At 46.0% G+C, this 479,125-nt stretch overlaps 22 protein-coding genes and 4 long non-coding RNA genes across 111 annotated transcripts; 12 read left to right on the top strand and 14 right to left on the bottom strand.

Annotated features, from left to right (window-relative positions):
* Positions 1-1,865: 1,865 nt before the first annotated feature.
* Positions 1,866-11,347, bottom strand: CCNL2 (cyclin L2). Of its 4 annotated transcripts, XM_065037884.1 has the most exons (11): positions 10,893-11,347; positions 10,044-10,118; positions 9,647-9,756; positions 9,247-9,367; positions 8,403-8,467; positions 5,526-5,625; positions 5,336-5,440; positions 4,973-5,114; positions 4,091-4,208; positions 3,915-4,007; positions 1,866-3,161 (listed from the first exon to the last, which is right to left on the bottom strand). In XM_065037884.1, the coding sequence occupies exons 1-11, from the start codon at positions 11,214-11,216 to the stop codon at positions 2,807-2,809; spliced, it is 1,608 nt and encodes a 535-aa protein (XP_064893956.1). In that variant the 5' UTR covers positions 11,217-11,347; the 3' UTR covers positions 1,866-2,806. The 4 variants fall into 4 exon arrangements, with proteins under 4 accessions (XP_064893956.1, XP_021137514.1, XP_064893957.1 ...); XM_021281839.2 differs by lacking the exons at positions 9,247-9,367; positions 9,647-9,756; positions 10,044-10,118; positions 10,893-11,347 and having other exon boundaries at positions 5,526-7,673; positions 8,403-9,239; XM_065037885.1 differs by lacking the exons at positions 8,403-8,467; positions 9,247-9,367; positions 9,647-9,756; positions 10,044-10,118; positions 10,893-11,347 and adding an exon at positions 5,962-8,388.
* Positions 11,348-12,156: 809 nt separating this feature from the next.
* Positions 12,157-14,508, bottom strand: MRPL20 (mitochondrial ribosomal protein L20). Its single transcript, XM_005514301.3, has 4 exons — positions 14,348-14,508; positions 13,266-13,376; positions 12,876-12,953; positions 12,157-12,595 (listed from the first exon to the last, which is right to left on the bottom strand). Exons 1-4 carry the CDS (start codon positions 14,432-14,434, stop codon positions 12,422-12,424), a joined length of 450 nt encoding a protein of 149 aa, XP_005514358.1. The 5' UTR covers positions 14,435-14,508; the 3' UTR covers positions 12,157-12,421.
* A 4,326-nt stretch (positions 14,509-18,834) lies between these two features.
* TMEM88B (transmembrane protein 88B) lies at positions 18,835-21,667 on the top strand. The gene is made up of 2 exons (XM_005514302.3): positions 18,835-19,851; positions 21,110-21,667. Exons 1-2 carry the CDS (start codon positions 19,582-19,584, stop codon positions 21,377-21,379), a joined length of 540 nt encoding a protein of 179 aa, XP_005514359.2. The 5' UTR covers positions 18,835-19,581; the 3' UTR covers positions 21,380-21,667.
* A 1,106-nt stretch (positions 21,668-22,773) lies between these two features.
* LOC135575946 (uncharacterized) lies at positions 22,774-27,682 on the bottom strand. Its single transcript, XR_010467409.1, has 2 exons — positions 26,690-27,682; positions 22,774-26,316 (listed from the first exon to the last, which is right to left on the bottom strand). It is a non-coding gene; the product is annotated as an uncharacterized LOC135575946 (long non-coding RNA).
* A 7,955-nt stretch (positions 27,683-35,637) lies between these two features.
* Positions 35,638-46,350, top strand: VWA1 (von Willebrand factor A domain containing 1). 2 transcript variants are annotated; one of them, XM_005514304.3, is made up of 6 exons: positions 35,638-36,317; positions 40,265-40,828; positions 42,413-42,691; positions 43,105-43,377; positions 44,019-44,288; positions 44,943-46,350. In XM_005514304.3, exons 1-6 carry the CDS (start codon positions 36,245-36,247, stop codon positions 44,981-44,983), a joined length of 1,500 nt encoding a protein of 499 aa, XP_005514361.3. In that variant the 5' UTR covers positions 35,638-36,244; the 3' UTR covers positions 44,984-46,350. The 2 variants fall into 2 exon arrangements, with proteins under 2 accessions (XP_005514361.3, XP_013226558.3); XM_013371104.3 differs by having other exon boundaries at positions 35,652-36,317; positions 44,949-46,350.
* Positions 46,351-47,483: 1,133 nt separating this feature from the next.
* Positions 47,484-61,806, top strand: LOC102097729 (ATPase family AAA domain containing 3A). Its single transcript, XM_065037402.1, has 16 exons — positions 47,484-47,714; positions 48,644-48,720; positions 49,359-49,460; positions 49,564-49,623; positions 49,986-50,055; positions 50,217-50,382; positions 51,093-51,162; positions 52,053-52,208; positions 52,441-52,497; positions 52,975-53,100; positions 54,113-54,237; positions 55,521-55,572; positions 56,152-56,222; positions 57,738-57,905; positions 58,423-58,531; positions 61,404-61,806. The coding sequence occupies exons 1-16, from the start codon at positions 47,492-47,494 to the stop codon at positions 61,581-61,583; spliced, it is 1,812 nt and encodes a 603-aa protein (XP_064893474.1). The 5' UTR covers positions 47,484-47,491; the 3' UTR covers positions 61,584-61,806.
* Positions 61,807-65,155: 3,349 nt separating this feature from the next.
* Positions 65,156-80,940, bottom strand: TMEM240 (transmembrane protein 240). 5 transcript variants are annotated; one of them, XM_065037467.1, is made up of 5 exons: positions 79,923-80,940; positions 79,124-79,410; positions 78,797-78,903; positions 71,966-72,174; positions 65,156-70,037 (listed from the first exon to the last, which is right to left on the bottom strand). In XM_065037467.1, the coding sequence occupies exons 2-5, from the start codon at positions 79,178-79,180 to the stop codon at positions 69,889-69,891; spliced, it is 522 nt and encodes a 173-aa protein (XP_064893539.1). In that variant the 5' UTR covers positions 79,181-79,410; positions 79,923-80,940; the 3' UTR covers positions 65,156-69,888. The 5 variants fall into 5 exon arrangements, with proteins under 5 accessions (XP_064893539.1, XP_064893541.1, XP_064893543.1 ...); XM_065037469.1 differs by having other exon boundaries at positions 78,797-78,938; positions 79,923-80,463; XM_065037471.1 differs by lacking the exon at positions 79,124-79,410 and having other exon boundaries at positions 79,927-80,930.
* A 2,332-nt stretch (positions 80,941-83,272) lies between these two features.
* SSU72 (SSU72 homolog, RNA polymerase II CTD phosphatase) lies at positions 83,273-97,356 on the bottom strand. Its single transcript, XM_065037465.1, has 5 exons — positions 97,128-97,356; positions 92,448-92,591; positions 86,490-86,629; positions 84,623-84,741; positions 83,273-83,878 (listed from the first exon to the last, which is right to left on the bottom strand). Exons 1-5 carry the CDS (start codon positions 97,205-97,207, stop codon positions 83,777-83,779), a joined length of 585 nt encoding a protein of 194 aa, XP_064893537.1. The 5' UTR covers positions 97,208-97,356; the 3' UTR covers positions 83,273-83,776.
* Positions 97,357-100,706: 3,350 nt separating this feature from the next.
* FNDC10 (fibronectin type III domain containing 10) lies at positions 100,707-103,959 on the bottom strand. The gene has a single exon (XM_065037463.1). It carries the CDS (start codon positions 103,534-103,536, stop codon positions 102,871-102,873), a length of 666 nt encoding a protein of 221 aa, XP_064893535.1. The 5' UTR covers positions 103,537-103,959; the 3' UTR covers positions 100,707-102,870.
* Positions 103,960-104,101: 142 nt separating this feature from the next.
* On the bottom strand, positions 104,102-123,638 carry LOC102085597 (Golgi integral membrane protein 4). 2 transcript variants are annotated; one of them, XM_013371099.3, is made up of 14 exons: positions 122,909-123,638; positions 119,226-119,300; positions 118,826-118,875; positions 117,859-117,912; positions 115,286-115,436; positions 114,323-114,405; positions 112,735-112,896; positions 112,117-112,395; positions 111,333-111,490; positions 109,843-110,045; positions 109,326-109,396; positions 108,879-109,043; positions 107,851-107,935; positions 104,102-107,123 (listed from the first exon to the last, which is right to left on the bottom strand). In XM_013371099.3, the coding sequence occupies exons 1-14, from the start codon at positions 123,093-123,095 to the stop codon at positions 107,107-107,109; spliced, it is 1,740 nt and encodes a 579-aa protein (XP_013226553.2). In that variant the 5' UTR covers positions 123,096-123,638; the 3' UTR covers positions 104,102-107,106. The 2 variants fall into 2 exon arrangements, with proteins under 2 accessions (XP_013226553.2, XP_005514363.2); XM_005514306.3 differs by having other exon boundaries at positions 107,864-107,935.
* A 90-nt stretch (positions 123,639-123,728) lies between these two features.
* Positions 123,729-159,777, top strand: MIB2 (MIB E3 ubiquitin protein ligase 2). Of its 14 annotated transcripts, none has more exons than XM_065037370.1 (20): positions 123,729-124,184; positions 130,978-131,107; positions 138,808-139,154; positions 139,576-139,747; positions 145,387-145,493; positions 146,540-146,734; positions 146,997-147,139; positions 148,234-148,341; positions 149,500-149,604; positions 150,317-150,479; positions 151,282-151,415; positions 153,231-153,379; positions 153,780-153,936; positions 154,363-154,517; positions 155,125-155,251; positions 155,528-155,758; positions 156,476-156,654; positions 157,224-157,408; positions 157,957-158,022; positions 158,369-159,777. In XM_065037370.1, the coding sequence occupies exons 3-20, from the start codon at positions 138,908-138,910 to the stop codon at positions 158,608-158,610; spliced, it is 2,865 nt and encodes a 954-aa protein (XP_064893442.1). In that variant the 5' UTR covers positions 123,729-124,184; positions 130,978-131,107; positions 138,808-138,907; the 3' UTR covers positions 158,611-159,777. The 14 variants fall into 14 exon arrangements, with proteins under 14 accessions (XP_064893442.1, XP_064893440.1, XP_064893448.1 ...); XM_065037368.1 differs by having other exon boundaries at positions 123,827-124,184; positions 148,195-148,341; XM_065037373.1 differs by lacking the exon at positions 123,729-124,184 and adding an exon at positions 130,553-130,707 and having other exon boundaries at positions 148,246-148,341.
* Positions 159,778-159,930: 153 nt separating this feature from the next.
* Positions 159,931-175,255, top strand: MMP23B (matrix metallopeptidase 23B). 7 transcript variants are annotated; one of them, XM_065037429.1, is made up of 10 exons: positions 159,931-160,384; positions 160,486-160,580; positions 164,842-165,018; positions 166,273-166,418; positions 167,453-167,592; positions 168,693-168,860; positions 169,497-169,661; positions 170,293-170,403; positions 171,038-171,164; positions 171,847-175,255. In XM_065037429.1, exons 3-10 carry the CDS (start codon positions 164,848-164,850, stop codon positions 172,019-172,021), a joined length of 1,203 nt encoding a protein of 400 aa, XP_064893501.1. In that variant the 5' UTR covers positions 159,931-160,384; positions 160,486-160,580; positions 164,842-164,847; the 3' UTR covers positions 172,022-175,255. The 7 variants fall into 7 exon arrangements, with proteins under 7 accessions (XP_064893501.1, XP_064893497.1, XP_064893499.1 ...); XM_065037425.1 differs by adding an exon at positions 160,955-164,042 and having other exon boundaries at positions 159,931-160,580; XM_065037427.1 differs by having other exon boundaries at positions 159,931-160,580.
* On the bottom strand, positions 173,621-185,824 carry LOC102086748 (cyclin-dependent kinase 11B). Of its 9 annotated transcripts, none has more exons than XM_005514314.3 (20): positions 185,710-185,824; positions 185,166-185,296; positions 184,392-184,507; positions 184,190-184,314; positions 183,668-183,806; positions 182,969-183,099; positions 181,685-181,807; positions 180,463-180,561; positions 180,236-180,370; positions 179,398-179,463; positions 178,677-178,852; positions 177,933-178,023; positions 176,978-177,099; positions 176,597-176,702; positions 176,243-176,364; positions 175,887-175,994; positions 175,471-175,587; positions 175,063-175,211; positions 174,520-174,709; positions 173,621-174,079 (listed from the first exon to the last, which is right to left on the bottom strand). In XM_005514314.3, the coding sequence occupies exons 2-20, from the start codon at positions 185,274-185,276 to the stop codon at positions 173,987-173,989; spliced, it is 2,319 nt and encodes a 772-aa protein (XP_005514371.2). In that variant the 5' UTR covers positions 185,277-185,296; positions 185,710-185,824; the 3' UTR covers positions 173,621-173,986. The 9 variants fall into 9 exon arrangements, with proteins under 9 accessions (XP_005514371.2, XP_064893466.1, XP_064893465.1 ...); XM_065037394.1 differs by having other exon boundaries at positions 178,677-178,846; XM_065037393.1 differs by having other exon boundaries at positions 180,463-180,558.
* An 11-nt stretch (positions 185,825-185,835) lies between these two features.
* On the bottom strand, positions 185,836-196,103 carry SLC35E2B (solute carrier family 35 member E2B). 5 transcript variants are annotated; one of them, XM_065037420.1, is made up of 9 exons: positions 195,962-196,103; positions 192,069-192,599; positions 191,459-191,594; positions 190,480-190,607; positions 190,240-190,360; positions 189,843-189,896; positions 189,283-189,355; positions 188,780-188,925; positions 185,836-188,641 (listed from the first exon to the last, which is right to left on the bottom strand). In XM_065037420.1, the coding sequence occupies exons 2-9, from the start codon at positions 192,391-192,393 to the stop codon at positions 188,395-188,397; spliced, it is 1,230 nt and encodes a 409-aa protein (XP_064893492.1). In that variant the 5' UTR covers positions 192,394-192,599; positions 195,962-196,103; the 3' UTR covers positions 185,836-188,394. The 5 variants fall into 5 exon arrangements, with proteins under 5 accessions (XP_064893492.1, XP_064893491.1, XP_064893493.1 ...); XM_065037419.1 differs by lacking the exon at positions 195,962-196,103 and adding an exon at positions 195,537-195,776; XM_065037421.1 differs by lacking the exon at positions 195,962-196,103 and adding an exon at positions 194,145-195,071.
* On the top strand, positions 195,247-203,689 carry LOC102087126 (translation initiation factor IF-2). 4 transcript variants are annotated; one of them, XM_065037407.1, is made up of 9 exons: positions 195,255-196,009; positions 196,263-196,335; positions 197,106-197,259; positions 198,816-198,961; positions 199,805-199,981; positions 200,322-200,435; positions 201,221-201,307; positions 202,426-202,573; positions 202,832-203,689. In XM_065037407.1, the coding sequence occupies exons 1-9, from the start codon at positions 195,270-195,272 to the stop codon at positions 202,861-202,863; spliced, it is 1,671 nt and encodes a 556-aa protein (XP_064893479.1). In that variant the 5' UTR covers positions 195,255-195,269; the 3' UTR covers positions 202,864-203,689. The 4 variants fall into 4 exon arrangements, with proteins under 4 accessions (XP_064893480.1, XP_064893479.1, XP_064893481.1 ...); XM_065037408.1 differs by lacking the exon at positions 202,426-202,573 and having other exon boundaries at positions 195,247-196,009; XM_065037409.1 differs by lacking the exon at positions 196,263-196,335 and having other exon boundaries at positions 195,800-196,009.
* A 1,796-nt stretch (positions 203,690-205,485) lies between these two features.
* Positions 205,486-223,162, bottom strand: NADK (NAD kinase). Of its 2 annotated transcripts, XM_065037417.1 has the most exons (12): positions 222,997-223,162; positions 219,567-219,780; positions 216,441-216,524; positions 213,388-213,517; positions 212,750-212,858; positions 212,435-212,520; positions 212,035-212,137; positions 211,474-211,625; positions 210,387-210,486; positions 210,072-210,229; positions 209,665-209,747; positions 205,486-208,618 (listed from the first exon to the last, which is right to left on the bottom strand). In XM_065037417.1, exons 2-12 carry the CDS (start codon positions 219,737-219,739, stop codon positions 208,471-208,473), a joined length of 1,326 nt encoding a protein of 441 aa, XP_064893489.1. In that variant the 5' UTR covers positions 219,740-219,780; positions 222,997-223,162; the 3' UTR covers positions 205,486-208,470. The 2 variants fall into 2 exon arrangements, with proteins under 2 accessions (XP_064893489.1, XP_064893490.1); XM_065037418.1 differs by lacking the exons at positions 216,441-216,524; positions 219,567-219,780; positions 222,997-223,162 and adding an exon at positions 214,485-215,201.
* A 68-nt stretch (positions 223,163-223,230) lies between these two features.
* LOC110355789 (uncharacterized) lies at positions 223,231-234,173 on the top strand. The gene is made up of 4 exons (XR_002408696.2): positions 223,231-223,772; positions 226,682-226,757; positions 227,307-227,439; positions 227,933-234,173. It is a non-coding gene; the product is annotated as an uncharacterized LOC110355789 (long non-coding RNA).
* Positions 233,385-262,294, bottom strand: GNB1 (G protein subunit beta 1). 27 transcript variants are annotated; one of them, XM_065037433.1, is made up of 14 exons: positions 261,741-262,013; positions 254,114-254,217; positions 249,216-249,278; positions 247,742-247,793; positions 242,119-242,226; positions 241,428-241,466; positions 240,963-241,069; positions 240,302-240,365; positions 239,435-239,597; positions 238,721-238,787; positions 237,045-237,246; positions 236,448-236,664; positions 235,475-235,589; positions 233,385-235,095 (listed from the first exon to the last, which is right to left on the bottom strand). In XM_065037433.1, the coding sequence occupies exons 5-13, from the start codon at positions 242,173-242,175 to the stop codon at positions 235,483-235,485; spliced, it is 1,023 nt and encodes a 340-aa protein (XP_064893505.1). In that variant the 5' UTR covers positions 242,176-242,226; positions 247,742-247,793; positions 249,216-249,278; positions 254,114-254,217; positions 261,741-262,013; the 3' UTR covers positions 233,385-235,095; positions 235,475-235,482. The 27 variants fall into 27 exon arrangements, with proteins under 27 accessions (XP_064893505.1, XP_064893521.1, XP_064893512.1 ...); XM_065037449.1 differs by having other exon boundaries at positions 233,385-235,092; positions 254,114-254,200; XM_065037440.1 differs by lacking the exons at positions 254,114-254,217; positions 261,741-262,013 and adding exons at positions 259,312-259,577; positions 260,945-261,364.
* A 127-nt stretch (positions 262,295-262,421) lies between these two features.
* Positions 262,422-279,176, top strand: LOC135575944 (uncharacterized). The gene is made up of 3 exons (XR_010467405.1): positions 262,422-263,041; positions 264,889-264,927; positions 278,149-279,176. It is a non-coding gene; the product is annotated as an uncharacterized LOC135575944 (long non-coding RNA).
* On the bottom strand, positions 272,223-278,317 carry TMEM52 (transmembrane protein 52). Of its 2 annotated transcripts, XM_005514320.4 has the most exons (4): positions 278,131-278,317; positions 277,276-277,320; positions 276,022-276,185; positions 272,223-275,361 (listed from the first exon to the last, which is right to left on the bottom strand). In XM_005514320.4, the coding sequence occupies exons 2-4, from the start codon at positions 277,305-277,307 to the stop codon at positions 275,042-275,044; spliced, it is 516 nt and encodes a 171-aa protein (XP_005514377.2). In that variant the 5' UTR covers positions 277,308-277,320; positions 278,131-278,317; the 3' UTR covers positions 272,223-275,041. The 2 variants fall into 2 exon arrangements, with proteins under 2 accessions (XP_005514377.2, XP_064893544.1); XM_065037472.1 differs by lacking the exon at positions 278,131-278,317 and having other exon boundaries at positions 277,276-277,382.
* Positions 279,177-280,941: 1,765 nt separating the features above from the next.
* CFAP74 (cilia and flagella associated protein 74) lies at positions 280,942-316,941 on the bottom strand. 4 transcript variants are annotated; one of them, XM_065037364.1, is made up of 39 exons: positions 316,538-316,941; positions 311,473-311,623; positions 311,161-311,257; positions 310,669-310,815; positions 309,848-309,946; positions 308,531-308,635; positions 307,905-308,078; positions 307,368-307,478; positions 306,550-306,652; positions 305,659-305,816; positions 305,153-305,363; positions 304,303-304,485; positions 303,860-303,997; positions 303,348-303,466; positions 302,726-302,792; positions 302,195-302,284; positions 301,659-301,832; positions 300,412-300,586; positions 299,729-299,841; positions 299,200-299,322; positions 298,510-298,631; positions 295,279-295,407; positions 292,682-292,769; positions 292,298-292,471; positions 291,829-291,962; positions 290,987-291,263; positions 289,913-290,020; positions 289,418-289,548; positions 288,268-288,402; positions 287,787-287,896; positions 287,370-287,425; positions 286,539-286,658; positions 286,135-286,287; positions 285,711-285,840; positions 285,012-285,166; positions 284,077-284,215; positions 283,166-283,293; positions 282,540-282,674; positions 280,942-281,500 (listed from the first exon to the last, which is right to left on the bottom strand). In XM_065037364.1, the coding sequence occupies exons 2-39, from the start codon at positions 311,594-311,596 to the stop codon at positions 281,387-281,389; spliced, it is 5,049 nt and encodes a 1,682-aa protein (XP_064893436.1). In that variant the 5' UTR covers positions 311,597-311,623; positions 316,538-316,941; the 3' UTR covers positions 280,942-281,386. The 4 variants fall into 4 exon arrangements, with proteins under 4 accessions (XP_064893436.1, XP_064893434.1, XP_021137445.2 ...); XM_065037362.1 differs by lacking the exon at positions 316,538-316,941 and adding an exon at positions 312,289-312,449; XM_021281770.2 differs by lacking the exon at positions 316,538-316,941 and adding an exon at positions 312,251-312,426.
* Positions 316,942-317,159: 218 nt separating this feature from the next.
* Positions 317,160-327,811, top strand: GABRD (gamma-aminobutyric acid type A receptor subunit delta). Of its 4 annotated transcripts, XM_021281783.2 has the most exons (10): positions 317,168-317,821; positions 318,018-318,067; positions 321,006-321,118; positions 321,464-321,531; positions 322,402-322,622; positions 323,399-323,481; positions 324,625-324,762; positions 325,655-325,810; positions 326,387-326,598; positions 326,868-327,811. In XM_021281783.2, the coding sequence occupies exons 3-10, from the start codon at positions 321,010-321,012 to the stop codon at positions 327,165-327,167; spliced, it is 1,287 nt and encodes a 428-aa protein (XP_021137458.1). In that variant the 5' UTR covers positions 317,168-317,821; positions 318,018-318,067; positions 321,006-321,009; the 3' UTR covers positions 327,168-327,811. The 4 variants fall into 4 exon arrangements, with proteins under 4 accessions (XP_064893488.1, XP_021137458.1, XP_064893487.1 ...); XM_065037416.1 differs by lacking the exon at positions 318,018-318,067 and having other exon boundaries at positions 317,160-317,821; positions 326,911-327,117; XM_065037415.1 differs by lacking the exon at positions 318,018-318,067 and having other exon boundaries at positions 317,170-317,821; positions 325,658-325,810.
* Positions 327,812-334,944: 7,133 nt separating this feature from the next.
* PRKCZ (protein kinase C zeta) lies at positions 334,945-360,505 on the top strand. Of its 6 annotated transcripts, none has more exons than XM_065037403.1 (19): positions 334,945-335,107; positions 336,215-336,415; positions 338,257-338,378; positions 338,906-338,995; positions 339,343-339,393; positions 350,099-350,184; positions 351,943-352,074; positions 352,566-352,647; positions 352,946-352,995; positions 354,344-354,532; positions 355,539-355,636; positions 355,806-355,892; positions 356,018-356,153; positions 356,583-356,670; positions 356,966-357,085; positions 357,798-357,877; positions 358,447-358,536; positions 359,356-359,471; positions 360,000-360,505. In XM_065037403.1, the coding sequence occupies exons 2-19, from the start codon at positions 336,345-336,347 to the stop codon at positions 360,085-360,087; spliced, it is 1,776 nt and encodes a 591-aa protein (XP_064893475.1). In that variant the 5' UTR covers positions 334,945-335,107; positions 336,215-336,344; the 3' UTR covers positions 360,088-360,505. The 6 variants fall into 6 exon arrangements, with proteins under 6 accessions (XP_064893475.1, XP_005514380.1, XP_021137484.1 ...); XM_005514323.3 differs by lacking the exon at positions 334,945-335,107 and adding an exon at positions 335,219-335,485; XM_021281809.2 differs by lacking the exons at positions 334,945-335,107; positions 336,215-336,415; positions 338,257-338,378; positions 338,906-338,995; positions 339,343-339,393 and adding an exon at positions 341,374-341,828.
* Positions 360,506-362,303: 1,798 nt separating this feature from the next.
* FAAP20 (FA core complex associated protein 20) lies at positions 362,304-366,083 on the bottom strand. Its single transcript, XM_065037460.1, has 4 exons — positions 365,842-366,083; positions 364,827-364,962; positions 363,844-364,415; positions 362,304-363,395 (listed from the first exon to the last, which is right to left on the bottom strand). The coding sequence occupies exons 1-4, from the start codon at positions 365,943-365,945 to the stop codon at positions 363,323-363,325; spliced, it is 885 nt and encodes a 294-aa protein (XP_064893532.1). The 5' UTR covers positions 365,946-366,083; the 3' UTR covers positions 362,304-363,322.
* Positions 366,084-366,177: 94 nt separating this feature from the next.
* LOC110355797 (uncharacterized) lies at positions 366,178-386,324 on the top strand. Of its 3 annotated transcripts, XR_002408724.2 has the most exons (5): positions 366,178-367,677; positions 371,186-371,327; positions 371,472-371,570; positions 382,227-382,340; positions 383,584-386,324. It is a non-coding gene; the product is annotated as an uncharacterized LOC110355797 (long non-coding RNA). The 3 variants fall into 3 exon arrangements; XR_010467406.1 differs by lacking the exon at positions 383,584-386,324 and having other exon boundaries at positions 366,180-367,677; positions 382,227-382,562; XR_010467407.1 differs by lacking the exon at positions 383,584-386,324 and having other exon boundaries at positions 366,181-366,900; positions 382,227-382,562.
* Positions 386,325-386,827: 503 nt separating this feature from the next.
* On the top strand, positions 386,828-474,306 carry SKI (SKI proto-oncogene). 2 transcript variants are annotated; one of them, XM_021281789.2, is made up of 8 exons: positions 386,830-388,004; positions 388,123-389,044; positions 462,700-462,825; positions 463,354-463,469; positions 464,823-465,094; positions 465,746-466,047; positions 468,061-468,291; positions 469,657-474,306. In XM_021281789.2, exons 2-8 carry the CDS (start codon positions 388,133-388,135, stop codon positions 469,840-469,842), a joined length of 2,145 nt encoding a protein of 714 aa, XP_021137464.2. In that variant the 5' UTR covers positions 386,830-388,004; positions 388,123-388,132; the 3' UTR covers positions 469,843-474,306. The 2 variants fall into 2 exon arrangements, with proteins under 2 accessions (XP_064893472.1, XP_021137464.2); XM_065037400.1 differs by having other exon boundaries at positions 386,828-389,044.
* Positions 474,307-479,125: the final 4,819 nt, after the last annotated feature.

The raw sequence follows: 479,125 nt of genomic DNA, 5'->3' as shown, positions 1-479,125 counted from the left end.
GCATCCCGCGGGGGGAGATAAATTCATTCTCATCCCTGTACAGCTTCCCAAATGCCCTTTTTCAAAAAATCTTATCTGTCACTACTCTATTACTCTTAATTTTCTTTATTAAAAGATCAGAAAACTTTTAAAACATTCACTTCACCCCGATCCAGGTCAAGAAGAGCCTCTCCCCTTTCATTCCAGAAACTAAAGCACAAAGATTTGGTAATTTATTCAAATTCTGTGGAAAAGCCCAACACATCTGCTGAGTTTGCCCCATTTCCCTTTTGTTGGTTTCTGTGTTTCTGAACTCCGAATAACATGCAGGGTCTGCAGATCTGAAAACACCCGTTACTGCTGGAAAGCTCCGAGGTTTGACATCTACACATCGCTCTCCAGGGTGGGATGGAGATGACCAGGTGCCTGCAGTCCCTGCCCATCAATCAGCCCTTTACACACAAGCAGCGTTGGACGAGAGCAAAGCTGAGCAAAGCTGAGCAAAGCTGAGCAGCGACCCTGCTCCTCCAGCCGTGTTTTTGTTGTTATCTGTGCGGGAAAAGCAAAGAGAGACAGGACACCGAGCTCCTCTCCACCATCAGTGAGCACCGAGTCCCATCTCCCACTGAGCCAAACTTCTTCTCAAAGCTCCCAGGTTTTCCAAAACACCTCCTCTCCTTTCCAGCTCTTTCTGCTCCATTTGTGGCTTTTTAACCAAATTCTATGAAGGAGAAGCCAGTTCCTCCAGGCCTCCTCCTGCCTAACTCTTGAAGTCAGGTCCAGATTTCAGCACGTAATTAACCACAGGCTAATAAGGCAAATTTTTACGCTGTTTAGCTCAACCTGAAGCTGAATTGCTTTGCCTAGTAATTCCTCACCCACGTTTAGAGATAATAAGAACAAGGGTTGCCTGGCAACCTTTGAGAGGAGTTACCTGGCAGGACAATGCACAAAATAGTCTTTTTGCTTTATGTGAAGCAACACTCTTAAATCTAGAATTGCTGCTTGCAGTTCGTGTAGTTCAGCGGCTCCGTTCCTTCGGCTCCTCTTTGCCTTTGGTCTGTCCTTGCACAGGCTCATTTTCTCTTTTGTCAAATCTCTGGCACTTTTTCCACCTAAGAACATATCAAAATATTTATAGTGTTTGTGGAACCATGAATCACTATTAGAGCGATAGTCTGTGTGCAAAACGAGCGAAATAAGGTTAAAAACACACTCCAACCAAATGCTTTTGAATCAGGATTCAGGTTGAGCTGAGACTAGGAAGCCAAAGAGAACAGGTGAGAACAGGCACCGCTGTTCAACCAGGCACGTCCGCTCCCCTCCGAGGAATCGCCCCGAATTCCAACAGCATCGTGCGCTGCTTCTCATCCCCGAACCCCCTCCCTGTGCCGTTCTGCGCAGCGTTGGGCTTTCTGCTGGTGAAGACAGATTGTTCCCTTCTAGAACAGGATGTGTTTTCATCCCGTGATATAATGTCTTTTGTTTTGGAACCAAACCACTTTAATGTAAAAACATACACACTTTCTCCCTTGTTTTTTTCCTCTCCAGATTTCAAGAAATGTACTAGAAAGCAGATGACTGTTTATTCCGCTCTGTACACAAGCACAGTAGCTTGTAGAACACAGATGCTGATTTCTTTAATGCCAAGTGATGATTGTGTAGCAAAACCTGCATAATCTGGGTCTTACCTTTCCTCTGCCCCCAGGAAAGTCACGGCCGTAGCCAGAACTGAGACTTAATCGCGGTAACTCCTCTTAAAGTCTCTCTGGAGGAGGCGAGTCTTAAACCTGCTACAATTTGAAAGCATCTTCATTCAGCACCACGTTTCCTTCCTCATGAGTAGGCACAGTGGTATTGCTCATAATAAACTGCTATCAAGTAAATTTAATAGAAAATCAAATACTTTAATGAAATCAGGGAGCATGAGAGTAACAGCTCAGATATACCACTAGAACTGATACTACTGGGCTGTGGGGGGTTTGCTGTTGTTGTTTAATGCTCTGTTCTTCAACAAGCATGCAGATCGACAAACTACCAACTCTTCAGAGTGTCAAAGATCCTGAGTAAAGAATTCCAAACCACTTAAAATGCATATATAGGAAATGTCTTACGAGCTGGTGGCCTGCACACAGCATTGCACAGATAAAAATATACTACTCTCAATACACAGAGCTAAATACTTTCACATTTATCAGAATTTTCTACACAAGTCTTTTGATAGAATTCAAGTTTTGAATTTTCTGTATATACCTCCCAGCTGTAATTAACAAATGCTTATTTACATTGTGGATAAAGTGTAAAGGCTAGTAAGGCCATATTCCATACTGTACTGTAACACTGCAAAATGTATATACACAAATAACCTAATATAGGCAACAGCTCTAAAAAAGGTCACCTTACATTTGTACAACATAATTGAGTCAGTATGAAAAGAGCTTTGTTAGCACCAAGCTACTCCCATGGGTTGTATCGACCGCCTCGAGGCTCCGGGTTCCGCAGGGAAGGACCGTGCAAGCCCAGAACCCAAAGCGCTGAGCAGCGGAGCTCCTGCTCACAGCCCCAACTGCACCGCGCTACGGTCCCCACACCACCGCAGCAGGCACAGGAGCGTCCGCAGACGGGTTCTGCGGCGGTATGAGGTGACACATTAATTCTTTCACATCATCACATTAGTATCTTTCCTTTGGATTCACAATAAAGTACAGAATTGCAGCAGAATGGACGCTACTCATGGTTTACAACAGGTTAACCCTACACACTGCAAAGGCCGAGCGGGGAAGAGCTCCGCTGCTGCAGTTCCAAAGGAAACAACTCTTAGTTTTGCTCATCGCCTGTGCCTGCTGTGGCCAGGGTGCTCTCGGTCGTAGCGATGACCCGCTCGCTCGTACGACCGCGAACGCTCGTGCCGGTGGTTTCTGTAGTAGTGACTCTTCTTCTTGTACTTCCCCGAGTGGTCGGAGCGCTCCCGGGAGCGGCTCCTGGAGCGCGAGGAGCTCCTGCTGCGGGATTTCCGCGGCTTGTGTGTCGAGTATTTGTAGTCTTTCGATTTCTTGTAACTTCTCACCTTGGAAGCTTTGTAGCTGGAACCGTGGTTGAACTGTCTTGGAGGAGAGTCGCTGCGGCTCCTGGAACGGCTGTGGGATTTGGAGCCGCTCGACGTGGAGTAACTTTCACTCTTCCTATGGAAAAATAAGAGAAAGCCTATGATACTCTTAATATTCAATAGGATTACTCTCCGTTACTATTAGCCCCTAAATGTAGTCATAACACAGACACACTAAGTACCACATGGACAAATGCTTCTCACTTATAGAGCCAAGGTGCGCGAGCACAGTTTGAGACCAGGCACTTGATATTTTATTCTGTTGTCTGGCCTCCCATGAAAACGAATCCTGTGTCCCAGACTTCGCTCACATCTGATTACTGTAGAAATACAGATTTGTAGAAACTGTTTGGAGTAGTCATGTCTTGGTTTTCCATTTTTTTCCTCCCCTACTTAGAAAACACCTGTGAATAGCTAAGAGTAACTGCCAACAATACAGGTGAAACTACTTCTCCTGCTTCTAAATGAAGGTTTTGCAGGAGCAACTGCCGATGCGATGAAGGCTGGAGTTCAGAGTCCATCTACTGCCGAAAATGCTTTAACTCCTCCAGTACAGTTCACAAAGTTATCACTGCAAGCACCCAGCTCTAAATGTAAGAAATTCAAGAGGAAAACCAAACCCCAAACGCTGTCGCTTGGTGGGTTGTGTATCACCAATAAACAGGCTGACGTGCAAAAAATGTCCCAATGTTCTTCCCCTCTCTTTTCAGTCCGTTTGGCACAGGTACAAGGTCAGCGCCCGCGACTCCCGGGGCTGTGAGCCGAGCCAACACAACTCAAATAAACCACCAGAGCTTTTCAGAGCACGCGCTTTCGCGCCAGCGCATACCTGTGCTTGGGGGACGCGGATCTGGATGGGGATCTTGAGTAACTCTGATCTCTGCTTCCACTTCGACTTCTGCTTTCTCTTCCTTTCTGAACTCTGCAAGACACAATAAACACTAAGTTATTTTTCCATAAAGCAGTCATGGGAAACAGTAAGTTTCTTCCTTCTGAAAGCCTTACCCGTTTACTGGGCTATTTGAACTCATTCTTTTTGCTCCTTCTGTTTTCCTTTTGGCATTCTTCATCGCCTGAACAGGTAGCGGCGAAGGTTTATTTCCTTTAACCTCTTTTGGAGACTCTATAAAAACAAGTGTTTGTTACCTTGTTTTGAAAGAACGGGTAGTGACTGGAAGAGTGAAGCTTCCTCTCGCCCCGCTCCACCACCTCTGTGACAATCTGTTCTGTACACGTGGAGCTCGTGTATATGTGCACACACACAGAACCACCCACAACAAGCAGATCTCAAGAAATCCACAGGAAGCAGAAGTTAATCCGCAACATTTTCATCAAAATATTGAAGCAACACCACGGAGTTGACTGCAATAGTAACACAGTGTTCAAAGCCATTTCAAGGAAGAACAACTTCCTTTTCTTGCCCATTATTCAGTATCTTTTTAAAGGCAAACTGAAGAGGAAGATGGGGAATGTTCTCTAGGCAAGACACACACCAGACTGGAAACTTCTGGCCAAATACACAGGAAAATATTCCCCACCCAACACCCAAAACTTCTCCTGCTAGAGCTCCTCATCGTCCCCGTGCTTTAACATTGCTTTAGCGTAACACGCCAATCGCAAGGGTTTGTTTATTGCCAAAACACCTAAAAGAAAGTCCCTGTACTACAGAAGTTTAAGCTAACCTTAATTTTAGACTACTTTAATTTTAGGGTTTATCTATTCCAAGAAATTACAAAGTTAGAGTGCTATCCAAACTCTGCTATTTGAGTAGTTGCTAGAAGCGAGCTTAAAACAAACCAACCACCCTCACTGTATACGCATTCCAAAAGGGTCAATGTGCACTTAAGATGAGAAAGACTTATTAAAAACAAGTGAACCACTCCTCACCATTTTTTGGGACAGGGGAAAATCCTGATGTGTTATCCAAACTTGGCGCTCCCTCGGGTACCAGACCCTTAGCTTGTGCTTTTGCCTCTTCGATAGCCAGTTTTTTCTTTTCCACTTTACTTTCCAGATCAGATAAATCAACCTGTGAACACAGGAGCAACACTTGTGACGAAAACTCAGTAAACTAGACTTGCTGGTAACTCACCAAAAATCCTAAAGAGATCCAGACACTGCAACTACTGTCGTGTTTCACTTAAGGCACCACACTTGCAGCTCGTCTACAACAGGAGGTTTTCCAACTCATGTTCTGAGCAGCAGCCTTTAGTAAAGGCTCCTTTACCAAGAAATGAAAAAGAAACAAACCTTTTTCCGAGTGTAGAGTTGCAAAATTTTTAAGCAGATTTCTTGAATCTCTTCCTCTGTTGTTCCAAAGAGTAAAAACCAGTGTGGACGATTAGGAAGTGGAATCTGAAAGGGAGGGGAAGAGACGTTTTGTTTTCTGCTTCTAGCAGAAGACCTAACGCATGTGGAATTAGTGGAACTGTCCGCTCACCTCCAGTGTCCTCGCTGCGAGGTAAATACACGCACAGGCAATGCTTTCTGGCTGGAACCTCACAAAGACGTCTGTCCTCAGGCTGTCGTTCATGTAGTTCCTGAAAGACAGGATACCAGAAACATTGCACGGCACTGCAAAGTTGTTTGGTGGGGTTTTGTTTTGGTTTTACTTCTACAAAGACTAGTTCTTTCTGCGTTCAGTTACTAGACATCAAAACTATACTCCTGTAAAATCTAAAGAAAAGTTGAATGACTTCACTAGAAAAAAGTAAATCCCTCAAGGGGAGGGACGTGTGACAGAAATTAAGTTTGATTGACTGACTGGCTGCTGAAAATTCACTTGTGAGGAGAGAACCAATTTTAACTTCACTTTTCCTTCTGGGTCTCTACTGGCTTGCTCTCACGCAACAGACACTTCCATCAAGACAACATACGATGTGATCTGAAGTACTCAGAGAGTTTTAGGTTCACATGTTTCTCTGCAACAGGGCTGAACCCCGACGTTTGCCGCAAGCTGCAGCTCCTCTAGTTCTCCCAGGAAATCACAGTTCTCTGCAGCAGGCGCCGACTTCCACTGGAGATTTACGGGGTCCCTTTTCCTTCAGAAGCGTATTTTCCATCCAGAATGGAATTCTTTTTGATGCAAAAAGCAGCCACAGAAGAAATGAGGGTGTTTGGGGACATCAGTTCAGGAGAATACTCAGTGCTCAGGCAGATCTCCTCTTTGGCACATGAAACACGGTTTCCAAATTGTCCCATTTCAGTAAGGTTGCTTAAAATGAATATTCACAGAATGAGAAAACTGTAAAAATATTGCATATATTCCAGTCAGTACACTTAAGCATTATTCTTCTAAATCTTAAATACACAAAGTAACTTCCTCTGAATCTGTCAGCTGATGTGCTTAAAAAGATCTAGATGTTTGAGCAAACATGTCAAGCAAAGTATCAGATGGGGAAAAGCTGAAACCAGCCATGATTTAAAGTCTCAAAAGAAAGTCCTAACCAGGTGGGTACCCAGTACACAAGGATTCACTAACCCCAAGACGTCCAAACCAGAGACCACAGCCCACACGCCTGGAACCATTTTCCACAGGACAGACTAAAGGAACTTGGATCCCAAGCGTATCAAACTCCCGCCTGTCCCGCTTCTCTTAAGTTCCTGTTTACACCCCAGAAAAGCAACGCTAAACATCAGCTCATCTTTCTGGGGGAAAGGAACTTCAAAACCTCCTCTTCTTATCCCACTACAAACAGCACAAACCTTTTGGCAGAAGAAGCGGTAAAGAAAAGTGGTATTTCAAACAGCTGGAAGCCAAACAGCCTTTTTCTAATTTGCCCAATTGAAAAACGTGCCTGCTTCCAAGTTTGGCATCCGTATATTTTTCCCTGTGGGCTCAGAATCAGACACATGAAGAAATGAATCCTTGTCACAATATTTTAAGAAAAGGGTAATGTGAAAACGCACATTTCAAAAAACGATTGTACTGGATATCCACCAGTGTTGAGGGACTGGAAGCAACACGCATCAGTACACAACCGATTTAACATCTGAACCATTTGACAAGTGGGGTAATTTCCTCCCTCACCCTTTAATAATAAGTGGAAAACTGGTAAGGAGAAGTTTGTAACCCACGCTCCTGTACTTCATGCACCGATACTGGGAAATCTGGGAGTGGGAAGTTTCTCTGAGCCCCAAGTATCACCTTTGACTCCAAGCATCACACATTTACTCAAATGTTTTCTAAGTGGTTTACATATGGAAATCAGATTTTAGTCTTCATTGCGTTAATTCATCCCTTTAAGACTTAAACCCCACCTTAACTTGCTTTATCATTTACAAATACATCATAGTAACAGTTATAGAAATATAACATTTAAAAAAAAAAAAAAACACTTTCAGAATTTCAACAAGCAGGTTATAAAATATACAACAGTCAAAACGCACAATGAAAATAAAAGTCAAAATAGTATAAGCACAAGCAGCATTTGGCCAGTTACGCTACTATCACGTATATACCACCTGTCTAGAGTCAGCGTTCTCTTTGGAGAGCCTGCTGTGGTTTGACTGAAGACGGACGCTATCCCTGCACCACAGGCTCGGGCAGCAGAGCAGAAGTCTTAGTCACTTACCCTCAGAGGCTCCCCTTTGATTAAAAGAGTACAGAAAAGAAAAGTCAAAACTGGTTCTCTTACACACGGCTCACAGTACCAGACAGTTCAGTCAGCAGAAATATGATCTTTGGATTCACTACAGGTATTTCAACCACACTATTGTTAGAAAGCATTATTTATTTGTTAAGTTTAAGACCTGGAATTTTACGTAAGCTTCCCAACCCCAAGCAAATTTCTACTCTAATGAGTGACAAGGCAGAGGACATTTCTTGGCAAACATGGAAACATTGAGTTTATCCAGTCTTACAAGCTGACATCTTGCATTATCCACATAGATTTGATCCATACAGATCATTATCTGTGATGAATTTTTAATACACCTATAATCGAGCTCAAGCCCTGGGAAAAGCCACTTCCCAGCACTGCTAACAGACTTTAACACACATCGTTTGCTCTGGAGAACGAAAACAACAACAAAGAAAACACTATAACCCACCCAACGTTTTCCCTTCAGCTGAAAAGCAAAAGCAGAGAGGAGGGAAGTGAGAAGTCAGGCTGGAAAGCTACCTTACCATTAAAACTGCGCCTCTGACTTAAGAGGCCCATCAACATTTGGGTGGCAGTTTGGGGCACACCAAGAAACACCGGAGCTGTGCGGTACGGCCCACAATCACTCCTGAGCGTGCTGCCCAGAGTGCCCCAAGTGACATATTTCTGCTACTGCCCCTGCTGGTCTCTTAGAACAAAGAAAATCAACTTACCATGACGTCTGGACCAGGTGCTGGTTACGTTCACATTCTAATACCTGAAGGTACATAACGATTATCTGGAAGATATGGGTTATCGAGTTATTACCAAGAATCTTGAGAGCCACCTATTTATTTCAGAGGGACATCCATGAGGCATCCGTTATTCTCTTTCAAGTTTAAAACGCTCCACACGAGCGTTTGGCACGTCCCCCGTGTTCATCCACACGGCTCCCGCTCTCCAATGCAAAAGTTTGCACAAGGTGACACTCAACCAGACCTGACCTTCCGAGCTCGGCCATCACGCTACTCCCCTACACGTCTTGTCTTCACCCGTTTGCAAACTACGTATGTTCTCCTACACAATTCATGAATCCTTTTTAGCTGTAACTTGGGAGAAAACACTGCTGGCTGCAATAAGCAGTAACAGAAGCGTAACAGGATTTGCGGAGAGAAGATCTAACGTGCATCACTGGTTTATTCTGTCCTGGTTTTTTTTCCTTAGGTTTGAAACAAGGGTGCAGATAAAAGGACTGCTCCTAATAGCAAAAATTCATAGTAATTACCAAACAAGTAGCATCGTCCTCCGGGGTACTGACAACATGAGTGAATTCTGAAAGCCAAATAGGCTTCAAAAGACCTTAAGACAGCAGTTTTTAGGGGAAGAAGGAGCAAGATCTCAAGTTCTGCTGGCACAGAAGTAGGAGGTTCATTTACCGCACTCAGCTACTTAAGGCATAATATGCTCGTGGTAGTAAAGCACCAACTTCAACATCTGCAGTAGTTACATCCTCCAAGTCTCCTCCTAGTCTGACACGCGACACTTAAATATTGAGAAGTTAACTTATCTAGTACAAACCTTATGAGGGTGCTTTACATGGACACAGAATCCCAACTCCTTTAACACTCTTCTTTCTGCCTTAATAATTTGATTCTTCAAGTTCACATATTCTTGATCCAGTATGAGAGGCACAGGTTTCCTGCAAGACAATTTCAAATTCTGAAGAAGAAAACCTTAACCTCAAACAGTCCTCGTATGCAGCTTAAATTGTGTTTGTGTAAAAATAAGAGACATCACTATTTATAAGACCAAAAAGATTTGCTTAATAAAATGGGCCAACTCGCTTTTCTCCTTCATGACATCCCTTCAAGATGTTCCCTGATTCACAAAGCAGGGAACGATACCATCATCAGCCCACGAAGTTTAACTATTAAAATACAACACAAATATTTCAGATTTTTCCAAAGTCCACGCTTACTTTTTTTCCCGTATATGTCTGAGGCGATGGAACACGTTAATGACGTCCCTTATGCGCCTCGGTGCTTCTTCAATCTTGGATGCCAGGTGAACACAGGCCATCGACACGTGCTGAAATACAAGGACCACAAGACACTGATGTTCTGCTCCCACGAGGAGCTGATCGCCTCCAACAGCTTAAGGAGGGACAGCCAGAGAAAACGGTGGTAAAACAAGTAAATACTAAAACTGCGACCAAATCAGTACTATGCAGCTTTGTAAAACCATGGTGATCAATAAGTAAAACTTACAGGCTAGTTACCAACACTCTGATCACACACAAGTTGACAACTTGCCAAAACAGATCAAAGATTAAATAAGATCTGTAGACATGTACACACATTTTAGTATTTTCTTACCTCCATGGAATGCTTCACAAAAGACTTGGTATAGAAAAAACGCTGAAATAGCACCTGTCCCGTAGCCATCGCCACCTATAAAGGAAATAACCACAAGAGACGTTAACAAAACAACTAACAGCTCCAAAAAGAAATTACCTGGAATGATTTCAATGGATTTAAGACCCAGAAGAGGAGCTAAGCTGTATTAATTACAGGAGTTAGCTCGGTGGTATCTAAACTAGCACACCCACCTCAGCAACCAAATAAGTTACCCAAAATGTGATCAACATCACACTGTGAGTTATATACATATGTTAAATTGTAGACTTTTTATGGAGTGTGCAAACACACCACAAATTAAATTAAAAAATAAAAAAAAAACGCAGGCAAACACTAGAACGTCATAAAAGCACAAATTATAAGAATACATTAGAAAAACTTTCGTTTTTCAGCGTGGAAGGAGGTGGGGAATTTAATCATGCTATGATGTGCATATACTCATAACACAAATCAAACAAGACAAGAAGGCGCCTGGAAAGTTTTACGCTCAAGAGAGTGACGAGGCCGCCTGAGACTGGAGCTCGCCAAGGTAAAAAAATCCTTTCCGAGGTCAGGGCGAACCAAAGGAGCTCCAGAAATCCTTCTTAACGCAACGGAGCTTACAATGACGGCGCACTGGAGCGCCCGGGGCCCCGCCCGGTTACATCAGCCGCTTCCTGCTCCGCCGGGAAAGGCCGCAGGTCCAGGGGGAGGCCCAGCGGCCCCAAGGAGCCGTTTCACCCCGGATCCCGCTCTGCGAGCGCCCCGGGCCCAGCGCACGAAGCTCCGCCCGGGCCGGGAGCGCGGCCGCCGGGCCCGAGGCCTCACCTGCGGGAGCCGCAGCAGGATCCCGGCCGCCTGGATGAGCTCGCAGCCGGTGACGCGCAGCTCGGTCTCGGTGTCCGGGTCGAGGCCGCTGCTCATGGACGGGGTGAAGCGCAGCGTGTGCTCGGGGAGGAGGCAGTTCTCCAGCGTGATCAGCACCCCCGAGTACAGCCGGTCGCCGATCAGCACCGCCCCAGGGCCCGGCACCGGCGCCCCGCTCCCCGCCGCCCCGGATCCCGCCGCCGTGGCTCCGCCGGCCTGAGGCCCCGCCGGGCCGCTCCCCGTCAGCGCCGCCGCGGCCGCCGCGCTACCCGGCCCCGCCGCCATCTTGTGCCGCCGCCGCCTCGCCCGGCTGCACGCTGCGTCGCCGCTGGGCGGTGCCTCCGCCCTCCCCTTCTCGTCGCCTATTGGTGAGACGCGACGAAGCGGCGATCGACGATTGGCCGTGCCGCGGTGAAGTCAGACGCTCGCCTCCGGGGCCGAACGGAGCGCGGCGTGACGCCAGCGGTTGGGAATTTGAACAAGGCGGAAGGGGCGGGGGCGGGACTTCCGGCGTCCCCAGCAGCGCAGCGAGGCCCGGGCGGGAGGAGCCGCCGCGATCGCAGCCGCGACCCCGCAGCGCTCCCGGCCCGGCCCGGCCCGGCCCGTCCCACCGCGGGGCTTCTGCCCGGTCAGCGCCACAAGTCACCACTCGGATCGCTTTTCCGGCAGCAGTTAGGTCAGAGAGGTTCTGCCCCTCTGCTCTGCCCTGGGGAGACCACACCTGGAATATTGTGTCCAGTTGTGGCCCCTCAGTTCCAGCAGGACAGGGAACTGCTGCAGAGAGTCCAGCGCAGCCACCAAGATGCTGAAGGGAGTGGAGCATCTCCCGTGTGAGGAAAGGCTGAGGGAGCTGGGGCTCTGGAGCTGGACAAGAGGAGACTGAGGGGGGACTCATTCATGTTTACAGATATCTAAAGGGTGAGTGTCAGGAGGATGGAGCCAGGCTCTTCTCGGTGACAACCAGTGACAGGACAAGGGGTAATGGGTTCAAACTGGAACACAGGAGGTTCCACTTAAATATCAGAAGAAACTTATTCATGGTGAGGGTGGCAGAGCCTGGCCCAGGCTGCCCAGGGGGGCTGTGGAGTCTCCTTCTGTGCAGACATTCCAACCCGCCTGGACACCTTCCTGTGTAACCTCATCTGGGTGTTCCTGCTCCATGGGGGGATTGCACTGGATGAGCTTTCCAGGGCCCTTCAACCCCTGACATTCTGGGATTCTGTGAGCAGTTACCACAAACCATTTATTGGTAAAGTGAACACACTGTGTCAGTAACACGGGCATCCCACAGGACTCCCACATTGAGCTGCGGTTTCTCACTCGACGCGTCTCAGTTACCGCAATCCCAGGAAAAACATCGCCAGGTTCGCGCCCGGAGCTGCCCCGTCCTTCCAGAACCTTCCTCAGCAGGTCCATTACACTCGAGCAGCGTTCTCTGAGTGAATTCACATTGCAACGCAACTCCCTGATTACATGCAGTCTCTTTAACGTCAATAGTGGTGAACAATACGTGAAAATATCCCCTCAGGCTCCTTCCCGTCGCCCAGGGCCGCCAGGAATCCTTCTTGTCTCCTCCGCTGGGCCAGGGCGGCCAGAGACTTGAAAGTCTTTGGCTCGTAAATGGCCAGGTCAGCGATGACCTTCCTGTTCAGCTCCACCTGCGCCTGCAGGCCGGAAAAAACGGAGGTTAAGCACTGGAATTTGAGGAATTCTGAAGCAGCAGAAATGCCACCTTTTTATTATCACAGCCACGAGAAACAAGTTTCAGTTTTACAGTTCTGGTACCAACAAACCTTCTGATATGTTTTGTCAGATTACATCTACTTGAAAGATTGCAGAGTTTTAAGAAATCCATTTCCCTGGCCCTTCAGAAGACATCCCTCCGTCAGACATGTTCTCCAATTTGCTCTTTCAAAGGAATTATTCTTCCAGCACCACCCTTACCTTGGCCAGGTTGCTTATGAATGCCGGGTACTTCAAACCATGCTCAAGAGACGCTGCTTCAATCCTGGTGATCCAGAGCTAAAAGCGTAAAAATTAACATCTTAGATGATAAAACACTTTAAAAATAAACCTTTTGTCATGCTGACCTGCTCGTGCTTAATAAAGATAATGTTTTCAGACCTACGGTCTTGTCAGTGCAACGTATATATGTATAAACTTCAGAATGTGTGATTTTTCGGACCACAAAGGGACTCTGCTTACTGTAAATATATGTTTTATTTCACCCACTGGTAAAACACTTTGCGAGAACCCCCCCCCAGTGAGGATAACGGCTATTTCAGTTCTATCTTCCCCCATTTTAATGTTTGCATCTAACGCTTTGCTCTTTACCGCTCTGAGGAACCTCTTCTTCTCCCTCCTGGCCTTGGTGGACTTGACGAACGCTCTGCGCACGCTGCACACCGCCAGCTTGTAGCAGCGGTTCTTCCTGCCGCGAAAGTGCTGAAATAAAGCCAGGACGTTCTTGGTCAGTCACCTTTAAGGCTGTTCAACCCTTCGGTAATATTAATGATAGGATCACAGAATCATTGCGGTTGGAAGAGATCATTGAGTCCAACCACAACCTGACTCTGGCACTACCCCATGTCCCCAAGAACCTCGTCTAAACGCCTTTTAAACCACTCCAGGGATGGTGACTCCATCACTGCCCTGGGCAGCCTGTTCCAATGCCCAACAACCCTTTCCATGAAGATTTTTTCCCTAATATCCAATCTAAACCTCCCCTGGTGCAACTTGAGGCCATTTCCCCTTGTCCTATCACTTGCTACTTGGACCAAGAGCCCATTAATATTTGCTCATTTGTCTTTCACAGCTCTTATAACAAGGATCACAAACCGCTTCACAAAATGAGCTGAGCCTTCAGCTGGCATTTAATGAAAACAAAACCAGGACTACGTTATTTCCTCGGGAAACCTGGAAAGTTGAAATGGGCTGAAGAATTTCAGACCTGGGTTCAGGCTGCGGTTCCAGGGGAAAGGGAACCAGCAAAATCACCTTCAGTGCTCCCAGCCAACCCCTAAACTCACATTTTTATTCCCATTCCCGTGCCGCCCTGTCCTTTTTTTCAGCACGAATGCAGGGACGGGACAGGAGCCTCTGATATGTCAAAAATATTGTGGTTGCACGAACCCAGAGTTTAATTAAAGGAGTTTCCTGGGGCTGCCACTGCCACCCGGCTAATATAAAGCAGGGAGAAGCAGCCAGAGCTGCCTAGTCAGAGAAATAGTCGCTTATAAGCGGTAAATAGTCACTTATAGCGGGTACAGGGGCGGCTCAAGGGCTGCGAGAGCGGGAGAGCCCGTGACTGCAGCGGGTCAGCACCGGGCCGGGGCGACTCCGTGACCTTAAAGGTCTTTTCCAGACGAATGGATGCTGTGATTTAAACGAAGCCGCAGCAAAGCCTCCACACTCACCCGCGCATACTTGAGCACCTCCTGCACCCGCCAGAACCGATCGGTCAAGCGGCTGCGGACCCACCGCGCCGCGCTCAGCACCACCATGGCCGCGCTGCTTCCGCCTTCCAGAGCGGGGCAACGCCCCGGGCCCGCCCCTTCCGGCCGCTCTGCGCAGCCGCGGCGGCGCTCTCTGTGGTTTAACTTCTTAAACTCTACGTTCTATTCGTAATAGTTCACCTTTGTTGTGGTTTTTTTTCCCTTTCGTTTTCTTTTTCCCCTCTTCTTGTTTCTTTTTTCTTTTTCTTCCTCTTCTTTTTCTCTTTCCTTTTCCTGCTCTTTTATCTCTTTTTATTTTTTTTCCTTTTTTCTTGTTTCTTCTCTTTCTTTTTCTCCATTTTCTTTCTCTTGTTTCTTTTTCCTGTTTCTCTTTTTATTTGTCTTTTTTATTGTTATCTTTTTTATTTGTCTTTTTTCTTTTTCCTTTTTTCTTCCTTTTTTCTTTCTCTTTTTTCTCTTTTTTATTTGTCTTTTTTCCTTTTTTCTTTTTCCTTTTTCTTTCTCTTTTCTTTCTCTTTTTCTTTCTCTTTTTTCTCTTTTTTATTTGTCTTTTTTCCTTTTTTTTCTTTTTTCCTTTTTCTTTCTCTTTTCTCTTATTTTTCTCTCCCATTCCTCTGCTCCCTTAAACTTTCAGCCTTTTCCCAGGTGTCATTCTCTTTCACCACCCAAAGCGAGCTCTGCAATCTGTTCTACACACATTTGCAGAAAGCGGGTGTGCAAATGCCCCCGCCATCCACCCCTTTACACCTCACAACCCCCATCCCCATCTCTCCCTCCCATAGCGCTGAAATGTCCCACCTGGGAACACCCCTTCTCTTACCGTATCCTTCAGCATCTATGAGATCATGAGGCGTAAAACGCAAACCTATAAAGTATAACAAGCCACAAGATGGTGCTGTCATTGTAGACAGCGGGAAAATTAGTTCTCAGCATCAAGGCCCTCTGCTGTCAGAAAACTAATCAATTTGCCTCATCATCTTTAATCATTACCAGTTTCACCATCTCAAAGCAATGACGCTCCTGGTAGAAGTTGCTCCGTAACTTGCACCATCACCATCACTTACGGGCGGGGAATTGTTAAGGATGTGGAAATTTCCCCAAATTGGAGGCGTGGGGAATCTTCCATCATCACTGGGGTTTGTTTGACACTTGGTTATTAGAAGAATCATTAGAAAGTGCGCTTTTTTCCCCAGTTCTTTAGAACACAATTGTCGGACGTCTCATAGGTTAAAAATAAGAATATAGAAAGTTTTGCTGAATTCAGCAAACCTTTTTATAGAATTTATGACACTTTTATGACTACTGAAGCAGCTTTGTTGTGTTTACCACCCCACCGTGCCCTCACCAACACCTGGTGAATCCACTTTGTGTTTACAAAGGCATAGAACAGGCGCCAGGACACGCGCTGTGGCCATGGGTGCAGCCAGTTGGGACGGCTCTTTATTTGGGCTCCTCGGGTGCTCGTCGGAGCCTTTTCCGTCTCCTCACTCTGCCCCGAGCTCCACAACATCCCAAAATGCAAAATGTAGCTTTGTGGTGCCCCAAGACGACACAGAGTGATTTTGGGGTTAAACTTTCAGTTGCCCAGCACTGAGTTCACAATATTTCCATAGTTTAAACCTAACCTTGATTCTACTTTCTATACTGTGGGGGGTTTTTTTGTTTGTTTTAGGGGTTTTTTTTGGTGCATTTCACAGAATCCCAGAATGTCAGGGGTTGGAAGGGACCTGGAAAGCTCATCCAGTGCAATCCCCCCATGGAGCAGGAACACCCAGATGAGGTTACACAGGAAGGTGTCCAGGCGGGTTGGAATGTCTGCACAGAAGGAGACTCCACAACCCCCTGGGCAGCCTGGGCCAGGCTCTGCCACCCTCACCAGGAACAAGTTCCTTCTTATATTTAAGTGGAACCTTTTGTGTTCCAGTTTGAACCCATTACCTCTTGTCCTGTCACTGGTTGTCACCGAGAAGAGCCTGGCTCCATCCTCCTGACACTCCCCCTTTAGATATCTGTAAGCATTAATGAGTCCCCCCTCAGTGTCCTCTTGTCCAGCTCCAGAGCCCCAGCTCCCTCAGCCTTTCCTCACACGGGAGATGCTCCACTCCCTGCAGCATCTTGGTGGCTGCGCTGGACTCTCTCCAGCAGTTCCCTGTCCTGCTGGAGCTGAGGAGCCACAGCTGGACACAATAACACATTTATAATGTCCTTTCTCCACTTAGAAGGTATCAGTCAAGCTTGAAAAATATTACATCTTTAAATCAGCCATTGTTAGACAGGCACAGTAAATCCTGGGGCTCTTTGGTGGCCTCTGTGCTGTTTGTCACATTTATTACGTCCAACGCCGCCTGGTTTCCTGCGCAGATATGGGGATTTATTAACACTGTGACCAGCCTGTGCAACAACAGAAGGCAGGATGGATTCCGTGGTTATTTCCCTCTGGATGTCTGGGATTTCACATTTTGCAGCCTGAGAGGAGGCTGCCAGCCTGTGTTTTCCCCCAGGAGCCATTCAGCCTGAGAGAGCGGGGAAGAAAAGGGGGAGAACAAGATGAAAATGGACTTTTCATACTCCAATGACCATTGCAAAGGTTGTTTCTCTCTGTATTTTTTAATCTTTCTCTCATGCATTTATTACTACACATTTTTCACAGTTCATGCCTCGCCTGGGGAAGTGCTGCCCAAACAGAGCTGTTCCTGGGCTTTGTGGTCTCGTTAAAATCAAAATTGATCTGTCGGCTGAAGTGCTTTTGAAATCAATTTGAAATGTCTGGATTAGTTGGTTCACCTTTCAAAAATATTTCAGTGCTTGACATTTGAAAATGAAAGAAAGTGGAGGGACATCGTAATATTTGAGAGACTTATTGCTTTTTCGGCTTACAACGCAGAGCTGCGGTGAACGAATTTATGATTGGTTTAAATAAGTAATTTTCAGGTGTATGTTTCAATTTAAATAAGTAATTTTCAGGTGTATTTTTCAGTTTGAAAAACAAGGAAAGCCATTATTCACGGGCGATTGGAGTGTGCAGTGCGCTGTGGTACCCGAGGTGTTATCTAGCACAGGAATAATATTTCACTGGAAGGAAACAGGATTCCTCGGGGCAGAATTCACAGGGAAATCTGGTTTGTGCCACAGCTCCTTCAACCCTTCTGCCCGGTTCTGTGCTGCTGGGTTCTCTTCTCTTCTTCTCTTCTCTTCTCTTCTCTTCTCTTCTCTTTCTCTTCTCTTCTCTTCTCTTCTCTTCTCTTCTCTTCTCTTCTCTTCTCTTCTCTTCTCTTCTCTTCTCTTCTCTCTCTCTTCTCTTCTCTTCTCTTCTCTTCTCTTCTCTTCTCTTCTCTTCTCTTCTCTTCTCTTCTCTTCTCTTCTCTTCTCCTCTCCTCTCCTCTCCTCTCCTCTCCTCTCCTCTCCTCTCCTCTCCTCTCCTCTTCTCTTCTCTTCTCCCTTCTCTTCCCTTCCCTTCCCTTCCCTTCCCTTCCCTTCCCTTCCCTTCCCTTCCCTTCCCTTCCCTTCCCTTCCCTTCCCTTCCCTTCCCTTCCCTTCCCTTCCCTTCCCTTCCCTTCCCTTCCCTTCCCTTCCCTTCCCTTCCCTTCCCTTCCCTTCCCTTCCCTTCCCTTCCCTTCCCTTCCCTTCCCTTCCCTTCCCTTCCCTTCCCTTCCCTTCCCTCAGCTGGTCCAAGACCCCCCTTTTCACAAAGAGCATCACCGCCGGGGTCAGTCCAGCACCAGAAACCCTTAGGAGAGTCATTTTTTGCCAGGTTTCACCCTTCTTCTCCCCACCCTGCTGTTCCAAGGGCAGCTGTGTCTGATACAGACCGACGTTGACTTCAATCTGCGCTACGAGTTATTGATTTCTCTTATTTACCAGCCTATTTCTCCTGGAACAAACCGGGATCCAGACTGCTGGCAGTGAAGAAGGGGTCTGTCCAGCTCCTTTCCCCGTAGCATTATGTGCACCTCGTTTTTCCGATAACCTTTCCCTAGGGTAGAATATTCGGAGAGAAACAGCATCAAGTGGAACGCGGGACCCCCAGATCCTTCCCGCTGGTGCTTTCCGGTGAGTCTTGCACTGCCTCAGTTTCCTCTTAAGGGAATTTTCTCCTTCCTGTGATCATGCATATAAAAATGTATCTTAAAAGCTACATAACTGTGCAGATATGACTGAAATTTTTAAATAATGTATGAGGCAGATGAAATAATTGATAATTGTTATATCTTCAGTGCAAGAATACCCATATATTCTGCAAACAATAACCATGATGACCGCAGAGAACGGAAGAGTTATGCAGTGCTTATTATAAATTACTCTAATTTTTATTTTCTAATCCAGAGAGAAATTGTAGGAAATTAATCCGAGGCAGAATAATTACAATTGGAAAGGGGCTGTCTTGCCCTGGGAATGTCTGGGGTGAGTGTGGCCCTTGGGTGCTGCGTGCTACATCACTTGAGACAGCTGTGGAGGATGGGCTGGCGCGGAGAGCGGCTTCAGCATCTGCTCTGTACACAGAGCCGCTTCGCAAAGCTCCGAGAGGCAGCTCAGGAAGACGCTGCTCGTGCTCGAGTGCCCGTGATTGCACAGACGCCACACGCTGCTCCAGCCTTTGCTTCCAGCTCCGCACGGGGTGGGCAAGGGCTCCAGCAAGGCAAGGGGGAGAAAAAGCTGCTGTTTGTGCCTTCATTGGGATGAGCTGAGTGAGGATATTTACTTGGGTACAGGGTGAAGAGCGTGGCAAGATGATTTGGAGTCAAGGAGCTGTCTAAAAGTGGCCAAGCCAAGGTGGAGGAGATGCTAAAGGGAGGCGCTTTCTGGAACCAAGCAGCCTATTGAAGCTGAGACAACACCTGTTTGAGAGCTCTCGGGATCATAGCCCTAGGAAGAACAACACATTCAGGAGTACCGTGGGTTCAGACGCAAAATAACACCTCTTGCCAAACTTCCAGCAGCCACATCTACTTCCAAACAGAGGTTGGGACAGTACTGAAAAACATTCTGAGAGGAAACAACCTGTGCTGGCCGGGTCCTGGGAGAGGAGGTGGGCGAAGGAGGCTTTTCCTTCCTTGTTGTGTTACTATCTCCGGGTCAGTGTTCTCTTCCATGTGTGGAAGAGGCAGGAAAAGCCCCTGCAAGTTACAGGTCTGCTGCCAAAAGCAAAGAAACCATTTTGGATAAGAGCTTGGGTTGATTAGCAATCTTCTTGAAGAATGTCCAGCCACGATGCTGAGGACTTGGGGGCAGAAAACCTCTCGGAGAAGTCTCGGATGCTTCCCACCCTCCCTCCGTATGACATGGATGACCAGCTCCTGCCCAGGGAGCCACGGAGCGCCTGGTGCTGCTTGGCATGGACCCTGCTGGTCGTCACCATGAACTCCTTGGTCTTTTTCATCAACTTGCTCCTGATGTTCATTATCTTCACCATCGTGCTGCTCCCCACCATTGTGGTGGTTTACTTTGGCTTCCAGTGCCACTCTCGGGTAAGTCAGCCTTGCTCCATTTGGCCGCTAATGGGTGGCTCTAAGGCAGGGCCATCCATATGGGTTTTGTTATAGCCCACGGGGAGCAGTGGCTGCAAAGACAAGGCTAAAACCCCTGAGCTTTGCCTTTATTTTCCTAAGGGATGTGTACATATACAGATTTGTTCGTATGGGGGTATGTGTATAGACTGGGCTGACAGGATCAGCTTTGTGGTGGTTCTTGCAGGCTCCTGATGGAAAACCTCAGGTTCTCTGTTGCACAGTGTTCTCCAGCCAAAGGCTTTGAGGCAATGCAAGAGGTTTTTGAGTTCAGACAAGCCCATCGGAAGTGAAATCAACTGTGCTGCCGGTAGATGAGGAGCCTTAACCCAGACTTTGCTTTAGTAGCCACAGAAAGGGGTGGCAGCAGCATGGCTTGACAAAAGCAGTTCTTTTTCTTCGGACTGCTGCTTTTCAATGCCTCCCTAATCGACAGAGGCCAATTTCTGCACTTACCATCCATTAAATGGATTATTATTATATTTTTTTAGTCTGATGGGTTGTGTTTCTGGTGCTGCTGAAAGAATATTAAAGAAAGGAAAGGAAGGCAGGGACATGGGGCATTGCCTGTAGCATTTGTTAATGCAGAGCGACGGCATGGCTTGACTCGGAGCTCCTGCTGCCGGGGTGAAAGCAGGACTTTAAATACCACTCAGCAAGGACGGGTTAGTGTGCTGGATGCTTTGCAGCAACATGGGGTGACGGGGCTTTCCTGGCGGATTGTGCAGCACAAAGAGATGCTGGGGGCAGGAACGAGCACAGTGTGTGCACAGAACACGACGGGGTTTGTTCCGCAGCGGGAGGCTGGAGAGTCTCCAGCCAGCGGGTAGCAATGGGATGACCAGCCTCTGCCTGCAGAATCCAACATTCTGTATCTTATTTATGTTGTTATAACCTCCAGCGTGCTGTGCCACCCACATCGATGTAGCAGCAGGAGGCCTTTTAATGTGATTTCTGCCTATCAAATGCTAAGCTGTGCTATTTGGACTTAATAACGATTAGTGTTTCCTGCTCCAGGGTCAGTGTGCGGTGCTCTTGTGTACAGCGATGCTGGGATAATTGAAAGCTTGATTAAAATGTCCTGTCAGTCACACAGTGTTGCTGAGCTCAGCTTGGAGAGAGGGAACAGGTTCGTGTTTCTGGGAAAGCACTAGAAACTGGAGGGTACTTTGAACACCACTCCTGTCCACTCTTTGACCAGCTCCGTCTCTTCCCACAGGTCCTGCACTCAGCCGCCCGCTACTGCAAAAGCATCTTGGATGACAACAGCTCCTCTGCCCTCATCATCCTCGGCTTCGTCATCATGTCCCCCCTCATCGTGGTGGCCATGGCCACCTACTGCAGCCTGGCACGGCGTCTGCGGCTCCTCATGTGCTTCCAGCCGTGCAGCAGGGCCGTGTACAAGGGGGTGAAGTGGCGCTGGTACGAGGAGGGGGGTCTGTGCAGCTGCGCCAGGGGGTTTAACACTCAAGTCAAGGCCTGGGTGTGAGTTCGCAGCACTAAAAGCCCTGTCCTAACCAGCACCATCTTCTCCCTGCCCTGTCCCTCCACACCGTCACCGCCCAGAGTTGCCATCCAGATGTGTAGTACCCAGCTGTGAGAGGGTACGGCAGGGAACAGCTCGGCAGCTCAGCGTATGGTTCTCTCCTTTCGAATAGCTGCGGGTCTGTCGTGTTCGGTGAGTGAGATCTGTATGCTGCTGGTCACCGGTGTCCACCTGCCTCCCAAATACAATTATTTCGAGTGTTATGTATAAATAAAGATCATGTCAAATCCACACTGAGGGAGTTTATCTCTGTTCTGTCTCAAAACACTGGCTGCATCCACAATACCCACCACATATCACTGTAAGTTAAAATATAAGTTCTGCTTGCTTTCTGAGGATTTATTTTTCCAGTCTATGTGTCCCCCGGTCCCACCCAGAGAAGTAACCAGTGGTGGCTACCGGTGACAGCGAATGGAAGTGGCAGGAAACAGCCTGTGCATGGATAGCGGGACACTTGATCCAGCCACCAAAACAGACAAGAACAACACGGGGACAGCAGGAGGTGAGCATGGCACTGCTGCTGGACCCCCCGTTTGAGAGACCAGGGCCACCGGTTTGATCTTTGCCTATCATGTTACACTATGATGGCCACAGTCTTGGCTTCACTGCTGTTTATCCATCCTGGCATCAATTAAACTAAAGCCTCAACAAACCACCCCATGTACCTCCCTTGCATTCTTCCAGGTGGCTTCTCCAACATAGGAAGTTACTCTTGGTTACCAGAACTGAGTATTTCATTTGTTATCCCTTTCCTCTTGTTATCAGCTGCTCATGCTGCTCCTAAACGGCTTTGCTAGAGCACCCAAAGACCAGCTTTCACACACCCAGATGAGGTTTTGGAGAGTCCTGCAGCCCAGGCTCTGTTGCTATAGCAATATAGATTTCCTCATCAGCCTGCACACGTACGTTTGCCAGCATTCCCCACTTTGCGTCAGGCTTCGAGGCAAACATGAGGCGTCTAACTGCCGGGCAGCCTTGGAAAAATAGCATGAGGACCTGGAAAATGTATTGAAACCAGTGGAGACTCTCTAGATTTGCAGCAGGGTGAATGAGAGCACGTTTCAGCCCAAGGGAATGCAGAACCTGTACACAACACAGGGAAATTCTAGGCCAGAGGAAACCAGGTGCTGAATAACCAGTTCCCTGCCTCCCTGCATTCGCCAGCGGGAGCCTCTGAGTTCAGCAAAAATTCTGGTTGAAATATTTAAGGCATTTCTCAGTGCTTTCAGCTGGGTATTGGTCCTCCAATGCCTTCGGTTATTGGAGCCCTCAGCTGGGGGCAGCGCAAATAAGAACCATTTGTCAAGCTGAACAGAAATCAGGAAGATCTTTTGGAGCCAAGGACAACACAGCATTTATTGGAAGGATGCTAATTTCCGCCTGTGTAGGAAGAAGGGACCCTGGGTTTCTTCTTGGGATGGTTCTTCCACCGGCCAGGGGTGGAAGATGCATTAATGCAAGATGCATTAAAGGGAACTGAATTCAATGGGAATTCCAAGCACTGACAGCCAAAGGGGCTCTGGTTCTTCCTAAGAGTTACTAGTCCCTTGCAAAGTGCTCTTACAAAATTTGCTATTGCTCTAAATCTCATCACAGGCAGTTTAATACTCCCTGTGCTTAGTTTGCTGTGAATAACTCTCTAGGCTAATTTGGCAGGGATCTGCATGGTAATATAATATAATTCCAATGACATACATGCTGGACAATTCCTTTTGCTCTCTATATTTCTGTTGCTAACCGCTTAATTGTAACTTGAATGTCTTTGGGGAAATTTCCATTGTCTTCTTCACCTCCCTTCTTGTTCACCGGGGTAACCAGTCTCTGGTGATTGTTTCCAGCTCTGCTGGAAAATTTGCTTAGGATGAATGGAAGCAATTAAAAAAAATAATAATCAGAGATTGTTTGCCAATGCTCCTTCACCCACCAGCTGATCTTCCTCACACAGGAATGCCTGCAGGACGGGTCCCAGACTGTCCTGGGAATATTCCCTGGGGCTGGACTGGGGTGTGAACTGGGAGAACGTGCAAATGGAAGGGACAAAGGTGAGAATGAAAGCAGCAATTTAACCCAAGCTTCTGCTATATCAAACTAGTCCCTGCCAGCAAAAATGCCCAGAGTTTCTCCCTGCCCCAGGAATTTCTGAATGGCAGAAGGAAACAGAGAAACTGTGTGTATATATATATATATATATCTCTACACATATGTTTTCAAGTGCATTGCATTGCTCTGCTAAAACGCTAATGCCACTCTGAAGCCATCTGTCAAGCACGCGTTGCCAAAGGGCTTGTGGTTTAAAAGTTGCAGAACACTTGCTCTGCCTATGGTGTGTTGCAGAACACTAATTGCTCTGCCTGTCGACAAAAAGATCGTTAGAGGCGCTGCCATTGTCCCCAGCAGCGCTGGGCAGGGTGGGAGATGCTCCCCAAGCAAAACGGATCTGTACCCCATTCTCCAGACCCACTGACAAAATAGGGACTTTTATCAAACCAACAGAAGAGCCGCTTTTCATTAGAAGAGCCGTGAATTGTCCAGGCTGGAGGCTCAGCCCTACAAGGGCTGTTGCTGCTGTCAGGGCTTTGCTTTGCATTTCTCCTCCCTGCCAGGACATATGAGTTCATGGAAATGCTGGCAGAGGACGTGGGCAAGCGGGACAGCCTGCGATGTGTCCGGACCGGAGCGAGCTGTGGGTGGGAGCACTGGAACGCCAGGCGTAATTCAATCCCAGGCAGCTTTAGAAGCCAGTTCCTCCCCAGCAAAGAGACATGAGTGACTGTGGAACCAGGACCAGGGTCTCTCTCAGCATCTCCACCAAATGAAGAGCCGCCTAACGCCGTGCTCCAGGAGCATCTTAGCTTTGAGTTGCCTGTCGAGCCTCACCAGCCGGTGAGCATTGGAAGGACTTGTGTGCAGCCACCCAGCCAGCATTGCACAAAGGTGCTGGCTCCGTCTGGAGCTCCGTGGCAGCGGGGACGTGGCGCTGAATGGGAAGGTTAATTCCTCCCGCTCACCTAAAGCGCTGTTCTGTTCCTGCTCTTCAGCCTCAGGCTTAATAAACCAATCTGCTAAAATCACTCTTTTGTCAACACTTTTTTATTTCCGTGGCACCAAGCAGGAGGCTGCTGATGGTGATAAAGCCTTTGTGAAGTGTTGCAATCCCAATAATATTGTTTCTGAGTGTTCTACGCGTCTGCACAGGCTGGCAGTTGATGTAATTATCAACGCAAGGGGTTAATCACGATTTTCCAGCCCTTGCACCTATCTGGTCCCTCTCCAGTGAGTGTAAACGGGTGAGAACCCGCCTGAGGAAGATGGTTTTAGATAACACGGTGTCTGGCCCTGCTCGAGAATGGAAAGGGCAGGTGGCCAAGAGTGTGAAGGGAGCTGGCTCCCAGTCCCTTGTCTGCAGGAGAAGGCGGTTGGCTCTGGTGGGTGTCACTATGAAAGCAATCTGAGCTGGGGATCGATGTTCTGAAAAGCCTCGCTGGAGCGAGCTGCTCAGCACATCCCGGGCACCTCCAGGGCGTGAGACTGGGCAGGACACAAGGACAGGCCGTGGAGGATTTCCCACCAGTGCAGACGGGCTGTGCCCCCCTTTAATGTCATTGAAATAACTTTTTGTGACAGAGGATGGTGCAGAAACAGAGTTGTCCTTTTTATTTTCCCGGGGCTTTGGCTAGATCTGCTGGCATAAGTTTTCTTACTGGGTATTTTGGGGGGAGATGAAAAGCCGTTCCCAGCCCTCTTAGGTGCTAGAGATTGTTTTGACATCCTGTCTCTGGGACTGCTTTGTAAAACAGAACTCTGCACAAAGCGATTTGCTCCGCTATTGGCACGAGTGGGCTCAGCATCGTAAAGGTCAAGCAGACCACACTGGGAAGGACTGGTGGGTCCAACCAGAAGACACTGACGTCTTTCTGTCCCCTGAGACTCGGCGGGCAGCCCTCCAGCAGGTATAAAGCAGACAGGACGTGCAGGGCTGGACCTGGTTTTCAATGGTTTGCGTGAATCTCAGGGAGAGATAAGCAGCAAGGCAAAAAAATATATCCCAAACAAACGAGTCAGGAAAACAGTGATGCCGCCTGGTTGGCTGCTCTGCTTTCAGATGCTGCCAGGTCCACTCGAGCCTCTTTCATTGTTTCCCAAGAACACAGTGTAGACCTAAGGAAACCAAGCCCTAGACCCTCAACAGATGAGCAGAAGCAAAAATAGAAGCCAGGGGAGCAGACTTCCTCCCAGACATAAGCCTCTTGTTGCTGAAAGCCCAGAATATCTGCTTTGCTCCTGAAAGGTCCTTCAGCAGCGTGCTGGTCCCACGTTGGCCACCAGCTTGTGCATTTGGAGTCCCACCTCATCCATCCCGTATCCTCCAGCCTGACCGAAGCATCTGCACGACCAGCATCCCTGCTCTCGCACAGCACTTGCTGTTTCATAGGAACGAGCGTTCGCTGAGCCCGGCTGGAAAACAAACGTTCTTATCTCTTGAAATGAGCTCAGCCATGCGGCTCGTTCAGGGGCCGGTTTTCCTGCCAGAGGCTCAGGCTTTACCACAACAAGACACGGCAAAAGATATGACCAGTTTTCTGCAATCTGCTTTTGAATATCTCTTATTTCTCCTTGGAGATGGCTTTCCTGTCTCGTACCACCTTTCCTCTGGTGAGGTCCTGAAACACGGACAGGGAGGGTGGAATCGTGTCTGGTTTGGAGGCAGATGCTTTTACTTTTCTCGCAGGCACCAGCTGCACTTCACGCTGCTGCTGGACGCGGAGCTGACGTTTAATTTGCTTTGGCTTCCTGACTCCCTCTGAGCCAAATGCACCAGGCAAACACTCCGCTTGTGATATTCTGGCATGTGCTTTCTAGTCACAACTGGACTCCAGATACTTAGAAATCAGGAGAAAAAAAATAAACAGCATAGAAAGGAAATCAATCAGTCAGACTTCTACAGACCACAAGGGGTTTTCAGTTCAGGTTAGAGGGAAAGAGCTCATTCCACCTTCTGATTTACTTCTTGTGGATAATGCAGCGCTCCATATTCTACACAAACAGAGCGAGCGGGAGTAAGGCAGAAAACCCTTTGCCTCGTTGCAATTAAGGTTGTAATGCAGTTGAATAAGGGTGTGGATAACTTAGTGTTATTTTCCTAGTTTGGCATGGCTCTGTGCCTGCCCGTCTGCACGGGCCAGACCAGTCCTGTTAGCACTTGGGAAATCAGGTTTCTGTGGGATTTGGAAAGGTCCCGTGGGTGGAACTCACCTCAACTCCTCAAGGGCCTTTTGTTGGTGGGGCTTTCTGGTGCTTGCCTTGATCGTTCAGCTGCTTGCCATCATTTTAGCCACACAAATGTGGTAGGCGAAGGGTGTGATGCACTTTTGGGGTTGTGTCATCAAGATAGCAGCAATCGAGGATGGAGTTTATTATTACATGCGAGCTGGAAAAATACTGCTTGGGATTTCTTGCAGTGCAAATGTTCTGGTAGCAGAATTCACCCATTTCCACCAGAAAGTGGTCTCCTTTCTCGTCCCAAAAATTACTAGAAGAATGAATATAAGAAAGCAATCCGGCCTGTTCAGAACAGATGCACCGTCTCACTGTCAATCCCGCTGGATGTGGCTGTTCAGCAAAACCCCGTGAACGTTCTGGAGATGAAAAATCTCCTCTCCAAAGCCTGGCCAAGTGTTTCACTGGCACAAGACGCTTTCATGAGGTCACTGTTGGAGTTCCTCCCGCTGTCTGGATCACTTATGACCAGAAATGGAAAACTTGTTCTTTGAGCTCGAGACCCCTCATGTGCAAGGTGCCTCGCCATGATCTACAATGGGACGTGTCTGTCTTTGCATCCTCTTTAACGTGGTTATTTCTGCTCCAGAGGGATTTGGGGTAATTGCTGCAGATTACATGACGCAGGCTCAGGCTCCAGCTTTCATGCTCCTTCCAAAGCTGCAACACAGGAAAGCCTTGTCATCACTGATTAATGAACAACTGTAACAAGAAAGAGTCCAGGAATCACTGTGCGAAAACCGAGTGTCTCATTTTTGATCTGAAATCCTGGAAGATGTTTGGTTCCGGTTAGGGCCAGGGGTCTAACACAAAGGGGTGCAGAGACTTGCATTTTTGTTGGATTCTCCTGCTAGCAAAGGCTGATGACAGCTCCTCACATCCAGCCACAGCCTCAGGACAGAAGAGCGAAGGACACCCAGAACTTCACCCCTGCTTTGGAGATTTGCAGGGACTCTGTGCGAGGCGAGGTCTCGGTGGCCTGCATGCACCATGATACAAGCAGCAACACAAGCCGCCTCAGGGCAAGACTGCAAACAAAAGGCCCTTTTTTTTCAATTTCACAGTTCCATTCTGCATCTGTTTTTCTTTTTTGCCCCTCTGTGACATCTCTCAATCACGTTTTGTGCATCATCTCCATTCCCGACAAGCTCGCAATGGCCTCTCGAAATGGGGGAAGCGGCAGAGCACACGGAAACAGCAGCTCTAACTGATTTCTGAGTGCCTTGCATGGGCAAAGCATCAGCGACACCCTTGACAGGTGCCAGGAAGAGCTGCAGAGGCAGAAAAAGCCCCGTGTGTGGGAGAAATCTGCTAAACAGGATCTGCCCAACTTCCTCCATGTGATGGACATGCGAGCAGGATGAGACATTAGGACAGACCCCACACTTAGAGCCCAGTTTGAACAAATCTCCCCTGGCCCAGCAGCAGGACCACCTGAGATCAGCAGCTGCATGTGCCTAAGGGTGATTGCTTCCCCACTTTGCTCTGCCCTGTGTCCCACCCATATATATATATATGGAGCTTTGCTTGTTCTCCTCTTTTGAGAACTAGGAATGGAAATGACTGTGGAAGGGGTAAGCATCACATTATTCCTATTATTTTATTGCCTATTTGTTTCAGTTCTGTGGCTGAGGTTCTGCATTCACATCACCTGTATCTTCTTCCTCGGTTGAAGAAGCAATTCCAGCTCTGCAGAGGGAGCCTGTGTCTCCACGGAAGGGTGGGGAGCAGAGAGGGTATTTCTGGTTAATAGTTCCGCTTATTTGTGGGGGAATATTTTTTGCTCTCATTGTTCTTTCATCGTTGGGTCAGGCGTTACAACACCCAGTTCCAGAACAAAAGCCTCTTATCCCCAAAATAGACGGGAATTGTTTGGATTGTTTTGCATGCGTCAAGTCACCTCTTTCTGTATGGACTACTGGAATTGCAGCTATTTCCCTGCTCTGATGTGGGAGGAGTACAAGGCTGGCAATAAAGAAGGGGTAGCTGTCAGGCATGTGTTGTGGGGCAGCGTGTTGATTGTCTCATGTCTCATCTGTGGCTTGTAAGCACCAAAGCCTGGACCCACAGACATCTACACCTCTAGAACTCATTGAACATGTGGAAAATGAAGAATCGGTGCCTTGAAGGGTGAGCTCAGATCTGACTCAGAGCTCAGCCCATGTGCTGTGAGGGGAACAGTCATAAACCAAGGGCTCTCAGGGGCTGGTGTGGAGAGAAAATCCCCACTCTGACACTAACCAGCATGGGGGGACAAGTTTCCAAGGGTTGCGGGAGCAGAGAGGGGGCCAGCCAAGGCCGGCGGGGATGGAGGAGCTGCTGACAGCGCACGGAGTCGTTCCCTTTCCTCCCACTCGCTCCCCAGCTGGGTTCAGACAAAAAGAATGATTGTTTTTCGTGCTTGAAGCCTTGCTCCTGCTCAGATGGTTTTGCCTTAGTACTGAGGGGGGGTGAAAAGCTCCAGATGAAAAGTGAGCCCTCAGCAAAGCCTACCTTAGAGCCAGTCCTAAACCCTGGAACGAAAGGTCAGTTCCCTTCTGACAGCCTGGAAATGACCTTTCCAGCAGGACTCTGGAAATCTCCATCCCAGGCTGGTCCAGTTGTGCTCCTCTGCTGTAGCCACACAAGTGCTGAACCTGTTCCAGCCCAGCACACCAGTTTTTCAGATTATACTTATCCAGAAAATCAGCTTCTCTAGTCTCAAAAGCTGCTGGCATGAAGGTAAAAACAAGAAAACTGGTACCTCTGCCCCCATGAGAGCTGGGAGTGGGGAGGTTCGAACTGTCACCTGGGTATTGAGGCTGATGGAAAATCAGCCTCATTCTCTTCCGAATTGCAGGCGCGGAGCTTGGCCGGCGCTCGTGCAGCTGTGCTTGAAGTGGGAGCCAGGAGGTCCCTCCTGATGGGACCTTCCACACCACGTTCTGCTGCTTCCCTTTCCTGTTGTGACTCCGTGCTGGTCTGATGGGTGCTCGGAGGCCAATTCATCAATGTCTTTGCCTGCTTTCCCCCACCCACCAAGCCAAGAACTCGGCAGAGCTTGGCAAGATTCAGACGAGCCTCTAAAAATACAGCATACCTAAAATATAGTCGGTTCACTGATAGGAAAAGAACCTTCCCTGTGCTGCTGGTTTTCTCTATTCCTCACCAAATTACCTGCTATAAGTCATGATAGAGTTAACTCGGACCTTCAAAAACCACCCAGCGGTTGGTCAGAGCCTGCAGAGCTGCATGGGGCAAAAGGCTATAAAACCACCTTAACAATTACTGGTGCGATTCAAAGCAATTGGGTGAATAAGCACAATAGATGACAATCCATCCTCCTGGGAGAGAGAAGCTGGTGTCCTGTGGCTTGGTGGCTTCTTCCCTTGGACACCCTGCAGACAACCAAGCCCAGGACGACTGTCCAAACGCATGAGTCTCCTTTGCATGTGTGCAGAATGCTCTCTGACATGTCTTGCTCTTGTCTGCGTGCCTGCAGGCTGCTCCAAATTGGCTTTTCTCTCCCAGGCTGACAGGTTAAGACACTGCAATTATTAAAAGAGGCTGACGGTTCTCAAGGCTGAGACCTTGCCGCTCGACGGGAAATCGTTATTGTGTAGCTGGAAATCCCTCAGGAAACCTGGTTCTGAGGAGGTTCTCTTAAATTTGGCTTTTCCTGATAGTCTGGGCTTTCCTAACAGGATAGAGGCGGGGATAAAAGTCAAGCAATAAGGAAAACGATGCTCTCCAAAGAATAGCCTTTGGTTAAAAATTGACGTCTGCATCCAGACCTTATTTGTACCTCTTAGAAGTGGGTCCAATTTTAATTGCCGCTCTGGTTCCTGGCAAGCAAAGTGAAACTATAATACCATTTGTGTCCAGCTGGGAAAAAATGCAGTAAAGTCCTGTCTTGTGAAGGAAATGAGGCAGGAATGCGAAGTCTTGGAGAATCTCAGCTAGAGACTCCCAGGTTCTGATTCCGCATGCGAAGCAGAGTCTGACCCAGTGACTGGTGCCAGTCCTGCCCAACCAGCCACAAATCCTGGTTGTATTTCAGTCGATTCTCTGTCCGGTGTGTCCCACTGGTGAGGATGCTGGCTTGGATTTGACTCTTGCACATGTGAAGATGGCTCAGCCTGTGCCCTGTCTATTTATTTGGGTGGTTGGTATTTCCCATCCTGCTCTTGCTGGTCCTGGGCTGAGCGAGGAGCCCAGGACTGAAGCGGTGAAGCAAAGAGCTCAGTCGGCAGCCCCTCCTCGGTGGGGAAGCTGATGCACGTGGACAGGCAGCACCGTCCATGGCAGCGGGTGCAGGATGAGGATGAGTTCTGACAACCCAGCAGTCAGTAATTCAGCCTCCTGTGCATGAGAGAGGCGCCACTGCAGCGACTGGGAGAGATGAAGCCAGAGGTGTTTGCTATTTCTGACCTACCTGACAAAAGGAGAAATCCAGAAGCCTAAGAATGAGCCATCTACATTGCCTCTTTCTGTTTCTCCTGTTTTACCCCTTCACTATCACATATCTCTGCGGGGCAGCCTGCCCTGGCTGTGAGCAGTTATAAGTCAAAGGAATTACAAAAGTTCCAGGCAGGAGAAAGGGGAAAATGAAATCTCAGGTACTCTGAATTCAGATGGGTGAGCCTGGACTAAAGTCAGGCTTAAGTGCTTCAGCTCTACTTTGCACCACTGACATCCAGCCCTCCTGCTTTTTTTTTCCTCCTGTATCAGGTTGCTCTTTGACCTGCTCCTGGAACGCTGCAAATGATCTCATTTGTTCCCACAAATGTAAAACACTTGAGATCCCAGAGGCAAGGTGAAAGCAAGAAGCCGCTTGGACTCTGTGTGGTTTTGTGAGCTTGTAAACAAAAACTGGCCCAGCTGCAGATCAGAAAGTCGGGCTGCTACACAGCTACAGCATGAACGGGGCTGACTCCGAGTGCTGCTGTGCATGAAGGTCTTATTTTCCCAGTATCGTTCCTTTCAGCCCATAATGAAACTGTACGTATTAGCTTTTAACAACAGTCAAAATTGTTTTGATGGCTGGCTCAAAAATAAGTGTGAAGCCCCATCCATAGCAGCCCATCACTGCAGCTTTTACTTAAAGGGCTGTAAATGCCTTTACAAATGTGAAAGAAGCAGCAGCTGCTGTTCATTCTAGGCCAGTTTTCCTGAAGACAATAGGAGCATTATAGCATCAAAACATGGTTCCTGTACGGTCTACAGTATAATGATCTGATCTCTTGCCCTGATGTATGGACTGCATTGGATGCAGCTGAATTTTGGAAAGACTTGCTCATTTAGAGAATGCTTTCTCAGGCCTGGGACAATTTTACTGGCTGGCTTGCAGATAAGCTGCCTTGGTATCCGCAGCTTTGCTGCACCAATGTTTTGGCTATTACTGAGCTGTGTTTGCACAGTGAGGGTTCATTTTGGCTGATTTTCTGTTTTAGGTATTTTTTCCCCCTCTATGCCTATTACCCCTTCCACCGCGTGCATTAGACATCTAACACACTTGTGTCTACCTGTGTGTTATTTCCATGAATTCCTCCATTTTGAAATAGGCTGCTGCAAATGTATATGAGAGAGAAAACTAGGACACTGTGTCCTGGCTCGACACCGCGCTGGAGGGGAAATAGCAAGAGTTCCCATCCAGGACACCGTTTCTGAAGTATTTTCTTATTGCTGCATGCTATCAGGATATTTTTAAGAGTGTCTTGATAACTCTGCAGCCAGTTTTTCAATATTAGAATGGGAAGCAGCCTTTCCCAGTATACTGACCCCATGCTAATTTGGGTGGTTGTGTTCTTCCAGAGTACATCTGTCCTGCAGATTATTTCACGTATCCTAAGCTTTAATGCAATACTGCTGCAAGTAGTTGAAAAGCTACTGGGCGTCACCCCAGAAGTGGCTGTATTTTTGTACTGGGTGACTTTTTAGGATGCTTTGAGATGAAGGAGATGATCTATAAGCTAGACCTTACCTCAGTGCGGAGTCATCCCTAGTCACCGAGCAAATTTGAGAGAAATAAAACTGGTGAATGCAAGGAGTAAACATGTCTATTTTTGTAGTTTGTCTTCCAAGTCAAACAAAAATAAGAGCTGACTTGAGGCTGGAGACTGCATGACACTGTTAACTGAGAACTGGCAACGCGGGGCCCGACCCTCGCTGCTCTAAGTCCAGATGGCATTTCTGAGTCACTGGAGTTCAAGTTCATGCCCTCCAGCCTGTCACTGTTTAAAAGTTAAGTGTGATATAGAAAGGCGGTTGGGTGACCCATGTGTGGGCAGCGTTTGGGGGGAAAACCCGCGCTCTGCTGGTGGTGATTCAGTTGCCATCGGCACCTTCTGCGTCAAAACGGAGCTGATGCCTCAGCGGGAGCTGGCAGAGGTTTTGCTTTCCAGCCCCAAATCTGACACATCCAGATCACTGGCACCCCAGGTAAGTGCCCACCTGTGCGGGGCTGCACGAGCCTTCCCTGGAATTCCAGGAGGAGCTTTTCCCCCCATTGTTCTTCCAGTGTGGCCGAGCTGCTTTGCTTCCTCTCCAAATGGGGAATTTCCAAATTGCCATATATAGATAGTCCCTCCAAACAAAAACTTTTATGTAGAGCTGAAAAAAAAAAAAAGGGCTGTGTTCCCAAAAATCCTGTTTGTTCCAGCTGCGGTAATTCGCCTCGGAGAGGATATTGCATCTCTTCAGCAATTGCGTATTGTTTACATGCCCAGAATGTCACGGCAGCTGCAACACGCCACCAAAGCCGAGGGTTTGTGTTGTGTGATGTATGTGTGTGCATGTCTGCATCCCACCGTGAGGAATTGTCCGTGTTTCAGTGGTTCATGAGACAATTCCTGGCAGCCAAGTGCTAGCACTTGGCAATACCGCAATTAAAATACAGTAGATTGGTTGGTGATGATTTTAATTGTTTTAAATTTCTTTCTCCTGAGCTGTTCTGTAACTTCCTATGGTAAGAAGAGGATCATCCTGAGTGCATTTCAGTCAATTAGCAGTGATAGGGAGCTGAGCCTAAGCTGAGATCACACTTAAACCGGAGCAAAGCTGGAGCGATGCTGCTGGCTTCAGAGTGCAGGATGCATCCTCCGGGAAAGACTCAGCAGCACCCGTCTTACTGGAAATAGGATCTGTCAGTTACAGTAAAGTTTAAAAATAAAACAAAATTGTCTAGGATCTAATTATTTTCCAGGCTGTTTCTTCCTGCTTCCACCTGTGCCAGCAGGAGTTACAGGGAGATAAAGGCTGAAATCTCTCCAGGCTGTGGGGATGGAGACTGAGTGGCATTTACATTGATAAGCTGACAAAAAAAGGGAATTATTTTAAGATGAGCAGCCCTTCCGTGGAAAGAGTTCCTTGGGAAGTGAGTAATGGAAGGAAATAATGTCCATATTCCCACCAGCCCTAGGCAAGGGGCTCGGAACACCTGTGAGCCTGGGGAGCCAGCCCCGTGGCATTTCTGCCCTCTGTCTCTGCAGTTATTTTCTCTGAATGGGTCGCTGGGCAATGGGGCGGGAGGACAGGAGCACATGGATGTCCTGGTTAGTTGACCAGAAGCAGATGGTTTCCAACTGGGCAACACTTGCTTCTTCCAGCCCATCCCTTCCATGTGCCAGGTCCAGAATACAACCAGTGTGACAACAGCAAGTAGGATATACAATATATTCACCAGCATGGAACAAGGATGCGACTCAACAAGCCCTTCACTCAGCAGTGGTTTGGAAAGCCTTTTGCCTTCTTGGCTGCCACCATGGTCAATACATCAGCAATGTGAATCTGAGCAATGAGAATAGGTGAATTTGATCAGATCGGCGGGCTAGACCAGGGTGTGATTCGCTTTGCTGTTTCGTTATTCCCTTGGAAGGTTGCCGGCCAGATGAGCCCGTGGGCTGACAGCCACACCGCCGTGGTACCTGCAGGTCCTGCTGACTTCACCAGGACGAGCACACGTCCAAACCACACTGAGTCAGAGGGAAAGTCTGCTCTCCATTTCAAGAGGCAACAGTGAAGTCCCGTGTGCCTGTGTTCAGACATAGCTCAGCTAACACAGTCTTATTTTTTCCACCTTGCACAGCTCCTTGTATCTGAAATGCTGCTCACTTTTCTATTATAGTTACAAGGAGAAAGAAAAATTGGAAGAAACACTGCTCACCAGTTTAAGAAACCCCGTGGGCTTCTAAATGTTGCTCCCTTGCTGCTTTTTAGCCTGTCTAGTTGGTCAATCGGCATGTTAAAGGAGGTGATGATGGGTTGCTTTCTTCATAATTGGGTGTAATTTTCCAACTTTTCCCTACTAGTAACATCTTGAATCTGTCCAGAAGTAGCACATGTTAAAACCTAAAGTGAGAAAAGGAAAAGGGACTCCAGCTGTGGGGTTGGAGCCAAAATCAGATGCATGGACAGCAGGACAGCCATCAGAAGGGAAACTTGGTTTGGTTTGTTGGGTTTTTGTTTGGCTGGTTTTTGTTTTGGTGGGTTTTTCGTTTGGTGTGTTTTCTTGTTGTTGTTCTGGTGACAGTCTTGTACACACAGGGCGATGGGGAGGCTGAAGGTGGCTCCGAAGGCTGAACCTGGGGGCTTTGGTCTCTCTGCCAAACTCTTCTGCCCCTCCATCCAGTAAGATGTTTGTCACAGGTTTATCTTCAGGCGTGTGAGTCCGCTTTGACTCAACAGACTTGGCAATGTATTTAACACCACCCTGATGGGAGATAATCAGCGGGCACATCGCTGTTGCATGTACCAGCTGCACCAGGGAACGCTGTTTCTCGCTCCCACCTTGGCTGAGGTTCCTTCCCCCAGACTCCGTGTTTCTTGGTGACTTGTGCACCAGCATTTCTCGTGGGTGAAGCAGCGAGACGTGGGTGGTTTGTACATCCCACGCTTGGCCCCAGGGCAGCCCAGGGCAAGCGACACGCGCTGCGTCGCGCTAGGACCTGGGAACGCTCCGCTGCCTCCTCCCAGAAGATTAGCCAATATTCCCAGGGCAGGGCACACTCCCCAGCCTTTCTACTTTTCCTTTCCTCTATATACGTGTTTTTCCTTCTTCCAGCTCATTCTAGAGCAGAGCAGCTTTGGATTTCTGAGCTTTTCTTGTACTTTTTTTTTCCCCCTGGTAGCTGGATTGCTGCCAGCGTCTTGCAAGGCCAAAGTTTTATCTATAGGGATATATTTTTCAAACCAGCCCAGCTGCACGCAGGCTGCAATTGAATCCACGCTCCTGGGGCAAGTTTAACTCTGGAGAGGAACAGCAGCAGGGGTGCTGTTTGTGCCTCTCCTCCAGCTATTCCTGTCAAGATGGATTTACGGCTTTAAAAGGAGGGGGGGAGGAAGGAAAATTGTCTGCAGGAGCCAGGGCTTACACCACAGCCCAGCAAAACACGTAAAGAAGCGGTCGGATCTCGAGGCATGAGCAGCATTAAAGTGGCACCCTGGGATCCGGTAGATCCTTGCACGTAATATGACTGATCTGAAGTCTTCCATCTGCCTTCACAGAGCCGAGCTTTTGGATTTAAGGTAGTTTACCCAGGACCAGGCTTTGCTATGTTGGCCAAGACAGTGATTTCTCTGGGTTTGTGGCTGCAGTTTGCTGCGGGACAGAACGCACCTGGGAGAGGTGAGTGCCTGGAAAGACGAGGTGTTCCCTTACTGCTTTCCCCCATTTAATTCCTCCTGGTCCTTATTGCTTCTCGTAAAACCTTTTCAGAATAAAAGCTGAAATTATATAGCTGCTTTGGGTATATGGTTGTACTTGTATGTTACTTTGCTGGCACAAGGACAAAACAAACAAAAAAACCTTTCTAAACTTGTCATCTTAGAATGCAATTTGTTCTTGTTTCCAGTAGTGGGAAGGAAACTGTTTCAGAAACTTGCAGATTTTAGTGCAATCATGTGGAAAAAGCCCTGACTCCTCACTGTTGTGTACTGAGGCACATTGATTAAGAGAAGTAAAAAACAGGGATTGATACTATACCTCTCCTGTTATTTTCTTGCTAATCTCTGTAATTCAATCATTATATTTCCTCTTTAAGATGCTTTCTCATGGATACTGTTCATGGAAAATGATGATGGGTCAGTCTCGCAGAACTGACAGCAGGAAAAGGGACAGGGAGGAGATGAATATCTTGGGTTTGGTCTCTGCACTGTTAGAGATGTAGCCCACATCGTGCTGGCCAAGCTGATGCAGTTATTCTTGTTCTGCTTTGTGTTCACAAGTAGAAAAAGGTTGTTTTCTTTGACTGCAGAGCCACTGCTGGCTGTACCTGGTTGTCATTGCACCTGAGAAGTGTAACCCTGTGTGAAAGGAGAAGCGAAGCTCTTGTCTGTCTGTCTTTCCGGGAGGTCCCCAGACTGCTGGGGTCCCATCCTGCTTCTGGCACACAGAGCAGACTGTGGCTCAGATCCCTTACAGGGTGCTGGATCCTGTCCCTAGTGACACAGGCAGTTTCGGGAATGCTCCCGCTGCCTCTGGCATTGTCACAATGTTCAACGTCCACACAGACAGCAGCTATTCCTATTGTCATGCATTTCTGCTGCCATGGGAGTATATGTGGCAGATCCCCAGTCCGAGCTAACAAACAATGCTCAGACCTTCGGAGAATGTGCAAAAGCAAGCTGTGTCTTTGCAGAGGGCTTGTGCCTTGCTCCAGAGGCAGAGGTGTGTGTGTTGTGGTGTTGACGTGCTGGCTTGGAGGAAATGAACCTGCTGGTGGGCAAAGTGCCCGTTCCCCAGCAACTTTGATGTGTGGGGCCTCCCTAAAGCAACCGTGAGCGACCGGCCGGGCTGGCAGAGCTCCTGGCCATGGGCTGGCACGTGTCCGGAGTTGCTGTGGTGGTGTGACATGCTCACACAACCAGAGGAGCTGTTTGAGAGGTAGGATAGGGGCTGGTCGCTCTGTTTCCTATGGACTTGACTGGATGTGAATGGTTGTGGTTTATTCTCAGCTGCAGTGGGCAAAGCGAGGAAGCTCCTGGGTGGCCACTGGTGTTTCTACGTGATCAGGATGATTCATTTTTTCAGGGCAATGGTTATTGGCTTAGTGCACCAAGGCACAAAGTCAAAGCAGAGCATCGCATGGCCAGTTCCACCGTTGCCCTCTTTGGGTCCAGATTAAGATCTCTGCATCAGTGCAAAGCACAACCCTTTGATAGTTCAAACTTCGATAAATGAATCTGAGGTTGCCATCACCTGGTTACTCTGGACTAGCTGCAGAAAATGATGGGGCTGTTGCTGTCCCTGGGAGTGGAGGGTCCTGCACCTACTGATCTCAATCACAGCTCCATACCTAGCATAATTTCGGGACTCCTGAGGCTCTAAGTAAAAAAGCAGAGATCCTGAAACCCCTGAAAAGATCACAGGAGATGGCAACTCAGCTTCTTTCCTGCCAGAGGAATTTCTCCGAAGGGCCGTTTCTCAACCTCCAGCCTGTAATCTGTGGCGCGGACGAGCTGGGACATGCATCAGCAGTTTGTGCATTTAGTCACATGAGTCTATTTTGCTTGGTGGGGCTCAGCTCCTTGAACAAGCAGGTGATCTAACCATCTCCCAGGGCACAGGCTGCTCTTAGACGTGGTTTGTGGTGTAAAACACCTCCTGGCTGTAAAACACTTTTCTCCTGCCTCTCAGCAAGGTCCCAAGGGGCCCCAGGGAAGCACCAACCGTGTCCTCCAGCCTCCCAACCAGGCTCTGCTCAGAGTAGAATATTTTTTAATTGTGTGGCCAAACAACAAGAAAGGAAGACAAACATGGAATTTACAACATAAACCAAGACAAGACACGATCTCTTGGGCTGTTAATTCCTTTCTGCTATACAAGTTCCAAGCCCCGTGTAAATCAGGCTGGTGTTTGGGTCCCCCAGCTGAGAGCGTGGGGAGCTCTGGAAGCGGATGTCTCCTGTCAGCATCTCGGTGCAAGACAAGGAATTCTGACCAGCTGCTTTTCTCCTGGAAAAGCCAAGTGTTTAAATAGGCAGCACTGTGATTCCAGGGTGACATTTTTCTCCCACATCATTCCCTTCCAAATGATCTGTGTCTACTGACCACGTATCAGCGAGCGGGTGACAACAGGACGCTTCCATGTGTTCTCTGTTGTCCCCTAGGTTTAAGCAGAGCACAGGAGCAGCAGTGGTATGAGGTCTGTAGCGTTATTCCTCAGCTCTTCAGTAGCAGAAGCCTGACAGCTCGGGGGGCAGGGAGGTGCGAATGGACAGGGAGGTGCAAATGGACAAGGACAGGGAGGTGCGAATGGACAGGGAGGTGCGAATGGATGCCCCTTCTTCCAGAAAGTCACCGAAAATGAGAAATCTCCACTTGGCATCTTGCCAAGCGGCCGACCTTCTTTTGCTGTAAAGCAAAGGAAACTGCTTGAAAACAGCAGCCGCTTGCGTAACGCGGGGATTTACTGGTAACGAAAGAATCTCCGCAGCCCCACCTCTGGCACAGTTGGCATGTTTGTGTTGGATGAGGCACAAAGAGCAGGAAGAAAGATGAGGGAATTCTAAATCTAAACCTGAAGGGAAGGACACTGGAGTGTCCAGTTGCTTTATAATCACTGCCACACTCTTGGTGTAGTGGGATCCTTTGTCTAGACTCTTTTTTTAATGGATCTTTTCTGCTGCCAAAATCTAAGTGGGAGGAATTTGTTTCTCTCTTACGCAGGCCTGAGTGTTAAGTAGAGGTAACTGATGGTATTTGCTTGTATGAAGGATTAGCCTTCTGCTCCACCCACAATCTCTTTAGCTCCAAAATATCTACCTGCCCACCAGTGGAACTGTTGCTTTTGTTAACCAGTTGTGAACCATCCACGCAGAACAGCGTGGTGTGGAGCTGTAGCTCTTCCTAAAGAGCCTCCTAACCAACACAGCTGTTTCCAGCACTGTGTGATGGGTCAAACCAGGGTTTAAAGGATGTTAACATTATGCTCAGCTCTCTTGGTGCAGTGTTTTTTCGCTGGGATGGCGTTAGCCCAGAGCAGCAGTTCTGGGTGGCAGAAGCTGCTCCCTGGCACGGGGCACGACTGACATGCTGGCTCAGGAATGTTCCCAACTCCTGGAACATCTCCACGCCCAGCTTGGAGCAGAAAGTGCTCAGGATCAGCCTGGTGTTGGGTCACAAGAGGTGTTGGTACAAGCCGATGTAGCTCAGAGATATATTTTTCTGCAGTGGTGAGAGCAGAACCCGGGGGTTGCGGGTTGTACTTCTGCCTCCGCCCTGAGCTCCTGCCTCTTTCCACCACCCTGGCCTTTCAGTTTATGTGTAATGAGTTAATAACATGCGCCTGGAAAGGCTGTCATGTTTCTTAGGCTCTTTCCAGCTCCACTGCAGTGCTTTAGCCTCTTTCCTTACAGTGACCCTCCTAGGCAGGGCTTAGATCAGACATCCCAAAGTGAGACTGAACCCAGAGAAAGCAGCAGGACTCAAATAGTCCAACACAGGTCACAATCCTGCTGTTCAGCTGGGTCTTTACCCAGCAAAATCCTCACCGGATTCTGAGATTCGGCACAAGATAACCGAGCTGGGTTCACACCATTTCACCAACACATCTCCCTCTCTCTTCCCCTATAGGTCCCCAGCCATCTGTTTCCAATTCTGAGGGGGACCTCCTCTTCTTGCTGGACAGCTCTGGCAGCGTCTCCTACTATGAGTTTTCCAAGGTCAAGGAATTCATATGGGACCTTTTGCGGCCTTTCACCTTTGGCCCCAAGGATGTCCAGACCAGCATCATCCACATCAGCACGACACCCACCATGGAGTTCCCCTTTGACCGGTACCTGTCCAGCGGGACTGTGCAACAAGCCATCCGGGACACTCGGCAGCTCATGGGTGACACTAACACAGGCCAAGCGCTCTCCTACGCCAAGGAGAAGTTCTTCAGTGATGGAGCTGGTGCCCGGCCAGATGTTCCCAAGGTGCTGGTTTGGGTGACAGACGGTTTCTCCACTGATGACATCTCGGAACCCATGCAGCTCCTGAAGGACATGGGAGTGACAGTCTTCATTGTCAGCACTGGCCGTGGGAATTACTTGGAGCTCTCTGCTGCTGCCAGCCAACCTCCCGAGAAGCACCTGCACTTTGTGGATGTTGATGACCTGCCCATCATCACCAAGGAGCTTCGAGATGCCATCCTAGGTACGGTGGGGCTGGGTTGTGATCACTGAGTGTTTGCAACAGGGCTGGTAGTGTGAGAATCCCATAAAACCAATGTTCCTCCTGACCCACAGCTCCTGCCCTTGCAAACTGAGATGCTTCATCCACAATGTGATAGGTCCAAGCTAAGGCTTTTAGGAGGTCTGGAACAAATATCCTTATTCCCCTTTGAAGGTTCAATGGCTGACTGGGACAAATTCCCTTCTGCAAACCTGTTAGTGAGCTGAACGTGTGTTCGTAATGAGTTGTAATGCTCCAGGGATGCTCCAACAGAATGGTCCCTGGCTGCCAAGTTGTTCTTGTCCCAGGTGGGCTGAGAGCCCTCCATGAAAGAGTTCAATCTCCACTGCAGTAGCTCACTACACCTTTATATAGGAGTTGCTGGGTTAAGAAGCATTTTCTTTGCCTTCAGAAATTTTTGGCAGGGCTTTTGGCACTGAAACCTTTCCTCTGTTCCCTGTTCCTTTGGCTTGGCCCCTGGTAGTCGTGGGGCTCGGAGAAGGGTCTGGTGCTGCTTCCCACCCTCTGGCTCCTCCAAGCTCCAGCCGGGTGGAGTGTGATGGGAGCAGGGCACAGGGTGGGAAATGTTCCTCACTGCCCAGAGGAGCCAAAGAACAGCTCAGAGGAAAAAATGAAGCTGCTTTATTTGGTACAGGGAGGTTGGCAGGGACTCGGAGCAGCTTGGAGGAGGAGAGTTAATCTTCTCCCAGCTAAACGATGAGCCTGAGAGCGCGAGGCTGCTCCTGTTCTCTTGCAGGTCTGGGCGGACTTGTGTTACCTCCGTGTAATGGGCAGCCAGTGAGAGCTACTTATGGCACCCTGAAATATTGAAGCTTGAGCTGGAGGGTACTATCATAAGGTTTCAGGAGAGATGTTGTGCAGAGCAAATGCACTTTAAGGCTCAGGGTGCTTTTAAAAGCCCTTTAAAAAAAAAAAAAGGCACATTTATGTCTTTGTATGTGACTTCCCTGGAGCTGGAAACAAAGTCCTGTGTGTTTCTGCCCTTCTGGAAGATCAGAGAACAGGGGAATTCTGCCCAAGATGGGCTCGGGAGACCCCACGCGTGGGCAGGGTCAAGTGGCAGAGGAAGCTGGGGCACTGCAGGGCGCCAGAAGAGGTGCTTGTGTCGGGTCTAGAATTCAAAGGTAGGACGAGCCTTGAAGAGAAGCCTCTGTGCAAGGGGAGGGAGAGGCAAGATAGCACAAGGGCGGCTCTGACTGTTGAATGTCACGAGACAAAGGATCTCTGTGAAACCCTGCGGGGAGTGACCTCAGCTGGGATGAATGTTGCAAACGCTGGGCATCCCCACTCGCCCCTTCTTCCTGGGGACAGGCAGGGCTTTTTAGCTTTGTGTTTGACTTCAAGGACTTAGTTTTGTGCTCCTGAGCCTTTCAAGTAGGTTCTGGTTCAGTGAATTGCTATGGCTTGGCTGCACGTAGGTGACTTCAGCTGTCACCCAGCGTTGCTGGAGGCTCCATCTCTTGTCCAGAATTACTCATATTTTAGATATGCCAGGTTCTGCGTATTAATGCCAGTAGTGATTTCTTGCTACTGTTCCTCTCCCAGACGTTATCCAAGCAAATCGGCTCCATGCAGTGGATATCACCTCAAGCAGCTTCCGCCTGACGTGGCCCCAACTCCTCTCCCAAGAAACCGGCTACTACACCCTGGAGTACGCCCCAGCAGGTGATCTAGCGAGGAAGAGGACAACCCAGGTGTCTGGGGCTCACACAAGCCTCACGCTAAGCAACCTCGCACCAGAAACTGCTTACGAGGTTGTACTCATTCCTGAATCCAACATCCACTACTTCCCTCCGCAGGCAACAAGAGTTACTACTCTGCCAGGTAAAATACACGCAGTTGTGATTAAGGGGGGATTCTCCACTGTGCTGACCTCACGTGTATAAAAGAACCAGGGCAGCCCTTGGTCTGCATCCCACAGCCACGTGCTCTGATCACGGGAGGCAGGTGGTTGTGGTTAGGACAGAACATAATGAGGAGGTGGTTGCTTTATGCTGGCAGCTCTTGCTTTAGGAAGATGATCCAGGCTGCCCAGAACAGGGAATCAGGTAGAGAAAACATTTTATGAGGGCTGAGTGGGGTTGCACTGACTCGGATGACTATCAGCATCCACTTGCTGGGTGGATTTCCTTCCACCTCCTGACAACCAGATATGCTGCAGGTCAATTATGCCCCTCTGACAGCATTCTTATGCCTTGAATTACAGACTCATCCACATCTTTTTACATTGCTTTCAGAGGAAATAACCCCGGCTCAGGTCTTCATCTCGGAGTCTGGGCCACACAGCTTCCAGGTCAGTTGGGCTCCCATGCTGGACAGTGTGATGGGTTATCAGATCCTGTATGGGCCGCTGCCCGGGAACTCGGCGAAGCTGCTGGAGGTGGATGGTAAGAAAAACAGCACCGTGGTGGAGAATCTGGCACCCAATACAACCTATCTAGTGACAGTGACTGCCGTGTACAACTCGGGAAAGGAGAGATCCCTGTCAGCCAAAGCATGCACCCAGGAAGGTGAGTGAGCAGCACTCTGGTGGGAAATTGTGTGGGCACGAGGAGTTTCTGCAGCGTCCCTGGTTCTTTGCACAGATCATCTCTCTCTGGGTGAAGCCAGAAAACACCCCAGTGACTGGGGAGGGATGAGAGAAGGGGAAAAGTGCAGGTTCTGATGAGCAGCATGTGATATCTGGTTAGGATGTAGCAAATAGCTAAGGCATGGGACTGAAATAAAATCAGATACCCACACAATATGACTGCTATGACAGGGTGTGGAGTGCCAAACTGCTACTGCAGTCACATCAGAATGGGCTTGGAGATCCCTGAATGTCCATAATGAAGAGAGAAAGACTGACTTTCCCTCCTGTCTGTGAATTAGCATCAGAGAGGTGGAAACTTCATCGGCAGAATCTTCTGCTCTGAAAGATACTGTAAAGATGCTACAGGAGACAAAATTTAGCTTTTATCAGGATTTAGCAGTGAGGATCTTGGAGAATGATGGCAGCTGAGAGTGTGGAAGGTGGGCAGACAGTGCCCAATGGTGCCAACAAAAGCGTTTTGTGCTGGTACCAGGACAAAGTTAAGGACTAATTAGTAGCTGGGTGGTAAGGACCACTCCATAGAAACACCCTGCAGTAACATTAATCTTCTTTCTCTAGAGGGCTCCAAAGTGAGGCACCTTCGCTTTGAAGACATGGGTCCCAACACTCTGAAAGCCTCCTGGGACGCTGCCGATGGGAAAGTCCTCGGCTACAGAGTCAGATGCCGGCGGCAAACCGGCCCTTCGTCTGTCCTCAGCGTTTCGCCGCAGGTCCACAGCGTGCTCCTCACGGACCTGCCCTCGGGCACCACCAACAAAGTGTGTGTGAAGCCCGTGTACAAGAACCAGGCGGGCAAAGGGCTGTGCCGCTTGGTGCACATGCAGCCGGGTGAGCTGGGGTGCGGGGCGGAATCCTGGGGGGCTCTAGTGAAGGGGAAAACAGCCTGAATGGCACCGAGGTGCTGGAGATCCAGCACAGAGTCCTCACGGGTGGAAGGTTCGGTGCTCATCAACTCGTTTGCCAAGAGGGCTTCATCACAGCTACCAGCAAAACCTACTGTTCAAAAATGGGCTCGTTTCCCCCATTTTTAAGATAAATGCTCCTCCTAGTGGCCTTTTGTTTGAAGGCAGGAGGAAAAAAGTGTACAGTGCAGGCAGACAAGGGTGGGGAGTCTGCCAAAGCTGGCATGGGCATTGGAAGCGCTGCTTGAAAGTCATTTGGACTCTTGGCTGCTTCACTTTTCAACGTGGCAGGGACAAGCTAACTACTAAACGCAGCTCCTAAGGCACAACACATCTGCTTTCCTCCTTCTGCTACTGAAAAACCACTTACTGTTGTGAAACACAAAGGGGTTATTGACAGGTTTAAGAGAAGTAAGAGCTGAAAAGCAGCTGTGCGACAGTGCAGAAGCGCAGCCTTTTTTCCTAGCAAGAGGATGGAGCGATAGTCTAGATGATAACAGGGATGAGATCCCTGATTTGAGTCGATTTGGAGAAGGGGTGGATAAAGTTGATGTTATTTTTGTGTGTGCGCTCTTCCCAGCTACAGATGCCCAAGGATACAACCACAGACCAACAGCATGATGACTCTGGAGTCAACTGATTCCCCGTGGAGCAAGGAATCTTGCTTGGACAGAGACTCAGACAAACTGGAGGGGTCGGGGAGGAAAGCAGAAAGCTCTCATGGATCATCCCCCAGCCTGCACTGTCTGTTGAGCTGTCCTGCTTGTCCTCCTCAATGCTGTCCTCAGTTCTCCCAGGGCTTAAAGCTTTGGCTTGGCTGGATGGAACAACCAATCTGACTCATAGATCCCAAATCTGTACCTTCTTTTCTATAAATATGCCTGACAAATAACAAAAAAAAAAAAAAGGGGGCAACAAAGTGATGGATCCTTACTATTGCTTGCTTACTGCCTGTTCCCTATTTATTAAATGTTGATACAGTTTTATTTTTGCAGCTTATAAGCGTGTTCCAGACTCAGCTGTTTCCTGCACTGGCCTTGAGTTCTGGGCACCTGCGCTCAGAGAAAACATTAAATGCAGCCAAATCTGTTCTTGTTGCCAACAGCCATTGACACTGACACACCTAAGGAAGAGCAGCTTTCCTCCAACTCATCCCGTGTACTCAACAGGTAGCTCAGATTAGGCATCCCAAAAGTATAGCGTCTCAGGGATGGAAGGAAAAAGCATTAGGAGAAATTTGAAAGGGAGCCTGGAAAAAAAAAAGAAAAGGCAGTTTTAATACCTAGTGACGAAGCTATTTGGAGCAGCATAGTTCCAAAATTCAGGGCTTCCGGCTGTTAAACGTATATATTTCTCTGGTAACAAACCCCAGCATCAGTGGGGACACCTCCCCTCAGTCATGCTTACTCTATTTCAAATTTATTGCTTATTTGTTCTACATGTGGAACTACTTTTTAAAGCTGTGTTTTATGTTGGAGAGCGCCCCATGCAGTGTCGCTCCATCCTACAAACATTAGCTCTGCTTCTGGGCTTAGAATCATGGAATCGTTTTGGTTGGAAGAGACCTTGAATTTTGAGTCCAACTGTTAATGTAACTTCTTAAAGCTTCATCTCTGCCCTTGTGTCCTGAGTACTGAATTCATCACATCTGGGTTTATGGGGAGTTTGCCTTGGGCTGTGTCTTCTTGTGCAGGAGGAAGTGAGAGGAGGGAGGTGAGTCATTCATTAACTTGATGAGAGGATTTCACATGATTTGTGTTCTCCTTTGGAATGTACATTTGTGACTGATTAATCTTAATGGAGACTCTGTGCTGAGGGGAAGATAGAGCCTCTGGAATCCCTCATGCAATAAGATAATCTTGTTCATTCTTGCTGTAGTACACAGATTAATTTTGCACAACTCCCTGCGTAGTTTACTAATACATCAATGTGTCATGCCCCCTGTTGTAATGCATCCTTTTGAAGACGATTAAATGTATTATACAAGAGCTATTGAATTATTATTTCATTCTTGGTGTCAGTAAGGGCAAATCTGGTAAGTGAAGCTTTTGTTCTAATAAGATATGTAGATGGAGAAGCTGATACTCAAGAAATATATAAGTAGAAATAAATGTTTGGTAGTGTCTCAGCTTCAGTAAGAATTGTTTTGCAAGGAGACATAAGGTAAACGTTCCTTAATTCTTGGCAGAACCGGTAGCACTTGTGAGTATGAAAATTGTAAGTTGGAGGGCTAAATTACCTGCAGTTTTCTAAAAGAGTTTAGTTTAAAATGTGATGAGTTATAGTGAGGGATGTTATACTGTAACAGATGTTAACTGCTTTGCCGCTGTATTGCTTTTCCGAAATTAAAGTGTGTGATGCTGTGGAATCACACAGCGGAGCTTGATTTTTAGAACAAGCAATGAATCCACCAGGTCACCAACAGTTTAAAAAAAAAAGTTTTATAGAAAAATCAAGCATTCTGTGGGAACTTTTTGAGATACTTCAATGTGCATTTGGGAAGAAATATGAATATTTAAATTAAAAAAGGCACTTAAATGACTGCTACTGGCTGGCTTCTGCATCCTGAAGGTGATCTAGACTGTATTCTACATTTTACACCATTCCAGGCTGCAGGTGAGCTTTAAACATGTTTCTGGGGTTTTTTTTATAGCTATTTCCTGCATTTTTCCTCTTTTCTAGCTCCTTTCATGTTGCCTTCCACGTCACGAGCAGTGTGATTAGGAGCAGATCTCCAAGTGCAACACACCCTGGTGTCAAGCGCAGGCATAGAGATTTGTTATTCGTTTTTATTCATTATTAGTTTTACTCTGCGCTGTCCTTAGCAACGCCCCCGCCCTCCTGTTGCTAGGCAGAAACGCTTCCGCTCCAGTTTGTCCCTCTCCGCTCCCCGTCCGCAGCTCAGCGCTCCCGCCCACTCTCCCCCGTAGCCAATCGAAGCTTCCCCGCCCGAGCCCGCCAATCAGAAGACGCGCCCTGCCAGGGCGCGACGGGGGCGGGGCGGTCCGCGGTCGACGTGCCCCGTGCGACGGGCGCTGTGGACCAATCAGAAGCCGCCCCCTCCTCCCTCGCGCAGGCGCGCGGGGAGCCGCGCGTCCTCCGCGTGCGCGCGTGCTGCCCGGCGCCGTCATGTCGTGGCTGTTCGGGCTGAACCGCGGGGCGGCCCCGGGGGGCGGCGGGGACGCGGCGGCGGGAGCGGCCGGGCTGTCCCTCCCGCCGGCTCCGGGGGGCGGCGCGGCGGGGGGAGGCGGCGGCGCCGGGGACCGTCAGCCGCCCAAGGACAAATGGAGCAACTTCGACCCCACGGGCCTGGAGCGGGCGGCCAAGGCGGCGCGGGAGCTGGACGCGTCCCGTGCGTGAGCGGCCGCGGCTGGGCAGGGTTGCGCGCCGTTGGGCGGTGTCTGGGATTCCGTGTTCTGCCGAGCGTGCGTGCCCGCAGGGCCGGGGCAGCCTCGGGCTCTCGCGGCGCCCCGCGGGTCACTGGGGTCGGTGGCTTCTCTGAACGGCCTCTCCGGGGCCTGGGAAGGGGGAGGAAGGTGCTGGAGCGCATTCTCAGCTCATAGAATCATAGAATGGCCTGAATTAGAGAGGACCCGCAAGGATCAGCGAGTCCAGCTCCTGTCCTCGCATATGACAACCTCAAAATTCACACCACGTGTCTGAAGATGTTGTCCAGTTGCTTCTTGAACACTGTCAGGCTTGTGGCTGTGACACCTCCGTGGGAGCCTGTTCAGTGTCCAGCACCTCTGGGTGAAGGACCTTTTCCTCGTGTCCAACTGACCCTCCCCTGACACATCTTCTGCCATTCCCTCAGATCTCCCCTCAGCCTCCTCCAGGCTGAACAAACCCACTGGCTTCGGCTGCTCCTCATACAGCTCCAAACCTTTCACCAACTTCACGGCCTCCTCTGCACCCTCTCCAGTAGCTTTATTTCCTTTTATCCTGTGTCCCAGCCCTGCACACGGTGCTCCAGGTGAGGCCAGAGCAGGACAATCCCCTCCCTGCTGGCTGGCCGTGCTGTGCTGGACGCACCCAGGACATGGGTCCCTCTTGGCTGCCAGGGACACTGTTGGTTCATGTTCAACTTGCCATCAACCAGAACTCCCTCTTGACTTCAGATTATCCATGAGCTGAGAACATTTCCAAGCATGTTGAATGTGCCACTTCAGAGCAGTGCACTGGACAGTCTCAGTGCTGGGTTGGATGGAATAGACGGAGCGGTTTCTTATTTAAGAAGAGACCTGTGTGCTGTCGATAACCTCTGCCCGCTGTTCATTTCAGGCCACGCGAAAGATGCTCTTAGTCTCGCCCAGATGCAAGAGCAGACCTTGCAGCTGGAGCAGCAAGCGAAACTGAAGGTGTGTTGGAACTCCAAATTTGTTGTACAGCCAGCCCACCTCAGGCAACTGGCAGCTTTGTGGGGGGTGTGAATCAAAGTCTCACTTTCTGTCAACCTGCAGAGGGTGTTAAGTTTTTCTTGTTGCTGTTCAACTTCAGAGAATCATAGTTACTTGCCTTTTACAACCAAAATAAGTAATTCTGGAAGATGACGTCCAAGCTGGTTTTGGCTATTCTTGGACATGTTTTGTGGCCTTGTTTATAACTTCCATGTCATGAGTGGTTTTGTAGAATATCACTACCATATCTCCTAGAACATAACTACCATTTTTAGGGAATGACAATAGTTTTATGCAGGGAGCTCTAAAGTAGTTGGGTAGAGGATAGACTTTCTTTTCTGAAGGAATTTGGGAATTGTTTGAGTGTTGGTTTGTTGGGGTTTTTAAAAATGAATTGTAGTAAATTCTGAAATGGCTAATTATGAGATTTCTTGCGATCATGTTTTATGATCACATTTTGCCTTCCTTGTGTCGTTGGTCAGCTTTTCCGGGTACCACTCTGATTACAAATGATTTTCTTAGAGTGTAATTGTCTCTAGAATTGCTCTATAGGATGACTTACCGAGCTCATTGTGACAATTATCTTTTTACCTTAATAGGAGTATGAAGCTGCCATAGAACAGCTGAAGAATGAGCAGATACGGGTACAAGCAGAAGAGAGACGAAAAACGCTCAGTGAAGAAACAAAACAGCATCAAGCAGTAAGGAAATGAGGGGGAATCCGAGTGAAGGGAGACCTTGGTTGTGTTCCTCATGGAAATGGCAACAACCCATTCATTGCCTAATCTTTTTGTTTTTTTGAAGCGAGCCCAGTACCAGGACAAGCTGGCAAGGCAGCGCTATGATGAACAGATGCGACAGCAGGTACGGTACCTTCATCTCTAACCCAGCTACAAGCTGTGTAGGAGCTTTCTGAAGTCAAAGTGGTGGTTGGAACCGGGCCCTGGCCAGGCGGCTGGTGCTGGGCGCTGTTCACTTTCATCTGTACAATTTGCTTTTGGCATCGGCAGCACTGGCCAGGCAGATCAAAGGTCAGGAGTGAGAACAAAGCCACTGAGAGCATGGGATTGAGAGTACAAATCTGGGAGATGGGGAGAGGAAGAACGCACTTCAACCTAAGCACTAGCTCCTTGAACACATTTGTAGTATTTAAGCTTATACAAATACCTACTTGACCCAAGTTCTTGTAATTTTAACGCACTTTTTGCTGTCACCTCCACCTGTAGCAACTTGCTAATGAAGAGAATCTGCGGAAGCAGGAGGAATCTGTACAGAAGCAGGAGGCCATGAGACGTGGTAAGCTGGTCACTTTTGCTTAGCTAGTGACAGATGAGTTCTCCTTACTGATCTTTGACTCCTTGTCAGTATTGTTGCAACACTTTTCTTTCACCTGCCTGCTGCCTGGGATTAAGCCAGCCCAAAAAGATTGTTCTCCTCTGTCCTTTTTTCTTTTCAAGCTACCGTGGAGCGAGAGATGGAGCTGCGGCATAAGAACGAGATGCTGCGTGTGGAGGCAGAGGCAAGAGCCCGTGCCAAGGCTGAGCGGGAGAACGCAGACATCATTCGGGAGCAGATCCGCTTAAAAGCTGCTGAGCATCGCCAGACAGTATTAGAGTCCCTCAAGTATGTGCAAGCCAGAAGGGCACGGGTTGACTTTTGCAGATTTCTCCCATCATGTAGGAAACTTTGCTGTTTGTTCCTCTAAACTCTGAGGAACATCAAAAGTCCGTTTGTATCTTGTGCTCTGAACAACAGGAATCATACTAAAGAGAATCCTCTCTTTCATCTGTCATGCTACGTTGTGATGTGAATGTCAACCGAAGAGGCTATTTAGATAGTTGTGAATTTTATACAGTTTTTCTAATGGGTTACTTCAAACCTTAGCAATAAGATTGAGACTCAATTACTCTGAAAACTCTGAGAGGTTTTTCAGTTTCTGAACATGTGCCATAAAGGTATAAAGCAGTCTGTCTGCAAAGGGACGGGCACTTCGGTTTGTAATTTGTTAATTTTAGACCCTTTGAGATTTTGAATTTTAAAAGCCTTAGGATTAAATACCTTTTATTGCAGTTCAGCACCATTAACTTATTAGAGAAAGATATTGACATCATTTTAATGCCAAATGCTTTTCTGGATTTAATCCCAGATCAGGTGTAGACATCAGATGATTATAAGTGTATTTGCCACGCTTGTTCATGTTTCAGTTCCCAGGTGAGCCCTCAATTAGCTTTGACTGCTTCTGAAGATGATAATTATAAAGTTGTCTTGTAAATTGTTTCAATTCAGTCTTTGTAATTCCTTTCTCTCCTGCCTGCCTTGCTTGTTTACCCCAGGACAGCTGGGATGCTCTTTGGGGAAGGATTCCGCGCTTTCGTAACAGACTGGGATAAAGTTACAGCCACGGTAAGATTGTGACGTGTATCGATATCTTCCAGAAAAGTCTGTCTCCTGTTCTCCAGACCTTCGAGACCTTGCAGAACATGATCTAAAATTTGCTTTGCTGCTCGCTTATCTGAAAACTTTATATCTAATTTTGGTCTTGCCTAGAGGGTACTTAGAGGACTGTTATGTGTGCTAAATAAGTTGATTAAAAGCTAGGGCAATGTCTTTTCACAGGACAAAAGAGCATGGCAGCGGCTTCTAATGGGCATAACGTTGTTTCTCAGTGCACTACTTACAACAAAACTTTGCAGTATTTTTAGTAGCGTGGCTTGTTAAAATGGACATTTTACTTTAAGTCAGTCCCTGCCATCTGCTCCACCCTCTGGTTTTATACACAGAGGCTGATACAAAAGATGCTTTGAGCGCACTGGGGAGAACAAGATGTGCTTTTAGTGGATCCTTTTGGAATCTGCAGGCTGTACCTGGAGTGCCTGAAGTATTTAGAGCCTTCTGCAGATTAGTGCTTTTAGCTGCATATTCTTTTGACCCGGATACCAGCTTCCTGCATTATGGTCATCTTTGCTGCTGATGAGCTCTTATTTTGTGAATTTGGGACATTTAGCTTAAAGAAAAAAAATACATTTATTTTTGGAAAGGAGATAACACAGCCAGAACTCATATTTTTTTGTTGCTTTGGAAAGTGACTGTGAGGCAAGAATTAGCCAGTTCTTTTAGGGTTCCTCTAAATTACCTGTGGATTTTCAGCTCTTCCTGCCTACTGTAAGGTTTGCTTTTTCCCAGCCTTTTCCCATCCGTTCAACCCCAAAGATTCTGCTCAGAAGCTTTTTGCTACACACAATAATGTTGCCTTGCCAAGTGTTTTTCATGTAATTCTTGCCTTTTCTTCGCAGGTGGCAGGTCTAACCCTGTTGGCAGTGGGTGTTTACTCCGCCAAGAATGCCACGGCGGTAGCGGGGCGATACATAGAAGCACGTTTGGGCAAACCTTCCCTGGTGAGAGAAACCTCACGCATTACTGTGCTGGAGGCGCTGAAGCATCCCATCAAGGTAAAATGCAGCTTTGTTTTTGTCTTGCACTCAGCCGTGAGGATGCAAAACTCCTTGTGCAGCTCTTGTATCACGCAAGGAGCTGCTGATGGGTCTGCAAGTAAATTTATTATACTATTAAGAGATGGCATAGGTGGGCTGAGCTCATTGTCATTTTATATGACTTTTTTGTCCAGGTGAGTTGTCAAAACTCTAATTTCTACATCTCAATAATTGAATTTGTCCTCTGTAGGTTGGTAAGCGTCTTACCAGCAAGGCGCAGGATGCCCTTGAAGGAGTTGTTCTCAGCGTGAGTACTCGATTTTGCTCTCTTGGTCTGTGAAGGATGACTTTGGAGTCTAAATAAGAAAGGCTGTTTGTTTACACTCACTTCAAAAGCTGTAATTCCAGTAATTCTGCAAACAGCACCCTCGGGACACCAAGACCTAAATAAGCTCTTGTGTTCAGTGTGACAGGCATTAAGCACTCTGTTAACCTTTTTTCCCTCTGTGTAAAGCAGTTGGAAATCTTAGTTCCTGCAGGAATAGCTTTCGCACTACTGATTTTTCTTATATAAGGTGTCGTAGCCGAGTGGACAGAACCTAAAATTGAGTAAATCCCGACATGGAAGGGGAAATGACCCTGGTCTGAACTGATAAGCAGCCGAAGTTAAGGCTTAAAAGCTTGAGACTGCAGGAGCTGCCTTCTTGCTGGTACCGATCTGTGAAGCTGATAGATGCAAGTCTTTGGTACTTTCTATTCTGTAACTTTAACCCTTTTCTTGCAGCCACAGTTAGAGGCGCGTGTGAGAGACATTGCCATAGCAACACGAAATACAAAAAAGAATAAAAGCCTATACAGGAATATTCTCATGTACGGTCCCCCCGGCACTGGAAAGACGCTCTTTGCCAAGGTAAAACCCGGCGAGGTTCTGCCAACCTGCACGTTGCAGGTGCTTTGCAAACTTGGGGGGCTGAGCACCCGCTTTGGTCTGAAACCTGTTATGTAGTATTGCGTGAACTTTGTGTTCTCGTGTCTCTGGGAAGGGAGGAAGGGGCATCCAGCCTGCTTCAACTCCGAATTAGTAGAGTCACTTGGATTCTAGAATTAGTACAATTACTTGGATTCTAGCGTGAAGCGCAGGTAGAAGAGCCTTTCCATCTGGAAAAGGCACTTGGCAACCGTGACTTGTGAAATCGCAACAGCAGCCTCTGTCTCGCTGCCACCTCTCTTCATCTCATGCGCTTGTCTAAATAGGGTCTGTCCTGCTGTTGCTTACTAATCCCAGAGCAGAGATAGGTCTGGTTTTACTGAGCTTACATGCTGCCAGGATGGCTTTTGAATGGATTTGAGTCAGGATTTGATTTTTGACGTGCTCTTCAGTGCTTGTCCACTGAGGTTTCACATACTTGTTGAACAGTAGCAGGTTTCACATGCTGATACAGGTTGAATTTTTTTGGTCACTATCGATGCACTAAAAAGAAAATTCTGTTATTTTGCCTAAATCCTCATTGGGTTCACTGACCATTCAATTCCAGTCTTTTATCTTTTTTAAACAAATAAAATTTTGTTTGAGTTGTATTAGTTAGGCATCTAGTTGAGAATAGAACCTTGTTCTGCTGCACAGAGGAAGTTATAAACTAAAGCATGAAGAAAACAATAATAAACAATACACAAGTCAAAGTTGAAGGTCTAAGTATTCGCAGCAGTGCCTTCAAGCATTAAAATTGTGTGCATTGCCGTAAGACTGATCTTCTATCTTTCGTTCCCATTCAGAGCAATGCTAAAAGCTGCCTCTAAGTGACTACAGAATTATTACCCTCTGCAAACAAGCATGCTAATAGGTGTAAATTACTTTTATTTCCCTCCTCCTCTTCTGTGGACTAGCAGCGAAAGAGACCACTTAACCTCGTTTTGTTTTCCAGAAATTAGCTGTGCACTCGGGCATGGACTATGCCATCATGACCGGTGGCGACGTTGCCCCTATGGGGCGGGAAGGAGTCACTGCCATGCACAAACTCTTCGACTGGGCAAACACCAGTAGGAGAGGGTGAGTAGAGCTGCCTGGGAATCCTCCGTTTGGGTTCTTGCTCAAAGAAGCTCGCTGCAACGATGTAGTTCAGAAGGTGGAAGAGATACAGGGACACCCAGCTGGGTGAAGATGGCTGGGTGCTTCCACTGCAGAATTGTCTTTCACAGCACTGCCTGGGGCTGAGTTTACTCTGTCCTGGTGAAACCTTCTGTGCTTTTGAACTCCATACACTTCAGATAGCCATTTTATGAAAGTTGTGATCAAAGGTTACGTATGTCCACACATCAATATTCCAAGCTCCAGTAACATTCAAGTATTTAAGCAGATTTTATTCTGGATATCCAACACAGTTAGAACTGTGTTGCCTTTATTAGCAGAAAGCTGTTGGGATAAAAGACACTGCTCTGTAGCTGAGAATATTTTCAGAGAAACTGGAGTTGAGTAGAAGATGTTAATAGGCCCTGAAATCCTTTGAAAGCAAGCTGGTTTTGAAGCTAGACAAGAAGGTAATACAAGCTGTGACAGCTTTATGAGCAACTCAGTTCTGTTATTGATAAACATCCTTATATGCTTCGTCTCTTGGGAAGAGCACTACCCTTGGGTTATAAGGGAATTTATTTTTGTGAATTATTCATTAACTTTATTAATTCACTTCTCCGCGGGTAGTAAAACCATTATATTATTGCTAGTGCGGTTTGGAAAGCAAAAACCCAACAAAATAAGAAAGCAAGTTGCAGGGAAGGACTCTGGTTTCAGGTTTTCAGAATGGTGTAAGGAAGAAAAATGGCAGGAAGATGCTGTTGTCACCAAGATTTCTTGTATGCTTGTGTACCTGTCTTGTGCCTGTGCACACATTTCTCTAAATAGGAGGGGTTGTAAAAATAAACACTTTCACAAGTACTTGGAGAGCCAGGTCTAAATTTCAAGGGTTTACGTCAACTTGGCAGTAACACACCAGCACTGGTAGGTACGAGCCCATTGCCAAACCATGGAAACTCCCATCTGTGTCTAAAAATCAGAGGAGGTTGAGCTGGTGTGCCCTGGAGTTGCTTCTGAACAGCAAGAAACAAAACTCCGGAGGCCTGGGGTCAGATTTATGGCCTGAGGTGTCTTAAGCTGATGCCTCTTTCTTAAGTGTTGGGATGGGCCATGTTGCTGCAGCTTGGCTGAGAAACGCTGCCTTAAGAAATGAGTTTGATTGTGTGATCCTTGGGTGCCTGGTAGTGGGACAGGAGAGTTCTTGAGCCGCTTGAGCCTCACTTACCTGTCTCCTGTTACTGTGTAGTGCTTTCCTTTTACAGCCTCTTGCTGTTTGTGGATGAAGCGGATGCGTTTCTGCGGAAGAGGGCAACAGTAAGTGCTTTATCTATGCCTGTTATCTGTCCGTGCTGCCGGGTTAGTCAACCAACAGCCGTCTTGTTTAACCTGATTAGCTGCCTTCAACAGGCAAAAGACTAAAACCAACAGGTGCCTTACTACTCACCTCATAAGTCGCCGTATTGTACACTGACTCCGGACCTGCTATTTTAACCCAAATATCTATGTAAAGAGCTCTCCCTAGAAGATGACTTGAAATGAGTACGTGAATTCATTATGGTGGCTTATTTTCCTGTAAATACCTTATGGAACTTCCCAGCTAAAATAGTGTTCAGCAGGGAAAGCCACCTGAGCCACTGGTGGGAGCCTTGGGTTTGAAGTCAAGAGAATCACTGAGTGACTGGGTGAATATTTAATCTCAGTGCTTTGATTCCTAACCCTTTTCCTGGGTATACACATTGAAGCTCTTTTCTAAGATATTACAGCGCTTTGGATTCTACTGTAGTGCAAATACTTGACAACAACAGAACTCACTTTGTCAATAATGCTCTTTGAAACTGTGGCCTGTCTTAGGTCCCCAAGCAGTTGATCTTCCTTTGGATTTCATCTTTACAGGAGAAAATCAGTGAAGATCTCAGAGCGACTTTAAATGCATTCCTGCACAGAACAGGGCAGCACAGCAACAAGTAGGTATCCAGTTTTCAGCCCTTACAGCAGTTGATGTTTCCCTGGATCGAGGGAAGTCTTTAAAGAGTCTGTGGTTTGGAAATGTATGAACTGTGGTATTAAGGACATGAAAAAATCAGTGTAGAATAGCCCCTTTATATGCTGAATGTCACGTGCTCCTACTTTATCTTTTCCTTTGACGTGGAAATCAGAACTCAGAAGGGCCGTACACAGGGTGGAGATCAGTGCTTGTAAAAAGGGTGTTTCTTTGGCAAAAAGGGTCCCGAACTGCCTTTCGGGACAGCACTTACCATGCACAGGGCATGCAGTCCCGCTCACATGTCATCCATACCGTGTGTGACTCCCTTCCAGCACTGTAGGGAAATTCTTTCCTGAAACGGGTGGTGTTTCAGTTTCCCCTGATGTTAAATTGCTTTAGCAGTGCTCAGGGCGTGCTGGTTGGGTGCTGGTGGGTGCTCTCCCTGCGCCCAAAACCCTTGGGCTGTCATCTTGTCAGACGTGGAATTCAACCCTAATTTAAACTGTGAGCCATTCTGGGAGACTGAACACGTCCTTGTGATTCATGCACGGCTTTTTACTTCTGAGCAGCCTTATTGCTGCTGTGGGCAATAAGAGTTCACTCGAATAAGTCTAATAGTGCGTGTAAATCTGGCTGGTTTGGTGGGACCCTGAGGAGTACTATCACTTTACCAGTGAATTGTCACCAGTGGAACTTAAGTATTGTGAATCCCTGGCTTAAACTTCCCAAAGAACTTTCTCTTGCTGGTTAGCTGGCTGCTTGCTTATCTTGCTCATTTGTATCATTTTCATGACAGGAATGGGCAAGGCCTGAATATCTCATTGCATGTCAGTCCTTTATAAGCTTGTATTTCTGCAGGGGTTTGAGGAAAGCCCTCGTTGGCAGAAAAAGAGCAGTTTCGTGCCTTTGTGGTTCTTGGGTTGGTGAAGTTATCTTCAGAAATGGCAGCAAAGAACACAGCCCCCTGCAGACTGGGATTTAAACAGACAGCAAGAACGTCAATATTCCAATAGCTGTGGTTAAAAGCCCATTTCAAATTATAATGCACTATTAAACTGGTAACATTAATTAAAGCCTTAAAGTGGAATTGACGTGGGGAAAAAGCATCATTACAAAGCAAAAGAAAGGGCTTCTGGCTTCAAAATGCAGCAGGAGAGAGCAGGACCTGTAAGGTGGCACATTGTACTGTGGAGCAAAGTTGGTCAAACAAACCAACTTTGGTTTATGGTACCTGCTGTGAATGCCTCTCTCCCTGCACACATTAGACACAGTAGCAGGAATGTTGCCAGAGTTTCTTGAAGGAAACAAGTCAACATTTACCAGCTGCTGAAGAATGACCTTCCGACCCGCAGGCCCAGCAGTGGCTCATTCCCTCATTCCTAGGGCGGGATGAGTCTTCGATACTGGCCATGGCAGTTCTCAGTGTTCAGACTGGCTCATCGATTTTTATTTTTATGGGTTTTTCAGTCTTACCTCTCTTGTTTCATACTTCCAGGTTTATGCTTGTTTTAGCAAGCAACCAGCCTGAGCAGTTTGATTGGGCCATCAACGACCGAATAGACGAAATGGTGAACTTTGATCTGCCGCAGCTGGAAGAACGGGAGCGGCTCGTCAGGATGTATTTTGATAAGCATATCCTGCAGCCAGCCACAGAGGGTAAACAGTGAGTATCCCTGCAGAACGCTCCCACTCTATAGGATTCTCTTTCATTGTTTTCCTTCGTCTCCTTTTCTGTGTATTCCATCACACTGTACCTATAAACCCACTTTAAATAAGTAGTACACCTAAGAGCTGGAGAGGTGCGAGATCAGTTACTGCACTGGAAGCAATAAGGCAAGTAGGAGCGCTGTGGGAACTCCTCACATCCGAGCACTTATCTTTGCTTGGCTTAACCGAGACAAATCAGACCAAATGACTCGTTTCCTTGTGTGCTGTGCAGTCTTGCACTTTTTTGGTCTTAATCCAGGTCTATATGTTTCTTTGTGCTACAAAATCAGGCTTTTTGGGCCCAGCAGAACAACTTCTGTGCTCAGGCTGGATCTTTCTACAGAGATTGATCCAATCTGATCTTTGGTTTCGTTGTAAGTGTTGATCTTTACAAAGCCTACCTCTGACTCCCTCGCCCTCCTGTCCTGTCCTGTGGCTACACGTGAACTAATCCCCATTCTCCTGCTTTTTAGACGTTTGAAGCTGGCGCAGTTTGACTACGGGCAGAAGTGCTCGGAGATTGCCAGGCTGACAGAGGGCATGTCTGGCCGAGAGATCTCTCAGCTCGCTGTGGCCTGGCAGGTAAGCTGGGCTTTTATCACTGGGCTTCTTGGTTTGTTTTCCCTTTCTGGAAGGTTTAAGTGTTTGATGTTGGAGTCTCAAATCTTGGCTTGGCTTTGTAGCTGGTGCAGTGCTCTCTCCTACCAGGGAAGGATTACGGCTGCAGTTTGACGGGTATCTCTGGCAGAGTTAGTCCTGCCTCGTACTCCTGCCGTTCTGCGATCCTTTGCCCTGCGCTGGTGCAGCTCTTTGTGTGGCTGTGCTGTGAACTGGGTCAGGGAGCTGATCAGAACTAAAAATAGTTTGGTAAGACAAGTTAACTGCACAGCTACACGGATGTCCTGGCACACCTCGGGGGGTACGGGCTGTATGAACCAGCGTAACTGGCTCAAGAAATGCTTATCAGACTTCCCACAGCTGGATGCAACAGCTGTAAGGTGATTACATACTACAGATAAGACTTAACTCTTGAACTGTTGGTCTTTTAAACTCCTGTGTGAATGAACTTTTGATTTGAGATGCTGCATTGCTACTCCTGCTTCCACTCCTGAATCCGTGCCTGAGGAAACGGTCAGGAGCACAGGAAGGTATTTATCATGGACTTGGTGGAGATCAGTGATGCCAGGATCCCCATCAGCTCTACTTAGCTTGCTTGGGGTCATCTCTCGTGGCCAAACTGAACCTGAGATGGTTTGGGGAAGAGTGAAGTTCTGAAGCAGGAGAAACCATCCAAGGAACCCAGAACAGCAGCATCTGGCCTCTCTGCAGTCCCATGGCCTCAGAGTCCTGTCCCATGAAGATGTTCTTGGAGTGCTCTGCCAATATTGCTTTTAACATAAATACCTCAGTTAAACTAGAAGCCTGAGCAATAGCTACAGCTTTCGTAGGCTTAATTCTACTCTAAGCTGGGTTTGCAATTGATTAACTGTCATTTACATGAAGTTGTAGTTCACTGCTGATTCAGTCTGGCTCAGTTTGTCCTGAATTTACCAAACAGAAAATATAAGATGTGGAAAAGCAGAGGGTGTAACCTCTAGCGCTGGGAACAATATTGCTGTCTGGCGCAGCTAACAGTCTGCATGCTAGAAATCCATTTTAATCTCTTCTGCAGGAGATCGAGCGTTCCCTTTTGTCTTTGTGCCTTCCATTCCCCATATCTAATCCTTTATGAATATAGCATACATTAGATACGTCTACACGCTTAAAAATTCCCTTCAGATCTGTTTATACTGATGTGCAGACTTCCCCGTTCTGCACCCTCTACTTAAACCCATTGTCATGCTTTAGATAAACTGTCAAAAGAGCAGCCTTTCGCTGGACCAGCCCTAACCTCTGCAAAATTGTTTTGGCAACACTTGAAGAGAATTCCGGGAGTTTTATGTCCCGGTGTTAACAATAGACATGAGCTGCTTGTCATTTCCTTGTCTTTTGTGCCACTGACATAAATGCCTTTTTGCTCCATGAACCTTATTTATATTTTTAAATGAAAAAAAACCATCTGCCTGAGCAAGTTATGGGGAGAATTTAATGTTTCTATAGGGGTCTGAGCTGCAGGACGTTATAAGTAAGCTGGGTGGAGCGTGTGTGCTTGTGTTTTGGGGTTTTTTTGAGCAGGCTGTTTTCATTATAAATGTGATTCAAAGGATACAGATTAATTTGGCCAAGTTAAAACAAACCACGGTTCTTGGCTGAAATGAAACATGAGGTCATCTAGGCTGGACTCATCATCTGCGCTCTATCCCTCTGCTTCCCCCAAACACTGCGTTTGCACGTTATTTCCTATTTGGATTCGAGTTATAGAAAATGAATAGTTGCACTGGAGGAAATGGGTTAACATGTGTCCATGCAGAAGGCAGAGGTATGAATGTAAATGAGGCTGGGGACCATTTTTATGTGTGCAAGCTACTCCCAGAAGGGACAGCTGCTTCTCCCATTTGCTTTCCTGACAGCCAGGGCCCGAGGCTTTCTATAAATAGAAAGTCATTGAGAAAATCAACAGAGCGTGAACTGCGCAGCTTTGCGGGAGTTTCCACAGCGGAATTTATGGTGTATGCAGTGGCAGGGAGGAAGGGAAGGCATCATTTCGGTCCTGTGGAGGCACAGAACGCACATCCCAGGAAAGCACTTACTCCATTTTAAAAACACCAGCTCCTGGTGACAAGAGCGCTGTACAAGGAGCCACAGGACGGAGTCGCTCGCGGGAGCGCTTGCGTAGGGAATAACCAGATTTAGAAACCGGTAGCTTGGAGTTGCGGTGTTACCTTGGAGATGGGTTGTACAGCCAACAGCGTGAGCATCCTCCCCTTGCTCAGAGGGTACGGCTGCTCCCGTTGTCACCTCAAAATGTCCATCGGTGCGGCTGTCCCGCCTGTTTGGACCCAAGCGAATCCTTTTGCTGCAGCTGAGGAGAAGCGGCGCACAGTCCTGTTTCCCCTAAACCACCGCTGGAGATGGTGTGGGCTGTTTGGCAAGGATGTCTGCAGTTTTTAGCCCTCTCTGCAAGGAGCTATGATCAGATTTGTACTGCCTGTCAAAGTAGCAACAGGACTGAGTGTGAATTTACCAAGCTGAATTGGAGAGATGGGAGGACAGGTGAGTACGGGGTGGCAGCTGACACAGCACAGCAGTGATGCAGGGGTCATTCCTAGCAGAACGCAGGAGGAAAGCAAAATTAATGCACATTTGACATCATTTTGGAGTTGCCACGTTGCCCATATTCACCCTAGTACCAGATTGCTCTGGGTGCCATCATGGGCTGAGAACAAGGCTGGGTGTTGTGCTAGGGTGTGTGGGGGCAAACATGCACGGAGAAGATAACAAAAGAGAGGGGCCAGGCTCAGATCTTCGCTGCCCATAGAAATTGTATCACTGACTTCAGCCTTTGCCCCTCCAGGCTGCAGCGTATGCGTCCGAGGACGGCGTTCTCACAGAGGCCATGATCGATGCCCGCGTGGCTGATGCCGTGCGGCAACATAAGCAGAAGATGGAGTGGCTGAAAGCGGAGGGTGCGGAAGCAAGCAAAGAGTCTGGGAAGAACCCGCTGCTGCCTTTCCCCAAGGGAACACCGGTGTGAGAAGTCTGCAGGCGTGGGACCAGCACGCGTGGGGAGGGCGCTGGGAGGGTCTTCGGGGTGAACGTTTGGTGGAATCATGTGTTGAGAGAAACGTGTCCACTGGTGCGAGGGAGGGGGTGCTGCCTCGGTCTGGCCTTTGATTTTGTGGTTTTAGAGTGCACTGGGAAAAAAAAGTGTTTAAATAAGGCAGAAGCAACTGTATTAAAGGACCCCCTTACCGAAATGCCATTGATTGTGTTATTCTGTGTCGCCTGTCCTGCTGGAGAGCCCCAAACTGCAAATCCTGGCTGAGGAGGGAGAGACGAGCAGGGTTTGTGTGCTGCTGGCTGCTGCCGACAAGCTGCTCTTGCTACCTGAGGCTTTTGCTGCACTTCTGGAACAACTGAGAAATGTGCCGTTGTCAAGGTGTGAACGCAAGCCTGTCTCAATCAGGTGACATTTGTTCTGTGTACATACAAGAGGTCACAAAATTGGTTGCGTGTCTTCTTCCCTTTTTTCTGAGTTTGAACTGGATTTGAACTCTGCGCTCTGCTCTGAGTTCCCTTTAGTATCTACACTGTGCAAGCACATTTGTCTGACCTAAATCTGTGCCCTTGAGTACCTTGCTGAGATGTTCTACTCCGACAGGAACTGACAGCACTCTCTGCTGTGCCCGTTTCGCTGGTGGCTGGTTCGGAGCTCATGAGCGCGGGAGCGTAAGGGGGCTGGTCACCAGGGTCCTCGGGACACCAGGAAAGAAGCAGGTCTTGCGGCTGCAAACCCCTGCTGCCTCGGGCTGCCGTCCTCTCTCAAGAGTTCTCTGGTATTTTCCATGGATGCCAGGGGAGAATTTGAAGTTGCGTTTTAGAGCTCCTCGTTGGTTCAGGGCGGGTGTCCCACAGCAGCGGGGGTGCCCAGACCTGCCTGCCCCACTAACAGCTGCTTGTTACAAGCTACGCTGCTGCGGGCAGCACTGGAAGAGAGGAAGGACTCGCTATATAAACCAAAACTGCATATTTTATTTTTATGTTTGGGTATAGTTGTCCTTTAGCCCACTGATTTACCAGAGGATTAGCTATTCTAGGCTTTCCCCTTCCTCTTAAGATTTTACTGGAAGTATATTTCTGTTAAGCCTCAAGAGATGGAAGGGAGCTAAGCAGAGCCACTCTCTGCTAAATACCTCCAGCTAATGAATGATGTGAGGGAGCAGCCTGATATTGTGTGATTAAAATGTGTAATTGTGACATACACCTCCGATACTTTTCCTCTCTTTTCCGTAATCATCCCCATGAAGCACAAGAGGAGCCGCGGGGAGGAGAACGGTATTTGTTTTGTCCTTATGCCGTCTGACTGCGCTTTTGCTGATCCCGTAGATGAGGATCCTGCTGGAGAGCTGCGCAGTTGCTGTCTCAGCGGTTTCACGCGGCTCCTCCGTCAGATTGCGTCAGGTCCCGGCGTGGAAGCGGAGGGAGCCCGGTGGTGTAATGCAGCCGCGATCCGCGCTTCTGCGCTGTGCAGCAGTGATTAATTGCAGGTTTGGGAGAACAATTAGCTGCAAGTAGCCTTTTGCCATGGCAGGGAAGACAGCGGGAAGCAGAGGCTGCCCTAAGGGTGCTCAGGTTTGCCCAAGTACTTTTCAGGGAGTTCTGAAAGGCTTTTTATGATCACTCCTAACAATGGATGTGACTACTCCTTACCTGAGCTTTGCTCTATGGGATTCATGCGGATGGAAAGAGCGTCTGTCTTGAGGACAGACACACGGGTGCTCTTGAGAGCACGTGGACACTTGAGCATTTCTGGTGCGTGTTGAGATGTTCTCTGGCTGGTGCTGCTTGTATCCCAAGGGGCAAAGTTCTTTCCCCTTGTGCAGCCCAGATGTTGCTCTCTCTACTAAATGAAGTCTGCTTTTTTTAGTTTATTTTCCTTTAAAAAGGAAGGGAAGGATAAGTAGAGTCATTTCTACACTTCACGCTAGGAACTCGCTCCTGCCTGCCGAATAGCTGTGCCGGTCGCTGTCGCTGCCGCTGCTCACGTGGAACGCCACAGGAAAGGAGAAAAAAGGCCACCTGTCATTGTTCAACTCCTGCCTCATCAAAGATTTAAATGCAAGGCCTCTGTCACCTCTGCCAGCCTCATCAGTAGGTTTGGTTTGCTGTCACCTCACAGGATGAATGATGTCCCTGTGGAGGTGGCACCCAGCGAGCTGTTTGTTAACACGCCGTGCAGGGATCTAGGATGGCAACCTCGGGCTGGGGTTATCTCCTCGCCTTGACACTGAGTGAGTTATGAGCTAATAGCACTTTATTAAAATAGTATTTTGTATTGGAGAGCAAACCTAAGAGCAGATGGATTAGCAGGCAATCCATCACTCCCAATCTGTGCCACTGCCAGCTGAAACGCCTTCTCTGTGCTTCAGCATTGCAGCTGGGAGACAGATTTATAACGTGGTCATCTATCTATCCTCAATTGCCATCCATTAATGTATTTACTTTTGGCTGTGATACACGGGGAGGAAAGTTCCGTTGTGCACGTACAAGGATGCGAACGCCGCACACTCAGCAGCGCGTGTCCCGAGCTGCAGGGCTTTGGGGAGACAGGAGGTTCCGCAGGAAATGTTTCTCTGCAAACCTGTGTTTGTGTTTTGAACACTGATTCTTTTATAATCCATTGTCCGTGGCTGTTTCCATTTTATTGCGATGTCCTCCAGCTCTTGCCCTAAGTCTAATTGTTCTCGCCTAACACAAGTCAAATCATTTGTCTCTGCTGCTGGCCAATTTTTACCCCCAAACATAGCTGGATATGCCAGTGCCTGGAAGCCTCAGTCAGTTCCATGACAACGGCTCCCTGCCTTGCTGCCTGGCTGGGTTTTCTCCTCTCTCCTGCTGCTGTGGGTTTTATTCCTGCTGGGGGGGTTTCTTTGCTTGGCTGTTGGGTTATTTTGTTGCCGCTCTGCTTTCACACGGTGTCTCCACCAAGTCTGAGTGAGCTGTGCCCAGATTTACCCAGGCTTGTGGAACAGCTCGTGCATCAGCATCTCTGCGCAGAAGGAGCGAGTCCCACTCGGTGTCAGACTCGCTCTGATTGCGTCTGTGTGGTCCCATTCCAGGACAGAAAAGAGCAGAATGAAGAACATGAAAGGGCTGGTTCATGGTGGTGTTGTCGCTGCTGTAGGGTGGAAAATGAGCTCAGGTCTCCATGCCTAAGCCCTGCACCTTGCAGCCTTCTGCCTTGAGGCAGGAGAGACCCAAACTCCAGGGGAAGCTTGCACGCAGGATTTGCTTTTAACATTAAAATGTTTATCTTCTTTTTAAATCAGTCTTGGACCTTAGAGCTTCCCTGTGTTTCCCATGAGTGGGAGACAAGCAGGGTAAGATCTGGGACAGCGTCTGATGATGTAACATAATCTGGGGAGACTGCAGAGCCGTTCTCCATGGATGGGCGCTGGGCACAGCTCCTCCCCGCCCCATTCAATCCCTGTTCGCGCCTCCTCCTCTCCGAACCCCCGTCCTACCCGGTGACCTGCGGGCTGCAGCCTCGGCCCCAGGAGCATCGTTCGCTTCGAAGGGTTGGAAAAAACACTCAGATCCAAAACATGCAAAAAACTATTTTACTGACAAACAGCAAAGGACGGGCTTAGTTTCGGGAGCTGAACCGGTTACCTATTATACAAACATTTTATTGAAAGGGAAGGAATGGCTGAAATACACTCACTCGTTGACCCAAATAAAATCACAGTGTGCTTTTTCTATTGCCTCCCATACCCCCAAGCGCTCTTGGCCTTCGGCTGCTCCCCGTAGCTTCAGCACAGCGTTGTCACGACTCCCAGCAAACTGGAGGTGACATTTGCTTGTGCGAGTGCATTTAATAAAAAAATTAGCCATTATTGCTTTTCAACCACAGTAGAAGAGAATATTCTATGATTAGACTCGGAGCGGAGTATAATCTCTCTCTGTTAGTATCATCGTGTTGTACCTCTTCCTGCCTGACGCATGCAAAATCGGTTTGAGTGCAGAAACAAAAAGGGTTAGCAATCAGGGAAAAGAGCAATCCCAAGTTTTGTTCCTGTGTTCTCATTAATCTTCCTAACCCGTGTGCTCTGTCCTGCAAGGGTTTCCAGTGTCACTGGTGTCACCCCTTCGTGGACATCCCAGGGTGCAGAGGGACCTGGAAAAGGAATGAGTGCGAATGGACGGGAGGTGCTGGAGAAGGGGAACAGGTACTGGAGAAGGGCAACAGGCTTTGTGCGGCGAACACGTGGTGGGCACACATGGATATAAACACTCAGACGCCTGCTGACACACACACAACTGGAAGGGTGTCCTGAGAGCCTGGACTCGCTCTAGAGCTTCTTCCACCTGCCCGCACCTTCCTGCTCCTCTGCTTCCTCCTGTGCCCCAACAGCCACACACATGGAGGCTGCAGGTCTGGCTTTTTAGTTTTCTTTCTTTTTTTCCTTCTTCAGTAAGTTCATTTGCTTCTTCGTACTCTCCTGGGCACCACAGTGACGGGGAATTCTCACCTCCATCCTAAGGTAGAACCAGTGGTCCCTACCTCACCGATCATGCCCTGTCTGTCCCCACCTGCCTCTCCTGACACTGGATTGTACACCTGCGTCACCAGCATTGCAAAGCGTTCGATCCCAATGTCCTTCTGTTTGTACCCGATGCTCTAGTAGTAGAATTACACCCAGAGGTACTCTGGGAGCTTCTCTCGGCTGTTTCTGTCTCCAAGGATGGAGACTCCACAACTTCTCTGACAACCTGTCCCCGTGCTTGGTCACCCACACAGTAGAAAAATGTTTGCTGATGTTCAAATAGTCTCCTGTGTTTCAGTTTGTGCCCATCGTCTCCGGACACCGCTGGAAAGAGCCTGGCTCCGTCCTCCTTGCACCTTTCCTTCAGGTATTTATACACATTGATCCCCCTGAGCTTTCTGTTCTCTAGACTGACCAGCCCCAGCTCCCTCAGCCTTTCCTCAGAGCAGAGATGCTCCAGTCCTCCATCATCTTCATGGCTCTTTTCAGCATCCCTTTTTGTCAGGGGTTCTCTTCTCCCAGCGAAGTGCAACTGGAAAATGAGGTAGAAAGTAGCAGTGAGAGTAACTAAAACCGTCCCACCGTGCTGTGGACGCCTGAGATGCGCATTCTGGGCTCTGTTCTGGTCTTTTACTGGTTATTGACAGGTGCTGCCAGATACTTCAGCAAAGACGGGCCAGTTGGTGTGTTCCTGGCTGGCTCAAGGGGTAGCTGAGCAGTAAGATGACACGATGGATGGATGGTTGGATGGATGGTTGGATGATGGATGGATGGATGGATGGATGGATGGATGGATGGATGGATGGAATCACAGGACACATCTTCTCAAACGGTTCTGGCTTTGGGATCTTCCTTTCAGCAGTTGCTTGTAAGTGGCTTCTTGGATTTAAAGAAGGAGCTGCTGGTTGATGCGGTGGATTTCACCAGCCTCTGCTTTTCCCCACACCTTTCCTTTGCCGCAGATCCCAACCACCAGCACACACCCATGGGCTGTGCGGGCGGCCAAACGCGGGCTCCTCACACCAGAACTGCGGGAGAACATTTCCATGTCAATCCCAGCTCTGAGAACTGGCACATCCAGATTTAAGCTCTGTCTCTGCTCTAAAAATAGCCCCTCCTGAAGCGGCACAAAATTCCCTCCCACTATCGAATTCCGCAGGATCCTCCCTCAAAGCATCTGGCGGGTGCGCGCTCAGCCTTGGTGACACTTCCCACTCCTTTGTCCCCACGGAGCTGCCACCACAGACGCAGCTGGAAGCTTTGCAGCCCCGTGTTCTCTTCCCCAGGTTCTAACCAGCACCTCGTCCAGCCCTGACCTTGCCGTGTCCCCTCCCTGATGCCAGAGTCACTTTCTCCCACCTGAACCTTCTGTGTTTGGGGCTGTTGCTGGGTTTGGGTTTTGCTGTTGTTCTTTCTGTGGGTTGGGTTTTTTGGGGTTTCTTTTATATATTTTTGTGTGTGTGAAGACTGGATCAGAGGCAAGAGAACAACAAACAAGTCAACACTAGCACGTCTCAGACAATTAAACGAGGAGAAAACACCCCCACAACCAGACGAAAGCAGAACGAACACACGCACAGGAGAAGACGACGGTGCAAGGGCGGACTTGACAGAGACCCGAGCTGCGACAACAGGAGCGACCGCGCTGGGACGAGACAGCACGACGTCGGGCGGCGTTGGGACGGCTCCCACCTTGAGCAGAACCGGGGAGGGGACGGGACGGGGACACGGTGTCGCGCAGAGAGCGGCGGGTGCTGCGGGGGAGACGCGACGCTGGCACCGGCGCTTTGCGGCGCTCAGAAACCAGCTGCCTCTTCTGCTCATTAGGTACTAACAGGTGGCTGCAGACATCACAACCACGGGGGGTCCTGAATGACAGACAGTCGCGCAGACAGACGTGAGTAGAGACCGGGCAATTGTTTAGGTCCAGACAGAAACTGAGGCTCAAAGAGGCACCAGGGACTAGCAAAGGTGGGAATGGCAGAAAATTGGATATTGGGCTCTTGGCCACTTTTGGGGCTTGTACAGAACTGAACTGATCCCGGGCAGAGGAAACAAGGAAAACAAATTTAAAAGGACACAGAAGCTGGAGCAGGGACTCATGGTGTCCTTCTCCCTTCACAGGCATCGCAATGAAACCATAGGAGGCCATTGACAGAGTCAAGGAACCCATAGAAGAAATCAGCAGTTCCTGATAATATTAATCATCTGCTTGTTCTGGATGTTTCCCCCACTTAAGCACAAGCCCACTCGATACCAAATGAGGAATGAAGGAGAAATGATGGGGATTCAGGGCTACCAACTGAAATTCTTGGGGCTAACGTCTCCTTCCCTTATTCCGCTCAGTAAGAATCTCTGCACTGCAGCTGCTCAACATCTGCACAGCAATGCGCTCCGGGCGCGTTTGCTGCTCTCCCCCAGCAGAACACGATGCTACGGGAACCAGACACCACCCCGCTGTCCCCGTGCTTTATCAAACAATATTCCTCTAGATAATACTGGAAGTACCGGAGGTCTCTGCCTGTGGAGGTTGGTTCCAGACACTTGACAGCTGCCTCGAACCCCACACCTAAGCTGCGACCAGGGGAAGCAAAGGCAAAACCACGTTAGAGCATCCTCGTACTTTGATTCAACCCATCCTTGGGATGCTGGATCTGTGGATGAGTTTGGCGTCAGGCCCACGTCTCGCCGTGTTCCTCAAGCCAAGCCCAGTGACGTGCTGTTTCAGGTCAGAGCAGTGACATTAGAAAAGAGGTGGATGTTCTTGTGCGGGAGGAGTGAGAACATTAACAGGACCCGCTCGATGCATCGTCAGTGTTTCTGGGGTGGTATCAACCGGGGTCTCAGGCTCCCCCACTAAGAAGAGCAGGGAGAGCAGCTCGTTTCTCCCCAGCAAAGAGCAGGGGGTGTTTATGAGCAGAGGGGTAGGATCAGGGTACAAATCAGCTCTAACATCATTCAACTCAATCCACTTCTCTCCACACATCAGAAGCAGCCCCTCTCCATTAGAGAAGAATTAACAGCACCGACACCAGCAGGGTACCGTCAGTATAAAAGTGGTGTAAACCAGGCAGCCCCAGCCCTGTTAAACAAACTCATACCTTGTGGTACTGCTCCCCTGGTACAAAGATTTCCTGGATTGCTTAAGGCAGGTTTCAGTGTATAGCAACGCAAAGAACAAATCCATTATATATTCCCAGGACTTCCTTCCCCCACAGCGACTCCCAAAACCCACGAACCAAAGCAGAGGGGCTGCTGTGCTTCCAACCCCCTGCCCACAGTCCCCATCCAAACCTGCGGCCGGCCAAGCCATTCCAGAAACAGGAGGAACAGAGCGGAGCAAAACCAAGCCAAGGGACCAAAGAAATGGGGGGTTCAAGCTCTTGGATGAGAAATTCTGCATCTTCTTCATGTTGTCCCGCCTCCATACCCGTGGCCAGCATTCCCCACAGGGTGGCTGGGTGAGCAGGACAGCGCGAATGCCGGGAAACGGGGGCGGAAATATAATGCAAATCTCTTTTCTCTTTTTTTTGTTTGTTTTTGTTTGTCTGCTTTTTACATATGTACACAAGTCTGACAATAAAATGTGGAACACAGTGCAATGTCTTGGCTGCGTAGCATCCAGGACTGGCTTAGTTGTGCATGGTGGTGTGCCACAGGGACACCCGGATGGGGAAATAAAACCGTGTCCTCGGGGCTTCCACAGAGGAGCAACCAGGAGCTGCTCCCGGGCAGAAGAGCAAAGTCCTTGTGTGAAGCGCTCACTGCAGTCTCTGGCGGGGAGGACGATCCTCAGAGGTGCCGTGGGCTCGGGTGCCCGTTATGGTACAGCTTCTGTTTGATGTGCACCATGTTCCCGGTTGCCTCCTCGTACTGCCTGTGGTGACGTTTTCTGAACTCCTTCAGGTTACAAAATTTGGGAATCCACGACCAGGAATTGTCTGGAAGGCAGAAAGGAGAAGGAAGATGAGGGATTCCAGTGTGTTCTCCTGCCTTGCCCAGCCCTGCTGCATGCAAACCGGGCTCAGCCCACAAACCTTCCCCTGTAGCAACATTTCGGCTGCCATTCACTTTTGTGAGAGCTTTGGGTCGTTTCACACCGAAATACACACAGCCCGGCCCCATCAAGGAGAATCTGAAACTCCCAGTGATCTATAGACTGTGTAAAGTTGAATTATTGCCATTATTGGTATGTGCCTGCTCTGACCAGCACTGCAGCTACTATGAAGCGCAACTGGATGTCTGAGCTCCCATAGAATATCTTCTATTTTAAGAAATCTCTTCCATCGGGAAGGAGCTATAGGTTATTCTAACAGACCAAAATTGAAGCTGATCGGGCCACAACGTGACGTTGAGTCATTGCTAAGTGGTGCTCTTGTCTTTCAGGGAGGGCTCTACACTCCGTACCAGTGCAGTATTTTGTATAACCCCCCACCCCGCACAGCCACAGGCACCGTTTCTATCTTTAGAAGGAAATTTCAGCCTAGGTACTCATTCAATGAAGAAATAGGTAAGGGCTTATTGCCTTTAAAATGACTACATTTGCATAGTTGATTTGAATGAAGAGGAAACACATAAAAGCTCAATATTCATTACTTTGCACAGTATATCGGCCACCCCCTTCTTAAAGCCTTTGAATATGCACACACGGGGAGAGTTAAAAATGAAAGAAAAAAAAGGATATTTCAGCTTAAATACTAAATTAATTACTAGCACTGCCCTGTGTTACTAAAAATAAAAATCTACGCAGTACTCAATCGCAAGGAGGTAGGTTAGATGGCGATAGCGTGTCTGTGGGTCTGTAATGAGAGGCGAGAGCTGGGAAGAGCAATATTGCTGCTCTCACTACGGCGTCTCCCCCAGCCCGGCTGAATTCGGCAGCGTGACGAGACCACGGCCGGGGGACTGAGCAAAACCGGTGTCACGGGCCCCAGGTCGGCTCCGTCCCTTCCGACTCGCTGGAAAATGTGACAGTTTGCCTGGAAATGGCCTCGAGAGAGCCCTGGACCAAAACTGCCCCAGCGGGCTTGGGGAGACTAATGAAAGATTAATATCGTTTTGAGCCAAGCTTTCCGAAAGAGAGAGTCCGCTTCCCTGATTAGAATTTCTGACAGGTGACTTAACAGACACCGTCAGAGTCGGAGAGGGTGAGATTTGTAGGTAGTACAATGGAATTTCAAGTCATTCAGTATTTTAATAGCTTTTCTGTCCTTTTTTCCCCCCTCTGACAATTAAAGTCAATGGGATATCCATGCAAAGAGGGGCAGTGGGGCCTCTGAAGGAGCATCTGTTGGTTGTGTTAGTTCAGGTTACACAGAACCCCAGAATGTCAGGGGTTGGAAGGGCCCTGGAAAGCTCATGCAGTGCAATCCCCCCATGGAGCAGGAACACCCAGATGAGGTTACACAGGAAGGTGTCCAGGCGGGTTGGAATGTCTGCACAGAAGGAGACTCCACAACCCCCTGGGCAGCCTGGGCCAGGCTCTGCCACCCTCACCGGGAAGAAGTTTCTTCTCAAATTTAAGTGGAACCTCCTGTGTTCCAGTTTGTACCCATTACCCCTTGTCCTATCACTGGTTGTCACCGAGAAGAGCCTGGCTCCATCCTCCTGACACTCACCCTTTATATATCTGTAAACATTAATGGGGTCACCCCTCAGTCTCCTCTTCTCCAGCTCCAGAGCCCCAGCTCCCCCATCTATCAGCCTGGCTATGGGCAAAGATGTCGCTTTATCAACCAGCCCTTTGCAGCACGTCCTTGACGCTTCCCAAAGCAGAACCCTCAGGGCGAGGATCCTCGGCCATTTCCACGTAACTATTGCTGTTTTCTAAAGCCATGGGCAGAGCGGGGAGCCCGGGGGCTGCACTTACCATACCGCCGGCTGGTTCTCCAGGCCCGCACTGCGTAGTGGAGAACCCCGTCCATCCACACCAGAAACCAGCTTATACAAAAGCCCAGCAAAAGTCCCAGCATCAGATCGATCTCTTGCTTGGTTACATTGTCAGTCACAAAGTAATTCTCCGAGGAGTCCACCACCGACTGGTCCCCGTCATACGGAATAACATAATGGACGTGATGCCTGTTGCGGGGAATAGAAACGGGGAAAAGCATCAGTGGAGAAGAGCAAAGTGCGTTTATTTCCCATCCAGTGCCTGTTCTTGTGGCCAGGGCCTGATTTAACACAACTCCATTGAGTTTCTACCAACATCCCCAGGAACAGAAGTGCTGTCTTGGCTTTTTGTGCTTTTGTCAGCGGAGGAATTGGCAAGAGAGCGAGATAGAAAGGATAAAAACCCGAACCCACGCCTGGAACTCGAGTCGCATCCCTGACACTCGGGCTCTCTGTGCCTAAGTTCGTCATCTGTAAAACGGAAGATAATATTAAGGACAGCATGAGGTTGGAGGGGTCACCCCTCCAGAGACATAAAGGGCAGCACAGCATTCGTGTTGGCGGGCAGAGGTTAATAACACTTTCCTCCTGTGAGTACACACAGTGTGAGGATTGAGAACGCAGCCCTGCGAGTGCAATCACGGCATCCTGCTCGTGGGGTTACAAACTCCTCTGCTGTGCAGCACCAGCAGCTTCACAGCGCTTGCCCAAGCTGTTCTGCTTCATGTCCCGTCTCTCAGAACAAAATAGAATTTTCTTTGGTTGGAAAAGACCTTTAAGATCATCGGTCCGACCGTTAACCAAGTCCACCTCGCCTACATGGAACGTTTCAGCTGTTACTCCCGTGTTTGAAGGACCATGTTGTTCAAAGCCCAGCGGCCGGGAGAACCGTAGTGTTCCCCTGTGAGATGTTCACAGCCATGAGGAAGCACTTGGAAGCACGCGGTGAATTCATCGTCCTGGGGCAGCAGAGGGCAGGGACCCCGCAGCGCTCCTGGAAAGCTCACGCGAGCTCCCCGACCATCTCAGGTTCTCACCGGCGTGGTTTGGCCTCCCCACAGGCGCATCCCCAGTGCTCGCAGCCCAAGGCCAGGCCACGGTTTCATGGGTTCTCCCCAGCATCACCCACCCGCACAGCATCCCCCGCACCCGCATCCCTCCCACCCCCACGGACCCGACCCTGCTCCCACACGCAGGCGAGGACGCAGTCGCCGGAGGCCTCTGAATATGCATGAAGCGCAGGTTGCTCAATAATCACGCCTGAGAAACGTCCAAATATTTACGCAAACAAACCTCCACTCAAAGGAACCTACTGAAAACAGCCCTAATCTCAGACACGGCTTAATGGAGGCACCTGCACCAGAGGCACCAGCTCCCGGCACGTAGGGCTGGCACACAACCTGGTGCTGTGGCACAGGGGGTGGGAAGCAGCAGAGCAGCTTTGCAGAAGGGAAAAAGGCAAATCTGACACACATCCCATGTGCCACGCGTCCCCAGTCACTGTCAGCGATACCCGGCAGGTCCTTAACTTGCTCCCTTTTGCTTCTTGTAGTACAGAAACAGCCTAAGGGCTGAGTCCACAAACACCTCCAGAAGCCTCAACTCCCTGAAATGCTCGAGAGCTTGAGTTGCCTCAGCAGGAGCAGAGAACCCAATGTTCTACCTGAAGCCTCCCTGTGCACAGCATCACTAACCCGCAGCCACCTCTGGGGCTGAGAGAAGCAAAACCTCCCAGACACACCGAGGACAGACCCGTTCCTAGGACACGAGTGTGGAGCTCTCTACACCCAGGAGGTGTTTTTTATGAGAGGTCTCAGCTCTGTACTTGAGTCCTGGGGTACAGTCCTCCCAGTGCCAAACTCCCCCGGTGCTCAGGAGCAGGGATGTGCCTGCAGCACTTGCATTTCTACACACACACGCAGCACCTCAGGAACACGGGACACTCTCCTCCCATCCTTCACAAGATGTTTTTCCCACCACACAATCTGCTTTTCTCCACCGCTCTTGTACTCTGCTTGCAGGACACCGTGGGAAGGGACACGGTCACCTCTGGTCCCTCTCCTGGGCACAGCTGAGTCCACACGCTGCAGCGGGATCTCCTCCAGCTCTCCCAGTCCCCTTGGCCACCGCTGGGCTGAGCGGCACCTTGGGGGCGGCAGGAAGGGCCCGACACCCCCGTGGTGTCTGCAGCTCCTTTCTGCGTGCCGAGCCGGCAGCTGCTCTCCTGACGCCAGGTTGGATTTGCTGAGCTGTCCCCAGCCAGACAGCACCTGGCTCGGGTGAGAGACTGAAGCTGCTGGGCAGAAGGAGCGCGGCGTTTGTGTCTGTGCATGTGTGCTCGAGCTGGGGCATCCCTGTCCCCTCTCCCAGACTTTGTGACAAAGGGGGAAAACCTTCCCTCCTCCCTCCCGGGGCAAGCGGAGCGGAGCTGTGGCCAGCACGGCTGGCAAGTCTCAACACAGAGCTGCCCAAAGCGCTATTGTCCCTTCCAGTGACCTTGCGTGCGTGCTGGCTGCTGCAGCCGACACACAGCACCGGAGCCTTGCAAAAAGCGCCGCCGATCCCTTGTTTTAAATGCAAAGAGCCCGTCACCGCCTCTACACCCTCCGCTCCCCGCGCTGCCGTGGGCATCACTGGTACCCTGGCTCAGCTTGGCTCCCTCCCGAGGTGTCCGTCTGTCGGTGGCAGACGTGTCACATCTCTCAGGCTCACGTTGCAGCTGTCACAACCCAGCTGGACTGACCCGTTCCCCAGCTCCAGCAGGATTTGGGGGGACATGGCTTGTCCTCCCCTCCTGGCTGCCCCCCAAGATGTGGGGCTGCAAGCAGAGTGAGAAGGAGGTGAAGAGCCTCTGTCCTGCATCCCTGTCTGACCTTGCAGCCTCTCTGCAAACACAACAAGCAGCCCAGCACCTCCCAGGGCCATTGCCAGCACTGCCAGGCTGCAGAGCGTGCGGATGGCACCGCCGCACAGGTGGAAACGTCTCCCCGGGACCCTCCACGCTGCAGCAGCCCCGGGAAGCAGCCGATGGCACCGCAGGGTCTCGATGCTCAGGAGATGCACACGCAGCCTGAGACGGGATCAGGCCCAGAGAGCAGGGGTGAAGTGTCCCTTGGGCAGAAGGAGGTAACCTGAGGGTTGCCCAGGCTGCTTGGCTGCTGCGTATTGGCATTTTGGTAAGACTGACACTCAGGCTTTTCCAACCCTGCTCGCAGAGAGAGGCTTTGCCTGGCAGGAAAGACCTACCCAAGGTCACTCAGAAGGTCAGTGACAAGGAGAATACATGCCAGAGCTCTCGAGGTCCCTGTCCTTTCCCAGACAGGGAACTTCCAAGCCCCTCGGGATGTTTTGAGGGGTCCTTGCTCCAGGCAGGTGTCACCTGTTCTCTCCAGCTCGCCCTGCTCCCACAGACGCCCTTTGGTGTTTTTCCTTTTGCATGACATCACCCAGCTCCTGATCTGCTGCCAGCGCTCTGCTTCCCGACAGGACCCTTTCCTGGCTGGGACGGAGCCGTTGGGGCTGTGCCACACTCCTGCAGCCCCGCACGGCCCCGCTCTCCCGGGGACAGGTGTGTCCCAAGGAGGTGGGAACAGAGAGTCTAGGCTGCCTGCGTGCCAGAACACAGCGGTTTTAACAGCCTGAACATCTCCACATGCTGAGGACGGAGGGTGCTAAATGTGGCTGTCACCCCCTCTTCCTCCAGCGAGGAGGCAGATGTTGGGAGAGGAGCAGTCGCTGCCAGCCCAGGCACGTCTGCAGGCTCAGCAGCAGCACCAGGTGCCAGGGCCAGCCCTGTCTCTCTGCTGATGTTCTCGCTCCACGCGCCATCATGACATCAGATTCCCTCCCCAAGCAACTGCCAGGACTGTTTTCCCCCCGAACAGCTGCGCTTTGGCCTCAGGGCTTCCAACAGGTTTCCCTCCTTGGCTGTAGTGCTGCGGGGAGGGCAACCGAGTGGGAACGCACCTGTCCAGCCTGACAGCAACACCCCGCCGCACAGATCATAGAATCACAGAAGGGTTTGGGTGGAAGGGACCTTAAAGCTCCCCCAGTGCCCCCCCTGCCATGAGCAGGGACATCTTCACCAGCTCAGGTTGCTCAGAGCCCCGTCCAGCCTGGCCTGGGATGTCTCCAGGGATGGTTCATCTACCACCTCTCTGGCCAACCTGGGCCAGGCTCTCACCACCCTCAGGGCAACAATTTCTTCCTCATGTCCAGCCTGAACCTCCCTCCTTTAGTTTAAAACCATCACCCCTTGTCCCACCACAGAAGAGGACATTTGCTCTCACCCACAGCCCGGGGCACGACCCGACTCAGCTCCCAGAGCTGGACCACTCCTGTGGCAACGGCACCGTCCAGCCCAGGCTCACCCCAACTGAAAACAGCGGCTCAGTGGACATTTCTGCTTAACAGACAGCAAATAGACCGCCTGTTTCTTTGCAGAGTTGCACAGGCACCCCGGGCAGCATCACCCCCAGCCCCACGCAGCCGGCCAGCCGTGGGGTCCAGTCCCCGCAGCCACGGGCAGGCGTGGAAAACCACACAGCAGAACCTCCACAAGCACCTTCTCCATTCTCCCATGTCCAGCAAGATGCTCCAACAACCTTCATTTATTCTAATTCCTCATTCCATTCCTGCAATATTTACTCATTTTCCCCCCTGCAACACACTGAACTGCAGCCAGTTCCCTCCTCCAAGGACTCCCTTTGGTAACTGGTAAATTAAGAGGCCTTTATCAGTCCCTGGTACCCTTGCCCACAACATGCTCCAGGTCACATCCTTGCCCAGCGCAAGGCAGAATTGCTTATGGCTTGTGCTCTGTGCACTAAACCTTATAGAAGGGACAAAGCACATTCAGCATCACCTGCCTTTTAAATCAGAAAACTCGGGCGGCAGGCTTGGGGATCACAGATCAAACCTGAGCATGAGGCCAAAGTCCCATCATAGTGTGACGCTTCGTGCAAGCGTCAAATACCTCAGAGCATCAACACGTCAGAAATGATGCTCATGCCCAGCAAGAGCCCATGGCCAGGAGTAGACATGGTTGTGCTGTTTCTGATGGCAGGAGCCATCACTTCTACGTACCTAAGGCAACTGGTAAACTTGAGGTCCATGCTTGACAATTTGGAAGCTCTTTTGGGCACTTTCTAAGAAATGAGCTATGTCTGGAGAGAGTGCTGTGGTTAATTTATCTGCCTCAACAGCATCTCTGCAGACACAGAGGAGAGAGAAGTGCCCCTGCCACCTCCTCAGTCCTGGGCAGAAGAGACATTCCACTAATACCACCCGTGAGACCTGACGCTCCAGATGATGTTCAAGTCTATTACCAGTAACCAATTTGCAGCACTGCTGAACACAGCTGTGACAAGTAAAGAGAAAAACAGGTTGAAGAGGCAGAGGAAAACTCAAACTAGTGAAAAATATCAAGAAGGCTCAAAAAATTACCTAAGAAAAAGACAGTCCTTGCCAGAAAATAAGTCAAAGACACTGGACATTTATCCACAGCGTTCCTAGTTGGCCCTAAGGCAGAGCTGCCCAAATAGCTGGGTATTGATATTCAGGGTTTGCTCACTAGATCACTCAGGGCCTGGCTGCGTTTGGCCCTAAAGATGCTGCTTGTGCCTTCTATGCTGTTCTGGACAGGAGTCTGGGGAGGAACCGTGGGGAGAAAGACACCGGTCGCCTTTGGGAGTGAAGCAGAGCGGAAGGGCAGTTTCCCTTTGTTAAACGATGCACATCCCAGTCCCATCTTTGCTTCCATGTCAGGGACGCCAGAGGGATGTGACACCTGGAGATGGGATGCAGCTGGTTCCAGAGGCAGCTCCAAGAGGAGAAAAGCTCCATGGAGGTGTTGGCTGTGCCGGGGAGGGCTCCCCCAGCCCGGCCTTCAGCTGGCACAGCCCCAGGCTGCTTTACTGCCCCCAGCCCAGAAACTCTCCAGCAGGCAAGAGCAACCGGGCACAGGGGACACTGAGGCCTCGAGGAGCGTGGGAGCAGGATCCCAAACAACAGTCCCGTGGAGAAGAGAGAAATCCAGCTCCCCACAACTCGGTCCCCAGGCTCTAACCCAGCCGAAGTTGAGCACCTCAGCGATGACACGCAGCACAAGAAGTGCTGTGCTGTTCAGGAGGATTGAGCATCATTGCCAAAGAGCCGTGCAGAGAGGCAGGTATTTGTCCAGTCATAAACTTGCACACAGCAGAGACATTGCTCCTTGCACAGAATCCATCCCGATGCTCTCAGGTTATTAAACGCTCCAGAAAAGCACAGACCTCGGTGTGCTCTGTCCAGAATCATTACAACTCTCAGGAGAAAAGCCACAGAGAATTAAAAGCTGATCAAAGATTACAAAGCCTCAAAGTGACACTGTCCTAGACAGCAACACTCCTACCTGGGCACAGATCTGCTCGGTTCTCCAAACCCTGTTCCGTTTAAAAACCACCAACCACAACAGCCAGACCACAAACACTCTGAGAAACAACACAGCCCAGTGACAACAAAGGCAAAATGACAAGCGTCTAAATGAAAGTTACTTTCCCAGGGCTCACAGATGCATATACACAAGTATGGGCACAAAGGAAAATGGGCTTCCAGGCCCACAGAAAACTCTTTTTCTGAGGAAAAGAAAAATACACAAAAAAGCAAGCCTGTGTTCACGCAGGAGCTGCTGAGGAAGGTGAGACACAGCCAGAATGCAAACATGGGAGTCCAGCCAGCAGCAGGCGGCCGCTGGCCACCGCCTCGCTGTGCCTTCAAAGAGGGGGTGGGAAGGGGCTGGGGGGCAGGAGAGGGCTCGCTGCAGGTCACTTACCTGCCACAGTTGCAGTGACAAACTCGGTCTTCCCCTCGCAGATGCGGTAAGATGTAATTGTGAAATCTGTCCAACAACGCATTCATGTCCATCAAGCAAGCTATTGCCTGTAAGAGCCCATAACCAAGGCATCTGGTCAACTCTGGATGATGGAATAAAACATTGACTCTAGTTTGATTGCCAAAGACTGAAGCGGTCATAAATAAAATAATCTGGGGTGTTTAATGGGGCACACACACATGCACACACACACGGAGGTGCACAGGCGAAGGGACAGCGCGGGGGGAGGGCGGAATGGAGGGGAGGGAGATAAGCAAAATCTCTTACCATAACGATAGAGGCGCCCAGGATCATGAAAATCATGGTGTTTGCATTCATGGACATCAAGAGGGAATTGCCAGCGGTCGGGTCCGTCCGCCCCCAGCCCGCGGACGGCGAGCGGCGGCCGCGCTATTCCGCAGAGCCCAGCCCGGGGCGCATCGCGCTCGGCCCCGCTCGCTGCGGTGCGGCGGGGGGCGAAGGGGCGGCGGGGCGCCCCCCGCGCACACCCGCGCTCCCCCGGGCCGGGGCTGCCGCGGGCTCCCGAGCCCTCCCCGTTTTACTTTTTTATCTTTCTAGGACAAACGTGACAGGTAAAAAAAAAATAAATATATATATATATCTATATCTATATATATGTATATATATATATCCCTTTCCGGCGGCCTCAGCCGAGGGAGGTGCGCCACGTCTCCGGGAGCGGGCACACACCGCCACAAGCACAGCCCTTCATGCAGCAATTGGAAAGCGAGCCAGCCAAAACCAGGGGGGGGATAGAGGGGGAGGTTGGGGGAGGAGGAGGCAGGCTGCAAAAATCACCCAGTCCGGGGGAGCCTCATTGCATCCTCTTCCCCGACCCTCCCCAAAATCAGCCCCCTCCCATTGGGTGCACAAAAAAAATAATAACCTAAACCCCAAACCACCACCCCCCTAAAAATAACCCACCCTCCCGGCTCGGGGCTGCGTGTCCCCGCTGCTGGGAGCCCCCGGCCCAGCCCCTCCCGGGCCCGGGGGGAGGGATGCGGGATGCAGCGGGGAGATGCGCCCAGGCAGAGCCGGCCGCCCCCTCCCCAGCCCGGGCATTTACCTACGTGGGGAGGCGCTGCTCCGGGAGCGGCTCATTGCGAGCGACAGCAGCAGCAGCGACAGCTCTGCGGACCTGCCCTTGCGGGGCTTCTCCCGCCTCGCCGCCGCACGCTTTTCCCCAGCGAAACCCCGGCGGCAGCGGCGCTTGGCCGCATTTTGAATCCCACACGCCATCCTCACCCCGCCCTTCCTCCCGCCCGGGGTCGGCCCCGTCTTCCTCGCATCCCGGAGGGACCACGGGCCGGCCGGGCGGTGCGGGGGGGACCCGGGAGCCCCGAACTCCGCCGCGCCCCCGCGCTTCCCACGGCACCTCCCTCCTTCCCCAAACCACGGCCCCTCCAGGGGGGTCCCCCAGCCGTGTGCCCCGGCCTGGCCCGGGTCCTGCGCCCATCCCGGGGAGGATGCCCGAAGGGGCACCCGAAGGCGGCTGGGGGTGCCCGACTCTTCTTTGAGGGTGTTTGCAACAGAACTGGGAGCAATTCCCACCTCCACCAAGGATCTCGGCTCCCTGAGTGATGCAGACACAGAAGACGTGCTTGTTTTTGTGGCAGAAGCGAAATTATCCCCCCCGTACAACTTCATCCCGTCTATCAAACCTGAGATCTAAGGTCCAAGCAAAAGGTCGCGCTCCAGGTTCTGCCGCGGTTTTATTTCAGCGCGCAGTTGGGTCAGTCCAACTCGGGCCGCGTTTAGGAGCCTCTGGGAAAATAACAGACAGTGACCCGCCAGCAACTTTTTGCTTGTTTGTTTGTTGTTCTCTTTGATGCAAACCGTGCGATGGGGATGAACAGATCACACACAGGTTGGTGGTGGTTATGCCGGGCAGCGGTTTCCCCTCCAAATCCTCAGCCTTCCTCAAGGTTATCTTCACCTTGCTGGAACACAATTCATCTCTTTTTCAGGCGTCTTGGGGCCATCAAAACAGAATTTGCTTGTTCTGGGTTTTGCATTCTTGCATATTTGTTTTCCTTGTGTTCCTCAGGCCACAATCAGCCTCCTTATGTAATGACTTGTGTTATATAAACTCCACTCTTCAAGGAACAGTCATTAACCTACTACTGGGTATTGAAAATACCAAAATACTGTCACACAATTAAAATCACTAAATGGTGTCCTCAAATTAGAGCACACATTGCATTGCAGGGTTGATTTTTTTAAATTAAACCACACCCATGAAACATTCGCTAAGCCAAGAGCAGCGAGGCCGGGACGGCGCCTGTGCCACCATCCTGCCCAACCCACTGGGCTTCCCCAGCGCCCCGGAGCCCATTTCTCCTCCGGTGGAGCCAGGAGGTGGTTCCTACCATCCACACACAAGTAATGCAGAGATAATGCAGCTGGGGACTCTGCCAGTCGGACAAACAGACGCATTTTTAAAGCCACAGCCAAATAAAACCACAGACAACTTGAAGACGAGCCTGAAGGGATCGTGTCTAACTGAAGTTCTGCCATCAGCCCCCGTTTCTGACCCCCCAGCCTTCCCCATCCTGCACCCGTTGGCGCTGACCAGGATTCGCTAAATCCAGCGGCTCACAGGGCTGCAAACGGACATGACGAGAAAGACCACAGAGTTCTGTATGGGAACCATACAGTTCTGTATGGGAACCTCAGCTAGAAATACTATTGTATGACAAGCCCCGTTTGCAGGAGCTGCCTGGCCCTGCTCTCCTCTCAAAGGGAGCACACACCTCCCATCTCTAAACCACCGCTGCTCTCGACATCTCTTTTTGGCATAGAAAACAACTCTGACCTTGTGTTTAGTCAGAGTTTATTTTATATCTATATATATATATGCCTGCATATAAATATATGTATCTCTCAAGACTATGACCCCCTAAAATTCCTGTATAAACTGAGCTTCACTGTGGATTTCAAAGCAAACGAAGCATATGGAGACAAATGCATATGTTTTTCACTAACCTGTATGTTAAAGGAGAAGTTACGTGTCAGAGTAAGAACGGCTTGAGCTGAGGAACAAGTTTTGCTCATGGAAACCTGGAAAACTTTGACATGAACCACGGATCATTGCGAACACTTGCCTGTCCATCCAGGTCAGTCATTCACCCCGTCAAACATCCTGCCACGTACTGGTACATAAACAGACCACAGCTCCCACTGTTGCTTTTGCTTATGAATAGAACGTTTGCGATGGAAAGAACAATTCAGTAACATCTGCTATACTATGTTTATGCCATTTTAGACCAAGGCTTCTCATTTCAGGTGAAGAGATGTGGTGAACTGAAGTTCTACCAATTCATCTGCACTTAGCACTACAGCGGCCAGAACTCTCTGCCAATGGCGCACATGAAAAGCACGATTATGTAGTAATAAGGAGACTTCTGTAAATCTACACACAGGCAACAAAATACGGGTTAAAACATCCTGTTTGCGTTTTTACTGCCTTGCTGTAAAATGCCAACAGAGAGTTCTGCTTAAGATGAATTAAGTTGAAAGCAGAAAACATTTTCAAACACTCTGCAGGTTTCACCTTTCCACAGGGCAGACTTCAGTACTGAAACCGCACGGGGAAGGAAAACTCTACTCGAAATACTCAATCCTGTGCTTGCTTGAAATGTCTTTTTAAATAGACGAGCTAAAGCAGCTCAGTCCTTGCAGAATCATCCTCTTCTTTGGCTGTAAATATCCCCATGGTAACCAGCGCTGGGATCAGACAGAAAACAGCAGAAGTGGAGGAGGCTGAAGGAATTCCTCCAAATACCAAGGCTCCAAAGCTCCATGGGACAGGACGAGCCCATCAGGAAACAACCTGCAAACCTTATCACAGCTGCTGCTTGAACTGCCCATCCCCTGATGCTTCTGATCTATTCATTCACTCTCCGCAACGGTTTTGCTTTAAGTATTTTGAACGGATAAGAAAAAGCAGCACAGGTAATTCAGGGATATTAAACATTCCCGGGACCTGAGTGTGATGCAATGACCCATTTGGACACCGTCCAGGACACAGATTGAGCTGGCAGAGGTCTAAGTTTTCCCACAAGACAGTTGAAACCACATCCAAGCCCCGAACCCGGGAGCAGAGGTTCAGGGCTTCTTTGGGCGCCTGACTCAGACTTCGACACTTACAACTGCAAAGGAATATTCCCAGATACAGACTTGCAGTTTTCAGGTGTGGGGCAGATGCCATTTGATCATTATGAGCTGCCCAAACCCACAGCCTCTCCAAACAAGGGGCACAGTTGTGGTCTTTGGGTTCCTCTCAAGACTTTCTTGCTGTCCCCACCTCTCCAAGAGCCTCTGGATGAACAACCATTCACATCCCACTCCAAACACCGTGTTCGCCATCTCAGAGCAGCCGCATTTCCTCACCTTCTATTTGGAAAACAGACAAACTTACAGGTTTTGCATTTTTATTGGATGCTTCCAACTTTATACCTAATAATATACAGATACTCGTTTTTCATTGTTCCATTCATATCCTCACGTAGTTCAGCCATTCTGTCACATTATAATAAAAAAAAAAAAGCACAACTGAAACAAAATAAATTTGTAAGCTGGAAAAATACATTATAAACTTATATTCAAGAAACATTCTCTTAATAATTAGAACCCTACTTGTAAATAATTAAAGTAGGATTTAAAGAAAATCTTGATTTTCATTTTTAAATAGGTGGCCTTTGTGTATACTTTTAATCATCTCATATGTACAACCCCCACCAGTATCTCTGCCTACCTGTGACAGAATACCTGAAACAGAACAAAAAGACACTGAAAAGGAGTTTTTAAACAAAACAAAACAAAAAAATCAATACTCATTTTCCAGGAAAATACAGTATAATCAGAACTTTAAACACATGCTTCCCTCATCTGTATTAAGGCCTAAGAGACAGATGTGCTTTAATAAAAGCAGACAGTATGAAGAAAAGTCCTTCCACTTTTCTCTTCAAATTCCTGTAACAGCTCATCTATTTCGTTTTCCATGTCTTCCGTGTGCTGTATCTGTAAGACAAAACACACTAAGCAACCAGACTCCAAGGATATGATGTGGTTTAGGAAATTGTAACAACTCAGTGCTTGAGAACAGCTACAGGCACTCAAGAGATGGCCGCAGTTTTAAGTCCTTGAACCCTCTTTGGCTTTTTGCATCTGGAAAGGATTTAAGAGCAGAACAGATCACACAGGCTGAAGTAAAACGCCTGTTGCTGCTCTGGAAGAGGTGAACCCCCCAATTTGTGAAAGGACACAAACCCCTGAGAGACAGGTCAACTGTTTCAAGTGCAGCTTATTTCAGTTTTACTTCCAGAGCCCCTGACTGTGGATGACACAGGTACCAGTTTGCTCTTCCACATCGTCCACACTACAGGACAGTACCGAGAGATACCCCTACACTGGGTGTGTTTCAAATACACTGGGATCCAGAACACAAATCTGATGTTTAAACCCAAATATTACAACTGCTTTTGAACCGCGTTTTTTGCCATAAACAGCATTTTGAGTATGTGCAATGGCTGCCAACACCTGGGTTTTGGATGCATGCACAGAGTCCACTTTGGAAACCACGAACTCCATCACATTTCATCTGTTTGCACAACAGCTCCAGAGATAACCACAAGAATTTGGAAACTTAAGTCTAGATGTGGATTTTAAGCTTGTGCGACGCTTTTAAGGAGTCCTAAGCAAAGGCCGAGCCCTGCGCTGGGTCCAACAGCCCCCCGCGCTGGGTCCAACAGCCCCTGTACTCACACACTGGCAGAGCTCGCAGATGAGGAAAGCGCCCAGCGTTGCCTCCTCGTGGTTATCCTGAATGTCCACGTTGATCACGTGTACGGGCTGACACGTCTCCTGTTCTCTGGAATTTAAATCTAGTTGAAAACAAAACACACGTAACAGCAAAACTTTGGGTGGAACGGTGTGATATTTTATACAGAGTATTCAAAAGATTCTTAAAAATACACAGCCGTTCTCCACTTCCAAAAACAAGTTTGGAGAAGGCAGAAAATTCTTTAATATTGGCCTAAACATAGTCCCTCTTATTTCAAAAATGAGAGATGGATTTTGGAAACAAAAGAATTCAGTTTTGTAGAAGAGTCATGAGAGCTGTCTGCCCCGGTCAAGAAGTTCCTGCTCACCTCACCCTGCTGGTCTTTAGAGACAAGATCGAGATTGTCAAAAGTCAAGAATGGTTCTGGGCTTCCTTGCCTGGAGAGTTTTAATTGCCCATTTTATAAAAAAGCACCGTACCTCCAGCACTCTGAAAATCAAACTGCAAAGGGAACTCCTGCAAGTACCGGTGGTCACATCAGAAAATTCCAGCTTTCGTGTGTTCTGCTTATTAACAAGAGGTGAACGGGGAGAATTGAGAGATCCTTTTCCTGCCAATCCACCCGTGTATTATTGTTATGCCTCTCTAACATAACCTTCCTAGTACAGTTTATAAGCTACAACTTGTTCTCTCCTAACCCTGTTCTGCAACTTCATTTTGGCAAACCTGTCAAGGCCTCAATCTTAAAATTTCAGCTTTCTTATCTCCAGCCATTTGGTGGCACTCAAGCCTTTGTCCTTTCACTGATCAACTATGAGAGGCATTACCATGAAGCTGGAAGAGATGCACAGCTGGAAAATTAGAAAGTGGTTGCTCTTCACCTCCCTTCCTCAGGATACTCATCTAAAACACTCCAGTGAAAGCCACTTTCTTGTGACAGATCCATTCATCAGGGCAGCTGCTCTCACAGCTTACCGACACATTTCAAACGCTCCACTCAAACATTCAGAACACAAACTGCTTGGCTTGCAAAAGCCCAAATGCATCGTGCTCTGTGCTGCTTGTGCCGTGACCACTGGGGACTCAATAGGCAAGGCAACGGCCTTTTAAATTATGTGTATGATACTAATTTTGTTGGTTGCTTTTTCCATGTAAAAGAAACACCTTAAAGTTTGCATCGAGCTGTACCCAGCACTCGCAGGGGGAGCAGGGCTCTGTTCAGGGGGTTCACACCACGCTTGCTGCACTGTGTTCGTGCAGAACCCGATCCCCAACTGAGATTCTTCTGGCATCTCCCACTTTGACTCATTTATGGGCAAAGCCGTAGCACGCCCGCAGTGTTAACTATGCTCAAGAACAGTTTCGCCACCTGTACAGGAGGTATTTAGCGTGGATGAACTGCATGGTAGGACCAAGAAGCCTTCCATAGACAAGGATAGTCTCATAAGGAAGACAGCTTAAACTGTGTTTTGCTATCAACCCAGGGTGAAAAAGTGCTTGTCACATATAACTTGCTAGTTTTCTATACCCACAAGCATTTTCAAACCAAACATGTATCCGAGTTTCTCCGAATGCTTGCTATGTCCTTATGTCAGCCCTTCAAGTTGCTATACACACACATTCTGTGTAGCTACCAACACCAGCACCTTTTAGAAATAAGGATTCAGTCATCGCTTCTCTGGAACACGAAGTCTACGGCAATGGACTGTGAGCTCTTGTTCTTGCTGGTGTTCCAGCAGCAACAGTCAGAGGAGATGGAGAAGTTTCCAGAGTTGTGAAAGACTTCAGGTGGGAGGCAAAAACAAAGGCACTCAAAGTTAACTTGATTTATCAGTTCAAGGTCCTTACCTTCTACTACTTGATCATAGACTCTTTCTTCACACGTTAGGATCAAATCAAAAACATCTTTGCAGTTCTGGAATCTTTCTGGTCGTGGCTTGATTCTCTTATTTCTGTCCAACATGTGTAAAATCCCATTCTGTGTGTATCTGAAGTTGCTCAAGTTAAGTACCTTTGCTTTAAGAAAAGTCATGGGTTTTGAGCAAATGACCAGCACAAGTTAAATTATTACTATCTTTAAAATGAGATGATTTCCGCCTGAAAATACAAAGATTAGTGACCACTAAACAGGTTCCTAAGGTGGCAGCATGATCCCCCATCCATGCAATTCCTGGTTTTCATGAGTACAATGGCAGAGACAGCTTTAAAAGGCTCTCAGAAGAGCAGAGTTCCTCGGGAGGACTTTTCTTGGGCAACTATTTTTATATCCGTAATGCTTAGAACACACCGACTTGGCGTTTTGCGTGAGCAGAATGTCCCACATTCACTTCAGTCACTGTCCCTCACTCCAGGGGCCTCCATCCTGAAAGTCAATTATACGACGTTTCCAGCGTCAACCGCACATCTGCACCACGTCCCACCCGGGGCTCGGGTTTGTGCCACCAAAATCCCAAAGAAAAATAAATCACAGAAGCATCATACCTTAAAAATATCCCAAGGTATATAAATGGGAGTGAAGAACAACACTGCCTGTACGCCTGTCACAACTTCAGTCGCTGTGTGAATCTGTTCTGCGGCTCGGTAGCTATATTTATGCTGCTACAGTAACCCCGAGGCTCAAATTTACACCCTGTATCCCCCTTTCTGACAGGATTCAGTAATCCCGCCGTCTTCTCCGCCTTTGGGGACATGCAGCTTCGTTAGAAGGACACAGGACTGACCGCCCATACATCCGCTCACTTGACTACAACCACAGTTTGATGTGTAAATTAGGAATACCAGGAGAGTTTTGAATTAAGAATGTCTGCAAACTGAAGCATCCCCCCCTTGCTTTGAAGCAGCAGTACTTTGGGCCTTACAAGTATATATTTTTAAATTAAATTAGCAGTAAGGATAACAGTCTATATTTTCTCCAGATAACAGGATTCTCACAAAAAAATTATTCCATCATTAGCAGCAAATACATTAAGAGGTCGTCTTGGCATATTTCATCGTTGAAAAGATCATATACGCACCTAGCAGGTATCTTAATTATTTTCAGAGAACAGTCCTCATCTTTCGTACCAAAAAGCAACAACTTTCCGTCTGCCTTTCTGCAGCCAGACCCACACCTGCTCATCTATGAGCTTCAAAGTGTTCTTGAGCGGTTTTCAAGCAAACGGCCTCCAAAGCTTTGCAGTCTTTCAAGTGTTTAAGCTACATTAAAAATTTAACCCATTTTTTTACCTATAAGAGTCTACTCATGTTCAGTTCTCTTATGTGTCTGCATCATCTCGCTTTAGCTACTTGATTACAGAAAACTTCAGTTCTGAATCACAAACTGAGTGAGCTGTTATCACAAATACACATTGTCAATTCTCTCTCAGCCAACTGACTTTCACAGCATTTTCCTTCAAGTGACCCCCAGGCCTTTTTCCATTCTTTCTTTCCCGAAAGATTTCTCCCTATATAATTCAACAATTGCCCATTGTAGCCCAAAGTTGGGGTTTTCTTTTCCCTTTCTAGGATGAAACGTTGCTGGCGTCTGTCCCCCAGCTTTCCTGACTGAGCGTGGAGCCCAAATTACGCATATTCACCAAACCCACACAGGCAAACTTGCTGCTTCACAGTCGAGCCTTCTGCTGCCAACTTAGAGCTATTTTTTTTTCCAAGGGTCCATCTGCCTATAAAAGGAGATTGGAATAAGCAGCTGAGATTCACGCCACTTTCGTACTTGTTCGTCTGAAATCTTTTTCCACCTGGAAAAAAAAAGCAGCACCCCATCCTTTGAGCAAGCAGGGGACGTGATCTGCACAGCACCCCATCCTTTGAGCAAGCAGGGGATGGGATCTGCACAGCACCCCATCCTTTGAGCAAGCAGGGGGATGGGATCTGCACAGCACCCCATCCTTTGAGCAAGCAGGGGATGGGATCTGCACAGCACCCCATCCTTTGAGCAAGCTGGGGGATGGGATCTGCACAGCACCCCATCCTTTGAGCAAGCAGGGGGATGGGATCTGCACAGCACCCCATCCTTCCAGTAAGCAGGGGGACGTGATCTGCACGACTGTTTTCAATGCACACTCATAATCCAGCTTCTTCCTCTTCATGAGCTCGGGCGAATGCAAGGATCTTACAGCTTATTAATGGTTCCCACTGCACCACCAGATGTGGAATCACTCAAGTCAGACTCTGCTCTCCTTCCCTTCCACCAGGTTTCTACTCCACTCTCCCTACCCTATGCATTTCTGCTTGCTTTTTCCAGCAGGTTCTCACCAAATTTTCACCTGGCTTTCCATGCTGTGCTGTTTTCTGGCCACCACCTTACCACTACCAAGCCAACCAAACGCCCATGTTTCTCTAAGAGGCCTTCACCTACCACAAACTATGGGTAGAGTAAATCCATCACATTTTTACATGAGTCCAACTCAGATATCATCTTTATTGGAGTAACCATGCTAAACAGATCCACGAGATAATGAAATTTATGCACGGCAACTCAGGAATAGGAAGACTCAATATTAAAAGGTGATCTTGCGATACAAGTTGAGTTTTTCCAATAGACACAGCACTGTTGCTCACTCTTACGAAGATACCTATACCCAGCTATTTCTGTTGTCACTGACTGCATTCTCTCCATTTACTTAAGGATACCCCATAATAATGTATTGATGAAGATATACATGTATTTAAAACCAGTAAGTTGTGTGTGTGTCAATATTAGTCACTTAATGTCTCGGAGAAACACTATCTGCAACAACTGTTTTCAAAGTGGTTTCCATTGTTGTCATTGCTTTGTACTGTAGAAAGCAAAGGTAATTTTCAACTAGTCATGGCTGGATAGGGTAACTCAGATAAAGCAAAATGCAAGTATTACAAAACTTAAATCAATTAAGTCATTGAATTTAACGCATTCGGGAAACCTGCAAACGTATTCATCAAGCCAGCAGGACCACTTTGAAACAGCGGCGTGCGCAGCAAGAAACCCGCTGGCTGAGCTCTGCAGCAAATGGTCCCAAGCACAACGCCGTGAAGACGATACCGAAAAACAGAACAATGTGGTTAATGCACAGGCTGATTAACAGCCAATTTTGCCAAGTTTACATCCAACAACCTGCATACCTTGGGCAAACACTTCTCACAATAAGCCCTTCTCACGCTCCGTCTCTATTCTTGCACTAAATCCTAAAGGCACTGAAGATTTCCAAATCTGCCACTGGGCACCAAACATAAAACACCTGCTCTGCCCCAACCCCATCCCAACTTACCATCTCCTGAAAATATACTACTTTAATCACTTTGTTTGTTTGATTTTCCTGAATGCTATGCCAATTAGAGGTATACGGGACAAAGACAGTCGGAATTTCTTTCACACACCCTGAAAACGGAGACTTCAGTAACTAATACTACTTCAGATTTTAACAGTACTTTCACTACCTTGTATCAAATCAGGCAAAATTAAGTATCCCAAAAAGTAGCAGCATCACGCTTGGGAAAAGCAAGCATCTAAATGTATGTATCTATACTAGATTCCTTCTTCTGCTGACTTTCAGAAATTTATTAAAGAATCTTTTGGAAAAGAGCTCTCACATGCATGAATTTCTCAGGGCTGGGAGCGCCCCGTCTGCCACACGAAGCCCTTCACACACTTGCACGTACCCAAATAAAACCTTCCAAGAAGGATTCCATGCCAGCAACTGTTCTCTCTATTGAGCGGGATTTTATAAATACAGCTGGTCAGCCAGCTTGTTTCTACTGAGATAGAAAGAAAGAAACTGTCACACACCTCTCCTGCCATTCCCATGCTGACTTCTCATTTGCACTGCTAAATTCTGTTTAATACACTGGTCCACTGGTGAAACCACTGGATCCCCAAGTGCCGGAACAACTGATTTGAAATACACAGGATATATACTGTCCTTCACAAAACACCATGATCCAAATAATTCTGCCAGTGCTGAAGTACATGCCTGCACATCCTCTTAGGTACTCTAAGAGCACAAGGAATTTGACCAGTGGAAAATGGTAACAAGGGCCATCTGACTCAGATTTCTCTTACCTTCCACATTTTTCTGATCTTCCTTCTATCGAGATGCGGGTTATTGATCACATTTCCAAATGTATCCAAAGTTTCCAAACAACCTTTCACTTCTACCTGTTAGGAGTGTTCAAAATGCTCTTCTCTAAGCAGCCGAAAGCTGGTTTATGCCAGACTATGTGGACATGGGGCAAGCTCCACACCAGTGAGTTTTCAGAATGCTTAATGGAAGAGGGTGACATATAACCCGCCTCGGATGTAAAAAAGTTATATCCTCTGCATTTATTCCTCTTCATGGGCACAGAAGCTGAATCTGCATGCTTGGCCCCACTAATCCCCTATTCCTGCGCTTCTGAAATTCAACATCTTTGAGGCACGTGAGCTTGTGCTCTGTATTTCGCTAATTAACCACAATGAGGGTGCTTTTAGTCTCCGCAGAGTGGGGTTTGATAGTTCTCCCTCCTTTCCACGAGGGAGTTTCAGTGGATCTTTTCACTCTAATACATTTTTAACCTTGTTCTGCCTGATGTCCAGCCCTGCAGACATGCATTTCTGTGTGAGGCTACTGCTTTCTGAAGCAGCGGTCATCCACTTGGCTGGCCAGCGAACACTCCACGTCCCTTACAGACACAATTTCACCAAGCACACACAGCTGGGGGAAGGACAGCACTCCCAGGTGCAGCAGCACTGAATGCCAAGCAAACTTCACCTGTCCCATCAGGGGAATACGGGACAAGCAGACAGTTGTCACCGAGATATCCTATTTCAAATCACATGGAAAGGCTACAGGTGACAGTCATCTCTGCTTAGCTGATGAAAGCAAGGCTGGGGAACAGAACAACCAGCTCAATCAGAGGAAGAACCACACCTTCTGTTTTCCCAGGCCAATCACACTCCAAGCCTGTCAGACGAGCAGCAGTCCCACCCTTCAGCAGGTAATGTTGGATTGTCCATCACCTAATGCTCACCCAACAAACCCGAGAGCCTCCCGACCCTGGTTCATAAAAAACTACTCCACAACTCTGACAAGCGTAGGTCAGGTTTTGGTTACTGTATAAGTCTTTACCCTCAAAACCTACCTGCTCTAAAATCACGGAGTTTGACACGAGTCATGGTTTTAAGCAGTGTACACAACCCTGATCACCTCTGCTCTCCAGGATTAAATACGTCACTGGGCTCTCCTATGTCCATTCTTTTGCAGTTGGACTCGATGATCTTAAAGGTCTTTTCCAACCTAAATGATTCTACAATTCTGTGAGTTAGAATATGCTACAGGATTTTTTTTTTTTCAGTGCACAGAGCAAACCAGGTAGCAAGAAATTCTCAGTGAGAAGGGTGAGCTCTTTAATGAAAGGTATCCTCTCTCCCAGAGAAAGTATACTGTAAACCTTACCTGTCTGTTTGTCTGAGCTAAATACAACATTAATGTCGATGTGGTCGCTCTTCACATATCCGTGATCAGGACAGTCTTTGCACTGAGAAAATATGATCCACAGTGCAGTGGAGGCAATGTGATAATCTGTGCTAGTATGAATGTGCTTTCATTCAAGAGCAAAACATGTTCACATACTACAAAAGAGCATTTTGAATGCGTGCATTGTACCTCGATAGCGATTTACAAGGGAGCACTGGAGGCCCATTGTAAAAAAAAAACTCCTATAAGCCTAAAACATTTTAAGATCGCCAGTAAAGCAACTATATATTCCTAATGCATGATGCCAAATAATGAATTACACCTTGCAAGGATGAACCATATTGGATTTTTTTAAAAGGCCATGCCACAGGGATACAGTTCTTTGTCTTTCCTAAGCAGATCATTGTACATCTGATCATATGTTGTTTTGAAATCATAAACATTCGGCTTGTCCGGTGCTGGTCCTGGCAGTTTCACATGAGTCCCTGTTCCAAAGGATCGGACACTGAATCCTCGTTTGCTGAAAGACAAGAGGGAACAGGGGGAAAAAGGGCAATTAGACTGGATGAACTTTAAACAGCATTATGAAGAATACATAGTGAATTTTACAAACACCTCTTAGCAATCAGCTAAATCACAACCAAAGACTTGGGCAACTCTTATCAACTACATTTCCAAGCCTACCCAACATGTGCATTTCCTCGCAGCTACAATCAAAGCTCACACATCATTTCTAAAGGAGAGACTACACTTTATATGAAATGTTCTTAGAATTATGGTACATTTTGGATATTTTTATGCTTTCAGGCATCTTGGATTTGCAATAAGCATGTGTTCTATATTCCCTCTTGGATGATACAGTACAGGCAAAGATGGTTTTGTCTTGATACAAGCAAGCAAGTAACAATATCAACTGATCAACACTTACATATTCTTGCTAAAGTTATTGGACTAACTATGTTATTCCCCTCACGATGTTGCCAAAACTACCTCTAGCATAATTTAATTAGCCGAGTACAAACATTTGTGGGCCTGGCACTTTTCTCACACTGTGTAATTACCTTTACAGAAGTGGGGCACTTACTCTGCTGGTTGGGACCTAAAACTCTCGGGTAAGCCAGGGATAGCATCATTCCATTCTCATGAACAACTACTTAATAATTACAATTATTAAAAAAAAGAGGCAGGAACCTGCTTGTCTTCAGGGGTAATGCCAGAATGTTCCTTCTGATTAACCTACTTGACCCTCAACAAATCCTTCAATAATACTATGAAACATTTCAATGTATTTGTTGAATAACAGGACCCAAGAGAGATTGTTCTCTGGTGGTCCGACGGACAAAGCAGACCGGAAATCTTCATTTGAAGTGCCACACATCAAGAATTTGTGCCTCACAAGGAATTTCATGCTTTGCCACCCCAAGTCGCCCAGGTACAGTTTTTATGCTATTTATGCACCAGGTGTATGACTATGAAATATTTTGAAAATGTTTCAACACATTTCTTGCACCACTTGGGGCAGAGGAGAGGGCAGAACGCCCGCACTCTCATTACAGAACAGAGCCTGCTTTTGTTAAGCAGCTGGACAGATCTAGTTTAATGAGTCATCAAGTGTTGCAATGTGGCAGAGCCTTTTAACAATGAACGTTTTCTACAAAACTATGTACATCTAGTATTTTTTCTTGGCCTAGAAAAACTACCCAGAAGGTGGAAAATAATGAGATTCAACTTTACCATAAAGAGTAAAGGGCAAGATATACTAAAATACTATCCCAGCACTGATTTCTGAATATGCGAAGTTTAAATGTTAACAGACCTGTAAGCATTATGAAATTTGAGGAAGCTGTTGCTATTAATACTATTCAGACCAACGTACCTGAACTATCAATACAGCAAGTGCAAATATAGGCCAGTGCACAGGTCTCGTTTTCAGCAGGTATGCTCACCTCAGGTAAAGTCTAAAGCTCATTATAATGAGGTCGTGCACTAATCACATGCCTGTGAGTTTAGAGACCTCTGACTGAAGAGCCTGGCAACAGTCACTGTATTTCCCTCCAAAGAATCTCAGAGCTCACGGCAAATATTGCTTCTCATCTGGGACACAACTGCTGCGAAAGCCAAGATAAACACGGGACCGCACTACCGCACCACAGAGCCACTGCCACTTGCTTTAGGGCACTGGGAGGAGAAACAATGTAAATCCATGCAGATGGAGACACGCATGCTTATCCTCACCTTTCTCCTCTTTGTTATTTGGGAATCTCAGACATGGTTATTACATTAAAACCCTACAGTAAAGCGATAAATACCTTAACAGTACAGCTCTTCTTCTTACAGTGGCCAATAAGTATTACTAAACATTAAAGCAAACACAAGAAATCCATGCAAGTGGACACTGCAACTACAAATCATAACATCAATGTGAAATTTAAGTTTCAGCTACTAGAGTTTCAATATTTAAATGTTTACTGCCACTAAGAGATCTCATTCACACCAATTTCTTAACAGTTTCCTAAACCAAAGGAACATTTATGTAGCTTAAGCGCATATCAGTATCCTACAAGTTTTCATTATCAGTAGTAACAGAGTCCCTGAACTCAGGAAACCAAGACAGGATATCTATACTGCAAGAGCCTGAATATATGGAGCTATCAGAGCACCTCCTATTCACCGGGAGAGTCTGCAACAATAACTTCATTTTAAAGGCCATACCAAATAAATATACTCAAATGGAAAAGTCAAAGTTGCTGTATAATAAAGTTTGGTAATAAGAGCAGTGTTACCCTTCCACCTTCCTCTTCTATGTTCCTATGTTTGAAGGAGAACCAGAGCCTAAACTTGCATACTTTACGGGAAAAAATACCTATACGCCAACTATATTTGTAAGAGCAAGAAACGTAGGATGAGTAAGACGATGACCTAGGGACCGGCTGCAGACAGACATCCAGTTCGGCAGCTTTTAAGGAAGGATCACGCCCTTCCCTACAGTCCTTACTGCTTTTCCTCTTTCCCCTTTGCTTTCATGTCTTAACGTACCCCTGTGATGATGGTAACTATTCTATTCGCAAACTTCAAAAGACCTTCAGTCTGACTTCTGTTGAAAGAATAGAACAAAATGTTCAAAACCTGGTTAGCTGGAAAATATGCAAGCACGGTACAAAGCAAATAGAAACTGTACAGAACAAAGATAACACCAGAAACTGGTAGATCGATTCTTCAAATATGAAAAAGATCAAATGCATAATCTCTTTTCCAGAGCACAAGTGGCAGCACAGAGATATCAAGCACAGTGAGGTGAAATGAGCAATTCAAGCTGGCAAGTGAGACCCATTGCAAACCCTTCTGGAATGGACCAGAAGGACAGGAAGTTTATAAGTTTATAAGTATCCCCCCAAAAACACACTCATTATCTGGTGTGTTAAGTTTAAAGAAAGAAAAACCAAGCCAAACCAGCTCCCAAGGGTGCAAAGTATGTATCACAATTCTGCTTTTCTGAGTCTAAAACAGAGCACACCAGGGTTTTATAACATAAAAGTACACTAAGACGTTAAATCAACCCTGTTTAAACCACTTCATAATTTCATGCATTAAAAAGGACAAACTACTAAGGGGAAAGATGAAAGCAAGAAGCGAAGGACCGCAAGTACTCCCAACAAAAGCCTACCAGGCAAACAGAACCTGTCACCTAGGTGTTACACATAGAGGGCTACATCTTCTGCTTTAAAAGTGCATCAGAAGTGAAAATTCAGATGTCTGCAAGACCATTTTTGCTTTAAAAGGAAGTAGCATACTATTAAGTTCAAGTTTTAGTAGACACTAGGCAGGCCTAATATTTGGAAAGTAAAATCACAGCTTGCCTTAGTGATATTTTTCAAACTGAAGAATTGGCCGTTTTTGCAATTCTTGCTATAATTACATAGGATGCTGCTGAAAAGAAACATTTGCCAAGTACCTATGCTTCGTTATTTTTTAATTAAAATCTTAAGGGAGAAAAGACTTCCAAAAAACCATTTTCCTGCCAGAAGAACCTCAGTCACACCGGAAGCGATTCAACTCTTCTGCAAAAACAGGGGAAGCAAACGCCTCAACACCACAAGCGAATTCAACCGCGTCCGTAGTGCTCAGGTTGCCATTAAAACTCGGTTCCAGTATCATTAGCAGACAAACAACAGAAAAATAAGGTTCTGCCCCTCAACCAGCTACTGGTAACAGGATGTTTTCCCAGAACTGCCCCGGGTAACATTCCAAGCCAAGTTTAAGCAGTGAAGCATCATCCTGCTCACGGTAAAATGGCTGCCTGACCAGATGCTTGTTATTTATTCCTTTCAAGGCTGTTTTTATTGAAGTGCGGCACACAATGTACACACGGCTGTCTGGCTGATCGTGCTAGCAACGTGTACCTTTCAACGTGAATGGTATTTCGCGTAACAACAACAAAGAGCCCTTATGATGTTCCTGCAGCGCACAGGGCAGGCTCAGGAACACGATGTCGGGCAGATCAGGTCCCTCCTGCCCATCCCGGTCTCCCATCTCCCCTGCGAACCCAGCCCAGCTGAAAACGCAGTGCTAAAGAGATGAACCCTCAAAAATTCCTCAAAAATTCCTAAGACATTTTTGAACCGAACACTCCGTCCGGTTTTCCCGCAACGGGGAAAGGTTCCCTTTCAGTGCACACTGCAGCTCCAGTCTTCAGAAGCATTAAAGGGTAAAAAAAAAATATATATATAGTTTTTAAAAGGCATTTAAGTGTTGAGATGCCGAGGCCCGGGGGCTGTTCGGTGGCTGCTGAATCCGCCAGCTCGTGTTTTGATCCACAGGCCCCGCAGCGCCAGCGGCCCCGGCCCGCGGAGAGGCCGGAGGCGGCGGGACGGGAGCAGGACGAAGCCCCCAGGGCCGGGGGTCGCTCCGAGAACGGCCCCGCTGCCCTGACAGCCCCCCGGAGCCGGGCAGGCCGAGGAAGGGCGGCCCTGATGCGGTCCGGAGGGGCGGCGCAAGACCTAGGCCGCAGCGGCGGAGCCCGGCGGGAGTCGGGTCGGGCCGGGCAGGCCCCGGTTACCTGAGGATGTTGTGCGCCTCCATGCTGCGGTTCTGGTTGCTGGAGCACACCACGGCCACGCGGAGCGGCGAGGACGGCATGGCGGCGCAGGGCAGGGAACAGCCCGGCTCCCTCCCCGCGGTCCCGGACCCGCTCGGCCCCGGCCCGCGGCTCGCACAAAATGGCGGCGGGCGCCCGGCGGCGGGCGGGGCCGGGACGTGTCAGCCGGGCCGCGGCAACCGCGGGGCGGGCTCGGGGGCGGGGGCCACCGCCCACCGCGGGGACAGGGGCGGGGCGGCGGCGGACACGGGGCTGAGAGCGGCCGGGAAGCGAGGGAGCGACCCCGCGGCCCCCCCAGGCCTCTTCGCCCGCGCTGCGGCCTGAGGAGGGGCCGGTCCCCAGAGCGGAGCGGCCTGACCTTCCCTGTGGAAGTCGCACTTCAAGCATCGCTGCTGTAATCCCAGAGTGTCAGGGGTTGAAGGGCCCTGGAAAGCTCATCCAGTGCAATCCCCCCATGGAGCAGGAACACCCAGATGAGGTTACACAGGAAGGTGTCCAGGCGGGTTGGAATGTCTGCACAGAAGGAGACTCCACAACCCCCCTGGGCAGCCTGGGCCAGGCTCTGCCACCCTCACTGAGAAGAAGTTTCTTCTAAATTTAAGTGGAACCTCTTGTGTTCCAGTTTGAACCCATTACCCCTTGTCCTGTCACTGGTTGTCACCGAGAAGAGCCTGGCTCCATCCTCCTGACACTCACCCTTCATATATCTGTAAACATGAATGAGTGCCCCCCCAGTCTCCTCTTGTCCAGCTCCAGAGCCCCAGCTCCCTCAGCCTTTCCTCACACGGGAGATGCTCCACTCCCTTCAGCATCTTTGTACTCCCTTAATCATCTTTATATCAACATATATATTCCAAAAGCAAGAATCAAAATAACCAAAGGTGAATATAACAGCTCAAAGATCCCAGCAGAGGCAACAGCAGCTTCTCTATTTAGTAATAATAGTTATGAAGAGTCTCAGGCACGTGTACACATACCCATGTGCTCTTAGCCTTCATCTACCTGTGCCAAACAGAGACACAGGAATGTAATAATTTGCTGTGATCACAACAGGCGAGACATTCTAATAACCCACAGCTTCACATCCCCTTAGCCGACAGACAGCTCTATCGTGTTTAATATACAGGCAATTTTCCAACAGCCAGAAAGAAATTACTCCAAATTTACAATGTAGGGTCTTGGGTCTCCCCATCTCCTTCCCAAATACACTCTATTTCCACACCTGACACCCTTATAATTTGAGTGCCAATGGAAGCCACATACTCCACTGTTTGTTTTCAGAAGAATGTGGTTCAAAACATCATTTTTCCTCCTGAAAAGCAGCCTTCTGGCTAGTTTTATTTCTCAGCACTAGGTGGCAGCTGGATATTGCAGAGTGTCCACTGAGCTGGGCCATGGAGGAAAGGTCAGAGAAAAGGAAAAAATGGGGGAAAAATTGGAAAAATCCCTGTTTTTTCGACCAAAAAATTAGAAAAATCTTTATAAGAAAATAATATCTGGTAGGACATTCACAAATGAGCTTTTCCTTAAGAGGCCCACTGCTATTTTATAAAATCAATTGCAGAAACCTTGCTCCAAACACAAAGCTCCGACTATACCTCTAATATTACTGTATGCTGGAATGAACAACTCCAAACACAGAGCTTGCAGATGTGAGATTACTGAGGGCAGAAGAATTTAGGACATATACATTCCAAAAGCAAGAACCAAAATAACCATCTCCTGCTGCGTTGATCCCAGGAAAACTCTCATGTCAATAGAGCAGAAATCTGGGACACAGAGACCCACAATAATTACACATCGGTCCCAGACCTCACAGGCCTTTGCTTGCGCTTAAAGCATCGCTGCTATAATTCCTAAGCCTTTAACAGGAATGTGACACAGTTTACTGTTATCTGCCACTTTTCCTCCTTCCAGCCCAGTCTTCCTCGCCTTTTTTTTTGGAATGTACTGGTGAAATAGAGCAGTTCGCTGTCTTGTAAGACTACAGCTCCAGGTCTCCATGGAAGCAAAATACCAGCTTTCACTTGCACCTCCAAATAAAGCCAAGCAGCCTTTCCTTTTATCTTCCACAAAATATGTCCTAATGGAATTAAGAGAGATTCTTTGCCTGCGGTGCACACTGTTGCCTCCAGAAGATTCAAAGCTGGGGTCAGGCTGAGCTTGAGCTGCTTACATTTAAGCGGTTATTTTCCTCACATTTAGCGCAGGGCATGGAAAAGAATTTTAAAAGCTTGTTAACAAGCATATCACTCTTCATTTTAACTCCTGCAGAAATGGGTATGGCTCGATATTTGTCCTGGAAATGACCAGATAAACACAGGACCATGTACCATATGGTTAATTCCCAGGTACTTGTCTAGTAATAGAATGTACAGTTGCCTTAGAAGCTATTTCCACTTTTTCCCGAAGCATTAGGTACACGACAGCCAGCTTCTTGGCAGTTATAAATCAGCGTCCTGCCTCTTCTTTATTGCTGCCTGGACAGGCCAGGATTGATTATAACTCCACAAGGTGCTCTATATGTTTTGTGAATTGCTGCAAAGAGTGGATAAATGTTTCTTTAACTGTGCAGTCTCACAACGGCTTGGGGAGTCAAACTGATGAGAATAGTCCTTTAGAGAACTACAGAATTTCCTCCATTGGGACTGACATTTTTCTTCTACATATTTTGCTCTCAGCCCAGCACACTGTTGCAATGCAATCCAGAGAGACAGAGGCATGAAGATGTGAGATGACTACCAATAACATCTCTAGAGTATCTCCGAGGTGCTGCTTTAGCAGGTAGCTCTATCCCATCATGCCCACAGAGGTGTCTTATTGAAGATCGTCACATACAAAGCTGTAAATTAAATTGGGTGCTCCGTTTCCTCAGACTTACATCAGCGTTACTGCAATGAACAGTGCTGGCTGCACACAAAATTGCTTCAACTGGTAGACAAAGATGGATTTAGGAGCTCAGAGCAGCTCATTCAAAGGTCAAACAGGGATCATTTATATTCAAAACCAAAGACACTTGGCGACCAGAATTAATAGTTTTGGCTCAGTGAGTTTTCATACAAAATTTCACAGCTGGCTTCCTACACCTGAAAGGCTGAAGTGATCTGAGTATTGTGCCTCTTTCCCTCCTGTTGGACGTGTAAATCACGAGCTCCTCGCACCAGGTGCTGTGACCTCCTGCTTGATAAGCCCAACCCTTTTAATTTTTACAATATGGACGGCACGACGAGCATGTTCAGGGGGCAGAACGGCGTGTCCAGAGCGGTTGTGCACTCTCTGTCCCCAGGGGTTTTCAAGGCAACACCAGATACAGCCCAGAGGAACCCGCTGAGATCTCCCGGCTGACTGCTCTGAACAGGCGCTTGAGCGGGATGACCTCCAGAGATCCCTTCCGACCTGACTTACCCCGCGACCCTATCGTCTAAACCCCCAGTAAACCAAAATCAATACATCTCTTTTCATTTTCCCATTAATATCATTATGACCAGTCGCTGGGCAGATTTGCTTACTTTGAGTCAAACAAGACCTCGAACCATTAAATATTTGTGACATTTTAATTTCATTATTTTCTTAATTTATTAAGGTCAATGCCAAAGTGGTACAGGGCTCATTATTTATACACTTAATTTTCACATCTGGCGATTCACGACGAGATGAAGAACAAAACGGTAACACTGGTTGACAGAAGCTGACAGAGATGTACAGAATCAGCGCCACTCCAACAGTCCTGTGCAGAATGGGCTACAGGAAACACTGACGGGAAACCTTGAGAACACCTTTGACCCAAATTTCATCTGCATTTAAATTCACTGAACTAAACCACTAGGTACAATTAGTCGTACTGTTCTTAAGAACTGGTTGTGTTTTCTTCGAGCAGTCAATCTCCTTAGGGATTAAAAACCAAGAAAAATTATGACATTGTCCTTCAGTAGCAATGAATGACACCATCTTTCTGTTGCTGCGGTGCTAGATATGGTCAGGCCGCTGAAATCGGGTACATAGGCGAGCTGATCAAAAGAGAACACTTACATTTAGAGTCAGCTGCACAGGAGAAAGGAAACACAGCAAGAATAAAAGGTATTTCTGCCTGATGAAACACACACCTTCGGTTTCTCAGCCGCTCTCAAATAACTGAAGGGATTATGATTGGTACAAATCATTAAGGATTCAATATGCTTTCTATATTTACCCTCTACTAACAAGTTTATACTTCACAAACTACTTCTACAAAGAAAAATATCCGGGTCATTCATCAGTGATAAACATTTACCCAAACAGCTCACAAATGACACTGACATATTTTAATAACGATGCCCCTTTGCAGAAGAGCTGTTCCCCTACTTTTGCTTTAGGTGCTCAGTTTAAGTGAGGGAAAGTGATTTTTCTGTTACAGCAGTCAACTACCTACAAACAACACTAAATAAGAACTAGCTCACTAAGTAAATACCTCTCAGGTGGTAACTGACTCTATTCTGTGTCTATACTAAAGTTCAAGTAAGGATCAACCTAAGTTTGTTTAAAAAACCAACTGAACAAACAAAGCAACAACCACTAGTTCAGAGACAAAAACACCAGGGAAGATACAGTTGTCTATGAGGACTACAGGACAGATACACCAATATAAATGGAACAAATTCGCAGCACTAAGGCACAATAGAATTAATACTAGAATATGGCTAAAACCTGACTTACTACAGCATAGAGTGAGCAGTTACGAGGAGTGTTCCTATGCTCAAAACACTCGGCTACAACATTAGTGAACTGTGTTTAAGATGCATTTCCCTTTGTGTAGCTGCACACAGCATTCCTAAAGGATGGGACTTCAGAGGGTAGTGGTGGTGCTCAATTACATCGTACTTATTTTTTAATTAAGGATCAGTTCATACTTGCACAACAAAAGGGAATTCTCAAACTAAGTTCGTCCCTATAGCATTGCTCTTTGTGGAAACTACCGATAAGACAGTTCTAAAGGGAGAAAAAAGCAAGTTTAACCGGCGTAGGATGCTGATGGTCACTCGAGCGGACCAGGAAACCCCTGTTGTTTTGGACAGTGGCCAGCCTGGGTCCAGGAATCTGTAAATGGCATAAGGCACGATACAAAACCCACTTAAGTCACAAGATTTAGGTGGGCTTTGGATCAACATACACTTAGCTACAGGTCTTGTGGTTCCACTGGTCCGTTCTCATAGACTTTAAACAATGTTTCCCCCCAGGAAAAAAATTCAAGCATTGTCTAAGAGCAAGAGGATTTAGGCATAGGCTTAAAATACAGGTGTTCTGGAGAGTCTTCCGAAACAGGCCTCTGTAAGATCTGTCACTTGCTTTTAAAAACAGACATTTTTCTGGCACTTGTGGACCTTTGCCATTATTTACTTTTAATCCGCTAGAGATCAGTAACCACGTATGGCTCCCGCTGAAAAGCCACCCTAGGAGGCAGAGCTCCAAATACTGAGAAAAAGAATAAAAAATCCTGGGAAGTTTGGGAAAAGCAAACCCAGGACACCCGACACTTCAAACGAGGCCGAACCGCTGCCAGAACAGTTTGGAAAACCTGAAAAAGAGATAAACCTCTCCTCTGAAAGAGCCGGAAGGACGGTGCCGGGTGCTGCGAGAAGCGGTTTGGCGAGAGAACCGGCAGAACCGGCAGCCGCTGCATCCCGGGCCGGCGGCCGGAGCATCCTCCCCGCCCGGGCAGCGCGGGAGCTTAAGCGCGGCGCGGAGCGGCCAGGGCCGGGCTCATGAGGTTCTCGGTGATGTAGGCGACCAGGAGGCAGATGAAGACGAGCATGACGCAGATGGAGCCCCCCACGGCCGTCATGGCGACGACGATGTCCCGCATGGCGGCCGGTTCCACGCGGAACTCCACGCACTGCGCGGGCGGCGCGGGGCGCGGCGGCGCGTAGCGCGGCTGCAGGCACAGGCGGTAGCGGACGCTGCCGTGCGCCTCGGGCAGCAGGTAGTCGCGACAGGCGGCGCCCAGCTCCACGCTGTCGCAGGGGAAACGCGTGTAGGTGCCGTCCCAGGAGCAGTTGAGCGCGAAGCCGCGGAGGCCGGCGGAGGGGCGCGGCGGCCCCCAGTGCAGCAGCCCCCACTGCAGCAGCACGCTGCCGTTGCGCAGGACGTTGGCCACGAACGCGCCGCCCGGGGAGCGGTGGGCGCGGCAGGAGCGAGCCGCGCACTGGAAGCCGCGGGCCGGCGTGCGGAAGCAGAGCCGCCCGTTCGCCGCGCCCTCCGCCGCCGCCACCTTGTACGGGCACCACGGCTCCTCCGCCGCCTCGGGCCCCGGCTCGACCCGGCGCGGAGCCCTCAGGGCGGGCGCCGGCGGCCCGAAGCAGAGCAGGGCGAGGAAGGGCGGCAGCAGGCTGGGCATGCCGGCCGCCGCGGCATGGAGCCGAGCCCGCGGTGCCGGCGGAGGGGCTGCGGCGTCCCGGCCGGCGGTTATAAACGCGGGCACCGCAGCCGCTCCGCCGGCCGCCAATGGAGAGGCGGCTCCGCCGTTAACTCTCGCTGGGCTGCGGAGCACCCGCCGCGCTGGGCAGCCGCACGCAGGACGCGAACCCGCGACCACGCAGCAGCGGGCGGCCCCGACCCCCCCGTGCCTGCGCTGCTGGGGGCAGCCGCGTCCTCAACCTCGTTTGGGGACGCTTTGAACAGTTAAAATGAAACAAAATGCTTTAACTCCTGCCTTTTCTGAGCTGCAGATTTCATTCCACACAAAAAGTGGGGTTTCTTTGTGTTTGGATAAGGTTTTACACAGTGCGCAGTTCTAGTTTTTGTAGTAGACACAAGCATTTGTTTATATTCAACTTCTAAAGTAGAACAATTATCATGTTACTTGGTTAAAAACCCCAGAAACGTGCCCAAACACATTGGTGTAGTTTTTCTTTACTGTGTCACCTCTTTGGAAATACAAGATCTACAGATTACGACATAAGTTTATTTAAAAGTATTTATTATCTTATGTAGGTTTAATAATAACAAAAATAAGATTCTGAAGCCTACTTTTATTTCATAACCTAAACAAAAAAACAAACCCAAATCATACACCTTGGACTTCATTGTAGGTATAACCCACATATATACAAAGTAGAATTTGCAGCAATGTGGAACTTGTTTAAATAGTTCTGTTTTTCTGATGCATTGAACAGCAATATGGCCAAATGGTCTCATATCAGGACACCTTTTTGTGTCTGAAAGACTTGTCTTATGTATATGGTTTAAGAAAATCTTTAAACATAATTTCACAATATGTATTATTTCATAAGCTATTTTCCCATCTAGTTTTTAACCCAATTTAATGTCAGGGAGAGGGAGAAAGTTGCCAGAACTCTCTTTTGGTAACAAGCAGTTTCAACAGGAATCAATGAAAAAGACAAGGATTGGCATAGAAAAGGATGCTAGAGTTGTAGTAATGGCTGCTGTCCTTGGAAATCACTTGGGTATGAGAACGGGAGGTGCTGTGCTGCTGAAGGCACTTGTGGGTGGCCGAGGAGAACTTACCTGTGGAAGTTCCAGCCAGGATGGAAAACTGAAGATCCAACAGCCCTTTCTGAGAAACGAGGGTGGGCAGGAGGTGGTTGGGTTGGGGATATGCAGACAGTTCACATCTACAGTATATGCAACTACTTCAGATGTCTGAGAGAAAACATCTCATTAAACTCCTATTAGATTGTCACATTTTAACCCCTGAAAAATCCCATGTAAATGAATGAGCCTAATAATCCTAAACAGGTTTCCAAGGAAGAAGTGGATTACAGAGAAGTAGGCTTCATTAAACAGAGATTTCATTTAACTAATGGATAGGCATATGTTTTCCTCATCCATGCCTTTATTTGTAAGGGCAGAGAATGTGCTATTAATTCTCATCATCTGGCTAAAGATGTAGCCAAACCACTTAATGCTTTGACATCTTGTGAACCCTGGAAATGTAGTTGTTTACAGAAATTAATCAACATCTTCTTGCTGGAGTCCAAAGGAAAATAGAGAGCGACCCATCAAAAAAAATCTGTAACAGCACTACAGGTTAACTACACCTTAACCCTGCACCATGTCCTTCAGCCTTGCACCACGTCTCTAAGCAAAAGACAGTTATTTATGCAAGAGACAAGCAAAACCCACATGCTTTGGCTTGGTCAGTCTGCCAGCACTGGCTTCACACAAACACTTTGTCTCATTGTTTGCTCTCTTAGTAATCCAGCTGTTTCTTAAAAGCTTCTTCTGTGCCCCAGTCGGCAATAAAGCTCAGCCTAGACTTGCCGTGTATATCTCTCCAGCAGTTCACTGCTCAGGCAAAACACTATTTGCTTTAGGCAAAGCATATCAAACCCAGTAACATTCCATATATCGCTTTACAGGCTTTCAGACAGACCCAACACTGCTTTTCCAGTTCTCCTCCACGGAGTTTATTGCCTCCTGTTTCATCTCCAGTTAGAGGCAACAGTGAACCAGTATTAAAATGGAGGCAACTTGCTATAGACTGGATGAGGAAGCACTAAGCACCCATAGCTAACAATTTATGCAACATTCTGCTAATTTTAATCTCGGACACAGCCAGGGCAGACAATCCCCAGAGCAGAGATGCTCAGTTCTCAGCTACAGGCAGCATACAACATATGGTTGCTCAAGCATTCTGCTCGCGGGGAGCTTTACATTTAGGGCTGAGTTGCTACAGCTCCCTCCAAGTCATAACTTTGAGGATTACTCATCCTAGACATGCAAAAGCAGAGGACTTGCCTCCTAATTCAGCTCCTGCAGCCTCTCTGAATCAGCATGCAGCCTCACCCCCACTCGGGTTCTATTTCCAGCACTTGAATCATTTCCAGGAAGGTCTGAGCTCGAGCGCTCTGACAGTCACAGCCTGAGAGAACCAGGGAAGGAAGAGCAGCAAACAAAATTCGGCAGACAAATTGCTGGAACTACGTATCTCACGGGGGCAGCTTGGGCACGCAGGTTTGAAGCTCGTGCCACAGACTGTGTTGGTCATCGATCCTGTGCTAAACCACGAAACAACAACAACTCACCAGCCCAGCTGAGAATTGGAGGCATTTTGATCAGGATGCATCTGAACCGATAACTGCAGCTCCAGCTAATCTATTCTGAACGTGCTATTTATAGCAGACCATGGAGGCCGGGATGGATTGCATCACGCAGCAAGGTTGGTAATATAAAGCACTAACGCAGCATTAACCACTTCGAGTCATTTTGGATATCTTAAACCTCATTTAGTGTTGTAGTGAGCTCCTTAGTGGGTTACTCTGCATCACTGGGAAAGGTCTCTGCACCATCCAGCTGTTCATACGCACACAGTTGCTTCTGCTGGTGCTCAGGTTGGCCATCACCCTTGTGTTGCTCCAGACAAGCAGCAGGGCAACTTCCCCTCCACCTGACTCTGATGGGAGCAAAGGATGTCTTGAAGAAACACTACGGAGCACAGTATTTTATGAAGACGGATTCCTTTGTACCAGCAATCAGCTGAGCAAGTCCCGGGGTCAGTTCAGCACCCCTCTGCTGCACAGGGGGCTAAAAATACAACCAAAACTCTCCAGCTTGGGAGGGGATAGGGAAAACAAGAGGGTAAAGAACACAATAAATCAAAAAATGCTTCTAAGAGAAGCAGCAGGATAAAAATCATTCCTATAATCTGAGAGCACTTCCATGCTGTTCACCGCAGAGGCAGCAACGGCCCCACACACGTAGATGCAACGCACGTCCACAAACACCGTGCTCAGCGCCTGTGAGGACGGTTGTCTCCTCCTGCCTTTGCCCTGGGCAGTGTTCAATCAGGAGCCAGTTCCAGGAGGAGTTCCCATCCCCTCATTCCTCGCGTATTCCATTCTCCTCCAGCACCTTTCAGTAGTAGTCCTCCTTCTTGCCATTGCCCTGCACGCCTGCGTGGTCCTTCTGGTCTTGGACAACTTCCAGGTCATCGTTGTCATCCACCTCACCTCCATGATCCTCCTGGGTGCAGAGGGAACAGCCAGGAAGGGGGAAAAATAATCAGCAAGGCCTAGCAAAGGAGATCCTAAACTAGCAGCAAACCATGCTGCTTCTGAGTATAGTTATGTGCTACATATAGATATATCTATTCTACACACAGGGCAATGATAACTCCTGACACCACCCCTTGTTTCCCTAGCCACTCCATTCCCAGCGGGCAGCCCAGACCCTCAGCTCGTCAGTAATCAGGTTGAAACTGCAGAAAAAGCCAGCAGCAGCCACTCACAAAGGGCAAGGAGAGGATGAACAAGACTGGAAAAGAATCCTTCATTTCTCTCTACGTGAACCAGAAGGCAGCAGGGTGATGGTCTAATACTCAGGGTCTCAAGCTTTGGTGGCCTCCAATCTTTCTCCTAGAGGAACGCCAACTTGTCACTGGCCCTGGGGCTCCGAGATGCAGCAATAATCCCAGTTTTCAGCCAAATAGAGGAGAAGTTGCTTCCTGGCAACTCTGACCCAACCAGTCCACCACCTCCCACCGCTTGTCTCAGGAGTGGGACGTCACATTCTTCTACCACCCATACTTTTGTTCGACCTGCTGCCTGGAACGCAATGACCCCTCTGTAGTTCTCCCCAGACACAGGCTGGACTCACTCACATCTGGTTTCCTAAAAGCCGAGTCCTACTTATCTCCCTGCTACCAACACACCCAGGCAACCACCACACCAGAGAGAGAAAGAGGAAGAACCTTGGTGTCGTACAATTTCTTGCTCCTGATCGTCTTGGTAGTCATCTAGTGGGTCTTCCCTGGGCTTGGCAGGTCTGCCAGCGTCCTGAAAGATAGAGAAAAAGCCAGAGACAGTTGACAGCATCCCAGACTACCCCATTCCCTGCCAGGGATCCAGCTCTTGTGCATTAGAGCCCAATGTCTGCAAGACTGGGCTACAGATGAGGCATCAGGGGTGGCAGAGAGTCAAAGGCAACCCAAACTCCACACTGCTGCTGCATCAAGTCCCAGGAATGCAGGGAACCTACACATTATTTAGGGTAAAGCTTTAGGGAGCACAGCACAGCCCTATCTCAAAGTCAGGTATTTATGTCACTAATTCTTTCCACATTTTCACTAATCTTCAGGAGATGTTGCTCTGCTGGTGCCAGCATCTCTTTCTTCTTTGATTTTATTGGCGTGGATTTATTTTTTTTAAAACCTCACTATTAATCATGATTTTAGAGCCTGACAGATAAAACACTCCTTTTTAAAAACAAGCACCACTCAAGCTGCTTGTCAAAACAAGCTAACATTTCCCTGACGCAGAGGCTGGCTTCAGACAGCAAGAAGCACTTTGCAAAATAAATGGATTCCATCTGCAAGCAGGAGGCAAAAGCTCTCACGTGTTGTTCCTGCTGCACACCCAGCCCAGGAACAGCGACGGCTGCACTGACCAGACCCCGAGCATCACATCTGTATTATTATCTCTGTTTTTGGTGTCTCGAGTGCTTGACAAGATACAGCACAGGAGCCATCTCCTGTTCAAGGTCTCTCCAGCCACGTAGGTGCTTCACATGCCAGGGTTGACTTCAACCAGCACAGGGCCAGAACTTGTTCTGGTACTGAGCCACTGATCCTCAGATGTTTCTCCTGCCTGCCACATCCTTGCAGTGGGATTATGGATCCATCCAGAAACACAATGTGTTCCTTTGAGTCCTTAAGCTCTCTGCCTCCCCCCATCCTTAGCTGGGGATCTCTCCCCAGCCGGTTGTCCTCAGGTCAGTCACCTTGAGTGGCTTCTCCCTGGACTCTTCTTGCATGCTGGGCTCCTTGAACTTCTCCAAATCTCCCGCCTTCTCTTCAAAGTCAGGTCTCTCCAGCTCAGCTTCTTCAAACTCATCCTCCCCTTGGTTATTGGGATCCTGGGCAGGATCTGCAGCATCATCTGGCATCTGGACAAGAAAAACCTCCTGTGAACACCAGGCAGGGCAGCCCTTTGTGGGACTTACTGTCTTCACAGCAAGTGCTCGCTTGTGGCACTTCAGCCACACCTCTCCAAGCATGTCAGAGGTTCTAAAAACAAAACCCCTTCTTCATTATTCCTCTGAATCCCTCCAGAACCAAGGAGTTTGGAGTGGTGTGTTACAGAAACTTCTGGGAAAGCATCAACTTACATGGGACAACTGGATTCTTACCCAGGGCTAGGGCTGCATCCAGATGACAGCGTTACTTACCAGTGGTTCCTGGACCACAGTCTCTTTCTTCCGAGAATGGAAATTCTTCTCTCTCTCAATCACTCCTGCATCTGGAAGGAAAAGGAACAGTTATCAGTGTACTCTCTTAAAAGTCAGTATCACCAGCTAAGATTCCCACTGCTGGGGAGCAGCTGCATAAACTCAATGCCAAGCAGAGTCTCATCTCGACCTGCCTGCAGCTTGAAGCAGACAATGTATGTATATTTTCAGAGGAATGCTCCTTCAATGTGATCTGCACGAGTTCAGGGCAAAGTTGCACTACACTCCATTCCTCCAGCTGCCCAAACTGCTTCCTTGTCCCCAGGGCTGGGGCATAAACACGTGTTGGAGCACGTCCATCACTTACTGAATGACACACAACCATGGGCAACGAAAGCCCAATGACTTTTCAAGAGCTGTAAGGTTTTTCTTTAACACAAGCAGAAAGCTTTTCTTGCTCCCCACCTTGATTAGCAATAAATTAGTTGTGTACAGCATAAGATTAGGGAAACCATACCCATTTCGAGTTCCTCATCATCTGTCCTTTCCTTCTTGCCCCCCTGATGGGCTGTTTGATGCTCTTCCCGTCTCTTCTGGTGGGATGGCTGGGGGCTGCTGTTCTGCATCTCTTGCTTGGGATCAAAATGAAGGTTCTTTGGGTAACTGGGCACTTGTTCTTCATCCATCTGGGTGTTCACTTTGTTCACTATGTCTTTCCAGCTGTGACAAGGTTAACAAACAAAAGAGAACCCCCTGCCTCAGCATATCAAGAGATATTTCATAATGTAATTTCATAATGGAAAGCGGGGCGGGGGGGAAACTCCGACGCATGCAGAAGTTTGTCCTAATTTAACTACCACTGCACAGAACTTTCAGTAAGAAAAATCATAACCCAGCCTTCAGCTCAGATTTCCCCACTATAAAGCCATCAAAATGCAAACTGGCCATCAAGGGCTCATCTGGAATTCGCTGGTCTCAGCCACCCCCAGCAACAGCTGTTGGCACTGGATGCACGGCCTCTTTTGTACCCTGCTGCCGTTTGGTGTTGGTTTTGGCATTGACACCTTCTGGAGAAACCTGGTTTATGTCCTTATCGCAAATCTCACACCGAGTAAATAACAGCCAAAGGCTGCTCAGTGATTTCTTGATGATAGATCCAGGCAAAGAAAAGCACACCAAACATACCGTGATCTCTGCCCTTGCAGAAATCAGCTGCCAAACAAATCCAATATTTGCATTTGCTATATATCCGCTAGGCTCTGCACAGCTGAGGAAAGGCTGTTCTGCCATCACAACCCTCACCTGCGGTTACACACACAAGTCCCTCCCTGTAGAAACGCAGAATTGTCTGTGTGTCCACAGCTATCTGTCAAGCGCTATGGGGAGGACACTGCCCTTTAAAGCACAATCTTTGACCTGGAAAGATTACTGGTGAAGTGAACAAATAAAAATGGCCAAGAAGAATGGGTAGGATCAGGCTGAATTTAGAATGAAATCCAGAAGTCTCCTCCACAGATAAAACAGAAGTTAAATCCTGTTTGCTCCAGCAAACTGAGCAGATATGACCTGGACGCACACAGGGGATAAATAAATTAAATGAGGAAGAGCTATTTTCAGAGTCAGTTTTTGGATTCTGGCCAGACGTTGATGAATTGCAGCCTCAGAAAGACATTTTCTTCCTTGTGCAAAACAAACTGTGGGTGCTGCTGAGCCACTAAACAGTTTCTCCTGTGCCTGTAGAGCATCCAGTACACCAGGATGCTCGTCCCTGACTACAGTCCCAGGTACTACAGCAACTCCAGTAACATCCTGCAGGAATCATGCATCGTTACCTGCATGGAATGGGCAGGTTCACACCATCCTCTGAAGCTCTGCCCTTCCCAAGCGACCCCTCTCCTGCGCACCCCAAGCTCTGGAGAACCCTTTGTGCTGATGTCTGATCTGAGCAACAGTCCCAAGCCGCAGAGAATTTTACTACCAGTACAGATGGAGTTTTGTGTCACCAACCTTTTCATTTGCGTCTGTTTGCTCCCTGTAGAGTGGTGGTTCTCTGGCGCCGGGGGATTTTCTGCCGCAGAGGGTTGTTTCGGATCAGACGGTGACAACCCAGGAGCCTGGCTCTCCTCGTTACTTTTCACCTGGATGCGCATCACCATCTTTAGATCCTGTAGAGAAGACACACATACAGAAGCTTCTCATCTCATCAGATCCCTGCAGACCTCCCTAGCAGGTGGGCAGGCTCATGGGCCAGAAAAGTCCTTTACTGAGGAACAACAGCTTCAGAGGTGCTCCAGAACAAATCTATAGCCCTGCCCAGCCGGCCTGCAATAAATGAGGTTCTTCTCCTTCCACACAGCCAAGAGGAAATAATTTGGATGCTGTGTGACCCCAGCTGGCCTGGGTGGGTGAACCTCCGAGGAAAGAGGAACAACAAAACCACCTCTAAAAACAATCCAAAACCAACCACCACACGTTGCCATTACAATAGTTACTACAATTACAGTCTAACCACACTGCAATTATTGCCATTTTTTTTGATATTTGTTTTCCATAAGCTCACTCTCAATCACCCCAGGAAGCAAGGGAGCAGAACAAGAACCCTAAACGTGTTCATCAGAGCACAGCCACTAAACCACTCTCTTCAGAGCACACAGGAGTCCGAAACCAGCAGCCAGGAGAGCTTCCACATCAGGGAAGTGTCACGCACATATCCGTGTCCTTGCAGATATCAGAGTTTCGAGCTCCGAAAACAAAGGCGACACAAAACAAGCAGCAAGCGTGCAGAACTCACTGGGTTCCCATTTGGTAGACTGTTCATGGTGCGGGTGAATCGGATGACGCGGCCGTCCCCATGTCTCGCTGGCCAGGCTGCCACGGCGTCCGGCAGCGAATTGGTGTCCTGCAGCGGGACCGGGTGGGTGAGGAGCATGCTGGCCTGGGGCCTCGGGCCATCCATACCGTACGGGTTCTGTCCCGGCGGCATGGGGCCGTCCGCCGGCTTCTGCACCCCAGACACTTGTGATGCCAGCGGGTTCCCGAGAGGGCGATTCTCCTGATTGACTGGAAAAGCCTGCAAGGACAAAACCAGCAAGCTCTAAAGAAACAAGCTCAGTTCCCTCCAGTTCAAAGCCATGTGCTGAAAACCCACAGAAGCCCTGCAGGATTTCTGCAAACCTGCAGGGATTTTTTTTTTATACTGAAGGCGGTGAGAGCCTGGCCCAGGTTGGCCAGAGAGGTGGTGGATGAACCATCCCTGAGACATCCCAGGCCAGGCTGGACGGGGCTCTGAGCAACCTGAGCTGGTGAAGATGTCCCTGCTCATGGCAGGGGGGGCACTGGATGGGCTTTGAAGGTCCCTTCAACCCAAACTGTTGTGTGATTCTAACCCTCCTCCCCAGGAACACCGCACCTTCTGCCTCACGAGCTGCAGCTGGTTGTTGGCTGGGACCACGGGCTGCTCCTTCGGCCCCTGGAATGGCTGCTGCCCCTTCCCAGCTCCTCCTCCTCCTCCTTTGAAACTTGGCATCTTCTGGAGAGCCTCCTTGAGCTGCCTGAACTCTTCCATCTGGGCCTGAGGGGATGAGACGGGTTCAGAGAAACCTCACACAATAACAGGGTTGAGCAACTCCTTGCTGACAACAGCCGCGCTTTTATGGCCAGTTGTACAGCACAAACAATACGTCACAAAAGCATATTTTATATACATATGAAAGACCGAAGATAATCCACAAGCCCAAGCTAGTCTTCAGCTTTCCCTCCTGATTTCACAAGTATTCTGTAATCCCCCTTTGCCAGTCTTCTGTCTGACTTTATTGCATACTTTTACCCTGGAATCGCTGATCCATGACACCAGTTCTTTGCCAATGCTATTTAGCACATGAGCTATTGATGGAACTCCTGCCTTTGCGCAAGAATTGTATCCTGGGTCTTGTTAGTTGTGCCCCCATCTCCTCCTGTGTCTCACACACACGGATCTTAGGTCAGCTTGTCTTCCTGCCGAGGGATTTCTCCCTGGATGTGCTCATCTCAGCGGGGCTGACAATAACTGGCATAATCCTACTTGACAATTCCACTTTATTTGCAACACAAATTAAAATTGATTCTCCTGAACTGTTAAGTAAATGCGACAGTTTCTTCTCTTGTGCAGCTTATTTCTTCCATCTCCAACTCTGACAAGTAGGGCTTGAAAAAGCTACTCAGGAAAAACTTCCCACTCCTAGTCCAGTTATTTATAGGAAAGTGAGGAGGGAGAGCTTTTCATACGCCTGCCAGGGTACCTGGAAATGGACCAAATTAGGGACAGGGCAGAATAGGAAAACTCCCAAGCAGCAAGGGAAGTTTAGCAGGAAATTCATTCCCGAGCAGGGTCTGTTGATTTCAGTTCTTTCCCCTGAAACTTGACCTTAACATTAAAAAAAGAATACAAAGCAACAAAACCACTGAGCAGAGCTAACAGAAAAGGAATGAGGAAAGGAGAAGGAAGCCAAGAACAGTTCACGGGATGTAGCCCTAGCAAAACGTGTCCCCATCAAAAGCCTGTTAAAGGGGTCAGCACAGAGGAGAAGCAGCTTTAGACCAGCCTTAAAGCCCAGCCTGCCCCGTGCTGCGTGCAGCCCATCACAGCGAGCTGTGCGTACATCCATCGATGCCTCCGTGCCTCATTCTACCTGGCAGAGCAAGTGATGTGACGGCTGCTGCAGGCTGGGCTTGTGAGACATGTTAGACTCCTCTTGGAAAACAAACATGTTGTCTAGAACGCAAATCACTCCTCTAAACTTTCAGCCACCAGAAGGACACAAGAGCATCGACGGGACACTCGGTGCAGATTGAAGAACACAGTGCTGATAGAGCAGCTGGGAGTCCTGGTGGGTGTCTGCTCTAACACGTGCCTGGCAAACAATTCCCTCCACCTGTGTGTGTTTTCTGAAGTCACTGCCACGTTTGTAAGAGGCAGGAACAGCAGCCCCCTGTGGCCACCGACCCCCCTTGGTGACTACCTGGGCATTAAGGAGCTGCGAGTGAACTTCTTGGTGGGCCTTGCGCAGGAGCTTGCTCTCTTCTCTGAGTTTATAGACTGTATCTGTGAGAGAAGAAGAAATTTGCTTAACAGAGCTATTTTTGCAAGTGTAGAATCTCTCTTCCTGACCAGAATAAGACACTCATCTTCATTCCCCTCACCCATGGCAGCTGAATAGCAGGGAGAGCAGTGGTCACTGTCCCTACCTGCGGTAACCAGAAGGCTGAGAAACAACTATTATACAAGAGAGGACTGTCAGGTCTCCTGAACCCACCACAGATCTAATACAGAGGTTCCCTCCTACCACCTCCTCTTGAAAGGATGGTACAAACAACCAAACAACAGTCCCACAACCCACTTAGAGAGACCAAGCACGGGACAGCTCGGTCCTCGGGCACATTCATTTCCATGCTGTTAAGCAGCAAGTTCGTGCCTCGCAGCCCCCAGGCTGGGCTCCTTTCAAGCTCTTTGCTCACTCCTAAGTGCTTCAGTGACAAGACACACAATGCACTTAACGTTTCACCGCCTGGAACGTAATTGCGTATCATCCAAGAAAAAAAAAAGACTCTGTCAAAAAATGTCAGCCTTGTTTGGGATCCTGAAGCTCTCTTAAAATACCACTAGAACAGCACACACTGGGATTTCCCTGCAAATATATCTGCACCTGCCAGGACAAGGATGGGAATTTTCCCATAACAGGAGAATCACTTTTTTGTAGGCTGAACTGCATGCAAGATTTCAGCTGAAGATTACAGTGGTTTATCTTTCCTTATAACACTCATCCCTGGGAAAGGACACTTTGCCATTGAGGTTGGGTCCTGTGGGCACTGGAACAGTGAAGAAGGGAGATGCTTTCAGGTGGCTGGTCCGGGCTAGATGACAGTGAACATCAAACTGCTACTAACACCTCTGGCCTCTTGTCCCTGCTCTCCATCCCACTCACCCTGCAGGTTTGTGACTTCGCTGTCCCTCTCCTGCTGCAGCTGGGCGTATTTTTGGCTATGGGTCTCCAGTGTCTTACGATGTTCCAGCTTCAAGCTGTTGTGCTGCAGCTGCAGGTCGAGCAGCTGCTTCTTGACATCTTCATGCTGGTTCTGAATATGAAAAGCAGCAACAAAGAGTCAGTACAAAGAGAAGAAGAGTAATTTAGCTGCTGCCAAGTGCTACTCAAGTGCTTCTGTTTAATAAGTTGCTTGGGGAGGCAGAAGAGATGTTCGTTCCTCCACTTAGGTAGCTAGAAATCCCAGATACAATTAAATATTCTTTGTGTTCAGTGGTTCGGGAGGTATTGCCAGGTATTGCCAGTCACTAAGGACACAATGACACCTCAACTCCCAGGTTGTCTCTGCTCAGTTTGTTCTCCACCCCAAGCCGCTGGGACAGGAGGGACAACTCTTGCAAGGCCACCACGTCCTCTCATACATCCAGAGAGCCCACGTTCCCCACACTAACACAGGGCTCACAGGCATCAAATGCCAAAAGAACAAGACTCTCAAGAGACCACAGACTATTTAAAGCAGGCCAAGAATTCACCAGATAGAAGTGGGTTGAAGAGCTGTTCTCTTCTCCCCTCCCCTCTCGCGGAGCCCAAGAACAAAACATGCTGAGACATCCTTTTGCTCAGACCCATTGAACCAGAATTCACCTCCTTTTTTGTTCCCATGGTAACCCAGAGAGTCCTTCCACCCTCAGTTTGTCAACACCAATTAAGTATGCAGATTGACTGGCTCACAGGTGAACCCTGGCCCTTCCACACAACAGCTCCTCAGGACTCCGGCAGCAATTTCAATCAGCCTTCCTGTACATAAAATAATCATCTTTTTTTAAAACAAACAAACTTCTAAATGCTCTCAATGATTGCATTTATCCCCAGTAAAACACAGCATCTGCGGTCAGGACATTCTCCCCCAAAGCAGTTATCCTCCACTAAAGGGAAAGAAATAACTGTGCTCCAAAAACACCTACAACGCAGAGGAAAAAGCTATCGGTATGGAGGGGTCCCAGAGCCAGAACAAAGAGGAGAGACAAGGATGTCAGGTTAATCACATCACAAGATCAGGAGGGAAAATAAAGAGAATAGAAGACTCCTGCTTTGGCTTTCAGAGACATTAGGTACTTACAGTTGTCACCAAGCCACCGGCAGGAAGCACCGCAGAGCAACCGCATCCCTAAAATCATTTTGATATTTAACACCTCAGAAGCCACCAACGTTAGCAAGTGAGAACTGATTCTAACAAGGAACTCTTAAGCAATTAAAGGAATTTTAAGTCCTCATCAGCTCAGGTCAAGCCTCAGTGAGCCTGGTGTGTCAGCTGCTGATGTTGATCAGACACAGGTGACTTCAGGACAGATCAGAATGGTCAGAAACACTGAAACCAGATATGCTGAAATGGCTTCATGGAAGCCTTTGGTCATGTTTGGGACCTGCAGTTTAACAAAGCACGGTGCTTCTGTTCAGCTTTACATCTGCTTCCTCGCTAACGATATTGCTGGCAAAAACCTTCGTCCCGAGGCAGCCGGTGCCGCTGGGAAGCGGCTTGTGCCTGTACTCCAGTACGCAAGTGTCACTCACAGTCTCATAACTAACTAGAAGTTGGGCTGAATTCTGCTTTTCCAGGGTGGGGGGACTGAAATTTAACAAACTGCAGTCCCAAGGGCTGGTCTGTCTTTCAGCAGCTATAAACGTAGTTAAAAAAATAGATTATTTCCCCCCTCCAGTAAAGGGAAGCAAGAGAAAGGGAGCCAGGACGAAATGCTCTCGCCGTCCCCTTGAGACAAGCAAACCAGAGCGTTCTGCTCAGGCTGCAGTTGCTATGAAAGGGAATGTTACTATTGCCAAGCGTTCCCAGAATCCGCAGCGCTGGATAATACCCAAGAGACAGAACTGTATTTCCCTTCTCCCGACGTCTGAATCCAAAAGCCAGGCAGCTGGAGGTGCAGCCCTGCTCAGGAAACAGCCCAGCGGTGCTCAGGGCTGCTGGAACCCGGCCCTTTCTCCACAACCCAGAATTAAGTTACCATTTCACTGCCAATGCTCTGTCTCAAAACACTTCAAAACCACCATCGCCAGCCACAGTTGCATCGCTCTAACAAAAGCGAACTTGAGCATCAAGATATGCTTTAGGTAGAGCATTTGATAAGCTATAAAATGCTTACATGGACTGGGATATATTGTGCAGTTTGCCCTTTGGGCTAATAATGAATAGACTTGTTTTCACACCCACAAAAGAACACGCTGAACAACAGAACTCCTGTGCGATAAACCACACAAAGACTGCCATTGAAAGGAGGGATAGGTGAAGGCTGTAATCTGATACAAAGCCCAACCGAATAAATAGGAAACTCCCATGAACCTGAATAGTCAGGAAGGACCATGGATCAACACCCTGTGGGCTGGCAGGAAACCCTTGGCCTCTCCTGGGCATCCCGGGTAAGAGAAAACATGGACTTCTCTACCAGGAAACATTCTTTAAAGGGCAGCAGATGGGAATACGTGAGACCAGACTCCTCCCTTACCTTCAGTATCTTGTGCTGAGAGCTGAGGGCCCCGTATCTGTTCATTGAATCTTGCTGGAAAGGAAAAGATGCAACAGTGCCGTTAGACCCCAGAAAAGCTAAAGCAGGGAGTGACACACACCTGCACCTGCCCGGCCGCTGCACCACCAGCACGTGGCCACCATCCCTTCACACACACATACACACCAGGGGAGGTTTAAATTGGATATTGGGAACAATTCCTTCCCCAAAGGGCTGTGGGGCATTGGAACAGGCTGCCCAGGGCAGTGCTGGAGTCACCATCCCTGGAGGGTTGAACAGATGGAGATGAGTTTTTCTGTGACAAGATGACACACACCATCAGGTGAGCAGGCTAAAAGCAACTCCTCTTCTCCAGCATCTCATCAGCAGATGCTCTGAGATAGGAATAAAACCAGCCTTATAACTTCAAGTGAATGGGGCAGGCTGTCACCCAGGGACGTGTTCCGTCCTATCCCCCACCGGAGAGTCCTTTGCCCTGCCAAATGAGAAGCCCACAGGCCAGTAGAAAGTATTTGACAGTCCCTGGAGACAGAAAACAATGGATATGCTTTCCCCACCACCACAGCCTCGCTTCTCCGTATTCCCTGCAGTGTGCCTTGCATTCAATTTCCCCAGAAATCTTCTGTAGCATGAAACAGCAATTCCCTTTGCAGGCTGCTGGACAGGACTCCCTGCCACACCAAGAGCTGACAACCAAGTCGTCTACTCTGCTCTCACACACGGGAGAAGCGGCAGAATAGCTCCAGCACAACATTTTCCCTACGATCAAGTAAATCCTCAGACACCAACACCCTTGCAAGGTGGAGTCAGCCAAAGTTCATCTCATACCATACACACTCAGCCTTTCACGCCTTCCAGACGGCAGCACTGGCCCCACGACTGCGGTAGAACTAGAAAAATCTTTACCAATATTACGCACACATGCTGAGGAATAAACCACACCTACCTTCTCCTTGTTGAGAGCTTCCTGAGCTTCTAACTTGTACACTAAAAAATCTAGAAATGGGAAAAGAGAAGACAATTTAACGAGCTGGAATTTAAACAAGGATCTGGTTTATATTTTGGTGAGGGGGAGGGAAGGAGGAAATCGGCCCCTCGCTGAGCAAAAGGCTGCAATGCAACAAGCTGGAATGCAGATGCTGCAGGAGACTCCACTCGATGCCCTCAGAAAGATGGGAATATTTTCCTTCAGAGCTCTCCAGCCACATAGATTGGCCCAAACGTCCTTCCTTTCCCACCCTACAGGCAAGTGCATTGGTGACTTCCAGAAAACGCTTTGGGTACATCATCCCCATGTACCCCCGGACGGCTGAAGGTTGGCCGGTCACCCCATGCCACAGACTCACCTTCCTTCGTCTTCTTGTGTTCCCCTCTCTCCTTCTGCAAGGATCGTTCCAGCCGGGATCTGTGTTCATATACCACTAGGGAAGCAGAAAGAGGGAGAACATGAGGTAAACCCTGAAATTTCCTGTCCTAGGTCCAGAATTCCTATTGTCACCAGCCACACAATCTCCTTCCTTCTCTTTGTTACCTTCCCTAGTCAACAGGCAGACATCCCCGTGGTGGAGATGCTTACCCCGGGCTGGGCCACTAACTGCCATATTCTCCAAACCATTACAGCAGAAGTATTTGTTTTCAACCTGAAGGATTTTCCCCTTGCTGAGCACACTGGTAAGCAGCCAGCCCATCACTGCGGCCATCCAAGCGCCTGCTTCACAACAGCTTTAGTTTTAAAAACACTTTTCCCAACAGACTACCCAGATGTCACCCCGAGGGCTTCCCCAGCCCAGCTACGCACACAAGAGGCTGGTGATGCTGCTTCACTACATGCTGAAAACCTCGTTCAATGAAATTGTCATCTTCAGAACATCAGCCACTTCCCAAAAGGTTTGTGAACTCCAGGTAACCACGTTTCTGCAACAAGCATCTCATTTTCTTGCAGTTTTCCCTAGCAGAGCACCAGAGGACAAGTCTGTGATGTGATGGGAACCTCACACCAGCAGCGAACAGTCACAGGTGCTGGGACTATTAGGGATGCCCAGGAATTCCCAGGCTTTTCCATTCCACACACATAACCACAAGTCCTAATGCAAGCACCACGCAGAAAAGGCTTCAAGAACAGCTCCATACCATTGGCTGTTTAGTCAAAATTCAGGACACAAATCTGGCTGTCCCGGCACTTTTTTAATAAGTTAAGCTGATGTAAACTCCAGTGGTTAGGAAAACAAAATCTGTGATCTCTCCTGTCATTCCTCCAGCTCACCAGGAAAGGTGAACTCAGCTTTACACAAAGCAGCAATTGAAGCGCTACATGAAGTGGTCTCTCTACTCATCTTTGTGGTGGAACACAGCAACAGCTTATCAGACCAAAATAGCACCGTGGAGCTTCAGAGGACAGGAAGCCAGGAAGTCTTTAACAATTTGCAATTACCAGAGAGAATGGAGGGTGGTCAGTGTCTAAACCCAGGCTGGAATTCAGCCAGAACTCCACACTAAAGCAGCATTACCTGCTGCCAAATGAGCTAGAAATGCAGAACTTGAGCTGCCGAAACAATGAAACCCCTTGCAGTGCCTTGCCTTGGGGAGAGAGGAGCAGCTCAGGCCTTCCACAGACTCATTTCCAAAAGACCACAGACAGCAGGGCGATTGTGTGAAGGCGTTGACTGCTATACCCCAGAGTACTAAGACAAACATCTGCCATGGAGAGTTTCAGAGCTCCATAAAGGGAGAGCGATCCAGTCCTGCCATCAGTCCCAGGTTTTCCACTTCTTTTGTCGATGTGGTTTTGTCTCACCCCGGGTTGCAGAGCCGGGAGTGTGTGCTGGCTCCTGCGCTCACACAGCAGAGGCAGCTCATTTGCTCTCGGGCTCCGCTCAAGCTCCCTCCTCCACTTGTTTTCCTCTTCCCTTTCACTCAACTCTTGGCCCAGCCCTGTGCTTCCAAGCTTTATTTACAGAGGCTACCAGAAGCATTAACCATATATTGTACTCAAGTATAAGAAGGGTAGGAAATACTTGATAGCTGAGACACCTGAAGCCCTGGTTAAACAGCACTGAGTTCCATCTCAGAATAACACAGCCTGCTTTTGAGGAGCTGGAAGGGCAGAAAACAGAAGATATGGCAATTAAAGTCATGCAACAAGTTAGCACAGGGGCAGGGATGGAGTGTGGACTCCCACTCTGCTGTGTTCAGCACCAAAGCACCGCAGGGCGCAACGCTTCAGGACAACAACCATACATGCAGGACACCACAGCACGGCGAGACTCCCATGAACATCGCTCCTATCGGCCACTTGCGAGGCTTCTCACCAGCCAAATCCATAAAGCAGCTTCGCCTCTGCTAAAATTGTTGGACAAGTAAGTGCCTTCTCAAAATAAAAAGCGTATCCACGGCAACAACTGAATTTAGGAATGGGAGGACTGACAGAGGGTTAGAAACCCCAGCAATGGGCTACAGCGCTGCCATTCAAACAGATTTGGGTGGGAAAAAATATGATGAGCTTGTCTCAGTTGTTTGCTTGAACCTGCTGTTCCCAAAACTGGGATTCCCTGAGGAACCATCATCTTCTCTGAAGAACCAGCCCCTCTCTCTCCAAGAGAAGCAGGAGATGCTGACACACCAGAACGGAACGTGGGCCAACTTCTGCCCTGCTGATCTGCGCATCTCAGGAACACGGATGCAGGTGGAAATCGCTGCGGCTGGGACTGTGCAACACATCAGGAGCTGGAGCTGTTTGACTGCCTCGTGGTACAGTAGAAAACGGAAACAAAACATAAGATGAACCTGTATGCACACCAGATCAATTCACAAGATGGACTGGGTTTTTTAAAGCATGCTTCCTTGAGGGACAAAACACACACACCACACTTCTGCTTTCTCAGTGTACAGGTAGAAATACACGGCCCTGGCCACAAGAAGCATGTGCACAATGTTACATTTGCATCACAACAGTGCTCACAGAACTACAAAACGAGATTTAAACCTAAAAAGCACATACGTTGGAGTCACAGATCTGCAGAACTCCCCAGCAATACAGCCCATAGAAACAATGTCACCGGACACACCAGAAGTCATGATGAAGCCCATATTTGATTTTAGCTTGAGGAAGAGCTCTTAATTTAAACGCTATAATCTAAACCCACTTGTTCAAAGAAAAAGCATTAAACAAACCTCTTGACTCTGAGTCACTAGAGCCACAGGCAAACAATATTTTGCCCATATAAAATTAATTCTGTGGGCACTCCAGAACCAACCTGTCCTCCAGCATCACACACACAACTGCTACCAGAGCAGGTTCCCACCAAACCTCTCTGCAGGGACCCCCACAGCGTGACATTGATGTAAGGAAGGCAAATGAGGAGGAAAGGGGGAATATTCCGATGACGCTTGACTCCAGTGTTCCAGCAGCTCTTGCCAGAGGAACCACACACTGGTCAATGGGCTCAGAAAAGCCAAATCCTCCTCCTCCTCCCTTTTTACAGAACTCTGTGCTGCAGCACCTACCAGCCCCAAACAAGCAGGAAAGACTTTTCCAGCCACAGATCAGCCTCTTGAGCAGAAGACAGGTTTGTTTTCCTGCAAAGGCAATGAGCGGTAGACAACACGATGACAAACTTTGCTAAAGGAACCCTTGCCTGCCCATGCACTCTCCGGACAGAGTCACATCTCAGAGCCTGCCCAACCAGCCTTGCCAAGCCTTGTTTGCATTTTTACTGCTTTGCATTTGGAATGACACCGGACTAGTCTTTACGGCCAAAAGGAACTACAGGGAGAAGAAATGGAATAGATGTGACGCAGCCGAACTCGCCAATCCAGCACACGCTGTTCTCCTCTGCTGCGAGCAGCGATTCAGATTCAAAGCTATTCTAATTCTAGATAGCCAAGGGGGGGAGGAAAGAAGCAACAACATCTTCTTAGAGCTCTTTAAAGCCAAAAGCCAAACCTCGCTCCACAAATGCACCCCAGCAGGTGATGCTGGGAGAGAGGGAAGTTCAGCCGAGGCGACCACAGCCCAGAGCGGGTCACTCACCTTGGAGCTGGGCTGACAGCGCTTCCTGCTGCTGTTTGTATTTCTGAGCCACGGCCTCGGCGTTCCGCACCTTCTGCTGCAAGTGGTTGTACATGAAAACTCCCGAGCCCAGACACGCCACAGTCACCAGGCAAAACCCGGTCTGCAGGAGCCCCTTCTGCCGCCTCGAACACATCCCGGTACCCATGATGGGGCCGAAGTGAAACGATGTAGCGCTGCCTCCCAGGCGCTGCTAAACCATCAGATTATTTTTCCCCCGCAACAGCCCCTTTTCCTCCACAAATCCGCAGATCCCTCTGCAAGATGCGATCGCAAGTCTCGCCTTCGCTCCTTTTTCTCCAAGCCCTCAGAGAAGCGGAAGAGGCTCCGGCAGCGTTCTACTCCTCGTTGGCCATCGCGGAGAAGCGCAGCGCGGCGCCGGGGGCCGGGGGCAGCAGCCGAGGTGCCGGCAGAGCCATCGTGCAGCTGGGGAACCGGGCCGGGGGACCAGGGGAGCCGGCGGAGAGGAGAGAGCAGGAGGAGGAAGAAAACTTTTGCTTCCCATGTGCTGCAGTGCAGGGGGGGCTGGCGGGGGGTACCGCCGCCTTTGGCTCTTCCCACCTCCCCCTCTGGAGCGCCGACCGGAAAAAAACAAATAATAACAACCCGGCGGGACGAGAAGCCCCTTGTGCCCCCTCCCCGCGGCTCCCCGAGAGGAAGCGGCGGCACCGGGGCCGGGAAACGGGCCAGGAAAGCGGCGGCATCCGGGCTGCGGCGGCGGCGAGTCCGGCCCCCGCGGCGGGAGGGGCCGGGAGGGGCGGCGGGCAGGACCGGAGAGCGGGGACTCCCCCGAGGGGACCCCTGGGTGCTCGGTCCTGGAGCAGCCGGTAACCCGGCATCGTCCCTCACCCCGCTCCATCCTGACCTTGGCCGGCGCCAAGACCAGTCACCATCTCACCCCAAAAACCTCCCCCGCGTGTTTGTTTTCCCCTCCCTTTTCTAAACCTCCAGCCCCTGCTGCTGGCAGCTCTCGCTAACAGGGGACAGGTGAGGGACACCGATATTAATGAACAAGGACATCTTCAAATGATTTATTTAAAAGCTTGAAGTTTTTAAGGGCTGTGATCTCTTCCTGGAAAAATATGAGCTGATAAAGACTTGAGGACAGCACCAAGAGAAGGGTGTGAGATGAGTTCTTCAGCCTTTGCAGGGTGTTGCAGGCAGCTTAGCCTGTGCCAAGCAGCTGCCCCTGATGTGGGCTGTTCTCTTCTGGAAGAGCCCGACTTGTTTCATCCAGGTATGTGATGTGCAACCGTGTTCTCAGCAGAAAACAGGAACAGGAGGGACCAGCCCGGCATCCCAGGCCAGGCTGGACGGGGCTCTGAGCAACCTGAGCTGGTGAAGATGTCCCTGCTCATGGCAGAGGTGGCATGGGGTGACCTTTAAAGGTCCCTTCCAACCCAAACAGTTCTATGATTCTTCCCTTCATGGGGCAGACAAAGCTTTCTGGAGCCTTGCCCACGTTCTGAGCTTAGATCTACTCCTTAAGACCCCGAGGTTTATAATCAATCTTGCCTGTACCAACAGCCTGACAGCCAGGTTGGCTCATCTCTTATCTGAGCTCACAAAGATAGTTCCTCCGGAATTCTGCCAAGTTCCATATTTCAGGCATCTGGGAAATAACCAAAAATCACAACATTTAATTCTTCAGCAGCATTTCCCCTCCAAGAATCACGTACGGTTTTATAAACGTTAATCAAATGAGCTTTACAGTACTGCCGGGAAATAGTTGAATGGCATTCCTGTCTCCCTAATTTGCAGATGGGAAAACTGAGGCACAGCATTCCTGTAAGGTTATGAATTATCCAAAGCAACTAAGTTTTTTATGTGTTATTATTTTTTTCAAGCATTTTAATTGGATTTGATGTGTAGCTTGATGCATTTGCCAGAACAAGGGTGAGACTCAGCCTACTGGAAATGGGGTGATTTGGCTAACAGTCCTGGCTCTGAGGACGGCTTCCAGAAAATATCCTATACTTAGTGAATTAACTGATTATTCCAGACTCACTGCTTAGCTCTTTCTGAAAAGCAGAATAGCACTAATGTGATGCATCATGCAGCCTGTGTCTGCTATGGATCATGTGTACGTAGGACCAGGGATAATCACGTTGCTGATTCATATATAATAATACATCCTTGGTTCAAGAGACACTCCACCTACGCTCCGTAGCTGGTGTGCATCAGCCAGCCTTGCTGTCCAACTGTTCCTTTCCATAAACGTCTGGGCAGGTTGTTGAACTCTTCAGCATCTCTTGAGGCTGCTTGTCAGGAGCTGGAATGTCTTTGTCTGCATCTTGCGGGCTGAGCGGGCAGCCTGTGGGATGGAGACTCCACGCTCAGTTTTGCCTCTATTCAGCACATTCTTTTTTTCCTTTTCCCCTTGTGCTCTCATTAATTACTTCCTCATGTGCTGGTTCCTGCCTGAGAAACACTGGGAATTTCTGAGGGTTTGACAGAGAGGACTCTGGAAAAGATTGAAATCCCAAATTAGGGAATGTGTATTTGAGAAAGGTCTGATTGACAAAGCTTCTGCGACCTAGCACTTCACTCTTCTATGACATCCCGTATCTCCAAAGGTCTCCAGCCATGAGCATTTTTAGGAAGATACAGAGGAGAGAACACCCTGAGCTAAACAAATTGACCATAGGTGACAGCTCTCCTCAAATTCAACTGAAAATGCTTTGTGCCTCAGGGATTATCTGATCATCTCCTTTTGCTTCCTCTAATCCAATGCGTGATCACATCTGATGATAGCTTTAAAATAATAATCTGAGCAAAACAAGCAATTCCCATGGGAAAGCTCAGAGTGTATGTGCTTGTAAAGAAAATGCCACTTTCTCCTCTGTAGAGGAAGGCACGAGTATTACCCATCTGCGCAAATACTGCAGTCCTGGAAAGCTCCGTCCTTTTAATCAGAGCTTTGGATTTCATAGCAGGCATTTAATCGGCTGTGGGAGAGTTTTCAGCCAGGTTATGTAAATGCTGTCAAGAAACCAAGTGCCTGAAAAAGATGCATGTAAGGAATGTGCTGGTAGGAGACAGGAGGGAGGCTTGATCATTAGGGGCTGCGGTTTCACTACAGTTCTTTTAAAACCTGCTGATTAAATTGGCAACATCCACAACCGGTTGAAATTGGCTAATGTTTGAAAAATAGCGTTTTCTCAAGTTGGCATCTATCTGTGTGAGCATGAATTTCCAGCGTTAGAAGCATCTGTGTGTGACGTACCTCCTGGAGGTGCCTGCCCCACCACACACAGAAATGCCCAATTAATTTCTTGGAGGAGGGAAAGTGCCCTAAATTAAACAATTCCTGGGGGCAGCTCTCATCTCAGTCTCTCCAAGGTTAAGGGGTGGGAAAGCTGAACTGTTCCTTCCTTCCCATAACAAGAAGTGACAGCTTCTAATTAGGATCCATTAGAGGGTGCCCCAGGGAACCGATGGGACGCATTGTTGAAATGATTTTTTTGTCTCAGGATGGTGTGTTGGCTCAGCGGTCTTGGTCATCTCTCCCAAGCCCACGTATGTACTTTGAGTCCTCCCACTGCTGTGCCATGCCTCAAAATAAGGATATGGGATCTCCAGATATCTTGATGCTCTCACGGCCTTGCCAGACCTCAGGGACAAGCGCTGAGCGAACTGTGGGTACGGCCATGATGTAAGAGAACAAGAATGGGGCAAAAATAATGAGCATAAACCTTGACTTTCTGAGGTACAAGGTTCAAACTCATCATAATTTCAAGTGCACAGAACATGTTTTAGGGAGAGGGCAATCACCCAGCCTCATCAGTTGAACACAGGACTTCTTTGTTTTGCTTTGGGTTTGTTTTGATGCTACCCAGATGTCCATGACACATTTTGAGCATCAAGCTAGGAAGATCACTTATGAGCAACTTAAGCTGGCATCCCCTCGTGTTGGGTGTCAGCCAGAGAGATTTCAATCTGGTTTTTAATACCTCCATAAGCCAAGAGCTTAAGTCATCTCTGCTGTGCCATTGTCTCTTAACTGTGGCTGTCAGCAGATAGGATGTGGATTTAGGGTGAGATTTTCTCAATTGCTTCATCATTGTTGATTTTAAACAGAATAGACGTTCCTGAACCATGTGTTTGTTTTTGCGAATTTCACTCGGAGTCCTGCTTTTCCTGCACAGAGATAACGGCAATGTAGTCTAAATCTTTTTGCCAGAGTGATGCTTTGTTGATTCTGGGGTCCACATCTCAGCTACCACTCCAACTATGGGAATCCTTCTAAGGGGTTGTCTTCACCAGCCTCCTCCCAGGTATACATCTCCAGCTGGCATGGAATGGATATGTTTAATAATAAGAATTCAACAGGGAGAACAACATGGAGCTATAAAAATGGAAATCAGCTCCTGTTCTATATTAACCTGTCAAAAATTCTCTCCATAGTCAACCATCACGTTGACACAAAGCTAATTACAGAAAGACCTCTAAATAGGGACAACTGTCACCCGCCTGTGTTTCCAGCCCTACATGTCTGACCAGCCCAGGAGTCTGAAGTTCTGTTGCTCGTTTGCCTCCCTGCACACACACCAGAGGCCGGATTTGGAGAGAAAACCTGCAGAAGTGCCTGTTACTCTCGTAGATGCTGTGTCTGCACACACAAACAGCCAATCTGGCAGGCGGGCGCTCAGCTCTTGCACAAAAATGCATGTTCTAGCCAGCGCTGCCTGCAAACGCAACCTCGAGGAGCAATTATAGCTGCATAAACTCTGTTTCTTACATAACACTAAATAAAAAGCCTCACGGAAAGTGACTCTCCCAGGCCTGTTTATATGATTTAGACAAGAAAAAAAGCCCCTTTAGGGCAAACTAATTCAAGCCCCTCTTCTCCAGATGATGAGGGACTGTTGATGCTTTGTACACTGTTAGACGTAGTTCTGTGGTGCACTGTCAAATATCGGGATAATTACGCTGATACTCAAGCTTTTTCTCTCTGAAGCTTGGCCAGTCACTCCCCTCTTTCCCTGCTCCTGCTTTATTTGCCTGCTCTTCAGTTCCCATTGGCGTTTGCATTTCATGGCTTGTGTTTCCAGCTGCTCCATGAGCCAGTGTTTGCAAAGACCTCTAAACCTGGGCTTGCAAGGGGCTCCCGGCCTTCCCTGAGGCCTGGAAGGGTGGGGATGCTTTGTGCGTGGTTACTTTTACGAATTAATGCAGTTTGTGAAAGGATCTGGCAACACTGACAGCAAGAGAACTATCTTATAAAAACATTGTGCGTACAGTGTAGTAGGTACAGCCAGAGAGGTGTACGGACCTGGTTCCCCCCGGTGCAGGGAGGTACGATGCCACTTCATTTCCAGACACACAGAACTTGACCCCAGGTACATAAGCAAATTGCTTCAGTAGTTGCAGCCGCAGGAAAAAGAAGGATTAGTTTCCTTGTCTGCTCTGTGGCCGGGACCAGATTCATCACTGGCGTAATCCCGCTCATTTCACCACAGTCACACTTGGGATCGCTTTGGGATTTTGAAGGCTACATTAACGCAGCAGGACGCTGCGCTCACAGGCTTTCCCAAGCATTAGCATTCTGATGGGGTAGGAATTCATCCCAAAACACAGCACTAAGAATTTTTAAATAATAAAGAAGCAAAGATGCCTGCTGTCCCCATTGCCAGCTGAGTACAGCAGCATGGACAGACTGCCCTTGCAGAAATCCACATGCTGTATTCATCCGGCACAGTAAATAAACCATATTAAAGAGGGAGGCTGAGAAGACATTCCTGATTCTGAAATCCTCTAACCCTAAAGTTAGAAATAGATGAAATAATTGAATGGCAATTTGCTGTGGTTCCATTTGTTTCAGAGGAGAGACCTAAATGTGGAATTGAACTCCCTCAAAGTTAATTCCCAATGCTGGGTGCTGAATGTAGGTCACTTTCTGGTTTGTTCTGAGACTCAGCTGAGCTTGAAAGGCTGTTCAGTTTCCACTGAAGAGCAGAAGACACACATATCTGTTCTGCTCTATCCAGGTCACTGCCCCTGCAGGCAATGCCACCGGGTGTAACCACAGCATCCGTGCACATTCCCACCGTGCGAGCCGGGAACGCTGCTGCTCCGGGCTCAGAACCAGTCTTTCCGTGTACAAATTCCTCCTGTATTAAGCATGCGAAGTTGGCACTGCGGGACACACTCGTTGAGGAAAGCGTCCTTCTATATATGACCTGAAAACGTATTTTGGACAACCTGTTTTACTCCACCAGCCAATATTTTTTTTGCATGTACTGTTCAATCGCCTTCAAAGAACATCACTAGATCCCTGCTGCTGGTGTTCGCATCACACAGGCATCCACCTCTGTGGCCTGAGGTTCACATGAGCCATGCCAATGAGCTGCAAAATGTTGAGTTCCCTTGTAAAAAAACCCATTAAAAATAGGGCTAAACACATATAGCTTGGCTGACCCTGAAGTGGCCATATCTGGAGAAGCAGCCTACAGAAATATTCCATGAATATCCCTGTGTAACAGCGGCATCCAGTGGGCAAAGAAAGATCTCCAGTAAAATACTTGGAAAAGCAAGATCGGGCCATGTGAGAGCAGAGGTTTCTCTCCCACATCCAGAGCGACATTTCCCACTAGAAAAGATTCATCGGAGCTCACACTTTTTAACACACCAGAGATATTTCTGTTACACACCAGACAGGTTTGCCATTTGCGCTATCTTTGGTGTTAAGCACAATCAAAATACCACCTCTCCGAAATGGTGATATACAATCAAAGGCAAAATCTCATCCTAATAATCATAGTAAAGTTTTATCTTGGCCATGGACTAAGCTGCTGATGCTGTATGACTTTGTGTTTGCCTGTCAAGGTGTCTTCACACAGTCTAATACAGTTTTCCAATTTGTATATACATATATCTATAAATTTTTTTAAGAAAGATAACCTGGAAAAAAACACCTGATGTATCTTAGAAATCTGGGCATGGTCTTCCTGACCGCCTAATGGGATAAGGAATGGTACGTGATTTTTTTATGACCTTGCTACCACATTCCTGTTGTGAGCGAAGGGTCTCATGCTGGCAAGTTTTGTGCTGTGTTCTGATGGCTTTGGCACAAATATATCACTCAATGTTACTGCTGTAAATGCTGTTCCTCGCTATCAGTGCAGGCCACTCTTCTAACCCTTGTTGTGCTGTGCTGGTCTGCATTAGCAAAGACTACAAGTAAGACAAAACTGGCTTCAATACAGACGGAGCAACAGAGCGGCGCCTTGAAGGGAGTTACACCGAATTGCAAAATCTCCCTTACAGTGGACAGACCTACCCTAAAATCACCCCAAAACCCAAACGCTCAAAACAGAGCATCCCGCCGCGGATCCCGCATCCTTTCCCGGCCGGCCATTCCCGCGGCTTTAATGGCCATTTTTTTGCCTGCGCAGAGAAAACAGGAAACGATCCCGGCTATTTTATTCTGCTGGACACCGCGGAGGCGCCGGCGGAGCAGCAACACGCGGCTCCGAGCCGCCGCCCTGTGTCCGACCGCTGCCGGGAACGCGGGGCGGCCGCACGGTCCCTCCCCAGGCCCGGCGGGTCGGGCCGCGCCGCGGGGACCTCCCGGGACTTGTAGTCGGCGGCGGCCCGGGGGCGGCGAGCGGGGCGGGCGGGGAACTACCGCTCCCAGCATGCCCGGCCGCGCTGCGAGGAGCCGGGGCGGGGAGCGAGGGCGGCCCCGGGGGAGCGGGCTGGAGCGGCGCCGCTGCAGCACCCGCGGGGCGGCCGGTGTCTCGGCGCCTTCCCTGGGGGTAAGAGCGGGGAGCGGGGCCGGGGCGGCGTGGAGGTCTCTGGGGTGCGTGGGTGTCGCTGCTGAGCGGGGCCCGGGGCGGCCGGTCCGCGGCGGGGCGCGGGGGCGGAGGAGGGAGGCGGCCGTGGGGAGGTGCCTGCGGCGGGGGGGCTGCGGCCGGGGCCGGGCTTGGGCCCTCCGCCGCTGCGGGGCCGGGGCTGGACGGGGACAGGAGCCGGAGCCCGGTGACCGGTGCTCGCCTGAGCGGTTTCTCGTGTTTTCTCCTCCGCAGGTCACCGTGGAAGTTCTGCTGCTCGGACTCTGCGCTGAGAATGAATGGGGGAAGGAAGCAAACGCAGCCCTTGGCTAAGGACAGTGGATTTCTCAATTTTCTGAATTTTCTTCGTTCTCCACTCCATCAGGTACGTGCTTGTATTTTTTCCCTTTTTTCTTCCCTGGGAATAGGTCTGCTCTAAGTGGCTGGTTTTCTTCTTACAAAGGAAGGCTTGAGTCCGTAATGGGGCACGTCTGCTTGCTCTTGCTCCAATTTTGTTTATTTTCTTTATTTCCTGCGGGATGGCGAGTACTGGCAGCCCTGGACGGTGTAAACACACATCCTGTGTTCCTGTTTGGAAACAGGAACTGCAGGTACGTCCATACTCGCTAAGGTGAGAGCCGAGCGCTGGCACCGGTTCCTGCTGGGCAGTTTGTGTCGTGTGCCGAATGCTGAATGTAACTCAGAACTGAAGCACATGCGGCTTTTTCTCCTCTGTGTTTCTATGATATTTGCAATCTTCCTGAACTGAGAAAGAGCCATGAAAACAGAGGCCAAACTGAAACCTAGAGAAGCTGGTGCGGCTGCATTGGAAGCACTGCGTGTGTTCTGATTTCCTTGCAGACACTCAACTCCAGAAATCGCTTTCTGAATGTAGTAAATTCTAATTTCTGCCTCACACTTAGGAACAAGTGAGCTCTGGCTCACCTTCATGGAGGTCACTTGGGCTTGGCTTTACTGCCTAACCTTCTCTCTTTTTGGCTAAGAGCCTCGTTACATCCTCCGCACTTGTCTCTTGCTATAGGAGGAGTTTATTTGGCTCAAATGGGATACTATTCCTATTTCTCCTCTGTTTAATAGCTCCTTGGTTTCCTAAAACTACTTCCTATAAAGAACAATGCAGTTGTTCATCCTTCTAGGCCCTTCTTCCATACTTGACTACCTGTTGAATTTTTCGTCCGTGGTTTCAGGATATAGATGAGTGAATTGTCAAGGGCTGCAGTTACTGTAAATAACCCGCATTACCCTCATTGTTAAGGTTGGAATGATGTCGTGTGTCGCTAAAACTTTGACAAGTGTTTTGGGAATTGACAAAACTGTGGAAGCACCGCAAGTATGGTGGTTGCGATTGTCTCCTTCAGTTTTCACTTGGAAAGGGGTACGCTCGTGGCTTTCTAAGATACCTCGATCAACAATCGTATGGCTGCGTGACCACCACGGGCTGCTCAGAGCTGTTATTTGTGAAACGAGCTCATCTCTTGCCTTGCGTTCATGCAGCATTCGTATTGATTGCTCACAGAGACCCGTCTTGGTTGCCTGTGGTTTCACTGAGGTTGAAGGTTTTCTCCAACTTGATAATTAAGCTCTCCTGGGTCACGCTGCCCCTGCCTGCCTGTTCCCATCAAATCTGTTTGATGCAGAACCGCTCCTGGGCTCTGGCAGAGCTCAGGGTCGTGCTGAATGTGACCGCACCGCTTGCGACAGGACTGATCATGCCCTTTCATTTTGAGTTACTGTTTTGCAGGGATCCAGGAATAGAATGCGAAGTCTTGCGAGCAGACTATTTGAGTCCCAGTTGTTTTTCAAGGATTCTGATTCTTGGCTTCCAAGGGCATTTGTGGCAGGGCTCGGTGTTGTAATACAGCGTGCCCAGGGGGAGCCCAGCGCAGCTTTCAGCGTGCTCTCACTAGAACGTCGATTGGAGAAAGATCATTGAATGATCTTCCCTCCTTAAGCAAAGAGGATTTCTTGGGAGACTTGTAATTCAAATATTTCTGCTCCCTCTGTAATGAGAGCTGTAGTGGTGTCTGAAATTTCCAGTATGGGCCGGGCTGTGGAGAGCAGAACTTGGTGCTAGGACATGTGAGCTTTGTTCCTATATCTATGGCTCCGTTTCCTATCTGTAAAGTGTTTTTGTGGCCTCTAAAGTACTCAGCTATCCAGAGCCGAAAGATGGCATTGGTACTTCTAAAATGTGCAAACTTGTAAGTGAATTGGTGTACGTGCTGACCCTCAAGCCTCCGTTAGGTACCAGGAAGGAAAGCAACAGCCAGCTACTCAATGCATTCTGCTCCCACGCAGCCGATGTCTCTCTAGTCAAAGGCACGTCAGGATAGATTAGATTTAAACCTTTTGATCTGCTTTCAGACCACAGAAAAGGCAAGTCCCAGGCTGGAAACTGACAGGAGTGCGGTGTTGACCGTTCGGAAAGCCTAGAGGGGAATCTGGAAGTTGGTAGCATGAGCTCTCAAGGCTCAGCAGAGATTCAGCGGCTCCTGTGCTCCAGCTTGCTCTGTGCCGGGGTCTGAAGCGGATACTTTGCATTTTGGAAGGTCAGAGGAAGTTGGTGGGAAGTTCCTCAATGCTTATGAGTTTTCATTTGTTTTCCTTGTGCCACACGCATCTTCCAGGGAGGGTACAGGAAACTTAAAATACAATTCTCCCATTTTTTCTGTGTGAAGTGCAAAAGACCTAAATTCAAACTTAGCAAATGATTGCTTTATTTTTTTAAACATCACCCCCCAATGGCTGTGTGTGTTTTTTGGTGGGAGGGTGTGTGCGTTTGGATTTACTGTCGTACAATGTAAATTTAACTCTGAAATCCGCTATTGAGGGAATAGTGGATTCTCATCAGCCCCAGCTACTGAGCTTTTCAAGGCTGGAGGCAGCAATCTGCAAACTGTCAGGTCCAATTAAAGCAAATGGCTGGAGCTGGTTTTTCCCTCCTGGAGAGAGCACAGTTCATCAAAAGCCAGAAGGAAATTTCATCGGGCTCGTGAGCAATTGTCTTCTGGGATGTAATAAGAGAGAACCAGTAGATGCTCAGCTTGAACTTTCACTTATCACTTTTAATTCTCCAGTGGGCAAATAAGCACTGATCTCATAAATATAAAGCCTGAAGTTTTTGTATTTAGTAGAATCTGGTGGAGGGAACTTGTTCTTTTGTGGGGTTTGACTGATGTCGACTTGTAAACCTGAATTTTGAACAGCCCTGATTTGCCAGTTTTGTGTCCGCTGAAGCCATTAGGTAGTGCCCTACTCACATGTAATGGACCCGGAAATGTAAGACGTGTAACTTCTCCAAAACTTCCACCTTTAGGATCTATTCTGAGATTGTTTGCCACTTCTTAGGAAGCCAGAATGTTGGGGTCAAGCTTCTCAGAGGGGTTTGCACAAAACTACTGTTATTGAATATTAATAAATTAGCTGATGCTTCTTTTAGGCCTGCATCCTTTGACAAGGTGGAGGAACAGATAGCAAGCTGGCATGATAACCACTGAAAGTGTCGCTTCTACAACTTGAAAGGGAAGGCAGCGTTCACCTCTCGCTGTCTCAGGGCCAGAATACAACCAGTGTACAATTCACTTGAGGCAAAACAGATCAATGGGCTGGCGTTTGTAGAAGACAAGTGTTGATTGTAGCAATCTAATGCTCTCAATGGGACCATCTTTAAGCATAGTGCCTGGCTCCTTATTTTTAGTGTTTCCTCACTGTGTGTCCCTGTATTCCAGGATGTGTGTCTGCTCTGGTACAGTGGAGCTGAAATGACAAGATATTAATCCCTGAGCAAAGGCATATTAATCGCCTGCTTTATTCTGTTTATATAATACAGTGAAATATACTTTGAGAGCAGGTGAGGTAGGGGGCATGGCAATGGTTTAACCTCATGCAGGCTTTTTCTTGACTGATTGGTTTTAACAGTGGCAGCTGCCCCATTTGTATTTTTTTTTGTGCTGAGAGTAATTTGTCAGTAGAATGGCTTCATTTATCTGCTATTGATCTGTAAGCTGCAGAAACATCATCTGCTCTTCCCTCCCCCTCGGTGCCAGTGATGCCATTTTGCAGAATTCAGATTAAACAGAACTGACCGCCTAAGGAAAAGTGAAGCGAAGCGTCACTGAGACCTTGTGGCTTTGCAGTGGAATATTAAACTACTCACTTCAGCCAGTTACGCAAATCCTTTAGGTGGACTGAGGGGGAATCCCATAGGTTTAGTTTAATTTCTAGTGGTTAAGTTTGTCAGATGGTGGCTGTGATGGTGTCACTCTTCTACCTTAGAAGATCTGCTGGTGCTGGGAACTAGGAGTTCGTATTAATATCTTCTCCAAAATGGAGAGTGGGGCCTTACTAGACTTTAGTTCTCGGTGGCTAAACAAGGCCTGACCTGACGGTGCTGCTCTTGGTGTGAGCAAGGGCTGTGGAATGAGATCTGGGAAACAAGAAACAATGAAACAGGCCTGACTGCGTGTTTTTGCACATCAACTTGGACTAGGGCTGTGCGGAAGTCATAATTTATTGAAACAACTATTCCGAAAGCAGAAAAATCTTTATCGTGTGCTAAAATTCAATATTAGCCCTTATACTAGAGTTTTGTTTCTCGTTTAATAGGGTTTTATGTATAGGTTATATATATTAGCAGGGTTATTTACTGTGTTTTGCTGGTTTTCTGGTCTGCTTTCGTTTAATAGTGGGTATATTTGTGGGAATTGTGAGCATCCTTGGGAGAAATGACGCTGCGTTCTGTTGGTGAGAGCACAGGCCCGTGTCTGCGGTGCTGTCCTCGGGTCTCGCTGTTTACTGAGGGGAAAGGAAAGTGAAGGATGAGTGTGAATTTGAGCTTCTTGGCACGAATGCTGGCTTTGGGAATGAACGTAGCAGCTTTGAGCCTTGGGCAGAGGTATTTGATCCTGCTTGTTGTCCATTATTAAAGAATACAGAAGTTTTGTGGGTAGGGAACAATAGGCAGAGCTCTCTAAGGTGGAGCCGTTCACCCAAGAAGACAGTTCAAACCACAAAATATGTGCAAAGGAAAATAAAAACCTGCTTCAAACCCCTAGAAACAGAATCACTTGCATCTTCCTCTGTTTACTGTACTGTTCAAATAACTTGATAGCCAAGTGCCATGCAGTGATTTTGTCAATCTGCTTACACCACTACTGGGTTCTGTTTACTCTGTACCCGGTACAGCAGCAACCTTTGCCTCTTAGGGATGAATATGAGGTTTCCCATAGAGCACCTTCTACCAACAGCGCAGTTTGCCTGTCAGCAGAATGTTCCAACAATTATTGCGTATAAAATGTTGCAGACTGAAGGCACTAAAGTATTTTCCCTTTCTTCCAGTTAAGTATTACAGGGATTTCCTAAGAATGGACTCATAAATGACACCTGGGCTGTTCTTTCCTGTGGCTCAGCAGATGAGGTCAGAATGGTCAGGATTCAGAAATATGCTTGTGCCTTATAATGGATTATCTGCCTATAATTACTTTAAACTCCCCTGGGAAACTGGTGTTCTCTCTGTGAATCATTTCTGGCAGCTATACCTATCTTTCTGGGGAATAATTATGACCCAGATAGCATTGAGGGAAGAGTATTTGCTTCAATGAGTGAAGCACTTCCACTTAGGAAGTAAATAATACTGATCTCTGGCAAGGTTCAGGCTGCATGAGCTTTGTAATCCATCTCGTAAGGATTTTGAACAGTTCTTTACTCTTGTTACGCATCATCCCCCCAGATTAGGTGGGAATACAGAATTTGGTGCCTTCTTGTGTGGCCAATGGAGTATTCCCATTAGGAAGGCAGCCTTCAGAGCAGCGAGCCAGGGGTTGCATGAAGGTCATTGCAGCACCGGCAGCTCCATGAACTCCATCCTCATTTAAAAACCCCCATGGTATCTGTTATTCCCTTCTCTGAGCATGCAATTCCCTTTGCCACTATTATTACATCCCTCTGCCTGCCCCCAGCTCGCTTGGGTGAATCAGGAAGGGTGGTGGTTGTTTTTAAGGAAATAATTGACCTGTGCGTCTCTGGTACTTCTGTATTGTTGGCTGTTTCTATTTGTTTTCTCTGCAGTGGGTTTGGTTGTCTTGACTGGTCGATAGCAGCCTTTGAAGAAAGCAGTTTTGCTTCTTAAAGTGTCCATTTTATTCGTTTCTGATGTGGACGAAGAGGGCTCGTACAAATCTCATTAGGCTCTGCAATGCTTTCTGAAAAAGATATTCTTTTTGATAGTTTCTCTTTTCGTAATAAACACTGGTGCACCTTAAACTTGGCAACGTTACATCCAGCACCACAAAAGAAGCCTAAATGAAAGTCTTGCCCAGGGCATCTTTTAGTGATGATTGGAACAAAAGATGATGTGAAGTTGACAAGGACGTTTGTTTTTGATGTCGCTCTCATGCGGCGGGTGTTTGGACATCACAGTGGTGCACAGCAGGACAAGTCTGAAGCGGGAGAGGTGCTAAAGCTGAGCAGAAATAGGGCTTGTTCTGCATGCTGGAAACTTGATTTTGCATCAGGTTACTCCTCCATACATTTAAAAGGGGATGTTTGGCTGGAAGAAGAGTTTATTTTTAGGTGTCAGTGGTTTCAGTTGCTTTATTGGTAGGCGTAGTGTTAACATCATCTCACGTGGCACAAAGCTGCTCCTCTTGCTGTCTCCGAGTTCACATCCTATTAACTCGCCAGCTGGTTTGTCAGCCCGGCTCGAGCTGGGTGTCTCATGGCCGTGGGTGAGGTTTGCTGTGCTTTGGGAAGCTGCACAGTTTGGCTCTTGGCGTTCTGTTTGTGTGCGGGTTGGTTTAATTTTGAGAAAATATTGGATGTTATGGATGGCTTGAGAGGAAGAGGGAGACGCAGGGATGCCCAGAGATAAACGGATGCTACAGGAGATTTTTCCAGAAGTCAAAGCAGCAGCTTGGCCCTAGATACTATAAGCAACGCTCCTCTGTCTCATTGTTCCGCTAAAGAGGTAAACCAGGCTTTGACGATCTATTTTGTTTGATTCGGAGCTGTGAATGTGCTGCATCCGTGTGGTATTCACCTCATTTACCAATTGTCATGGCAACAGCTGGAAAGGCCATCCCAGGCTTTGACTGACGGCAGCACAGAGCCTGCAGTGCTCGCTGCAGGTAAGCAGTATGGCTCGTTTTGAAAAACCGCTATCACTTTTGGAAAACAGACAAATGTTTCTTTCATGTGTGTCTTTAAAACTTCCTGTCTCCCAAAATCAAAACCAAAACTAACTTTCTGGGCAAGTGAAACTCAGCCCTGTGGTATTACGTGGTAAGATGCATATGAAGAGTCTTTCTCAAAAATGGACTGGTGGTGACTTTTTCTCGCTAAAATCCTGTTTTCCTGGTCATTACTTTCCACTCTGCTTTCTGTGCTTTTCTGTTTCTGTTCCGTTGTGTCTCTGGTAGCTGTTCCCCATGTTCCTGCACTTTAAATCAGGGGCTGGTGTTGAAGTTTTGTAAAGACTTCTTGCCCAGTGCTCTGCAATAGGTCTGTGGATATTATGCAGGTGTTTCTGTGCCTTGGAAGTCTGGATAGTTTGCATATCCCTCCCATCTGTGCTAAGCTGTGAGGATCCTTGTTTTAAATACAGATTTATCTACTCAGCAGGTCAGGCTTCTTTTGTAGCCAGATCATTCTGGGGAGAAAAAATTCATTTCTTTCCTTTATTCTTAATTATCTTTATTAATAGGGTTGGAATTACATTTACCTATGATACTATGAACAAAAGGGGCTTCCAGTTATCTTGCTAAAGGCAGTTGTCAGTTTTAAAACAGCAGCTGGACTGTAATAAAGATTTAAGCTAAATAGGAGGTAGTCAGGATGTCCCTCGGTAATATCTCTTCGCACAAAATGTCTTACGATGGTGTTTTGAGCAGAGTGGGATAAGCGCTTCAAGTTGGGGTTTGAGTTCTTTTCGTATGAATCTGGAAAACCTGCCGGCCCTGCTTGTTGAGCTTGAGTTGTGCACCAAGGGTATGAGCTGAAGTGGCATCCGCTCATTTCGCTATGAAAGTCATTGCTGTGACGTCACTTAATTGCGTGTTGTCTCATTAGGTGTGCTGAACATGCTGCTGATAGCGAATGTGTTGCTGATGATACTGCCCGTCTCCGAGACCCGTCCCATGGAAGAGTTGTAGGGTTGCTGCGCAGATCGATGGACGTGGACCCCTATGCCAGCATGCAGGTTGGGATGCGGGTGGTGCGTGGAGTGGACTGGAAGTGGGGCAACCAGGACAACGGCGAAGGGAACGTTGGGACCGTGGTGGAGATCGGTCGGACGGGCAGCCCGACCACTCCAGACAAGACTGTGGTCGTGCAGTGGGATCAAGGAAACAGAACCAATTATCGGACTGGATTCCAAGGGGCTTATGACCTTCTTCTGTATGATAACGCACAAATTGGTAAGTGTGGTGTGTACAAGACACTGGTGTTGTGTAACACCTGAACCTGGAATGCTCGGCCTGTTGCGAGTGCCTGTGGACGGGTGCTGAGCAGAGATGTGCGCTCAGCCAGTTCATAGCGATGGAATTCCTCTTTGCCTCTATGCAAAGGCTTTTCTTTCCTCTTTTTTTATCTGTGGATCTAACAGTTTTGCTGATGTGGTCGTCCTGCTAGATCCTGGCATGACTTTTAGGATGAGAGTCCATTAAGCCAGAAAATGGATACTTCATATTACACATATATTATTGCATCATCTTCAATAACTGCACAGTACATGATTCTTCTCTTCAAAACATGCTGATGTAGTTTTAAGAGCCTTGTCAGCCTGGTCTCCCTGGATTTTGTGTGGATCTTAATACCATTTTCCTTTTGTTCTCCTAGGTGTCCGTCACCCAAACATCATCTGTGACTGCTGCAAGAAGCACGGTATACGGGGAATGCGGTGGAAATGCAAAATGTGCTTTGACTATGACTTGTGCACACAGTGTTACATGAACAACAAGCACGATCTGTCTCACTCCTTCGAGCGCTATGAGACAGCACACTCGCAGCCGTAAGTAGAATCTGAACAGTGAGAGATGCAAACAGAGCAATATTTCCTTTCAAGGCTCGTACCCGACCTCTGGCCAGGCTGCTGTTTGGATTAGGCAGTAGAATATTTGCTGTCGGTGTAAAAAGAGAGCTGGGAGGGCTGCCAGTAAACTTGCCGGCGCTGGTGCTGTCCTGCCTGAGTTGTTTGACTTTCACAAAACGCTGCAGCGCTGATCTGGAATGTCCTGGAAGGCTCTTTGGAGGTAGATGGTTGTAGTCCTGGGCTGAGCATCGGTGAGATACGATGAGCAAAGGCCTCTAGTGGGGCAGTTTTGGAGGTGGCGGTGTGACGTCCTTGTGCGGCGAACTGTCATCCGCGCCGCTGTGCCAGACCCCCCCGTGGCGCTCGTCCAGCTAAACCTGGGCAAGGCTGACACACGAGCTTTCATAGCAGCTCACTAATCCTGGGATTTAAGAGGCCTTAAGCCCAGACAGACGCTGCAGAGGGTTCCCAGTCAGTTTTCTAAAGAGGCTTTGAAGACGCCTTTACCTGAAGGCTATTTCAGGTCTTAAATGACCTGAGTTTGAACCCCTGGTGGCAGAAAACCATGATTTTTTTAGTATATATTTTGCCATTTGAAGTAATGCCTTCCTGACATCTGCCAGTTGCTGCTATTTTTTAATTGGTCTTGTTTGGTTTGAGTTACACGGCTGTTTTGGGAGAGGCTCTCATCCTTAGTTTAACAGGACAACTCAGTTTCACTGAAGACCCCCTTTTTTCGCAATCCCGCATCCATTTGCTGGATATGTGCTTAGTAATTGGAGATAAATCGGTGTCTGCAAGCAGCATAGCAAAGCCAAACCCATCAGGTTTACGTTAGGGCTGGAATAGTCAGGCGCACTCTGGTGAGTTCTGCAAATAATCAAGTCTGATATAATCTTCCTCTTAAATAAAATATTATCATTACATTCAAGTGCAAAAGCAGCAATGGCATTTCGCATGCATCGCCTTCTCGGGGATGGCGCTAAGCTGAATTTCAGAAGGGGATGTGCTGCATTTTACCCAGGCTGTTTTCTGGACTTCACTCGCCAATAAATCACAACCTTAACAGATTTTCGAAAGTCCTGTTTATTACTGGAGAACAATGGAGTCAGAGGAGCCAGCACGCTACACAGGGTCATGTTTTGTGTAATCGAGCATAAGAAATACAAATATTTTGTCACATTGTGTTTTATACTATAGTCAAAACAGAGTTTGCAGTTATTTTCAGCCATAATTCTTGAACCAGCTCTGTCTGGTCTCATTACCAGTTGGATTTCTAAAGGGGATACGTTACAAGAACAAGTGCATGCCGGCGGTTGGGTGTGTGTTTGTAATGCAGACCCGTTCAAGGCAGCTTTAATAATCCAGCCTTCCATCTGCGACTGCTTATACCGTAAGCCTGAACTAATATAGCAGCTGAGTGACAACTGCTGGGAGTTTGATTACTAGGCAATAAAGGGGATGCAGGTTTATTTACTGTAGTAACCTCTTGGACATGTGTTATTTATGCGACGCCAGTCTAAGCTGCTAGACTTAGAAATTCTGGGGAGTAACATTTTGAATCAAATCTGACTCTTGTGTGATGATGATTGTTTCCTAACTTTTTAAAATGCTCATTGAGTATGGATGAATTTATTAATATGAATTTACTTATGAATTTATTCTGTTAATGAGTACAATTGTACTTCTAAAAACCCCCATGATTTACCCGATGCAATACCTGACTCTGTCCCTTTGGAAAACCACATACATTGCAGAACATTAGGGTGTATTCCCACACTAGGGCTTCCCTTGGTTAGTTTGGAGTATTCTATTTGTGGAATAGATATTAAATTTCAGTGATGTGTTTTACCTTCATCTTTTCTGGAATTACATGATCGAGACTGTAAGCAAGAGGAATTGTCACTAGAATGTCTTTAGCCTGTGTTTTGAGTTAATAGCCACGTTTAAAGGGTGATAAAGACATTTCGCTTCATGTGCCCACATTCTCCATACAATATTCTGCCATTAGAGGCTTCATGTTGACATCTCTGAGAGCTCCGTTGAGAAAACCTCCTGTCTGCAGCACAGTGGGGAGTCTTAGGTGTGCACACACGTTTTAGTTCACATGTAGTAGCCTCGGTCGAAATCTTGCCCACCATGGCTTTCCAAACCCAATAACCTTTGAGGGTCAGTGACAATGACAGCAAGCGTCAGCCCCACTGCGCCGCCGCCGTCTGAGCTGTACGGCTGGTTTTGTGCCTTGGCAAGGAAGGGGAGGATTGACAATGGAAATTCTTGGTAAAGACAGTTCCTGAAATAGGTTTCTGTGATCCTGATCCCTCAGTGCCGTCCTTGTCTTAGTCTGGTTCATGCTTGAGCAATCAGTGCCCGCCTGCCATCTGTCAGAATTTCCTTCCTTTATCCTTTGCTGGAAGTGCTTCAGCAGAAGCTTTGCATGGGAGGATTAGAGAATCTCAAATTTCTTGCATCGCTGAGCTCAGTTTTACCTGTGGTTTCCGTAAGATCTCTGCGTTGGCCTTTCTTGAGGCAGCCTGCCTGGACATCTATACGTCCTGGAAGGAGCGGGGGGTTTGTACTGCCATGAGCTGAGGTTCTAGTTTACAGCCGTGCCTTTCTGAAGATGTGGGATGATGTATACACACTATTTATGGACTACACCTTGCAGGGTGACCATAGCTTCAGCCTTCCAGCCCTGCACGTTGCGCTTGTTTCCTCAGATGAGAATTTTTGCAGTGGAGATATCTCTGTCTTGCAAAATATGTGCCTGGTACAAAGGGGCCCTGATGTCTGCAGAGCCTTGGATTGCTACTGCAAATTAAAACCAGTTTCTCTTTAAGCTTCTCCAAGTCAGTTGGTTTGGGTCTCAGATCTCTATCTGTAAAGCACGGGTGATGCTGTTTTTCTGGCTGGCTGGAGGAAGCTCTCAGGGATGCAAAAGGCTGTGTAAGCACCTCCTGAAATTCGAGCGCAGGCAGAATATCCCCAAGGGGTGGTTGCCAGCATGCTGAAGAGAGACACAACTCCATTCTGTACAGCACATGCTCCCGAGTGTCTTCTGGATTCCATAGTAATTTAATATCGTTGGAATTTGTAGGGCAGAAATGGCTGCAGACTTAGGCTATCGTCATTAAAACTATTATTAAAGGCAATATTGCAGCGATTAAATTTATCCCCAGGGGGTTTTTGCAACACGCTAATAACTTTGGTTGTTATCCAGTATTTGGAGCAAAACGCGTTGAAGTAGATTAAAATCTGAGATGTATGGGCTCGGGACATCTGGTTCTGGCATGGTTTGGTGTTGCTGGTCAGCAGCCTGGTGCAGGACCAGGCCGGTATGGTGAGTCGCCTCCGGTATTGAAGTAGAATGAGGGATGAAGCTTCTTACACTTCGTTCTTCTTTAAGGAGGCTCAGCTTTCCGAGCGGGACAGCTTTGTTTCCCTGGTCTCCAGCCACAAATTTGACTGAAAGTGACAATATAGTGTGAGAGCTGTTGAAATGGGACACTATTTCTGCTCTGTGATGGTACAAAAGGGAAATTATGCTAGAAATGTAACAAATGGCAGTTATTTTGCTGTTTAAGCATCTTAGCTTGGCGCTTTATTTTACTGTCACTGAGACTCCTTGCATTGAAAACCCCTCCCTTGTTAGAGGAGGATTTGAGGCAAGAACTGTATTTTTGTCACTTTGTGTCAGGGCTTGACTGAGACGTCTTTGATAAATTGTTAGAAAAACATTTGACAAAATACAGTGAAAATAGCATGTTGCAGCTAAGCTGTTAGAGGTGTAATACAAATCCATGCTGGTTTTTGGTGCCAGGCTATAGTGCATGACACAGGGCAATGAAATGAATGCTGATCAGCGTTTCTTTTGAGCTGAGCTTTTTCCTAGCTCTGTTCCATTATCTTCCCTTTCATAGCAGCTGCCAGCCTTGGTGGTGCTTGAAATGGACAAACTCTCAGCCATTCAACAAATGGTCCTTGTCTTCCTCCTGTTGGGCTACAAACTGGATAACGAACATTCAACAATTACAAGAATGTGTGTAAATAATTTCTCCCTCTTTTTAAGAACGTTCGGTCCTAAAGCGCAGGTGGGAGATCTGCTAACGAGTTAAGAAAGGTAAAAGACTTAGGCTTTTGGTGGATAAATAAACAGTGAGTTCAAGCATAAGCTTTTTATCCTTCCGAGTCTCCACCTTCTTTCTCTCTCTAGGTATTAGATGGAAAATAAAGGCAGCGTTCTGAGGTCAGTCCTAGCGCGGTGTCCCCTCCCCTTTCCCCTGAACAGCTGCTGAACTGCATTTTGCTCTGTCTGCTCTGGGGTTTGTCAGGAAAAGGTGCACGATTCCAGGCATGGGTTGTGCCACCTTTGCGGTCACCTAGAAGAGCGGATGGTGACACGAATGGGTCCGTAAGGACTTTGGCGGTTTGATGTCTCATGAGGGAGCTTTCCGCTGGGAACAGCACGCAGAGGAGCTGCTGTAACATTATGGGAATTGGAAGCTGCTTTAACAGGACATCAGACCCCCTGTTTACTATCACGTAGGTATTTCTTTTTCCCTTCAGGTGTGTGTGCCTGCGACGGGGACTGCAGGGCGGACGGAAGGTCTGTGTTTTCCTGGAAGCAGTCTCGCCGCAGCACTGCTGCTCTAATCTCTGCTCTCCAGCGGGTGAAGCTGTGCGGCTGCAGCTTAGGCTGGGAAATGTGCTGAACTCCTTACGGCATTGAGCTCGGAGTCTGCCTGAGCCACTAATGCTTTTGTGCAGCCCCAGCGATGGCTGTGAGCATTGCCTTAAACTCAACCATGGCATACAAGGGCAGCTCAAAGTCAGGTTTCACTCACCCTCTGAAGTGATGTCTGGCTTTCTGGACAAGTTACTTTCTCCTTACTCCTCTATTTTTCTTTTTGCCCCTCTCAGGGCCTTTGTTTTAAAGATAGGTTTTAATTGTGTGAGCATTATATTAATTGACTTGGGTGTTTGTGGATCATAAGTGGCCCAGCTGGCAATGAAAACTGCCATGCTCTGCTGCTATGATTAAGATTGCTCGATGATATTTGTAGCAGGGCTTCCCCTGCTCTGTGTAGGCAATGGGGTGAACTTAAATCCAGATTTTGATGGCTTTGGTTTGCAGTGTTGTATCTTATGCCGTAGAATGCTGGTAAATAGCTATGTTTGATAGTATTAATTTGCTTCCATTCATAGTAATCATACTTGGCCCCCAGTGAGCTGCTTTGCCCTGATATAAATTGTAGTTTGTGCATCTCATAGAATGTGTGGGGCATTTTTTCTTCTTTGGAGCTACTAGGTTTTGGTTTTGCCCCATGCAGCCCCCTCAAGGCTCTTGAAGTTCTGAAAGAAGGGTGATTTTTTCCTTCAGGGCTAAACATGCTGTGTGAGAGTGGATGTAGTTGTTTGGAGTCTTTGTGTTTATATATGTTCAGCTTCCCCAGAAGCAAGATGCCATTCTGGTGTCTTAACAACATGAGAGAGACCCCAGCACCGTCCCGCTGCTTGTGTGTCGATCTGTGTTTGTCCCCAGACAGCCCTCAGTTGGAACAGAGCTTTATAAAGCCTGGATAGTAACAATAGATTAACTTGTCTTCTCTTTTTTCCAGAGTCCTGGTGAGTCCTCGACAGAACTTGACTCGCATCACATTAAAAGGGACTTTTCAGGGAGCTAAAGTGGTCCGTGGCCCCGACTGGGAGTGGGGTAACCAGGACGGTAAGCTGCTTCAGAGGTGTCCTGTGAAACACCATTCCTTTCTTGTTTCTTTTTGCCAAATTGCTGGTTGAAAACGTGGAGCTGTTCAGATGATGCAGGTTGCAGTTCTTTAGAGTATTAAATATTATTTGTTTTCTTGTAGTTGTTTAAAAACACACGTGTGACATGAACTGTACGTTCCTTCAGGGTGTGGGAGGAAAGTTTTGCCATGAAAACTCATGGGAACCATCCTGGAAGATTTTGTATAGAAGTATAAACGTACAGCACATTACATTCTCTGTTCCAGAGCCTTGTACACACTGTAATGTGTACAGCATAGTTTTTCTTTTAATAATTGAGTTTTAAGTCCAAAGGCTTCCAGTGTTCACTCCCTCTGGGTTCAGTGGAGGACACGGATACTCGCAGGGTCTGAGAGCAAAAGAAGCTTATGCTCAGTACAGCTTATCCATCCTTTTGAGATCAGATCAACATTTACATGTCTGAGACTTGTGTTGCCTACGCTGTGACCTGAAATCAGTTACACGTGCAAGACAAATGAGAAGAAAGAAAAGGGCGGCCGCCCAGCTGGTCCCTGGTGGGTCCTGCCTTGTCTTTGGTGGAGCTGCCCCATCCACAGCAGTTAGATGAGGAGGATTTACTTTCTCACAAATACATCCTCCTATTCTGGATTGTTTCCATCATACTTCTTGCTTGGGCAGGTGACGAGAAGTACCAGAACAAACTTTACTTGATGTTCTTCCACCTGACCAGTGTTGGGGAGAGACTGAAGATCTTGGGTGGGTTTGACAACACTGCTGTGTTTTTATGTTGCCACAGTGTGGTGCCACGACGCTGTGTGTTGCCTGTCAGGCAGTGTTTCTGTGCACCCAAAGAGCCGTCTGCTTCCACACAAAATTCACCTTTTCCACATTTGTATTCCAAAGGAAAGGGCTTGACTGGCTTTCACTGAGTTTAGTGTAGAGATTCTCTCCTTGTTGGTCAAACTGGATAATTTTTCTAATTAGAAGGGTGACTGACATTTCTTTTCCCCCCTGTTTTTCCATCAGGTGGTGAAGGTAAAACTGGGCGCGTGGTCGATATTCGTGGCTGGGATGTGGAGACTGGACGCAGTGTGGCCAGCGTCATATGGTCTGATGGCACCACGAATGTCTACAGAGTTGGACACAAGGGGAAAGTGGACCTGAAATGCACTGTGGAGGCATCTGGTGGCTTTTACTACAAAGAGCATCTCCCAAAATTAGGTAGAGACAAGCCTTGTGTTGAGAAATTCTGATTCATGCTGCCATCTCCTGACGCTAAAGCCATTTTGCTTGAAAGACAGAACATCAGGAGGTGGTTTTATAATGTTCCCACATAATATGTACTATTTAAAAGAGTGGTCCATGTGTGAACATAGTGCTTTGTTTCAGAGTGTTAGTAAAGTAGTTTGGCCTTGCAGTGGTAGGATGCCCCCAGTACAGGGACATCCTGCCTGTATGTGGGTGGTGTCGTTCTTCTCTTCAGGAAAACCAGCTGAACTGCAGAGGAAAGAAAGCACAGACAGGCACCCGTTCCAGCACGGGGACAAAGTGAAGTGCCTGCTGGACATCGACATCTTGCGGGAGATGCAGGAGGGCCATGGTGGCTGGAATCCGAAAATGGCTGAGGTATGCTGCTGCTTGCTCTCCTCTCGGTGATTTATCAATCACCATCTCAGACTACATAAGCAGACACGGGCTAGGAAGTTACCAGAACATCTTTGTATATATTTATATTGTGTTGCCTGAATCACAGATACAAATTCTGTAGCGATAGGATGCTGGATTCGATTTCTTTTTAGGCTCAGATAACTCTGTGTTGTGCGAGCATTGCCTCGTGGAGCCCTGCCTAATTTCTAGGAGTCTACAGTGGGTGAAAAGAGTTGCTCAAAAGTCTTGAAGTGAGTGCGAAAAACTAATGGCTGGTTTGTTTGTTTTTAAATGATCCGTGGATCTTTACCTCGGAGTTCTGGATCCATTCCCGGTTGGGCTTCTTTTGCACTGTGCATTGCTACTAATGAACGTTACGTGTTTTGCCAACAGTGGCCCTGGCCAGGGCTGAAATTTCTTGGCCCATATTGACATTATGTCTCTGATCCTGTGTTAGTAACTCGTATAAAAGTGGCTCTTTTTGAGAGGGAGGGAAGCTATAGTCACAGGTGTCCCAAATACCTGCTACCTTTGAGTCAGTCAACTGAATAACCTGCATGTCTGATTCTGAGACAGCGTCTAAAGCCTTGGTATGTGAAGCAGTGCTATATAATTCTAAAGATAGGTTATATATGTATCCTAGCCCAACCTGCCCGGTGGGTGAGCACTCTTTTTGAAAACAGACTTTGAAATGTCAAGACAAATTATGTCAATTCAGTTTCAATGTGGAAATCTATTAACTGAGCATTGGTCTCTTTTTTAGCCTGACAGGCAGGGATTTAGCATCTTCTGGCATGAACTTTCAGGCAGCTGTCAGTGGAGCCATGGATTTTTTATTCAAAAGCTATAGTTTTTGAGTGTTGCTGTGTAGCTAACATAGTCTGCTGGGTTGTTAAACCTCTACGCTTTGGGATTCCTGTTGGTGGTGAATGCAGGTGTAGAGAGGGATATTAAACAGAGAACAAGTAGGTAATTTAGCCATCTATGCCTCACATGCCTGCTTTCCCCACTATTAAGCAATGTGATTTATTTAGGGGGTTTCCCCTACTTTTTTTTTCCCCCCTTATCAAAAGTTCATTGGCCAGACAGGGACTGTGCACAGAATCACGGACAGAGGGGACGTGAGGGTCCAGTTCAACAGCGAAACCCGCTGGACTTTCCATCCTGGAGCCCTGACGAAGGTAGGTGCTGACGGGCGAGCGCACCCAGAACGAGCTCTGTCTAACCTGCCCTGTTAGGACACACCGTGTCCCAAGCAAGTGCCAAAGACACAGGCCGCTCTTCTAAAAGCGGTGGTCATAGGCAGGATTTCCTGCAAGCCGTCGGGGTCGAGGCAGATGGCTGCAGACAGTGGGAGCTGGGCGACTAGGCTGTCCAGTTTTATCAATCTTTGCATTTCAAATGTTCTAAGTTCTTAAGGTAAATTCCATTTCTTAATTACAGCTTCTTTGATAAGAGCGATAACACTAGAACTACAGTAGCTCATCCTTCTGCACCTTCCCTTCATCTGTGATGAACCTGCTTCCACGCCATTTCCATTTCATTTTTCTCTTTCTTTTGTCTTCATGTTATTCTCGTTTTTGCATCTTTCTTTGTGTCGCTTCTCTCTGATTTCTCTGGGTGACCTGAGTCTTTAATCCAGCTCTTCTAATTTTGTGTCTGCACTTCTAAAGCTCATAGCTCGCCTTCCCCAGAGGTTTGGGGACTTGAAATGTGGATGATAAGAAACAGGGCTAATGGGTATAGAAAGACCACAGGATTCTGAAAGGCCTGAACAAGGTCACAGTGCTAAAAACTCCAGGACCAATGGAAAATGCAGTGTCTGCTTTTTAAAGTATGTTTTGACAGGACTCCCTTAGCTCAGTGAGCAGAGGGAGCATCTGGCAAATTACCAGTACAGATACGCTCTGGATTCCCTTTTATGTTTTAAATAACAAACAGATTTAACTTCTGTATTAAAGTGAAGTAAGATCTCCAGTGCCAAGTCAGGTATAGTGATGAGATGGACCAGGGAAAGTTCCATATTATACTGATATTGATTATAAATGGTTTGAAGAAGAAAAGAAAAATGTTTTGTCTCAAATTATTTCCCTGCTTAATTGTGTACTTGGCTTAAAACAGAAATACAACAGCCCTTGGATTGTGTTTATTTTGCAGTGCGGTGATTACGGATTTCTTGGTAGTCGTACTTACATTTTGTATTGCCTCGTTTTCTTTGAGTCAATGGGCTGCTCGTTTGGTTGGGTTTTCTGAGGGTGGGGGTGGAGTGAAGGGACTGATTGCTGCCTTTTTTTCCTGGCTTTGTCGGCCAAAAGCTGATGACTTTCTTTTTCTTGTAGCTCAACACCTTTTGGGTTGGTGATGTTGTCCGAGTGATAGATGATATGGAAACAGTGAAGCGATTCCAACCTGGTCATGGGGAGTGGACAGATGAAATGGCACCTGTGAGTGCGCGCCAGTTCCAGGACAGTCCAGTAAATCCTGAGTTTTCCCAAGTCATTAGTCATAGCGACGGGGCTTGCGTTGCCCCCCAGTGTTCAGCTGCTCAGTGAGCGCACAGACCTTTCTGGGACTGCTGAGGCTTCGCAAATCAATGTCACTTGGAGCTACCGGTGGTAAATCCGATTGCGGGAACCAAAGCAAAGTGGGTAGATGGGGAATCTGGCAAAGGGTTTGGCTACCAGTGAGTCAGATAAGAGGTTTCACTAACCAAAGTAACAAGTCCTCTTACGCCCCCCCGAATTCTCTGGAATGAGGCAGGAAAGTGTGCAAGTTGAGGAACGGCCTGATCAGACCATTATGGCTAAAAAGCAGAATACAGGTGTCCTCCAGGAGCAATTAAATGCACAGAGGAAACCTTTCCTAGCCCCAATTTTATCAATTCTCTCAGTTCTTCAGACCATGTTTTGTTGTTTCACCACCTTCCTCTCCAGACGTTTGTAATGTGTCTGGGAAACCTTTCTTACGTAAAGCCAGCAGCAGAGAAACTGCTGGGAACCCTCCGGTGTCCTGGCGAGCGCGTCACTGTCCGTGCTTCTTTCCACAGAGCAGGAGGTGCCGCCTGCGAAACCGCTGGTAGAGGCGTTGCGTTGGTTCTGAGGTGCGGAGCAGACTGCGTTTTACCTTTTGAAAACCGTTTCTCTCTTTCCTTTGCAGACCCTGGGGCACATCGGCAAAGTGATCAAGGTCTATGGGGACGGAGACCTGCGCGTCTCGGTTGGAGGGCAGTCCTGGACGTTTAACCCGGCTTGCCTGACTGTCTACCAGAGAGACGAGGAAGCGAACCTCATGACAACAGAGAACGCAAAGGAATCCAAAAGTGAGCTAGTGAGAGCAGACACGTCTGATCTGGCGGGGACTGTGGAATGGTTGCTCGGGTGTAACAACATCAACACCCTTCGGACAGTGTTGAACTCCAGCTGCCTGTTCTTCCCCAGACAGAGTTGCAGATCTGAATTCTGCCTTAGCAGGGAAGCAAAGCTGGTCTTAGCAGGAAAATACAGAATTTAGGGCTCAGGAGTGCTAACCGTAGCCCTGGGTTCAGTGTTTGCTTCTGCCTTGGTTTGTCTCAATTTCCCGTTCTGTCGGGCTGCCGTTCCTGGAGGAGGATACTTGAATACCTGTGAAATATTCCTAGGCCCTTGGGTGGAAGTGTTGTCAAATCCTGGGGTTTTTTTGTTTTGCTGTGCAGATGGGTCTTAAACTGTTTGCTTGAGTTAGACTTCAGGGAGAACTTTTGTATGAGCCCAAGCTTTTAAACTTGGTTCTATCTGTAACCACTCTGTCCTCTCAAGCATTCCAAAGGTTGTAATTAGGGGGGCCCATTCTGAAAAGATCTATATTTCTTCCCTACAGCATAATTTCCAAAACCATGCATTTTGCCTTGTAGGAGTGATTTTTTTGTGTTGTTCTTCTGTACCATGGTCTCAGGTCTTTCTGGGTTCTCAAAATATCAGACTTGTAAAGCAAAAGTTCTGTGCAAGCCACAAGTTTGTAAAGCTTTTTGTGTGAGCTGGAGTATCAGAGGTGCAGCAGGCCCATAGTGTGGCTGTGCAGCTGTATGCATGTCTACATACGCTCTTTGGTCCTCTTAACCCGTGGCTGTTTCTCGTTCCTATCAGGTACTTTAATTACCGTATTGGAGAAGCTGCTGTCCCAGAAGACGGAGTCGGAGCACGCAGGGTGCCTGGTCATTTGTGCGGCGCTCAACAACGCCGCTAAAGTCCGGGAGCTCCTTCAGAAGTACCCGGACAAGGCAAGTTTTGAAGCCATCCAGAATGGTTATTTTTTGTTGCTCTTCTTTAAAATACCGTCATAAAATTTTGTAGTTGAGTGGGATGCGAGAAAAAGAATGATTTTTCAGACCTAGTATTAGTCCTACAACACATTTCTAAAGCCGGCTTTTCCCAGGTTTCATGTATGGACACTACACCAGTAGAACTAGGGGAGAGGTATTCATCTGTATGAAAACACTGACAAGATGTCTGAGTATCCAGCCTCTGTTTGAAAAAAAAGCCATGGCTTGTGTCTGCCTGAATGTCTGTCCTTACGTGACCTTGCAAAATGCTGCTGTTGGAATCGGGAAAGAGAAAAGCTGCCCAGGTCCTGGTGCTGTGTGTCTGTGCGGTGTCTTATCTCCCGTCTGACTGGAGCAGGGAACTGGGCTGGACTTGTTGCTGAACAGTTCATGTGCCTGCTGAGTGCCAGACTGTTGGGATCACATCTGCTCACATCACTGCTCTTTTAAGCTGCCTCTTTGAAGGTTCAGGCTCCTAAACAGGTTAAAAAAGGAGAACTGGAGAACAAAGTATTTCAGCAATGTCCCTGGAGACCATTGGTAACAAAACATAGGTTTTGTTGAGCCTCTGTGTGCAGGGCTGGCAGGAGCAGCTGGGTGCATGAACCAGGAAAGCTAGGATCAGTTCTGAAGGAACCCATGTGAAGCTCATTTGGTGGTTAGTTGTCTGGTATTTATTATAGTTCTTTGTTTACAAAGTTAATGGGGCCTGTGGAGATGGGAGGAATAGACAAATACCTGCAGTTGTTGAATTTATCCCAGATAAACGAGTGCCAAGAGTCAGAAATCCCTTATGTTAATAGATATTTTTATTAGATTTCTATTTCTTTTTTATTTCTATTCTAATATTTACATTAATAAACTGTTATTTCTATTAGAGTGTTGTATACAGCAATAGGAGGCTGGATTTGAGGCTCACTTAGTAGTGCAAGTTGGAGCTGCTTGCCAAGGCCTTTTCAGCTTGTCAGCATTTTGTTCCTTGCATAAATGGAATAATAACACCGTGGCCTCTAATGCCTCCTTGTCTGGATGACTCACCCGTCATTTTGGGTGAATCAAGGGGAGTCTTGCCTGCTCTGCTCTCCTGACTGCTGCACGGAACCAGCTGCAGGGAAGAAACCCCCTTGTTCTCCTTGCCAGGCTGCTGAGGTTCTGCTTGCTCCTTCACTGCTTCTCCTTAGTCTCCCACTGATTTCAGTAGCTTCTTTTCCTTTTCTTTTCATACAGCTTGTCTTTGTTCTTCAGTCCCTTTACTTCTCAAACAAATCTCATTGCAGCATTTGGACACTGTGATATGCCCTCCAGCCATTGTGCCCAGTGAAACACCTGCAGTAACACAGAACAATGGGGACTTGGCATCTTCACAGCCTTATGCAAAGTGAATTTGATCTCCTCATGCATTTTCCTGTTGAGAAGGGAGTTTTTGGCAGAGATGCCAAGAAGCATTCTGCTCACAGGCAGAGGGATTTGGCATCAGAGCTGCAATTAGAGCCCTGGCTTCCAGCTCGGGTCACTCGCTTGTCCCTTCTTGACGAAATGCGCTGTCCCCTTCCTCTTTAGAAATATTCTGGGACAGGGTCAGCGTTGTGGTTGATGTACACGGAACGGAGCTGACGGGGCATGGATTCTGCTTTGCATTTCTGAGCCTGCGACTGCTCTGCGGCCAGTGACTCCCACCTTGCTAAAACCTTCTCTAGAAAGAGCTGAGGCTTGAACACAAGGCGAGGTCTTTCCTAACCGAGCTGTTTGCCGTGTCTCTGCCCTTTCCCGTAGGTCGATGCCAAGAACCAGGGCAGGACGGCCCTGCAGATTGCTTCTTACCAGGGACATCTGGATGTTGTGAAGCTCCTGCTGCAGGCACACGCCAGCGTCAACCTAAGGGATGAAGAGGGGGATACAGCCCTGCACTACGCAGCTTTTGGGTAGGACATCTGTCTTCTTGCTGTCTCTGCTACAAGACCTAAAGGGCTGCCAGAGCACATTTCTAGCTGTAGATGGGCCATCTGTGTGAGGGGCGTGTGGCTGATGGAGGCTTTTCTCTGATTTTACCTTATGTTCAAAATTGAAGCTTCATGGCCACAGGTGCATTCTTAGTGCATTAATTTAACCCCCACAGCTAAGTTGGTTCCCATGCCAGAAATTTTAGGGGGAATCGGAGCAACTGGTGGGAAGGTTTTGGTTATTAGATCCTTTTCAGGAGGATGTTGGGGTGGTTTGGTTGTTTGGGATTGGTTTTGTTTGTTTGTTGCCTTACAGGAAGGAAGAATTTACTGCCTGCACAGGACTGAATCTAATCTGTTTCACTCCTTGTTTTTAAATCAGAAACCAAGCTGAGGTTGCCCGTGTGCTTATTAGTAAAGGAGCCAGCACGGACCTGTTAAACAACGCAAAGTGCACAGCGTTGTATGTTGCTGTCAGTCAAGGATTCACAGAGGTCGTGCGGACCCTCTGCGAGCTCAACTGCGATGTCAACCTCCCAGTGAGTTCCAGGGTTTGGGGGCTGGGGGATGTGTTGGTGGTTTTTTGGGTTTTGGTGTTGGTTTATTTTGGTGTTGGTTCTTTTTTGAGGTAGGGAGGTGTTTCTTTATGCCTTACACCATCTGTTGCTTCATAGAATTTGGAGGTCATTCTCTTAAAACATGCTTCTGTGCACTGGACAGAGGAAGTATTCCTCTATCTTCAGTAGCCTGAAATTCCAGTTTTGGGTCTGCTCCTTCTCCTCAGCTCAATGCAGTGACACTTGTTGCTGCGCTGGCCTTGGGCTCCCAGCGAGAGCTGACCTGCTGCTCCTGTGTGTTGTTGAAACGCTCCTGCTCCCAGCAATAGGGAGCAATGAGACTTTTTATGAGTGTCATTTGATACTCTGAGGTAGGTGACTTTATTGTGCTTTGGTGTCCGTGTTCAGGATTCCCAGGGAGACACCCCTCTGCATTACGCCATCACTGCAGATTACGCAGTCATTATTGAGATTCTCACTGAAGTACCCAACATCGACTTCACTGTCCAGAACTGCCAAGGCTTCAACCTGCTCCACTATTCTGCTCTGAAAGGCAACAAGCTGTAAGTGACCCTTTATCATTCTTGCTGCTTTTACAGATGTTAGCTCATGGTTGCTGCCTTAGCAGTAAGAATATAGTTGACGTAGCTCTAGATAGCTAGGAAGGAAACGGTTGGCTATACGTTTCTTGGGTTTGGATACAGCAGGGTATAGCTGTTGCCCTTTTTCATGCGCTCACAGAAAACTGCTGCCATCCCATCTGTCTCGTAGCTGCTTAGCCTGGCTAGGAAATCTGGCTGCTTCTGGATAGTCTCTGTAGATGTTTGGGCTCACACACAGGAGAGGAGAAGGTCTGTAGTAAACCGTACTTGAAGAGACTATAGCTGGGAGCCTCTGGAATTCTTCTGAGGATAAATCTGCTCGTTATTTTCATGGCAGTATGAGTTTACCCTGCTTTATTAAAAGATAACCGCAGGCTTTTGTTGTATTCTTGTCATTCAGTCTGTGAGATAGAGGGAGTGCTCTGCGTCACCGTTGCCAACTCACGGTGCTGCCTATTAAAACTTCAATACTTTTAAGTGCTGAGCAGAAGAGGCGGGCCTGCCTCCTCTGCGTTATTTTCTTTCCTGACAAAGTAACTCTTCCATCTCTGCTAACCTCCAACCCTAGAGCCATAAAGAATATTCTAGCAAGAGCTCGGCAGCTGGTTGACTCCAAAAAGGAAGATGGCTTCACCGCCCTGCACCTTGCTGCTCTCAACAATCACAAGGAAGTGGCAGAAATTCTCATCAAAGAGGTAAGTGACAAGTTTTCATACCCAAGTCATCACCAGGAAAATGTTCTTTGTGTGTCGGTTGGGCACTTGGCTTCTAATCCTCGCTTTCTTGATATTCGGGTTGGTGGGTGATATGGCTGAGATACAGAGGGCTGGATCACATAGCTCTCCCGGAGATCTCTGTCCCGACAAAGATGGACTTGAGACCTGGGGCCTCCACCGTCACCAAGCTGCAGGGCTGTTCTCCAGCCACACTCAGCGGCAACAGCTCACTCTGATGCAATTCTTGTCTTCAAGGGTCGCTGCGATGTCAACCTCAAGAACAACCGCAACCAGACGGCGCTGCACCTGGCTGTCATCCAGGGACACGTGGCGATGGTGCAGCTGCTGGTCAGCGAGGGCAGCGATGTCAACGCTGAGGATGAGGACGGGGACACAGCCATGCACATCGCCTTGGAACGGCAGCAGCTCATGTCCGTCATGATGGAGAAGCGCGAAGGGGAGATGGGGTTGTCTCTCCTTTCCAAGGTGAGATAAGGGGAGGAGAAAGTCCAGCACACAGGGCAGGAAAACGCTTGATGATGTTAGAGCAAGAGCAGAGAGTGGGACCTAAGGGGGCAAAGGAAGGCAGGGAAATTGTGTAAAGCCGGTCCAGATGGGCAGTGTGGAAACAAGCCTTCTTGCTGTGGGAAAGCAAGAATAGATCCTCTGAGGGCATGTTTGAATGAAACTTCACATAGTCAGACAACAATTCATGCTGTCTCCCCCGATATTTTTATTAGCATTGTGCGTTTCTTTCTTAACATGGGAAAGGTCATGAATCCAGTTGCAGAGCCAAGAGTCTTGGGTTTAATTCATGCCCCAGAACCACAGCAATTAATTTCTGCCTGGTGGTGTGGAAAATATGAGGACAGCCAACCACAAACACCCCAGTTATCTGCAGATGTAGAACAGAATGTGAGAGGTGACACACATCAGTCTTCATTGTACTTCCTCTTCACTACCTGAAGAAGTGAATGCCCATTACTATGATTAGTAATGATTAGCACCAGTTAGGACCAGTTACACACTCTTGTTCCCAGAATGCAAGATTTGAATCTGCGATTTGTATTTTTCTAAAGAGAATGCTAAATGGCCCTTTTGAATTGTAAGTACAAGGATTAAGACTTTGATCTGTATCAAGTTTTAAACAAAGCCGCATAACAGAAACTTTTTCTATTAACAGTGTTTCTCAACCTCTTTTAGCTGCAGGCGTCTGGCATTCTTGGAAATGTAGAGCTGAATGTTGGAACTGCCATTGCATGCTACTTAGCACAAGAGGGAGCAGATATTAATTATGCAAACCATCGGGGAAAGTCTCCTTTAGACCTCATTACAGATGGAAGGATTGTCCAGCTCGTCAAAGACTTCTCACAGAAATTCAGGTAAACCGTGTCCTCTGGAAAGTACCTCCAGTTCCAGTTCCTTGCAGGATGCGAGATGCTCGCGCAGCACGGTGGTGTCACCACACGCTGCAGTTGGTTGGATGCTGAGGGCTTTGGATTTGGGACTCGTAATGCCAGGACAGAAGTCTGAATCCGAACCTGTGTCACATCAGAGGCAAACTCCCGGACAGCCGCCCCAGGTGCCTTTCAGGGACGTGCAAATATGGAGGATGGTTAGGGCTGCGCTTTTGAAATAGCTCCTAAAAACTGGCTCCTCCCCGCGGATGATTGTACTGTCAGTACCCTTCAAAAGAGCAGTTTCAGGTGGTGTAAACACTAGTCATCCCTGCTCCTTCCCGTTCTTTTTAGATAGAACCAGTCAGAATCCCGGCTGTTGAGGGCTGAGTTGGTCCCGCTGGGGCAGCGAAGGTTCGCAGGTTTATGCTACTTGAATATCTGCTGCTCTGTCTCCGTGTGGAGTGTTTACCAGGGAGCAGCACAGTGTTATCTGGTTGCTGAGGAGGACCTGGAGCATGTGGCTCAGGCTTTATTCCTTGTCCACGTTGCAGGGATCAGCAGGTTTCTTCAGACAGCTCAGCCGTCACCTGCAGCCTTCGCCGGGTGCACACCACCCCCAACACCATGACCAACCTTAGTGTCTCGAGCGTGGCGGTGCCCACAGAGTGCCTGGTCTGCTCGGAGCTGGCCTTGCTCATCCATTTCTTCCCCTGCCAGCACAGTATTGTGTGTGAAGGTAAGTCCATTCTGGGCTTTTTCTGGTTTTCTTCTCTTGTTTTTAACTTTTTCCTTCCTCTTCCATCACGTAGCCATCCTGGCTGGACTCTCACAAATCAAGTCCTGTTTAGACACAAAGCTATTATGCTGCTTGTGTCCCGAAACAACCCCAGCACAACCCCAGCATGATTTTAGCACCACCATAAGGTGTCCAAAGCTACCTGTGAAAAGCACAGAGTGTTCTGACCACCTGATGATCAGGAACCCAGGCAGCTTTGCTTGTGCTTATAGATGCCCTGGATAATTCCAAACGAAACCCAGATGATTTAGCCCTAGCTGGCAGCGCTTTATCCATCAAACATGTTGTATTGCTACTAGCGTAGGAAAGACTAAACCAAGAGACTGGGATGTAGCTCAAAAAGTGGTAGTGTCCTCATTTTCCTGCAGTAACAGTCTCTTAATCATCGAGGGAGGTCTCAGGTTGTTCAAAGCTGATGTTCTTGAGTCTGTTGTGTTCCTCCTGATTTGGGGCTTGACTGTTATCTCTTCTTGTGTCATTCATGGTAGAATGCTCCAGGAGGATGAAGAAGTGCATCAAATGTCAAGTGACAATAACCAAAAAACTGAAACAAGGTACGTTTGCTGTTAAGTGCTGTGGGAAGGGTCTTGCATAGAGTTAGTTTGAGCAGCATCGATGATTTTTCAGTGAAATAAGCATAAGAAAGGGAATTGATGTTTGTTGTTTGTTTGTGTGGGTTCTTGGTTAGTTTTTGAGGGGGCTGCCTGTTGCGTTGATCACCTTTAGAGAGGAAAAGGTACATTCTCTCAGGTGTCACGGGCCAAGCCCAAGCTGCATAGACAGGACAGGATGTCTCATGAAGCTTGTCCTGTATAGTCTGAGCTAATTGCCGCTCTTGAGGGGCAGCGGCTAATTAAAAGAGACAGAGCGTGCCGGTGACTGGCTCTTGCTCTCCTGCAGACAGCACCGAGGTGGAGTGCAGCCCCAGCTCGGAATCCACCGACCAGAGGAAGCTCATGGAGGAGCTGCAGAACCGCTACCGGCAGATGGAAGAGCGCATCACCTGCCCGATCTGCATCGACGACCAAATCAAACTGGTGTTCCAGTGCGGCCACGGCTCCTGCCCGGACTGCAGCACAGCCCTCACCGTCTGCCCCATCTGCCGGCAGGCCATCCGCGAGAGGATCCAGATCTTCGTCTAAGGATGCGCTCGCTTCCCTTCCCATTCCCACCTCCCTCCTTTCCTTCTTCTTTTGTTTGCGTTTTAGATGAGAGGCGCTAGTCAGGCTGATGCGTTTGGCTCCCTGCAAAAAGCCATTGTGAAAGAGAGGGGGGTGAAGAAGCGATGTGATTCGGGTGCAGGGGGAGGGAGTCCCCTCTGCTGCAGTGTCACCAGGCCAAGGAGCAGCACGGGAGGGCTGGCAGCCCCTCACCCCCTGCTGCCCATCCAGCCAAAAGGACCCCAAGTGAAGAACACTGACCTGGCTTCTGAAGGCAGAAGAGTCTTTCAGACCAAACAGACGTCCATGCGCAGGTGTTCCAGCAGCATCCAGCCCCCGTGACTGCGTCGCATCTCGTGCCCCGCGGCGTCAGATCTGCAGCCTCGCACTGCTTGGGATGGAGATGCTGGAGGAGGATGCACCTCGTACCGATGGCAAAGCATCCGCTTGCACTTCGTGAGGAGATCGCAGAGACCACCGATGCTTGTCGGTATTAGGGAGGGAACGTCCCAGGACTCTCTCAGATCTACTATTTAATGGGCTCAACGAGGACTCGGACTGACAGAGACAAATCTGGATGTCATGAGATCCTAAAGACAGAGTGTGTGCCTTAGAGATAAAGTAGTGAATGCTGATTGGAGAAAATACGTTGTTGTTACAAATATTTCTAACCTCTAAGTGACACTCTTCTTCCATTTTTTTGGTTTTATTTTGGCTCAACCGTGTGTTCAGAGACTCCTGAGCTTTCTATCCATAACGCCAAAGGCAGGTTTAAATACTCCAATCAAAATGTAAAGAAAATAAATAGTAATAATTAAGACATGAGAAAAAGGGATTTCATTTGTTTCTTTGTTTTGCAGCAAAACTTAATAAAATAAAATCTATATTTTCCTGAGCATTAAAATGAATGTACAAACAGTAGCTGAACTACGGATCCAGCTGTATTGTGTTTTCCAGCTGTCTGACTGAAGAAATATTATCCAGAGTCCATCCTGTAAAGTCCCTGTTGGTGGCAGCGGCCGCCTGGGACTGGTGCGCCATGTGTGTATGTACACGGACGTGTTTGCGTGTGTGCTGTGTATCGTTAACCACACAATTATACCAACTATACTGTTTATTACATATTGCGAGCAATATTTAAAACAAAAATGTTGTGTTCCTCTACTATCTTTATTCGTTAGCAAATCTTTTAAAGCAATTTTTCACTTTGTGGAGTATGTGGTCGTTACAGAAATATTTATTACTTCTTCATAATCCCCTGGTGTTGTGAGAAGGTCTCGTGTGTGCTGGGGCTTGGGGACGAGGGGCCAGGGGTGGCAAACGGTTCCGTGTCTGTTGTGTTATTCTCATTTCTTATGCCTAAGGTGTCAGTGCATTCAGGAGAAAACAGGGAGCATCTGCTTCATTTTGTTATCATTTCTTTGGATACTAAAAGAAGAGAGTCTTCCAAGTGAGTATTGTCCCTGAAGGGAAGAAAACGTAGGGAGGCTGCAGCCTTCAACTTCCAGGCTGTGCAGCTGTTGCAGAAAATATCTATATATATATTTTTTCCCCTGAGTAATGAAAAGAGATTTTGTAGGGGAAGAAAGAGCTCCCCTCAAGTTTATGTTTTTATTTTTTTCAACTCTTTTCCATTTCAGGATCTCGTGATCTTGTTTTCATATCTGAAACTCATTGCATGGCCGAGATAGAGCTGGAATTTTGCGCAGCATAATATACCTGCTTGAGAACTGCTGCTTGTAAAGAGAGCTTTCAGGTTGGGAGTTTCTTCTTCCATTTCCCTCTTCTTGCCGTGGTTGCTTTGGAGGAGCAAGAGCGGAGCGGCTCAGCACCATTTTGACCCTTTCGTTTTCCTAGTGAGAAGGGAATGGCTGCACCACGACCCAGGAGGGCCAAGGTGGTCAGTGGAGCCCCAGGAACGCGAGGAGGCGACAGGATGCCGCGTCTGCCAGGTACGGGTTTGGCAAATTGGTTAATCCGTGTGGACAGTGAGTAACTTTCCTCTTGATGTTTGTCACCGGTTGGTGTCCCACAAACGTGCTGGGGAGCTCCTGTTTTCCCTGAGGCTGCTGCCACCCCGACACGCAGCTCTGCGTGCAAGGTACAGCGATGGTTTTGAAAGGGAAGGATCTTGCTCGGTCTTCCTGGTGTAAAAACTTTAAATATAGCTCATCTCATACTCAGAACCAGGGTTTCTAAAGCATTTCCTTTGGAAGCGAGGCCAAAACTCTGCGTTTTACAGACAGCGTGAGACTGAGGGAGTGGAGAGGGAGATGACCGGTCAGGAGAACAACCCATCTCTCATTTGATTGTGTTCTCAGTATAGGATTTCAGGAGGATTGATCCATCCACAAGTGGATTACAGATCATTAACGCAGCCCACTGAAGAGCAGCACCAAAAACATCCCCACCCAGGGAAGCAATTGCTACTACGGACACACTTTATTCTGCGTATTGAGAAAAACTTCTCCCTCATTTCATTCCTGAAATTCTACTTGCTACGTGGCCATGACGGGGCCGCTGAGCTTCTGGCTGAGGTCAGGCCCACGTCTCTTTGGTACCACGAGGTCAGGCACTTCAGGGAGCTGCAGCTCCAATTGACAGTTAAGCAAAATATTCCATTTTCCTCGCCAGCTGGATCAACCCCTTGTTTTCAGCTCATTTGCTATTCAGCAGAGCGTGGATTTTTCTAGGAACATCAGCAGATGCTGATCACGAGGGGCTGTGTGATAGAAAGTGGGAGGATGCTTGGGGAATACAGAACAGTTTTATTCTCCGCCTCCCTGGGGAATGTTGCTCCTTGATACAGCAGATCAAATCCTTTTTAGTCCATGACCCACTGAAAAAGTCCCAAGTTTTAACTGCCGTTCCCACAGGAACCACACAAAAAGGTTGGGTGGTTGTTTTTGCTCTTCCCCCCAAGTTGTGAGACGCAGGGATAAATATGTGAGTGCTTTTTAAAATAGGAGCTATATGGGGATTTGCTAATTCTTTTCGCATGGGCCACCAAGGAGCCAATATGTGGTAAATCACATTCAGCTGCGTGTGCTCCCTCCCCTGCCCGCGCTGGGGTTGGACCGGTGCCTGAGGGATGGGACGCGGATGCCGTGAGCCATTGGACACCATCACATCTTGGGTCCTTATTCTTCTCCACCTCCATATAGAACTCCCAGTTCATGACGGGGAAGCTAATGAGAGCGGTTTGTTCCAGTGCTGAATAATATGCACTTAATCCATGATTAATTAAGAGGTTTTGTGAGAGGTGAGGTTTATTTGGGGTGTTCAGACAGCTGCAGTTCCAGCACGAATGGTTGTTCTCTGCATAGTGCCTCCTAGCATGAGATATGATGTGGTACATATAGATATGTTGTAATAGATTGTTCTTGCATCATCCTGGGGACTTGAACGAAGCAGTGCCAATGGGATTCCTGGCCCATGCACCAGGGCCAACTTTCCTTTTAAATGTGGCAAATGAGAACCATTTAGAAATAGTGCTAAAGTAACATTTAGTGTTAGCAATGCTGAATGAAGGGGAGGAGAGAAATGCTAAGAATAATCCACGGAAGTGAGAAAGTATTTATTTTGAGCTAAAACTCGCCCTTGGGAAGGTGGCCATATGTTGTGTTTGATATGTCAGCCCCACTTTAAACGTTTCGGCAATTAAGACTGAAAATAGCAAAGCAAGACTGAGGTGATTTAACAAGGAAAGTGCATAGTGTTGTGCAAATGATCCAGTCCTTTATGTTCTCCAGAGCCTCTAGGCGACTCTTGGCGGATTTTATACAACATTCATTCTCTCCTGACAGCTGTTTAGAGCTTTTCATGTGACATTTATTGCGTGCAGGGATCTTGGGATGTGCATCCGTGTTTGCTTAGAAATCCCAGCTCCCCACAATGATATCCAGGTCGCTGCTGCCGACAGGGTGAGGACAAAGCAGAGTCGGTTCTGTTCCCTGCCCTCCTTTCCAATTCCCCGTTACACCAGATGGATTCCCTCAAAGTGTAATGTGTTCCATTGCTTTGAGACGCTGTGCAGAAACCAGAGCCAGGAATGCTTTTCTGTCCAAATATAGTCAGGATGACAGTTCTTGCCTGTACTCCAAACCAAATATCCGCACTCGAGAAGCTGAGACCTCTAAAATTCATCCGAACTCTGAAGTCGCAGCAGCAGTTTCTGCACTTGCAGAAAAGGTGTCGTTTGAGGGGCTCAGGCTGCCAGATAGAGCAGGGAGAATATGTTCAGGTGTTGGAGAAGACAGAGATAAATCTCTAGAGTTCTGAGTAACCTCTTTCCCTTGGCGCAGGCAAAGGGGACTCTGGGACTTGTCTGAAGTGTCTGAACGAGGCTTAAATTCTGACAAGTGCTGTAGATTTGAGGCCACCGAAGGCTGCATTTGAGAGTCTTTTAGGCACAATTATGTCTTGGCAAAGCCAGGATGTTCTTAACCCGGGGCAGGAAACAGGGATGAAATGTCAACAGATGTGCACTCTGGTTCTAATAATCCTTAAGATGCCTACAGAAGGGAGCTGTGCTTCAAATTCAACAACTACAGTATTAACGAATTAAGTCTAAACCTGCAGTTTTGCTTTTCTACCAGCAGCGGCACTGAGGGTCGTGCACTGAAGAACCCAGATGCACGGTGACTTTATCAGAAGCATCGTTAGCGAGCACAGCGTGGAGTTCATGTGTCTCCTCAGCTCTGCGAGTTGCATCTCTAAGTTCTGAATATCTCAGCAGAAGAGCTTTCCCCATCTGACTCTCATTGCCATAATGACTGAGGTTTATCTTGGCTTTACTGCTGAGCTGGTTTCTGAGCAAATATTTGGCTTAAGTTCTAGAAGTTTTGAAAGCGTTCTGCAGCCAGTTTGGTGAAGTTGGACGCACAGACACTGGATTTGCTGGGGATGGGCACAGCGCATTCCCAGAGCTTCCCCAGCGGGACAGCGAGCTATGTGCTTTCCAAGAAACCCAGCTCTCGCTTCTGATCCATCGAGGTGTAACCTGCTACCTCCCCAGGGAAGTGGGATCCCAAATGTCACAGGGGTCCTGAACCATCTCCGCAGCACGTGGCGCAAGAAAATAAATGGTTAATGTACAGTCTGAGCTCTGTCCCACTTCAGAATATTTCAGTAACTCATGGGAGAAGCCTTGGCTGCATGAATAAGTATTCAGAAACAATGAGATCCTCAAGAATGCCCGTTTACTGAAGCTCCAGATATTGTTTGCTGGCAGAGTTCTTCTTTAGAGCCAGTGCTGCTTTCCTGGGAGCTGCTTGGCAAACAGGGAGATCGCGGAGTTGCTTTGCCTGCCTGCTCAGAGCTGTTTGGCCGAGGACACCCCGGATCAGGAGTACCCAGCACTCGGTGACGGGGCGGAAAAGTGCAGCTGTTTCTGAAAACCTGAGGATTTCTGAGTAAGCTTTTACAAAGTCCTGAGTTGACCTGTTGTCTGCAGCCTGGAGATGCCGTAGAGAGGCGAACGGTTAGAGACAAGCTGAGCTTTTCTCCAAGTCTGTCTTTCTGAGGTACCCAAAATCAGTATGATTCTGAAAACACTTCTTTCTCAGCATGAAAACCCCGTGCTGGGTAGCTCCCAGGTACACCGTGACTTTACAGGTCACTTGCCAAATTTCGTGGATGAGGGTGTCGATATTTACTGTTGTCTGTAACCCCGTTTCCCGGGCAGAGCCGGCTGCCTGTTCCCTCACAGCATCTCATTCTTCATCCTGCTCCCGCAGCCCTTGACAAGTGGCAGCTCTTCGAGCGTTAAGCATCCCTAACGAAACATTCCAAGGGCGTGATGCTGGCTTCTGGATTCCTTTTGCTGCCCCCTCCCCCAAATTTTCATTACATAGAGCTGGCAAGTGCAGATTTGTCCTCTGCTGATTCTCCAGTCAGTTAAAGGGTTTATGTCCATCCCAGCTTGTTTCATTTTGCTGCTTTGCTTCCCAACGTTCAGCTGCAGAAATATGAAACCTCTTGGCAGAGGCTGAGAGAATCTTTGGCACATTGGAAAGCAGCTCAATGTAAAGTCTGCATTTTTTTGCTTAGGGCTTTTTGAAACTCCAGTGGTTCTGCACAGCTTTGGCAGGAGCTGCGGAGCTGCTCACAACTGCTCCAAATGCAACTGTGAGCAAAAGGATTAGCAGCACATTCTGTGAGGAGGATGTCTTGGTGTCTGTCACATCTCTCTTTAATGCTTTTGTGTTAAAGGGCGACATGGACCAAGCAGAACAGTTTTGTGCAGGCAGAAGGAAGAGCTTCCTCTCGGCTGACAAGAAGAGGAGCAATGGCTGTAGAGCCATGGTGGGGGTTTTCTGCATTGTCCCTGCGGTGGCTTTGCTGGCTGTTGTGGGAGACCCAGCCGGAGCTGCAGTTCAGGAGAGTCAGGTAGGGAAAAGGATCTCATTCTCGAATGCTTGAAAGGGGAGTGGGGGCATCAAATATATGTGATGTGTATTCTTTTTAGAAGACACATAACACCCAGAAAGCAATCTAAACAATATGTGAATAACGTCCAAGGCAACCAAATCTGTGTGTGGCTGTTTGAATCCCTTTTTGCAAAGGATCCCAAAAGGTAATTAAGCATCCAAGTAGAGTCGATTATTAGAGGTGTGTGTGCAGCTTGCAGGCAACCAAGGCACACAGGATTTGGGTGGTTTTCCCTCGGAGCTTTGGCTGTTCTGGGTACCTTTGCTTGCCCGGCCCCGTGTGATGTGGCAAGTGGATGTTCTGATTTCTGCGGCAGCCGAGCTTTGCTGGGAGCTCCGGAGGCAGAGCTCGTGGTGTCAGAGCTAAACTGAGTTAATGCTGGACCTACGGAACTATTAGCTGCTATTAACTCCTTTTCAAGGTCCATCTATTAGCAAGACTCGCTGGGACAAACTGGTGTTCAGAAGGAGCTGTAACAAGGCTCTGGGGCTCTCAGAATCCGATCTCAATTGTTGCTTTTAGTTTAAATTTATCTTTTATTAAAAAACCAATCTTCTCCAAGCGCTCGCATCCTCTCCTGCTGTTTGTATTTGTGAGGATGCTGGCAATAGCAGCCCTTGTTTGCATCACGTGCTCTTACTAATTGGTACCAAGTCACAGAGTCACGTTACTGTTCAGTTTATGAGAGGGGAAGTGCCTGACTAGGAGTGCGAGAGGGGAATTAATTATATTCATTACAGCTCAATTAAGTAAATTAATGGAGGTCTGACTGCACAGGGTGAATAACATGTGTTGGGTCCCATTTTTTCACCTCCACTGCTCAAGACTAAAAGGCTTTTACAGTTTGAGTCAGACCTGTCACCAATTTTTGTCTTTTACTGTATGACGGCTTTCAATGTACTCCAAGGTTTCTAGGGCTCCTATTTGCTTGGAAGGCATTTCAGATCCACAGTGCAGCTCTATAAAGAGCCCTCTGCACAAAGCCTTGCCTGTTTTACTCATTTGTCCGGTATTTAATCTCTCCCGTGGCGAGGCTGGAGAGCAATAACCAAGTGCAAAGGAAATGAAAACTTTCCAGGAAGAGCTGCAGAGCTCACCGTGGCCTCGATCCTGCTCCGTCTGTGCCTGTTGTGTTCCCCAGCCTCCAAACACCCTGGACCTGTTATTCACTATCTCTCCCATCTCTTTCAACCTCCTGTTTTGTCTTTTAAGGAAGATGCCGCATCCCCTGGTGTTCATGGAGCGAGCGCCTCTGCTTTGCACAGCCCGGCTTTCCCACCTCAGCCTCCGGGACGCAGAAAACGATACACGATCACCCCCGGGCAGCTGAAATGGGACCACTTCAACCTGACGTACAAGTATGGACTTGCACGAGCTCTAAGAGTGACGCTGGGCTCTGCGTTTGTCCTGGGTATAGATATTAACCGTATGGATGTTGCTAATCTATTTGGTAGTGAATGGAGAGCGCCAAAGCCGCTCTGAAGCAGGGAGTTTTTCTACAGTATTGATTTTCCCAGTGGGGTCAGTTCTGCTGTGAGCCCAAAGAACAAGTGGGTGGCATCAACCTGCCTCCTTCACTCTCCCTTTACGCTCATCCCAAACAGTCTGAGCCTCGTGATAGTCTGAATTGTCCAGGTTTACACTCGTTAACAGCCTGGCTTGATACGAAACCTTCTGCTCCCTTTAGGATGTGCTGGGACGGAGGGAGAACATAAAGAGCGTAGCTAAAAAACAGCCAGAGGGAATACTAGAATATACACAGCTTTTCCCAATTGCTTCGCTTCAGGCAATTTCCTGAATGCAGATCTTCTTTTGGGACAAGGTAAGTTTCTAGGGGCCATCGATACATTTCCGTGATACAAACAGGGGTTTTGCCATCCCACACCAGTTCTCTTACAGTTCAGCTGGATCGATACCTGTAGCAAAAACCTCTCACAAGTCTCTCTCCCAAGCAATGAGATTTTTTCCAAAGGAAATCGCTTGTTTCTCTTGCAAAAGTTTTGATGGAGAGTATAATGCACATACCTTGTAGTCTAAGTGTGATGAAGTGGAGTTACCGCTATTGAAATGCAGTTGTTTTGCAGCAACACTGTGCAACGCACTGGGAGGTGTTGGGATAAAAAGAGTTTTCCAAGTGAACCTTGTTTAAAATGATGTGCATGAGGAAGGAGAAAAGCTATAGCCCAGAACACATGACTGTAAAGAATATCAGTAAAATATTAGTCCCTGTGGGGGTTTTATTAAATGTTCGTGATATCCAGTTCAAGCTACTCCTGTTTTGAACCTTTTAGAGTGAATGGGAAGACCGGGTTGTCTGATGCGGCCTCGAGAGCCTTCAGCTGCTGTTTGAGAAGGGAAGAGCGTTTTCTGACGTTGTTCTGTGTCCCTGCAGGATCTTGTCCTTCCCCAGAAACCTCATCAGCGCCAGGGACACGCGCAGGGGCCTGGCGGCCGCCTTCCGCATGTGGAGCGAAGTCTCGCCCTTCAGCTTCAGAGAAGTGCCGCGCCACGCCGCCAGCGACCTGAAAATAGGTGAGGCTGGTGGGACGATTGCGCGTGGTCATCCCACCGGGGACTCGCAGAATTCCAGTGTGTAAAGCAGGAGTTGCGAGGCAGATGGTTGTGTGGGCTCAGCAGGGCCTCTTGGATAAGGTTTGGGGCATCATTTGCCTTTAGTCAGATGGAAAAACTACTTCTAGTTGCTCTAAGGAAATGTTAATATCATTAACACTATCTGTAAATCTTGCAGTCGGGAAGCTTTAGGTATTTGATGAGAATTAACGCTCAAAAGCTGCCACTGGGACAGGATTATCTCAGTTCCGTAGATGGGGAAGGTGAATATGGGAAGGTGAAATGACAAATCCCAGGTCACACAGAGCTAAGTGATGGATTCCAGCTTGTTTCTGGTTTTGGTCTCTCTTTGGTTGGCCCTGCGGAAGCTCCATCTTTTCCCTCTGCTGTGAGCAGTTACCTCCTGAGTTCCCCCGGCCCACAGAGACGTCCGAGCTGAGGCGTTATCTGCTTAGTCTCAAGCCCAGATGTGAATTGTTCCTGGGATTTACGGTCTGTGTGAAGTAACGATTTCCTGTGCAGATGGCAGCAACGCTGCAATAACCAGATTTACCATTGTTTCGCAACACGCTCCTCGCTCTCGTGCTGGTGACGCCACTCGGCCACACGTGGGCCCCGGTGGCCCCGGTCCAGTGGCCACGGGGTTCACTGCGACGCCATCACCATGCTGGCAAAAGGTCACCAAGCATCTACGGCACTAAGGCTGTTTATTTATATTTGAAACAGAACAATTGCATCCTGGGGTTATCAATCATCTCACCGTCCAACTGCTCTTTCCCTCCCCAAAAAAACAAATTCCATGCGATGTTGCAAAAAGAGCTCAGCGTTCCTTTCTGCAAAGGACTCGTTTGTGTCCTCTGGGAACAGCTCTAAATCCAGGGTCATCACAGGGCTGAGCAGTTTGCATCACAATCATCAGTCCTGACAGTTGCTTTGCATTTATTTTTCCTTTTCTGGCTCTGTAGGGTGGAAAACATGTGAGATACCACAAGTTTACAGATGTCTGTGTCCTGGCGGGTTTACCCTGCTCAGTACACTGAAGCTGTTTCTGTTCTTCACAGGCTTCTACTCGATCAACCACACGGACTGTCTGGAGTCGCTGATCCACCACTGCTTCGACGGCCCCACCGGGGAGCTCGCCCACGCCTTCTTCCCGCCCCACGGGGAAATCCACTTCGATGACCACGAGTACTGGATCCTGGGGAACACGCGGTTCAGCTGGAAGAAAGGTGACACATGTCGCAGGGAGCACGTCGTTAGTGCCGGTTGGATTTATCTAATATGGGAAAGAGACGACGGAAAGGGTTGTGATTTTCTGTAGTGTGGGAAGTTGACTTGTTACGTGACTGAACTGCTGCGAGGGACCGTGTTGGGTGGCACGGCCCTTTCTTCCCAAATAATGCAGTGGGCATAACCGTTCAGCCACATCCTCAATAATGATATCTGCCCAGGCAGGGGCAGCTCAGAGAAGGGCTGGGTGATTTTACTTCAACTCGCTGGCGCAGCTCTTTACAGTTCGGTTTTCCTGGGTCATTTTTGCATTTGTGGGCACCTAAAACTGTGTTACTTATAGTTTGGCATTATTTTATTTATTTATTTATTTTTAAGCAATATCGAACCTAATTTTAAATGAAGAAGATCCCTTAATAACTAGCAAATTCAGTTCATTATTATATGACTAATTCAGTACTTTTTTTGAAAGTATGATACTCTGCTTTTCTACGAATAAAAAGAGGAGATTTTTTAGGTGACACAGAGACTTTGTCCTTCTCGTCCTGGTGCTCAAATATTTCCTGTGGTGTTAACCCAGGATTAGCAAAAGCCCTTAACCGTTCCATGCCGGTGGTTTTCCATTTCCCTTCCAGGCGTCTGGCTCACCGACCTGGTCCACGTCGCGGCTCACGAAATCGGACACGCCTTGGGGCTCATGCACTCGCTGAACCCCAGCGCCCTCATGCACATCAACGCCACCCTGACCGGGAAAAAGACCATTTCTCAGGATGAGGTCTGGGGAATCCACCGGCTGTACGGTGAGGAAGGGGCTGCAAAGGTTTGCCTGAGGAGTCACTGGGTCCTGGGGGTCTCTCATGGGGCTGGACCCTCACGTTTAGCAGGAACAGTAGCTAGGAGGGATATTGCTCCTTTTCTATGCAAAGTAGAGTTAAAAGGACTCTTCGGGTCTTTTGTGCTGTGGCTTATACAACAATAAAAGTCCAGTTTTAGCCACAGAGCACCCTGACTTGCATTTGTACATTTTTCAAACATCAATCAAGTGTGCAAAGGGAAAGGAAAAACATGCAAAGGGGGGAAGGGAAAGAGCTGTTAATTACCCTTTAGGCTGGACTCAGATGTGTTGATACAATATGATAAAAGTCCCTGCAAACCGAACAGGCTGTGGCAAGATTGTTTCAAGCTCTGCCACATTTGCCTGCTCCTCTTCAAACAATATCTGGTGTAGGACTTGGAACAGCAGCTCTTGAATCACTGATGCTACTGCATGAAAACAGCTCAGTGTCTGGCCCACTGCTCATATAATAACGGCACCGCGCTCCGCTTCTTGTACTCCTGGTTTAGATTCAGTCTGATTTAGGTGAAATTTGATTCTCCAAAGGAACAGTCTCCACCCCAATCCCTCTAATGCCTTTTCTCTTTCTGTTTCAGGATGTAAAGACAGATTATTCATGTGCCCATCATGGGCGCAAAAAGGTTTCTGTGAGAAACGCAAGAAGCTGATGAAAAAGCACTGTCCGTCTACCTGTGACTTCTGTTACGGTATCAATCTCATTTTCTTGTGGGGTTTGCACAGAGGGAGGAGGTTCAAGTTAAGCGGAGTTTGCAGGGATAGGCGGGGTCTTAGTTCCACACTAGAGAGCAGTGGAGGCAAGTGGCTGGCAGCTCTAATGAGAAGCACAGATTGTCTCATCTATTTGAGCCAAGATCAAGGCTTAGAAATAAGCAGCTTTTACATTTAAGGATTTGTGGACTAGAACATTAAACTGTCCCGTTCTTCTCTAGTTTAGCTGAGCCAATGAGAGGGAGTTTCTCAATTCCCTGTAACTAGTGCCTCCTTCTCCAGTACGGGGGTATTTTTTAGACCAGATTAATGCCAAGATGCAGTCAGATAATTAAAACCTCATGTATTCTATGTGATTGTTCATATACTCTTCCATATGTATGAAACAGGCAAGTTGGTTTTTATCCACCTCTGTCTGTTTACAAACCACAAAATTGTTACCTTTGCATATGAATAATGTTACAGGTCTATCCAAAATTGCTCAGTAGGAGGCATTTTCCAATGCCTTCAAGGTTCCTTAGGTGAGAACATATTGCAAAACACTTCCACAGAACTGACAGACGCTTGGCAACTTGTGCTAACTTGTGCCATTTCTTTCTCACCTGTGGCCAGAATTCCCCTTTCCAACGGTCCCCCCTACGCTGCCCCCGCCAAGGACAAAAACCAAGACGGTGTCTGAAGGCAGGAACGTCACCTTCCGCTGCGGCCAGAAGATCATTCATAAAAAAGGCAAAGTTTAGTAAGTGCTCTTATTTATTCCAGTTCTGTAGGAGACTTTGCAGCTCACAGACCAGAAAAGGATGAGGAAGGAGGAGTGTAAAGTTTGTCTTCTGGAGCGTGTCACTCTCGTTTGGCACCAAAGAGTGGTGGCTGAGAAAGGAGGGTGCAGATACTGTTACAGCACTGCCAGGCAGTTGGGCTGAAAGCAGAGCTGTCAGAAACCAGCAAGCTGGCTTGAAACAGGATAAAATCCAGTTCATGGCACAAAGGTCTTTCTTACCATCAAGTCAAATTCCCTGGCCCATATTCTGCAAAAAAAAAAAAATACAGTCTTAAATTTACCTTTTCAATTAATTAGCTGGTTAGTTCTTACTAATGTACAAGCATCCTGTCTCTGGTTGTATCTAAACCAGAGAGATATGCCCAAGGTCATGAGTTAGTTTAGACTGAGGACCCGAATTCCCATCAACTTTCAGTAAGATTCGAGCTCCTAAATGGCTCAGGATAGTGCCCTGTTGTAACCGCTTCACCGCCCTGAAATACATGGCAAAATCTAACCTGGTTTTGGTAAAGTCCCATCTGTACTGCAAACTCATTCATACTAGGAGGAAGAACCATGAGCACATCCTGCACTGTACTAGACAGCTTGTAGTTTAAATTCCATTACTCTTCTATAATGTCTATTACTTTTCTTCTGACAGCTGGTACAAAGATAAGGAGCTGCTGGAATACTCATATCCAGGTTACTTATCCTTGAATGAAGATCACATGAGCATCATTGCAAATGCAATTAATGAAGGAACTTACACTTGTATAGTAAAGAAAAAAGAAAGAATCCTGACTACTTACTCCTGGCGAATCAGACTGAAGCACTAACAAAGGCCCTGGAATGAGCACTCGATCACTGCCGCTTGTTGCAAATTCAAAACGTTTCCTTGGCATAAGGGACTCTGAGACTTGATTACTGGAACATAAAACTTGTATCAAGTATGTGCTATACAGAGAATTAAAAAAAAACATGTTAAAGTGTCAGATTTTGCAGTTAAACTCTGTGGATCAGCATGGACTGCTGGAAACAGAACAGAACTCCTCAAACAAAGGGATGAACAGCTGATGCTGCAGCGGAGGGGTGTGCAAGGAAGGTGAGCGGTTATATCTGTGAGTGTTTTGCTGACATTTTTTTAGATCCTGGTGCAAAGCAGTAGAAGAACTTAGGAAAACAGTGTAAGACCTAGTATTGCTTTTTCTTTAGTTGTCAGAAGGAGGATGTATGGTCACAACAAACCTTTTCTAATGACTGCATTCTGCATTTCAACGTGTTCAGTTTAAGCATGCCCATGACATCTTTCAGCAGCTTTCCTGGGGTTTGTATTTATGACTCACATATTCTTACCCCAATAGACTCCTGACCTCCAGCTGCAGCTCCTCACATCTTGGCATTTGCTGTCTGATCTCAGCTCCTTTGCCAGAGATGAGGTAATTTCATCCCTGTCCCCCATGGGATGAGGTAAATGTGCCATGTCCAACAGGAAAATAGCACTAGTATCGATGGCAAAGCCTTGTGCACTCCAGCATTTGTTTGTATAGTCAGGAATTGTGCTAAAATCATGGACACTTCACTTACCAGACCAGTGAGAGCTGGTTCTCCTTCAGTACAAGGCGAGCGGTCAGGCCTGACCAGAAACAGTTCTGCATTCCTGCCCAGGGACAAAAAAAAGCCACAATGCTGCTGGTCTCAAAATCTACCACAGTTCTGGTACATCCCAATTCCAGTTCCAAGGCCTTTACCCAGAAAAACTCTTAAAATGTGCTGAAACTGATAGAATGTTTATAATTGAAGTTAATCCTTTGACTGGACTGGTGCCCAGTTCTGATTGCACCAATACCCCGGTATTTTCCAAATCCTCCTGTTCCCAGAAGAGAGCGATTGCCTTAGAAAACAGAGACTTCAAAGGATGTGAAATTCCAGCACAGCTCCTCTGGTCTTTCATCTTGGGAGAAAGGACTGGAACATGGTATTAAACCATCAGCTTTGCTAAGCTCTTCTTGGTCTGGAAAAGGAATATTTAAAAGAACTTTCTATGGAAAATAGAGTTTCAATTCTCCATATTACATCTTTTTGGTTTATAAAGCAATAGATTAATTCTGCACCGGTGCCATTGTAAATACATGTTTACAACACAAACAGGGTTTGGCTCAGCAGTGCACCCAGAAATAGTGTGAGTACTGAGCCCAACCCAGCCTCGCTGGAAAGGAAACCTCAGAACTGTTATGGCTTTTTGCCCTGACTATTCAGACACATACAATTTACTTTAAATAAATTGAAAATAAACCCCAGAAGTTGTTTGCTCAGGCTGACTATCTTCTGTAGTAGCATTAGCACAGATTTGAGGGTAGTGGGGGAATAAGTTCCCCCTCTAACAACCTCACCAACATCCAAGTTTGCTGCATGTGATGAACTGAAATCCTGCACACTTAAACAATTAAAAACGTATTTTAATTCTACAAATGTACAAGGAAAAACAAAAACAAAACAAACCCAACAAAACAAAAAAACTTAAAAATAAACCAGAAGCTGTTCCAGGATTGTACTTCAAGTTTTCCTTTGTCGGATTTGGTAACGATCCTTGGCTTCTCAGGTTCATTCCAGTCCGCTAATGGAATGCAGAAGTTACGACTCCACACCCAGCAAGAGCCTTTGAATCTGTGATGACATTGGACTTTTCTTCACACATGAAAAACATCGAGTGTCCCCGACGCGAAGAACAGAACTGTGGCGCTCACAAATCCACTCACGGGAATGGGGCTTTTTATTCTTCTCCCCCTTCCTTCATGTTGAGTTTAAAACTTGAGGCTGAACCCGGGTCCTGCAGCAGACGCTCCTTGATTTGTGGTGGTCAGATGAAAACCTGTGTCTTTGAGATCATCATCACCCTGTCAAAACCAAGCACAATTCATTTGTCAGTACGTGCGCGGATGCATTTACCAACACCAAAATCTCAACAACAAACTTAGCAGGCTCTGGATTTTTTTACAAAAAATAACTTTGCAGCTTTGAAAGTTTAGTTGAAAGTGTGAAACAATGTACAAAGAAAAATTGTCCTGCGCTGTGATAAAACCAGGCATCATTTCTTTCTCAGATTACGTACTGAAATTCTGATTCTGTGACCACAACAGCAACTGGCCGTGCCCTTTGAAAAGAGAGAGGGACCGCTGGGCTTTATCGTGTCTTTTTCACGCAAGTACAGGGGAGTCACGGGATCCCAACCCCCAGAAGGCTCAGCAAACGCTGCCCACACGAACTCTTCCAAAATGGGGATTTGGACATGTCTGAGGACCTGAGGACTCTGGTTGTCAGGACCCGCTCCACTCACCAGCTGGCTGTAGCCAAGCCCCCCCTCGGGCGGCCGGGGGCTCGTGCCGCGTTTCACCCTTTGCTGTTCGCTTTTTGCTGGCCAGGTGGGGAACATGGAGGGGTCGATAGGAAGGGGAGTCTCTCGGAAATACTCGTGCTTCAAACCGTCTTCGGCAGTGATCCTTCTGGCTGGGTAGTATGTCAAGAAGCTGAAAAGAATTTAGGAAGACGATGAAATAGGGAAGAAAAGAGGGGCAAAAAGAAGAAAAAAATTAGCCCAAAAGTTATACATTCTTCAGAAACGCGACTTAGAATTTTCTGATTTTTATCAAAATCTAGGAAAGAAACAAGATTGCTACTACTAAACCATTTCTCTGTTCTTCTAGGATATAGGTACAACAATAATCTCAGACTGAGGTTTAGCAGCAGGTGCTGAGAGCACAATGTGAGCAACAGCACTGCAAGGAATGCTAAGGTTAAATGCACTGCATTCCAGGCTCCACCACGAGTCCTGTCCCCACATGGGATCACGTTTTCCCAAGGACGCAGCTCCAGCACTTACTTGTTCATCAGATCGAAGCCCTGGTCCGAGAGCAGCGCCCCGAACCTCTTGCGGAGGTTGTTGTAGGGATATTCCGTGAACGTCATCTTCTTCACTGCCGGCAGCTCGTTGTAACCTGGCCAGATTTTTTCACTTGGAGTACCCAGATCCTGTAAATTAAAATATCTCCTCAATAAACTCATTCTAGAGTGCAGCCTTTGCCTATTCATGATGTAGCCGTAGGAGCTGTTAAGCAGCCAGTGAAAACAGACAAAACATGTCTCATAGCCTACTCTAAGTACTCAAACAATAATCAGAGTAATGAGCCTTTTATTGAGGCTGAATCTCTGTCAAAAAGCAACAAGCACTTTGAATTTCTTGCTGTTCTAAAACCAGTCAGTTGGAATCCAGAGAGGTTAGAAACGTTACCTTAAAAACTTTGTTAATCTGATCGATTTCTGACTTCCCCGGAAAGAGCGGTTTCTGCGTTAAGAGCTCTCCAAATATACACCCCACTGACCACATGTCTATCGCTGTCGAGTATTCCTGAAAAGAAGGAATAGAATAGACCTTATAAAATCAGTAGGATACTTGTACTGAGTTGTTTGGGGAGAGGAGTGTTGTTGGTTTGGTTGGGCTTTTGTTTTTAAGGATCCCACCGCTCTGACGAGAACACACACGATCATTCCAGTAAAATAATTCAAAACCCAATCTGTCACCACCCTCTGTCGGTAGATGAACCTTTTTAGCTGTGATATTAAGAAAAATAATACTGAGGATTCAGAATTTTTACCTCTAAATCAACATCAAGCATACCCCTACTTTGTTCATATATTATAAAATACCTTTGCTCCAAGCAGCAGCTCCGGCGCCCGGTACCAAAGCGTCACCACCACCGGCGTGTACGGCTTCAGCGGAGACCCGTACTCCCGCGCCAGGCCAAAATCGCCAACCTCGATGAAAATGGGTCATCAGCAGCATTCCCAACATCGACCATACTATTTTCTATCACTATAAAGAGCTCAGTGTTCACTAGACCCAGCTTATTTGCCACATCCTGGCATAAAACTCAGAGTTGTGGCAGGGCAGCCTCTTAAACAGTGAAGTTCACTCTTTTTTACAGCTATAATGCAGTGTAATTCTGCAATAAAAGCTTTTTCATGAGTGTGGGGATTTCATATGCTTTAAAAGCAATTCTTACTTTTAAAATGCCTGAATGACTGAGCAACAGGTTGGAAGTTTTCAAGTCTCGGTGAAGAATCCAGTTGTCGTGAAGGTGTTTGACTCCTCGCAGTAACTGAATCATCAAGGTTTTCACCTCACCTGAAATTAGAAAAAGAAGCCAAATGCGTTTAAGAAATATATCTTTAACTTTTTTGTCTGCAGAACAGAAAAGGAGGTGGGGGTCAAAAGCACAGCACAGATTGCACCATAAAAATATGGCACAGAACAAGAGCAGTTAAACCACGGAGCAGAATTAATCTGGACAGACACTGAGGTTTTGTTGGCCAGTTTTCCAGTCTGAAGAGTCAGAGGAGACGATGGCAAACAGTACCTGGCAGGAATGGTTGCTTCATTGTTTCCATCAGACTCTTGAGGTCGTGTTCTACGTAGTTCATTACAATATAGATTTTATCCATATTACTACCTACGACGATTTCCTACAACACAGAAACAAATGATCAGAACAAGCAGACAGTATTCAAAAACATGCAAAAATGAATTTTTCAAAAAAAAAAACCACCCCACAACTCACTTGTGCAAAACATCAGGGTATGCAGAGGCAAGTACTGTCTATACAGCTTATGGGTAATATACAACTGTTTACAGAAACACGCTCTGCTACAAATGCTAACATTTTATAAGGCATTTTAAAAGCCAAGAAGCACTATTTCAAGAACAAAAATACATTTGAAATAGCAGGTTGTGGCCTTACCCTGACTGTGACAATATTTAGATGTTGTGCTTTCAGAATCGTATTTATTTCCCTCAGAGAAGTGATGGGAAAGCCTTCCTTTTCCTTCTCCATCTTCAGGCGCTTCAGAGCCACAATTTCATCTGCAAAGGAAACAGAATTACCAGCTGCAGATCTCCCATCACACAGCTAATAAAACACACGTTAAGAGGTCCCTCAGTGTTCTGCCATTAATTTAACTTGAATGAAAACTGTTAGTCAAGACGTTGTGTTGTAGCAAGAAGCAGAGTCAGTCTCACATGAGTAAAGTGGGAAAAAAAAAAATTAAAAACACCAGCAACAACAAAAGATTGTTGAGTTTAACCAGACAGGCAAGAATCACACAGAATGACAGAATGTCAGGGGTTGGAAGGGACCTGGAAAGCTCATCCAGTGCAATCCCCCCATGGAGCAGGAACACCCAGATGAGGTTACACAGGAAGGTGTCCAGGCGGGTTGGAATGTCTGCACAGAAGGAGACTCCACAACCCCCTGGGCAGCCTGGGCCAGGCTCTGCCACCCTCACTGGGAAGAAGTTTCTTCTCAAGTTTAAGTGGAACCTTTTGTGTTCCAGTTTGAACCCATTACCCCTTGTCCTGTCACTGGTTGTCACTGAGAAAAGCCTGGCTCCATCCTCCTGACACTCCCCCTTTAGATATCTGTAAACATGAATGAGTCCCCCCTCAGTCTCCTCTTGTCCAGCTCCAGAGCCCCAGCTCCCTCAGCCTTTCCTCACACGGGAGATGCTCCACTCCCTCCAGCATCTTGGTGGCTGCGCTGGACTCTCTGCAGCAGTTCCCTGTCCTGCTGGAACTGAGGGGCCACAACTGGACACAATATTCCAGGTGCAGCCAAGCCAGAAATTACTTCCGAACTCAAAGAGCTGCAAGTGAAGCCTTCAAGCCAAAGCGAATAACTGGAACTGGCTTGTACTGACCAGTCTTCTTGTCTTTTGCTCTGTACACGACGCCGTATGTTCCTTCTTCAATCCTGTTCAAACACTGAAATTCCTCCACGCTACGACACCCCTGAAAAAAACAGACAGACAGACAGACGTTTACTCCTCCACATGTCTTTTTTAAGATATATGGTAAACTTTGGCAACTTCAGAGGAATAGTAAAAATGTACCAAGATAATTCAACAATAAGGCTATGCCATGTGAGAAGAGTTTGTGTTCTAGTAGATTAAATTATTTCATTAACTCTTTGCTCATTCACTTTACAGAGAATGAACTGAAATTTCTGACACAATGGCAAAGGCAGCAGCTCAGCACCTTAAACTGACACCTTTCAGTTAGTTCCATTCATGAAAATATCCTTTCTTTTCCTATTTCTACACTTTGCTGTTGGCTACAGAAAGAACCACCCAGCAGTTTCTCTGCACGTGAACAGAACTCTTCTCTCTGAAACATCTATTTCCAGATAGCAACACCAACATATCAGAGTATCAAATGTATTATTACATTCTTATCTGGATCTAAGACTCGTCTCACTTTTGCTCCATGCACATTTTTTCCTCCTCAAAATAAGACAGCAATATTTCACACAGAAACGTGCATTTGGTGGCGCTGAGTCAGCAAGGCACGTTCTTCCCATACACGATCTCACGCACGAATGTTTATGAAGTTAACAAATCCGTTTGCCTGTGATTCTCTCAAGCATCCTTCACGGGATCCTCTACCTGCAGCGCAGGAAGATACTTGGGCAGCTCTTGTTTCAGCTCGATGGGGGAGGACGCGGGCGAGTCGGGCACGTACTCCCCCTCGGTCATGGCGTTGGAGTGCGGGCTGCCCTCCCCGGCCTCCTCCTCCTCTGCTTCGCTCCCCGCAGAATCGTGGTCAAATCTCGACTCTGTAACTTCAAAAGTCAGAATCAGTCACAGAAAGACGGTCTGGAACAATTAAATTCAGCTTTAGACACACAAAGGTAGCGAAACACTGATCACTGCAAGAGACAGGCGTGTGATTTACGCCACTTTAGTAACTGTAGCAGTAAAGTTCAATGAGAAGCCTCATTTCTCCGCTTTGAGGTGATGCTTTCAAGAACTCATTTCCAGCCACGTGCATACAATTGCCAACGTGTCAGAAAAATAATCTTTACACTAATAGAATGAAAGAGAAAACTGAGGCAGCATCTCTCATTCTGACTGCAAAGCTGCTTTGATGAAAGGATGGGAGACTCAACATGAAAAAAGAAGGAAACATTCACTCATTAGAGTAGGATCTGATTTCCTCTAAACATCTGAACAGATTTCAAAGAATTCCTGATTCTGACATGAGAATGGCCCCAAAATGCCCAATATAGGATGCTTTAGAATGATGGCAAAGCTGCAACAAGAAATACATTTTAAATGCAAAAATTCAGCCAAACACTTCTTCAAATATTCAGTATTTGCACTGTACCAACTGGGATGTGGTTTCCGTTCTCCTGTTCCTCCTCTTCACTCATTTCTTCTTCGCTCACCTCTTCTGCAAAACAGAATCAAGTTCAACTGAATTAACTCAACACTCCGGAGCTGCTTGTGGGGCAAATCACGCGTGAAAATGCTTCTGTTTCACTTGGGAACCAAACGCTTCCCCCAACTCCACAGGATGCAGCTCCGGCCTCCAACAGGGAACACAATTCTTACCAGTTATCTGGGAATTCAGGGATGGGGGCAGGTGAATAAATTAAGCCAGGAAACTTCAGAATATTTGCTTATTAACTGTAATTGATTTTAAAGAAAAGTACCCAGCCATCAGAGCATGCTTTGGTGCCTTTTCTTTACTCATCAATTACAACAACGGCTGTAATTGGACTTTTTTACTAAAGCTTTTACTATTGTGTTCATTTACTTGTACTGGCAAGAAAAAAACCCTGAAATTTGCAACCGAAAAATAACTGAAAATGACAGAGACATCTGTATTTCACCAGCCCTCAAACCAGTGCAGAATTGTTCCCTACAGAATATCTGTTATATCACAAAATTACTCAAACTGTCAGCCTTACACCGCTTAGGAAGACAAAAATGGCTTTCAGTTTTCTAATCTGGCTTCTTAGATGAAGAACTGGTATTACCTCTCTATGAAAGGATAGAACATGACTTGGACTTGGTTTGGTTCTTTTCTTTATAGTCATCTTGACCTGTGAGGTCTCAGCCTATCCCAGACTAAGAGAAAAGGAGAATGTTCCAATAAAACAATACGGAGTAACACAGAGGATCATAACGCGCCATTCTAGGACCTGCTGTATGTCCCTCACCAGCTGACTGCTCAGACACCTCCTCAGAATTGCTGCCCGTCTCCTCCTCCTCCTCCTCCTCCTCTTCCTCTCCCTCTTCCTCAGACCCTTCGCTGCTGGACTCCTCCTCCTCTTCTTCCGAGCCCGATCCAGATTCTGTTCAGGAATAATCAAACACACAACTAAGAACACGCTCTAACAACAGACAACTGGACAATTAATTACATCTAGAAATTGCACTTAATCACCTGAGGAAGACTCTGCAGAGCTGGTTTTTCTCTCGCTGTCACTGATGTCCTGCAGGTCGGAAAGGGGATCTCTCTCTTCTGGTTTCTCTTCTTTTACTGCTGAGACCACAAAAATTACAAACAGGGTGCTGACTGAATATCACTTGTAAGACTCTGAATACCCAGATCACCGCTTTACTTGCTCTGGACATTAAATTAGGGCTGAACATGCTGGTTTGAAAATACAGAGCCCTAAAAAAACATTGCAGACTCAGCTCAAAAGACAAATGGCTTTTCTGACTTGCACTGGTGCAGGATCAACAGCCAAAAATGTGCAATACTTTTGTTTTTCAAACATGACATATGCCTAAGCCCTTCGAAGATTAATTAAAATCAATCAATAAATAAATGAAACAGTAACATGGCCACACGTGTCACCACAACACGGTCTCACTAACGTGTGAGAATGAATTAACATGTGTGAATGGCCGTTGATCGGTCAGACGGCAGAGTCAAGGGACTGAGCGCCTGCACTTGGGCTTTTGGGTGGGACGTTCTGCAATGAGCTTCCTGTAAACACTTACACTGACTGGTACAGCCACACACATCAACACGGCAGACACGGAGCTTCTCTGCTTTAACCAAAGACACTTTAATGTCAATTGTGCAAGTTCTTTACTCACAGGACCTTCTAGGCCGGGAAAGACCATTTTCTGGCTTAGAAAACAGAATTCCCTGTCTAACCAGAATACTGCCTTAAGCATTTATTTTTTTCTACAAGGTGACAATATCACTGATGCTTAAACTGTATTGATCCCTGTAGGGAAACGCTTTAAGGTAGCTTAGATCCTGGCAACAAATCCAACCGGAGCTAATGAAAACAAGCCCTTTTTAATCTGCCAGGGAATCAAACTACAACATTTTAAACATTCCGTCAGCTGCTTCTTTCATCGTTGAATGAAGTAACTCACTTTGAAACGTTTAAAATAACTACTGCTACTACTGAAAAAGGAAAGATCCATTCAATTTGTCACTTGCACAATCACCTGCAGAACCAGCGCTGCTTTAGAACACAGGACATTGTACACATCCAGGAACATCCCAGAGCGATGCCGCCCGGGCTGAGTGCACAATACTTGCAGCAGAGCACCAGGGACAGAAGTTTCCCACTCAAATTTAAACACTACCCCGAAGATCTCCTCCTAACCCGCAGGCAAAGACATGATAACGTGGCAAATGCTACCTGGTTTCCTGCTATCTGCTTGCTCAAGCTTGTCTCTTTGCTGTCGTAATGGGCTGCGACTCCAGGGTCTCATTTTTACTTTGTCTCCATATTCTTCCCTCACTGTTCTATGGTGTGCAGAAACTAGTGAAAACAAAACCAGAAGAAATTGTTACATCGCCCTGCCCTAATGACAATGCTTCTGTCTGCCACAACCACCTGCTTTGCACGCTTTTCATTCTTCCTCACTAACTAAAGGGTGCTGGGCAGGAGTGGAAGTGGAATCTAACTATATCTAGGAGAACAAAGGACTACGATTCACCTTATGCACAATAAAATATGCATTTGCAAAGAAAAGCGCTGCTATACTTGGGAAAGAGAAGCAAGATGCCCCACGCACCACACAGGGAACACCCTGAAACTGAGGCATGAATGCCAGAGAGAGAAGGGGACAGATCAGGAAGATACATAAAAGAATAAAACCACCTAAAGTATAGAAGGAGCCGGCAGAACGTTTACAACAATAAAAACAGCTAAAATGCAAGGCCAGACAGATTGAGCAATATCAGCGTAAATACCAAGCACAAAAACGAGCTGGTCGGTAGGAACCAAACTAGAAAGAACAGCAATAAATTTGGCTTCCTCTGCTACTCTTGAACAATCTTCATCACTTGATCGCAGGAGTGGGCTCTGATTTTTACCTCTGACCGCTGGCACAGAGATCCTTTAACCAAAACCCATCTGAACTCAGACAACAAGTACCTGATATGCTGCACAAAGTGAGAGTTCACAGGTAGAAGTGACATTAAATTGCTCGGTTATCAGATCTGCTGCACTTGACTCCACTACAGCCATTTCCACGGCTGGAGTGCTTACACGATCCCTTACCCTCCCTTGGCAATTTACTTCCCCAAATGCTTAAAACACTTAATTTTGAGACTTCAATCTCTATCAAATTGGGTTAGACTCACCACAGAGTTCAGATCGTGACAGATACACAAACACGCACGCACAGAGACAATGTCAGTTACATAAATCTTGTTCCTATAGGAAGCCAGACTAACGGAGAGAGGCAAAGAAAGTCTCACAGACCGATCAGTACGCCGGGATGTTTAAGGCATGCAACATTGTTTTATTTCCCCATATAGAACTTAAGATTTTTCTCCTATCCCACACTGAAAGACCCCAGCTTTGATTTTTTTAAATCCTAGCACCGACCGAGGTAAAAACCACTTTTTATCCCTCCATCTCAGCACTGCGTCAGCAGACAGCGAGCCAAACCAACATCTACACAGAGACAGTTACCTTCTCTTCTGGCTTCCCGTTCCTTACGCCTTTCCTCAGCTCGCCTTTCTCGTTCCTTTTGCTCCCTTTGCTCTTTCTGCTGCTCTCTGATTTTCCTTTCTCGCTCTCGCTCGAGCTGCTCCAGACGATCTCTAGAAAATAACGACTTTTTGTTACGTTACAGCCCACTGCAAATTCAGTTTATGAAACAGAGGAAAAACGTTTTGCCGTAACAAACTACAGGGCCATGGATTTCGCTCACACCAGCACCACTGACTGCACAGCAGTCAAAACCAGATGCAGCCTTTAGCTGATCATTTAAAAACAGTGTTCCAAAGATAAATACCATGAGCGCTAAAGCACAGGAGCTTCCGCACCCTTATCAGGATTTAAACAGAAATTAAGCCAGTTCAGTTAATAAATCCCCTGGTACTAAGCAAATATTGTTTGTACTGCCTTTTTTTTTTACCCATGATAGTGACACACTGGCAACGAATTCACCTAGAAGTATCTGTTGCAGTGAAGCCACTTAGAAAGGTAATTAGAAGTCCAGAACACACTTTCATTAGACAACACGTTCCCAGGAACATGGCCGTGGCAGCACAAGATTTTGCTCTGAATTTGTATGTCATTTCAGAACAATGAAAGGTTAGAGACAGATTTAGAGGAGGACGCTGTCCACGTCTGTCGGTCTGTCCCGGGGAGGAGGGACATGTGTACCTCTCCCTCCTGGAATGCTCCCTTGCCAGTTCTCTCCGTTTCTGTCTTTCCCATTCACGACGCGCTTTATCCTGCTCTTCTCTATGTCTCTTCCTACGCTCATGTTCCCGTTCTTTCTCTTTCACTCTGGCATGTTTCCCTAAACAAACAAAAATGAATTTTGGAGTGTTACTCTTCAGAATATTTGGCGCTCCTATTTTTAAAAAGCAAACCTAGAAAATATGAAATTTATGGTAACCTACTTTAATGTTGTCTGTTATTTTCTAAATGGAAAAATCCTGATCTGAAAGGGTGTTGGGAAACTGAAAGATTCTAAGATCTCAAACACATACAAACCTGTGTCATCCACATAAAGGCATTATATGCAATCAAAGAAACAATGCAAGTTTAAATTCCTTTGTCTTATCCACCTAGCGTGTTTTCTTTAGTTTGTAGTTATTGTTATTTAATTTCTACATAGAGTCTGTTCGGCTCCACCTCGGGAAACCACCACAAACGTTATACGCGTGTAGTAATAACCACCTTCTGCCGAGTGACTACGGTGTCTACGTTTCTCTTTCCTCTTCTCATCTTTTCTATGATGGGTTTTTTCTTTCCGTGACATTTGCTGCGGTGGTTTGATAGCCAAGGAATCATCTTCTTCTCCTCTAAAACACAAGACAAAGTAATAAACTCAGGAAGGTGACACGGACTGTCAAACAGACTGGTATTTTCCTGTACTTACCTGTCTTCCATGGAGTCTTCCCTCCTGTAAGGTGAGTTTCTGATTGTTATTTCCATGCGATGATCTCTCAACTCCCCCTCTTCGAGAGAATCCCGCTTGGAATCTCTATCATCGGACTGCGACACAAACGGAAGAAAGGGCGAGAACAAAGTGCAATTAACTTCTAGGTCACAAAATGAAAATATTTAAATGGTCCTCATCCATCCCAAACCGGTCACACCACTAACATACACTGAATTATGAGGCAGAGATCTCAGAGCTGTAAGCAGCCAAATACAGTCTGATTGCAATTATAGCTGAACTTCTATAAGCTCAATGCAATTAGACAAAATTAAACAATGATTAAGAGGGATTGCGCTAACTACTATGGGTTTTTTTTTTCCAAAAGAATGTTATTTTGTGCATAGCCATACAAAACCAAATAGTAACATGATAGTTATTGAAGAAGAATTATTTAAACCCATTCTTCTTTAAGATCTTTGAAAGATTTTTATTTGAACTGCAACTTCCAGTTAACTGCATCAGTTTCTTTACCTTTTCTAACTGACAACTACGAACCAGAGCACAGTATATAGCACAAGGCCAACGGGACCTCAGCAAAGCGCCGTATTTTTGTCACATTTTGGAACGAGAGATCACACAAAGCACACGTAAGAGCACAGAGGAAAACCAGTGACTGGGCAAGAAGCCCCATTCTGGTCAGAAAACGAACATCTTGGCACTGAAGTTCCCCAGGTTTCGTTGGAAAAGGTTGTATGTTAAAGGACAACTTACGTTTTTCATACGTTTTATCTCTGCCTTCTCCTCTTGCTCCTTCCTTCGCTTTTTTTCCTGAAGAATTTCATCTAAAGTTTTCACTTTCCAAGAATCCTTTTCATCACCCATTTGAATTAAAAACAAGCGCTCTGAAAAAGAACAGGACGTTAACGAAACCTGCACAAAGCGCGCAGTCCAGCGCACTCCGCCTGGTTTAGGCTGACTTCTTACATCACACACCTAATGGATCTTCGAGTAAAGTCAAGTGGGCCTTATGCTGAACCAGAAAAGTGCGGTTGAAATCTATAAGCCGAGCTTAGGAGCCGTTCGGGCCAAAGAAAAGCACCGTCCATAGTCCAGGGCCGGTGTTTCCCTGAGGCGGCCGCGGGGCCCGGCCCTCACGTACCGCTCCGGTACCGGGAGGGTGACGGGAACCGCTGCTCGGCGGCCTCGCCCCGAGCGGCCGCGGGTGACAGGGCAGCCCCCCGGTCCCCCCCGGCTCCTCCCCGGCCTCCCCGCCCAGAGCCGCCGCTGCGGCCCAGGCCCCGCCGGGCCCACTCACCGCCGCCGCCACCGGAGACTGGGCCGAGCAGCGCTGTATAAAGACGTCACTTCCGCCCGCCGGAGCAGGGCGATGACGTCACATATGCCGAGTAGCGGAAAGAAGCGCCATGACGGGAAAGGCGGGGCCGGACCAAAATCTTTTAATTGTTAAATTATGTTACATGATGGGAGGGTAATTAACTAATTAACAGCCGCGCTCGGCGTGTTCAACAATAAAACAACCCGCAGCGAAAAAAGAAACTGTCACGTGCGTGATTCTTAATTACATATACAAACAAAGTTTATTATTCGAGTGAATTGTTTTTCTCACATTTAAACAAGCAAGAGGACGAACACACTATGAAGGAGAATCCGTATAAATTCCCGCCCTGTGAAAAGGGCAATTCCTGACAGGAAAATGAGGTTACGCCGCAGTACATGAGAGGAAAGAAGATTTTATCAGCCATCCATGGATTGAGCTGGAAAGCCTGTTGTTTTAGGCAGTAACTGCAGCAGGTGACGCTTTCGCAAGTCTTGTGACACTAAAAATCCACATTTTAAGGCATTTCAGTGAGAACTTTCCAGAAGGAATCACACAAAGCCACCGATGAATCCTCAACATGAACAAAATGGTCCCTTTTACCCAAGAGGAGCGAGGGCAGAGAAACAGCGGACGGGAGGAAGAAAAGGTCTTACAAACGACAGTGAAGAGGGGGGTTGTTTAATCCCATAAAAATAACGGTCACATAGAAAAGTACGTCAGCTCAACACTGAAAGCAAACCCCTGGTAAAATGGGATTATTGTGCTACCACACACAGGTGGGGTGAACCAGCCACTGATGAATTTCCACGTGTGTTAGGAATTACAAGGTCCAAAACACTCGCAGGTGTTTGGTTCACAAATGTGAAAGATAAAGAGCCTGCTGGCTTTTCAAATGAAGCTCAGTCTACACGGGAACGGAGCGAGGCGACCAGAAAGCCTCTGTATTTCTGTCCTCCAACAAGAGTAGAAAAATATGATGCAAACCGGACTTTTCCGTGCCAGACACAGCGAGATTTTCGAAAGCATAACTCCCAAAATACCAAAAACAAAACCAAACCGAAAATCCACAGAGCTCCACATAGTCCACAGCTTTTGTAAAAGTGACAGGAGTACGAAGAAACAAAATAACCCCAGACATCATATATACAATGATGAAAAAATTGACATTTTCAGTGAATAGGCCCCAGACAACCGGTCGCGTACAGGAATGAAACCTGTAGCCAGCGCAAGACAAAACATGCACGCGGTATTTCAACAGGTGTTGCCAAGATGGTCTCAGATCAAACCCTTTTGCTCGGAGCAGGAGCAGCTCAGCAGAGCCAAGGCGACACCTCGCCTGGGGAAGCGTACGCACGAGCTTCAGTTTTACAGGAATTCCACAGGTAACTTCCATCCCAAATTATCTGCACCACAAAGACCACTTTATCCATGCTTCTAATGCCATGCTACAACCTTTCCAAATAGCGGCAATTATTAAAACTCAGCTTATTTTAACTGTTAATTTGTTACCAATAAGTCCGTTGGAATGTTTTTGTAGCTACACGTGGTTTTTTGCCAACACTAATTACTAATACTTTTAATCTTTGATCTACCACAAAACAGACTTTTAAAAAACCAAAACAACTTCTTAAAGGCAGTAGAAATAAAGATTAGCCTCTGTTTACGGTTAATATTCCTCCCTTTAGTGACCTCTCTCCCATCTGTGTCACAGGTACCTCCAAGATTCTTTACATATCAGAAATGATAGAGAGACTTGTACATAGGTCAGAATGATAACCCTGAGTTTTTAAAAGGCAGCGTTTGTTGCACTCTTAGAAATAATACCAAAAAAATGTATTTCCTCATAACAAAAATATATAATAAAATGCAAGAAATGAAAATGCTTTCCTATAGAAATGCAGAGATCCTGCCGCCTTTATCACCAACGTTTTTCAGTGCTTTTTACCTCTAAGCAACTGCAAATATTTAATTCAGCACTCCATTTATACAGTGTATGTATATGTGTGTATACTTGCATTTCAGTCTCGTCAATACGCAACCAGGACGTAATATTTCCATGTTAAATTTTATTAGAAAAATCACTTTTCATTCCTGGCTTTGTAGTCGGAAAGAGCTGCTCAGCGCTGCTTCGGGGCACGGGCTCGTTTCCATACTTTACTTCAACTAAATGCATCCAAAATAAGTCGTTTGTCGGGGTTTTCCTTCTCCCAGCTCGACAACACACACACAGGATGGAGGATGGAGGCAACGCCGAGTAACGAACCACCAGGAATTTGGGTTTTGCACCAATTTCATTCCACTGCGGGCACACACAACACAGCGACGTGGCCGCTTTTTCACATTATTTCCATGGGTAGGGAGAAAGGAATCGTTTTCCCACAAGACACTGAAGTTCTTTCTCCAGTTTAGGCTTGTGTGTTATTTGCAGTCAAGACAAGACAATAACGCCAACGTTTACCACGTTGTATGACACTTGGTCCTCTGCTATATTGGTTTTCCCAGGCTCACTGGATTCTTCCCATCGTCTCCTCTCTGCTTCGCGTCCCAGGCTCAACCTGCCATGAGCTCAAAGGACCCAAAGCAGCATCAACAGTTGCAAAAGAACCACTTTCGGGAAGAGTTCCTTTGAGTTCCACGGGGTTGGAAGAATACACAGCCGTATTAATCATACGGTTCCAAATCCTTGGCAATTAGTGGCTCGGTATCTTCAGTTGTACCCTGTGCAGACTGCGGGGCCGCAGCTGCCAGGCTCTGAATAGTCTCTTGCTGATGCTGCTTCGCCTTGTTGTACAGCAGAACTCCGATCGTCACCAGAACGGTCCCGATGGCCGAGAGGCTCGTGATTTTGTTACCGAACACGATAATACTGAGCCAGATGGACAGCGCGTGCTTCACAGTACTAGCAACACTGGAAAGGAATATAAAACTTCAGGCCAAAGCAAGATTTCCCATGTCCCACACACAACCATGCTTCAGCAGAGCAGAAATACTGAGCAAGAAAAAACTGAAATAAAACAGTGTTCTTGATGTGAAAATAGAGTTTTACCTGAAAGTCACAGGGGAAATTTTTCCCATCAAGGCATAGGCTGTAACACTCTGTAGGTGGAACAAGACTCCATCTATTAAGAGAAGTACAACAACATCCTGGTTGTAGCTGAAGCTCCTCCCGCTTTTCCCAATCACGGGCACATCCTAAACAACAAAAAAAGGAACTTTAAGAGCTTAGTTTATAGCAAAATCTAAAAGCGATATTCCACCCATCTCATTATTATTATTATAAGCAGATATAGTTTTACATTTTAACTTCAGCAAAACAAAACTTAACACATTCAGGACTTTCTGGGTCACTTGTCAACTCACGTCTATGTTGAATTATTTCTTTGAAAATTTTCTCTTTTTTACCCCTCCCGATCTCTTGTAAACACGAGATGAAATGCATTTCAGGGTGATTTTAAAAATGAAGAGTAAAATTTAAGATTAACCTTAGTTGCACATTCTGCTTGCAAGTCAAAAAGAAAACACAAATCAGTGCTAGTGAACTCAAATTACCATGAAAAATATCCAAGCTGGAATCAGCATCACCACTGCAGCAGCGCTCGTGTAGAACTGAAGCTCTGGGGCTCTACAAAGGAGAAAAAACACTGATTAAAATGATTCAGAGCTTCCTCATTCTTCGAGCTGAAGAAAGCTGCACCGTCATTGCATTTACAGCAAATTCAGCAACCTCTGGTGCAGACGGTTCTGCGTTGTGTGCTGGCTGGGGGCGCTGAAGATAACAGGCACATTTTCAAGAGCCAAACTCGCATTTTATCCTGTGGTAAAACACATACATAAAGCTACAGGTATATTTTACCACAAGATTTTACTCCTGGCTCGTGTTTCATAGTTAAAAATCAAGCAAGTTCTGCAGTTTGTTTCTGCATGTCTAGTAAGGTCAAGGGAGGTTTTATGATTGCAGAATATGCACTTATTCTGTGAAAAGACTCCTTTGGGCACACTGAGAGTCTGAGCGCATTGTGAGACTGACCCACCACAGAGGGGTTTTCTTTCCCTGATAAAATGGTGCAGTATTATCAAAACTAGATGATATCCTTATTTTTAATACTTACGAAAATCTGTATTTATCTCCACTGAGTAGTTTTTTGGAAAAGACATTTTGCAAACTAGGAAAAAAAGACACAACACAATTTAACTGTATTTTAGCTATGACAAATCAATCAATCCATGAGATAGCCAGCTGTTTGCCTTAGATATGTTTTCTTACACTTTACACCACTACAGACAGGATTTGGGTCTAATTCCTTTAGATTAATGGAGTTGTACTATTTTTTAACCTCATGAATGCTGGCAGATACATAGAGAAAGCTATATCGTCTGTCCAAAATACATTTTAAATACCAACATTTAAATATAACATATAAAACCAACTACGGGCAACAATTTTCTCCAATCTACCAATAAACAAAATTCCCTTATTCTACACATAAAGCTATCATTATGCCTTACCAGTCCATGATGTTAGTAGATAAAGCTGCCGAGAACCCTAGAATGTTGAAGCTGATTTCAGTAGCTGTACACAGCGCTAGTCCCCCCATAACGGGGATGAGGGAGAGATTAACCAACAACCCTGCAATTGAAGAGAAAAATTTACATCTAAGTTAATTACTGCACTTCCTCACCCACGGCCAAGCGACAGTATTGTAGCCCAAACAGAAAACAACCCCAGGTCAGCAGTGAAGTACTTACCCGTATATTCCCCTAAGATCATCCGAGACATGATAACAGTGAAAATAGGTGCGGAGCTTTTAACAGTTTCTGCAAATGAAACTGCCACGTTTTTCAAGCTGACAAGACCCAAGACTACCGTCGCAAATCTGTAACAGAACAACACATGAAATTAAGCAGAAAATAAAACAATGCTGTAAGCGCTACTCTTAGACCTCTGGCATAAAAAAGAATTGCACCAAAGTTTCTCTAGGTTTATGAACTGGAGCTGCAGTAACCGATCAGCTGCACATGGCTGCTCCTCAGCGGTTTCCAACAGGCCCAGTGAAAACAGTTTATACAGCTCTGCTGACAAACAGTAATTGAACAAGGAAACTTTATCTTCAGCCTAAATTAGGTACAGTACATATTTACCATACATTAAACCACCAAATTAAACAATAGGGTAGCACAGTTATTATGATAAAGCTCCTCTGGATTTATTTAAATCCTGTTATCTTTTATCAGTTGTGCAGCGTAGAGGAAACCAAACCACGTATTCTTATTGTCTGCTCGACCACAAACTGATACTATCCCAGCACACAGCAAACATTTACTTTTTAAAAGATAAATATTAATAGCCTGTATGACTTTGGAGGCAAACTGCTAGAAAAGGGGAGGGAACACAGCAACAGCACAATAAATACTGGTCCACTGAACATCATCCTCAAAAGAGGACAGAAAAAAGGGAATGGAAAGAGAAGCGTGTTCTGAAAGCAGCTAAATGTGATGGGAAGCCAAGCCAGCAAAAGCCCTGACACCTGGAAAAAGGAACGTAGCATTTAGCAATAGGAAAGCAAAATAAAATGATCCTGGGATTTTTTGCGGGGTGGGAAGGTGAACACTCCAAACATTTTCCAATCCAGATTGGAAAGGAAAAGAGCCGTCAAAATCCGGATTCTGCTCAGAACAACGCGACGAAGCAACCAGATCAATCTCTAGGAAATATTTAACCGTTTACCTCATCAATCCAACAAACAGCATTATCATGATGAAATTGGGTGGATACGAGATGCGTGTTTTGTGTTGATACAAGCAGCACGGAACAAACATTTTTATACAGCCGATGAAGGTGGTTGAAAGCATTTGAACAGCACCTGAGGAAAGATGAGAGGGGAAAAAATCAGAAGATGATGGGAACTTAAATCAAGCAACATAAGAGAATTTCTTGAAGTTATGTGTAGCACTTTTAGCAGTTAAGAAGCACGGCAATTACTGCTAATTTTATGAACTCTCACAAAAGCCCAAAACGCACAATACCCTCCAACACAGAAAACGAACAAAAACCCCATTTTTCTTTCCAGCTCTTAGTTCTCAAGCACTGCTTCATGTCTCCCCTGTGAACCAAGTTTCACAGCAATACTGTATTTTAGTGAGTGGAGCAAAGGACCGTGTCAGAAACCCCTTTACAGGCCAAGATCACAACTCCCGAGTTCCAAATCCACCCCATATCTCCTAACTAGGTCTTTTTCACTTCAGCTGAACCATTTTGTCCCTCAGCTTTATACAGGAGGATCTGGCATTGTCAAGTATCTCAATGCAATTAAAGTGTAAAAGAAAGGTGGGGCTACCGAGCATGCTGGGCTCTCCCTCCAGTAAAGAAAGGATGTATTTGTTAAGAAAAAGAGTGCAAAAGCTGAAGAAAAACCACAAAGTGAGGTAGATGAGAGCATATGAATTCCAGATGCCCAGGTCCGACTCGATGACCGTTGTCTCCGTGATGGTTATCTTCAGAACGTTCTCCTCCGGCACACTGTCACTCCTTGCTATCACAAATTTTTCGCTCCTGTTAGCAAAGAGTGAACTGAAATGAAATAGTGATTTTTCCTTCGGCTTCTCTTCCAGGGTGGGAGGATCGGGCTCCTCCGGTGCCTGAGCGCTTGTCACAGTCGACATGCTGACATTCGGAGATTAAGATTGGTCCTTAATACAAACCAGCATTGACTTGGCACAGAACAGCACTTCAAAGAAACAAAACCATCATGTGATTGGTCTTTCATCTCCCATGGCCTGAAAACGTCTCCTTGGTCCTCCAAATAACGTCTTGCACAAAAAGAAACGTCTCATGCTTCTTCACGTCTTCTATTCCATCTTTTTTCTCCCTAAGAATGAAAAAAGAAGGAAAAAAGCATGTAGTTTTGAACTTAATGACATTTTCAATCCCACATGCAGCAAGGATACCACCTTTCACCTGCAGTTCATGAAAGATAAAGAGACTCTGTGCCTTGTCCTTCGGACTGGATTTTGCACTAATTATCACAATACCAAGGACTAAGGATTTAGATAAGGGAGACTCTTAATTCTCAAATAGCACACACGCACACACAAGACTTGACTTGGTTTTAAGTTTTCCTCCTCTAAAGCGTGTCAACACAGCCTTTTCAAGTCTAATTCACGCCCCTTCAAGATTCTTACATTTTCTTTTATCTCAGTCTAAAGTATTATAACCACTCAACAGAGAAACCTTCACAACACAGAAAACCTACCCTTAGGACTAACTGACCTGTTATCAGCTGGAGTCCAACTGAGCAATCTGTAATCAGGGACTGTAATCGCGGTTTATCTGCGACATTAAAACACACTATTGGATTTATTGCTTTCTATTCTGTAATCCGTGTTTTATGAGCAAAAGAAAATGATTAATCAGATGATAATGACATGACGAACAGGACCTCTTCTGCTCCTCAATGAACAAACACCAGGGGAAATCACGTCTTTATCCAGAATCCCGTTTGCTGGATGAACAAGAATTTGTTAAGAAGAATGGATTCTTGACTCCTCCTCCTTTTGCAAGTCTTAACAAAAATACTCCTCTACAATCATAACTTTGTTACTTGTTCTGTTTATAGTATCTGATTGAAAACAAAAGCAACTAAGCACAAGGAAGCTCCCGCGCTCAGCAGCACCGTGACACCGTATTTGTTATCAACAGATTCCACACACGGCAGGAAGCAGAACAGCAAATAAGAACAAAACTGCTCCCTAAATTACTGACCTGCTGTCCCACATCAACTGGGAAGGCTGAGCTGGGCTGGACGAGTTCTCCACCTGGAACTCATCGTGTCTCCCCACTCCAGACCCACCCGCACTGATGTTTACCAACAGATGAAAACGTGGCAGCTGCTGCTCGACTGTTTCTTTTGGATCACACACAGATGTTCAGTCTCCCAGCTCAAAAGAACAAACAGCACGTGGCGCCTTTTACACTCTTCCTTGTATCTTCTCCAACTTTTAACTACTTGTAACCCTCTTCGCTCCAACTACGACACATGTTTTCGTGGACGTGCAATAGATCAAACCCAGGAAACTGCTCCTCCCTGAAATTTTAAGGCTGCAGGGAAGAGGTGACCCTTAATCCACACCAGGACCAGCACACATCACCTACTCTTAACCCATAGACATCATCTACATTTAATTCACACTCGTACAGTTTAACCTCAAAAGCAGTTTGTCCACATAGATTATTTTCTACATACAGGTGTCCGAAAAAAAGAAACATCGAGTTTTGCGAAAAACAAAATGCAGAAGCAACATAAGTTAACAAGAATACACCCCCCGCATTTTTGCATTAGTTATTTCACAAGAAACAATATCCAAAGAAAATACAACATTCCGCACTGAAGTCAAAAGGATAAAAGGGAGGATACCCTGATGGCTTTTGGTCAGAAGCTTCGAGTATTTCTTAAACAGCTACAGCAGATTCTGACAGCCGCCGCTCCACATATGACACCAGCAGTTTCTTATTCCATTTGTTTGTCTCAAATGAAGCGCTCTGGACTTTGGAATGATAACATAACAGCCATATAACAGCGAAGGCAAAAAGCCATTGCTGCAGTTTTTCTGACTGCTTCTTAGCACCTGTACTACTTTTGACAATACCCACAGAGAACTCGATAAAATCAGCTTTACAGCTCACAGGAAAAAAAATAAAAGCTCAAAAAAGTTACAAGAGAAACTAAGGCTAATAATCCAACAGCGAAAAAACAGGTGCGTGTGTGTGATCTCTTCATCTACTACAATATTACGCAACACAGGTCATCCAAACGTTGCTGCCAACACAACTAACCACAGAATTCGGCCTCCCAAGCCAGCTGTAAATATAAGCACTGTTTTGCTAAATGATCACAAGGGCATCCAAGATGTTTATAAACACAGACCGCAAGTACAATCGCAAAACTATTGACACGTCCCATACAGAGATGCTCAGACTGAAATAGCTTAGCACTTTCTTGCACTTCAGCTGCATTTTCTAGTCACCCAGCCCTTAAATCTTCCCTCGTCTCATTCAGACTCAGCTACCAAGCAAATCTAGCATGTGTTTTTGCAGAGCCTGCAGCACCTGGGGGCTGAGTGAGCATCCGAACACAGGATGCGGATCCAGACATGACTGAGCATCTGAACATGGGATGTGGATCCAGAGCTGAGCGAGCATCCAAACACGGGATGAGGATCCAGACCTGACTGAACATCCAAACACAGGATGCGTCTGCAGACCTGAGCAAGCATCTCAACAATGGGATGCGGATCCAGACCTGACTGAGCATCCAAACGTAGGATGCGGCTGCAGACCTGAGCGAGCACCTGAACACGGGATGTGCATCCAGAGCTGACCGAGCACCTGAACATGGGATGTGGATCGAGAGCTGACCGAGCACCTGAACACGGGATGTGGATCGAGAGCTGACCGAGCACCTGAACACGGGATGTGCACCCAGAGCTGACCCAGCACCTGAACACGGGATGTGCACCCAGAGCTGACCCAGCACCTGAACATGGGATGTGCATCCAGAGCTGAGCGAGCACCCAAACACAGGACGAGGATCCAGAGCTGCCTCCTCCCCACGGCGAGCTCAGGGCAGCGGGGCTGCCCCACGGCCTGTCCGCCCGGCTCGCCGGCTCCAGGACGTTTCGGGAGCGCCGTGCTCGCAGCAGCGGGTACCACAGACCTCTCCCACCCCGGCACCGCCGCAGCTGCGCCAGCACCTCCAGCTGCCCCTCCACCACCAACCCGAGCTCCGCTCAGCGCCCCCGGCCCGCACCTGGCTCCGCTCACACCGGGCTCCGGCTCCTCGGGCTGCGGCCCTCGGGGCTCCGACCGCCCCTTCCCGGAGCGGAGCCGCCGAGCGGGGCAGGGGAGGCGGGACCGGCCCGCGCACCGCCCCGGAGCGGCTGCGGGCGGGTGGGCAGGAGCCGCTCCGGGAACCAGCCCCGCTCAGGCGACAGCCCCCGGGCGGCCCTTCGGCGAGGCGTCCGCGGGGAAGGGCCCGCGCTCCGCCCGCCTCCCGGTCCCGGCGGGCGGACAATGGGAGGCCATTTCACAGAGACAGGCGGGCCGGGAGGCAGCGCGGCGGCCCCGCCGCCCTCCGGGGGCACCTCCCGCCCGGGGTTGGGAAGTGACGTCCCGCTCTGCCCCGGAAGTGCGGGCGCTGCCCCGAACCCGCCGCAGCCATGTAGGTACCGTTACCGTGACCGGCGGGGACGGCGGAGCGGCCATGGAGGGCGCGGACCACAGGTAGCGGCGGGAACGGCGGGCGGAACCAAACGCTGGGCGGGGGTGGCTCCCTGCGCTCCCCCGCCTCGTTACTCGGGGCGTGTGGACTGGGGAGGGGCGGGGCTTGGGTGGGTCCCCCGCATCCGCCCTCCGGTTGGTACCGCCCGGGCGGGCGGCGCTGGGCCCGATCCCGGCGCGCAGCCGGTGCCGTTTCCCCGGTTTCTCCGTTTTTCTCTCGTTTTCTCCCTTTATCTCCCGTTTTCTCTCCCTGCAGCGGCGCCGCAGCCCCCCCGCTGCCCAACCTCACCCCCCGGCACCGGCAGCTCATCCCCACGCCCTGCGGCCCCGTGAGTACCCCCCGCGTCGACACCAGTGGCGCCGCCGCCCCGGGAGCCCCGTGGGTTTTCCTTAAATAAAAGCGTGGTTTCAAATATGCAATTCGTCACCTGTCATACGCAGAACTGGCGAGTAACGTTACCAGTCCCTGTAATTAACAACAAAAGCTGTGGTAGGGGTGCCGTGGCTCGGCCCAACCTCCAGGTGACTCTCTGCCTCCGTCTGCCTCTCCGGGAACCTTGGTTATTTCCCCTTTCTGCCAACACCACAGGAAAGTGAACTGGTTTTGAGGTTTTTCCCTTTATCTCCAGGATTTAGGCTGCCTGGGATGAACGGGAAAAGAAAGAAAGAAAGAAAGAAATCACTGAAATCCATTGCACGTTGATCAGAAGCATGAACCTTTCTTTATCATTTTCTAATGTTATAAATCATGAGATGAGGTCCCGGGACAACGTTACCTGCTGAACGCTGCCAATGCCCGTATCACCTGTCACAACAGCAATCTTAATTTCAGCAGATGAAATTAATAACCCTCTGGCATTGTGGGGCACTGAGAAAAGCAGAAAGCAGCCTGTAGGTATAAAACAGAACAACTTAGGCTGAGATTAATCATGAAATAAAGTTCGAGTTCTCCATTCCTCTGCAGTTTTGGAGTTTCAAGTTAAGTTGCAGGGAGTTTCTCTTCCAAGGCAAAGCCTGTGTCACTTTGCCTGTTGCGTTTCTTAGGAACAGCAGCTAGTTTGTGCTGCATTACGTGTTTAAAACTTTCCTTCCGTTACAGATAAAGCCTTGCTCAGAGCTGTCGTTTCCCGTGAAGATCTACTTCTGCGTCACTATTTTGTCTCTGCTGAGCGTCATAGGGCTCACCATAGAGACACTCGTTCGACAGACCGAGGAAGATTTCACCATTTCTCTTATTCAGTTAATTGGAGTTGGTGAGGAACTTGTCATCTGTATTTTACATTTCTTTTCCTAAAGTAGTAATTAAGCAGCAACTGAAGTTTCTTATTTACTCCGTTTCACCCAATGTATTACACATAGAATCTTCTTCTAGTTTAGCACTAACAAGCTAGATGCTATTGCCATTTGTCAAGGGTTTAGATTGCGGGGTGACAATAAAACCCTGGCAGATGTATTGTTACCCCCCTCTCCCCCCCACTTCCCCCTTTTTGCCCCCTCCCTCTCCCCCCTTCCCACTCAGGACAGGCGATCGGGAGGGAAAGAAGGACAGAGAGAAGAGAGTTGGAAAAATGAACAATGTTTTACTAATGCTACTAATAAGAATAGAGAAAATAATACAAAATATACAAAATCAATCTTGAAAGTCTCAGCAACTGCAGAGCCGGCACCCGAAGTCCTGGACTGGACTCTGCAGCCAACCGGAGCTGGATTCAGTCTCTCACTAGGCCTCAGTTCGCAGGGACGACTAGCAAGGTCCTCTCCTAATGTCGGCCATAAGCAGAAGGGAAAAAAGGGAGCAAAAGGGACGAGATCCTCGTGATCTCGCGCTTTTATATGCAGTATTCACGTGAATGGTATGTTATACACCGTTGGTCAGTTTCTTGGTCACTTGTTTCTCGTCGCCCCTCTCGCGAGATGTCCATCCATGTTTATCAATAAGTTTGCATTCCATTGCTAGGTTTACCAAAACATGTGTCTGGTTCTCCAGGAAAATGCAGTTAATATGAAGCTTTAGCTGACAGGCAAATTCACTAAAAGAGAAACTTGTTTTTAGCAAAACCAGGACACCATTGTTGCTTTTCCCGTAGTATTTTAGAGAAAGGCTCAGTAATAGATGTGGTGTCATCCAGAACACATTGATCAGTGAACAGCGTGAATACACTGTGCATACACTATCTCTGCAAAAATCTTAATGCTCAGAAAAAAGCTTGTTTTCTAATTATCTTTAGAGACCACTTCTGATTTAGCAGCTGAATTTGCAAAACAAGGAAGTACTGTCTTAATCTTCCAGGTCTTCCCGAGGTCATAAGTGTGCAAAAAATTTGCATGCTTCACTTTGTCATTTGGCTGCTAATAAAAGGGAAAAAGGAAGTTCATTCGCAAGGTTTGTTTAGAGAGACTGAAGTTATTATGTTACTTTGAAAACTTGTGTGACACTTTGTCCCCGTGCCCCAACTACCCAAACTAGGTTATTTATTGGTGTGCAATCCAGGAAGTAGCTCTCTGGAAAAAGAAATCTATTATCGCTTTAGCTATGGTAAAAATTAACTAGTGTTTGCAGGAGCATCCTATATAAGAACAAAGCACCGATTCCTGGTTTTATGAAAGTCTTTTCCTTATTTAATCTTTGTCAAAACAGATCTTAGAGCTCAATGGGGATATCTAACTGTGGTGATAAAGTTCTTGACTAAGAAGCCTAAATCACGTGGTCTTGATTCTTCCACTTTGCCATCAGGTCAAGCATGTTGAAAAACCGCACCATGTGCAGTCGGAGTTCAGCTGCTAACTCACCTTTCCTTCTCCCTCCCAGTGTTCTGCGTGTACTACGTGACCAGAGGAATCCTGCAGGAGAATCGCCAGGAGCTCATCGTCTTTGTGCTTTCCATCTTGCTCGTGATGTTTCGTTCCGTCGTCAACTTCACGGTTCTCTCCGCTGAGCAAAAGCCAAAACTCCTGGTTAGTCTCCTCCAGAACTGGAATCTCAAGCCTATGTGCAAGGACACAGCCATTAGCCCCACTTTTTTAAGAGAGCGGCAAGGAAACAAAAGGATACAAAGTGCCAGGGGATTCCAGAGCCTCTTGTTTGCATTTCGTAACAATAAAACGTAAAACAAGGATTGTATTCTGAGCGTTACTAAGATTGGTAGTTAAACTTCCGCTTGCCGTGCTGCTCAGAAGTCCCTTTTTGCAGTTTATCACAAATGTGAGAAGGAGGTTCCTTGCTGTGAAGGCATCCAAAAGCTGTTCTGCAATAGAAGAGATGGCAGCCGAGCTACGAATAGGCAGCAAAGCACAATTTGCCTGTTCAATTTACGTATCAATTTTACATTGAGTTGAACATACTTATTTAGAGAAAACGGGGTTGTTTGGGTCAATAAGGAACAGGTAAGAGATGCCAATCGTTTTAAGGTCTGCATCCCCGTCATCAGTTTATATATTAAACAAGAACCTCAAAGTAGAGCCTGGTTTTCTGAAATTTAAGTACAGCAATTAGAATAACCCCCTGTCCCCGCTGAAATCAACGGAAAGGTTCTTAGCGGTTGGTTTATGCCGTACGGAAGGTTAGAGCCAGTCCGTGCCGCAGAAAGCTGTTTTTTAAACTGCACGATAAAGCCTCAAACAAAACTGTGCTAAAAGTCATCACGATATTACAGGGAGTGCGAAGGTTCATTTAAAATGCTGTTACTAGGCAGCCTGGTTCTCCTTACTCCTTTAGCCTTTTATTTCCAGTTAGGTGGAAGGTTAAAGACTGTCCCTGTTTCGACACGGCCAGTCACATCCTCCTTTGTTTCCCACCAGGCCCGCTTCATCCTGATCCTCTTGGTTGGCTCCTTCGACGTGATCTGCGCCATCGTCCTCATTCAGAGTCAAAGCATGATGGCCTTTCGTGTGGGGGGTGCGCTGGAGAGCCTGCAGTCCCAGTACTTCATGGTCAACCTCTGCTTTTCCATGCTGACCTTTGATCTTCAGGCACAGGTACAGAACTCTGTCCCCCCGAGGAAGTGAAGAGAACCCAAGGTGTGTTTTAAGGAGGCTGCAGCTCTGCGCGCCGCCCTTCCTTCTCGCTTTACCGTTGTATTAGCTCGTGCTTGATGTGGAATGCATCTTACTGCCTTCCCTGCTCTCCGTTGTTGCTGATATCCCATCCAGGGAAGTACGTCTGTCCTTGTGTCTTGTTTCATGCAGTCTGCCAGTTTTTGAGGAAAAATTGTAGCCTTTAAACCTGTGCCCAACTTACTGTTGCTGGGAGTTTATATTTTTTGATGGGCTGTATGGTCTCAAACTAATAATTTCACGCAATCCTTGCCTGTTTCAGCTCTGCCTGTGCGTCCTGCTGATCAGCCTGCACGAGATCACCCTTCTCCATAACATCATCTCGGCAACGGGGGTAGTTTGGGCCTGCCTGAAGGTGACCATCAGCATCACCGCGGTAAGTGTGACGCTCAGACACGTTTTTCACGATTCGCTTCCTGCGGATGATGCAGCAGTAGGGAAACGTTAGTGGATTTATTGTTCCTGTCTCCGTGATTTATCTTCTCCCTTTTCTCTCATTAATGACTAATTCTTTGCCCCTTCTCTTGTTTCCCTTTTGGTCTTATCCTAAGAGGAGCACTATGCTGTACCACAGAAAATGGAGACAACAGTAGAGGTGGCAGAGGACAGACAAACTCCCTTAGGGGAGAGACAATTCCCTTAGTGCTTCTGTAGAGGTTCATATATCGACCATTGCAGAAGGGTCAGGATTGGCTTGCGGGGGAACTTGCGGTTGATTAGATGCATCAAATCTTATCCCAGCATTGGCACAGTCGCTGTTGTCGTTGCCAGTGACTCAGCTCTTTTTGTTTGCGCAGACCTGCCCTTCCAGCTCAGGGCTGCTCAAAGTTCCTGCCCCCCTCCACCGTTTCTTCTTTCCCAAGTCTCAAGATTCATTGTGAAATTAAGTTTTTCCGACAGTTAAATCCTCTTGACTCTCCCCCGTTTTTGTTCTCAGTGACTTGACTTCTGTGTAATAGAAACAAAGGTGGAGAAAAAAGTCACAGAGCACTTTCAGTCTGTTAGCTATGGAAACGTTAATTCGTTAGAAAACAATCTGAATGCATCCAAAAGTACATCAGCCTAGATGCACACTTGAAACGCTATTGAAAAACCGGCTATATAGAGCCTTTACAGTATAGCAGCAAGTTATAAAGCTGTATTTCTCATCTTATTTTACAGATTTTAAAAGAACTGAAGCCTCTAGTGTGGATTTTTCTGAGTCTGAATGTACCTGAAGTCGCTTATCTCATCTACCTGCTCTACACGGTAATTCATCCAACTTACTTCCTTGGTAATGGGGAGCAAGGCTGTGGGATTCCTCCTCATTACTGGATCCAAAGTGTGGTGCCCCATTCCTGAGCGTACCCCAGCATTGCAGCTCCTGTCAGAATCAGTGAGGGCAGCAGGTACGTCCTGCCTCTTCGGGATCAACTTTTCAGACACCAACCATGTCAAATCGCTCTTCAGCTGATTAGTTAGAGGGAGGGGCCCTGGCAGCCTCTGCAACTGGCAGAACGGTTAGGGAAAGATGCAACAAGATCTTCCTGTACAAGACACACAGCTCCCCACAAACGCCTCCCCTCCTTCGCGAGGAGTCGGGTGGTGCCAACGCATTTGACCATCTGCAGGGCCTCAAGTCACGATATTTCAAAGAATTTCTTAGGCAGCACCCCCAGCTGTTGATCCTGATGTAGCCACAACAAGAGGCAGCGCAAGCCCAACAAACTCCAGCGCTAGGCATTCTTTTGGCATTATAATGGTGATAAAATACTTATCACCGGGGCACCCCGACACCTCCCACAACACGTGTGTGAAAGGAGGGCAGGAAGAAGAAACGCAAAGCAGATGGTTCATCACGGGAAGGGCTCGAATGCTGATAGCAGCTCATGTTTCCCATACTTCACATGGTCTCCAGATACTGATAAAAGTCGAGTGGCCGCAGTCATCCATGTCCTTGGGGCTTTATTTTTTAAAGTATGCAGCCAAATCAGGCTCTTCCAGTTATTCACAGCCCTGTTTGATCTGGCAGACACAGAAGGACCACACACCGTCTTGAGTGGCTTAACCGTTCTTGGTATCGCCGTTAGGAAGAAAAGTGCAGGTGGTGGCTCCTGATATAAGAGTAAAATGATAACTTGAAAATAGCTCAGTTTCCTCATGATTTTGCATGGCAAAAACCAGAAGGTAGAATGCATTTGGCTCAAGTCAGCGTGCAGCCGGAGTCCTGTAACTGGGACAGTAAGGCAGTTGAAAGGTTGCCAGGTTTCTTTCCCCCGGTTACTATCTCCTGACTGCTTTCAGAAATGTAGCAGTTGATTGCATTGTATGGCTTCGGTTGTTGTGGCGCTCGGTGTTCATTGCCGCATGTCTCCATTTCCCTGCAGGTGATAAGGGAGTGGGGCAAAGGGAATTCTTACACTCTGGAAGCTGCTTTCATCACTGGCTCTTGCATTTCTGTTGCAATAAAATCTGTTTTGTTTTGGGCGCTGATCCACGTCTACCGCAGCTTTGGACAGGGGCTGAGAGAAAGAAGTGAGTACTTAGATTAACTGAACTATGAGGGTTGTAGCCTATTGTATCACAGTCACAATTAAGTACCCAGGAAAACAGTATGAGAAAGTACCTCCTGTATACATCATTCTTCTTCTTCATCATGCTGTGTGACTGCTTCATGATAACTAAGAGAGACAGAATGAAAGGACCTAGAAAGCCATTAATTTTCAGCTACCCAAACCTCCTTTTCCATGAAGGACATTCCAAGCATTGACTGATCTTTCTTTCTTCCCACAGTGTTTTCTTCCTATGGAAGGATCGACTCCTGAGCATCTCGCTTGTGCTCTATCTGCAGCTCTTACAGCGTGAAATGGTCACTGGGGAAGTTCTGATCAAGTACTGGCTTCCAGGATGTGAGATAATGGGTCGGTGTCACAGAAGCAGGGGAAGCTGCTCAGAAATACGTCTGTCCATTTCGTGGTTCATGCTGTGCTAGGGAACTACAGCAGCGCAGCTGGTAACGGTCTAAAAGGCAAAGTGCGCTCGGGAAATTAACAGTAATCCTCTCAATTCAGCAAGTTGTGCTGACGGGACAATGCAGCTTTCAGTCCTTGTTTTACTGACACTGCTTTGCAACTGCAGGAGGTTCACAACATGCATGCGAGTAGAGAACGTTGTTAATATAAATGCTGTTTTTCTGGATATACACAAACATAATGAAAGTAACTTTGCACACCCGTCTTGTATTACTGAGTCTAGGACTGGGGTGCCCTACCACCACATCTCAGCCCAAGCCCTGGCGTTGTTCTGGTGGCAGCTGTATTCCCTGATGCTACGGCCGTGGGAGGCTCAACCCCAGCACAGTGAGCGGGGCTCTTGTTCCTCCTCCGACTGCAGAATATTTCAATTATTTTATTGTTGGTTGGTTTTTCAAGCCCAGCTACACGTGAGCACTTGGCAATGTCATCTCCTGCCTTCCTCCAGTGTTTCTAACCTACGTGCCATCTCGTACACAAGGGTAACTGTTACAATAAGCCTGTTACAATATTGTAATTTTAAAACTGTTGCAATATTGTAATTTAAAAGTTTGGTATTTTATTGATTGGAACCTTTAGCTATTTTTTAATAAAGTATAACCACAGTTTGCACATAGAATCAGTTTGTTTGGAAAAGACCTTGAAGATCATCGAGTCCAACTGTTAACCAAGTCCAGCACTACCCCTGTCCCTGAGAACCTCATGTCCGTCTGTCCAGCCCTCCAGGATGGCACCTCCAGCACAGCCCTGGGCAGCCTGTTCCAGTGCCCCACAGCCCTTCCCGGGAAGTTTTTCCTAATATCCAATTTAAACCTGAGATAGTTATTTCTCATACCAACAGCATGGAACTGCGATCCACGTGTGCTGTGAACATCGCCGTCACGTTCCTCTCTAGATATCTCTCTAACTTGCAGGTGCTCGTACACTGCAAAAAGTAGTTAAAACAGCTTATTGCGGCTTACTATGGATATTTACAAGGATCATCTCCAAACTTCTATATTTTTTAAATTTCTCTCATCCTAGTCTTCTGCACGTGAAACGAATCTATTTTATAGAGAGGCCAGTGGCGGCAGGAAGAGGTTAAAGGTGCGGGCAGCCGGCACACAGCTGACACCACCACGAGAAAGCGCCAGAGCAGCAGCTGCTGCCTCTGACTTCATTGCACCAAGTGACCACCAACTGCTGCTGAAACGGAGAAACACAACGAAGCGTATTCAATCCTTTCCTAAAACGAGCAGACACGCAGCAGGTCTTACCCAGAGCAGGATCAGTAAGCGCAGGCTTCGGTCTTGCAGAAGGGCCGGTCAGAATGAGCTGGGCAAAGCGCGATTGTGCTGTGCCCCTTCTATCTTCACAGCGAGGGGCTGCCAGAAACAACTGCGGCATTACAAGGGGGAAAAGGTGTGAGTACATTCAAACATTTATCTCCCCCAAAGCAGAAATGTATTGTTATGTCTCGGAGAACCTTTGTATTTTCACAGAGTCATGTTCTTACTGGCTATGGTTTTAAGTTCCTGGGGAAATCTGCCTGTTCTTTTTCACAAGCTCTTGAAGGAAATAGTTGTGTAGACAAGAGCTGCTGGGCTGAACCTGTGAAGGTTTCCCCCATACGCAATCCCATCGCGATCCGCATTGAACACCTTCGGCCTGCTCTGAACTAAAGTGCCTCAGTTTTTGCCCAGTCACGCTAATCCTGGACACAGACAATCATCAAAGCAGCTGGTTCAGACACCCAGCTGCACATTTGCTGTTAAAGCAGGAGCTTAATCCAGCTAAATCCAAAGCTACTCATTGTGGGTTTTATTGGTATTCGCCAATGGAAGAGGAAAACATTGGGAACAAATCCCGCTGTACCGAACCAATGGAAGCTCCCGCTCTACACGTCACCAGATCTTCCCCTCAAAAGCGTTTTGCAAGTTTTACTCAGGATGATGAGTAAAAGATTTCAATTTTAGGTAATTTGTGTGAATTCTTTACGTAACACCTGATAAATACCCAAACATTTCCCCTTCTTTGATCCATCTTATTTCCCATGCCACATACAAAGGCAGGGACACAACGGGCATTTAAACTATATTTTCAACCTAAACTTACTAAGTATCCTTATTATCTGAGGTTATCTCAGTTTATTGCCCTTATATATTGTTTTCCCCTCATTTTTTCTACTCTTGGGCATTCAAAAGGTGGTTAACGTGGCCCAATTAGTCGTACAGAAGATTTGTTTCCACTTGCACAGCAAATCCAGCTTTTAGTTTGAAACGTCTGAGAAACGCCGGTGTCAGGCACATTCAAACAAGCCTTTGGTACATTCCTGCGCAAAGGTGCTGCTGCCCCACGTGGCAGCGCCCACCCTGGACATTCATCTTCCAAGCACGTAACTGCTTCATTTCATGTTCTCAACAGTCAAAATGCTGCTTTGCAAGTCCAACTTTACAAAAAGATTTTATTGAAAGGATTGAAAAAGATTTGTTTTCAACAATATTTAAAACAAGTTGTCAAAGCGTTAACAATATGTAACAGGATTTTTCCTCTTTTATTCCGCACTACATCAGTTGTCAAAACTTCTGAAACTCTCTATTAGAGAATAACTTTAAAATTAAAAAAATTCATTTCCAAGCTTCCATTTTGGCCCTTTGAGAATGGATTTGTAGCTACAGTGACACTTACAAAGCCGTGTATTAGAGACGCTGGTCTCAATCAGCAAAACCTATGTTACTAGTACAGTTCAAACAAGTTACTCTGAGTAAGCTACATCAGCGAAACGAGCTTTTCCTGCCAATAAACCCGAGTCTGTGCGACTTTTTCTCCTGCAGTTCCCCACGCTCTAAGCAGTTAAATAACTCGAGAGCTGTTTAAAGCTCCCCAGCCCGCTTGTGGACTAAAGGCCTTGGAAAGTGACTTTGTACCGTCAGATAAATTTGTAGCGCATTAACACAACTCGGGCTGCGTTTGGATGTAAAGCAGCCGGTACAACTCGAATCAAGGCGGGTTTGGAAGGAAAAGCAAAGCCCGGAGGCGGGAGGTGACCTCCTTGCCTGCAGCCGGTCCCGGAGCTCTCGCCGATCCACGTCGGGCTGTTGTCAAGCGGGAACAGTCAACAGTCGTACAAGCAAAACCGCAACAGCTCAAAGGCAGGAACGCAACTGCAGAACGTGATACGTTTAAACACAAGCACTGATCCGGATCTAATCTAGAGGAAGGAGTTCGGTAAATCCTGATTACAGATCTCATAAACGATGCACTCTGGAAATTAAAACTCGGCGATTTAGTCAAGAATAGATTTGCTATTATAAAAAGCATAAATAAAAAGTGCTGAATATAGTTTTACCTTTACAAAAAATACTAGATAAGGCTCATGAATCATTTCGCCTCCCCTCCGCAAAGCAAATTCCACTTCCTCGCATGCCTCGCATTCCGCTTCTTTTTCACTTAACACCACATTTACACGGCGCGACGCCCGGTACCTCTTCTCAGTTATTGCATGTTTAAATAAGAGCTTCAAAGCAAAAAGTCTGACACTTCTACAGTTCAAAGAGTCAACAGTTATTAAATAACTGGATACTCCCCCTGGGAAACCCGTAAGCAGCTTCAAAACAGTAATAAACAATTACTTCCAATTCAAGTGAAAGATAAAAACCCAAAGCTCTCTGGATATTCTCCAAGATACCACAAAGTTTGTCTATTTAGACCAAATCAAAGCTGTATTCTATTTTACAAAATTTACAAACTGAGTATTCATTTATATTGACACATTTTCATTGTGATTTGTATCATTAAGCAAGAATTTGCTTTTCTTTTATGGAAAAGTGCTCTCACCTGGATTTAATAAAATTAGACAGACTAGGGCAGCACCCAAAATGGAAGAGACGTTATCTAAACCACCAGAGGAAACAGGTCGGGCAGAGTTTGGAAATGGATACGTTTCCCATTACCACTTTGGACCATATAAACTACGTAAGACAACCATGACGAGTTCAAGAGCTTCTCCGTCCACTCTCAAGGACAACCCACCTTAATCAGTAAATTAGTTCCTCCACAATATTACGCTACGGTCTTAAATTTAGCAGATAACGTCCACTCCTTTAACGACCAATGCAGCAAGACTTTGCAACTGCTAAAGCTTGGATAGTGTGACCACGAGACTGCACCACAGAGAACAGAAATGTAAACATTATACGTCGCTTTGATATTTTTCAGTTGAAGTACAGTACAAACCCTTTTTTTTCCCCAACCAGGTTTTTTGTTGGGTTTTGTTTGTTTTTTCTTTCATAAAAGCACAGACAGTAAAATATGTACATAGAGAAGTTAGAAACATTTGAAAGCATCTTAAAAATGTAAATAGGAGACTTAGAAGATCTTGCGTGTGCTGAAGGCACCGTTGCTGCTCCGTGTCGCTCGGCAGCACAGCTGGAAGGCGCCTCTGGACGCCCAGGGCATGCAGGGCCTGCCAGAGGACATTCTTTCCTTCAAGACAATAGCGGAACTAGACAATGGAGTAGTAATCAAAGTCCAGATTCTTCTTGAACGCTCTTTTTTTCACTTTATAGTCTCCAACGCTACCGTTTATTCCAGAGAATCCAACAAAATTAAGGAAAAGAAAAAGCAACAGATTGATGTTGCCACCGACAGGGCCTGTGGAGCCCCAAAGCAGCCACATAACTGGAGATCACCGTACTCACCAGCTCAGCCCACGGCAACGCTCACCCGAGCTACCTGGGGGTATTCACACAGTGATGACAGCCAAGGGTCACACACTGGGCAAATGGCCATAAGATATATACATGTATATTAAAAAAATATAATATATTTTTTTTTTACTAGTTCCATCTAGTCATAAAAAACATTCTTCATGAGTGTTTCTTCACAGTGCGTCACATTCGCAAGGAGAAAGCACGTTAAGCGCTTCATGGGGAGCTGTTCTGGGCAGGACGTGTTGAAGCTAACAAAGAGGAGCTGCTCTTAGAGCCTTTATATGCATTGCAGCCTTAAATCGAATTGCAAATATACCAAATTAAACAGACTATTTTAATGCCATTTTTCTACTGCCACTTTTCTATTATGTATCTACATTCAGCCTACCATGTTATCGGTAAGTTACAGGTTACAATCAAATCTACAGATGTGTTGGCAATACCAATCAGAAATCATCCATTTTCACATTGCTCATTGAAAGGAAATTCAAATTACAACAACCAGAGCCTAATTTCTTCCATTCCTACCCTGGGCGGGCAGGAAGTAGCACAATAATTTCCAGACATCAGCAGATCAGACAGATATAAACTATCATCATTATATATGCCTGATGGTGACCGCACTTGTCAGCCAAAATCTTGAACACCCAAGCGTACAGGAGGGACACCGCCACTCTCCATTCCCACCAGTCTCGTGAGACGCAGACACTCAGAATTCCTCTTCTTCAACAGCAAAGTTGTTTTGCTTCTTCCGAACATTCCAGTGTAAACACTCGGCCAAGCTTTCAAACCAGTCGCTCACAGGATCTCGGAAACAGATGGAAGGAAGGGGATAGCAAGAGGTAGTGATGCTAATACTGCAACGACAGGAATACCCTGGTCAGCCAAGGGCAGTGAAGAGCAACTTAAAACAATTACCAAAAACATCTATTCACCGGCTAACACAGGGCTATGATCAGCCAGTTCACTACAACAACAAGTTTCCATAATCAAGCAATAACCAAGCCTGCAGGATCATCTAAAGAGGGAACACAGGGCTTGGAATTGCAAACAGATGCGCTGTGGACAGCGTTTGTTAACACTGAGAACACTGAACCCACCCCATGATGTCCGGCAGTCTGGTGCTGGTCGTCACACCAGCAACACCAGGACTAAGGAAAATGTAACAGCACTACGGAGCCCAGAATCTAAGAAAGGGCCAAATCCTATGTTTGAATCGTTACTGGTCTCCTGATCTGTTCTACGGATCTTTCAACCTGAGATGAAATTGTATTTCAGCTCAAATGAAGCGTCACACCAGCTATACATTCTCCTTCCTGGCAGCTTGTATGGGCCAAGAGAAAAAAGAATTCACCCTGAACAGCAAGTCTATCAATCATATATCACACGGTTGCCTTAAATCACCTCCCATTAGGACAAGCCAGCACATTTTGCATGTAAAACGTGAGGAAACTTCACACGCCGCATTCTGCTCCCTCACGGCAATAAACAGCATCGCAAGTGACCACAACCAGCCACTGAGATAACAGAGTTTAAACCATGCGGCACGGTTCACAGCCACCGCTCACACGCAACTCCTGTTGGTAAACCAGCTTTGCGTCTTCTCAGACTCCTAAGATTTCTCTTTACGTTAGATTTACAAGTTTTTCTAAAGTCGAGTCCGTCTTCCTTGCCAAGCACGCAATGGTCACGTGTTTTTGTTTTAACATGTCACCTGCTAAAATACTCATGTTAGAAACTAAATACTTTTAGGGGTTTGTGCTGTGAGACATGTTAGGTTTTATAAAAGCTTGCCTCTTCCCTGCCAGCAACCCTTTAGACAGCCTAAACAGAATGAGAGAAGCACACAAATCAGTATTTTCTATACTTATAGAGAGATGCTACAATCAAAAAAAGACTTGACCTGTCTCCATGGCATATTTCCTGCCTCTTCCTTCCGTCAAAGGAAACCCACGCTGTGTTCCTGGCGTCTGGGGAGAGCATGATCTGAAAAATCATGAACACCACTGGTTTACGTACACTTCAGCAGAAATGATGTGAAATTGTATTAATCAGAATGTCAAAGTATGCGTTCCCGTTTTGCAGAATGCTGCACAACTACAGCCCAGCAGGAAGCGGTGTAAAGTATCCTGCTAGCGGGGGGATTATTTAAAACAAATCTGCATTCTTCAGATTTGATCTGGTCCTCCTGCAAACGAAAGGATGCAGGAGACACGCAGCATTTCCCAACCTCTCCCGCTCTGGTCACGTTCATGTTGTCATTACAAAAGTCTTTAACTCGGAAAGAAAACCAACAAAACAGAAGTGAACCTTGAGTTCCACGCCGGCAGGAACAACAATAGGTCTGAAAGACAAGGAGTGGGGGCAGATGGGGGTGATCATGATCGCAGGGACGTTTGGGTGGATCATAGACGCTCCTGCTGCAGCTGCGTAGGCTGTGCTACCAGTCGGCGTGGAGACAATGACCCCTGTGAAAGGAGCAACAATTTCACCAACGTTAGCACTACAGTCATGCATTATTTGAGATCTTAGGCCTTCAGCAAATTCCACGTGAGAAAATCCTCCAGTAAAATAGCAAATCTACACATGAGCTGACAGGCAACTGAACTCGAGCAGCAGACTCACCGTCTCCTTGCACTGTTGTTATCAGGTGTCCATTGAGAAAGACGTCTACGTTGGAAAGGTAAGAAGAAGGACCACGATCCACTACGACTTCATTTAGGACCTGTCAAGACATCAAATATCACACACCCGTCTGCTATTGCTGACTTGGCAACGTCATGAATCACAAGCCAAAACATGCTTTCCAGACCTTGGGCAGGTACTAGACCAGCAGGAATTTTTCAAATTAGACTCTGTACTTCTGTCTTATCAAGTGCCAGCTGAAGTGGTTTTGTTAAGAATTATTTCCAGAAGGTGCTTACTCGTAAAGTGCATGGGGTTTTTGTCACTTGTAAAAAAAATCTTTGGGACAGCCCGCTTTAGACCTACTACTTTGTTTTCAAAATAAAAGGAAAATATTACTACAGAAAAGTACAATATTAACACTTACGATTACAGAAAGTAATGATGTACAGCTCTTCATTATTTACAGAATCCCAGAATGTCAGGGGTTGAAGGGCCCTGGAAAGCTCACCCAGTGCAATCCCCCCATGGAGCAGGAACACCCAGATGAGGTTACACAGGAAGGTGTCCAGGCGGGTCCTCCTTCTTGCCCTTTTTGAAGACTGGAGTGACATTTGCTTTCCTCCAGTCCTTGGGCACCTCTCTCGTTTCCCAAGACTTGGCAAAGATGATGGAGAGCGGTCCAGCTCTGACCTCAGCCAGCTCCCTCAGCACCCGTGGGTGCATCCCATCCGGACCCATGGATTTATGGGTGTCCAGATTGCCTAACTGCTCCCTAACCAGTCCTCACCAACCCAGGCAAACTCCTCCAATGTCCCGCCTGCCTCTGGGGCCTCAGGGGCACGGGGCTCCTTGGGACAGCGCCCGGCGGAGCAGACAGAGACAAAGAAGACGTTCAGTAACTCTGCCCGCTCTGCGTCTTCTGTCAGCAATCTGCACACCTTGTGGATTAGAGCAACATGCATCTATTCCACACTACCGGGCTAATGGAAGTAATCTAGTGAAAAGGGGAAAGTCATAATAAAACAAACACAAAGCAATTTACAAACTGCACATTAGTGGTTTTCTGCTTGTTTTGCGCTCTGACCTGATATTGCATAATTTGCTTGCCCACTTCTTTCTCTATATTTGCCGACACTACTCCGTTCTCTTCTATCCCATTTTGCACCGTGGTTTTCTCCCTGTGCTCTTTCACCACCTTCACCTTGAGCCTGCTCCGCAGAACGAGCGCTGCATTGCCTGCAAGCGAAACAGAAGGGAAAGTACAAAAAAGCTATGGCAGGATAGCAAGCAAAGCCCTGTATGACTAGCAAACTACGAAATGCCATCCGTCTATTGCCCACGCATTCAACATTCCCAATTTCAGTCACAAGATAATCGTCTACATTTGGTTAAAGCTCAAAACCCACTTTACTTTTTTACTCCAGGCAGGCCAGAATTGTTTCTCAGCCGTTTTCCTTTACAGAACAGCACAGAAAGCAGCACTAAATGGGTCAATGCGATACTTTTGTTAGTTCAGTATACAGTTCTTGTGACTCGATCTTACGGGACAACCTAAATGAGTTAGTTAAGAAAATGTACTAGGCTTGGAAAAAGCTACAGAAAACGTCACGAAAAGAAGCACCACACCTTGTCCCCTTAAATTTACCTTCTATAACCTGAGTGACTTGGGACTGAAAATTCTCAAAATTAAATGGAGTAAGAAATCCAAGGGATCCCAGATGAAAAGCCATAACGGGAGGGACACTACCCTATCAATAAAGAAAAGAATTTAAAAGCTACTGAATAAAAGCAATTCATACTTCAACTGATTGCCTGTAAATATTTTGACTATTGATGTCAACTGAGCATAATAAAAACAACGCATTACATACATTATTTTCAAAAGGTATAGGCTTGATAAAGAAAGAAAAAAGGAATGAACAGCAAAGGACAAATGTTCTCCTCAATAACAAAGGAAAAACACATAGACAAAATGAAAACCCCACAACCACCAAGTACTTCAAAAACAAAAGAGCTCTGTAAGTCCATTTCCCACAAAGACCAACCTGGAAAAGCGAGGAAGCATAAAGTAAGGTCCCATCTCCTCCCAGGCATATGATAAAGTCTATCTGATTGGAGATATCATCATAATCTAGAAGCAATATTGAAATACAAGATTTTCATTAAGTTTTATCAACAGCCTTAACTTCCTACCATAAATTAAGTGCAGCACGCCATCATTCACTCACAAATATCAAAACACAACTAAGATGTAACAACAAAAACACGTTAAGGTAACAAACCTAACCCAAGGCCTAAGGAAACACCAAGACAAACAGGGCATACACTTCAATTTTACTTTCAAGGAATTCTTACCGTACCTTCTCTGAAGGTGCAGAATTTCTTCTTCACTGGTCCAAAATTATCATCATTAGCTATAGCAGGGTCTTCCAATACCTTTTTTTCCACATACACTATCATGTTGTTCTCCTTAAGAAAGGTAAGATAAGCTTGTTAACAGCCTCTTAAAATGACAAAATATTTGACTCTCCCCATAATTTGCAGCAGTTTAGAACACACGACTAATGTTTTACAGAAGTGGGCTACATCTCTTGGTTGTGGCATTTCATTTTCATTTTGTGTGGTCTAATTCTAATGAGAATTTCGCAGCATGCACAGACCATCTAATAAATTAAACTAAACTTTGGAATACAGATTACATGATGGAGTCGCATTGCTACGGTTGTTCAAGGCTTAAAAGATTAAGCTTCTTCTATCCCACCCCCTGTCATAATAGAACTGCAAACAGAATGAAGGGAAGTTTGGATTTGTCTTTTTAAGCTCTGTACTTAAGTACTGATCTTAAGCTCTGAAACAAGTTTTACGGCTTCCAGTGGCAACAGGTGAAACGATTTGTTCGCACTTTACAATTCCACACACTGCACAGAATCAGGAACTGAAACCAGCTTGGATGGAAAATGTTTAATTTTGTTAGAAAATGGAATGTAGATGTCGTTACCTCGGTAAGATACACACAGAGCTCTTTGAAAGGCTGCAGCAGACTGGCATCACGGATCTTTTTAATAACGAGGACGCTCTTGGGAGGTTTGTTCCACGTCAACCGCTGGCTTGCTGGATCCTGAATGTGCCTGGAGGACAGAAAACCGGACGGTGTTACTCTGGGAATGCCCATCATAAACCTCATGGGTAAAGGGCTCAGGAACCTGTGCACTACAATTCCACTACAACAGCGAGGCAAACACTACAGGTGTTCGCATACCGAACTTCTGTGCTAAATGTCTTTAAAACCCTAATCTATACATTAATTTCGTTTTAGTGTTGATCCCCAAACACGTTTATTTGCTTAGAGCAGCACAACTACTACTGTAAATTAATAGGAAAAATACACTTTTAAAGCGTTTTTAAATGAGTGTCTGCCTGTTGGCAGGACAGCATTCTAAGGCTTGGGAACCTCAAGAACTAAGCATAGGTACAAAACTAATTTTGCAGCTTTCAAGAGTGCTCACTGACAGAAACCCCATGTTGTAGCTGATTTGGGAACACACTGCTGTATTTTCATTCTTCATTTACAGCTGCTTCCAAGCTACATAACTCCTGGTTGTGTTTCGCGTATTACGAGCATCCCATCCTTTTCCATATAGGTATAATCCATATAGGTATAATCCATATAGGTATAATCCATAAAGCAAAGCAGATTAGGATAAATGCTGAACAAGCCCAATTTACAAAGAGATTTGGATTTAGCACTTCAAGGGTTAAAATAAAACAGATGATGCTGCTGGAGGTGGAATTACCTGCTCATTTTACTTTCCAAAGTGCCTACATTCTACATATAAGTAGAGTATAAGGCAGTTTTGAAGACACCACACACAATCCCAACCATCGCCATGAATCTGAGATGGCTATGACCAACCAGTAGCTAAACTGAATATAAAACCACCCCCAAAACCATTTCCAGACGACCAGGCTACCATCGAAATCTGGCCAAGAACTAAAGATTGCAGTGCTGGCTTGCTCTGAGTAAATCTAGAACTAACAGACTAACACGGACTCCACTCGAACAACAGGCAGGCTGCCTGTTTCAACCACACTCACCAGCTCCATGTAGTTCTACAAAATGAAAAGTTATTCGTAACACGCTTTAAGATCTTCATGTTTCTTTCCTCAAGTCGGGCAAACGCAACAGCTCACCAAAAAAAAATAGAGGCTGAGGCTTTTATCACTTATTATTAAGCTGATATCTCAAAAGCAAACATTCTTTATGATTGTTTTCTTCCCGGTGAAGTATTTCAATCAGTCCAAACAAAAAGCCGTGCGGCTTTGCAAAAAAATCCTTTATTGCAGATCTTCAAAGGCCAGATTTCCAAAGAAAAGCCCCATTTCAAGAGTTTCAAACCAGGTATTTCGCCTCCCCTTTCCTCCGCAACACAAGCACCTGTTTCTGTTTTCACTGAAGAGTTATTCAGCTCATCCGCTCATCCTGCATAACAGTCTTCGGAAAGCAGGTTTTTCAATACAACCACCAGCACTTGCAGACCTTCGCTAACTCATGTTCATACATAAAAACAATTCCAGTGAAGGGAGTTTAACAATATCACTGACCGTAGAGAAGAAAAACCGAAACAAAAAGGTCTTGCTTGGTTTTAGAAGCCGCACCAAAAACCTCAGGTATTGTAAGAACAGTCATTTACAATTCGTTCTTCAAACAGCCCGTTTTCCTCCCATGACCCGTTTCTCCCCAGCTATTCTGAACACGCAAAGCAGATTGTTCCCGCACGCCGCCTGTGCTCAGCACCGCCCGCAGGGACCTGGACCCTGCGCTTATAAGGATGCAGCTGGTCCAGCCCACGGGGAGGAGCACGATCCCACAGCCGGGCTGGGCTTTGCAAGAACCGCGGCACCCCCGGCAACTTCACAACCTGCAGCCAGAATAAGGAAGTTCAGATTTACTGTAAACTGCGAGACTTCTGCCACACCTTGGGAGGAAAAGTCAGGCTGCTCCAGCCTGTTCTGAGGCTGTTGCTGGCCAGGTACAGATACGGGCAATAAACACCTGATTCAAACACTTTACATTTAACTGAAAGAGTCATGAAATAAAACTTTTTAAAAAGACAAAAATAGGGGCCACTAACGTGGCTAATCTGTGGAACTCTGAGATTCCTCATCTGACCAAGTCAAATCACCATTTAGTGAGTATATAATACACGGGGTAAAAAGCTACCTTTTTATACCATCCAACCTACAAAATTATAACGTTTATATGCCTGCAAAGCAGAAACCAACCCTTATTTTCACATTAAATCAATCAGCAGTCTAAAAGCAAACTTGCCTTAATGGTATTTACACACGTAAAGCGCCATAGATGAAATACAAAAATCCAAGCTACCAGCTCAAGCACGTAACCCCAGAGCGGGAGAGGCTGTCGCAGATTACACAGCACACAGAACCGCTGCTCCGCCTGTCCTTGTGCTGTCCATGAAAATTCGGGTTCCTCCGTCATTCAGAAACACTGATCATTACATATTACAAGTTGAGGAAACAAACAAAATGCTACTAATAGCTTTGCTGTTTCAGAATGAGATCGCTATAAGGGTGTTTAATACACATAGCAAGTTCACTGCCAATTACAGAATCACAGAATGTCAGGGACTGGAAGGGACCTTGAAAGCTTGCAGCAAGCACTCCAACCAGCAAAACCACTGTAAAGCCATACATAGAAATACTGGTATGTCCTACCATCCCTTGGGAGAAAAAAACCAATGACATTCAAACCATATGATAGCTTTCAACATGCAGATCAAGCTCCTGCACGTGTAACGAGGTTCTACTTGAGAATACAGCTCAGCAGTGCCATCCACTCTCTCACACTGGGCAAAGTGTGACAAAAACAGCCGGCCAGTTCTGGCAATGCCCCCACGCTGGCCATCAAGCAACATGAACGTCTCTAAATATCATGTAAAATGCAAACAACGCTGATTAACGGGTGAATAATGGCAAAGCAAACTTATTTTATAGAATAAGCATAATACCATTCATTTCACAGGTACTTACATAATCGTTTTGGGATTTTGCAGCATACAGGCCTTTGGTCCGAATGTGGTCACTGGGCATGGTCCATGCAAGGAGCGTGTTCTCCTAAAAAGAGACACAAAATATAACCAATAAGTAAAAGAATGTGATGACAAACAGGGTATAATTAGCTCCCCAACCAACAAAACCACTTCTCCGAAACAGTTGCACTAGGCAATTAATTAAAATACAAAACATAAGCCAGGGCTTTTGTTTATATAGTGTAAGCACTTTCGCTTCCATAATATTTTGGCACACGTTAGTTTTTGCTGACAACGAGCAAGCGAACAACTGAGCACACACACACCAAAGTGAGCCCAAGACCCTTGTTTTCAGGCCATGTCCTCAGCCAAACAAACCTGCAATGACTGTCACTTGTGTCACCAGCAGGTGTAAAGGATTAGTCTGCATCAGTTCCTAAACGACACCAGCGTCTCTGCTGCAGACACCATGACCACGATACTTTTCTTTTCTATATTTCCTGAAGCACTACATCTTACCTAAGGGCACATAATCTTAGAACAGGACACGCAGGGTGGTTACACCTGGTATAAATACACATAAAATAGCTTAATGTGTGCTCTTCGTCTCGGTAAGTTACAGTAACGCGTCCAAACGAGGCTGCTCAGTGTAAGTCTTGACAAGCACTTCCCATGAAATCTCCACCACCAAGACAACACCTTCTGCTTTTCTTGGCGATCAAGCAACAGAAACGGTGGCCTGATCACTGAAACACTTTCTTGCTGTTTTAGTCTTTGCACTCAATAAATTAATAGAATGCAAATCCTCCAGTTCTAAGGTATATGGAGATATATATCTGCAGTACCAGGCTTTAGTTCATTTTATTACATACTAGGTTGGGTCCCCTTGGTTTTTTGGTTGGTTTTTTTCCCCATTACCCACATTTGCCTTTTACAGGTTACATTTAAAACAGTCCCCGTCTCTTTCCACACCCACAAACAAACAGAACCCAGGATCTTGACTGGCTATTTGAGCAGAGCTTTCACTAACCATAATCATTTTTTCTGGTTACCAAGGGCTGAGATTAAGGCAGGTAGAGACAACCAAGAGCTAGAAAAAAAATGCTCCTTTTTTCCATTTATTTATGTAAAAAGACCTAAGATGATCTTCATCTTCAAACAGACGAGAGCTCCAAAATGTCATTCACCCCCAAACTGCAATCCCACCCGCCAGACAGGATTACCCCTGGCTCTAGGATGAGATTATCTGAGCAAGTCAGAACTGTTCTGCCTTGTGGCCCTCCCACCTCCTTCAGCAAATCTCCACACAGGAATAAAACTTACTCAAGTCATGGAACTGCTGGAACATTATGTAAATGCTGCTCGAATTATTCCATTAAAAAGAAGGGGGAAATATGCCTTTCCTGTGCTTAATTCAATTACCACAGGAACTGGTAACTGACCTACTGCTTGGCAGTTACAAATCATGACTGCACTGCCTTCTATTGTGTGTATTATAAAGTAGCTCAGACCAGCCTGATGACTCACTCTTAATACTTACAAAACATTCAGAAATCTAATAAAAATCAAAACCAGACAACAGATTAAAAATATATTATTAAGGAATAATAGCAACATCTTATTGTCCCATATCTAACAAAATATGCGTGTGTAACATCTGAATTCCAATAATGAAAGTGAGTATTTAATTTGCTACATTGAACACACCAAAGTGATTTTTGTTTTCCAAATATTTTTTTTCATCTATAAACCCAGGCATGTCTAATCCAGTCAGATAAGATTATTACTAGGTGTTTTATAACGTTTACCTTATTTATATTAAAACAGAAAAATGAGCGAGGACTGACATAATTAGAGATGAATGTGTGTACCAATATGTGCAAAGGAATGGTTAAGTCTCTATTGCTTGTGAACAATTACACTTTACATAGGGGCAGTTAAATAACACCTTGGCAAGATCACCTCCTACTTCTTGCTCCACCCAAGGCTCTCACAAATGACTGTCTTTTTTGCAATATTTACAATGGGAACAAAGATCACAAAATCAAAAGTCCTCCCCAAGCCGCCCACATGACGAGAGCAGCTGGATTAGAAACTTGGCTCAAAGCGAAGTGGGTGTTTTCTGCACCGGGAACAAACCTGCGAGCACAAACTTACCCCGTGCTGCCTCACACTACCACACAACCTGAACACGCAGCTTCTTAACGACCAGCACTAGAGCTCTACCTAGAGCATTGGTAACACATTGCACAAGTGTCTCTGGTGTCGATTGACTCTTTTTTGAGAGCACGAACGCTGCAGATGCGCGTTTTGACAGCTCTGCTCTTAGGCTGCCCCCGCCTTCAACCCTCTCCCTTCACTCTGCACTCACAACCTTCTGAAGTGCGTTTTAAGAACCCCGTAAGAGCAGCTTGTTGAGCAAGAGGTAAAAGTTCTGCCAACTAGTTAAAGATCTGGAACCAAGAACAAACCTGTTCCTTTCTTGTGACCTGAGCTACTACCGAGCTATGAATTAACACCGCTCAGTACAAATATGTGTATATTTTACTTCTGGAAGGTACGTACAGCTGGGCTGAAATAGAACAAACATCAGAGCATCCAAAGTCCAAACCTGCCCCAAACCCCTGGGAGCTGAGTACCTGCGCACAATGAGCTCCTTACATTTGAAAATTAATATTTTGTGTTTATCGGCTTATAAACGATAACCCTCTAAGCTTTTATACGAGTAATGTTCTATCTTGCTAAAGTTGTATATGCACGTATAGAAAGTTGCTGAAGTATCTAAAAAAATCCCACTTGTAAGATCCACCACGTAGCACCGAAACACAAGGCAGGTCTCACAACGGCCAGAACATATTTACATGCAAGTCAGTTCAGAGATGACCACCCACATGGCCACTTCAGAAAATGAAGCTCTTTGCACAGCATGGACCACAATAGAATAATTCAATAGCCATGTATCTCTCTATTTATTACAATGACACACCATTTTTATTTCTCTTTTCATCACTTGTCACAGCTGCAAGACTACAGTTACGTAAAAAGAGAAGCGAAAATTAAAATCTGGATAATTTTAAAAATAGATATTCTTAAAGGTAGCAAGGAAAGGAAGGAGCAAGAGCCATACCGGAATTCCTTGGTGCTTCCCAGGGCTGGTGAAGCAGACAAACTTCGTGACTTCGCTCGTCCCCGGCTCGTATTGCTCCACTCCTCATCATCATGACACGTTGAGCAATGATACGCAGAATCGGAGCTCACGTCAGCCTTACCGGGACACAGTTTGTCTCGATTCATCTCCATACTGGAAGTGAAGGAGCCTCAGCGAGAGAGAAATTCAATTCCTGTGGAAAAACACCAGGAGAAAGGGGATTGGGAGAGGAAAAATCTCAGTTATTAGCAAAGCTAACAGGGTGAGTTTTAAACACCACGTTCACAGACCAGAATTAAAACATGTATGTTCCCAGGTTTAGAAGAGGCTCAATACAAGGTTGTCTCAAGGCCAGCACAGATTCACGTCTCCGGTTATATACGGGATAAAATAAATTTATTTTCAATACGGAAAAGGAAGAAAAGCTTTACATACTTCCCAAGGAATCAACAATAAAGTCTATTGGACGACACATATATTAAATAAATAAAACCAAAATACTCTAAGCTAAAATAGAAGAAACCCCGTCAAAGTGAGCAAAAAAAATAATGCAATAGAGATAACAAACTTTAGCTCTTCGCAAAAACGAGACGAATAGCAAGCTGAACAGAGCCAAAAACAAGTTGGAGGCCGATACCAAAGTTCTTAAATCATTTGTGACAAACTGGGGAGATGGTCCAAAACAAACAAGACAAAATCAGGACAAATGTGCAGTATTCCACAAATAATCAGCACAAACAGCTGGCTAGACGGCAAGTTTGTAGAAGTAAAAGAAAAACCAAACCCAAACTTGAAATAACCCTCCTTCCCCAAAAGTGCTAGAAATCCCCTATGTAAGTTCTCATCGTTATTTGAAGCAAGTAGGAAGAAGCCATACCCTGCAGAGAATGGAGCGTAACTTCGTTATAACCATTACAGAGGACACGGCTCTGGAAAACACCCACAGAGTAACGATATCTGGCTGTAAAGGTACCAGAGGATGACAAGCTCTGTAATTTTATAGATCCTTTATCTCATAGCATCCAAACTTTTAGATAACAAAAGCGTCAATAAAATGGAGTTGTAATTTTAGAATGAGTGCTGGCTCATTACTAAATGACACAGAACCACCACCTAATCAAATTAGAAAATACTCTTGCTCCTAGTATAGATCACGCTTACCCTAAAGACCACTGCAGAGAGGTACAATTGCTGCCAGCCATTAATAATTTATAAGACCCTGCACTTGCAAAGATATCAATGTTTAGCTCTTGGTTACTCATTGCTCAGTATCACCTGTGGCCGTGACTTGGGAAATAGCAATTGCAAAACCTTCGTAATTTTTTACAACTAAAATTAGAAAAATGTAACTCCATATTCAGACAACCTTAAGCTTGATATAAATTTTGTGCCAGTTGATTAACGCACATAATTACTCTGATTATGCAAGCACATATGTAAAACCTGATCCAATATAAATTGTTTTCATTTGTACTAGCTTTTATCACAACCTCACCAAGGTTCATTAAGACATCTCTGGCTGGTTTCTGAACCAGCTACACAAACGAGATATTGGGTATCTCTGACTGGAAAGGGTCTCCCAGCTCCTGTGTGTGCATGAGGAAGGTCCTTAAATGGTTTGTTCTTTAAACCATCATCTAACTACCACCATTCTGACTCCAGAGACGCCAGACTTTGTTTGAAGTATTTTCATCTGACAGATGCTGCCAGTCAGGAAAATCAGATTAGCACAAAACTGGGAGTAAGACGGTGTGCAGACGTACTAAATACAGCCTAAGAACTTGCTATTCCTTCCATGTAATACTTTCCAACTCAGGATGTTTTAGCTACAGCTTACTGTTTAATTAACATTCCCTCACAAGACCTCTATTAAATAAGCAGATCTGACATAAGGACAAAACTATCACTGAGCAGCTTCCAGGATTGCATCCAAAAAATTTAGGCACATATTAACAAACTAGCAAAAAGGCTGCTCTGGTTTCAGTAAAAGTATTTAGATGTTCAGAATGAAGGACTATTGAGACAGTATTAACATTTAATACTATATTTCTCTGATGGTAACACAATTCTAAGCTTTTGTTTCTACGTAATTCACATCCAGGTGGCCAAGTAAGAGTTATGTGCGTCTGCACCTTGCAAAGCCACCTTCTCCACTGTTTGATTGCACTGAATAGCATGCAAGGAAATAGGATCTTTCACTGCAAACAGCTACACGAGAAGCACAAGGCTGCAAACCATCAAGCAGTTTAGATTTTTTTTCTTAAATAAGCATGCTTGTGTTATTTTGTAACAAACTTTTTCCTCTCAAAAGCATTGCCTCAGATGGTCGCGATTATTCGATTACTGCGGGGTCACCCTGACCAAATACTCACACCACTTTTAAAACGCCTTCGAGACTGCAGCATTTCTACTCATTTCTTAGAAATCACATCAGCCATTCAAAACTCCATCTTGTACTGGGGCAGAAGAGGAAGATGCTATATCCAAAAATGATGCCACTTGCCCCTTTGCTACAGACCCGTTTGTTTCATCACGTAATTCTATGGAGACTTTTTATTATTATATTTTGCTGAAAAAAGCACTTCAATAGAGGTTATACCCCTCTGACTCCATCCTTAAAGCACTAAACCTTCTCTCAGCCAAAAAAAGAAGGAACAACTGTGTGGGCTTGACAAACCTCCCTTCTTCGGTTAGTTTAGAACTTCATATTCTAGTGTGCCTGAGGAAACAAGAACCAAAATAATATTTCATATCGAAACGTAGCGGTCTGACCGCGGTTGAAGTTTAGTAGCGTGTTTTTCGATTACATACTCCAGTGCTATTTCTACTAAAAACCAGACAGTCTGACTGTCACATGTTTAATATCCAGGGAAAACAAGTCCATTTGTTAACCCTTCTGCTTCGGAAATGCTGACACACGTAAGATTCCAAAGAACAGGTATTAGTAACCATTAATAACGTAATAACATTAATATCACCGTCCCTTTAACCACAAGCGTGGATGTTCAAACAAACGAGGAGGTGGATCCCACACACTGGGTATGTGAGCAGGGAGATGGCGGGCCAGGTGAGGTGGGTTTACCTGTTGTCCCCTACGGAGATGTCCGGGCTCAGGGCTCTCACTGGGGGGCACAGAGCCGCGGCTTTGCCGGCGCCCCCGCGCCCCGCGGCGGGACCGCCAGCCCGCGCTCCCCGGTGCCTCAGGGGCAGGCCGGCCGGACCAGCCGCCGGGGATGCGGCCGCCGCGGTTCCCGCCCCGCCTGGCACCAGCGGCCGGGCCGCTCCACCCCGGGCCCTGTCGCCGCAGAGAAGCGCACCGGGGACTCGAACCGGGGTTCCCCTGGACAGCCGCTTGGCACGGCCGAGCTCCCCCGGGGACTCCCCCTCAGCACAACCGCCCGCGACTCACCCCGGCTGCTCCCCGTCCGGCGGAGCGTCCCCACCCCGCTCCCTCAGAGGCCGGCGCGTCGGCCCCGGCGGTGGTGGCGGCGGCCGCGGCTGCTCCCGGGCGGTACGCGGGGCCGGCGGACCCTGCGCGCCTCCATCGTCCTCTGCCCGCCTCCCGGCAGCGCCCGCCCCGCACAGGGGCAGCGCGCATGCGCAACAGCGCCGCCCCGGCCTCGCTGCGCATGCGCCCTGTCACCTCCGGGTGTTCTCTGTTTTTGCAATTAGAAACTACCCAGAGAAGGAATTAAAGCCCAGCAGAAGTTTGAAAACGCCTTTCTGTCCTCGATCTGAAACCGAATTTTGAGCAAGGGTGGGGGGGAGAAAAAAAGAAGCGTTTGGTTTCGGTGCGTGTGTTGTATTGAAATCATCAGGAACTTGGTCACAAACTTGAACAGAGGCAGCAAGAGGCTCCTTATAACTGCGAACAAGAAAACGATCCTTCCCAGCTACCAAAATCAAGCAGGGTTTGTAATTTCTACATTGCATTTTCAACCGTTCTACTTCAAAGAGCTCAAAGGTACAGCTCACTGGCCTGTCCATCAGGCTAAACCCACCGAGTGGGAACGAGTTACACCACTGGAGAATGCGGTCATTCGGGAGATTTTCTTTTCCTTCTTCCTTCATGTAGAAAATTATGTTTTGAGGAAACTGGGGAGCTGCAAGGAAGCGACAGTCAGTAACTGGTGAGACAAACTTGACAAAGAGGAAGCAGTTGCTACATCTGGGGAAATACCACGGGTAAGGTTACACCATTTCATAAAAAGTGCAGTATTTTGAGGCACAATTGCTCTTCCCTCCTCCCTCCCAACAATGTTAAGAGCCTGGCCTGCGTGAATTCAGGAAACAGTGCACAGTTCTATGAAGCCGACACTACCTTGGAGACTGAAATACCTTTCAGGTGCTGACAGAGATGTTCGGGCTGTGAAGGGACAACACCACAGGGCACTAGGGAGGAACGTAGCACTAATTTGTTCAAAGCCAAAGCATTAATCTCCAAAGCTGCAGTAAAATAGCACGTTCAGCAGAGAGGAACGATGTTCACATGCGGTGCCTTTGTCCTGTCCAGACCCAGTTCCTGACTACAAAGCTACCCAAGGAGTCCGTTTTCATTTCAGTGCGCTCTTGGGATGAATTTTTCCAAATTCGTTAAGGTGAAAGAGATAAATCGCCACTAGAACCAATTGCCACTAGAATATATTTGCTGTTAAAATATAAACATTCTGAAGTGGCAGGGTTTTTTTCCAGACGCGTAGTAACTTCATAGAGTTGCTCAACGTTTTGCAAGAGGCACAAACACGGCAGCATGATGAACACTTATCCCCATTAACTGGTGCAGATAAGGCTGCTAATCAGCTGAGCCTATCCTATTTATAAAAGAGCTGCGGTTACAAGAGCAGCTCTGAGCTGCCCAGGTTCAGCAGCGACCTTGGAAACTCTTTTTGCTGCTCTGGATGAACGTAACAGGCGGTAACAGCCCAGCCCTCCTTTACGTACTGACGTGCTGTGAGAAACAGAAGTGTCTTGTGTCACTTTTGAGCACGTCCTCCCTCACACCACGGCCAGGACGGTGCAGCTCAGCACTCCCACCCACCTTGTGCTTCCTTCCTCCCAGGGAAGACACTGGGGAGAAATAAAGAGAAACATCAGCACTAACGTTGAGAAATAAGCATAAAAACCTGCTGCTTTTTTCTGTTAAGGGTCTCAGGTCTGTGAAATATAGTTTGACTGGCTTTAGATTAACATATAAAAGATAAGTTAACAAAAATGCTCTTGCTTGTTTAACTAATTGCACAGAAGAGCGGTGCCTGGTACAGAGAGGCTCTCGTCAGTCTCCAGCTACCACCCAAACCCACCTCCAGCAGAAGCTATTTCCACCAAACCGGAAACAATTAACTAATTTTCTCTATTAGCACCTAACAGCGTGGAAGAATGTAGTTCTCACCTCTCAAATTTAATTTCAAACAGCCTCTGATGACTCAGAATTCCTAAGAAATCATGAGAAATAAAAACCTACCACAGAGTTTGAATTCTGATGGAAACGGTGGCTCACGAGCGTGGCAAACAAGCCGTTTATCAGTGGCCACAAACTACAAAGCCACTGACAGACAGAAACGTATGCGACAGAATCGCATTTGTTATTCAGACTGATTAGAAAACACCTCCAGTTGTTCCATAAATGTCATTATCCCGATTTTCAAGATAAAGATTTAATTGACTTGCACAAGGGTTAATAAACGTGTGGCACAGCTGAGATAAGCAATCGGGAATGTTGGCGTGTGGCCCCACACAATCCACTTGACAATATAGATCGTCTTTGATAATGTCAGGACAGGACTGAGAGCTTGTTGACAGCCAATAAAGAAAACTTAGGGAACAGGGAGTGGAGAGATTCTGGCAAAATCTAATGGGTGAAGAGCAGCACCAAAGTGCGCACCCAGGACTCACCTCCTGCCCCGCAGCAGGATTTGGAGAAGAGACAGACTGCAGAGAAGGGCTTGGGATGCAGCTTGGGGTGTTTGGGAGGTGTTCCTGCCTCTCCCTGCCTGCCTAATGGAGTCTGGGTTTCTGCACCTTCAAAACAGATAAAATAATTACTTCTCTCTTTATCTATCTTGTCAAGACCGTAATCTCACTGCTACAGGAAATGCCTCTTTGCACGTCCCTGAGCAACGCGCTGTCCATGCTTTATGGATTTCCAGTTGCTATCCTAAAACAATAAGAGTTAAAAAGCAGGTCTACTGTTCATAGGAAGCTCTGATTCTCCTTAGGAAAGCAGCTTGATTAGTTGGAAAATTTAAAACCTTCTAGTTGCTTCAACTTCTCCGGAGAAGACTTAACTGCAATTGCAGTTGCTTCCTGCTCCCAAGCCACCAGAGCTCCCAACATTTGTGACACGAATGTAGGAGAGACCTCAGAACCTGGCCCTATGGAGTTCTATAATAGTTCTCTCTCAGTATTTCAAGGAAAACGGGTCTATTTGTATCACCTAGGCTGTCATTGGAACACACCCCAACAACAGAACAGCTAAAAGGTACTGAAATTGCAACTTCAGCTACTCGTTGGCTGGTGATAGTGGGGGGAGCTGGTTGTTTTGGGCCCTTTACTTGCCAGAAGCCACCCAAGGTAAATATCTTGCTGTAACAACAGAGGAAGTTGGGTCATGAGCTTTCATAACTGCCCAAACTTTGAAAAAAGCCTGATAAGCAGCAGCAAAGAAACAGGATGAGAGTTTCTGTACATTCGATTCCTCTTTGTTGTCATGTGTTATTCAGTCACATTGCCATCTGGAGACCGTTGCGCAGCTACGGAATGATTTTAGATAGCGAGAGGCACAAGTTCACCAAATAGCATGAGAAGTAAAATGGCCAAAGCCTGTTCTTCTTCTGAAAACAGAAACACATAAAAACAGTTGGTGTGATCAGTAGAACACAAATGCAGAGGAAACCAGTCTGGAATCCAAAAGCCTCGATGTAAGACAGGGTTAATTCTGAATACAGGCCTTACATCACACCCTGCTAACTGTCACAAACAGAAATGGAAAGAGGTTCGTCTCTGCCAGCTACTGGGTCATTTGCATTAGAATTCTCTATACCCCAGCATTATTAATATTCTTCTTTTCATGTATTCAGCTCCCTTGTATTTTGCAGATGCTCAGATCACAGATGCATTTGAAAACCCTCCCGTTCAAAACCTTTGTTCCAGTTCTCAGAAAGCCCCAGAAAGGTGAGGAATAAATCCTTTTCCTTTGCACAAAAAGGACATCTACCTACCAAATACCCCGTATTAAAAGAACAGCCTGCTCTATAGTTAAATGATCCTTTTTCTTCATAGAAAAGAGCAAGGTAATTTTTCAGATAAAAGAATGACACACACAGGAGATCTGCACCTGCGTGTACAATAGCTTGGGTGCAATTACTGCCCTGCTGCCTCAGCCGGAAGGCTCAGAGCAGCTGTGGCCCCAGCGAAGCCCTTGCTCTAAGACTAGAAAAAGCACCAGAAGGAAGCACCGGACTTGTTCTTGGGATGACTAACTAGCTACACTTCAGCGCCAAATTTACCTTCCCTCTTCATTCACAGATGATTTCCAAAATACGGTGGTCAGGCAGCTATTTAAAAAAAAAGTCATCCAAAATAACATCCTTTCATGATGCCATCTCCCACCAGGCCTGTGTCCCCACCGCATTCGCCCTGGTAACTCTCTGTTCCTTAAAGCCTGTGTTTCCTTTTAAACTGAGTAAATATATTTTAGTCTGATTTCCTCCTCTATTGCAGGGCAATGAGCTTCCCAGCATTTCCAGTTCTGGCACTACTCTGCACTAACCTTCGAAGATTTCAGTGAGCATGGCTGGATCGTGATTTCACATCCTGTTTTGTCTCTAAGCGTTCGCCTGTTGTGAGACAGCAGGTTAGTTATTCAGCAAACATTTCAGTAATCAGTGATGTTTATTGGACAACTACTAATCACAGGAAAAGGGGGCTCGGTGATACCTCGATAGGTCACACATCGCTCTGCCCCAAGGCAGGAACAGTTTTATCCACGTCACGTCATCTGCCAAAACTGTTCCTAAGGTTCGCTAATGGAAGAAACACTATAGCAACCTAAGGCTATATATTTCAGTGTTACTCATAACTATTACATTAATAAGCTTTTTCTAGTGCAAGACTTCTTGGTACATTCTGAACTCCCTTTGCTTTTTGATCTGTTCATCAGGGACATGGACAAATATTATATCCCATTAATTCTAGCAGCCTTTTACACAAAAACTTATGTTTCTTCTCAGTCTTTTCTTTAGATTGAAACAATTCTATTGTTTAAACATACCTTACATAGCAAGATATCTACACTTCTAGTATTCTCCTTGCTGGATATTTTCCAATTTATCCACGTTTCCTTGCAGAACAGCACCTGAAACCGCAACCATTACACTGTCTGAGGAGCTACCACTGCATCAGAACCTGCACAGAGGTGGGCAGGGAGCACAAAATCCTCCAAACCAGGAACCAGCAGCTGTAAAAACTGCAGCAGTGCCCTCTAGCGCTTATGCGATGGTGCAAAGTTCTTAATTGAAGTTTTTAATTAAAGGTGAACGTTTAAACCAAGCTCAGTAGCACAACTTACACAGCCTGCAACAGCAGCCTGGCCAGATGGACACAACTCACCTTTGGGTCTTTTGCAGACAGTTCCCTGCAAGCAGTTTTTAGGAACACACCAAAGCTTGGCTTTGCTGTTCCGTTACACATCAGCTGCAAAGATGGAGAGTACAGAAGAAATAGTATTTCCTCACCATACTTCATATCTATAAATGAACATAGAAGGTTCAGGCAAACAGCATGTTTTGCCACGGCATCTAAAAGAGAGAAGGATGCACCAAGAGTTTGTATTGTAGGTTTTGCAAAAGAGTGTTGTCTGTAAGAGTTTTCCCTGACAACAGCAGGTGTATATCCCCAAACACTGTGAAATACAAGTCCAGTTACAAGGTCCCAGGCTAAACTGGGCAGCAGCACCAGTTGGCACTAGAAGCTGCAGCCTGGGACAGACTCAGCACCCGGATCCACTGGACTTCAGGTGCTTTTCATGCTGATCACGGGAAGACATCCTGCAAAAGTTTGTGTGAAGGCAAATAGATCAGTTATATTAATTTGCAAGATCATACCCCAATATATTCTGTGCGAGCATAAGTGTGTCAGTACACGGGTCCCTATAGGAGTAGTTCACCTCACCAAGTGACTCAGAGTTGAGAGCATCATGTTACTCATATCCAAACTGCTGTTTTCTTCACATTTTAAACACATTCTGCTAACATGGTCAATTACATGATATTAATTCATAAGAGCACAATATTTTTTGTAGATAGGAGTTTAAGGGGTTTTTTTAAGGCTTTTTTTTTGTGAATAGAAGTTCAAGTTTTAGCTCTAGCCATTCTGAAAAGGGCAGGGTACAAAGTAGAATCACTTGCAGACTGTTTCACCAATGGATCCTAAATAGCACTGGACTAGAATACAAGTTGCTGGCTTTGTGACATGGAAAAGCGGGGAGAGGAGAGGAGAGGAAGGAAAGATCCCAGTAACTCTCAGATGTGATGCAGCTGCCCTGTTATGTAACTTCTCAAAGAGCCCAGACCATTATTTTATGGTCTGGTCTTCCTCCACAGAGCTGAATTTCCCTCCTGCAAAGCATTAAAGCCTCTCAAACAATACCAAGCAAAACAGGACTATCATCTGAGCAGGAGGAACAGGCTCATAAATCCACTTGGTATGATTGCAGAGGATGTCCTGTGAAGAACTCAGCCAAACACAACTCCTAAAATTATCTCTCTCTACTAGAATAAACTGTAAAATTAAGAATATTTGTGATTTATCTGGCTTACAGCCTAACGTATTACGGTTGACATTTCCTCCAACAGCACGAGAACGTCACGCTAATCCCACCCTGATGCTGTTGCCATCTTTGCTGCTCACTCATGTGATTCCGCATGGTGGAAAGCGATGGCAACTGCCCAGACTCATCAGCACGAGCGGATGCGGGACAGGAAGAGCGAAGGCACGGGAATATTTTCCTCGTGGAACACGGGAGCACGGGCCAGGGAGCCCGTCTGTGCTCCAGTTTTTAGTGGAGAATGAGAAGTTAGCCCTGTTAACTTGAGCTCTACAACCCAGTGAGGAACTTTCATGTTTACCAGGATCAGCGCTGAGGAGGGAAAACTGCCTGGCTCCCATCCGGCCTTTCTGGTTAAGTTACTCTTGGCGCGTAGAACTGTGACAAGCTTCAAAGAACAAGAATGATCCTCTTGCTTGTGAAAGTTTAACCTTCAGCTTTTATAAGCTGTTCTTTGAAGTCTCTCTGTTATTGCTCCATTTCCTGCCACCACGTGTGATGCTATCACTTGACTGAAATAAGACATGGGAGGAGGGAGACAGAACTGCTCAACTGAATCATTTTCTTAATTTGATCATCAATTTTCGGAACTGTCACTGGCACCAGCCTGGCCAAGGAATCTCATTTTCCTCCATGAACAGCCTGAGCTCTTTGGCCTTCATTTGCGATTCAGTAAACCTCATACCCTGGGCAGTTCTTTCACACGACTTGACTGCACGAACTGGGGACGAGACTCAACAAGCTTTTCAGAACGCAGTGGGTTAAACACACATCTGATGAAGTAGGAGATGAAATATAGAATTGTTCAATTAAGTGATGCAGTCATCCTTGGAAAAGCTCCCAGATCTCTCACTAGTGCACACTGGTGTCCATCACTCCCAGAGCTGTCATTCCTTGAATACTTATTGTTCATTCAAGAGCTCAGATCCCCACCAGGCAAAGAACAGCAAAGCACGCACAGGGAAAAAAAATGCAAGAAAACATATTCCAAATATTTTTGTTTGTTGTAAGGAGAAGACTGAAATAACCTTCCATGGAGCAAACTGTAAACTGTACCTAGACCACTTCGTCCACTGTTTAATGTCCTCTGGGTACTAACGTGGTATTCTGAGCAGCTTTAGTGAACAAGAGAGCACAGTGCAAAAAACCTTGCGGTTATAAAGCTTGGGTAACTTTAAATGTCAGATGTTGCCAACCACTCACTCTGGATCTTGTCTTGTTCTTCCCATTGGATTAAGCACCAGCTTTGGGGAGCCAAGGATCAAACCTGGCTATTCCTATTGGACCTTATTTCAGTTTTGTTTATAATATCACAGGAAGTAAATCACTAAAAACAATAAGGAGGCATGGTGAGAAACCAATGGAAGTTTAGATAAATATATGCAGTTACATATTATTACAGTATGACTCACTCTGTCAAGCACCAGCCAGTGTAGCAAAGGATCTGCTGCTGCCTACTGGCTCTTCACTCAACAGGAATCCTTAGTTAGCAGAGGAGGCAAAAAAAGATAAATTAGAATCCTATAGATCTTAAAGTATGTTTGCTTTTGTAAACAGCGACTTGGAATTTATGTGATGGTTCTATCAGATATAATATCCATGGTAGCAATGCTCATTTCCAGTGCAGAAAGGCGCTTCACCGCTGGATAGAATTAGACGTCAGAGTCTGATCTCTGCACAAATACCTTGTCAATCAAAATATCTTCATTAGAAACTCCAGATCCCACTTCCTACCTAAAGCAGAGGAGGGAGGCTGAAAAGAGCAAGCACTTGGGATTGAGTTGTGACAGGGGGTGTCAAAAATGTTAAAGAGAAATACTGGGGGGGTGGGGGGCGGAGAGAAGTGCAGGGAATTACTGAAGCTTTTCTAAAGAAGAGCTGGATTTCAAGTTGCCTAAGAGACCCTGCTCCAGTTCACAGTGGCTGATTTTAACCTCGCCACCTCTGCCAGCTCAAGTTTTTACATCAAAATAATAGAAAACAAAAGTCCCTATGAAAGTGAACATTAAGAAAAACTTGGTTTATTTGTAAGTCTTTATGGAAAAACCAGAACATCTGCAGTGAACTCTGAGGATGTCTGAAGGAGGGGTGACATGTACTAGGAACACACTCTGCAGCCAAATCAGCGCAGGCTTGTCACATACATTCCCTTTCCACTGACCATTCCACTGTGTTTTGTACCACCAGAGGGAGCTGCACTGTTTGTACCGTACATGCCATTTTCATGAGAGGTCGGCATTTTATCATCCTTTTTAAACAGGCTTTTTCCTCCCTTATCTATTTAAGCCTGGAATTACTTATATGAGTATTTTGCAGGGCCTGTGTCCTAAAGGGTGAGTTTTTAGCAGCCAGCTCCCTAAGCAAAGAGATCACCCAACTTTTAGCCACATTTTGTGGCTTGTTTTCCCCACGCCTGTGACATGCTGGGTATTTTTACAAATACGCTGTGTTACTATCCCCTACACGCTTTCCAAATACTCCTTGGAGACTTTTTTAGTATGGACATTTAAAGAAAAAGCTCAGTAAGTTTCAGAATGATTCAACTTTGCCTGCCTTGAACATCCATTTGGATGGGCCCAGAGTATCATGCTCTGGAACACAAACTCCTCCTCTGGGACCCCACAATTTGACAATAGTTGACAAAACCTTTGGAATCGCCATGGGAAGCGTGAGCTCAAGCCTTCCTGCTTCCACTGAATTGATTTAACCCATAGAGTAAGCGCTACATAGAATGTGATGAAGTCAACCCAGATCCATTTTACTATAGACAAAGTCACATATGAAACATCCACTGGAATACAAATGTACCACGTGAGTGGAAAGAACAGCTTTACCATTTGGAATTGGGAAAGAATAAATTTGAATTCCCAAATTTAAGCATTTCCAGCCGTGAGCTCTTACCAGTGTTCTGCCGTCCAAAACCCAACGCTCACAGCTACCGACTGCTCCTTATGTCATCATCATATTTTCCATACTCACAGCTTTTAAAACCTTCTCCATTGAGGCTGAGAACTTCCATGTTTGGTATGAAACCAAGCCATGGCACTGGAATTCCTCTTGGTTGATGTGAAATGAGGGAAAATCCACTTTTGTTTGGGCCAGAACAAGAGACAATAATTTACCCACCAAAAATACAAACCAAAACCCTCAAGCGGGCCAATAACAAGCTGTTCAACCAATTGCCTTTCAACACCTCTTGTTTCAGGAATTTGCTTCTGTGGGTATAAAATCCATTAATTTTTTTCTTTGTTCTTACTGAGCACTAAACTGACAACTACTTACCCTTCTCAATAGCTACAGCGAGGACAGCTAACAATGACAACAGGTCCTCAAACGGCAACAACACAAGATGTTCCACCCAATTCTCTTCCTATTAAAGGACACAAAAGTTTCAAGTTAAACATTTTGCTCTGATTTCCTACTTCAGGTGTCAGACTCTTTAACATTCCACACGGCATGTTTGTGATGTACATCACAGGAGTCACGCCGGCTGCTTCCGCTGGGAGTTTGAGCTAAGGGAGCTACCAGCAGTTTTTGATTAAGCTCTAGAGTAGCTCTGGCAATCCAACCAAGAAACATCCACCTTCACTGGTTACAAATGGAGGGAGCGCCATGCCTGCGGGCACCAGGCTCCACATACCTGCCGTTCAGTGTTAGCACATACTGCACATTCTCACGTACATTTTCTGATGCTGCTGGTGACACTTCCAAATAGTGAAAATTCGTGAGGGTTTTAGTTCATCTTCCAGCTGCTTTTAGCTCTAAAACAAAACACACATCCCTTCACATGAAAACACCCTTTAACACACTGCATACTCTGCCCAGTTAGCCCTTAAACATCCAAACCATTTAAAATACCAAACAATTTGTTTTGGGGCAGCACACACTTCTCTGACGTTTATTTCATAACTCGGATCCTGCCAGAAGACATTTTGTGGGTTGGACAATAAGCTGCAAAACAGATCAGCCAAAACTCATGTCAAACTGCTTTATTACATCTTAAATAACATTACATTTTAATATAGTATCTATCTTGCATCCAGCTTTCTTGAAGTACACTGACTTTAAAATTAAATACAAAAGGTGAAGAGGGATACAGGGCGTGGAGAAAGCTCTACAGAGTAGTTTCATGAGAGAGAGTAAGAGGGAATTCATCTTTTATGCCAAATCCAGGCCTAACGCACAATTACAGCACATTTTTGTACAGAATGTTGCAGAAAAAACAAAATGGAGAAAAGCTACTACTGCTGCTAGGAAGGAGCATTTCTGGATACAGTGAGAAGATAGGAAAGTTTAACAGAACAATCTGCTGTCCAAACACTGCTGCTTTTAACATTTTATTTGAAAAGAAAGCCAGGAAAACCTGCTCATTACAAAAATGACTCTGATCAGATGCAAAGGACTCATCCTACAAGAGGAACTGGCTGTGAGGAACTGATTTATAAAGAAGATGGTCTAGGTTCCCTCCTCCCACACCCCAGAATCTTTGACAGCGATTGTTTGAACAGGCTGTTTCTTTAAAAAAAAAAAGTGACTTATCACGCTACTCCAAAACGTGCATAGCTTGGTACTCGAGTTCTTCAGAGATTTATGCACAGAGTAGCAACAATAAATGAATACAGCGACAATGGTTACAGTTTTTAAACAGGTTATTTCTTCAAAGAAAAAACATCTAAGGACTTAGTCCAATATGCACTTTTTAGCATTTCTACAGCATGCGATTCTAAGAGTAAACCCACCCAATATGGCAAACAATCAAAAAAGGTTTTTTTTTGTTTAACTTAGAAAGTTCAAGATCATTATTTTCAAAACATTGATTTGTACATCATTTCATACACAAAGAATTGACTCGATACCCAAGTGTAGGATAGGTCTCTTTTGAAAACAGAGATTCCTGGTTGTTGAGACTTGTAGGATAGTGTCAGGATATATAAACTGCCCTTTCAAGTGGACAAAACCAAAACAGATTAAAAAAATCAGTGTGGTGAAAAAAGAGGGGGCAGGAGGGACCAAGGATTGCATTTGTTATCCATAAAAGGTGAAAGGATTCTTTAAACAAGCATTCATTACCTTTTACAGCATGTGCTTGGTTACCTTACTGCTTAACATTATCCTATATATGCCAAGTTTTGTGCAACAATTATCTGTGATACTAGAAAATAAAATAAAAAAATCAGAGACTAAATTTACAGCGTTAACAACCCCCAGATGCTCTGGGCTAGGACTCCCTTGTTTTGCTCAATTAAATACATAAAGAAATGTATTTAAAAAGGAAACTTGAAAAAAATCCTGCTACAAACATGACTTTAAAATTTGCAAGTGTGTGAGATAAAGTCCTTAACTTCAACTTGGAAACTACAGTGAAAGCTAACTGTTTCACAATTACGCTCAAGTTTATTTTCTGGTCATGCTTTATGATAGTGTTTGATTTTTAAATTCTCAAGACAAAAAAAGAAAATACTATGGTCCCAAAAGGAATGCACAATTTCATTTTGCTTACAACACAGAAATTCTTCTTGGAAAGGTAATTGTGCTCTTCATTTCAGCAACAGGAAACGGAAAAGATCTTGCCCTTTGAAGTTGGGGAGGATGGGGGTCCAAGTTAGTATGGTTGGATTGGATATGCTATCATTTTTAATTTTCAACCGTTGGAAACTTCTTCCAGTCATGGAGTCCGCCGCTCTTCTGGCACACAGAAAGGTTTGTTAGGAGCTGCATTTCAATCAACTGTAATCAAGTTTCAAGCTTTGCTCCTGCTACCCACAATCCATTTAGCCGTTATCTCCCCATTTGCCAGAGCGCCATTTATTTACCCACCCAGATTCAAAAGACTGTACAGTCATCCCTACCCGGAAAATAAAGCATGCCCAAAATAGTTCATCACACCAGTGTAACTGCATACATTAAACAAATAGCCTGCTATAAAAACAACCCCTTTTTTTTCCCTCAGTGACTTTCCTGATCTACGAGCTTGAACTACAAGCTTGCAGTATCTGTAAAACAGCACTGGAAAAATGCATTCTGAATACCAATCAAGGACAAGCTTAATTAATTGGATACTTACCTACTGCTTCAGTTCCAGATCTTGAGGAAGCTGTCCCATGATCCTGTTGCCACTGCCATCCCATCATCAGTCACCCCTAAGCAACTGACACGGTTATCATGACCGGCCAGGACACCTGCAAGAACGCGGAACAAACACATCACACTACTTGAATTTCATGTTTCAGCCCGAGGAACGCTGAGGAACAGGGGTTTGGATTAGTCAACCCGTACATCCAAAATCCTAAACAAACATGGCTGGAATTCTTAAATGTTTTTGGTTTTTCAAGCACAGCAAATGCATTACTCCAAAATTTTTCTCGTAAATACCCCACACTATGACCTTTACAGGTTTCTCATGAGCTACAAAATCACAGCCCCCAAAATTCTGTTGACAGTGTCATAGCAATAAATATAGTATAACCATGCATTGCATGTAGGTCTCAGTTTTTCCTCTCTGCAATGGTAAAGATCAGTCAGATTATAGCAAATGTTTAATGTGTAAAATCAAAAGTTAAGCTGCATTTTGTCATGAATACTAGAGCGTTTTCCATCTGATTTTATCTTACAAGCACTTACAAGACTAAAACTCCTACATATAATCTATTTGTCAATATGGAGGGCTGCTATAATTCAATTAGAGTACCATTAAAAAAAGAATTGAAACACTACACACAAAAATTAAAACAGCAAACATTTTCCTCTATCCCCTTAAATTTAAGGGTTTCAAGGATGTAAGAAAAAAAAAAACCAAACCTAATTATCACACACAGAATCACACAGAAGGTCACACATTTTCTCCTTTATTAGAATAAAAACTTTCATTTTAAAGAACTGAAATAATCAATCTACTTGCATCATTGGTCATCCTAAAACAGGTTATCACAGAGGTCTGGAGTTGAGATGGGACTTGCTAAAAGGTCTGAGCAATGACTCCACTCACACGTTCAGTACCTCAGGGTGCATTTAGAACATTTAAACCCACAACTGTTTACCTGCTCTATCAGCTTTCAGCGTGTCCCAGACGTTGCAGTTGAAGTCGTCATAACCAGCTAGGAGGAGACGGCCGCTCTTGGAAAATGCTACAGAGGTGATGCCACAGATGATGTTATCGTGTGAATAAACCATAAGTTCCTGATCAGCCCGAAGATCGAAAAGCCTGCACGTAGCATCATCCGAGCCTGTGGCAAACGCATTGCCGTTTGGGAAGAACTTGAACGAGGGAGAAAGGGGAAAAAAGAAGACAATTTCAGACTTGATTCCTCTGTCTCATTGAACATACCATTTTGTACAGACCAAGTGGAAACCAAAAGCAGCAGAGAGGAGTATACACCCCTCCACTACTGGGATACCGGCAAAAACAGTGAAGTAATTAAGAGTATGTGAAGAAACACTATTTTAACACCCACTGTTTCTATTTACCACAAAGGATTTGCAATGGCACAAATTTCAAGTACCCTCCCCAGCTACAAAACCTACCAAAGAAAATATGCCAGAATACTACATCGCACAGTACGTGCTTATGAGACGAGACGAGAGAAATACAAAACTGTAACTTGAAATCCCACGTCCTCCGTTAAGCGGATACATACGCAGATGGCATTGATGTCCGACTCGTGGCCAGTGAAGGTTTGCCGACACATTCCTTCTCTAACATCCCACAGTTTGGCAGAGGCATCGCAGGCACCAGAAACAAAACACCGGGCGTCAGGAGCCAGAGACAAACTCATAACGTCTCCAGTGTGCCCAGTAAATGTAGTTGTCTGCTGACCAGTTTCTATGTCCCAGAGAGCGCTTGAAAGAATAATTAAAAAGGCAAAATTCAACACATTTGTGCTCTATTAGAAGGTCTAGACAGCAATTCTTGTCTAAACCTGTATGTTTATTAAACAGTTAAAAGTAAAACTTCATCAAGTATTAACAAATACTGAACTGAAGGGATGTTGAGGACAAACTTATCCAGACAGCTGTACTACAATAACTTCTGAGGCTGCTGTAGCCTCTTACAAAGAGAATCATTTTATCAAATCCTATTTGTTTAGTTTTTAATAAAAATAAAATACTATCACCACACATTTTGAAACATTTCTGTATTACCAAAAAAAGTATATATTTAATAGCTGCTCAGAATCAGTGAACTAATAGATTGGCCCCCTCAGTTCCAGCAGGACAGGGAACTGCTGGAGAGAGTCCAGTGCAGCCACCAAGATGCTGAAGGGAGTGGAGCATCTCCCGTGTGAGGAAAGGCTGAGGGAGCTGGGGCTCTGGAGCTGGACAAGAGGACACTGAGGGGGGACTCATTCATGGTTACAGATATCTAAAGGGGGAGTGTCAGGAGGATGGAGCCAGGCTCTTCTCGGTGACAACCAGTGATAGGACAAGGGGCAATGGGTTCAAACTGGAACACAGGAGGTTCCACTTAAATTTGAGAAGAAACTTGTTCCCAGTGAGGGTGGCAGAGCCTGGCCCAGGCTGCCCAGGGGGTTGTGGAGTCTCCTTCTGTGCAGACATTCCAACCCGCCTGGACACCTTCCTGTGTAACCTCATCTGGGTGTTCCTGCTCCATGGGGGGATTGCACTGCATGAGCTTTCCAGGGCCCTTCAACCCCTGACATTCTGGGATTCTGTGCAGCATTCAAAGAGACTGATGCTGTGTAGGAGAGGTATCTATTAGACTCCCTTTTCTGTAAGAACTGCTGCTTGGGAGAGCTGTAATGCTTTTAAGAATCAGATATGATAGAAAAACCTATGAAAAAAACACTGAGGTCTTTCTTTGTTCAGAAGCTGGTATTTATTAAGACACACACCTACATTCTCCTTAAAAATACCATCTCCTGTCACCGAAGAATATTTTCTAGGAGTTCTTCTGAATAGCAACATAAACTAAATTCTGTATGAGAAAAATCCAAATGACTCTAAGTAATAAGTCCTGAATGCTAAACAACTTTGAGAAAAGGCATTGGCCTAATACACTCATTTCTGAAATCCAAATAGTTATAGTAAAAAAAAAAAAAATCTCTCATCCCATCTTCACCCAGAAAATGAGGTCGGGCTCTTGAGAACACGGGCACCACCAAGCAGCCAAAGCTAACGAACTCTAAAGACCAAGCTTCTCATTACTAGTAAAAACGTGACATATGAACAACATTTAGTCACATGGAGACTTCTGGATAACTATTAGGTTTACAAAGAATAACATTTCCTTCAATAACAGAGCATAGCTGTGAAAAGTCATTACTACCAATCATGTCAAAATTTTACTGCTTACCAAGTGGTGTCGCCAGAGCTGGTAACAATTTGATTATCATCCAAGAAACGACAGCATGACAAGTATCCTGAAAACAAGATAAAGAGCTGATGAATAAGACCAGAGATTACCCTTCACTTTGCACACTGCCTTGCTTATTTTGTTGCTTCCACCTCTCCTGAAGATGAAGCAAGAACAACCACATAAGCCTGAAATACAAACACAGACGGTCTTTATATATAGGAACCTCCAACAGCAAGTCGACCAAGACAAAGATGTCTGTAACAGTAGAAAATAAACTTAAGCAGCTTCATCAAACGGGGTCGATGCTGTTTTGGAAATACCTTACTGATTTTTTTTTGGTACTGAGTGAGGAGAGGAGGAGGAAGAGGGAGCAGTGAGGCAAAAGTGTGGAATCCACTGGCCAAGCTGGGGAGAGGTTCAGGTAACCCTGCACCAAACTCTCTTAGAAAGTGAATTTGCACGTCACTGCCACCAGGAGCAAAAAATGCTTATGACCTCGGCTTCTTTTGTTCAAAGAGTATCACCCTTAAAGTTTTTAAAATGGAGGGAGAAAAAGCCACTTAAAACCAGGCTGTATGCAGCTAAGGTCCCCCCACTTAGAAACAGAGTTGCACAACAAAATACATCTTCTTAATTAGGAAATCATAGTTAAAAGATTTTTTTTGTTAAAGTCTTCACCACGTGCTTAGATAATAGTGAACAGGCACTCACCTGTGTGACCAGCTAGTTCACGGCTGACACGTACATTCCCTTCACGAGTTTTCAAGTTATAAATGGAACAGATGTTATCAAGACCACCACAAGCCACGTAATTTCCAGAAGGAGCATATGCACAAGTCATCACCCAAGATGAACGCAGGGGAATAGCATGCACCTGAAAGCGACACGTCAGTGTATTTCATCTACAAAACAACTGATTGATGAACAAGTACTTTCACTGTCATTTAAATCCTTCTTTGGAAATCCACTGCAAGCAATCAAGCTTCATATTTAAACAACTGCCTCGTATTTCCTTGTCATTCTGTGCTGAAGGAACTTTATTTTTAAAATTATTGAAGCTAAACTTCAAAAAAAGCCAGTTCCATGCTCCTGTCAACACAACTCAGAGGCCACGTGAATTGTCGTTAGCCCTGCTAACAGTAACCAGAACCAGCAAAAGCCAATCACTGTCACATGAAAGGAAAATGAACCCTGAGCTGCATGATGTGATTGTAGCTAGAAAGTCATGACCCATTACATGTCAGGTCTTTCAATTCTTAACTGCAGGCACCAAATTACTATGGCTATGCCTAAATCTCGATGGTTCTGGTGCAACATCCTGGTTACTTCTTGCTCTCTGTTGATCAAATTTATCTGCAGTATTGAAACAAATCAAAACATTCTCTAAGATGAAGTATTTTATTGGTTTGCATTTGTGATGCACATTTCCACACACAATGCACTTAAGACTGCTATATTCTTTAAATTCAGACTTTGGTCTTTGCACTATAAAAGTGATGCATCCAAAATCATGACAGGTAATATTACCTTCCTTTGAATTTACAACTGAGTTACGCAGCACATATCAGTTACTCTTACCTTGTTTGTAGTATAGCTGTCCCAAATTATAAGTTTGCCATCCTGGGAGGCACTAACTAGAAGCCTAGAGAGAAAACGGGAGGTAAAACATGATCATTGCAGGAAGACAAGAAAGAAAATCTTCCTGATGACATTTGTCTCCACTACCAATGCCAAGGTACTTGAAACCATTTTAGTACAGTGCCGCATTACCAAACTCAATTATTAAGACTATAAAAATAATTTTGCAAGTACGCAATTTCAATGCTAAATATTACAGAACTGTGTGAGGGAACACCTACACGTTAACGCATTCTGACTTCAGAAAAATCTGCAGCCATGTAACTAACATCTCAATGTTGAAAACTGAGGGAGAACACTTGCACAGAATAAGTGCTTCTGTATTGTACACACAGGATTCAGATCATCAAATTTGGGAATCTACACTGTCAGCACATTCTCCTTTTTCCTGTTTTTTAAAAAAGACATTTAAGTTATAATATACCCAAAGCCCCTGAACAAATGTCAGAACTGCAATACAATGGCATACTCCTGGTTGCCCAAATCCTCTAGGACTTAGTGGTTCCTTCTGGTAGGAACAGGAGAAGTGAGAGTCCTATGCACCCAACTTCCCAAAGAGCAGTGAAGCCAAGCCATCTGATTTTGTATCATGAGCACCCACCTGGAATCAGTCCCCCAGTGCATTGCATAAATTTTCGCCAGGTGTCCCCGGAGTGTTCTTCTAGTGCGCATTTGAATTCTCCCCACTGGGTCGATATTGGCTGTGATCTGCAATAGCAATGGTGTCACGCTCGGAATTCTGTGCTTCCCAGTTCCAAAAGTAACACATCATACACAATTACAGTTGAATGAGCTTTCCAATGCAGACTGAAGCTTGTAAGTTTATTTTATGGGTAATGTCTATATACTTCTCATGCTCATGTCCCCATGTTACACAATTCTTTTGCAAGCGCACTTGAGCAAAGATCTCTGCTTGTTTCCAAAGGCTATCAATGTGGCTGAGGACTCAGATGAACAGGTAAGAATGCTTCCCTCACACTAAACTCCTTTCATGGAATTACACTGTATTTTCTTCTTATAAAGGAGACAAATTTTCATAATTCACGTTAAACTCTTAAACGCTTACCTGAGCCAGGGTGGCATCCGCGCATGCTTTCCTAGCATCCTGCAACAGAAGAAAGTTCGAGGATTCAGAAGTTCTGTACATTTCTTTATCTCTGTTTTGTCAAGTTTGGATCAAGCACCCCCAGAACAAGGTTCAGGAAGCATTTGTTTGTCACCCAGAGAGGACTCATCCTAATTGCAGCATCAGCATAATATGCTGTCTGCTATTAAAACACATTGAGCATTTAACTTGAACATTTTCTTCTTCTTTTGAGAGAAAGGTGACAACTTTCAGCACGAAGACAGCCAGGCAACGGAATGGCTTGTCCTGACAGGCTGTGCAGCCTCCATCCTTGGAGGTTTTCAAGGCCTAACTGGACAAAGCCCTGAATAACCTTATCACTGACCTTATTTTAAGCAGGGGTTTGCTTAACACTGGTCAGGATCTGGCTCAGAAAAATTTCAGTAAACGTTCATTTTCATGTAATCTATTTTGTGCATTACTTCTGTAACTATTATTTTCTAAGCAATATTGAAGTCAAGTAACGTCCTAAGGCAGTTACACGTGCTTGGCCTTTGTAAATATCCACATTAACTTTGACATTGTGAAAACATTTAACTTAATGCATCATTGCTGTCCACCTCCGTTCTCCTCAAGGCACACAGATGACGATCTGTACTGTGGCTTCGAGATCCACTGGTACAATACGTACTCTGATTTGGTTTTTCAGTTGCTCAGCCTCCTGGCGTAACTGGTCAAGCTCACTCATTTTCCTGTGCTAAAGGTGTGCTTCACTGCCACCTCCGAAACAACCAGAAAGCTGAAAGACAGGTGATAATAATGAGAATTAGTAGAAGTCATAGCTTGAAATTACTACAGCAGACAAGTCCTTTCAATCATCTCAAAAAACACTTGAGAAAAAGGCAGATTGGCTTATAAGTACTGGAATATAGGTGAAAATATTTCTCTGAAATATGTTCAGAATAAGGTGGCACCACACATGAATGTGCTTAGCTCCCTTAAGCATCTTCATTGCCCTGAGCTGGACTCTCTCCAGCAGTTCCCTGTCCTGCTGGAACTGAGGGGCCACAACTGGACACAAGATTCCAGGTGTGGTCTCCCCAGGGCAGAGCAGAGGGGCAGGAGAACCTCTCTGACCTACTGACCACCCCCTTCTAACCCACCCCAGGTACCATTGGCCTTGTGGCCACAAGGGCCCAGTGCTGGCTCATGGTCACCCTGCTGTCCCCAGGACCCCCAGGTCCCTTTCCCCTACGCTGCTTTCTAATAGGTCATTCCCCAACTTACACTGGAACCTGGGGTTGTTCCTGCCCAGATTCAAGACTCTACACTTGTCCTTGTTATATTTCATTAAATTTTTCCCTGCCCAGCTCTCCAGCCTGTCCAGGTCTCTGATGGCAGCACAGCTTCCAGTGTCACCACTCCTCCCAGCTTGGTGTCACCAGCAAACTTGCTGATAGTCACTCTATTCCCTCGGCCAAATCATTGATGAATATATTCCTTCCCTTCAGGCCTCTTTTTTGCATTTTTTTCTCATTAGTGTTTTTCTGATTCAGTTTGGTATGAAGAGTGAACCAGCAGATAACACTAAGCAAATACCAGCCTCTCCAGCAGAGTACAAAGAACTTGGAGGTGGCATCATTCCTATTTCAGAGAACAAAATTACAATCCAAAACATAGGCATTCTGTTCAAGGTTACAGCAACTCAATGACGGGATTAAGACAAAGATTTAGGACACCAGAATTCCAGCTGCAGAATTACAGGTAGCTACATTCAAGATTTACACGCAGCTTTATTTCAAAACATAATAGGATGAATAATCTAATGTCAGTCAACGTAGATATGTTCTCCTGTAATATACAGCTTAAAATAGTGCCAATTTATTTCTGCCAGAATTCGTGCACCATGCAATAGAATTCTCTAGCATTTAAGTGGAAATCTTATTTGTATGGAACAGGAAGAGGCCAAAGGAGTTGAACACTAATCCTGGGGAAAAAAGTCATATAAATTCACCTCAAAGAAACTGAACACCGTACTTTTATTCTGGATTATTATTAGCTGTGTGACAATTAGTAGCTGACTGCACACAACTCTTGATGTCTTCCCCATGTGTAATATCGTATATCTGTATGATTAATCATATCTTGAAGTCAGATACACTTTCAGAGTTACAAGTCAGCCCTTGTGCATTCCAAGCAACTCCAAGCTCTGAGCTGCATTTCTGACCACATCCAAAGAAATTGTTTAAAGCAGATTTCCACATTCCCTTTGTAGTCTTTGTTGTTTCAACATCAACAGGAAGTTCCAATTCCTGCCAACATGACTGAACTCGCTCAGGAAACAAAAATCCCAAGGAACCCAAGGGCATTAAAATGTAGGAGTTCTCTGAAGCAGACTCAAATTTATGGGACAACCAGACAACCAACTTGGCTATTCCTCGATCTCTTTTACACCAAGTCTTAGGCAATCCTCTGGTCTATTTTTCATCTACACTGAAAGTCAGCAGAGCTCACCATTATCAAGCATTTACAAAAAAAGAAGTCTTTAAAAGAGCAAGAACAACAGGTAAGGTCAGGAAAACACAAGGGAAAACAAGTATTTTATCTATACTCACTCTTGATACGTGGGAATTTTTAATACAGATTTATTAATATTACCAACACAGAAGTAACAAGCAGAGACTGTTCAATATATGATCTATGCTCGTCTCAAACTTGCACAATTGGATACCATGAAATAAGAGCTTTGTTTTCTGAGTATGTTCTAAAGGCATTCAACCCCACTTAAAGAGAAAGCTTCTAGGAGGAACTCTAAGCTTGAGGATGATTCTTCAATTTCTGGGGTTTTGAAAGAAGTTACTAAATTTCTAAATCAAGCAAGCCTTCTGCAAAAAGGTACTAAAGCTCCACACTCCTTTCTTTCCAACCTATCACCATAGCTATGAAGAAATAGGTAGCAGCCAAACTCATGCTTACCTCACACTCTTTTTAATGCAGCCTGTGTTCTGGAAGACAGGCTGCTCGAGAATAACACATTCGCTTGGCTGAGTTCACTCAAGACCTTTCCAGAGGCTGAAGTGCTTAAGTGTCTCTGCCCTAAGCCTAATTCCCCCTAATCTTGTTGACAAGGATACCTGGTAGATAATGCTCCTCTTGCTGGGGACAACAATACCCGTCCTTGCAAGGTAGTTTACTTTTCTTCACACTCCAAATGACCCAAGTCTCTAATCTCTCCTTACAAGTTACCCATAGAAGAGTCGCTTTGTTTCTGTTTTCCACATAGGAAAATCAAGTACTGGCTTCACATAATTTATTACTTATATACAATAAAACTTCGCAATTCAGCTATGTCAAAAGGATTTATCACAGCACACATCTCAAAGTAACAACTTCTGGGTTTGTTTCTCTCTAAGCTACGTGAGCTCTGTTCCTATGTAAAGTGGGAAGTTATATGTCCAGGCAGTCCATTATACATTGAACAACTGCACAGAATCTTTGAACTGAACAGAAAGCCTTATGAAGTCAAGAAAACTTCCATCCTGCAAATGGAGATACAGTATAGGATCCCAGTATAATAATTCTGATGTAAAGGGAAAGCTCACTACTCAGAAAACAGTAACAGAACAATTCAAAGGCAAAAGAAGAACTCCGATTCACTCACTGCATTGTTACAACTGTAATGTCCTTTCTAGGGCTCAAGCTGTTCATCCAATTAAGTCCAGTTACTGAAACCAAGGTATCATTAATATCGTCACATTTTTATGTCGACCCATGCTTGCTTAGATTATAAGAGAAATAGAAAGCATTGAACACAGCTCATCCAAACATACATTCTTGGGTTAAATCCAATTCCTCTCTAAAACTACCTGGTAACAGCAATGAGACAATGCTCACTGAACACTTCATTATTTCATTTTCTCATGCTATTCCTATAAAAAAAATAGAAAAGGCTGCAGTCTTCCATCCTCACCTATATAGCCTGTCCTGTGAACAGTCTCTGAAGATTTACAGAAGAGGATGCAGATTTTACATCACAACTATCATTAAGACAAATACTTAGAACTTCTGTCCCTTGATGGCCAAACTTTGTTTCCTTCAAGGTATTTTTACTACACATCACCATTATCAAAAAGTAAAGTAATCCCACCAAGCCACTGTGGATGTAAAATCTGGTAACACAGAGTATTTAAATTTCTAAGGCATTACCCAAGTAGAGTAATTTCATAAGAAGGTTAGCCAAGTCACCTTTCTCCAAAATGAATGGGCTGCCTGATATTTGCTCCCACAAGATCTTTCCTGCTAATACACATCGCTCCAATGTGTGGGAAATGGCCAGAAGTAAAATAAATCATTTGCAGAAACAGAGTCAAAACTTTACAGCCTAAATAAGGAGTTTGTGTTATGCCTACCAGACAGTCTCATAGCAGGTCATCCGATTAAACGAAGCCATGCTAATCTATTAGATACCATAAATCCTATTAGCAACATGCACTGCAGCTTGTACGTTTTCACAATGACAAAGGAATTATACACAACCCATGGTTATGTCCGATGTTTTGACGCCATATTGGCTTTGAAAAGCTGAAGGGGTATTTATTATTTAATCAGAAGTATACATGATTCCTATTTAAATTGTATTCAATCGGAAAAAAATCAGTAAAAAAGATCGGAATTGCTTGCAGAACAAATTTGAAGTGTTCTCCCTCCCATTTACATGATCCAAAAGAGAAGACAAAAAAATTCAGGGATGCCTTCTAATCATTAAGTACACACATCTCCAGATACAGTGATCACCAGAAAAAAAGGTATAGATAATTTTAGAGGTTAGAAATCACTGAAGAGGAACAGCTTGGTGTCACCAGCAAACTTGCTGATAGTCACTCTATTCTCTCATCCAAATCATTGATGAATATATTGAATAATACAGGCCCCAGTACTGCCCCCTGAGGCACTGCACTAGATCCAGGCCTCAACTGGACTCCACCCCACTGACCACGACTCTCTGGCTTCTTCCCTTCAGCCAGTTAGCAGTCACCTCACTCCCCGCTCATCCAGACCGCACTCCCTCAGTTCAGCTGTGAGGATGCTGTGAGAGACTGTGTCAAATGCCTTGCTCAAGTCAAGGTAGATCACGTCCACTGCTCTGCCATCATCAATCCACTTTGTTATGTCCTCATAGAAGCCAATGAGGTTGGTCAAGCATGACTTTCCCTCGGTGAAGCCATGCTGACTGCCCCTAATGACCCTCTTACCCTTGATATGCCTTGAGATGGCACCAAGGAGAAGTCGTTTCATCCTCCTGCCACATGAGATCCTGAACTTCACCATCTCATGGTTGCTGCAACCAAGGCAGCCCTCAACCTCTACCGCTTCAACCAGACCCACCTGGCTAGTGAGGATGAGGTCCAGCAGTGCACCTCTCCTAGTTGGCTCCTCTACCCTTTGCATCAGAAAGTTCTCATCAAGGCACTGGAGGAACCTCCTGGACTGTGGCTGCCGGCCGAGTCGTCCTTCCAGCAAACATCAGGGAAGTTCAAATCCCCCAGCACAACCAGGGCCTGTGATTGTGAGGCTGCTCCCAGCTGTCTGTAGAGGCCTCATCAAATTCCTTGTCTACACTGGGAACACTGTGCTCACTTTCAGAGACAGGGCTGGCTTGCTGTTTGCTTTTGAGAGACTGGTAAATATCTAGTAATTGAAAGTAACAAATTTAACTAAGGAAATACTTTCTACACAACACATGTCTAACCAGGAATGTTCCTCACAGACTAAGGGGCTCCACAAGAGGCAGAAACATTTGAAGTTATAGTCTGGAAGGGAATGAAGGTTTCACAGTTCCAAGAATATTAGTGATGCTAATGATTACACAGAATATAAACTCCGAAACTTTTGAGTTCTGTTTAAATAATACTGACACACTGAAAAGAACATTCTGACAAGAGCCACTTTGCTCAAAAGAAATTTGGCCTTCTTTTGTCAAGCATGGCAGATAAGTAATTTCTCATTCATGAGAGAATAACCGTTCTCATCATTTTATTTATTACAGTTCCCTGCCCCACTGAGATGAAACAGTGTCATCTATGGTCTCCCTCTGCTTTCCCAGTTCAGTTTCTGAAAGAAGGCAGGCACTGACATCCATTATTTAGCAGGTTTCCTGGCCATTTTAAAATCCTTCCTGTTGACATAAAATAGAGAGCAGGTACTGTAGTCTCGCACAGACTAACAGCTAAAAACCCGAAGACAGCCACTTTTTAAAAATAGTCTGAGTTTCTCAAGCACCAGAAAAAAAGAAATTACCTTATTTCTCTACTTACATTTTCTCTCGCTACAGTAGAAAGCCAACTTCTGCTGTCAAACATGTAAATTCTGGGCAGGAAAAAAAAATACACAGTATTAGTACAATTATCAATAAACAACACCGATTTCTTAACAAATCTAGCAGAAATTAGAATACCGTCAAAGCACAAACTATTTTTGTTAGCTAACTGAAAGAGCCAGCTTGTCTTCATGAAGGAAATGGGCATTGCTCTTTAATAACACTAACATAACCAAAAGACTTGTTCATGTCAAGAAGCTGTTAACATTCTTTTTCCAAGAAAACTCTTGCAATCCTCAGATCATTAGTTCTCTTATCCTAGTGACACACAAGTCCATACTACTAGAGAGTTTAGGATTGGAACAGAGCATTTTCTCCCTCATACAAGACTGTAATTTTCACTCACTACAAAGTGCCCCCTCCAAAATCAGCGTTTTCAGAGCACTGAAATGATTTCTACTCGATAGTGTTCCTGAGGTACGCTTGCTTTCTAAGCGCTGTTAAATACCAGGATATCTATTTTATCAAAAGAAGTTACATAAACCTCCTACTAATGAGCTCAAGTGAGAGCACAACACTTTTCAATTTCTAATCACTAAAGGTACTAAACAGTAAAAATCGACACATTAAGTAACGCACACACTTGCAATCTAGAAGACTGTAATGATTTAACATACAAACTGGCTTTGTAGCAAGGTGAAAAAATTCCATGTGAGAAATTTCAGAACATCTTTTCCTCTGGCAGCACGCAGTAATAATTATAGTTCACCCCAAGGTTCGAAACATGGAAAACCACTTATGCATTCGAAGCATCTGCGACCTGTCTCTGTCACACAGCAAGACAAGGGCCACGGGTGATGTCAAGGGACACCTGGGGCTACAGCTTCAAAGCTGCTGCGCCAGGACACTGGAAGGTTATTCGAAGCACAAAGCAAGAATGTACTGAAGAAAAATAATCTTAAATCAGAAAGCGAGCCTACAACTTCATATAGTTTAAACTGAAATGCTTATAGGTAATGCATCTTTCTGATTTTACAGTTCACTGTTAGCTGGAAAATTTACAAACCACTTTGTTGTCTGGTATGGAGTTTAAGCTACTTAGGATATGGGTCATCCTCATCCAAGCTCATTTACAGATGAACAGTTTAATATTGTGATTACAAAACCATCACAGTGTAAGCAGTTTTATTTTTTACTGCCAGAACAACACACTTTTAGACATAAAACAGTAACTCACACAGGCCAAACTCCATCCCCCCAAGACAAACACATGACATGACCATTTTAAGCTCTGAGGAAAAGACCAACTCTCTTCAGCTTTCAGAATTCTTGACAGAAAAATTTGCCCACACTGCAGAGGTAACAAAATCTAATAGAATTCTGAAGGAATTACCTGAAATGTAAACAAGTAAAATTATGCTGGAACACTAACGGCACACAGAATACACAATAGCAAAGGCCAAAACACACACCATTATTGTCCTGTGCTGCACCCTCATTAATGCAGGAGAGGTGTTGCAGATTTCATATGCCTTCTGCAAAAAAAAAGAAAAACAAAAATAAACCAAAAAAGCTATTTTAACCAGCCTGCAAGAAGAATAAGGAAGCACAACAGCAAACTTTTTGAACCAAGTTTAGTTTATTTCTCAAACCAGGTTAAGTTTTCAGTTACGTATGCTGAAGGCATTCTGGGATGCTTGCAGAATGCAATCCTGGCGACTGAGATATTTTCAGTTCTACAGTAAAGACGGAGCTCATTTAAGAACAAAAGCAGGCGAGCTGCTTAAGGAAAAGGATCCGCATTGCCACAAGCTTCCACTTTTAGCTAAAATGTAGCCTGGTAAAAGCAACATGAAAATTACAGGCCAACTCATTCACCGCACCGCAGTACTGGTTCAGCAACCAAAAAAGTTCTTGTAACAAGCTCATGTGCTCCACTTTAACCAGCCCTTGTAACCCTGGCTTAGCCGAGAACCTGAGGTTCTCAACATCAAGAACTGGGGTTTCTAAAACAGAAGAGAACAAAGTGTACCGCCAAACTCTTCAGGCATGGTTTACGTGGTTAAACCATGACACCAAAGCATCTGGAGGTCAGCCAGCCCTGCACACGGTTGGGTTGCCCAGAGTCCCCACGTTCCCACAGCCTTTTGCTCCAAGTCAAGCGGCACAGCAGTTCGGACTAAAAAACAATAGAGTCACTCCAGAAGACAAAAGCATCATCAGTCCTGGGCAAAGACCACAAGTCTTCCCACAAAGAAGACTCTTCTGCAGAAGAGACTACAGCTTTTTTCACAAGGTGGGGGAAAGCAGAGAAGAGAGAAAAAACGAATAAAAGGGACCTGGAAGAACACTGAAAGCATTCAAAAGTCTTTAACATCATCACAAATCTGAACAACCCTCCAAAATCAAGCAACTTCTTAAGAAGATTAAATATATTCATTGTAGTCCTCTCCAAAGCCATAAGCTGCATAAACATGTTTTTCTCTCTAACTATGGATTCAATGAGAAACTTAAACCCCAGCCATTCTGGATGTTAATTCCACCTGTACAGCTTCTTAAGACTGCTTTACACGTAGCTTAACTAGATGCCAAAGGCCAAAATTTGAACTGCAGCAAAAGCATTCCAGCCTCTTAAAACACACCATCAGGTCCCCTGTGCCTGGCCTTGCATCAGGATGTGGCACGTCAACGGAGACACCAGTCACTGAGGGTTCGGCTCGGCCCCTGGGACAAGGTTTGCCCAGGATCCACAAGCAGCTGTTCCTGCTGTAGGGACAAGGACACAGCACAGACACCTCCAGCACAGCTGCAGGAGGGATCCCACCCCAAACCAGCCCCAAAAGAGGCACGTCCCTTCACGTTTCGGGGCTCCCAGCTGACTGCAAGCTCAACACGAGCCAACAATGCTCCCTCATTGCAAAGATGGCCAACGGCACCCAGCGCTGCATTGGGAAGAACACTGCCAGGAGGTCAAGGTCACCCTTCCCCTCCAGTCTGGAGCACTGTGTCCAGTTCTGGGCTCCCCGGTGCAAGAAAGACATGGAGCTACTGGAGAGAGTCCAGCGAAAGGCCTTGCAGGTGATTAACGGACTGGAGCATCTCATACGAGGAGAGGCCAAGAAACACGTTCAGCCTGAAGAAGGTTCCGAAGGGGGTTTCAGCACTGTGTGCAGTCTTCTGTACCGGCATGCATTTTAATCGGCTTTATCAACACATCTCAGTCAACACTAGTAAAAACTGGTTTCCGTGACCATTACACCACTTGAATTTTAAAAATTTCTTGCATAACACATCCTCCTGCAAGAGTGGCACAGAAGGTCATTTTATCCAAGGCACTCAACCAGAGATTATTTCACTGGAGAGAGAAAAACACAACACACCACAAACCAACAAACAAAACCCCAACACCACAAACACAACAGCCACGCACTGAAAACTGACTAGCAAGCATTAATATTACTATTAAGGTAAAGCAACAGTTTCCAATTAAGCTACTTTGCTGCTCTGGTCTATGTTCCATGTGAACGGGACATGTCCCATGCCCAGCAAGGCCAGCTGCTGCAGGCAGGCGGTCACTAACTCAACATGCACACGCTTCTCTTCAGGTACCCAACACTTACCACCGCTATAATGTACCAAATATACAGTAGAGATAACATCTGTCAAACTGCGAATTACAAGTTAGTTTATTAAAATTATTTCTTACAGTCTACATAGCTGATTATTATCACAGAAAAGTACCTTGATGCCCAATAGATTTCATGACCTTTCCAAATCACTGCCAACAACATGAAATTCCAATTATGCCACCAGGCAACAGTAATTAGAAGCCTGAAATTTAAAGCTATGCTTCAAGACTGTTCTGTGTACAAAAAACAACATATCCTCAGTATGACGGCTGGATCCTGACTATCAACAGAAACAGTTCTGTCAGACAGCTGGAAACTTGAAGGACATTTTGATGTCTGCATGTGTATGTGCTCCTCCAAGAGTTAATTCTAGCTTAGCCTGTTTTGGCAAGTACAGATCATCTCCTACAAGAGCAGCTTTGAAGGACAGCCTACAGATATATAAAATAATAATTACAAATTCATAAATGTAAATATGCTCCAGTGAATGGATACAGTCCCTTCTCATTTACTTGATGTCTTCTTTCTGGGAATCATCTACTATGTCTATAATTTCCAAGCACATGAGCTCTGGAAAGCAAGCAATACCTTACTAACAGGTTTGCAAAACAGATTACCCTGGTAGGGACAACGCTGGATTGTACAACTCCTTCAAAGACTTACTGAAAACACTTGTGTAGTCAAAGGCAAGCATGGCTGGACCATTTCTGTGGGAGGTATTGGCTGCTGCTTGTGTTGAAGAATTGCCAAGTTTGCAGCTGAAGCAGTTACTGTGCTCAGTAGACATTTTTCCACACATTAGTGTGAAGTACACACAAAACAAGTGAATATCAGATCGATAACTTAATGCTCATTGTGCAACAGTTACACTAGCTGGTTAAAGAGCTAACAGATTTCCATTTTCAATACAGCGTGCAAGTACAAAATAATAATTACACTAGCTAAAAACACCTGTAATTGAACCAACTGATTTCACAAACACTTTATTATTACATATCGTTCAATTTACAAAAGACTTAACTTCTATGTGCACATTCCTCAATTTGCCAGAGGTTATTACCACATAAAGCAACACAACATCTACTCAAAGTCACCAAACTCATCAGCACTCACTTGCATGCTTATATTTTCTAAGACCTGAGGACTCCTCACTCCCTATGTTTAACAAGTGTTTGAAAATAAACCTTTTGGATAGCCTACCACTTTCTCAAAACAGAACGCTAATCGGCCAACAACAATGCCCAAGATCACGGCAGGGACACACGCTCGCAATGACCAGCTCTGGAGTGAAGTGGCCCATCACCTTCTGCCACCATCAGTGGGCAAACTCCAGCTGTCTCCACGGAAGACGGCACCCCCGTGTTGCCAAAATACTCACATTTCCTGATGACCTACATTGAAAAAAAGATACTGATGCAATATTTAAGCATAAAAATCTGGACTGTAACAGGTCACTTCATTAATCCTTTCTAAATGCATCTGCAAGCTACGTGCATCATTACAAAAGAAATCTTAGTTTTAGGTACAGCAGAGAATTTATGTTAAAAAAAAAAAAGGTACTGATTGTTGCAAGTTTAAGAGATGCCTAAGGCATCTGTTATGGATATGGATAAACTGCATCCACTTTATCAAACTGGACAGTGATGGTTTTGGCTATTGTCCTTCCTGGTCGTACCATTAAAAAAAACACCCACACCCAAACCACAGTAAACCAGGAAAACTTAAAACCTGATTGTGCATAAATTTCTAGTTACATTTATCAGAAAAATAAGATACTGAAAACTGTCACTTAATAAAGTATCCCCAACCCAAAACCAAGCAATTTTGTTGTCACATACTACTAGATGTCTCCCTTCAGCCTGAAAAACAAAACCCAGGCAGCACTGAAGAAGAATATATTACTATTAATTAACCAACACAGAAATGACTAAGCATTTATCACTCGATGCTTCTATCTGCAGAGCCTCTCAGTAACTGAGCAGTTATTTCTTAATTCAACTGTCACCTTTCAGTGCTTCAACTCCTTTAGCATTAACCGCCAGTTTTTACTGCCGTTTCCACTTCATCTCCATCATCTTTGCCAAGTCTTGGGAAACGGGAGAGGTGCCTGAGGACTGGAGGAAAGCAAATGTCACTCCAGTCTTCAAAAAGGGCAAGTCTTCTCAGTGAGGGTGACAGAACACTGGAACAGGCTGCCCAAGGAGGTTGTGGAGTCTCCTTCTCTGCAGACAATCCAACCCGCCTGGACACCTTCCTGTGTAACCTCATCTGGGGGTTCCTGCTCCATGGGGGGATTGCACTGGATGAGCTTTTGAGGTCCCCTCCAATCCCTGACATTCCGTGATTCTGTGATGACTTCTCTAATCTTTTTACCCCAAATAGACTGCACAATACTTTGTTGCCTTGCCCTGCAACCAACACAACCCAACTTTAATCAACATGCAAGCAGTTCCATTAGTTTTGATAGCAATAATTTATAGCCCTTAGTAGCTCATTGACTGCTCTACTTTGATACGTACTGTTGATACAAAATGAGTTGAGGTACAGAAGAACAGGAACAAGAAAAGCAAGGTTGACAGACTGAAAAGTAGAGTAACACAGGAGACCTTGAAGCCAGAAGTGGTGTTTGGCAACAGACAATGCAACAGTGCTTAATGCTGATATGAAAAGTAAACCTCAAGTACAAGCCAGGGACACAGTATTGCAAGAGAAAGCACAAAGGTACAACAGGAAATACTTGCTTTCACTCTTCCATGTTCTTCTTTCCACAGTACTGCATTAACCCTCTTAAAACTTCTGGCATTAGTCTGTAAGTAGCAGTTGTACTCCTGTAGATAGCATGCATCTGGTTAGGTGATCAAAATAAAGAGGAAAAGATGAAAAACAGAAGACAAGTCAAGTACTACCAGGGTTAGGAGCCAGGGTGGGAACTAAGAAAAACTGAAATCAGAAGACAATCCAATCTATGTTAAGAAAAAAACCACAAACACAACATGCAAAGTGAAGTCAAAAAAGCAAAGTCTGTTTAACAAAACCAGAAGCCAGTAAGGTTAGTTGAAATCTGTAAATCTTACAGTCCTGCACCAATTCTCTTCTACTCTTTCTACAAGCACTGCTTCACGTCTGTTTGGAGCTTCTGGGCACTATTGTTGTGCAAAACTGCAGGTTTGGGGGGGGCAGGTGTTTTTAAGTCTGTTTCTAAAACAGAAATCACACTGACTTCAGTAGAGAACATACCAGCTTGGTATATTAACTTCTACAGAAAGTTTTCAGGCACTAACCAGATAATATCTGACAACTTGTACTGAAATTCAGGACTTAGTAACCTGAAGCACAATTAAATTGCCATAAGCACCAAGCAAACCGTTCTTGATCTTTGTACAGACAACACCTTTGTTAAACAGACAGCTGTGTATCTTCAGTACTTCACAAAGAATGTGCAACAGGAATATCAAGCATATGTTCCAACAAAGGGAGCTCTTTAATTAGTACGGTATAATCTTATTTTGAGTACCAAAGGTTTCAGACTATCACATCTACTTTGTTTCTCTAGACAAACAAAAAAAATCACCACACCACCCTCCAAACACATTTGTTAGGCTACGTGAAGAAAACAGTTTTGGGAACCCAACGGGAAAAATCCACGAGGACCATAAACGAATTTCTTCTCAGCATCCTGAAGCATGCGCAGGCCTGCTTTCGTGAGTAATATTCATTTACTGCAAACAAAATATACACTAAGTCTTATGCAGTTATAACTGAAATTTCACTACTGAAGGTAACTAAGCATTACTTTTTGAGATCTCTGCAACAACAAAGGCACATTCATATCATCATCTTTACGCTTTTAACCTTGGAGCTTCGAGCCACCTCTTATCCCTCAATTATTTCAGCAAATCCCTCAAATACCCACAAAAGCCAAACAGACAGACTGAACACAAGATGTTCTAGGTTTAAAAGAGAGTATACCAGCCAGTTCAATTTGTGTAGTTCCAGGAGAAAGCCACATTCCCCACCAACTACAAAAGGGTGGCACCGCCCCAGGCAGTGCTTGCAAGGCCCAAAAACATGTGTCAGCTCAACAGCAAAAGATGCTTAGTAAAATATACCCTGTGTTACCACAGATGTCGCGAGTCCTTACAGTAAAGCACACACCATTAATACAAGGCACACGTATTTCAGTTTCCATGGAAGTTAAACTGCAATTTCAAAGTGCACAATTAAAAATTCTACTGTCAGAGCAGTGTTGGAAATTTGTTTCAACATTTCACAAAGAGAAAACAAAACCCACTCAGCTTGTCAAATAACTTCCTGGTTTTGCAAGTAATTTAAGATAGCCTCCATTGATAGATTTCAATAAATCCTAAAATGTCAGGATGAACACAAAGCATATGTTACAGAACAGATTTAAGATGGTTCCCTAAATCTAGCCCAAGATAGGCAAGAAGGCCAGAAAAGCAGTAAGAAAATAAAGATGTACAGAATTAACAGCTCACCTGCAATACTTAAGCAGAAACTCTTTGACACAAAAAAGGAAAATAACTGGCATCAGCTCCTTAATTAAGCCTACAGTAACAGAGGAACAAGGCACAGGAGTAGGACATTGCTTTCCTGGCAGTGATGTCAACTTTGTGGGTGTTTGCATTTCTGAAAAAAGCCTTGCCACATTTCTTATTTAGTCTCCCATACTCAATACAGTTTGATTTTGTAATATGGATGAGAAAAATCATCACTTACACCTGAGTTGGTAAAATATATTTGGAGAGATTACAGCTAAACTGAGGGAGTGCGGTCTGGATGAGCGGGTAGTGAGGTGACTGCGAACTGGCTGAAGGGAAGAAGCCAGAGACTCAATGGGGCGGAGTCCAGTTGAGGCCTGGATCTAGTGCAGTGCCTCAGGGGGCAGTACTGGGACCAGTATTATTCAATATATTCATCAATGATTTGTACAAGGGAATAGAGTGACTATCAGCAAGTTTGCTGGTGACACCAAGCTGGGAGGAGTGGTGACACTGGAAGCTGTGCTGCCATCAGAGACCTGGACAGGCTGGAGAGCTGGGCAGGGACAAATTTAATGAAATAAAACAATGGCAAGTGTAGAGTCTTGAATCTGGGCAGGAACAACCCCAGGTTCCAGTATAAGTTGGGGAATGACCTATTAGAGAGCAGTGTAGGGGAAAGGGACCTGGGGGTCCTGGGGACAGCAGGGTGACCATGAGCCAGCACTGGGCCCTTGTGGCCAGGAAGCCAATGGTACCTGGGGTGGGTTAGAAGGGGGTGGTCAGTAGGTCAGAGAGGTTCTCATTCCCCTCAGGCCAGTGCTGAAGAACCTGGACAGAGTTTAAAGTTATGATTTCCAAGTCTCCCTACAAAACGCACTTCCCTTATGTCCCAAAATATACACGTATTTTTTTTTTTACTTACACATACAAATTATCATGTAGGCATCTAATTAGAGCATCCCCAGTAAAGTGCACTCCAATAAATACAACGGAGATCTGCTTTTAATGTGAATTAATATGGTCTTACAAGATATTAATTGTAAAGAACACATTTTGGAAGGTCGGCTGTTAAAAATCAGGCCAAGAATGTCTGATCTTTATGCTCCTAAAAATACTTTAAAATGTGTATTTTTACTCAAAGGCTTGTCATGTCCTTTCTCTCTACTTAGAAGTCTTCTAGTGCTTTAATAAAAATGCAGTATTCTGCTTCAAAACCTATTTTGGAGCATCCATATTTTTGTACTAGGAAGCTTCCACGGTAATTTACATTGATTATTTTGGCATCTCAAGTAAAGGTCCTGTTCATAGCCAGCTCAAGGCTCTTAAAAACCTCTTAATGTTCTGCTGAACTACCAGTTGGCTCAAGTATCTATGGATTCTGCATGCATTTCTGTTTGGTGAAAAACAAATCCATGCACAGAAAATCCCCAGCATACTAGACACCCTGTGAAGAAATAACAAATTGAGATACTATGTTAAACAGAAACATAGGGGCTTGGGGGTATTTTTGGTTTTTATCATGACCTTGGCTAATACCAGTTCCAACATTATCAGTGGGGATAAAAAACAAAACAACACACAACATTTTGAATAGAATATGTATTCTTTTCATTTTGAGTCTGCGCTTTGAGCAAGAGACTTCCTTAAAAAAAATTCCACTTTATTTCCAATCACATGCTTAAGAAAAATTTCATTAACATGAGTTAGTTGCTTTCAAGGTTACAGATGTTTTCCTAACCTAACCAGTAAAATACTGTAAAAAATATTATCTATATACTGGCAGGAGCATGTGCATTAGAGACTCCAAAGACGACTCACCTAAGCATAAACGAACCGCCTGAACGCATCATTTCTCATTTCAACTTGCTAGCAACAAACTAGCGCTAAATGCAATTCTTGCAGCAATACGGTATGCCATATGGCTAAAACGGGATATTAAAATTGAGAATATCAATTACCAATCCACTAATGCTGAGAGCCAAAATCCACGGACAGTAAGAATTTAATCCAATTCACTGACTGAAACATGAGCTGAGCCCCACTTGCAGAAGACAAATCCATTGCTGGTTTCACAGCAAGCAAGCAACTCCAGTTTTTTAACACAGTAACTACAACACTAGCTAAATGTAACACTTCTTTACACTCCTAACTACAGCAATAGGCACCACCAGAATCTGCAAAAGCAACACAAGTTAATTAGCATGGTGTTTCACACTGATTGAGCAATCGTAACCAGGTAACTACTTCACAAGTAACAGTTATGGTTGTTCTTCCCCATGACCTAAGTGAAGGCTCCAGAGCCCCAAGAAGCCATTGCCCACTGCACCACCAGCAGCTTGCTGCCCCTCAGGAAAAGGGTTCCTACAAACACAAGAGACATGTATTTCTACCATAATTAAATTGTATTAATTGAAGGATTTTTCTTATTCTATTAGTTTAATTGTCCTAGTTTTCAAATTTTTAATAGCTGTAGAGTGTTTATTCTTGGATTATATTAATAATAACGCTACACAAAATTCTACACACTTCCTCATTATACCAGACTTCACTGGAGGAATTATCATTAGGTCTAAGTACAATATTTTCAGACTTCCACGAGGTATAGAGGCGATTTAAATATTGTTCTGATAGGATTTACTGTGGAATTCTAACCTTGCACGTTGTTGAAGATTTCATGGTAGGATGCTTCCTACACAGTGATCTAGAAGCTGCAAGGACTGAACAAGGATAAATGCAACTTATCTTACCCAATACACGATCCCACGTCACCCTTTCTGATGCTGTCCTGAAAGGCCAAAGAATCAGCACCAAATCAACTGCACAACTAGTTTCAAGTTCAACAGCACATTGTAAGTACCATCAAATGGAACAGTTTATTGGACAAATATTCTTGACTAAAAAATTATTATTGACATAATGGAGCAGTAAAATTCATTCAGCTAACTTCAGCACCTTTTCTTGCATTTTTTAAAACAAAAAAAACCCATAAGCCTTAACTGCAAATTCTCTCTTCTGCTTCCCAGTTTCCTCCCAGTATGATCTACAGCTGGGATATTACAGTAAACTAACAATCAAATGATTATACATTAAGTCATAGACAAAAGGTACCAAAAAAGCTGGTATTACCAACAGTTTGGAGGTCATTTGAATACAGAAGACATAACAAGCATTTCTTATTTTTCTTGCTGGGTAGTGTATTATTTTAAGCCCAAGTCCATCATATCAAATGTTAACTAAGGTGTTTGGGGTTTTTTTTAATTTAGACTACCAAAGTTAAGAAGCTTGGCACTACAGCAAAATACCACAAATGTTACAATCTGAAAGTCCATTTCTCCTAAAAGATACTAAAATGCCATTTTAAATCCAAGATTTCACAGACACAGAACTATTCGCATATCCCCAAAACCTTTCTTGTTTTTCCCCATAAGAACAATTACCTAGAGTAGGACAATAATTCCAGGTCAAAAGCAGTTTTAAGAGCCTCCACAAATGGTCAGCATTCTGAAGCAGATGGCAGACTCTTCTGTATCACAGAAATATAACTGTCTGCACGGTGTTTAATGACTACCTGGCTAATGGAGAACCAGCAACAGCACACAGCCCCAGCAGAGCCTTTGTATACCTGTGCTCCGGGTTTAAAATACTGGTTTTCAGCCACAGACTTAATGAAAACCAAGAGCATTTTGATGATATTAAGCAGGCACTGCAAGGTAAAAAAGAAAATCGTGTCAGCCCTTTATCCAGTAAGAGCCTATGCGAACATTTCAATAAAACTATTTACTCCTCCCACCTAGTTCCTATCTGGAGAAGCTCACAAAAATTAAGGAAAAAAGAATGCACAGATTTCTCGTAACAATCTTGCAAATGCTCTTCCTACCCTCCCCTCAAAAAAAGAAGAAAGCAAATAGAATGAGAAAGTAAACGTGAACTACAGTTACGAAATAAGCTGTAGTTTGGGCAAGCCGTGGTGAGGAGGAGTTGAAGAACGAGGGCTGCCTTGCTGCAAACGCCATCTTGTTGCAGCTCCTGGGCCCAGGCACAGAGAGATCCATTCATTCCCAGCAGAAAGAAAATCAAACACACACCCTGGCTAATCTGCAGCCACCAAAACAACCACACTATTATCGCCCCTTCTCTTTCTCCTCTCCTAAAGCACACAACGGGAAAAAATAAACTCCCATCTTTTACATTTAGAACCAATTTGGGTCTGAATATAATATCTTCGTTTTTGCACATGTACTTCACATACACGCTGACAGCATTTTGTCTCAATTCACATCCTTGTGTTTGGCAGATCAGCTTAAAATATAGGATAAATCTCTCATGATTAGGTACAGATATTTTACAGCAGCAAAATGTTTAATTTTTCAGATTTAAATCCCCCGTCCAAGTTGAGCCAACTATTCTCAAAAGCTGTTTCAATAATCACTTAAGCCTTACATTTATAGTCCTTTCCTCCTATTTTCTGCTGTGGAGACAATGCATAATAACGTGGCAGTCGGCATCCTAGAAAGGATGCCTGATTTCAAATGACGAGTCCCAATCATGACTTTGTTGGAGAATAATGAAACATCACATTCGTTAAAATTTCAGTTCATCTTCAGGAATGATAAATTGACATCTTACAACAACCTCTATATCATTCTGATTTTGTTCTGGACAAGATTTTTTCTTTTAATAAAACGTCTTGTCTCTTTTTTATCGATATTTTACACCTCTTCATTTCCTATAAAGCTGTAGAATTTTAAATCCTCCACCTTAAATATCCCTTGTGTGGATTTTAAAAAAAATGCTGGGAATTGAAAGAATATTTGTAACACCATTTCCGAGGAGAAAACTCCATTTTTCTCTTGTAGCAAACACCCTCCATGATCTTCGTTATTGCTGCTACGGGCACACAGAAATATGCAGCACCGTAATACAAGGAAGAACAACAAAGATGCGGTCTAAACCCATCCTCGGTTCAGATTTTGAAGAGAACAAAACCTTACCTACCCCTCCCTCCCCAGAAGCCCCGTGTGAGCCCAGCCTGCCAGCCCTTCCCGATGGGGGCTGCTGGAGCGGTCTTACCCTGTTTGTCTCACCCCCGTCTCCTCTCAATCAGTTTTCCACCATTACAGCAGCCACACCATCGCTTTTCCTTCAATCTCTATCCAAATATTCCCTTCTTGCCGGCCGGATCGCTCGGGAAACTCGCCTTTTTTTATCTTAACGCGTACAAGAAAACACCTCAAACCCTCTAACAGAGACCACTACAGCGTAATTATAATTAAAAATGGAACCCTGCAAGATCCAAGGTCTCCTCCCTTTTCGCCTTAAAGCCTTCAAGAGAGAATCAGTCCCACCCCCACCTTTTTCTCCTCCTCCTCCAGCTACAAACACGCTTCTTTTTTAGGGGAAGCTGGAGCCCCGAGGAGGTGGGGGAGCGCGGGGGAGGGGGGCTATTTCCAACCCCGCCATGCACAGAGGTGGACAAACCATGAGCCGCCCTTCTCTCCGGAGAACGGGTGGGCGAGGAGGAGGCACCGCCGCGGCGGGGGATGGCGGGGGCGGAGGGGGGGAGCAAACCCGGTGCCCGGGCGACGCGAGAACCGAGGGAGCGGCGGAAGGGGAGGACGGAGGGAAAGGAGAAGTGCGGCAGCGGGGAGGAAGAGCGGGGGAGGGGAGCGAGGGGCGGCCGCGCAGGGGAAGAAGGAGCCGGGGCTGAGGGGGAGCCGGGGCCGCCGCCGGCGGGAAGATGGCCTCAGGGTGGGGCCGGGCGCTCGGCGAGCCGGGCGGCGGCGGGAAGGCGCGAAGGACGGTGACGAGGCTTTTGTGCGGGTCCCTCCGCCCCCACCCGCCGCCTTGGCTCCCCTCAGACGGTTACCTGCCCTTCCGGCCGCTGTTCATTAACCGGGCCGGTACGTCCGCCGCCCACGGCTCCTGCCCGCGTCCCGCCGGCCTGGGGAGGGGTAGAGGGGGGCGGAGGAGAAGGAGGAGGGGACGGAGGAGGAAGGGGAGCCGCCCACGCTCTGCCCGGCTGGTCCCGGGGAAGCGGCAGCGCCGGCCGGGAAGCCTAGTCGGGAGGAGGGAGCCGCGGGGGAGGGGGGTGTCGCTGGGTCTCGACTCCTCCTCGCACGCCGGGTGCCCGCTCAGCTCCCCGCAGCCATCGGGAAGCGAGAGCCTGGGCGCGGCTTAACCTCCGCCCCGCCCGTGACTGCCCGGCCGGGAAACCCCGGCTCGGCTCCCCGCCCCGCCTCCCGGCACCGCCCCGCCGGGCGGTGCCGCCGCCGACGGCAAGCGCAGGCCCCGCCGCGCTGGAGGCCGAGTTACCTCGACGGGGACCCGCCAGCGCGGCCGGGAGGGCAGCGGCCACGGTGCGCGCTCCCGCCCGCCCCCGTGCGCGCTCCTGGGCGGGCAACGCCCTTCCAGTCAGCTCGGCGGGAAGAGCGGGACGCGCGCGGCCGCCGCCTCCCGCCCATCGCGCGGCCCCTCAGGCGCTTCCTCCCTCAGCGCGAACAAAGGCCGCGGGCGGGCGGGGAACGGGGGTTTCGCTTCTGCCCTGCCGCGCCCAGGCCGCCCCTGCAGGGCGAAAAACAAGTATTTAAAAGCCTTGGCATGAACAAAAGACAAAAAACCAAACAGACCCGAAAACAGAACCCCACAAACAACGTTATTTATGCAGAGAATCTCCCAGAGAGAGCAGGGCTCGGAGAAGGAGCAGATATCCCTTCACCAGAGCAGGAAAATGTTGAATATAAGAACTCTGTACTGCTGAGCACGAGTGAGTGTGGAGATGAAGGCCAGAGATGTTAAAACATAACATACAAGAAGACTGGCAAGCAGTAAATACCTTTGTAGTACCATCTTTCCCTCAGGATCTTGACAAGGAATGACAATTCAGTCAGCTTGCAACTTACTTCTCTTAACATTGCTTATAAGGGTACTTGCACAGCCGAAGTTTCCAGAGCCTTCTTTTAATATTCTTTCAGGATGAGCATCCACCTCTGCTCTGGAAGGCATTGTGGGAAAGAGCAATTCAAACAAAAAAATAAGGGGACATTAGAAAACAAAAAGCATTTTATACAGACTAGGCCTCCCATAAGCCAGGCAGGACGGAGGTTGCCAAGATGGGATCACTTCGCACCAGCACTCACATACTAAAACATTACTACTTAATAGTCAAAAGTAAGTATACATACAGTATTGTGTCACTTTTTGTTCTATCAACAGGTCTAAATCTGGGGTTTTTTTTCCCCTATTTGTTCATACTTTGCAAGAGGTGAAATTACTACCCGAGTAGGTTTGCAATAAAAACTAAAAAATACCTTACCGCATTATAGCTAATTGTGAATGAAAAACCTACCCAGAAAGAACAGATAGTAATTAAAGTAACTAAAAAAAAAGTTAGGAGACCACTGCAAACTCTCCTCCCAGTAGTTGCTTCCTTCTCCAGAATTTAAAACAAACTGTTACTTGCCATATGCTTTCTGGGAAGGTAGGTGTGGTTACCTGTAATTACTAAGAGAAATAATAGGTTTGCCAATTAAACTGTAGGAAAGTGGGTTGGCTATTTTTCAGTTTGTTTGTTATGAATAACTATTAGATCCTGGTGTGGTTAAGCCTTTGTTTTGTAATAATCAAATGTTTTTAAATAACCTGTATGTTGTGCTAAAGTTTTAATTCTTTGCCCTGAGATTTACAAATAACAAATTTACTGAAATGAAAGGATTCTGGAATTATAGTCCCAAATTGCATGTATTCTGTTCAGTAACCATGGAGAAATAATTTCTGCTCCACCTCTGAAATAAAAATGCATGCATGTGCATCGTAGACAGGGACCTGGGGGTGCTGGGGACAGCAGGGTGACCATGAGCCAGCACTGGGCCCTTGTGGCCAGGAAGCCAATGGTACCTGGGGTGGGTTAGAAGGGGGTGGTCAGTAGGTCAGAGAGGTTCTCCTGCCCCTCTGCTCTGCCCTGGGGAGACCACACCTGGAATATTGTGTCCAGTTGTGGCCCCTCAGTTCCAGCAGGACAGGGAACTGCTGCAGAGAGTCCAGCGCAGCCACCAAGATGCTGGAGGGAGTGGAGCATCTCCCGTGTGAGGAAAGGCTGAGGGAGCTGGGGCTCTGGAGCTGGAAAAGAGGAGACTGAGGGGTGACCTCATTAATGTTTACAGATATATAAAAGGTGAGTGTCAGGAGGATGGAGCCAGGCTCTTCTCGGTGACAACCAATGGTAGGACAAGGGGCAATGGGTTCAAACAGGAACACAAGAGGTTCCACTTAAATTTGAGAAGAAACTTCTTCCCAGTGAGGGTGGCAGAGCCTGGCCCAGGCTGCCCAGGGGGGTTGTGGAGTCTCCTTCTGTGCAGACATTCCAACCCGCCTGGACACCTTCCTGTGTAACCTCATCTGGGTGTTCCTGCTCCATGGGGGGATTGCACTGCATGAGCTTTCCAGGGCCCTTCAACCCCTGACATTATGTGATTCTGTGATGGGTCTTTTTAGCTAGAGATTGCTTTTATGCAGAGATTAAAATGCCCTTTTGGGGTTACACCATGATTTGTGTGGAAAAAATGACCACCTACTATATCAGGGGAAAAAGAAGTGTGATACATTGAGGATTTTTTTAAAAAAAGAAAGAAAAAGCCTTGTTTTTCTAAGGAAAATTCCTAAGTCATGAGATTTTGTAGAAAAATTTCAGCTAACACTGGATCATTTATTATTGGACTAGAATTGTTGTATGAATTAACTATATAGTAAACTATTGCATGCTTTTCTGCATTGCATGTGCCTTATCATACAAATACTTAAATTCTTTTCTTTCCTCGTAATTCTCAAACATGCTTTTAATAGTGGGACCATTATAGTACCTAAAGTTGTTGGGTTTGGTTGTATTGTTTGGGTTTGTTTCTTTATTTAAAGTACATAGATCTTATCCTCTCCTAGGAATCCCTAAGGCTTTTTTTTTTTCATTCTAATTTTTCTGTATTCTCTGGTTTATGAGAACTAAAGGGAATTTCTCTCCACAGGTCTGTGCTCTGCGATCTCTTTAAATCCATGGAATTTGGGTAAGGAAACTGGACCAGCCAAATGTGCTTATACATGCTGAGTATACATAACTAATGCTTTCACCACACCTATCCTTTTGTAAAAATATAACCGTTGCAGTGGTTCCTGTTTCTGATCCAGTGACTTAATTACATCTTATTCTCCAGTGAAAACTTGATTGATACGTAGCTGTGCTACTGGTATGAAGAGGGATTATGAAGGATGAAATGGTTGTTTACAGGGTGGAGGGTTGTTTCAGATGGGGTGGGTGGGGTTTTTTTGTGTTGTTTTGTAAATCTCACAGGACAAATCAGTTCTGATGTGTTTTAAAAATCTTTCCGAAGAACCACACATTACTGCATGCAACACGGTGTTTAATTCTGATGGCTTCATATGGTTCTGTGCTGGAAGCTACTGTAGGTGAATTATCTTTATTTTTAAAGTTTATTTTTAATCTTCTTGTCTGTGCATACAGATACACACAGAAATTGTCCTAGTATTTAGCGGAGGGGTGTGCAAATCACCAGAAACAAGTACTTATTCAATGTATGAGTTTATCTGGTTTGTATTGGTTGTAACTAAAAATTCAACTGAAAATACCTGCTAATACCTGAAGAGCTAATATATATGTAATTAGCAATACCAAATCTTTATGATTTTTTGTTAGTCCACTTTGAGGTAGCTAACATAGCCAAATCAAATTAAAATAAAATAAAAAATAAATGGGAAATATAACTCAGACAATTTCACAAAATAGCAAAACTTCTCAAACTTGAGGCTTCCACAAACGCTAGGCCTAGGTCGGCTGAAGCAAAATACAAGTTCTTCTCCTGCTGCTTGCTTTAGGTCTGAAGAAAACCTCTCCTGCAAGCAGGTTGCTCCATAGTTCTCAGTTGCAAAATTTCTTGCACCTTTTTCTCAATCAGCTGATATTAACCCCTTTCTAGAGAGCATACCAAACCAGATGAATCTTTAGGCAGTTTCACTAGATTGTGGGTTTCTTCAGCTGTTTCAAACATGATGACAAAACCAACCAGAATCCATCATACCTGCCCTGCTACTGGAACACCTGTTCTTGCAGGCAGCTCTGCCACTCAGAACTTTGCATACTACCGTACTTTTGGAGGCAGCCATATCAGATCTTTGTCACTGTAACAGATAAAAAGACATCTGCTGCTGCTTTTCTAAGGCTGCAAGAGTAGAAAGTCTTGTTCAAAAACAAAAAGATAACACAGATATTGCATAGTCCCAAGAGGTGTTCTTGTTCAACAAGAAGAACGAGGATGTAACTTGGTCCCAATGTATTAATGAGTGCAGGTTTTATTTGCAAGTGAAATTGCCATTGCACACTGTTTAGAAATACACTGTATTCATGTTTTATTGAATGTTTTGCCAGGATTTTTGTAATTTCTTAGAAAGTAATTAATTTTTGCACACCAATAGCATTCTTACAGCATTGTTGGAATCAAAGTTCACATATTTTTCTCGGAGTAAATATACTGCATGATTCTTATGGTAACTCAAGATACTCCTGGACTCTGAAAGAATAACTGTCACCAGAGAGGTATATATTATGCTTTCTAAAGAAAGGGTGAAAATCAGCACTTCTCAAAATTCTCCAAAAAAAGAAAATCAACGCCATAAGCATGTCTGACTTCAGCAATCATGAGAATTTATTACCTAGTTCATGAGTGTGACTGTTAGATGTAGCATACCTTGAAGCATTTTGCAAAGTCAAAAAATATCACTTCTGTTGTCTTAGACATAAGAGACTGATGCATAACTGTGTGACATTATTTAGCCACTACCACTCAGGTCATGTTCTGTTTTTCCTTCATATTCAAACGTGTGTTACTAGTTTGTGTTTTTTGCTGTACGTTTGAACTTTGCAAGCCATAGCCTGGCTTTTAGAAGTCCTTTGGTGCTTTGGGCAGAGAGGCTGCCCTGCCTGAGCCAATGGATACCTTTACAACATGGTGAAATCCTGTAGGGGCGTGGAACAAGCACAGCTGGCTTTGCGGTGGCTTGAATCACAGCAAACATTGCTGGGAACAGGGGAGAATAGAAAATAGGGCATGAATATCTGTTTCAATATCTCATATCCTGTACTGAGCATAGGTCGCTCAGAGCTGAGGTGGAACTGAAGGAGTAGGTATGCAGATATTTAGAAGCAAGGAAATGGAAGTATGTTTTCCTGCATGGACACCTATCCTGCAGCTATAATAGCAACAAAGGACATCGTTATTATAATCTTAGAGATCAGATTCTACAGTGTGCACACACCATACTACACACCTGTAGGTATTCCTTTAAGTAATCTTTTAAGTGACATTTCAGTGGTATGAATGCTGATTAAACCGTTTGAGTAAAGGCTTAAAGCCTAATATTTCCTCACTTAAAGGGACTTTCCTCAAGGGGATCATTGTCTTACTGAGCAACTAACAGAAAAACAACTCATACCCTGGAGGTATCCACAGTGAGAATTCAGCCTAGCTACTAAACTTTCCACAAGAGATCTGCAGTTAAGATTGCCTAGAGAAATACCCCCAAATACAACAAAGAATTTGCTTACCTAGGTATGGGTCAGATTCCTACAGAACATTCTTCCATCCTTGACACAGCTGTTTCAGAAAGCAGGCACATGTGTGTGTCCCAGCAAAGCAGCTACCAAATGTTGGAATCTGTGTTTAGTCAAACAAAGCCTATTTGTGATACAGAAAAGGCATGCTTAGAAAGTTCAGTAGTCATTAATTTAATCGCAATAGGTAATAAAATGAGTAAACTCAATAACAGTTACATCCTGTACTTCAAAATTAAGTATTTATTTGGGAAAATGTACTGGGACTGAGCAAAATACAGTGATGAAAGACAGTCTGAAAAATAGGTAGATTTCCATCATCCATATCAAGCAAAATTAGCAGCTGAATTCAGCCCAGCCACTCTGTCCTTGCCACGGAAGAGAACTCAAAGAACAAAAGACGCCTTATTATTTCAGAGACAGCTCCAGAAAAATCTGTGTGAATGTTATATACATTGCATAGGGGTCATTCATAGACCACATGTCAACATAGGCTGCTGTTTAAGCGGCCCTAAGAGCTTGGGGGTACTGATGATACAAAATGGTTAAATGACCCAGCTGGGCATGAAGTTGTGAGAGAAGCAATAAGAATCACCAGTCATCGGGTCCCGCCTTGTGTGGGTTTATCTGTGTGTACTCCCTGCTGTGCCAGTACCGCACAGGAAGGCACTGCATAAAAAACAAGAAGAGAAAATTGGTTCTAATGGTACGTTAAACCACAACCTGAGCGGGCTAAGTGATACGGCGATGCCGAGAGAGACGTGCATATTGCATTTCCTTACTCACTGGAGCAAAAGGAATTAGTATCAGAAATTCATGAGGAACATGGGAAGAGCAGAAAGGAGGAAATTTCTTTATGAAATGGAGTTGCCAAAAACCAAGCTAACGGAGTCAAAGTGTAAGCGTTTAGGACCCCGATCTACCTTGTTGTTCAGCTGCTGCTAAGAATGAAAGAACTTGCAGCGAAGGTCTACACTTCTCATATCCCTGAAAATTCATGTCATTTGAACAAGAAGGTGGGGTGAGCCTTCTAAAACACAAAAAGAGCTTCCTCATGACCTCTGGGATTCAGTTACAGTAAACATCCCAAATCTCAAACCACTTGTCAGCAAAGATCCTGATTCTGCAATGGATTATGGGCTACCGTTATAATGTACCTACAGGTAATTTAGCTTGCAAGGGATTTAGAAAGAACACCTTAGATAAAAAACAAACCTGGAAAAAATTCCTATCAGTAACACCTTATAGTATTCGAAATATAAGAAGAGAATGTAATTCTCATTGTATAAAATGTGAAGTTTTGGGTTGAATTTCATTTACTTTTACGATCAGATTAGTCAATTTCAAGTTTTTCATGTCCCCATAGTTCTATACTGGGGTTTAAATATTTGCGTATAGGCATGACGGCTCTACAGTCACAAGAGTTTTCACTCAGCACGGGCAAGACTTTAACATGTTCCCTGCTATTCTGCATAGAAGGACGTGGAGGAAGGAAATCTGGAGAGGAAGCTGAACTTCCTGTGCCAGAGATTTTACACTGGAGCCTTCCCTGAATTCAAGACAATGCAGCAGCAGCTTAAGACATGAATCACCAAAACTGCAGACATGCAGGATTTGAAGCCCCTTCTGCATCCACACCTGTGGTTAAGGATTCATGTGTTTCTGTAAATTCATAAAGAACAATGTAGTTTTTGGACCTAGCAGTTGCCACCGCCCACCCCATCTCCAGACCAATAAGAAACTCCCTCTTTTTTTAGTTTCATTTCTCTGAATGTTGTCTCAGACTTATGAAGATTTAATCATGGGTACGTGGGTAAATGACTGCTCAAACTGAGATACAAAAGCAACAGGCACCAACTGGCCATCTGAAAGGACTGGGTCTAAGCACACAAAAAAGAAGTAAGAAGGGCTGTATGTAATAGAGCTATCAACTGATTAGACACATGTTCACACTTGCAGTTTTATGTTTTGTAATTATAAATGGATGAAGAAGTCACCAAACTAATCCCCCAGATGCTTAAGTTATCCTTATCCTGATTTTTTTTTTCCTGTTGTTTAATGAAGTTAGCCTGTGTTACCTGGTGTCTTGCACATCCATGAAAGCTTAGAGATTCTGGGGAATAAATAAGTTTTGCACCTACAATAGTGGGATATAGTGGGAAATAAAGAGGTAGGAGTTGATCAGAAACTTTGATTTTTCTTTATTATTATTATAGGATAGCACTGAGCAGTGGGTTTATAGCACCACTAGCTACAATTCACATAAGAAAATAAGGGCAAATATTTTTTGTCCATAACCATTTTGATTGAAACCTGCGGGAGCAAGGGCATGCTCTATGAAAAATGGTTTTCTTGTTGGTGATAATGAGATAAACTAGAGAAAGGAAATATCTCTTCCTTTTCTGGCCTGGAAGACCATTATTCCTTATGCTCTTTTTTTAATCCAGGCCATTTCCTGTACTTCTAAAGCATGTTGTCCTACAGGAGGGGTATTTATATAGCATCTTCTACTCAAAAGCACCATGCAAAGCAGTAGGAAGATTGAATTTACTTTTCCTGCTTTCAAGCAGCCTATCCATTTCTGATTAAAGAGTTCGTGCAGATGCAGCTCCTCTCTTTCCTCCACTCCTTGTCTGATTTCATCTTGCCAGTTTTACTGTTGTGACACAAATCAGCAGCATACTGAGCTGACCATGGTAATCACGAGCTTGTGTTGAACTCTCACTGTATGAGGTGATGCAATGTCAGTGTAAGTAGTGCAGTAGTGCAATAATAAACATTGCACAGGTAGCGCCAGTGAAGCCTGCAGCCTGCCAGCACAGTGTGAGGAGGTGAACAGCTTGCACAATATTTCCCATGGTCTGCTTTATGCAACTGTTTATTCTAGGCCAGCACAAATATCACACTTAAATCCAGGTGAAATTCCTGAATGATAAAGACAAGTTGACAAAATAGGAGATCAAATATTTTGATGATTAAGGGTTTGAAGCATCTGACATATGAGGAGAGGACAAGCAAGCTGGGATTCTTTGGCCTCAGGAGGAGATGGTTCAGGAGGGACCTTATCGGTGTGTATAAATACCGGATGGGAAGGCTTAAAGAAAACAGAGACAGACTTTTCTCAATGGACACCCACTGACAGGGTGAGAAGCACTGGGAACAACCAGAACTACAGGAAATTCCACTCAAATATTAAACCCCCTACTTTTCTTTTTGTTGGTCAGACACTTGAACAGGTTGCCCAGAGAGGTGGTGGCATCTCCATCCTTGGAGAATTGAAAGCCAGGGTGGACAAGGCCCTGAGCAAGCTGCTCTAGTGACTCCCCAGTGAGCAGGAGGGTTGGACTGGGTGATGTCCAAAGGTCTCTTCCAACTTCTGTGATTCTGTAATTATTTACCAATGGAAAATAGAGGCAAAGACATTGAAAGCGGTACGTGTATAGATGCCTAGAATATCTGTGGTAAAGCTGGACTCTGTCACACTTCAGGACGCTTCTTGACTGAAAGATAGCCCTTCCCATTACCATAGGATTCTTCTTTAATGTTATAGTGAAAATCGCAGAACATACACATTTTTACTTCCTCTATGGCCCAAGTCAGTTGAATTTAAGTGTTTTACAGCAGCTGTGGTCGACCTTTTATCAAGATGAAAAAGTCTGTGCTATATGTGCAATTTGAAAGTAAGGAATAAAAGTGTATAACTTTTTTTCCTCCAAATAATCTTCCCACAAAATTGAATTGACTTCATACGTGTTGCCTTCCAGCACCGTGTCTGAAAAGCTGCCATTGACATAGGCCTGTTAGGCTCACTTATGCCATCTCGTGGAAGAATGCAGTTTAGCCGGAATAGCAGAAGCGGAGGGACAAGTTCTACAAATATTAATACGCACGGCATACTCAGCTAGCTAACCAGAAGGCCGTAAAAATAATCACAATTATATTGCCTTTAAAAAGAGCTGGAGTGACTTTATGTGCGGTGCAGAACAGCTTCCTTTTACCTTCTTCACAGAGCACTGGTGTCTCTGACAACTGCCCTTTGCCAGGAGATGCAGCCGCTTGGCCAGTGCTGTTTGGGGTGAAATGATGACAATTCCTGCCCCGTGGAGCTGAGCAAAGCTTCTTGCCTAAGCTGATCTCATAAATGTGGGGATGGTGGAAAGCAGACTACAGAGACTTCTGAACTAGACCAAAAGATGACTGAACAAAGGCTGACTTTCAGCAAGAGAGAAATCAAAGTTATAACAATTAATTGCTTGTACAGACTGACAAAAAAGTAGCATTCTTTTTCATGTTTATAGCTGAGGTACTATCTGTCAGGACATTTGACCCATAACAGGTCGGCAATCTTGCAAGATGAGCTGCTATCACAAGACTCCTCATCGGGTATCTCACACTGATCCTGGGCCTGTCTTTTAAATTTTCTCCCCTCTGTTTCTTCCTCTAGTCAGGAATGTTATAATGATGACTGGGTTAGGCACCTGAAGTCCAGAGGCTATTTCTAAATCTCACATAGTTTGTTTTGCTGGAGTTTCTTCTCTAGATTCCCCTGTTCTAAAAGGATGTAAAATATCTTTGGAAGTGTGTGTTCTTTTCTACAGCCCCTTTTTTCCCCAGTAAGATAAAAAGAGCTCTGGCATTTTATATTCTAAATTCTGACTGGCCAGAGCAAAGTGTTTTCCCAGTGATGTGATTGTGCACCTAAGCTTTTTTTTGTGCATTTGATTTAACCTTAGGATGTAATATTTCATAAAACATTTATTGTCTTCTCCATTTTTATAGAGCACAATTCCCCCATGATACTTTGTTTTCACAGGCTGCTCTGAACATGATTCAGTCCTCTCTCTCAGTTAGAGTTTTAGTTGTGGGTAAAGGAAAGAACCTCTGCTATTTGCAGCAAAATTAGTAAATGTCTCCCTAAGCAAAAATAGTTCCAACAGGTAAAGAAGATTAAAATTGGAGCCAGAAGACAGCTAAGAGCAAGAATCTGGGAAGTAGTTTTGCGAGAGCTATTTTATTTCATAAGTGAGCAGGTTTTGCACATCCACAGTACTGGCAACAGCAGAGATTCTTTTCCCTCAAAAGCTGCATCTGATAAAGGTGAAATGCAATTAGAACTCAAAGAAACCAAACCTTCTAAGCTGTTTAGGGGCAGCAAGGCAGACAAAGGCAACTGCAAGGCAAAGTAAGAAATGTTTTTTCTCTGACTTACTGTATCCAGACCCTACTGATGCTTCACTCTGGATGCTGCAGGTTTACCACTTAATACTCTCTAACTATTATAATGCATCTGTTATAAAAGCCATTATAGATGTACCACTTTACTTATATTGTTAACGAGCTTGGCTATAAAGGGATTTGCAACCTGCATTTCATGACAGAGGCAAGGTATAATTTGCTCCGGGCTATAAAGCCTATGAATTATTGAGGCAATTTACTTCCAAGTCTGCATTTTCCTTCTGAGCACAAGTGCTCATGATGAGTGTGTGTGTGTGAGAGGAGAGAGACAGGACTGCAGGCTGCTGACAGTGATGTAAGCACCAGCTTCCCAGCAGCACAGCTCCCCATCATAGGCTCTTCCACACAGCCAGCAACTCACAGAAAATAACTGGCAAAACAATCATTTTGGAAAAAAGAGGGAAGAAAAATTGCATGCTGAACAGTGCCAAATGAGCACCGAATTCAAATCACAATTAAAAATGCACTGTGGGTAATTACAGAGAAGGGCTTTTCCCTTAGAGATGTCACAAAGCTTGTGTGGCTTTAATCAGACTTGAGTGGATCTAGCGATGGTGAAAAAACACCAGTCTGACAAAACAGAATTCTTAGACCCTCTATCCAGCTGATCCTACAACCTGCTGTGGGACCAAGTCTCCTAATTGGTGTTCTTTTTAAACCTGCTTTCTTATGGAAGTGAGGCTTTGTAGTTACAGTCAAATCTGTGTCCTGTCTCCCTCCTTCCACTCTCCACACCCAGCTAACAATTTCTGAATCCGCACCAGATTATGCCCTTCTTCCTACCAAGTCAGGGAAAAAACTAAGCGCTTTATTCACTATGCTTTCTACGTACAGAAATGGAAATTCAGTTCCAGCTCAGAAGTTCCCTCGCCTCTTTGCAACACAGGCTTGTCTCTTACAAAGCTGTTCCCAGTGGTGATTTAATGCAATACACTGCAAAGTGAAGGGCTGCCCTCTTGTGTCAGTCACCATTTCATTTGCCTTGGTTTATATTCCTGTTTCTATTAGTGAGTGAGTGCTCAGCCATTTCCCTCCAACAGATATTTCTTGTTTGGAAAGGCATAGGGTTTGTTTCTGAGGACTATTCTAAGGGAAAAGGTCAATAAATAAAAAAATATCTGCTATATTTGTGACTTGGAGACACCCAAGACTGGGTGTATCTTGCTTTTCCAGCTAGCAACATCCAAATAGCCACCCTGGGTTATGCCTAGTCTCCATCTTGACACAGAAAAAGAAAACAGAGGAGAGAATAAAACAGGAGAAATATAATTAAGGAGGACAGAGAAGAGATAGAAGAGAAGCAGAGTTATTAAACCAATCTTTCCGTGCAACCCTCACAGTAAGCTATATGCAAGTTAAATATAGAACCAACCCCTCTCTAGGGAGCCGGACTCATGAACAGCTCACACATTATGGATGTGTAGCAGAAATTCTAGTCTCAGTCCTGTTGGCTGGCAGAGAGATCTTAGTTTTTAAATCATTAGTGCTCGTTTCTAGGGTAGTTCTTGCTGTAATGTTTGTTGGAGAATAGTCTTTTAAAAGCTGTGCAAGATTTTGTGCCCACCACTTCTACTGCTTATTAATGACAGACAGCTCAATATTTCCAGAAGGTAACCCTTTTTCACAGCTACCAAAGCAACTTCAGCAAAAATGAACACCATCACTCATGTTCTTGTTAGCAGAAGGTCCGTCGACATTCACTCTGACCTAACACTCCCCACTTCACGCTACATTTGTTAGCAGCACCTAGCGCTCATGCTTTCATTCCTGCTTTTACCCCGTAGATAATCCCATAGTGATGAGCAATCTGATTGCCCATGTTCTTAAAGGGACAAATTAGCACCTTGAAGTGGATCCAGAGAAAATCACTACTCAGCAGTGGACAAAACTAATACTATTTGGAATATGGGAGGGGCAAGAAAGGGAAAGAACTGTCATTTAAAAAAGGGCCTCTCAGAGCCCATATTTTTGTTTGGGCTGAGAACGCTGTAATTGACTCCCAGTTTTAAAATGATGCATAGCAGTTACCCTTGCTATCAGTGCTTCATGAAGAATCGCCCCTAAAGAGATGAACAAGCATTCATGTCCCACTTTTACAGACATTTTTAAACTGCTGCCCTTTTACTTCATTTCATATCCTTGAAGAAGCTTTACCAGGAGATTACAGCAGTCACAGAAAACATTTCTTCTAACTGACAGATCATTACAAGGGCATGAAAGGAAACATCTTTCCATCATAATCTGCCTATAAAATCCAAACTCTTCATGTCTTCTTTAACTCTCACAGTCCTCCCCTTCCTTTATTCCTCATCTGAAATGACTCAGAGCTGCGGCTGTCCTTGTGTTTCATGTTCGGAATTTTCTGAATTTTCCTGTGTCGCTGGGTCTCCGTTGATTCTATCAGGTGAATACTGGCTGGGATTCAGCTCACCTGGTGACACCTGTCCAGGGATGTCATTGAGTTTCTGGTTTATCTGTGCTACTTCAATGTGTTGTTTATCCATTTGGACAGCTTCATCATAAGAAGGTGGCAACTCCATTGCATAGAGGCTGTAAGCTGGAGGGGACACGATAATCTTATCCATATCCACAAATATCGAATGAAGAGGAGCACTCAGAGGGTACTGCAATGAGCTGTATGCTGGGAAGAAAAGGAATTTTTTAAAAAATTAAACACTTGCATGGAACGCTGATATATAAAGGGCTAATCCTGCCTTTTTCCAAGAAATTATGGACTCATTTTTGTGGTCTCAGAACATCTGCACTATGTATTAAAAACTGTCAGTATAGAATTACCTGTGATGGAATCTATACATTCTCCAAGAGAGAGCAGTCAGAAGAGAAAATGTCTCTGCATATCATCATCCAGTAATTATTACAAAATAGCTGACCTAGTACATGTGTGGTGTAACAGAGGTAGTTTCAGTCGGGTTCGTACATGAACAGTTGTCAACAACTCATGTTAGAGAGAACTTTGGATGGAATAGCTGGACAGCGAGGTGGGCAGGAAAGTTTAGAAAATAAGGTAATGGCAATAAGAACAGATGTGGGAGATGACACACAAGAGGTTAACCCACTGCAAACTTTATTTTAACCTCTCTGGTGTTAAATCCTGCTTACCTTCTGCACTCCCTGTGTTGCCCTGATGACCTCCCTTTATCTCTCTTGCCCGCGCTATGGGGCTAGAAGTTGTTCTGGGAGGACATCAGAAAGTCCCTGTCATTGCAAGAGCTAAACACAGAATTCCAGGCACACGTTCAGTAACAAATCCCTGTTGAATAGTTGACTCCCAGATACTCACAGGTGACTGTGCTGTGGGCAGTGCTTTCACTGTCGGTCGCTGTCAGATCGTGGGGGTGCCTCGAGAAGCTCTCAACTGGAGGCCTCTTCCTCCGGCAGCAGCATTTGATGCAGCTTGCTGTGATCCCACAGAGCAGGAGCAGGAACACCGTCAGCAAGATCAACCTTAGAGGAGGGAGAATGCCATCATTTCATTGCTTCTGTTTTACTTCTTCCGGAACTGAACATAATTTCCCTCTAAATGGGTGAAGACAAGCCAAACTTCCTAGGTGTAGTTGTGAATTGGTGCTGGATTCTAAATTAGAAAGTTGGATCGTAAACACTTAATCACAAGTTTAAGTACTACTGGCCATCAGTACAAACCCTTCCAGCTCATAGCTCCCATAAAGTTAATTGTCTTTGGCTGTATTTTCAGCTTTTAGGCAATAAAATGGCTTCACATTCAACAGCAAGAGTGGGTATGGACTTGAAGGGAAACACCAATTTTCACAAGTCTAGGACCTATATTCATAAATGAGAACAGAAGCCTTCTTAAAATATTTTATGTAACTATGTATTTTTAAACAGTTCTGTATATCAACACGTTCTAAGAAAGCAAAGAATATCAACCAAAATGAGTCCAGACTGAATGACAGCTAAAAGTAACCAACTCACTCTGCATACTACCATCAACATCTATATATTGACAGAACGCAAACTATGAAAATAACGTTAGGATGCCTATAATGCATGCATTAGGTAAAAATACAAATCCGCTTGTGACAAGAGTTTAACCTTTTACTTATCACTATTCTCCCCCTTTCAGTCGTTTGAACAGCCAGTAAACAGGTTTATAATCTGTAGCTCAGAGTGAAAACGCAGCGCTGTAAGCTGACTATCTCTTGTCCCGTGAAAGGGAGAGAGCGGAGGACCGTGCGTTAGGCACCGCAGAGCGGAACTCCAGCAAGTCCATGCTGTGCAGCTGCCGCTGCGTCCAGCTGGGTTGTCTATTTAGGATGAACAAACAAGCCCTACAGTCACACTGCCGTGTACTTGGAAAGGAAAGATGACATATCCCTGGGCAAATGCTGCGCCTGGCTTGACACCTTATCCCCCTGTGGTCTCACGTGGAATATGTCCCACTAGTAGCACTCGTAAAACTGAGGAGAAACCCTTTCCTCCATCCTGAGAAGAGTGTTTCCATTACCTTACTGCAATTACTGTTCATAATAACATTCAAATTATTCTGGGTTAGTAAGATTAATAATAAACTTACCAGATATACCACAGACTTGTCCAATTAGACATGTTCTGAGGGCATCTGTGAAGGAAGATGATTCACCGATTTAAATATCTACAGTCAAACAGCGAGTGTATGACACGGAATAAATTCCACACGATTTCTGAGGTGAAAAAGGGAAAGCAATCAGCAAGATTACAGAGCAAAACCCCTTTAGATTTAGTTTCGGAGGACTGTTCTCATAGTTGTAAAATTACTCCAGCTGAGAACATGCAGGTAATGCCACTGAAAAGTTGGCTTCTGAGTCAGTAAATGTTTTTACAAAGTAGTAGTTTACTGCTGCTTAGGAGAGAGAACTACACATGGTGGATTCTCAGAAAATGTGTCGGAGTTATTTAAAGTTAACTGAGATAAAGTACCTAATGCCACAGGCCTGTCTGAAATGCCAGCCTAACACAACTGCCTGCTTCCCCCAGTTATTTTTAAATTACTTTTTCATAGCTCCAATGCAACCAGAAATGTTTTTTCAGATCTCCTTATGGTACAAAAAAAAGGAGGGCAGCTTCTATTACATTGCAGGAGTGCAGCTGTCACAGCAGTATCGTATGTAGTGCATTGCATGCAGTGGATTTCACGTAATAGAACAACACTTTTGGCCACAGAAGAGAATCTGCAAACTGAATTTTCAGAAGATGACACTCCAGAGTCTTTTTGAAATAGTCTACAGAGCACAGCCAGCCAAGTCAAATTTGTGAGTTGGTAATGATCTTAGAGATAAAAAAGTAGCAGTCATGGATGGCTGTCAGAAGTCATCATTCTGATTTGATAATGTCACTCAATCACGATGGGAACAGCTTTGGTAACAGACATTTGAAAATTTTTGATACTTACTGATCAGAGTTTTTGCAGTTACTCTGAGAAGCACAGAGCGATCCCGAGGAAAGGGAAAAAAAGAAAAATCAGCTAAGCAAGCGGCCGAAAGAGAAGCACCAGGTCGATGTGGCACATCTGCGCAGCGGTGCGAGGTCCTGGCGGCCGCAGGTGCGGTCACAGCGGGTCCCGGACGCCGCGGAGCCGCAGGGCGAGCGCGACAACTGGAGTTTCTTCAAGGACGAGCGGCCGGAGCGCCCGAGGCTCTGAAAGGGGACACCGAGCGGCCGGGGAGGCCCCGAGCTGTGTCCCCGTGCACAGGCTGCTCAATAAATAACCCGCACTCATCACGCGGGGCCGTGACCAAGCAAGCGGTACCAGAGGGAGCGGCGCACCCGGCGGGGGCGAGCGCCGGGCAGGGCCACGCAGCACACCGGCCACCCCGCACACCGGCCGTCCCGCACACCCGCCGCCCCTCGGCTCCGCTCGGCTCCCCCGCCGCCCACACGGCCACTCGGGCAGCAAAGCCGCCATGGGAGCGGCGCACGGCCGGACCCGCCGAGGGACGGGCTGACCCGCCTGTCCCAGCGGCCGCTCCGGAGGGAGGGAGCCGGGGCGAGGCGGGGCAGAGCCGCTGCGTTTACCCGCCCTGGCCCCGCATGGGAGCCCCTCGGGCCAGCCGCTCTCCCATCCGGCCGTGAAGTTCAGAGGATGATACAAACGGAACCAGAATGGAGAGAATCCAGCTGTCGGAGAGGTGCCTGAAGCGGTTTGGGACTGCCAGCCAATGCTGTTCTTAAGCTAAGCTACCGGGTATGCTAGCAGTGGAACACACAGCCTGTGCCCGTGCAGTGTCAGAGACTGTGAAGGAGAAATAAAAAAGAAATGAGAAACTCGGTATGAAAAATATTAGAAAGAAGCAAAAGTTTGGAAAAGCAGATAACTTCCCTTTGTAAAAACAGTCTTGTTAAAATATATGGAACACAAATGGCTGCCCTCTGAAGATTGATTTGCTCCAAAATAATGTAATGATGTCCAACATTTCAAATGCAGAAATTCAGTTATAATGCCTGTGTGTTGTTTTGTGGTTATCTTGCACATAATTATCCTGACACCCCGCTGTTGATACTCCTCAGTAGAAATTTCATGGAGAAAGTTTTCATTGCTGGGATTATAGTGTTCATTTTAGCAATCTGGCCCACCTCTAAGGCACAGCTTTCTTGCAATTCTCTTTGGGCTGGAGTTTAGCTATTTTAAATGGATTGTATGTAGCCCATAGTGTTAAAAAGCTCCCCAACCTCTTTAATAGTTAGGACTTGCTAGAAGTTACAGATTGCAACTGGAGAAGAAACAGGAAAGTTGAGTAAAAACAAATAGCTTTTTGACATACCTGTCAAGGTCCCTTATAACCTCAGAGTTGTGTGCATGGCTGCATGTACATGGTCCTTCAATAATGAGAATGGGACAAAATACAAGGATTTATTTTAATGCAACAGGAGAAGAACATATTTGGACTTGGGTTGCCAGAAGTTTCTTCTGTAAGAAGTATGGAGAAGCTCCAATACACCAGGGGCGGTTATGACATTGGGAGCAACGATGGACACAACAGCTTGGAAGTACCAGGTTTGACAGACCATTCTCCAGATGACATTTGCAACACTTGCTCCATGAAGCTCAAAAACGGTGTTTCAAGGGTCAGTAATGGCACGTGGCACAGTGACTAAAGTACTATCCCACAGCACTGCTCAGGGGCGCAAGACCATTGCTCATTGAGGAAAAGCTGCATTTGTAAATGTGAAGCAATCCCTGAAGTCACTGGATAAGCAGAACATGTATTAATAAGTACAAGTGCCACATACATCTTATTATCTCATTTCCTTTCTGTTTCAGAAGTGACCTCAGCATAGCTTTTAAGGATTATAAAGATCATACATGGATATGAATTGCTTTCCTATTAAAGTAAAACTGCAATAGAGCTAAGTGTATGGTTGCATTTAGATCCAAATTTGAAAGTTTTTTGTTCCCAATAGTTAAAAACCAAAGGATCCTCGCATAATGGATGCCCGCAAATTAACTGCCTGAAATAAACCTTCCACTCCACCATGCAGTGCCCTTCCTTACATTCTGAAAACTTCCTTATCATTAGATAACTGTTAACTGGTTTTAATGATATTTAATCTCCCTTTTGGGGCTACAAGGACTGTAAGAGAATCACCACACAAACGTAATTGTCAACTTCAACCCAGCTGCCGCAGCTGTGCCGGCAGGAATACTCAGTGCCTCTCATGAGCACAGAGCTGTCCCTGGCTGGCACCGCCACCCCCTCCCAGCCCTGCCTCCTCCCGCCACCACTGGCTCTTGCTTCAGCAGCCCGAGTGCTTTAGACTCGAGAGCTAAGTAACTTCACAGCCACTCGATCCATTATTAAATGAGAACAGATCTGAATAGATCAAACATGCTGTCCTTGGAAAAACAAGGAGCCCCTCTTCATCAGCTGTACAAGCTTCCTCTGTAAAAGGAAAGTTAAAATACTGTTTCTTGTGACAGTTGCTGTACTGCTTTTTCCTGCAGTCCAACTAGCTTGACTGCTTCCTGACAGAAGTTATACCTGCAGGAAACTCCAGCTTCCCCTGTAACATGCAGAAATCTACTCTTTGTCAGGATTGAGAGGAAAGCAAATGTAGAAACACAAAGTTCCTGGACAGCCATGATCTAGGGTATGTGTGTAATCACACCCAGTGACTCAGTGAACAGCATGGTCACTATTTTCGCCTTGATCACGTGTCATCAGGAAGATTTCAGAGTGCATTGTAAAAATGACAGCCCAAATGATTTGAAGGAGATTTGAATAAGAAGCTTTATTCAGTCTTAAGAGGGAAAACCCAAGGATTTTCCAAATCTATTAAAATCCATCTGAAACTGGAAAAAGATACATTGTTTGAAACTAACCTACATAGGTGTGAAAAAGCCACTCGTCCTCCTGAGGGAATATGCACCTTTGGAAGACAATGAGATTGACAGCAGATCTATCTACTTGGGCCCTCAATTCTTTCTTCTACCACAAGATTGTCACAGGGTCCGCTTGAAAATAAAACTAGCGGAACCAGAGTTTACATAGGATTTTGTGGGGAAAGAGCAGAAATATTACACGTCACCTTCATTCCCGCTTCTGTCACGTATTTGCAACGATCTCAAAATCTTCCCATGTTTCAGCTGAGATCAAATGATTTCACAGTGATATCAGCCTCCATCTTCCTTTCCATTTAGCTTGGGTCCCTCACTCAGTGGGAGTATATGCAGACACAACTCTTGCCATGAAGAGGACTTGGTAGGATTCATTAATGTCACCTTTTAGGGTCAGGAGAGCTGTCACAAGCAGAGGGTCATCAGCCTATAAAAAAATCCACACATAAAAGCAACCTGTGTTTTTTGTACATAGAACAGAATAGTTGGCGAAGTTCTAAACTACGTATTTTACATCTCCTTGTAAGCTCTAGCTGTGGATTACCTCTCTTCCCACTGTGTTGGCTTTTATATTAATATTTTCACGCACTGCTCATACTGCAGTAAGTAAAGTAGCAATGACTAAGCATTCTATCTCCAGAGTGCTACAGATATCGTCACCACATTACAACCATGACAACTGGGCACAGCAACAGAGTACGCTGCAGGAAGGGTTGGGAAAGAAACGGATCCCGTTAGCCATCAGCTGCGTTAAGTCTTGTGTAACAACCAGCAGTTACCAAGAAGCACGATGTCAACTTGGTACATCATGCCAGGAACTCTACTGCCTTCTTTCTGCATGTGATGGCAGCGATCTTGTAATTTTGTAACAAGTCACTCATTCTGCCATCCCACACAGAGCTCACAACAAAAAGCAGGGGAGTAAGTTCTTTTATTCTCCATGAATGCCCAGGAAGATGAATCAGGAAGGGCAATCACAGCCCTGTAGAGATGCCTGGACCTCACAGCTAGACTCTGTAATACACTTGGTTCTGTGCCAGCAGGACTGCAGGTTTTCCTGCACAGGGGGCATTAAAAAGCTCACTTTGGTGTGAGCAAAGCTGTGGTTTTTACTGAACACCAGCAGCGTTTTGGCCTTTTTTTGCTCTATAGTGCAGCGACCTGTAAGCAGTTATTCAAAGTTCCGTAAGATGCAAGTGACTAACACTTGTTTTCATCACACAGGTGAATGAAGTTTGTGGTGAGGTAGCAAGCCTCCAAACCACACACATTGTTCCTGGCTTTTTTTCTCATATCCGTGTTTATATCAGCCTATACCCCTTTGGTAACTACGTGTGTTCTGTCATGCTAATATGTCAAAGCAGTCTGTACTGCTGACATCTTCAATTGCTCCTACAAGCCGGTGCCAACAGCTGCCACACACACTGCCAGTCTGAGCAGCAAGACGCTCTGCAACTGTGACTTACACAAAAATCAGCAGGTGGCACCCAAGAAACACCGATGCGCTTTACTTGCCCACACTCAACGGTTCCTTTCACAGAGTCGATGGCGAATCCCTTCTGCCGCAGGAGTGGCAGGTTGTCAAAACTGAACTCCACGTTCTGCGAGAGACACACAACACAACACACCCTCGTTACAGCCACTGCTGCTCCCAGCAGTGACTGCGTGAACGGCTGCGTGGCTCAGATGCTGTACGTGGGCCTGTCGCTTGCCAAATTGCTTCTGCCCTTTGAAATTGCAAGTATCCATCTTGCTCATTGCGTCAAGTTCTCACAAAAATACTAAAATAACAGGACCAGACCTGTAATTCAGTTCTGTGCTCAAACTTGTGTATTTCAGAATTAGCGAAGCGAACTGCTAGATTAATTTTGCTGCTGACTTAATATGATAATGATGAATCCTCATATTAACCCCTGAAAAAAATAGTATTTTCAAACAGTGATGCTTTTATCCTGTGAAGTTTATCAGAAACCCTGAAAGCTGTATTTTTTAGTTTAGAGAGTGACTTTTTGACAGAAAGAACTAGTAACCAGTGGTACTCTGTCAGTACGCCTTGCGGTGTCTGACATAAAGCTGCACTTATTTTCTTCACCTTCTTCGAAGCAAACTGAGCTGTCTGGATGGCTCCAACTTTTAGTTCTGTCGTTGCTGGCTCTGCAGGACCCTCTCCATCCATGTACTCCAGAACAAGGAGAATGGACTTCACTGGTCCTTGTAGCTCTAAACAAATATGAAGCAAGTAAACTTGGAGACAGTCAAAACTGAGTGATGATCAGTTTGGAACAAGCACAGATTACACCAGGATAGTTCAAAACAAAGTGATGATGCGGCAGATTCATGAGTTGGCTTAAAGAAGGAGATCCTTCTCACAGAGTTAGTGAAGAGTCCAGCAAAAGGACATTTTGCATCATTTACAACTGCAAACTGTAATTGTTTATCAAGTTTCATGCTCATTTTCTAAGCCCATGGCACATACATTGTGTGTACCATATTCCTCCTTGTGTATGTGCTTGTATTTATTTATAGCTCAGGCACTAGAAGATGCTTATGTACCTTCTCTGGACAGGATCTGTGTTCAGAGACATTAAGGAAGGATAAATCAAACCTCTGAAAGTGCGTCTGTTTCATAACAGTGCAATCAGGAGAGTCCAGGATATGCTATTATATAGGAAATAATTTTATAAACTTTTAATGCAAGTCAGAGAAGTGGCAGAAAGCAAATACATCTGAATACTTCATAGTAATATTAAATTACAATAACTTTTTGCAAGATAAGTTGCAAAGATGAAGATCAGCATTAAGCTACAACTGCATTAAAATTAAGATAAAGTCTTAAGAGAAAGTTTCCTGCTTTTTTTCTGTGTGTGCGTTACAAATACAGGCTGTACCATGATACTTATTTGTTCTGATTCTGGGAAAGTTACTTTTTCTTAAAGGATGAGGAACATGTCCATGTCTTATCACTTGCTGGTTTGCAGTGAACTGTAAGTGGTAGAACTTTACCTTCTTTTAGTGTGTCCTGCGACGACGTGGGTGCTATTACAGCCAGGGACTCGACGGGCACATCAAGAGGAACTCCCCCTTCCACGAACATCGGCCGGTCTCTCGCTGCACCCTTCAGGCGAAGCACATGGGCTGTTTGCTGTGCGGGACAAGAACGTTTCAAAGGCAGGTTACAGCTTAAGAACTGAATACTGACACAACAGCATCAGTGACATAGAAATTATTACATCATCTGCCTATATAAATGCCAAGAGGCCCTGTCCTCTAATTGCCAGAATCCTGCATCTTCCCCTTGTCCTGGTTTAAACCACCTTTCATTCTTGGACAATGTGCCTTAGGAGCGGATTAGACAAACCGTTTATACTGAAGCCACTACAAAAGGCAAAACTTATCTGCCAACAAATTTGGCTAAAGTTTGTGATCTAGGACCAGTCTCCATCTTCAGCGTACTCTGATTTGCATTCTTAACCACAATTCCCAAGGCAGGAGATACAAAACCTGCAAGGAGACAAAGAGCACCTCTGCTCACTCCCGGTTTCTGGGGGTGTCTGCAGTGCCCGCTGACGGTCATTAGCTGGCACTCTTCATTAACTTTTGGTCAGGCTCTTTTGGAAGGCGCACAAGGCCATCTGCTGTGCTGCCAGCCTGTGTCCTGACTTGGACTCCCTCTGAGCTCAACGGCTGCTCTACAGATGGAAACCTCCTTCCTCACGCTGTTCTGAATTAATAAGTGAATATTTAAAACCTGAAAAGCCAGTGGGCCCCAAGCCTGCCATCTCCTACCTACATCAGTCTCAAAGATAGTATTTCTGCCTACAAACACTGTGCACTAGATATAATTACTTGAAACTCCGACTAAACCCCACGCTGTTAAAAATCACTGTAGGTCATATTTAGACTTTGATTTCATAATCCAGGTATCTTGATTGTCTCACCTTGCCAAAGAGCACAAACCGGAGACGGTCAGAATAGTACAGACTTTCATGATCAGGACTGAAAGTAACAGTGAAATCCTGACTCTTCCCAGCAACAATTTCTCCTTCTGTTGGAAAGATGCTGAACACACTTAAGCCGTTATAGTTCTGCGTTCCTGGTAAAAATGAGGATACAAATAAGACAGGAGGACAGGTCCTGTTTACTTCTTCATATATTTTAAACCCATTTAATTTTTGTTGGAACAGCAAATAAATAAGACCTGATATATTTTTTTCAGCAAAACAGGGCGTTAGATGGATTTATCTGGTATTTCTATCTATTTAACACATTCATCTCTAGAGGAACTGAAGTAGCATCACCAAACCCTTCCTACATTCTAAAGTGTTTTTACAGAGATGGACATCCCTAAGTATCATTTTTAATACGCAATTACTGTGTGGTTTATTTAGATTCAAACACTAGTATCTCCTCACTTGTGGATATATGCTAAGGCTGCATAAATTTACAGCTACCCTTACTGAAAGAATTAGTACAGCTCCTACTGGGGAAACAAAATTACGTCTTTAATTTTGGTGATGTGATGCCCCAGGTTTTGACAGTTGCGTAGATCTTACAAAATACAGTAATGCTGTTTCACACTTCATGAGTCTTTAACAAAAGACAAAGATAAAAGAAAAAAACCCACACAACAAATTTACCAACAAACTCTGTTCTTTGCGAAGAAGACATAATAAAGGATGGAATCCTCTGCTGATCTTTGTCCCTTGTCGGTGAAAGCGAATCTAGTTGTATGGAGTACCGCAGGGCCAGCGTGGAAGTGTTCTGTATCTGATGGCATTAATTTACACAACAGCATTTTCATTAAGAAAATTGATTGTCAATATTTTGTGAACTGGCTGAGTTTATTTCACTGCATTACTGCACTACTGTGCACCCAGATGCCACCGAAAACAACATGTTATTGCCACCCATAACGTGCGATGTCAAACCCACCCCACAACACCAGGGACCAGGATCCTTTTGAGTCTTGCAGCAAGTACTATGCTTTGGTTATTGACAAACAAAATCGTGGCCTGTTTCTGAGTCTGTGGGAATTCGCAGTACATGAACCAGTGACGTTACCTTGAATGTGGAAGTCACCTTCTCTCTGGCCATGACATACCCCATATCGAGGACATCTTCCACAGAGCAAACAGTTGACGGCATCACCCCGTGGCCAGTGATGCGCAGGGTGAGGTTGGTTTTTGCCGTCCGGATGTCCAGCATTTCACAAGACTGCCAAGAGGATGCTGCGTTAGCCAATCTGCCGAAGAAAACATCCCCCGCCCCTCCCACAAACGAGCCGTGACTACCCAGCCTCTGGATTTAGTGCACAAAGATCCAAGCGTTGGGAGGGGCTATGCACAGGAAACCAAGTTTTTAATGTTATACAGTCTCATCCCGGTCAGTAATATGTGTAACTACACAGCCCGTTACATCTCACCCTCCCTCCTCTTTCCCTCATTACTGTTGTATCTCTTACTCACCCATTTGTCATCATTTGGACAAAAAGAGATGATGAGGGTTTTATTTTCACCTGGCTCAAGCATTCTGACTGCTCTGACCAACAGGAAGGGACCCCTGGGATTTAGAACTGAGAATCCCAGCTGAAATAGCAACTCAAGGAAAAAAGTTTATAAACAAAGATGGGGGCGAGGGGAAGAATAGATTCTAAGTGTTCAGACCAAAGACACATAAACCAACAATCTATAAGATTTTTCAGAGATTAATAACTAAGAGAAAGGGGCTAATCCAATTAATTTTTTTTCCACAGAATTCAAATAGCTGCAAGATCCTTTTTCCAGTTAATAAGATCTCTATGTAACTCCACTTTCACAATTGCCTGGAATGCGTCATTAATGCCCTAAGATCCAGGACGTGCCTTCTCTATTATCCTACACAGCTCAACCCAGCCAAGCCAGTGTAGTATCCTCTTCTTACAAGGTACTCAGAAATCCAGAGCAGCACTGTGCAGAAATGGAGCTGTTGGCTGTTTTACACGTATGTCATACTGTACAGAAACTGGCTTTGTCGTCGGTACCTTATGCTCTTTAGAAGGCGGTTAAGTGCTTCTCAAGTTTGGCTCTATGCAGATTTTTTTCCAGTTAAAAGGGTAGAACAGAGTTAGTTTTGCAGTAGGTCACCTTGGCTCGTGTGATATATTTTTCACATCACCTCCTGCCTCCCTCTGAAAGATGTGAAAGCCTGAAATCTGCTGCCTCCTTCTTGCTTTAGTGTCCAACAGTTCCTACAGGTTAAGGCTCAAATTAAACAGAAACTGAACAGCAGATTAACTTACATATTCCAAACAAGGATACTTGCAGCTTCTCTGGGGAGATATTTTGTATTGTAACTTGCTTCCTCATGCTGTGGCCTGACAGGAATGCAAACACTTGAATAAGTCACGGTGCTCACTCCTGCACTGCCTTTCCTGATTTACTCATCCCCTACCTGAGCCAAACATTCATTCCATTTCTATGGCTAGTACATTAGGCAAAGCTCACAAAACCACTTTCAGATTTGGCCAGTCACTTGCAGAGCTCCTGATTCCATGGTTTGGGATCAAGTCTGCATTTTACAGCTCCCTCATTTTCCACCTAAGTACCTATTACAGGGCTAATTTCTATATTGACTTTTGAAAATCAGCCAAACAATGTACAGGAAAATGGAAAACTATGCTCAAAGAAACTAAGGTCAGACAGAAAAAATTCAAAACTTGATTTCAAATTTCATACCTACTGTAACATCACCAAAATTGACTGTGTTTTTTCCATTATCTGAAGTGACCACAACACATGGTGCTACAGCCGGACAGTGTAACTCCAAATACAAGGTGTTGTAAGGGCTAGAGAGACAGTAAACAGATATTTGCTCTTGGATCACACAGGAGCAAAAACTACTGTCAGAAATCTGTTCATATCACAGGCTATCAGTAAACTGGTATTACAAAACAGTACATCATTTTTGGTGGCTGACTCCTGTGCACGCCTAAGCGGAAACATGAACTACATCAGGCTTAAGTTTTTCATACAATTATTTAAGCTGCTTTGATATTCACGTGTTTTATTCTTAACCAACTAGTGGGTTGTAAGCATGAGTTTCTACCACTGACCTATGAAGTAATTAAATTCAGAAAACAAATTTCCTCCCCAAATGAATAAATGAAGAGGCCCACCATTCCGCTTTCAGGAATTGCACACAACTAACTGCAAATACCTGCAGCTGAGGTTTTCAGAGCCTTTCTTTTCGTCAGCGTGTCCACTTGCCACAAAGCATGGGATGATGAATTTGTCAAACCTCCCACTGAAATTCCTCATCAGGAAAGCCTGGGCTGCCATATAAGCATCAGAACTAGAAAATCCACAAAGAAGAATCATCTTGGTGAGAAAACAAGAAAAATAAAAATATCAAATAGATATCTACTGCGCTATTTGTGTTGGCTGCTTCTTAGTCATACATTTAAAAACTGAACATAACAGTGAAACCAAGCAACTGCCTTGATGTGCGGTAATGGACCCACCCTACCAAGTGCTTTGCTGTTCTTGCCAAAAGAGAAGAAAAGTTCTTAAGCCAGATAATAGGTGTCATACTGAAGACTGCAAAATCCTCACTATGATTTCCCTATGTTGAATACATTAATTTAATAAAAAATATTTTAGTAAAAAATACCTAACATCCAGTACAGCCAAGTGTCTGGTGTTTAAGCACATATTTGCTTTCAAACACTTCTAAATTCCTCAGATTAGGCAGAAGTGTGGTTCTAAAAGGTTGAACTATATGCTAAAGGAGGGACCTCAACTGCCAGATTTTGCATCTAACTATCCAAATCTCTAGACAGCACAGGCTATAAACGTTAATTCTCCCAGAGGTATTTACATATTGTGAAATGACTATCTACGCATTTCACATTTCCAGGACTGAAGATGACCATGATTAATATGACGGATACGGGCCAGCAGAGGGTTTCCAGCTGGGTTCAAGGTGCGCAGCTCTGTCAACCCCATTTAGAAAAGGTATATTAGCAGCAGTTTCTTTTGGTAACTGAGCTCAGCTTTCTAGTTGCTCTTTAAAATAATGCCCTTGTTGGCTCAGCCGAATTTACCCACACAGCCACGTCTCACGCTTTCTGATGTATTCTTTGAAGTCCTCAATCCCTCTGATGCATAAAGGGATTCTTTGCCTTACATGAGAGGGTACAGCTGTGTGGCTCAAAAGCAGGACTAATTTTGGAAACAGCCTTTGCAACATATTTTGCTATTTCTTCTCTACAGTTTGCTTTCTTGGCTACGTACAGGTTTTAGTAGATTTATTAAACTGCTTATAAAGAATGTTGTCTATGTCGCTCAACGTGCTTTTGCTGACTTACTCAGGCTTTAACTCTTGGGATTTGGGTTGTTCAGAACTGTCTCCATCCCTTACAGGCTGTCTGGAAGACTGCAGTCTGCTAATGGAGCTGTTCGATTTCTTTCTCTCTCTTTTTTCATCTTTCTTGCTTTTCTGCAAATACACAGAGACATTATGCACCAAGGATGATCACCAGTAATCCAATCAAGACACCAGTTTACAAATACACAGTCCCTGGCCCAAGGATACAGAACCAAGGAGGTGCATTTGCAAGGAGATCCTCTAGGAGTGCATTTGAAATTGTTAGCAAGAAATTCAATTATTGCTCAGTGAACAGATTCCACATTAAGTGCAACAGTACAGTCATACTCTCATCCTTTACAGGCAGGTCTTGCATGGACTGTGAGTTTGGGCTCCGTTATTACACACATAATTTTATGATAAAAATACCATCCAGAGAAACAAATATCTGGAAGTACCAGTCCAACAGCATGTGCTGGTTCTTAGCATTCCTTACTTGTATTTCTGCCTCTGTCGCAGCTGCTCTGCAAAGCCTCCGAACTGCCTCTTCTCTGATTAGCTGATCTGACAATGTTGGTCTGAAGGACACTTGAATCAAGCTTTTCTGGGAGCAGGAGAGCATACACAAGAAGGAGAAGCAAAATTCAGCTCTCATACATGTGTTTTACCTACAAAGCTCAATAGGAGCATATACATGACAGCAAAAAATCAACAAACAATTTCTTTTCTCCAAGTGAATAAGATGTTCCTGAGGAGAAGGTCACCTGCCGCTTTTTTGGAAGTCCACTATGTTACAGTGGCAAATATTTTTTATCTTTAGACATTCTTCGAATAAATCACAATGAAAACACTGGGGAAAGAACATTCAGGATGAAAACTCCCATAAAGCATAAGCCAGATTTGATGGTTAACTTCCCACATCCGATTTAAAACATTATTTCAAACAACACAAAACATTCCAGCTATTCTAACAATAATTTACGTTTTGAGCTTCATCTACAAGTGACGGCATTTGTAGGGATGTAGATAATCAAAAGATCTGGCAGAACACTTGACATTTACAGTGAATTGTTGCAGTGACCATGAGATGGTGGAGTTCAGAATCTCATGTGGCAGGAGCAGGATAGCAAGCAGAACTGCAATGAAGATGCTGAAGGGAGTGGAGCATCTCCCGTGTGAGGAAAGGCTGAGGGAGCTGGACAAGAGGAGACTGAGGGGGGACTCATTCATGTTTACAGATATCTAAAGGGTGAGTGTCAGGAGGATGGAGCCAGGCTCTTCTCGGTGACAGCCAGTGACAGGACAAGGGGTAATGGGTTCAAACTGGAACACAAGAGGTTCCACTTAAATTTAGAAGAAACTTCTTCTCAGTGAGGGTGGCAGAGCCTGGCCCAGGCTGCCCAGGGGGGTTGTGGAGTCTCCTTCTCTGCAGACATTCCAACCCGCCTGGACACCTTCCTGTGTAACCTCATCTGGGTGTTCCTGCTCCATGGGGGGATTGCACTGGATGAGCTTTCCAGGTCCCTTCCAACCCCTGACATTCTGGGATTCTGAGATTCTGTGAATTTACCTCCCCAGGCAACACGGTTCCAACAGAAGGCGCAATTGTCACTGGACAGTCTTCTGGCACGTGGAATTCAAATGAAGCGGGTCCAACGGGGGCAACGTCCCCACTGCCAATCCTGGGGACCGCACGAGTGAAGGGGTTGACGCTCACGTGGGAATTCAACACATAGAGTGTTGCTGTAGACACAGCGTTTAAAGCTGTTGCAGCAAACTGAACCAAGGAATGAGACAATTCAAGAGGTGGGTGGACTCCAACTGCTTTGCACGACAGCTTGAATTGTCTAAAAATAAACACATGATAAATTGTCTCAGCATAAAATAGTCTCTTAATCAGCCTGGAAAATAGGGAACTAATCCTGTAGTCCCTATTTAAGCAAAATTTCAAGCCTGCAATGGGAATTTTGCCTAAAGATGAACAATAATACTATCTATTTTTAATGCACAATTGGCTAAAGTCCCTACTTGAATTCTTCCTCTGTGAACTTCTGGAAATACATCCAGTCAAATCAAAGTTTATGCCATCATTATTTTAGTAGCATTAGCTTAACGTATGAAGCATTTAAAAAAAGCCTTCAGTAATTCTGCTGAAAAAGCAAGCGGAACATCGCAGGTTAAGACAACCTGGGGCAAACTTGAAGCTTGGATATGTGACAAGGACACGGTTCAGGTGGGACAGGAAAAGTCATCTCAGCACAGACAGATGTGGAAGTGAAGTGCGATACTAACAGGCATTGAGCAACACCTGTCAGCTGGAGAACCCCTACCTGCCCCACGTTTTGTCCTAGCCTTACTTCTTCAGAGCAGGCAGGGATTTAATTTCTGAATGAGCTCAGTGTTTTAACATACCTGTTAATCTCGGACTTGCAGGTCAGTTCGAAGCTGTACTCTTTTGCCTTGTTAGCTTTAAAGATTATGTCCAGCGTCAGGCTCTCAAGGGGAAGAAGAATTCCAAATCCATCATTGGGCTGAATTTCAACAAACTTCAAAATGGCAGGAGAATAAATAATTGTTATTAAATTAAGAAGTTCTTAGTCATCAAATTATTACTTAAATTAAAATAAGACTTTGCTGGTAAGATAAGAAGATTTGTTACTAAATGTACAAATGTCAGGAAACCAGAAATGTAGTGAGCAGCTTTCATGTGACTCGGTGACTGGTGTCTGACTGACACGCATTTTGCTCATCTCGAAGTAACTTGAAAGGCATCTAATCCATTAACTCAGACTTCAGCAGAATCTCTTCCCCATTGAAACATGTTTCCATAATGAAGTATATTTTGCTACAAGGAGAGGTGTGTGTGGGGATAAGCACATACCTCTGGAAGTCCCACAAATCCAAACTCTTGTGGCAAGATGGATTTGTTTGTGAGCATCACATTTGCCTGCACAGCTTCATAGATCGTGCAGTATCCAAAATTGATTTGTGCTGGACTGATCTCCAAATCAGAAGTAGTAACAATTGCATGGACAGTAAGATTAACTTTTTTAGCCTGAAACAAACGCAAGAGCACAGGATAAAAACCTGTAAATATGCTGACAAGAAGAAACTATCTGTATTATAACTTTAAGCACATTTTATGATTAGCATAGGCCTTCAACTAGTAAAGAACTATCTAAGATTAGGTATCAAGAAGTGAACGTTCACTAAGTTAATTTACAGCTCTTGTCAGTCTGACAACCAGCATAAGAAAGTCACCAACCTTATCCACAAGCAGTATTGTCACTGGAGCTTCCAGAACTCGTGTCTCTGCATTGAAGTAGCTCCCTGCGTCTTCAGGAAGAGAGTGCCTAAAAATATAAAAAATACAGAAGTGTCTGCATCCATTTATTCGTTTTTAAAATGCCATCTAGTCATTTAAATTCCAACACATTTAAAGCTTACTTTAGAATATACGCATGCAGATAGATGCATCTTTGCTGCAACCACGGCACATAACCAACCCAACGCAGGCAATCGTTTCCTTTTGACGCTGATGTCAGTTAATTACCAGCCAGTCTGAGGCAGAACCATTTGTATCACAAAGCACAAAGTGAAACAAACCTGGAGACCAACAGTGTCTGATTATTTACCAGATTAGTAACCTATAAGAAATATGTGGGTTTTCTGTACCTGAAGCATCTTGCTATCACAAGCTGAATTTCAGAGCTTCAAGCCAAGGCAATACAAAAGTTCCGGCACTTTTAGCTCTGCTTGTATATTTATTGGGTCTCACAGCACCGGAGTGAATTTCTTCCTCTTCTCAGGTCTCCACAGTGATAATGTTCCTACCAGTACTGGAATTACGTGCAATTTTTTGTTAAAGAATAGTTAATGAATAATTAGCACCCGCTTGGTCACCATCATGATCTGAAATCCTGGTGTGGTTATTTTGCAAGTCTGAACTGTGACTTTCGAAGGTGATCTTCAAAGGTATTGCTGACTTGTTTAAAGATAGGAACCGGAGTTAAATACAAGGCAGGAATCAAGTATCAGCTTTCACTTTGTCACAGGACATTAGAACAGCAGAAGAAATCAATGGATTACAAAATAATCCAGAGGGGAAAAATTGTAACTGTACATACACAGTGAGGGACTCTAAATTAGCTGTTACGCCTTGGGGAAAAGATACTGAAGTCCTTCAACTAGTGCTCTGAAAACAGCATCTTCATGCTTAAAAGCAATTAAAGAGAAGCATAAAAGACAAATCAGATTTAGACTGCCAGCATCTGCAGGACTAGTTCCAAATGCAGAAAAATTAAAAGACGTGGTATTTGGGAATTCTGACAGTCAGCAGATTAGAGAACTTGCCCTCAAATAAGCAGAAAACGTCTCCTTCAAACACCCAGAAAGTTGTGAGGATTGTAACATCTGATCAAGGCTTTCAGCGCGCACAGAATCCTCAGGAGAGCTTCCCAAGCCTTCAGGCATCTCTCTGTTTGCTTTGTATTGCTGAACGCATCATTTTTTAACTTTTATGTTTCTTGTAATATAGCTGTTAATATAGCTTGCGATACTAAGTCAATGAGGAGGCATTTACAGCAATGTGTCACCAGCTCAGTGCTTCACATCAGCTGGCAGCAAGCTCATCTTTCTCTGTCCCCCACGTGTCAGGCCTTTTAAAACTGACCCATATACTGAAATGGCCAGATACTTATTTTGTGTGTCAGAAATGCCATAATCTTATCAAATCTCCTTTCTGAAGCTTCCCCATTTTTCAAAGGAAGATTAAGGTCCTAAATCCAAGCTATGCTTCTATCCACTCAGTAACAGTGCTTTACAGCGGCTGAAGTTTAGGAACTGAAAGACATCATAATAATGGTTACTGTTGTTGTAATCTGATAGGATTTGAGATGTTGGGAGAACTGTAAATACTTCCAGTTCCTTGAACATTAACCTGGTGAAAATTTCAAAATCAGTGATTAGACTCTCAATCTGGAATCCAGAGGTGCCAAGCACACCAGTGAAAACCCAAATGTGCTTGCATCAAGAGGACTAGATACCCTGTATGGAAAAAGCAGCAGGTTTACAGCAACAACCAGTGCAAAAGCTGCTGGAGTATGTGGCTGCACACCAGAATTAAGATCTATGTAATTTTATTTATATTTGAAAAGAAACATCCTGCTAAATTCTTTAGGATGGCAATGACAAGGTAAATAAAACTAACGCTGGTCAGAAAGAGCTCTTGAATTTAAGTTTTTAAAAACTGGAATTCTTTCTTTCCAACAACTGAGTTACGTTTGTACAGGTAGATGTGTCATGAAATGATGAAGACAAACTTGCTGGGGTAAGACTTTTAGGATCTTAGAAAATATTATATAAAATGCCACATGAAATTTCAGATCAATACATTCATATTTTGGAGAAAAATGTACATGGGAAGGAAAGAGATGAACAGGAAGCCCAACCATTCTTACTTTAATTAGCAAACACAGGAGCTCACGTCCAGAAATTATTTAAGCAGTGATCCATGAAGCAGCCACCTGGCCTAGATACCCTCTGGTGTATGAGAATGGCTCCCCCGCAGCAGCGGGAGCAGCCTACCGGGAACGCAGCCGCTCGCATTGTCACACTGCTGCTGCCACCACGGGGAGACATTTCCTCCCAGGTACCTGATCCAAGTTCATTTCCTCCTGGAGCATCTGGCAACTTGTAAGGGGCAGAGAAGGGGGAGACTAGAGCTGCAGTGACACCAGCAGCGTGAGGTCCAGCCTGCTGCAGGGTGAAGGAAGAAAAAACTGGAACCTGCTCAGGTTTTCCACCGACAGCCTCCTGCAGATATCGTCACAAACGCCGAAAAGGTTCATGTTGGTGGGTTACCTGGGCAGAAACTTCAATTGCACGCTGAAGGATGACTGAGCTTGAACGTAACCTGTTTTCGGAAGCAGCTCCATGTGCTTACTCAATTCTTTGCATACTTCAAATTTCAAACGCAACAAGACTTTCGCTCTGCAAACAGACCAGAGATACTTGAGTGACTTTGAGGCTACCCCGTCATCTCAGCTACATTTGCTCTTGGAGTCTGGTCCCCACAGCCCCCACCTCTGCTTCTCTACTTTAGGATTATAACAATTTCAAGCTTCCTTTGAAAATGATGGACATGTAAAACTGCTACAGCAAAATCACACAGTTGTATTCTCTTTGAAGTATAGAAAACAAGATTTTGGAAGTACTGCAAGTAAACCCAGCTGTATTTCAAGCAATATAGACAGCTGATCAGAACATAATTATCAAAGCACAGCATAGTGGTAAGTCAGGTCAGGGGAAAGTCAAAGCCAAATTATTGTGAAATATCAGCTAATTATTTGTTCCTAACATGCATTCCCACTATCTGAATCAATAGGAATGACTCACATAATGTTTGAGACACCTAATTAGTCCTGGCTGCAACACAGAACCCACTCAAGATGGAAAAGGAGTAGCAGTCTTGTAATGCTGGGTCTGGGTTACGTAATAATTGGAGGTGGGATGCAAATAGGAACCTGTTATTCTGTCTGAGAAACAAAACTGAAGACCCCTCAGTGGGGCCAAGGAGACCCAGATGCTGCTTGACAAGCACTTAATGCCCCACTCAGAAGAATCTAAAGAACGAACCTGAAAGAGCATAATGCACCTAAAACATCAACACGTACCCAGTCTGTGAATCCCATTCATCCTCATCATCATCATAATTCTCAAAACCTTCAATATAAAACTAAGCCTGTATAGGCAGGAAAAAAATCCTCAAACAGGGCAAATGGGATGCTGTCTACACCATAAACACACAGAGCGCTGCTGCTTTTGCATTTCTCCCCAAAACTACAGTGATTTATTTGAAACAATTGTGAATTCACAGATCTCTTGTAACTTCTTCAAGAGCAGAGGTTCCACGGGGTGAGAAGTCACAGCGTGGCTGAGCTGGCTCCGCCAGTTCCTCTGCTAGAACTGCTGATCAGTTTGCCCTGTGGACGGCACATGGGAAGCAAGGGAACATCTCCATGTTTACTGTATTCTGGCCGTGTTATAACACAGCGATAGCCACAGACCATACCCTGCTTTGGAATTTCATGCCTAAGTGCAAAATCGCCAAGCAATTTACAAATATTTCAGCTTGTCATTTTCCCTCTCTTGGACTGGTTTACAAGCTGTCAGTCCAGATGGTCTGCTCTAAATCAACAGCCATGGCATGTGCTGCTGGGAGCCGGCAATGATTTCTGACTGTTGACAGTCTCAGAGAGCTATGTACTACTTCATTAAATCACTGCAGATTATAACCTGCCAAAGAAATTACTTTTCAAAGTGATTTATATTGGACAGGATTCTGAGAAGACACTTTCACCCTTTATGCTGCTTATTTATGCCTCCTGGTTACTGTGTTCTATGTGACCAGAAGACAACAAAACCAAACCAGTATTAACTAACATTTTGCAATTCTAGGGAGCTTGCTGAGCACTTAATGCCAGAGTTATCTAACTAACTGGAAGATTTGATCTCTGCTATAGCCTACCTTTCCCTGGTTTGTCACTATTGCAATTAAAATTCAGCTCCTTGCTAGACTAACACAAGAAATTGTTCTTGTCTGAGAGTAACTTATAGCTATTTTCAGCAGCTTAAATTAGTTCTGTTTGAGAAGTGGTTTGACGCGTACTGTGTAACAATGGGGAACCCTCTTTCTGATACACGCTACAGAAAAATTTCGGTAGCTACTAGAGGAAGAAACTTCTCAGGCACCACAGCCAAATGATGAAATCCGACTAGTTTTGCAGGATAAAAGGTTGTGACGTCGTATTCCTGCACATGCAAGAGTTTGAGTTTCAGCAGAAATGACTGTAAGATAAACACCATTTTTCCTAACTATGTAGAATTGGGTGATAAATCAAAGACTCAATTTGCCAGGTTACTAAGGACAGTATACAAGATATTAAGTGCTCTTAGTTTAGTGAAACACGGCAAGGGATCAGCAGGATTTTTCCCTCAGTTAAGAAGTTTTGCCCTAAGCAATTTGACAGCTTCTATCTTTGGGATCCCCTTGAAATCTTAAGTTTGCATTAGGAGAGTTATTCTGCTTCTATACTTCTAAGTTTTATCCCTGGGTTATCTAGACCAAGTGAAATCACTTACATAACAACTTGTGCTTGTCATATCGGTAAGCTGAATTTCTGAGATAACAGCTTTACTCATTTCTTTCCAACTGTGAAGAATCTCTGCAGTCTGTAATTCTGGTAAGAGGTTTAGGATGGATGCCTGCTACAGAACCAATCTCTCCCCCACCCTCCCACAAACCCACCCCAATCCTATTTAAATAGAAACTAAGAAATGCAAATCGTTAAACTAAGCATTCAGTAGTGACTGCATTAGGTAGAGGAATGACACCCAGCACCTGAAGACAATTACGAGTTCATGTAACCACTCTCTAATTGCATGAAGTCTCAGGGACCCAATGAGCTGAAATATTATCTTTATGTTACAGTGCAAGCAGAACTGGTCTTCAGACATTACTGACTTGACTACAGAAACACCCAGACATTGTTTCTCCTGTAAACTGCTGTTTGGTGACTATCTGTGTACTTACAAGGCATCTCTCCCAGGGCAGTGCTTAAGGCTTTACAGGTCAGGAAAAGTTGTACCCTTCCCATTTTATGGCAAATGCAAAAGAACTGACATGACTCATCCAGCATCATATCCCAAGTCTGGACAGACTGGTGATTGACATTCTCTATAAAGAACAGTTGGCATGAGGCTGGTGTCTACATCATGGACTTCAATCAAAGATACAATAGCTGAGAATCTTGCTGGAGCAGAAAGGCGAGAATTAACCAGACACTTCAGAGTTACGGCTGCTGTGGGGAATCTGGGATAGCAGGACACCCGAGTCCAGCTTCCACAGCAGTGTGGAACTCGGAGGGCTTGTAACCAGGATGTTCTCCTGAGATGCCAAGGAAGAAACCAACCTGTTCTCCAGCTTCCTGTGATGAGGTGGGTCTGGCACAACAGAACCTCCGGACACCACCCAGTGACTTAAGATCTCATTCTCCGCTGCAGAAGGCGGCTGCTGAAGAAAGGGGAGCTCACCTGCTGTGAACGACAATGCAGTCCTGATAAAGTCGGTCATACATACAGATCTTCAAATCAACGTTGGGATCGGGCACCCAAACGGGCACATCAACAGAAACTCCGATGGCGCTGAAGCACAGCTGTTAATACATGCATCAAGACTCTAATTATTTTTGTTAGTCTCAAATTCTTACTGATCCACACAGCAAGAATGTCTGCTATCAACCACAGCTGTGTAAAGTATTTTAATGTTCATATTGTGACAGGTTCTTTAATCAGGCAAAGCTATAAAAATCATTTGTAAAATTAAACCCAGATGTTATAGGAACGATGTCGAGAATCGAGAAGAACACTTTCATGTTTGTTTCCAGGACATTAGATTTTTTCCAGCACAACATCTGATAAAATGGAACTATCAGAATTGTTTACATAGAAATTTAAGAGAAACAACAGGTTTAATAACCCCGCTGCATCAGAAAGAAGGGCCATGATTTACAGTTACCTCCCATCAAACCACAGAATACATAATTACATGGTACTTTATCATTATTTCTTATAATGTTCATAAACAGATCTTCCTCTGTCACCTTCTCCTGTCTCTCATAGAGGATTCTGAGTGATTTTAACTCTTGGGAAAAGCAGAAGCAGGAGGATTTTAAACTCTTTCTCTACAGTGTTTTGAAGCAAGTCTTACACCAAGCCACTCACTGGTTTGCAGTCCGAGTTGTCAAACACGATCACAAACTCTGCTCGCACCGCCCCAGGGACGGCTGGGACAAACACGACCTCCAGTTTGACTGAGCTGAGGGGTCTAATTTCACCTTCAGCAACCTAAACAAAAAAGTAACGTGTTCTTAATGAAAATCTGACTGCATTCCTGCCTTTTGTGTGCATAGGTAGAAACTATTAACACTGGTAGCAACTAGGATCTGGACTCTCATACCCAGATTTTCTAATATGGCTCAGGTTTGAGACGCCCCAGACGTTTTTCCTGTCCCACCTTTGTGTTGTCACTAAACTCTGTATAACCACAGAACACCACAGCAGAAAAAAAATTGATCAAAAAAAAAAAAAGGGAAAATGCGTTCTGTGATTTAATTTTAAGCATTAATTGTGATACAGTGAAACCCAGCGGGCTTGAAATTGGTCACATACTTCAGCATTTCCGTCCAAAGCAATTTGTTTAATGTAGGCTTAGCTAGTGAAAATCTTGTCTGTATCCCAGGATATACGTTACCTTTCCAAGCATAATTTCGACTGATGTTTCTTCAGGAGAAAATTCCGCTAAATTTTGGGCATTCTCTGTGTCTAGAGCTGACATGGAATTTAGTACATTTTGATCAGGTTGTTCTGGAGAGAAAAAGAAAACTTCTGTTTTCCTGCAATGGGAATGATCAATATCCAGAAGTATTAAAGAATACAGATAAGAAATACAGTCTTTCTTTTACAAGACTGGATTTTATTAAGCACATAGTAAACATTAGAAATGAGATGGAAAATGTCTGAGGAGGTTCATCTCTGCTTCCTTGTTCCTACATTTACAGACTATAAAAATAAACCTGTCATGTGGATTTCTATTCTGAGAAGTGGGTATTCAGTTGCTGAGACAAGAACGATACCAATTTTGCAGTTTCTGTAAGCTAGTTGGTTTCTATATTCTTCTGAGACTGAATTGTTGATGGCTAATGAGAAGTGAGATTCTCTGCTGCTTTTGATGTAATGGTGTCAGTACAATATTTTTAGGCACTTTTTGTGAGGCAGCACACAAAGAAATATAACATTACTACTAGAATGATGAACTACTTTATTTACTGAGTAACTTCACAGACTGAATTCCATGGGTCTTTAGAGGGAACCCTACAGACAGATAACGTGTAACCTGGGATGCTGCGCTGGCAGTTTCTCAAGCTGTCGCCCCACCTGTGTCCGTCCCGCTGGGGCCCGTTTCGGGTCCCCCCGGCTCCCCCCGGCCGGCACAGCCGGTCGCTGCTTCACTGCGCTCAGGACACATCTGCTCCTCCTCCTCCAGCCCAGGTGCCGCCGGCCTGGTACTGACTTTCTTCTCGGGGACACAGGCACTGAAACTTGGAGTAACCTAGTAGAAAACACAGAAAAAGCATTTTCTCCTGTGGCTGTTCATCCAGCTTGCAGCAGCTCTGATTTTATCAAGCAGCTGCAAATCGGATCTTTGTGAAATGCATTGCACTTTGAACGCTGCACATTCCACTAGACCTTCATCAATGAGCAGATTTAATTTTTGTTGTCTGCACATCAATAATATAATAACACATCAATAATATAATGGGAGCAATACATTATAGTGTTAATTATTTTACAATTAACAGAACACACACTCTTTTCTAGTGGAAACACAGGAAATTCTCTGTCAAAGCTGAGTCTGCTAAAACCAGACTTCTGTTTGTTACTCTCCTACAAAAGATAGAATACAGCAGGAAAACGATGGATACAGACCATGTTACTCCACAGATTCTTTGTTTGAACTGTGCTTTTAATGTAAGGATAGTACGAGAGCTGAAAGCCGAGGCAAACAGCTCCGCAGGTTCTCTGTACACACCATTTAATGCGGCGTTTCAAAAGAGAGGTCAACCCTTTTCTTAGAACTTAAAACTGGGTTAGATTATCAAGTAGAGAATTTTGAAAACCATCTGAGCCAATTGCACTTCAGCAATCAAACAAATTAAAGACTGCGCCGCCAGGACAAAAACGAAGTATCTTCTGTGCTGTGTTTACAAGAACACATAGGCACTTCAAAACAAAGACACGCAGCCTCCAAGTGATGTTCTCTCTGGTCAAGGCCTTGTGAAGTCTGTCTCTTTACGGGTACTACCTAGGCAAGACTTGAGGAAAAAGGAACTTTCATGATGGTATTTATCACCGCAGAGATGTCAAAGCATGAGTTCCTACACAGCGGGTGGGGGGTGGTGGTTTCCCCTCCCCGCTCAAAATAATTGTTTTTAAATTTGTCTTCTGATATTTGGAGGTCTAACAGATTACATAGAGATATGTCAATCCAAACAAACTACTAAAGGTTGGACCAGATGATGTTCCCGAGTCCCTGCCAGCCCGAGCTGTGGCTCTGTGTGACTCCACTGCACCCGGCCCAGCAGAACGGTTCTGGTAATTTAGGGAAACGCGTTTGAACCCACCAGTGTTTCAGGGGAAGACTTTGCTGTTGCTCTGCCTGTGCTACTGTCACCTGCTGACGGCTGAACTCTGAATCTTGTTCCCAAAGCTCCGCTGTTTGTCAGGGTGATGGTCCGTGAAATTGTCTCTCCCACCACATGGTTGCCAAAGTCAATGAGCTCTTTATCTAGTGCCAGCTGTGAGAAGATAAACCATTAATTACTACTGTCCTAGATAGCCAGTAATGTCAATTCAATGAGCATCCACCTTTTCAAGAATAAGACTTTAAATTCTTATTATCTTTTCAAAGACGGTATCAAATAACACATGAACCATGGGCATCCTTCTGCCTTTTTGTAGAAGCCAACTCATTACAGAATCACAGAATGGCAGGGGTTGGAAGGGACCTCAAAAGCTGGAAAAGAGACTCTCCATTTCAAAAGAAAAAAAGGAAAGAAACGTAAATACTTCTTACTAGATATTTTCAATAATGTTTATGGTCTCATATTTTCTATTACTGTTGTTATGCTGACTGTGAACATACTTAAGCGTCACTTACAATGCATCTCTTGGCTGTACATTTCAATGGAACTGAAAAGGAACCTGTCTGTGCCATGAACATGACTTCTCCTTCCAGAGTTTCATTTATCTAAAAAGTAACAACAAAAAAGCCCCAACCAAGTAATTTGCAAAGATTTAGCCTATGTAGTACTCATACTTTGAGTAACATAGTAAAATATATCTCTACAGAGTCTACGTTTCTGCTTTATAACAGTCTTTGGTAACTGCCTGGCTAATTTTAGCTAAGAGCTATTATCAATGGTTTTGGTTAGAGCAAGTTTCAAAACATACTCCAAGAATCAAGAATACTCAGTGACAGGCACTTTTCTAACACCGCCCTTGGAATATGCTTTATTACAAGCTAACAGAGCTCGAAGACGCAAACAGTTGTCCAACAGTACCTCTTCTACAAATGCAGTTTGTTTCCTTGTTAACAGTTAGGAAATTCAATTTCTGATGTTTTTAACTGAACTGGTGGATTATCCAAGGATTCCCATCGCTGTGTAACCGAGCGCTCAGCATCACTTACCATCGGCTTAAACGTCACCAGCACCTCGCAGGACATTCCAGCACACACTTTGCCAGGGGGGTCAAAGCTATGGAGACAGTTAACATAGAACTGCAGATTAAAGTTCTGTGTGAAACATCCAGCTCCTGGTCTGGTAACAATGGCAGATTTTTATTTTTTCCCCACTTGGATTAATTACTTAGAAAAGTCAGGATGAGTGACAGATTAATGAAAAGCTACAGATCCCTGCTGCAATTGTAAAACTACAAAGGCCGATTCTTTATTGAGGTTTTACTCAGATAGTCTGAAAGTGCTTTTAAAAGGCAAGAATTATTGCCTTTGTGCTACAAACAGAGGGGGTGGCTTTCTGGCAAGAAGCTTCCTGCTTGTTCAGAGCTGGCACAGACAGCACAGGTCGGGGACTGGTCCCTCGCGGCCACCTCTTCAGAAACCAGGGACGTGTGGCTCAGGAAGCCTCTTCTCCGCTCTGAGACACAGTCCCTTTCCTCATCACACAGGGCTGGAATACGGTAATTTAGTTGTATTTAGTGAAATCTATTAAATTTGCTACAGGATTTGGTTACATCTCCTGATGTGGTACAAAGGTAAAACAAGCAATGTGTCTACAGGTGATTTTACTCACCAAATACTGATGAAGTCCTTGAGCCATTCACTGATTCCCACTAGTCTGCAGGAATTAACACTGTAGGATGCATTTATCAAAACTATCTTCTTTTTGTAGATTTGACCGACGTCAAAATCCTTGGCACACCAAACATATCAGGTGGGGTGAATGACAGGAAATAGCATTTACACATGTAATGACAAAAGCAACTACTTTCGCCATGGCTGTGCTCACAGTTCTTACTGGCATCACAAGCCTGTGTGCAAAGTGTTGAATAAACCCATAAAGCGGCACTTTGCTCCAAACAAACAGCCTACAGAGCAGCAACTCAGGAGTGGTTTCTTTAACCTGACTGTAACTTTCCCCAGAGACTGGCAGAGAAAAAGCGAGTAGGGGTTCAGCTTTGACTAAAGACAACAAGAATTCTTTTGTTCTCCCCAGTGCAACAGAATTTTGATCAAGGCATTGCTACATACATGTAGTCAATACATACATTGTCTTTATGGATCCTATGCAAAATGGCCACTAACCTTGAAATGAATGCAGCTTGGCTTACTATAGAAAGTACGTTCCTTATACTCATGACCAGACACTATTTGCTTGTGGAAAATTTCTTTTTTCTCTGTTCTTGTAGACAACTTCTTTAGATCCGTTTCTTCTTTGGATATCTAATAAAGAACATGAGTAAAACACACCATGATTGTAAGTAAGTGTGAACAGAGAACTCGTAGCTCAAAGTAGAAAGGTCTGCGAATGGAATCCTTTAGTATCTGGCCGGCCTTTGGCTGTTCTCTCCAGATCAAACTCGCCCTCCCAGCTTCTATGTGAAGAATTTAATTTATTCTCAGCTGTACTTGTATGGATCCTGTCAGAACTTGGTGAAGGCTCAGTTCACAATGAGTCAATTACAAAAGCATTCCATCCAATTTTATTTTTCTTTTCTATTTCCAATAAGAGATATCCCAACATTCACCTTGCGCAAGTCATGTTCCTGACTCCAAAGTCCTGGGAACTCTGGTTCTGCAAGGGTCTTGTCCTTCTCCTTCTCATCTTCACCTCTTTCCCAGAGCGCATCACAGGGTGTTTTAGGAACCTCTTCTACAGAAGGACTTCTCTCACCAGCTGAGGAACAAGCTGATGGAGAGCGCCACGACTTCTGGGAAAGAACATGAGTTTTAAAGATATAGGTAAAAATCACTAGGAGACAGTTACTTCAACAGTTAACTGTTTCAGAGGAGATATTTTAATACAAAAATGACAGCTCTATAAAGCCAAAGACAACTTAGGGAGATACCTTCTTAAGACACCAAACACAGACAAAATCTTATAATAAAAGCATCTATATGGCATTAACTGTGCACTATAGGAGGCTAGAAACTACTCCTCAGGCATAGGAACACTGACTGCAGTTTTTGAATGTTTTGTGCATCCTTTCTAATCCAGTGGAAACACTTCTCTTGTGCTGACAAACCGATCTGAATCCTCACTCAGGGATGAAGGTAATTGAAGAGGAAGGGAGGGTACTTTGTGTGGGGTTTAGATGCCTGTTGTGATTTGTGTGTTTGAAAATTCACCTCCTCTGACAAATTCCCTTAAAAAAAACCATCCCACACCCAACGGGACGATGTCTTTGTTCACACAAGCATCAACAATCAAGAAAAGAGAGACTCTCAGTCATTAAGAGATCTAATGGAGAAATCACACGTGTTCTGTACCGTCTGGTGATCGTGGCAACCTGCGTGGTTCCCAGGCAGCAGAACTGCCCGCCCTGCAGCTTGGACACCCCACAACTCCACAGACTCTGGATTCTGAGGCCTCTTTACCTGCGGGGTTGCTCCGGCTGGATGGCTGCAGGTCTGCTCAATGTATTGCCATGCTCTCCTTCTCCACACTCCAGGATCCTCAAGCTTACGAGCACTCTTAATTGCCTTAGTACGGGACTGACTTTTTTTCTGCTTGTGAATAGAAGCTTTTTCTTGCAAAATTCGAGATACAATCTCCATTTTTCTGGATTTTTGCCGTTCTCTACAAGCTCTGTAATCCAATGGCATAAGAAATATGAAACCAATGGTGGTTTACTAACAATGTTAACTGCGGTCCAGGTTTTTTTGAGCCTTTAAGCTAAATAGCAAGTCTTCAAATAACATTTAAACTAGAAGTTCAAGTCGCTTCAAACCGACTGCAAATACCATACAGAGTAATGAATGAGTTCACTCCCTTGGGAGAGCACCACAGATGTTACGTTTTCCAAATCTGATTAGGACTCTAACATATTCCTGCACGAGCACCAGCAAGCAGCTGAGAGTTTGACATAGATATGAATACTTACTGTTGCTGTTTTTCATGCTGTAGCAATTGTTTATGGAGAAGGATTTCCTTGGCAACATTGCCGCCTCCTGCCAGGACAGCTTCCCCCATCCTCACCTCCTGCTCCCTGGCCGCCAGGGCCTTCGCTCTCTTCCACGCCTGGAGGGTTCGGAGTTTCTCCTATGAAGCCATACAAACCACGGTTACATATTTGATTCCCATATTAAAGAAAATAAAGCAAAGAATTTGGTCCTCTTATCCAAGTATAAATTGGCAGTAGATTTCTCTGAAGTAGAATCGACTGGTTTCAATACCCACAGCAGTCCCGTTGCGCTGAGATGCAGAAAGCTCTGCCTGGGGCGGGGTGACGCTTTACCCTCTTAGCCTGCCCGTGAAATGCTGCTCAATAACACAATGGGAAAAGACACAGTTCTAATCAAACCAATACTAAAATAAGATGATTCCTTCAGATTCTACAGAACATAAGTAGAAGAGCAAAGTAACATACCTCAGAAATTCTTAATTTACAGTATTTAAATCCTTAGGTAACTGGTTTTCTTCCATATGAAGTATTTCTGCACTAAGATCCAAATAACTGGAAATACTTCTGAACAACTTCTGGGATAACTTGTTTGTAGTATGTGTTATTTTTCAAGAGAGTTACCAGCAGTTACCCTACCACAACAACTAGGTTGCTGACAGAACAAACTCCCTAAGCAGACGTGTCAAAATTTGCCCATAGGAATCTACCACCATTACTCCTAGATAAACTCTCCCCAGCTTCCAAAGAGATTTGGTCAGTGATCTGACAGCATCACACAACAACTCCGCAATGAAAACTGATTTACTTTCCTTAAAACCCAGCAGCCTAAGCGACCCGCTTGTCGCTCCCCACAGGAGCCCAGCACAGTACCCTGCTGGAAGCGATGCTGGTTTTCAGGGACAGCACAGCTTGTATCCTCCTCTCCATATGCTCCCGAGCTCTCTCTTCTTCTTTTGCATTTTCTTCATGAATTCTGTAAGCAAAGTAAAACGTTTCAGGCTCATATCCTGGAAAGCTTTTAGTATTAGAGTGTTTAACCTCACAAGTAGTAATTGTCAATGTCACCATTTTCCTGCGAGCCTCTGTGTTTACTATGATGCTGGGTGTGGGGAAAGCGGAACAGTTGGAAGGCTCTTCTATATACGGCACTGCTCAAGTTAAAGTGCCAACAGGCTTTCAACTAGTTTGCTCAACAATTTTTTAATTTTGAATATGCAGAACGTGTTCCACATGATGGCATATGTCTACTTGCTAAAATAAAGCAAGAATTCAGGTGCTGCTCATATAATCAATATCTAAACAATTACGCAGTGATGTTCATACGAGCCAACCAACCACTTGTACCCACGCTACAGATAAGCCCTAGAATCTCTAAAAGCTAGAAATATGTGGGCACGAATCAAGGCCAGGAGTATTCCAGCTAATATGATGATCAAGTCTAAAAAAAAATCAGTAAGAGCCCCTTCAGCTACAGGGAATGAGAACCGCACTCAGACAGTAAATGGATTTTCTTCAGTCCAAGTCCTTTTGCGCCATGTGAAAAGTGAATAGTTCACAGCACTGGTGCTGTGGCAGAAGATTTCCAAGGGTAACAGAAGATACACCTGGCACAAAAACGACTGGTTTTCAAAGATTAGAGTATTTTACACCAGAGAACATACAACAAGAGAAAAGGAGTGAGCAGTAACCTTGCCATGCTTTTCCTCAGGAAACACACTGCTTTCTCGTGGTTCCTTTTGGCATCTTCAAGCATTTTTTTCTGCCTTTCTTCATGTTCTTTCTGGGCTTCCTCTTCTTTTCTACAAAACACAGGCAAACCAACAACAGCAGCGGAACTTAGGAAACCTGGATTCCAACACAGTGACATCGAAGGGTGCAGCCGAGAAGTTGATTAATATGTGCGGAATGGGGGATATTAGTCTTTCCCCCTCACACGTGCAGTTAGTCGATCTAAGAAACTTCATTTCCTTAGACAAAAAGCACTCACAGTTTTTGTCTTTAGCAAGTTTATTTTCATATATTAGAAATCTTTACCCATATAACTGCAAGACTGTGGGCGATTCTTATTTTAATTCTATTTCCTCACAAAATATTCCTGAAGCAATGCCCAGCTAAGAAACACAATAGCACCATATTTAAAACATCTAATCTTCTCAACACCTGAAATAGCGAGTTGGCTAAAAATAACACGCAGAAAGGAAGCAGTCTGACTTATAGGCGCTTACTTCTCTCTAGACCGCTGATTTTCTTCTGCTTGCAGTGCTACTATTTTTTCCTTCTGAATCCGCGCTTTGGCTCGTTCTTGGTATTGCGTCTCCAGCTCCTCCTCATCTGTTTCAAGTTGTTGACGGAGGGTTTCGTATTTTCCCTGCTCAGTTTCTATCTTCCACATCTCAAGCCTTTAAAAGAAAGCATGAGCTGTTTTCACTGAAATATTGACATCCTTCCACTTATTTCAGGCTGTCGAGTAGGTACGGCTCTACGGTGGAAATGAAAATCTCTTGCTAATAACACAGTAAACAAGTCAAACATTTTAAAGCTCTTCTACAACACTGCAGCAGAACGTTCTGGTTAATCACATCTATAGCTCGTGTTCCTCCTTTGATGTGGTGGTATTCATAGTTGTACCTCCAATGCCAAAATACCAACACACTTGCCTGTTGCCAGCAATCAGTTTCCAGAACAACGACTGTTTGGGATCCTCTGCCTTGCACTCAACTTCGCGTGACCTCAAATCGGGTACTTCGGTGTCTACAAGCAACTTCTGTAGTGATTAACTTTTGAATCGGTGACACGGCACTCGAGGATGATAATAAAGATTGGCTCCCATCACACCAGTTCCCTCACTTACATGTCTTGTTTTAGTGTCAGAGCAATTTCCAGCTCAGAATCCTTCTCCTTCTCCAGTTCGGCACACACCCGTCTGCGCGCTGCCTGAAGGCGGGACGAGGCTGCGCTGGTAATGCCGAAAACAAACCATTAGAAAGAAATTGGAACTAACAAAGGTTAAAAAAAATGCATCCTCCTTCCACCTTCTCAAGTCTTACTCCACTATTCTCTCACTAAATATAATAGATGGTGATAAGTGCTGGTTTTCTGCATATCTAGACCTCACAATTCCACCCGTCATAAGCAGAAGAACTTGCACAAAGCTTTTCTGTCTTTGCTGGGTGTCGTTACTGTCTCTGAGACCCTGAGCCCCGTACTGGCACCCGTCACAGGAGCCTCATTAGCACCAGCTCATCGTTTTTGTTGAAGCAGCGATTCCATTTTGGCAGTTAACCCACCTTTACCATTCTACCATCCACTGATATACTAACTTGAAGATTAATACAGGTTATAAAATGCAGCTGCGAAATTTGTTCACAATCCACTGGTTCCTGGTACACAAGCCGCCCACTTCTTTCTATTTAAACCAAATGTGAAGAGCACAGTAAATTGCCTCCCACTTTATAGCAAAAGCATTTCAAAACAGCTCCTGTGTGCAGGGCTACTCCTGAAAGGCATTCGTGCATTTCACAACATAAACCAAAAAGAAATGACATATGTATATATATATATATATGTATATATAAATCATTATTGCAATAGTTACCAGAAACAAAACCCACAGCACATTGGTGTAGCTTCATCACACTGAAGAGAAGTGATTGAGACCCTGATAAACATAATCGGCACTAACGGGCTAGGCTGATTTAATAACATGTTGTTATATTTTAAAATATAGGCCTCTTTTCTGTCCATTCCTAAGTTTCCACCTCTTTCTGCATTTATTTATCTAACAGAACATTACCTCTAGACCAGAAGGCACGGAAGCCAATGCACCGTTATTCTGTATTTCAAAAGGAGGAATTATTGCTGCAAATACATGAACTGGAAAGTGATGGCAACATCAGTGTTGACCAGCACAGCAGTGCCCGCGCTGCTCTGCTGACAGGGAACAGCCTCCCAGGCTAGTGCAGCGGCATCTGAACTCAAGAACGGGCCTGGGTTTCATCACTGATCTATTAACACATTGAATACTTAAAAATCTTAAAAATGTGCTTAAAAACCTATCAACTCCTCAACAACATGGAGAGACAAAAACATGAAAGGTTCTTTCACTAATTGCACCGATAAACAGAGCGGACGCCAGTAACCTTTGGTGTCCAGAGCACTCTGCACCTACACGTTGCCAGCCGCCTCCTCTTTCTCTATTTCAATGTCCATGTACTGCAGCTGCTTCGCCAGCATCTCAGTCTGCAGCCGACAGGTACTCAGGTTGTCTCTGTGAGAAATGAACAAGTTATTTATATTTTGAAAGTTTTGTGCTCTTTCCCATGAAACTCTTCCTTTTGGGGGCAGAATTCACAGCTAGGATTCCTTCAACCCTCCCAACTACCCACCACCATCCCACTTTTTCTTGTAAGATATTATTCTAACGTTCTTCAGAAGCCCTTGCTAATGCCAAGCATTTTCTCCAAAAAAAATCAGAAAAATTACTTCATCCAAAGTCCAGATACTATAAAAAATGCCAACAGCGTAAGGAGCATCCTTTTCCATTAGCCTTCTCCAGATTCATTTGATGCTAAGGAATGTCTTTGTGACCCTGACACAGCAAAACACTCATAGCAGGTCCTTCTCTTAAAATAGGTGAGTAACTGCACCAATTCTACTGTACCATTTCCATCACAGTTCAGAAAATGTCTACAAGGAATTTTCCACTTGATGTTTCCACCTGACTGTTGACCCTCTTATCCTTGATATGCCTTGAGATGGCACCAAGGAGAAGTCGTTCCATCACTTTCCCAGGGATGGAGGTGAGGCTGACGGGTCTAGAGTTGCCTGGGTCCTCCTTCTTGCCCTTTTTGAAGACTGGAGTGACATTTGCTTTCCTCCAGTCCTCAGGCACCTCTCCCGTTTCCCAAGACTTGGCAAAGATGAAAAAACCTCTATAAACTCCAATATTTATAACAGATATCCCAGTATTATGCTCCCTTAAACACAAACCTGGTTTTTTGGACCACAAGTTGCTTTTCTTTGGCTATGTCGTTGAGTTCTTTAAGGTTCTTCTGCAAGACTGATGAGTAAATTCTGTCATTATGCTTCATAGTCTGCATATTATTAATGTTGTCCAAACAGTGTTCCAATCTTTCCCTTCAAATTGAAACATACAATTTATAATGAGTTTGAAATTTTAAAGGGAACATTGTAATCTAGTTTAAAACATACTAAATACAGCTGACCAGTTTGCGGGGTGAGCTGATCTCTTATAGTTTGGGTCTGCTCAACTGTATAGCAAGAAGAGGACTGAGGGTTTGGTTGTTTGGGGTTTTTCTAATCATTTTGGTGTATTTTGAGTTTCTCTGTTGATGATGGTAACACTGCCAGCGTTTACAGGCAGTAGGCATATGTGCTGTGCAACTTCCCACATGCATATATTAATAAACATTATTTGAGCTTTTCATCATGTTAGAACTGGCAATGAAACAAGTTATTTACATGCTGAAATAAGATTTGTCTTGAATTCCTCCAGAAGCATCCTTATTTCCCTTCCTGCCACCACCAGCCAACTCTTCTTCAAGCTTGTATTCAAGATCTGAAAACAACAGTTTAATAGAGACTTTGAACTTCACAATGCAAAGCTCTCGTATTCTTGCTGTCAAGTCAAACCACGGAGAATCAGCGATGACATTCTACAGCATTACCACAGCATATATAGCTCTTTTAAACTACACTGTTCCTATCAACTAAAGCAGAAGACACATCAGCATTAGTTCTTTGTGAGTTATCAAAACAATTCATCATTTTCACCTTCCCAGGGTTCTTCCACATCAGAGAACCAGCCACCTTGGTCTTCTTTTTCTTCTTCTTCCAGAAATGGCACAAGAGATCTTTGCTCTTCTTCCTCACTGTAACTGATCCCATTATCCTCCATAGTGACAACTCTCTCAGAACCACCCAGCTAAGAAAGAGAACAGCACACACTTTATCTGTATCATCCCCAAGAGCTTGCAGCAGTGGTGACTATATCTTGTCATTAATTAATAGCATTCTGTAAATAGTTAATGCATATACAATGATTCCATACACCTGAACATTTCATCAAGATCTCATCCATACAGAGACCTGTACATGTGATTACTTTCAATGAAGCTTTGGGTGCATGTCTTTAAATCCTTTTGCAGAACTCAAACCCATGAACTGTAAGAGAGGATCTCTCTTCTCTAGTCAAGGTACAGAGAAACCACACCATGGAATCTGATGTATGGAATAAACCGATACGAAGCACCTACAACCAAGACAATTCTTGCTCTGGGCTGCGGTTGATTCAAGGATGCTGGTGGCACCAAGAAATACCACAGACACAAATCGAGCTGCCAGTGCACCAGTAGCAGCCCAAATACATCCTGCTAAGCAGCTGCATTGTCTGGTAGCGCAACTCAACACCAACACAACAGAGTTTTGGGTAAATTAGGCCAAACCCTACAATACAGCAGAAAGCCCAAAGGCTTTCTACAAGGAAATCACAAGCCAGGCAGCAAAGGCCACATCGCTTCCACACGTTACAGAGCACCACGGGGCACCGAACCTCGCGTCCTCAGAACGCCAGCTCGAGTTCGGACTCACTCCGTGTCCAGGAATACCGGGGGCAAGGGCACCGGGCTGGGCCCCACCGGGGGTCCACGGCAGCCGAGTCCCGCGGAGGAGCAGAGGACAGAGCCGGTACCGACACCCGGGTGGGGCAGCGCCGGTCCCGGCGCCGACACCGCGGCTGCGCCCGGCGGCCGTTTGAGCCGCTGCCACGGCAACGGAGCGAACCAAAGCGCGGGAGGGGGACGCCGGGGAGGCGTGTCCCCCCGCCGCGGGTGGTACGTGCCGGGGAGGGCAAAGCCCGCATGGCAATTACCGGAGAGATTCGGTTAACGAGGTTAATTAGGCAGGCGGGAGTACCCGCGGCACCTGTTCAGCCTGTCCTGGGCGTGTAGCTCAGGTGATTTCAGGTACCTGGAATCGGAGACATTTTCAGTGACACTTCAGCTGACTATTTGTTCTACACACGTTGATGAATTTTAAGCAAGTTGGTGGCATCATGATGTAAAAACCTTTTCAGCAAGTTCACGTGGCTTTTGGCAATGCAGAAGTTGTGTAGATGTGAGGTTGGAGAACACACATTTCTGAGTTCCAACCCAGAATGAAACTGCCTTAATGTCTTTTCAGAAATTAGCCTGCACCGTTCTGACAATCGGATTTCACTGTTAGTTACTAATTGGGTGTTATTACAGCAAAAATCATGTGTGCTATTCAGCATGTCCCATTCGGAATGCTCCCTCCAGCTTCAGCAGCAACTGAGGTTCCTCGGAACACTGAAATAATGGTTACAAGTGTGCACAAAATCTCTAAATGAAAAGGTATTCAGTAATTTACATAGTAAAGCTAAATGTCTGTACTCATAAAATGTGTCTCAGCTGGAATTCTCTGTTCTTCAAAGGAACCTTCTGAACCTGCCTGTTTGCCACCATGGGTTCACTTACCACATTTTAGCTCCTAATTGATAATTAACTAGGTTTTCTTTCTGTTCTATTCCATCTATTAATATTATCTTGACATAGTTAAGGAACAGTGCAGTTAGATACTCAGAAATGCAGATTTTTGTCCTCTTATTCCTGGCACTGGGCCTAAGTTACATGCGAGAGAAATTCAGCTATTCTAAGTGATTCAGTTATTAAACTATTGGGACATCATTCTCTGAGCTCAGCTTTAGACCAAAATAAACACTGATCTGTACACAGAGACAAAAGGCATCCTCAGTTTCAGTTAACTGAAAATTTTCCTCAATTTTAAGCAATATTTCTGTAATTTTTTATAGTTGCTATGAGAAGTCGGGTCTGGCTTTTGACGCCATGCATGGAAGTACATGCTGCTGATTCTTGGATTTTTTGCCCCTGTGTACAGTATCTATTACAGTGACCAACCCATTGTCCTACACTTATGCTATAGGTCCTCCTTCTTCAGAAATACATGGACAGTCTTAGCTCTATAGATGGTGGAATCTTGATTTTATGGCATCTATTCATATTACATAAAACAAATCACACACAGACATTTGCAGGATTAAAGCTACAAGATGTAGGCTAAAAATATGCAGTGATTAACTGTATGGCTCTCTCTGCAGATCTGGAATAGATGGAACTGCCGTTAACTCCAAACCCGCCGGTTCTCACACTCCTCTAGTCGGGATGAAAAGGATCCAAGGACACTTTTTTCCCTCAAGAAAAAACTTGTAAGAACACCTGGTAATGTCACTGATTTTTGGTTTCTTGTGATATTTTTATTCAGGGTATTTATTTAGTTCCACTTTACCACTGTTTGGATGATTTTCATAAAAACGACCAAAAAATGGTAACTGTAGTTTATGAGTTTAACCTCTACATTATCTAAAAACCAGCACTGACTGAAGTCAGTGATTCTGTTCCAGCTTTAAGCTCCAGAAGATTTACAAAAAGGCACCGGTTGATGCTGTTCCTCCAGGTTTTGTAGGCACTGACCACCTGTGATATGTCTCTGAGAACCTGGATAACAGGGTGAGCATGTAGAAGTTAAAATCCTGCTGTTTTCTTACTGTAAAGTTAAATTTAGAGGCATTTCAGTGAAGTTACTTCAGTAGCACCTCATGAGTGGTTTGAAACTGAGTAGATCTAGACAGTTCCACTTGCTATATGGTTACAGACGGTGCTTCTACAGGCGCTTGGTATTTCTTTTCCGAACGTTTCCAAGGTGACAGGAGCTCATATATGGAGCTTTCTGGCTGTTAGGCAGGAAGACGTGCCAATAATGGAATCTTAATTTTTGCAGTGTGGTTCATGTCAGATTACATAAACCAACCTCTGTTCTGTGATCCGGATCAAGGTTTGTGAACAACAGCAAAACATTGATCAGCATCTTACCAATGAGTCCTCCTGCCGATGTGCTGGAGGAACCCGGAGCTGCCGGTGGAGCAGCCCAGGGGGGTGGCACATCTGGGCTCAGACCATCGTCTCCAGCCCTGGAACTGGCCCAGCTTAGGGCCAAACTGGGCAATTTCAGCCCAAATCTCTTGCACAGAGAAAAGAAAAAGAGGGCAAAGTGTCTGGCCATGCTGGGCTTCATGGTGATCAGAAACATCTCTGCAGAATGAGGGAGGAACACTTAGAAACAGCTAAAAACTAGATTGCTCATCAAGTACTTCAGGTGCAAGGAAAAGGAATGTTGCGGTTATCCTGATATTCACTCAACGGACACTTTTGCTTCGGGGCCGCAGGACATTCATACAGCACAAGTACAGCACAACCTCTGAAATGAGCTGTTTATTCCCATCATGTGATTGCCACTGATATTCCCAAATCTCATTTATAAAAATAGGCATCTGTGTGTAATTTATACATCTAGAGACATTTGGCGACGTTGCCACAACAGCCTTTCATGAGCTGTTTGTGTGGAATTGTGGGAGAGCGAAACTAATTATCCATGTGGTACATTTTTTGCCTCTAAAAATTCTATGTGACAATATGACATCTCAGCATCGCTGGTCGTGAAACCACCTGCCCTGGCCCAAAACGGATCTATTAAGAGCATCAGGTAACGCAGTGAGAGGAGAGGCCGTCATTTAGGAGAGTGACAAAAGGCTTAAGAAAAATCTGGTATCATGGGCCATCTTTTTAAGAATATTTGACAGCTCCCAGCTAGTAGCTAAAGGAAAGCTTTAGTTATTTTCAAGAGGATTAAATGAGAAAGATTTGATGAGCTTATTTATTCTGTTTTGTTTGGTTGTTTTAATAGCAATTTTAATTGTTTTTTAATCTAGTTCTTGAGCAGTTTTAATCTGACATTGACTGTAAAGAGTTTGGGGTATTCTGCTAGAACTGTAGGAAATTAAAGATATTGTTGATCATTATTATTTTATCCTCCCTCTTCCCTTCAGCTAGTAGGAATTGTGAACTTTGAGTGGGGGTGTACATTTCTGTGCGTATATATATGTAACAGCCTATTCTGCTTAAATATGTGTTTGTACTTGGAATCAACTAAAAGCAAGGTTGAATGACCTGGCGTTTGTCCTTCTGTATAATATAGGGTGTATAATTAAGGCCCATATACATCAAATGTGATTTATTTATCTGAGACAAGTTACACATGTATTTTAGCATTTTGTGGGCATGGATCATAGAACATCTCTTTTCTCAAGTACAGGGGGAGAAGGAGAAGTAAGAGAACCAGCTTAATGAACGTAGAGGAATGTGCAGGGGATTCTCTTCCCCTTTTTCTGTTTTGCGGGATCAGAACCACAGACCAGCAAAGAACTTTTCAATAGGATCAAAGTGAGTAAGTGCTGAAAGTGCAGCTTTGGTGGAAACACGATTCTTGCAGGAATGATCCTTGCAGAGGACTGCCATTGTATTATTGTTTTAACGGTCAAATTTCATTCTGTCCTGTATGTCGTCCTGTAAATTCCATTAAAAATATTTTGTTTTCTCTCCCTCCCAAAAAATAGATTTCATGCAGCATCCAGCCACTTGAGTTTAAATGTAGTCTTTTCCCCCTTGGGACGCATTGCCTGCAGGCACGACCCTTGAAATCTGGAGTGGAAGGAAAAGATCCGAAAGAAAATAACCCCCCATCATTCTTACATGTTTACGCCATGACCTTGCATGTGTGTGTGTGTATGTTTGTGTATGGATCATGTATATCTGTGCACAATCTGTAGATAAACTCTACATTTATCCTCCTGGAGCCCACGAGGCTGTTATTCCCTCGCCCACCACCCCTTATTTACCATTTGAAATATTAGTATTCAATAATAGTACAAAATTAAGCATACAAAAAGATAAATCAGACACTTTACCCCAGGTAAGGTATCTACACATCCATGTTTGCCTTATGATACAATTTCTTTGAAAAGTCTTCTTCACAATGTTTCTTTTGTGGGTTGGTTTTAAAAATTATCTTTCTGGATTGAACGGCACCGAGAAGCAGAGGAGGTGGAGTTGAAGAGCGACTGTAAAGGAGAAACCCGAGTTTGACCTGCAAGTAGAGACGAAAGCGAACTCCGCGGGGCCTCGGGCCGGGCTGCCCGAGCGAGCAGTCTGCAGGGCACCAGAGCTGGAAACGCGCCGGGAACGCTGCTGAGCGCGGCCGCTGGGACCGCGGGACGAGCATCCAAAGGCGGTTCCAGCTCCCCGAAGGAGCGTGAAGCGTTTCGCTTCACGGAAGCCCCTTCGGAATCTGAGAGCGACGAGGCAGAAGTTTGTCAAGCGGTGACTCTGCCCTCTGGGGTTCGCACCGCCGGCCTGGGACAGCTTTTCAGAGGCGAAGAGGCGGCAGCTTCCCCTCCCCAGAACCCCCCGTTGCTGCTCCCTCCTCCCCCGCAGGCTGAGCAGCCGGGCTGCAGCTGCGCTCCCCGGGCTGTGCAGCGGGATTCGGGGCGGGCCGGGGGGCGGTGGCAGCGGGAGGTGACAGCGGGAGGTGACAACGTGCTCCCCGCACACAAGGGCTCTCGGTTCCTGCCGTTCCCGTGCCCTTTGCTTTGCCGGCTCAACCTGCTCTTCATTGTCACTCTGTGCTCACTCCGGACCGCCGCACTCCATGGCCAAACCGCCTCTGCCCTTCGCTCGGGCTGCATCTCTCTCCTCCTCCCTCTCCTCCTCCTCCCTGTGATTATCTGCACAGGACATGACTAGTATCTCCGGAGCACTTTTAGTTTGCTCCCCCCCGCGCTCGGTGGGATTAATCTCTCGTTTCGGAGGTTATTTTCGGCAGGCAGGCTCGCAGGGAGCGATGCCCGAGCCGGGCAGCGGGGCCGGGGGCGAGTGAGGCGGCGGAGCGGGCAGAGCAGCAGCCGCTCCCGCCGAGGAGCAGCCCCTGCCCGGCCCCTGCCCGCTCCTGCACGGCTCCGGGAGAGCCCGTGGGGGCTGCTGCTGCCGAGCAACCAGCCCTTGCTTCAAACTAAGCCTCAACTTCACACAGCCAGGGAGGATGGCAACAGTACTGGAGCTTTGGAGCTGCCAAGAGAGCCGGGAGACCTGGGTTATGTTTGCCACTTGCTACTAAATGGGATTAAAATGGAATTTCTTACCTGGGTTTTTCCTGCCTTGGTTCTGCTGTGCACCCAACAGCACAGGTGTATCAGGTAAGAAACACCTTATCGTTCTTTCTTGACATCCCTCCTTCCCGTGTGCCTGGAGCCCGTATTTCCCGCTCCCACCCTGGGATGTTCTCCATTTACAGCTGTGACTGCTCGAGTGAGTGTTCAATAGATAAATGGGGCTTGACTGAAGAGTTTCCTCAATGTGCCCCATTTTCCTCTCTTCTTTGTTTTTTTCTAGCCGAGGATGCACTTCTGCCAACCGAGCAGCAATTTCTTGGGTTAATCAAGGTGTGTGTTTTTACCAGAGTGCCTGTGGAAGCTTTTCCCGAGGGCATTTGCTCCAAATCGGGGACAATCACTTTGTGTAACGCACTGCGCATCCCAGGCCCCCCTAACAGCTCCGTAGGGGGCCTGCTTAACATGAAACTCTTCCATAAACCCAGCCCAAGCAGTAGGGCACTAACTGAACAGCTTTGCTTAGGGCCTCCACAGGCACAATTAAGAGCCCCAAATACAGACATTCCTTTCTAACGTGTTCATTAAGTCTCCTGAACTTGAGATAAGAGGAAAAGCCTGGCAGAGGTCTTAGAAAAAAACATTTGAAGAACACCAACCATTTCTTAAAATAATAAATGGTAAAGATGTGTGTTTGCAGTTCTCAGTCACATCTATTCTGAAGGTGTTAGCTAGGCAACCAGCTATATTCTCTGTATATTCTCTCCAGATCTGGAGGCTGGATGTGGAGAAAGCTTGCCATGATTACGCAATGAAAATAGAAGGGGGAGTAAAAAAGAACTTGCTGCCTGTAAAAACATGCCTGCACCGCCCAGAGCAGAAACGGCTGTGGGATTGAAGGGGTCTTCCTACCTCTACTGCAGAGACATCATTAATAGCTTCAGAGGAGTGTAAGCAGCAAAGTGGTAATGGTAGTAAGACATAACATTGCTGTTATAGTATTTGGAATCAATTAGTGAGATCTGATCTTTTCTGTGGGAAGGAAAAGGACCTTGCATTAGAGCAAGTGTCAACTGCTGTCATTCAGGGCTGACATGATGATTTATCCCGTGACCTTGAATCTGTTGTGCAGGGTCAGATCCTGACACCCTCTGCTCTGAATCAATCCGGTGCTACAGAGAAGGCAGAGAAAATGCTGCTCATGACCTAAGGGCATCAGGGTCTTGCCCATAGTTTCAATGATCCTGTTTCCCTAGCTGAGCTTGCGCTAGCATTAAGTATTGTGGTTGAAAAGTGGTGTTTGAGTATAAAAGAAGGGAAAAAAGGATTTTAAGGAAGAGTCAGCCTGATTCCCCTTGTAAGGGCCCAGGAAGCACATTAACTCCCTTCCTTGGAGTTCTGTACTACAGTATTACATATCATTCTTTGGTACGGTGTGCTTTTATGAAGAGCACTATCTTATTAATACTGTGGTTTTATAATAATGGGCAAGACTTGCACTAGCTACGTTTTGTTGCTCTGATTTTCTTTTCCAAACGTGATGTGATCCCGGTTAGGATGACAGAGGTCAATCAACAGCACTCCGTGCTCATGAGTTCTGTGGAGCGGCCGTTGACGGGTGTGAGCAAACACATAGTTAATAATGGAAGAACCTTTCAGTGCGTACTATTGTCTGGTCCACCTGAGGCACTGATTAGTGGCAAGAAATTGGGTATTTCTGTGACTGGTGGCTCTCTGGGGCAAAGACTGCAGCTTCCACTATTTTATCAGAGTTCAATACGCTGTGGATGCTGCAATAATAAATGTGTCCTAGTGAATGAGGTTGTCTGCTGAAATATCTACACTTTGGGAAATATTTATTCGTTTGCAAAGAGAAAGAGTACTATTGATAGGAGTTTGGGGATGTATGTCTGTACTTTGTAACTCTTTACTGAAAGAGATTTTAATCATCTAACTAAAAACAGATGTATCTTTTGTATTTAAGATTCTACTATGTTAAATGACGCTTATATGTTTGCATAGAATTGTCCTTCTGTTGTGTCTCTCCCTCAGCCCTTTACTTCTATTCATGGAAACAGAGCAGCTTTAACACATGAATATATGCGAAGAGTGGTCTGTTTTCTGTAGCTTAAAACTCACAGAGAGGAAATAAGGGCTTTTATATTCAAAAAGTTACCATGACTTAAGCCTAATGCTTTTTCAATTACATTTAAAAATACGAAACGTATTCACAGTGAGCTTCACTTAGAGTCAGGAATGGCAGATGGGAAGGACACACATAGTGCTCTGGATAATCCTGGAGTTTGACAGAGGCCAGATTGTTCCCTGACCTTGCAGGAGATCCTTTGTCTTTTTCTCAAGAAAAGGTTTTCTGTAGTGGCAATGACATCTGGGACATCTGCCCCCAGAAGATTATCTCGAAGGACATGAAATGTACTCCAGCCCAGTCCTCAGTATCAGGCAAACTGGTATTTCCATCCACCACGTTAGCAGATTTCCATCTGCCATCAGGTGAGCAGATTTAAAGAAGAAACAGGAGATGCAAAAAAGTGCTTTTCCACATCTTACTGCTATACATATTTATCAAAAGGTCGGCACACCCTCCCTACAAATGCGACCCAAAATCAGGATCCCATGTCAAATACATTTAGAAGTGAACCAGTAGAATAAACACCAACAAAGTAAACCCAGCCATAAATTATCGCAGCTGTAATACTTCGGTAGCTCTCACTGGTATCAAGTGCATACAGCTCTGCTAACTTCAACACATTTGTTACACTGATGATCTGACCCTAGGGCTTTATTAATAATAGAAACAAGATTCGTTTAATTGTGTCATGGATATTTAAGTAAAACTCCCTCTAGATGGTAATCTGCTTAAAACACATGGCAAGCTACAGCCCACAGTTTTTAACCCAGCTCTCATCATTTTAACTTCCTTTTAGCAATATGGCTCTCCTTAATGCCCTTAAAATAGAACCCTGACAGAGGATAACTGCTGCCTGCTGGAAACGCTGCTTCAGAAAAGATGAGGCTCCTGGCAGTTCTTGCAGTGACATGAGTTCTCTTATAGCAACTCACTTGTCTGGGGACGAGTTCTTGATACACACAAGGAGCAACATCCATTGTGAAAGGGGAGAAGCAGAATTTGGTTTTAATATTTTTCTTGGGTTGAGGACTCATAAATATCCATGGCATTCTTCCATTTTCTGTTATTTTTCTGTTTGTAAGCATGGCCAGGTTTTAAAAGACACTTATTCTCTTTACCTAGAGCTATGAATGACATCGGAGATTACATAGGTTCCAACATCGAAATATCCTGGTTACCCAACCTGGATGATTTAATGAAAGGGTATGCACGTAATTTCAGGCCTGGGATTGGAGGTGAGACTTTGGGAGTGATGTCTCCTTGTTTCTTACAATCCTTCTGCCCTCTGATGTTTATGTGAACTTCATCCTCTACAGCATTAAAATGTTGAGGTTTTCTATTGCTTGCATACTGGAAATAATAACAATCAACGATTCACTTGATCTCGAAAAAAGAGAATGTGACCTGTAAAAGATTAAAATCTCTTTCCCCGAGGTAGATTTTACTTGGAAAGTGAACTTTATCACAGAAAATACTTTTATGAATTCACTCTGCATGAAAGAATTAACAGTCTTGAGTCATCTGTATTTTTAGAGGTACTATCGTGATGTGCATCACACCATTCAACCATTTTTTCTCAGGTCCTCCTGTGAACGTTGCTCTTGCCATTGAAGTAGCCAGCATCGACCACATCTCCGAGGTGAACATGGTACGTTAGCGGTCAAACGACCAGGTTGTGACCGTGTGTGCTGCAGTGACGGGGGGTGTGGGACGCCGGCCAGAGAGGCAGCTGATCCCCAGCGTGTTTGGAGTGGAGAAATGCCAGGAGAAGATATTGCAAAGAACAAATAATGCGTCTTAAGACACAGGCAGAGCCTCTCCTGGCAGACACAGGCAGTTACAAGAATCCAGCCATGTATGTCACTGCGATTTCTTTCTGCAGTTTGCAAGGTTGGGTCAGTGCGGCATTTCCTAACAGAAAGTCTAATTTTAAGCATTAACTCCAACTTCTGTTCAAATTCCTCTCCACCACAGACACTTCCAAAGGGGCGCTGAGGGCACGACTGGTTGTGAGATGCTCCTTTTTTGTGTGCGAAGACCCCTCAGTAAAGCAGTGGAGTACAGCAACTTACGAGTCACATAAACGAGCGTAGCCACAAATAAACTGCATCTCTGAAACACAAAAGATTTACTTTTAAAACCAAAATTTTGACTTTTTGTCCATGCTTTCCCTTCCTTACAGGTGCATAACTTCACCTCATTCTTTAGTCTTGGTTTAAAAACCCTTCAAAACCAACATTTGTGCTTGTGGAGATAAACTGATTTTCTTCATTAAGACATACGCAACTCTCACAACGTGTTGTATTTAACACCGACACCAAATCACTTCTTGATATCTTGGGTTTATCTGTGTTAGAAATACATGGCAGAAATAAAAATGCTTGGGCAGCTCTATGGTTGACTGAGTATAAAACGAACACATTTCTAGGCTAATACAGTGATTTTTTTACCAAGACCCAAGGCAGTATCATTGTATTTGGTTAGCATCACTTTCCAATTGGGATTCCTCTTCTCACAGGAATATACCATGACGGTATTTTTGCACCAGAGCTGGCGAGACGACCGCCTGTCCTACAACCACACCAACGAGACTCTGGGCTTGGACAGCCGCTTTGTGGACAAGCTCTGGTTGCCAGATACTTTCATAGTAAACGCCAAGTCCGCCTGGTTCCACGACGTGACCGTGGAGAACAAACTCATCAGGCTCCAGCCAGATGGCGTCATTTTATACAGCATCAGGTGAGGGAGAAAGACGACAAGGGTAACCCACCACGGATTAACTACTTGAACAGACTGTAATCGCTCAGTTTTCCTAGGATGATCTCCTAAAATCATTATTAATTTAAAATGGAAGAAAGCACTGGTGACTGCTACCAGAGATCCCTTTGCTTTACAAGGATGACACTGCCAGGGAGGTATCTTTGGCACATTTTCCACTGCCTAATCACTGATCACATTCAGAATGTCCTTAATAGGAGATAAGCACCTCATAACTATCTGGTCACAAGCAAGGAGGTGCTGAACACAGAGCAAAGAGCCTGTTCTCCGCTCTCACCATTTTCCAAGGGAAGTTTGAGCCTGATTTCAGAGAACGTAGCATTCCCTCACTTTGGAAGAGTGCTCTGCCTAGAACTCAGTAACTATATTTGAAGTTAATTGTGTAATGTTCTAAAAAATAATGAATGCGCACCTTTGACATTGTAAGTCCAAAGTCACCTTGAAGGTATTAGTAGTGATCTTGGGGACAGTGGGGGTAGATTTGACTCAGAAATTCCTTTTTATTAGCAGAACTATTATAGCTGAAGTGTCCTCTGACATTAGACACATCATTTCACCTTTCTTAAATGTTTCCCCACCTTTGGGTTCCCCACAGACGTAGCAAAGCCAATAGCCATAAGGATTTTGTAAACAGTTCCCTGTATTAGCACTAAGGTTTCCAAGTTTTCCAATTAGTCTTTGAATTGCTCGGAAAGGCTCTGAATGCTCCTAACGGGTGTTCCCGTTGCTCGGAACAGGATCACCTCAACAGTGGCTTGTGACATGGACCTCTCCAAGTACCCCATGGACGAGCAGGAGTGCATGTTGGATTTGGAGAGCTGTAAGGGCTGAGTATAGTCTTTTATTTCATTTGCATTTTGTTTAAAGCCTGCATTTCTGGTACTGAGTTTGCTGGAATGATTCTGCCTTAGTCAATTGCCTTAGGATTAGAAATAAATGGTACAAACATGAATCCCTTTATTCTCTGTGCTGGGCATTAGACAATGGACTTTTCAGTACCAGTTCAGCTCTGATCCAATTCAAAACTGTAAGATTGACTTGGTGAAGGTGAACAACCCATAGTCCTGCTGACCAATGTCTGGGACTTTGTGCTTCACGTGAAACCCCGTGCAGTTGTGTCAGTCACTGGCATTACTGAGGTTTCCATCAAATCCAGTGAGAACAAGCAGAGAGGCCCACAGGCAAAATTTGATGTGCTATTTTCTTCTTTATGAGAAAAGAGGAAAAAGAAAGGATTGCCTCCTTTTAATGAATGCCACTGTGACTAACCCTTACATTGCTGTTTGACCTGCCTGGGCATTCCTGTGTACGTTACACAGAAATCAGAATACTGCATGGGGTGGCTTAAATTCCTTTGTACTCACAAAGGTGGGTGAAGAATGAATTTATATTTTGTCCAAGCTGTGTTTTAGCCATGATCTGCATATAATTCCCATAAGCATCACTGCCTGACTGGTACAGAGAACTTACAAAGTCAGTTTGTGAACCTGGAGATAGACCTGCAGTACAGAACTACAGCCTGATCTGTCTGCAGTAGGAAAGACATAGATAAATTAGATTTAGTAGTGATCTTCTGTGACTCTGAGATCCGAGCACAGGGCCGGGGTAAGCAGGCTAGTCCAAGTGCTACAGTAACAGTTTCTTTAAGTGAGTATACAAATGAGCTTTTTGAGAGATAAATTGAATATTTCTCATGGCACTGATGCGCATTGTTCTGTACCACATATTGCAAGTCAGCGTGAATCAACTTGGATGATTGTCCCTGCAGGAAGCCCGCCCCAGTGTGACGCTGGCAGCACTGGTGTTGCCAGGCCAGTGAGTTATCCAGACTGAATCTCAGCATGTTTGCAATGGGATGGGGGAAAATCAGCATAGCAGAGGAATTAGAAGACTTCCATGATGAGTCCTGGAAGTTCTTAATTTCTTCTTCAAACATCATGTTTATTCGGCTTTCTTTTGGCAGATGGCTACTCTTCAGAGGACATTGTCTACCACTGGTCAGAAAACCAGGAGGAGATCCACGGGCTGGATAAGCTGCAGCTTGCTCAGTTCACAATTACCAATTATCAGTTCACAACAGAAATGATGAACTTCAAATCTGGTAACAGGATCTGTCTTCAGTTCAGGGGCAGTATCTGACTTTTCCCTGCATAGGGAAACCTCCTATAACAGAAAATCCTTCTTCTTAAGTAACTAATTTAAGAGTCGGTCAGGTTTCTGGTAAGGGTTTTCTCTAGCTTACACTTGCAAAAAATGCCAACCTCTGCTGAGCCTTCAGGTGGCCACTGCAGCATATTGTGCCCTTTAGCTCTGTGTGTTTGACAAAATACTGCATGGAGTAGCCAGACAGCGCTTGATAAAAAGCACTTGAGGTGGAGCTCACATTTTCTTGACCTAATTTGCAACTTCACATAAAGAAAAATTTCCATTAACCCTGATGTTATGAGGCTTATGACGTACAGTCAGATCATTCTAATTCTATCCAGTAGCAGTCAGTGGTGTGTATGTGTATCCCTGGATTTATTGCAATGTTTGTAAAGGATTGGAGTCATTTCTTTCCTGCTGATTTTTCATCCCCTTTCAGATTCTCATTTATGCTGCACATCTCCTCTAAGCTCTTTTTTGAGTTTGAAATTAACTTGGCCTTTTAAAAAATCTAAATTTAGTGTCTGGAGGACTTTCTACAGCAGATGATAAGACAGTACACATTTTGAAGCAATACTGTTATTTGAGAAGACTCATGATTTTATTTTCAGATCTGGCATTGATATGACCTGAGGCAAATCATTTGACCTATTCTTAGCTAACAGTGCTGATGAGAACTGCAGAGCCTGGTGCCGGCTTTATGAAGACTGATGGAGCAACAGCCAAAAAAGATTTTTGTGATTCTTGTCCAAAAGATGTAAATCTGTGTCATCATAAGAAATGTTCTTTCGAATGTCAGTTTAACTGTAATTCACAGAGTCGGGATCTTTGTCTGCCCTTTTCTCCAGCAGGTCAGTTCCCCAGGCTCAGTCTTCACTTCCACCTTCGGCGAAATCGGGGAGTTTACATCATTCAGTCTTACGTTCCCTCTATCTTACTAGTGGCCATGTCGTGGGTGTCGTTCTGGATCAGCCAGTCGGCTGTGCCCGCCAGAGTGTCTCTAGGTAAAGCAGCTTGGGAAGGACACGCTGAACTTGAATGATGGTCTCTAATAATCGTTATCCATGAAGATGCATTTATGAATGCTGTGTTTATAGAAGGTCCTTTAAAAGATTTCCTTCATGTTTTGATTTGTGTCACGCTATCAGAGCAGCTGCCTCAGTAAGGAGCAGAAACCAACCAGCTAAGGATGGTTAAAAGCAATCGGGAATGTGAAGCTGATGTATGAAAGAATTAATTTGAAGGAACTGGGACAGTGACAAAAAAATGTTTCTAGAGCTTGTGGGTCTGCTTGCCTGAGTAAGGGTTGCACGTCCAGATGCAAATGTTTTTGAGGGTTAAATCCCATTTTCTCGTTTTGTTTGTCCTGACCTAGAACAAAACCATGGATAACACGTTTGAAGCTGCCAGAGCTGTACAAATGTACAGTTTTTTACAAGCTCCCCTGTTTTGCAAATCAGAAGCTGCACTTCTTAAGGGGCTTCTACTGTGAAAATCTTCCTCAGCTTCAGATTAGTAAATACGCTTATTACAGCGTACACTGTGAAATCTCAAGTACATTTTCTCGCACTACACTGCAGGTATAACTACGGTTCTTACTATGACTACACTGATGGTCAGTGCGCGATCTTCACTTCCACGAGCATCTGCCATCAAAGCACTTGATGTTTACTTCTGGATTTGCTACGTGTTTGTCTTCGCGGCGCTGGTGGAATACGCATTTGCACATTTCAATGCTGACTACATGAAAAAGCAAAAGAACAAGATAAAGGCGCGGAGGCAGAGTGCGGAGGTCAGTAAGAGGAATACCGAGAATAACTTTGCAAAAGCAGTCACCCTGCATTATGAGCTTTTTCTACTATAGAAGCGATTTCTTCTATCCAGATTTGTACATCTTATACCTTGAGAATATATTTAGGCCTTTTGATGTTTGTTCAGTCCTCACTGTAAGTTACATGGAGTTGCTCCTCTAGGGACACGTCCATGTCATGGCTGGCTGGATGAGGTACGCTGACTTTGCCCTATAAATCGCTATTATAGGTTCTCTTCTTTCTTTTGCAGATAAACGTGAAGAATGCTATTGTTCTGTTTTCCCTTTCCATAGCCGGTGTGAACCAGGAACTGGCCATTTCTAATCGGCAGCACCGAATTCCCAGAAGCCTTCCTGGATCGTACGGCACCATAGAAATAGAAACTGGAGAGACAAAACATCAGCAAGTAATGAAACTGGACAAAAAGAGCGGTCTGAAGTCACTCTTTAAGCCTATCGATGCTGATACCATTGACATATATGCCCGAGCTGTGTTCCCAGCAGCCTTTGCAGCAGTCAATGTTATATACTGGGTTGCATACACAATGTGAAAAAATATATCATGTGAAGAAGAGCTATGAATTGAACAATACCTACAGACTAAAACGCTCTTGCTGAAACTGTATCGATCCATCTCTTCTCAAGATATTTTCCAATGAGCTCGAGACATTTATGAAGTCAAGAAAGTCCTACAACGGATTCCTACTACAAACAGCAATTCACGACTGATCTGATTTGGTGCAGTAGCAACTGTACTCTGCCAAACAATCCCAGCTCCTTATTTCCTGTATTACCACGCGACAATTTTTCATGTGTACATACTTGAAGCAGAAGTTTAAGTCTGAAACGACCATGGTTTTCCTTCACTTTAAGGGTTTATCAGTAATGAAGGTTTGGCTTTTCACACTCAGATCATTTCCTTTTTCGTAACGGAAGAGCTAAGTCCTCACTTCTACACATGGGTGATTTTCTGCTTCTGGCCTTCCGTGGCATGGTCTAAGTTAACGCTAGTGGTAAAGCCGGATTTTTTTAATCATAAACATTTCAGGAATGAAGTAAAAGGGAATAGAGGGGAGCGGAGGCTTTTTTTTAAAATTATAATTTGTCTTGGATAAAGTATCGAAAATATTTCAATGCTCTTAGTCACAGCATGAAATAAAATACACTAAATAAAATTCTACTGAATTGTTAATAATGCCTGTATTACACTTCAGATCTATGCTAATGGAAGTCTAAGCACATAAACACAGTAATGTTTATTACTTTAATAGGCCTCAAACCAAGCAGAAGTGATCTAGAAACACAGGGAAAGGGCAGGCTTTCTGTCTTGTATTGGGAAAAATTATAAAGGTGCTCTATGACGAAGGAACTCTCCGTAAGTCAGGCCCAGGTTCACCTCAGTCTTTAGTTTCTGTTATAACGGAAAAACTACCTGCCCACAGTGTGCTGGAGAGAGCAAGCCAAGATCAAGCTGTAATTGTTCCACCAAGTTCTCACCAGCCCAGCCCTGGACTGAGACACCTGGATTCTGCCCCAAGATCTTGCCACTGCCTGCTTGGGGAGTATTAGTTAAGTCATTTCTCTGCATCATCTGCCACACTGACATAATGATACTGATTTCTTTCCTATATCTTTGAGTTTTACAGAAGAAAAACCCTTCAGGAGAGACAGAAAGTTTTATCCTCCAACTAGGTAGGTGCATCCAACTAGTATTTATGAAAGCTGACTTTAGATGGGATGTACTAGGGTCAAGGAGAGGGAAAAATACAAAACCAAACCAACCAAACAGTATGAGACAGGTCAGAAGGCACTTTATGTACCTGAAAGCATTTGTATTCCTTTCAGCCATTCAGAGTACTGCTCTATGGACTGGCATATCTGTGAGAAAAAGAGTGGGATATGTGTTAATATAATCATTCTAAATGTGAAGTGTTAATAAAACCTAGATATACAGAAACTGGAGCTTCTATAACCATCAAAATAGACATTCAAACCGTTGAACTGGAAGATAAAACACATTAGAAGGCAAATCAAAATAACCTCAGGGATTTCATCCCATAATGAAATCCTGCCTATTCGGCACCCAAGGGCTTGTAAAACTCCGCTCTGGCCTTGCCAACAGAAGGGAAAGCGCCGCTGTGTGTCCTGAGCGCTGGCTGGGGGGCACTTATGCAGACTGCTGTGCTTGGGTTAAAAAATAGCGGTTTCTGCCTCAAGAGGTGGTAAAGAATCAGAAAGCACAAGATGAAGAAGAGCAAGATACTGCGTGATGTGTTTGAAAGCGATGCGGGCAGTGACAGCACCACAAAGAGGTTAATACACAGAAATGACTGTCCTGTTTCTGGGTAAAAATGAAAGCATTTCTCCAAGTTAAAGCTCTCACATCAGTTCTTTACTGGTTTGCTAATCCAATAGATAACGTAGCGAAACCAATTTAACTCGATGAGGCTTCTACTGTTGGTACAACAAAACACTTAGAACGATCGCTCTGATTTTAAATACTCCGAGTCATTAACCTAAGAAAGCACTTCACGTTGGCAGGAAAACAGCACCCCTGCATATTTGTCTGTCAAGCCGAATAGATAATGAAAATCCTATTGAAAGTTACTGAGAGCATTTTCATTTAAAAATATCTGAAGCAACTCCCTCTTTCCCTCTTTATCATAGCAGCTTAAAACACTTGCAGTGTTTGAAAGCCTGTTTGACATTATTATAATACCCCATGCAATATACACTACAAACATATATAGCTATTACTTCTTAATGAAAACTGAATGAAAAATTGGCAATGAACATGTCTATTTGTATAGACTTGGTAGCTAAAATGAGAAAGGCACTGTCTTCTTCTGCCTTTATAGCTTGTGTTTAAAATGGAATGAATTTGAGGATCTAAGCCTATGGTTACATAATGCATCAGGGAGGGATGTGTTCTCTCCTCTAGCAGCTTTATGTCACAGCTATTCCTTTTACTAAGTCCTGCTCAGTAAAAACTAATCTGAAAAGACAGTCAAACCGAGGCTGTCAGAAAATGTAGCACCAGGAGAACTAATCAGTTATTATTGGGAGTTCACTGTTCCGCAAAAAGATTGGTCCAGAAAAAGAAATCCAAATATGCCTCATTTCCGAGGTATCTGAAACCTCTGGATTCACTCTAAATCACTGTGGATTTTGGACCAACCAACACACAGGACTAATTCCACCGAACGGAACATCCCTCTAGCCCAGCGCCCAATCTCCACCTTTTGCTATAAATTCTGTCACAGAGTTGCTGACTGGGTGCGTTTTCACTCAAAACCATTGTTCTTTGTGTTCTCAAGCAGGGCAAAGACAGGCAATATCACAAACCCCCAAAAAGTGCTGTCATTTCAGCTCACGCAGGAGAGAGCACCCAAGCTAAAGGTAGAACTATCTCACGTAGACAAAGCCTACGACATTTCCATGAGGGGGTCTACCAACAATATTTTAACTTACCTTTCTAGAACCATTTAAACGCTTAATTGGAACACTTTAGGACAGTAAGGAGAAAGGTGCTCAGAAAGGTAAAGAATATTTGAAAGAGGTAGCAAATATTTTTTGGACCTCCAAACAAAGTTGTTCAGCAATAATTAGCCCTGCAACGTAGTCACTGGGTAACTAAGTTCCTACAAATACAGGTTTGTGTCAGTTGCTAATGGGTAAGTAATCTGAACAGGAAGAGCACTGGGAATTACCTTTGCTAGCACAAATACCACAAACCTCTCCATTTTCATGCAATGCATTACCAGATGGGGTAGGGAGGACATCCTTCTTCCCATAGTAGTAAATAATTGGCCAGCTTGAAGGAGCAGACACGTGGAACAGGCGTAGATGGAAGCAGCAAAACAATATATAGGCCATTGAGCTATTCCAGTATTACAATCACTACAGTCTTAAGATTAAATAAAGATTGAGTGATGAAATACAGAGTAATCTGTAAAACATCTGGTGTAATAATCCATCCAGACTGTTCTTCCTCTATTACTACATTACTTTCAGAGTTAGACAAACACAAAAGATCTATTTCTGTACATCTCAAACTTGCCACGTTTTTGTAGATCTATTTCAGCTTATCCTACCCTCCTCTTTCCAGGCCGTGTGTGCAACTTTTCCATATACAAGATCATACGTGTCTATATATAAAAGACAGGAACATTCTAGATACGTTTATAAACTACGGTGCACATAGCATTTTAAAATTGAGCCTGTGCTTTATGAAGAAGAAACCTTTAATATGTCAGCTATGGTTCTTTTCAGATTGCCTACAGCGGTGTTTCTGTGCGTGTAACTGAAGGACCCGCCTGGGTTTGGAACACTCGGGGCTCAGGGTGCCCGTCTTCCCATCAGCTGAGCGCTGGCTGGACCCATAACAGGAACCCGGGACAGCGCCATTGCGCCGGGCCAGGGGCAGCCACAAAAAGAAGCCTCTTGAGGAACGAAGGTGAAAACGTGATCCTCAGGGTTAAGTCTTTTTTTGTTCGTTTAAAACGTTCGTCTTCAGTAGAAGCACCAATTTTCTTTCGTCCCTATTTTCTTTCACTGTTATCTTTCAGCGGAAGGATCGTTGATTGCTGAAGGATTAGGACCAGGTTATGCAGCAAGAAGAAAAGAGCCCCCATAATTTACAGCGTATTGTGTGATGGTGAACGGCATTTTAAATTTTAAATATTAACAAATACAGAAGCATAGAGGTTTGGTTTCATTTGCTTTTAAACACACATAGCTTGGACTACCCATGGGATTCTTTATTCTCCTGCCTAATGCAGTGTCAACAACAGCGAGTTAGCTTCTGGGTGCTTCTGTCTTATATAAGAAAGACAAGCAAGGGAGGTGTTGACTTAAAATAGTCTTGAGACATTATTCATTTTTTCTATTTTAACATGGGCTAGAAAAAACCCCTAATATTCAATCTAGCAAGAAAACTTGCAAAGAATTACCATGGTGATTTCTGATGCTATGTAGGGTATATGCTTTACTCCAGTTTATGTTAAAGTGTATTGATGCTTTGCCTTATAATTTTATGCGACTTAACTTGTTTTAACCAAAAGTACTATAATTTTTTTACTAACCCATCTGCATGAACTTCATATGCTGAAATACAAACCACGGCTTACCGCATTCTACTAAGCAAAACCATCCTTTTTAATGACTATACATTGGCTAAGCTTTCTCTTATGGAACCAAAACCCCCAGGACCATCTTTAAATCTCTCTCCTATTGTTTGTAGCCTGGATTCACAAATTCACTCTTTTTTGGGTCTGTACTTCTCTTTACAACATCAACTTGCCCAAGTGGAAGCACATAGGATGAATAAGCATTAGGATACTCCTTTCTTTGCTTTATTTCCATAGCAGCTGTCGCTGGCACAGTAACAATAGGTTAACATAAAGCACAAGCACTCAAACAGATCTGTACATCAAAACGTGAGAAAAGAACTGCTGAGATTGTTTGTAAGGGAGGTCAGAGTTACTTGGGAAGTTGAAATGCTTTTCACCAGACAAACCTCGATCAGCAGATCACAAACAAGCGAATGCACAGGGGGAACAATAGGCACAAGAGTTAAAATGCGATACAACGCAATCCACGCAATCAGTTTCAGATGCAGTAGGTACGTTCCAAAAACATGCGTTACTTACAGATTTTGGGCAGGATGAGCAAAGATGACAAGATAAAATTTGCTTCTGTCTCTTGGTCGTGTTTAAGAGAAAATGGTTCCCTTCGACCTGAAAACCAACAGAAAAAAAGGCACATTGTTAGTTTTTTCTCCTGGTTTTGTAGATACTTGTGCCAAAATACTAGTTACAAGTACCACACCTGCGAGCTCAACTATTTTTACAGTATTCGCCAAACTAGCTAACTTTTCAATCCTGAAATATTCTCATTTCCTCCTGGCTGTAGTGTATAAAATGATATGTGACAATTAGTTGTTTCTTTTGAGTGGTGCATGTAGAGAAAATGGGCTGAGAGATTTCGGAATATTATTCCTTTTACTGGGAAGTTTAAAAGACACCACTCCCTTCATGTGAACCTGGAATAACCTACTTTGGTTTCACACTGTGGATTTGGTATTTAGGTGCGTCATTTTTTTAAGCACGCAGGACAATTTGTTCTCTGAATGGCGGCCTGGGGCCGCTGGAACGCGTGTCCCTGCACCAGTTTTCCTACATAACCACAGCAGTACTTGGGATCGCTGTTATCATTAACACCAAATAATTTATTCCCTTTAAACTAATTTGTAACGAGCAGTTCTCAACAGCCGGTACCATTGAAATAAAGAACTAACACTCGCAAACCTTGTACCTACAACTGTGTTTCCCAGACTAGGAGTATCTTGCCATCTGCTGGAAATGTGCAGATATACATGTTTAAATAAATACAGGCTTCAAAGTCACTGCCACAGGCAACAGTGCAAGGAAACAATGAGGGAGACATTGTTGGGAAACCAACGCTCTGGGTGTTCATAACAATAATTCAATAGCGAGGTAATATCAGACTGATAGGAATCTGTGGCACAACGGGACGCTGAGACTGAATGCAGCGTTACACGTGTGGAGCCGAGGGCCACACCTGCATAAACCAGGAGTAACTCCATTGTAGGTGAGGCCATGGGTTAATAACACAAACCCTGTGTCTATGGTCCTGCCAGATTTCACTAAAATCTCTCTGCAAATTAAGTATGTCCACCTTAAGATACCTTCCACTAGAGTGGTTGTGTTGGCTGCTATTGGTCCTGGTCGCTAATAAGTCACACTGACTTAAATAAAATAATAAAAAAGAAAGGCAAACCTGTGTGGCTCCTTCCACAGGAGGGAACTCTTCCTTCTTTCTTATCAAACTTAACCAAACTGCCAATCACAGGTCGGAAGAACTGTGCCACCTTCTGTCTCTCTATTCGACAGCTCAAGGAGGTGAAGTCATCTAACTGACGTGACAGGGAGATCAAAGTCTAGTTTGCCCTGAAATAATTATGTTTGTAGACATCTCTTACGTAATGTTTTCCACTTTAAGCAGAGGAAATGTGAAACACACAAAGATTTAAGGGCTCATTTTGAAACTATATTGATGGTTCCCACTAAGATAAAATTAACAGTGGGTACAAGTGCTAAAAGTTGTGTAAAAACGATTAGATGTAGGTGCACACAAGATAACAGCAGGAGACCAAGGACTGAGATTTTCTTCCATTTCCAAACCACATTATGACTCTTCAACGTCAGGTACTGAAAAAAATAATCTAATAGATGCAGCACCTTGGTTTGGTTTAGTTTTCAATTTTGGTGGGTTACGGTTGCCCAGTGGCAGGTATTAGTAGATCAACAAAAGCCCCGAGGGAAACATTTTGCTTGAATTGCTTATTTGCTTGGAAAACCGGTTTAGGACACAGGGGACAAGAGCAGTTTGGGCATCACCGGCAGCATCTCCACTAGAGGACCCCAGAGCCCACTGTCCCACTCGCACCCGAGAACAGGCAGAGCCCGGCCCGCTCCTTCCGCCACGGCTCGTCCGCCAGTTGAGTTCAACAAAATCAAAGTATCATTAGAAAACACTTTGTAAAGCTACGAGCATTAACCATTCCACAGACTATCTCTCGGGAAATTGTGGTTAATCCAACAACACTGCTACAACGCATCCCGTTGCTCCTCTCTCCCCGACTGTCTGGTCACTCCTAAGTCTATTATTGCTTATCCTTGTTACTTTATTTTCTCTTTATTATCTCGGACGCGCTTTTCCTGCTTTAATGGTTTCGAATGAAACGTTTTAAGGTCGGACGCTGTTACCTCACGGGAGGTTGCACAGTAGGTCTCCCAGGAGGCGATCCCGACAGCGCAGGGAGCGGCAGCCGGGCCGTGCGCTCCGGGGTGTGGGTGCTGGCAGGGCGGGCTGCCTATCTGCTTCGAGAGAATTTGGGATGGGGGGAAGCGAGCGAGAGCTGCCCCCGTGGCCAACCGGGGCAGACCCCCCCTCCGCCCCGCCGGCCGCCCCGCCCCGCCGGCCGCCCCGCCCCGCCGGCCGCCCCGCCCCGCCACCCCATCCCCGCCACCCCGGGAAATCACAGGCCCGGGGCCCCGGGACGAGTCGCTACCTCTCCAGAGGGCTCCCGGGAGGGCAGAGGCGCCAGGAACGGCCGCAGCCGCCTCTCCTCTCGGGCCTGGGGCCTCCTTCCGTCCCAGCAACGCCGCGTCCCGGAGCGCGGAGGCGCTGCACGGGCACGACGGGGCATCGAAACTCCCCGGCTGGGCCAAGGCGGGTCGCGACACCGGAGCGCGGCCGGGGGAAGCACTGGGGCGAGGAAGAAGAGGACGAGGAGGAAGAGGAGGAAGAGGAGGAGGAGAACGGCGGCGCCCGCCGGCCGCTGCCCCCGGACCGCTCACCTCAGCCGGCACCCTCGCGGAACCGGCGCGCTTGGCGCTTGCTTCTCCGATTGGCTACAGGTGTTTTCTAACCGCTTTTGATTGGCTGAGACGCTCCTACACCCCAGGTAACGGATCCCGGCATATGATTGGTCGTGGGTGGGAGGGATCCTTTGGGGGATTGGCTCCAGGTGAGTCGCAGCTTGCTATTGGCTGACAGGTAGTGTAGGAGGTGTTCCATTGGCTGCGGACGCTAACCTTCTTAGTCCGCCATGTTCGGCGCGGTGGCGCCGTTGCCGCTAGAGCTGTGGCGAGGGGGGCGCTGAGGGGGACCCGGCTGAGGGGAAACGAACCGGCGGCTCGTCCTGCCGCGTTCTCCCGCGCTGCCGCCGTCCTGCTCCGGGAACGCGCCGGCAGGGGGGGCGCCGGGGAGTCCGGGTCCGCCCCGAAGTTCCTCGCGGGACTTTGAGCAACTTGAGGCCGCCGGGCTGAGAACGTCCCCTCAGGTGCGGGGCGTCCCCCGCTCTCGGCGGGAAGCGGGGCTGCCGGGGCCTCCCTGGGTCGGAGCGGGTGGGACCAGGGGACGGGACCGAAGGCGACGGCGTCCCGGGCCGCAGTGCCGCCTCCGGTCGCTCCCCAGCCCGTGCCGGAGCGGGTCTGGGCGGGCGGGGTTGTGCGGTCTGTCCCTGGCACCTCTGGCCCCGCGTCCCTAGACGGGGGAGTAGGGAGCTGGCTGATGAAATATATATGTATAAGGGAATGTGGTGTTAATTTTGAATAAACGGGGTGTTTGTCAGTTTCCAGTCGTAAAGGCAACTTGAATTGCCCCTTGGAGTTAATCTTCAGCTTTTCCTGGGTAAATTTGTAACCAACAGTAATTGATAGCACTTTATGCGTATATAGAAACTATTTTGAACGAAAATACTCTTTAGAAGAAAAGAACCAGAAGCTGAGTTGATGAATAAGTGACGATTTATTTGGAGTGTTTTTGGCTGAGAGGGAACTGTTGGATGTTTTATTAAAAGCGGCCTTAGGTGTTTGGGTTGTTTCTGTAAAGCAAAGTTGTACAGGGGATCTTTAACTGCTCTCAGTTTCTGTGCAGGTCAATGGTCTTGTGTGTTTTCCTTTTCACTTCTTGCTGTTCTGTGTAAAGCTGTTTGTAAAATTCGACACAACTTGTTTGTTCAGCAGAGTGTGTGAATATTCATCTGTACTCTGGTTTTCTTTCTGTACAGCTGGATTTAACATCATCTGGAGGAGAAACATTTCACGTGTGAAGCTGCTCGCTTCGGAATTAAATTGAGTTATCTGTCTTGAGTGAATTATTTCTATATGTTTATAATTATAAACTACTAAATACAGACCATGCCTAGCAGAATGGGCTCAAAAATTGACTTGAACAAGGACTTCATCAGAGTAAAAACACATTATAGCGGGTAAGTCAGCATGTTCCTCTCCTCTGCATTATGTCCTGTCTAGTCTGGAGTAAATCAGACACACAATGTTTTTCCCGTTGTGAATAAGTATTGAAAGTAAACTCTTGTATAGCTTACCCTTCAGTGTTTGATATCTGATTCCCCTGCTTCCCCTCCCGGTAGTTGGATTAATGCAGCTTGATGGGCAATGAGATGTTAACGCAGCTGCTCCTCTTCCCTTCATGATGCTCATTTTTGCAGATCTGATTTAAGATAAGTCGTGGTCCTTTATGACTTCAGTCAGTTGTCAGCTTTTAGTGGTGAAAATTAATAACAAAACCCATGTCTTAACAAAATATAGAGACTTGCTATATTTGAAGTAAAATTTACTTTACAAGAAATCCACGTGCGAATAATAGATGTGTGTAAACTGCTTTATGAACTCTGTGTGAAAGATTTGTGCCATATATTTGCCGTTACTAATATTTTCTGCTTCGTAGTTTTATCCTACACCTCTGAATCATATCATACATAGGCTTAGGTTGAAAAGAACTTCTGAACTTGAAGTACTTGTGTGTTGCGTGTGTCTGCGCTGCTTCTCCGGAGCAGCAACAGGAGAGCTGCCTTCACTCTGTAAACACAAAGAGTTTAGTGCAAATACTCTGTAGTAGTGTTGCTATGAAGTGAAAGGAGCGTGTCTGTAAAACCCGACTGCGCGGAAATGAGGGGGTGCTCATGTTTGTGTCACTGTTAGAATCAACATGGAGTTAGTACAATGTTTTACAATGAACTGCTGCTGGAAGTTCTCTTGGGACACTGTAATCTCATGGTGGTGTTTGCTTGTTTAATTCTATTCTCACTTGAGGCAGGCCAAGGAAACTGTCAGTTTACCAAAGAAATTCCAAACTCAATTTTGTTTCTGTTCTACTGTGAATTCTGTGAGTAAGAGCTGCCTATTTTGGGCCATATAGACTGTGTAACTGATTATCTCAGTATATCCATTTAAATACTATACTTGTCTTTTGAAGAAGTTTGACAAACTGCAGGAAGCCGTTGATGCTGGGCATCTCTGGAATTCAGGACAAGCTCACTCAGGTTGCTACTTAAAAATTAAAATAAAACCATGGTACAATATATAATTTTGAAGTCCCAGTTAAAAATCTAAGCATGAGGAAGTTCTAAAACATGTGAGTGTTGAGTCTGTGTCTGTGCAGTCCCAGTATCTCAGGTATTCATGTTTCTGGGTGTGACAGAGTTCCTGACATAGCATAGTATAAATAACTGCCGAAGTAGATTGCAAAAGAAAGTTAAACTTGTGTCATTCTCACTTCATTATTACAGTTACTTGAAATCACTGCTTTTAAAATCACTTCATTTGACAGACCAAGGGGTAATGGCTTTAAACTGAAAGCGGGTACATTTAGATGAAATATGAGGAAGGAATTCTTGGCGGTGAGGCCCTGGCACAGCTGCCCGGAGGAGCCGGGGTGAAAGGTGTCCCTGCCATGGCGGGGGCGGAACCAGACGGACCTCTCCAACCCGAACTGTTCTGTGATAAACAGATCAGTGATACAGTATCACTTGCTTTGTGCTACCTTGGTTCTAAACGGTGGCACACTTAATCCGCCAGTGTGGATGGTTCTCTTGGTGTAACTGCTCATACGTAACTTCCTGGTCGTTAGTTCTTTGTATTACTTTGTAGTGTCCAGTTTGGGATACCTGACCAAAAAAAGTGTCCCGTGGTATTCTTTAGTGTTAAACAATGAGTGATTGTCATTAATCTGTCCATAGATGGAACTGTTGAAATATGTGGGGTAATGTGATTGTTTTCTGACAAAAGCTGCTTGTTTCATCTCGTGCAGAGACATCCTGATAACAAACTTGGATGCATCGATGAGCTATGATGAACTTTGTGATGAAGTGCATGAGATGTGTAATTTGCAACAGGAACAGCCAATTACTCTCAAGTGGATTGATGATGAAGGTATTGTGCTGAAATGCTGCTTGGGGATCCACGTGTCCCATACGCTGGGCAAGGTGTGCTGGGTGATCCACAAAGCTGCAGGAACCGGCAGTGACACTCGCTTGCTTTGTGTACGGTGATGTACTGCAGCTTGCGTGTGCCTGGTTAAGTGGATTTATGGATTAATTAGCTAGTTTTAGCTAAAATAACCCTCACAAGATAGTGCTAATAACATGAGCACAAGCAGACAAGAAAACGGTGGAGGGTAAAAAACAATGACTGTCTAATTGGGTCTGACAAGACGTCTGTCAAAAAGATTCAGAATTATCAAGAACAGTACTTGAGATGTGTGTTTACATCCACTATTTGTAACAATGAGTTTGAATAAGCGTATGTTGTATCTTTTTTTCTCCACTGATGTTTCAAGTCCAGCTTAATATCAAATGATTGAAAGAGAAGCAATACTGTAGGCTGGTGTCTTTCTTACTAACTAATTGGAATTCTCCACTCCTCAGTCATAGATTTCCCTCTCTTGCTTTCTTTGTTAGGTGACCCGTGTACCATCTCATCTCAGATGGAACTGGAGGAAGCTTTCCGCCTGTATTGTCAAAACAGAGACGAGGGGCTGATTATTCATGGTAAGCATTGAACAGTTTGAGAACCTGTATGCATTTGATAATCCAAACAGCTTCTTAAATAATTGGAACAACTCCTTTGGCTGTCAAATAACATTGTTCTTTGTGCAGCTGGTGCCCTGTGTAGCTGAAACCCTACGGTAGGCTCAGGGCTTCAGGTTCTAAACTGCACACATTTGTTGATGCTATAGCCAAGTATCTTGCCAGTATGGACCCAAATTTTGGTTGTTTTCTCATGCGGAATTACTTAAAGGCTTCCAGAAACCGTCTTTGTGTAAATACATTGAAGCATCAAGGCAAAAGTACTACTGAGAGTATTTTCACTTAAAAATCTAATGTTTTTGTTTTAGTTTTCCCAAGTATTCCGGAAAAACCCGGCATGCCTTGTCCAGGAGAAGACAGTGAGTACTAAAATGTTACCAGATCTCAGTTCATGTCTTTGTAAATGTTAAGGGAAGGAATGCGAATAATTGGGTGTCGGGTTTGCATTGGCAGACGCAAGTTGAACCTCTGTATCTACAGAAAATGTGTTTAGAAATACTAAAAGTTTGGGTTTTCCGTGTATCTCGTTGCTTTTTTCTAATCTTATTTTGGTAATGATGCTTTAGGATGTTTGGTAGTTCAGTGTCTTGTGTGGCTTTGTCTTTTGTGACAATTACAGTAGAAGTGATGGCTTTGGGGATTAAACAGCCTTAGAACGCGTGGCATGTTCTACCAAAGGTGAATTTGTGTTAATACATCATTGTGAGTCTTTAGCGTTCAGTGAAACCGCTATCTTTCAATGAAGACAGAAGGGTTGATTTTATTTAGATCTTCAAGTTTGGGGTGCCTCCCCCCTTAATTCTGCAGCTACGAATGGAACAACCAAGTCTGGCATCACAACTTGGGGATATTTCACAGCACGTGGAATTTTGCTTTCTATTGTGCTTCACATGGTAGGGAATGGACTCAAGGGCAGCTGAGCCACTTTGCTTTCCCAGCGCAAGGGCTGAAAGAACCAGCGACTCCAGCTCTGCTTCCGTGGGGAAATACCCGTGTTGTGCTGGTCCCACACAGAATGATTTGCCCTGGTTTGTGCAAACAGAAGGCAAACCAATGTGAAATACTGTTGAGAAAAGCTAACTGGAGGAGAGAGAAAGCGGTTGCTTCAAGGGGTATTTGTGTGAATAATGTGGCATACCTAATAAAGTCACTGCAATTTAATGATCTCATTAAAAGTGTAGATATTTTAGGACCACAGTTTTTTGCGTTAATTTGTTAGACGTCTTAGTTATCTTAAGCCATGAGATCAGTGTGGCTCAGGTGACCTGGTTATTGTGTCTGCAGAGTATTTCTCCTTACAGGGTTTTAGAGGTCGTGTTGAATCATACTTGGATTGTTTAAAAAGCCTGTTCAGTAGGATGTGCTCAAGTTTCTTGTAGTTTATTGAATTAATTCAGGGCATTTTGCCTCTTTGCATCCTTGAGGCCTGCATGGAAAGCCGGTATTGTGTCCTAGTTGTAATGATTTTCAAATTGTTTGAAACAGACATATTAAATTGTATCGGTGCTAATTTAGCCTAAATGAATGCATTTGGCATTATTGCTCGTTAGCCAGAGGCATAAAGCAAACACCTGCATTGCACTTCGACTATGTGGAACTGGCTTTGGTAGTGGTGGTATAGTTTATTTAAAGGACTTTATTTTGACAGGACTAAAATATTGTCCTTTGTTCAGAAAATATTCAGTATATTTCCAAATCTTGTGTTATTTTATATGGCTTTATCACTTTAATAGGAAATCCTTTTAAAAAAAGGAGAATATTACATATGCACTTTTCTAGAGCATCGTGCTTACACTAGAAAGGACCTTATAAGTTTGCCTCAAGTTATTTCCAGAGACAAATAAACAGTTAACTGTTTGCTCTGTCCAAAATGGGCCTCTGCCTAAATTAGCAGCTCCCAGTGTAAATGTCCGGCTGCTGTTGCCGAACCAGTAAGATTTCCCTTCGGGCCGGTTGTCCCGTCCCCGCAGCCCCAGTGGCAGTGCCGCGATGGGGGGATTTGGGCAAGATTCCCAAAACGTCTTGTGTCTGTTCCCTGGCGCTGGATGTGACCTCTGAGGTGACTCCAGCACCGCTGGCCTGGAGCCTTGATCCCTTATCCCGTGTTTCCTGATAAAGATGGCAGACTTTTAGGCCAGTCTTTCCTATTTAAAAATAATTGAATTTTTTTAGTAGATCAGCTATTTTGGAATTGATACGAAATGAGGTTGTCTCTGTGATGTTTAGGTGTGTATTTATACTGGGTGCCGATAAGCGACAGCCTTCCCGCTACCCCGACACGCAGCGTGGTGTCTGATTGGCAGCTCTATAACTTAGTTATTGTCGTCTCAGCTTATTTACACTGACAGATCTCGGTCTGATTTATCGCTCTTGATGCTGCAGTGCGTTGTATAACAAAGCACGTTCGGCTGAACAATTTAGATCGATTTGTCGGACTTCCCTAATGGAATTGCCGGCTTTATCAGAGAAATACTTGTTTTTGTGACATCAGCTCCTTGCCATCCATGCCATGTTTTAGTTTGTGCCTCAGCTGCTGGCTCCAGCCTCTCAAGGGAGCCAGTACCACCCGTGCCTGGATACACGAGCAGAGATGTGAAAGGGAGAGACGGGGGGAACCAGTCTTCCATTAAATATTTGCTCTTAATGTTCGAGCTGATCCTGCCTATTGTCCTTGGTATCTAATGGTATTCAAACAGCGGCATCACTGGAATAAAGGGAAAATGTTTCGTTTCATACCTACCACGTTGTAAAGCGTAAAGAATTACATGCTGAAGAAGCTAAAGAATAAAGCCTAGTGAGTAATGCATGCTTTTTCTGTAGATTTTGTCTGATGGTTGTGCTTGCTGCTGTGGGCTGAGGCCGTTGATGCGGTATGGGTGTACGTGTGCTGCAGCGGATAATAGAACTCAGCATTTTGGTTCTGATACAGTTGCTTTGCCTGCCACCCTCCTTTGCAGCCATAGATCGTTACAAATGCAGAGATTCCTGCTGCCTCTTGTGCGTGGGGATGTGGCCGAGAGACCTCTCGGAAATGCTGATAAAATTGCATTGAAAGGACTCTTGGGGAATGTGTTTTAGGAGGAAAAGAACAGAAGAGTGAGTAGTGCTGCTGCTGCTAATAAGGGAGATTAATGAAAGCAATGTATCCCAAAAACCCTGACGGTATGTGCTCAGGGCCTGCTTATTGTACGATTGCTGATGTGAAGATTAATGATTTAGAAGCATCATTTTTAAGGCCTTTTTGTTGAATTGTGTTTCGTGGATCATCTCGGATGTTTTTTAATTGCAAAATATTTGTTTTGAATTAAGGTTTGCTTAGTTCCTAATATTGTCAGAATGAACTGTGCTAGTGCACTTCTGAACAAATAGATATGTGTATTTAATGTTAAAATTGATCTCGGATTTGGGTAGCTACTGCTAACAAATTTTCGGGTTGTTTTGCTGTTAGCCTCATTAAATAGACGAACGCAGACTAGGAGACCTGTAATTTCATGAAACAGAATGAATACCTTTTTACTGTGTAAGTACTTATGACGTTAGTGTGACAGACTGTTTTTATTGTCTAATATTTCTGGCCGATTGTGCTGTCTTGTTTGGTGATGATTACGCTGCGTTGTGGATGTCTCTTATGCTCTTTGTTTATCTGCTCAGTATTTTAGCATTAGGTGTTTGGACTTCATTTTTCCCCAAGCTGTATTTCTTAAAATTGTCATCATAGGGTTCAGTGAAGGCACCTTATTAACCTAATTAATGTTGTGAGCTGTTTTATTTTAGATACAGATATTTGGATTTGCTTTATGTTTTACCTGGTACTACAAAATAGCTCCAAAAGGCTTCTTGCTACAGTGGTGTGGCCTGTAAATATTTTTCTAGCTCGCGAGGCAGGTTTTTTCCCTTCATTTGTTACTGTATTGGCAGCAGTGATTAGGTTATTCAGAGCACGTGAACCAATTTCATCCCCCAATGAAGAAAGGAACTATTGCGACCATAGAGACTATTCTGAAGACATAGATTGGATTGCACTAGATAATTAGGCAATTTTGAAACTGCTAGTAACCCTCTCCTGGTTTCTGGTAATTGAACTGACAGAGGGGGAGATCGTACTGGTCTTAATGTAACATATTCTTGCTTGGGCATTGAAAATAGCTGTGTCATAGTTTCTCAAGAATACCTGAAATCTCTTCCTCTGTCGTTTTAACTGTGTACTGTGATTTTTTTAAAGATGTGTTATATTTGAGAAATAGGCATACAGATTGAGACAGCATAACTTACTGAAAACAGAGTTGTAGTTAAAGGTCTGTTTGCCTTATTTAATGGTTTTTAATTCTAAAGTTATTTCAATGTTTTTCTTAGCTATGAACCATCCAATGAAAAATAGAGATAGGCCTCCCTTTTGATAACAGAGGTGTGAAATTGTGAAGCACACATCTGGCAGTGGGGTTTGATCGTTTCAAGATACTGGATGTCTTAGCAGGAATTTTTATACCGGTTTGTAAACTATAAACTAAAAATACAGTGGAACAAGGAATACTCGAGCTAGTTTATAAGGTGTCATAACAAATAGCCTGTGTTCTTTTTATGTATTCCACACACCTCCGCCCCTTAGCTATTGCTCAGGATGTAGTATAATCATGATGGGAGGAGGTCACCTGGTTTTAGGAAACTTCTCTTGAACATAACACAGGGGGATGGAGCTAGGTGTTCTCTCTCATGCTTCCAATCTATATACTTCTCATAAGTAGCTAAATCCACTTTTGATATGAAGGCATTAGGAGTAACTAGATTGGCAAAGAGGTGATGAGGCTTTTTGTGTTATTTGTTGGAATTAGTGGACATTTGCGAGCCTGTTAAACCTTTTTGGGCCTGTCTGTTTCAGTAGCTTGAAAGAGCTATTGAATGTGTAACCCTTAAATGGTATGGTGAAGGTTAATGATAGATCATGATGCTTGGGATTCTGTGCAATACTTTTAAAATCAGTTGTTGTGTGCAAGTGATGGTTTTGAGTGTTTAGCTCAGCCTCAGAAAGAGCAGCAGAGGCCTGCAGGGCAGAGGAATGAGCTCTTCGACATCTTTCTCTTGGATTTTTGAGTTGCTGTGGGGGAAGACAGACTTTGTGGGAGATTTCAGGCGCTGCCAGTTTGAAATGGAGACCTGAGAGCACTGGGCTCAGCACGGAAGACTGGAGCCAGTACTAATCTGGGTGGTAAATCAGCACAACCCTTTGGGAAAGCTGGAAGGGCGCTTTGCGACCGAGGTACGTGAGTCCTCAGTATCCCCATCCGTGCAAGGGGGAGAGACGAACAGCCCGTGCAGTTCTGCCCGTAAACCACAGGGGGAAGGCAGTGACTTGGGTAGTGAAGAAATGAACAACTGAGGTTCTCACTATTGACTAGAAAGTGCCTCGATTGTGTTTCTGAAGTTCCATTTCTAGTTCTTCTGCATCTGTAAGAGCTTATCCTTGAATTATTAGCGGAGGAAATAGTTAAAAGGCAACCAGAAACTATTTGAAGGCAAAACTTTTATAGTCATCTACTGTCATTAAATGAGTTTAGTGATATATTATAATGGTTCAAACTCTGCTTCTTATACTTGTGAAATATATAAATACTATATCCATGTAGTATATGAGGAAGCTTAGGAGGAGTAAAAGTACAAATGAGAGAATCTGATTAGTTTTATTTCTCAAATGATAAAGACTGAGCACAGTTAATAAAACTCAAATTGTGACTTAGGAGTAGACACTGTGTGCACGTAATTTCTGCGTCTGTTGCTCCTGATATGAAGCAGAATAAGGCACTGTGAGGTACAGATGTATCAAAACTGTCAGAATGAAAAGTGTTGTATTTGGTTGTCACTGAGAAGAGCCTGGCTCCATCCTCCTGACACTCACCCTTTATCAATCTGTAAACATTAATGAGTCCCCCCTCAGTCTCCTCTTGTCCAGCTCCAGAGCCCCAGCTCCCTCAGCCTTTCCTCACACGGGAGATGCTCCACTCCCTCCAGCATCTTGGTGGCTGCGCTGGACTCTCTCCAGCAGTTCCCTGTCCTGCTGGAACTGAGGGGCCACAACTGGACACAATATTCCAGGTGTGGTCTCCCCAGGGCAGAGCAGAGGGGCAGGAGAACCTCTCGGACCTACTGACCACCCCCTTCTAACCCACCCCAGGTACCATTGGCTTCCTGGCCACAAGGGCCCAGTGCTGGCTCATGGTCACCCTGCTGTCCCCAGGACCCCCAGGTCCCTTTCCCCTACACTGCTCTCTAATAGGTCGTTGCCCAACTTACACTGGAACCTGGGGTTGTTCCTGCCCAGATTCAAGACTCTACACTTGCCCTTGTTCTATTTCATTACATTTTTCCCCACCCAGCTCTCCAGCCTGTCCAGGTCTCTGATGGCAGCACAGCTTCCAGTGTCACCACTCCTCCCAGCTTGGTGTCACCAGCAAACTTGCTGATAGTCACTCTATTCCCTCGTCCCAATCATTGATGAATATATTGAATAATACCGGTCCCAGTACTGCCCCCTGAGGCACTGCACTAGATCCAGGCCTCAACTGGACTCGCCCCATTGATCAAGACTCTCTGGCTTCTTCCCTTCAGCCAGTTCACAGTCCATTTGTTAGCGTTTGCTCAAAAGATTATAAAAACTTCTTTAAAAATCACCGCTTTTCAGCAAGTGACTGTCCTGATGCATGAACACCAAATGTGTTTTCATTTAATTGCAAACATTTTTGCTTTGACTAGATAATGTATGAGTAAACTCTAGGCTGTTAGTCACTGAATCACGCTCTGGTTTCTTAGTGATTAGTTAATAGATGGTTGGTCTCACAAGTAAAAAGAATTGAGGTTCTGTGAGTGACCTCACAGTCCATGTTCCAGAACCCAAATGGAGGTACGAGGGTCACCCAGCCTGGCTCCAATTTCTCTACCAGGTGAGTGGGGAAATCCTGCTCTTATCCTCACTTAATCCCAGATTTATCCATCCTGGTAACCTTGCACTTGGATTCAACTGTGCAGCTCCTCCCTGCACAGACTTGAATGAAAGGAAACAAATGGTGGTGTGTGGTGTAGACGTGTTGAGTTGTTGGGCCTTGCTGTGCAGTTTTGCCCGAGGTTCAGTTTATGACGGTGTCCCTGAGCCAACGGGCCAGGTGGCCCCGGTAGCCGGGGACGCACCGCGCTCGGCGGCCGCACCGGAACAGCCACGCTTCTGGGACGTCAATTAATGCAATCTGGATCCATTAAAAATGTGAGGTTTGCTAAATCTTACGAGATTTTTTTGAACTCATGGAGCTTTTTTTGTTTGCCAGAAACTTGCTGAGTTTTTCTCATACATTTGTTTGCTATTATTGTCAGAGGGTTAAATTTCCATTAAAATATTCAAGAAATAATTCTGTAAGTTGTGTTTACTACTAAATGCTTACCTATCTCTTCTGAAGTACCTGTTGATTTTCTTTTGCTCAAGACAGTCCAGATTTCCAGCTGCCATTCGTGTGAGCTGTGAACTTTGAGGCCGAGACAAGCCATAAGGCATGAAGGGCTGTGAGTGATCTGAAGGGGCAGCAGAGACCCTTTCCAAACAAGATCTTAGCTCTGCTGTAGTGGGTGTCATTGTCTTGGTAAAGGTGACTTAGCACTTTGCAATGATGTGGAGCTGTTTTAAGGAGGAGGTGAACAGGAGCGACTGAGGGATGATTCACGGGCAGTCGGTGTGTGCGCAGGATGGGTTTTCCACCTACCGGCCCTGACCCGCTTCTAAGTCAGTGGGGAGCAGGATATTCAAACCGTGTTCTTGCTGGGTTGCAATAAGTGCCAGGTAAATATTACTGTTGTGTGAAATACGGCTTGATCTCCTCGTTGCTCCTCTGGTGCATGCAGCACATTTCCTTTGTCATTATTGCTATCTAAATTGTGCTGGATCTTTTTTTCCGTAGAGGTTGATCTGACTTTGTAGTTAATTTTAGTCCCTATTGGAAAAGAAAAGGAGGATGGGGATACAGTTCCCTAACTGCTAATCAGTTTTAAATTAAATTAAATATCAAATGCTGTCGTCTGACCATTTTAATAATAGCAAGAGATTAAAGCACTTAATGCCTGCACATTGTTAAGGATACTCTTCCTTTTCTAACTTCTGAAAAGGAATAGCAATTGTACATAGCAGCTTATTCATAATAAAAAGGACTAATTCATATACCTTACAATGTATGTGTGTTACAAGCTTCAGAACGTGATTTTACTGTTCCAGTTTAACTGTTTGGGACATATTAAGTAACAGATACGTGAAACAACCTACTACCAGAGTTGTTTAGAATTGACTTTCCTAAAATCAGTTCTATCTTTATACATAATTATTCTGATATATTATCTTTTCATCTAATTCAGAGTCTATCTGAAATACTAATATCCATTTCCTACTTGTAATCGGCGAGTTGGTTTTGAAAGAATGCTCACTTGTCTGCTCAGCAAAACATGAAACGCACAAAGCAGAGACTGGCCGCTCTCCCTGGCCAGCTGGCAGCGCAACTGCCTGTAAACAACTTGCATTAATCTGAGAAGTGATTTGCAGCAATAGCAAATTATCTCTGTGCTTAGTATAGTAAAAGATTTCATTACAGTTTGATCATGCAAAGTGTTGCATCTGGGTAGGAACAACCCCACGGTCCAGTGTAAGTTGGGGAATGACCTATTAGAGAGCAGTGTAGGGGAAAGGGACCTGGGAATCCTGGGGACAGCAGGGTGACCATGAGCCAGCACTGGGCCCTTGTGGCCAGGAAGCCAATGGTACCTGGGGTGGGTTAGAAGGGGGTGGTCAGTAGGTCAGAGAGGTTCTCCTGCCCCTCTGCTCTGCCCTGGGGAGACCACACCTGGAATCTTGTGTCCAGTTGTGGCCCCTCAGTTCCAGCAGGACAGGGAACTGCTGGAGAGAGTCCAGCGCAGCCACCAAGATGCTGAAGGGAGTGGAGCATCTCCCGTGTGAGGAAAGGCTGAGGGAGCTGGGGCTCTGGAGCTGGACAAGAGGACACTGAGGGGTGACCTCATTCATGGTTACAGATATCTAAAGGGGGAGTGTCAGGAGGATGGAGCCAGGCTCTTCTGGGTGACAACCAGTGACAGGACAAGGGGTAATGGGTTCAAACTGGAACACAAGAGGTTCCACTGAAATTTGAGAAGAAACTTGTTCCTGGTGAGGGTGGCAGAGCCTGGCCCAGGCTGCCCAGGGGGTTGTGGAGTCTCCTTCTGTGCAGACATTCCAACCCGCCTGGACACCTTCCTGTGTAACCTCATCTGGGGGTTCCTGCTCCATGGGGGGATTGCACTGGATGAGCTTTCCAGGGCCCTTCAACCACTGACATTCTGGGATTCTGTGATTTCTGAAGAAACAATATTACACTTTTTTTTAAGGTTCATTGTGAAGGAGCGTTAGTGATGTAGTTGCGCAGCTTGACAACAGAGGGAAGGATTGCCCAGCAGCAGCACTCGGGTGTTCCACATGGATTTGGAGTTAGAGGCACCTGCTTCATTGTGTCGTTTGACTATATTTATTTCCCTTGTAATCTTAACTTGAAAAACACATTTTCTTTATACTCCAGTTTTCCACCCTTCGAAGCAGATAAAGTTCAGTACATTCATTGTAATTAGAATATAGCTTTATGCTCCCCAATAAAAACTCATTATCCCTGTTAAAATATCTCTTGAATTTTCCTCTAATGTTGTCCACATATAAAATGAATATTCAGAATTATTTTTTTTGTTAAGCAAAGGCTTGTCTTTAATATCCTTTGAAGAAGAAATACTATGTTAAATTAGGGGTATAATATCTCCTTCAGCCTCCAGGCAGCTAACTTGATGTCCTTAATGAGTTAACTGAGGTGTACTGGGAAATAAATGCCAAAGTAGCTTTTTTGGTTGAACACAGTAATGAACTGAACTTGGTTTAGTTCTTGGTTATTGAAAATGATGGGATCCCTTATTTGTTTTATTCCAAAGTGTTCTAGAAACACATACCAAAATATTTGGGTTCAGAAGTATCTTTCTCATCTGAGTTTTAGGGGTGAAATCCTTGCTTGGAGCTTTGTTCCCACATTGGAATACGGAGAGTAGTTTTGTTTGTATAGGAATTGATTTGTCATCGGCTGTACGCTGAATCAGTGCTGGTCATAGCGCTAAATTGAAGGGGTTCCTGCTTTTTAAAAAGCTTTGCTATATTAAATTCAGCTTTTGTTAGACTGTTGCCTCACAAGTATATGATATAAGCCCCTGACTTTGATTTCATATTTATCATTAATTAGGGAAGTGACTTGCTCCTGTATTTACAGACTTCATCAGCGCAAGCTGCTCGTTAACTTATCATTCACTTAATATTTCTCATGTCAGTGGTAAGATCATCTTCGGAACACAGATGTGTTGGGTTCCTTCCATATGGTGCTTTGTCTAATGAACCAATTTGCCATTTTGGAGAAAACGGTTGCAGAGGCTCCGTGGGTTTTTCCTGGTGGTGAGAAGCCGTCCTGCGAGCGGTGGGACAGCTTTGCAGTCATGTTGGAGCATATTTTTAGGCAAAAATTTTGCAGCAGCTCCTTGTGTCAAGTCGCATTATAACCGGTATAAATAATTTGTTTTTAGGAAGGCATACATAAAACTTGCTATTGGAAAACCTTCAATATCGCGCATCTAAGGCTTTATTAGTGTCAAACATCCTTTCCATGTTTACATGTGGAGCGACGTGGGGAGCTCAGCACTGGGATGGTCCCGAAGGAGGCTGTTTCTTTAACAGTTATCTGTCCCTCTCACCTGAGCTCCAACAGAGCCACCGAGAAACCGTAACGAGATTATGATCATGTGAGGAAAAAGAGACAGGGCCGGAGGAAAGGGAGAGGCAGCGTGAAAGGCATCCTGCAGGAGCTGTCACTTACGCTGCCTTAAAGAAATCAGCAGGGATTTTAGCTGTGCGTTCCTGTTCAGGAAAGCAAGATTGTTTGAAGTCAGACCTTGCTTGCCGTGCCCTGTGGGCTGTTGCTGTGCTGCCATGCTGCTGCTTTACACCTTCTAAATCGTTTTCCTTAGAATCGATCTACCGACGTGGAGCCAGAAGATGGAGGAAGCTGTACCGAGTGAATGGGCATTTGTTTCAAGCCAAACGTTTTAACAGAGTGAGTACTGTTGCATGAAACGTGGGGTTTGGTAATGGTTTGTGGTAATTGTTTTCTCGGTCTGGGCTTTTTCTGTGTTTGAGTGTTGAAAAGAAAGGAAATGCAAGATGCTTGTTCATGTGACTTCTCGGTCTGTGTGGTGTTATTCAGGTCACAACAATAACAGCAACTTGAAAGTCTTTGAGTCTGGGGTGGAGTTAATAATTTATGATTGGTAGAAATTATTTCAAGTGTCTAAAATCCCCCTCGTTTTGTGACTATTTAAACTGATAGATACTCGGAGCAGCTTTTCTCTTCTCTGTTCTGTATGTGATTTTGATTGCTTGTTAGCATAATCTTTTACCTTCAGTCATTCTTAGAGATGAGAGCTCTTGATGTTCACTGGAACTGCTTTGAATCGGAGCTATTACATAATCTAATTCAGGAAAAAAAGTCTGGTTTACTGAACTAAAATACAACTGCATTAAGAATCTGACCTAATCCACATAAGCAAGTGAATGTGGCTTTAAGACTGAGACTCCTCCTTCCCTTATCCCATTATGCCCAAGTGTTGCAGCATATATACAAATGTAGTACCCGCTTTTGGGATTTCCCAAAAAGAGAAGAGTAACACAGAAAGTTTTCTTTAAAAATTATCTTTGATTTCTTTTTAATTTCTTTTTCTAACAGTCCTAGGCAGGGTCTATAGCAGCTGAAGGCTTTTGGGCAGGACAGCGTGTGTGATTCATTAGCCTGCGGATCTGAATAACCGCACTCTAAGTCGCAGTTTGGGTGGAACAGACTCTCACTGTTCCGCGGCTCCGGGACAGTTGCGGAATTCTGCGAAGCCTGGGGCGGGGGGGCGAGCGCGGGACTCCGGGGCAGTTTGCACAACAGGCAACGGCTCAACCTGTTCCAGTCGTTACCGGAGAAAACTTGCGCATAGGGAATAATGAGTAAGTCTGCTGCTGGCAGCCTGTGCGCTGTGCGGGGCGAGGGCTGCGACTGGGCGGCTTGTTGGCGCGGAAGAATCTCAGGTCGCCGTTTGGCGCTTGGGTGAAGTGGATAAAATGACCACAGCGCACACACTGGAAAAGTTATGTCAAGACCCGCCCTGTCAAAGTCAGCAGCACAAAGTCTGGCTTCTCCATCTGTCCTCCTTTGGATTTAATTTCTTCAGATGCCATTTTGTTGCACATGTATAAAAGGCCACGTATTTTTTTTATATTAAATAGTACAACCAATAGAGATTTTACGGTAGTCTCGACAAGTTTTAATTATGGAACATTTTTACCGATGTTCTACCATTGTTAAAGTATGTAGATGCAGATATAGAACATTCTTCATACTTTAACTTGTCTTCTGTAACACGTTATGCCAGTGTTCTCCAAAGCAGTCAGTTTGGGTGCTTTTTATGCATCACTGTGTAGTACAAATTTGTCAGTTTTATTTGGGTAACCTACATCAGAACCTGAAATTCAAAATATACTTACTGTCTAAGAATGATTTACTGATGTTAGGCTGTAATATGTTCCGTATGTTTGAGATATTAGCGTTCTTAACATTGATTTTTAGAGTTCAGCTCAATGTAGTCCTCTAAGTATGAAGCACAATCTTTAGTTATTTGGGAAACCCTGGATATTTGAAGAGAATTATTATCTAATATCTCCTGGGGGTGACAGGATGGGTTCTTGTAGGGTGGATTCTTGCTGCTAGGTAACTGCTCGCCCACAGCAAGGAACTGATGATTGAATTGATAATATTCACTCTGGCTTTTAGAGAGCGTATTGTGGCCAGTGCAGCGAAAGGATATGGGGGCTCGGAAGGCAAGGCTACAAGTGCATCAACTGCAAGTTGCTGGTCCATAAACGTTGTCATATCCTTGTTCCACTGACCTGCAAAAGGCATATGGTAAGTTTGCGTTCTGTAGAAAACTAAAATGTTTCATTATGTTCTATGTTGCCATTTCTAGATCACAGAATCACACAGAATCCCAGAGTGCCAGGGGTTGAAGGGCCCTGGAAAGCTCATCCAGTGCAATCCCCCCATGGAGCAGGAACACCCAGATGAGGTTACACAGGAAGGTGTCCAGGCGGGTTGGAATGTCTGCACAGAAGGAGACTCCACAACCCCCTGGGCAGCCTGGGCCAGGCTCTAGCACCCTTTCTTTATGGGTATTGCATAGGACTTGCCTTGGTGTAATTAGATTTTATGCACATTGCTACACCTATTGGAGTGCTACACATCTCATTATGGGTTGTGAATGAGACCAGGGTCTCATGTACCATGAAACTATTTGGTATTGTGCTCTTTAGCAATTTATGGGATCATCTTGAATAATGAGTAACAATTCCTGGTTTTTAAACAGAAAACCAACGGGTGTTTGTGATTTGTCTTTGCAGGATTCGGTCATGCCTTCCCAGGAACCTCGGTTAGGTGATAAAAACGATGAAGCTGACCTCCCTTCAGAAGAAACCGATGGAAGTGAGTATTTCCTGTGAAGCTGGAATTCACGTGTTTCCCCATTGGGTGGCCCGGTTTCCATTCCACCTGTTTGGGTGTTTTTAAAGTTTACTTTGGATTAGCTCTAGTTTAGTCCCACAGATGAAATAAATGCTCATTAGGGACTTGATTACAGTAAATGACCTTCTGAAGCATATCATCTAGTTTGGGTTCATCCTAAATTCCTATACTCTGAGAGCGTTCCAGAATGTGAAGTTAAGCATGGAGCAGCTCCCAACAATATATTTACTACTTTGTACTTTTTTGGTTTCTGTTCCAGTTCCCTACATTCCTTCAAACCGGAAACATGACATTAAAGATGATTCTGAGGTATGTTTTACAAGTATTTTTGTAATTCACGTTTACACACTTAATCATACAGCTTTTTATAAAACAGCTAATTATCCTAATTTTTTCTGCTACCTTTTAAACCAAGAAGTCTGGGTTTTTTTTCTGAAAACTGATTTGTTTTTCTCCTAAGCTTTTTGGTTGGGTTTTTCATATCCCAGTTATGATGTGAGCAATACTTTTTTTGTCTCCTCCGTTCATGTTGCAACAAGAGCGGTTCAGCACTTGGCCCTTGCAACCAGGGGTGGTTTTGACATTTTGGTTCTGCAGCGGCTGTGCGCCTGTGCCGCTGGCTCAGCCTGATAGTACATTCACTATCCAGCTTTGAGATGCTTCATATAGATAATACTTCATAATTTATAGACAGCTCCTGTGGAAATTCAAGTAGAATAACATCCACTTAAACTCTTTTTCAGCTCTTTTGTGGACAGTCTGACACAATCTCTGCATACCAAGAATGTCATTCCCTTAAAGCGGTTTGAAAAATCCCAATGACCTCTAATTCTAAAGGGCTTAAAGCCATTTCTTTTAAAAATGCTTTTGGCGTGTTTTGAATAAATAGGATGCACTGTGCAGAACACTGGCAGCCAGTTTGATACCCCAATTTCAACCGGCTTGCACCTTTTAGTCCTCTCGGTCTGCTACAATACTTGTCACTACCATTACTGCACACTTGGGTGGTTCCTGCTGTTGGGTAAGTGACTGCCTTGTTTGCAGTCACATGCCTTCAGGTTCTTATCTCAAATTCGGAGATGGAAGGGTATGAATTTAAAACACATCAGAGAATTTTAATTGCTATGTAGAATTGCTCCCTTCTGCTGTGTTTAGTGCTTAGGTAGATATTGTTCATGGTTAAATTTTGACAGGTGCTATTTGCTCAACTGTCCTGATTTATGCTGCTCTGATTTTCCCACCTGGATGTTGAGCTTTACTAAAATAATTGAAGGGATCCTACAGAGGGGAACTGGCATTCTGGGAGCTTTGTTGACTAGAATCTTTAAGCTCAGAGCAATCTCTGCTAATAGCAGTCAATCCTAGATCAAGATTCTTTATATAAATACTTTCCATAGTTCAGCAGAATGCTGATCTGTCTACAAGTACAGTAGTGCGAGGTCAGATAAAAATAGGCCACAGAAGTATGTCAAAGCATTGTATATATTGATAAAACATAATGTCAAATACATGCTGCACGTGTCTAGTTCAACTGCTGCAGTCTGACACGTTCCCATCTCATTCCAGCAAGTTCAGTGCGGTGGTTAAAACCTCTTTGCTTTAATATTTACTTGTTAAGAAAATGTTGTGTTTCTAGCATCTCTTTCTTTTTGTACAGGATATTAAACCAGTCATTGATGGAATGGATGGAATTAAGATTTCTCAGGGGCTTGGACTGCAGGACTTTGATTTGATCAGAGTTATTGGACGTGGAAGTTATGCCAAAGTTCTTTTAGTTCGGTTAAAAAAGAATGATCAAATTTATGCTATGAAAGTAGTGAAGAAAGAATTGGTCCATGATGATGAGGTAACAGTCTGTGTTAATTGCATTCTCTTACATATTGTAAAAGAAATTGCATGCACAACTGAGCAGTGTATCACATATTACAGATGTATGATGTTTTGAAATGTCTTTTGTGCAGATGTTTCTAAATGGTTAAAAAAATCTCTGAATATATAATTGAATTAAAATGTTTTATGACCTATTAGAGAGCAGCGTAGGGGAAAGGGACCTGGGGGTCCCGGGGACAGCAGGGTGACCATGAGCCAGCACTGGGCCCTTGTGGCCAGGAAGCCAATGGTACCTGGGGTGGGTTAGAAGGGGGTGGTCAGTAGGTCAGAGAGGTTCTCCTGCCCCTCTGCTCTGCCCTGGGGAGACCACACCTGGAATCTTGTGTCCAGTTGTGGCCCCTCAGTTCCAGCAGGACAGGGAACTGCTGGAGAGAGTCCAGCGCAGCCACCAAGATGCTGAAGGGAGTGGAGCATCTCCCGTGTGAGGAAAGGCTGAGGGAGCTGGGGCTCTGGAGCTGGACAAGAGGACACTGAGGGGTGACCTCATTCATGGTTACAGATATATGAAGGGTGAGTGTCAGGAGGATGGAACCAGGCTCTTCTTGGTGACAACCAGTGATAGGACAAGGGGCAATGGGTTCAAACTGGAGCACAGGAGGTTCCACTTAAACTTGAGAAGAAACTTCTTCCCAGTGAGGGTGGCAGAGCCTGGCCCAGGCTGCCCAGGGGGGTTGTGGAGTCTCCTTCTGTGCAGACATTCCAACCCGCCTGGACACCTTCCTGTGTAACCTCATCTGGGTGTTCCTGCTCCATGGGGGGATTGCACTGGATGAGCTTTCCAGGGCCCTTCAACCCCTGACATTGTGGGATTCCTCCGTATCTTAGGGGATTTTGCCTTTTGAAGCACGTATGTAACAATGAAGGTTTATGTAGGGGGAGCACAGATGTTCACAGTTTCTGTTCTGGGAATACCCCAGTGGTTTTCCAGCAGGAGTTCTGATTGTTCCATTACTCTATTTCAGGATATTGATTGGGTACAGACAGAGAAACATGTGTTTGAACAGGCATCCAGTAACCCATTCCTAGTTGGTTTACATTCATGCTTTCAAACAACGAGTCGGTAAGAAAGATCTGAAATTGTTTTGTGTTGAAAACGTTGATTGTTTCTGTAGCTATAAGAAACCAGAAGCCCAATTCAAGAGTGGAAGTGAAGATGGCTCAAACTGGAGGGATAAGAGTTTTACTTGAGAGTTTCCTTGGAATCCATTAACTGTATTATATATTTTCAGATTGTTTCTCGTCATTGAGTATGTAAATGGGGGAGATCTTATGTTTCATATGCAACGGCAAAGAAAGCTTCCTGAAGAACACGCAAGGTATTTTACATACACAGTTCTAGTGGTGCCTTGTGTTGTGGTTGTTTTAAAAACAGGGGGTTTTAAATGCACCAGCTTTTGTACAATCTTAATGCTAATATCAGTTTTCTCCTCTTTAATTTCAGGTTTTATGCTGCTGAAATTTGTATTGCTCTAAACTTCCTACATGAAAGAGGCATAATCTACAGAGACCTAAAACTGGACAATGTTCTTTTAGATGCAGAGGGTCATATCAAATTAACAGATTATGGCATGTGCAAGGTAGGAGGTTTCGTGCCTTTTCTTGCTCTGTCATTCAGTGTGTATCTCTGGTTATGCTTCTAAGTCCAATACTGCACCTGGTGACATTAAGAGGAAGCTGAGAGAATTGTCCTTGTCTCAGTCTAGTGTTTATGAGCCCCGAAGTTTGTTGTGGAATAGGAACTTTATTCTGAAAAGTGACTGAAGAACAGGAGCACATTTGTAATTCCTTTCTTTGTGTATTTCAAGTTATGTGGGTGATTTTTGCAGACAAAAGTTGGGTCTGTTGGCCAAGTTCACTGCTTTCATCTATTTAAGTTTCTTACATGGCCCAAAGTTAGAAAATGTGTAAGTGAAATGAGATTAGAGTCCAGTCTATTTGTTGGTGAGAATAAGTTTCTGAAGCCAAAACTGCAACTGAGGAATTCACGCAATGTTTTCTGCATGTAGGAGGGTTTGGGCCCTGGCGACACTACAAGCACTTTCTGTGGGACACCAAATTACATTGCACCAGAGATCCTCCGAGGAGAAGAATATGGTAAGCTGGGACTAAACTCTTTGTAGTTCTAATAAATCACAAAGCAAAGTTCTAGTTGTGGGTTGAGTTTTCATTGGAGTGTTGCTGTCTGGCTGACGCCTCCGAACTCTGACAGATCACCCTGGGAATCCCAAAGCGGGAGAGTCTCCGCAATCTCCCCCAGTGATAGTGTCAGTCACGGTGTTTGTGGCTTCAGTGAAAGCAGAGACTGAGTGCTTTGTGGAACCAGGCCGTAAGTCTTAACGCCTAAATTGAAGGAGTTCCTGCTGAAAATCTGCTCTGCAAACATTGCCAGGGTTCAGCGTGGACTGGTGGGCTCTCGGTGTGCTGATGTTTGAGATGATGGCAGGAAGGTCTCCGTTTGACATTATTACCGACAATCCCGACATGAACACTGAAGATTACCTCTTCCAAGGTACAGTCACTGGGGTGTGGGTTGGTTTTGGTTTTCCTGGGGAAGATCCGATGGAAATGAGCAGTTCCAATAGGACAGTTGGGTTTTCCTTTTCCATTGTTATCCCATAGCTGCCTGTAGATCTGCTAGAGATAGAGCCCCAATATTTCCACTTTTTCATCCTGAGAATATATTTTCAATTCCAATGAAATTAATATAACTATTTTTTAAGTTTTACCCTTCAGAAGTAGCGCTGTATGAATTTTTCTAAACCGAAGCAGCGATACTTGCCGTATTTCTTACAGCAGGAACTGTGTAAGAGTTTGGGGAGTTGCGATGCTGTCTACTCTCTAATACACAGAACCACCCTTTAAACTAATTACTGCAATTATGTAACAGTCTGCCACAGTCTTCTTGATGAGCTTAATGTTAAATCAATTACTGTTTAAGATCACGCTTTCCCATATACTGAGGGCACTTAAGAAGTTTTATTCCCTGATTATACTACAAACAATAGAAAAAGAAAACGAAGCTAACGTTCCTTTTAGGAAATCTTGTCAGTGTAACAGTGCCTTGAATTACTGGAGTTCCTTTTGTGTGCATTATTTTAAATAATTACCATATCTTTCCATTTTCCAAATGGTAAAATATTTAAATAATAGAGTGTTTGTATTGAAATGATGGTCAGTGTCACAAACCAAACCCAATATTGCTGTTTTTAAACCTGTAACAGTTATTCTTGAGAAGCCAATCCGGATTCCGAGGTTTCTTTCTGTCAAGGCTTCCCATGTGTTAAAAGGATTTTTAAACAAGGTAAATAACATTCTTTTATTTTTAGCATCTAAGATCTGGAAGTCAGAGCTTCCTGTTGAAAGCAATACAGTTAAGAAGTTAATCTGCTTACTATTAAGAAAACCTATAAAACCTTGGTATCCTGTATGTTAAAAAAAAAACGGTTGTTGCTAATTTACTGAGGGGGTTCCACAGAACAGACTTGATTTAAAAACCTGCACCTAGCTGAAAAAATAACTGTATGCTTATATAAAACTCTTGTGGCCAGGAAGCCAATGGTACCTGGGGTGGGTTAGAAGGGGGTGGTCAGTAGGTCAGAGAGGTTCTTCTGCCCCTCTGCTCTGCCCTGGGGAGACCACACCTGGAATCTTGTGTCCAGCTGTGGCCCCTCAGTTCCAGCAGGACAGGGAACTGCTGCAGAGAGTCCAGCGCAGCCACCAAGATGTCCAACCCCTGACATTCTGGGATTCTGTGTGATAAGGTGTGTGTGTCCCGGCGGTTTGCACAGTCACGGGGATGCCGTGGGCGTGCGGGTTGGTGCCGAACACGACGGTGACGGGTTGGGGTGTAACTGGGTGTCTGTTCTGCAGGACCCCAAGGAGCGGCTGGGCTGTCAGCCCCAAACGGGATTTGCTGATATCAAGTCTCACACGTTTTTCCGCAGCATAGACTGGGATCTGGTAACTATGGCTGCTTCTGTTTGCATGTGTTCAAAATCAATAGATTCTTTTAGTTTATTAATTGTGTGTAATGTAACAACCCTATTAAAACCAGCAAAATCCAATTTCATAAATGTAGTAGCTATTTTTCTGGGTGACCTAACATAATGAAAACAAGCTTTATTTCATCACCAAAAATCTGGCTGTCTTCTGAAATCTAAGAATGGTTCCAACTGTGGGTATCAGTTTTTTGGCTGAAAGCTTTGATATTAGATGCCTATTTTAAAAAAGCACAATGGAAAGGTTTAGGTGGCTGTGCTCTTGTGTGATACGATTAGGACAGCGCTGCTCAGGAGGAGCTAAATTGTTAACAGAATTTAAGCTAACTTTCTAGAAAGAGCGTTGGCAAATATACTCAAGAGAAAATGAAAAAGTATTTGGAAAGCCTTTTTAGTTATTCGAATTTTCTTTGAAATGCAGGTGATGAATAAAAAAATTTGACTTAAAAGCTTTTACAAATGTTTTGAAGTTGAAACGCAAGGAGCGACTCTAATGCTCACCATATTTTTTTCCTGTGGAAACTCGAGTTAAATGGAAAATAACTAACGGCAAAGTGAACATACACCATAACCAGTTTTCCTAGTGTCGGTCATTCGAGTTGTGTGGCACGGCTCAGAACACGTGAGATTTCTCACCCGTGGGTAGGACGGCTGAACAGCCTGCAGGGAACACCAAGACAACCTTTCTGTTGATTGTTTCAGTACGTGAAGTCGATTGTTACCCTAGTGTAACTATTCAATATTTTAATTTTTCTTTTCCCCCATTATTTTTTTCTCGTAGCTGGAAAAGAAGCAAACCACCCCTCCATTTCAGCCTCAGATCACAGACGATTATGGTTTGGACAACTTTGATACGCAGTTCACCAGCGAACCAGTGCAGCTAACCCCAGACGATGAGTATGTGGGGCTTTTATTTCCCCAAATATAATTGCATATTAATAAACTAATTTGTAAATTACTGGAAAGTTACTAAGAAGAGAATAAGCTCAAGTGGAAGAGGAGAGTTTACAGATCATGGAAGGAGGGGCTGGCCACCTGGGGAGAATATGAGGCTGTTGTCAGAGGGTGTAGGGAGGCAACTAGGAAAGCTAAGGCCTCCTTAGAATTAAACCTGGTGAGAGGGATCAAGGGCAACAGGAAGAGCTCTTCTCGGCGACAACCAGTGATAGGACAAGGGGTAATGGGTTCAGACTGGAACACAAGAGGTTCCACTTCCAAACCCGCCTGGACACCTTCCTGTGTAACCTCGTCTGGGTGTTCCTGCTCCATGGGGGGATTGCACTGGATGAGCTTTCCAGGGCCCTTCAACCCCTGACATTCTGGGATTCTGTAAGGTACTTTGTTATTATTTCAAGAAAAAACAGTACAGCAACAAAAATAGTATTTGAAATTGATAAAACTAAAACAATACTTTCTTTTTTTCAGAGATATAATAAAGCGAATAGATCAGTCAGAATTTGAAGGCTTTGAATATATTAATCCATTGTTGCTGTCAACAGAAGAAACAGTATGAAGGAATGACATCTTTGGTGCGGACAATGTGATTGCCCTTTAAATTTATCCTTACCTACAGTATATGCATGCAAGGCGGGGGAACTGCAAGATTTTGGATGGAGACCAATGATTTAAAAAATAAATTGCTGCTGAAAATCAAAGAAGAGAAATGAGGATTTTGGTGGGTGTCTTCTGCACTTAGTGATCCGGAAGCTCTGGGCACTGACACTACTGGCTTCATTTATGAAGGAATCTGCATTTTGTGCCTGTTTCATGAAGGATTGAAATGTTCATTGCATCCCTGGACAAGGAGATTCTGAACAACCTGGAGATCTACGAACTTTCTACAAACATTTGATGCAATGAGCTACCAATTGAAGAATATTTCAGTGTAACATCCTGAAGAATAAAACATATTACGGTGGTGTTGAAGCTTATTTTTGATGCCTTTTTTCACAAGTGGTACCTGTCTAAACATCTCAGATCTATTTAAAAGGAGTTGTGTTTTATTAGCAATCAAAACATAAATTTGGGTACAAGATTTAAGTGCCTAAATGGATAAACTGCATTGAAGAATTATTACGTATTTGGAACGTTCTTAAACCTGGTAAGTTCTGCTTGTTAATATTAAGTGACCATTTACATGTGAAACATATGGTTCACAGCTGCAGCCTAATGTTCATTTGTATCTTTATAGAATTTGAAATGCAGAGTGACTCAGCAATATTAATTCCAAATTAGAATTTACAGTATCAATTTCAAAATCTCTTGTTCTGAAGCCCAAATTTACCGAAATGTCTAGATTGAAGGAAACTAAATTTGCACACAGAGTTCTGAACAGAATACCCGAGCAGTGCCTATACCTACTATGATGTTGTGTTGTATATTACATTTTTGAAAAGTATTTTTATCAACTATCCAAATACTCAGAAATAGAGCAAAACCATAATAAAGCATAGCCTTAAAGTTGAAGTAGTAAATCTAGAATAACCATAATAAGAAATACACTTTCCTGATAAAGCACACCTCCTACTTACGGTCAACTGTCTGCTTACGGTTACTCAGTGTAGATTAATAACTAATTCTATGTAAGAGAATGGGATGTTTTGGTAAAGTGATTTGCATCAAAGTAGAATTTTTAATGAATACCTAAGAAATTGGATAAAGCTTAAGAATAACGATCAAATCCCTTCTCGTGCAAAGTGGGGCGGGGGTACCGGGGACAGGGAAAGGGCAACATCACAACTGTTCGTTTAGCAGCTTGGAAAAGCTCGCGTCGCCACCGTTGCGGATTGGTACGTGTGCGGTGCCACCTGAACTTGAGATGCTTGTGAAGATTTCCCTGCCTCTGTAAGTAAGATCTGCTGAGGCAGAATCGCTGTTTGCTCCGTTTTGGGTTAACTCTGTTGTGTGGGTTGCAGAGATTGGGGAAAAACAACAACAAAAGCACTCGCATAGGCAGAGAAAATGAGAATCCCTGTGCCAGGCCATCTCGGTGACCCGTGTCCAGTGCAGGATCAATCGCAAGGCTTTCGCTTCCTCTCCATGACCATGCGGTTTTCTCAGGGTACAGCATTGCGTTAGGTGCTGAACATCTTGCGGATTCACATCCACGTCATGAGGTGCTAGGACCAGACTGCCAAAACGTTGTGTAAACTTTTCCGTTCTCATTGATTAACAATCCACGTTTTGTATCCCCTCATTAGCCGCAATTACGCAGACCTGTGGTTTGGTCATATTAATCCCATCCAGATTTAAGTTGGGGGTTTCTCTCTGGCCTGTAGCTTTTCATATTAAGCAAAATGTGTTTTAATCAGCACTAAATAACTTAACCAGTAAGAAGTATTTGCCTCAAATGCCTGGACTTTAGATACTTTATCTACTGAAGGACACATTTACCTCTTAAATGCAGTCTGACATTTTTAAATTACTCCTTTTTCCCTTCTTGGCAATTACTTTATTTGCCCCGAATAAGGATTCTTTCAGTGTTTTGAGCTCCCCGGTAACAAAAGGAATGGATAGCGGAGCGGGTGCAGGCAGCTCCCGCCCGGCAGGGACAGATGGGTCTGTCCGCTCCCAGCCCAGGGCACGCGACTCGAACACGCAAATCTCAGAAATGTGGCTTTGGGGGGTTTTAATCTTTTATTTTCTAGGTTTCAGAACATTTGGGAGGGAGGGAGGAATGGAAAGACATTTGCTAAACAAACATTGTAAAGACTACTTGATTTTATTAAAAAAAAAAAAATACAGGAATTTACAATGTTGCTGTGTTGCCAAATAGTTTGCTGGATACAAGTTTGGTTGCTCATGTGCAAGTGTTTGAATAATGTTCTGTTCATGATGAAGGGGACATTTTTTTATATAAAGTACTTGTTTTATAAATAAAAGAAAATGAAGGATGTAATTAAATGTGTGGTTTGGAAAAAAAATCCTAATATATTACAAATGGATCTGGTAATGATATATAGTTGTCTTATTTGAAATAGTAAATGAAAATTCTAGCTAATTTAATGATTGTAAAACAGTAAATATGTTCTTGTAGTTTTGTATAATTAATTAGTTGGGATCTTTGCTGACTGGTTTTAATTGTGCAGAAGATGGTATACTAATCCATAACAGCTAAGATCATTTATATTCTTGCACATCTATTAAAAGACTTTAATGAAAAAGTTAATGACTGTTATTATTTATCAAACTGAGCTATGTCCAATGTGCACTTTTTAACGAGAACCCATTGCAAATTAAATCTGTAGGATTCTTCCTGGATTTTAAGACTATTCTGTGGTTATTGTGTATCCTTGGATCGCACCTGAACTGCAGGGTTTTGAGTCGCAGGCAGAGGTTTGCTGAGATACACGAACAGCAAACTTGTGGATTAGATGAACTAATGGTTATTTTGTTCAGCCTTTCTTCTACATGTAAAGATTCAGAACTATGGTGCGTCAGACAAAACAGGCTCTTCAGTGATTTACAACCGTACACTTATTCAGAAGTATCCAGATTCCAGGAGTGCTGAGTCTCATTTCCGCGGGGGTCTCTGGTACATCCTACAGCACCATTTTCAGCACTACAGCTATTTCACAGGCGCTTCAGCAGATTGAAGACTGCAAACAGGCAGGTGGCACTTCAGTTTCTATTGAGTTCCTGGTTTGTGATCCTGAAGGAATTTTGAGACAAGGATGTGCTTCCTTGCCACCTTTTTCCTTTGAGAGAGGTTCGTCCTTGGCCTTGTTCCTTCGCTCTTCATTCTCCGTTCACCACATCACATCATCTGCACTTTCAGACAAGCATCGAGCAAGATGGCCATCGATGTCCAATTGGGAGAGCCTGCAAATAGAGAAACCAAGTCAAATCCGTATTGCCACTGTTCTTCACTCATGTCCTGAGCAATCGCTGAAGCGTTCGAGTAGCTGGATGGGTAAGTCATTCCTCTGCTCAGAAGCAAGTTTGCTTTCAACTAGCAAGGATGCTTCACTGGAGTGCTTTCTGGAATATGATACCAATCTCACAGAAAAGCTTTTCATACTCATGTATTTAAAAATACTAATTCTGCATATTCTAGTAAGGTTCACCAGAGAGCTCAGACTTAGCTTTCTCCAGAAGTTCATGATTATTAGATTACATTACTTCAAAACTGAATTAGAAATAATTCTGACATTTTAAAAGTACTTTACAGTAGAAGTTTTGAGTGTTTTCGTTGTTTTGTATATAGATAATACATCAGAACCATTCTGGGTTTTGTATACTGTGAAGTTATTAAAAAAAGGAAACTTACGTTCCACTGAAGCGAATCAGACACATGGGACAACTGTCAAGAGTTGAAGATCCCTCACTCTGTTCAGTCTCCTCGCAGCCGTCAGTCCCAGGTCCGTTCACAGGAGGCGGTTTCTGTTCTGCAGGCACACAGGCGGCCTCCCCCAGCGACACCTTCCCTTGATTTGGTTGTATCTGAAGCTCTTCCCCACCGCTTTCCCGTCTGTTTTCCCTGCTGGCCTGTGCCATCCCCCTGCACTGCTGCCGAGAACTAAGAGCCTCTGCAGAGCTTTGCGACCAGGCCAAGTGGCACGTCAAACTTCCTTTTGTGTCTCCCCCAACCACGTTTTTGGCTTGACCTGGAATAGTTACACAGCACGTTTTCTCAGCTGTAGCAGGTACAGTCTTCAGTTTATCTGCTTGGCCCCGTCCTTCGTGCAAGCGGTGGATCTGGCTCCGTGTTAGCTGCGGGGAGCCGAGATCCTGCGGTTCTGGATGTTTCTCTCTGCAACAAGGTGGGAATGATACCCATTGAAAGTCTTTCATTCTGACTGTAAAGACTTCTCGTTCTTGTAGGCTTTCTTCCTCAGAACTCTGTAAAACACACACATGTATAATGCAGTTCAATCAATACATAAAACCCAGGCTGAACATAGACTGAGAAGGTTAAACTACATTGCAAAAAGGAACATTTTATTTACAACTGTCTCCAGTGCTTGTACAGCAATTGAGAACTTCCTGGAGTTTATGCAATATATGTCTTACTAAATTGATACAACAGGATCCTCTTTTAATGTGTTCCATAGAGACTAAGGATGAAAACAACCACTTGCTGCTGTACAGGAAAAAAACAGCTTTAGAAGGAGTGCTTTTCTGTGTTATAAGTCACATTGCTAGCAGGAGCTGAAAACCAATGTATTTAAAAGCTATTTCAGGTTGTTTTTCCTGCTTGTGACACGACTCAGATTGTCACGAAGTGCAGACACCAAGGATCCAGCACGCTACCTTTCCAAGGAACTCTGGAAAACCGGGCACCGTTTGCCCATTTGTGCATTGCAGATCTTTCAGTAACAAAATCCAGGGTTTTTCACATTCATTTGTGTCGTCCTTTTCGAACCAGGAGCATCTGTCAGCCAATGGCCTGTGAAGAGAAACACTGTCAAAGCGTTTGAGGGTGTGAGGGGGGAAGAAGATACTCAGCATTGCTACTAATTTGTCTTTTAACTTGCGTTACCCCTCCTCTAACACTGGTGTTTCAAAAATTGTAGCTATCCCTATACCTGCTGAGCACAGAAATCCTTGAGGATGGCGGTTCTGCTGTGTATGCTTGGCCCTTGAAACTACTTATCTCTCTGTACAACTGCATCAGGCAGGTAAAGTAAGAATTCAAATGTTTTAATACTAGTGATGCTGTATAAAGACAATTTCACCAGCAGGATGGATTGTGAAGGTCAGAGTGCCGTCTCCAGCATTCCAACTTCTTCCTGATGCCTTTTCTCGGGTCGCTGTCCCGATTGATGCAGCACGGAGTGGGACCTGGAGCCAAGTCCTGTCAGCCCCCAGCAAGTGCAGCGAGGGGCTCCCGAGCCCTGTTATTGGCGGGGGTGCAGCTGGGGATGCAAACAGGTGAAACAAGAGCCCAACCCTCCCTGAGCCTCGGCTCTGCCTCTCCTCCCTCCTCCCGTTCTCAAGGGCCTCTCCTCCTCTCCTGGGAACCTTGTTCTGATGAAAGGAAACTTAATTTTCACGTGTTAACATTTCTCACGAGCTCTGTCCTCACTGGTGCTACCGTGCGCCAAACACCATGCAGAAAGCTCTTTACTTCGCACTTGGCTTCTCAATCTTTTAAACGCACCACAGGTGCTGTTTTATGCAGTTGCCTTTAACACCATCCTGAGGAGCTGCAGGAAACACTTCAAGTGGCAGGTGCGTTTGAAGGCCCAGACGCACCTTCCCGGCCCGACCCCGCGGGCTCGGGGCGGCTGCGGCGGCCGCTATTTCCCCCCCGGCCCGGACTCACTGGCGCCGCCGGGGGGGCTCCCGGCCAGGGCTGGGCTCCCGGCTGCAGGCTGCCGGCGCCTTCCTGGGCTTGAGGCGCAGCTTGGCGGCTCCTTCCTCAGACATGGCTGAGGCGCGGGGCCCGGCTTCCTCCGGCCGCCCCGCGAACGGCGCTGCCGCCGCACAGCTCCCCCCTCGCCGGGGAACGGCGCTGGCGTGCGCGGGCGGAGCGGGCACCGGACGTTCCTCCTCCTCCTTCCGGCGGTTCCGCTGCCAGGGCGGGGCCTCCGGGCGGGGCCTCCGCCGGCTCCCGCTCCGCCCTCCGAGCCTCCCTGACTGAACGGCGCGGGGAGGCCAGCCCGAAGGGAAGCCCGCCCTTTCCTTGAGGAGAAACCCGCCCTTTCCTTGAGGGAAACCCGCCCTTTCCTTAAGGAGAAACCCGCCTTTTCCTTGAGGGAAACCCGCTCTTTCCCTGAGGAGAAACCTGCCCTTTTCTTGAGGAGAAACCCGCCCTTTCCTAAAGGAGAAACCCGCCTTTTCCTTGAGGGAAACCCGCTCTTTCCATGAGGAGAAACCCGCCCTTTCCTTGAGGAGAAACCCGCCCTTTTCTTGAGGAGAAACCCGCCCTTTTCTTGAGGAGAAACCCGCCCTTTCCTTGAGGGAAACCCGCCTTTCTTCAGTGCCCTGCTGAGCTCGATGTGGCCTGTATCCACTCAGCTTGTCTGCCTAGAACCCCATCCTTTTATTATTAATTATCGAATCATAGAATGTTCTGAGTTGCAAGGCACCCACAATGGTCATCGAGTCCAACGCCTGCCCCTGCAGGAGGCAACCATGAGACACCACGTGTCCTTGAACAAGTAACAGTTGACTTGGGTTTCTACGTGTCTTGGACAGATCTGAACCAGGAAAGTGGCGTTCGGATATCAGAGCTCATCAATTCACATTTGAAAGACATTGGCAGGTTTAACACGAGAGGTGGGAGGCCGAGCCAGCCGCCGCAGCTGAAGCGCAGCCGGAGGTCTGGGGCGCTCAGTCCGCCTCACAGCATTCCTGCGCTCACTCAGGTGTATGTAGGGAGGTAATGTCTTATATGCTATGTAATAACTGATTTTATAACATTAAAAGAGCATCAATGGGTTTCCTTTTTGTGTAGGAGTGAGGATAAAAATCTTAGAGGTGTAAAGTGTTTGGTTACTGATGGGAACTGTGTAAGTTTCCACAATAGATATCCCAGCTGAAAAATAACACGAATAAAAAACAATAGTCATGCCAGAGTGCTGGCATTTCTTCTGTGCGATGGGCAGACTAAAATGATAATGAAAGAAATAACAATGGAAAAGCCAACCATTGTCACGCAGGCTGACGTTGTCCTGTATTAATAGTGGTTACAGCTCTTTCTCCTCGCTGGTGGCGAAGGATTCTCCCAAAATCCCGGCGGAACGCGGTGAGCTGGACGGGGCAAGGGCTGAATTTGAATCTGAAGGTTTTAGGCCTGCTGTGGAAGGAAAGCCGGTGATGGCGCAGACACAAAGCGCAGCAGGAGGAAGCGTATGGGGCATGTGGGTTGAAGGAGGGATCGGCCGTGCAAGTGGTTGGAAAACGAGATGACAGAGGAGGGGCAGAAACTTGATTTCACAACTGCTGATTCTAATTGAAGACGACAAACCAAAAAGTATCTCATTTCTGTTTTTTTTTTATTTGCCAGCGTTAATGACTGCTGTGATATAGAAGGCACAGCACTGATTATCGCCACTTGGCGGCAGCAAACAATATAAAAATCTTGCTTTAAAAAAATCTGATGGCCAGTGAAAGCGATCATGAGATTGAGCTAATGTCTGCAGGCCTCTACGTATTTGTAGGTATCTCTATGTTAACAACTGTATATGCCACAGGGTTTGTTCTTTTGTTCATGTGATGTTTGTGTTAGAGTTTTGTACGTCTTACGACCCCTTGGACACTCCCTTGCCGATCCTCTGCTCCTGCATCATGCGTTGTACCGGTGCTCTGTTTGGTTAGATGGGACTTCTCCTGAACCAGCAACCAGACGCGCAGGCTGGTGTTCGTGCTGAAGGTGTTGCCGTGTGGTACTCTTAGTACCGTGAGTCACGCGTTATAGCATTTGCAAAAGCTTTGTTATGGGCGAGCATAAAAATGGTTATTGTGCAATAAGGGCCACGAATGAAAGAATATCATAAAAAGAATAGTGAGAATTATTACTGCAGGTGCTGATTGTAAAAAGCAAAAAGGAAAAACCTTGCTTCTGTAGCAACTGTAGCTTGTAGGTGGTTTTGTATTTTGTGGGTTTAACTAAAAACTTGATGCTGTAAGATTATTTCGTTGTTACCTGTTTAACGCATACCCATTACAATCTGTGAGCGCAGGTGTGTCAGTGGACGTTTTCATACTTTCTCTGGTTCTGTAACTAGATTTGAAAGTAGCGTTCTAGAAATCTTTGACAGTTATGTACATTCAGTATTTTTCATCTGCATCTTTCCAGAACTAATAACGTACTTACAGCATGAAGGTGAAATACAGCATAGGACCTGTTCCTGGTTCTGCCACGTTGCACAAGATCATCTGTCCTGTTTCCTCCACTGATACGGAAATGCTATTACTTCTTGCTTGACTTTGGGTCTTGCATATTTTAATAATTAGAATGTTTTTTGATCTTAGAAGAAAGTTCTCATAGAAATGCAGAGAGCAGCCTTTATCATCAGCAGCCTTGACGGGATTTGAGCCAGTGGTCAAGGGACTGGAGCTTTTGGAAGCCCGAGTGCTGCTACAGATTATCTTCAGGGATTTCCTTGTAAATGGAGTGCCAGCATGTGTAGTTATCTGTTCCCTATAGAGTCCCATCAAGCTGCACATACTTAATCTTTACTTACATGGTCCCTGCCTCTCGCTGTAAAGTGGGCCTCAGTTTTAACTTTTGCTCTCAGGAAGAAGGGGCCATTATAACAAATTCTAATCCTTTTGCAGTTCCACAGTCACTAAAGCCCATAAACTGCCTGCCAAACAAACCAAGTGATCTTTTCCTGAGCCGAGGGAAAGAGGAGAGTGCAAAACGCAGGTGCCAGCATTTGCTGGGGAAGAACTGGTACATTATCAACTAATCCGCCTTCTGCTATTTCTGATTTCCTACCCAACAGCTGCAACATTGAATGAGAGCTTCTGCATTTTGGAAGAATTAGAAAGCCTGGTAATGCAGGGTCTCTATTACAGATACAACAGCTCACAGACAGGGAGGAGATTTTTGCTGCCGGTGTAGAATTTGGAGTGCTAGGCATTTTATAGCCTGGAAAAATTGTAATTTTCAGCTGTTGTAATGGAGTAATCAATGAAGAAGAGATGGCATAGTTTCTGCTAGGTTTCTCTCGGAGCCTGATGCAATTGCGTGCATGAGCTATTATTTTTTTAATGTGCCTCTTTGAGGCTAAGGCGATGCAGTTTTTATTAGTGCTGGTCACTGTCTGTGCTGAAATGGGAAAACCTGACTATTTTCATCAGTGTGATGTATTACAATGCAAGTCACAGAGTTCCAAAAGCTGTGTAAGGCCTCCTTCAGCGTAGTCAGGAGAATAAAGATGACAAGCAGTTTCAAGCTGAGAGGCGCAGGCTCTTTGCTGTTTCCAGGGAAAGGCCGTTGAGTTTTGTAGGCTCTCCCTAATTTTTGTTGTAGATGACATTGTTTTTCAATGAGAAGTCACTGCCGTTGAAACCTGCTTCCTCCGGTATCTTACCAGAACACCAGTCCGTTAATGCGCACAGTCCGGCGCACAGCTCAGCTTTTCAGTTCAGCCTTGTCTTTCCAGGTGTAAGGGCAGCTCAGTACATGTGGGGCTGCATGGAGGAAATGGAGCCTTGTGACATTTATGTGCCGAGATGCAAAGACCTAAAAAGAGGACTACGGAGACTGGCATGGCATTTGTGGGTACCAGGTTGCCAAGGAGGCATATTGTATTGAAACAGTTTCCTGGGAAACATTTAAAAATACACTGAATGGAAAAGCACATGTGATGTGCCCACAAGCGTTCTGTGTGAATGAAATGCCATGGCTGACGATGGCATCAAGAGGCTGTTACTATTGCATGTAAAGATGCTGCAAGTGATTTTTTTTCCTTTCCCATACCCTATTTGTAGGAGGTGTGCCAAAGGAATATTGTTTTGCTCTTGGGTAATGAAACACCTACAGTACAAAGATAATGATAGTGCTGGAAAACTGTGAATCAGATGAAGTCTTGTGTGTGTCAGTCCAGTCCTAGTACCGCTCATCATTCTTCTGGCCAAGTACATGTTTGGTTAAATCAAGTCCTGATGTTCCGAGGCCCTGGGGTGAGTGTAAGAGGGGCGGGAGAATCTGCCTTTCATCTTCCTCTCACAGTTTTGCAATGTGGCTGAAAACTGTTGGAGAGAATGTCTCAGATCTCAAACAGATTAGGCTTGATGGCATGAAGCCGTGGGTTCTGTGGCCCAGTCTAGAATTCTGCTGAGGGAGTTGTATAATCTCCCCATATTTTAAAGGATTTCAGCTCTGGATTTAAGATCAAATATGGCTTGAGGTTTTCATATTTCTTGCTTGCTTACTTTCTTGGTGGTTTTTTGTTGCCTTTGTGTGTGTGTGTGTGTCTCAGTCTTATAGCCTCTAGCAGTCTGAGTTCCTCCTGTTTGCTGGGTATCATTCCTTCACTTGACATCAACATGTTAAAGGGCTCCACCGCCACCACCAACAAAAAATCCATAAATAATAGCTGTAGTAATTATAGAAAATCACGTCTTGTTTACGGGCATGAAACCACGAAACAGTGGGGCAAAATTACCAGTACTCGTTCATGTGGTATGATGGTATCCCTAACTAGAATGGTGAACAAAATCAACTTAAAACAGAATGCAGTTCAACAGATGAGTATTTATTTATTGCTTCAACAGATGTGGATGGTAGGTTTAGTTAGTTTTGCAATTTTTTTAAGGGACTATGTAGTGTTTTAGAAAGTCTTTGCCTAATAGCTCGTGTCTTCCAGAGCACTGATAAACTCAAGTGCAAATATTCTGTCTCCTTTGCCCCAAAGGTTTTAGTACCGTACCGTTCACGACAAACATTCACCTAGTTTACCATATGCATTCTTTCATCTTACTCATAATGTATTTCATGTGTGTTAGTTGTAAATATTGTGCTCATAAATCAGCCCGGACCATGCAGCCCAAGGATGGAGGCAGCTGACAGTAGGTCTGTCTGCTTCGCATTGTGGGATGTGCTAGTTCTCTGGTTTTTCCATTGCTTGGCTCTTAGTGGCATCTTGCCAGTCTCCTGTCTCACATTAACAGGAATATTGTATATTACTGAATTTAAAGTGTTTTTCCTTCAGGACTAGAAGAACCTCGTGGTGCGTGCATCTGGCAGCGTGACATTATTCCTGTGGAGCACAGAGTGCCCTCCGCACAGAGAAGCGCCGCTGGGGATTTCTGCTGCCGTCCTCCGGGCCTCAGAGTTTCACTGTCTGCACTGAGGTAGGTCTGAGACCAGGTTGTTTATTCTGGTCTGTTGAACAGACCTGTGCTTTGTACACAGGACATCCCAATACTATCACCCTAAAAAAAACCCCAAACCTTCCCCGGAACAGTGAGAGACCCAGAGCACATGATGCATTTCAGGAGAGCCGGAAAGGAGAATGGTGTCATCACCTGAAGGGAAATGAAAATCAGAAAGAAACGAGGAGGGGAAATTTTGCTGCTTATTTTTAGACTCTGTGGGTGAGTATTATTTTCAGCTTTGTCTCTATTAATTTCTGCAGAACACAGTGTTAAGACGTGATTAGGCTCTCTACGAATACAGTGTCATAATTTCTAGCTAAGTAATCACTCACTAGCGATCCTTGAAGACTCTGTATACCCGTTTGTACCAGGACAAGGTAGCACAGACTGAATAGACATGTCTGAGACAGCTATAAGCTAGCTGGTTGAGAAACAAACCTTACACATGTATTTACACTTAATGAGTTCAGAAAAATATGTCCATGACACTGGGTCAGTTTACAGAGAGAGAGAGCCTGGGATTGAAACATTCTGGTAACAATTTTCACCAGATCCATATTGGATGTGTTACAGAAGTCTCTCTGCTGTTACAAGAAACAAGAGAATTAATGGGTAATAGTCTGGTCTTGAGTGCTAGAGAGGTCCCATTCAGAGCCTTGGATTGCTGTGTAGGACAGGGAATGCAAAGCTAAAATTCCCCTGTTGCACAGTGAATACATTGAGAGGCAGGAAAGAAGACAGGATCTTATCAAATGATCTTCCTTTATAAACAGTTAGGAAGCAGCTTTACCACTTCCCTCACCTTTGAGGGGACAATAGATACTTAGGCCTACCAAAATGCTCTTTGACTGTCTTAGGATGTGTCTGTAGTCTAAGGAGCAATCAAAGCTAATACTGGGTTAAAGCCAGATACTTCTAGTTGGTCTGCAATGTTGTCTTTTCATCTGATGTGGAGGCAGAAAAGTGCAATGGAGTCTGATCTTTGCTTTGAGAACCTGAAGCTGGCCCTTTCACCAGCTGGTGTGAGTCATTTCACCTCCACATCGCTCCCGTACTTTGCAAACTTATCAGCAGAAGCTCTGCTTATGGGCAGTGTTGTACCTTACACAATAAAGACCAGCTCTTGTTTGGCGTGATTAGATATCACTGACATTAAATTTAATAATTTACAGAAATTTACAGTCACAATGTCTTAAATATGGGTCAAGTGCTACAGATGCTAAAGCAATTTTGCTAGCTTTTGTTACATTCTGACTTTAAAGCAACAGTGCTTCTGGAGAATTTACACGTGCAGAATGGACTATATCTCCCTTAAAATTATGAAAAAACGAACAAGTTTAAGGACTTGATCTAGGGGCTTTTTCCCAGTGTACGCCTGCTATTCTTTTAGCGTGTTTTTCCATGTGGATGGTAAAAGTAGATGGGACAGTTTCACAACCACTTCCATTAGATTTCTTTTTCTGCCTCCTGTGTACTTGTGGAATTGCTGCTAGTGGAAAAGTAATAATAAAATCACTCCAGGGAACAGAGTGCCCAGCAGATTTTGTTGCCATTTGCACATGTATGTCGGTAACCCTTTTCTGCCCTAGCTGTTTGGTAAGGACCAGTGTGCTTTGCTAACAGACTGCTCTGCTAATGAAATGAGAAACTTTAATTGCTGTTTCAAATCCAGTGTGTGCTTGTAGCAACTTAATGGTTGTTTTCTATAGGGTTATTTTTAAGTGACCCATAAATAAGCAGTTCCATGGTCTCAGATGTGCTCCAGCCTAAATGACAAATGCAATTGGTCCTAATTGGTTTCCTTGGTAGTTCTCGGAGAGAACCTTGACCAGTTAGTCTTAATAGTGCTCATTCCTTTGACTTTTGCTGGTGGTTCTTGGAAGTTTCTCAAGGCATTGTTGATCAAAACTGTTGAAATAGTGTAAAAGTGAAGTCCCACCCTCTCGCTGACAGAACTGGACCTTTTGTGCACACAAAGGACTTCAGTCTCCAGGGCTGTCACGTCTGATATTCTTCATTGGTAATAAAGGCACAGAAAAAAGAGAAGGAGAGTGCAGCAGTGGACCCTTCCTGTGGAAGCACAGACTTGAGCTGCCAGTGTGTCCCATGGAGCACAAATACATATCTATATGTATATATTTCACTGTACTGCCGGATATACAGAGAGCATGGAAGGATTCAGAAATGATGGGATGTTTCTATGGCCAGCAAGAATACCCAGATTTGTTATAGTGATGATCTTTAAAACAAAATATAGCAACGTCAGAGAGGAAACAAGGGAAGCATTTTAACTCTTGGTGGTGAAGGAGGGATGTATTTTTTGGATTGGTGCCTCCTGAAGTGTCTTACACTGTTCTGTGAAGCAGCCATTCGTGGCCAGTGTCCGGAAAAGGAGAGTGGGTGCTTTATGTGATACATTCCAGCAATTCCTGTGCTGAAAATATCACCAACAATGTTTGATGTCAGCTCACAAAGGCTTTGTCCCAAAGTTACTGAGGAACAGAGAAGTAGGATTTTGAAAGAGGGGAAAAAAGGAAAATAAGGCCTGGTTTAAGATATTTAAAACTGTTTGTTCCTGTGGGGTTTTCAACAGTGTTATTTTATCAACATAAATTGATTTTAATCCAGTAGGGCCTGTTCTCCTCCTCACCTTTTGTTGTTGTTGTTGTTTTAAACTAACTGTACAAATTACTCAGTTTTCCTGTGCGAAGATTCAAACAGAGAGAAAATAACCCAATCCCTGGATTTCTAAATTCAAGTAGCTTTTAAATCAGAAATAGTTTTGAAAGAAGAACAATGATCTTGCTGGTAGTGGGTGGCATAAAGAGGCTGTTTTTTCCATTCAAGGCTTTTTCTTTTAAATGTATTTGATTTAGATTGATCTAACTTGGTGTGGGAATTGAAAGTCTGACTGTGAAACTTCCTGTTCTGAGTTGTGGCTTAAGTGAGTTGCTGGATGAATGTGTTTTACCATTCTTATGTCCTCTTGCTTGCATAACGATCCTTGATTCTGATGCGTTTCCATCCCATGCGTGGGCTTGATGCAACAGCGCACTCACGACTGGTTAAAAGCACAGGAAACCTGCGCTTCTATCCAGACCTCCTATGCTTTTTGAGATAATTACTTCATTTCTTTCTCTCGCCTCAGTTTGTCAGTACAGTGTAACTTCCGTAAGTGCTTTGAAGCCCCGCTGGAGGACTTTACCAGATGAAGCAGGTAACCCGCGGCTACTTACTGTGGAGCATCAGCTCCGGAGCCTCCTCTGCTGAGGTGCAGAGCTCTTTGTGCTCAGCCACTGACACACAAATATTAAGCATAACTGTGTGAATTATCTTTTGTTGACTGATTTATGCTCAGTGTAGCAATCCCTTGGAGTGAGTTGACCACCAGCCCCGTGCCAGTGTTATGTTTCTAGGACTGTACACGCCCTGCAAATGGGCTGTATTGAGCCAGTCAATAGTTTTGCTCCTTAGCTCCCCTTCCATTACTCAGTGAAATATTTGCAGAACCCGTGTTTCATGATTGGCCCTGTTACTGATTTATCTCCTGTACTGTTTATCCCGCTGGGATCATGTTATTTTTCCAGAGATGACCTCCCTTGCTCACAAACCAGAGCTACTTTGGTCTTATTTCCCTCCCCACCCCTCCTCCTGGCATGCTAATAGCGATCCAAACTGGCTGTTAACTTCTACTCTGCAGTTGTCACCCAACCTTGCCAAGTTAAATATTGCAAATGAAAATTAGAATATGCTTGGCACTGTCTTCGGTTGGAGGTGCAGCCTGCACTTTAGGAGGTGATGGTCATTACCAAATGTCAGCTTTGGAGAGATTCAACAGACGGGAATGCTCTGGTTTAGATTATCTGCCTGTGTATTTGTTTAGACAGATTCAGGGGCACTTCAAATGCCTTTGGAAGCCAGTATTCCAGTGCACCGGGAAGGATGGGAAACACGGAGGTATAAGGAAGTGTTTATAGTGGGCATGAAGTGCTTTCAAATAAGAATGTACATATTCGTATTTGTCTAAGCCATGTAGCAATGAAATCCATTAAAAAAAATCTGCATGGCTGTTGACTCAGGTGACTGAGACCAGGGCAAACAAACTCAACTCATCGCCCACCTCTGGAAACAAATCCATCAGACCTCTCGTTACTCCGTTATCGGTAGATGTCTGTGGGAACAAAGTGTCAGGAATGGTAGCTGAAACTTTTTAGAAGCGACTTTTTTTCTTACTTGCTTTTCTTAGAACTAAAATAAAATGAGAACAGGATCTGTGGCCTGGCACATCTCCAGGGGAATTTCAGGGACTTTATTAATCAATTATATAAGGAAAAGCATTGGGCAATGGACAAAAATGGCAAAGCATCTATGTGAACTTGTTGTTGTTTTTTTTTCTAGCCAGCCCTTCTAAGGACCTCATTGTTTTTGCTGCTGAGTGAAAAGGGTCGGAGGCAATTTAAATCGGTAACTCCTTTTGAGGTTGGGTTTGAGAAGGAATAAAAGCATGACACAAGGACTTGCTTTAAGATAGGCAACACAGTAGGTCGGGGCAAAGTTGTCCTCTTATTTCTAGTGCTGAGCACGGTCCAGTAGCCTGTTTCTTCTTGTCATAAACAGCTCTTTAGCTGGCCCCAGGTAAAGCTCTAACAAAGGAAGTATCTCCATTCTGCACGCTTTCTTTAACCTGGATGTGCTCCCCATGAAGGTTCTGTAGGCCAGCACAAAACAATCTGCGTTGATCCAAACAGACTGTTAACTTTCCATGTGTAAGAAGACTAAACTTGGCACTTGTGTATCATACTAAGCTTTTCTTTTTAGGCTTAAACACAGGAAAGACTTCAAACCTCATTTCTCAGCTTATCGTGCAAACAATGTTCTGGATCTTGCAGGATCATAACTTTTTGTATAAAGCTTTCCAACTGTTTTCTGTTGATAAAAGACTTAGCTGGGCACCAAGAGATAAGACTGTAGGATTGAGGAATTGCTGACTTAGTCTTGTAATCTTCCTGCACTGTATTCCCATAGGGAAGTTATGGATAGGTGTAACTCTGTACAAGTTCACGTTCTAATGCTTGAATCACATTCAATGGCTCAGACATTGGATCTGGTGAAAATTTGGGGCACATGACACATTACAGGATTCAGTTTTATATATAGGCTTTTGACTCCTGGCAGATTGACAGAGTAGAGTTCAAACTGATTAACTTAGTGCTGTTACTCTGCATCTGAGGATGTTGTGTGCTGACAGCAAACCTGACTAGAAACTTCAGTGATGCCTTTTGGAAGGACTCTGAATTTCCAGGATCAAACATGATGTAAAGCATCCAGAACTTTCTTTGGTATTGCCAGCTGAGAATGGCAATGGAGCTTGTGACAGCCTAGACCTTGTATTCCTTGCTATCCATATGCCTGCTGAGATAAAGGCTTGTCTTGATGTTCCAGATAACTCTAGTTATATAGACAAACAGATAAGAGAAATTAATAAAAAATGGAAAATTAGTTGGACAAGGGGAAAAAATACATACGGATGCTTAGAAGCACCTAAAGTCCCATGTGGTGCAATGACTGCTAAGTCAGCTAGCGGTTTTTTATGAATGAGAAATCTCATAAGGAAGGGAAACGAGTTAAAATTTGCCCTGGAGCAACTGTAACTTCTACACCTCTTTTTTTTTGGTTCATAAACACCTCTGTCTCCTGCAAAAATACTTGTGAGGATACTTTTTAATATGGTTTGCTAAGTTTTGTTGCTTGACTTCATTGTTCCTGCAAATCAGCAAATTAATACCATTTGCCGTTCAGTTTTTTTCTAAGGCAAGGAATGTTCCTGCCAGATTGCTGCTCCTGCCCTGACCCTCGGAGCTCCCGCACCACAGGAACTCTGTCTTGCAGAAATGTACAGCGTTAGCAAAGTGTGATATGCACGTGGAAAGATCTCGTAGGGCCGGCCTATGGTGTGTACTTTGCTAGTGCTAATTCATTAAGCAACTTCAGACATACATCCAATAGCAGTTTTATCTCGTGTTTCATTGTTAAATACAGTGGAGTTGTTGGATAAACATCACAGTCCCTTTGTCTGAATTCCACATGATGATCAGTCTGTTCGTTTCACTATAGCTGTCCTGTAGCTGATTTACACCGAACGTGGCAGATAAGACTCTCATAGGGTGATTATAGTGAAATCATAGCAGTTTGATGCGATGTAAGACAAAACTGGGTCTTTGAAGCCAGCCTTTTCCCCGGAGCAGGGCAGGAGAGGTGGTGTTCTCCCCAGCTGAGGCAGGTGGGGGGCGTTTGCCCATTTATGCAGAAATTTGTGACTTCTTAATATTCCCGACTGTAAAGAGGCCAGTGCTGCTGCAAAGTACGTGAGGAAAATAGGGAGCCTAGAGCAGAAAAAGTCTGAAAATCAGAGAAGGCTGTGGAGCCGGTGAGAAAATGGGAGGTGACATAAGAGCAGGAAGGAAAGGGGAAGGTTATGTCATTAGAGACTGGAATTCAATGTTTTGATGAAGCTCCATGGATACAGGAAGGAGCAGGGCGGGTAAAAATAGCTAAATGAAAATGGTACGAGTTCCAAGAACCCAGCTCTCTGAAAAGAAAGAAATGTATGTTCTTGCTTAAAAACAGGCAGAAAAGCTTGTGTGTTTTTGTGAAGCGTTAGAAAGAACGAAGGAGAAAAGAAAGGGGCAAAATTTGCTGACTGCAATTTCTTTTTTTTTTCCTCCAACTGAAACTTGGAATTTTGTGTTATAATACACGTTTCATCCAAATCCTCAGTGCCTTGTTTCCCCAGAGAGAGAACACTTCTTCACCGGAGTTGTCTCATCAGAACACCTTGGAGGCTGTTGAAATGAGACGGGTTTTTGGGCTGAGCACATGCTGATGCTTACAGACACACAGTTCTCCCACTCCCTGACTGATACAAACCACCACTGATCATTGTGTGAGAAGATGGCCATAATGTATAGAACAGTTTACTTTTCAGGACCTAAATTTACCCAAAGCCAGCAAGCAATTAGATTGAAGTCTCTATTTTTCTTTGATACTGAATTGTATATGCTCACATCTCCCCCACAGAGATTCACTTCTCATCTATAAATCACAGTATCACAGTATGTTTGGGATTGGAAGGGACCTCAAAAGCTCATCCAGTCCAATCCCCCTGCTGGAGCAGGAACGCCTGGGTGAGGTCGCACAGGAACATGTCCAGGTGGGTTTTGAATGTCTCCAGAGAAGGAGACTCCACAACCACCCTGGGCAGCCTGTTCAGTGCTCTGTCAACCTTACTGAGAAGAAGTTTCTTCTCAAATTTAAGTGGAACCTCTTGTGTTCCAGCTTGATCCCATTACTGCTTGTTCTATCATTGTTTGCCACCGAGAAGAGCCTGGCTCCATCCTCGTGGCACTCACCCTTTATATATTTATAAACATTAATAAGGTCACCCCTCAGTCTCCTCCAAACTAAAGAGACCCAGCCCCCTCAGCCTTTCTTCATAAGGGAGGTGCTCCACTCCCTTAATCATCTTCATTGCCCTACGCTGGACCCTCTCCAGCAGTTCATTGTCCTTCTTGACCTGAGGGGCCCAGAATGAGAAAGCTCTAACTACAGGAAAAAGAAAGAAAGAAAATCAACCAATTTACTTACTTAGGTTTTGTTGTTGGTAGTTTGTGAACAGATGGTAACGTACCACAATGGAAGTTTTATAAAAATTTCCATCTTTTAACTGAGTGCAGGCCTGAAATTTTTCCCTGGTGAAAATGCGGAGCGTGAGTCATTAAACATGCTCTGTGCTATCTACATGGGATTTTCACTTGGTGGATTCAGCAAAGTCAGAAAGCAGTTCCATTACAGTAACTGCCTTTTTTTTCCCCCTCCACCTGGGCAAATGGCCAATTCCATCATCTTGGGCTCAGCAGCAAGAACAAGGAAGGTACAGTGTGAGGAGGGGCTGGAATGCGCAGACAAGGGGAGAGGCGTTGCTCCGCCGTCCGAGAGCAGGAGGCGATTTCTGACGCTTAAACAATTGTCAGAAGAACTGGCTTGAGTTATGATTTCTCCAGTCCAGTCCGAATCCACTAATTGAAAAGTTATGTTCTAGTTTTACAAGTGAGAGGTTCTGTTGCCTGCAGAGTGTTCAGCATCTACTGTATCTTGGCCCTAAATTATCATTATGGAGATAGAGAGCCCAAACTTAATCTTTGTTTGGACTCCATTTGAAATTTGGCACTGGTTGCTGTGGGACCAGTAAGGCCCAGAGATGCTGAGTGTGATTTTCTGCAGGTTGACTGATGTGACCTTGGAGAACTAGAGGAGTTCAAGCTCTCCAGTCTATAGGACTGTTCATCTTAGTGAAGTTATAGAACTTTGCTGGGGGTGGAATATAAAGGGATTTTTACATTGAGCCTTCAAGGCATTTGTAAAATCCTCTGGTTCCCCCCAGGGCGCCGAGTGGAGTGTTTGATGCCCAGTCCTTGAAGAAATCAAATTGGGGTGTGAGATTTCCAGTGTGGCACTTCCTTTCTATCATCTCAAGGTGGTATCTACACCCATTTTGGAGAGGAAATGTGAAAAGGTTGTGAGCTGTATTGCCCCTTAGTTACTGACAGTAATTGGGTGTGTTAGAAGTGCAGAAGGATGGATGGATGGATGGATGGATGGATGGATGGATGGATGGATGGATGAGTGGATGGATCTTCTTCCAAGGTCTCTGGCATTCAGGGAAAGATTAGTTAATTATTCTCAGTCTGTGCAGTACTTAATGACATCTACAAGAGAGGTGAATGGCATCTTATTGGATGGCAAGAATAATATAGAACACAATTTCCCCTGAAGAAATAGCTCACATACCTTATATAATGAATGAGCTCATTTTGCCTGTGTTTGCCAGAAACAATAAAAGTTAGAAAATGTCCCAGTAATTAAAATAAAGTGTTACCCAGATTTATGGTGAGAAATGTGAAATGTCAGGCGATTGAGTGCAGCTCCACACTCACAAATAAGCTTCACATTGGTTAGAACAGGTTGCATTCATTACTAGAACAGTGTGGGTCCAGCGCTGGCCCCAGAAGGCAGGGAATGGGGAGGGAAAGGTGCCAGCTGGCGTGGGAGCCCATGGACCGACGGACATGCTGCCCCACGCGCTGTACAGACACCATCATTGCTTCAAGATGGGCTGGGGATTACACGAGGGACAGCGGGAAGAAGGGAGAGAGCAGCATGGGCAGGCCCGCCCCGCGCCAAAGAGAAATCCAGCAGAGATCTTTGAAAGGGTGGAGATGAAAAAGGGGAGTCTGAGCAAGGCCGGCCTCTCCTGCAATCCTTCCTCTCACAGCCACCGTTGCTTTCTTAAATACAAATGCTATGCCTAGGAATAGTATAGAAGTGTATGAATAGGAGTTCACCATTTGTTTAAAATGATCTTAAACCCTCACTATTTTGGAGACCATTTTTGTGTCCGTGGGTCTACTCTTTATACGTGGTGTGCATGTAGACTTAGGGCGTATTGGAAGGGTAGGAGCGTTGGAAACAGAAGTGGTTCTCACGGCAAGTCTGTAGCATAAGCTGGTTTGAGCTGCACCTGCGAGTCCTGCCGAACCGTCCCAACGGCCTTTTGCTCCGTGCGGCTCAACAGCGCGGCTGCGGACACTGAGAACCTGCTGCCTTCACATCTCAGCCTGCTCTCTGCCTTTCGGTGTTGAATTCTCTTCTCACATACATTCACCTACGAATATCGGTGGAGTTTTGTTAGGAAAAAAATAGTAAGTTAAAGCCATTGATTTTAACTTGGTAAAAGATTTGGATTCTGATAAAGATCTGCAGGGTGGCCCTAACCCAGTTGTGTGTCTGTTCCCCAGTTCCACAGCTGTAAAATGACAGTATGAATTTATGTCTTTTTCATGACATGCTAGTAAGAAAAATCTCATTATGCTAATGAGGTGTGCATATGCTTTAATCACAGGTTCATTCAGAAAGCTCATAAATAAAATAAATATGAGATCAACCCATAAGAATTTGCGAGAGAGGAGTAGAAATTCCAGATTTTTAGGACAGCACATTCTGAATTAGCGAAGTGATGATGCAAGCACTTATCTTCATGGAGTGCCTGGTGCTCTGTGTGTTATTTATAGGAGACACAGGCCTTTAAAATAAATGGCAGGTTCATATGTCAGACCAGCAGATAGAGGATCGCCTTACAACAAGGGGCAGATATCATGAATTTCAAGCAGATCATGGGGCTCATTCCTCACCATGATTTTGGATCTTAATCCGTTGTAAAGTAACTACCAAAGACCAAGAGGAAAGAGACAAGAATCTTTCTGATAACCCAACTAGCAGATAATAAGGTCTTGCGGAGTATTTCCAGCAAAGGTGCACTTAAGCGTATCAATGTTATTTGCAAAATATGGATACCGTGATAAATTATCCTAAAGATGGAAGAGATTACAAAAAAGATATGTGAATTCCCTGGAGTCTGTGAGAGGCTGTTGGGGAAGGGAATGTTTGGCCTTAAAGCTGCAGGTGGGTTTCAGGTGAGATGGAAATGAGGCGGTTTGAGCGGCAGCACATGCAAGTCGCTGCACGCTGGTGTGCGCCCAGCGCTGCTGCCCGTGGACTCGCTGCAGCAGATCAGAGCAGCGTTCCCACAGCTCCTGCAGCGCGGAGCCTGCGTGGGAGGGAACCCACTTGGTTTGGTGAAGCTCAGAGCTGAGTTTTCCTCATCAGGAACTCCTGCAGTGCAAGGTTGGCACGATTGTTTCCTTTGATACTGATTGCTTTGGGATACTCTAGATGGCTGTAAGCCCTGAACTAGGGGAGGTACTTCGCTTAAGTCTTAAGTTTAGCTTTGTCTTAAACGTGTTGATTTTTCTTCCCTAGGATGGTGATAGCGACTGTTTGGTGACAGCCTGCGTAAGGACCACGCCAGGGGAAAAGCTGAGGGTGGACAGCAACACTTCAGTTGCTCGTTTCACACGACAAGGCTTTGGCTTGGTATTCGCATCCCTTCCTCTGTTGAATGCTATGCCTGCTATTGCTGGATATGCTGAGAAATGAAAGATTCTGTGTTAATACAAATGGCAAAAAGTCTGTGCAGTCCTGATTCATCTAACAGGACTATCCTGTAAGCTCCTTTGGGAATCCCAAGGGTTCCAGCTTGTATTCATCTCTGTGGTTCTGACTTTTTCCAGTGAATTAATTTTTTGATTGGAAGTAGCGAGCTTTTCATTTTTATTTCTTGTGATGAGGTGTTTGGCAGCGTCCGCTGGGGCATGTAGGTGCAGAGTGGGTGGGTGGGAGGGGCAGCCCTGAGCAACATACCAGACAACCTGGGACTGAAACAATCTAAAAGGTGGAGAGCTCTTCCATGAGCTTTTAACGGCCACTCCGCCTCCTGTAGTTCCCAGGATGCCCGATGGCTTCCTGCTATTTCAATGTGAATTTTAGATGTGAGAGCAAGTGGTGTGTTATGCAGGTCATATGTTCATTACATATATCAATCATGGATGTGTGTCCGATGACCCGAGCCGGTTCTGCAGTTTGCTCCAGTCAGTTTTGCTCGAAGAGCCTGCTGAATGGCGTTAGCAGGAAAGCTGCTCCCTGGCACGTCGGGAGCAAAGAGCATCTGTTGCTGTAACCTGAGCTTAACAGCCAAATCTTATCCTAGATGATTATCCCTGGGGATCAGGAATAGAGAGGAACACGAGATGTGTATCGATGTGTATCGATCAAGAGGTTCTGTACTTTGGAAAGAAGCGTCCCAAAGCTGACCTGGAAAGTGATATAGGACTTGACAGGTGGTAAATACCACACAAGACCCAACCACCTCACTGATCTCTTTGGCCTGCAAGGCATCGTGTAAATAGTGTAGTTTTCTGTTAATTAAAAAAGAGGACATTTTTGTTGAGGTGGGTGCGTTGCTGACCTTCTCAGACAGGGAATTTTTTTGTTGGGTTCATCTTAAATAGGACTGATTCATTTTTTTTTCCTTGTGACTTTTTAGATGTTTTACAATTCACTTATTTCTAAGAGAAAGACATGCAAAAATTGCCATCTCTTTAAAAATGTTTCCCTTTCTTTTTTAGCCAAAAGGCTAAGGATATGGTACATTTGGGAGATCATTTTTTGTAAGCTAAATCTGTGTGTTGATGAAAAACTGAAATATTTGATTGAAAAAGCCGGGCTGGCTGGCAGATATGTTCTTTTTTAACAGAGAGTTTGAAACCTTATTCTGCAGGTTCTGGATAGTTTGGCCGTTCCTCAGTTTCACGGTGAGGGAGGTGATCAACGAACACGCTGACACGAAGGTCTCTGAAGGACAGGAGGGAAGGAAATATCCCGGTCATGCAGAAATTGTTCTATCAAAATGTCACAATTAGAAATGAATGTGTATGATACAAACATGGAGAAATTAGATGTTCGTTGCTAGAAAGAATTTACCGTCTAACGTGAGGTGCAGTAGGAATTTTGACGTGGCACATTTGCAGCCTTGCTTTCGTTTTTCATTTACTTCTTCACAACGGGCCCTTCCCAACCGTTTTGTCAAAGAGCTGCAATATGCAGCACAGCTCTTGATAATCCCAGTTCTTCCTGACTAAGCAAGAATCTGAAACCAGATGGGGACTGGGGTGAATTCGCTTAGAATATACTTTTCATATGCCTATATAAAAATATGCATAAACATGATACCCTCCTCTTGGGGGTAAAAGGTGGGACATGATACTTGTGAGAGGCACCGAGTTCTGCAAATTAAGGCAACGGGGAGGGAAACAAATGGCCTGTTAAATATAAAAAACGGCGTCTGCTTTTTGTTCTGGGCCTTTGGAATCTGTGGGTGGATTGGAACTGGCAGGCAGGGAGCAAACACCCACCCACCACAGGGCTGTGTGGTTCAGAAGTTTACAAGAGTATTTGTGTTCCAGGAGCTGTTGGCCTTGAAGGCAACGGAGAGGGGGAGGAGAAGAGGCAGAGAACGAGAAAAACACTGTGGTGTGAGGGCCCTTCCTCGGAGATATTTTTCCCCTCTGCTTTCTCCAGCTAGAGGCCTTTGGAGCTGGAGCAAGACAAACAGTTAGTGGGGGAAAGATGAGTGTGATTTTAAGATGCGCAGCGCTCAGTCTGTCGCAGGGGAGGCAGAGCCTTCAGAAGCCACTGCCACCTTAATCCCAAATGCCAGCTCCCATCACCCCCCCGGCTCTGGCCCCGCTGCTGGTTAGTGCTGCAGTCAGTGGGCTATAAAGGAAGGCAAGTTTTACTCTATTATTACTGTATTATTATAGGATTTGAGAATGTTTATTTCTGTCCCATCACCAATTTAGGTTCAGAATGTGCCACTCTGGTCACGCTCTGGATGCTGCAGATACAGAAACTGAGGCACAGAGAGACCAAACAACGTGCCCAGGGCAACGGGAAGTCTGTGGGGGATCTGGGAATAGACCCCAGATGTCCCGAGTTTTCCATCTTAACCACAAGACCATCCTTCCTGTCGTTCGGGTAGACCCCTCTGCTTCAGGAATTCCGGTTTATGAATTCCACCCATAAACAATCTGTTGCACGATGCAGTGATTTATTTGCTTAAAAGCCATTTGGAAGGGAAATGGCACCTCTCTGACAATGAACTGCAGCTACTACTGTTCTTTCTTTGGGAGGGGTAGAGGGGAAGGATGAAAAAACCCCCCAAAACCAAAACAGCTTCTAGAGCGAAGCAGCTTTTCCATTGCTATCGAAACTTCTCACAAGCATTAATTTTGTTCTTTAAAAGAATCAGGAACTCCATACAATATGTTTCAGTGTATCTAGCCATTTATATTTTAGTGAGCTTAAAAAGAACGACTGAAATGGGACTAAATCCAGCCAAGGAATGATTCTGGTGCTGTTGGCACCTGAGTACCTTTGGTGGTTTGGTGGCTTCCCTGGGCGTCGGGTGCTTGTCCCTCGTCACAGCCAGAACTTCTCTGGGAAGTGAATGGTGGGAAGGGTTTTCTTTCTAAAAAAGCCATTGCTTTGGAAATGAGGGAATAAGTGGAACGTCAGAGATGTCCTTCATTTTATCAAAGCGTGGCATATTGAAAATAATTCTTAAGTAAAACCTTTTAGTTGCTGCTGTTACTCAGTGAAGAATATTCCTAGCTGTGCTTTCTCTGACCGTGGCAACCTCTGTAGCGTCAGGAATCAACAAGGACTGTGTGGCCTCAAGCGTTAGATTGCGTCTTCAGACCTTGCTGTTGTCGTAATGTCTAAAAATTCCGCTTGTGCATCAGTGAATCGGCGTGCGGCGCTTTGTAGAAACAAACTCAGAGGGCACTTCTTGCCAACAGTGGCTTTCTGTAACAAAGCAATGTGGTGGAGACTCTCTGAAGTGTCTTCTCTCAGCACATGAAGACAAAAAGTGATGACTCAGACCAATGTTCCTGTGTTTTCTGGACTCCCCTGCAGCACTTTAGAGCGATGTCTAAGCTGGGTATGTGAGCGTGGGTTCCTCACTGGAGAAATGCTGATTTAGTTGCAACACCAAAGCTCTTTTGCCACGCTGTGGCACCTCTTTGCTCTGAAAGGGATTTCAGAATATAAAAATACAAATAAAATATGAGAGCTTGCTGCATTCCCTGCTCCGTTACACTGATTCTGAGTACCTTGCAAACTTGTTCTTTTCTGCTTGCTCTTTTAATTAGCGTTTGGATATGTGTGTATTTGTTCCTCCTCTTGTCCTGATCTACCTGCTTGTTCTGCTTTTTACTGTAACGGTAAAAGCTCTTTCGGAGGAGGACACCCGGATGCTCCAATTCTGGGTCACCCATCCTTCTATACTATGAGTGATGCTTAAAGCCACTGTTGCATTACATTTTTTTAACAATTGTATTGGCCTGAAACTGCTGTCCAGCATTTTTTTGGCGTGCACAACTGACAGAATTGGGAGAGAACAGGCCTTTTAAGATTGTGTCTTATGTTTGTACTTAGAATTCTAGAAAAAAGGGAGAAGCCAGGTTTGGTTTTGAATTTTTTTTTTTGCTTTGAAATTTGATGTTCTGGAGAAAATCAGAACGATAAACCCGCGACAAACCGGCGGGGCCGATGGGCGGTGCCGATGGGCGGTGCCGATGGGCGGTGCCGATGGGCGGTGCCGATGGGCGGTGCCGATGGGCGGTGCCGATGGGCGGTGCCGATGGGCGGTGCCGATGGGCGGTGCCGATGGGCGGTGCCGATGGGCGGGCGCCGTTTCCCTGCTGCCCGGTAGAGGGCGCTCGTCCCTGGCTCTGCGCCGGCAGCGCAGGCACCGACCCGCCCGCGTTTGCGGCGACTGTGGGGGGTTTTTGGCTTGATTCCGCGTTGCTGCTTCAGCGAGGGCTCGCGGAGCTCAGGCCCTGGCGCACACCTGCGCCGCCGTGGCGCCTCCCGCTCCCGCCAGGTGTTCAACGCGCGCAGGCGTCGCACGTGAGCTGAGCGAGCGACACGTGTGTCGGGAGCGGGGCGCGCATGCGCACGCGGCGCTGGCCGCATTGGCTGCGCCGCTCGCCACTTTGTGCATCCGAGGATGTGCTGTTTTCAGCCATCGGTCGCCTTTGTACGCGCGCGGTTTGTGCTCGCGGGGGCGTGTGCTCAAAGTTGAACTTGGGCGTTGTAAGCTGCTTTTGCGACGGACACGGCTTTGGGTTTTTTTTGCGGTGTGCGTGAGGCAGACGCGTTTCGGCGTTTCCCCGCTGTCCAGAAAGCAAGAGGAACAAGCCGGCGCCCGACCGCCCCTCCTTGGCGGCGCGGCGGTCCGTGAACCCAGGAGTTCACCCTCCCTCCCGCGCTCCCTCCCCGCGCGCCCGCCTGTGCCGCGGCTCCGCGCAGAGCGGAGGGGGACGGGCGCTGTTCCTGGAAGAGCTCGGCCTGGGGAGTTGGTCACATTCTTGGCCGGGATTCAATGACTGAGGCAGACACCAACAAACAGAGGGGGGAGGAGGAGGAGGAGGAGGCTGAGCCAGCCCGCATTAGCTCAGCTCTCAGGCACTCTCAGTCTCTGCTGGAAAGAGGAGCTGGGAGGATGTGCGCTCTGGTACCGCGGCTCCCCACGGCACGCCGAGAACACCGAGAGGAATAAGGGAAGAAAGGCGAACCGAGAGACCAGGAGTCCTCCCAGCCCGAGCTGCGGGAGGCGGGGGAAGGGAGCCCGCTGATCGCCCGGCCGGAGCCCCCGCGCCGCTTGGGAAGTGCCAGAGATTTGGGCCTTTTCCTTTTCTGCGCCGTTCCCTTGCACAGCCCGAGCTTTCTTCCTCCTGCTGCTTTTCCTCGCCGCCCCCGCGCCTTCCTCTCGGTGGATATGGACAGGAGGGCGATTTCTGCAGCGAAGCAGCAGCCGCCAGAGCACATTTGAGCCCCGGGTGCTCGGAGCGTGGCACAGACTTCGTGTTTCCGTGGGTGGCGTGTGAGTGAGTGAGTGTGTGTGTGTGTGTGTGGGAGGGGGCTCGGGGTGCCGGGTGGCTGGGGGAGTGCTCCATGCAGACCTCTCTTGGCCGTGACTCAGTGCTCCGCTGGGGCAGCCTGGGGACTTGGAAGGTTGGAAATTAGAACGAAGCAAGAGAAAAGAAAGAAGAGAAGCGAGGCGCGTGCTGAAGGATTTGTTTCCTATTCGTTAGTGGATTGTTCAACCCGAGTGGGAAGGAGAAGGAAACAAGGGTGGGTTGATTTATTTTGGTCATATTTTTTTTCTTTAAAAAAAAAAAAAAATCCCTTAAGTGGATTTGTACCAGGGTGGAAGATAACTGGGGATTTTTGTTGTTTGTTTTGGGAATAGAAACTAAAAAATGGAGACTGTAAGTAGAAGCAGCTTCCAGCCTCATCCAGGACTGCAGAAGACCTTGGAACAGTTTCATCTGAGCTCTATGAGCTCCCTGGGTGGCCCTGCTGCTTTCTCAGCACGATGGGCACAGGAGATGTACAAGAAAGACAATGGCAAAGACCCAGCAGAACCTGTACTGCATCTGCCCCCCATCCAGCCGCCTCCGGTGATGCCCGGTCCCTTCTTCATGCCCTCGGACAGATCCACAGAGAGGTGCGAGACCATCCTGGAAGGGGAAACCATCTCCTGCTTCGTGGTGGGTGGGGAAAAGCGGCTTTGCTTGCCCCAGATCCTGAACTCGGTGCTCAGGGACTTCTCCCTGCAGCAGATTAATTCGGTGTGTGATGAGCTACATATTTACTGCTCCAGATGCACTGCTGACCAGCTGGAAATCCTCAAAGTCATGGGCATCCTGCCCTTCTCCGCTCCGTCCTGCGGGCTCATCACTAAAACTGATGCTGAGAGGCTTTGTAACGCCTTGCTTTATGGTGGCACCTATCCTCCCCACTGCAAGAAGGAATTCTCTAGCACAATTGAGCTGGAGCTCACAGAGAAGAGCTTCAAAGTGTATCACGAGTGCTTTGGGAAGTGTAAGGGACTCTTGGTGCCAGAGCTTTACAGTAACCCCAGCGCAGCCTGCATCCAGTGCTTGGACTGCAGGCTCATGTACCCGCCTCACAAATTTGTGGTCCACTCTCACAAATCTCTGGAAAACAGGACTTGCCACTGGGGCTTTGACTCTGCAAACTGGAGATCCTATATCCTCCTCAGCCAGGATTACACTGGGAAAGAGGAGAAAGCTAGACTGGGCCAGCTCTTAGATGAAATGAAAGAAAAATTTGATTATAACAACAAATACAAGAGGAAAGCCCCCAGGGTAAGTGATGCCTTTAATTTTCAAGGGGGTGGGGGGAGAGAAAGAAAAGGAATTTTCTATAATTTCAGTAACAGCCATTGATATACCAGATTGGTTACCAGCTGCTTTTCCTTTGAGTCATTTAGCAATCTAATCGTCTTCTTAATTCTCACCACGTGTGTGTTAATACAGACGAGCAGTGTTTGAGATGGCACCTTTTTTTTTTGTCTCCAGTTGTGTTCCGAACACAGTAGTTGAAGTTGGGTTAAATGGTATATGTGTATTTGTATATCTTGCTGTTCATGGAATCTGATCTTCGAAACCCATCACGCTACCCCGGACTTTACAGGAACTGTGTGATTTTGGTCTTAAGAGCTTCACTTAGGGGTCAAGGCAAAGAAGCAGCCAGAAAAAAACAACAGTTGCTGGTTGCTCCAGATGCGAATGCATACGTGCCATTTTCTCCTCGACTGTGTGCACCGGGGATGGAGATGGGGGCTAAACTGTCGTAGTGCCTGTTTTGGAATAAAATGCAGCTGCTAAGAGGGTAATGCAGGTTACTGGTGTTCAGATTAAGCGCCTGGAATGTGGATGGAGAAGTCCCTGCTTTTCGAGTATCCCTGGAGCCTGACTCTCCCCACCAGACAGGCTTTTGTATATTAGATGATGTATATATTCAGTAAATTAATGTGTCTAGGGCCAGCTGCAGCAGCTTATGGCATGCCATGCCATGCCGTGCCCAGCCAGCTGCAGCACATTGATTTTTGGTTTTTTAGGTGTCTTTTGTTTTTCTTTCAGTCTGAGCTGCCTTCAGATCCCAGGATCCCTGGTGTGTGGGTGGGAGGCTGCCTTGGCACCTGGCACCAGTGCCACCAGGCCGAGGACCGGCCCCCAGGCCCCAGCGTGTCCGCTGGTGATGGTGCCATGAGCTGGGGATGAGCACTTGGCTTCCCACAGTGTAAGGTTAACGCTGGCTCTTCCCTGTTGAGTTTTGTACCAGAGGTTTGTTGGTTGGATTCTGCCTGGTCTGTTGGAGATTACTGAACTTCTGTTTGGCTTTATGTGTCTGGAATGGAGGGGCAATGGCACAAACCTCGAAAGGAGGAGCAACATTTAAAGCCCATTGAGAATGTTCAGTAAAATTCTTAACTTACCCAATACCTGTTCAAAGGGGCAGGCACATACTCAGACTTAAATAGAGCTTTGATTTATAAAAAATACAACAAAAATCCCCAGACAAAACCCAGGGTTTTAAAAATATCCTGTGCAAACAGTGCAGCGATTTCTCCAGCAGCCCGAGAGGCCTAGTTAACCCGCGTCTTGGTTGAGCAGCAGAGTCTCGCCTAGTTAACCCGCGTCTTGGTTGAGCAGCAGAGTCTCGCCTAGTTAACCCGCGTCTTGGTTGAGCAGCAGAGTCTCGCCTAGTTAACCCGCGTCTTGGTTGAGCAGCAGAGTCTCGCCTAGTTAAGCTGTTTTTTGGTTGAGCAGTAGAGTCTGGTTCAAGTTGCAGGTTCTCTCCAGGTCTGGTGCTTTGCCCCCATTTCCATCCTTGTCCTCGCCCCCCTCCTCCTCCCGCTGGAGTGTCAGGAGCTGTGACAAAGCCGGGCTGTAATGAGCCACATTATCTCCGTGGTTGGAGGTGGATGTGTTTTTAATGGCTTGTCTATTCTCTGTCAGTCATGTGCTAAGATGGAATGGTGGGAGAGATGTATATGGATGTCTGTGAGAGAATACGGCTCCAAAGTGGAGGCGTTTTTCATGGTGGGAAATGAATTTTCTAGGGCAGGCTTTGTTTGGGAAGCAAAATTAAGAAATCTCCACGTTCCATACGTCTCCGTAGCCCGGTCATTTCCAGAGTTTAATTAAATGAGTGTTAGGAGATGTGCGCTTTCCTTTTCTTACAAGGTTTTTATGGCATCCTAATCAGTTGTGTGATTTATCCAACGCCCCAGGTGAGGTTGCAGGTGGAGACTAAGAAAAGATCAGTAAATCTTGGCTTAGCTTGACTTTTTTGGTGACCCTTTAATAGGGTCTCGTTCAGCCCGTGGCAGGCGCTCTTCCCCCACCCTCCAAAACCATGGCCATCTATCTCTCAGCAAATTTAGCCCAAATTCCGTCGTCATAAAGCGGTATGTCTCCTGCATAGGTTCGTTTGGGAGGTGACAAGGAGTTTGATGGGGAAGAACAGAGCGGTGTGTGCTCAGATGATGGGGCAGAGAAAACAGAACGCTTTGTCATACATCCCATGGAGAACTGGGCTTGAATTTCAAGGCTTTTGAGCTGTCGTCAGGGGTCTCCTGTGAATGCTTTGCAGTCTCGAGAAGCCCCCGACAGTGCTGGCAGAGTTTTGTATGCTTATCTTTCATGTTTTGGAAGTTTCTTTGCATTGGACTTAGCCAAAGGATATCATATGCTAAGGTCATTTGTGTTGTAGCAATATGTGCAGATAATTACGGAGAGATTTAATCAGGCTCTGAGGTTGGTAGATTGTGGCCAGGGGCAAGTAGCATTGGAGTAAAGTTTAGATGCCTGGTAAGGCCAGGAAAGGACGGTCGGTGTCTGTGTATTGGTGTTAATTGCTGTCAGTCTGCGTGGGTTGGTGTGTGTCTGTGGATGAAAGGGCGACGCACATGTGTCTTTGTGGTGGGCTTCCTTTTTGAAGTAGATCTCTGCGTGGCTTTGTTCTGTTCTGCGCAGAGGTGTTGGCGTGTGTTGTGTGCTGTAGTCTGCGGCGTCAGAGATTTGGTCTTCTGCTTTCAAGAGTGGGCTTTTATCAGTCGCCCCATTTATTTATTTCCGTGTGTGCGCATGGCTGTGTTGTTTTCCCAGAGGCTCTGTTAGGATGTTGGGGGCGTGGGGTGCGTGTGACCAGTCGGTGGCTGTTTAAGAATCGGTGAGTTTTTTGACCTTTTTGTGCCTTCGTGAGGTTGATGTGGTGAGGTAGCAGCATTTCTGCCAGCACAGCTCTGCCTTTTAAGGGTCTGACTCCAATGGAGGCGCTGGGTTGGCACAGGCCCCCGCTGCAGACTCAGCATACTGGCAAAACTGCCTTTTTTCCTGTCTCTTTTTTCCTTCATGTGATTTTAAAGCATTGCTACAAGGCACAGATTTACCTAGATACTTCATTCCCATAACGTATTTCTCTATGCATCAAGTACCCACTGTGCACATCTATCGGTCTATATCGAGAGGTGGTTATATACGTGCAGATGTATTGGCTGGTTGGCTGGACAAGGTGCGTGTTGCCTCCTTGCTGCTTTTGGAAGAAGCTTTTGTCTCTATCTGTATGAAGTTAGCAAAGCTTCCCGACCAAAACCCCAAGGGAGTTGTGATGGCTGCACCCCACTAGAGCAGAAGCCCTAGAGGCCTCAGCCCCTTTCCTCAACCCTCTTCTAAAATTTTGATTTTTAATCCTCCTTCATCCTTGGGTGAATGATTGACCTCCCGTAAGCTCCTTCATCTTCTTGCCACTTCCCAAAGCTCTTTTTTGAGCCATATGATAACTCCTCCATTTCCCTTTGTTTATATCCTCCACTGGGTTTTCCACCTTCTCGCGTGCTCGTGCGTTTGTTTTTATTCTGCTTTGTTTTCTCTCTGGTCTTTCAGAGTCACCATGCGCCAACGCGGCTTTACCCGAGTGGGTGTCCTGTTGCCCTACCTGTCTCTCACTTCATCCACCATGACTGGCGTGGAGCACAACCATTATATTCCAGGATATTTCTAGAAATTTACAATGTGAATAACCTGATAGGTTGCAGAACAGGGTCCTAGAAATCCATCGGCAGTGCCAAAGCCTTTTCCTTGAGCTGGACAGCCGGTGCATGTTGAGTGTGGGTCCGGCCTTGGTGTGTGTCAGCAGCCCTGCGTGACAGCTCTCTGCTTTCTGCACATCCGCGTGTCTCCACTGGGGTTGAATGAGTTCAGAAACCCGCCCTGGAGGTTCCTTTGGTTGCTGTTTCCAGTAGTGGAGGGTGGGTTCAACTCTGTCTCCTTTGAACCCTTTTTAAAAAATATTGAACCAAGCAACGTTTGGCAGTGCTCTCGTATTTCCTACCTGTGTGCTTCCAGCAGAGCTGCGTGTGACGAGGCCCCGCACACGCGTGTGAGCGCTCCCACGCGCGCCAGCGCGTTCCCACGGTTCCAGTCCCGGCAGCACTTCTATGAAGTAGCTGGGAGCCAGGAGCAGCGTTCTGGGTACTGACACACAAACCAGCACGTAAGGCCTCCCACTGCATTTCACAATGCCGACCAGCCCGGCGCTGCCGCAACACGCAGCGTCTCGGCTGGAGGGAGGTTTAGCCAGGTCAAGTGTGCAGCCAAATCAAAGAACAGAAATTGCTGCCAGCGGCCGAGCGCGGTGCAGGCTGAGCCGTGGGGCAGCTGGGGGCTTTAAGTGCGGCGCTTGATGATCACTGAAACGCTATGATAGTGGAGCTAGAACGTGGATCTTTTTCTGTGTCCTAAAGTCCTGCCTCCTGGCAATAGTAATCTTGATTTGTTAATTGTATGTATGTAGGTATAGCAGAGACATTCTGATTTTCTTCACAGGCAATGGTGTTCAAACCGTTGGGTGGTCTCACTATTTTTCATACAAACCGGCTTGACAAATACTCTTAGGAAATTTTGCCTAAGAACTGAGGGTTCAGTTGTTTTTTCCGTCGAGCAATGAAGTCATTTGTTCTCTTATCTGACATTCAATAATTACATTGAAGATCCTCCAGTAAAAATTTTGAAGTCCTCAAAACAAAGCTGTTGAAGTCTTGGGGCAGTAGTTAAGTTCAGAATCCTTTTACAGCTTAAAAGTTGAACTTCAAAAACAGTATCACGCTAAAACGAAGTGCTGTGTACCTGAGGAGGTGTCGGGGTTTAAGCAGACATCAGCATTTTTTCCCAAGCGTGCAGACAGTTTTACAGATGTTGTAGATCGAGAACAAAGAAGCAGGTACGTGCATGTGTGTTAGAGAAAGAATATGCGGCAAATAATGATCTAATGGTGTTGAGTCAACTATGGCTCTCTCGCCCCAGAATAGCTCCTGAATTCAGTCCTCTTGAATTAGGGAGGGAATTATGTGCAATCTATTCTTTTGAAAATCACTGCCGAAAATATTTAAACATCTGCCTCTCCCTTCATTGTCTGGGCTGTCTCGCTTGCCTCTCCATTTCTGTGGTTTCGGGCTTGGGCGTATGTTCTGCCCAAACAGTAGCGCGCTTTGAAGGTGCGTGTAAACAGGGTTTACTTTTGGCTGTGTGAGCAGCCCCACACCTGGTGGCTGTGCCAGGAGCTGCCGGTGGTTATCAGCGCGCTGACCAGGAGGGCGTGTGTTCCCTTGCGGGGAGGCGCGTTCGGAGCGGTGTTGTAAAAGCGTCTGGAGGCGTCTGTGCGAGGCTGCTCAGAGCGTGTCCAGACAACGCAGCGGGTAGAGCTCCGGCACCCGCTTGTACCTTATCGGCACCTTCCTTGATTCTCAGCACTGCTGCAAGAGGGGGGGCTGGGGGGCTACAAGCGAGATTTGGGTATCTCAAGAGATGCCTTGTCCATTCTTGAAAACTCTTATTTTTGTCTATTAGCAAGATTATTTTGCCGAAGCTCAGGGGTCAGATGGTGCTGGCCGCAGTAAGGAGTGGGCTGGCTGTCACTGGTGTTACTGGTGATAGCTGCTGGCTCGGCTGGCCGGGCTGCTTTGCCGTCACACAGACAATTGTGTCTCAGTGTGTGCAGTGTTTAGACCTGGAAAACTTTTTAATTCTTACAGGGTTTTTTTAAGTGAACTTTGAACTTGACACTTGTTGTTTAGCGAGAACCGTCATGGCACAGTTACTCTGAATCCAATAGTTCTTGGAAAGAAATTAGAGTTTAGACAAAAGTAACTTGGACTGAATTGCAGAGAATCTGTCGATAGAACGCTGCCAGTTACTAGGCTAATCTATTTTAGCTGAGTGGCCATGGAGCACTTAATTCAAATTGATCTTCAAGTACAGGAAGCATTACTTTAAAATGTAGTAATATAGCATGTTTTGTTTTAAAATTCTCAATTATAGCATGTGTGGTTTGACACATTTATTAGATAATACCTAATTTGTTTGCATATGTTTTCTGAATCTGGGTAATACGCATTAATAAATCTGCACCGCTGTTTTTAATGCTGTTCCACTCTCCCAGTCTCTAATACAGTCAGTATATGTTTTTGGAAAATAATGATGGAGAAGCAAGTTTGCCCTGCACAGGTGTGCTCCGCTCCCTACCTTCCTCATTTACAGCTTGGCTAGTCTTGGATGTGCTTTACGTTTCATGGGCAGCGTAGAGACTCAAACTCAGATAATGACCAAAATCACCTGTTCCCGTATCTTGCGGAGTGTCCGAGGGTGATGGGAAGGTCTGGGGCTCTGGGGCTGGTTCTGCAGTTCTCACTCGAGCAATCAGCCGGCGCAGTAATTGGAACCAGCTCGCCCACAAACCACAGAAGAGTTGTCCGTGGATCAGCCCCTTCCTGCGCGCTGGCTGCAGTCCCGGCCGCCGTGGAGCGGAGGGACGCGTCCTGAACCACAGTACGCCCGTGTCAGGACAAGGTGGCTTCGCTCGTTTGTGGCCTTACCTGTCACTTCCAGGACTGTGCTCAAGCTGGGAGCAGAACCCGTGGTTCTGCTGCTTGCCGTGTTTTCATTCTGCTCCCTAATGCGGTTTTGATTTCAGAGGTGGTTGGTGCTCTGATCCTGGCAGATCTCACTGAACGGGGCTGTAGTTTCTGGTCACTGTATGCAAGGTTGGGTTTTAAGGTTGCGGTAGATACCTACCAGGGTGAGATTTTTTTCTCCCTGTACTTAGGATTTGTCAGTTTTTAATTTTTTTCCTGATGAGGAAGTGCATCCAGAGCTGGGATAAGGGCCAGCCTTTTTATTCTGATGCAAATTCAAGGGACTGTAAATTTGGCCTCAGAATTGTGTCAGGTGCGGTTCTTGGAGTGCGCTTATTTTGTCGCTCTTGGGCAAACCCGCCGGCTGATGGACACTGGCCCCTCTGCACTCAGCTCGTTGCGTTCTGACTTTTGATTGGATGCGGTAACAAAACCATTGATAGGAATTGAATCCCGTCAGTGTTTCATGGCCAGAGCTGTTCTGGAAGCCGACGGGCGTTCGTGCATGGAGCCGAGCTCTCCTGGCTCCAGCCATGGTTTGGTTGCCACCACGTAGAATTTGGCTTCTCCAAGCAGTGGATGCCCATTAAAACAACCTGATAAGCTGCGTAGTCACGTTTGCTGTTAAATGAGGCAGGTCCTGCTACCCTTACTCGTGTTAAGAAGTCTTTGCTTGTTCTAACAGTCTTATTTAAAAAGTCACGGAAAACGTACACGAGGATAGAGATTGTATGTTTTGGAAAAATTGCAGCGTCGTTCTGAATACTGGAGATAAAGAGCAAAGGGGCTAATCGGTAACTTGGTTTCTGGCTTTGTTTGTTGATTTATGTACGGTTACCTTTGCACATGCTTTGTAGAAAACGTGACTTCTGTTTGGTTTTCTGTTGGGTCTTTTTTTCTTAAATCGAAGCTGTTTCTGTTTGGTACGAGAATCGGTTGCGCTGGAAGCACAAGGATCGCTCAGGCTTTAAGGACAGAAAGGCAGCAGCGATGTTAAAATAGCCTAGCGCTTGTCTCTTCCTACGGAAGATTTGGGGGAAGATTTGGGTGATACGTTCCGAAGATGTGTACTCCTCTGCTTTGTTCTTCATCCTCTCTTCAGTCAACGATATCATTTTATTGAATAAGGTCATTGACTTGGATTGCTCCGTGGTTTCTCAACCCTTTTCAGCAGCCGGTTTGTGTAATGTCTGTCTGACACGTTGAGTAAGGGCATTGAAGGAGCAGACGGGCCATGGAGTGTCGGGCGGTTCTGGCCGCAGCTCTGGCCCCGGCTCTTCGCGCCGCTCCCGCGCCCCCCGGTTCCTCCACGCCCAGGTAGTGACTGGTGTGTGGGTGCACCTCTTTGCTAGAGATGAGTCTGCCTTGCTGCTTAGTGGCGCAGAATTGTATGTAATAATGTCTCTTTCTAAGGATTACATAAGTTGAAGATGATTTCTCCACTAGGAGAGTTATGCAAGTTTAAACTGAAATGTGTTTAGAAAGCTTTTGTGTGTGTGTTTTCTGACTCGCGTTGCACAGCGTGATTTATTTGCGTCCTTAACTGGACAACATCTGTTAGGGTTGGGTGAAGAACCGTTTCGTATCTTTTCAGTGTCGTGTCCTGGAGTTTTACGGTGTCGCTCGCTCCCCTCCCCTGCCCGCGCTCCCTGTGTTACAGGCTCCGATCCTTGGGGCCTGAGCAGACCCAGCACCCTGGGGAGGGGCTGCAGGATTTTTAATGCATATCTGCATGAGTGCTCTGTGCTTTTGGAGAGAGCAATGGGCTAGAAAGGCAGAAAACAGGCGATATTAAGCTGCATTGTGGTCCGATTTCAGTAACCTTTGTTGATGTGATGGATTTCAGATTTACGCTTTTGTTATTAAGAACTTCTCATGGAATTGTGTGGTAAGCGTGCTTTTCTAAAGTACCATCATTCCACAGCTGAAAAACTTGTCTGAGCTGAAAGATAATGGAGTGTCATTCAAGGAAGAAAAAGCCAACCTCCTCTCCATTCTTAACTCCCCACTAGCAGTTTCAGTTTACTCAGTGGGTGTGAATTATCTCACCCATGCTGGTATGATTTAGAAATATTCCTTTGAAAGAAATGTATTTAGAGTGGTGCGGAGCTGCTGCGAGAATAACTCGGATTCAGGGCAGCCCAGGCTGCAGCGTTAGCTCCATTATTGGCATTTCTTTGTTCCCGTTCATTCACTAATAAGAAACACGCCATACAATGTGTCCTTGCACTACTATATCCACAGACTTCATTTTGTTTGGCTTCTTGCCCATTTTTGCCGCAGCGGTGTAGGTTTGTGCAAAACTGGTGAAGCCGAATCGCCTTTGGATGATGCTCACGAGTGGCCGGTGCCGGGAGCGGAGCGTCCAGTGCTCTGTTACAGCCGCTGGTGGGTGTGCGGAGCCTTGGCCCCCCAGCACACGGGGAGCTCCTTGCTAAAAGACTTGATTTCTAGAAACATGTGAAGATCTTTTCATAACTGATGCATTTTATCCTCCTTTAGCCCCGTTGATTCCACAGCGCAGACTCTGTGAATAATACTAAGAAATTCTGAAGGAACAAAATTAAACTGTATTTTTATTGTATAATTTTATATTTAAAATATATAGCATGTGGCTACAAAGGAAGAAGAAACAGTGATATGGAGGGGAAAAGGGCTGGAGGGAGTTGGCAGTGCTGTAACTACTGTTTGCTTCTATTTACCATATGACTTGCATCATTATTTATAGCATTAATTTATCCATGTGTCTTTTGAGTAAATTTGGTCTTTTTGCAGATTTTTTTTCAGAATGAATATCATCTGCACACCTGTTTAATATTAAAGATCAGGCATTCAGTGCTTTGTGGCTTTAGCTTGAAATTCAAGTTGCTTTGAGTCGTCCCTTTCCTCTTTTGTTTGGGTGGAAAAGAGGAGTGGCAGTAAACGGCCCGCAGCTAAGAAATGAAAGAGTTGAATTAGGCTTCAGAAGAGTTAGTCTTGGCATTTGGGACATTTGCATTTGTACAGATCTTCACGCTTCGCTCTATTTTAGAGTTTAGCAGCTCAGTGCTCAGGATGAAAAATGTTACGTCTCTGATTCCTGGTTGTGTGACACGTGAACTGCCCCGGCCGAGCAGGAGGGCCCGGAGCACCAGCTGTGGGGTCACCTTTCCGCCAGATCGAGGTTGGTTTCCGCCAGATCGAGGTTGGTTTCCGCCAGATTACCGTTTCGTGTCTCACCAGGTGCCGGTTGGGGTGGCCCAGGGTGACCACTCTGGGTTTTGTGACCGCAGTTTCTAACTCCATGGCCCAGACAACAGTCCAGTCTTTAAAAACCAAAATGAGCCAACAAGACGGCAATTACTAAGAAAAAATGGCGATGTTTGCTTTGTCTCCCTTGATTTTGGTTTAGTTTGTAAAGCTTTGTCAGTTCAAGTGTAGCTATAGGAGCAGCTTTACTAACACACGTACAAATTTATAACTTAGGCTTCTAAAAACTTACCAGATTTGCCCTCGTTAGCTGGTCTAATTTATTAGTGCACTTTTCTCTTACTGATTAACTCGATTCTATTTCAGTAGGTTTACCCTAGTGCAGCTTTCGTGTATTTCTTTCATTCCGAGAGGGATGTTCATTCATACTTCCCTTAAAGAGCAGCTGGATCCCATCTTGACAGATGTCAAAACCCTTATGTTCAAGTTGCTTTATTTCTTGTGGGATTTTTTTTGTTTGTTGGTTTCTTTCATTGAAAAATATCTTTTATTAATTAGACCCCCTCCCTTTTGAACGTCCTTACTCCCTCAATCAAAATCATAATCCCTTGTGTCATCAGAATTAATTGCTGTGGACAGTTCGGATGTCACAAAGCGAGCATTACTATTGGGGAAAGAGAAATATGGAGACGCGTGGATCCTGTTGCAAACAAATCTTTTCGCTAAGAAAAGCTCGCTTGACTTTTCATTTTCTTTTTTTCAAGAACAGCAACAACTTTTGCCGTAGATGATAATGGCAAAGTGACAGTTGCGTCACTCTGGGTTCACCCGCTCAGTGCACCTCGGTGGAGGATTCTCCAGCGCGGGTGCCTGCGGTTTCTGCTCTGCAGCTCCGGGCGTTCTGACGCTGCTGGGCCAAAAGCGAGTTGGAAGCGCTGTGGCCATGACCGGCCGGGCAGGTCCGTGTCTCCAAGCCGGCGTTTGCAGAAGTCGGTTCGCAGAGCAGCTCGGTTGCTGCTCTTCCTGCTGTTCTGGACACACTGGCAGCTCTTTCTCTTTGGGGGCGGCGGTGGGTGGTGTTTTGTTTGGTGGTTTCTTTCTTTCCCAAGCTCCTTCTGTGGCCGCTCGCCCGGGTGCATCTCGGGATTTCCCTTTTGCTGAATGAGCTGCTTGTTCGGGAGGGAGGAAGTGAGGTCCCTGCTGGATGGGGAGGGTGGGGACAGGTCCTGCTGCAGATGCACAGCACGCTGAGCCGGCCGAGAGAGCCCCAGAGTGCCCCGCATGGGAGAGTTCCCGTGACACCCAGCGAGCCTGGAGGGCGACTGTTCGCAGTCGGCTGCAGCCCTTGTTCCCCTTCTTTGGCAGCTTAGATTAAGAGGTTTGTTCTTGGATTATGGCTACAAGAAGCCTCACTTGAAAAAGCAGACTGTTAATAGGAACAACTCCTAGAACTGGCCTTTACATTTCCTTAGATGCACACTAAGTTTAGTGGCAGAGAGGGGCAGACAGGGATGCTTTTGCCTCTACAGTTATTGAGATGAAGGGTTGGTTTTTTTTAAGCAGGAAGGTATTCTCTTGGTTGTAAACCCATTTTTGAGAGTAACCGAGGACTGTCTATATGAGCAGACAGTAGTAATCACAAGTTATTATAGAGTAGGGGAATAGGATATAAAACTTCTGCTGTAGTTCTGAATATCGTTATTGGAATAGTAACTGGTTGGAATCAGTTACGTTTTAATGTTCTCAGCAAGAAATGTTGACAATCTCAGCTGAAAGCTTCTGTTGAGCTGTCGCTGCTTTTCCTTCGTCCCCTTAGCTTGTGCTGCTGAGCTGCGCGGGGAATGCCCGAGCCATTCCCTTTCTCACGGAATGATATGCAAATCTAGTCAATTAAGCAGGGGGGATTTAATTAGCAGTTTAAGTTCATGTGTGAAGTGTCTTGCCTTAATTACTTAACAGTTTTGTTGCAAATTTGCGAAGTTTTTTTCCCACAGAACTATCAAAACTGTGATTTTTTTTGTAGTAACATTTTCCAGTCCCGAGTCCTGCCCCGTGCGCGTGACCTTTGTGCCACCGCTGTGTGCATCCCGCCACTTTAACAGCTTTTTAGAGCTGTGCGATGAAGTAAACTATGCTTATTGTCTGAGAGTGAAACAATACATTTAAAAAATAAGAAGTTTTGTATTTAAAATTTGAAGCGAAAGGCCGTTTATTTGTTATTCTTTGTAGCTGGATGACAGCGATACAGCAGTATCTGAAACTGCCTAATATGGTTGTCATGCATTCTACTAACCCGTTGCCTTTGTTTCCCGTTGTGTCTGGACAAGTTGCGTTTGTGCCGTGATGCAAGGAGCTCCGTACACACACAACAACAAAACCTGAGCGGCGGTTCCTGGCTTCACGTCTTTGCTCTGGAGCGCGTGAGAGCAGCAGCAGTTCATTGCGTGCCGCCCGGGCCGCCCCTGCCCGCGGGTCCGTGGAGCAGGTGCTGCTGTCCTGTGGCCTTGCCTTTGGCTTCTAAAAACGTTAAGGGTGGGGAAATGTGCTCTGGAATGATGTGGTATCGCCCATTACTGTGTCACCACTCCTATGGCTTCTATACACATCAAGGCTAACACAGAGTATCCATTGCTGTAGCGTTGTATTTCATTACTTCTCATTTTTGTAGTGACGGTTGCTTTGTATTCTTGAACCGATAACAACAGCAAGAGGACTATTTTTGAAAAAAATACTTTGTTCCAAAGGCCCGGTATGTTTTTTAGATTGGGAAATCACAGCAAAAACACCTTGATTTCAAACAGATCCCCCACAGGCTGGCGCAGGACCGGCTGAGTTAAAACATCCAGACTCCAGCTGCATTTGTTGGTTCTTCCTCCTTTTCTCTCCTTAATTCCCCCCAGTGTGAGAATCTCTGGGAGTTGTAGAATTAAGGCAAAAACCTAGGAGACAGAGGAAATGAGATTAATTTCTATAAATGTCTTCCTTAATAACCCCAAATCATATTTGAATTATCCCGGGACAGATAGGAGAATGTGGCACTCCCTTCCACTGGCACACTGCAATTCTTAGTATAACTGGGTGCAGTTCTGCTGGTTTGATACCCATTTTCATCAACAAATAGCATTTATCCCTATGATAGCAGATAGATCAAAGCCAGGTATGAATTGCAAAGCAAAGTTCCTAATCTGTTTTCATTCAGATGTGGAGCAGAACCTGCCTCACTTTGCTGCTCTTGCCTGGAGGTGTTTCTTCCTCGCTCCGCACTCCTCTGCTCTGAAGTCCCAAATACCAGGATGCCACTAGAATTGCAGACGAACAATAAGAGCAATATCTCCTGGGGGGTCTGTAGGGTATTTAACCATGAAGCACCAGGCTGTAATGCAGCATTTGGTTTACAAGGTGCTCTTCTGGTACAAGGAGCTTCCCCTGACTTCCCTGCTGCGTTATTTTAAATGTTGAACTTCACATGAGAGTTCAGAGAACCAGCTGCCTCCTCTTTGCAAGTACCCCGGGCAGTAGTCGGTGATAAGTGAAGGGCCGTAAGGGCTTGGATAGTCTGCCTGCACTGGATGCTGATGTTCTATATGCAAATCTGCCATTCCGAAGCGGAAATGAAGCTTGCTGCTCAAAGCAACTGCAGCGCGCAGTCAGCGATCCCACGGTTCGTTAACGGACACAGGTCTCATTATGGTCAACCACTGCTCATTTCTGCCATTTGAAGGGGACACGAGCAATGCTCGGGAGGTCAGGGAGGGTGAGCGCAGGACGCCGAGCAGGTTTGCACGAAGGAGCGCTCGGCAGCACGGCCGGTACGGGGTGGCCACCCCGGTTGTTCCTTAGGGTGCCGGGAATGGGGCTGTGGTGGGAGAAGGGGGTTTACTACAGCCGGACTCACCCCATCGCAAACTCCCGTCCCGCCTCTGACTTCACTGCCGCCTTGGGGGTATAGCAGTGACATCCCCAGTTTAAAGCTGTCAGACTTGAAAATGGGGTTGCTACCACTCATGAGTTTGAGATAGGTGGATAAGGAAGTACTGCGTTAGCGGCTGGGTCTCGCATCTGTGCGTCTTGTATAGATTTTAAATAATTGAAGGTGCGGATTACAGCCGCAGTAGCAGTGCTGCTAGAATCGCTTCAGTCAGCAGCCATCCGGGCTGGGATAATCGCGGTTCCTTCAGGTCCTTGAATCAAAGGATCCTGTTGAAAGATTTACTGTAGCACGATATGATGGGAAATCGACCTTATTAATAATTCTTTTTGTGAAAACAGAAAAGAAAATTCTTAACCAGAAGTCCTTTTTTCTTACGACTGCTTTTTGTAAATTGCTTTTGTGAAATAAAGCTGTCCCAGCGAGAAGGAAATACTCCACTTCTTGGGTTTTCAGTCCACCCCAACCTCCACTATTAGTGGAAATGTCAAAGAATAGTGGAATACAAAGTACTTCTCCCTTTCCAGAGTTGCTGTACATTTTGTATAACCCCGCTGAGATCTTGCTTCCTATTTGCAATGTAAGGGATCAAGAAAGCAAAAATTAACGAAAACCGCGGAGTCAACTGACCTGTTTGGCTTCTAAATACAAGTGTAAATGCTGCGATTTGGAATTTTCACTTTACTTTTAAATATACCACTTCTAAAACTGCAATTGATAGATAACATCCACCGTTCAGCTGGATGCGTTCATTCCTTCATATTTTCCTGTGCTTTTCCAAGCGGGTTCTGGAGGTACTTTCTTCACGTTTATTGTTAATCTCATTAAGCCCCCGCCTCGGTGCCGGGGTGTTTTCCAAGAGCGTTTCTCTCCGTTCAGCCGGGTGACCCTTTTGTGTCAGCTCCTTTTGGACGGTGTTCCCTGTGCTGCTGACACCTGACCCCGTCACACAGCGAACCCTCGGTGTCCTGCCCCCTCCAGAGGATCACAAAACTGCCCCTCACCCCTGCGCGGGATCCCAGATGGTAAATAGCAGCAGGAGGTGAAAGGGGAGCTTTGTCTCCATTCCAGCCCTGCTTTAAGCATTCTGTGCCTGTCTGTATCCCTCTGCTTTTCCCACTCTGCCCATAAATTAGCGAGCCAGCTTTCCTGACAAGGGAAGACAAAATGTCCATGAGCTGCAGTAACATCACCTACTCAACGTAACTTTTTCACATCTTCAGTTTTATTTCATCTGATTGTCATCTCTCTTCCTTGGGATAGAGCTTGTCTGGCCCGCTCACTACCATATTTAGGGAAATGCGGTTTTTACCAAAAATGAGGCTGTGATTTATCATCTCTGTGGCACCTGCAAAAAGCAGAGTATCCTCACATTGAAGTTTATGCCCACGGGTGGCTGAGCTCTGGTTATTTAAAACAAACACAAACAACAAAGTAAAGCAACCAACCAACCAAAACCCCAACCCAGAAGAAACCCCAGACCCAAACAGCCCTGCAGAGATCTGCTTGTCTTGCTCTGCTGTTTTTGTAAAGCCAGGGCGGCGAGAGGTGTCTGCTGGTTTCTGGGCGTATAAGGGGATTTAGCAGGGGAAGGGAGCGGGGGCGCAGACGGGGTCGCCGTGCGGGTCCGTGCCCGTTTTCGGCAGCGCCCTCGGCTCTGCGTTTGGGGCAGGATGTTTCCCTGCACGCTCTGAACGGCAACACGGAAGAGTTAATGAATTCCCTGCGCTCCCTGGCGGGTTTTGGGTACATCTTTATTTTAAACTGTTGAATATTAATGAGGAAAGGGGAGTGGGAGTGCAAGGCCTGTTTACTGTCTACTACTTGAAAGAGGCTTTCTTTTTTGTTTGTTTGTTTCATTTTACGTTGCAAATGTTGTTGTAGAAGCGCGGTGTGGTTGCCAAGTTCCTACCTTGCCGGTGGATGCCAAGCGGTTGTCAGCTGGGAAGCTGCCGGGAGGGTTTAAAGCAATAATGCCTCTTTTGCAAATGTTGTGGTTCTCAAACCTGGAGTTAATCTACCTTTGACCATTTTTTAATGAGCCTTCATTTTTAAGGGATGAGAAGGATTATGAGGAAGAGAGAAAAGAGCTCATGTGTCTTTCGCTCTGTTTTCTGGGTAAGAATACTCTGCTTTCCACGTTGTAAGTTAATTAGCAAAGGGTTTTTTCCCTCCTCTGGGATCTCCTGTGTTTCTCCTGACCTGTAATCCTATGTATAGTCGTCAAGTAAAACAGATGCGATGGGCTCAGTTCTGACACGTTGTGTTTTGACAGCACATTTTGTTCATATTGAGTCAATACTTTTGAAGCCGTAGTTGCTTGGTCACTTTAATTTGACATACGTGTAGTTGCTGCCAAAACTCCTTTTGGCTTCTGCCCTAACACCAGCCCACTGTTCCTGTCACCTTCTGACTGTCACTGGTGCTTTTATGGCTGCACAGTGTGCAACAACTCACCAGGGAATCAGTCTGCCTGAAATTAGTCGTTATATAAGGGAGAGTCACAAAAATTAACTGAAAAAAAGTGCTGTCGAGTGTACAGAAAAAATCAGTGTTGGTTGGTTTGTTCACTGACATTGCGTATTACGACCTGAGATTGTCAAAGGTATGGAAGTTTCAGTTTAAAGGCACGGTTTACACGTTGGGGCTTCGTCCTTTATCCTAAAAGCAAACAATGCAAGGAACAGACCAGCGATGGTGGGAGCGTGAACGAGGTAGAATCAAATAGCACTTCTTCAGCCCCAGCTTCTGCACTTTGTTAAACTTTCGTGTAGTAGATGTGGCTGTTAATGCTTAGGTCAGTATCTTTAACACCTTATTAGGCTGTTGCTCTAAACCACGAGCTTCTGGGAATGCATTTCTCATGTTTTTGAGAAAGGCTTTTGATGGATGAAGCTGTAAAATGAATAGAAATAGTGTCTCCCTCTTCCTTTTTCCTCCTACTCAGCGCTCACAGTCAGCCCTGGGGTCTTTTCTTTCTTTGTGGTTGGCAGAACAGAGAAAAACAGGGAGGGAAGGAGACTGTCTGGGCCCCCGGTGCTGTCACGAGAAGAATAGCAGCGCTGTTACCGCTAAATCTGAAGGGACAGGCCTGGGTATGGATGCTGCAGCAGCCAGCAGGCTGAATTAGTGGCATTTAGGCACTGCTAAGAGGCTAATTGAGTCACTGGTACTTGCTGATTAAACCAGCAAATCCAATAATGTATGGATGCGCATGTTTGTGTTTGGTTCTGTGCTCTCTGAAAAATAAGCATGCTGGGTTTTCTTTAACTCTTTCCAGTTTGGGCCAGTTTCTCAGTAGCTGAGGGAGTATTGAAGCATCTAAATGAACATTTTGGGGAGCTCCGTGTTACTTTATTCCATTCTTTTTCTCCTGCGCTGTGCGATGGGATTGAATGAGGAGGCATTAAGACAGTTCCATTACCGACTGCAAGACTCTACCAGTTTTAAAAATGCCACCTTAAGTGAGCCTTTGGTTTAATATGGGATAATCCAAATTGTGAGGTGACAAAAGGTAAGAAACTGAAGGCGTCCGTGAGCGATGATCCATCCCTGCCTTGTAGGCCTGACAGATGAAGCCTGGGCTGGAGTTTTGGTTGGCACCCGTCTCAAACCACCCCGCCTCCCTCAGACCTGGGCTGGTAACGCACAGGTGGCGGTTGCACCACTGCTGCTGAGTATCTCATCTCGTAAATGCATAAACAACTCAACCGTCATATATAATCATGAGGATTATAATGTAGGTAAAGAAGATTCTAGTTTCAAGCGGGTTGTAAGGAGAGCACACAGAGAATCTGTAAAGCTGACCTGAACTTTAATACACTCTTCCAATATATTTTCTAACCCGTTGTCACTCCCGCGATCTGCCCACAGGCAGGCCCGGCTTCGCTTGCGCTCAACAGTGGTTTTCATAATGATTGTGGCTTGATTGACTTCAGTAGAATTATTCCTAAATTACAGCACTCTTAACTGGAGAGCAGAATTAGATTCTTGTGTTTCGCTTTGAAGTGCGCGGTGCTCTCAGGGAGGCTGTTGTGCTGAGGGCATATTGCTTTCAGTGATTCTTTTTAATTTTGTTTTTAATGTTTAGGAAGAATAAGACGCCTCTCAATCTAAACCAGAAGGCCATGTATGAAAAAATAGGAAGACTCGTAGAGGCGAATGGTGGGTTCAGAACCTTGTGAGTCATCGCAGGGAGATTGACAGTTTGGGAACATGAATGCGGAGGAGTGAGGATGGGATGCTCAGGGGCTGATGAGATAAGGGAGTCTATAGAATGTCGGCAGAGGGGTCAGCAGCAGCGTGCATCTCATTGCAGAGTTAAAGGCGGCGTTGGGAAATGGCATTCCTTGATGGCAAACACAACCTGACAGTTCCCAGCGAGCTGCAGCGTTCACCTCCTCCTCCTCCCCCAGACTGCGAGCGGGGAGGCTCGGGAGATCCTGCCTGTTCTTGTCTTCAAAGCAGCAACGAGAAAGTATTTAAAGCCACAAGCACACCTTGGAGGCTTTGCAGGGTAAGTCAGGTTAGCAAGAAATGGAAGTACTTCAAAAACTGCATTTCAGGCCCCTCCGTTCTTTGGGCAGTCGATGTGGTTTATCTCCTATTCAGAGCTTAGGAAGCTTTACTCTGTATGTAGCACTTCACTTTTGTCTTTCTTCTTCTCTTTCTTTCTTTCTTGTGCACGTGTATGTGAAAGAATTTCCTTCTGTTCGTGGGCAGGCCTGGGCTGGATCCGCTCCTGGAATTTACTACATAGGGGTTCATTCATTCCTTCTCTAAAGTTACTTGGTGTTTGCTGGGTGTAACTTGTTCCTGGGTGGTGGGGAAGGAACGGTCCTCCCCTTGTCATTGCCAGAGGTGCAGGGAGGTAATTCTGCTGTCGTGGGGAGAGCACAGATTGAGTCAAGGGAACTTCTCTAAGGTCCCAGCTCCTGACACCATTTAACTGGGTGACCTTGGGCAAGTTACTTCACTCCTCTGTGGAACAGGACTAACAGTGTTTAACTCCCCGCCCAACAGAGTTGTTAAGGGGTTTTTGTGAAGCATTTTACATATATACAGGATTGTATTATTGCTGAGTATTGTTGTTTCTTTATGAATATGTATGAAAGGTGCCAAGACCTTACCTCACCTTGGCCTTCACACGCAACTCATTACAGGCTGGTGGTTGCTCCGAATTTGGGTGCTGGCAGAGACAGCAGTGTTGTCCTCAGGAGCCGCTGACATCCTTGGATGAGAAAGTGACAAAACCAATTTCTCTTTCTCTAATTAGCACTGTGTTAAAAGAAAAATGTATTTATTCTGATTATGCAGTCCTTATGGTAGCATTTTGGGGATGGGGCCTAAGAAGGCTCTCGTCAATTTAAATATGTATTATTTTTCTGTAGACCTTTTTGAGGTGGTACAATCCAGCTCTTATTGCTGAGGGAGAAGGGGAGCAGTAGTGCTGAAACGTTGTGCTGTGGCTTTATTTTTGAATCCTGGCGGGGAAGGCGGAGCACGGGGAGCCGGGCTTGCACAAGCGCTGTCTCCAGGGCGCCGCTCTCGTGGCGTCAAGGAGAACTTCCCTTTGGATGGTGCAGCTGGGCTGGGGGAAGGAGGGAAGGGTGCCGTCCTCCTCGCGTTTGGTCTCTCGCACTGTGTGCAAAAGGGGCAGGAACGTGGCTGGGAGACCACAGCAGACCTGTGGTGTTGAGGGAGAGTTGTCTTTGGCTCAAACCGAAAAGTGTGTCCGTGAGCTCATGTGATGTGTTCTTATAGAATCACTGCGGTGTGCTGGGGGTGGAAACGTGGCTCCGAATGACTTGATATGGCAATGACCGTAGGTTGAACTCCTGCAGTGATTTGTGGTGGTGCTGGTGCCCATACAGCCACAGCGGTTATTTTGTCATACGTGTGTTCCCAGGTGCACCTGAAGAACTGGTGACTTTACTGAGGCTTTACGGATGTTACTCTTGATCCCTGCCAGTATTTCGTTCTGTTTCAGCTGTCCTGCCTGTTAAAGGTACTCTCCAGGTTGGGTGTTGTGTGAGTCGGAACTTGCCACAATGGTAAAAAAGTTTGACATGAAGCAAATACTTTGTTGCCCTGATTAGTGCCCTGATTAGTGCTTCCTCTGCATTTGTGGCCGACTCTTCACAGTGTCATTTTCGTGCGTGTGCTGAGGTGTGTGAGGCACCGAGCACCTGAGGCTCCTGTGCAAAGGCCTTGTCAGACAACTTCCCGCAAAAGTGCCTTCTTCTGAAGTACAGAACATACTATCCAATATGCTTACATCCATTTCATGGCACTTCCACATTAACTTTCTACTCAAGGGACTAAGGGAGTTTAGTGTAAATGAGAAATAGTTTGTACGTTTCTTACTGCGAGTAACGCTGCCTTGAAAGCACCAGTGTGGATGGTTACTGGAAAGGTTTCATTATGGTTTGAGGTTGGAATTCTTACCTTTGAAAGCAAGAGGGGAATTTGAATATGAGCAATTATTCTATATTAAATGTGCTTTCTTAATTTGTAAAGCACTTGAAGATACACTGGCATGAATGGTATTATAAAAGCGTAAGTCTATGGCAATAAAAAAGGAATTTTTCAAATCTCTGTTTAGTGAGATGGCTGCTTCTAATGGAATTGTTTAGTTGGAATGGTTCTTGTTCGAGAAAATTAGGAGGACTTAATTACCATCCTAACAGAACTGGGTCACTGTCGTGTTTAAGTGGGTCACGGAGTTGCCAGCACGGGAGGCTCCGCCGCGTGTGAGGGCGCCGGTGCCGGAGCAGCCCAGCCCTGGCCCCGCAGCTCAGCGCGGGGCGCTCTGCTCCGCCTGGGACGCGCGGGGACAGGAGCTGCCCGGGGAGGCGCTTGCTGGGGACTCCATGGGAACCCGGCCCGGATGATGGTTGCTGGTGCGGCTGACCTGGGTGGAGATGTGGGGGTCGAGCCTGCCCAAGCGAGCCCTGTGTTTCATCTCTCAGATATTTCATGGAAAAATGCAAATATATGGAACTGTGCCTTGCGTGCTGTGGGTTCTTTCAGTTCACTCACCTATTTCGATGGATCTCACTTGAAAAATACTGCGTTACTGGAACGTTGCGCGAGGGTGGCTCCCACCCTCAACCCCCAGTCTGGACGGCTTTGGGAGCTCCAGAGCAAACCCCTCTCATTAGGGGAAGAGAGAGAGTCTCCCCGTCCGTCTGCTGGATGTGAAAAGAGGCAGTGTCTGCAAACCAAAACAAAAAACCCCGCAGCACAACAGCTGGCCTCCTTCCATGAGCCAGCCCTATTGCAGCCTGGCCGCCGCCGTACCAGGGGCACCGGCTGCTATTGAGAGGCTGCTCGTGTATGTACATAGAGCCTTGTGATTTGTGCTCAGAGCCTCCTAGAGTTCAGCTCTGCTGGAACAGAATGTCCAAGACAATACTGGGGGATCCAGCTGGAGGTTTAGCATTAATGCAGTGTCAGCCGGATGGAAATGTGGAGGGGGGCGGAGGATGGGGGATCTCTGCTCAAAGAAGACAACGGTAACTCTCAAATATGTATTCCCATGTATCTATAGCGTTCAGTGCTGGCTATGATAGGCATGTTCTCATTCAGCTCGGTGCCAGTGAGATGTCAGTTGAGCTTTGTGTGTGGTTGACACAGTAAATAGGGCAGGGACCGCTCTCAGTGAAAATCCCCTGTAACTCCGCTGATTTTGGATGTGCGCTGACATAACTAGAGCATAATTTACTCATTGCCTATGATTTCCAAAAGACCCTGGTGAGTTTTGGAATATTCATCCTCTGAGGGACTGAAGCCTTGCGGTCCCATAGCTGGCTGCGGTCATGTGTTGAATGCTGGATTGTTAATTGAGTTCCCCACAGCCGAGGTGTCCCCAACTAAAGCCCGTGAAGTGCTGAGCGCCCTTCCATCTGTGCCCTGCTATCTCCTGGGAGCAGCTTGCAGCTTCTCTCAGATGCCGATGAAAACTGTTGAGGTTCTCCAACAGGGCGATACCGGTAAGAAGCCAGCAAGCTCGGTGATTTCCTGGCGGTGGGTCAGTGCTGGGAAAGCCCGTGCCCCTTCTCCAGTTCCCAGGCTCGCCTTCACTGCGTTTAGAGAATGAATGCCTCTCTTTTCTCCTCTTCTGTGTGTTCCTGTGGTCTGTGTGATCATAAGTTGCGTTGCTGTGCTCCATTTTCCACTGCCTGTGGCTTCTAGGCTTTTGTGTGGCTTCTTTAGAGTTTCACAAGTACATCACAAGATGCTATTTTGGGTCGCTAGGGGATAAAGAGTGTTTAAGATCTTCAGAATGTCCTTTGCCACTTTCCATTAAGACTGTGGAGATACTCGGGAAATGAAACGAATAAACCAAAACTCTTGGTAGATCTTAGTCCAGCCTGTTCACTTTTGCTCACATAGATGAGCTCAAAATGTGTTACTGCATCTTTTTCTGGAGTTTAATTGATCCTGACATACAGTTTTTCCAGACAGAGGGCTCCTTGGCTCCCTGTGTCAGAACCTACGGGTGCGTCTTGGTTCCTCAGACAGCGGTTCTTAAACCCTGTACTTGGGTGAAAGAGCTGGGCCAAGCCGGGATAAGCGTTCTGTCCGGGGGCTTCCCGATGGCTGTGAATGAGGGATCCTTCTGATGTGGCTGAACATGTAGCGGGCTGTATTTTGTTATGGTGTAACTCCTCAGGTCTGATACAGAAAAGGCTGGACTTTACTTCTCTGTGAAATGTGTCCCTTCTTACATTTGCGGTGCTGCTGCTTTGGAGCAGAGTGGCCAGTCGATAAGTAGCGTCAGTTGTAAAGGGCAGGCGCGTTACACCAGCGTGTACCGGAGAACCCGCCTGTCATCGGCTGGAAGGAGCCGCTGGCAAGAGCCTCCTCCTCCTGCCGGCTCCTGCGCGGAGCTGATGTGTCTGTCTCTGACGCAGAAGAGGGGTCACTTCGGGTGGCTTTTTGATCTGGTCGCGTCTCCTCTCCACTCTCCTGCTGTCTGGAAGGATTTGTTAGATTCTTTTGTCAAAAGGAGAGGCCAGGCACGCGTGCGCTTTCACACGTGCACACGGTGCCGCTGCACCGGGATTTAAGGGCAAATGGAAGCCGGGGCTGTGACGGGAGGTGTGATTACCGATACAATCCTTTCACAGTGCTTTGCTTTTGCATTTAAAGAAACTTCTGTGTGCTCAGCATTCAGATGTGCTGCCCCAGTGGCATCGCGGGCTGTCGGGACTGTAATTCCAGCAATACCGCCAGTAGCGTTGGGCCTTTCCTGCTTTGCTTGCCCGAGACCATTAGAATAATTTACATATGTTAAACAGCCATTGTGTGACCCTGTGACAAAGAGTGTTATCTGCTCCTTCGAGGGGTAAGCTGAGATAAAGAACGACCTGGCGGCGTGTCTGTGGCCACACAAGAAGTTATATGGTGCATCTGCAATTGGAGCCCTGGAGTCCAAGGGGGATCCCAGCACCATGGAGCCCCGGCGGTCCCTGGAGTCCAGGGGGGATCCCAGCACCATGGAGCCCCGGCGGTCCCTGGAGTCCAGGGGGGATCCCAGCACCATGGAGCCCCTGTGGTTCCTGGAGTCCAAGGGGGATCCCAGCACCATGGAGCCCCGGCGGTTCCTGGAGCTCCTGCCACCCCACACGAGGGGCCTGGCAGCCGCCCTGCGACTCCATTCCCTCCCTTGACACTGCTAGAACTTTGTGGATTGCTTTGATCAATACTGTTCTAGATAAGTACAGATGTTCTCCCTTTCTTCCTCCTCTCCCCTCCTTCAGTTTTTGGGTTTTCAGGTTTGGGACCCTTCCTCAGGTCCTGGTTTTCAGAAGATGTTTGCCCTGCGCCTACTAAAATATCCCAAGGAGAAAATCCAAACACGGAGGTTCCCCAAATCCCTTATTATTTTAGGAAATCTGGACTCTTTCTGAAGTTGTTTTATGTCCACCCCACTTAGGTTTTCCTGTCAGGCAGTTGTTGTGTGTTCTCTGAATGCCTGGAAAATGATCAAATATAAGGAAAAGAAGCATGTCGATGGTGTTGTGTGGTCTTCCCGCCTGTATTGTGTCCCAGGTGAGCCCTGGTGGCTGAGATGCCGACTGGGGGATGGGTATGGGGAATGTGCTGGGGTGCGGATGGGACAGAGCGGGAGCCAGCGCGGGGCTGGGCAGAGGAGCAGCTGAGGAGGAAACTAATACCAGGCTTATGTGCAAAAGCACTTCTAAAATCATTCCCATGCTTTCGATGGGTTTCTCTGTTGGAGGCAACGTTGCTTTTAACTCATCTTCATGTATCTTTGCTGCCATTTGTGTTAACTATCTAAATAATTTAAAGTTATATCAGTTTCTGTGTAGTAACTTTGTATGGATTCCACAACTTTGGTAGAAAATGAAATACACAAACACTTCAGAGATTCATTAAGATGAGAGAAGTGAGGAAATGCTCGCTGTTTACATTGGTTTAGATAAATATATGCTTGATTGAAATCTGTAAGACTGGAGGAGAAAAAACCATATTTCAAGGAGTGTTTTTTGTGGTGCAGAAGTAGATGCAATCCAGCCAATCTCCCTCTCGTCGCTGCTTCTTCCCTTTTTCCTCTCAGTCATTTCCCAGGGATAAAAATAGATGTTACGCCATTTCACTTTGGAGATCCCAAGTGAGGAGGATATAAAGGAAGCTTTGTGTCCGCGTCTCTGCTCTTGGGATGTCCTGTTTGCTCTTAGTGGGCCACAAACTTAAAGTTACTGCTGTTCTTAAAAGGCTGTCGGGACTGGAATACCACGCATGCGTGATTTCGGGTGATAACCGAACAGTTGCAAGCTGTAAGCCTTGAATTCACGTCCCAGTCATATTCCTTTCCTCCAGTTCAGCTGTACGTAGTTTGACTGGTCATTGTTATTCTGGTTGGACGGGCCCCGGATGAGCTGTCACTTTGTTTAAAAAAAGAAAAAATTAGGGGTGTATGTGTAGATTTCTGCGTTTTTGTTTTTATGGGGTTGGTTGGTTTGCTTTTAAGACAGCAAGCCCAGTTGTGTTCAGGCCTCACTATGAAAGGATCCACATTCCACATCCCCTTTCTCAAAATGTTTCCCAGTACAGTGTTTAATTAAAAAACCCCACCTTTCCCCCCGCCGCTGTTAAGTTACGTGTAGGCAAAGTGCGTGTTAAATTCAGTAGCTAACTTCCTGCGTCTTTATCAGTGCATGTGAAGTTTCGGACCCTGGCGGTGGCGGGAGGGTCCGTGTGGTCTGTGTGTGCTGCGCCGTGGGCTCCGTGCCCGCTGTAAGTAGGAGGGACACATCGGCCCTTCTGCTGACCAGATGTTGGATGGAAAGAAAAACAAAGCGCAAAATCCTAAACCTCAGATGGCAGAAGAAAGGTGTGCCAGGAATTACTTCTCCTTTGGTTCTGGTCATTACTGAATATTGTACTACACTGACCGTTAAACTGATGGATTTGGGGGACTCGTGAGGTTATTTACAGTTTTAATTCTGTAGTATCAAACCTACAGGAGTTAGTTTGAGGTTGTCCAGTGTAACGTGCTGTGTACCTCTGTGGGTTTGGGCGGTTTGGGTTTTGTTTTAGTCTGCGAAGGACGCCGATGTTAGCGGGCGACCTCAAGATAACGCATTTAGCCTTGGTATTTAGCAAGAGCGAGACCAGGATCACAAGGACAGAGCTGTAGCGAGCATTGCAGGCTCTGCTGGGGCTGGGTCTTGTGCAGAAAATCATATCAGACCAGGGTGAATCCATACAAGAAAACCCTTCTGCACCACACGGCATAAAGAGAACACCGGTGGGGAAGAGGGAGCAATGAAATCCAACCAAAGTGAGTGAGAGGAGAATCCATCCCCTAATTAATGTAGGTGGTAAAAAGGAAGATACCTTCTGAGCTCCTGTCTGTGCATTTGCTAGGAAAGTTCATGAGAAGTTAAAGATGTGTGTAATTGAGAGGAGCATGGAGTCCAGGCTTTCTCTGGTTTTGAAAGGCTGAATTCTTTTCTCTTTCATTTTCTTTCTTTCTCCCCCTTCTCTGCTCGTTAAAAAGGTGCTATTTGTGGTCATTAGGAGGCACCCAGAGCAATTAGGTCCAACTGACCTTCGTGATAGCTATTCAAGACAGAAGCTGAAGCAGGATTGTGTTGTAAACAACAACAGAAAGGGGGTGACACTAAACTTTATGGCTTGTTGGTATGTCGGGGGGGCTGGGGGAGGGAGGAGATTAGGGGATGATGCAGTCAGCATCCCTGTAAATCTTACTTATCCCTGATGTGGGGGAGGATACCCAATCTGAGGGGAATCCTAGGACAGGGAGGTTGTGAACTTTGGGGTTTTATCAGTTAAAATGGCAGAGGGAGTAATGGCAGAAGGAGGGAATAGAATAACAGAATAAGGCCAAGTGACTCAGTTCTGCCTGTGAACTGCTTGTGGGCTGGAGTTAGGACGGAAGGAAAAAGTACTTTATTAAGTGTGGTATGTAGGAATGGCCTTTCTGCGCATGCGTCTACCCCGTTATCCCGTGTCGAAGTGGACAGCAGTAACGGCTGAAGGAAAGAGAAGAGACCAGGCTAAGCACAGAAATGCTTTCCCCAGTGGATCCTGCTTTAGAAGTGACGTCTTGGTGTTTAACAGCCTTAAGGAACTTTCCTCCCCTAGTTGGTCAGTACTCTGTTTAATCAGTTTTACTGGTTCTGTCAGTGTTGTTGTCTCCAGTGAAAAGCCAATGGAGGGTCTGGTGTCTCGTCCACCAGCTCCCTGTTCTGGAGCACGGGGACTGTGTTGGGAGCTCTGCTGCGGGAGCTCACTGGTCACCGTGGCACAGGATTCCTTTTATTCCAGAGTACGGTATCCACACAGGAGCCGTTCTGGAACAGGTGTTGCAATTTTTTGTGTGTCCACCAGTATCTTTAAGTTTTCAGTTCTGCTTTACCTGTAGCGATTGTGTTCACTCACGGAACAGCAATCAGGAGAAATAGTTGCAAAATGCTGCGGGCCAGGGTGTCTCCAGCCCCCGGTGACATGGCGCTATCCAAGTTTAAACCCGCTTCTCAGGGCAAGGAGGAGCTCATCTCTGTTTGCCTCTGAAACGTGTTATATCCTTTTGGTACAACGTCGGTGTTTTACAAGAACTAACCTGCCGCTGGTTCTCAATCTGGGCGTGAATTCCTTGCGCAGAATGGAAAACACATTGGTACAAATGGGATCGGCTTCTTTGAGGTTGGAAGGTCTTTGCATCCTCCTGTGGTGGGATGGGCAGAAAAAGGCTCGGCCCCTTCCAGTTTTATGTGGGGTCAGCCCGTGGCTGGGGCTGCAAGAAGGTTCTCAGTGGAGTCCACCATCTGGCAATCATAAAACAAGTAATCAACATTTTTCTGAGGAGGATGGTGAGGAAACAAGCTGCAGACGATTGTCCTGAGCTCAGGGCCCTGCACAGACACCTTTACGACTCCGCTCTGTTCTGGTTGGGTGTCTGCCCTGCAGGTCAAAAGTTCAGGCTGTCCTCTCCCCCTTCTTTTCTCTTCCACAGATGGGAATTGGGCAGGGGACTGGAATGCCGGGGACTGGAAAGCGGCGTGTCCTCCTCTCCCCTCCTTCCCCTCTCTCCGCGGGTGGAGCTGCCGGGGCTCCATGGCCCAGCGAGACCCAGCCCAGCCTGGGCCGCGGCGAACGCTCCGCTTAGACAAGCGCCCAAACAATGAACTGGCAAGTTCAGGCTTTTCCGTTACTTTTTTCCCCCTCCCGAATACAATTAGTATCTTAAAAGGTTGTTAGGCTGCTGTACCAGACCTTGGAGGAAGACAACAAGACGGCTTTGGAGACTGCTGTTTAAAGAAGCTTGCAAAATATTTGCAAAAGAGATGATGTGTTGTCAGTAGAGCACTTTTGGGCAGCACCGTCACAAGGAGATGACATTAAAGGGGAAAACAGGTCAATGATTCAGTAGATCTGATGCTGCTTTGAATTTTATACCGTAAGAAAGTAAAAGCTGGAATAACTATAAGATTTTATATTCTGACGACTTGTTGTATGTGGTTATAAGTCCTCCTGTTCAGCTGCTTATCCAGCGACGTAGCCACCCTCACTTTAAGGGTGAAAATTCCAGTTTGCCAGATGTGACAGGAGTAACATCTGCCAGAGCGGCTTTGTGCATTATAACGGTTCAGCCCCATTCTCCTTCTGCTAATGAAAATAAGGAGCACGAGTAACTGCGGGGACGCGCCCAGCTACTCCCACTGCAGAGTCAATGGGCAGGCAGGACCAGGCCTAGGGCATTGTAGAAACAACAGAATCCAGAGAGAAATGCCTCAAAGCAGGAGCGAGAACAAAATACGAGGGAGGTTACAGTGAACTGAGGTTAAACTGTGAATATGGAGTATTTTTAAGGTTGTAGATGAGCTTTTTCTAAACAAGGAAACTTGACCAGTTTATTTTTCTGAACAGCAAAGACCATTTTAAAACAGCCGTACCTGCTTAATGTGAATCATTCTGTAAACCGTTTCCCCCCGCCCCGCACAGCACAGAACCTCCAGATTAACAAATATGCTGGAATGCAGAATGCACATCTGGTCTGCATTACTGTGGGCCCGGCTGGAATCACATGGAGAAAGCTACCTTGGGTTTTTATGTAGAACTGTTTGTATTATACAAAACCCCTGTTGCCAAGCAATTTTTATTAAAACGGCCAGTTTATGCTTAATATAGTGTCCTGCTGAGGAGCTCGGAATACCATGAAAATCCACTCACAGCTTCGTTCCCGTTGTTAAAGTTCCAGGGGCTGCGGGTGAGCGTGTGCTCGGGGCTGGGCGAGCGCCGGCCGCGTTTCTGGCTGTGCTAAGCCTCTCCTTGTTGGAATATCCAGTTGTTGCTGCCATCTTGACAGCATTGCCTATCGTGGATTGCTACGGAGCTGGAATTAGAACCCCCGTTTTGCCTGAATGCTGCAGATCTGAATGATGCAGCAATTAAAACATCGGCAGCTAGACTGAGCTGGTACTGCTGGGTGGGCCTCTGGTCTAAAAGTGGGGAATTAAACCCAAACTTGCAGTAGCCAAAGGGGAGCGTGCAGGGGTTCGTTTGGAGGGCTGCAGAGTTTCTAATGGGGCATGGAAGATTAGAAATGCTTACTTTGAAATCCCAGTTCTCAGGACATAATTTTAGAAGTTGCTTAGGATAATTCTCTTAGGGACTTAAAATGATTAAGATTTACCATGTGCTTTAAAGATGCTTCACGTTAGAATACTGATCTGACCTGACTAGCAATGCTTTCCAGAACTGGAGTCTAAAAGGGTTACTATAAATCCAGAAATTTGGCTCAATGAAACTTGGATTAATAAATATCTGTGAAATTTCTCGCAATGCATATTCATCTAGACATACTGGAGAGGTGTCTAGTAGTAGAAATAAGTACTAGCAAAGCTCTGTCCTACTTTCATTACCATCCTGCAAGGGTTAGAAGAGTTGGTGCTCTTGGTAGATGAGGAGGACTTAGGCAGCGTTTTTTTCTTGAGCCCTCAGACTGAGTGAAGGATGTCACTGTGGTGAATCCGCACAGTGACGCCTCCCAGGGCAGGAAGGGAGCGGGAGGGCTGAGTTCTGAGTGTTGTCAGTCACAACTGTCTCCGGAAAACCACAGGAACCTACAGGATCCACGCAGACGCCCAGTCGGTCACAACAGCCCTTGGTGGCGGGGGGTTCTTTCCTGCCCGCCATTCTGTGTGTCCTCACGCGAAGCGCCCGGTGTGTTCAGTGGGAGATCCAGGAGCTGTTACAGAACGCGTGTGAGTTTATATCCTGCTCTGGCATAAATCGTCTTGTTCTAGTTTGTTTTGAGAGCCTGTTACATAGAGAAGCAAAGAGACTGGTGGCTGGAGAGGTGACAAAGTTCATCTTCTTCCAGTGCGGTTTCCTTCATTTCACAATAGAGACATATTCACATGCAGATGAAGGAAATGTTACACAGTTCCTGTCCAGACTGCCTAGAAGAAATGGAATGTTTTTTTCAAATAGATGAGACAATCCTTGATGGTTTTTGTCACTGTAGTGACTTGTGTGACCGTTTCCTTCAGGTTTGGTACCCAGAGGTTTGCCCTGGGCAGCAGTTTGTCTGCAGGTCTGTCTGTGCCCCTTGCACAGCTGGGCAGAGGTGCTGAGCGGGACAGCACACCCGGCACGTTCCCGCGCATCCACGGGCCGCCGCGCTGGCTGCCGCCTGTTCTGAGAGTGCCCGGGTGGGCGCACCAGGTGCAGTCATTACAAATTACAGAGACATCCAGTGATACCTTCCCATTAGACCTTTCCCAGATCACGCGGCTCCAGAACGTACCGGCCCTTTTTATTATGTCTCAATGGAATTATCTTCCACAAATTCCTCTGATTGCTTCTGGAGCTTTTACAAGCTTCTGGCATCCCCCATGTCTTGTGGCAATGAATTCCCCACTTGCATCAGGGATGTGAAAAGCATCCCACTTTGTTTCTTCCCCACGTTCCCAGATGTGTCACAGAACCCAGAGGGAAGGGAATTTCGGGCACCTTCACCTTATAAAACTACCTTTTACACTGTATTTTCTTCACAAAGTAGTGTTTGCAGGCCAGTGCTTAGAAAAGCTGCTCTGCAATAATTTGTGAAGCGGTGGTTGAAATACTTCAGCTGATAAACTTTAATGCTTGTATGGGGCCTAAAAAATGCAAGCATGGAAAAGAAAGTATATTGTGTGCTGGTTAGCCTAACAGCTTGTGATAACGAGAACTTTGTGAAGCCTGCCTTAAATGAAGGAAGGGTTCAGATGTGGGGGTTTGGTTTGGTTTGTGCTGGTTGCTCGGTTGGTTTTTTACCCAGGAGGAGAAACTAGTGTTATTAAGCATCCCAGCTGACACTGGAGCTCAGAGTGGGCCCTGCGTGTACATAAAATATTGAGCAGTTTGTTAGAATCAGGTCCTGCGATTTAACACATCTGGGATCCACAACATGCTGTGTCCACATGGAAAATCTGCGTAATGCTGAACCTAACGGGGAATTCAAACTCACACAGCTAAGTCAGTGCAGCTAGGCTTGGTATGTGTGCAAACAGAGCTGATAAGAATGGTCTTTTTGTTTAGATTCGTAAGTTAGGAACATCTTAAGATTAAGTATAACCAACACAAACCCAGCAGTTTAGTTTGAAACTAGTGCAGTTTTTTCAGTGTGAAACTGGTGTTCCTGTTCCTTTCCTCGTGCACCATTGAATTGCTCTCCTTTAGAAAGGCAGTTTAAACCTCCAGCTGGGTGTGTGCCAGGCTCCTGACACGCATGACAATGGAACCGGCTCCTTCTCTGCTGCCTATTTAACCACACTATTGGCATATAAAAATCACCGACATGGGATGACTTGGCCTGGCCGAAACAAGGTAATATGGAGTAGCCTTGTTAGCATAAAACTGAATTTTGCCCTGATACTTTTATTACAGTGATGATTTAAAAAATAATCACCCTGCCCCATACCAGCAGTTTGTATCTTATTGAGTCCGTACCCATCTATGCAGCGAGGTGCCATTTCCCATTTGTTTATACTGAACTTGCCCATTATATTTACCTTTTTTGTTGCCGCAGGAGCTCGGTTAGAGCTTTAGACATACCACCTTTTGGAACATGTTTTCTTGGCACAAATCGCTGTGTTTTGTTGGTCTGTCACATCAAGCAATATCCTTGTCAGTGCCAACTAATTGCTATCAATCAAGCGCCGAGCATGAAAGGCTGCTCCCAACGTTTATTAAAGCCTATTAAAAAGCGGAGGGGACGGGATTTCTTGTGAAGCGTGAGGCTGGAGGGCTGGCTGTGTAGGAGGAAGGCTGCCACACGTCCGTCTGCGCTGGGAGCGCGCTGCGGGTGGGCGGGCGAAGCCGCGGTGACGATGGTGGCCGGATGGGCGAGTGGGAAGGTGGAAACGGCTCCTGTGGCTGGAGGGGCCATGGGCCCGTCCGCTCCGCTGGGGGGTGGCAGGACGGGCCAGCAGAGGAGTGCAGGTGGTGCTTCAGACAACATACAGCTAAAATAAACCCTTAGCATCCTATTTAGATAATGTGGGGGATGATCAACTTGACTCTCAATTTTTCGGTCTTGTGAATTCATTTTTGTGCGGGCTCACCGTTTGAGGGTCTACCTGCCCCTTGGATTTTCTTGGCAGCCAACTTGGCATTTAAAGCACATAGAATGCATTAAGGTAACAGCAGCTTGCAGGCTGTTTGTCCGGGGCTGTTGTCTCTTCTGCCGATGTCACTCGTCGCTTCCAAGCCGGGTCTCTCCAAAGGCTCTGCCGGCACCAGGGGTTGGGAGCTGGAGCTCCCCATGGAACTCCTGTGTCCTGGACCTTTGTGTTCGATCCAAAGCTTTCAAAGGTCATAGCTCTTTTTTTGTGTGTGTGTTTATTACCTTCTGTTTAGTTCTCAAGGGTCCCATTTCACGACCATCATCAGTCCAGGCCAGGGTACCGTGCAGGTCAGGGCTGTTATCTCCCTCTTTATGACTCCTGGATGTTTTTTCAGTAGTAGTCATTCTGTCTCTGTCTTACAAGCTCACTTGAAAGTTCTAGAAATAACGCTGGCTACCGATGTTTCAAACATTTTCATTCTTTAAGAGAAGCCGAGTTTACCTTCATTTCGAAACAAGACAAAAGCTTCAAAACCCAAAGCAATTGTGAGACTTGCCGGCTGACTGGAGGAACAGCAGGTTTGAAAATAGGGAGAAACAGCCGTGCACATCAGGTTTGTCCTTACCGTGACCTTCCAAAGGTGGAGCGTGTCTGCATCATTGCACGGGGGATTCCTTGTGATAGACGTGGTTTAGTTCTGCCCCTTCCAGTTCATTTAAAACAAGCAAACAAACAATGTAAACAAATTATTAAAGCACTTGAGCACCAGAGCTGTGTATTATTCCTTCTTGTTAAAAAACATCTGTCTTACCATTCCTATGCATTGTAGTCAAATTACATCTTAATTTCCTTGTAAACAGTATAGGAATATATTTTCCCAATGGATTCCTCTAGGGCTTTGTTGATAAAAGGCAGTAACAGGGCGTTTTTCTGCAAAAGTACGGCAGAGCTGCTGTTCTCTATTACAGAGTCTGTGTCTATCGTTAGAGAAGTATCTAAGAACACTGATTACCCAGGTGGACTGATTGAGAAATGCATGTTTCCCGATTGCATATCAGCTTTCATACTTCACTGGTGTCTTTTCTAATCCATCGCAGTCACCTCCTAAGAAAACCCCTGAAAACTTAGTAGGAGGAGACCCAGTCTTTTGCTGAGGTAGCCTAAGTAAGTACATAGTGGAAAATAGCCTTAATCCTGAAATAGGGCGTTAAGTTTCCTATGCCCCTTTTGAAACAGGCTGGTGTTTTGGAATAGCGTTGTCTCCTTAAAAATGAAAAAACACAAGACCCCAAAATAAACATTTGTTCATCAAGTTGTGAAAAAATTAAGGTTATGAACAAGCAGGAAAAAACCCAAGATGTATTTAATTAAGATAAGGATCTCCGTAGGAGAAGCAGAGGGGTTGTAGTGCAGTTCCAGTTAGAATTTTTGCTTTCTCTTCTCATACTTCTGGGGAAGCTCGGCTGTGCTGATTAGGAACGGTTTTCCGTGGAGCTGTGCTTTGCAGGTGGCGTTGGGACCGAAGGCGTTAGTGCCGCCCGGGAGCGGAGCAGGCGCGTCCAGCGGTCCCTCCGGCCTCGCTCGTGTGCTGCTTTGGTTCTTCGGTGTAACTGTTTTCCCGAGGAACGTGGCGTCGGGTCGGTTGACTTCAGGCCACAGGGCTTGTAAATGGGCTTCTCGGGGTTCACCACTAGCAGACAAAGCTTTGTTCTCTGCATGCTTCCATTGCATGTTTTCAAAGACGCTATCTAAGAAGTATTTAAAATATGCATATTTTGCATATTTTTTTTTCCTAATGAAAATAAAGCCACCTTAAAGTTTGTCAGATCCAGCCTTTCCTTCCCAAGTGTCCCTCGGGTCTGCAGCCGGACAGCCCGTGGGCCCAGGGCTGGCTTAGACCTGGCCTAGAACTTGAGCTGCTCCTCCAGAGGCTTTTAGTGAGTGAGTCACTGCCGTTGCTAAGCAGCTCACAACCAAAGTTCAGCATCTTTGCTGCTGAACTTTCCCCTTTTTGTCACAAAATGTTGAAAGTGAGGAAGTGAATACTTGTTTTTGGTTGTCCCAACCAAAACCACCTCAAAAGGGTTTGATTTCTGGGAAGCAATGAGCACTTTTGGAGGTTTGTAGATATGTCGTACAGTGTTCCACAGAATGTTGTTCAGTCATTGCATGTGTCTTTAGTCAGAGTTTATTTGTGTCATGGTGGAAGTTTGAGGTACTGAAACAGAAGAGGTGTCCCGAGAAGTTTAGTGCGTAACCCCAAAGGAAACTACTTGGATGCAGTAAAGAGGTGAAGGAAGAAAACCTGACTCGGGGTCTGCTGTGGTGTATGCATCATAAAAACAGCCAAAAATACTACCAGTTTCCATTTGCTTGATAATCAGACCAGAACAGTTTATGAATGGCGAAAAGCAGGGATCCCGTTCTGAACACACTGGCGTGGTGTCCCGGGAAGTGGTGATGCTGCCACAGTCACACCCCATCAGGTCTGCCCGTCCCTGTGGGGATGTGCGGTACATGCGATTCCCAGGTGCTCTGCAGAGGAACCTGCCCCGGGACGGTCCCTGTGTCCCTCGGGGCTGCATAACCAGTTACAACATTATTTGCTTCCCAGGTGTATCCAGTGCCAAGTGTCTCCTCCGTATCTGTATCCAACTGGAAAGCAGAATGATTTGCATTAGATAGCACAGACACAGAAGCGGACATATGGATTGTCCGGAAGGAAGTGGAAATGGTTTTGCTTCTGCAAACTGGTGCGTTTAACCTGCTTTTCCTTCCAGCAGGTCTGTGAAAGCTTGTTTAGGGGTTAATATTCCAACTTGAGTGACTTGAAGTTGTAAGAACCCTTGGAATGCGTAAAGAGGGGAAGGATTCCGTAGATAAGGCTGAACTCTGAGCTCGGGGCACAATCCAGTTTATACGTTAATCTCCAGCAATAAAAGCAGCATCAGCTGTGTGAGTCGGGCCAGGGCTCCTCCTGTGAAGCTGTTCCAGTGCCGCGTGTCACACCTGGGGACGGCAGCCACGCTGGATGGGCTGTTCCTGAGCCTCGAAGGGCACAAAGCGGTAGCAGAAACAGAGGGGATGTTCTGAGGTCGCGTAGTCAGTTGAGCCTCAGGAAACCTCGTCCTCTTCCTGGGTTGTTTGGTTTGCTTTTTTAATTCAACCATTGCTCCTGACACCACCACCACTCCCCCGGCCCGCTTCTCTTCCTGGATGTCTCAACATTTGCAGCGTTGCAGATGGATGGACAGTTGTGTTAAAAACTGCATGGAGAGCATCAGGCTGATGTGTTGGGTTTGGTGGTTGGATTTTTTGATTGTTTGTTTCCTTAATGTGACTGCAGAATGCGTTTTACTCCGGCCAGCAGCAGTTTGTCCAAGGCAGCTTGTGGGATAGCTGAGCGACGGCAGGTGCCCACAGCCGCGATTCTGGTGCCGTTGGGAGCTCTGGTCAGTGACCGGATCGTGGAAGCGAAAAATAGGGGCAACCGGCTTCTGTGCAAGCAAGGAAGAGGGGGAAAGACAGATCTTCTTTGCTCAGACACAGATCTGTGATTCTTCACATACATGAACAAGACTGGTATCTAATCTTTAGTATTTTATGTGAGGAAAACCTCTTTGAGGAGATTCTAGAACATGGAAGAAATGGTTTGTGATTGTGACACAGAAGCAGAATGAGGCTTCTTCCTGGGTCAATAGTTATATCTTGATTATAATGGTCACAGAGTGAACTGGGTGGTATTTGAAAGGTAGAATTAGCAGCTATTTGAAAATATGCAAGCAAAAAAGTGAAGTTACATAAACTTTTAATGCAGGAATTTGCATTCTTCTCCAGAAGTTGCTTGTGCATGGGGTGGACTGCAAGGCAGGCGCTGACAGCGATGAGCAGCAGCTGTTGGGAATCAGATCTGTCTTCATTTTAGCACCTGATTTTAGCTGAACGTCGCTCTTCCCCTCAGAAACGAGGGCATGTCAAATCGTAATTTGTTGTTAAAATTTTAAACCAGTACTACAGGCAGAGCAAACAGTTATTTGGTCGTTCTACCTCGAGCAACATCTCATGACCTTATTAAAATCGGGACGTTGCTGTGTCATTCTAATTCTCATTTACTCAATATCTTTCATTTTCACATCATTCCAGCTGATTTTCTGACCTAGGACATCATTTATTTTCCTGTGGCCCGAGTATATTGTGATCTTAAGAAGCAGACCTGGGTGTGAAGGTCAGAACAATTGGTTTCTATTTCTGTCTGTTGCTGAGTGATGGACTCGGGATCCTTGTCTCCGTTAACCTATCTGCAAAAATGGAGATAATGCTGCTTATAGACTTAGATGAAGCACTTAGAGGGTTATCTTTTTTGATAGGCTGCTTGTTAGGGAAGGATAGAATGGCTTGAGTGCTTGTGCCAAAGCTAGACTGCACTGAACATTTGGAGAAATTGATTTTAATGTGAATTCTCCCCCTTGCTGGCAGCGCAAGGCAGACGGGAAGCAGGGTTTCCAAACGCAGGGCTCGCTAGCGCCGTTTTCTTGCCGGGCTCGTGGAAAGCAGGAAACGCAGCGGTTCCCATGGAAGAGGCACAACTGGTGATTGTACGAGCGAGGCTGGAGGGTCCCGCACAGGCTGCGTCCGTATTGAAGCTGTTTGCAACCCTGCGACCGGTGTTGGAGGACCGTGCTGCGAGGGGCAGAAAGTACTGCGCTGGTGTTCAAACAGGGGCTGCTCGGCACCGCTTGAACCGAGGCTCTTAAATAAGATTCCTAATGAAAGGATCAGACTTGGAAGTGGAGACAAGCCCAGTAAAATACTCTTAGGATTGTACTATGTGGTACCTCTAAAGTGTGTAGAGTAGTGATGGCAACCCTTTCCTCGCCAGGCAGAACATTCATTGTGAAGAGATCATAATTATTAGTACCAGCTTCCTTTCAGTGCCAGACTTGGTGGCGATGTCGAGGGCTCCCGATCTCTACAAATGCCACATTTCAGAGCAGGCGCCGGTGTTGCGCTGGAGTCGATGTTCATCCTACGATGTTCATCCTACGATGTTCATCCTACGATGTTCATCCTACGGCCTTGGGCGGCCGTGGGGCAGTTCTGCTTCCCCAGGGCTGTTTGGGGTTCCCGAGGTGAGGGAGTGTCTGCCCGCTGCCATAGAAACCTGCCCCTTATCACCTGCCCGCGCCGCTCTGAAAGGTTGCTCAAGGTTTAAAGTTCTGGGTTTGAGTAATCAGTCCAGCGTAAGAACCCTGCAAAGGGAAACAATGGCTGAATGCAGAGCTATAAATGCTGTCACTAAGGAAGTGGCTTGGTGGGTCTGAATTTACAACCTTCCTGACACAATCCAAGATGCACTGCTTAGATTCTGCCTCTAAAAGAAAAGTGTCCTCTTGGCTGTATTTTTCAGCCCACTTTCTGCCCCCTTCCCTCCACATATATATGTATAATTTTTTTTAAGCCACCATTTTCTTCCTGTGCTTGTTCTCTAGTGGGTTTTTTTTTGTCATTATATCATGTTTCTCAGTGGAGATGCCTTTTTTTTCCTTAAAAAAAAGGCAAAGCAGGCTCTTGTCAGAGGAATGTGCAAGCAGAGTACATTTAAGAGCCACATTCTGTGCTGCCATGGCAACCAGAGTTTTAAAAATGATACAGTCGCTGTTCCAAAATGATGCAACCTACAATGAACATCAGGAATAATTAAGAAAAGTAGAGTGTGCTCTATGCTCAGTGGAACAAACGATGCAGGGACCGTTTCTCTATTGATTCCCCCCACCCCAAGCGACACTCGGCATTGCTTGGGGTTCTTTTGGCGCTGGTAATACTCTCATGATGCTCAATGGCAGGTTTGTTAGAGACCTGAACGTTTTGTCCCCCATACAAGGCAGCGGTTGGTGATGCGGCTGAATGCCGTTGCTTCTTTATTTTAATAACTGCAGTGCTGGGCAATAAGGTCCTGAGCCCAGCGCCCGCGTCTCCCAAAGCCTCCTGCTCAGCCGTGCTGCCGATAGCAAGGTGCTCCTGTCGCAACACACAAGCTCTGTCACAGCGTACAGGCCGTGCGTTTAGTATCGTCCCTTTTTCTGCTTCATTTCCATCTTTCATTATGCGACCGGTAATGCAGAGGGAGCGGTAAAAAATGGGAGTCCCGGGGGTGCGTGGAGGAGTCAAGAGGGCTTGAAAATGGCAAAGGTCACGGGTTAAGACCCTTTCCTGGGAAGAACAGAAGCAGCCTGAACTTGTTAATGAAATCACTGGGATTATTAGTGTTGGGTAGAGAAAGTGAGGAGGCTGGGAAAGAATAGCAGCCCAAGCTTTTTGTCAGGTCTCATGGAGCCTAATTGTGAATATTCCTGCTAATCCAATGAACTGGATACCTTCTCCTGCCGCATTTTTTCCAAATCAGAAATAACTTTTTTTCCAGATAAACTGTTCAGTCTGTTTAGGAGAATAAGATTGAATCCTGCTGCGTCCTGGACACCGAAGAAGAAGGCATATCTGCTAATTAAATTACTAAAATCCAAATAGCCACGAAGCTTCCACGCAGGATTGCTTACTCTGGGGAAAGCGAGTACATTTCCAGGTTGAGGACGAACGTTCCTTTGATGGACAATGGAAGGTTCTGCTCTTTTGCTGGTACATGGGATCTTCCTTACCAGCCAAGCTAAGCATCTCAAACATAGGGCTGTGAGGAGGTAGCGCAAAACAATGAAGTTACCCCTGACTTCAGCTTCCTGAAAAGCTTTAAGTTTGTCTTTCCTTTTCCTGCTCGGCCTGTATTCTACTGCCTGTGCCCCAGCAGCTCACAGAGGAGCCTTGAGAAGCACATGCTGTATTCTTTCAAGGTTGTTTAATGATGTATCTTGAACAACAACAACCATAATAAACCCCCACACCAGCCAGAAGTGACTAGTACAAGGACAGCTCGCTGCCGTGTGTTCCGGAATGGGTGAGATCGCACACCCAGCGGTGCCACCGCCACGCCAGCCCCCCAGCGCCCCCACCTGCAAAGGGAGAAGGAGAGAAGGAAAGGTCTTTGTGGTAATGTGGCGTTTCTTGTTCTTAACAGTTGGAGGTGAATCTGCGAAAGAACACTGAGTTCATGCCCCAACCACTTCCCAAGAGTCTGGTATTATAAGAATCTGTTTGTTTTTCTCTTTTGCTGACGAGACAGATTGAAAGTGTATTTTACGGGCACACCCTTTCAGGTTTCTCTATCTCGTAGCTTGCATTAATTTTTAATCACTTCCTCCAGTTGGCATGCACCAACGCCTCTAAGGACTGGCTGAATTTATTCTCAGTCAAGCACTACTCAGCCTTTATCAAAAAATCTAAGGTGACATGACCTTAAAAACTTCAGAAGCTGGATTCTAATTTCAGATACGCTGGTATGCGTCGGCTTCAGGGAAGCAGTGGGAGCCTCGCTGAGATCTGAATCTGCCCACAGGAAGAGCCCCTTGCGTTGCAGAGCACATTCAGGCTTCTGGGTTTTCTGGACTGTGTGTGTCTGTTAGGGGAGGGTTCGTTGTGCAACTATGGAATTACTGCCCTGTTTTCAGACAAGAGGGGAGGTCCCGCTGGGCCATTAACCCTGTTGTTCTGAGGTTCTAAAGTCATTTTTCAGCAAGCAAAGTGAATACTTAGGAGGATGCAAATGTCTATATATGGATACATCTTTTAAAAGTCTGCACATAGTGGCAGTTTCTGGTGCTAGAACTTTACTATCTAACAGCCCTTGCTGCTTGTTGGTAGGCTGAGAATTCAGGTCAGAAACTGGAAAGCAGCTCAAGGTAATGCTGGGGGTGTGGAGCACGTGGACACGTGCACTTGCACCCCCAGAAGTGCAGCAGACGCTTGTATGGGCACGGGCAGGGGCGTCTGTCCGGGAGGCAGCGGGGAAGTCGTGCGGCGCTGCTCAATGGATTTGCCTTGGACACGGTCCCAGCCAGGGAAATTGTGTGACAATTTTAGGGCAAAGGTTCCCCTTGGGCGACATTCGACAGTATTTCAAATATACTGTGCGTGTTACTGAGCCTGTGTGTGTCACTCCCCTGCCTTGAGACAAACAAGGCTTCAGAGAATTAATGATGTGTTGGCTGGGGATGACCCTGCTTGTCTCGCAGTGACAAAGGAGCGGCTGCTGTCTGCAGCCAGCAGATGCACGGGCAGGTTTGCACATTTCTAAGCAGGTTTGCGGATCTCTAAGCGGGCTTGCCATCAGACCTCGCGTTTACTGAAACGCTTCTAGAGGTACACGCGCACCGAGCGATAGTCGTGTCCTCCGCGTGAAGCACAAACGCCTATTAAAGGACACGCGACCCGCGTCTCGCGCGCTGCTGCGTCGGGCCGGAAAACCGCATGTGGATTCACCGGGCCGGCCGGGAAGGCAGCCGCTCCGTGCCGGGCCTCCCCGCTGCGGTCGCGGATGCCTGCGAAATGCGTCAGCGCTGGCGGGACGGGCAGACGGACGGGGCGTGCGCCCGCAGGACGGAACAGCCGCAGTCTGGGCTCCCAGCCTCCTGGCGAGACTGGAGAAACTTCTAATTGAGTTCCTGAGCCTCCCCTCCCTGCAGCTCGGCTGAAAAACACCCTGGCTCCCCGCCATGCCCTTTCGCAGTGACCTTGCCTGCAAATAGCGCGCAGGAATTTTTACAGGCGCTGCGCACTTGGAAAAAGGGCCGGGGGGGTGTCGGGCGGGAGCTGGGGAGGGGGCGTGCGGGTCCCTTTGGTTTAAAACCCAAAAATCATCGGCTTCCCTCGTCCCTCATCCCCCCACGAAAACCACAGAGCCCCTTTCTTTGTGCTTGCTCCTCTTTCACAGTGCCATAGATGAATTCCTCTCTTCTGATGGCACGGCAAATTAGAAGCCTCTAAAGATTGATGTAACTGATTGGTTTAAAGGAAACTGTTTGACATAGTGGCAGAATGACACGCTATATATTTAGGTTCTTTGCACATATAATTATTCTTTGGCATATATGTAAAAAATATGTACACAAAATATAGGGAGAGTGAGTGTATAAATGTGTGCATGTATGTGAATGTATAAAAATGTTCATCCATGCAGTTCTGCATGAATGTAATGTAAAATGATACTGGTAATGGCTGTCTACTTAGTGTATATACAGAAAAAGCAGCAGGCACTGGCTAAAAATAGCCCCAAATTCTTTGCTCAGATTACATCAATTAATCTTAGAACATTTGATGTAAAAAGTTAGGCTGTTAAATTCTGGTTAAAATGACTGGTTCTTCTGGGACACGTCTGTAGGCTGTAGAAATCACTGGGCTGGGGACGCGGGAGCCAGGTGTAATTTTGCCTCTGACCAGCTGTGTGACATTGAACGAGCCGTCTTGACTCCTCCACCTTCCATCAGCAATATCAAGTCAAATTATAAGCTTTTCTGGGCATCCCTGAACCCTTGCTGGGGCCTCTGAAGTGCTGCTGGAGCCGTTTTACCGTTCTCACCCAGAGCTCTGGCGGTAACACAGATGCTCTTGCTGCTCTGTCTTCTGGTGTCATTGAGATTCTTGCTGCAGCCGCATTGTGCAGCCTCTTGGATTTGAAGGTGTTCGGCACTTGCAGGGTCGTGCTTTTCACACGTTGCCACCTTGCTCTCGATCACTGAATCAGCTCATGTAACGTGTCAGTTGTATCACACTTCAGACTTATATTAGAGCTTCATGATACAAAAGGGAAAATTGATTATCTAGAAGCGGCTGTAATTAAAACTCGTTTTTCTTGTCTGCTCTCCCGCGTTCTGGCAGCCCACTCCCTGTAGGCAGCAAGCTGCTTTTCACTGCTCTCTAAAGTTCAGCTGTTGCAATCAAAGGTAATTTTGTTTGTGCAAGATACTCATCTCCAAAGGAAGGGCCAAGAACAGGGGTGAAAGAGAGGACAGGAGGCAGATGACTTAAGTGTGTCTATTAGGCCTTTCTGACAACCCCAATAATTCTTTAATGGCCTCCTAATAAACTGTAACATCATTATGTCTGAGAGGTTTTTTGGACCACTTTTCTGCTCATTCACGGGAGGGGATGAGGAAGATGCAGTCAAAATGAGGAGAGCTCTGGATGTGTCTCCACGCTGTGTTGATACGATGCTGCGACAGTGTCCGAGTGTCTTTTGTACAGAAAGGGAGTAATGGAGTAAGTGTTATGTGTATGTTCAACTGTAAGATTCATCAATACGTGTGATGCTCCTGGCACCTTTTACATGAGCAACCCAGAGGGTTTTGATACCTGAGGGATAAAAAAAAAAAAGAAGATTATTCTGTTGCAAGAGAGAATTTGCTTAGTGTGACTTTCTCTGAGCCATATGGTGCGGCAGCACCTGCAGGGAGAGCGGATCCTGGAGAACAGAGGAGATTTCAGCTCTCCTTCCCGTCATCCCACCTGGCCGCCACCTGCTCCCACATCGAGTTGGCCTTGGTCCCTTGGCTCCCGCAGCGACCGCAGGGCGAGCAGGAGGAAGCGCAGACAGACAGTGAGTGTGCAGTGTTGTGGGGAAACAAAAGGGACTTGGAAAGAGCAGCTGGGCCGGGAGCCAGGCTGGCTCCTGTCGCACCCGGCTCCTCGAGGGCGGCCACCGGCCCGTCACCCCGCGCGGGGACACCCGCGGCTGCGCCCCCACCTGGGCACGGCAGCCTCAGAAACCAGGCGTGAAACGCGTGGCAAGTCACACTCGGAGAAGGACCCGTTGCTGTTTGATACCGGACTAGCGGTTCGGAAGTTTCCATCCTTCTGGTTTTGTGGCGCGAAATAACGGTGATAGCAGCTGGGAGTATCCGAGTGTAGTTGGCAGTAATATCCACACACCAGGGATAAACATCCCTACAAAACTGAAGTGTTTATTTGCATGTGGATGTCACTGCTTGGTAAATTCCAACACATCTGGTTATCGCCGCTGAGATTTGCCAATAAAAAGGAGGGTGTTTTGTCTCATTTTTCCCAGAACAAAGTGAGCGTGGCTGCTCATGTAAAGGAGGTTTGAGAAGCTGATACTTAACAGATTTCATTCCTCCTTGTCTGTGTTCACCCCACCTCAGCTGCGTTCAACCACCTTTTTTCACTTAGTATGACCGCAAATATGTAACCACGGTTTCTTAACTTAATCTAACCACACTGGTAGCCGCGGTGAAGACTAGCGACTTCGGAAGGAAAACGCTGTAGTGATACAACAGACCTGTGTGGATCTGTTCTGTGAGGTGAGCGCTTGTTTGACGCGCTTGCACCACACGCACGTTGGGCTGAGTTGTGAACAGTGCCCGTGTGCTTCATTACTCAAAAGTGACTTTATAGATTGTGGGATGTCAGATTCTGAACTGAGTTCAGAAATTAAGTTGTTAGAAGCCTTACATGTTGCACAGATCGGTGTTTTGTAATGGTAGGTCACTCTTCTCCCTGCTTCTCGCTGGGTAAACTGAGGCAGAGCGGGGAAGGGCTCGGGGTTGTTCCCTGAACTGACGTGCGGTGAACATCCCCAATGAGTGTCCTCAGCAGTCACCCCAAGGTGAGCTCTGGTCAGTCAGAACTGGAGAGCAGCCTCAGGGCTTTCTGGGTGTGAACACAAACAGTGTGTTGTTACACCTGTGGCTGGGCTGGGGCACAACTCGCACCATTACAGAAACAGTTTGTGTCAAATCTATTCTTACAGGGCCTTTTTTGTTTACTTTGAGGCTCCTTCATGCTGCTGTAAAGAGGTTTTAATGCAATTTAGAATGCACTGCACAGTCCGTCACCAGCTTCCAAGCACACAAATGGGAAAATTAACAGCTGTTTCGAAGCGTAGCTGATTTCCTGAGGACCACCTCTCCCCCCTCTAATGGAACACAGAGATGATAGTGAAATGCAGTAGCAGAATAGACCAGCAGGAGCTGACCCTCTAAATCATCTTGAAGTCAAACAGCATTAAACAGTTCCTGATGCCGCCTGCCAAGTGCGTATTATCATCGCGTCTCTGAGTAGCGCAGCCATTTACAGATAAGACAAGGTTAGTGCCCTCGGAGGAGTGGAACGGTGTTTGCAGAGGTGTTGGTACCAATTCAGCAAGTCAATAGGGTATGTATTTCCGTGCCTGTTTTTCCTGTTTAAGGGCCGGTCCAGCTCCGGGTCCGATTCGGAGCAGCGTGTCCTGGGTGCTGTAGGTGCCCGTACGCGGTGCTCGTGTCTCGTGCTGGTACCCAGTTATAATTTTCAGTGTGGTGCGTGTGATATTATTGTGAAGTCTTGCAGTCTCTCCAGTGCAAAGTGGGACTAAGGATATGTAAATTTAATTCCATTGCCACATAAATCCTCTGTAAGCATGATCCAAATCGTGTTAATCCAGATCTGTGAAAAGGAGCCTTTCTTTTCCTCTTTGGATTTTAAACTCTTTGGGATAGGAATCGCTCGTACAGGCGTGTGTTTGGAGCTGTGCTCTTGGCTGAGATACGTAAAAACTTCTGCCATATTTGTACCAGAAGAATGGGATCAGTTGAAGTTTCTACAGGGACCAAGGTCTTGTCAGTGGATGGAGGACTCTCCCCTGTGCCCAGGAGGAAGCCGGGGTAGAGATAGGCCAGGACTGTTATTGATTGCAGAACAAAGGAGGAAGTAATTAGGCCACACCCTTTATATGTTCCCTTCCCCTGCACGGATGTGAATTTCAGGCCCAGACTTAAAGAATCTTTAAGTGTACTTACCTAGAAAAAAATAGACTAAACGGTACAGAGTCCATGCAAGCTGTTGCGCATCAACCTCATCTGGTTTTGCTGCCAGCTGAAACAAGAAGTTACGTACGATTCTGGTTTTCGCCTTTCCATATTTCTTTTTTCCATTAGGTTTAGAGTCAGTTAATGTTTATACAGACTGAGTCACCCATCCCTACCCAGCCACCCAAGAATGCATTCAATTCACAGCTCAAGCAGCAAACCGAATGTTTAAATTGACTCAACCTTTGTGGAGGCTTTGATCCGTTCTGGAGAAGAGTGACTAAGTGACACGGGCAGTGGGCTCGCAGCGCCCCGGCACGCGGCTTGGCCGGGGGGTCATTTCGCAGGGAACGTGGGGAGCGGTTTGGGGGCGGCGGGGGCGCCGGTGGCCAGAGCAGAGTGACGGGGCAGCAGCCGCGGCCACCAAACCTTCGGGGCTCTTGGGGCTGGTTTTACAAGCGCCAGCCCCTGTGCGTGCTTGGATTTGGATACCTCGGAGGGATTTAATTTTCACAAAGTGCTGAATACACATGTTCTGAAAAACAGGACGCTGGAAACTTGTCATATGAATAGCCCTGGTTGTTGCTTTTTTCAAAACGTGTGCTCTCTGGTTGGTTTTTCCACTGTCAAACCAATGATATTTTAAAAGTTGATCAAATATGGTCAAACACCATAGCGTTAAAACAAGCCGTTTTCTCTGTGTCGTGTCCACCCCCCCTTATTTGAGATGCTTTTGGAGCACTGAGGGGTTTTAATGCAGCCGGATTAAGGTGTAAATACTGAGCTGTGTGTGGCTGGTTCTGGGGGATCAGGCGGTGTCCCTGCTCGCGTCCTGGACCTTATTCCATACTGAACCAACTCGGTGTCCGAACCTCGGAGAAAGGGGGTAAATTGTCTCTTGAGTTGTGCAATTCCTGCTGATGGCAGCCAGCGATCCCCGCAGCCTCTGCTCTGCTCTGCTCTGCTTTCCCTCCTGCTCGCTGTCTCTCTCTTTTCCCTGGCCTTTTGTGCCAAGAATGCGGTGGGGGAAGGGGAACCGCACAGGAAATGCCTCTTCTTGTCTCTAACGACATTTCCAGCTGCATTTGGATGGGAGAATTCGAGGAGGGGGAAAGCATCAAATCAGTGGAAAGTTGTTCAGCTGCCAAGTCAAACTGGTACATTTTAGCTCTGGAGACAGTAGAGCCTTTTCTCCTGAATTTTGGCCCCTTTTTAAAGTTCCGTTTTTGGAAAAGCAAGGGGAAAAGAAGTTAATGACATCAGTGCTCCTGGTTTTTATTTATATGCATATTTATTTCAGCAAAAGTGAAGCTGAGTCGCAGCTTTGCTTTTAAAGGCTGTGAGTGCAGTCGGTTCAGGAAGGCTCGAGAGGGTGATGCCTTTTTCTTTCACAGCAAGGAGCGTCTGCCTGCCCGTCCATCTTTTGTTTGTCCGTCCATCCACCCACCCACGTGCAGTGCCAGAACCGCATGCTCGCTGCCCTCCATCCTCCTCGGTGTTACTATTTAGTAACCTGCCTGTCCCACCTGGACATACATTAAAGCAACGATTGCAGTGCACAGTCAGCCCTTTCTCCATGGGTTGATGGGTGCAAGGACGGCCTCGCGATCTGGGAGGTGCTGAGGAGGCAGGAGGCACCAAAGGAAAGACGTGGGAGAGGTGTAGGTGGGACAGGAGGTAAAGGTGGTGCACCAGGTGTGGGTTCCTCATCTCGCTCCCCAGATCCTCCACGTGTTGCAGGAGATGAGCTTTGCCACTGGCATGCTGAATTTGGGATTTGTCTCTCCCGCTGGTTCGGTGCCCAGCATCCCGAGATCTTTTGTTCGTTTTGTGTTCTAACAGTATTCATTTTGTGGCTTAGGAGACTAAAACTTGTGATGAACCTGAGTGGCATGCAAGAACTAGAGTGTTTCCAATGGTGAATGTTACAGTCTCAGGAGTTCAAATGCTGTGTATTTTGCAGTTGTTTGCTGCATATAGTAAGGTGCAGTAAGACATCAAACCTCTGCAGCAGCTTTACCTTGTGAAAAACAAAAATTAAGAGGAGGAAGAGAGAAAGGAGGGGGGAAAAAAAAAAGCTTGTTATTAGTAGCCTGGTTGTCTGCATTTAGAAAACCTATTAAAAATGCATCATGCTGAGGAGACAGTCTGCACAGTGTGTAGAAAAGATGGGTTGCAATAATTCTGTCTGGGTGTTTTGAACCACAGCCTCAGACAAAATACACAGGATGGGGAAGGGAGGCTGGGAATAAAATTCTGAGAAAAGTTGTTTATTGCCAGTGCGATTGCGTTCTGGACTCCAACCAAGTGTGTGGCTGTGCGAGGGTCACAGAGCAGGACGGCAGCGGTGACGGGGTGAGAGGGGCTCCCTGGCAGCGCCGGGGCGGTCGCTGGTGAGGGTCCGCGATGGGAGCTGGGCTGGATCGATCCCAGCCCCTCTGAGCTCGGCTAAATCAGAGATGACTTTCTGCAAGTCACATGGCAGCACATGGATGGGAATCTCCAACGTGACTTAACCAAAACGCAGGAGCTGTTTGCTGCTTCTTCTCTTTGCATTTGTTAAGGCTAAAAGGGGTGCGCAGAGGCAGCAGAACGTCCTGAGGAAGCGCACGGGGGAACGGGGAGTCCGGTCTTTTAACTCTCCGCGTTTCTGCTTTACGCAGCGGATCGTGGTTAACGCCCTGGCACAAAGTTTCAGGCCACCACCAACAGGGCAGGTGGATTTGTCATGGCGATCTTCTGGGTGTTCTCGCTGCTGCAGGAGCACCCGGGGCAGCATCTCACGGGGTCCAGCTGTTCGCCCCAGGCCTTTTTTCCCCCAAATCCACAGTTGCTGCGTTTACCACGTAACCATACTCTTTCTCTGACAGCATGGAAGAGCAGATGGGGTCTGGTATGTAATGCCAGCTTCGCTGGTGGTGCTCTGCAGCCTTCTGTCTCTGTCCTGAAAGGAGGAGTGGGGAGGGAGTGATGAACTTTCTTCTTCCCCGCCCGGAATCGCTGTTTGCCCCGGGGGACCCACAGGAGCAGGAGCCGCCAGCCTGGCCGCTGTCTCGGCCTGCAGGGGAGCGCTCTTGGCTGCGAGCAGCTTCTGCCCTTTTTCTCCTTTCCGAAAAGCTGGGTTCCCGCAGCCTTCTGCCCGCAAGCCGTCTGTGGCATTTTCTGCTGTCCCGTACTGCTCAGCTCCATGTGGCCTTTGACACGCAGCTGAGCTGCTTTTATTCATTATGGTGGGTTAGGGCACGGAGCAGCATTTTAGAAGAGCTGGGTTTTGCTCTTGGTTGTACTGGCTTTTTGCAGCAAATTATTGTGTCCTCTTAAGCCTGTTTCTCCAACTGCAGAAAGTCGGTTAAAAATGTCTGGTTTATTTGTATGCATTTTGATGTCTGCAAAGTCACGTGTGAATGACGTATGCTGCGATATAGTCAACTGTCATGAAAAACTGTTGCTTATTTAGTGTGATTCTGTGCACTTTTTCTTTTCTCTCATGTTTGAATTTGTCCTTAAGTACCTGTGATAGGTGCTGTTTCATAACGTTGTTCTGCTCACACTGATTCTCAGTGTTGTGGACCGGTCTGAGGACGGGACCGGTTCACGTGTCCTTCAGGGCATCCTTGGTTTCTGCTCACAAGTGTTGTGTTTAAGGTGTGAAGTCTTCTGTGTCCCCCCCCTCTATTTACTCTTTGTCAGCTGCAGCCGTTGACTTGCTGTAAGCTGTACTAGGAGGATGTGACCCAAATAAAACCTCAGTGTAGGGTCAGTTGGTGATTTGCAGTGTTGTTCTCTGGCTTGCAGAGGTTTGTGCGGGGCTGGGCACTGTGTCGTGCTTTAGCAGTGCTGCAGAGGCCACGGGGCGCTCAGGGCTGGGGAAACACGGGGAGCTGGTCGGGAACAGTGAGCGCTGGGGAGCTGAGATGGAGCAGCAGAGAACCCCAAAGACTCACCACTGCTTTGGGTTCCGTTTTCTTCCATAGCGTCTTGATTTTGGAGCTGTTAATTGATTTGGCGCATGGAGATCGATGAAGCTAGAGGAAGAATAGCACAAGTATATGATCATGTGGAAGATGATCAAAGTATTCTTCTTAAGATGACTTGAGGCAGCAAAAGCTCCCAAATAAGATGCTGTGCTTGTGTCAGTGGAGTGCAACACACATTAAAACCTTTGACCTCTCCAAGTTCACCTCCATACTCTTCAGGGAAAGCAAGAAAGGAAAAGATAATATTTACTATAAGAGATAAATATTTACTGTGTTTGGGTTGGAGTCCAGATAGAACCTTCGGAGCTGTGTGAGCATCTTCCAGAGCGAGGGCAGTGCCAGCCAGGCCTCCCTCATCCAACGTGTTTAGGTCTGTTTCTTGCACAAATACTATTTGCAAAGAAACGTGAATGAGCTGTTGGGGTTTTGTTCAAGGGTTTCAGGATTCCGCAGTCTGGTTGGTGTTCTAGGAGCCGCTCGGAGCCCGGGGGATACCTGATCCCGCTCCTTTTGTACGTGTTCGTTCTCCTGCTGGAGAAAACAAACAAAAGGATAAAAAGCAAGAATTGAGCAAAACTTTTGATGCTGTACAATGGTGTCTCTGGTGTGGCACAGAGGGCACAGCATTCTGTGCGTTTCCTGGCCAGGCCCGTGGGTGCCAGCCAGGCCCGGTTGCCTCTGCGCGGCGTGGGTCCCACCAAGGCCTGAAGGATCAGATGTGCCTGGCAGCCGCCGGGATCCTGGATGGTTCTTTCCGTGTCTCCGTGTTTCTCTGGAGCCCGTCCTGGGCCAGGCGGTGTTTGTGGAGCTGCAGCCTGGCTCGCACTCGCTGTTATGTCGGTTTCTATGGAGGGAAAAAAAACAGAGGGGTTGCCAGACCTGGAAGAGTATTAAAAAAGGAGAAGAAGGAAGGGGAGCAGGATGGGGTGGAGGAGAAATGTGATCCTCGTGTGCTCTGGAGGTGGAATCTTGATTTCACCCCTCTCCCCCGGTATTGAATTGTAGGTGGTGGGTTTTGTCTTCCCAGGCTGCAAAGTCAAAGTGAACCGTGTGTGTCTTGTGCAGAGCTGTGCCCCACGTTTGGAGTGGAGCTGTGCCCCACGTTTGGAGCGGGGCTGTGCCCCACGTTTGGAGCAGGACTGTGCCCCACGTTTGGAGCGGGGCTGTGCCCCACGTTTGGAGCGGAGCTGTGCCCCACGTTTGGAGCGGAGCTGTGCCCCACGTTTGGAGCAGGACTGTGCCCCACGTTTGGAGCAGGACTGTGCCCCACGTTTGGAGCAGGACTGTGCCCCACGTTTGGAGCAGGACTGTGCCCCACGTTTGGAGCGGAGCTGTGCCCCACGTTTGGAGCAGGACTGTGCCCCACGTTTGGAGCGGAGCTGTGCCCCACGTTTGGAGCAGAGCTGTGCCCCACGTTTGGAGCAGGGCTGTGCCCCACATTTGGAGCAGGGCTGTGCCCCACGTTTGGAGCAGAGCTGTGCCCCACGTTTGGAGCAGAGCTGTGCCCCACGTTTGGAGCAGGGCTGTGCCCCACGTTTGGAGCAGGACTGTGCCCCACGTTTGGAGCGGAGCTGTGCCCCACGTTTGGAGCAGGACTGTGCCCCACGTTTGGAGCGGAGCTGTGCCCCACGTTTGGAGCAGGACTGTGCCCCACGTTTGGAGCGGAGCTGTGCCCCACGTTTGGAGCGGAGCTGTGCCCCACGTTTGGAGCGGAGCTGTGCCCCACGTTTGGAGCAGGGCTGTGCCCCACGTTTGGAGCGGAGCTGTGCCCCACGTTTGGAGCGGAGCTGTGCCCCACATTTGGAGCAGGGCTGTGCCCCACGTTTGGAGCAGGGCTGTGCCCCACGTTTGGAGCGGAGCTGTGCCCCACGTTTGGAGCAGAGCTGTGCCCCACGTTTGGAGCGGAGCTGTGCCCCACGTTTGGAGCGGAGCTGTGCCCCACGTTTGGAGCAGGGCTGTGCCCCACGTTTGGAGCAGGGCTGTGCCCCACGTTTGGAGCGGAGCTGTGCCCCACGTTTGGAGCGGAGCTGTGCCCCACGTTTGGAGCGGAGCTGTGCCCCACATTTGGAGCAGGGCTGTGCCCCACGTTTGGAGCGGGGCTGTGCCCCACGTTTGGAGCGGAGCTGTGCCCCACGTTTGGAGCAGGACTGTGCCCCACGTTTGGAGCAGAGCTGTGCCCCACGTTTGGAGCAGGGCTGTGCCCCACGTTTGGAGCGGAGCTGTGCCCCACGTTTGGAGCAGAGCTGTGCCCCACGTTTGGAGCGGAGCTGTGCCCCACGTTTGGAGCGGAGCTGTGCCCCACGTTTGGAGCGGAGCTGTGCCCCACATTTGGAGCAGGGCTGTGCCCCACGTTTGGAGCGGAGCTGTGCCCCACGTTTGGAGCAGAGCTGTGCCCCACGTTTGGAGCGGAGCTGTGCCCCACGTTTGGAGCGGAGCTGTGCCCCACGTTTGGAGCAGGGCTGTGCCCCACGTTTGGAGCAGGGCTGTGCCCCACGTTTGGAGCGGAGCTGTGCCCCACGTTTGGAGCGGAGCTGTGCCCCACGTTTGGAGCGGAGCTGTGCCCCACATTTGGAGCAGGGCTGTGCCCCACGTTTGGAGCGGGGCTGTGCCCCACGTTTGGAGCGGAGCTGTGCCCCACGTTTGGAGCAGAGCTGCTCTGTCGGCAGGCGGTTCCTGACCCCAGAGGCTGTTTGGTTGGGGGCTGAACCCAGCCAGGTGTCCCCTGTGTGGGGAACAGGTTCAGGTTCACCCATGGCAGATGCATCACGTTGTATTTCTATCAAAGCCTCTGGATGATCTGCAGAATTCGAGGTTAATGGAGCAGTCTCTTGCCTTTCTCATATTTTTAAATCAGTCTCAGCTGTGCTCTGCTCTTTTAGGCGTGATTTCAAACTGCTGCCCCTCTCCATCTATACTGTAAGTTCCATTTCAGCAGATCCGTTTCGGGAGTTTTGGTAGCAGCCTCTGGCATCAGATAAAAGCTCCTGCAACTCTTCTGTTAATGGAGGTGAATGGGTTTTATCGTCTCGCTCTCCAGCTCCCTGGTACAGAAGACGTATCATAAGATCTTTACTCCAGGGAGTTCTTGTAGCTTCCTGTAAAGCGGGAGGCATTGTGTGTTCTGAGGGGATGCAGAAGGAACCAAAACAAATCAAGAAGAAATTATCTGCCCTCAGATTAGTACTCTGTCCTCCGTCCCCTTGAGAGATGTCAGTTGTTACATATATTACTTTGTAGTTGTGTGTTTGGATGCTTTCAGAAACTGTTTGTGTCTCTGCCCTTGTTAATACAGGCAGCCGTGATACGGACCCCCGTGGAAGCCTTTGCCGTGTCCTCTGTGCTCGGTGGGAGTCCCGCGGGGTTTGACCCTCCCCGGTCTGTCCCGCAGCGCCCGCACCTCGTGCTGCACGGGACTCGGGGCTCTCTGGGGGCCGTTGGAACCGCTCCGGCTTGGACTGATGTTGTTGAGGTCTGGAGAGCTGTTTTCCGCCCAGACCGGGCGCTGGGTTTCAGGGGAGCTGGGACCAATTTATGGTTTTGTGTAGAAACCAGACAGGATTTTTGTGGTTTTTTTCCCCCCGAGTTTTGGTTTTACTGCCTTCAGAAATAGTCAAAGGACGTATGCAGGCATATATAGCTGAAGCAAAAAAACCCATCAGTGCAGTTTCTCATGGTGGAATATTCAGTTGTTCCTCATTATAAGGAATTTCCCTCTTTTTAAGACCTAAAGGCACCTCTCTCAGAAATGCTGAGTCACAGAACTTTGGTGGTTTTGCCTTTAAAAGAAATCATCAGGTCTGAGTTGTGTAAACTTTCCGGTGTCACATTTTGAGCTCTTCTGGCTTCCACATTCTACATTAGAATTGAGAGAAGTAAAGGAACACGTTCTGTACTCTCTGGGCATAATTATTTGCACCGTAGGGCTCAGTATAATTGTTTTTACAGGTAGATAATATTCTCAGAAATACTCAAAAAGCACGTTCTATTTTGTATATTGTTTTCATGGGTAAAAGATTGTTTAAAAAAGAAACCCATTAGAATGTCATGTGTTGGAGGCATCTCAGGGTCAATGTGCACTTGCTTCAGACAGTCCGGGGTATCTTTTCTATTTGATTAAATAGAGATAATTCTATTTTCAAACGATGCTGCACGTGCCTGTTGGGTGCTGGTGTTCTTACCTGGGGTCAGGCAGGTGGGAGAACAGGCCGAGGCACAGCACGCACAGCGCGTCGGCATCGCCCGGCCGGCAGCCGAAGGGAATCTGTGACAAGAGAAGGACGGACGAGCTCCCCTGGGATTTTATTATTGTTGCTGTTGCTTTAAATTGCCCATAGATAGGTTATTCAGAATGTGGCTGTTCCTGTAGGATGTCCCGATGTCCTGTAGGATGTCCTGACATTTTCAAACAGGGTCAATTTGAAGAGCATCCAGCTGTAGAGCAAAGGGCAGCGTTGAAAAGAGACCGGGAAACGAGGATTTCAAACAAAGCCTCCGACACTTGGTGAACTTCACCACATCTGCCCTTTTCTTTCGCCAGGTCAGACACGGACTGCAGGAAGGGCACTTTCGAATATCTTAATTGCAACACGGTCTGGAGGGCGAGACATTTCTGTTGTAATGCTGCGAGGGCAGGACGGTGTTGTCACCGTGTCTTCGGGACTGAATAGTCCCCGGCACACCAGGGGCTGCTCCGTTTACCCGTGTTGACCATGGTCAGGGCTGTTGGTGATAACTGCCCCGCAGCATCTCCCCAGCACACAGCGGCCTCCGCTGGCAGCTCGAGCAGGGCAAGAGGTTATTTTTATTTTGTTTCTTGGAATTCGGTAGGCCCGAAATCTCTGTTAAATGTTAACTTTCAAAAGACACACATCAGCGTTCTGGGCCACCGCTGGGATGAGAAAAGAAGAGGTTCCAGAGCCAGATCTCATCCTTTCCCAGCCTCCTTCTCTTCCTTCCTCTCCATACGTTTCTGTGTGACCTGGAGAAGAATCTGCAGCGGCTGGTAACCGTGGTATTTCACTTTGAGTCTGATCATAGAAGAAACCGAGCTGGCAAAATTTAATCCCATTCCCCCTTTTCTTTCTTTCTCTCATGTTTTCCTGTCAGTGAGTATGGTGGTTGCCATAGGAGAAAAACAGCAGTTTAGAGACTGGGTTGCTGAAGTGTTGACTCATAGATTGAGTGCTAAATAGGTGCTTAAGTCTTTGCTGAACTGTTAGCAAAAATGGCACAGAATGTCTCTCTTGACTGGTGTGTAAACTGCGTGTGCATATGTAATTAGGAAAGAGACCTTGTTAAATAGGCAGTTCTGACCTCAGAAAGGAAAAAAACATCCAGAATTTTAGCTTAAGTTTAAGCAGCTCCTCATCGAGATGAAGCTTCATTCCGTAAAGACCTGAGAGAAGAAACGTCTTCCCAGTGCAATCAGTTAATTTGTTACTTTGAAGCATTTCAGCTAGTCATTTTAATTATTTTTTTCCTCTTTCTTCCCAACAACAATTTGGAATTGCTCCAGGTTTCCGTCAATCTGGGATGCTGGATAGACAATCGAAAGAACCAAATTATGTTGAATTCTCACCCACTTCTGGGAATTAGTGGTTAAGGAGGATCATCTGGGCAAGTGAACGCTCTGAATTTTCCCCCACATTTCAGGTTTCGTTCTCCATGGCAGTTCAGCAGGCCTGGGCTGGCTCCATCGCCCTTGTCTTGGCATCCATTCGGTGACATGTGTTTCTTCCTCTGCATACCAGTGTGTCCCTTTCCCGTCTCACCCGTGATACAGGCTCCATTTCACAGCAATACCGAGACCACAGTCATTCTTATTCACACTGTAGTAGAGGCTCGAACCAGAATCGTGACCTCCTGTGCTTAGTGCTTTTGCTGTTGTTTGTTTTAAAGCTGAATTCCAAAGCTCTCAGCTATGTAGTAAAAATAATAATACCTACTTTGCCCTGCTTCGCTTCCCGTGTTATCTGTGCGTAGCATCGTTCCAGCTGTTCACGTGGAATTGGGGCAAAAACATTTGCTTCTCAAAAAGATGGTTTATACTAAAAGCATTCGCTACCTTACCGTAAGTCTGAATAGCACCGGTAAACTATATTAACAAAATATAAATGCATACCAGCTGTCTGGAAGTTCGCACGAAGATTAGGAATAGGGCTCGGAGTGTTTCTAGTGCACCCTGCAATCTCAAGGAAGGCTCCTGGCGGCGAGTATCCTTTTAATTTACACAGATGTTTCTGCATCATCTATTCTTTTCAGGCTGTTGGAATGATCAACAATTTAGTCTAATTGTGCTGGATGTTTGGGTTGTAAGGCTGTTTATTTTGTCTGTATGTCTGGAATATTCACTCTTTCAAGGACTTGACTTGACTCCACATGATTTAGAGGGACATGCGGTGTGCGTTGTTAAGGCCTTGAGGATGATGCTCCCGAGCTTGGTTTCAAGCCCCGTTCCTGTCCTGGCCGCGGCACGTGGCAGGTCGCTCCGCGCCCCGTGCGGAACGAGAGGGACGATAACCATTACCTGGTAGCATGATGGCTGGAGTTCCGTGGATAAGAAAGTGCTATTATCCTGCTCATAGGCAATAATTTTCCTTTTCTGGAGACTGGGATGCCTGGAGTCAATTCCTACATTACTGTGTCTTCTGCCTCTGATTTTCTTAAGTAAAGCCCAAATTTGGCAAAGTAGTGATCTGAGCGTGCTTTGCGGAGCTACGATCCTCTTTGTCATTGAACAAATAAGCTATGGTGCAAAGAATGGAGGAGCTCGGGCATTTTACTGGCGGTTAAAAGGTGGTTGTTGGAGAATCCAGCCCCGCACGCCTCGGTGGGTCTGAACCGCAGGAGAGCTTGGCCTGTGCCTGTAATCCCCAAGAACCATGGGCTTTTCTTACCGTCAAGGAAGGGAGAGCCAAGAGAAACCATAAAAGCAGTGGAGTAATTATTCCCTTTTTAACGAATCCTATGGATCTTTAATAGCTGTAGTCAAACAACCCCCCTTCACCCTCCTTGATCATGATAGATAATCAATTGTCTAGGACAACTGATGCGTAATAAAATACCAGTTAGTACCAGAAAACCCAACGCATGGAGAAGCAAAGAGCCTTTAATGACTATGAGACTATTATTTAATCCCAGTATGTTCCTTGGAGAGTTCTTGAGTTCATAGAAGCATCTCAGTCTACGATACATTAAGTTTGCAATTAATACCTGGTTTTCACTGATTAAAAGTATTTATAAAGTGACTCAAGTATTACTTTTTAACACAACTAGTAGATGCAGATGTGTGTGGCATCTCGTGTTTATAACCAAGGGTGGGGTTTTAGCCACGGAGTTGTCAGTGTCTGTAGAGTTGTGTTGCTGGAGATGTGTTTTGATGTCCAGCTTAGGGCTGGTTTTGTACATCATTGAAATCCTTCATTCCCTATTCTGTTTTATTTGGCTTTTTTTCTGAACCTGTGAGCAGTAGCACGTCCTGCCCTGTCTCAGCTTTCCAAAAGTTCCTTGAGTTCCTTTCTTTTTCTTTCTTACTTTACCCCACCTTCTCTTCCTTCTTTCCATCCCGCTTCCCCCCGCAAAGTTTGATTCCTCCTTAGCGTATTTCATCATAATTAAGCTGTAATGTATAATTCATCGTTCTGTGCCAAACCCCGATTCTTGTGCTTGGGGAGGGTGGAGAGAGAGAGAGAAATTTGAACAAATAAAAGGTTTTATTTTGCATGGAAACTTGGCAGGTTTTCCTGTGCCAGCTTCCAGACGCAGCTAATACTGGGCTTATTTGTGCAGGGGGTTGGTTTAAAGAAATACACCTCTCGCTAGAAATACTAGAACTTACTTTCTTCTTGCCACTCCTCCTCTTTTACCACCTTCAACATTTTCTATTTTGCAACAAATGACTAACATTCCTCTTCTGTGTCTTTAAGGATAACAGCCAGTGGAAAGGGCTCTTTCCTGTTGCTCTTTTTTACTGTGTATGTAGTGATAGTGCATTGTAATTCTATCTGCAGATCTCAGAACGCTTTGCAAATCTGCATTAATTACAGGCTCCTGATAGGTGGTCTTAAAACAGAAAAATAGTGGTAGTGCCAACCAGTGCGGGACTCTGCTCTGGTTTTAAGGCCTGTGCATAACACAGACTGAACTATGATCGTCCCGTACCCAGTGAAGAGCTGCTGAGCACACAAGTGTCGGTCCTGCCACAGCTGGATGTGGCACATCTGTATGAGCTCCACAGCCTCTCGGTACTGGCGTTCCATGAAAATGTGCCCAGCTGTCCTAAGTACAGTAATATCAGTATTTTAAAATGCATAGTTACTGTTCTGATTTCTTAAGGTGCTGTAGTATAAAATACAACATCTCGTGGTTGCAGCTCTCTCTGGTTTTCTCTGTTGGTCTCCCAGAGCTCCGAGATGGCTTGCTTTAAAAATGTTTTGAGGGCCCCTTCTGTGTTTTGTTTCATTGAAGGTGGGAAAATGTCCAGCCAGTGATTGATGCTTTTTTGGAACTCGTTCAGACATTTTCCTTAGCGGGGATGGGGAGGTTCTTACATTTGACTCTGATCCAGCATTCCCTGTGCTGCTGAGCTCCTGCTGGCTTCTTCCTGACTTTTTGCTCTTAAATTTAAAAAGGAAAAAGAGAGAGCGAGCAGCAAAAAGTACAGCAGACCTGGAATATTTCAGTTGATTCAGTGTTGAAGCTGGAATTAAAGCTCAGAAGCAGCAGGTTTCTGTGTCCTTTCCCCTTGCCCTGCTGCCCGATTGCTGGCGCTGCCGGGGTTCTCTGCACTGATTTGGGTACGAGCAGCCGGTGCCGGTGGACAATTCCTCCTGGGGGGCCGGCACTGCCCGTTAGAACAGGATTCCTGAGCACCCCGTTAAGCCGTATTCTGAAGCTTGTGTTGATTGCTGAGCCTGAACTGGGACCTTATTCCAGGAAAAAGGGATGGGAACATCCCTGAGGGAGTCTGGGACCAGTGTGGCCCCAAAGAAGCAGATTTTCAACGGTGTAGCCAGAATGACGGCAAAACCCCTCCTGATAATTTTGCAGAATGGGCTTTGGAAAAATGGCTTAGAATGCAGGCCTGGTTGCATCCTTAATGCTGGCGCAGCTCTCAGGCAGCTCTATAATTTGGAATGTGAGTGACGTCAGTTCTCCTGGCCATCTGGTTAGAAAATCTAGTTGTAACTGAAAATATCCAGCCCTTTTTTCTCCATTGCTAGGTGGTGACTGCACACTTACGTAATTTAACAGCTCAAATTCTTTTCCATTCTGGCGATCTCTTCGCGAAGTCACAACAGAGCGGATGCTACCGAAAGGACATCGTGGACCAGCATGGGCCGGTTGTTGGGCGAAGGGGAAGGACAAGGCTGGGCTTAGGAGATGCGATTCTGTTTGTCCTGGTGCTAGTCAGGTGTGTGACCTTGGACAAGTACGTTCCTATTTTTCTACCTCAGTTACCCCCACTTATTAAATAGTGATAATGACACTTCCTATGGTACAGGCGTTGTTAGGATCTAACGAGTCACGCTGTGAAGCACTTAGACAGCAAGGCCTGTCCCAGTCACTGCCTGTGCTGTTCTGCTCCTTCCCTTCCAGGGGTTTCTTTTCTGCTCGGCACATCCAAACGTCCCGTTCTAATGCTGTTCTTTAAATACTTTCAGAGGCTGGCTGCTCATTCCGCGAGGTTGTAGACTGGATTGTAAAACTGTATTGACAAAAAATAGGCATGAAAATGCGCTCCCTGATAGCGTATGAAAAAGAAAAGGATGCAAAACCATCAGTCATTTCGTAAAGCTTTTTAATGGTGCACAGATGAAAACTTTAAGTGACCGCTTGGTCCACAGCACCCAGTACTGTGGAACAATGGATCTCTGTATCACATCTCGTGGTATAATGCACCATTTTTGTACGTTAAAACTGAGTTGGAGCTCTAGAGCTTACATTTGTTTTCCTAAAGCGCTAGAAAGAATGAATTCATACTAGGGGGAAAAAATGAGTGGGAATTACTCAGTGGTTAGGTTTAATTGTTCTGAATCCTTGCAGTGCTTCATGTACCGAGGAGATGTGCAGTGCGCTGGGAGCTGTGATGGATGGAAAGGTATAATTTGACCACCTACCACTAGCAGCTGAAAAGTAATTGTAAGGGCTGCATGCCTATCAGGATTAATCACTACTTCATTATTGAAAACACCTTCCCTTTCACTCCTGCAGTCCTCGGTGAGGCTCTGGCCATCAGAGGTGTTTGGTGGTGGTCAGCAGGAGTGAGGGTCCAGCTCGGCGGTGCGGTTCTGGAGCCGTGGACGCGCGTTGGTGGGAGGCCGGGCAGGGCCAGCGGATCAGCCACGCGGCTCCAGACGCTTTATGGCCCCCCTGTCTGGTCATTTACCTCCAACTGAACTCTGGCGATGGACGTGGCCAAGTGTTTCATTTGGACGAGAAAAAAAAGAGCATTATTGAAAGGGACTGACCTTTTCATCACCCTGTTCTGTCGTCATGGTGCTTTTATAGCATTTCTCTCAACCAGCCCCTTCCCTTTTCTAAACCACAGTCATTCCCCTCCTCCTCCTCCCAGTCCGTCCTCCCAGGGGACTCGGTGGTTTCTCTTTATTCTCAGACACCTGCCCTCTGCGCTCGTCCCGAGAATCCTCTGAGCGTCTGGCAGAAGCTTCAATAATCAGCTCTGGTCCATCAGCAAAGCCTGGACACACCGGGCTTCCCTCTCTGCGTCCCCAGGCGGAGCCTTGCTGAGCTGGCTTAGCGAGACTGAGACCAGCTGAGCCTTGGGAATGGATTTGAGCTCTGAGAAGGGGATGAACAAGGCCCTTGTGCTACCGGAGCGTTTGTTTTACGCATAGAGTGGCTTTTAGTTTGTAGAGCAGGGAGTCTAGTGCCTTTGCTCTGGTCTGAAATCCCTTTTGGTGGTGGGAAATCACCCCGTTGAGCCCAGCAGTCGCTTTCCAAATGGACTGTGAGCTGTATGGAGGCAAAGGGCTGTCAGCACTGCTGGGGTGATGCCGGCAGAGCCGATCTGCTTGGACACCTGTCTGTAGGTAAGTGATGGATAGAGAACGTATGGCCATAGTAAATGCGTTTGTTATTCTGAGTGACAAGTCGCAGCTGAAAATGAGCTGGCTTGTTCTCCTTGAGCACGCAGCAAGTGTATTTTTGTCAGTGCTGGGGTAACAATGAAAATCTCCATTTCACCCTGGCGTACCTGTGGTAGAGGTGAAAGTGCAATGAAAGCATCATGCTCGTGTGTTCCTGAAACGAAGATTCAGCTCTGCGTGCTTGGAGGTGTAAAAACTGGAGTTTGTTCCAACTTCTGATGAACATTCCAATTCAGTAGTACACAGCTGATATTGTACTGGGGCTGAAATACTCAGATATTAGAGGTGATACAGATGTGATCTGGCTGCGACATCTGAATACTCAGTTGACCGTTCTCTGTAGTGCTTATTTGACCATGTGAAACATTTTGATTTAAAATCAAGTGCAAAGCAGGAGTCCTAAGGGGCTGATTTTGTTCAGTCGCTCAGGTGGAACCTCGGCTGGCGAGGCAGCTCCGGCCTTGCCCAGCTTGCGCGCCTGCTATTTTTATTCTGCACCTCTGCAAATGTTAATCTCCGTAGTAATCATACTTAGCAGGCATGAGGCTTGAACAGGAGCCAGTGAAGAGGAGGAGGAAGACAAACGCTGCCAGGTGATTCCAGCAGCCACGTCGCTGGCGCATTGATGAGCCGTCGCTGGCGCATTGATGAGCCGTGGGTGTCCCCGGCCCTGGGGACACGGGCTGGAGGGCCGGGAGAGGTGGTGCTTGCACCAGACACCAACGTTGATTGCTCATGGCATCTGACAGGGAGGACGGAGGAGAGGGCAGAGAGAACTGCCAGCTCAGCACTCGGCGAGCAGCACCGGGACTGTGCAGAGGTACCCGTGTCCTCTTTCACTCCTGGATGGGAATTTGTAGAGTCCTTTCTAGGGAAAAAAGAAAACAAGGGAGTATTTCCTGCAGTAGTTTGCTGCGGCTATTTGGAAGTTGCAGGAAGAGGTTTAAAAACTGAATGCTCAACAGGTAGAAGACAAAACTCATGAGCTCCATCTTGAGTTGTTTCCCAGCTGGAATTAATGGTGCTTAACCCTATTAAAGAATTAGGAAAATTAGATTATTTGTTTTTTGTTTTCTATGAAAACATTAGTCTCGTTTCTGTAGTGCTTTTTATTTGAAAATCTCAAACTCCTTTAGACATTCTGATGCTGTTTACACTGATGTAGTTTAATGAAACATATGCGTTATTTGATTTACCTAAAGCTATTCACATCACATCAGTAGCAGAGCCAGGAATAAAATACAGTAATCCTGACCCTCAGGCCTTTGGAACTGTTACTCCTGCCTAAAGCAGATAAACAGATCATTCTGCAGTCGTCACAAGGGGAGGAGGGAGAGGTGTTTTCTTCTTGTATTTTAGTATTTTTTGCCATGAAAGCAGGAGGCGGTCACTCCTGGCAGTGCTTGAAGGGCACTTCAGCACCTGTGTTAATAGGTTTGGTTTCAGACAGGTAGGCAAAGAAATCTACTATAAAAAGAGTGAAGTTGAGGTTCGTTTTTTTTGGTGGGATTTTTGCCCAGCTTAATATTAATTATAATTAAAAAGAGCACATAACACGAATGCTTTCCCACCCACCGGAGAGCTACCCCAGCTTGAATTCCACATCAGTCCTGTTAGCTCCGCAGTGACTGCTGCAAACAGCGCATGATTTTGGTATCTAATCCTATTAGTCATGACCCAAATCAGCTTTAAAATGGTTAAATGCATAGAAGAGGAGTAGGAGTGGAGTGTCAAGAATAGCTTGGAAGAAGAAGTTATCCCACATACCAAGGAGCTGGTGTCTCCAAGGTGTGACTGTGATGGAAGTGAGGAGAGGACTGAACTGCCAGGGAGGCTTTCCAAATAAACGGTGACTTCCAGCGGCACGTGCACGTCTCCGTCAGTCAAAAACGTCCCTTGGTGCTCCTGGTGCAGCACTTCCATGAAGCTCAGGAGACGCTGTTCTTGTTCTGCGTCTCTGAAAACGGTCCCCATTAAAACTGCCAGTGATTTCTTGGAGTTAGAGAATGGGATCAGGAGCCAGAACCCCACAGGTCGGTCCCGGGGTGAGTCACTCGGGGTCTGCTGTGCCGTTCGAAGGTGGGAACGGGGCTGGTGCAGCTCTGGCACCGTTCGGTGGCTCTTCAGACAGGTCGTGATGGAAGTTGCTGGAAAATCAGGCCTGATTTCTGAAATTAATTGTCGCCAAAAAAGCTTTTTTGGCCTTGACGTTTGGTTCACTCTGTGCAGAGCTGTGGAAATGCTGCTCCATTTACATTTCTCACCACTCTAAACGTGCTGTCATGCTGTCTTTGGATGGATGGAAAGAACCACAGACCTGCAGAGCAGCGAGCGGAGAACTGTCGGAAAGGATCCGGAGCACTGACAGGGTCTGGGGAGCTGTGCTGGGACTTCACGTGTCGGAGTGGAGCGAATGTCACAAACCCACCTTCGAGGTGCCTGGTGGTGTTAATGCATTCACATTAAGTGCAGCCCTTAATTCATTTGCATGGCTTAGTTTCTCAGTGCTCAGCAGTAGCTTTGCACCCTCGCTGGAGGAAAGGTGGCCCTGAAGGCAGCAAATTTTGAAGGTATTTTAAACGCTGACGTTTGCCAGAGATAGATATTGCTTCGCTTCTGATTTTAAAGGGGAAGGGGGAGGGCGTAATGGCAGAGCTATCCCTTTAAGGCTTGTGGTTACAGTCCATGTTTTAATCGCTGCTTTGATCTGATTAAACCCTCAGCCACAGAGAAATCAGCTTAGAGAAACATGTCTCCTGTTGAACCTGAGAGCAACAGCAGTTCAGAAGAGCAAGCCAAGCCAAATACCATTAGAAAAAAATAAAGGCTTCAGCTCTCACAACCAGTACGGTGATGCTGTAAATCACATCACGCCGCTTTACAACGGGATGTTTCAAGTCTGCTGATGGTGGATATCCAAAACAAAACCACCTAAGTGCACTGTGGTTTCATCTCCTGTGCAAACAGATTAAACCTGTCCCAAGCATAAGATAAAACCTTCTGGCTTTTGCTGGGTTTTTATTCTTGTGCTTTCTCGCCTCTCGATGTGGTGTCAGGAATCAGGTCCGTGTAGGCTGGAGAGGGGGAGCGGTTCTCATGCTTTGCCTGGAGCTGGGGATCAAATGAACTTTTAATCTTCTTTCAGTCTGTCTGCCTTCTTATTCCACGCAATCTCCTTTTGAGATGCTCTTCAAATCCATACGTGGGTCTCTTTACCAGATTATAACAGGAGCAGTATCCCGCTAAACAATGCAACAAAAATCCTCCTTGTGTGGATCGACATTAAAGCTGTGTGGAGAAATACAGCCAGGCAGCTATCCTGGGAAGGCAACAGCTCACGGAGACATGGGAAAGGCAAGAAGACACACGTCCCCAACCTGTTGTTTCCCTCGGTGGAGAGAGAATAAAGAAAATTGTCTTCCAGAGCTACAGAAGAGAGGGAATTCCTCTTAGCAAGAAGCAAAATGGTCCTTTTTGGAGCATTTTTCCACATGGTTGTCTTCATCCTTGTCTCTCTGTAGTAACAAGAAGTGGGGACTCACCGAGCGCGGGCACCTCATGGAATGCCTTAGCCTGGTTTGGGTGCTGCACATCCACAGCGAATTACCCGGGAATACACAACGGTGCTGCCCAGACCAGCGGCTCAGGACCTCGTGCCCGAATTTGTCTTCTTGAAAATGACCGGTCCTTCTCTCCTTCCCTCCTTTCAGAAGCCAGGGAGCGTGTGTCTGAGTGCAGATGTTCGACATTTCTCATGCTGCCCCACAGATCTGAGCCCTTCATCTGTGTTATCACAATTTCCTGCGCAGGACTCAGTCTGTGGTTATTAAATTCCCTTCTGTGCACGATCCACCCGCACTTCAGCCTCAGTCATTAGACAGCAATTTCCTGTCCCTGCTGTAGATGGATACGCACCATCCCTTTGCCTGATTTTTAGAAATTTGTTACATAGTAGACGTGTGCAAACAGCATTGAAATGCAGAGCCTGTGAAACTGTTTGTGTTAGTGAGCCGTTCACACAGGCTGATCTTCGTTCCGCTCGTACCGATGTTACGGCGTTTGCTTCATGGGCCTGATTTTCCTCATCCCGGGCCTTTTGGATCAGGCGTTTATTGCTAATTTGTACCACAACCTTGGCGAAAATGCAGCGCGGTTCTGCTCTGCCCGGCGTGCGCAAGGCCACAGCGTGTGCTTATGTAAGGCTTTGCTGGCTTTGTTTTGGCGAGCCTGCTCGGGATGGTTTTAACATCCCATACGGCTCCAAGTCTGGTGTGTTTCAATTGCTGCATTGTAGGCTTCGGGAGAAAAGTTCAGCTCCTAACCGGCTTTGAGACTTCAAAGTTTCAAACAAAAGAGAAGAAAATATGAGACTTCGAAGCCGTGACGAGACCGGGGCTGGTTCAGCTCTGGGCCGGTGGCCGCGGCGCAGGCGCTGCCGTGTCAGGCGCAGTCGCTCAAGAAGAGAGAAGGGGACGCTTCAGCTGGTCCTTGGAGATCTTGCTCACCGTGCGGGTTGACAGTCAGTTGTGTTGACAACGAGAAGAATAAAATCCATGCCATGGTTGGAAAAAGGCAAGCGGGGGCAGGGAAGCTGCCGTTCCAGCTCCAGACTTTCTCTCTTTGTTTGCCGGGTCTCAGGCCGCAGTCCAGACTCTGTGGTGCTTTGTAATTAAACCCAAATTTTGGAGGTTCTATGGAGTTCTCGTTGCCCACCAGGTCACACTGAATCTGGTTTCTATCAGGGAATATTTCAGTGCAGTTACCCCTGGAGGAAGCATGGGAACAGACAGGCCATTCATATCGAACAGATGACCGAGCCTTAAAAAAACCCTTTCTGTCTATTAAGCTTATGGCTAAGATATTATGAAAATGGCTTAATAATGTGCCCTAACATTCATACCACACTATTTTCTTACTTTAATTTTCCAGGCAATTAAAAATAATTGAAACTTACTGCCAAAGGCCCTAAAGATATACTTTTTCTTTCACATAAGCTTATTTTCATACTTGTGAGGTCACCAGATATTTATTTGACCGTCTTTATAGGGGTCAGGCACGTTCCACACACAGAATGGGGGTGTGGAAGAGAACTCATATTGTAACCAGAAAGTGAGAAGTGAGAGGAAGAAACCAGTGGATGTTGTGTCCGGTGGGTATTAATATTTATTGTTTGGGCACGACAAACATAACTCATCATAGATACACCAACCGGCCTAAATTCTGCAGTTCACCAAAGGACTAAAAGTTAATTTGTGTGTAAAGCCTATTAATTTTGACCAGATGCAAAGAGCAGTTTGAATGCTGTGTCAGCTCTGGGGGCCAAATTGGGGCAGCAGATCCCTCGGGGGATCCCCTGCGCCCCTTTGGGTGCTGCTCGCGGTCTGACACCCCGAGAAGAAATGCAACGGGGAGAGAGGTCGGGAACTGAATTGGTAGGTAGAGACTGTTTGTAGTCAAACCCTCTCTAATCTCTCCTATTAATAGAGTTGTAGCAGACACAACCCATGTGGCTGCACGGTCACGCTGCTCGGGGATATTGCTCAGCCGGTTCTCCCCTAAAGGCTTAAAATCCATCATGTTACACAAGAGCAGAAAGTGTCCCAGATTTCCCCCTCCTGTCCAGCCCATTCCCCGGCCATTTTTCCCTTCAAATTATCTTTTGCTGCCTCCTTTGACGTTCTGCAAAATAGGGATTTTGAAATATGTTGTGTATCTCTCTGTACGTACTCACATACATTCTCTGGGTGTTTCCTCTTAGATCTCTTACCTGTGGTCAAAAGGTGAGTTTATGTTAGAAAAAAAAGGGCGGTCTTTTAATCAATTTTTTGTATATTGAGTTTGCTAAAGGCGGCTTCTTTGGTATCGCTGTTCCTCTTGATCATCGGTGTAGGGTGATATTTTGCTCAGTAATTTTTAATTTGTAACTGTTGCGAATGTTCCTCTTTTCTCAGTGTTACCAGCCCTTTGGAAGGACAAAAGCCCTTTTCTAAGTGTGTGACTCCTGCCTGGTGAATGTTCTAGCTAAAATTAGTTCTATTTAGACGAGTCACTGGCTGGAACACACAAGCGGCTTCCAGAGCAAACCCTTGGTGGCCAAAGCACTGACCGGCGCTGCGGGGAGGAGTGAACCCAGGGCCTTCCTCCCTCCTCCTCCTCCTCCTCCTTAACTCCGCTCGGGTGGAAAGAGCATGTGCTGCTCATTTCTAAAGGCAGCAAAAGCAGCTTTGGAAGTCTAAGACTGTAATAGGTTGTCTGCCTTTATCCTTGGAGCTCTGGGGAGGTTTCAGAAGTAATAACTGTTACTTAAAGTAGATGAGCTTCTTGTGGCTTTCTTAGAATTGTGGAGCACGTTAGTCGTCGGGCGCTTAAGGAAGCATCTGCCTGTCTGCAGCTTTCAAAACATTCTGTAAGCAAAGAATTGAGTTTTTTCCTGTCTTCTATATACGGATGGTGAGAAGTTACTCCTCAAAAACTGTGTTTGTACTGAAATGGCCTTGGCTGACAAGACATGAAGGAGGATCAAGTTGCTTTTAATGATATTAAATTTGCTCAGTATCTTACTGAAAGCTATTGGCACCTAAAACATCCTTAACTGTGTGGTTGCTACTGTTCTCCTTCAGACAAAAGACACCAGACTCTAGCAGGACGGGCCTGTAGCGGTGGTGGTAAATTAATGTGTCGCCCTCAGAGTCATGAAACCTGTGAGCACAGCTCGTGCTTGGGAAAGATGCCAAAGCGAGAGGTGAAAGTCATTTGAAGCCAAGAGGAAGAGGTTCCAAAGAGCAAACGGGTCTCTGTTAACAAGTGCCTGTCCTTGTAATTAAGACAAAAGGTTGGGATGCTGGTGGCTTTGGTTGCATCGCGGTGTGGAATGCGGGGAGGTGCCGTGCCCTGGGGAGCAATGCGGGCACAAGAGGAGCTGGGGGAGAACCCGAATCGGGGCGCCCAGAGCTCGGCCGCTGCCGGGCCGGGTCTGCAGGGCTGGGACAGGAGCACCGGGTGAGTCCATGGGTGCAGAGCTCCCGCTCCCCTCCCAGCGCCGTCAGCTGGGTGCTGAAGCTCATCAGGCATTAGTTGGTATTTGGGGAAGAGCTCCGTGCCTGGTGGAGAGCTGATATTAGTGGAAATCACAAGGGGAATACTTGTTCTTTTATGTAACATTTGAAATTAAAATGAGATTCTTGGCCGGCAGAGTGGACGTGTCTCCACGATGCAGGAACTGGTGCCTTGGAGAGAGCTGGGAGCTGGAGCTTGAGTGGTTACAGCAAGAGAGCCTGGTTTAATTTCAAAGAAACTGTGAGGAGATTTTGTTCACAAACAGCTTTAGAATTCCCAGAACCGTGACCCCACAAACAATTCAGCAGGGACTGGGCGCAGCAGATCTGTTCAGAGAGGAAATTTGGATTTTCCTTGATGAATCTGGTGGCACAACTTCCGTCAGCTCCAGTTCCAACCTGGTTTGTACTGGTCTCGGTCACTGGCTCAGCTCGACCAGTGGGAAGTGTGAGCTGAGCTTCTTGGGTTTGTTTTGTTTTAAACCACAGGGCAGGGAATTCTTTTCAAGCTGTAACTTTTAGTTTCCACTGGAAGGACAAAACAGACTTGTAGCCAATGGAAAAGAGGCTTCCAGTTGCAGCGGCCAAGAGCCAACACACAAGTACCTCGCCTAACGGATCACCAGCTCTCTTTGCAGATGTTTCTTCAAAAGAAAAATAAGAAATCCGAGGGTGCTGTATTTGAGGGATTTGGCGCTGACGTTGAGATAGCGACAGCCGCATTTGCACGTGGCTTTTACTCTGTTTCTGCCTCTGTGTGGCTTATTTCAGTTTTCAGATTTACAAGCAGAACAACGAAATAAAAGAGTGAGGGTCGGGGATTCAACACCTGGTTGAACTGGCGGAGCAGTTTTCCTCACCGCAAGGAAAAGGCAAGTTGCAGTGGTCTCCGGTGGCCCAGAGGAATCCCAGGTTTACCGACCTTGGTGAAACAGAAGAGTGATGAGATTTATTTGCGTTTCCTGCCCCCATTTCTAAATTGGGTTTCTGGGTTCGGGGTTGCCGGAGGTCGTTGCTGGTTGTGTTGCCGGAGGTGCGTTACTGTTCGCTCCTGGGCGAGGACAGTCAGCAGACGCCAGCTGGCCTGGTCTTTGTACTAAAACAACAAAAGGAAAGAAATGTTGAGACAGCAGAGAAGACTTTTTGTTTTATGCTAACCAAGAAGCCTTGAAAACGGATGGTGACTTACACCATGTAGAGTATTCTAGAAAACTATTTAAACTTGCCTTTACAAAATAAATTCATCAAAGGGCACTCTGTAGGAATTTGCTTTAACCTGAGATAGCGTCTGAAATAGTCTAGTCCCTTTTCGCTTCTTCTGTTGCAGATTTTGGGATATGATTCCATAGACATTAGAGGTGTTTGCAGAGGTGTGAGAAAAACTGAGTTGCCGATTCTTTAAGACGAACTTCCTACAGTACTATATGACTAAGACGTCACCTCTTTAGGTAACGTTCTTTGAGAACAGCTGGGAGTTTGTGTTCGCGTGGCTGTGTGATGGAGAATCGGGCCCTGGCACGACCCGCAGGTCCCGCTGGGGAACGGGCGCAGTCCCTGCGCCCCCGGCCCTGGGGCAGAGCAGGCTGGTTCCCAGAGGGCTTTCGCGGCTCCGTGACCGCTCAGCTGCGGGTTGTGCGGGTCCCCGCGGCCGGGCCGGGGCCACGCTGGCAGCAGCGCGAGCGCTGCCAAGGCAGGAATAGCAGGCGAATGCTTCCCGTAATCACACGTCCCGAAATGACAGGGTAGAACGAGCGCTTGTGCTTCACCAGAGCGCTGAGAAATGGGAAGATGGAACGTCTGGACTCCCGCCCAATGAAACCTAAATTGTAAAAGAAAAATAAAACAAATGCTGCATGCGTTCCCTAGAACTGACACTGCAATGTGGTAGGTTTTTCTCTTTTTTAATATATACAGTAGACGAGCAGTTAATCTTCTTACAGCTCTGTAGAAGAGCATTATTTTTAGCTTTTTGTATTATCGAGACAACCCTTCGTAGCTTTCACTCTGTAGCTGAAGATCTTTGGTTTTTTAATCCATGTGAAAGTGCAGCCCTCATAAAGACCTCTAATACCTTGTTAATCATTTCTGGACCACATCACAAAGAGGCTTTAGGAAGCAAGTGGTGTACCCATCAGTTAATGTGCTTGTGCAGACCTGAAGGGTGCAGATAAAGGGCCTGTTTCCCACATTGAAGATGCCTCTCATTTTGTATTTTTTAATTTGATTTCAACTAGAAATCTGAAGGAAATCTCGAGCCAACCGGCGGAGCACAGAGCTCACTCTGTTCTCCCGTGGTTCTCCTGCTCAGACTCAGACCTGCAGCTCAGAAAGGCGCCGTGGGGGGAATCCCAAGTTCAGGCATTGTGGTCTCGGTAACCTCCACGAGTAGCTTCGAACATTTGTCACGGGGAAAGGTACATTTCTTCTGAAATGCCATTTACAGGGTTGTGTAACACAGCGCCGTCGTTGTACGCACAGGAGCCTGAACGAGATTTAGGGCTCTGCACTAGGTAACACTTGGGTCCTACTAGAGGAAGAGTTACCACACGGTGCCAGGACTTCGTTGTGCTGAAAATACAACTGTGCGTCCTTTTCTTCCGAGCAGAATTAGAAGATAAACCTCATAGCACCCTTCAAAAATGGGCAACTAATATTACCCATTTGAAATCCCCAGGTCAGCTGAGTTTAAGTAGCTGGTCCGTGGTCACACAAGTGAACAATAAAGCCATTTGGAATAGAACCTGAAAGTTCTGTCCGTCCGTTGCCATGGGGAGGGTAGTGCAAATGATTTGAAAAGCATATTAAGTACCAAGCAGATAATTTTTAATGGAAGCAGGAGGACGCTGGTTGAAGCCGGGGCACCGAGCAGCGGGGCCGTGGTGCTGGGCCGGCGGTGCTCGCGGTAAAACCTGCCACCAGCTTTTTGCTCTTTGGTGTATTCTTATCTTCGGATGTCTGACACGTTCTGAACCCGAGCAGTCTCCCTTCCCTGGGCTTTCTCCGTGCTTGTATCAGACCGGCGTCTGGGCTTGTGGTTTGTGCCCCTAATGAGAAAGCCGCTTAATTTTCACACCCCGCCGAGCTGAGCGGGGGCAGGAAGCTCCACCCGTTCTCATGGTGTAACTGAACTCTGCTCCAGCAGCAGCAGCAATAGCTTGAACAAAAAGATAGCACGCTATCTATAGATTTACAGCCCCTTTTTACATGATGCCTGCTCCGGTTCTACGTGCTTTTCTAGCTGCGCAGTCTTCAATGGAGATGGTTCTGATTTACGGAAGAGAGAGGAATGCAAAGTAGAGTTCTTCAGCCTCCCAGTATTTTCCCAAGTAATTTTTTAAGCGACTGAAATACAGTTTTCATTGTGTTGGGGTAGCTTGGTGGCTTTGGGGGTCATTTACACTTTAATTTCTAACGCTGGAAGTGCACACGCTTGGCAACGCGCACCTTCCCGTGCGTTTAGACTGTCAGCGGAGCTGTGGTTCCACTGACTTTCCCGTTCTGCAGGATTTGGTTTAGTTCAGGGAAGGTATTTTGGTAGAACTTGAGGCACCAGGAGCCGTATCCGTGAGCCCTCCTGAATCACATAATGTAAGGGTCTTTCTGTTCTGTGCTGCAATGCGAAGTGACGTGTGGGTCTGTGCGGGGCGGTGCTGGGCTCTGGGAAGGCTTCGCTTTGGGGGAGCACCGGGTCACAAATTCTTTCTCCTGATCTCATGGTTAATTACCGCAGTGCTTAATTGAAGGAGAAAATCTGATCAGACATGTCAAATGTGGCGCTGGTTGGCTGGAGGCCAAGCCGGGCTGCCCGATTTCTGTTTGCCGTAAAATGGCTGACGTCGAGGTTCACGTGCCCAAGTTTCCCTTTGGAATGTGCTTTTTAAAATCCTTTTTTAGCTACTTATAAATCGTTCTATTTTGCCTCAAAAACCAATTGCTTCAGAAAGAGTTCAAGAGCTGAAGTGAATGTTTCACGAAGCATCTCTGGGCCCACTTGGTTTCCCTCAGTACCTTACGAGAAGGTGCATGTAACAGCTCACGGTGCCCAGCGCAGACAAAGCCCCTTGGACAACACGTCATTAAGCTGCCTGCAGTGGAAGAAAAACTGCAAAGGAAATAAGGAAATGTTTATTTCAGTTTTCTAGGGTTTTGGTTCAAGTTCTTCATAAGTCATTTGTGAAAATGGCAAAAAAAGTTACATCGGATTTTCTTTGCAACTTTGTCTGTTTCATTACTTGGCAAAGAGAGAAAATGAAACAAGATCATCTGTACTTGAGGCAGTTCGGTGGTTCACTGGCTGGGTTGGAAGTGTCGGAGTGGGGTAGATTGGTGCCTGGAGTCTGGCCGGGAGTGGGATGGAACGGGTGAGTCACGCAAACAGGAGATTTTGTGTTCGGTGTCTTGTCTTGTTCCGCATCTCAGCGTCCTCCTGTAGTCACAACCAAATCCGCTTCTGCCTGTTGCGGCGTCGGAACAGCCCCGACCCACTTTGCACCTTTATGGGCCATTTTTGAGGAGTTCGTGGCGCAGCCGCAGCGTTTCTGCAGAGCGGACCAAAGTGTGTCCGGCGGGATGTCTGAGAGCAGGAATGGCAATGGGATGACTGCAGGTTGTGGTCAGAAGGCGTCTGGGTCATGAGTTTCGGAGCTCAACCTCCGTTTCCTGACCAGGCAACACGTTGTGCCTCGGGGTGTCGTGGACCGGCTGGGAAGCTGCTGGAGCTGCCGCATTTTTCCATTGTTCAAATGGAACCGAAATACATGGTGGGTTTTTAAAGCGCGTACTGAGAGGCGACTCCTGCCCCAACCAGCAGACGGTTCGTGTAACGCAGACGGGCGGTGGACGGGACGCAAGCTGGCGGAGGTCGTCAGCGTTCAGAATGATGTCGGCAGCGGCCTTGGTTTGAGCCGCGCAGCTTTACCGCTCCAGCCTGCTCTGCTGCCGTAGGAGAAATGAAGGGCCCTGTGGCGGGAGAAAAACATAAATGCCCCGTTTAGCAGCTGCTTTTTTCTCCCTTTTTTTTACCCCATTTACATCTCTTTATGGGGAAAGCAAAAACGTGTTTTCCTCCATGCACAGGCCTCGTTTACTGCTTTTTTTTCACCTAGCAGCAGCTTGTGTTTTCAGATCAATACTGGCTCCTGGCAACTGAAGGTTAAGCATCATTTCCCAGGTCTGCCGAAAGGTTTCGTGCTCAGCGCCCTCCTGATCCGCGGTGTCAGCCGTGCCTGAGAGGGCAGAGACGGGACAGGGCGAGAGCTGCAGAGAGACGCGATTTCCTCAGGAACGCAGACCAGGCCCCTGTGCGGACTGCTCTCCCTCTGCCCTGTCCCGAGCGGTTGGCTTTCACGCGGGACGCGGTGCCGGCCCAGCGGCCCGAACAGAATGTCCCGCAGCCCGTGGCGCTGGGGGGACGCGCGGCCACGCTGAGTCTTGCCACCTGTTGCCTTTTCCATTCCAACCCCTCCCTCCCGCCGGCCCCCTCCCCACTCGCTCACCAGCCCCACTGGGTCGGGGTGGGAGCAGGAGCCACTTGCCAAATACCTTTCGAATGCTGTCACTAATTCTGCACAGGCAGCATCTCCGAGAGCAAAAACAAATCTTTTCCAAGGCATTGTCCTGCACTTTCTACAGAAAGCTTTTAGCAAAGCCTGTTCTGATTCGAGTTAGATGGGGGGGACCGTGCCAGGGCCTGAAGCTGTGCCCGGGGAATCTGCAAACCCGTTGGAGCTGCGTTTGGCACCGGCACGGGCTAATTTAGTGCTTGGGGTTACACATACACACGCCCATGCCATTCCTCTTCATCCTACACATGCAAAGCTGCCCCGGGCTCCGCGGTGCCAGGGAATGTTTTCTGAGGCCTGGTGTGACGGTGGCAGGACGGGAGCCGCTCGGATCACAGGGACCGAAGAATCATTTGGAGAAGCCGTCCCTGGGTTCCCAATTTAAGATGCCTTGAAGGGACCTGGTTTTCAGAACACGAGACATTGGGAAATAAGCTCTTTTCTTTCATTGGCAAATAGACCTGGTTTTGAAGCATTTCAGGCTCTCCAAATGTTGCCCTGCCCGTGTTTTACAGGCACACCTGTATAAATACTTGTTTGCCCACAAAAATCACAGTAAGGTGTGAGGATGAAAAAAAATTAATGCAAATATGAGCGATCACTAGATAGTGCAGCACAGTTCTGCCATGGGAATGGAAGGGTAGAGAGTTGGGGATCTCAGAAGGAAAAGAAAGCAAAAGGAGTCGGAACGGCGGTGCTGTGTTTGTCTTATTCTTTCTAGTCATGATGCAGCACGAGGTCCAGAACGTTCTCCCTGCGCTGTTTGCACTGGCAGCGCTTCAGGCTGGTATCCCCCGCGCACCAGTTAAACCAGTAGTTACCAATTTTTTTGCAAGCCACGCTGGGACTATAGGAATTTTATTCCTTCGCAGTGTTGAAGGAAAGGGGTGTCGCTTGCCAAAGGGCTTTCTTATGCTTGAGGATGATTTATGGGCCAAGCTGAGCCACTTGTGGAAAAGGCAAAGCAGCTCTTGGCAGCACCCCCAGAATCCACCGCAGCTGTGGGGCAGTGAAGTCATCGGCATAACAACCACTGCAAACAGAATAACAAAGTCTGGTCTGTTCTCCTTTAAAATAATCTTTCCAGTTCAGCAACCACATTAAACCTTACCTTTCTGCATACAAAAATAATACAGGGCAGATAGTTCTCTGCAAGATGGTGTGAATGTCTCACTTCTATTGCTGCCCATCCCTCCTGCACTGTCGGCGCTTTACTGGAGTATTCCGAATGAAGGAATGAAGCTGCATTATGTCACAATTTGTGCCTTGTTTTCACTCCTTTGTTTTCCTGTAGGTCTAAAAACGCAGAAAAAATTCCAAGTGTGTGTTTCTTTTAAATACAGAATTTGCTTTGCCTTATAACCTGTTTCTAAGCTGATGGCAAAATTAGTAGTTCTGTCTTTGATTTTTCCTGCCTGTCTTTGTTTCAGGTCTCTTCAGATCCTCCTGCTTCCAAAAAGCCCAAAATAGATGACTCTGCGTCCCAGTCTCCAGCTTCTACTGAGAAGGAAAAGCAGTCCAGTTGGTTACGGTCCTTATCCAGTTCATCTAATAAGGTGATTGCTGAATGTTTTGTAATTGAAAGATCACACTAGCATGTAGCATCCCTCTACTGAAACCAGAAGAGAAAATGAGAGGAAGAACTTGCCCAGGTTTTCCAAGTTAATAGCATTTCTGTCCTGTTCCTGAGCTCAGTGCCCTCCAGTTTCCTCGCCGTCCTCCGGTGCTCACTGACCCTGATGGTGACACGGACACAGGGAATTCCTGCCTGTGACACTGAAACAACAGGCAGCTCTTGACTGTGACACTGGAACAGGCAATTCCTTCCTGCCTTGGAGGCACAAGAATCCTGAAGGACTCAGGAGCCTTTTGTGGCCTCTGCAAACCACACATAACTTACTGGCAAAGGAAACACGTGCCGTTTTGCTTGGGTACGGTTCACCTCTGCTGGTAGAGTCTACTAAGGGGGTCCTGGCCGTGGAGGAGGAGTATACAGATAGCAGAATGTGTGCTGAAAAGCATCACTGGCTCTCCACTGTAATTCAGAGTTTGAAAGGGTTGTGTGTACCTGTTTTTCTTCGCAGAGCATCGGCTGCGTCCATCCCCGGCAGCGCCTCTCGGCTTTCCGGCCCTGGTCCCCCGCCGTGTCGGCAAACGAAAAAGAGCTCTCGCCCCATCTCCCCGCGCTGATCCGAGACAGGTGAGGGCATGGGGACGGGGACGGGGACGGGGATGGGCGGAGGACGGGGCAGTGGCTCTGGGGAGTTGGCTGACACCAATTGCTTTACGTTTGGGCCCTTGCGCTGTTACTGGTGGATCTGTCGGTCAATCAGTCCGCGAGGATCGGAGTGAAAAGCATTTGCAGCTGCAGAGCTTTAATTTGCAGAAGGGAAACAAAAAAATGAGCATTGATATTCTGTGCATTCGTGAAATAGGTTTTCTTAGGTGAAACATTGCATAGAGGTCTGAAATGGAGGCCGAACTTCCCATCATCTTGGGGACAGTCTTTGGAAGTTCCTGGGCTTCTCTGTTTAGAGGAAGATGGAGTTTGGCATGGGACTGTAACTGAGCCGGTACGATGAGCCAGTGCCATAGCGTGCCGGCTGGTGGCACAGCGGGCAGTGCCGGCGCGGTTCCTCGTCACTTTGCCACACTTGAGCTTTTCAGTCTGAAAAATGTTTGTGCCAGATTTCTGCCTAAGAGAAACGGTTTCTGTGGAACGTTCGACTGAAGTCGCCAGGTGCTTTTAGGGAGCGTTGTGGAGAACATATTGAGCTGCCCTTAGGAACGAGTTGCTTAGAAGCTGTAGAGATGTATTTAAAGAAAAGAAAGGACAGAGTAGCAGGCCACCCTTGCTCCTACACGGGCTTTTCCGTCGGGGAGCGGGCCGGCCGGTGTGCGGCTGTTGTGCCCGTGGTGTCGCGGAGAACCCGCCGGTTAAGGTTTGGGAAATAAACCTTGAGCAGGTTCAGGAGAAAAGGTAATAAATGACTGAAGATACATCAGGTAGTGGATGCTGAATGGAAGTTGCAAAAACAGTCTTTTCTATGTGTTTTGCAAAATTCTGTGTATTTGACATCACAATAGTCCTGTTCTTTAAGAGGGATTTGGTGGTTTTAACTGGTTTTACGTACTCTGCTGCAGGCTGGGTCAAAAATCAAAGCCTTTTGCGCTCCCGTGGCCTTTCGGCAGGAAGGGCTGTTTCCAGGTTTGCAAAACACTTGTGGATAGAAGTAAAACTGCAGTTCGGTAAAGCAATAACGCGTGAAGATCAGGACAAAACGTCGTCGTGATTTTTAGACTCTGGGAGATCTCATCTCTTTGGTGCTCTTAGGTTACGTGGCACTTCTAGTTTGATCTGTTCTGAACTGAATGGAGATTGACCGCACAAAATGAGTGCAAAACGCTAAGTAAATAGGTAGGCAGGTTCTTAGCTGGTGTAAATCAGTGGAACTTCGCTGTCACTTGCGGTTTGTGTCTTGGGATTGGGAAGCATTTCGAAGCCAAGAATATGACTGTTCTCTCCTTCCTTTTGCCTCCCGGTCTGAACCAGCTTCTACTCCTACAAAAGCTTTGAGAATGCGGTGGCCCCCAACGTGGCGCTGGCCCCCCCGGCGCCCCAGAAGCTGGTCAGCACCCCCCCGTGCGCCAGCGCGGCGCCGCGGGGCGGCGAGGCCGGCGCTTCGGCACCGCCGCGCCGGAGGAAAGCGCCCGCCGAGAACGCGGCCGGGCCCGAACCCGCACCCGCACCCGCCGCCGCAGCCGCGGCGCCCGAGGAGGACAAGGAATCAGAGGCAGAAATCGAAGTGGAAACCAGGGAAGAGTGTAAGTGACAGTTTTATCTGCCTTTGTTGTGCTTTATTTGTGCTGGGTGTTCCTGTTATCCACGGGAGTTGGCTGTTCAACTTCTGTTGTGATTAAATACAGTAAATATAATACTGCATCTCTTGTGATTAAATGTAATAAATATAATACTGCATCCGCAGAGTTGAATGTTAAAGCAGAGATCAAGGGCCTGTATGTGCTGAAAGCAGCGTTCCCATATTGGCGCTCTCAGCAAAAGGCGAGGGAAGACACTGGTGTCACCTCATTAATGTCACTTAGATCATTCTGCTGCTGCCCTCGGTACCTTCAGGCTTTACTCAGTGCGGGCAGTTTATGCAAAAAGAAAACATTTTGCCCCCTGAAATGGCAGGATCCTGTGGGTTTTCCTGAAGGAATCTGTTTCTTCACACCCGTGAAGAAAACACCGTTTGTGACATAAGTCACAATTCAAGCAAACTGGAACTTGGTGCCATAATTCAGTCAGGATTGCATTTTCGTCACGTTTCAAATATCAGAGTATAAAATGGGTAATTTATTTCTTCCGGTTTTTTATTGACCATCATCTCCTCTGTACAAAAGGCCCTCAGCACATGTTGAGTTACATTCGCTTTAGACGATTTGTGGTTAATTCTCGACGTTGCTGTTTTGCAGTCACCTCCTCCTTGTCCTCGCTCTCCTCCCCGTCCTTCACGTCATCCAGCTCGGCCAAGGACATGAGCTCCCCGGGGATGCAGCCCCCGGCCCCGCTGGGCAGCGCCTTCGAGCCCGCGGCGCACCCCGAGCCGCACAGCAGCGGGCTGGAGGCGGAGCTGGAGCACCTGCGGCAGGCGCTGGACGGCGGCCTGGACACCAAGGAAGCCAAAGAAAAATTCCTCCATGAAGTCGTGAAGATGAGGGTGAAGCAGGAGGAGAAGCTGAACGCCGCCTTGCAAGCCAAGCGCAGCCTGCACCAGGTAATCCCGCAACGCGGCTTTTCGGACCGCGGGCTGCGAACGCTCTGCCGGGTGGAACCCATGAGGCGGGCTCGTGTAGAGAAGAATTGCCTCGTTTTTCCCAAATAGCAACAGCCTTTGCTGCTGCACGGTTTGGAAATTCAGCTGGGAAACCAAAGTATATACAGGAACCATTCCTACATTTTTAAGCTTGCCACCTGTTTTTGCCTTAGGGTGTAAATCCATGGTTACCAAAATCAACATCTTTTCATTACTGAAAAAATCTTCTAGTCCAGCAGAGTTTATTGTGTTTTCATTTCCCTGCACTAGAAACATTTCTGTCCTCACGGAGGCTTTATCTGTATTTTTATAAGATTCGTAAGGATCCTGCCCTTGCGCGGCTGGGGAGGAGTTCTGGAGCGCAGACCAGCTCTGCTCGGGAGCTGGACGCGGCTCTCGGTTGAGCTTTCCGTGATCCACCGCGTGGTTTGTGCTTCGTTCAGTGAACAAGCGCCCTATTTCTGGAAATCCTTGATAGATCGGTCGTGGCAAAGACGGGTGGTCAGCGCCGTCCTGGGCGCCAGCTCATCGCCGCGGCCGGACACAGCGGCGCGGGAACCTCTTGGAATTTGAGCTGGGCCAAATGTAAATATTTACAAGTAATACATATTTAAACCTATTTTTTAAATCTGTAAACTAAAGAACACAGCGTGTAGTTAAAGCGAAGCGGGAATGAGGTGAAGCAGTGGATGAAGGAGCGTGGAGTGTTGAGGCGATGGATCACGCGGCACCTCGGGGCAGAGGGGACAGGGGCTCTGGGCAGTTTTGGCTGTGGCAGCTGCGGGTTCGCGGTTCAGCACAGGCCGTGTGCCGGTGCCGTTGGCGCCATTTGTGCCGTGTGCCGGTGCCGTTGGCGCCATTTGTGCCGTTTGCCGGTGCCACTGGTGCTGTTTGCCAGTGCCATTGGTGCCGTTTGCCGGTGCCGTTGGTGCCGCGGGCTCAGCTGAGCTCTCCGCGGCCGGGCTGGGAACCAAGAGTGTCAGGAGAGCGAATTTCCCATGACCCGCCTGCCGCGTTACTGAACAGAAACACGTTGCTGTGACAGAGAGGAAATGCTGCTTCTGGGGAAAAAAAATGGAACTTTACTTTCTGATTTAACCATTTAGGGGACAGAGCTTCAGTGAGCGCATTTTGTGCTTAGGATGAACACGCCTTTTAGCAACAGCTTTTGAAAAACTTGTGAGCTTCTTCCTTTGTTACCTTCAGATTCCTCATCTTTATCATTTCAGTTAATGGTGCTCTCTTGGATTTGAGATTTCGAGGTTCAGAATCGGGTCAGTGAGAGTGGCCGTTTCAGAGCAAACCGTGGTTCCCATTCCGCCGAAGGTTTAACACGGAGTTTTCCAGCTGTTGTGCCAGAGCCTTGGGGCCGCACAGCGGTGACCCCGAGCCAGCCAAGATTGCCCAGAGTTAGGAAAAAGATACTTAATTTTGGTTTTTTCTCGTACTTGCCTTAAATGTTGTTTTTGCGAGGGTGCGTTGATAAAATGGAGCTGGTTACTGATTCCTCCAGCAGGTAGTAAACTGTCTTGTGCAGCTTTGCTGTGCACAAAGGGCATTCACAAACCGCATTGATCATAACGAGTCTTTGGTGTCTTGAGTTAACACACAGGCGTTGCAGTTGGTTTGTTTGGAACTTGGAGCCGGTGCGGAGCATATTCCTCAGAGCTCTCTCCAACTGCACTTCATCTTTATTCACTCCCAGATGGTCACAGCTATTTTGTTTGACAAAGCAAAGTGTGGCTGTAGCATATTGCTTTACATTGTCCGAGAATTCACGGGATCTTGAGCGTAGGATCTCGTGGTGGTTTAAAGGAGAAAAGCTTGTGCAGAAGGAGCTTTAGACATGAGCCGTCTCGGTCGTAACCCCGGAGGGTGGGAGCTTCGTTTGGGTCGCGTCCGCACGGCCCATTTCCCTGCGCGGTTCAGTCCCTGCTGCTCCGCTCTCACAGCTGAACTGCTCTTGTGTTCCAGGAGCTGGAGTTCCTGCGGGTGGCTAAAAAAGAGAAACTGCGAGAAGCAACAGAGGCCAAGCGCAACTTACGGAAAGAGATCGAACGTCTGAGAGCTGAGAATGAGAAGAAAATGAAGGAAGCCAACGAGTCCCGGATACGACTGAAGCGGGAGCTGGAACAAGCCAGGCAGATCCGGGTGTGCGACAAGGGCTGTGAAGCCGGTCGGCTCCGCGCCAAGTACTCGGCCCAGGTGAGACCCCGGCGCTTCTCCTCGTTCGGGTGGATCTGGCGCTGACGAGGTGTCATGATTAACTTGTGTGATGTAACGAGCCTGAGTGAGTGTTGAAGGGAACGTTCCTAGACTGTGTTTACTGTAGCAAATATTCTGCCACGCGTGTTGCTGAACACACGCGCTTCACAAACCTGGTGTTACGCCTAAAGCACGAGCTGCAGATATTCGGTGTGAGCGCCTTTAAGGGAGGGGAGGGAAGGAAAAGAACAAGCAATAGCAATCAGAAATTCTTCAGAGCCCGGGCTCTCAATACCGGGAAGGGGAGTGGTGCTGCCGCACCGCTATGAGCCGCGTCTAACCAGGAGACCAGAGCGGGAAATGATGTGGGTTCCTCTCTCGCATCACAGGATGTCTCACTGATAAGAGGTGTCCAGACTAAACACAACCAGACGGAGCGCGGCTGCTCGGGCGGTGCCGGCGCTTCACTTCCACTCCGAAAACAACAAGGCAGCAGCAAGGGCAGATGAAAGTAGAGGCCGCGCGTAGCAAACGGGTTCGCACACCTGCAGCTGCGGCCGCCCGCGCTGCGTGATAGGCAGGAACTTTGTGACACTGGATTTTCAGCCCACTCTGTGCAGCGACCCGGCAGAGGCTCCTGCACCGCACTCCACAGAAAAATGCCTTAAGTAGCTTCAAAGTCTGAATTTTACAAGACATGATATGACTTATGTAAAAAAAATGAAAATTAAGCTTTATACATCCTTTTCTCTCGAATTTGGCGTGCACGCAGGAAGTTTGTCACACTGTGTTAGTCACTTATTTTTGAGGAAACCACAATTCTCTAGATGGGCTTATTCTGAGAGAAATGGCATCAGACAAGCAGGAGAGGAGTAAGACAACAAATTCAGGGTTGTAAATGTCTTTGTGTAAGCTTAAAGTTTTAGATGCTCAATTCCTATTGACTCTCTGTGTGGTTTATACTTCTTTCCTTATCCTGATACTGAGATCCAATCCGGATTCCTGTCTGCCTAAAAAATTATAGTAATTAATGGTTTAAGAAGTGCAGTGATTGGAGTTCCATCACACTAAGGTGCTCCTAACTATTCTGTTTTTCACCCTCCTTTCTGGAACTTAAGCCACCAGAAATACTTAAGAATGTCAAAGCAAAGCAGTTCATGCACTTGTGTAATTGTACAGTCCTGTAGGGAAAAGGGAATTCCTTCCTCACCTCTGGTAACGGTGCGTCTGGATGTACGTGGTTCTATTACTCTTCTCACGTGTTAAATGTCTACGTTGATGCCTGTGTTAAAGTCTGCAACAATCACAGTGGAACTGAAGTATTTTTAGATGGTTTATGATGTTTCTGAACACGTTTCTGCGCAGATCGAGGACCTGCAGGTGAAGCTGCAGCACGCGGAGGCCGACAGGGAGCAGCTCCGGGCGGATCTGCTGCACGAGCGCGAGGCTCGGGAGCACCTGGAGAAGGTGGTCAAGGAACTGCAGGAACAACTGTGGCCTAAACCCAGCAGCAAAGGCGGCGAGAGCACGACGAGCAAGGCCGAGAACTGACCCGCTTCCCCGCAGCGGACAGACTGACGGACGTGCGCTGCGCAGCGAGGGCGGACGCGTGGGTACGTGTGTAAGTGCATGTGTGAGTAGTTGTGTCTCGGCACACGCATCTATGAATACGGATTCTCATTAATTGGAAGGCAAACGTTACTCTTTGTAACAGAAGCACTGAATTACGCCTCTTATTTTTCCCAGTCCATATAGCACAACATCTTACTGTGCCTATAGAACACAAAGTGTTTGTAAACAAAATACTTTTAAGTCCACAGCAAATTTTCTACTGGCAAACTCCGAGCGAGCGGCGGCGTCCAACTCCAATCAGCGTCAAAGGCACGGCCGGCAGCGCTGCTGGGCCCTTCTGCCTGCTGGAACGTTCTGGATTTTAAAAACAAATACACTTTTCTTATAAGCTATTTAAAATAATTCATTACACAGACTTGTTATTAAAAAATTAACAAGATTTTTATAACGAACCTTTAAAAGCAAAACAAACAAACAAACAAAAAAACCCTTCGATGCACAATTTTTAATGACTTGTTATAGGCTTTGGGATTCTCGACACAGAACCCTCTGGTGATGATGCCATTTCGTGAGCAGTTTTGCAGCCGTCGAGGAAGCCCGCGCAGTTTTCATCCCGTCACGGGGCTGGATGAGGATTGAGTGCTTTTCAAAGTTGATTTTGTCCTCGGGAGAATTGTCGTCATTTCCGTCCCAATCGGAGGAGAAGGGAAGATGTGGGACCGCGCGGGGGGGATGGGAGGATCGATGCTTTGGGAAGATAAACCCGGCCTTACAGATTCAGGGTTTGCGAATCGCCACCTTTTCTAGAGCCGTCTCCATGAATTGGTGCGTTCAAGAGACTCACTCCAGCCAAGAGCACTTCAGGAAAGGAAAGGAGGAAATAAAGGAGGAAATGGGTGATCGGTTGAGTTTGTTGAGAAATAAAGCAGAAGACACGTGCGTTTTGAAGTCATTCTGAAATCTTTACTTCAGCTTTCAGTTTTCTGGAAAACTCATCTTTGTTGCACCATTTTACCACAAATTCAGTATTCACCTGCTTGTGTGATGAACCGGCGGTCGGGATCTCCGTGCCCGAGGAGAGCGCAACGTCGCGTTGTTGGAGGCTACGGAAGAGAAAAACATCTTTGCTGCTGTGAATAGGCCTACATATTTTTTTAAAAAAATACATTTTTGGTTTTGAACAACAGCAATTACTTTAATTTTGGGATGCCAGCCGCAGCCCTGGGGTAGGAACGCAGCGCGCCGGCGCCTGGCCTGATGGGTGGTGGTAGTTTTGTTTTAAACTGCACTTTGTCAGATTCTTACTCTGCGTTTGATTCCATGTTTCCAAGTTTACACGTGGAGCGTTCTGGGCTCGGCGCTGCGTGACGGACGAACAGCATCGCCCGGTCCCGGCCCGCGCCCCCTGTCCCCGTCACCTCCGTCAGCGCAGCGGGAGGACGCGGCTGCCGGGGGGCACAGACGCTCCCCAGCGCTTGACGCAGAAAGCCGGTGCCTCACTGACCAGAGAAAGCGATTCTCCCCCGTGAACTCTCCCCTCTGACACGCTCGGGCTCATCAGCGGCAAGTGAAGACGGGACCTGGGGCTGCAGATGTGCCTTCCAGCTCAGTTTTCCTCTCAGCAGCTTCTGTAGGCAACGCTGACACTTTAAAGAACAAAAGGGGAAAGAAAATCAACCACCCCACCTATGCATCATCACACACAAGTTATTCTCAACAAAGAAACGCATTTCCAGTCATCTTCATTTGCTTTTGGACATTAATGCAAACTATGTAAGATTAAAAATTACTTCCCAGTAGAGAGAAAGCGGCTTCCAATCCCAAAATTATCGTATTTACTTACAGTACATTAGAGAGTTGTTTTGTTTTTTTAAACAAGAGCTGTTTGCTTGAAACCATTATAATAGCCATTATAATAACTGTGAGCATTAACGGAGAAGTTCATATATATGTTTTAGGTACAAAAAAACAAGAATAAATACGAAAGGAGTAGAATTACTGGGACAATGTCCAAGTGTTGGGAGCAAGAACCAGTTGCGCAGGCAGGGTCCGGGCCGCCCGGCTCGTGCCCATCTCCTCAAGTGCAATGCAAAAGGAATTTTCATTATGCTTAAGCAGGTTTTATTTTTTATTTTTTTCTTTGTATGTTTTTTTTTTTCTGTGATTATTAAATCATATGCATGGAATTAAAATCTCTGCCATACGTATATTCATTAATGGGCATTATTACTGTCTTATGTAAAGGGTTTATTTTGTTATGCAGTATGCATAAAGATGTTCTCAGCCTTATGATTTCCAGAGCTGTTATTCACTTATTTCTTCAAGGGAAACTAAATAATTGTAGCTGTAGTTGCTGGGTGTGCGCTCCAGCCGTCCCGCGTGCTTCACCGCCCAAAGAAATTACACAGAGAACAGGCGCGTTCCCGCCCCCCGCCCAGCTCGGGGCAGCCTCAGCGCTGGAAACCGGGGCTGGTTGGGGTTTTGCCCTGATCTCCACTCGTGTCTCTCCCCTTGGACTCCACAAAAAGTGGCAAAACGTCCACCTGTTACTTTACACAAAAAGCGGCCGCTCACCTGCACCCACGCCGCCGTTTTATCTTCTCGTGTCTGGGGAATCGCATGGATTCACCGGCACCATTTCTTCTCTGCATATGATGCTTTTATCCTCCAGAATTAATGAGATCTGCATTTTTTTCAAAGGAAAAAATAGCCCAATAACTCGGCTTATCGCCAGCAAACAGTCTTGTCAAACAAGCGCCAGCTGTGCCGCCAGGGCCGCGGGGTCAGGCCGGCGACAGAGGGGACTCAAAACTGAACTCACACTGTTGCTCCAAACCCACCGTTTCTTCTTCTGCCGCATCACGGTAAATCTAGAAATGAGAGTAAACATGACAAGTGAGCCTCACTGTACTATCTGAGGTCAAAACTCAATAGTATTTGATCCCGGGGAGTGAACACATGCTGGTGAAAACATTGCTGTCAATTAGGGTTTAAAATCAGTGCGATTCAATCAGGTGCAAGACTGGGAACAAACAGTCCCTCAACAGGAGAGGAGTCCAGCTTAAATTGTTTTGTCTTTCCTAAAGACATTTTAACAATAAAACCCTAATTATTTCTGCAGAATCTGTCATTTATTTCCAATGCAGAATTCCCGTGAATGTAATTTATTATGCAATTGCCAGCGGACGGCCGCAGAGACACGAACTCTGCGCGGGGCCGTGCAGCAGCGGGCGCGCAGAGCGGGCAGCCGTGGGGCGCTGGGGCTCTGTGTGTAATTTCTGTGTGGTTTCCGTGTCCGGTGCCGTTGCTGGACCCGCGTTCCCCCCGCGGTCCCCCCGGGACCTGGGAACTCGCAGCTTCGCGTTCCGTGGGCTCTTTAGTTTCCTTTAAGAAGCTGGAAGGGAGAAGAGGTGTTTCTACAGGCTGTTGACTCTCCCTCTACTTACAAATATATTACTTAATACTTGTATATTCAGTTTAATTATTCATTGTTTCTATTACTGAAAGAAGACTTAACGAAGGGAAAAAAAACCAACAGCAATAACATTCATATCTATGAGCAGCTAACTAGTATACATAATATTCTGCTTTTCAAACAGAACTAGCCAATGTAAAAAAAAAAAGTTAAAAGTAAATTCAACATGTAAATACTTGTTTTCCTTTTACACTGTTGTATAATACGTGTATATGGTGTTTACTTTTTCAAGACTCTTTCTTACCTGGTCGGTGTCTTGTTTTCCAAGTTGTGTTTTTAACCGAGAACCTTTGCTGTCTGTAGGAAAAACAAAACAAAACCTTTTTGCAAGTTTTCAACGGGGTTTAAACCTTTTTCTCCATCCGCCGCGTTCCACTCGTCCCGATTTTCACTGTAAAGTTTTTCATTACCAGAGGTTGGTTTCCCCGTTCTGCCCTCTCCTCAGTCCACGTGTTTTACAAAGGAGGTTTGTGTTGGTTTGGGGTTTTTTTAGTTTTTTGGGGTTTTTTGTTTTTTTTTTTTTTTTAATCAAAAGAACTCACAGAAATGACATTTTTTTCAATTGAAGAAAAAATAAATCTTTACATTTATAATAGCCAATAGCATTTCAGCACATTTTTGTTATCCTGGTCTCTCCTATGCTGCTGCTAATGACAATATTATGACTTACTCTACTATTCTAGAACTATTTTTCTGTAAGTAATGTATGCTTTCTTGTTTATAAATGCCTGATTTAAAAAAAAAAATAAGAAAAAAGCTTGGCATATTTATCTATTTCGCTGTGTACCCTGATAGTCCTTTTCCACCCCCTTTTCCACGCCCCCTCCCCTTGAAGCAGATAATATTGTAAAATAAAGGACTTTATGAGATTATGTATGAAAATAGCTATGCTTATATACCACAGTGACTGAATGTACAGTGTATAGACGCATTACCTAAAATAAAATTGTTTGTCCAGAAAAAATCAACATATATATGGGATGTTTGTTGAGGTTTCTGCGCTGCAGCTGCGGCCCAGGTGTCCGGGACGGACACGCAGAGTCTGCGCAGGTGGTGGAAGATGCACCAGGAACCGCCTGGAGCAGCCGGGACTTCAGCTATTTGAAGTTAACACAGACTTCCAGAGCCTGCTGCACACGCACGATCCCTGACCCGTACTTGCCGTGCAGCGATTGCCCAGCTCGCGCGTGTATCTAAAGCACCGAGCAAACAGCATTAAACGCCCTCAGATGTCGGAGGGCAGCTCCGATTTCCTGCCCCGTTGTCTCTTTTCGGGCAGCAACCCCCACATTTTGCCTTCTCACCTTCATTGTGCTGAGGCACATCCAGGGGTCAGAGCAGCCCCTTCCTGGGTCCTTCCCAGGGCCGCGGGTGACACCGGCCACAGGGAGGAATTGGGCTGGAAACGATGCGCAGCGCGTCAGGGGGAAACTCCACCAACCCGGTACAACCTGTTGAATAAGAACTGTGAGCATATAGGAGTTTGTACCGGGTCAAAGCAAAAGAAAAACGCAAGGGGGGAAATGCAAAAAGCAGAAGATGGAAACATATGTTAAAGCAATTCTCTGCTGGTTTTTCTGAGAAATGGCTGCAGAATTTCCACAGCTCTGGTACATCTCTTAACATGCCCTTGTAAAACAGTGGAAAAGCCAGAGAGTGATCAAATAGCTTAGAAAAACCAGCCCCAAACCCCTCTCCGCTCAGTCTGAGCCAGTCCCGGGTGCCAAGGCGCTGGGTTCGGGCCCGTTTCCACCACCTGGATGTCACCAGTGGGCACAGGACGCTGCGCTGCTGCCTCCACCCCATTTCCTCTGCTGATGATTCTTTTCTGCACTTAAAGTAACAGAATCTTTTCCGCTTTCTGACACACTTCAGTGACTTTGTTCCACACATTTTGTACACGAGGAATAGGGCTGCAGAGACCAGAGTGCCAGTGACCTCAGGAAGACCCGCTGTGTTTGTCAGCACGTCGCGTTCACAGTCTCTTTACTTTTTAGTAGCTTTGGAAAATAGCCCATTTTGAAGTAAAATAGCTTTAAAGAAAGGAAGATGTTCCCATATCACAAGGGGCAGGAATCACACTCCCAGCTCTCACGAATTCACCAGCTCATTTTCTTAACTTGAAATAGTAGAATTCCTTCAATTAGGAACATGAGAAAAAGCTTTTTACCATTCTACTGCAAATCAGTAAAATAATCCAAATTCACATAGTAAAATAATCCCAGTTCACATAGATGCAGATGCTACTACCACTACACTGATAAAAGAACACGTCTTATTATTGTGGAAGGAGATAAAGACAAGATAGAAATGCTGTGTCACATCTTTGCCATTATAGGCGGAGCGGTGCCGGGCCCAGCCCCGCTCAGGTCAGGACACGGCACGTCCACACTTGCAGAAGACTCGGGATCAAACCGTGTTTGCTCTGTTCTGTCTGGAGTGGGTGATGCTGCCCTGAAGGGGTTTGGCCCCCACATGGAATCTGCCGCCCGGATCCAGCCGGCCCGTTGGGCACCGTCCCCGTTCCTGGACGGCCCCTCTTCGGCCGCCCCCGGAGCCCTCGGGTACCTGACCCGCACTGGAAAAACAAACACACAAAAGCAAAACACTCAAACAAACCTCAAACACCCTCAAGTTCAACTTAACTTCACAAAGCAGAAATAGTTCCAAAGTCTAACAGAGGCCCCAGCCCCTTGCGCTCAGGTCTCTACAGCCCGGCCCCAAAGAGCTTCCAGCCAAACGGGAGCGACGAAGAATGGCGAGTTAAAATTCAACAGCAAAGTGAGCTGAACTGAGCCGGGCTCAGTCGAGCTGCTGGAGATCAGAAACACAACCTCATTTCCCGAGGCCTCAAGTAAAAACTCTTCACGTCTTATTCAATGGCCTATGGAAAAACAAACAAACAAACCCACCCAAAAACAAAACTAAATAAACACACACAAAAAAGAACAACAACCACAGAAACACCCACCACAAGCCAGCACAAGAGCCTTAGAGCTGCTCACTCTGAACACGGTATATACACAATAAATTCAGCGCTTGTATGGAGCACGCCCGATAGAAACGGCCGCCAACTATCCAAAGCAGGACTAAAGCCCAGCCCAGTGCTGCAGCTCAGCCCCTGAGCAGCGCCCCTGGTTTATAACGAACGGAGCAAAGGGAAAACGTAACGCACCCCGAGCGGAGCGGAGCGTTGATCAGGATTTTCAGTACAAGTTCTGAGAGCACTTGTCACTGCCCATGGTATCCAAACCATTCTTTCTATCTGCTTCCACATTCGTTTGCTGAAAAGGTATTAAAGAAATACATCTTGGCACATCTGCAAGGAGGGGATAAAGCTTGCAGAAGGTGATAGGAACCAGGGAGGCAGTAAAACCCAGGAGTGTCAGAGTTAATGATGATATGTGAGTAATCCAGTTATAAAGGCACTGTCAGGAGGAAGAGAGCACAAATATAATAAAACACAGCTGTATGACATACACTCCAGAGGAATTTTTATGAGATGGCTTATGGGCACTCTAAGCGTACCTGACTGCAATGCAAATTCCCACACACGTTCGTTTGGGAGGGAAAAGAGTTTCCGCAGATCTCTGTGCCGAGCTGATGGAGTTGAATGGGGCTCCACAACACTGGCGGCTTTTCTGGCTCATCTTCTTGGATCTGATTTTTATTTGTTGTCTGCTGAGTCAGCTCCTTAATCTGGAACCCTGAGAATTTCATGCTTTTAAGCAACCCAAAAGATTCATTATATGCATCATTTTTAAGCAATGGTTTCACTAGTCCTGCCTCTGAAGTGTGCGATTATTGTACCTTGCCTGTATCCAGCTGCGTCCTCTACGATCCTCTGCATGCAAAATCTGGGATGTGGCGAGCAATGAGGGGCTTTTGGCTACATCGAAATAAAGAAAAATAACATGGACCGACACTTTAAGACCACAAGCGACACAGTTCACAACTGGAACTGGTGCTGTTAGGTTAGAGGTTCTGTACGTAGTTCTGAACTCTGCACACACGAGTCCCAGCAAGCGCAGCGAAGCGCAAACCCACTGCCAACCCACCACCAAAACGGCTCCCGCGGGGCCCCCAAAACGGCTCCCGCGGGGCCCCCAAAACTACTCCTGCAGGCTCCCACTCTCCCGTGCTGCTGAGTTCAATGTGGCAGCCAGCGCTGGTGAAAGGCACCAACCCCTTCCCTCCGTCCCCCACCAGCTCCCGCAGACACGAGGCCGCGGCGCGGCCCGCTGCCTTGCCGTGGCTCGGAAGGGACGATGGCGGACGTGCGGCGGCACGGCCGGCGCTGCAGCTCTTGTCACCGCGGCCGCGCTCTGAGCGGCGGGCGCTGGCTCTGCCGCCACCGCGCTGCCTCTCTGTTGGTCTGTTCAGCCCAGCTTTATATGTGTTTGAGATGGGCTAAGTGCCGTTCAGACCCTGAGAACCTGCCTCTGATTCTGACCATGTGCAGTACAACTGGGGCTACAGGAGGATTGTCCTTCCGTCCTGCTGAAACCTTGGATTTCTCTGAAGTATCCACCCATTTCAATGGGTAACGTTTAGCAAAACGTAGGGGAATCAAAAGTACATGTTCTGTTCCGGCAATTATTGGCTAAAGGACACTGGATAGGCCACTTCACCTCAGCTCACTCGCCTGACCGAGCTGTCAGCACTTTATTGACACACTCATTTCCCAGAACTGCAGCGACGATAACCCCAAATGTCTCATACCCCCTTGTTGTGTGTGCAAAGCTGACGAATATAAAAAGGGCGGGCTTTTTAAAAATCACACGGCACAACAAGTAATATGAAAACTCTTTACAATTTTGCATCTTGAAAAGCAGAATGGAAGCGGGGGAAGAGGAGACAGAGGATTTGCTACCACACATGTACGAACCTGTGCAACTGGTAGATAATGTGCTTTGCAGGTCACTGGCTCTCAAGCGCTGTGTTATCTCCCTGTAACATACACCTTGTTGTGTCTTACTGCTTAATTACAGCTGATAGGCAGGCCATAAAATTGCTTATCATTAGCCAGAGGATGACAATTACAATTCAAGATTAAACTGTTTTCTTTTCTTCTTCAGCCAAGTGTCTGTATGACACTTCCTTAGCCCAAGAAAAGATTTGCACATGCAGAACAAATCCATATACTAATTGGTTATGTGCCCCTCATAATGATGTATAATTTAGGAAGCATGCATTGCATTATAAACACGGCAAACAGCACTCGGCATGGCACAGAGCCCGTATCTGAACCGGAGGGTCAGTTGGTCAGCTACACATGCCTGAAAACACTCCAGCCAGCAATAAAACCATATAAAACCTCGCTGATGCTTGAGCTCGTGTGTGCAGCGCAGGCGGAGGAGCAGCTGCATCCATCCAGCCCCCCTCTGTTATTCTCCTGCATTATGATGCGCTGCAGAAACTTGGGGCTTAGTTCAGCAGAGCACCACGGTGTATATTTGATTTGAAAACAGCGTTTCATGCATCCCAAAGTCTTCTTTTCTTTATCAGGGCTTTTGTTTCAGAAATGGAGGCGGTTATCCCAGAGCTGGGAAGCAGTTTGAAGGACTGGACTACTGAAGGATTACCAAAAAATTACAAGTCTGCTCAGGCCGAACTGGCATTGAGTAGCCGCATCCTTTGCAAGAAACAGAGATGAGTTATTCTGCACAAACAACCCGCAGACTTAGAGACTGCTTACAAATATTCTGCACTAAAATCCACAATGGCCTGAGAGGAGATTTAACTACTGATCACCACAACAAAGCTTAAAGACCACGAGCTGTTCTG

The sequence above is a fragment of the Columba livia genome, chromosome 21 (genome assembly GCF_036013475.1).
Source record: "Columba livia isolate bColLiv1 breed racing homer chromosome 21, bColLiv1.pat.W.v2, whole genome shotgun sequence".
Lineage (NCBI taxonomy): Eukaryota > Metazoa > Chordata > Aves > Columbiformes > Columbidae > Columba > Columba livia.
The sequence above is the reverse complement of the archived record's forward strand: the minus strand, read 5'-3'. Positions and strand labels throughout refer to the sequence as shown.

Coding starts and splice junctions, on each gene's coding strand:
- CCNL2 (XM_065037884.1), bottom strand. CDS start 11,216: ATGGCGGCGGGGCCGGGTAGCGCGGCGGCCGCGGCGGCGCTGACGGGG. Junction 10,119..10,892: donor TCCTGCTGCGGCTCCCGCAG/GTGAGGCCTCGG, acceptor TTTCCTTTATAG/GTGGCGATGGCTACGGGACA. Junction 4,008..4,090: donor TCAAATAGCCCAGTAAACGG/GTAAGGCTTTCA, acceptor TGTGTCTTGCAG/AGTTCAGAAAGGAAGAGAAA.
- MRPL20 (XM_005514301.3), bottom strand. CDS start 14,434: ATGGTGGTGCTGAGCGCGGCGCGGTGGGTCCGCAGCCGCTTGACCGAT. Junction 12,954..13,265: donor AGAAGAGGTTCCTCAGAGCG/GTAAAGAGCAAA, acceptor TTACGCTTTTAG/CTCTGGATCACCAGGATTGA. Junction 12,596..12,875: donor TCATAAGCAACCTGGCCAAG/GTAAGGGTGGTG, acceptor TCCGGCCTGCAG/GCGCAGGTGGAGCTGAACAG.
- TMEM88B (XM_005514302.3), top strand. CDS start 19,582: ATGTCCAGCCACGATGCTGAGGACTTGGGGGCAGAAAACCTCTCGGAG. Junction 19,852..21,109: donor GCTTCCAGTGCCACTCTCGG/GTAAGTCAGCCT, acceptor CTCTTCCCACAG/GTCCTGCACTCAGCCGCCCG.
- VWA1 (XM_005514304.3), top strand. CDS start 36,245: ATGTTGGCCAAGACAGTGATTTCTCTGGGTTTGTGGCTGCAGTTTGCT. Junction 42,692..43,104: donor AAGAGTTACTACTCTGCCAG/GTAAAATACACG, acceptor CATTGCTTTCAG/AGGAAATAACCCCGGCTCAG. Junction 44,289..44,942: donor CTTGGTGCACATGCAGCCGG/GTGAGCTGGGGT, acceptor CGCTCTTCCCAG/CTACAGATGCCCAAGGATAC.
- LOC102097729 (XM_065037402.1), top strand. CDS start 47,492: ATGTCGTGGCTGTTCGGGCTGAACCGCGGGGCGGCCCCGGGGGGCGGC. Junction 50,056..50,216: donor GCAGGAGGCCATGAGACGTG/GTAAGCTGGTCA, acceptor TTTCTTTTCAAG/CTACCGTGGAGCGAGAGATG. Junction 53,101..54,112: donor GAAAGACGCTCTTTGCCAAG/GTAAAACCCGGC, acceptor TTTGTTTTCCAG/AAATTAGCTGTGCACTCGGG.
- TMEM240 (XM_065037466.1), bottom strand. CDS start 78,996: ATGACCGCTTCAGTCTTTGGCAATCAAACTAGAGTCAATGTTTTATTC. Junction 72,175..78,796: donor TGTCACTGCAACTGTGGCAG/GTAAGTGACCTG, acceptor TCCCCGCAACAG/GCATCACGTCCATTATGTTA. Junction 70,038..71,965: donor GAGAACCAGCCGGCGGTATG/GTAAGTGCAGCC, acceptor TCTGCCTTCCAG/ACAATTCCTGGTCGTGGATT.
- SSU72 (XM_065037465.1), bottom strand. CDS start 97,207: ATGCCGTCCTCGCCGCTCCGCGTGGCCGTGGTGTGCTCCAGCAACCAG. Junction 86,630..92,447: donor CTTAGGAAAGACAAAGAACT/GTATCCCTGTGG, acceptor GAGCAACTTCAG/ATACACACAGAATGGGATTT. Junction 83,879..84,622: donor TCTGCGAGCTCTGCCAGTGT/GTGAGTACAGGG, acceptor TTTGTCTTACAG/ATACAGCACACGGAAGACAT.
- FNDC10 (XM_065037463.1), bottom strand. CDS start 103,536: ATGCCCAGCCTGCTGCCGCCCTTCCTCGCCCTGCTCTGCTTCGGGCCG.
- LOC102085597 (XM_005514306.3), bottom strand. CDS start 123,095: ATGGGTACCGGGATGTGTTCGAGGCGGCAGAAGGGGCTCCTGCAGACC. Junction 115,437..117,858: donor CTCAGCACAAGATACTGAAG/GTAAGGGAGGAG, acceptor TTTCATATTCAG/AACCAGCATGAAGATGTCAA. Junction 109,044..109,325: donor CTGTGGTCCAGGAACCACTG/GTAAGTAACGCT, acceptor TTTCTTGTCCAG/ATGCCAGATGATGCTGCAGA.
- MIB2 (XM_065037368.1), top strand. CDS start 138,908: ATGGACGTGGACCCCTATGCCAGCATGCAGGTTGGGATGCGGGTGGTG. Junction 151,416..153,230: donor TTCAGAAGTACCCGGACAAG/GCAAGTTTTGAA, acceptor CCTTTCCCGTAG/GTCGATGCCAAGAACCAGGG. Junction 154,518..155,124: donor GCTCTGAAAGGCAACAAGCT/GTAAGTGACCCT, acceptor CTCCAACCCTAG/AGCCATAAAGAATATTCTAG.
- MMP23B (XM_065037429.1), top strand. CDS start 164,848: ATGGACCAAGCAGAACAGTTTTGTGCAGGCAGAAGGAAGAGCTTCCTC. Junction 165,019..166,272: donor CTGCAGTTCAGGAGAGTCAG/GTAGGGAAAAGG, acceptor TTGTCTTTTAAG/GAAGATGCCGCATCCCCTGG. Junction 168,861..169,496: donor GCGGTTCAGCTGGAAGAAAG/GTGACACATGTC, acceptor TTTCCCTTCCAG/GCGTCTGGCTCACCGACCTG.
- LOC102086748 (XM_005514314.3), bottom strand. CDS start 185,276: ATGGGTGATGAAAAGGATTCTTGGAAAGTGAAAACTTTAGATGAAATT. Junction 177,100..177,932: donor AGCAAAAGACAAGAAGACTG/GTCAGTACAAGC, acceptor TTTCCTTTGCAG/ATGAAATTGTGGCTCTGAAG. Junction 174,710..175,062: donor GGCTTCGATCTGATGAACAA/GTAAGTGCTGGA, acceptor AATTCTTTTCAG/CTTCTTGACATACTACCCAG.
- SLC35E2B (XM_065037420.1), bottom strand. CDS start 192,393: ATGTCGACTGTGACAAGCGCTCAGGCACCGGAGGAGCCCGATCCTCCC. Junction 190,361..190,479: donor GATCTTAGGGGAATATACGG/GTAAGTACTTCA, acceptor CTTCAATTGCAG/GGTTGTTGGTTAATCTCTCC. Junction 189,897..190,239: donor TCTACTAACATCATGGACTG/GTAAGGCATAAT, acceptor TTTTTTTCCTAG/TTTGCAAAATGTCTTTTCCA.
- LOC102087126 (XM_065037407.1), top strand. CDS start 195,270: ATGGGATGTGCATCCAGAGCTGAGCGAGCACCCAAACACAGGACGAGG. Junction 198,962..199,804: donor AGCAAAAGCCAAAACTCCTG/GTTAGTCTCCTC, acceptor GTTTCCCACCAG/GCCCGCTTCATCCTGATCCT. Junction 201,308..202,425: donor TCATCTACCTGCTCTACACG/GTAATTCATCCA, acceptor ATTTCCCTGCAG/GTGATAAGGGAGTGGGGCAA.
- NADK (XM_065037417.1), bottom strand. CDS start 219,739: ATGGAGATGAATCGAGACAAACTGTGTCCCGGTAAGGCTGACGTGAGC. Junction 216,525..219,566: donor GGAAGCACCAAGGAATTCCG/GTATGGCTCTTG, acceptor GTCTCTTTTTAG/GAGAACACGCTCCTTGCATG. Junction 210,487..211,473: donor AGCAAATTATGCAATATCAG/GTCAGAGCGCAA, acceptor ATGTCTTGACAG/GTCCTAAATGAAGTCGTAGT.
- GNB1 (XM_065037435.1), bottom strand. CDS start 242,175: ATGAGTGAGCTTGACCAGTTACGCCAGGAGGCTGAGCAACTGAAAAAC. Junction 241,467..242,118: donor AACTGAAAAACCAAATCAGA/GTACGTATTGTA, acceptor CTTCTGTTGCAG/GATGCTAGGAAAGCATGCGC. Junction 236,665..237,044: donor CGGACATCAATGCCATCTGC/GTATGTATCCGC, acceptor CCCTCGTTCAAG/TTCTTCCCAAACGGCAATGC.
- TMEM52 (XM_005514320.4), bottom strand. CDS start 277,307: ATGTCTAATTGGACAAGTCTGTGGTATATCTG. Junction 276,186..277,275: donor ACAAGTCTGTGGTATATCTG/GTAAGTTTATTA, acceptor CCCTCCTCTAAG/GTTGATCTTGCTGACGGTGT. Junction 275,362..276,021: donor TGCCCACAGCACAGTCACCT/GTGAGTATCTGG, acceptor TTTTCTTCCCAG/CATACAGCTCATTGCAGTAC.
- CFAP74 (XM_065037364.1), bottom strand. CDS start 311,596: ATGGAGGATAATGGGATCAGTTACAGTGAGGAAGAAGAGCAAAGATCT. Junction 306,653..307,367: donor CTGAGGAAAAGCATGGCAAG/GTTACTGCTCAC, acceptor CTTTGCTTACAG/AATTCATGAAGAAAATGCAA. Junction 303,998..304,302: donor AGGAACATGACTTGCGCAAG/GTGAATGTTGGG, acceptor GTTCTTTATTAG/ATATCCAAAGAAGAAACGGA.
- GABRD (XM_005514322.4), top strand. CDS start 317,754: ATGGAATTTCTTACCTGGGTTTTTCCTGCCTTGGTTCTGCTGTGCACC. Junction 321,119..321,463: donor TTTCAGGCCTGGGATTGGAG/GTGAGACTTTGG, acceptor ATTTTTTCTCAG/GTCCTCCTGTGAACGTTGCT. Junction 321,532..322,401: donor ACATCTCCGAGGTGAACATG/GTACGTTAGCGG, acceptor CTCTTCTCACAG/GAATATACCATGACGGTATT.
- PRKCZ (XM_065037403.1), top strand. CDS start 336,345: ATGCCTAGCAGAATGGGCTCAAAAATTGACTTGAACAAGGACTTCATC. Junction 355,637..355,805: donor TGCTTTCAAACAACGAGTCG/GTAAGAAAGATC, acceptor ATATATTTTCAG/ATTGTTTCTCGTCATTGAGT. Junction 356,671..356,965: donor CCTCCGAGGAGAAGAATATG/GTAAGCTGGGAC, acceptor AAACATTGCCAG/GGTTCAGCGTGGACTGGTGG.
- FAAP20 (XM_065037460.1), bottom strand. CDS start 365,945: ATGTCTGAGGAAGGAGCCGCCAAGCTGCGCCTCAAGCCCAGGAAGGCG. Junction 364,416..364,826: donor TTCCAGAGTTCCTTGGAAAG/GTAGCGTGCTGG, acceptor TGTGTTTTACAG/AGTTCTGAGGAAGAAAGCCT. Junction 363,396..363,843: donor CTGATTCGCTTCAGTGGAAC/GTAAGTTTCCTT, acceptor CTCTATTTGCAG/GCTCTCCCAATTGGACATCG.
- SKI (XM_065037400.1), top strand. CDS start 388,133: ATGGAGACTGTAAGTAGAAGCAGCTTCCAGCCTCATCCAGGACTGCAG. Junction 463,470..464,822: donor CCCGCGCTGATCCGAGACAG/GTGAGGGCATGG, acceptor GGTCTGAACCAG/CTTCTACTCCTACAAAAGCT. Junction 465,095..465,745: donor AGTGGAAACCAGGGAAGAGT/GTAAGTGACAGT, acceptor GCTGTTTTGCAG/TCACCTCCTCCTTGTCCTCG.